This window comes from Rana temporaria, chromosome 1 (assembly GCF_905171775.1).
Source record: "Rana temporaria chromosome 1, aRanTem1.1, whole genome shotgun sequence".
NCBI lineage: Eukaryota > Metazoa > Chordata > Amphibia > Anura > Ranidae > Rana > Rana temporaria.
In genome coordinates, this window is record NC_053489.1 from 339,841,876 (window position 1) to 340,414,536 (window position 572,661).

General features: G+C 42.3%; 4 protein-coding genes and 1 pseudogene across 6 annotated transcripts; 1 reads left to right on the top strand and 4 right to left on the bottom strand.

The window, feature by feature from the left end:
• Window positions 1-7,669: 7,669 nt before the first annotated feature.
• LOC120946822 (glyoxylate reductase/hydroxypyruvate reductase-like) lies at window positions 7,670-60,700 on the bottom strand. The gene is made up of 9 exons (XM_040361570.1): window positions 60,494-60,700; window positions 54,731-54,861; window positions 51,492-51,564; window positions 50,367-50,483; window positions 45,840-45,928; window positions 45,573-45,677; window positions 10,778-10,913; window positions 9,654-9,784; window positions 7,670-8,164 (listed from the first exon to the last, which is right to left on the bottom strand). Exons 1-9 carry the CDS (start codon window positions 60,658-60,660, stop codon window positions 8,040-8,042), a joined length of 1,074 nt encoding a protein of 357 aa, XP_040217504.1. The 5' UTR covers window positions 60,661-60,700; the 3' UTR covers window positions 7,670-8,039.
• Window positions 60,701-98,386: 37,686 nt separating this feature from the next.
• LOC120946836 (THAP domain-containing protein 2-like) lies at window positions 98,387-110,810 on the bottom strand. The gene is made up of 4 exons (XM_040361619.1): window positions 110,643-110,810; window positions 104,840-104,930; window positions 101,457-101,652; window positions 98,387-98,853 (listed from the first exon to the last, which is right to left on the bottom strand). The coding sequence occupies exons 2-4, from the start codon at window positions 104,905-104,907 to the stop codon at window positions 98,563-98,565; spliced, it is 555 nt and encodes a 184-aa protein (XP_040217553.1). The 5' UTR covers window positions 104,908-104,930; window positions 110,643-110,810; the 3' UTR covers window positions 98,387-98,562.
• A 58-nt stretch (window positions 110,811-110,868) lies between these two features.
• LOC120946830 (myoneurin-like) lies at window positions 110,869-159,474 on the top strand. 3 transcript variants are annotated; one of them, XM_040361593.1, is made up of 7 exons: window positions 110,880-110,976; window positions 114,461-114,588; window positions 119,350-120,489; window positions 134,638-134,807; window positions 145,735-145,861; window positions 154,040-154,148; window positions 158,647-159,474. In XM_040361593.1, exons 3-7 carry the CDS (start codon window positions 119,417-119,419, stop codon window positions 158,986-158,988), a joined length of 1,821 nt encoding a protein of 606 aa, XP_040217527.1. In that variant the 5' UTR covers window positions 110,880-110,976; window positions 114,461-114,588; window positions 119,350-119,416; the 3' UTR covers window positions 158,989-159,474. The 3 variants fall into 3 exon arrangements, with proteins under 3 accessions (XP_040217517.1, XP_040217538.1, XP_040217527.1); XM_040361583.1 differs by lacking the exon at window positions 114,461-114,588 and having other exon boundaries at window positions 110,869-110,976; XM_040361604.1 differs by lacking the exon at window positions 114,461-114,588 and having other exon boundaries at window positions 110,869-110,976; window positions 154,077-154,148; window positions 158,647-158,784.
• Window positions 159,475-178,009: 18,535 nt separating this feature from the next.
• LOC120925162 lies at window positions 178,010-178,144 on the bottom strand (annotated as a pseudogene).
• Window positions 178,145-208,042: 29,898 nt separating this feature from the next.
• Window positions 208,043-484,601, bottom strand: ZCCHC7 (zinc finger CCHC-type containing 7). Its single transcript, XM_040361632.1, has 9 exons — window positions 484,469-484,601; window positions 479,271-479,929; window positions 337,663-337,706; window positions 327,191-327,310; window positions 320,892-321,062; window positions 299,342-299,377; window positions 221,871-221,966; window positions 219,452-219,569; window positions 208,043-208,713 (listed from the first exon to the last, which is right to left on the bottom strand). Exons 2-9 carry the CDS (start codon window positions 479,914-479,916, stop codon window positions 208,289-208,291), a joined length of 1,656 nt encoding a protein of 551 aa, XP_040217566.1. The 5' UTR covers window positions 479,917-479,929; window positions 484,469-484,601; the 3' UTR covers window positions 208,043-208,288.
• Between the last annotated feature and the right edge of the window lie 88,060 nt (window positions 484,602-572,661).

Here is a 572,661-nt window from a genome sequence, read left to right on the forward strand (position 1 = left end):
TTGCAGATCATGATCTAAGGGGGGAACTCTGATGTGGAGGGGGGCTCTGGTGACCAGAGACCACCTTATATCAGAGTCCACTGCTTTTTCTTTCCCACTTACATCAGGGTCCGCAGACTGAGTTCTCCCTTGCATTGTAAGGGGGAATCCTGCAGACTCTGATGTAAAGGGCACTCTGGTGACCAGAGACCACCTTCCGTAGAGTAAATACACTAAGGTAAGGGGGGTCACTAATATAGGAGGAGGAACCTTTATATCAGTGCCCCCTTACATTTTTGCATTCACTCCCCCCTTACATCAGCAACCCCCCACACTCGTGGAGGACCAGATCTTCTCTGTGATTTCCGCAAACTGGGCATGGGAAGTTCTAACCTGTCACTCTCCACAATTTTTTACTGGGATTGCTGGGCAGCCGGTGGGGCCCCCCAGGCAAGCGGGGCCCCCGGGCAACTGCCCAGCGTGCCCAATGGAAAAGATGGCCCTGCAAGCAGCATCTTTGGGGCCTGTGTGGAGCGCTGTAAAAAGCTCTCCAAAAACGCCCCTGCCCATTAAAATGAATGGGCAGGGCTTCCAAAGCACTTCAAAAGCGCAGCAACACAGGTGTTTTTTTGTTTTTTTTACGGTCACGTTAAAAAAAAGCGACCCGCTAACACCCGAGAAGCTAAATGCAAAAACAACCGGTGCTTTAGCAGCTGTTTAAGCAGCGCTTCATTATGAAAGGGGTCTTAGACCCCTTTCACAATGGGGCCGCCGAGCGTTAGCACAAAAGCGCAGCTTGTTTTAGCAGCGCTTTTCGGCTTTTAAGGCTGCCCATTAATTTTAATGGGCAAGGCGTTTTGGGAGCGGTGTATACACTGCTCCCAAAGCGCCCCAAAGATGTTGCTTGCAGGACTTTTCCTAACATCCCGCAAGCGCACCGCCCCAGTGTGAAAAGTCACACTGAAATGAATAGAGGGTGGTTTTCAGGCGTTATTTATAGGCTATTTCTAGCACCTGAAAACCGCCTCAGTGTGAAAGGGGTCTTAACCACCTAAGCCCCGGACCAAAATGCAGGTAAAGGACCAGGCCCCTTTTTGCGATTCGGGACTGCGTCGCTTTAACTGACAATTGCGCGGTCGTGCGACGTGGCTCCCAAACAAAATTGGCGTCCTTTTTTCCCCACAAATAGAGCTTTCTTTTGGTTGTATTTGATCACCTTTGCGTTTTTTATTTTTTGTGCTATAAACAAAAATAGAGCGAAATTTTTTAAAAAAATGCAATATTTTTTACTTTTTGCTATAATAAATATCCCCCAAAAATATATAAAAAAAAAATTTCCTCAGTTTAGGCCGATACGTATTCTTCTACATATTTTTGGTAAAAAAAATCGCAATAAGCGTTTATCGGTTGGTTTGCGCAAAATTTATAGCGTTTACAAAATAGGGGATAGTTTTATTGCATTTTTATCATTTTTTTTTTTTCACTACTAATGGCGGCGATCAGCGATTTTTTTTGTGACTGCGACATTATGGCGGACACTTTGCACAATTTTGACACATTTTTGGGACCATTGTCATTTTCACAGCAAAAAATGCATTTAAATTGCATTCTTTATTGTGGAAATGACAGTTGCAGTTTGGGAGTTAACCACAGGGGGCGCTGAAGGAGTTATGTTTCACCTAGTGTGTGTTTACAACTGTAGGGGGGTGTGGCTGTGGGTCTGACGTCATCGACTGTGTCTCCCTATAAAGGGGATGACACGATCGATGCAGCCTAGGGTTGCCACCTTTTCTTCAAGCCAAACCCGAACACTTTAGCAGCACAGGGCATGTTTTTTTTCGTAATATACACAATAGGATAATAAAAGACCTGGGGCACCATTGGGTGCCTCAAGGAGAGTGGTAATGCAGCACGCTGTGGCAAACAGTGGTCGTGGCCAAACTTCTCTTGCTGACATCATGGCTCCCCCTCAGTGATGCCAAACCAGCGGCCCACATCTCCCGAATGGCAACAGATTTTTGTGTGACTACCTCAGTTACTTGGGGAGCCACAGCCCAGTCTAAATAATGTGTCCGGGTTTCAGGCAGACTAAAACCCGGACACAAGATCCCAAACCCGAACTGGCCGGGTGAATCCTGGGACAGGTGGCAACCCTAATGCAGCCGCCACAGTGAAGCATGGTGAAGCCGTGTTTACACGCGGCTCTCCCCGTTCTTCAGTTCCGGGGACCGATCGCGGGACCCCAGCGGCGATCGGGTCCACGGGTCTTGCGGTTCCGGTCCTGGAGCTTTGGATCGGGTCGCGGGTGCGCGCCCGCGACCCACGGCTGGGTAGATGTAAAGGACGTGCCGGTACGTCCATCTGCCCAGCCGTGCCATTCTGCCGACGTATATCGTCGTGCGGCGGTCGTTAAGTGGTTAAGAAAGTACATTTTCTTGTGTGGAAGGAAAAACGCCTAGTACAAATACTCCTTGTTTAGCGACTTACCTGTTTAGCGAACGTTTGGACTTACAACCTCTCCCCGCCCAAACGATGCACTGTCAGGGTTGCCAAACTCCCGCAGCATTTTTTACTGACAAAACATGGAAAATTTACTGACGGATCACTTTTTTTTACTGGCAACCTGAGAAATTACAGAACTCCTATTGAAAATGAACACAGTGAATATTTGAACAGTATAAACATGATAATACCTATAACAAAGTAATTTGCTTGATTTACACTTAAAAAGTCAACACAGCATGAAATTAGGAGCCCCTGATATTTACTGGCAGTTGTAAAAAAAAATCACAGATTTTTACAAACTGTCAGTAAATTTACTGGCGGTTGGCAACCCTTGTATTGTACAGTACAGTACAGAATGTTTGTGTTCTGTACTTATGCAAAACAAAACAATGCTATTGAGCTGGAGTTTTGTGTTTAGACCTTTTTTTCACAATACAGTAAAGTACAGTAGTTAAAAATGCTTAAAATATTGATTACTTGTGGCTTCTCGTTTAAGACCTGGTCGTTGGAAGGGAACTTGGTGGTTAAGTGAGGAGAGCCTATACACACAATGAGAAAATCATATGAAAAATATCACTTTCACAGCGATCGTACGATAATCTGACCATAAGTACACAGCTTTCGAGAGCCGATAACAACAGTTCATCCGCAATTATCCGAAGGCACAAACCTAAAAAAATTCTCGTACAACACCAAAACAAATGATTTTCATTTAATCAGTACAGTATTCATCTGAAAATACAATACAAATACAACACATTACATTACATCACTTCCGAACTTTTATTGTGTCGTACAAGAATTTTCGTAAATTGAGCAACCTTTTTATTTAAGATGATCATTCGTCCACTATTCTCATTGGGGCAGATCCACAAAAGAATTATGCCGCGTAATTTCAAAGTTCCCGCGTCGTATCTTTGTTTTGTATCCACAAAACAAGATACGACGGCATCTGGGATCGATCCGACAGGCGTACGTCTTAGTACGCCGTCGGATCTTAGGTGCATTTTTTCGACGGCCGCTAGGTGGCGTTTCCGTCTAAATCCGCGTTGAGTATGCAAATTAGGTAGTTACGGCGATCCACAAACGTACGTCCGGCCGGCGCATTTTTTTACGTTGTTTGCGCTCGGCTTTTTCCGGCGTATAGTTACCCCTGCTATATGGTGGCGTACTCAATGTTAAGTATGGCCGTCGTGCCCGCCTCGCATTTTGAATTTTTTACATGGTTTGCGTAAGTCGTTCGCGAATAGGGATTTGCGTAGAATGACGTCACCGTCATAAGCATTGGCTTGTTCCGGTTTAATTTCAAGCATGCACACTGGGATACCCCCACGGACGGCGCATGCGCCGTTAAAAAAAACGTTGTTTACGTCGGGTCACAACGTATTTACATAAAACACGCCCCCATCACATCTATTTGAATTCCGCGCCCTTACGCCGCCAAAGATACACTACGCCGCCGTAACTTATGGTGCAAATTCTTTGAGGATTTGAGAAACAAAAAGTAAGTTACGGCGGCGTAGTGTATCTTAGATACGCTACACCCGGCGGTAATATGCGCCGCTGTACGTGGATCTGCCCCATTGTGTGTACAGTGGGCTGATCCCACACTGCAAAGGTTATGCTCCTTTAGGTCTAGGGGTTCCTTTAGGTCTAGGGTACTGGAAATAGCACCCAATTTTCTGCTCCCCCAGGCCCATGTCCAACACTGGGCATTTGTCTTGATGACATCAAGGGCATCCAACTGCCAGAGCATGGAACAGAAAAAGCTGTGGAGACCGGTCCTACATCTCAGAGGGAGCCTGCAGGAGTGGAGAATAGCGAAAATAAAGGTGCTTTTTGTGACCCTTCCCTAGACATAATCAAGCTTTGAACCCTTTGCAGTGTGTGGACAGACCAAATACATGGGAGCATTTTTAGCTTTCGTTTTGTTCAGCTTTAAGGACAGAACCCTTTTAATGGTTTAAATTTAAGTCATTAAAACTTTAACTTTTTTTTTTTTTTTAAAGGTATAGAGACTGTGCTCGCCATGCTTTCATCATAGTATCTGTGTCTGGGTAGACTGGCAGTAACCTATTTGACCTCAACAAGGCAAAAAAATAACAAAGGTGGAAGGTGGGTGGAGGACAGGTCTGGCAGTCCTGAAGTGATGTGCAACAGCTTGTTACCTGCAATAAAAAACAAAAGCAGCAAATCGCCCTAGGAATCAGTTTAAAAATGTACCACTATATAACCTTTGACATAAAGGGTAACTCCGCTTTCGTAAGAAAAAAATAGTGGGTATTATTTTTGCTATCCCACACTTTTCCTCTAATGTTTCATAAAGTTATAAAGGAATTTTCACTAGAGTACATACAGTATAATGTATTTCTATGCACACATACCTTTTCCCTTTTACATTATTGTTAGTAAATATTGTATATATGGATAATTAGCAACAAAACAGAACAACACATTTAGGATTAATTCATTGTTTTATTGCATGAAATAAAATGTAATATATTAAAAAAGCAGCAAGAATATAAACATGGACAGGAAAGACTTCAGAACACTTTAAAGTTATAGTTGTCAAAATGTAGACCTTTACCTTAGGTAATGATAACATTGTCAGTACTGTTGGTTGCTAAACCTGAACATGTGATGTACACGTGGATCATACTCCTTTACAAAGCAGGTGGGTTTGTAACTGCAGGCATTATTCAGATATCACCGCTCAAACTCAATGACATCATATGACGTTGGGCGGGCGGGAAGCGGTTAAGGAGCCTGTACAAGTCAGACCAAAGTAGTGCAGGAACCTCTTCTAAAGATGGAGCGACTTGTGTAGCATCAGTTAAGACGGCTCTCATAGGGAAACATTGGGGTCTTACAAGTCCAATCCAATCTCACAGCAGAGTGAACCGAGCCTTAAAGGGGTGTTCCAGTCATTTTTTATGTTTATTAAAAGTCAGCAGCTACAAAAAGTGTAGCTACTGGCTTTTAATAAACATACACTTACATGCCCCACATTCCAGCGACGTGCCGGCCGGGGCTCCACTCCTCTCCCCCCCTCTCCGGCCGGCGTCTTCATTCCAAGTGTGGGCACCCGGCCGTGACAGCTTTCGGCTTCACGGCCGGGTGCCCACTGCGCATGCGCGAGCGTCACTGCGCATGCGCGAGCAGCGCCGCACCATCTAATTGGACAGGCGGTCGCCTGGGACCTGTCACGTGTCCCAGGCTATCGCCTACAGGGAGGGGCTGCAGAAAGGCGAAAAGTCTAATCGCCTTAGCAGCCCCTCGGCGGAAGGAGGAAGTGGGACAGGAAGTCCCACTCCTCCTGAAGCCCCCACTCCCCCCCCCCCCAAAAAATTACATGCCAAATGTGGCATGTAAGGGGGCGAGGAGTGGATTAAGCGGAAGTTCCACTTTTGGGTGGAACTCCGCTTTAAGGCTCGTAAGGGTGATGTTTCATAGTTAGAATAGGGCAGCCTCATTCAACCAGGCTGGGGCACCTTGATGTTTCTTCAGGGGTGCCTTGGCAAAATGCCTAAAAATGGCCCAAATATAATATACAAGCAGGCGTGTGGATGAAGCCTGCCTATTAGTTACTCAAAGTCTCAGATTTTCATTGTGCACAATTACAACCTTCTAGCTGCTAGAGTCCTAACGACCAGTGGCATCATCATTTGATAAGGAGCATGTTAGTTGCCTGCACAGCATTCTTGTTTGACCCTCCCCTGCTCCTCTCCATCAGCAGTGGGGTCACATTAGCTGATGGATGGAGAAACACTGGAATACTAGTCAGTACCAGTTTGCAAAAGTGTATTTTCTTTGGAAGAAAAAATTACCTCTAATTCTGGGTGTCCTACGTGTGTGGATGTTGCTGCATTATGTAAAACTATTAGAATAGTTTTTACATTTTAGAATTGAGTGCCTCGAGACTATACATAATTTTTAAAGGGTGCCTCGAAATTGTTTATAATTTTTTAAAGGGTATCTTGGCTGAAAAAAAGGTAGAGAATCACTGGGTTAGGAGATAATTGTAAATAGTTAAGGGTTGGGTTAAAACTGAAGCTCAGGTCTATAATGATCCAGTTTGGCACAATATAAATATGCATATTTAATACCTGTGGAAGGTGACAATCAATGTAGTAGTCACTGGGGTAGATTCAGTAACATTTGCGCTTTTTTTACGTAGGCGCAGGGCACCGTTTTTGCCCGGTGCCCCCGCAAATTTTCTGCGCTACCCTCGATTCACGGAGCAGTAGCTCCGTAAATTGCGTGGGCGCTTCGGCAAAATGCCCGGCGTAAGCGCGCGCAATTTAAATGATCCCGTAGGGGGCGGGAATCATTTAAATTAGGCGCGTTCCCGCGCCGAGCGTAGTGCGCATGCTCCGTCGGGAAACTTTCCCGACGTGCATTGCTGTAAATGACGTCGCAAGGACGTCATTTGCTTCAAAGTGAACGTGAATGGCGTCCAGCGCCATTCACGATTCACTTACGCAAACAACGTAAATTTCAAATTTCGCGACGCGGGAACGACGGGTATACTTTAGCATTGGCTGCCCCTGCTATAGGAGGGGCAGCCTTACGCAAAAAAACGCCGTACGCAAACGACGTAAACTGCGTACGCAGGGCTCGCGTAACGCTGTGAATCGGCGTTAGTATGCAATTTGCATACTATACGCTGACCACAACGGGAACGCCACCTAGCGGCCAACGTAAGAATGCAGCCTAAGATATGAAGGCATAAGAGCCTTATGCCACGCATATCTTAGGCTGCAGTCGGCGTAACGAGCTCTCTGAATCAGGAGAAGTCGTTACGCAACTATGGTTACGCAGGCGCAATTGCTTCTTGAATCTGGGCCACTGCTAATACATTGATTACCACAATCTTTTGGGTCCCATGCAGCTTCCCTTCTGCATAACGACCACAGGGGGTTGTACATTTGGCACCGCTGCTATTTACCAAATCCCCTGTATTTTGTGTATTTTTATTTTATTATTATTATATATATTATTTTTTATTTGTATTTTTTTCAGTGTGCTATCTGACTGTGGCTCTTTTTAGGAGATTTCCTCTCGCTTTCTGTCCTGAAGACAAGAAGTAAGGGAAATCTCCTCTTATACAATTGTTAAGGAAACATATGTTCACAATTGAAGAATTTCCCTCTGGTGACAAAAGTAAGATTTTGGATTCCCCCCCCCCCCCCTCTTCCCACAAATAGAGAGGGTAAACCTCAACAGCTATTACATAACTTGGATTTTATATATTTAATTCCAATATATGTATATACATTTCTAGTGTTCTACCTTAGTAACCAACATTTTGTAAGAACTACATTCGGATAGAAAAACACTTTTTGCATAGTTATGCTGAGTAGTAATATACTGCAACCCGCATAGAGGGAAGGATCTAAGAATGACTTCCTACATTTATTTTCATTTTAGTCTATAGAAAACGTTTGAGCAGTATTCAATTTGTGGCAGTTTTAGGCTATACATCACCAGTCAGCCTCATTTCTGCTGTTAATTATTAACCGGTAAATATAGTGGATGTAACGTTCTGGTTTCTACTAGCTCAATGGCACTTCTTTGGGCATTGGATCACCTTTCAATCCTGCTAAAAGATTATTTGCTGCAAGTGCAGCCATGGCATTCCGGGTTTCCACCGTGGCACTGGCAATGTGGGGGAGAATGACTGCAAGAAAGAAAAAATATATATAATGTACTAAGTAAACCACACTGATTCTGAAATATATTATATAATAAAATAAATTTGTAATATATATTTTATACTTGCGTATATTTTAAATAGCATATTTATTAAATTGTATCAAAAAATATGACTTCCTCTTTAGTGCTTTGATTCCAGTCTCCTCCAAATTGGCTAATAAGTACACATCAGTCCAAGGAAAACTAAAAATTTCCCTGTGGCGTATGCCCTCTTATTGGCTGCCAGACAAGGTTTCTCATGTTAAGGACTGCTGGTAACATATTTTAAAAGAATGGAAAGACTTTTTCTCAAATACAACATAAAGTCAGAAAATTTGAATCGGGGTGACTAAAGCTAGCCATACAACAAGGGTATTTGGCGTTGAGTGTTTCACATTTGTGAACAGTATTTATCAACTTAAGATTGCTACAAGTTTAAATATCTCCACCAAAGGGGTATCAGGAAAGAAGGCAGGTAGGGTGAATTGGAAGGGAGGCCAAAGCACACTATAGAGAACTTCATAGATTTTAAATGACCCATGCAATAAAATGGTTAAATTCTCATAAATAATTAAGATGCACCACTGACCTTAAAGTGATATTAAAGGGGTTGTATCAGTTCAGTTTTTTAAAACAAACATGTTATACTTACCTAAACTGTGCAGTTCGTTTTGCACAGAGTGGCCCAGATCATCCTCTTCTGGGGTCCCACAGTGGCTCTTGCAGCTCCTCCCCGCAAGAGCTAACCCCCTCTGGGAAGCTCTCCCCCGAGGGGGTTACCATGCGGGCGCACTCCCGTGTGATACAATTGGCGGCCATAGCCGCCAAGTGTATGACTCGCCCCCTTCCCCCGGCGTGCCGCATCATTGATTTGATTGACAGAAGCGGGAGCCAATGGCTGCGCTGCTATCAATCCAACCAATGAAGAGCATTGGATGCATTAAGGTGAAAAAACACGAAGGTTTACAACCACTTTAAGCACTCATTTTTTTTCAAGCACTTTCAGCAGCTGATTTAATCACTTATTGAGTATAAAGCTGCTAAAAGTGCATGAAAAAAATTGAAACTGGTGACCACTGCCCCAGTTTCCTGTTTCAGAGTGTCTCTTTTCTCTGAGTCCCATGGAGCCACTCGTGCAAGCAGGGATTAGAGAAACACACAGGATTGTAGCCTTGGATGGCAAGGCACTCTCCTGCTCCTACCCCCAACCCTCTTCTCCAAGCTAACAGACTGACTTGAGACTGCACTGTCCACTGTTAACTCTTTCCGGTGAAGATTGGAAGTTCACAGAAGCAGCACTGAGAGAGCAGGAGCCAGCAACATTGAAAGTTGTACACTGCAAGTGCTGAGGTAAGAATTTTATTATAGTTTACTGGGAATGTTTCTTTTATTGTGCACAATAAGTTCAAATGAAAAACGCTGATACTACTGAGATTTGAAAAAGCTCACAAATCCTTAGGTACAGCAACACTTACCACAATTTTTCAACTTGAAAAGTGGATGATCTGTAGGAAGGGGTTCTGGCACTGTAACATCAAGACCAGCAGCTGCAATCTGTTTAGCTACCAGAGCCTGGTAAAGGTCTTCCTGGTTTACCACAGCTCCCCTGTGTGGTAAAGATACACATTAAAACCCAAAGACACACTTCAGTTGAGACAGTTGATAGAGCGTAGCCATCAATTCAGGACAATCAAGTCTTAAGCATACAATGAGATTATCGGAAGTCTGTTTTTTTTTTTTTTTGCATGCTGGTCTCCATGTCGAAAACAAATAGGTGACTAAAGTATGAACGTTCTCGTATGACAAAATAAAAATTCGGAAGTAATGTAATGTATTTGTAATGTATTTTTGGACAAAAAACTGTACTGGTTAAACGAAAATCGTATGACCTGGTATCGTCAAAAAAGAAAAAAAAATCGTGTTTGTCCCTTTGGAAAAAATCAGATGGTGTTATAATAACAACCAGATTATCGTACGATCGCGTCGAAAGCAGTATTTTTTGTATGATATTCTGATCGTGTGTACGGGGCTTTAGTATTAAAGTGGAACTAAATCAGAAATGGGCAAAGAAAATTATTTTCTAACTAATACAAATCAAAGCTGACCTTTTATGGTATCTTTTCTTCAACTAGATGTTTATTTTTGTATTTATTTTAAAATTTAAAATTGGGTAAAGTTCTCTTTAAGTAAAAGATCTGTTACCTAATAGCCACAAATCCAAATCCAAACTTGCAGTGGAAAATGGCAGCCTGACGATACAAGTTTAATGGTTACTGTAAAAATGTCAATTTTTGCATAACACAATTGTCAAATGAGGCTGCACTGTTTTGATTACAACTCATTAAATGTCATTTTTCTGGGCTAGCATGTTCAGTTTACAGAGCATGACTTCAGTTATGTTTTAGTGTTTGTTCAAAATGCTGGAACTCTTGTCAATCAAAATTCATCGCTGATCTAAAATAGTTAACCACACCTCGCTGCTTGCTATGAGTACCTACATTTTGTACATCATTTATGCATTACTGAATAAGTCAGCGTGTGATAACTTTCCAGTTCCTTACAATGTCTATGTACAAAAATATATATTCAGATTTATTACCTGCTGGTGTTGATGAACACAGCATTGCTTTTCATGTTGGAGAATAACTGTTTGTTGCAAATGCCATGTGTATCAGGTGTTAGTGCACAGCAGACAAGAAGAACATCAGACTGATTGGCCAGTTCCAGTAAAGACACTGCAAAATAGCATTAAAGGCAATTGAAGAGCTAAAAAAAGAGCCATGTAGAGGTTGTTTCTCAAGCCTTGAGGGAAAATCTCAAAGGTTGGAAGTTTTCATAATCAGACATTTTCTAGCTTATTAAAAATGTTTGCAGTCAGGGGGCAAAAAGTATGGACACAAGTTTGAATGTTGAGTACCTGCTGTAGCCTGAGAACATATTTAATTCTAGAACACTCTTAGCCAGATTCAAGTAGGGCGCCGCATCTTTAAGGCGGCGTAGCGTATCGTATTTACGCTACGCCGCCTTAAGTCAGAGAGGCAAGAACTGTATTTACAAAGTACGAGGCAAGGACGTATTGGTTTCGACGTGAACGTAAATTACGTCCAGCCCTATTCACGGACGACTTACGCAAATGACGTAAAAAAATGTAAATTTCGACGCGGGAACGACGGCCATACTTAACATTGACTAGGCCAGCTATTTGATGGAATAACTTTACGCCGGAAAATGCCTTACGTAAACGGCGTATATTTACTGCGACGGGCGCACGTACGTTCGTGAATCGGTGTATCTAGGCATTTAGATATTCTACGCGGAACTCAACGGAAGCGCCACCTAGCGGCCAGCCTAAATATTGCACCCTAAGATACGACGGCGCAGGCTGTCGTATCTTAGCTAGGTTTAAGTGTATCTCTGTTTAAGAATACACTTATACTTACAACCAGGGCTTTTTTTCAGGGGGAACTTGGGGGAACTCAGTTCCACCACCTCTGGCTCAGAACCTTTGGTGCCTGCTCACCACAATTACTTGTAAACACAGAAGTCCGGTTTCTGTGTTTACAAGCAACAGCTCTGCACTCTGTGTGTAACCCCCTGAACTCTGCACTCTGTATGTAATGCAATCCTGGTATTAAATGCCCCTTTAAGACCCTTCTACTGTTTGTGAAATCTGAACGGAGGACTCGTGGTTGAGTTCCTGCACCTATTTTCTGAGAAAAAAAGCTCTGCTTACGACGGCGCAGATTCAGAGTTACGTCAGCGTATCTACTGATACGCCGGCGTAAATCTTTCTGAATCTAGCTATCTAAAACCTCCTTCTCTGCTCAATATGGTTTACAGGGGTAGAATTGCTTCCTGTCACCCACTCAGCACCACCAAATGTGACTCTTCAGAACGGCATTCCTGTGTTATTTGGTGCATGAGAACAAGACCTAGAATAATTTGTTATATACAAGATGAGGAAGTCTTTGTCTCATATAGACTCTGTTGGGCTCGCCCAACCCTGCTCTTTCTGTTGAAGATGCTATCCAGGACCCACAGGTTTCTCCTTCCTCCCTTTAACCACTTAAGTACCGTAAAGCCCTGTACACACGATCGGTTTGTCCCATGAAAACAGACCGATGGAATGTTTTCATCGGACAAACCGATCGTGTGTGGGCCCCATCGGTTTGTGTTCCATCAGTGAAAAAAAATAGAACATGTTTCAAATTTTTCCTATGGATAAAAAAACGATAGAAAAAAACGATCGTCTGTGTGGAAGTCCATCGGTCAAAAATCCATGCATGCTCAGAATCAAGTTGACGCATGCTCGGAAGCATTGAACTTAATTTTTTCAGCACATCGTAGTGTTTCACGTTACCGCGTTTTGGCACTGTCGGATTTTTGACTGATGGTGTGTAGGCAAGACTGATAAAAGTCAGCTTCATCGGATATCTGACGAAAAAAATCCATCGGACAAGATTCCATCAGATATCTGATCGTGTGTACGAGGCTTTAGGATTTGCCCCCATAATGACCAGGCCATTTTTTGCGATACGGCACTGTGTCGCTTTAACCAACAATTGCGCAGTCATGCAACGATGTACTAAAATAAAATGTATGTCCTTTTTTTCCCACAAATAGAGCTTTCTTTTGATGGTATTTAATCATGTCTGCGGTTATTATTGTTTGCGCTATAAACAAAAAAAAAAGAGCGTAAATTTAAAAAAAAAAATATTTTTTTTTTTACTTTTTGCTATGCTACATATCCAATTTTTTTAAAAAAACAATTTATTTTCATCAGTTTAGGCCAATATGTATTCTACATATTTTTGGTAAATAAAAAATCGCAATAAGTGTACATTGATTGGGTTTCGCAAAAGTTATAGCGTCTAAAAAATAGGGGATATATTTATGGCATTTTTATTATTATTAAAAAAAATTCTAGTAAAGGCGGCGACCTGCAATTTTTAGCGGGACTGAGACATTGCGGCGGACAGATCGGACACTTTTGACACTTTTTTGGGACCAATGACATTAATACAGTGATCAGAGCTAAAAAGCCACTGATTACCGTATAAATGTCACTAGCAGGGAAGGGTATACTAGGGGGCGATAAAGGGGTTAAATGTGTTACCTAGGGAGTGTTTATAACTGTTGGGGATATGACTGCCTGGAAGAGGAGACCGATCGCTAGTAATCAGTAGGAAGAACAAATCTGTCTCTCCTCCCCTGACAGAACAGAGATTTGTCTATTTACATTGACAGATCAACTTTCTGTCTCTGTCTTTGTGCCCACCGGCCACACGCATCGGGTCTGACATTGCACCGTGGACGCGCACCCCCCTAGAGTTCTTAAAACGGCCGACGTACAGTTACGACGATTCGTCCAGGGGAGCCAACCAGTCGCAGTATATAGTTTGAGATGGAACAATATATCCAGCAGCTTGGATCCAGCTACAAATCTAAGGCCCCGTACACACGACCGAACATGTCTGCTGAAACTGGTCCGCGGACCAGTTTCAGCAGACATGTTCGGTCGTCTGTACAGCCGAGCGGACAGGATTCCAGCGTACATTTGCCTGCCAGACCGTTTTCGAGCGGGCAAATGTTTCTAAACTTGCTTAGAAACATGCCTGCTGGAATCCTGCCCGTCGGACATGTTCGGTCGTCTGTACAGACTTACCGTACATGTCCGAGCGGCCGCCATCCCTCGCATACGGCCTCGTCACCACGTATCGTGTACGCGCAGATTTCTGTATGATGGTGTGTACAGACATCATACAGAAATCTCCGGGCGGGCATGTACGCTGAAAACGGTCCGGCGGACCGTTTTCATCGTACATGTTTGCCCGTGTGTACGAGGCCTTAGATGTAGTCGTTAAAGACTAAGCTACATTTTCCATTCAAGGACCTTAATGTCAGGGTACTAGCTCCACCTCTGACAGATTCCTGCACATGCCCAGTAGAATGACATTTCGGCGCATGCCTGTGCGTGGTTTGCGCGCACGCATGCGTGGTACGGCAGCGCGCCGTGTGCGTGGAAGCGCGCACGTGCACGTATGCAGCAACCCTGGGGCCAATCAGAGGCCGGACACTCCTATTTAAACCAGCAGCCTTCCCTGAACAGGTTGCTGGTTTGTCATCAGCTTTAGTGAGTTTACCTGTTGCCATATCTCCTTGTTTTGACCCGGACTTCCTGACGACTCTCCTCTCACCCGGAACCTCTGACCTTTTGGCTAACGTACCTTGGATTGCTGCTGTCTCCTGCCCTTTAAACTTGGCTTGTACCTACAGACTTTCTCTGCCTTCTCCAGCCCTTGACCCACGGCCTGTGACCCGGACTTGCCTTTATCTTATGCTTGTTTCTTCTGGGCCTCCTGCCAGTAGCTGCCTGATCTCCAGTTGCTTCCAGTCTTCCACGCCTGCTCAGCCACCTTCAGACGCATCAAGTCTACCAACCTGCTTCCGGCACCGGTGCCTCCTTGTGCCTTCCCTCCTCTGTCTCAACTCCAGAGAGTGAACTGCGCAGGGTCGCAAGGGTGAACCGTCCTCAGCATCTCGGCCTCGGTGAGTACAGGTTCCTGATAGTACAAACCAGCCAGATGACTGAGGCCGACAGGGCGCGTTCACCTTTTGAGACTCTGTGCCAGCAAGTCTCCGCTTTGACAGAAGCAGTTCAAAAACTACAGGAAGGCTACCTTCAGATCGATGGCCGCCTCCAACAACTGGCTGGCTTACCTGGACCTTCCGCTGCTGCTGTAGCCTCACCTCCCGGACCTTCAGCCTCTCAGGCCCCCGCAAGTCCAGCCATGATGGTGTCCAACCCTGAACCTCGAGTACCCATGCCTGAGCGCTTCGCAGGTGATCGCCGGAAGTATCGGGCCTTCAAAAATGCCTGTTCACTGTATTTGGCTCTCCAACCCAGAACTTTTAGTTCCGAAGCCGTAAAGGTCGGTATCAGGTAGTAACGAAAGTACACTTACCAAGGCCAAGATGCTGAGGGTGGCTCCCTTTGCGACCCGGTGCGGTCCGCCCCCTGGAGTGGGGACAGGGGAACAGACGCACCAGGAGGCACCGGTACCGATGGGAAGGTGAAGGTCGGGTGCGTGGAACAGGACCAACCAGGCAGTAGTCCGCTTGGGATAGCTGGGAAATGCGGTAGGAAATTCCAGGAGGTCCGGGAAGCAGGATTGGTAGAAAACAGGGAAATCCAGGAAACAGACTGCGGTCAAGGAAGCACAGATAAACAGGGTAGTCCAAAGTTCAAGCCAAAAGGTCAAGGGCAGGTGAGATCAGATTAGTCCAATAAGCAAGCCGAGGTCAAGGTAGGAGAAAGCAGCAATCCGGTAGAGTAGAGCCAAGGTCAGGTAAACAGGAACAAGATAGGGTAAGGTTTTTCCAGGATCCAGGAAACACTCCAAACAAACGCTGTGACAAACCAGCAACTAGCCACAGGAAAGGGAGAGGTTTAAATAGCCCGCTCCAGGGCTCTGATTGGCCGGACGGACTACAGGTCTGTGCGCGCCCGTGCGCGTGCCTATGCACGGGCCAACACCACGCACGCGCGCCAACACCACGTACGCGCGCGCGGCGCAAACAGCCGCGATTGCACCGTTCGGGGAGACAGGTAAGGATTAGTGCCCTGACAGTCGGGTTCGTTATTTCTCTCCTCTCTGATGAGCCCCAAGCATGGGCGCACACCTTGATGGAACAACGAAGTCCGATACTGGACACCATCGATACCTTCTTCACCCACATGGCCAAATTGTATGACGACCCTCTGCGTTCAGCCACATCAGAAGTCACCCTGCACAACTTAAACCAAGGGAGAAGACCGGTGGAAGATTACACCGCTGAATTCAGAAAATGGTCAGCTGACACAGGCTGGAACGAGGTGGCCCTCAAATATCAGTATCGTCAAGGCCTCTCTGAAGCCCTTAAGGATGAGCTTGCGAGGTCAGAAATCCCTGCCTCGCTGGAAGGGTTGATCCAAGCTGCCACCCAGCTCGACAGGCGCCTGCGAGAACAACGTTCTGAGCGGTTCCAGGCCAACCGTCCCAGCTGGACCCCGCCGAGATATGCTTCAGCACCTCCTCCTCTCTCATCTCCACCGACCACCGCACTACCTGAACCGGAGCCTATGCAGCTCGGCCTAGTTCGGGCCCCTCTTACCCCGGAGGAAAAGCTCCGGAGACGTCAAGCCAATCTTTGCCTGTATTGCGGAGCAGCCGGCCATTTCCTGCGCACCTGTCCAGTGAGACCCTGTAAGTCGAAGCCTCCACCTGCTCTCAACTACCATGTTACCAGTTTGCCACAGACTTACGTTGTCCTCTTTCTTTCCCTACAGCTCCCGGAAGGGGCAACCCGCCTGCCGGCAATTATTGATTCAGGGGCCTGCAGCTGCTTCCTGGACTCTTCCTTGGCCCAAAAGCTGCGCATCCCCTGCCGTACCAAGGATTTCCATCTCCAAGTCCACTTGGCTGACGGCTCTCTTCCCCGTTCAGGACTGATCACCCAAGAAACCCTTCCTATCCGTGCCATCTCTGACTCCGGACACCATGAATTTCTCCGGTTGGACCTTATTCCATCCCCCATGTTCCCCATTATCCTGGGTCTCCCGTGATTGCAAGTCCATCTGCCCTGCATCGACTGGCTCAAAAGAGAAGTCAGTTTCTCCTCCTCCTACTGCTCTCAGCACTGCCTTGCACCAGTTACAGCCACTTGTTCTACGCTAACCACTCCACCAGAAGACCTTCAGCACGTCCCCTCGGTCTACCTGGAATTTAAGGACGTCTTCGACAAACAACAAGCCGATAGTCTCCCTCCACACCGGTCATATGACTGCCCCATCGACCTCCTGCCAGGGTCTGAAATTCCTTTTGGGCGCATATTCCCCTTGTCAGAGACTGAGTTGAAGGCCCTCAAGGTCTATATTGACGAGAACTTAAAAAAAAAGTTCATCCGCCCTTCTTCCTCACCAGCTGGGGCGGGGATCTTCTTTGTCGAGAAGAAGGACGGATCCCTTAGACCCTGCATTGATTATAGGGAGTTAAACAAAATTACCATCAAGAACAGATACCCGCTGCCTCTTATTCCCGAACTGTTACAACGATTCCGATCGGCTCAGGTCTTCTCTAAACTAGACCTCCGGGGCGCCTACAACCTCGTCCGAATAAGAGCAGGCGACGAGTGGAAGACAGCTTTTAGGTCCAGATTCGGGCACTTCGAGTATTTGGTCATGCCCTTTGGGCTTTGTAACGCTCCCGCCACATTCCAGCACCTAGTCAATGACATTTTCCGGCAACATCTGGATGACTTCCTGGTAGTATACTTGGATGACATCCTCATCTTTTCAGCCACAATGGAGCTACATCGGCACCACGTTAGGAAGGTTCTCACTATCTTAAGACAGCACAAGCTTTATCTCAAGGCAGAGAAGTGTGAATTTGAAAAGACATCGGTACAGTTTCTAGGATTCATCATAAACAAGGCTTGAGCTATGTCAGCAAAAAATATATAAATATTTTAAAAGTCCAAAAAAAAGAGATTTTTAATACAGCTTACCTGTAAAATCTTTTTCTTGGAGTACATCACGGGACACAGAGCGGCATTCATTACTATATGGGTTATATGGAGTACCTTCAGGTGTAGACACTGGCAATCTTCAAACAGGAAATGCCCCTCCCTATATAACCCCCTCCCATAGGAGGAGTACCTCAGTTTTGTAGCAAGCAGTATGCCTCCCAAAATGGTCCTCAAAAGAGGGGTGGGAGCTCTGTGTCCCGTGATGTACTCCAAGAAAAAGATTTTACAGGTAAGCTGTATTAAAAATCTCTTTTTCTTTATCGTTACATCACGGGACACAGAGCGGCATTCATTACTATATGGGATGTCCCAAAGCAATGCTTACAATGAGGGGAGGGAGAACATCTCCAAGACAAAAGGATTTAATTTAGAGATATACTCAAATCATAATAAATCCAACTTATTTGAGAAAAATAATCTTAAATTTTAAATTTAACTCAAAAAAAGAGGAGCCCCCGGAATCCGAGGGTCTCAAACTGCAGCCTGCAGCACTGCCTGCCCGAAGGCAGTATCAGTATTCCTTCTTACGTCCAACTTGTAGAATTTTGTAAACGTGTGGACAGAAGACCAGGTTGCCGCCTTGCAAACTTGAGCCATAGAGATCTGGTGGTGTGCTGCCCAGGAGGCGCCCATGGCTCTAGTAGAATGAGCCTTTAATGATACTGGAGGAGGCAACCCTTTCAAGCCGTAGGCCTGAGTGATTAATTGCTTAATCCACCTAGAAATGGTGGACTTTGCAGCTGCCTGCCCCTTCTTGGGCCCATCCGGTAGAATGAACAGCACATCTGTCTTCCGGATCTTCTTTGTAGCTTTAAGATAGGCCTTCATGGCCCTGACAATATCCAAGGTATGCAGCAACCCTTCCTTTCTGGAAGTAGGTTTAGGGAAGAAGGATGGTAATACCAAATCCTGGTTCAAATGAAAACTGGATATGACCTTCGGAAGGAAGGAAGGATGAGGGCGGAGAACGACCCTGTCCTTATGAAAAACAAGATATGGTTCCTTACAGGATAAGGCTGCCAGCTCCGAAACTCTTCTTGCGGAAACTATGGCAACCAAAAATACTAACTTCCTTGTCAGTAGAACCAAAGGAATATCAGCCAACGGCTCAAACGGTTGTTTCTGTAAACTTGACAGAACAAGATTTAAATCCCACGGACAAAGCGGGGATTTAACTGGAGGTCTAATACGTAAGACCCCTTGAAGGAAGGTTTTAACCAGCGAGTGGGTGGCCAGCGGCCGCTGAAACCACACTGACAGAGCAGAAATCTGTCCTTTGATTGTGCTTAATGCCAATCCTTTATCCACTCCTAGCTGGAGAAAACTTAATACTCTATCGATGGTAAATTTGCGAGAAAGCCATCGCTTGGACTCACACCAGCCTACATAGGCCTTCCAGACCCTGTAATAAATCACCCTAGAGACCGGTTTCCTGGCTCTGATTAGGGTAGAGATTACTTTCTGAGACAGACCTCTACCCCTGAGAATCAGGGATTCAGCTTCCAGGCCGTCAAATTTAGATGCCGTAAGGCAGGGTGGAGGATCGGACCTTGCGATAGCAGGTCTGGCCGTAGAGGAAGAGTCCAAGGGTCTCCCACTACCATCCTTAAGATTAGTGAGTACCATGCCCTTCTGGGCCATGCTGGAGCTACCAGGATGACTGGTATGTGCTCCACCCGGATCCTGCGCAGCAGGCGGGGTAGTAACTGGAGCGGGGGAAACGCATAAAGAAGTTTGAACTGATGCCAAGGGCAAACCAACGCATCGGTTCCGCAGGCCATCGGATCCCTTGAGCGGGACATGAACCTGTCTAGTTTCTTGTTGAGTCTCGATGCCATGATATCCACGTCCGGCACTCCCCATCTTTGGCAGAGTGCTTGAAAGACTTGTGGATGCAGAGACCATTCCCCCGGCCATAGAGTCTGGCGGCTTAAGAAGTCCGCCTGAAAGTTGTCCACTCCGGGAATGAATATTGCCGATATGCAGGGCACATGAGCCTCTGCCCATAGGAGAATCAAGCTCACTTCTCTCTGAGTGGCCTGACTCCTGGTCCCCCCTTGGTGATTTATGTATGCCACTGCCGTGGCATTGTCTGATTGAATTCTCACCGGGAGCCCCTGCAATTTCGACGTCCAAGCCCTGAGGGCTAGTCGAACAGCTCTGAGCTCCAAGATGTTGATGGGTAAAAGCTTCTCTGGCTTTGTCCAAATACCTTGGCGAGTGGAACCATCCACAATCGCTCCCCAGCCCGTCAGGCTGGCGTCTGTGGTCACTATCTTCCAAGCCACTGGGCTGAAAGACCTCCCCTTCAGTAGATTCTGAGGGTCTAACCACCAACACAGACTTTGTCGGACTCTTGATGAGAGAGGCAACGGGATATCCAAGGCCTGTGGCCTTCTGCTCCATGCTGACAGGATGGCTGCCTGCAGGATGCGAGTGTGGCTCTGGGCGTATGGCACCGCCTCGAAAGTAGCCACCATCTTGCCTAGTAATCTCATACATAGGCGAATAGTCGGTTCTTTCTTGCTTAGAACCAGTAGGATTAATTCCTTGATGGCTTTGACCTTCCTCAGAGGTAGGAACACCCCTTGTTGTTCTGTGTCTAATCTCATGCCGAGATATTCCAACTGCCTTGTGGGCTGGAATGCTGACTTCTCTCGATTTAGGACCCAGCCGAACCTCTCGAGGTATTGGACCGTGAGGGCCACTGCTCGTTCCAAGCCGGGAGACGAGTGGTCTATGACTAGGAGGTCGTCCAGGTATGCTAGGATCGTGACCCCTTGGATCCTTAGCTTGGCTAGGATTGGAGCTAGAACCTTCGTGAACACCCGGGGGGCCGTAGCCAACCCAAAGGGAAGTGTCACGAATTGGAAATGACGCGAAGCCACCATAAAGCGTAGATATCTTTGATGTGGCTGATAAATTGGAACATGAAGGTAGGCATCCTTTATGTCTATGGACGCCATGAAGTCGTCCTTTTGGAGTGTGGCAGCTGCTGACCGCACGGATTCCATCCGAAATGAGCGGATTTTTAAGTATGCATTTACCATCTTTAGGTCCAAAATTGGCCTGACATCTCCATTGGGCTTTGGGATGATGAATAGGTTGGAGTAGAAACCCAGCCCCTGTTCCAGGACTGGTACCTCCACTATCACTTCCTGGGAAAGTAGATGATCTAGAGCCGACTTTAATGCGGCTCCTTTCTCCAGATCGTTTGGAATCCTCGACTCCTGGAAATGAGGAGGAGGAAACCTTAGGAATTCTAGCTTGTAGCCTGTGGCCACGGAAGACCGTACCCACTCGTCGGGAATGCTGGCTTCCCAAATCTCCGAAAAGAGTCGCAGCCTTCCCCCCACCTTCGTGGGTGGGGGCGCCCCTTCATGAGGTAGACTTGGGGGCTGGTTTTGCCGGCTTGCGAAACCACTGCCTCTTGCCCCTAACAGCCTGTCCTCTTGATCTGCTGTTGAAGCCGAAGTTTGTTCTTGCAGGAGGCCGTCGATACTGCTTGGCATTAGAGGGCCCCTGCCCAGGGGAGGACTGTCGTTTAAACGCAGGCCCCTGAACCCTCTTCTTAGTTGGCAAGAGAGTACTCTTGCCGTTTGAAATGGTCTGAATGTATTTATCTAAGTCCTCTCCGAAGAGCCGTCCTCCATGGAAGGGAAACCCTGCCAGGAGCTTCTTGCATGGGGGCTCAGCCTCCCAGCTTTTTAACCATAAGAGTCTTCTCATATGGATAAGGGATAATGATAAACGTGACGCTTGTTGGATAGAATCCTTGATTGCGTCTACCGTAAAACATATGGCTTTAGGGACATCCGAAAATTCTTCTGCCTGCTCGGCAGGAATAAGTTCAAGCATTTGTTTAAATTGATCCGATAAAGCTTGAGCGACTCCAATCGCAGCCACGGCTGGCTGTACTACTGCCCCTGCAGAAGTGAAGGAGTTCTTAAGTAGGGCTTCCAAGCGTCTATCAACTGGATCTTTGAAAACCTGTACGTTTTCTACAGGACATGTTAACGATTTGTTAACACATGAGATGGCTGCGTCTACTGCAGGAGAAGCCCATTTCTTGGAAAACTTTTCTTCCATAGGATATAAGACAGAAAATTTCTTAGGTGGAAAGAAAACCTTGTCTGGTTTGTTCCACTCTTGGAACAAGACTCCCTCTAAGAGAGGATGGATCGGAAACACAGCCCTGCTTTGAGGCGCCCTCAGTGAGCCCAAAGCTGAAACCGTCGATACCTGGAGATCTGGTACAGGCAGGTTGAATGCCTTATGGACCAAGTCCGTCAAGCCCTGAATCCACCAGCTCTCCCTCAGGGAGACTGCCCCAGACTCCTCTGTATCCGGATCTTCGATCCCTGAACCTACTTGGTCTCTGTCCAAGAGGTCGTCCAATTCCCCAGAGGAAAGGACCTCCTCTTCCGAGGGTCCGCGCACGGGTGACGGAGATCTATTCCGCTTACTACCCCGCATGGCTGCGGCTATCATTTCTCCCATGCTTCTCCGCATCTCATTTAAAGAGGCGAGTAACACCTCTTCCGTGACCACCTTAGGGTTGGGTTGACTCGCGTCAGCTCTAGCCCCAGACCCCGATGGCCCAACGGCTCCCTGTGGGGAAAGCAGCGGCATAGCTCTATCCGAGACCTCAGACTCTGCGGGGGAATCCCCACCTTTTGTACCCTCTGATCTTGATGCCATAGTACAATACCGAGGTACACCTGCTACTTATTGGTACCTGGGACTTATAATAGTTAAATGCCCAAACACCTGTTTGGGGAATAAAAAATGTTTCCTCTACCCTAGATGACACCTTTTTTTTTTTTTTTTTTTTTTTCAAAGAAAAACTTTTCTTCTTTTTTTTTTTTTTTTTTTTTTTTCAATCTAGGCAAGAAAAAACATTCTATCCCCCTGAGTAGTATTGCCAAAGAAAAGACTATGAGATGGAAAAGAAAACCAGCCTATTCCTAGGCTAAACCACAATCTTCTGAAGACTGTAGTATTCTTTCTGGCCACTGTGTGTCCTCAGCGCCCGTGCTTCCCTCCAGTCCTTCCTCCCTTAAGCCAGAGAAATGAATGAGCTGTGGCATCTAAGGAAGGGCCGCCCCTTCCTTTAAACCACTGACCCGCCCTTCCCCCCCAGCTAAAACGGCGCCAAATGCGTCTATAACACGTGCACGCGCACCGCGCGCGCGCCCGCGACGGGGGGTTGGGAGGAAGGGCCTCTCTGTTCCTGCAGCCGCAGGCCTGTGAACACACGAGGAGGTCAGCGTTTTGCCTGCCTTGCAGGCATGAGGGAGAGGACTGGATAGAGCATCGCCTGGAGGCTTGCAGGTAAGCATAGCTCTCTGACACACACATACACTTGTACATAAAAGGCCCCACTCACAGCTTTTACAACACTACCAGGGAGGTCACTTTTTATGGGGAACTATAACATATAGAGCCATCCTATCTTCATGATATGTGACTGGTTTGCCAGATGCAATGCATAACCTTTAGGCATGTCCCCTGTGACCTCCCAGAAAAAACTTGCTAAGAGCCAAGCCCCGCAGGTTTTTCCCCTTACTTACCTGCTCCATGCCGCAGGACTTTGCCAAGCAAGAGGTCCAATCTTCCCCCATCTCCGTGGGGATGTCTAGACCTTCAGGCCCTGGGAACCTTCTTCTTCCATGAAGGATCCACTGTCCTGGGCCCATACAGCACCCTGGCAAACAGAAAACATTAGGCGCCCCAAAGGTTTCTAAGTTCTGGGCCCAGGGTCCAGCTCTCTTAAAAAGAAAGCATTATGGGCTATACCCCAAGGGTTTGGGGTCCGGTTACTGACCACTTTAGCGCGCAGGCTTTTTTGGACAGAACCGGTAGCTCACCTAATCCCAAGGATGCGGAGGCAAGCTAAACCATGACTAACACCTAAGACACTGGCGTAAAAACTGAGGTACTCCTCCTATGGGAGGGGGTTATATAGGGAGGGGCATTTCCTGTTTGAAGATTGCCAGTGTCTACACCTGAAGGTACTCCATATAACCCATATAGTAATGAATGCCGCTCTGTGTCCCGTGATGTAACGATAAAGAAATAGAAGTGCTAGTGTAGGTCCGCAATGTGAAGTGGAAGGGGGATGGGTATCCAGTGATCCTTTTAAGATGAATAAGGATGTCCCCTTACCTTACTGCTGTAAGGTAACAGCATATAGATCCAACCACATTAAATGGTTATCCAGATGGGCTCTGATCCAGAAACGACAGGTCCTCCTTGGAAGTCTCGTCCCAGATTGATCAGTATCTCGCCCCAAAGAAATAAAGCATCGATAGTGTGATACCGTTTGGAAATTTTAATTCTCATAAATAATAGACAAGGGTACTCACATAGTTTAAAATACAATTAAGCATGTAAAAAGAGGGGCAGTCTGTCGCCAACGTCACCTCCGATACCTCTCAGTGGACTCATGCGCATTCGTCACTATCATGTGACTTCCTCAATCTGGGACGAGACTTCCAAGGAGGACCTGTCGTTTCTGGATCAGAGCCCATCTGGATAACCATTTAATGTGGTTGGATCTATATGCTGTTACCTTACAGCAGTAAGGTAAGGGGACATCCTTATTCATCTTAAAAGGATCACTGGATACCCATCCCCATTCCACTTCACATTGCGGACCTACACTAGCACTTCTATTTTTTGGACTTTTAAAATATTTATATATTTTTTGCTGACATAGCTCAAGCCTTGTTTATGGACTGTTTATCACCAGTTTAATACCTTTACCCATCACAGTTATTTGGGCATTGTGTTACACATAATTTTTTGCACCATCTATCACTTTATTTATAGTACAATTTATCACAATAAGAGAAATTTGTGGAGTTATATGATTTGCACTAGTATTGTTCACTGATCATTTTTGCTTTTTTGTTTATGCCATTTTGGTTATACTGCTCCCAATTTCAGTTATACCATCTTCCTTTTTCTTCCCTCACTTGCCCATACACCTGTCCATCCACCACCTATTAGCGCAGCACTACCTTCCCCATTATCAATTACGGATTCAACACTGCCTTTTGTCTTAGAAGTTGATGCCTGGGAATCTGCTACAGGCACTGTTCTATCTCAAAGACAGGGGCTAAAGTCACTCCTTCACCCGGTAGCCTATGCTTCCCGGAAGCTGAGCCCCCCTGAAAAAAATTATGACGTCGGGGATAGAGAATTACTGGCCATAAAGTTCGCATTAGAGGAGTGGAGATACCTGCTGGAGGGGGCAGCTCATCCCATCATCATTTTCACTGACCACAGGAATCTGGAGTACTTACGGTCCGCAAAACGTCTAAGACCCAGGCAGGCCCGCTGGGCTCTCTTCTTCACTCTCTTCAATTTCCATATTACTTACTGTCCCGGCTCTAAAAATGGAAAGGCTGACGCCCTCTCCAGGATGTTTCCTGAAACACCCAACACATCCGAACCCAGCACTATCCTATCGTCTCAAAATTTCTTGTTACTCCCTCAAGCAGACTTACTGACCTCTCTGAAAGCAGCTTGTCGACGGTGCCCTGACCATGAGATCTCCTCTTTGGAGAGAAGGGATGACCTACTGTGGTCGTGAGGAAAATTTTTTGTGCCAATGGAAGCTAGGCAGTTGATTCTGAGCACTTTTCATGATCGCAAATTGGCAGGCCATTTTGGTACACGTAAAACCTCCGAGCTAATCTCCCGCTCTTTCTGGTGGCCAAAATGGAGGTCCGACTGTAAAGATTACGTCACTTCCTGCATTCGCTGCCAACGGAATAAGGGACCAAACACGAAGACCTGGGGCCTGCTTAAACCCCTACCCATTCCGGAGCGCCCTTGGGCTGAAATCTCTATGGACTTCATTGTCGATCTGCCTCCATGAGCAGGGTTTACCACGATCCTAGTCGTGGTTGACCGCCTGTCCAAAATGGCGCATTTTCTGCCTATGATAGGTACGCCCTCCACGGCAGATACAGCCAGAATTTTTTTTAAAGAGGTCGTCAGGCTTCATGGGGTGCCCAAAAGCATCGTATCCGACAGAGGTACTCAATTTACATCCAAATTTTGGAAGGAGCTCTGCAAAGCACTGGAAGAAAAAAACTTGCTTTCCTCTGCCTATCATCCCCAAAGTAATGGCCAGACAGAACGGACCAACCAAACGCTGGAACAATACTTACGTTGCTTTTGCTCAGTCTCCCAAGACGATTGGTCCTCCTTGCTATCTTCAGCCGAGTTCGCCTATAATAACTCCGTACATTCCACCACTAACCAAACTCCATTCTGGACTAACTTTGGTTTCCATCCTTCCTTTCTCCCAGACTCTATCCCTGAAGCACCTGTGCCAGCTGTCCAGGAACATGTAACCTTCATTCAGCGGAATTTCCAAAAATTACAGGAGGTTATGCAGCAAGCCCAGGAGGATTATAAGAGGTTCTATGACCGAGGGAGGAAGGATTGCCCAGCTTTCGAAGTTGGTGAGAAGGTTTGGCTGTCTGCCACCAACCTCAAATTACCTGTCCCCTCACGAAAGTTGGGTCCAAGGTTCATCGGCCCATTTGAGATCAGACGGAAGATCAATCCTGTGGCTTTTGAACTGGCATTACCCGAGTCTTACAGGGTCCACCCCCTGTTCCATGCCTCCTTGCTCAAACCCGTTGTGCCGGATCCCTTCAACGGAAGAGAAGAACTGCCACCTCCACCAGTGGAGATTGAGGGTGAAAAAAGAGATTTTTAATACAGCTTACCTGTAAAATCTTTTTCTTGGAGTACATCACGGGACACAGAGCGGCATTCATTACTATATGGGTTATATGGAGTACCTTCAGGTGTAGACACTGGCAATCTCAAACAGGAAATGCCCCTCCCTATATAACCCCCTCCCATAGGAGGAGTACCTCAGTTTTGTAGCAAGCAGTATGCCTCCCAAAATGGTCCTCAAAAAAGAGGGGTGGGAGCTCTGTGTCCCGTGATGTACTCCAAGAAAAAGATTTTACAGGTAAGCTGTATTAAAAATCTCTTTTTCTTTATCGTACATCACGGGACACAGAGCGGCATTCATTACTATATGGGATGTCCCAAAGCAATGCTTACAATGAGGGGAGGGAGAACATCTCCAAGACAAAAGGATTTAATTTAGAGATATACTCAAATCATAATAAATCCAACTTAGTTGAGAAAAATAAAATTTTTAAATTTAACTCGAACAAGAGGAGCCCCCGGAATCCGAGGGTCTCAAACTGCAGCCTGCAGCACTGCCTGCCCGAAGGCAGTATCAGTATTCCTTCTTACGTCCAACTTGTAGAATTTTGTAAACGTGTGGACAGAAGACCAGGTTGCCGCCTTGCAAACTTGAGCCATAGAGATCTGGTGGTGTGCTGCCCAGGAGGCGCCCATGGCTCTAGTAGAATGAGCCTTTAATGATACTGGAGGAGGCAACCCTTTCAAGCCGTAGGCCTGAGTGATTAATTGCTTAATCCACCTAGAAATGGTGGACTTTGCAGCTGCCTGCCCCTTCTTGGGCCCATCCGGTAGAATGAACAGCACATCTGTCTTCCGGATCTTCTTTGTAGCTTTAAGATAGGCCTTCATGGCCCTGACAATATCCAAGGTATGCAGCAACCCTTCCTTTCTGGAAGTAGGTTTAGGGAAGAAGGATGGTAATACCAAATCCTGGTTCAAATGAAAACTGGATATGACCTTCGGAAGGAAGGAAGGATGAGGGCGGAGAACGACCCTGTCCTTATGAAAAACAAGATATGGTTCCTTACAGGATAAGGCTGCCAGCTCCGAAACTCTTCTTGCGGAAACTATGGCAACCAAAAATACCAACTTCCTTGTCAGTAAAACCAAAGGAATTTCAGCCAACGGCTCAAACGGTTGTTTCTGTAAACTTGACAGAACAAGATTTAAATCCCACGGACAAAGCGGGGATTTAACTGGAGGTCTAATACGTAAGACCCCTTGAAGGAAGGTCTTAACCAGCGAGTGGGTGGCCAGCGGCCGCTGAAACCACACTGACAGAGCAGAAATCTGTCCTTTGATTGTGCTTAATGCCAATCCTTTATCCACTCCTAGCTGGAGAAAACTTAATACTCTATCGATGGTAAATTTGCGAGAAAGCCATCGCTTGGACTCACACCAGCCTACATAGGCCTTCCAGACCCTGTAATAAATCACCCTAGAGACCGGTTTCCTGGCTCTGATTAGGGTAGAGATTACTTTCTGAGACAGACCTCTACCCCTGAGAATCAGGGATTCAGCTTCCAGGCCGTCAAATTTAGATGCCGTAAGGCAGGGTGGAGGATCGGACCTTGCGATAGCAGGTCTGGCCGTAGAGGAAGAGTCCAAGGGTCTCCCACTACCATCCTTAAGATTAGTGAGTACCATGCCCTTCTGGGCCATGCTGGAGCTACCAGGATGACTGGTATGTGCTCCACCCGGATCCTGCGCAGCAGGCGGGTAGTAACTGGAGCGGGGGAAACGCATAAAGAAGTTTGAACTGATGCCAAGGGCAAACCAACGCATCGGTTCCGCAGGCCATCGGATCCCTTGAGCGGGACATGAACCTGTCTAGTTTCTTGTTGAGTCTCGATGCCATGATATCCACGTCCGGCACTCCCCATCTTTGGCAGAGTGCTTGAAAGACTAGTGGATGCAGAGACCATTCCCCCGGCCATAGAGTCTGGCGGCTTAAGAAGTCCGCCTGAAAGTTGTCCACTCCTGGAATGAATATTGCCGATATGCAGGGCACATGAGCCTCTGCCCATAGAAGAATCAAGCTCACCTCTCTCTGAGCGGCTTGACTCCTGGTTCCCCCTTGGTGATTTATGTGTGCCACGGCCGTGGCATTGTCTGATTGAATTCTCACCGGGAACCCCTGCAATTTTGACGTCCAAGCCCTGAGGGCTAGTCGAGCAGCTCTGAGCTCCAAGATGTTGATGGGCAACTGCTTCTCTGGCTTTGCCCAAGTACCTTGGCGAGTGCAACCATCCAAAATTGCTCCCCAGCCCGTCAGGCTGGCGTCTGTGGTCACTATCTTCCAAGCCACTGGGCTGAAAGACCTCCCCTTCAGTAGATTCTGAGGGTCTAACCACCAACACAGACTTTGTCGGACTCTTGATGAGAGCGGCTGTGGCCTTCTGCTCCATGCTGACAGGATGGCTGCCTGTAGGATGCGAGTGTGGCTCTGGGCGTATGGTACCGCCTCGAATGTGGCCACCATCTTGCCTAGTAACCTCATACATAGGCGAATAGTCGGTTCTTTCTTGCTTAGAACCAGTAGGATTAATTCCTTGATGGCTTTTACCTTCCTCAGAGGTAGGAACACTCCTTGTTGTTCTGTGTCTAATCTCATGCCGAGATATTCCAACTGCTTTGTGGGCTGGAAAGCTGACTTTTCTCGATTTAGGACCCAGCCGAACCTCTCGAGGTATTGGACCGTGAGGGCCACTGCTCGCTCCAAGCCGGGAGACGAGTGATCTATGACTAGGAGGTCGTCCAGGTATGCTAGGATCGTGACCCCTTGGATCCTTAGTTTGGCTAGGATTGGAGCTAGGACCTTCGTGAACACCCGGGGGGCCGTAGCCAACCCGAAGGGAAGCGCCACGAATTGGAAGTGACGCGAAGCCACCATGAAGCGTAGATATCTTCCATAGAGATCTGGTCTTTAGGTCCAAAATTGGCCTGACATCTCCATTGGATTTTGGGATGATGAATAGGTTGGAGTAGAAACCCAGCCCCTGTTCCAGGACTGGTACCTCTACTATTACTTCCTGGGAAAGTAGATGATCTAATGCCGATCTTAATGCGGCTCCCTTTTCCGGATCGTTTGGAATCCTCGACTTCTGGAAATGAGGAGGAGGAAACCTTAGGAAATTTAATTTGTAGCCTGTGGCCACGGAAGACCGTACCCACTCGTCGGGAATGCTGGCTTCCCAAATCTCTGAAAAGGGTCGCAGCCTTCCCCCCACCTTCGTGGGTGGGGGCGCCCCTTCATAAGGTTGGCTTGGGGGCTGGTTTTGCTGGTTTGCGAAACCACTGCCTTTTGCCTCTAACAGCCTGTCCTTGTGATCTGCTGTTGAAGCCGAAGTTTGCTTTTGCAGGAGGCCGTCGATACTGCTTGGCATTAGAGGGCCCCTGCCCAGGGGAATACTGTCGTTTAAACGCAGGTCCCTGAACCTTCTTCTTAGTTGGCAAGAGAGTACTCTTGCCGTTTGAAATGGTCTGAATGTATTTATCTAGGTCTTCTCCGAAGAGTCGTCCTCCATGGAAGGGGAACCCTACCAGGAGCTTCTTGCATGGGGGCTCAGCCTCCCAGCTTTTTAACCATAAGAGTCTTCTCATATGGATAAGGAATAACGATAAACGTGACGCTTGCTGGATTGAATCCTTGATTGCGTCTACCGTAAAACATATGGCCTTAGGGACATCCGAAAAATTTTCTGCCTGCTGGGCCGGAATAAGTTTAAGCATCTGCTTAAATTGATCCGATAATGCTTGAGCGACCCCAATCGCAGCCACAGCTGGCTGTACTACTGCCCCTGCAGTAGTGAAGGAGTTCTTAAGTAGTGCTTCCAAGCGCTTATCAACTGGATCCTTGAACACCTGTATGTTTTCTACAGGGCATGTTAACGATCTGTTAACACATGAGATGGCTGCGTCCACTGCAGGAGTAGCCCATCTTTTGGAAAAATTTTCTTCCATAGGATATAGGACAGAGAACCTTTTAGGTGGTAAGAAGATCTTATCTGGCTTGTTCCAATCTTGGAACAAAATTCCCTCTAATAGAGGATGGATCGGAAACACAGCATTGCTTTGAGGCGCCCTCAGTGAGCCCAAAGCTGAAACCGTCGATACCTGGAGATCTGGTACTGGCAAGTTGAATGTCCTATGGACCAAGTCCGACAATCCTTGAATCCACCAGCTCTCCCTCAGGGAGACTGCCCCAGACTCCTCTGTATCCAGGTCTTCGATCCCTGAACCTACTTGGTCCGTGTCCAAGAGGTCGTCCAATTCCCCTGAGGAAAGGACCTCCTCTTCTGAGGGTCCGCGCTCGGGCGACGGAGATCTATTCCGCTTACTGCCCCGCATAGCTGCGGATATCATTTTTTCCCATGCTTTTCTGCATCTCTTTTAAAGAGGTGAGTAATACCTCCTCCGTGACCATCTTAGGGTTGGACTGACCCGCGTCAGCTCCAGCCCCAGATCCCGATGGCCCCAAGGCTCCCTGTAGGGAAAACAGCAGCATACCATGGTACAATACCGAGGTACACCTGCTACCTATTGGTATTTGGAACTATAAAAGTTAATTGTCCAAACACCTGTTTGGGGGATAAAAAAATGCTTCCTCTCCCCTAGATGACTTTTTTTTTTTTTTTTTTTTTTTTTTTTTTTTTTTTTTTAAATCCAGGAAAGAAAAAACATTCTGTCCCCCTGAGTAGTATTGCAAAGAAAAACTATGAGATGGAAAAGAAACAGCCTATTTCTAGGCTTGACAAAACAGTCCTCTGAAGACTGCAATATCCTTTCTGGCCACTGTGTGTCCTCGGCGCCCCGTGCTGCCGCTCTGGTCTTTCTCCTCAGTTCCAAAGTATTGAATGGAACAAACAAACAAGGAAGGGCCGCCCCTTCCTTTAAGCCACTGACCCGCCCTTCCCCCCCAGCAATCTCAAACAGGAAATGCCCCTCCCGACAGGGGGAGGGGGGGGGGATTTTGGGAGGAAGGGACCTCTCTGTTCCAGCAAACTGCAGCCTGCAGCCTGGAACCATGAGGAGGTCAGCGTTTTGCCTGCTTGCAGGCTCTGAGGAGGAAGACTGAATGGAGCATCGCCTGGAGGCCTGCAGGTAAGCAAAGCTCTCTGACACACACATATATTTTTATATAACACAGGCCCCACTCAATGCTTTTCCAACACTACAAGGAGGTCACATCTTATGGGGAATAATACATAGAGAGCCATCCTATCTTTATGATATGTGACTAGTTTGCCAGATGCAGTGCATAACTTTAGGCATGTCCCCTGTGACCCCCCAGAAAAAACCTGCTAAGAACCAAGTTCCGCAAGTTTTCCCCTCACTTACCTGCTCCATGCCGCAGGACTTTGCCAAGCAAGAGGCCCAATCTTCCCCCATCTCCGTGGGGATGTCTAGACCTTCAGGCCCTGGGTTCCTATGAAGGATCCACTGTCCTGGGCCCATATAGCACCCTGGCAACAGAAAACTTTAGGTACCCAAAGGTTTCTAAGTTCTGGGCCCAGGGTCCAGCTCTCTAAAAAGAAAAGCATTATGGGCTATACCCCAAGGGTTTGGGGTCCGGTTACTGACCACTTTAGCGCTGAGGCTTTTTTGGACAGAACCGGTAGCTCACCTAATCCCAAGGATGCGGAGGCAAGCTAAACCATGACTAACACCTAAGACACTGGCGTAAAAACTGAGGTACTCCTCCTATGGGAGGGGGTTATATAGGGAGGGGCATTTCCTGTTTGAGATTGCCAGTGTCTACACCTGAAGGTACTCCATATAACCCATATAGTAATGAATGCCGCTCTGTGTCCCGTGATGTACGATAAAGAAAAGAATTTGAGGTGGAGGCTATCTTGAGCTGCAGGAAAAGAGGAAGGCAGTTGCAATACCTTATAAAGTGGAAGGGATATCCCCCTGAAGATAACTCTTGGGAGCCTTCCCGGAATCTCCATGCCCCTCGCCTGATTCGGGCCTTTCACCTGGAACACCCGGAGTTAATGACCAGTTTGGGCGTCCGGAGTCCGCCCCTTGGGGGGGGCACTGTCAGGGTACTAGCTCCACCTCTGACAGATTCCCGCACATGCCCAGTAGAATGACATTTCGGCGCATGCCTGTGCGTGGTTTGCGCGCACGCATGTGCGGTACGGCAGCTCGCCGTGTGCGTGGAAGCGCGCACGTGCACGTATGCAGCAACCCTGGAGGCCGGACACTCCTATTTAAACCAGCAGCCTTCCCTGAACAGGTTGCTGGTTTGTCATCAGCTTTAGTGAGTTTACCTGTTGCCATATCTCCTTGTTTTGACCCGGACTTCCTGACGACTCTCCTCTCACCCGGAACCTCTGACCTTTTGGCTAACGTACCTTGGATTGCTGCTGTCTCCTGCCCTTTGACCTTGGCTTGTACCTACGGACTTTCTCTGCCTTCTCCAGCCTTTGACCCACGGCCTGTGACCCGGACTTGCCTTTATCTTATGCTTGTTTCTTCTGGGCCTCCTGCCAGTAGCTGCCTGATCTCCAGTTGCTTCCAGTCTTCCACACCTGCTCAGCCACCTTCAGACGCACCAAGTCTACCAACCTGCTTCCGGCACCGGTGCCTCCTTGTGCCTTCCCTCCTCTGTCTCAACTCCAGAGAGTGGACTGCGCAGGGTCGCAAGGGTGAACCGTCCTCAGCATCTCGGCCTCGGTGAGTACAGGTTCCTGATACTTAAACCTTTGCCGCTTTATCTGCAACAATAGCAACTTGCGAAAGAGGCCTAGAAGACCAAGAAGCTCACTTTCATATCTTCTTTCAACTCCAAGATTATCTCAAAAACAAAAATAGAAGAAGCTGCCTGAGGTAACAAGTACTGCAGATCTGCTCCCAACTGTAAAGGCCATTTTTGATAAACTCCTAGGCACCTCAGATGCTGTAGATCTTAAAAAACTGATAGGGTTCACATGACCCTGTGTCCTAAACGTTCTGACTCTGTTATCTCCTGGGTCCACTTCTTCAGAACAAGAGAGTAAATTATGCACAGCCAGTGTTCATACTCATTAACTTTGATTGTAACCTCAATTACTCTGCTTCCTGACCTCTCCAAGCATACTTTGGACTAATGGAGAGCCCTGAAGCCCCTTGTTATTTGATGTGTCCTGTGTATGACTGTAACAGACTGCACACGGTTCTATTATTGTCGACCGTAGCCGGTCTGGCTACAAACGAACTACAGGTACCATCTAGGCCTTAACTGGAAATCAACCCACTCCTGCATCTACGCTGCCAAGCTTACTAGAGTTGCTGCGGACAGCCCAAGATATCCCCCACCAGGAGACCCTCCATTAATGAATGAATCTCATTGCTGCTGCAATACTCTGCTTACTGGAGAACACCGATCCTCTACAAAACGGATAAGTACCATTGCTATGTTACATTTGTTACTCTAGAATTGCCCGGATCAAATATATCTTTCCTATGGACTGTATTTGAATGTACCTTTACTTTATACTACGGCACTGCTTGGAATTACTTAGTGTCTCTTCAGCTGACCGCTGTGAAATATCTTAAAGGAACATACATTTTCAAATCAATTACGCTAAGTCGCCTCTCTCCAGTAAATTGTTAATTGCATACAGTAATTTCATATGCTACGTGCTTGACATATGTTGTTAAAAGTATATAGGCTCACGCCCTAAGTTACTGAACATGTTCACCTTAAATTTTCTATGCTAAGCATTGAAGGTATTTCATACCTGCAACCTTAGTGGCCTAATGCATTAATTTATGTTAAAGTGATATGATGTAGAGAACCCCCAAACTCCTGTTCTTTGATTGGAGTGACGCCTGGGGTCCGGTACTGATAATCACTTGCATATAGTAGTGCATTGGAATCTTTATGTGCATTATAATCTTTTAACGCTAAGGATTGGGCGCATGTTGTAATACGTCCTTAGTAGCTCAACGCATTCCTTTTTGTGAGAGAGATGATGTAGAGAACCCCCAAACTCCTGTGCTTTGATTGGAGTGACGCCTGGGGTCCAATACTGAAATCTCACATAACATAGAGAGGTGCATTGAAATCTTTTGCTAACCGCAGTTGTGGTTAACTCCTGTTCACCATAGATTGTGACAATGACCCATACAAAATCAGACTACTACAGCCAAACACTACCTTTAAGTCTTACATGAGCTCCTAGAATGCACTATTTTAGTTGGATGTAACTTTATTTCACTCTTAAACGTTACCTGGATACCTCCTCCAACGCAACTTCTGTTCTATATACTCAAATAAACCTTTTAATTGTTTTACTTTTCTCCCACCAACTAATAGATATGTAGTGGGTCCTACATCCACAGGACACAAACTACACCTTCTACTCCACTACTGATACTATAGTTGTATATTTCACTAGCCACTATGTTCTTGAGGGGAGTCCTACTGTTGACATTGGCTCTCTTATATGATCAGTCCACTTCCCATTCATGCTCTCTCTAGATGTTCTCATGGCCATGCAGTCTGAATGAATGTGGTATCTCAGTGTCACCTTTCTCACTGAACTTACCAGCAACCAAGCGGTAATTGACACTATAAATAACTTTATATCATTGGTCTATGAAGAAGTCCATTACAGACGTAATGTGTAAGGCAGGGTTTCCTTCTATAACATCATCAGGCCGATACACTATTAGGTGGATTCAGAAAGACTTAGGCTGGCGTATCAGTAGATATGCCAGCCTAAGTCTGAATGTGCGCAGGCGCTAATTTAAGCGTATTCTGGAAACCAGATACGCTTAAATTAGGCTCAGATACGAGCGGCGTAAGTGTCTTACACCGTCGTATCCTAAAGTGTAATTTTTAGGCTGACCGCTAGGTGGCGCTTCCATTGCGGTCGGCTTGGAATATGTAAATCACTAGATACGCCTATTCACGAACGTACGCCCGGACGACGCAGTACAGATACGCCGTTTACATAACGCATTATCAGGCCTAAAGTTATTCCATCAAATAGCTGGAATAGTAATGTTAAGTATGGCCGTCGTTCCCGCGTCTAAATTCGAAAATTTTACGTCGTTTGTGTAAGTTGTCCGTGAATAGGGATTTACGTCATTTACGTCCATGTCTAAACCAATAGGACCGTGTGGCGTACTTTGCCGCAATGCACACTGGGATATGTAGGAGGACGGCGCATGCGCTGTTCGTAAAATACCTCAATCACGTAAGGTCACCCCCCATTACCATAAAACACGCCCCCTCAGCTAAATTTGAATTAGGCACCATTACGCCCGCCCGATTTACGCTACGCCGCCGTAACTTAGCAGGCAAGTACTTTGTGAATCATGTACTTGCCTCGCTAACTTACGGCGGCGTAGTGTAAACACGATACACTACGCCGCCGCAAAGATAAGCCTGCCTACCTGAATCTAGCTATATAACTGTCTGAAGGGGAGAAGAGTGCCAAGAGGCATACAAGCACCTGACAGGACACGAGAGACGGGGGATTTTTGTAAAGGGAAGGATTTTTTTGCTATTACCTTACAGATGAGAGCTGTCATGAGCTGGCTGCTACTAGTTTTAAGCTGATTAAGATGTCATCTGACCTTAGAGGTCCAACACTGTGAAGTATACAGATTTGTCAGATAGTTTAACTTTCTATTATTACAAGTACTACAGGGAACCTGAAAAAGTGGTTTCATTATGTAGCACCCTCTAGGTAGGTAGGTGCTAGAGGTAGGATTCTTTGTTAGGATAGGTAAATTTAGGTAGACCTGGCTGGTTGCTAGGCCGTTTTTTTTTTTTCATTCTGGGCTGTGAGTGGCTCAGAGTAGCAGCTGGTGACTCACAGGCAGCATCACTGAGACCTCCTCTCTCTTCTTTTCTAGAGTTTGCTGGAAAGTTCTAGAAAGAGAGAAAGAATGGAGGGGTGGAGCTGCCTGGGGTGTTTTAGGGGGCCCTGACCAATACCCCAAACTGGATTGGCAGGGGCCAGGCCTCCTTAAATACCTAGGGTCAGCCCAGCTGGGGAGGAGTTATTGGGTGGAAGAGCTGGAGTGAGAGAGTGTGGAGGCTGTCCAGGGCCTTTGAGGGAGCTCCCCAGTCTGGGGGGGTGAACTTGGGCCTGGGCTTGGGTGCAGTCGGGACCACCTTCAGGAACGCATGAAGAGGTCCTGGACTGGAGGCACAAGACAGAGCAAAGAGAGGACAGAGGGAGAGAGCACAGCTAAGAGACTCCCGGGAGGACAACTGGTCACAGCTACACATCCTTTGCAGTCACTTTCACCTCAGTGACTGAACAAAAGTAAATAAATATACCCCTGTGAAAAAGTGTGTCTTACATATACTAAATACTAAAAATTGCATATATATATATATATATAAATATATACATATAAAAATACACATAAAAGTAAACTAAATAATTGAATAAATGTGATTAATTATTCAAAACGTTCATCCAGTGGTCAAAAATATAGTCTATAAGTGATTCAATTTCAAGTGATTAAACTTTCAGGTGTCCACTTAGTCTTCTTGAACAATCTTCCTTAAGACCTTTCACCAACCATAAGTGCTCAGGCTTACCTGTAGGTGCTTGAAATATCTCCTAAACCTACAAGGTTTAGGAGACATTTGCAATGTCCCTGAACGATGCAATCTACTGCGCATGCGCTGTCTTGAAATGGCACGCTGTGGGCAAGCTGGAGTCAAGCCGTGACTGGGGAGTGACGTCACGTGACTCCGGCCAGTCACAGAGCCAGAGTTCGTGGCCCAGGAAGGAAGAGGGGTAAAGAATGGATGCTCACTGCCAGTGAGGAAGATGGGGACATCGTGGGCTTCTCCTGCAGGTAAGTGTCACATAATGGGCTACTATGCGATGCATAGTAGCCCATTATGCTTTACCTTTGCAGGGAAACAAAGAGGAAGTAAAACCCATCAGGGTTTACTTCCTCTTGAAGGATTCAAGTTCCAATGTTGAACTCCTTTGTTGCTAACATTCCCCTGTCCCCTTCCCATTCCCACCAGTCTACTCTATAGGAAATCCTCCATTGTCATACCCACTTCTTTATGTCTTCTTGATTGGTGACAAAAATGTGTGGCAGAGCTCAGTTGTGCAGCTATCCACAAGGCATAAATACCTTTCCTACTGAAATCACGTGTCGCACTGGTCATGATAGGAAGTTAAACTACCTGACAATTCTGTATACTTCTCAGTGAGATCTCTGTGCTTGAGTTCCCTGGTATGCACACCTGCTGTTGCCATTAAGAGGGTTTCCACTGTATTTGTTAGTGTTTTTATTTATTTTATAATAAGCAGAGTGTAATAAGAGGTTCCAAAAATTCCACCAGACCATGTAACTCATCTAACCTCGGCACTCCCTGTAATTAGTCCTCATTTACAGGAGTCGATCCCAAATTGTCCTCTTTCTGTAGCCCGACGCTGATTAATTTTGTGATTTCAGCCATACACACACACCGAGTTGCTTCTTAATACTTTGTCTTATTGTTGTTACTTGAGTTTTTTCAAAGTGGGCTGCGTCCCTACTGTTTTGTCAGAATTCTGTGTAACTTCCATCCCCTTTTGTACACTGTGGACGGCCTCCCTCCTTTGCTTATGTATCATGTACCCCTTGTTCTTTATTCTATATTCTTTAATAAAATATTTGGAAGAGGTGCCAAAAAATGCAAAGGGGGGGGCGTGGCCTGGACATGGCTGAGTGAGGACGCAGGAACTTGGAGCTCCCGGCCCTGTCCCCTCTTTAACCGGCCAAACTCAGCGAATTTAGGCATGCAATCTGCCAAAAAGTCCAAAAGACGATCTGCAGCCCGCACCACCCGCTCCACCACGAAATCGGGAGATTTACACCGTTTTTTTGGCTCCTCTACGGCGATTCCTCCGGGCGCGAGGGTGGCGGCGCCAAGAGCAAGCCCACGTGGCGGACCAGCGGAGGAGCTAGAACAAGACCTCTGGACCTTTCGACCGGAGGAAGCAGCAGTACACCCCGCTACTCCGGGCACACCCGAGGACCGATACCCAACTATGGCGGCCCTCTCCCCTCCGGCCGGAGGCTCCTCAGCGGAACAGGAGATAAGGGCGCTGCTGCAGGCCCTCCCCACAAGGCAAGACATAGAGTCTCTCATCCTCAAGCTGGAGGAGACTCATAGGAGAGACGTCCAGGAGGTACGAGCGGAGATATCCACGCTGTCAGACAGAGTGACCACCGGGGAGGGATCGCTGTCGACCCTGGAGCGGAGAGTGGCGGATCTGGAGCGGGACCGTGACCACCATAGAGAAGCGGCTACTACGCTCCAACTGCACCTGGAAGAGGTCGAAGACAGGAGCCGCCGCAACAATCTTCGGTTGCGGGGGATCCCTGAGACGGTAGAACCCGAGGCCCTGGATGATGTTCTGCTGGGCCTGTTCCGCGACTTGCTAGACAACCCGGCGGAGATCGTGGAGGTGGACCGTGCACACCGCGCCCTGGGCCCAAGGTCGGCCGATCCAGACAGACCGCGGGATGTAGTGTGTCGGCTGCTGCGTTATACACAGAAGGAGCGCATCATCCGCGGCGCGTGGGACAGAGGGGAGATCCTCCTGGAGGGGGCAGTGGTGAAGGTGCTCCCGGACCTTTCAAGAGCGACACTGCGCAGAAGGGCGATGCTGAAGCCCGTCCTGGACCTAGCTAGACAGCGGGAGTTTACCTACCGTTGGGGCTACCCGCTGGCGGTGACCTTCAGGAAGGATGGAGCAGCTTTCACGGTCCAGTCACCAGCGGACCTACCGGCCCTCTTCCGTTTTCTGGATGCGGACCAGATACCGATCCCCGACTGGCTGCAGATACTACCCCGCGCGGCAGGAAGATCAGGTCCCTCACACTACAGACCGGGAATGGAGAACCGACAGAGGGGACGTGGACGGAGGAGACAGCGAGCCCCCTCAGGAGAGGAACGCCGTGAGTAGGCCTTGGGCCACGATTCCCTGACCCCCCCCAGACTCCCACCTAATCCGTTCTCCCGGTCCCTCCGGTACCCTTCAGTAGATGTCCCGGTAACTCTCCCACGATGGTGTGATGCGAGCTCCAGAACACTGGACACCGCTCTTTGCGGCTCCCCCGGGACTAGGCAACCACTAGCCACTCAGATCCCTGTTGAGGCCCCCCCGGCCCGTACCCTGCCCCGAGCACTCTAAACTATGTCACCTACACTACTGGGGACCCATGGTTTATATCCGGGCCTTGGGGGTATACTGCAATAATGGGGCTCCCGCGCTGTTAGAGCGCGCCCCGATCTACCCTATAGATGCATAAGTGCCCCCCACGAGAGAGAGAACCCCCCTGCACCAATGAAGACTTTGCCATGCCAAGGATATTCACACGGGACAAACGGGGCTCGTCTACCCTCCTTTGACTGTGTTCTTAAATCACCTGATCTGTTTTTCACTTTTTATTTTCCTTGCTCTGCCCGGGCATGATCTTTTTGTTCCCCCTTTTTTTTTTATTATGCCTACCCAACCGTTGGCAAGGCGGACCACTGGGGGAAACTTTGAAATCGGGGGAGGGAGACTGCCCCACTGGCCAATGCTCATGTTGAGAACGAGAGACCATTGCTGGGATATGAGCACGTGTGTTGTGATGAGATGCAGGAGGGGAGGTGATGCGGCTTCCCCGGGGGGAGGCGGGTAGGGGGGAGAGGAGACTGGCCCTTTACCATCCTGAGGAGAGATATGAAGTTGGGAGACGCCATGAGTTATTGGGGCGTTATGAGGGAGAGGACGGGAGGAGGGATCTGACATTACGCGGGAGGGGTGCCAGGGGAGATGGGTCATATATATCCCTTACTGAGCCCACTGATCGGTCCCCCTACCGGTTGTGCCCCCTCGATGTTGAGTGGGGTCCCCCGGAAGGGTGCCTTACGGGATACGGGCTCCTTATGTTATATGTCACTGTTTGCCACTTAAATGCTGTTATATGTATATATGGTTTAAGATTGATTGCATTGCCATACTTATGTTATCTTATTTACGTTGGCCGGGGGGGGGGGTTGGATAGAGTCGGGAGCTCGCAGTGCTGGCTCTGTCCAACCACCGACCCACATAGGCCTGCGCTCGAACTCCGGACTAGCTCTGGTGAGCGCTCTAGCTAGTTAAGCTAATTTAGATTTCTCTACCAGCCGCACTCTCTGGTGTCGGCCTTTCTTACTACACTCTATATCTTCTCTATTCTCTTCTTTTTCTGTACCCTATAACTTTTCCATCCCTGGACTCATCCGGGACACCTCCCACTACCTTCCCTTGACCCTCCCTGACTGACCTAACCCCCCCCCCCACTTAACACCCTCCCCCCCCCCGCCCGCCCACGAGCATGGAGGCACTGACAATTGTTTCGTTGAACACTAAGGGCCTAAACACCCCCGAGAAACGCAGGATGCTGCTACAGGAGATGCGCAGCCTGAGAGCAGACGTGGTAATGCTACAGGAGACGCACTTCAGGGAAGACAGGCTTCCAATCTTAAAAAATAGATATTATCCGACGGTTTACCACTCCTCCTTCTCCGAGGCAAAATCCCGAGGTGTCTCTATTCTGATTGCGGCCGGTGTACCTTGGACACTAGACGACATACAGAGAGACACCGGGGGACGCTTCCTGTTTCTAAAAGGACGGATAGGGTCGACAGGCGTTACCCTGGCGAGCTTCTACGTTCCTAATGACAACCAAGACACCTTCCTGACGAAACACCTAGACCGACTGACGAGATTTGCCACCGGGCAGGTGATAGTAGGGGGCGATTTTAATGTTCCACTATCTCCCTTGGAGGACACATCCTCGGGGACATCCTCCACCTCGGGGAAAATGCGCGGACGCATACAAGCAGCACTTCATGCATGCCAACTGGTGGACACATGGCGTCTATTGCACCCGGGGGAGAAAGATTTTACCTTTTTCTCTAGACCCCACCAGGTATACTCCCGGATAGACTATTTTTTGGTCCATCATAGGAACCTGATGGCGGTCAAAGAGGCTAAGATAGGCTCGATAACATGGTCAGACCACGCCCCGGTAATATTAGTATATGCCCTGACAGATAGAGAGACGGAGAGAAGACACCCATGGCGGCTAAACGAATCCCTTTTGCAGGACCCCGAAACACTAGCAGACGTGGTTAAAGAATTGGGACACTATTTTTCCGCCAACACAGTCCCAGACAGTAGTCCGGAGGTGGTCTGGGAGGCCCACAAGGCGGTCGTCCGCGGTATTTTTATTAAGCACGGGGCCAGACGGAAAAGACTTAGGACAGAACAACTAACAACATTAATGGCTAAACTAACATCCTTAGAGACGCAACACAAAAAATCACCGACGAAACAACTGGGCTTGGACCTGGACACAGTACGACGACAGGTGACGGACGTCCTTACGTACAAGGCCAAGGCGACCATCCAGATCTGTAGACGCAAGGTTTATGAGTCAGGGGACAAATGTGGGAAGATGTTAGCCCGCTCACTGAGGACACAAACTAGTGCAGCATATATACCCCACATTGCTACAGCCGGCGGGCAGAGGGTGTCGATGCCACAAGAGATCGCCAGAGAATTCAGGGACTTCTATGACACGTTATATAATATACCCTCAGCGACTCGGAACCCCGACGGAGACCCTTCCCGAGACTATTTGACCACTTCAACCATGCCAACACTCCCAGTCGAAGCCAGAGAGGTATTAGAGGAACCCATTACCCTGCAGGAGCTTCAAGCCGCCCTTGGTAACACCAAACCAGGCAAGGCTCCGGGCCCTGACGGCCTGACAGTGGCGTACTACAAAGCATTGCTCCCTACCCTGGGCACGCATCTGGTTGAGTTATTTAACGGTCTAGGCCTAGGGGGGAGGCTACATGTATCCACCCTACAGGCGCAGATAGCTATCATCCCTAAAGAAGGGAAAGACCCCAGTCAGTGCGGTAGCTACCGCCCTATCTCGCTCCTTAATGTGGACCTTAAACTCCTTACCAAAATCGTGGCGACTAGAATCCAACAACACCTGACGAGCCTTATCCACCTGGACCAAGTGGGATTTGTTCCTACTAGGGAAGCTAGGGACAACACTGTCAAAGTCCTCAATCTATTGCACGCGGTGAACACCTCAAAGACGCCATGCGTCTTGGTGAGTACGGACGCCGAAAAGGCGTTCGATCGTGTTAACTGGCGATTCATGTTTGACACTCTAAGACACATCGGCCTGGGACATAGGATGATGAACTGGATTTCGGCGATGTACACAGAACCGACGGCGCGGGTCAGGGCCAACGGGGTGGTGTCAGAGTCCTTCCAGATTAGGAACGGAACGAGACAGGGATGTCCCCTGTCGCCACTATTATTTGCGTTGACCCTCGAGCCATTCCTGAGACATGTGAGACTGAACACGGACATATCAGGGGTCAAGGTGGGAGAGGGAGAATATAAAGTGTCTGCCTATGCAGACGACCTAATGTTCACACTGACTGACCCTGAGGTATCCCTACCGAGCCTGATGAAAGAGTTCGAGACTTATGGGAGACTGTCCAATATGAAAATCAATATAGGAAAGTCGGTAGCAATGGGAGTGGGAATCTCGAGCCCCCGCCTAGATCGACTGCGCCACGGCTTCAGTCTACAGTGGACGGATACAGCCATAAGCTACCTGGGAACCCGTATCCCTCCGTCACTGCCTCAACTTTTTAAGCTCAACTTCCCGCCACTATTGAAAACCACTCAGAAGCTGCTAGACCAATGGACAACCGGGCTGCACTCCTGGTTCGGGAGGTGCGGTATACTTAAGATGTCCATTCTACCTAAATTCACCTACCTCCTTCAAGCCCTGCCTATACGCATACCGACGGAATACTTCAAACAGGTGCAATCCATGTTTAAAAACTTCCTGTGGGCTGGGAAACATCCCAGGATTCACAAAACAGTGTTGTCCCTACCCAAGGCATATGGTGGATTGGCTATGCCCAATATCCGCACGTACTACCACGCGGCACACTTAAACAGACTAGTGGACTGGTGTAGACACGGGAACACTAAACTATGGCCCCACATAGAGCAAGCTCAAAGCGACATCCCCTTGCGGAGAGCCCCGTGGTGTGTTACGGGGCTGCCCAAACCTCTACGATCTCACCCGCTAATAGGTGCCACGACCAGTATCTGCGAGAAGCTGCTTACTCAACTGGGGTCACCGCCGGCGAATTCGTCCCTAAGACCAGTGCTAGGTAACCCGAATTTTGAACCAGGGCTACGAGACGGTAGGTTCCGAGCGCTAAGAGAGTCGGGTGCGTGTCAGGTCTCCCACTTCAGCATAGCAGGACGCTGGAGGACACCAGCAGAACTAACGGATCAGGGAGGGGGATTCCAACTAGACTTTATGAGGGCAAACCAGCTGAGCCACTTCCTACATACCATGAGACCCCCACAGACAGGGACCCTACCTCTCACACCAATAGAGGAGATATGCTCGGAGACGGGCACATTACCCCACGCGCTATCCATCTTACACAACATACTAGTAACACCGCAAGAGGGATATCAACTCCCCTGTATCACGAAATGGGAACAGGAACTCCAATGCACGTTTTCGACCAAGGTGAGACAGCAGATTCTGACTTTCACACACAAATCCTCTATCTGTACCAAAATACAGGAAACAAACTACAAAATCCTGACTAGGTGGTACCGCACCCCGGCTTTGCTTCACAAACTCTTCAGGTCTACCTCAGAGACATGCTGGCGCTGCCAGGGGGACGTAGGTACACTGACCCACATTTTCTGGTCATGCCCACTGCTGAAGCCCTTCTGGGCGGAGGTCAGGAGAATATCACAGAAATTTACTGAACGCCAGATCCCTGATGACCCAGCATACCTCTTGCTACACGCTAACACATATCCTACACGCGTATACAAGAAATCGGTTATCCGACACCTTCTAGACGCAGCCAAGGCATGCATTCCAGCCTGTTGGAAATCTCCACACCCACCGACGGTGACGATGTGGCTCCGGAGGGTAGATGATATCAATAGAATGGAGGATCTTATCCTCACAGATCAGGATAGACAGGAGTCATATAAAAAGACTTGGCAGCTATGGAATGTGTTCACCTACTCAGATGAAGGACAAGCACTTAGGGGACAGACCTAGATTCCTTGACACGGCTCCCCCCCTCTTCAGGGGGGAGTTGGCTTGGATACTCGGCGGAACGTTGACAGGCCGGATGGCTGACATGCTCCATGCCCGTGGGCAAATCCCTTCACTTCCCCCCCCCTCTCTCTTTTCTCTTTCTCTTCCCTTCCTTCCATGATGCTGTCGGGAACCCGGCTCCCGAGGCGACAACTTTTCTCTAATCTTTGGATGGGTGGCGGGAGGGGTTACTCCCTGCCGCTCCATTCTCTCCCTGTTTTCTGCTCTCCCGATAATGGAAAAGAGAGGGCGTGTCCGCGGATCCTTGACTTCACACCGCACTCCGTTGCTGGAAGCTCCCTAGGAGCAGGGTTATCACGAGGAAAGATGGTGAGCCCGATGCCACGAGTACGGAACAGACGGACCACGGACTAGGTCATACTCACTACCCTGCCACACTGTACTGGTATACTCTTAAACGTCTGAAAATGTTACTGTTTATATGCTGTTAATGTGATCTACGTGGACATGCTCTTTGGTGTGAGTAAATAAAGAATTTTGAAAAAAAAAAAATGCAAAGGGAGGTGAGAACACACAAAACCTAAAAGTGGACAAGAGTTAGAAATTTCTGCAGGAAGATCTAACTGTTTAAGCACCCGAGACATGTACAAGAAGCCAGAAGCTGACTTGACCCACCAGGTTCTACCTAAAACCAGCCAAGTTCTACCTAAAACTTGCCTTTTAGGAATATGAAAGAGCCTGGAGAAATACTTTCGAACCATAAAATATTTAATACAGAACCATTACAAAAATACAAATTTCAAAGATGCAAAACAATCAAAACACCCACATATACAGTACATTAATAAGACTTTTTAGAAATCTACTTAAAAGAATTATCATACCAGGTAGTGCAGAAGTTTATATTCATTTCAAACAGAAAATATAATAGAATCATGTTTTACCATATTCAGCAGAAATCTTTGCTGCTAATTCATGCCTTGGTGCTATATCATTGTACAGAATCTTCTTGATACCAAATGGTTTCAGACGGTTCATAATAGCTTCACCTTTAATGAAAAAGACATTGGTTTTGGAATCATATTCCTTTCAAAGATACAATAATATTTTGTAGTTTTTACCTAATTTGAAACAAGTAAAATAGGCTACATGCCATATTGTATACTGATTCAATTAATCACCATTTTTCCTTTTTTGCTTTGGTTACTCACCTATCCTTCCCAAACCAAGGACTCCAACAGTACTACCAGTCAATCCACTTCCACACATCCACAAAGGCTTCCATGTTCCCCATCCTCCACTAACAAAGGCAAAAAAGATCCACAGAACAGGATTAAAAAAAAGAAAAGTAAACAATAGAAGTACAAAGTAAAACTGATCACTATGGCAACCAATCAGATTATCTAGATCAACCCAAAAATATTAAATCTGATCAGTTGCTATAGGCAACTGGCTGGTATATGCTCCTGTTTCCTCTATATAAGGTTTGTAAATCAGCCCTGCGGTGTACTCAACAACTTACATTAATACAAAAAAAAGACTGCCAACATAAAGTAATTTATCTTTCCACAATTCTATGTAAAGCAACTTCATGGTCTTTTTTTATGATAAGTACATCTTTATATTTCAATAGTTTTTATTAAAGTTTTACAGTACAAACAACAAAGATTTCGGCTTTGCATTAAGCAGATTTCAGCATATGTGGAAAGTCATACCTCAAACTAGTTATGAAAATGCTGGACAATAGTCCGCCAAAAATAAATGAGAGGTACAACTAAACAAAAAAATAACAGAGGTCGAAACCCAATAATTAAGATCATTATAAAAAAAGGGGGGGGGGGGTAAAAACAAAGCAAAGAAAAAGTGCAGAGAATAGAGTAAAGGAGGGAAGGTTGGGAGAGGGGAACTACAGCTTAGTGCCTTGAGACCCATGACTTAAGAGTAGGTTTAGTTTGTGAGTGTTCTGGGGTCGTTTGACAGGTAATTGATCCATGGATCCCATACTTTGTTGAATAACTTCATCTTGTCTTGCACTATTGCTATTAACCTTTCATTTAGCATAAGCCACGACATTTTACGTTTAAGCTGATCAAATGGCAATACAGCAGACCTCCAGTTCCTGGCAATTGTTATTTTAGTTGAAATAAATATAAAAGTGAGGAGTCGTTGTTGGACTCTGGAAGCTTCCGCTATCCTACGACCGAGGAGTGCATGTTTTGCCAATTTCGCCAGGCTAATCTGGGTAAGGGTATATATAAAATTGTAGACCCTGATCCAAAATCTCCTGACCTTGGAGCAAGTCCACCATATGTGATAGGTGGATCCCACTTGACCACATCCTCTGAAACACCCAGAGGTGGTTCCGGGTACAAAGGTGGCCAATCTGGCCGGTACCATATACCACAGATAAGTACATCTTTAAAAATACACTCTTATCTTTTCCAGATGCTCCTTATGAACTTGGTTCTGTGTTGGTGTCTCAGCAGGTTGAATAAAAGTCATCATATCTAGCTATTGAAAATGGTTTTGCAGATTTGTCAGTGCTGGCAGATGCAAACGTTATAGTGTTACCTTACAGGTGGGTCTCATCTTAAGAGCATGAAATCAGAGCCATCTGCATGGATACAAATGTTGCAAGGTGAATTTAGTTCATTATTTTATAATGTTTGTGTTTGGCTTTCTCATTGAAACCTTTGAAAAAGCTAAAGCCTCTATTGGTATGAGTTTCATAAAAAGTAGGTATAGTGTACCATCATCCAACGGAAAGAAAAAAAGGACTGGGGGATCGGTGAGCACTCGATCACACCATAAAGGAGGTTGATGAAGGATTATCTCAGTACAACTTAAACAGCATAAACTCGAATTTTGATAAAAAGTGTTGTTTGTGTAAAAAATGATTGGATGTCTTTGATAAAGCAGGAGCATAGCTCTGGGTCCGGGGGAAACAAATTTCGATGAAATGATCAAGACCACTTTACTGTGTCTCAATTGATGTATAGAGCTGGTCAAGACAGGGGAAAAGAATCCCCATTGCCATAAGACTTGTGACTTGTCCATTGCCATTTGCTTCATTGAAATTTGTTTTCCCCCAGAGCCAGAGCTATGCTCCTGCTTTATTAAAGACATCCATTCATTTTTTGCACGTCTCCCTTAGCCGCCACAGAGGGTTTCTCGGTGGTGCTTTGATTCCAACCAGGTTTGGGTCTCGGATTTTCTCCTGAGGAAGCAGTAAAATGCCATAAAACTTGAGAACTGAGAACAATGATATCCGTAGGAATCCATCATATCCTTGATCCTTCTTAACAGGGGACATGAATGCTGGTGATATAAATGGATTGTTACTGTATACTTTTATGATGTCTATCACTAAGTACTTGGATATCCTATTTTTTTAAACTTTTTTTTATTAATAAAAACTGTACTAGTTATCAAATTTCAAATTTATGCTGTTTAAGTTGTACCGAGCTAGTCCTTCATCAAACTTGTTTATGATGTGATCGAGGGGGGACCAATCCCCCAGTCCTTTTTCCCTCATTGAAACCTTGAAAAAATGTCCTATATTTTATTCTAAAGGGAAGGTTTAACAATGTAACAAACCAGCAGTCCCTGTTTAATTTGGACGATATGCTTGACATACTACAAGCACACAGCTTGCCAACCCATCTGAGGTCACACTTGTACTGTTCTTGCCTTCATGAATTCATTCATGGCTGTCATCCTCATGGTCATCACTAGCTGGTCTGCTTTACAGAGAATCAAATTAATCTCCAAGTCAGTGACATTACTTCCAAACTCATCTCCTGAAAACTATCTTAGCAATAACATTCCTTGTCCTCTCCATTTCATTCTGCATTGTGTCCCCTTATACAGATCCATAGGAGAAGCAAGTTGGACACTGAGCTTTTTCTTCTTCCTTGCTGCAATAAAGTCACAGCTTTCTTTAAACTAAGATATAATCAAAATGATATTGCTCTTTCTATAATTGTGAGGATCTGGTTCCTTCTTTGAAGGGCTTTGGTAGATGATATGTTTTTCTGTTGTGGTGCATAACGTAGTTGTTGACTTATTTTTGGTTACTTGTAACAATGCAGAACCATTTACAAGTTGGAGTTTTAGTAGATGGGGACATTGCAGGTGTGAAAAAATTGACCATTCTAACTTTACACCAGGAGATCATTTTAGCGACACAGAATCTGAGGACAGGCTCTCTTTTTTTCCTTCTCTTTTGCCATGCCATTTTCTCTTTCTTTTCAATGACACCTTCCTAACCCTAGATGTTTTTTTAAGAATTTCTGCACTACTAAATTTATGACACAAGACAGGCAGGGAGCTTGTGTAAATAGCGAATGAGGTGTTATGTCATGGAAGCTTTTTAGCTTATACATATTAAACAGAAAGATTAGCAGTAGTTGGTTGTGTTGTGATGTGGAGCTCTGCTGCAAGAAGACCAGTGAAAAAAAGAATGGCAGGTCTTGCCTCTAAACTCCACGACACATTTATTGTAGTGTTACCTGTTCCTGTCATCATGGCGTATTATTGCTGACAGTTAACAAGCTAACCCAATGGTCTCAGAGATACTGTAAGTGCAGCTCAATATGTTGGTAGTGGTTTGAGAACGTAATTTTTTACAAAACTAGTTAGGGCAGAGCAACGTTGACATTGTCACGCGCTGGAAGTGTCCCCAGAGGTGGAATTTGGTTGCCTTGTGTATACAGTGCTGTTTTATTTTCTGCTCATGTGAGTGCAATTTTAGTTTGTTTTTTTTTTAATAAAATTCCTGACAGATTTACACTATGTGGAGCATGGGTCTCCTTTTTTCTTCTCTGAGCGTGGTCACGTGGGGGACTTGGAGCAACATGTGGTGCCACATGTGAGGAATGTGGAAGTACTTTTTGGGCCACGTTTGTATACAGCAGAGTGCCTAAAGTAAACCTGTGTCCAGCCTGCAACCCATGGCTGGTTCTTGAAGAGTGTCATTGGGGTGGATCTGCATAACATATGCTTTACATGATCTTTCTATAATCTGAAGGTCATGTAGTTCTGGTAAGCCTCATATGAAATATCTGTGGAGGAGTTACTGGCATGGGATATACTATATTGTCTTCAAGTGGACTTTTTTTTTGGGACTTTTTTTTATACATTGGAATCTTTGTGATTTGTAACATGAACTTTCTTTATTTACACTGCTATCTAGCACGGTGGTGTTTGTAATGTTTATTAAAGCACAGCACATTTTTGTTTACATTTATTGTAGAGTTACCTGTTCCTGTCATCATGGTGCATTATTCCTAACAGTCAACTAGGTAACCCAATGGTCTCAGAGATAGGTACAGCTCCATATGTTGGTAGTGGTTTGCACCTAACTCCATGGAGATCTATAGGAAACAGGGGCGGACTGACAACTCATGGGGCCCCTGGGCAATAGAAGATTATGGGGCCCCTCTGGCTTACAGATGACCACCACGCCAGGAGGTAGTGCAGAGGCGGGCAGCTAAAATCTTGGGATATTCACATTAAAAGCATGTCATTTTCGGACATATCAGGGACAGATCTAAAAAAAAACACAGATTTTTACATACTGTCCCTGGTTTTACTGAGCCTGGCAACCCGGATGGGGCCCCCTAGTGGCATGGGGCCCTCGGGCAGTGCCCGAGTGACTCAATGGTCAGTCCGCCCCTGATAGGAAACCATGTTAAATGGACTGTAGTGTGCTTTTACTTTCACTGTTTTTACATTACCTTCTTGCTTCATCCACAGCCTCAATAAGTCGTCGAGATGTTGCCAGCAACAATGCCACTGTGAGCTCAGCCACAGCCTCTGTTAATACATCAGGCGTAAATCCAACTCTGATGCCGCTAATGAACAAAATATTTAAGGTTACTAATATTTCAATAAAATAATTTAAAAATAAAACAATTTTATAGTGGACCTATTGCTAAATGTGCATTGTTTGATTGACTTGCCAAGTTTGCTTCATTTAACGTTAATAATAAATATTAACAGAAGGGCTTTAATACTAACTTTTCCTGTTAAAAAACACTGCTTCTGGCTCCCTCTGGTGCTAGTGAGGTGGCCAATTTCCAAAGCATTGGTCACATAGTATCTGATAGTATCTGATGTAGTAGGTCACATAGTATCTGATGTAGTAGGTCACTTGCTTGGCCGAGACACTAATTGGCCAGCTATTCCTGAAACGTCAGATCCCCAGAACCCTTTGGCATAAATCACTTGACTGATTCATTGGCATAAGTCACATGACCATCAGCAGAGAGTCAGGTGTAGTGTTTATCACAGGAAAATAGGCAGTTGAGCTCCTCATTTAACGGTAATTAATTTAACATACCAAGTGAAATTGAATAGATGAATGTCATAATATAGTATAGTCTGCTTTAATGTGTCAGCCATTGGACCTAATTTTTAACAGTGTCTTAGGGACGAATTGTCTCTATCTGTGTTTCAAAGCACTAACTAATTATTGGTTATTATGGATAGCACAGGTTTTCTTAGACAATTTTTTCCTTCCTTCATTTTTATTGAGGTTCAATGTCCTGTTCTGAGACTCCAGACTTTTTAAACCCAGGGCCCTGATCTGAATTTAAAAACTGTAGACTGTTTTATATACTTTATATTAGGGGCCTAAAGAATATAATTTTAAACAAAACAATTTGTATAGTTCACTTAATCCTCTTAAAAAAATAACCACAAATATCACCAAATGATCACACTGAAAAAAAAAAAAGAAATGATTGCTTTGAACAGAAGCAAAATAAATTATATACTGTAGAACATTAATTCAGGATAAGTAGTAAATTAATTTCAAAGGTAGAAACTTGTTAAACCGTTACATTGTGTTTATATCTTACCGTTTTTTTATTTCATCCAGTGACAAATGGTCATACCCAACAGACATTGTGCTGACTACCTTAAGGCTGGGACCTGTGTAGACATTGCAAAAAATATAATTTGTGATATACTGTAGGGAGTTCATGAAATTTGGCATTTCCCTCTGCCTGTTTTTTTCTTTTTTTTGTAATATATTGGTCAATGGGACAGTTTTCCATAGGAACCAATCACATTTGTCCCTTTGTTGGTTAGAAGATGGTTAGTTGCAATTATGTCCAACAGTTAATTGATAGCGACCACCTTTATTAGCGATTGATCAAACAAGTTTGGAGTATTGTGCTATCATCTGCAACTAATTACTACTACAGGATATAGTCCACTGTACCATATGTATAGCGATCAATCACAGGCAGTTTTAGTAGCATGATTAAAAATTGCTGGGTGCACTCTCCTTACTGCTGGATCATTACTGAATGTTATGAGGACAAAACACCTCTGGGTAATATATACTAAGTTTATGAACAGCAATAGGGTATAAACTAAGTGATTGATATGTTTTAAGAGCCAGTGCAATTTCATTCAACTGTTTTCTGTACTAATGTTGCATAAGGTAGGTCATATACAAAATTGTTTCATACTCAGTTTATCCTACCATAGCAATGGAACTAGTAGATCTTGATTACATTTCTGCTCAAATTATCAGTAACTCTAGGGTCTTGCATCATTTTACAACATGGCAGCAGCAATACCTACCCGATACCTACCCGACAGGTCAGGACTGAGATGAAGGTATAAGGCAACATCTCCCCAGAGAGGCAACTTACATTTCGGCACTGGGTTTATTATACCCCACAAAATCTCTCCACTATCTATGCAACCTCTGGTGCAATGTGTTACAGATGCCAATCTGAGATATGCATATGGTATTGACCTACCCTTGGATGCAGGTTTTTTGCCAAGAGGTGGTAGCTGATATTAACACTGTGGGAGGGCTCTCACTGGATGTATGCTTTTGAAAATCCCTGACATTGCGAGGTCTTGTTCACATGAGTGTATGTATGCCTACAACCATGCAAAGGGCTGTCTTTGCCCAAACAGGATGCATGGGTGTTCTTTGCATCCATGTGCAGGCAGTCCCATTCATGTCTACTGGGGCGCAGCAGCTGGGCCCAATTTGACAGCCATGCAGGTATGGGTGCCTGTCCCTGAACACAGACATTTTGCTTTCAGGAACATGCACCGGCACCAGCATGGCTGTCAGATTGGGACCAGCAGCTATAAGGCCTCGTACACACGATAGAATAGCCAGAGGACAACGGTCTGAAGGACCGTTTTCATCGGTCAAAAACGATCGTGTGTGGGCCCCATAGGTTAGTTAACCTTTGGTTAAAAAAATAGGAACTTGCTTCAAAATTTAACCGGTGGACGCCTAACCGATAGGTCAAAACCAATCGTTAGTATGCAAAAGCATTGGTTAAAAACCTGCGCATGCTCAGAATCAAGTCGACGCATGCTTGGAAGCATTGCACTTAGTTTTTTTCAGCACGTTGTTGTGTTTTACGTCACCGCGTTCTGACACGATCGGTTATTTAACCTATGGTGTGTAGGCGTGACAGACCATCAGTCAGCTTCATCGGTTAACCTAAGGCCCCGTACACACGATAGAATCCATCCGCAGATAAATCCCAGCAAATGGGTTTCTGCGGATAGATCCTATGGTGTGTACACGCCAGCGGATCTGTTTCCGCGGAGAAATCTCCTCTGGGATGGATTCCAGCAGATCGAATATTTGTTGTGCTGCACAACATATCCATCTGCTGGAATCCATTCCAACGGATGGATCCGCTCGTCTGTACAGACTTACCGGATCCATTCGTCCAAAGGGATTCCCCGCACGCGTCGTAATGATTTGACGCATGCGTGGAATTCCTTATATGACAGCGTCGCGCCCGTCGCCGCGTCATAATCGCGGCGACGGCGCGACACGTCATCGGCAGAGGATTTCCGCGCGGATTTCAATGGGATGGTGTGTACACTCCATCCCATCGAAATCAGCGGATATCTTTGAGAGGATTTATCCGTGGAAACGGTCCGCTGGACCGTATCTGCGGATAAATCCTCTCGTGTGTATGGGGCCTAAGACAACGGTCCTTCAGACAGTTGTCCTCTGGCTATCCTATCGTGTGTACGAGGCCGTACTGTGCAGCCACTGTGACATGAGTGGCACTGCCTGCACGCAGATGCATGGACATCCTGTGTGAGTAAAGACAGCCCGTCCACGGGTGTACTTATAAATGCACCAATGTTAACAAGGCCTAAATACTACTTATCAGTAGCTAGTCATTTTCTATGCTGCATTCTACAGTAGGCAGATGATTCCTCGTAGATGGAAAATCTCTGCCCCACCTGCCATCCACATGTGGAAGCCTGCAATTAACTAAAAAGAAAACTACCCTTTTACAAATGTACCTACCTTGGTCAAAATTGTCCCCAAAAATCTATAAAATCTGGGTAAACAGGGTTAATGCACATAAGCTAATGGTGTAGGGTTGCTTATCCTAATATTCTTTTGATCTGTCTGGCCCCCAGTGTCATTAACGCTATCTTTACATACCTTTTAAGACATGCCCTTCTTGCGATAGGTAGCGACAGCAGCTTTGGCAGACTAGAACAAATAGCAACAGCAGCTCTGTATACAGGTGCTCTGTGAAGCCTGCAGTGGTATCTCCTACTATTTCCCTCCTCGCACTGGAACCTCTCCCCAACATTACTCCTCTGTCCCTGTCTTCCTACACTAGCCACTGGAAAATGCACGCCAAACTCATCAGGGCACTTACATTCAGTAAGTATTGCCCAACCAAGATGGCTGAAGAAGGTCAATGAGGGTTGCAGCATCCACTCAGACATCTGCTCCCCAGATGACACCTATAGAGGCTGAAAGGGAACATCATCCCCCCAAAGACTCCACTCAATCCCTGAGGTGGTAAAGCACCACCTGCTGGGTGGAGTAGAAACTGCACCCATCAACAACAGAATTGCCAGTTGTTTCTGCTATGCAATGACATCGAGGCATTGCACAAGATGACTGATTGCTCCGTCATGCTACTGAAAACCTCCTATATAGCAACTCAAACACAAAAATAGACGTCATGATAGTTTAGTAGCAAGATTAAGATACTAAAATGTGCCCTTGTAGCCCAAGAGTAAATAGTATTAACATGTAGGAGTGAAAGAGGTAAAACACTCTTAAAAATCCTACCTGCAGCATCCAGCAATTCCTTGTCAATCTTCTCTGTTAAAAGGCAATATAGGCCCTGAATTCCAGCAACCTTCTTAAGAAGTTCAGAACGTGGAACTGGATCATCAGAATCCCACTGTTCAATTTCACAACTGAAATTTGAAATCATAAGATTAGTCAGTTAGCGTTCTTAGCATAAGCACACAAGTATTTTTTATACCCATAGCAGTTCATGCACTTGCTGTTGAGACCAGTGCACAGGGCAGAGTTGCTCAACCTTTTGAAGAGCAAGGGCCACTTAAGTGATTTGGTAACCAGTCGCAGGCTACAATGAAATGGTGCAGAATTTTTATTTTGAATAGCATAATTAAAGTTTTCCACTGCGGCCACTGAATGCCGGCAGGCGGGATTGGAGGAGAAGCTGGCTTTCAGCTGTTGTGGGGAAAAAATGGAGAGGGTCAGTTCCTGTATATGGCGCCCCCCATCGCCCTTCCTGTCCAAATATAAAACAAAATCTGACACAGAGGCTGCACGGAACCCCTAGAGCATGGGTCAGAATCGCCAGTGTGACCCCTGACGCTACACCAGTAGTTGGTCTCAACTGTGGGGTTTTACTGCCCCCCAAACAGCAAATAAAAACAAGCCCTTACTGTCCTGAGCCCCCTAAGGCTCCTTTCACACTGATGCGCTGGGGGTTTAAAAAAAATGCATCAAAACTGAATGCAGGGGTTTGGGTGTACTTTCACACAGTGCACCACACCCCCAATATATAATATAGTACTTGTGTTAAAAAAGTTAAATAAGTGTACACATCAGGTCTGCGATAGGTACGCATCGGGACCCCATTCTCTCACCTGGAGTGAGGTACGCTAGACTTGTGGAGAGGGCATAAGCTCAGTGGTGTCCCTCTTAAACACAGCAAGCATCAAGAAAAATGTGTAGTAACATGGGACAGCACATTTTACAGAGGGACTCTATAAATAACTACTGCACACAGTGTATGGCTCATCTCTAAGCTGGGGAACCGCAATAATGTTCGATTTCTACAGAAACGCGACTCACCTGATCTCAGGCATTGATGAGCGCGTATATGAGGAAACGTACCCACACGTGGAGGGCGAGTAGGCCCAGCCCACATGCAGATACACATCATTTTAAGAAACTAAGCACTTTTACCGAATGCTTTATTACAATTTGTTAAAGGATGAGTCATTCCACTGCCTTAAATTTGGGGCACATTTCATAAAATCTCTTTGAAGTCGATAGAAACCAACATTATGGAGGTTATTTACTAAAGACAAATCCACTTTGCACTACAAGTGCAAACTGCACTTGAAATTGCACTGAAAGTGCAGTCACTGTAGATCTGAGGGGGACATGCAAGGAAAATAATAAACTGCATTTTAGCTTGCACATGATTGGATGATAAAATCAGCAGAGCTTCTCATTTCAGATCTTCCCCTCAGATTTACAGCGACTGCTCTTCCAAGTGCATTTTCAGTGCAATTTCAAGTGCACTTTGCACTTTTGTAAATAACCCCCTTTATGTCTTTGTTACTCTGTGATTTTAACTAAAATTGCATAACATTTTGCGCTCTCCACCAAATTGCCATGGTCATCATAAAAATTCCAGCACTAACAAATTACTCATTGGGGTTATTCATGAAAGGCAAATCCACTTTTCACTACAAGTGTAAACTACAAGTGCAAAGTGCACTTGAAATTGCACTGAAAGTACACTTGGAATTTGAGTCGCTGTAAATCTGAGGGGTAGATCTAAAAAGATGGGAAGCTCTGCTGATTTTATTATCCAATCATGTGCAGCTTAAAATGCTGTTTTTTTTTTTTCCCTTGCATGTCCCCCTCGGATCTACAGCAACTGCACTTCCATAGCACTTTCAGTGCAATTTCAAGTGCACTTTGCACTTGTAGGGGCAGATCCACAAAGATCTGGCCCGGCGCATCGTATCTGAGATACGCTACGCCGCCATACCTTACCTGGCATTGGTTCGAATCCATAAAGATTTTGCGCCGTAAGTTACGGCAGCGTAGTGTATCTCAAGCGGCGTAACGGTGCGGAATTCAAATTGGGCGGGTAGGGGGCGTGTTTCATTTAAATGAAGCACGTCCCCACGCCGAACGAACTGCGCATGCGCCGTCCCTAAATTTCCCGCCGTGCATTGCGCGAAATGTCGTCACAAGGACGTCATTGTTTTGACTTGGACGTAAATTACGTCCATCCTGCGATTCACGGACGACTTACGCAACTGAAAAAAAAATTCAAATTAAACGTGGGAACGACGGCCATACTTAACAGAGCAGGTCTAACTATACGCCACGAAAAAGCAGCTTTAACTATACGCTGGAAAAAGCCGACTAGAGACGACGTAAAAGAATGCGACGGCCGCTCGTACGTTCGTGGATCGTCGGAAATAGCTAATCTGCATACTCAATGCGGAAAACGACAGGAACGCCACCCAGCGGACGCTGAAGAATTGCATCTTAGATCCGAAGGTGTACGAAGACGTACTCCTGTCGGATCTAACCCAGATGCCGTCATATCTTGTTTTGAGGATTCAAAACAACGATACGACGCGGGAAATTTGAAAGTACGCCGGCATATCAGTAGATACGCCGGCGTACTCTCTTTGTGGATCTGTCCCCTAGTTTTCACTTGTAGTGCAAAGTGGATTTGCCTTTAGTAAATAACCCCCATTGTGTTTTCAGTACAGAAAAAGTGTCCTTGTAAAAACATGAGATTATACAAAATTTAAATAAATACCAAGACCAACTATTTTAAATAGCTATTTCGTAGGTAGCCAAAGCTACTCAGGCAAAAAATAAAAAATAAACAGTCAATAATTAACCATACAGTTCTCCAAAATAATGCAGTTGAGATAAACCTTTGCTGTGGTCATGAAACTGCAGTTGACAGTGACACACAAATTGCCAGAAACAGCTATGTAAGGAAAACAGAACCCAGCAGAGCAGCATCTGAAAATGAGTCTCTCTGTTTCAACATTGCTTTGTGTTGACCACAATACAGATTTAACATATCCAGTTGTAAAAAAAAATATTACAGTCAGCATGCTACAGCATGCTCCTCAGGGACTAGAGATGCAGTGGGATTGTGAGTGAAGGGGGGAAAGCTGAACTGCTCTAGCTGTTCAATGCAGCCAGGGAGCTAGTTCGATTTTACTTCTTATACTTATCTCCCATAAATAACTAAAACAAACCCTCATAAGAGAAACCAGGGCCATTGCTGACTTCTCTTTCTAAAAACAATAGCCCCCAATGACTGTTGTTCGAATGGCTGGAGGCAGTACCCCCTTAACAGCATCATAGGCCCCTGGGCAAAGTAATGCTCTGGGGCCCCTAACAGGGAGATAGTGACTTGTATTGTGCGTAGCGTAGCATATCGCGACACACAGTGTGTGTTGCTAAATTATGCCACTTAATGGGCGTGGCATTTTCGTCTGCTTAGAAATTTTAGTCAGATTTTTTTTACAGATTTGTAATTTTTTTTTTTTACACTTTTTTATTTTAGTTTGTAATTTAATTTCATTTCATTTTTTCCCCACAATGCTGTTGGGGGGGGGGGGGGCGTTGGTGAGATATCAGGGGTCTAAACAAACCCGAACTCTCACTTTTGAGACACAGAAAGGGACTTAGTAAACATCCCCCAGCCCCTTTCTTGGTAGCCTCATCTCGACTGCAGAGGCTCCTGTCCATTCACAAACTGAAGCATAGTAAACGGAGTTACTATGCTGCAGTTATAAATGAATACAGTGAGTGATCAGTGTGAAAATTACATATTTACCTTGTATGTGGGAAGGTTCTTTGAAGTCAAAGCAGCAGAATTATTTTGCTGTATATCAATAAAAATAGAAACAAATAGAGACAGAGAGTGGTAAGGGATATAGTTCTGTATCTTCAGCTGTACCTTCAACCTGTTCTGGATATGAGAGCTATGGGTCTCAAGCCCTGTACACACGACCAGGATTTGCGGCGGTATAAAGTGCGCTGGGAATCCCGCCGGGAAAACCGAGAACCTGCTCGGTAACTTTCCCTGTGTACACACGAGAGGTTTTCCCGTTGGGAAAACTGCGGGCAGAGCTTTGGCTGGGAATCCCGGTCGTGTGTATGCTCCTCGCAGTGTTTCCCCATAGGAAAACTGCTGGGTTTAAAACCGCCGGGAAATCCCAATGGGAAAATAGAGAGCAGGTTCTCTATTTTCCCGCCGGGATTCCCAGCAGTTTTCCTGTCGGGAAAACTGCGAGGAAGGATACACATGTCTGGTTTTCCCGGCCAAATGCTCTCTTGGCAGTTTTCCTGGCAGGAAAACCGCTCGTGTGTACGGGGCTTTATAGACTACAGCACTGGTGCCATTAGAATTGGTTTACTAATTGCAGTTAGACGGTGCACTTTGCAAATGCAGTTGCGCCCTGCAAGGACATTTGCTCTAGAGCAGGGGTGGCCAACCAGTGGCCCGCGGAGCCCTCTGATGTGGCCCGCGACCTCCTGCTCTGGAATGGTGGGTTGACAAGCCCAGATCGCAGGTTGCCAACCCGCCATACTGCAGCATCAGTGTTGTGAATGGTGATGGTAGAGGAAGAAAGCGGCTGCGGAGCAGAGCCCCATAAGCCGATGCTTTCTCTACAGCTAGTCTATGGCAAAGTTAGGCTAACCCACAGGATAGACACAGGTGCATTATGCTGCACCCACGTTGTGGGTAAACCGCAGCACATCAGGGTGAAAGCAGTCTTAGGCCCTTTTCACACGATCAGCCCAACCAAATAGGACCCTCAATTAATTGTAGAGGTTAACCTCTACAGAGCGACAGATGTCCGTTTACGCTCGCCTACCTCCAATCCAAAAAACAAAAGGGAATTCGTCCCATTCCATCTGGGCGGATCGGAGGACCTATAGAGTAGCCGTTACCTGTCATCCGCCTGCTCCGCTCAATGTGGCCCGCTACTGGTTACCAAGTTGCTTAAGTGGCCCTCGCTCTTCAAAAGGTTGGGCACCCCTGCTCTAGAGCTTATGGGGGAGAAACTCTGCTGACTTTCATCATCCATTCACGTGCAAGCAAAAATCCTGTTTTTTTATTTTCCTTGCATGTGATATTCTTTGAAAAGTGAAGCTTCACCTCATTTACTAAGCTCTGCATCAAATGCCCTTGCAGAGTACAACTGCACTTGCAAAGTGCACAGTGAATTTGCCTTTAGTAAATCAACCCCAATGTCTCCCCTTCACCCCTGGTCATTCACATAACATTGTGTATTCTGTGAATAGCCAAGGAGGAAAGGGGGAAAAAAAGACACAAGTGCAGCAGTCTATGAAACTTGCAGCTCTCATGTACTTAGCAGGCTGAAAGTACAGCTTTACTATCCTGCAAGAAAAGTATGGTTTTTAAAGTATAATCAATGATTCAGACTATGGGGGTTATTTACGAAAGGCAAATCCACTTTGCACTTGAAATTGCATTTGGAAGTGCAGTCGCTGTAAATCTGAGGGGAAGATCTGAAATGAGGGGAAGCTCTGATTGGAAATTTTATTATCCAATCATGTGCAAGCTAAAATGCTGTTTTTTTTTTTCCTTTCGTGTTCCCCTCAGATTTACAGCGACTGAAAGTCCAAGTGCACTTCCAATGCAATTTCAAGTGCAATTTGCACTTGTACTTTGCACTTGTAGTGCAAAGTGGATTTTCCTTTCGTAAATTACCCCCACGTGTTGCGCTTGGGCAGAGGTAACATTTGTTCACACATCAAAACCTCACTCACCTTCCCGATTGTCGGAGAATTTTGATTCCATCTGGGGGGATTCTTCTAGTTACATAAATCTTTGGTAATTGTTTCCCTGCAGCCTTCATAGCTTGAGTTCTGCAGCAGATGTGAGGACCTCCAACTAGTGTTCTGAACAGAACTTTCAATTGGCAAGAAGTCCGCATGCTAAGGTGACATATACCACAATTTCTGAAGGACTTTGGATATAACTTGTGCCAGATGAGCAAGTCTGGAATTTTGTGCAAACAGTAACAGTGGGAGGACATTAAAACTTATAGCCAATGGATAAGCTACATGTCCTACTTACACCCATGTCCTCTTTTTAGCACTGGTAGATTATTAATAACTTGTCGTACACAAGTCAATAGTGTTAGTTTACTAGTCTGCTCTGCTCATTTGGTCCAAAAACACACAATTTTATGAAGAGGTTTTGCAAATGGTGAAAAAAAGTGTTCTAATATTCAAAGCTGATAGAATGTATTCACTGTGATTCCATGTCCCATGACAATAAATTATAACAAATATCCAAGGGGGTAAACATTTGTAATGGACAGGTACAGTATACATACAGTTAGGCTCATGTATTTTCATACCCCCTTACAGAATTTGTAAAATGTGGAGCATTTATTAAAAAAATATGAGCGATCAAACCAAACACATTTTTTTTTTTTTTTTTTTGTGATTTAAATTAAACTATTAGCATCAAATAATAGTACAATAAATAAACAAGTCATAGCAATAAAGGAAAGTTATACAATGATCACGTTCAAAAGTTTTCATACCTTTAGTTCTTAACAGTGGCGGTGCGTCCATAGAGGGCGCAGGAGCACTGCCCCCTCTCGCTCCTCCACTGAATACAATACACAGATTCATGCATTGGGCCAGATTCAGGTACAATTCCGGCGGCGTAACGTATTGCATTTACGTTACACCGCCGCAAGTTTTATGGGCAAGTGCTTGATTCACAAAGCACTTGCCTGTAAACTTGCGGCGGCGTAGCGCAAATCCCTCCGGCAAGGCCGCCTAATTCAAATGGGGCGTGAATATTTAAATTAGGCGCGTTCCTGCGCCGAACGTACTGCGCATGCTCCGTTTTGAAATTTCCTGCCGTGCTTTGCGCGAAATGACGTCGCACCGACGTGATTTTTTGAACGTCGACGTGAGTTACGTCCTTTCCTATTCACGGACGACTTAGGCAAAAAAAAAAAAAAATTTAAATTCGACGTGGGAACGACGGCCATACTTTAACATGGCAAGTCTAAACATAGACCAAGAAATAGCAGCTTTAACTATACGCTGGGAAAAGCAGACTAGCGACGACGTAAGAGAATGCGACGGCCGCGCATACCTTCGTGAATCGCCGTAAACAGCTAATTAGCATACCCGACGCGGAAAACGACGCAAACTCCACCCAGCGGGCGCCAAAGTATTACACCTACGATCCAGAGACGTACGAAGCCGTACGCCTGTCGGATCGAAGCCAAAAGCTGTCGTATCTTGGTTTAAGGATTCAAACTAAAAATACGACGCGGCAAATTTGAAAATACGCCAGAGTCTCAGTAGATATTCCGGCGTATTTCTTCTGTGAATCTGGCCCATTGCATGAATCTATGTATTGTCGCTGCCGTCCACTATTCAGATGGCCGGCGCCCTGGTGAGTGCCAGCCATCTGAATAACGGCAGCTTGTTGGCTTTGAAAGTGCCTATCAGATACAGTGTGCTATGTCTGACGTATGTTTTAACTGTTTGACGGCCCTGCGAGGCCGGATCTTAACGCAGGACACCCTGTTGGGCATGTCTGACATTTGTCTTATGTGCTTTCCCCCCCTCCCTTTTTATTTCTTCAATAAACACTGATTATACAAAGAAAGTGCCTATCAGAGAATGAGGGCTGTAATCCACTTCCAAATAGTTAACCAGGGGACGCAAGGGGTGTGCGTCCCCTGGTTAACACTGATAGGGGTCTCAGCCAATCAGGTTCACCGGTTCTGGTTACCGGTAACCTGATTGGCTGAAGCATCATCGAGGCCAAGAGAACACATCGAGGGACGGTGGAAGGAGGGTGGCTGACCCCAGAAAGGTAAGTGCCGGGCGGGCAATCTGGCAGCATTTTACAGGGCACAGTGGTGAAAAATGATGGACACAGTGGTGACAATTGATGGCACAGTGGTGACAATTGATGGCACAGTGGCTGTGTTTGATGGCATGGCACAGTGGTGACAATTGATGGGCCCAGTGGTGATAAATTATGGCACAGTGGCTGCGTTTGATGGCATGGCACAGTGGCTGCATTTGATGGCATGGCACAGTGGCAACAATTGATGGCACAGTGGCGAAAATTGATGGCACAGTGGCGACAATTAATGGCATGGCACAATGGCTGAATTTGATGGCACAGTGGCTGCATTTGATGGGCACAGTGGCTACCTTTGATGGTCACAGTGGCTGCGTTTGATGGGCACAGTGGCTGCAATTGATGGGCACAGTAGCTGCGTTCGATGGGCACAGTGATGCCGCAATAGTTATTTTTTCATTTGTTTGCGCCCCCCAAAAAATTTTGAGCACCAGCCGCCACTGGTTCTTAATATTGTGCATTGCCTCCCTTAGCCTTAATGGCAGCATGCAGTCTTCTGTTATACAGTTTTTATTAATGATGCCGTTTGTTTTCTCATATAGGAAAGCTGCCCATTCTTCATGGTGAGAAGCCTCCAGATCCTGTAAATGATTTGGTTGCTTAGCATTAAAGGGGTTGTAAAGGTAAAACATTTTTTCCCTAAATAGATTCCTTTACCTTAGTGCAGTCCTCCTTCACTTACCTCATCCTTCCATTTTGCTTTTAAATGTCCTTATTTCTTATGAGAAATCCTCACTTCCTGTTCTTCTGTCTGTAACTACACACAGTAATGCAAGGCTTTCTTCCTGGTGTGGAGAAAGTCTCTTGAGGGGGGAGGAGGCGAGCAGGAGTGTCAGCTGTGGTGGAACTACACTTCCCATGAGACATTGTAAAACTCTGACATTCACAGACATGACTAGGCATGATGGGAATTGTAGTTCCCGAACAACTGGAGGGCCGTAATTTGAAGACCCCTAACATAGAGTGTATAGCAGAGTCATGATTTGAGTAACCAGCCCTGACCAGTTGCTTACAGCAATTTTCAGCACAGGACGTGCAAGTCTTATGCCGCGTACACACAACCATTTTGAATTTTCTAGAAAAAACAATGTTTTTTTTCAACCTGATTATTGTTAAGCCTGCCTTGCCTACACACGATCAAGAAAAAAAAAAAAAAATGCTCTAGCAAAGTGCGATGACGTACAACACGTACAACGGGACTATAAAGGGGAAGTTCCGTTCGGATGGCACCACCCTTGGGGCTGCTTTTGCTGATTTCGTGTTAGTAAAAGTTTGGTGAGAGACGATTTCCACTTTTCAGTCTTCGTGCTTTTCAGTCTGTTACAGCGTGACGAATTATACGTCGTGAAAAATGCTCTGGAGCCCACACACGATAGTTTTTAAAGACATTAAAAAATACGTAATTTTTTAAAAAACGGTCGTGTGTACGCGGCATTAGTCCTTCGCCCTGTGTAGTATAGAGATTGAAACTTGTGCTTTCACTGCTGGAGGATTCTACCATCAGAAATGAATGTAGCAGGTTAGTTTATGTGCCTCTTTTAAGATCGTGTTACCCTTCTGACTCTTGCATTGCTGCATAAATGTTGTTCATTCAATAATGGCCATGCTCTGACAGAAATATTTATTTATATAGTGCTGTCAATTTACGCAGCACATATATATATATATATATATATATATATATATATATATATATGTGTATATAGTACATTCACATCAGTCCTGCCTTCAAGGAGCTTACAATCTAAGGTCAGTAACTCACATTCATTCATATACTAGGGCCTGTTTTTACACAGGAGCCGATTAACCTACCAGCATGTTTTTAGGATGTGGGAGGAAACCCACGTGGACACAGGTAGAACATGCAAACTCCAGGCAGGTAGTGTGATGCTGGGATTTGAACTGGCAACCCTGGTGCTGCTAGGCAAAAGTGCTAACCACTTAGCCACTGTGCTACACTTTTGTAATCACTGTCCTAGTCCTTTCCACAAACCATTCACTACCCTACCTTCTGTTTCAGCTTTTCCTACACTGTATACAGTTTCTCTGATTATGCAAGCCCCCTTTTCCACTAAGTTCTCTGGTAGCCTCCTTTCCCCCACTGCCCACACTAGATCCTGCTCATCTCTGCCTCTATTTACACCCCTACATGACATCATCTGCTTTATTTAGCAGTACACACAGGGGGACATTTACTAAAACGGGTGCACACAAAATCCGGTGCAGCAGTGCAATTGAACAAGCTGAAGTTACAAAAGTCACTATTAAATGCCACCCAACAGTTCATAAATATAAAATCCTGCATATGCCAAGTTTTATACCTTTTCTCTATTGGGAAGGAAACTTGACAGTTAATACATGTTGTCCCTTTTTACTTATTCCTATCTGCCAACCCACAATTATCTTCCCATATGCTTCCCAGCCAAGCTCAGTGCAAACTCCTGTTCTTAAAATAGTCAATGATGGGCACGGTGAGGGCGTCATGCGGACGTGACGCACGTGAGGGTGGGAGGTGCAAGAGCGCTCCATGGCTTGTGGTAGCGAGTGGCGGCGGGGATCCGAATAGACCAGCATCGGAGCAGAGGATGCCAGAGTGAGAGGCTGACTCCCCTGAAGACCGAGTCGGACCCCCAGCCTGGCTCTCCAAGGCTCTCTAAGGCGCAAAGGGACGAAAAGCCGCGGGATCGTGAGACCGCCCAGCCCGGAGCTAGACGCTGACCGGGTCCTGCTAAAGCACGTGGATGTTGGAGCAGCGTGTGTGTGAGAGTGACGTCCAGGGAATGGAAACCGCGCGGCAGCAGCTGGCAGCAGGCAGAGGAGAATGTACTAAGGCTGGGTGAGACGCTCAGTGAGCCGAGCAGGGTCGGGCGCCGTCCCGCTGCACCCCCCCGGGGATCCCCCCATTCCCCCCCTTCTGGTCTTGTATTCCCAGGACGGGACTTGGTTGTTTAGCCCAAAAAAAAAAAAAAATCAGGGTAAGAAGTTTCCCTGACAAAGCGGGAGCATCTTGAAGTCATAGGAAAAAAAAGAAAAAAAAAAAAAAAAGAGGAGCAGAATAAACCCATATGTACAGGGGTACAGGGGTGTCTTTGGTTCTTACCTCTACAGGTCATGTTTTTTCACAATACGGTTGACTACAAAAGAGGGGCATAAATGAGCAGATTATGCTAAAGAAGATTTGGATCTCTGCGTATACTGATTCCTTGCTTCTTTAAGATTAGTAATGAAGTGGGACTGTAATCACTAGTGTATATAGGGGCGGGTCGAACTGATTGCAGGAGGTAAACTTGCACCTATGGTAGGGGCCCCCCTTGCCATAAGGAAAGTACGGTTATTGTATCGCCCCCCAGAAGTGCGTTCACCTTCAGCACATAAGGGACTTCTGTGTAAAAAACAAAGAATTACATCCAGTTGCTAGACTACTAAGGGGGATAATACCTGTCAGAGCTGTATTGGAAGTGAAAATTATCATAAAAAGGAACTGAGCGTATAATTACCATGGTGCAAGAAGAAATAAATGTGTAATTTTTTTTTTTTTTTTGAGGGATATACTTCTGGACTAATGTAGCACTCCGCTTAATGTGATTTTTTTCTATTCTGCTGACCGCCTATGATATATCTAGAGTCCGGCCCTCTGTTTCTACTGAATAGAACTATAGGAAGTAGCTCGGAGCGGAGCGCACCTGTCTGGGGAGATAAACAGGGAGACAACTTGGGAGCGGATTTAAATTTTGATTTCCCTCTGGATGCCTTCTCTATAGTTGAATTATCGTTATTCCAACAGGCCAGGGCAATGTAGCATCAGCACCCGGAGGAAAAACCCCTATTGGTGAATAACGGTCATAAATATATTATATTATTACAGGTACACTAAAGGTACAAAATTCACAAGCGACTGAGAGAAGTCAGTAAAATCATAGTGTTGATGAATGGGGGACTGTGAAAAGAAATATTAAGAACCTTCCTGACATAAGCGTCTACCCTGCTCTAGGAACATATATGAAGAACGGGGCTGAAGCAACACAGGAGATAACTTTGGTTAAATACTGAAGGTAGTTTTACTATAAAAAGGCAATCCGGTAACTCTAGGAAAACGTAGCCCAAAAGCAGTAAATGGTCCTTCAATCCTAAGGTAAATAGACAAGATCGCCTAGAAAAACGGATCTGACTGGTCGCGAGGGGTGTTCTCTCTCCCGTCACTCTGCCCTTTGCCCCCTCCCAGTAGCTTCACTTCCAAACTGGGGAAGAGAATTAGACCCGCCAACAAAATGAATAGATCAACGAGAGGGGGTACTACAAAACCAACTAAGAATAAATCGGGGAATAGCTCCATACAGCAATACATGACGCCAGAAGGGACCCTCAAAAGCCCAGGTCTCGCAAAAAAAACTGAAAAAAAGATCGTTATAAAAAAGGGGGTAGGAACAGGTAGTGCTGAGAGCTCTAGAGGTGAAATGACACTTGAAAGTGAAGAAGAGCAATATAATGTACAGGAGTTAGCCCAAGATACGCTCCCCCCGACAAAGGCAGAGATGAATGCAATGCTATTGAGGATGGAAAATTCCATGGAAAACATCATCAAGACAGAAATCAATAAGGTAAGAGTAGACTTGGGAGGGCTCCGCGACAGAGTGGTAGAGACGGAAAGGAGAATAGAGGAGCAGGAACAGGAAATAAGCTTCTTGAAAAAACAAGTAAAGACCCTGACTGAAAATCAGAGATTGGCGGTATATAGGATTGAGGACCATCTGAACGACTCCATAAGAAATTTCCTTAAAGTGCAAAAAAAAAAAAAAAAAAGTTATATGACAGATATTAAGTTCCTCTCTTACAATGTAAAAGGATTAAACTCTCATATTAAGAGACATAAAATTCTCTGTGAATTAACACAATATAAAACAGATATTGCTTATCTACAAGAGACCCATATTACATTGGAGTCCAATATAAAGTTGTACTCACCAGAATACCCTGTATGGTATTATGGAGACACAATTTCATCGCGATCCCGCGGGGTTGCGATAGGATTCGCTAGTAGAGTCCGATTCACATTGGTGGACAGACAGACAGATCCCGAGGGGAGATTCCTGTTCTTAAAAATAAAACTAGGTGGGGAGGTATATACCTTGGCAAATGTCTACGCTCCTAACGTGAATGCGGTTAAATACATTAGTAAAATTCTGAGAAAATTAAAAGAATTTGAAGAGGGTCACGTAGTATTGATGGGAGATTTCAATTTCTGCATGTGCCCAAGCCTTGATAGTACGTCCGGTGTACAGGGGACTAATCGTGAGCATCTAAAGATATTGACAAGACAAATGACACAAAATCAAATGGTGGACGTATGTGTAACGCCGTCAGCGTTACTCCTTTCACATGGAGCGCAGGCTTGTCACTTATGACAGCCGCGCTCCATTCAGACACACGTCCGCGTCACTTCCGGTGCGCGGACGTCTGCGCTCCACGTTGGAACGCGGAAGTGCGTTCCAGCGTGTGGCGCTCAGCTCAGCCACAGCCCGGGCTATTTAAACTCCCGGGAATGGAGGCAGGGTGTTCGGATATTCCTGTTGGACCCTGCCGCCACCTGGGAACCCGGAGCAAGCTACAGAGTCCCTGTAGCACCTCTCTCCACAGCACATCTGCTCAGAGACCCAAGACATCAGTACTTATTGGTGAAGACTCACCACCACTGCATACTACAGGCAAGATACCACCACCACCTGTGCGGAGTTCCTGGTACAGATTACCTCCTAAACCGCAAGTATATCTAAACCACACTACTGCTGTATAAAGATACCATCAACACCTGTGCGGACTTTCCTGGTACAGACTACCTCCTAAACCGCAAGTATATCTAATACCAGCTTGTTATACTGACAGTGATTGCTAGTATATGTCAGGACTGTATCTTTGACTCTATACTTGTTACTATATACTAGCACCAGATACAGCGGAGTTACTTCATATTATTCATACCAGTGTGGTGATATCCTACAGTATCAGTAATTCTACTACCTTTATTTGTTGAATTTACCTTGACGAGACTTATCCTTATAGTATCTGGATTGTGTCCATTAAGTAAGCTTAAGAGGAATTAAGCTATTACGTTTATGTTTTACTTCCATTAGAGGATATGATGACATAACCCCAAACTCTTATTGTTCAGTGAGAGTGAACTGGTGGTTGATTTCTGATAAACCTCTACAGCTGCGGTCTAAACTCTAAATAGAGTCTTCTCATTGTCAGGGTCATAACATAATATCCGAACCCCTAAAAATAAAGGATATATATATATATACATATATCTTTAAAATGGATCCAGCTGACCTTGCAAATCATTTAGTTGCACTCTCTCAAAGGGTTGATAATCTTACCACCAACATGAATGAGTTACGTATGCAGAATGATGCTTTAAGAGATCAAAATTTTGCACAAGCCAGGGAAAGACCTGAACCAAAGGCCTGTTCTCCGGAACCATTTTTTGGAGATAGAAAAAATTACAGACAGTTTATTAGTTCATGCCGATTGATGTTTGAACTACGGCCACGTACTTATCATTCTGATAGGATAAAGATCCTCACATTAATTACTTATCTTAAAGGTGAGCCCAGGGTATGGGCTGACACCTACGTAGAAGAACACGGAGATCTCCTAGGAGATTTTGACACATTTCTTGATGAAATGTCTTTGTTATATGAAGATCCCAACAAACAGTTAACAGCTGAGAATTCAATCAGGAGTCTTAAACAGGGAAGGCGCCCTGTTGAAGATTTTATTTCAGAATTCAAATGTTGGTGCAGAGAAACTCAATGGTCTGATATTTCTCTCAGAAACCAGTTCCGTTTGGGTTTATCTGAGGCCATGAAGGATGAGCTTGCCCGCGTTGACCTACCCAATACTTTCGAAGATCTTATGCACCTCTCAGTGACTATCGATCGTCGCCTTCGCGAAAGAAAGACCGAACGTGCCATTACTTATTCTGTCACTCCCTTCAGGAGGTCTAGATCACCTCCCAAAGATTCTCCAATGGATCTTAGTGTTATTAAAGGACCTTTAACTTCTGCAGAGAAACAGCGCCGCAGAATTAACAATCTTTGCCTATATTGTTCTGCTCCTGACCATATCGTTTCCACCTGTCCTCTTCTCAAGAAGAATTCAGAAGGTAATTTCTCCCACATTAGTAAATTAAATTCACCCGGAACCATATCTAATCATTATATTTTTGTTCCTCTCACCCTACAGTGGGATCAAGGAAAGATTTCCATTGAAGCAATGGTCGACAGCGGGGCATGTGGCAATTTCATTGACTCAAATGTTGTAAAAGCAAATAAAATTCCCAGTGTGTTAAAGCAGATTCCAGTGTCACTCACATTTATTGATGGTTCTAACTCTTCTTTCGGTCCAGTTACATCTCAGACAGTTCCCTTAACAGTTTCTTGTGCCACTGGCCACACAGAGACTCTCAATTTTGATATTATTTCATCTCCAGTTTTCCCTATAGTTTTAGGTCTACCATGGTTGCATCTTCATCAGCCTACTATTCTTTGGTCCACAAGATCCCTTTCCTTACAGTCTACTTACTGTACAGAATTCTGTCATCCTCCATGTATCATCTCCTTTTCAGAAGTTCATCCTACTAATCTACCAAATTACTTACAAGATTTCGCTGATGTGTTCAGTAAGACTAACGCAGATAAACTCCCTCCACATAGGATTTACGATTGTCCTATTGACTTAATTCCTGACAGTCCTATCCCTACCGCTCGGATTTACCCCCTTTCACAACCAGAGCTTATACACTTAAAAGATTACTTGGATGAGAACCTTAAAAAAGGATTTATAAGGCCCTCCACTTCTTCAGCTAGTGCAGCTCTATTTTTTGTAAAAAATAAGGATGGATCACTTCGACCGATAATAGATTATCGATCCCTCAATAATATCACTATAAAGAATAGATATCCATTACCACTCATTCCAGAACTTATTGAACGTTTACAAACAGCTAAGATCTACACAAAGCTAGACCTTAGAGGTGCCTATAATCTGATAAGGATCCGCTCTGGAGATGAGTGGAAGACTGCTTTTAAAACTCGATACGGGCTTTTCGAGTATTGTGTAATGCCTTTCGGCTTATGTAATGCCCCAGCAACCTTTCAGTGGTTTATTAACGATATTTTTCATGATTTGCTTGACATTTGTGTTGTTATTTACTTGGATGACATATTAATTTACTCTGATACTCTGGAGGAACATCACAAGCATGTGCGTTGGATTCTGGATAGGCTTAGAATTCACTCTCTATATGCGAAACTTGAGAAGTGCGTCTTCAGTCAGTCGACTATCTCCTTTCTTGGTTATCAAATCACTCCTGACGGAGTTCAGATGGACCATACTAAAGTGGATTGCATTTTGTCCTGGCCTTCTCCCCAGTCTAGAAAGGCCCTTCAGAGATTCCTTGGATTTTCTAATTATTATAGAAAATTCATTAAAAATTTCTCATTAATTGTGAGACCACTTACTAGTTTAACCAGTTCTAAGATACCTTTCATTTGGTCCAAGGAAGCACAGAAATCCTTTGAAACACTTAAGCTCAGTTACTCTTCAGCTCCCATTCTCCAACTTCCCAATCCAATGTTTCATTTCACTTTGGAAGTTGATGCCTCACATTTTGCCTTGGGTGCTGTACTTTCCCAACGACCCACATTATCACACCCACTACATCCTGTTGCCTTTTATTCCAGAACTTTATCACCAGCTGAAAAGAACTATCCGATTGGTGAGAAGGAACTGTTAGCAATAAAGGACGCTCTCGCAAACTGGAGACACCTTCTGGAGGGTTCTACACACCCCATCACTATTCTCACTGACCATCGTAATTTACAGCATCTCAAAACTTGTAAAACTCTTTCTGCCCGTCAAGTCAGATGGAGTTTATTTTTTGATCGATTTGATTTTGTCATTTCATACCTCCCGGGTACTCAAAATATTAAAGCAGATTCTTTATCTCGTATGAACGAAGATCAATCCATGGACATTCCACCACTTTCCATTATTCCCTCCCACCGATTCATTGGAACAACTTTGACATTTAATAAGTTGCTCATTCAAACTCTTTCTAAAGACAAATCTCAACTCCCTAAAGGTCTACAACAACAGTCTAATGGACTATTAACTTTCAACGACAAGATCTATGTTCCACCAAGTTTACAACTCATACTATTAAAACAACTCCACGATGCCCCACTTGCAGGTCATCCTGGTATTAGTAAAACCCTTCTTTTACTGAAGAGAAATTATTGGTGGCCTCATCTGACAAAAACTGTTCACGACTATGTGAGTTCTTGCCACACTTGTGCCATCAACAAGCATTCAAGGAAACCACCCTATGGTTTATTAACCTCCATCCCAATACCTAATAGACCTTGGGATGTTATATCCATGGATTTCATAGTAGATCTTCCTAGATCAAATGGAGCTTACACCATCATGGTCACTGTTGATATATTAACCAAGATGGCCCATTTTGTACCTTTGAAAAAGTTACCTACTTCTCAAGAAACAGCAAGGGCTTTTGTATCTAATATTCTTAAATTGCATGGTCTTCCATCCCAAATCATTTCGGATCGTGGGTCACAGTTTATTTCCAAGTTTTGGAGAGCCCTTTGCCAAACATTACAAATAGATCATCGCAGGTCTACTGCTTATCATCCCCAAACAAACGGGCAAACGGAACGTGTCAATCAAACACTTGAACAGTATTTGCGCTGTTATTGCACTCATCTTCAAGATGACTGGGTTGACTTACTTCCACATGCAGAGTTTGCATATAACAATGCTTCCAATTCATCTTCTCAGTTTTCACCCTTTTACGCAAATTATGGGTTTCATCCTAATAGTTTACCTTCTACTTTCTTTCCAAATAATGTTCCGGCTGTTGAGAATTTCTTCTCAACCATAAAAAACACTTTAAATACTCTCCGTTCTAACCTAAAGGCTGCTCAAATTAGACAAAAAAAATATTATGACTCTCATAGAACAATATCACCTCCATACAAGATTGGAGATTTGGTATGGTTATCCACTCGGAATCTGCGACTTAATATTCCCTCAAAGAAACTTGGTCGTCAATACACAGGACCTTTCCCAATTTCTCATGTAATAAACAAAAATGCTGTTAGATTACTTCTACCTCCAGATTGGAAGATTCATCCATCCTTCCATGTTTCACTAATTAAGCCTTATAAATCTAATCCCTTTCCAGATAGAGATCCACAACCTCCTCCTCCAATTCAAGTTTTTGGTGAAACTGAATATCAGGTAGAGAAGATTCTTGATTCTAGGAAAAGAGGATCCTCTATTCAATATTTGATTCGTTGGAAAGGCTATTCTCCCACAGATGATTCCTGGGAATGTTCTTCAAATATTCATGCTCCTCGGCTCATTAAGCAGTTTCATCATAAATATCCTAATAAACCATCTCTCACTGGGCGCCCCGGAGGTGCCCCCTTGAGGAGGGGAGTATGTAACGCCGTCAGCGTTACTCCTTTCACATGGAGCGCAGGCTTGTCACTTATGACAGCCGCGCTCCATTCAGACACACGTCCGCGTCACTTCCGGTGCGCGGACGTCTGCGCTCCACGTTGGAACGCGGAAGTGCGTTCCAGCGTGTGGCGCTCAGCTCAGCCACAGCCCGGGCTATTTAAACTCCCGGGAATGGAGGCAGGGTGTTCGGATATTCCTGTTGGACCCTGCCGCCACCTGGGAACCCGGAGCAAGCTACAGAGTCCCTGTAGCACCTCTCTCCACAGCACATCTGCTCAGAGACCCAAGACATCAGTACTTATTGGTGAAGACTCACCACCACTGCATACTACAGGCAAGATACCACCACCACCTGTGCGGAGTTCCTGGTACAGATTACCTCCTAAACCGCAAGTATATCTAAACCACACTACTGCTGTATAAAGATACCATCAACACCTGTGCGGACTTTCCTGGTACAGACTACCTCCTAAACCGCAAGTATATCTAATACCAGCTTGTTATACTGACAGTGATTGCTAGTATATGTCAGGACTGTATCTTTGACTCTATACTTGTTACTATATACTAGCACCAGATACAGCGGAGTTACTTCATATTATTCATACCAGTGTGGTGATATCCTACAGTATCAGTAATTCTACTACCTTTATTTGTTGAATTTACCTTGACGAGACTTATCCTTATAGTATCTGGATTGTGTCCATTAAGTAAGCTTAAGAGGAATTAAGCTATTACGTTTATGTTTTACTTCCATTAGAGGATATGATGACATAACCCCAAACTCTTATTGTTCAGTGAGAGTGAACTGGTGGTTGATTTCTGATAAACCTCTACAGCTGCGGTCTAAACTCTAAATAGAGTCTTCTCATTGTCAGGGTCATAACAGTATGGCGAATCTTTAATCCCAAGGCCAGGGATTACACGTATTTCTCACCTGTACATGGGACGTACTCGAGGATCGATTACATCCTCGTTGACCATAGACTCCTGGAGAGTGTGATTGAAGTAAGGTGCAAGATCATGACGATATCTGACCACGCTCCTATAACCATGAAAATAATTACCTCTATACAAAAAGCTTCTCCACCAGAATGGAGATTGGATGAGAGTCTGTTGGGAGACGAGGATGTGGTCGAGAGGATACAGAAAGAGCTGGAACTCTACTTCCAGGAGAATGATAAGGAGGGTATCTCAAGAGCTTCCCTGTGGGACGCTCATAAAGCCTATATTAGAGGGATTTTTATTGCAGAAGGGGTAAGGAAAAATAAAATAAGAACGAATAAATTAAAAACGTTAAGGGAGGAGATTTTCAGGCTGGAACAGGAACATAAATCTCAGGGGCAAAAGAGGGAAACGCTCCATAAGCTAATTATAATAAGAGACGAATATAGAGCCTTGGCGGAACAAGAAACTAGGAAATATATAGACAGGACAGAGAGAGAAACATATGTCTGGGGAAACAAACCTAGTAAAAACTTGGCTAGAATGGTAAGAAAAAAGAAAACCAGGAATTTTATTGAAAAAATCAGGAATGGGAATGGGGATTTAGTCTACGCTACAAATAAAATCGCGGAAGCCTTCCGAAGCTACTATGGAGAATTATATGGTGTCCAACAAAAGATCAGGGACCCAAGTGAAAAAAGGGATAAGACCAGGGAAGTATTACAGCAAGCTAATCTCCCAAAGCTAGAAGAGCAGGAGATAGTAGGAATGGAGGAATCTATAACGGAGCAGGAAATAAGCGAGGTACTAAAAACCATTCCTAAGGGGAAAAGTCCTGGGCCTGATGGCTTTTCGTCTGCGTATTTACAGAGATTTAGCACTATATTAGTGACTAGACTCTGTCAATACTTTAATGGACTGGGATCAGACTACGAGATGAGTAGAGAGGCATTAACAGCAACGATTACAGTGATAAAAAAGGAGGGGAAGGATAATACGACCTGTTCAGGCTTTCGACCTATCTCGCTCCTGAATGCGGATACTAAGTTGTATGCGAAAATTTTGGCTGTACGAATGAAGGGAGTGATGACAGACATGGTCCATCCAGACCAGGTTGGATTTATCCCGGGAAGGGAGGGTAAAGATAACGGGGTCAGGGCACTTCTTCTTCTCCAACAGGGAAAGTGGGACCCCCGGTCTGCTCCTGTCTGTAGACGCTGAGAAAGCGTTCGACAGGGTAGACTGGGGGTTCCTGATACAAACACTAGAAGCTATAGGACTAGGCCCAAGGATGATAGGGTGGATCAAAACTCTTTACCAGCACCCATGTGCTAGGATAAAAATAAACGGATCCCTATCAGCACCTTTTGAGATGAGAAATGGGACCAGGCAGGGATGCCCCCTGTCCCCCCTTCTTTTTGTGTTAACATTAGAACCCTTATTGGCAATGGTCAGACAAAACCCAAAAATATATGGAGTAGAAGTAGAAGAGGAGCATAAACTGGCGGCTTTTGCCGACGATGTTTTATTTTTTATATGTAGCCCAAGAGTCACCCTCCCAAATTTAATAGCTACCTTAAGACAATATGGTGAGGTCTCTAACTTCAAAATGAACACAGCAAAAACGGAGATTCTGAAAGTCAATATCCACAAAGAGGAAGAACAATACCTGCGGAAAAAATATAGCTTCTCATGGCAGAAAGAGATAAATTATCTGGGCATCAAATTGGCAAACACCCTTAAAAAAATTTATAGAATAAATTATATCCCTCTGCTCGACGAAATAAAAAAGGAAATTAAAAATATCTATAATAGACCAATTTCGTGGTTCGGAAGGATTAATGTTGCGAAAATGATCCTAATTCCTAAAATCATATATAAATTTCAAATGCTCCCAATCTATCTACCTCCACCATATGTTAAAATACTTAATTCCCTTATTATGAATTATATTTGGAACAACAAAAAACACAGGATCTCGGCTCAAACCTTAAAACGGGCCAAAGATAAGGGGGGCCTAGCGGTTCCAGACATTAGATTGTATTATAACGCTTCGGTTCTCTCAAGGGTTATAGAATGGGCTAAAGAGTCACAGGATAAAAGATGGATAAGTATTGAATGTTCACTAGCTAGGGCACAGTTAGGGATATTGATTTGGAACCCACCACAATTCAGATATAATGCAATCACACATAACGCTTTGAGGATCTGGGATAGAGTACACAAACAATTAAAAACAAAATTCAACTCGCCTTTTATAGATCTAAAAGAAAACAAATATTTTGCACCAGGGACAAGGGAAGTAGGTAGTAATTGGATAGGAAATAGAGTTCAGTTAAAAGATATAACACTACAAGGTAAAATAATGACATTTCACGAAATTAAACACAAGATAGATTTTACGATGCTTGACGAGTGGAGGTACTTGCAGTTGTCATCATTCGTCAAGCATCTTCCACATCCTATACGGTCACGGGAGGAGTACACCATATTGGAACAAATGTGTAGCACCAAAAGCTCAAAAGGGAATATTTCTAAAATATATAAATATCTGCAAAAAATGGATGAGTCGGTTACGTTAAAATATATTCAAAAGTGGGAAAGAGACCTTAATGTCCCAAGGGGAAAGACAACCATAGGAAGAATCTTGAATTTGACTCACACCTCGGCGGTTGATGTAAGAACCGCGGAAATGAACTTTAAATGCCTGACGGGATGGTACGCCACCCCAGACAAAATGGGCAAATTCAGAGAAGGAGAGTCAGAGGAATGCTGGAGAGGATGTGGGTGCAGGGGAACAATGGCCCATTTGTGGTGGAACTGCCCAAAGATAAAAAAAAATTGGAAAAAAATCCTGTCCCTGATAAAAACCATAACAAAAAAAGAAGTAGAAGATAACCCATGGGTAGTCCTTTTTCATGGGGGGGAGGTGTCAGCTAAAGAGTATAAAGCCTCACTGATTCCCCATTTGCTGAACGCAGTGAAACGCTTGATTCCGCTAAAATGGAGCGAGCCGGATACTCCACAAATGTGGGAGTGGATTGACTGAATAAAGGGAATAGTTTCTTTAGGTGGAGTCGTGAGATGGTCGGAGGGGGTGGGGGGGAGGTTGGGGAGAGGGGTAGTTTATATTTTTTTCCCACTGATGAAAAATATATTTGGTAACTCTGTCTCTGTGATAAACGCCTTAGTCCCAAGTAGAGGGGCAATGAAACGGTTGGCATAATTAAAAAAAAAAAAAAAGGAAATAAGATATAAAAAGTAGAACAACATGCATAAAAACATGTATATAAACCACAAATGATGCAAAACCGGAAGTAGAGACAGAATTATGAATAAAATCATGAGCAAGTCTCTTGCTGTGGTTAGTCTGAAGTGGAAAAAAAAAAAAAATAGTCAATGATCAGATCAAGCTCAGCCACCTACAGTATATCTATTCTCCATGATCAAATCCCACTCTGTTTTATTCCCCCCCCCCAATGATTATGTCCCTTGTGCCTCTTCTGTTTAATTTCTCCAGTACTTAATCAGCTCATGCTCTGCTACTTCTATCGTTCCTCTTCAAATCAGCTCTTACTTAGTTTTCCTTACATGTTCCAAGGTCAGCTGCCACCTCTCTACACACCCTGCCAAGATCAGTTTCCACTTGCCTTCTTTATGCTGGTCCTATGGTCCACGACCAGTTGCTGTTCCAACTCCTGTATACTCTTCCCCAAGGGCCATGCTCAGGTACCTTTAATCCTCCTCTTTCTTGAATCCTGGTCCCTTATTGGCTCCTGCTCTACCTTTTCTCTCAGTAGTCTACATATTTCTCCCTATCTGCCTTATACTGCTCATGATTATTTTGAAATCAATCTGCCCTTCTGATCCATTTTATTGTCATGGCACGCTTGACCATAGAACATGTGTCCAAAAAATATTGTCTTACTAATTGGTCAATAATGCAAAGAACTGTGTTATTAAAGTGTTAAAGGAAAATCGCTTTTTTTTTTCATTTTGGATAGCGTAAAGGGAGGATTAAAACCCCTGTTAATTTTGTTGCCATCTGTGTCCCATAGGTAAGATTTCCTTTCACTTCCTGTCCCAAAGCCAAAATAGGAAGTGAGAAGAAATCCCTCCCAAGTGAGGAAATCCCAGTGTGTCCCCAGGGTCACTAGGACTAGTGACCCTATTGGAAGAGTTCCCCTCTATTTCTGTTCTAGGGTCAACCCAAAATTTGAGGTTTTCTTTTACTTTCGGATAATGATAAAAAGGACAAATATAGAGAGGGTGAATCTCTTTAGCAGGGGCACAGGCAGCAGTAAAAAACATAACAGACTTCATAATCCCTCTCTAGTCTATTCAAAACGGAAAAAAAATAAAGTTTTGCCTTTAGTTATGCTTTAATTGTTAAGGCCCGCTACACTATGTGACGGATCGGGCCCACCTGTCAGTTTTTCAGGTGGGCTTGATCAGACTCTCCAGTCTCCTCTATGGAGCAGCGGGAGTCAACAGACATGTGTATTTACACCTGATATGATCATATCCGCTAAAAACAGATCCGTTGCCCATCTGTCTGGCAGATCGGATGGCAGTCGGGTTTAAACAGACAGGTGGTCCGTTTACATCTGACTGCTCATTGAGGAGAGCGGACTGTGTCTGTGTCCACTCTGCATAAGCAAAGTGGATACGGACCTGTCACTCTCCTGCTCAGCAGACAGATTTCCCTCTGAAGGAAGCCCGCCCTGTGTTTAAGGGGCCTTAGAGGCCAGAAACCATTCAGCCTGAATAAATCAGAGTTCATGAACAGGCACACGTTCTCTAGTTTTTCACCCATTTGCTAAATATACAGTAGATGAATATTCCTAAATTTACCTGGCTGATGCATAGGCACACATTTCTAGTTGTCATTTATATGCCATCTATAAATGTAATAATTCGAGATTTTCCTAGCTTGTGACGGAAAATATTAATTATATGAAGACAGGAGGCGAGTATCTTATGCATTATCTTTCTTTAATAATGCCCATAGCAGAAATACAGTAAACATTTATTGTAACTTAAAAAATTCAAAGAACTACCCTTCCCAGCAGTCCCTGGGCCAGTGTAGCCCCTCCCAGACCGTAGCCTATATAAGGGACTGTCTGAGGTAACCTATTCCTCTTTCTTCATGCGAATTAGTGTAAACAGGAACCGAAAGTCCAATTAGACATCTCCGCGGCTGCCGGGAACCTTCCGACCGGAACACAACATCCGAATCTGGAGGAAACGAAAGGACAAGGCCAACACGGACCAACTTCATCCGGACCAGCTTCATCCCAACGGGGACTATAGGAAACCCAAACCATTCGGAGCCGACCGGTCAGTTGTCCTCCGGAACATGGACCAACGGATTCAGTCAACGGCATCCCGACTCCGGATCTGGAACACAGTAGGAACCTCCATCTGCGGTGAACTAAACCCATGGATCGAAACGGACAGCAATCCCAACGGGGATAGTGAAAACGAACTCCCGGGGCGTACCAGCCTCCGACTTGCAGGGTGCGTGGTTCATCAGTCTAGAACGAGAGAGAGACAACCTCGTGACAGGGTTGGGTTGGGAGGGAAGATACTCGCCTCCTGTCTTCATATAATTAATATTTTCCGTCACAAGCTAGGAAAATCTCGAATTATACATCAGACAGGAGGCTCATATCTTATGCAAGTTCAAAGCGATAACAATGCATATGACCAATAACAATCAAAATAATCCACAACACTGACATAGATATGTGTACCTCCTGTTCAAAGCGGGATTGGCGGAAAAGCGGTCGCTGACAACAGTCCGCCGCTATAGTAAGTCACAGAGGAAACCGGGAAGAGAGGATTAACGTAGGAAACGAGGAGTTGAAAGACTTGCGAAGATCGCAGCGAGGCTGTCAAGGACATATAAGTCTGTAGACAGCGGACCACATACAGTTGTGGATGTGCGGGGAAGAACGGGTAGAAAACCGATCGAAGTACCGTCTGGTCCAACGCACGACGGAAAAAGACTTGAGTCTCTGAGGCGAGGAATGATGCCTGGATATGTCCAAAGCCTTGACGTCTGACCCACGATGATGGAAATCAGACACAAGAAGACAGTAAGCTCGAAAAAACAGTAACCTCAAAACAGAGTGTCAACGTCCCCCAGCCCGAGAACATGATCATGACCTTGGAAAAAATCCCAAGTGTGCTGGTACATTGGGCGATTTAAACTTAACGCCTTCAAAATTGACACACCAACGGATCCAAAGAGTCCGCCCGATAATTGGCTATTACAGACCCTGGCGCTTGAACGGGGTCGACCCGTCGTTGATCACACCAAGTAACCCAGAGTCCCCAGGTAGATCGAGATGCCGATCTAGTCCCGGGGCCCAGTCCAAGGCAGGGAATCCCTAGCTGTTCCCGAAAGGTCGTAGTCTGCGACCGGAACCCCGATACTAACCATGTGAGGAGAGGTAGGATGTGCTTCGTGAGTAGAGGGTGCAGATCCCCGTTCGGACCAGCGAGGAGGTGGGGGGAATGAGGAAACAACCTGGGGAGTTCCACCGTCATCCTCAGAAGGAGGGGAAACCATGGCTGCGTCGGCCACCACGGAGTGAACCGCAAGACTGATGCCCTCCGGCTCGCTAAGTGAAGGAGGACCCTGAGGGTCACCGGGAACAGGGGAACGCGTAATGTGTCCCCTGTGACCACGTTTGGTGGAGGGCGTCCACATGGTGCGCCTCCGGATCCGGCCTCCGGTTGTAAGAGCGCGGAAACTGGTGGTTGATACGGGGAACGAACAGGTCCATAGAGAAGGATCCGCGAAGTGAGCGAGGATCAGGGACCCTGACCGGTGCGGTCGCCAATCGTTGGAATCGGTCAGGTAACGAGAATCCAATCTGCCACCCTATAGGGATAGTCTGTGGCATATCCCGCAATAGGGACGATGTTGCATTCCAGGCAGAAGTGCCCGAAGTCTTACTAGATCCGCTAGGATTCTGGATCAGGGGCCCACCAAGCGATCGACGTACTGGACTGCGGGTACGTTGTCCGAACGCAATAGCACACAGCAGATGGACGTGCGTGGCAACAGACTTCCGATGGCAAAAAAAAAAAAAAAAAGGCCGTCAGGGGTGTACGTGTTGATGTGCAGCCGAGGGTTCTCTGCGGACCACGTCCTACCGGAGGACGAGGGACTGCACCGAGCACCCCAGCCGAGGCGGCTGGTATCCGACCCTATGACGAAATCCGGTGAGGAGTTGAAAATGTCTCGCCGTTCCGTTTGACGGCATGACGTAACCACTGAATATATGGTACTACAGCGCTACTACTACTAATTAATCAAGAAAAATATATAGAAATAAAAAACTAAATAATACCGCTGCAGACACAAAAAGTGTACAAAACCAATAATAGTGATAAAATAGGTGTGTTGCGCTGATAATAACTTATTTCTACGTACAAAAATTACATAAGAAAGAGACCCCCTAGTAAACTCAATACAAAAGGGATCACAAGTGCAAAATAGACAATATAACAAATCATCCAGTGAAGTGCCAGTGAAGTGCTGGGAAAAAAATCCCTATTGAAACCAGCATGCAATCTTCATGGGCAACTGCAGCAAGTCAGTACAACCCCTGTCACATGGGAAAAAAAAAAAGGCACACCACAGTCCGATAATCACGAGATGGTTCAAAGTATACAGACTTCACTTCTATATAGCTTTTCACTTCAGGGCAGTGCCGCTCATGTAAAAAAAGAAAACACAGATATGGTGCAAATAACGTATGAATAAGGAAGAAAACCAATGCAATGCAGCGATTGCACTCACGGAAGCCTCGATCTCATTAGGCTCTGCTGTAAAGTAATACGAACGCCGCTCAGTGCTTAGACGATCTCCTCAGATGGATGGTCGCGTCACTCGGCTCCTCCCCCACGCGTATCGTCACTAGACACGCGACTTATTCATGGGCAACCCATGAATAAGTCGCGTGTCTAGTGACGATACGCGTGGGGGAGGAGCCGAGTGACGCGACCATCCATCTGAGGAGATCGTCTAAGCACTGAGCGGCGTTCATATTACTTTACAGCAGAGCCTAATGAGATCGAGGCTTCCGTGAGTGCAATCGCTGCATTGCATTGGTTTTCTTCCTTATTCATACGTTATTTGCACCATATCTGTGTTTTCTTTTTTTACATGAGCGGCACTGCCCTGAAGTGAAAAGCTATATAGAAGTGAAGTCTGTATACTTTGAACCATCTCGTGATTATCGGACTGTGGTGTGCCTTTTTTTTTTTCCCATGTGACAGGGGTTGTACTGACTTGCTGCAGTTGCCCATGAAGATTGCATGCTGGTTTCAATAGGGATTTTTTTCCCAGCACTTCACTGGCACTTCACTGGATGATTTGTTATATTGTCTATTTTGCACTTGTGATCCCTTTTGTATTGAGTTTACTAGGGGGTCTCTTTCTTATGTAATTTTTGTACGTAGAAATAAGTTATTATCAGCGCAACACACCTATTTTATGACGTAACCACTACCGTAGGTCCACCATGGCTTCACTTAGTTTGTATAGCGAAGCCCCTAGCGAAGATGTAGAGTCTCAAGTCTCTGGAGGGTTCGACAGTGAAGAGGGGCTGGAGAGTGGCCTGGATTGACACCGGGAACAGGCCGACTAAGCGAGTCAGTCGGCGTAAGGACACCCGCTGCTGCCCAGCATGATACTGATGTCTTTGCGGATGGCGGCTAATTGGGTATGGGTAGCCGAAGGGTCACTCGGTTGGTGTCCACCAAGAACCCCAAAAACTCTATCTCCTGAAATGGGGAGATAATAGGTGTTTGTGATCTATGAGGAGTCCCAGATCGCGAAGCGATCCGACCATCCAGGAGGCGTGTTCGCTCGCTAGGCGAGGGGAACCAGCCATTAGAAGTAGGTCGTTCAAGTAGATGTTCAACCTCACCCTTGTTCCACAGGGCAGTAAGTTGGTGAGATTTCTCAAGCTCCCACCGGACGAAAAACCGCCTTTCTTCTTCCTGATCGGGAAGATGTTGTTGAGGAAGTTCAAAGAGAGCGGGTCCATCTCTACTATCGGCTGTTTGGTCCAAGGTCTAGCAACCTGTTGTCCATTAGGACGGTGTTTAGGTTTGAAAAACCGAATGGGATGGTGAACCAGGTATACGCCTGGTAATATAACTCCATTTGTCCTACCGTCTTAAAGATATCATCAATTAGCGTGATCCCATTGTGCTAGGTCAACCGGCTTACAGAGGCGGTAGCCTGCTCACTAAGGCGTAGGGTTAGGTGATAGGTCCAGAGATCTAAGACCCAGTACTGTGAGGTCCCAAAGGCCCTCTCTATTCCCTTCCTGGAATACTGAATGATTATGGGATCCACCTCTGGAGTGAGCACCACCGTATTTGGTAATGGAAGGGTGAGTATTCCACCCTCAACTTGTCCGGTTAGCGTACCGATCGATCTCCGGGTCCAGCATTCGATCTATTGGATCACCTCAGGTAGAGGTGCCCAGTCACCGGAGTGTGGGTGGCCAATCACCTCCTGATCGAAAATAGTACTCCACAAGAGTCCAATAAGGTTTTACCCTGGGACCTAGGGTTGGCGTTGTCATGGAGCGCCATGTGCCCACTGCTCACATTATCATCATCATTATCATTTTCATCCTCAGACTCAAAGGTGTTAGCCGCCTCGTACTCCGCGGACGACTCGGGAAGAGTCCACGAGGAGTCTGACTCAGTCCGTCTAGCAGATCGCTGCCTCTGCATGTGCATCTCCCCGAGGCTCGGGGGTCGATTGGAGTCTGGGAAGGCAGTGGGTCGGCAGGCCCGGGAGGGTACTGCCTGGGGCATGTTATTTACTTCCCCTGCCGGGGAGTCCGTGGGTCGGCAGTCCTGGGAAGGTACTGCCTGGGGCATGTTATGTACTTCCCCTGCTGGGGAGTCAGAGGGTCGGCAGTCCTGGGAGGGTACTGCCTGGGGTATGTTATTTACTTCCCCTGTCGGGGAGTCAATGGGTCGGCAGTCCTGGGAGGGTACTGCCTGGGGCATGTTAATTACTTCCCCTGCCGGGGAGACGGAGGCCACATTAATGTGACGGCGCATACGGGACGCCATGCCCTACTCAGGGGCGTTATATCCTTGCCGGGAGATCCGGACATAGGGGTGCATGTGGGTTGGAACAACCGATGCCCTGGTAGTCTGGACGGACCTACCGACCAGCTCAGGAACCAGTGCAGCACTGAGGTAGGTAGGGCCTTCCAGGGCTGCGTCCACCACTTCAGTGGCACCAGTAGGGAGTAAAGGATCTGTCGCCAGCCACAGGAGAAGAGTCAGCTGTCTGCGGACAGCACGGCCGTGCAGCACAGGAAGATACGGAAGTTATGTACTATAACTTGTATAGTAATTTCTATAATTCATATAATTATTATTATAATTTGTTTATTTATTTATATATATATATGTATTTATTTATTCAATTATATATAAAGTATAGTTTAATAGTTTATATTTTTAAATTTGTTTATTATATATATTTATATATTTATTTATTTATTCAATCATATAGATTGTATAAATTATTTATTTATAGACATTTATGTTCATTAATTTATTTATATTTATTTAATAAGTCAATAATTTATTCATTCGTATAATTATTTAAATTTATTATTTATTTACATGTATTAATATATTCATTATATGTAGAATAGACTACAGGGGAATAAATTCCAAGAACAAGAACTGATGTTAATGTAACTGAAGGTGAAGGAGTGACAGAAGCAGGGGAGGGGAGGAATTCCCCACCAGCTAGGTGTGAGTGACAGAAGTTAGATGAGGGGAGATATTCCCCACCACAAGGGGAGCTAGACGTGAGGCTCGGGGCCGTAGTCTCGCGAGACTACGGCCTAACGTGATTCGCTTAGATCAGTGAGATCTACACAGAGTTCCAACCATACAGCCGCCCGCACCCTGGCGTGGCGGCGATGGGGAGAGACGGTCTAGCACACGGAGGATTGGGTCCCCAGGACAGGTCCGCAGCAATGGCGCCGTCGATTCGCGACAATAGCGCGATTGGTGCAGGGAGATCCTCACCGCCACGCCCCCCTCAGAGATGAGACGCTCTGAGGAGAAGGAGAAGAAGGGAGGTAGGAAAAAAGGCGCCGAGATGTTAAAATGGCGCCATCCTACCTCCAGTCAGAAAACGAGCAGTGTGCAGAGCGCACCGGGGGGAAACAAAAGAAGCAAAGCAGCGGTATATTGTAAAATAAACAAATAAAGAAGCCCAATGACTGTAAGATGTACACATCAGAGGAAACCGCGTTCTCTACAAAACGGGTGGCACAGATAGCAAAGTGGGAAAAGCATACAGCAAAAACTAAACGGTTATCATTTTTAGAAATATCAGTTGTGCGTCATAAGACAGAAGGTTGATAGAACAACACACAGATGAAGGTCTGAGGGGATCAGAGGGTATATACAGATACAGGTGGAAGTTGAAGGGAATAGCGGAGGAGGGAAAAACCTCCATAGCTGTAATAAAAGCCGGGGTGGGAGGGGGGGGGATCCCCAGCACCCTGTGGAAAGACGATGTGACATTAGGATCTACACAAATTAAAAAGGCTGCTGATAACCAAATGACAAGCAAGCCTACATAAAAATTATAAACATAGAGTAATGTACTTATCTGAGTTCTGGCTATGAGCAGAAAGAAAGAGGAATAGGTTACCTCAGACAGTCCCTTATATAGGCTACGGTCTGGGAGGGGCTACACTGGCCCAGGGACTGCTGGGAAGGGTAGTTCTTTGAATTTTTTAAGTTACAATAAATGTTTACTGTATTTCTGCTATGGGCATTATTAAAGAAAGATAATGCATAAGATATGAGCCTCCTGTCTGATGTATAATTGTTGTTATAATTAACACTGCAAATCACCATATTATCTAAAGAACTGGTTTATACAGGCAGTACACTATGCTTATGTCAAATAAATTAAGTTAGTTCTTGAAGTTTGGCATGCATATTTATTCATAACATTAACAGCTTCCTTGGCATAAGCCAGTTGGCCCTTTATATTAACAACAGAAATATATTATGCCGCTACAATAATACAGCAGCTGTCAAGTCTTTTTCAGTGTGGGAATCACAGAACAGATAGAAAATAGCTGTAGATTGCAAGCATACATAAACCACTGCATTGTGCAAAGTTGCATTGCACAGAATCCCATTTCAGCTGGTAAAATGAATTTTTAGTTCAAGCAAATTTGTAATATTTACTTTAAAAGATGCATTTTTGTATCTGAAATTGCATAAAGACAGGTGTATAGCAAAATATAAGAACCGCATTGGTACTTTAGTTACATAACGGATGTTTGGTGCTGCACCACTCGTTGCCTCTCTGTGTTAATTACATGTCTGCCATGTGTCTAGGCAGATTAGATTCTACACAATGAGGGCTTTGTGATTAGTACAGTGGCAAGAGTCCATGTAAAAACAGAATAAACACAATCATGTAAGTGCTGTTATGGGCATTTGTTAATAGCCAAAACAAGGACACATTTGTAATATGCAACTGTTCAACAAGTCCCTTGGTGGACTGAATTGAATTGGGTAGCCCTGGAGCTATGATTATTAAAACAGCCTCTTCAAAACACTGGTCTATATTGACTAAAATCTGCCATGAACCAGAAAGCACTGTTTTTTTCTTTGTCTCTCCTGGTTCCTCCCTACCCCCCTGATCAACTTACTAATGGAAAATCCTTTTCCATCACTTGTAGTGGGCTGGCTTTTTGGAGGAGTTATCTAAATATAAAAATGCCTTAATTGGCGGATACCAGTCAGGAGGAGTTGGCATTATAAGGGAGGCTGTATTTGCATGCAGCCTGCCCTAGGCAATGCCATCATTTGATGCTGAACCTCTATGAATAAAGGATAAGTTCACCTTCGGGAAAACATGCTACATGTTCAACCTGTTTTTAGAGTGGAACATGTAACATGTTTCCGATCCTGCAGCCTGTGACTGCAGGCCAGGGATCTTCTCCCAATAGCTGCTGTCACTATTTGAAAAGAGCATCGCCGTGCGGGGCTCCACCCACTTGGCCACTTCATTGATTCACAGATTCCTGTAAATCAATGAGCTACAAGTACCGACGGCCTTTACGGCTGTCGGATTATAGTTCTTAATGAATTACCACTGTGCTGTTGAGTGCTCGAGTAGTTGTTCATTGAGTCTTCCCGTTTTTGTGAAACTGCCTGCCTATTTGAGGTACAATCAGACAGCATACACTGGCAGTCTGTAGGAGTCCTGCATGGCAATGCATTCCAGGCTCCTACATAAAACCCCAAAAATAGTAAATGCATATTTTTTGCCCTGCTGAATTTTGTATTATTTTTTTAAACGTGAACTTATCCATTAAAATATAAGGAATGAAAGTGGAGGGCCAGGTACAGCAAGGCTGGGGGAGGGGAGAGCTAGATGATGCTGGACATCCTTCAGTCAGAAAATTATGTGAAATGTGGCTTGCTGCAGCTTCAAATGGGTTGATTTACTAAAACTGGAGAATGCAAAACCTGGTGCAGCTCTGCACAGAAACCAATCAGCTTCCAGTTTTTTTTTTGTCAAAGCTTAATTGAACAAGCCAAAGTTAGAAGCCGATTGGCTCCCATGCACAGCATCACCAGATTTTGCACTCTCCAGTTTTAGTAAATCAACCCCATTGCGGCAAGCTCACAGTGGCTGTTTTTCACTCTGTGTTTAGGATGGTAAAAATCCATAAATAAAAACTCACTCTTCTATTTAATACCCAACATTGTTGGGAAGGCTGAGCCCTGAAATTGTAGCCCCTCCATTCCTCACTTTTTGGAGCAGAGAGCTGTAACTCAATTTTTTTAATTTGGCATAGCAATTATAAAGGAATTCCCTTCCTGCCCACATCATTCCTATTGGAATTTGTTCTTATAATGCAGTCTTACATGATATATGAATACATGTAAACATGTGTCACTTCCCGTCCTGCTGTCTCCACCCACTACTCACTGTAGAAAGAACCAGCATGGAGGGTTAGCAGTCACATGACCCCAGAGAAAAACAAAGAATAAAAGATATTTGAAGAGTGATTTTTATTGATTACACGTCAGAGATTGACAATACAATGGTAAAGGTACCTTTTGGGCCCTAGGCTACATCGTTTTATTCCTTTAGTTCAATGATAGGTCTGCTTTAATATGATTTTGTGGGTGTAATGTAAAAGAGAAATAACTGAACATGATCCAGTATTTGTTGATTTACCATCTGGTCACTGCAACATACATGGGCTATGATGCATTTTCCTTTTGACCCAATCTTAACTTTTCTTATGGTAAAATACGCATTAAAACCCCTGAAGAGTGAACATGTAAAATGCAAGTGTAAAATGTACAAATAAATATGTTACTAGGCAAAATCACAGTTAAAACTATTCTTACTTGCACTATAGCATTGTCCAATAAACATTTTCAAAATATTACAGAGAAATGAAAATTAAACTCTATAATACAATGTCATATTTCAAATGTCGTGAGTTTACAGGTATTTCTATACAACATGGCACAAATAGTATACAGAGTCTATGCAGATATACAGTAAAAAAAAAAAATTAAAGTAGCTGTTGTTGGGCAAGCAAAAGCATAACTTTCTGTGTCACTAACAGGGAAGTTTCCTCACTGATATGTTGGTTAGCTCCCCTGCATTCCTATGAAAAGACCTACCTTGGCATTACTCTGAGCAGTCATCTTCTCCTTGCTGGCAATACTAACAAATACAACAGAGCCAACATACTATTTAGGAAGAAAGGATGACATGGATGAGCCGAGTGAGGGATCTGACAATGTCACAGTGATGGTTGGGAGGAACCTTAAACTACGGGATTTATATTTTTAAATTAACTTTAAAGCGGAACTAAATTAGGCAGTACTCATCCTTGTAAGGTTCCTCTCCGCCACTGACATATTTTCCCAGTCTTCTTTTGGGTTCACTGTCTTTGGTGATCTTTATTGGCTTGCTCAAGATGACTAAACTCCCATGCATGCTCACTGGAGTTAATTCATCCTGGTATCAAGGCATGGCAAGATTGTACACCATGCACAAGATTGTTTTAAAAAAGTTTGCTAGCAGACAGGTAAAAAGCATTTATTGCAGAAAACCGACAAAAGGCTCTCAATTCGCAGAGCCAACAAAAGCTACATTTTCAAGTGGCAGTTATTTACAGTTTAGTCCAGTGAGATTTGGAACTTAGAGTCAGGACCCGTACACACGTCCGAGGAACTCGACGGGCAAAACACATCGTTTTGCTCGTCGAGTTCCTTGTGAAGCCGCCGAGGATCTCGGCGAGCCGAAATTTCCCATTGAACAATGAGGAAATAAAGAACATGTTCTCTATTTCCTCGCCGAGATCCTCGTCGGCTTCCTCGGCCGAAAGTGTAGACACGGCCGGGTTTCTCGGCAGAATACAGCTCCGACCGAGTTTCTGGCTGAATTCTGCCGAGAAACTCGGTCGTGTGTACGGGGCATCAGGGCACTTTCACACGTACAGACAGTATGTCCGTATTTCATCCATCTGTTTTTGGATAAAATACGGACATACATGTATCCCTATGGGATAGCAGGTGTCAGCAGATGAACATCCGCTGACACCCGATCGTATCGGTCCCCGATATGGTCCGATTATGCAGACGGAGGAAAATCCTATTCCATAGAGGAGAGCGGAGATCTGACAGGGCGGTCCCTGCACAGTGTGCAGGGGCCGCCCTGTCATCTTCCGGCATAGCAGGTATCAACGGAGCGATTCCCACTGAGCAAGCGGATAAGAAAGGTACGGATCCTCACGGGATCCGTATGTGGGAAAGGGGCCTTAAATGGCTAAAATAAAAATACATGTCCTTGTGAAGTTTTGCAAAATTTGCCTATAGTATGTTTCTTATGCAACTAAAAGCCATTCTGCTAGCATTTTTTTTTTTACCAAGTTAGATTAAACCCAAATACAGATAAAATATTTTTAGGCAGCCACAGTTTTTTCAGGAAAAAGGTTAAAAAAAAATATATGAATAAAAGTAAGAACCCCTGGCTCTAGATACTTATGATAACGGTTTCCAGGAGCCTTTCAGGACAGCGCTTAAGAGAGCGTAGCTCCATCCATAATTTACAGGAAACACTACAGCTCATTTCTTTAAAAGGAGGTTTCTTTCCGATAGGTCTTAAAGTTTGTAGAAGAGTATCTCTGGCTATGCTAACAAAATAATGAATGGCATAGAAAACAGCATATTAATAGGGTGGGCAGTAGTTACTGTCTGTATAGACTCATGGAAACAAAGTTACCAGTAAGTCCAATTTTAATTTTTAAAAATTGCCTTTCAGCACAGCACCTGATAGGATAACAGATAACTTATCAATTGGGGGGGAGGAGTGACTGCATGAAGGACCTTTCTGCCAAAAGACTGCTGCCTGACCGATTAATTGTCCAGTCTGTAAAGGTTGTAAGGTGTGTCCCTGTATAGCCGCTTTACATATTTGCTCTGCACTCTGTTCAGGTGGTTGCTAAAGTGCGTCTAGTGCATGGATGTACAACCTGTGGCCATCCAGCTGTTGCAGAACCATCATTCCTCTACCTTTGGGAGCCATGCTTGTAACTGTCAGCCTTGAAATGCCTCATGGGACTTGTAGTTCCGCAACAGCAGGAGAGCCACAGTGGATTAGGAAGAGAACCTCAGAGGAGAATCCAAATTTATGACCACATATGCTTCGGTTATAGCTATATTTAGCAATCTGGCTTTAAATTTCTTTGATGCTGTATGACCTTTTTGATACCTGCAGACAGGACAAATAACAAGTCTGACCTTCTAAACTTCTCAGTTACATCAAGGTAATGCAGCATACATATTTTTACATAATTTGTGAATCGCATTAGGACCAAATGTACCAAGGGCCTCAGTGCTATGGTAAAGGACACCTTTGGCAAAAAAAGTCTGGAAAGATAGACAAAAAAGATTCCCTGATAGATGAAACTTGCAGCTCAGAAGACTCTGGTTAAAGGCTGCAAAACTTCTAAGAGGTCCCTTTCTTGCCTTTATCTGGCCATTGGGACACTATTCCTCCCACTGATGCAAGACACTTTTCTGCCAACTGTTATCAACTATAGGGCACTATTCCTCTTAAAGATACTAACAATGGAGAACTAATGCCAAATGTGGCAATATTAACTCCCACTGATGCCAGGAAAACTTCCAATCCCGCTAACCAGTGTCCGACTCTCCTAGAGTCTGAAGGACCTTTAACTGGCCCTTTGTTTAGAACGCTTGGAGACCCCTGCTCTATAGAATGCAAAAATACACTCAAAGCCTCCACTGGCACCTAAAGAATGTTGATGGCTAATCCCTTATTAGCACCATCCTGTACAAATTCCAAAACAGAAACGGTGTCCTCTGATCTGCGTTTTTTGTGCTTTTGTACACCAAGAGGTCAAAACTGTTCACATGTTGGCGTATTTACCTCCAGTTACTTTCTTGTGACTTGATAACAAAACATAAAGTCCTTTTCCATTTTAGCAACTGCTCCCCAGAAACAGGGCTGTAGACACAGTCTTGCAATATATTGCCTTAGGGGGAAATATGCTAACCTAGATTACAGCCATTTACTCCCATCCCACATCTCAAGTAAAAGTTAATGGTATCTTTTCAGACTCATTTTGGATCTCTAATGGCACACACTAGATGGACTTGTGTCTTTTTTCAACCTAACTATGAAACTATTATGCAACGCACCAAGGATGTCCATTGACACATTCATTTTTATCCTGTACTTAGAGTTCTATGTTCCATATGAATAATCCTAATATAAGAAGCCTTTATGTTTGTGACACAGAGAAATACAAATAAAGAAAAGTGGCCCAATAATGTTTATGGCCTCAGAACTTAGGGAAGAGGGGGGGTAGAAAAAAAAATGCTTTCCAAGACCGCTTTCTTTTTCTTTGCAATCTAAAATTTATTAAGTCAGGCATGAGAGAAGATCACCTGAAAAAGTGATTTTAGTCAAAGTTTTACATTTGAAGCTGAGTTCCTGGACCAAAAATTAGACAGAGCAGAAGATCTACCTAAAACAAGAATAGATTCTGCTAATGTGTCAGCAGTGTAACCTAATGCCCTTGTGAGAGATCTAAAATGTCCTCCACTGAAGTACCTGCTTTAATATGGGACTTCATCTGGCCAAGCCGAGACTTGCAAGTTCCTGGCAACACAAATGGTGGCCATGGCCAGTTTAAGATCATATAAGGTTGTCTCCCAGTACCCTTTAAGGCAGTGGTTCTCAACCTTTTCAATACCGTGACCCCTTGGTAACGTTTCCCAAGTTGTGGGGACCCCCAACAGAATTTTTTTTTGTAACGTGGGTTGTCAGCACCTTTAACCCATGGACATTTAGCGCTCCCAGAGTCCCTTCCACTCATACAGTATAAAAAACCCTTATGGTACATTTTAGGATGTACCACTCTTTATTCTCCTTTCTTTGCCTATTATTTCTCTCTATCGTAATTTCCTGTTTTTTTCCCCTCCATCCCTCTCTCTAGCCGTGTTTCTTGTTCTTTCTGTTATTCTTTCTCTCCCTTTTTCTTTGTCCCCCCCCCTCTTTTTCTCTACCTTCCATGTATTCTCTATTTTTATTCCTTCTCGTACTCCTTGGTGGGGTGGTGGGGGGAATGGGATGAGTGGCAGAGCTGGCGGGGGGTGGGATCAGTGGCAGAGCTGGCGGGGAGTTGGGATGAGTGGCAATGCTGGAGGAGAGTTCTGATCAGCCAACTTAGGTGCTCTTGATCAAGGTCATCTGCTGATCCGAGAACTGTAGTGGGGACTTTTAATGGCAACTATAATCACAGGTAGTGTTACTCACTGTGTCTCCAACTTTGTAGTGTATCGCACCAGTGACACCTATGCCAAAATCAGGAGATAGGGTCTCCACCAGCCCCTCCCACTTCACATTCCTCACCAGTCAGCTGACCTCTATTCTCTGCCCCCCAGCCATGCCGTGAACTGAATGGGTGGCTGCAAAAGGGCTGGGAGAGTGGTGCGAGCTTCAGGAACAGCCCAGGATTTGGTGACCCCTGGCAAATCGTCATTCGACCCCCAGGTTGAGAACCACTGCTTTAAGGCCTCTTAACCTCTTCTTCCTATTATTGCTCCTCTGCTGACTGAGGCTGGCCATTGGATGGTAGACTATCATCCTCCTCTTCTAAACATCAAACCTCCACAGCAATAAACAAAGTAGTGGAAGTTTGGGTCAAAGAGAAATCCCCTGATGAACAGAATACTGGTGGGGAGGTACACCAAACATAATTTTTACAAAAAGCTTCTTTTAACTGAGGCAATATGATCACTACATGTGTCTGAGGAATCTTCCTTAACCAAACTGAAGATACAGGACTGCCACAGGAGAAAGTTTGGATTTTTCTGAGGTTTTAGTCCACGGACACAAACCAATCTGCTGAAATTCCAAACAATGCCAAAAAGGACACGCCTGAGTGTACCAGAAAACACACACCAATAAAACAAGGTCCACAAGAAAAACAGTAGGGCTGTGCCCACTGCACTGTGCATGGGTTAAATGTTCCTTTATGCCAAGGGGGACCAGGTAAAGCAGTTTTTCTTACCTGATCCTCTGCCCCTGCAGGTTCCTCCACGCTGCTGGACCAATTTCTGCAGCCTCTTCCTCCCTGCACTCTAATGGTCTAAGGTCCTCTGACATCAAAGTCCACTGGACCATTAGCCTTGCAATAGATGTGAGGACACTAAGGCACTGTCCACTGTCGGAGCATGGGGGAGCAGAGGATCAGGTATGCAAAGGTGCTGTCCCCGAGACTAAGCCCCACTGCAAGGGAGGCATTTTACTTTTGCTAGCGTTGGGATATAAAATACAGATATAAATAGTCTTGGCATAGGTCTAAATAACATAACTTGGCAACAGGTCCAAACAACTCAAAATAGCGCGTACAAAAAAGTCTATTTTCTCTTACGTTCATTAAAAGATCAGTCGGAACCAGTGGGATGTCAACAAGCAGTACCCAACAAAAGGGACAGGCAATACACCAACAAGAAACTAAAAACATGGTAAGCCCTCACCCACAAAGAGAAACTACACTGCTGTCCATAAAACTTTGGGACAGAGTTAGCATTGGCTAATGCACCCATATCCACCATATAAAACAAAATGAAGGTAAAAACAGAGGACCAGGTCACCGCCTTACACAAAACCAAGGCCTAATTATGGAAGGCTGAAGAAGTGCTGAATGACCTAGTAGAATGAATGGTTACAGGAAAGGTGGTTCTTTGTGCCCAATAGCATAAACCTAAGATGATATTATGTCAAATCCATCAATAGATGGTAACAGAAGTAGAAAATCCCATTACAAGGCCCATCAACTACAACAAACAAGGAATCGGTTCAACAGAAGGATGTAGTAGCCTGAAGGTAAACCCTTACACCCCGGACAACAACTAAGGTGTGCAAAAAGAAAAGAAAAAAACAACTCAGGTAGAAAGATATGATAAGGTTTTAAAACTACCTTGTCCCTGTGCAAAACCAAGAAGGGGGATCCACAGGACAAATCAGCTAACTCAGATACGCATGTGACTGAAGTTATGGCCACCAAAAAAAAAAAAACCACAATTTGAGACAACATCTCAATTTCAATATTCTTGAAAAGGGGTCTTTGTAAGACCCAAAGAACCAAGTTAGGTCATACAAAAGAAACAGAGGTCTATTTAGGAGGGACAACATGGGTAACTCCCTGTATAAAAGTATGACCATTAATATTATTGAGAGCTAAACTTTGACCCACACCTTGATGCTGAAATGAAAGAACACTACTCGTCAATAAAACCAAAATAGGAAAGCCCAAGTACAATGGTAGATAGTACAAAGACGAGATTAAAGAGTCTGCAGCATGGGCCCTGCCTCTCAGTACCTGGGCATCTACAGCCATGCCATATAGGTCAGCGACTCAGAAGTAGAATGGAAGACTGGGCTTCGAGACAGGAGCTGTAGATTATCTAAACAGTTCAAAGGTTTGTCTACTAGCAGGTGGACCAAATCTGCATAACCAGCCCTTCAAGGCCAATCTACAGCCCCAAGAATGACCAGAATTCCTGCCAACTTAATCCTGCAAAGGCACCTGGGTGGAAGACATACAAGGAGGATGCGATCATATTGAATCTGTCCCATGGCACAATGAAGGTGTACATCACTACAGTCTGGGGATGCCCTGGTCTTAAGATGAACTTGTTCAATTTGATGTTAGTCGGGAGGCTAGTAGATGTGACAAATAGTACACACAAAAGAGTCCTGTGAGGATGGGTCAAAAAGCACAGGACACCCATACCTCTTTTTTAGTGTCAGCTGTGTCACCTGAAAGAAGACCTTCAAGCTCCCACACAAATAACTATTGCCACTAACAGACCCTATGACCAGGGAGGGGTAGTCGTCCAGACAGCCACATACTGTAAGTGGTACTAGGAGGAAAGGCTGCTGTCCGAAAGAAAAGGCTGGTCAATACAAAAAAAAAAAAAGAAGGAGCACCAGACTCAATGGCTCCACCACCGATGCTGAGTAAACACATCACTCATTTAAAAGTAGTGGGCTGCCAGAAAGTTCACGCACATTTAGGGTAGACTAAGAAGGTAAACTGTGCAGTCAAGATAGTTAAAATTTGTTAAAACGAAATAAAATAAAAGCAAAGAAGAAATGTGGGGCCAAGAACTAATGCCCTGTACACACGATCACTTTATGTGATGGAAAAAAAACAACATTTTCTATGAAGTAAAAAAACTACGTTTTTGAAACTTCAATTTTCAAAAACGACGTTGCCTACACACCATAGTTTTTTCACAATGCTCTAGCAAAGCGAGGTTACGTTCACCACTTTTTTCCATTGAAGCTTGCTTCATAACTAGCTTCTGGGCATGCGTGGGTTTAAAAACGTTGTTTTAAACGTCGTTTTTTTGCTACACACGGTCAATTTCTGTGAAACAAAAAACGACGTTTTGAAAAACGACACATAAAATTGAAGCATGCTTCAATTTTTTTTTGTCGTTTTTCACAAGACATAAAATGACATTTTCCCCCACACACGGTCATTTAAATTGACGTTTTTAAAAATGTCTTCACATAAAGGGAAGGTGTGTACGCGGCATAAGGTGTGCCACTGTCCGAGGGACAACATCGCTTGCTCAGCGAGTCTTGATCCATGTTGACTGGACTGGTGAGACTGAGGCCCCGTACACACGACAGAGTTTCTCGGCAGAATTCACCGAGAAACTCGGTCAAAACCCGGATTCTGCCGAGAAACTCTGTCGTCTGTACAGTTTTGGATCGATGGAGCCGCCGAGGAGCTCGACGAGAAAATAGAGAACATGTTCTCTATTTTCTCGTTGTTCTATGGGAGAAGGCGTCCCGCCGAGCTCCTCGGTGGCTTCATCCCAAAACTCGACGAGGAACTCGACGTGCCAAGCACGTCGAGTTCCTCTGTCGTGTGTACGGGGCCTGAGAGGAACATATTCCAGCTTATCTAGCAACCAGCTGCTTGACAGGAGAAATAGTCTCCTAAACACACCAAAAGCTCAAGAAAGTTATTCCTTACTCCTCAACACTAGTTGAAAAACTGATCATCTCTTACAGTTGGGGGGATTAGGCTACTTAAAAGAGGTGTCCTCCTAGCTGCCTGTTCGGTTGTTTTGCACCTAGCGAACTTCTTCTGGAAAAGGGCATCTTCAATCAGCACTGTGGGGAGATTTACTAAAACTGGTACATTCATAATCTAGTGCATCTATGGTATCAAATCAGTTTCTATCTAGCTTGTTCAATTAAGCTTTAGCAATAAAATCTGGAAACTGATTGGTTCCTATGCAGAGCTGCACCAGATTTTGGACTTTCATTTTAGTAAATAACCCGTGTGTCTCTCAATGAGTGCAAGAGAAAATAAAGGGGTAAGAAGAGCAACACTACTCCACCTGAGAAAATTTAGCTCGCCACAGTTCTTGTGCAGGGCTCCTTGTCATGCTGGAGGAAACACTAAAACTGATGATTTATGGGGAAGAACCTCTTTATAAAGAATTGAGCTGCACTATTTCCTGTAAATTGTGGAAGGATTTTCCTGTAAATAAATACTGTCCTGACAGGCGGTTTGTAAAAATTTAAATAAAAGGCATGTGGAATATAAAAAAAAAAAAGAAATCATACACTAAATACTATCATTACAGGTATTAACCACATACATTTCCAAGAATACAATACATTATTTTACTATAGAGGGCGTTGGGAATGCATCGGGGAGAAACTATGGGAGTTAGTAAAAGTAAGGGCGTTGCCATTGTCAAGGAAATCAGAAAGTCAGAAATCACCTGAATTGTGGCAGATGCTGTCCTGGCAACTTACTGACCTCCTAGACTTTCTCCCTTAGTGCAGTGTGTGACTTTAGGTAGTTGAAAGGTAGCAACAATGAGATTTTAGGTGAATTTTGTCCCCTTGCCACTCCATCTACAAAGTCAAGCTTAGACAACAAACAAAGCTACGTAAAAGGTAGAAATATAAACCAACATTATAAAAGTAAAGAAGGAATACTTGGAATCTTGTATAAGCCAATTTGAGAAAGGTTCTCTAAACACGATAACTCAACTTTTCCTCTCAATTTTAACTCTTCCAACGTCTCTCTCCTGAACTTTATAAAACAAATTAGTTGTAAAAATATGGTCTTGCAGAGATTTCCATGATTACTTGTATGCTATGGGATATGCAAAGCCATCCATACACAAGCTGAAGCCTGACATTTGACAGGTCAGGCCATTGCTATAGAGCAGTGGTCATCAACCCTGCCCTACAGGGCCCACTAACAGGCCAGGTTTTATGTATTACCATGGGGGAGATGCAGTCTAGAATACTGCAATCACTGAGCAGCAAATGATATCACCTGTGATGTATTTCAGTTATCTTGCAAACCTGGCCTGTTAGTGGGCCCTGTAGGGCAGGGTGGATGACCACTGCTATAGGACTTGACTTGAACTGTTTGCAGTTTGGGCTGTCAGCAAATGAAGGAGTGTTGGGTGTCTCAGTGTGCCCATGTATGAGCAGGTTTTTTTGTTTGTTAAGCATATGGAAACAACACTGGAATGGAGGTCTTTCAGTTAGTTATCATGTGGATGCTTGGGTGGGGTCACGCTAAGCCCATCTATGTCAATGCAACAACACTCACTTACTGTAGTTATACACTAATTGTTTTACTTATATTCCATTTTAGAACTTCATAAATCTCACACTTACACAAATAAGGCTTCTAAGTATAAAACTCTGTATGTACATTGTCTGACTATAGAATACATATGGATAAAGCCGTATCAAAGCACTTTTATAAAGTCACTTAAAGTCCATTATCCCTTACACAGGATCATCAGAAAGATCAAGAGACTGAACCTTGAATTTTAGCCTCCTGAACTTTTGTTGGGTGATCTTCAGTCTCCTTTTTACATTGTGAAGGGTGCTTAAGGCTTCATCAAGCCGTTTTTTCAGAGCCTTTGGGCTGTCCATAATGCAATAGTCGTGTTCCAAGGTAACCCGTTTTTCAACTATGTTTTGAGTAGGCATCTGTTCTGGGAGTAATGGAGGTGGGAAACAAAACTGCTCATCCTCATACTCAAGCTTTGGAGTTGAGATCTGTAATTTTCTGTCCTATAAGGAATAAGCACATAAAACATTAAAATGTATGTAAACACTGAGGCCTCGTACACACGACAGAATCTCGTCGTAAAAGAAACGTTGTTTTCCTCAACGAGTTTCTTGACAGACTTGTCGAGAATCTTGTCAAGCTTTCTTTGCATACACACTGTCAAGACAAAATCTCGTCGTTCTCAAACGCAGTGACGTACAACACGTACGACGGCACTATAAAGGGGAAGTTCCATTCCATTGGCGCCACCCTTGGGGCTGCTTTTGCTAATCTCGTGTTACCGCGTGTTAATAAAAGTTTGGTGAAAGACGATTTGCGCTTTTCAGTCTGTTACAGCATGGCGAATGTGCTATCTCCATTACGAACGCTACTTTTACCGAAGGTGCGCTCCCGTCTCATACTTTATTCTGAGCATGGGCGGCTTTCTAAGCATACACAAGAACGTGTTTCACGTTGTAAACCAGCCCAACGAGAAACACGACAAGGAAATTGAGACTCCCGACGAGAAAAAAGAGAACATCCCTCGACGAGATCCATCCTCGATGAAAAACATTCACACAACCGCTTTTCTCGGCAAAAATGCTCTGCCAGCATTTTTCTTGATGGATTTTGCCGAGGAAAACGGTCGTGTTCCATTTGAAACCTTTTGGTCTGTTAAATAATTGAACGCGGTTTTGTTATATCTGTTTAGGAAGTGAAGACGTTACCCATTGGTCTCCCAGTGGGCTAGTTACTTCCTGTGCTCTTTCAAATGGAAGGTTCTGTAGTCCTAACAAAATTCCTGTCCTTGAGTGACAATACTGCTCCTCTAAAAGGCACGGTACTGAGTGAGCATTGTCATCGTAGGACAGGAAGACAGTTATGCCACGTACACACGATCGGTTCATTAGATGAAAACGGACCAATGTTTTTTTCATCAGATATCCGATGAAGCTGACTTTCATCAGTCTTGCCTACACACCATCAGTTAAAAATCCGTTCATGTCAGAACGCGGTGACGTAAAACAATACGACGTGCTGAGAAAAATGAAGTTCAATGCTTCCGAGCATGCGTCGACTTGATTCTGAGCATGCGTGGATTTTTAACCAATGGACTTGCCCACAGACGATCATTTTTTTCTATCTTTTTTTAACCATTAGATCATTTTAAAACAGGTTCTACGTTTTTTCACCGATGGCAAAAAAAAAAAACGATGGGGCCCACACACGATCGGTTCGTCCGGAGAAAACGGTCCATCGGACCGTTTTCATCAGACGAACCGATTGTGTGTACGCTGCATTACTGTCAGGATCAAAACCGATAAAAAAAAAAAGGGAAAGATCTTTGAAAAAAGAAAATTAATACAAGCACCACATCTAAGAACTGGTGAGTTGTATTATATCACAGTTTGTCCTTTGTTTAGCTACACTTTAAATTAGCGTTACCAGTTATGAGAGCATTCTGAAGCTTTGAACATTATTTTCATCCAACATATTCATAACATTTCCTTATATAAGCAGGGCTGTGGAGTCGGAGTCGGGGGAAATTTTGGGTACCTGGAGTCGGAGTCGGCAAACAATGCACCGACTCCGACTCCTACTAAATTTAGATTGGAATAATAAAAAAAAAAAAGCAAGTTTAAATGTCCCAATTCACAAAAAGTTATAATTAATGACTTCTCTACTGTAAGAATAAAGACCAATGCATGCAGTGCCTCACGTAACCGCTAAACGAACACGTTTAGTGACCGTGAAGAAGCATGCTTTTCATGTGCTTCACTATATGGCACGCAACGCACAATTAGGAGCTGCAATACTTATACTTTCCATAGTGTTGTGTTCTGCTTTTACAGGGAACGCATGTTAGAGAACCAGTAAGTGTCCAAATAAAAAAATTCCAACAGGAGTTTTATAAAGCACTAAAAGAAGTTGAAAAGTATGATCGCTCATCAAAACTTACTGTTGAAGAAGCCATCCTTGTTTATCCAGAGATCGTTAGTGATGTGGCCAGAATAGTTACTGCAATGCCACCCACCCAAGTCAGTGTCGAAAGATTATTTTCAGCCCTAAAAATAATAAAGTCTGACTTTAGAGCCTCTATGAAAGAGGATCTGGCAGAGGCAATTCTCTTCCTTAGAACTCTACATTGAATTGATTTGCATTTGCTAAGCCTAGAACTACATTTCAAGATTAATATAAACCATTTCTAGGTTTTGCAGATTTTGTTTTTGGTTCATTATAGATAAGCTTTGTTTTTGTTCTAAAACAACCAAATAATGTGGTTTGTATTTTTGAACTGGTAAAGATCCTGTTCCTGATGTTTATGCCTGCTGCTACTATCCAGTCACTTGATTGTTTTCATTGTGTTTGTCTTTTGCTTAAACTTTGCAATACAGTAGACTGTTGGCTTCCCAGCCAGTAGTCCTGTGGTAGGTTGCGTTTCTTTCCCTCAAGGAATGTATAAAATACATTCGCATATTAATACAGAGGAGTCGGAGTCGGGGAGTCGGAAGTACATAAAACTGAGGAGTCGGAGTCGGAACATTTATCTACCGACTCCACAGCCCTGTATATAAGTGTAATACATTTTACATATTTATTAAGAGCATGCAAGTACAGCAATTACCTTTCTCGATTTCCCAGGAAAAGAAAAGACTGTTGGCACAGCATCTACCCTCAGTCGAATTGTCTGGCCAGTTCTATCAAAACAGTACTCTTCAAAGTGATCTGAGCACAGCACTGCCTTGGAGGAAGGTTTAAATGTATTGCGCCTCATATTCACAACCCATTTTTTCAGAATCTCTGGTCGTCCATGTGGAAATCTGCAAAGATAGCCATCTTTTAAAATCAGTGTCTTCATTTTCATGTCACTGATAGCAGAACTATCAAATGAGATTTTCTCTCCGAGACTCATAATGATACATATAACATGTTAGAGGCAGATTTAAATGTTGAACGTTTGTAAGTGTCAGCCTAGACAGACCATGACCTAGAGTTGCTGTATTAGATTTAAATTGATTGTAAACCTCAGACATGAAATATGAACATATAATATTCCTATATTCCTATTCCTATATATAAGAGCACTGAGGGTAATTTCTGTCTGCTGCTTTGTTCCTCTGCTATCAGCATGAGTCACGTCTGACAAGTTTTCCTGACACCAAAAAAGATGACAGTGGAAGGACCCCCAGCTGATGGACAGCCTCAGTTCTATTCCTGTGTGAAGGGGGTATCTCTTCCCTCCAACATTTATAGAGGAAATGCTGCGCTATCTGGATGTTAGCATGAGTGCCTTGATGCAATGACACTAAATAAAAAATGTGTTGACGTGAAAACAAAGTTTTTTTTTCCATAGAGCGTGTGATCACAGCATCACAAACCTTATAATCCACATATGTGTTGAAATGTATAAATTGCCTCCATGCTGGTAAACAAATATATATATAAAGTATTTTTATGCAAACTCCAAAGAGTTCATATAAAATCAAAAACTTCATGTATCAAATATAGTGATCCAAATACATGCACATTTTTTTTGTTTATATACATACACACAGCTTCACTTTTTCCACATTTTGTTAGGTTACCGCCTTATTCCAAAATGGATTAAATTCATAAAAATTTTCCTCAAAATTCTACAATACCCCATAATGACAACGTGAAAGAAGTTTGTTTGAAATCTTTGCAAATTTATAAAAAATAAATAAAAACAAATCCCATGCACATAAGTATTCGCAGCCTTTGCTCAATACTTTGTTGAAGCACATTTGGCACCAATTAAAGCCTCAAGTCTTTGGCCGAGTACTCACGAGCAGACATGTGCGATGAAACCGGTCCGCGGACCGTTTTCATCGGACATGTCTGCCCGGGGACTTCTGTTCGATGGCCGTACACACCATCGAACAGAGGTCCGCGCGTAAACAATACGCGGGGCGTGTCCGCGGTGTCGCCGCGACAATGATGCGGCGACGTGGGCAGCCTGCCTTTAAAATGCTTCCACGCATGCGTCGAAGTAATTCGACGCATGCGAGGGATGGCGGGCGGCAGGACATGTACAGTAGGTCTGTACAGACCGTACATGTCCGGGCGGACAGGTTTCCAGCGGACTGTTTTAAAGCAAGTCCAGAAACCTGTCCGATCCGCCCGAAAATGGTCCGCTCGGGCCTACACACGGCCAAACATGTCTGCTGAAACTGGTCCGCTGTTTGGTCGTGAGTACGGGCCCTTTGAGTATGATGCTACAAGCTTGGCACACCTATTTTTGGGAAATTGCTTCCATTCTTCTTTGCAAGACCTCTCAAGCTCCATCAGGTTGGATGGGGAGTGTCGGTGCACAGCCATTTTCAGATCTCTCTAGAGATATTCAAATCGGGTACAAGTCTGGGCTCGGGCTGGGCCACTCAAGGACATTCACAGAGTTGCCCTGTAGCCACTTTTTTGTTATCTTGGCTGTGTGCTTAGGGTTGTTGTCCCGATGGAAGATAAACCTTCGCCCCAGAGCATTCTACAGCAGGTTTTCATCAAGGATGTCTCTGTACATTGCTGCATTCATCTTTCCCTCGATCCTGACTGGTCTCCTAGTTCCTGCTGCTGAAAAACACCCCCACAGCATGATGCTGCCACCACCATTCTTCACTGTAGGGATGGTATTGGCCAGGTGATGAGCGATGCCTGGTTTCCTCCAGACAGGATGCTTGTTATTCAGGCCAGAGTTCAATCTTCGTTTCATCACACCAGAAAATTCATTTCTTATGGTCTGAGAGTCCTTCAGGTGACTCCAGGCAGGCTGTCATGTGCCTTTTACTAAGAAGTGGCTTCTGTCTGGCTGCTCTACCATACAGGCCTGATTGGTGGAGTGCTGCAGAGAAGGTTGTTCTTCCGGAAGGTTCTCCTCTCTCCACAGAGAAACACTGGCGCTCTGTCAGAGTGACCATCAGGTGTTTTTGGTCACCACCCTGACTGAGGCCCTTTTCTCCAGATCGCTCAGTTTGACTGGGTGGCCCGCTCTAGGAAGAGTCCTGGTGGTTCCAAACTTCTTCCAATTTACAGTTGATGACGGCCACTGTGCTAATTGGGACCTTCAACACTGCAGAAAATTTTCTGTACCCTTCCCCAGATCTGTGCTTCGATACAATCCTGTCTCGGAGGTCTACAGACTATTCCTTGGACGTCATGGCTTGGTTTGTGCTCTGACATGCACTGTTACCTGTGGGACCTTATATAGACAGGTGTGTGTGCGCCTTTCCAAAGCATGTCCAATCAACTGAATTTACCACAAGTGGACTCCAATCAAGTTGTAGAAACATCTCAAGGCTGATCAGTGGAAACAGGATGCACCTGAGCTCAATTTTGAGTGTCATGGCAAAGGCTGTGAATACTTATGTACGTGTGATTTTTTTCATTTTTAATACATTTTCAAAGATTTCAAACAAACTTCTTACACGTTGTCATTATAGGGTACTGTTTGTAGGATTTTGAAGAAAATAATGAATTTAAGCCCATTGTAGAATAAGGCTGTAACACAGGTGTAGGCAAACTTAAAGGTGGAGATCTACCAGGATAAGAGATGGAGTGCAGTTGGTATCACTCTACACGGGACAGGAGTCAGCACTACAGAGGAGATATTAGCTTCTGTGGCTCTTGTTCCCTACTAGAGCTCTAACTTTACAAGTAGTGCCTTTGCATTGCACTCTGTTTGATTCTCTGGCATGGTGGATCAGCAAGCCCAGACTGCGATCTACCAGTCACCTGTCCGCGATCTACTGGTGGACCGCAATCTACAGGTTGCTGACCCCCCACTGTAGCATAACAAAATCTGGAAAAACTGAAGCGCTGTGAATACTTTCTGTACACGCTGTATGTCTTTGTGGCCATAAGAGTAAAAACATCAGACCATGAATTTAGCTACAGTTACTTTTAGGCCCTATGAAGTGTCTAGCACTCTTTTTAACGCAATCTAGGCAAATCCCATAAACAAATACATGCAGTTTGAATTTTCCTCATTCTTACCGGTGAAAAGACTTTCCACATCCACGTGTTTGTCGGCTTGTGCAGTTAATGGCAGCACATGCGGGCATTGTTAGATGCCATACAAAAAAACCTGAAACAGTATTTAGAAATAAAAATATATTATCAGATGTATGCAATACAGATCTGCATCCAGAAAATGACTACACGGAAAAAAATTGATGCCATGCTCTAGTGACGAAAACAACTTAGTGCACAGGATAAAATGGAAGCCATTAGGAAAATAAAGAGACTAATATTAAGATTAAAAATGGTATCAACTAATTTAAAACAACTGTCTTTATTTCACACAACAGTGGAACCCTGACTCAAAAATGTAAAAAGGACAACCATCTTTCTCAAACTCTCAGTCAAAAGAAATCTACAATCACATTTTCTTTTATTGTACCCAGATCTAGGTATACTTAATAATACCTTGTGAAGGAAATACTATGAATCCTTTTGAATATTATACTAAAAAATTTGAAAAATGTACATTTAAATAGTTTAACTACTTCCCTACCAGGCCTATTCTGGCACTTCTCTCCTTCATGTAAAAAATCATAATTTTTTTGCTCGAAAATTACTCAGAACCCCCAAACACACACATATACATATATATATATATATATATATATATATATATATATATATATTTATTTTTAGCAGACACCCTAGGGAATAAAGTGACGGTTATTGCAATTTTTTATCTTACACGGTATTTACGCAATAATTTTTCGAATTTTTTTTGGGAAAAAAATAAACGGTTTCATGAATTAAAAAAAATAACAAAATCGTAAAGTTAGCCCAATTTTTGTTGTATAATGTGAAAGATGAGGTTACACCAAGTAACTAGATACCCAACTTGTCATGCTTTAAAATTGCACACACTCATGGAATGGCGCCAAACTTTGGTACTTAAAAATCTCCATAGGCGACGCCTTAATTTTTTTTACAGGTTACCAGTTTAGAGTTACAGAGGAGGTCTAGTGCTAGAATTACTGTTCTCGCTCTAACGCACGCAGCGATACCATGTGTGGTTTAAAACGGCGTTAACATATGTGGGCGGAACTTACGTGCGCTTTCGCTTCTGAGTGCGGGCTACTGGGGACAGGGGCGTTTAAAAAAAAAAAAAAAAAAAGTTACTTAATTTTTTTTATTTCTTACACTTTATTTTTGCATTCTTGCATTAAAGTTCATTAAATGGTACTCTGCTCAAAAAAAAAAAAAAAAAAAGAAGAAAAACAAATTTTTATTTTCCAGGGTCCGTGCAATTTATTTTTTAAATGGTATATATATATATATATATATATACACACAATGTTTACAGGTTCTAAGTAACTTTCTTGCAAAAAAGAAATAGATTACATGTAAACAAAAAGTGTTGGAATAGGCCTGGTCTTTAAGTGGTTAAAGGAAAAGCTTAGGGTGTATTCTGCGTGCCATGTTTTAATTTATATTTAAGTATTACCGTAAAGTAATCCTTATGTGACTTTCACATTTACATATTTGTTCTTCAACATTATTATTGTATTTAAGCATGAGTTTTGTACACTTGCCACAACATACATTAACTTTACAACAACTCTGCCTACCTTCATTCCAGAAAACATAAAATTCTGCCCCCCCCCCCCCACTGCAGGGGGTTGACTGCCTGTTTATGTCTGGGGGACGTTTACTTACCTGATGCTTCACTCCTGCAGGCTCCTCTGTGTGGCTTACTGGATCCTGCACCCTTATCCCCCCTGTTCTGCTTTTTTGGGTTGGATAGGTAAGGGTTAGGCCCCTTGTGATTGAAAAAGGGTTAAAAAAAAATGTTTTTTTAAATATAGAAAAATAAATAATAAAACAATTTAAGAGACCCCCCACCCCTTCCCCACACACTTTACCAGGCAGTATACTCATTAGAGGTGCGCCGGAGTAAATAACAGTAATGAATGTTAGTAGAAGGGTGCAGAAGGTATGACTGTTGCCAGTATGTGCTTGAAAAAGTACTAGTGGGTATACCTGTGGGCAGTCTGTGCAGAAGCGCACTGCCAGGGTTGTGAAGTAGGTCAGTATGCACAGGAGAAGAGTGCAGAGGGTATGATGGCAAACAATGTGTGCAGGAGATAATTGCAGAGGGTATGAGAGAGGGCAGTATGTACCGGAGATGAGTGCTTGAGAATATGAGAGGGATAAGTATGTACAGGGGAAAAGTGCAAATGGTAGGCAATATGTGCAGGAGAGAAGTGCAGAGCATGGGTATGATGGCAGACAATTGAGGGGATCCGTAGTGGAGAAGGATCTGGGGGTTTTAGTTGATCATAAGCTCAATGATAACATGCAATGCCAAGCTGCGGATTCCAAAGCGAGCAAAGTCCTTTCTTGTATTAAGAGAGGTATGGACTCCAGAGACAGAGATATCACTTTGCCCCTGTACAAATCATTAGTAAGACCTCATCTGGAATATGCAGTTCAGTTTTGGGCACCAGTTCTCAAAAAGGATATCGGAGAACTGGAGAAAGTGCAGAGAAGAGCAACCAAACTGATAAGAGGAATGGAGGAGCTCAGCTATGAGGAAAGATTAGAGGAACTGAATGTATTCTCTCTGGAGAAGAGGAGAATAAGGGGGGATATAATCAACATGTACAAATATATAAGGAACTTGGTGTTGAGTTATTCACTTTACAGTCAACACTGAGGACAAGGGGGCACTCTTTACGTCTAGAGGAAAAGAGATTTCACCTCCAAATACGGAAAGGTTTCTTCACAGTAAGAGCTGTGAAAATGTGGAACAGACTCCCTCCAGAGGTGGTTCTGGCCAGCTCAGTAGATTGCTTTAAGAAAGGCCTGGATTCTTTCCTAAATGTACATAAAATAACTGAGTACTTAGATTTGTAGGTAAAGTTGATCCGGGGAATATCCGGTTGCATTTGGGGGGATCAGGAAGGAATTTTTTCCCCTGCTGTAGCAAATTGGAGAATGCTCTGCTGGGGTTTTTTCACCTTCCTCTGGATCAACTGTGGGTATAGAATTGTGTATATGGGATTGTATAATTTTTTTTTTTTTTTTTTAATGGTTGAACTGAAAGGACTATGTAATAAACTATGTAACAATATGTGCAAGGGAGAAGTGCAGAGGGTATGAGAGAGAGCAGTATGTGCAGGAGATGAGTTAGCCGACAAAACCCTTAAGTGTTATCCGACACACCCCTAAGTGTTGTGCGTCATCCGACACACCCCTAAGTGTTGTGCGTCATCCGACACACCCCTAAGTGTTGTGCGTCATCCGACACACCCCTAAGTGTTGTGCGTCATCCGACACACCCCTAAGTGTTGTGCGTCATTCTTCGCAAAAACCCTTAAGTGTCAGTGTGTTATACGACACACCCATAAGTGTTGTGCGTCATCCTATACACCCCTAAGTATCAGGGTGTTATCCGACACACCCCTAAGTGTTGTGCGTCATCCGACACACCCCTAAGTGTCAGGGTGGGTCATCCGACACACCCCTAAGGCCTCGTACACACGACGGGACATGTCCGATGAAAACGGTCCGCGGACCGTTTTCATCGGACATGTCCGCTGGCGGATTTTGGTCTGATGGCTGTACACACCATCAGACCAAATTTCCCGCGGACAGCGAACGCGATGACGTGGCCACGCCGTCGCCGCGCCGACCCTGGAAGGTCAATGCTTCCACGCATGCGTCGAATCACTTTGACGCATGAGAGGGCTTTCGGCCGAGCGGACATGTCCGGTGAGTCGTACAGACAACCGAACATGTCCGACGGACAGGCTTCCAGCGGACATGTTTCTTAGCATGCTAAGAAACATTTGTCTGCTGGAAACTGTCCGATCCGCCGGACAATTGTCCGGTCGGCCGTACAGACGACCGAACATGTCCGCGGAAACTGGTCCGCGGACCAGTTTCAGCAGACATGTTCGGTCGTGTGTACGAGGCCTAAGTGTTGTGCGTCATCCGACACACCCCTACGTGTCAGGGTGGGTCATCCGACACACCCCTAAGTGTTGTGCGTCATCCGACACACCCCTAAGTGTTGTGCGTCATCCGACACACCCCTAAGTGTTGTGTGCGTCATCGGACACACCCCTAAGTGTTGTGCATCATCCGACACACCCCTAAAGCCCTGTACACCATCCGACACACCTCTAAGTGTTGTGCGTCATCCGACACACCCCTAAAGCCCTGTAGACGCGATTGGTTTGTCTGATGAAAACAAACCATCGGTGAAAAAAATAGTTTTACATGTTTCCTATGGATTAAAAACTGATAGAAAAAAAACGATAGTCTGTGTGGAACTCCATGGGAGAAAAATCCACGCATGCTCAGAATCAAGTCGACGCATGCTCGGAAGCATTGAACTTCATTTTTCTCAGTATGTCGTAGTGTTTTAAGTCACCGCGTTGGACACGGTCGGATTTTTGACCGATGGTGCGTAGGCAAGACTGATGAAAGTCAGCTTCATCGGATATCCGACGAAAAAATTCATCGGATTAGATTCCATCAGATATCCGATCGTGTGTACAGGGCATAAGTGTTGTGCGTCATCCGACACACCCCTAAGTGTTGTGTGTCATCCGACACACCCCTAAGCCCCCGTTCACACCTAGGCGTATATACGCCTGTAGTGCGACGCCGCTGCAGCCCCGAGACGCCAGAGGGATGATTTAACATGCACCTCTAAGGAGATGGTTCACATCTCCACGCCGAACGCCTGAAAAAAAGTCCCGGACCTTTTTTTCAGGCGGCTTTCGGCATAGGAGATGTAAACCATGTCCATAGAGGGGGTGAAGGCTGTATTCACAATCGCTGCGTTTTGTCGCCGCAAATCGCGGGACAAAACGCTGCGATTTTGCACGCCGAGGTGTGAATGCAGCCTTAGTGTCATCTAAAGTTGCCACCTGTCCAGGTTTAAATCATGTGTCCAGATCCAGCGGACTGAAACCCGGACACATTATTCAGACTGGGCTGTGGCTCCCCAAAAAACCAAGATAGCCGCACACAAATCTGTTGCCATCCGGGAGTTGTAGGCTGCTGTCCGTAGGAAGATTCGGCATCACTGGGGGGCAGGACGATGATGTCAACAAGAGAAATTTGGCCCCACACACTGTTTGATGCGGCACGCTATGCGCACTGCATTACTACTCTGCTTGGGGGCACCCAAAGGTGCTCCAGGCCGCTAAAGTGTTCGGGTTTGGCTTGAAGAAAAGGTGGCAACCCTAGCATCATCCGACACACCTGGAAGATTCGGGGTGTCACCCGACACACCTGGAAGATTCGGGTGTCACCCGACACACCTGGAGGGGCAGATAGCCGTGGCCCTTGTAGCTCTTCCAAGACTATGAAGATTTTACTTCTTGCTTATCAAAAAGATCTACTGAACAGATCCTTAAACAAGGTGCTACTGATTGATTTTTTATTGATTTTTTTATTGCAGAAAATTAGTAAGTTTAAAAATGGAGGCAGATCTAAAGTTTGGTTAGCACAAATAACACAATGTTCCCTTCCCACACTGATTAAACACCAAGCTTTTCCAAATGAAGGTTTTATACAGCAGATTACATAGGCTGCCATCCTTCCTTCGCAGTAACCTTAGCTTGGACATGTAGTAGCATTGCTCTGATTTGTACAGGATGACGGATCACCTAACACACAGCACAGCACACATTAACCCAACTGTCCCCGCACATATATCACTATGGTTACGGTGCTATGTGGACCCTGGACCCACACATTAATGGAGCAAATTATTTTTGACGATATTTACATTTTTTCCATACGGCGTGCAATATATCCCTACCTTTATTCCGAGATTGTGTGACAACGGCACTGTACAGTCCCTAAAACTGGGGGGACCCCTCAGCAGGGTCAGGGTGTACCAAAATGGCGCCCGAGCCCGATTACAACTGTGCAAATGAAACAACGGCAACAGCCTCATCACGTCGCATTGCCGCCACAGCCAATCAGATTTTAGTAAACCTCCTACGTCTACTGAGCGACCTTTTTTTTTTTTTTCACTCATCTTTATTTGTGTTACAACAGAGAAGCAAAGTCTGTTTTTTTTTATTTATTTTTTTGGAATGACATCATTGTTTCTGGGGCGAAAGCGAGGCTGCAATGAACGGCGAGCGGAGGTAAGTTGTGGTGTGTGTGGTTTTAGGAAGGAGGAGGTGGAGGTGTGCGTTTAGAGGTATTGGAAACCCGAACTGAATGACATGTAGTTTGCCCATGCCTTGTCTATCAGAAATTGCTTCTTTTTTTTTTTCTCCCTTTACAATTCTCTTCATCATTTTTCTGTATTTGCCTCTCAGTGTTGCTGATCTCCTGCAGCCCAATTCTAGACATTTCTTGTGTACATTTCTCTGTCCAGGCTGGATGCACATCATTGCTCTAAACCGGATTGTTTTCTCATAGTGACAGCAATGGACCGTGCCTGTCTGTGTGTGTCAGCATGGCTGCTTGGAGTGTATGATGAGGAGAAACCAGGAGACAGTTGTCACCTTGTAACAGGAGCCTGTGTGAATTGTAGCCTCAGTTTCCTGTTCTTTGCTGACAGGAGTGGCACCTGGTGTGGTCTTCTGCTGCTGTTGCCCATCTGCTTCAAGGGTCAATGTGTTGTGTGTTCAGAGATGATATTCTGCATACATTGGTTGTATAACGAGTGGTTATTTGAGTTACTGTTGCCTTTTTATTAGGGTTGTCCCGATACCACTTTTTTAGGACTGAGTACAAGTACCGATACTTTTTTTCAAGTACTCGCCGATACCGAATACCGTTTTTTTTTTTTTTAAATGTGTCCCCAAATGCAGCCATGTCTCCCCCCCCATATGCAGACATGTCTTCCCCCCCCCCCCATATGCAGACATGTCTTCCCCCCCCCCCCATATGCAGACATGTCTTCCCCCCCCCCCATATGCAGACATGTCTCCCCCCCCCCCCATATGCAGCCATGTCCCCCCCCCCCCCATATGCAGCCATGTCCCCCCCCCCCCCCCATATGCAGCCATGTTCACCCGAGCAAGGGGGAGTGTCTATACGCGGCGTGGCGCAAATCATTACAGCTATTCAAATGAAAGCTGTAATGTTCCCCGCCCGTATTACCCAGTCGGCGGCAGCGGGGATGCGGCGTAACGGGGGGGGGGTGCAAGTATTCTATTTCGGTATCGGGGGTATTTGCGGGAGTACAAGTACTCCCGCAAATACTCGGAATCGGTCCCGATACCGATACTAGTATCGGTATCGGGACAACCCTACTTTTTATCATCTTGAACCAGTCTGCCCTTTCTCCTCTGACATCCACACAACTGTCGTTCACTGGATATTTTCTCTTTTTTGAACCATTCTCTGTAAACCCGAGAGATGGTTGTGCGTGAAAATCCCAGTAGATCAGCAGTTTTTGAAATACTCAGACCAGCCCGTCTGGCACCAACAACCATGCCACACTCAAAGTCACTTAAAGCAGGGCTCGACAAATTCCAGGCGCCCAGTCGCAATTACGACAAGAAATTGTGACCGGGCAAAAGCTGCGGCCTCAATTACTGGCGGGTGGTGAGGGCGCACGGAGACACAGTATCCTGTGTCTCCGTGCGCCCTCGCCTCCCCCGCCGCGCCTACGCCCACCGGTAATTGAGGCCGCGGCTTTGCGCCCTTCACAGAATGAAGCAAAGGCCGCAAAGCCGCGGCTTCAATTACCGGCCAGCGCGGCGGGGGAGGTGAGGGCTTATGGAGACACAGGATCCTGTGTCTCTGTGCGCCCTCACCTCCCTGTCACACGATCACGGCGGGCCCGCGACTTTGCGGCCTTCAAAGAAGGAAGCGAATGCCGCAAATCCGCAGCAGGGGAGGTGGGGACGCACGGAGACACAGGATTGTGGCACCAAATTCCTGCCACAATCACGGGGGTTCCAGTGACAATGACCCTCCAGAGGCCTCATCCACTGCACTTCATCATATTGTACAAAATGCTTTTGTTATGGCCTCCATCAGAGGGAGATAAAAGCCTCAGCATGAGGACCGGCCAGGAAAAGCAAGAGCCATCCAGAGAAGATTTGCTTAATATCTCTGCAAAACCAGACTGAGGGACCACAAGGACCAGCGTAAGCCCAACGTCACCTGGGTTACCATAGGTTACCGCAGGAATCAAAGGGGATGGGAAAGTCTTGTGGTCTCCTGAGGAAACAGAAACTCTCGGAAGGGTTCAGGAGGGTTGTTGGGATTTGTAGTCCCTCAGCAGCTGTTGAGCTAGCCTTTATGTAAGCCCCCCAAGCCCAATGATGGCCTCATACTAACACAGGGCTCGACAAAATCTGGGCGCCCGGTCGCAATTGGGACAAGAAATTGTGACCTGGCGCCTGGGGAAGCTTAGGCGCACTTTTTTGGGGAAAAAAATACACTTTTTTAATTAAAAAATAAGACAACAGTAAAGTTAGCCCAATTTTGTTATAATGTGAAAGATAATGTTACGCCGAGTAAATTGATACCCAACATGTCACGTTTCAGAATGCAACAAACTTTTACCCTTTAAAATCTCCATAGGCGACATTTAAAAAAATCTACAGGTTGCATGTTTTGAGTTACAGAGGATGTCTAGGGCTAGAAATAGAACATTGGTCTCGCTCTGACGATCGCGGTGATACCTCACATGTGTGATTTGAATACCGTTTACATATGCGGGCGCTGCTCACGTATGTGTTCGCTTCTGCGCGCAAGCTCATCGGGACGGGGTGCGTTTTCTGGCTCTTAACTTTTTTAGCTGTCTCCTAGATGCCAAGCAAATTTGTCATACCCTGACTTAAAGCAAAGCTCCAGCCCCCCCCAATAAATTAAAAGACCAGCCGTTCCAAATACTGTAGCTGCTGACTTTTAATATTAGGACACTTACCTGTCAAGGGATCCCACGATGACGGCACCCCAGCTAATTTTTTAATCTACTCTTGGGTGCTTCCACCACCATTCCTCGTAAGGGAAACCGGCAGTAAAGCCTTGCGGCTCCACTGCCAGTTCCTTACTGCACATGTGCAAAAAACGCGCTGGACTTTCTGAATGGCCCAGCAGCAGTGGAAGGAGGAAAGGGGGGGGCGAACTTCTGGAGGAACTCACCACGGCAAGGTCTTCCCCGGAAGTGGGGACGAGTACCTGTCAAAAACAGATAACCTCCAAAAAAGTGCCAAAAGTGAGGGGTGAAGCAAGCAAGTGGAGCTTCCTCTTTTGGGTGGAGCGCTGCTTTAAATTCCCTTTCTTCCCCATTCTGATGCTTGGTTTGATCTTTACCATGTCTAGATGCCTAAGGCCCCTTTCACACTGGGGAAGTTTGCAAGCGCTATTGCGCTAAAAATAGAGCCTGCAAACCGACCTGAAACAGCGGCTTCTGTTTCTCCAGTGTGAAAGCCAGAGATAAGTCCAGGAGATGGCGCCTTCAATGGACTTGAACCCATAGTAAACCAGCACAACTTTAAAATGCATCAATATTAAATATCCCTGCAATAGAAAAGTTTTTCTGCTTGCCTCTCTGATGGCTTGTATCTCATACCTTCGTTCTGCTCTAGTGCAGCTGCCTCTTTAAGCCCTTTTGACATTCAACACTTTTGGTTTTATCTCCTGACCCCTTTGTCACTACAGGACTTAGCATTGACGTAGTGGACAGAGGATGGACCACAGATATAAAACTATCCTAAAATTGTCAAACGCCAGAGAGAGGCCGCAGGACTGAAGTGAACGGAAGATAGGAGAGCGGGAGCACCAAAGAGGTGAATATTAACCAATTCCCATCTGGGCCATTTTAAAATGATGCCAGAGTGGGAGCCTTATTGTTCTGGATAGATGTCATATGACATCCTTCCTAGAATGCTCCTCCCACGGGCCACACTCTGGCGTAACCTGTTACACTCTGTATCCACCGGACACAGCGGATGACTGATTAGTGTACCGGCCGGCTGCCCATACCATGTGATCACTGTGACCAATCACTGTTGATCGCATGACAATTTTAATCAACGCCATTCATTGTGTACAATTGTGTTGCTAGCTGCGATTGATCACATGGTACAGATAGGGCTAATCACAGCCTATCTGAACCATGTGATTAGCTGTGGCCAGTCAGTAAAAATTCACTGCCATAAACAAACATAGTGTGTAAAAAATAAATAAAAGTACAGTGTTGCTATGGTCACAGTATGCAAACAAAATAATAAAACAATAATAAAACAAAAAAAAGAAAAGCAACTTTTTTTTTATTATTTTTTTTACATACTGTCACCAGTCAGTGTCCCTGATCACTGCCACAACAGTTATATGATGATGCTGTACCGCACTGTTGACAGTATGTAAAAAAGCAAAAAATTGTGGCAAAAAAATTATGACTGCAAAAACCACGCCATGCCTCTTACTTTGGACTGTCTACTTTCAAGAAATGTATATATATGTACAGGGCTGTGGAGTCGGAGTCGAGGAGTCGGGGGAAATTTTGGGTACCTGGAGTCGGAGTCGGCAAACAATGCACCGACTCCGACTCCTACTAAATTTAGATTGGAATAAAAAAAAAAAAAGCAAGTTTAAATGTCCCAATTCACAAAAAGTTATAATTAATGACTTCTCTACTGTAAGGCCCCATACACACGGGAGAATTTATCCGCGAATACGGTCCAGCGGACCGTTTCCACGGATAAATCCTCTCAAAGATATCCGCTGATTTCGATGGGATGGAGTGTACACACCATCCCATTGAAATCCGCGCGGAAATCCTCTGGCGATGACGTGTCGCGCCGTCGCCGCGATTATGACGCGGCGACGGGCGCGACGCTGTCATATAAGGAATTCCACGCATGCGTCAAATCATTACGACGCGTGCGGGGAATCCCTTTGGACGGATGGATCCGGTAAGTCTGTACAGACGAGCGGATCCATCCGTTGGAATGGATTCCAGCAGATGGATTCGTTGTGCAGCACAACAAATATTCGATCTGCTGGAATCCATCCCAGAGGAGATTTCTCCGCGGAAAGAGATCCGCTGGCGTGTACACACCATAGAATCTATCCGCAGAAACCCATTTGCTGGGATTTATCTGCGGATGGATTCTATCGTGTGTATGGGGCCTTCGAATAAAGACCAATGCATGCAGTGCCTCACGTAACCGCAAAACGAACACGTTAAGTGACCGTGAAGAAGCATGCTTTTCACGTGCTTCACTATATGGCACGCAACGCACAATTAGGAGCGGCAATACTTATACTTTCCATAGTGTTGTGTTCTGCTTTTACAGGGAACGCAGCGCCCATGTGTAACCTAGCCTCTCACTGATAAGGGATTAAATAAATATGTTTTTTGCAGGACTAGAGAGTGAGACACTTGTATAAGTGAAGGGAATGGAGGGCCAATAGTTCAAGACTGAAGCTGTAAACCATTGGAAAAACTGCTGTCATTTAGCTAAAGCTATAAAAACTTGTAAACTCTGATTGTTAGCTTAAACTTTAAACATGACTATGGGATTCTCCTAGGAAAATCAGGTTTTAGAATAAAAAAACGTTGTTTTCATTGTGTTTGTCTTTTGCTTAAACTGTGCAATACAGTAGACTGTTGGCTTCCCAGCCAGTAGTCCTGTGGTAGGTTGCGTTTCTTTCCCTCAAGGAATCTATAAAATACATTCGCATATTAATACAGAGGAGTCGGAGTCGGGGAGTCGGAGTCGGAAGTACATAAAACTGAGGAGTCGGAGTCGGAACATTTATCTACCGACTCCACAGCCCTGTTATGTATATATATATATATATATATATATATATATATATATTGTATATATATTATTTATACTGTTCTGGCATTAATTCAAGAAATTAGTTAGGCCATCAGTACATCAGGATTTTTTTATATATATATATATATATATATATATATATATATATATATATATATATATATATATATATATATATATACACACACAGTGCCTTGCAAAAGTATTCACCCCCTTGGCTTTTTTCGTGTTTTGTTGCCTCACAACCTGGAATTAACATGGATTGTTTGAGGATTTGCATCATTTAATTTACAGAACATGCCCACAAATGTGAAGATTTTTTTTTCTTTTTTAATAGGACAAAATAACAGAAAAAGTCAATGTGCATAACTATTCACCCCCCTAAAGTCAATACATTGTAGAGCCACCTTTTGCGGCTATCACAGCTCCAAGTCGCTTTGGATAAGTCTCCTATGAGCTTGCCACATCTTACCACTGGGATTTTCCTCCTTGCAAAATTGCTCTTTCAAGTTGGATTGTTTATGCAACAGATTTTCTATTGGATTGAGGTCTGTAGGCCATTCCAACACATTTACATGTTTCCCCTTAAACCACTCAAGTGTTGCTTTAGCAGTGTGTTTGGGGGTCATTGTCCTGCTGGAAGCTGAACCTCTGTCCTAGCCTCAAATCACACAGATTGATACAGGTTTTGCTCAAGAATATCCCTGTATTTAGCACCATCCATCTTTCCCTCAACTGACCAGTTTCCCAGTCCTGACTGCTGAAAAACATCTCCACAGCATGATGCTGCCACCACCATGTTTCACTGGGAATGGTGTTCTTTGGGTGATGTAATGTTTTGGGTTTGCGCCAGACAAAGTGTTTTCTTTGATGGCCAAAGTTCAATTTTAGTCTCATCAGACCAGAGCACCTTCCTCCATACATTTTGGGAGTCTCCCACATGGCTTTTCGCAAACTCAAACGTTGCATTTTGTTTTTTGCTGAAAGTAGTGGCTTTCTTCTGCCCACTTATTGTCTTCCTATGTACAGATACTCCAGTCACTGCTGTGGAACTCTGCAGCTCCTCCAGGGTTACCTTAGGTCTCTTTGCGTGAGTTTTGGTGTGTGGCCGTCTCTTGGCAGGTTTGCTGTTGTGCCATGTTCTTTCCATTTGTTTATGATAGATTTGATGGTGCTCCTAGGGATCATCAAATATTTGGATATTTTTTTATAACGTGACCCTGACTTGTACTTCTTAACTTAACAATATTGTCCCTTACTTGTTTGAAGAGTTCCTTGGTCTTCATGGCAGTGTTTCTTTAGTGGTGCCTCTTGCTTAGGTGTTGCAGCTTCTGGGGCCTTTCATATGGGTACAGTGCTGCATGTCCACGCAATTGTAATTTAAAGTGTGACAGCGCTGAAAGCCGAAAATTGGCCTGGGCAGGAAGGAGATAAAAGTATCGGGTATTGAGGTGGTTAATGATGATCTTTTGAAGAAATAATTTGAGAATCTCAGAGGGACCCCCGAGTCACCAGAATTTAGTATTCCCATTGGAAGATATCCCCTCTATTAATATTCTGTGGACAACCCAATATTTTGGATTTTCTTTTTACTTATACTTTCAATGGTAATAGTAAACTGGACAAATAGAGAGGGTGAATATCCCTAATAGGGACACAGAGAACAATGAAAACTGACAGGGGTTCTAATTCCTCACCACTCTATCCAAAACATACAAAAAAAAAAAATTGCCTTTAGTTATACTTTAGGCTTGCAAGATTGGGGTTGTGGTGGCTTAGAAGACCTCTGTTGCTCAGCTTGTAAAGTACACAAAGGGTGGAGATTTTACACTAAATTACTTTTTTTTTTATAATTGTGCTGCCTACAGAATCATGGGAGGTTATTATGATTATTATAATACAGGATGTGTATAGCGCCAACAGTTTGTGCAGCGCTTTACAGTTACAATACAATAAAATACAGGAAGGTAAAGAGGGCCCTTCTCATAAGACCTTACAATCTATTAGGGTGGGGCAAGTGGTACAAAGGGTTATAACTGGGGGATGAGTGGATGGAAGTGATAATAGTTCAGTTAGTTGGAGGCAGGATAGGTTTCCCTGAAGAGATGAGTTTTAGGCTACTTTCATACTGGGGCCGCTCGAGTGGTGGTGCTAAATCGCTGCACGTTTTAGCGGCGCTTTAGCGCTGTTTAAGCAGCGCTTCTCGGCCGCTGGTGGGGGAGCTTTAAACCCCCGATAGCGGCTTTTCAGGCACGTCAGAAGGGCAGGGCGTTTTGGGAGCGCTATATACAGCTTTCCCAAACCATCCCAAAGATGCTGCTTGCGGGACTTTTTCTAGGGTCCCGCAAACGCATTGCCCCAGTGTGAAACCAGTCGGACTTTCACATTCGGGCATAATGGGAAACCGTCTTCAGGTGCTTTACAGGCGCTATTTCTAGCGCTAAAATGCCTGAAACTGCTTCAGTGTGAAAGGGGTATTAAGGGATCGCCTAAAGGCAGCCAGAGTAGGAGATAGCTGGGCAGACTGAGGTAGAGTGTTCCAGAGGATGGGAGAGGCTCTGGAGAAGTCCTGGAGACCAACATTGAAGGAGGAGACAAGGGAGCATGAGAGGAGCAGAGAGGACAGTTTGGGTGATACAAAACTTTTGATGTAGCTTGGTGCAGTGTTTTGAATGACTTTGTATGTTGTTAGTATTTTGAATTTGATTCGCTGGACAATCGGATTAATATTTCTTGTTATGTTTTTCTCTATCCTAGGATTATTGTTTTCAGTTTGATGAATGCCTCAGTAAGCTGTTTGCATTACTGCTAAATAGAAAGCAAGATGGATTCAATGTCTCCAGAAGCCCATGGTTGGTCTGTCCTCCAAAAACTGAATGAACAGAAATCAATGGGTCTTTTCTGTGATGTCTCCTTGATGGTGGAGGGTAAAATATTCTTAGCTCACAAAAATGTCCTATCGGCTTGCAGTGAATACTTCTACGCAGCTTTAAAAAGAAATGAGCAGCAACAGTTTTTGGTACTTGACAATGTTAGCCTGGAGGGATTTAGTCACCTTCTTGATTTTATATACACTTATAAGATTCCAACTTGTCACGTACAAGACTTTATGCAGGCTGGCCATCAACTACAAGTTAGTCTTCCACTGACTAGTCAGGTGGTCTCAATTTCCAGCAGCCCACCAAACAATAATACTAAGGAGGAAATCTGTATTCCTGATGATGATTATGAGGTACACGATCAGGAGTCAGCGCTGGCAGAGGTGGACAGCCCATCTTTAAGAAGCCATCACAATGATAATCCCTCAAACATCAACAACAGAGTCTTTAGTGAGGACAGAAGAAGGTTTGAGCCAATGGGCCAGCTTAAAGACAAAGCCAGGATGCACAAAAGACCTTCCTTTTATAAGGAAACATTTGCAATGCAAAACCCTGGGTTTTTCCAAAACAAACAATCTGCTAAAAGTGGAAGGCTGGGTAGAGCAAGTCCTGTGGATGAACCTCCTGATAACTCATTTCTCATTCCTAGTTTTACCAGGCAAATACCTATTACAATTCACAACGATGGTTCTTCAGAAGAAGCAGATGATGACACTGCAGAAATCTGCATTAATCTGTGCGATGAGCCAGACACTCCAGATAGTTTAGAGCCCATTGCGCTCAATGACTTGAGATTACATGAAGAGTCCATTAAGCCTAAGATTTACACCACCATTGTTGGCTTACAGGGGGGTGGTGTGGTGGAGAGAGTGGATGGCGACGAAAATGCTGCTGATGTTGTACACAGGTGTGATAGGTGTGAGCTGCTGTTGCCATATCCAGAATTTCTTAATCACCAAGATGATCCAGGAATACACCTTCTCCACTGCAGCTTGTGTGATAAACAATTCAACTACAGGTAAGAGCCGCATGTGGAGGATGTCTTTCCTTGGCTTTTTCTCCGCACTTTGCCTACATAAAATATGGCGCTGTTTTGCTTTCTACAGATCGACTTCATGACCATTTCTGATTCCTCAATTGACACATCTAGCCCCTACTGATTGTAGGGGTCAAAAATTACCTCTGCTTCTTTCACAGTAGAGAGATGCAAGATATCTCTAGTTCAGCTGAACTGAACTAGCCCTCTATGTTCTCACCTAAACGGAGGGAAACGTTATTTTATGATGGGGCAGTTTGCTCCACTTTCAGGTTAGAGGACAACACTTCTTCCTTCTCTAGCATGGTGTTTGATCTTGGCCCCCATAAACCAAAACCCTATGCAAAAGTGTTTCCTGATTATGTTTGAGTGGTCTACCCCCACTGTGGATTCATCAGTGTCCCGCCTTAAAAGTGAAGTCCCCCTGGTTTACTCTCTCCCTCCAGCCTGTGGGGGGGGGGGGCTGGGGCGCGAGTTCATATATTATACAGTATCTACAAAAGTGAGTACACCCCTCACATTTTTGTAAATATATTACCGTATTTATCGCGGTATAACGCGCTCCCGCATATACCGCGCACCCCTAAAGTGGCCCCCAATCCTGTGCAAAAAAGTTTTTTTGTTTTTTTTGTACTTACAGTTTTGGTGTCTTGCGCGGCGTCCATCGGCGGGTCCGGCGTCCTTCTGCGGCTTCGGGTGTCCTCTTCGGCGGGTCCGTCTTCGGCGGGTCGGGTGTCCTCTTCGGCGGGTCGGGTGTCCTCCCCGCTCGTTTCCCGCCACGAGTTTGAATACTGCGCCGGCATATACCGAGCGCAGTACACTCGTGTATCTTCGGGCAGGCTCGGCAACTGTCGCGCTGACGTCCTGTACGCTCAGGACGTCAGTGCGAGAGGCGCCGAGACTGCCCGAAGATACACGTGTACTGCGCTCGGTATATGCCGGCGCAGTATTCAAACTCGTGGCAGGAAAGCGGGTATCGGCGTATATCGCACACCCACAATTTTGCCCTGATTTTCAGGGCAAAATAGTGCGCGGTATACGCCGATAAATACGGTATATCTTTTCATGTGACAACGCTGAAGAAATTACACTTTGCTACAATGTAAAGTAGTGAGTATATAGCCTGTATAACTGTGTAAATTTGCTGTCCTCTTACAGCTGCAAGTCTTTTGGGGATGTCTCTACCAGTTTTGCACATTTAGAGAGTGACATTTTTGCCCATTCAGATTGGATAGAGAGTGTCCATGAACAGCAATTTTCAAGTCTTGCCACAGATTCTCAATTGGATTTAGATAGGAAATTTGACTGGGCCATTCTAACACACGGATATGCTTTGATCTAAACCATTCTAAACCATTCTATTGTAGCTCTGGCTGTGTGTTTATGGTCGTTGTCCTGCTGGAAGCTCCACCCCAGTCTCAAGTCTTTTTTTTTTCATTCAAATTTAAGTTTATTTTCAATAAAAGTACATACATTTGTACTATAACAGCAGTATACAATTCAGTAATACACAGAAAATAATAAATCCAATGCATTGCTTTACATAGAAGATGGTCTTGTCATAGAAACTGACTATCATATACAGCCATATCATATGCTATCACCATACGGTGAGAGTATAACAGATTGTAATAGTTAAAAAGAAAAGCTAGGTATAACCAATAATTTATAATTAAATAAATAAAAGGATATTTCCATATACTATATAATTCCTTAGGCTTATTGTTGTCACACAATAAAAAACCCCATGTGTGTACTGGGTCTAATTTCATGGAACGAATAAAGGACAGGATTTCTGGATAACAATGACCTCTCTGACACCCCCACTGGGAACTGTCTGTGTCCAAGAGGTTAAGCAAACCTTTCAATCCCCCTTCCCTCCCTTCAATAATTATCACCAATACCCACCAGTATCTGTAAATATATATTTTCAAAACCCTTAACATACCTAACATCCCCAAAAATTTGGTGGAATCTTTTGATAACCTAAACATAGGCTAATACAAATGTTTATATATATCTTTTTTTTTTTTTTTTTTCTAAACATAACACTCTGAGAATGAGAAATAACAAGGATGTTATCCTCGTGTAAAAAACAAAATTATCAAATCAAAGAACAATCAATGAAAAGAAGAGAAAAAAAGAAGAAAAGAAGAAAAAAAAAAAAGAAGATCAGGGGAAAGTAAAAGGAAAAAGAGATGGCAGCCTGCCTGCCAACGAACAACATCGTCCTAAGGATATAAATATCACCACAGCCTTTATGGGATAAAAGATATTCCCATAAATTTCAAGTCTTATGCAGACTCTTAACAGGTTTTATTCTAAGATTGCCCTGTATTTGGCTCCATCCATTTCCCATCAACTCTGACCAGCTGCCCTGTCCCTGCTAAAGAAAAGCATCCCCAAAACATGATGATGCCACCACCATGTTTCACGGTGGGGATGGTGTCTTCAGGGTGATGTGCAGTGCCACACATAGCGTTTTTGCTTTTAGGCCAGAAAAGTTAAATTTTGGTCTCATCTGACCAAAGCACCTTCTTCCACATATTTGCTTTGTCCCCCACATGGCTTCTTGCAAATTGCAAACGGAATCGCTACTCTTCCATAAAGGCCATGCAAGACTAATAGTTGATCTGTGGACAGATTCTCCCACCTGAGCTGTGGATCTCTGCAGCTCCTCTAGAGTTACCATGGGCCACTTGGCCGCTTCTCTGATTAATGGTCTCCTTGCCTGGCCTGTCAGTTTAGGTGGATGGCCATGTCTTTGTAGGTTTGCAGTTGTGCCATATTCTTTCCATTTTCGGATGATAGATTGAACAGTGCTCTGTGAGATTTAAGCTTGGGATATTTTGCTTAGAACCTATCCCTGCTTTAAACGTCTCCACAACTTTATCCCCGACCTGGGATTGGGGTGAACTATCAATTTTTCTTTTGGTGCAATAGTAAAAAACCTTCCCCATCTATGGTGAGGACTAGTAATGGGTATGTGCCCGTTCATAGTTGCCACAATCACAAATGGCTTACAGCCATCCCCAAAGGTCAATATATGTGGATCAGGAGGAATCGCAGCAGTATAGAGGATTACAATACCCAATCAGCATTTTTTACCAACAGGTTTATAGAGAATGCCTAGGGCACTAAATAAATGTCAGAAACAAGTCCTCACCATAAATAGGAAAACTCTCCTGAGTAAAAATAAGTGTCCTTCAGAGCAGATTAGTCTTCATTACAGGTTTCCATTGACAATATAGAGAGGTTGAAAAAATATTTAAAAAGCATTGGCCCATTCTTATGAAAGAAAGAGATTCAAGGAAAGTTCTACCAACCAGACCACATTTTATATACGAGAGGGCCCCAGGACTTAGAAACAAAATTGCACCCAACATTCGGGACCCCCCAAAAATAATCGCCACTTTTCTAGATAGGGAAGATTTTTGCTACTGCACTAGGTGCAAGGCGTGTAAAACCTCCAAAAGAAAAATTGATGGTTTCCATTCGGTTGTCGCAAAACAAAATTTTTTAATAAACCACTAATCTCTTGTGACTCTAGTTTAAGTTATAGGACACCTATAGGGTATGACATACATTTATACGCCCCGTTGGAATAGGGGAGGAAATCACAATAGCGCAAAAAAAGAATTTGGTGATTTATATTGGATGGATGTATTTATTTGGTTTATAACGAACCTACGCTAATTGGCCACATTAATACCTTTTATCTATATATTTTTTAAGGTAATGGATATGGTGTTATGTGCAATATGGATCAACAGAGAGAATATCGGCAATCGGTTTTTATTGAAGCCGTGGTTGTAGTCACCCATTAACATCAATACGGGACAATGTGTTTCCCTATTGTGAGATGAGGGAGGTGGGGATTAACATGCTCCGCCAATCGCGTCTCACCTTGGGAGTATATTATATAATCTGCATAGTGATCGGGACGCTTCCTGATGAAGTTGTGAGAGGAAACGTACATCGTGGCGCATCCCGGTCACATCACTTCCGGTCTCGCATCACCACGGCAGCAGCAGACCATTCTGTCAGGGGTATAAGTATAGCAGCATGAAACACCATTCACACTGAAGGCGTATTGCAGGCACTACAGCATTAAAAATAGCACCTGCAATCTGCCATAAAAGTGCTGCTCTTTTGACACCAGTGTGAAAGGCCGAGGGCTTTCACACTGGAGCATTGCGCTAGCAGGATGGTAAAAAAAAGTCCTGCTAGTCGCATCTTTGGAGTGGTGAAGGAGCGGTGTGTATACCGCTCCTCCACCGCTGCTGCCCATTGAAATCAATGGGACAGCGTGGCTATACCACCCACAATATGCTGCTTCAGCAGCGCATTGCAGGCGGTTTCAACCCTTTCTCGGCCACTAGCGGGGGTTAAATGCGCCCTGCTAGTGGCCGAAATGCGCTGCAAATCCGCCCATAGCGTCGGGGGTACAAATAGCGGCATTTTACCGCCGACGCTATGGGCAGCTCAGTGTGAAAGGGGTCTTAGTGCTGGGAAAAGGCACCTAAAAATGTAAGAAGCCCTTGTGGTATTTGTTTTATCTATTTTTAAATAAACTGTGTTACGCTATGGTCCCGTTTTTATCTATTTTTTAATGTGGTGGATAAATGAAAAGGTTTCCAGATACATCTCCATTGGTTTACCAGCAGGATTATTGACCCACTTAAACAGCCTGATCTGACCTTCTTTTTAGGTAAAGAGGTCACGTGTGTCCGTGAGTAGGCACTTTACTCACACTCATCGGGTGATCTGTATAGAGTTGGTCACTGGTAATGGCGTATGGATTTGAGTCTTACCATTAAAAGACACATAGACTTTGCTTTGATGAAATATTTGATTCACTGTTAATGCTATCATCATCATTGGAGGACTATTATTGTTGATGAATTGTTTATCATAATTAACCAGCAATATGCACTATTACATATATTTAATAAGATTGTTATTGTTAATAATAACCCTGAATTACAAATAGAGGTCGACCGATATGGGTTTTTCTCTGGCCGATGCCGATATTTAGAAATCGCGGCGGCCGATAGCCGATTTATGATGCCGATTTTTTTTTGGGCCGATATGTTAAGCCGATTTTTCAGGCGCTTTTGGGCTAAACAGTAAAGTTAGCCCATATTTTTATTTTTTCGTCCAAAAGTTTTCATTACCTGTTTTTGTGTATTACATTTTATATATATATATATATATATATATATATATATATATATATATATATATATATATATATATATATATATATATATATATATATATAAATAATATTTTACACAAAAACAGGTAATGAAAACTTTTGGATGAAAAAAAAAATATGGGCTAACTTTACTGTTTATTTTTTTTTTTGTTAAAGTATATTTTTTTCCCAAAAAAATGTGTTTGAAAGACCGCTGCGCAAATACCGTGTAACATTAAATATTGCAGCAATCGCTATTTTATTTCCTAGGGTCTCTGCTAAAAAAAAATATATAATGTTTGGGGGTTCCAAGTAATTTTCTAGCAGAAAATACAGGATTTTTACTTGTAAGCATCAAGTGTCAAAAAAGATTTAGCCTTTAAATGGTTAAACTGAGAACTCTCCTACACGGAGTTTAGTTAATTGATAAGTAGCAACATTGTATATCTTTTCTAAAACTTGGCAGGCTGCCCAGGAGAGAGAGAAGGTCTTCTACGGGAAGCTTCAGGCAACTTGCATTGACTTCTATTACAGAAGCTTTGTGCAAGTCGCGGTGCTGAAGTTTAAATCGGCATTTTTAAAGCACAAATCGGCCGATGACGATTAATTTAAAAACGCCAAATATCGGTCGACCTCTAATTACAAACACCATCAGCACCCCCCTATCACAATACACCTCAATAACTTAAAGTCAGCGCACTCCACTTTGAGGAGAGCAGCTTATTTAATTTTTTAAAATATTTTTTTATTTCTGTAGCGCAAGTTGTTTTTTTTTCACTTTTTTTTATCCCTGCCCTGTCTGGTGTGTTACTTGACTTTCATGATGCTGTTTTTTCACTAAGATTCTCTAACAAACCTCCTGAGGGCTTCACAGAACAGCTGTATGTATACTGAGATTAAATTACACACAGATAGACTCTATTTACTAATTTGGTGACTTCTAAAGGCAATTGGTTTCACTAGATTTTAGTTAGGGGCGTCAGAGTAAAGGGGGGCTGAATACAAATGTACACCACACTTTTCAGATATTTTATTGTAAAAAAATTGAAAACCGTTTATAATTTTCTTTCCACTATTATGTGCCACTTTGTATGAGTCTATAATGTAAAATCCCAATAAAATACGTTTACGTTTTTGGTTGTAACATGACAAAATGTGAATGTTTAAAGGGGTATGAATACTTTTTCAAGGCACTGTGTGTGTGTGTGTCTGTATGTATATGTGTGTATATATACAGTGCCTTGCGAAAGTATTCGGCCCCCTTGAACTTTGCGACCTTTTGCCACATTTCAGGCTTCAAACATAAAGATATAAAACTGTAATTTTTTTTGAAGAATCCACCACCAATGGGAACACAATCATGAAGTGGAACGAAATTTATTGGATATTTTAAACTTTTTTAACAAATAAAAACCTGAAAAATTGGGCGTGCAAAATTATTCAGCCCCTTCACTTTCAGTGCAGCAAACGCTCTCCAGAAGTTCAGTGAGGATCTCTGAATGATCCAATGTTGACCTAAATGACTAATGATGATAAATAGAATCCACCTGTGTGTAATCAAGTCTCTGTATAAATGCACCTGCACTGTGATAGTCTCAGAGGTCCGTTTCAAGCGCAGAGAGTATCATGAAGAACAAGGAACACACCAGGCAGGTCCGAGATACTGTTGTGGAGAAGTTTAAAGTCGGATTTGGATACAAAAAGATTTCCCAAGCTTTAAACATCCCAAGGAGCACTGTGCAAGCGATAATATTGAAATGGAAGGAGTATCGGACCACTGCAAATCTACAAAGACCTGGCCGTCCCTCTAAACTTTCAGCTCATACAAGGAGAAGACTGATCAGAGATGCAGCCAAGAGGCCCATGATCACTCTGGATGAACTGCAGAGATCTACAGCTGAGGTGGGAGACTCTGTCCATAGGACAACAATCAGTCGTATACTGCACAAATCTGGCCTTTATGGAAGAGTGGCAAGAAGAAAGCCATTTCTTAAAGATATCCATAAAAAGTGTTGTTTAAAGTTTGCCATAAGCCACCTGGGAGACACACCAAACATGTGGAAGAAGGTGATCTGGTCAGATGAAACCAAAATCGAACTTTTTGGCAACAATGCAAAACGTTATGTTTGGCGTAAAAGCAACACAGCTCATCACCCTGAACACACCATCCCCACTGTGAAACATGGTGGTGGCAGCATCATGGTTTGGGCCTGCTTTTGTTCAGCAGGGACAGGGAAGATGGTTAAAATTGATGGGAAGATGGATGGAGCCAAATACAGGACCATTCTGGAAGAAAACCTGATGGAGTCTGCAAAAGACCTGAGACTGGGACGGAGATTTGTCTTCCAACAAGACAATGATCCAAAACATAAAGCAAAATCTACAATGGAATGGTTTCAATAAATAAACATTTCCAGCCAAGTCAAAGTCCAGACCTGAATCCAATCGAGAATCTGTGGAAAGAACTGAAAACTGCTGTTCACAAACGCTCTCCATCCAACCTCACTGAGCTCGAGCGGTTTTGCAAGGAGGAATGGGCAAAAATTTCAGTCTCTCGATGTGTAAAACTGAAAACTGATAGAGACATACCCCAAGCGACTTACAGCTGTAATAACAGCAAAAGGTGGAGCTACAAAGTATTAACTTAAGGGGGCTGAATAATTTTGCACGCCCAATTTTTCAGTTTTTTATTTGTTTGAAATATCCAATAAATTTCGTTCCACTTCATGATTGTGTCCCACTTGTTGTTGATTCTTCAAAAAATATTACAATTTTATATCTTTATGTTTGAAACCTGAAATGTGGCAAAAGGTCACAAAGTTCAAGCGGGCCGAATACTTTCGCAAGGCACTGTGTGTGTGTGTGTGTATATGTGTGTATGTGTGTATATGTATATATATATATATATATATATATATATATATATATATATATATATATATATATATATATATATATATATATATATATATATATATATATATTTTGATTGGTATCTGCTTCCACAATTCCCATCTACCACATGTCCCAGGAGGCACAGGACCAAAATATGCTTTCACAAATAGAAGTGTTAATTGTTTATTTGTTATCAATTAGCAAAATGGATGAATAGAGTAGAACAGAATCAGTTCTATGTACATGCCATTGCCATTGTAGGCTGTTCCAAACATCCTGGAGAACTAACCTCAGATCTTCTGTGGATGTGGGCTGCCTCAAATCCTTCTGTCTCTTCATGTAATCCCAGACAGACTCGACTTTGAGATCAGGGCTCTGCAGGAGCCAAAACATCACTTCCAGGACTCTTTTTATTTATTTTTTATTTACAACGAAGATGGTTCTTAATGACATTGGCTGTATGTTTGGGGTTTTTGTCCCGTTGCAGAATAAACTTGGGGCCAATCACGCGCCTCCCTGATGGTACGGCACGATGGATAAGTATCACACAAGCACTGTGTGTACCTGGAAGAATTGATGCTGGTTTAAAGCCAAGGGGTAGTCGCACCAAATATTGGTTTGATTTAAAATTTTCTTATGTTCGCCCACTTTGCATTTGTAAATTGATAAATATAAACAATTAAAATCTATTTTTTGGACAACATTCTTACTTTACAGCATTTCTTCAACCCTGCCTAAAACATTTGCACAATATTCTGTATACAGCAATACCTCGGATTGTGCGTAACGTGGTCTACTTATTACTTAAAAATCCTGACTTGGTTTGTGAGCATTGTCTCGCAAAACTAGCAGGATTCAAGACTTTGGAGTGTGCAGTACCACATTTTGCCAGAGGTGCGTGGGCTCTGGCGATACTCGATTGGAGCCGCTTGGAAACACTCCGTTCCCGAGTGTCTTCGAGTGCATTCGAGGGGCTCTGAGTGGTCTCCGAGTGTTTCTGAATGTCTCCGGCGCCCCCCACCTCTGGTTAAATGCGGTACTGCATACACTAGCAGTGCCACTGGAACGGATTATCTGAGTTTCCATTATTTCCTATGAGGAAACTCGCTTTGATATACAAGTGCTTTGGATTACAAGAATTCTTCTGGAATGAATTATGCTTGTAATCCAAGGTACCACTGTATAAGTATGTATGTCTGTATATGTGCATTTACAGTTGTGCTCAAAAGTTTGCATACCCTGACTGAAATTATGAAATTTTATTATTGATATTGAAAATATGTCTGATCATGCCAAAAAAAACACCCATTTTTGAGAGGTGCTTCTTAAACTAAAGAACATCTATCAAAACCTTGTTTTTGAATATAAAATCTTCTTTTTTCTTCTTTTTCTTGTTACCATGACATCACGTCTTCTTTTGCGGCGTGCACCCCCGTCGTCATCTGTGACTTGTGTGTGTCCCAGAAGACAAGCTGGTCCATTCACAAAGCACCACGCAACTCGCACATGCACAGTAGGAAACTGGCATTAAAACCGCAAGGCTCCACTACTGGTTTGCTTTAGTTGGAATGGTGGCGCCGGCACCCGATCCGATGGACGTATTTGCATTGAAGACCGACATCACAGGCTCCCTGGACAGGTAAGTGTCCTTATTAAAAGTCAGCAGCTACAATGTTTGTATTTGCTGACTTTTAAAAAAAAAATTTTGGGCTGGAACACCGCTTTAAGGATAGTGATCATATGAAGCCATTTATTATCACATACTTTTGGGTTCCTTTTTTAAAACATGATAACAGAAATCGACCAAATGACCCTGATCAAAAGTTTACATACCCTGGAATGTTTGTATACAGACACACAAGGTGACACACAGAGGTTAAAATGGCAATTAAAGGTTAATTTATGACATCTGTGTCTTTTTAAATTGCAAATAGTGTCTGTGTACAAATAGTCAATGAGTTTGTTAGCTCTCACTTGAATGCACTGAGCCATGGGAAGCAGAAAAGAACTGTCAAAAGACCTGCGTAACAAGGTAATGGAACTTTATTAAGTTTGAAAAAAAAATACAAAGATATCAAAAGCCTTGAATTTGCCAGTCATTACTGTTTAATTACTTATTAAGAAGTGGAAAATTTGGGGATCTCTTGATACCAAGTGAAGGTGAGTTAGACCAAGCAGCCACAACTGCCAAAATAATTATTCATGATGCAAAGAAAAATAGGTAACAGGAAAAATACACAGTAATGTTGTTATAAATAAATATAAGATGCACCTGGATTAGTGAATCTAGTTGCTAAAGAGTAAAAGGTTCAATGCTTCAAAAGATCTGTGACATACAATAGGGTGATTTCCATCACAAATAAATAGTGGAAACAAAATTTTGGATAGATTAATATATGTGCATATATAAATGAAAAAAAATCACCAATAATTAATTGATATATGTGCATATATAAATGAAAAAAAAGTCCAACAATAAATCGTGATACAATCGCATGTATATAGATAGCTTGTATGGAGAAAAGTTCATAGGGAAACGGTTTATATGGAGAAATCCTTCTATGGGTTGTCATGCAGTATAATTTCCAAGTGATGTGAACAGCCTTCACCATCTAAACAACTTCACCCGAAGTGCTCTGGATAATTATTGCGCTTACCACATAAAGTTGACCACTTTACTGAAAAAGTAGGTCGTATACGCTGAGCAGGATAAGTGCCTGCACACTTAGCGGCAATTACTGGAACAAGACTCCACTTGTAATTCGCGGTGTGTTCAAACCAAAAGAAAACAAATGGGATCCATAGCATATTACCATTTTAATAAAAAGACATTTAAAAACATTAAAATGTCTTTTTTATTAAAATGGTAATGGTAATCCTGTTTCCCACCCCTCTGTGTTTGTTGGCACTGGTGTGGGACGTTCTTATTTTTTTAATAACAGAAGTAATGTTTATTCAGATATTCAATTGGTTACAGGTTAAGCATAGCAAGATTTACAATGAAAGACAACATGCAATGTAATGTTAGAAAAAGTCAAACAACAAAACCAAGGAAACAAAATGCATCAAGCAAGCATAGAACCGTAGGGTATATTCCAGATCAACTTGGGAATAGGGTAACATCTGAAGCAAAACCTGGGTATACCTTATACCTGGGTACACCTTATCTTGCACATTAGACATGACATGGTCAGCACAGTGTTTTGTGCAATCAATGAGGAGGTGGAGTAGAAACATGCCCCTGTCCGGTGTTACCAGACAGGAGAGCCGGGAAGGTCATCAGGAGGGATAAGTAAGGGTGAGGCAGAATGGGGTCCACCACCTGAAGCTACAGCGTGAGATGTCTGGCCGTCGCCCCTGCTGACCAAATTTTCAGAAATTTCATGGGGCAGTTACGTCCCATGTATGTCAGCTTATAAAGAGGGAGGGCTGCATTCACTTAGTCCTTTCATGAAGCGACCCAAGGTGGCTCTGTTGCTTTCCATTGGAGTAGTATTGTTTTCCTGGCATAGAATGCAGCATAAAAGATAAACCGCTTCCTCTGGGTAGTTGTGGCCATGTTATCAGTAATACCTAACAATAAAACCAGGGGGTCAAGCCCAACAGGTACCCCACTACTAATTGAACCCATGTCAGCAGCCACTGCCAGCCAAAACTCCTGTATTCGTGGGCAAAGCCAAACCATGTGTATGTAGTTGCCAACCTCCCGTTTGCATCTAGGGCATTGGTGGAATGTTCTTATGGTTGAGTATATGAAGAAGCTATATACTGACCCTTTCACACTGGGGCGGTATGGGTGTTAGCGGGGCTTTACCACTGTTATAGCATTTATTTTCGGCCGCTAGCAGGGTGCTTTTAACCCTTGCTAGCAGCCGAGGAAGGGGTTAATAATGCACCCTATTGTGAAAGGGGTCTTGATAAACAAAAGAGAAAGGGATTTTACAGTAAGTAACACAAATCCTGTTTTCTATGACTCCATTGACGTACACCACACCCACCCATCTTGTTTTTTGTGGGTACTGCTTGTCACTAACTGGTTTGCCTATAGCAGAGAGGAGGTTTATACCAGCCAGGACTTGCCCATAGGCGGTGGCGAATTTCTTTTCTGCCCAATGTCCTACAACTGTAGGTGGTGTGCTATAAATACCTCAATATTAATTTCATACTACTCGATTATTGATTGGATGTATGATAAATATACATTTTTAACAGTATATTTGGGTCTATACTATTGTAGTATCATAAAAAGCAATGGCTGTCCGTATACAACCTATTGCTATCCAATCTGGCCAGATGGAGGGGAACAGATCCCCATTACGTTTTTCTTTTTGCTGGATCACATTGTAGGTAGCCGGGTGTAAACACACAAGTCCATTTACATCTGGCTACCCATAGAGGAGAATGGAGGGTCCAGTTGGGTCCAGCTGAAAAACTGACGGGCAGATCTGACCGGACCGCTTGTGTAACAGGGGCCTTCACCTCTGTTTGATTTGAAGTTGCCATGGTGCTCCACATGTTATGACACTAGTCATTTAACCACTTAAGCCCCGGACCAATATGCAGCTAAAGGACCAAAGGTGTTTTTACAATTTGGCACTGCGCTGCTTTAATTGTGCAGTCATGCAATGTTGTACCGAAACGAAATTTGCGTCCTTTTCTTCCCACAAATAGACCTTTCTTTTGATGGTATTTGATTGCCTCTGCAATTTTAATTTTTTTGCGATATAAATGGAAAAAGACCGTACATTTTGAAAAAAATTTATTTTTCTTATAACAAAAAGTAAAAAATATCGAATAAACTAAATTTTAGTCAAACATTTAGGCCAAAATGTATTCAGCCACATGTCTTTAGTAAAAAAAATCGCAATAAGCGTATATTTATTGTTTTTTTCGCAAAAGTTATAGCGTCTACAAACTAGGGTACATTTTCTGGAATTTACACAGCTTTTAACTAGGGCGGTGATCAAGGGGTTAAACCTTTATTAGGGGGGGGGAAGGGCTACCCTGGACCTAAAGGGGCCTAAAGCTAACTACCCTAACACTTTTTTCTGTCACGAATGACACTAAATGCAGTGATCAGAAAATAAATGATCACTGCAATCAGTGACACTGTGACAGGGGGCTGGGGGGGTGACTGGGGGGGGTTGTGTGCCTATGTGTGACAGTGTACTGTTAAGTGCAACTCAGTTCTGATGTCTCCTCTCCCCTCAGCGTCGGTCAAAAAGACCGCCACGAGGAGAGATGACATCACTTCCCCCCTGCCTGTGTTTACACTTACACAGGCAGGGCGGGCAGAGGCTGCATATGATTCGCTGGGAGCGATCGCGAGGGGGTGGCTAGAAACGAATATCCGCCCCCTCATCCCGGATCGCTCCCAGACGATTACCGACCGCCGCATGTACCGGGGGGGGGGGGGGGGGGTCCCGATCGGACCCCCGACCCACGTCTAGGCAGGGACGTACCGGCACGTCCATCTGCCTGTATGTGCCATTCTGCCGACGTATATTTACATGCGGCGGTCGTTAAGTGGTTAATGGTTTACAGTTAGACTGAGAGCACAAACAAAAGTGACAGTTGTCATTACTGAATGCCTTGAATGTAAATGTTTGGGAAGATGTTAAGTTGATAGTTTTAGTTCCTCTTTAATATTGTTTTGATTTGAACTACTTCTGCATTGCTTCATCATATACTCTTGTTTAAATTGCTCAGGTTTGTGACAAATTTACTTTAAAGTGGTTGTGAACCTCTGAAGTGAAAAGTGAACAAAGCGTATCTTTCTATAGTGGGTTTACAACCACTTTAAAGCCAATCTGTCCTGGGGAAGTATGGAAACTGTCATTGTTGACAGCTTTCTGTACTACAGAAAAACAAGCTCCATGGCTGTCATGCTGAACCATGTATTTTTTTGTGTCGCATACTCGGAACAGGTGTCCTTTGGTGACATCTGATGTAATATAAAAAGTGGTATTGTGTATAGTGTTTTTTTTTTGTTTTTTTTTTAAATGTTTTCTTTGCATTTTTCTAATACATTTCAGTTGTCAATTGGCTTTACACCAGTCAACCCAGCATGAAAAGAAGTTTTACCAGTGCAGTCAGTGTGGGAAAGAACTGAGTACAGTGAAAAAGCTACACGATCACATCGCATACCATTCTGAAGCCAGGCCTCACAAATGCCATCTGTGTGACAAAGCCTATAAAGTGAAAAGTATGTATATAAAACAATGCTTCTTAAACTTTTATGTTGTATTTGTTTTTCTGTAGAGTAGAAAAGTACACATTTTACAAATATTGCCACTAATTACAGTTAGGCTTTTTCTTTTCTTGGTTGTGAAATTGTATAATTGTGGTTACCATTACTGAATGGACGATGCTGCTGGCTAGGCTTTGCTCAAATACTGAGGGGCATATACGTGGAGTTTGTGTGTTTACTGGGCTGTTCTCTTACTAAATATAAAAACATTCTGGGGCTTTTCAGCACAAAACGTGTCAGAGCTGACCCCTGCTGCTATTGAACGATTAAAGAATGTTGATGCAGCCCACTGATTTGCAGGATTGGAACTAGCCAGACCAACGGCCAGGAATTTTGCATTGGAGCGCCTGTGAAGAGCAAATTGCCATTAACCTTTAAGCCTAGTACACATGGGCCAAATGTCAGACGACATTGGCCGCTTTTTTATTGAACCGTGTTCATGGCAGCCAGTCCAACACAAGCTGGCCGCTTGGCTGGCTTCTGTCAGACGAGCATGCTGGAAAACTCAGCAGCCAACCGGTTCTCAATCAGCCATCGGCTCAGAGTGTTCGGATGAGGGGGTTTAGGCATGCGCGTCTCCAGGCGCCCCCTGTCAGGACACAGTAGGAGAGATCACCGCAATAATGTTGTATTGTTAGTACAGGAGGTACGATTTGTAAACTGATGTGGTGCGCTGGGCAGCCCTTTTAAAGAAGTAGGATACCTTAATGCAACACCCAATAATGGGTGTAGTTTAATTACACAACTGTTCATCCTGGTGTGAATGGGCCCTGAGCAGTATACATGTCTGCATATACAGTATACTGATAGATGCCTAACTCGCATACATAATGCAAGTAAATAAAGAGAGAATGAGTACTAGGACCACATTTTTCACATATATAAATAATATTACACAAAAAACTTTAAAGGAAAAGTTCACCTTTGCGAACATGTTAAATATTTTACCTGCTGTTAGGGTGAAACATGTAACATGCTCTTGCTGCTTCTCCCTGATTACCCCCCTATCTTCTCCCCGAACCTGCTGTCACAATAATATAATGGCATGGCTGCGTGGGGCGTCGCCATTCTTTCACAGAGCTTTGTGAATGAATGCATACACATTCCGTCAACGGCTGACAGCTTGTACCGTGTTTCCCCGAAAATAAGTCATACCCATAAAATAAGCCGTAGCAGGATTTCTGAGCATTTGCTCAATATAGGCCATACCCCGAAAATAAGACATAGTGATTCTGTGCGTGCTGCAAGCTGATGCATAGAGGGAGAAATAGAAAGTGAAAGTAAAAGTCTCCTCAGTGAAGTGAGGAGCAGGACGCTCTGCTTTAGGTATTGTGTATCCTCAGGGGAAGAAGTAAAGCTGTGGCTCCCGTTTTACTCAGCAGTGTGGGTCTCTCTCCACCAGCACCAGTCTGTGGGTCTCTCTCACCCCCCACAACCACCAGTAAAGCTGCTGCTTAATAAAAATAAGACATCCCCTGAAAATAAGACATAGTGGGCCAGATTCAGATAGATTAGCGGATCTTTAGATCCGCTAATCTATCTGTTTTTCGATCCGCCGGTCCAATTTTGCGAGGCTAGTGCATGATTCACCAAGCACTTACCTCGAAAATTGCCCCGTCGGATCGTAACTCCCCCCGGCGGAATTCAAATTCCCGCGCCGATTTAACTGCGCATGCGTCGCTGGCGAAATTTGCCAGTGCGCATGCTCCAAATGACGTCGCTAGGACGTCAATGTTTTCGGCGGCTACGTCAATTGCGGCCATCCGTATTCCCGATCGACTTGCGCAAACGACGTAAAAATTTGAATCTCGGCGCGGGAACGACGGCCATACTTAACATTAGCTACCCCTCATATAGCAGGGGTAACTATCCGCCGGAAAAAGCCGAACGCAAACGACGTAAAAAAAAAGCGACGGGCGGGCGTTCGGTCTTGAATCGGCGGTTCTCCTCATTTGCATATCCGACGCGTAGAAAACTGCCAGTCGGATCTAAGGGAGATCTATGCGGAACTGATTCTTATGAATCAGTCGCATAGATCCGACCGGCTGGACTCAGAGATACGACGGCGGATCAGGAGATCCGCCGTCGTATCCGCTTGATGAATCTGCCCCAGTGTGTCTTTTTGAGCAAAAATAAATATAAGACCGTGTCTTATTTTCGGGGAAACACGGTAGTTCTAAATGAACTGTGAGGGTGCTGGTGCGCACTCTTGTAGTCCATTGAGATTTCTGTCATTCAGTAACTACCTGCCCCCCAATCTTCTCCCCGCACCCGCTGTCACAAAAATATAAAATTGCGGCCGCGTGGGTCATTCATTCACAGATCTTTGTGAATGAATGCTTACACATTCCATCAGCGGCTGACAGCTTGTAGTTCTCAATGAACTTTGAGGGTGCTGGTGAGCCATTGAGCTTCCTGTCTTTCAGTAACTACCTGTCTGTATGAGGCAAGAGCAGACAGCTGCACTGACATTCTGCAAAGCCAAACATTGCACTCGCGATCTGCTGATGGGTGCAATGTTTTACAGGCTCCTAAGAAATGCACATTTTTTTTTTAACTTATACTTTAAAATAGAAAATGTTTCTCCACTATAAAGTAGCACTGTCCCTTATACAAAACTGTTAAAAAAAAATCACCTAATGTAGACGTGCTTTAGGGAAAATTAACACATATGTACAGTTGTGTTCAAAATTATTCAACCCCCCAATGCTGTAAAGGGTTTTAGGGAATTTAGTGTACATTTGTAATTGTATTCAGAATGAAATCCTACAAGGACTTCTTAAAGAAGCATATGCAACTAAAATGACATCAATCGGTTTTGTAATACAGTAGTAAATATTTATTTTGTGAATTCTTCATTTACACAATTATTCAACCCCTTAAAGACTACCACTCTGAGGAACAGAGGTTCATTGAAGTTCAATTTCAATCAGGTATTGAAAACACCTGTGGATGTCAGGGAGCAGCAATAAAGCCTAATAAGCATTAATTAGGCAGCTTTAAAATGACTGTGATACTCAGCTCCTTCTAGACATTTACTGGTGTGGTTACAAACATGGTGAGGTCAAGGGAATGGTCCAGGAAGACAAGAGAAGAGGTGATTACTCTTCACAGGAAGGGCAATGGCTATAAGAAGATTGCAAAGATGTTAAACATACCAAAAGACACCATAGGAAGCATCATTCACAAATTCAAGGCAAAGGGCACTGTTGAAACGCTACCTGGTCGTGGCAGAAAGAAGATGCTGACTTCGACTGCTGTGCGCTACCTGAAGCGTAGAGTGGAGAAAAGTCCCCGTGTGACTGCTGAGGAACTGAGAAAATATTTGTCAGATGTGGGTACTGAAGTTTCTGCTCAGACAATACGGCGCACACTGCGTAATGAAGGCCTCCATGCCAGAACTCCCAGGCGCACCCCCTTGCTGTCTCCAAAGAATAAGAAGAGTCGACTGCAGTATGCCAAAAGTCATGTGGACAAACCACAGAAGTTTTGGGATTGTGTTCTGTGGACTGATGAAACTGTTTGGGCCCATGGATCAACGCTATGTTTGGAGGAGGAAGAACAAGGCCTATGATGAAAAGAACACCTTGCCTACTGTGAAGCATGGCGGGGGTTCAATCATGCTTTGTGGCTGTTTTGCTTCTGCAGGTACAGGGAAGCTTCAGCGTGTGCAAGGTACCATGAATTCTCTTCAGTACCAGGAGATAGTGGATAACAATGTGATGCAGTCCGTCACAAACCTGAGGCTTGGGAGACGTTGATACCTTTCAACAGGACAATGATCCCAAGCATACCTCCAAGTCCACTAGAGCATGGTTGCAGATTAAAGGCTGGAACATTTTGGAGTGGCCATCGCAGTCACCAGACTTAAATCCGATTGAGAACCTCTGGTGGGACTTAAAGAAAGCAGTTGCAGTGCGCAAGCCTAAGAATGTGACTGAACTGGAGGCTTTTGCCCATGACGAACGGGCGAAGATACCCGTAGATCGCTGCAAGACACTTGTCTCAAGCTATGCTTCAAGTTTAAAAGCTGTTCTAACTGTAAAAGGATGTTGTACTAAGTACTAAGATTGAATGTCACTTGGGGGTTGAATAAAACTGGTAATGATGTAAGCACAGAAAAGACATTTGTGGTTATTTTATTATAAATGTTATGTTATATTTATCTGACCTACACGTGCCTCTTTGATTTAATTGTAAGCAGGATGACTGAATGATCAAAATCAATGTCAAACTGGCCAAAACAATCAATTTCAGTGGGGGGTTGAATAATTTTGAACACAACTGTATGTGTATTGTTTTAGGAAATGGTTTTGTGTAGAGCAATGCAGGTACCCTGCACAGAGTCAAACCCTACTTGAATACCTTTGGGATAAATTGTAACACTGGTTTTAATCCAAGTTATCTTATGCAGTATCAGTATCTGACCCCACAAATTCTCTTTTGGTTGAAGGGGTGTAATAGAAATAGTGTGTTTTATGTTAGAGGGAAGAATTTGCTATTGTTCTTAGTCTGTCAGAAAGCCTGTAGAACGGTTCCATGCCCTAGCCACAGCTATCAGTTCTGTAAGTGCTCTTTCAATTAAGAAATCTGAACAATGGGGGTAATCCACAAAGATCCGGCGTAACGTAAATTTTACCATTTAAGTTACACTGCCTTAAAATTTCTACCTAAGTGCCCGATCCACAAAGCACTTACCTAGAAATTTTTGGCTGTGTAACTTAAATTCCGCCGGCGCAAGGCATTCCTCTTTTCATGGGGGCGATTCCCATTTAAATTAGGCGCGCTCCCGCGCCGGCCGTACTGCGCATGCTCGTGACATCATTTTCCCGACGTGCATAGCGCGAAATTACGTTACGCCGACCTTTGTGGATTGCGACGGGTCAATAAAGTTGCGTCGGGAAAAAAAAAAAAGATACGGCTAAAAAAAAAAATTCAAAAAAAAAAAAAAAATTTGAAACAAAAAAAAATCGCGTCGCTGGACAGAAGGGTCTGTTTTTACAAGGTGTAAACAGTTTACACTTTGTAAAAGCAGCCCTAATTTTGCGTTTGCAAACTAAAACTTACAGAGAAAAAACGAAGCGTAAAAGCTTTGTGGATCTCCGTAAGTGCTAATTTGCATACCCGAGGCGGCATTTCGACACAAAATGCCCCCAGCGGCGGATGCGGTACTGCATCCTAAGATCCGGCAGTGTAAGTCCCTTACACATGTCGGATCTTCTGCCTAACTATGGAAAACTGATTCTGTGGATTAGTTCCATAGTTAGAAACAGGGATACGACGGCGTAACAGCAGTTACACCGGCGTATCCCTTTTGAGGATCTGGCCCAATGTGCTTGCAGTAAGATGGTGTACACCTCTCCAAAGTAATCTCATAATCCATATCATGTTGGAAGTGGTACTTATTAGACATTGGGGTAGATTCACAAAGGAATCTCCAGATACGCCGTAGTATCTCTAAATCAGGCCGGTCGTATCTATGCGCCTGATTCATAGAATCAGTTATGCACAGATTTCTATTAGATCCGACCGGCGTAAGTCTCTTACGCCGTTGGATCTTAACTGCATATTTACAATGGCCGATAGGGACGTGTACGCTGATTTACGCCTAGAATATGTAAATCAGCTAGGTACGCGAATTCACGAACGTACGCCCGGCCGACGCAGTACAGTTACGCCGTTTACGTTAGGCTTTTCCCAGCGTAAAGTTACCCCTGCTATATGAGGCGTACCAATGTTAAGTATGGCCGTCGTTCCCGCGTCAAAATTTTAAAAATTTACGTCGTTTGCGCAAGTCGTCCGTGAATGGGGCTGGACGTAATTTACGTTCACGTCGAAACCAATGACGTCCTTGCGGCGTACTTTGGAGCAATGCACACTGGGAAATTCCACGGCGTTCGTGAAAAATGTTAATCACGCCGGGTCAGGGTTAATTTACATAACACACGTCCACCTCTTCACAATTTGAATTAGGCGGGCTTACGCCGGCCTATTTACGCTACGCCGCCACAACTTTCTTTTAAGAATACGGCACTTGCCTGTAAAAGTTGCGGAGGCGTAACGTAAATAGAAACTCCATTCTACGTGAATCTACCCCATTGTCTTTTAATTAAATATTTAAAGATCAACTTGTGTGATTTTTTCCCCCTGAAAATATTGATTCAACATTTGCGGCAACATTTTTAGTAATTTTAATACTGCCTTTATTTTGACCACTTAGCTACATTTTTCATCCCACCTAGCTAAAAAGAAACTAGGGAGGACACTGCATATTTTTTTAATATACACTTACAATTATGTACATGATCTACAGATTTTCTTGTCACTACTGAGTGAACCTAATTTGACCTAAAATGAAAAAAAAAACGAACTCAACACTGCCCTACAACTGGGCTCTCCAAACTTTCTGAACTAAGGGTCAGTTTATTGTCTTTCAGACATTGAGGGGGCCGAACTGTGGCCTTTGGGAGTAGAAAATACCCCGACATTAATGGGAGTAAACAATGCCTCATTATTGGTATTGCTGGGAGGAATATTGCCCCATTTTTGGTATTGGGGAAGAAATAGTGCCCTGTCGGTGGTGTCATTGGGAGGGATAGTGCTCCATTATTTTTGTCAGGGGGAGGAATAGTTCCACACTATCTGTGTCAGGGGGACAAATAATGCCCCATCTTCAGTGCCAAGGGGCAGGAATAGTGTCCCAAGGGCCTGATAAAGACTAGAAAAGGGCCACATTCGGCCCCCAGGCCACAATTTGGAGACCACTGCCATACAAGAACCAGTGTTCTTGTTCAGATTGGTCCTCTTGAATTCTAGGTTTATGCTTAACATGAAGCCTCAAGTCAAGATTAGGCCCCACCTCTTCCTGATGCTAAGCCCTGTCTGATGTCGAGCTGCCAAAGTTTAAACTCACAGAAGTTTTGTCCCTTCTGTCTGCAACATGTATCTCATGTATACAGAGGAGGCATCAAAGGCCTAATAGACCTTCCATAAAGAGAACCTGTTTCCACAATAAATGAAAATCGTAATAAAAACTAGAAAACGAGTACCCTGTCTGTATATTGTATACGCCAATATAGCTTTTGGCATTGTGTGTAATAACCTAAACATTGCCTGTTCTGGAATGGACATACTTTTGCTCGTTAATATATGCGGTCATGTTTTAAGTTCATTAATTGGGTCTTTTGAGGTAGTTATGTACCAGATTTGCCCACTCTTCTAGGTAGATTTGCTCCAGGTGATTTCACTAAGTGACACGTGTGCAGAAATGTTTTAACATTTTTGAATTATATCCTCAGTTAAATTGGAAATCTGCAATAAGGTACAAATATACACATTAGAACAGGATACAAACAAAATCCAGTGCATATTAGGTGTGTGTGTGTTTGTATATATAGTGTTATTATACGGTGTGTGTGTATATATAGCTGGAATGTGGAATAATTATGTCAGAGGAACTTTTCATTTTTATTTCCCAGATATGACTTGACAGAAAATGAATAAACATTTGTGGTAATGTGTTACGACTTCCTCTAGAACTCCCTATGATATTTTGAATTAATGCGTCCGCATTTGTTCTCTTCTCCCAGGATGCAGAATTGTAATAGATTCACACACAAAAAAAGTCTTTCACTTTGCTCAGGAAATGCAGCCTAGCTTTACATGGCAAAGGGCAATTAGATACAGTCAAATATTGTCCAGGTTAAAGACTATTTATTTTCCCACATCTGTCATAGTATAATCTATTTTTTCCTTGCCTATTTAAACAATAATTCATTGTTATATGCAGTCTGCTTTTTGATATTTAGGAATTAAATTTGCTTTGGTAATGAACTGAGAAGTTAATAATCGTTTTGCTTTGCAAAAAAAGGCAATTACAGCCTGTCAAGATGTTTAGTGTCGGAGTTCATCTGAGTACTGCAGATGTCTTAGAAGAACATTTGGTAGGTGAAAGGGTGAATTCTAATTAGAAATAAAAAAAAGGTTTTTGTCACAGACATTATTTAGTCACAAAGACAAAGGAAGCACCTACCCCTCCCCTATCCATTTGTCAATTCCGTGGGATATTCTCTTGTCATGAATGCTAGTTTTTTTTTTTTAACCTGGAATCTTGTTTGGCATAGTATAGAATCTTCTTCCTCTGTGAAATTCAGTGTGAATTGTAAAAAGGAGGAAGAATTTACATGAGTTCCCCTCTCTCTACCCTTACTTTGGCCTCCCATGGGACCTATGTGACAACCTCTTCCCATATTAGAAATCAAGGCTATTGTTTACATTCTCTGAAATAAGAAAAAAAATCCCAACCTACCACCGGATAAAATGCCAAGTGCTTGTTTATCTTCTCACTTGAATACATTGAAAATGCTAAAATAACACTTGGAAAGCTGCCTACTCATTGACCCACAAATATTGGGCAGCTGCCACCAAAAACTCTTGTATGTGTTTTTTTTTTTTAACTGTTTTTAGTTTGGCTCCCAAAATGGTTGAGACTAATTTGAACATGACTTCTAATGAATTTTTCAAGAGAATGTGCATGATACTAAATGTAAAGCCCAATCAAGCCTCTTTTTTTTTTTTTTTTGTGTAAGGCTAAATAAAAGGTTGGGTGCCAGTAGTTATATTTTAGGGGCACTGCCTATCTGGCACTTAGGGTAAGTACTGCGTTTATGAAAAAATCCAAAGGGCTCATTTACACTTGCTTTGACTTTGACACACATTAACCACTTAAGCCCCGGACCAATATGCTGCCTAAAGACCCAAGGGGTTTTTACAGTTCGGGACTGCGTCGCTTTAACAGACAATTGCGCGGTCGTGCGACGTGGCTCCCAAACAAAATTGGCGTCCTTTTTTTCCCACAAATAGAGCTTTCTTTTGGTGGTATTTGATCACCTCTGCGGTTTTTAGTTTTTGCGCTATAAACAAAAATAGAGAGACAATTTTGAAAAAAATTAATATTTTTTACATTTTGCTATAATAAATATCCCCCAAAAATATATAAAAAAAAAAATTTTTTCCTCAGTTTAGGCCGATACGTTTTCTTCTACATATTTTTCGTAAAAAAAAATTGCAATAAGCGTTTATTGATTGGTTTGCGCAAAAGTTATAGCGTTTACAAAATAGGGGGTATTTTTATGTCATTTTTATTATATTTTTTTTACTAGTAATGGCGGCGATCAGCGATTTTTTTTTTCGGTATTGCGACATTATGGCGGACACTTCGGACACTTTTGACACATTTTTGGGACCATTGGCATTTTTATAGCGATCAGTGCTATAAAAATGCATTGGATTACTATAAAAATGCCACTGGCAGTGAAGGGGTTAACACTAGGGGGCGGGGAAGGGATTAAGTATGCCTGGGTGTGTTCTTACTGTGGGGGGGGGGGGGTGGCCTCACTAGGGGAAACACTGATCCTCGGTTCATACATTGTATGAACCGAAGATCAGCATTTCCCCTGCTGACAGGACCGGGAGCTGTGTGTTTACACACACAGCTCCCGGTCCCCGCTCTGTAACGAGCGATCGCGTGTGCCCGGCGGCGATCGCGCCCGCCGGGCACACGCACGGGAGTCGGGGGCGAGCGGGGGGCATGCGCGCGCCCCTAGTGGCGGCTGGGAGAGAGGACGTTATACTACGTGCTCTCGCCCAGCCGAGCCAACTTGCCGATGTAGAACGGCGGTGGGCGGTCGGCTAGTGGTTAAATGAAGCTTGGCAAATGCCCTGTGTGTATTGATTTTTTTTTATTTGTTTTAAAGGGGCCCAGTAAAGCCCTAGCTCATTAGTACCCCTGTTCAGCAGATTCCCAGCTCATTAGTACCTCTATTCAGCAGATCCTGCAGGTCACTAGTATCCCCATTTCTCAGCTCATTACTATCCCTGTTCAGCATATACGCAGCTTATTGGTAACCCCAGCTCTGCTGATTTCCCCACTCAGTAGTAACTTCCAGGCCTAATGACCTCCCGCTCATTGAAAACGCCTACTGCGTCAACGTGTTTTTTAATGCTTCTATGATAATGTTTTAATGAGGCTTGGTAAATGCCCTGTGTGTGTTTTTCTATTTGTTTTAAAGGGGCCCAGTAGAACCCTAGCTCATTAATACCCTTGTTCAGCAGATCCTCTAGCTCATTAGTATACACCCTCAGCAGATCCCCAGCTTATTAGCACCTCCAGCTCTGCTGATTCCCTGCACAGTAGTAACCCCCAGCTCTGCTGATCTGCTTCTCAGTAGTAACCCCTAGCTCTGCTGATCCCTCACTGATTAGTAACCCCCAGCTCTGCTGATCCTTCATAAGTGGACAATGTAAAAGTGTACCCAATGCTGCAATTCGAAGCAAGTGTAAACAAGCCCTAAAAAAATCAAAACATTTTTGACTGATGTGTTTTTTTTTTAAAGAATAAAGTGCCTTCATGGAGCTGTTCTACTGTGAACGTCTTCTATGCTGTCAACAGAGCTGTAGAAGCTGATGTCCGTAGAGGGTATGGACCCGGTGGGGATACGTAGCCAAGAAAAAAATGTTTCTCCTGGCTGTGGATAGGTGCAATAAAAGGAATCGGTGAGCCAGGTTACAGTTACTTTGCTAGGACTACCGTAATTAAAGGGCAAACAATAATTACCGGTAACCACTATGTTGCTTATAATGAATGTTTTATTAGTATAGCTGCTTTTTTAGCCATTGGTTAGTAAAAGTGACTTCAGACAACATTTGTAGACCGCTGATGAAACTGGAATAATGTACAAAGGACATCATTTTATGTTATCCTCCACTGTTCTCCAGTGCAATCATGTGATAACACTACACAGTCAATGGATATAAGACTGCATGAATATGAGCAAAAGACATTTATATACAATTTGTATTATTGAGCATTTCTTTGTTGCAGGTGATCTTACCCAGCATGTCAGAGTAAAACACATAGAAGCCGCTACAGGAAAACCGCCTTTACTCCAGTTGTGCGAGTTTTGTGGCCAAGCAGTAAAGCACTATAAAAGTCATAAAATATTTTGCAGGTACAAATAAAGCATTGTTCGAATGTCTTTGACCCATGCAGCTTGGTGTAGGTACACTTTTATTTTTTAATTTTCTGCTGTGACCCCAGTCTTATCCTCACTTGTCCCTCATCCAGCAAAATATTGTCAGTGAGGTTGCAGAGTGACTTGTCAAAATCTTCCCAGGTAGGTCCGCACATGTACTCCTCTTCATTACAATGTAGAGTTAGTCTGGAGAACAAACTCTCTATTGGGTTGAATGAGAGTGCAAAGCAAGGAAAGTTTAGACAAGCCAGTGTCATTGGTGATATGGCGCAAAATTTGGGACAGGTAAAGATAAAAAGGCAGCAAATTGAGTTTTTTGCAAGCAATGTGATTTATTATTATTATTATTCATAAGTGGACAATGTAAATGTTAATGCATGTACACCAATATCATTTTTTATGTATTCAATAGACAAAAAAATTAAGTTTTTAAAGTTAAGTTAAATAGGAATACATTTTTATTTAAACACATTTTTCCAACTTTTAAGGTTTCTTTAAAATGGTATTAAACTCCAAACTAAAAATGTAACAGATTACTTACTACCAAGATGTGACGGCTGCATTTGTTTTCTTTTTTTTTTCTTCTGTTTACACCTATAAATCTGGGCAGTAACACACCACCTGTATTAGAGTATCTACATTCTGGATGAAAAAACACCTTTGGACAGCAACATTATTAGTCAGGGAAAGGGGAGCGATAGATGCATTAGCAGATTAACATACACTAAACAAAGCCAAGCTCCAGCTAACACATTTTAAGCTGTAAGGCCCCTTTCACACAGGGTACATCCGCTAGACAGTCCTTTGAACTTTGTTGATGTTTTCTAGGATGTATCTTCTACATATAAAATCCTGAAGTAGTTAAGGATATTAGTACAATGGTTTATCTTATCTACAGAACAAGTATGCATTTGTTTGCTAAAATCTTTGCTATATATATATATATATATATATATATATATATATATATATTTGGAAAAACTATTTGTAGGGGTTTTAGGATAATGTGGTAGTAAAGATGGTCTCGGGCTCGTCCGAATCGAACCTGCCAGGAAGCCGGCAATGCACACCGCCATTCATGGGCAGCATGTGTATGTGCAGCTGCCGGTCAGGAAATGCCTCACTGCTTATGATTGGTGGTGTGCAGTGACGGCTTCCTGGCAGGTTCGATCCAAACACTCCCACACCCATCAGGCTGATCTTTCATTTATTATTAAAACTAAGGCTAGCAGTACATTTTGTTTAAAGTATCAAGTAGTTTAGGTGTACCCAAGTGCAGGTATACATGCACACTGTGTGCACAATTATAAGTCACGTTGTATTTTTGAGGATTACAGTGATTGAACAACTAAAATTCTCTCGGTCAATCCAAAATGTTACTAAACCTCAAACTTGAATATTTAATAAAAGTGAGGTTTTAGCTTAATTAGGAAAATATCTATCTGTGCACAATTATTGGGCAACTGTTAGGCTTGGTTCACACAGGGGCGACCTGTTATGCCCTGTACACCCGATCGGTTCGTCTGATGAAAACGGACAGATTTCATCGGACGAACCGATCGTGTGTGGGCCCCATCAGTTTTTTTCCCATCGGTGAAAAAAAATAGAACCTGTTTTAAAATTTTCGATAGAAAAGAAACGATCGTCTGTGGGGAAATCCATCGGTCAAAAATCCACGCATGCTCACAATCAAGTCGACGCATGCTGGGAAGCATTGAACTTAATTTTTCTCTGCACGTCGTTGTTTTACGTCACCACGTTGGACTTTTAACCAATGGTGTGTAGGCAAGACTGATGAAAGTCAGCTAATCAGATATCTGATGAAAAAATACATCGGTTCGTTTTCATCAGACGAACCAATCGTGTGTACAGGGCATTAGGTGACTTAGCTTTCTGACAAGTCACACTCCATTCAGTGCAATGGAACCGTTCTAATCGAAGCGACTCAAGTCGCTCCAACTTAGAAAAAGGTTCCTGTGCTACTTTGGGGCGACTTCAAGGCAGCTTGCATTGACCTCTATTACAGAAGTAATTTGCAAGCCGCGTTGAATTCACGATGTGCGGGGCAGCCTCAGAGTCGGACAACTTTGAAGGCGCCCCAGTGTGAACTGAGACACAGTGTGCAGAATTATTATGCAACTAAATTAAAAACAAAAAAAAATCCCATTTCACTGTTTATTTTCATCTGTTAAAGTGAGAATAATAAACAAACCACTCAAAATGTACAAATCAACATTTCGGATATAAAAATAAAATAAAAAAAATAACCAATATAGCCACAGTTTTCAATAACAGTCATAAGCCTTCCATTCATGGAGTGTCAGTTTCTTGATCTGTTGATAATCAACTTTTTGTGCAGCAGCAACCACAGCCTCCCAGACACTGTTCAGAGAGGTGTACTGTTTTTCTTCACGTAAAACTCCTGTTTAAGAAGGGCCCACTAGTTCTCAATAGGGTTTAGGTCAGGTGAGGGAGGGGGCCATGTCATTAATCTTTTATCTTTAAGGCCTTTACTGGCTAGCCACGCAGTGGAGTACTATTTACTGTACCACTGCTTGAAGAAAGTGTTTTCTAAAAACTGGCAGTAGGTTTGGGAGTTGATTTTGAGTCCATCTTCAACCTGAAAAGGTCCAACTAGCTCATCTTTAATAATATCCCATACCACTACCCCACCTCTGTCAAAGTGGAGCTCTGTGCCTATTACTGATCTAGCCACAGGCCCATCTGTTTGGTTCATCAGTCCCTAAAACCTGTCTTCAGATATTTCTTGGCCCAGTCTTGACGTTTCAACTTATGTGTCTTGTTCAGTGGTGGTCGGGTTTCAGCCTACCTTACCTCAGCCATGCCTCTAAGCACTGAACACCTTGTACTTCTGGGCACTCTAGATAGGTTGCAGTTCTGGAATATGACAGCACTGGAGGATAATGGGTTACTGGTAGCTGCACGTTTTATTCTTCTCAAATCTTTGGCAGTTAACTTGTGTTTTTTTTTTTTTCCTCAACATCTTTCTTGCGACCCTGTTGACTATTTGCAACAACGTTTGATGGTTCTGTGATCATGCTCCCCAATATCTTAGCAATTTCAAGAGTGCTGCATCCCTCTGAAAGACCTTTTTTTTTAAATTTTGGACTTTTAAGAGCAAGTTTAATCTCTTTTTTGGCCCATTTTGCCCATGGAAAAGAAGCTGCCTTTTATGCTCACCTTGATATAGGGCAGTGATAGCAAACCATGGCACCCCAGATGTTTTGCAACTACATTTCCCATGATGCAGTAACAGAGAGATAGTGGAGTTGGGACTTTAACCACTTCAGCCCCGGACCATATTGCTGGTCAATGACCGGGCCACTTTTTGCGATTCGGCACTGCGTCGCTTTAACTGACAATTGCGCGGTCGTGCGACGTGGCTCCCAAACAAAATTGGCGTCCTTTTTTCCAACAAATAGAGCTTTCTTTTGGTGGTATTTGATCACCTCTGCGGTTTTTATTTTTTGCGCTATAAACAAAAATAGAGCGACAATTTTGAAAAAAAATCAATGTTACTTTTTGCTATAATAATTATCCCCCAAAAATATATATAAAAAAAAAAATTTTTCCTCAGTTTAGGCCGATACGTATTCTACCTATTTTCGGTTAAAAAAAAATCGCAATAGCAGTTTATCGATTGGTTTGTGCAAAATTTATAGCGTTTACAAAATAGGGGATAGTTTTATTGCAATTTTATAAAAAAATATTTTTTTTACTACTAATGGCGGCGATCAGCGATTTTTTTTTCGTGACTGCGACATTATGGGGGACAATTTTGACACATTTTTGGGACCATTGTCATTTTCACAGCAAAAAAAGCATTAAAAATGCATTGTTTACTGTGAAAATGACAATTGCAGTTTGGGAGTTAACCACAGGGGGGCGCTGAAGGGGTTAAGTGTGACCTCATTGTGTTTCTAACTGTAGGGGGGTGTGTCTGTAGGTGTGACGCCATTGATTGTGTTTCCCTATAAAAGGGAACACACGATCAATGACGGCGCCACAGTGAAGAACGGGGAAGCCGTGTTTACACACAGCTCTCCCTGTTCTTCAGCTCCGGGGACCGATCGCGGAACTACATCGGCGATCGGGTCCACGGGTCCCGCGGTCACGGAGCTTCGGACCGGGCCCGCGACCCACGGCTGGGCACTTAAAGAGTACATACCTGTACGTGCTTGTGCCCAGCCGTGCCATTCTACCGACGTATATGTGCAGGAGGCGGTCCTTAAGTGGTTAAATGAGGTATAAAGGTGTAATAAATTGAGGAAATGGAATAACTTGAATGTCAAAGTTCCCTATAAATTGGCATGGTACAGTGTAAATAAACCAGTAACCACGTTACATTTATGATACAGAAATGTAATCACAAAAGAGCAATTCATAATCATCATTAATTTAATAACACATGATTAGTTAGGGAAAGATAATTCATGACATACAGACATAGTAATAAATACATCAAAGAATAATAAAAAATGAATAAATAAACTACATGATCAACATGTGCAAGAATAAATTGATAGTGGTATGAGCTTGTGTAGAGCATCCGAGGACGCGTTTTGTGGTCGCCTGCCACTCATCAGGGGTTTGGATGCATAAAAAATTATCTAAAATTAGGTAAATGTAAATGGAAAGAGAAGGAAATCTATAGAAAGAAAAAAGGGGAGACCGAAAAGAAAAGGAGAACCCACGACCCCTTGGTCATCCTGGTTAATGGATCTCCTGCCTCAACCCCGGGTAGGACTCTACACGCGGGGCCACATCCCATACATTTCACCTCAAGGCACTGGCACACAGGCTTTGCGGCAAGGTATATTGATTTTCTTATCTTCATATCTCCATTCTCCTTTTCTTTTCAGTCTCCCCTTTTTTCTTTCTATATATTTCCTTCTCATTCCATTGGGTTTTTCTATGGGGTGTAGTGGATCCCCAGAAACTACCACTACAAATCTTTACATTTACCTCATTTTAGATAATTTTTTATGCATCCAAACTCCTGATGAGTGGCGACCACTAAACGCGTAGAGTGCACATCCTTGGATGCTCTACACAAGCTCATACCACTATCAATTTATTCTTGCACATGTTGATCATGTAGTTTATTTATTCATTTTTTTTTATTATTCTTTGATGTATTTATTACTATGTCTGTATGTCATGAATTATGTTTCCCTAACTAATCATGTGTTATTAAATGAATGATGATTATGAATTGCTCTTTTGTGATTACATTTCTGTATCATAAATGTAATGTGGTTACTGGTTTGTTTACACTGTACCATGCCAATTTATATGGGACTTTGACAATCAAGTTATTCCATTTCCTTAATTTATTACACCTTTATACCTCTTTTAAAGTCCCAACTCCACTATCTCCCTGTTACTGCATATTATATTTAGGGATGGAGGTATTCTGGTATGCTTCTAGGTTGGGATGGGTCTCACTCCCTTTTCCTAAATTTCCCATGATGTTCATGCACTCTGCAGTGTAGTTGAGCATCATAGGAAATGTAGTTCCAAAACATCTGGGGTGCCAAGGTTCGCCATACCTGATATAGGGTGTTGATCTCCTTATGCCACGCCCTCCCTCATTACCCAAATGCACATCACCTGATATGCTTTAATCCAATAAGCATTCAAGTTTATACAGCTTGGAGTTAAACAATCTGCATACAAATGATGATTTGGTCAAAATACTCTCTTGCCTAATAATTGGGCACACAGTGTATTACAGCCCAGTCTCTCCTTTGCTTGCTGTGTCTCGATAAAGAGTTGTTTTAGACCTTCTTTTAGAGTAATGATCTGTTTGTGGGTTGCTTTAAAATTTCAAGGCCAAGACATATCTTCTTAGATATCAAACGACAGAATAGAAGATATAGTAGTATAAAGGCTTTAGAACAGGGGTGTCAAAATAAATTTAATCGTGGGCCGCATCAGCATTATGATTGTCCTCAAAAGGGCCGGTTGTATCTGTAAGATTAGATGTCCAGCGCATCCCCTCCCCTTACATTGGATGTCAAGCGCCACCCCACCTTTAGAAGTTGAGTCCCCTACTCTCCCTTACAGTGGGGATCAAAAGTTTGGGCACCCCAGGTAAAAATTTGTATTAATGTGCATAACGAAGCCAAGGAAAGATGGAAAAATCTTCAAAAGGCATCAAATTACAGATTAGACATTCTTATAATATGTCAAAAAAAGTTAGATTTTATTTCCATCATTTACACTTTCAAAATTACAGAAAACAAAAAAAATGGCATCTGCAAAAGTTTGGGCACCCTGCAGAATTTATAGCATGCACTGCCTCCTTTGCAAAGCTGAGACCTGCCAGTGTCATGGATTGTTCTCATTCATCATCTGGGAAGACCAGGTGATGTCAATCTCAAAGGTTTTTCATGCCCAGACTCATTGCCCCAACAATTAGCACCATGGGTTCTTCTAAGCAGTTGTCTAGAAAACTGAAACTGAAAATAGTTGACGCTCACAAAGCTGGAGAAGGCTATAAGAAGAGTTTTCAGATGTCAATATCCTCTGTTCGGAATGTAATTAAGAAATGGCAGTCATCAGGAACAGTGGAAGTTAAAGCAAGATCTGGAAGACCAAGAAAATATCAGACAGAACAGCTCGCAGGATTGTGAGAAAAGCAATTCAAAACCCACGTTTTGACTGCACGATCCCTCCAGAAAGATCTGACAGACACTGGAGTTGTGGTACACTATTCCACTATAAAGAGATACTTGTACAAATATGGTCTTCATGAATAAGTCATCAGAAGAAAACCTCTTCTACGTCCTCATCACAAAAATCTGTGTTTTAACTTTGCAAATGAACATATAAGACAAGCCTGATGCATTTTGGAAACAAGTTCTGTGGACCGGATGAGGTTAAAATAGAACTTTTTGGCCGGAATGAGCAAAGGTACGTTTGGAGAAGAAAGGGCACAGAATTTAATGAAAAGAACCTCTGTTAAGAAAGAACCAACTGTTAAGCATGGGGGTGGATCAATCATGCTTTGCGGTTGTATTGCAGCCAGTGGCACAGGGAACATTTCACGAGTAGAAGGAAAAATGGATTCAATAAAATTTCAGCAAATTTTGGATGGTAACTTGATGGTAACTCTGTAAAAAAAAGCTGAAATTAAAGAGAGGATGGCTTCTACAAATGTATAATGATCCTAAACACACCTCAAAATCCACGGAGGATTACATCAAGAGGCGTAAACTGAAGCTTTTGCCATGGCCTTCACAATCTCCTGACCTCAACATAATTGAAAATCTATGGATAGACCTTAAAAGAGCCGTGCGTGACAGACAGCCCAGAAATCTAAAAATAACTGGAAGACTTTTGTAAGGAAGAATGGGCAAAGATAGCTTTGCAAAGGGGGCAGTGCATGCTATAAATTCTGCAGGGTGCCCAAACTTTTGCAGATGTCATTTTTTTGTTTTCTGTAATTTTGAAAGTGTAAACGATGGAAATAAAATCTAACTTTTTTTGACATATTATAAGAATGTCTAATCTGTAATTTGATGCCTTTTGGAGATTTTTCCATCTTTCCTTGGCTTCGTTATGCACATTAATACAAATTTTTACCTGGGGTGCCCAAACTTTCGATCCCCACTGTACATCCCAGTGCACCCTCCTTTCCTTATGCTGCTGCTGGGAAGAAGCTGGATGCATTGCTTGAAAGCAGAAAGTAAGGGTCTGGAGGAGGACCAGAGCTCTCCTGCAGCTGCAGGAGAGGTACGAGGGCCACATGAAAATGGCTTGGAGTGCCGGATTCTGCCCGAGGGCCTTGTGTTTGAAACCTGTGCTTTAGAATCTCTAATATACAGTAACGCCAATACACCCCACATATGGACTGTTGGCACTTGCCTTGACTACCTGCCCTTTTTCCAAAGTTGGCCAACAATGGGGATAGCAAAATCTGCTTCAGATTGGACAACATGTACTTCATGTGTGTGGGTAGATTAAGAGGTGTGTTGAGACAACAAATGAAATGTAGAGAGGTGTATTGACCCACAAATCTTTGCTATAATGTATTATTGTGTTACCAAATTAGCAAAGTTAATTTTTCAATCTGAACATGTTTTATGTGACCATTTATGTTTTCCTATATCTTACTGTGTTGGCCAGTGGAGTGAAGAAGTTTAAGTGTGACTTCTGTGTTCAGTCTTTCCACCGGATTTCAGAACTCAAGAGGCATACGTGGACTCATACTGGGGAACTTCCATATCGTTGCAAAGTAAGTACTACTACCAACTGTGCCAGCTTGTTAAATTATGTCAAGTTTTAGGCTAAAATGCTGGCCAGCAAGATGCCGTTCTTACAGAAAGTCAACCAATTAAATCATTGTTGGCTTTGTGACAGTGAAAGAGGCATGAGGCCTTAGAGCGGAACTAAACCCACCGATGTAACGGTTTAAAAAAACAGTTATATTACCGGCATGCCAGGAATTCTAACTTAGATTTGCTTGTGTTCTTAACCAAGCAGTAAAGCCATTAAATGGCTGGTGCCATAACTGATCACATGTGCACCACCATGAAAGTTACACATCAAACAGAGGTCAAGATGGCAGCTTCCTGGGCTGAAAAGAATAGCAGGGTTTAGTTCCACTTTAAACCTGGTATCATATCCAAGCGGGGGCCTCTCCAGTTCTTCTGCTCTCTGTGAATATGGAGAAGGCCTTTGGCTCAAGCTTTTACATAAAGACCTGCCGCCACACGTGCTTTCCTGGATCAGAGCAATCTATTGTACACTTATTATATAGGTAATAAAGAATATGGCACAATATCCAAACCCCTTTTTGAATTACAAATGGCAGCAGACAGGGCTTTCTCCATGTCACCATTCATTTTTTTCTTTGTAAAACACCTCCTTAGGAAGATCAGACTCAGAAGGTCTGATTAGGTCAAAGAGTAGCTAACACAAATGATTTACTATGTTATGTGTCCTAACCCACTTCCCTCCAATATTATCCCTATACTACTCAAATAGTTACAAAATTATTCTAACTTCAAAACTATGTACAGACACCTGGGGTCTTAAGCTAGCCATAGATGGTTAGAATCTTGGCAGGTTTAGCAGGGAACGGCCGAGATTTAAACTATCTATGGGCAGGCTAAATGTACCAAAGTCGATCCATCAATCAACTTGGATACCATCATTGTGTCTGATTTTTGGCATGCCATTTATTGCCAGCGAGTATAGGTGCTAGCAAAAATGACTGTGTTGATGGGGGAATCTAGCAATTTTATTTTCTGCAACCCGTGCTTCCAGGAAATAAAATGGCTGTATCATTAACAGGCCCCAAGGGAAAGCAAATGTTTTGAATGTGCTTACCAGCAATAAAATCTCCCTGATCCCAGGTTGCTGCTGACCTTTTCTAAACATTGCAAATAAACCTTACGCTTTGCTGGATCTATGATTTGAGATCTGACCAAATGGAAAGAAATCTCTTTCACTTAGTTTGGAAGATGCAATGTTTTAATGCCATTTGGAGGATACTGTACCTCCTTCTTTAATAAAAAATAAAATTCCAATTTTTGCCATTTCAAAGTTTTGAGTCCATTATAAAGTAGCTAAATGATTGACAACACTGTTAAAATTTTACTATCTGTACTTCCCAGCATTATTTGTTCAGCTAGAATAAGGGTTTTCTCTGAAATTACCTCACAGCTGCTACATTGGCAATCCCAATTCACTGATGGTCTCAATCTATCTCCAGTAAAGCAGCGTGTAGAGACTGATGGATGGATGGCAGTGACGGACAAGGAAACTTTATTAACATTTTGGCATATTGGATTATCTCTTCTAACTTCAGCTGTCATTTATAACACTTGGTCCCTTTTAGTCAATTTCCTTCCCCTGCCATAGAGGTTCTGTTCTTGCCATTGCCACCATGGAAATATAATATTTGGGGGCATGTACCTTTTATCTATGGCAGATCATTCCAGCCCCCTCACCACACCTTTCCTTCCTTTTATTTTGTCTCTTCTACTCATCATTATTCTCTGTCTTTCCGATACACTGAGGTTCCAAATTGCTTTATCCACAACACAGGCTCACTACCTCTCAGAGCCACACAGGATAATTTTAACTACAACAGCTCTCATATGTGCTGCCTTTCCCTACAAGACCAAATGTGTACACTTTCTAACTCTTTTGGAGGCATACTTTGAATTATTATGCATATTTTGGCACATACAAGTCCATTTTAGTAAGAGCCTTTGGTTCCTAAGGATTAATTAATAATAGCCATTTTATTTGTTAACTCAAGTCTGACCAACTCTTACCAAATGTCTTACTGTTCTTTATAAAACATGTTTCATGATTATATGAAAGTTCTATCTAGGAGCAGACAACACTGGATCTTAAATATGAACACAAAATCGCACTGAAAACCATAAAAGCAGCTGGCACAAAATCTCATTTAAATTGTGTATAAATAAATTGTAAACCCAAAGTGCCATGCTAAAAGTAAGACCTAAATGAGGTATTATAATTAATCATATATATCAAATAAAGCCAGCAATAGTACACACTAAAATAAAAACTAAATATATAGTCCCACAAAGAAATATCAGTGATGTGAATTGTCCCAAAAGGAAAAGTAAATCGAAGAAGGGAATCTTGATCCACACAGTCAGTTGATATTTTGGATACTACAACACCCTTGAGTGCACCACCACCTTAGTTTACAAAAAAAAAAACATACCAGAGTTAGTAAACTCTAACTAATAAAGAGTCAAAAAGGCATATGAATCTCAATGGTTACTGGTATGGATGATAAACATCCTCCGGGTCACCACTGTATCCGTTTAGGCGCCACATTGGCAATCGAAGATACCCCATATCAACATGGAAAGAAAGCAGAGAATACCACATTGCATAAAACGATATAAAATATTTATTAAAAATGTGTACAGACTACTTACGTATTAAAAGGTAATAAGCGCTTAAACAGCCAGTCCCAGGAAAAAAATGACCGTATATACTCGAGTATAAGCTGACCCGAATATAAGCAGAGGCACCTAATTTTGCCACACAAAACTGGAAAAACGTATTGACTCGTGGATAAGCCTAGGATAGGAAATGCAGCAGCCTCACTGTGATCATTTGAAGCCTCACTGTGCCCATTTGAAGTCCCACTGTGCCCACCTGTATCATCAGTGCCCATCTACAGCCTCACTGTGTCCATCTGCAGCCTCATGTATCTTTGATTACAAACAGTGGGTGTCTCCCGCTGTGTCATACAACTGCAGTCCTAACTGTTCGGTGGCAGTCCACTGTAACAAAGCCCCTGCCTCCTCCTCGTCTGTGATACACGGAACACTGATTTAGTTTTCCAGCATTGTATCAGTGTTCGGTGTTCCGTCTATCACAGACGATGAGGAGGTGGGGCTTTGTTACAGTGGATGGCCGCCGAACAGTTAGGACTGCATGACACAGTGGGAGACCCTCACTCAAGTATAAGCCAAATGTGCTGAAAAAGTCTGCTTATACACGAGTATATACGGTAACTACTTCCTGATTTCAGAGAGTGTGATGGCGTCATGAGCGATGGCTCCGGTCGATTGACTTTGTGCATCAAGATTCCCTTCACGGATTCATTTTGGGACACCTCACATCACTGATATTTCTCTATGGGACTATATGTTTATTTTTTAGTTTAATGTGTACTATCACTGGATTTATTTTATGTATATTGTTATTTATAATACCTAATTTATGTCTTATTTTTAGCATGGCACTTTGGATTCTTGCAGTAGGCAGAAACTGCTCTTGCTAAGAGCCTCTAAATCAAGTTTTTCTTTTGTCACCCAACATTTATGCCTTCAAGGCTGAGTCACAACATTGCTCTTTCCCACCTCACTAAATAGGAGGGCTTAGTCCTGAAATTAGGCTCCTCCACCCACAATGTTTTGTTGCTCCACCTTAAAGCAACCCTAAAAAGAAGAGGGTAGATACCTCTGCCTGTGCCACCAGACACTTCTCAGGTAAAAAAAATCCTCAGTAATCTGCTGAGAAACTGGCACTTCTGGGAGTGTCTGTCTCTGTAAGGGACACAGTAGTGACTTGAAGGCTGGCAGAAGGAACAACCTGAGCATAGTGAGGACATACGAGATCAACACCCTGGAGGTGTCAGTTTCTCACAATGTTAAAAAGGAAGATTTCTAATTAACAGTGCGATGTTCTTGCAATCATTTTTTAAGCTGGCCATGGTTGGTCTTTTAATATCATGCAATGACATCTCTGGCTTGATCCCTTGTTGATAATTTATTGTTGATATTTGCTTTGGATAGAGTAGAGAAGGGTTAAAATCCCTACCTTTTTTCTTTGCTGTCCGTGTACCATTGTGCAAATTTCACTTTATATTCTGTCCCAAAGACACAACAGGAAGGGAGGAAATCTCCCAGAGTGAAGGGAATTCCCCTCAGACTTGCCCCATTAGAAGATTTTCTCTTTTTCAAGGAATTTCCTATCACTTTCTCTTTTGGTGACATTAGTCATCAGTGCAAATAGAAGGAAAAAAATGCCCCCACTAAAACCAGATACACTAGAATGTCTGTAAATTCCACACAGGTAAGGAGTATACCAGTTTTGGCTCCCTTCTGCAATACTAATTGATTTTTACAAGCAAATGTTATTTTTTTCTTTTGTAAAATAAAGATGGTATGTATTTCTGGATTATTATTTCATTTTTTTTTGCCAAATTTCTGAAAGTTATTAATTTGTTGCAGATCTGTGGGAAAGGCTGCAGGCATCCGAGTAACATGAAGAAACACATTCGTACAGTTCACAAAGCAGACATGCGAGTGCAGATCAATAGAGAACATGCGTCTCCCAGATTCTGCAAGAACAGGAGGCCAGCTTCTAAATTTTCAAGTCAAGTGCAAATGCTACCTCCTGACCACTCCATTCCAGTATCCGGAATAACTGGAGATCAAGTGATCCAAACAGACTCTGTGTCACCGTTATCTCTTTCCTACATCTCCATCTTTACTGGTGATGAACAATCGGCCAATGATTTCCCCCCATACGACTCACAGAGTGCATCATCCGATACTGTCAGATCATTGTAACAAAGACTTTCATTTTAAATGAAATGTGATTTATCATTATGGTACATGGTTATAAGACTAATGTCAATGAAAGTGGTTCTAAAGTCAAAACATTTTTTTTTACCTTAAAGTGATTTTAAACATATATTTTTGAAAATAATATACATGTCATACTTACCTGCTCTGTGCAATAGTTTTGCACAGAGCAGCCCTGATCCTCGTTTTTGAGTCCCCCGCTGGCGCTCCGAGCTTCTCCCCCTGTTGAGTGTCCCCATGCAGGCCTAATCCCAAGCTGCACTGTGTGTGTCCACTGACACACACAGCGTGTCTTGGTCCCGACCCCTGCTCCCTTATCACTGGCTGTGATTGACAGCCGCAAGATCGAGTGGCTCCCGCTGCTATCTCCATGTCCAAGTATAAGGGGAGCCTGGGGTGGAGCTGCACACAGGTTTTTTTACCTTAATACAGGGAATGCATTAAAACGGGGGTTCACCTGAATTTTTTTTTAACATTAGATTGAGGCTAATTAGGGGAAGGACAATCGGGTGTTTTTTTTAAAAATCAATGTAGTACTTACCGTTTTAGAGATAGATGTTCTCCGCCGCTTCCGGGTATGGTCTTCGGGACTGGGCGTTCCTATTTGATTGACAGCCTTCCGACCGACACATACAGCGCGTCACGAGTTGCCGAAAGAAGCCAAACGTCGGTGCGGCTCTATACGGCGCCTGCGCACCGACATTCGGCTACTTTCGGCAACTTGTGATGCGCTGTATGCGACGGTCGGAAGGCTGTCAATCAAATAGGAACGCCCAGTCCCGCAGACCATACCCGGAAGCGGCGGGAGAACATCTATCTCTAAAACAGTAAGTACTGCATTGATTTAAAAAAAAACACTCGATTGTGCTTCCCGTAATTGGCCTCAATCTACTGTTAAAAATGTGTTTTTCGGGCAAACCCCCACTTTAAGGTAAAAAAAAAAAAAACAACTTTACAACGACTTTAATGCATTCTGTGCATTAACCACTTGACCTTCGGAAGGTTTACCCCCTTAATGACTAGGTCATTTTTTGCGATACGGCGCTGTGTTTTACTTTAACGGACAACTGCACGATCGTGTGACACAGTACACAAAATAAAATTATGTATTTTTCCCCTACAAATAGAACTTTCTTTTGTGGGTATTTGATCACCTCGTGTTTTTTATTTTTGGCGCTATAAACAAAAAAAGAAAAAATTTAGATTTTTTTTTTATTGCTATAACACATATCCAAAAAAATAAAAAATAAATCTAATTTCATCTTAATTTTAGGCCAGTTTGTATTCTGCTACATATTTTTGGTAAAAAACAAATCCCAATAAGCATATTTTGATTGGGTTGCACAAAAGTTATAGCGTCTACAAACTATGGGATATATACTGGAATTACATTTTTATTTTTTAACTAGTAATGGCAGCAATCAGTGACTTATAGCAGGACTGTAATATTGTGGTGGACAATTGGACACTGACACTTTTTTGGGAACCAGTGACCCCAATACAGTGATCAGTGCTAAAAATATGCACTGTCCCTGTACTAATGACACTGGCTGGAAAGGGATTACGCATCTAGCGTGATCAAAGGGTTAAATGTGTGCCTAAGCAGTGTTTTGATGTACTGTGTCTGCTTTTACTAAGAAAAGTAATGGATTTTACTCCCTGCTTTGTGGGGAAGGAAAATACATTGCTCCACTGCTGATATACCCAAGATAAGTGATATTTGTTCCCTATATCAATTAGGAATAGACTGCAAAAAAGGGTCTTGTACTATTCTACCCTTAGCTTACAGGACAAGTCTGTTTTGAATTTAATATTTCAACTTTGAATTTGCATTTTCTACCCCAACCAAATTTGTTAAAAACAAAGTAGGTCTATAAAGATATTATATATTTAAAATAGTTATGATCTATGGCCACATGTAAGCACAAGGTAACCAAAGACACAAGTATGCTTACTAGCACAGTAGAAAGCACCTTTCCCACACTCTCTCTTTTAACAGGTTTCATTGCAGTTCTTTATACCAGCTTGTGTCAATGACACAGGAGACACACAATTCCTCTTCATCAGTACCTAGCTATGTCTCAGCAGTTCCAGAGATGTGCATCATTTTGACTTGGAGCAGTTGTTGCTGGAGTCCAAGAAGAACTGTAAGAGAACTGTCCTATTACCCACCTGAGCCGATAACCGAGGAACAAAGCACCAGAGAGAAACCACGCTTAGAGCTTTGGAGAGAGAAAAGTAAACACTACATATATAAGTGTGTGCTTTGTTCAGATTTCAGTGACTGAGGTTTACAACCACTTTAAGGTGAACCAATTTGTTTTACTTTAGGAGAGCTTTAATCCCTTTTTGACACTACATTGCTATATACACGAGAAAAAAAAAAAGGTTTGCGTAACTTGACAGAATAACATTTATTGTTTATTAAGGCAGACTTGTTTAACTAGATGCCTTCTCTGCAATAAGGCAAAAAACACCCGTGTTCAGCTCTTCCCCTTAAATACTAACCTGAGACCGATCTTGATCCAGCACTGTGCCTGATATTAGTGTCTCTCTCGTCTCTGGACATGGAGGCAGCAGCAGGAGCCGCTGACTCCTGCTGCTGTTAATCAAATCCTGAGGTAGGAGACAGGGTAGAGCAGCACTGTGTTTGTGTCAATGAACACACTAAGCCTGTGCAAGTGCTTCCATAGTAAGTGGCTTGCTATGGGGCACTCAGAAAAGGAAGAGGCGCCAGTGGGGGACCCTTGAAGAGCAGGATCTGGGCTGCTCTGCAAAACCATTGCACAGAACAGGTAAGTATACTATGTTATTGTTATTTATTTATTTGTATTACCTTTACAGTCACTTTAAGATACGATCAAGCTGGGGCAGGTGAGGGCACAAGTTAGCATGATAGCAAATTTTTCACAAGTTGGTGATTGCTAAATATCCAAATGACATTATGTTCACTTATGTGAGCTTTTCCGCTTGCACAGTATATGCAAATGTCCTGCAGATCTTCAATGGTCATTGTTGGGACCTGGGGCAATATCAGCAAAGGGAGCATTAAAAAAATCTCATCAAGCAAACTTTGACATGCAGAATGAATGTATAGTTGACTTACGCTTCCCAAGTCCTAATACAGCAAAGCAACCCCAGACTATAACATTTCCTTTGGTTTGTGGCAAACATGCCTACTAATACTGTGGCCAAACAACTCTGATCAGTCTTCAGCACATGTTCCAGAAGGCCTGGTATTTGTCTATATGTTCAATGGCAATGTGATTTTGCGCCAATGTTGTTTTTGGACAGCAAAAGCTTTTTCTTAACACACCTGTCATACAGTTTTAATTGGTGCAATATTTTTGTGGTTGTAGATGCTTGCGCTTTGAGCTCAACTGTTACAAGAGTTACCCGAACACCTCACAATTACATTTTTATTTTTTATTTTTTTTGGAGACTTTGGACCATCGGCTTTTTGGTAGCTTTTCGCTGGGCCAGGCAGTACTGGGAAATTTTTTCAATATGATAAATCTGCATTTTTGTCAATTTAGATAATGAAAATTAATACATAATTCAGTTTTATGTGTCATCTGTTCAAGCGTATCACCTTTTATCTATAGTCACTGTGTGAATCAAGCTCCAATGTTTGTTCAGATATGTTGAAAAAGTCAACAATTTTCATGTTTTTTTTCACATGACTGTACAAGATTGTTGCCCAGTTCTACTGATAAAGGTCCTAACTTGTCCAGACATTCTTAGGCTGACAGTCTTGGAATAACAATTGATTGGCTATGATGGTTTTTCCCAGTCAATAACTTGTTCCCGCAAGAGATATGGACAATTTCAAAATATCTGCACAAGGAAAAAACATGCACGCTCACAGCCTGTATGTTTATGAAATAGATATATGGGTACTAAAATAGAATGGGCGGAATACTTCTGCAATATTGACGAAATCAAAGGACATACCGTATATACTCGAGTATAAGCCAAGTTTTTCAGCACATTTTTTTGTGTGCTGAAAATGCCCCCCTCGGCTTATACGCGAGTCACCTTTTTGCGCCTGATCTTCCGGACACATGTAGCCCCACTCTTCCTCTACAAACGAGCAAAGCTTGCTGTCTGGGGGACCTGCGGCTGGGGAGCACAGATTTTTCAAGACTCCCATGTTAAACGTCGGTTGAGGCATGGGCACAGTGAGGCATGCAGATGAACACCCTAGGCTTATACTCGAGTCAGTACATTTCCCATTTTTTTGTGGTAAAATTAGGTGCCTCAGCTTATACTCAAGTATATATGGTAGTTATGCAATGGTTAGCTGTCCATTTTCTGTGGTATGAAGTTCTTTCAACATCCTATGTTGAGTTGTGGGGAACACAAAATTTGAACTTTATATACAAATTGATAAACATATTAAAAATGCTGCAGTGCAAAGTTCTTCTGAATTGTCATTATCCCTCAGGTCAAATGAGGTCTTCCAACATTTTACAAGGCCAAAGGTAATTGGTGCTAGTAACTGTGGCCCTGCTGGTAAAGAGTAAACTCTTCTTATTTTGAATTTACATTTATTTTCCAGTGGGTGTAGTGGGTATGTTTGTTGTGCTAGTGTCCCGTTTTACAGCAAATGCTTTTATCTGGCAAATAAGTGTACCCACCCTTTTTTATATGTTAATACATTCAGATTATGAAAACATATACCTTGCTGTGGGCATAGGCTGTTAATATACAGTTGTTGACATATGAGATCCTTGTGTTTTGTTTGTCTGGTACATTATTGGTATTTTCATAAGTGAAGGATTTTAATCCTGTGTCAGGGATAATTATAAAAATTGGAGACAGTAGATTGACTTTCAATAGCCCCCAAGTACCCTTAACTGTAATTTTGTATGGTGCAGTTAAAGCTGAACTCTAGGGAAATAGAAAAATCCTCCCTTGCAGTGGGATTGTCCTCCCACTGCAGGGATTAAATGCTAAATTCACCTTTATGAAAAAAATAATAAATGCACATATTTTTCCTGGAAAATCACAGGTGTAATGTCAGAAATCTCTGAGTCAGTTGCTGTGGGGGGGGGGGGAGAAGATTCCATGTCCGCTGTCACAGGCGGGCATGGAATCCTCTTCCCCGCTCTGGCCACAGGGTGTATCATGCTTCTAATTACCTGCCTCCCATCTATGGGCGTAACATGTTCCTACAGGTGAACCCATCCTCTAAATGCTCATTTAAGTCTAGGGGACCTCAAACAGCAGTTTTACTTCTCTGATATTTCCTCCAGGTGGTAAAACTCTTCTTCCCTATGGTTTGGTGGTTGCAGGTCCTCTGATATAATCAAATACAGTAAAGAGCCCATAGCCATGCACTGGTTGTAAGGACAGCATAGAAGGGAGCACAGGATCGGTGTGTAAAATTTCCCTCTAGACCTAAACTAGCATTTAACCCTTGCAGTGAAGGGGCAGCCCTACTGCAAAAGAGAATCTTCCCTTTTTATAGCTTTTAGTTTTAACTACACCATAAAACATAAGCATTAAGGGTACAAAGGGGCAATTCAAAAGTCACACTAATCTCACACTTTTCATAATTATCCCCTTTATCCAGATATGGGCTTTAAGAAAAAATGTATTTGTGATTGGTTTTGTTAATACCATCTAGCCCCTTTGAAAAGGCTTTCCTAAATGTGTCCAATAATGGATTTTGCTAAAAAAATAAAAAAAAAGTTATAAAATAAAAATAAAAGACTACACAGTACTTTGCATTAACAGTTACTGCTTTGTCTAAAAATAAACTTTTGTCTAATATACAGGATGACAACTGTATGACACCAAACTATACTGTTGTTTTATCTAATTAAGTGGCATAATGCCAAGCTGCTGTGTTCCAATTCATTTAATCTCATTTCATATAGACATAGAATTTTTTTGACAAGCCAGTCTTTTAATTAGCTGCTTGTTTCACTTTGCTTGTACATGGTCAAATTCATGGGTAATTTAACAGTGTCCAAATGTAATGCCGTAGAATTTTCAGGAGGTGATCATTTGAAACACCTTATTTAGGGCCGATGCACAGGGACATATGTATTTGCTTATTTTCTTATGTCAGAAGAGGGAAGAGTCTTGTCAGAATGACTACATATAGTTTGTTATTCTGAATAAAAAACAAAAAAACAATCAAATCTAAAAAGAGATACAAATGACATTAGAGTACATTGTCCTAATGTGGCCATATTAGCTCATTGATATCATGAGCATCCTCACCTCTTGCTTACTTGCAGCTGTGGAGCGGGGACTCTCCCACCTGTAGCTCATGGGCTGGCGGAGATGCAATCCTGGACAGCTTTCTGTGCGTTTGGACCCAGTTCAGATCTGAATGCATTTCATCCCTACTAAACTTTTGTTCTTGAGTTTAGATATACTTTAACTTGCAGTACAGACATTCCTGCACCACACATACTGTGGAATCATAGTAGATACTGGTTGGTGAATCCAGTCCAACTGTTTGTTTCCCTAAGTTTGCTTTCTCAGGCCGGGAGGCTGTTAAGTATTCAAAATGTTTACACAAAAATGGCGTTAAGATTTACTTTAATTACCCAACCATGTGAAAAGGAATCGGAATTTTAAAAATTATCTGTAAAATCTGTTTATTGGAATACAGTACAGGACACAGGATTTTTAGCCTTTGACCACAGGTTATATGCAGCTACCTTCAGGTGATTGGACACTGACAAAAAAAAAAAGGTGTAGGCATATCCCCTCCCACTCCCAGCTAGCCTACGTTTTGTAGCAAGCAATATGGAGATTATGAAGAGCAGAGGGGAGGGACCTGTATCATGTACTGTACGCCAAGAAATAGATACTAGGCCCGATTCATACTGCCGCGACTTTGAAGCCAACATCCCAGCGTGTTTTTTTTGCAAGTCTTGCTGAAGTCGCACCAAAAGTAGTGCAGGAACCTTTTTGTAAGTTGGAGCGAGTCAAGTTGCTCAAATAAGAATGGTTCCATTGCAATTAATGGGGCATTAAATGTCATGCGACTTGTGCTCTCAAAATCTGAGCGCATGTCGGACAAGTGTGAACTGGGCCTAACTGGTAAGTAAAAATGTATAAAGGGGGAAAAACACACGCTATTAACAAGTAAATAAATGAATCAAATAAGTTATCAGAAACTGAAAGCAGCAACTCTCATGTGTGATATCACAGAAATACATAAACTAAAAAATAGAGTCGTGCATAACCTTTTAAAAAAAAAAATCATGAACATCAAAACATATGCATTGGTTAGTGCAATAATATAAAGTCCTTCTTTGATGGAGAAAAGTTAGGTCAGCATAAACATCCAGTACTGCACAATCCAGTGTGATAGGAGGGAGAAAAATGCAGGGTCAAGATAGTGAGAAAACAGAAAGTGTCACACTCCCAAATTTCTTTAAAGCGGGAGTTCACCCATTTATTTATTTTTTGACCTTTTCCCCTTAGATTCCTGCTCGTTTTGTCTAGGGCAGTGTTTCTCAACTCCAGTCCTCGAGGCGCCCCAACAGGTCATGTTTTCAGGCTTTCCATCATTTTGCACAGGTGATTTGATCAGTTTCACTGCCTTGGTAATTACCACAGCCTTTTCATCTGGGGGAAATCCTGAAAACATGACCTGTTGGGGCGCCTTGAGGACTGGAGTTGAGAAACACTGGTCTAGGGGAATCGGCTAGTTGTTTTAAAATATGAGCAGTACTTACCCGTTTTCGAGATGCATCTTCTCCGTCGCTTCCGGGTATGGGTCTTCGGGAGCGGGCGTTCCTTCTTGATTGACAGTCTTCCGAGAGGCTTCCGACGGTCGCATCCATCGCGTCACTAGTAGCCGAAAGAAGCCAAACGTCGGTGCGGCTCTATACTGCGCACCGACGTTCGACTTCTTTCGGAAAATCGTGACGCGATGGATGCGACCGTCGGAAGCCTCTCGGAAGACTGTCAATCAAAATAGGAACGCCCAGTCCCGCAGCCCATACCCGGAAGCGACGGAGAAGATGCATCTCGTAAACGGTAAGTACGGATCATATTTTAAAACAACTAGCCGATTCCCCTAGACAAAACGAGCAGGAATCTAAGGGGAAAAAGTCATATATACGGGTGAACCTCCGCTTTAAATCAAGTTCATAGATGCATTCCAAGCATTCCTGGTCTCCTGTGCTGCTGACACCATATGTGACAACCACCAAAGTAAAATGCCTGCCTACCAGATGATGGATTGAACAGAGCACTGTTCAATCCATCATCCAAAAATGGAAAGCATATGGCAGAACTGCAAACCTACCAAGACATGGCTGTACACCTAAACTGACAGGCCAGGCAAGGAGAGCATTAATCAGAGATGCAGCCAAGAGGCCCGTGGTAACTCTGGAGGAGTTGCAGAGATCTTCAACTCAGGTGGGAGAATCTGTCCACAGGACAACTATTAGTTGTGCACTCCACAAATCTGTCCTTTATGGAAGAGTGGCAAAAAGAAAGCCATTGTTGAAAGAAAGCCATAAGAGGTCCCATTTGTAAGAAGCCATGTGGGGGACACGGCAAACATGTGGAAGAAGGTGCTCTGGTCAGATGAGACCAACATTTTACTTTTTGGCTTGAAGGAAATTGCTGTGTGGTGGAAAACTAATAACACATGCACATCACCCTGAACACACCATCCCCCACCTTGAAACATGGCGGTGGCAGCAGCATATTGTGGGGATGCTTTTCCCAAGAAGGGACAGGGAAGCTGGTCAGAGTTGATGGGAAGATGGATGGAGCCAAAATACAGGGCAATCTTAGAAGAAAACCTGTTAGGCCGCGTACACACGGCCGAGAAACTCAACGGGCAAAACACATCGTTTTGCTCGTCGAGTTCCTTGTTCGGCTGTCAGAAAACTCGTCGAGCCAAATGTTCCCATTGCCCAACGAGGAAATAGAGAACATGCTCTCTTTTTGGCTCGACGAGTTTCCCGACGGGTTTCTCGGCGAAAAGTGTACACACGACCGGTTTTCTCGGCAGAATACGTCTCCCATCGAGTTTCTTGCTGAATTCTGCCGAGAAAACCGGTGTGTACGGGGCCTTAGAGTCTGCAAAAGACTTGAGACTGGGGGTGGAGGTTCACCTTCCAGCAGGACAACGACCCTAAACACACAGCCAGAGATACAATGGAATGGTTTAGATCAAAGAATATTTATGTGTTAGAATATGAATCTGTGGCAAGACTTGAAAAATGCTGTTCACAGACGCTCTCCAATCAAATTGACAGAGCTTGAGCTTTTTTGCAAAGAATAGGCAAGAATGTCACTCTCTAGATGTGCAAAGCTGGTAGAGACATCCCCAAAAAGACTTGCAGCTGTAATTGTAGTGAAAGGTGGGTCTACAAAGGGCTGAATACAAATGCACGCCACACTTTTCAGATATTTATTTGTAAAAACATTTTGAAAAACATTTATCATTTTCCTTGCACTTCCCAATTATGTGCCACTTTGTGTTGGTCTTTTACATAAAATCCCAATAAAATACATTTTAGTTTATGGCTTTCCTACAGGATATGCACCTCATGCTTGTTACCTAGTTACTAGTTCACAATCTCCAAAATACCCCACTTGGTAATATGGTCTATCTGATACTAACAATTCAAAAAGAGTATTCCTGTATTCATGTAACATGGATGCGAATATTCACGTGAGATACTTGTTCCTAAAAAGCTCCATTGGTAACACATCCTGTACTCTTGGTAACATCTACAGCCCTAATTATAATCAAACTCTTATTTTTCAAACCTTATCTAAATTATCTGAATTTGCCTCAAGTTTATTCATAGTAGTGGGAGACCTTAAAGGGCAACTCCACTTTCATGGGAAAAAAAGTAGCAAATAAAAAAATAATACAGCATATACAACTGCGACACAAATCATAATGTAAATTGAATGTTATTAAAAAATGACCTTTCCTTTTCAATCTGAAACTATTGTTAATTTTCTGTAAAATGCAAAATGGCTACCTAAAGGTGTTCTGTACACAGAATGTGTACAGAACACACCCCCCCCCCCAGAAACATTTACTGCCTGTGTGATTGGCTTACACATTTTTCCAGGAGTCTGCACTTCCAAGCCAGATTTTTGGCATCCCCTGCAGCAAAAATTTCCTTTTTGGTAAGATACTACAATAGGAAATCACACCTTAAGAGATGCCGACCCTGCAGTTTTCTTCATTAGAACCCCTGCAGGTACAGCAGCTGGTTGATAGTTATAAAACCACTCCCATTAGACTCACTGAGCACATTGGTACGGAGAAACAGATTTCTTCAGAACAAAAGGTAGGATTCTACAACAAAGTTTGTTAAAATCCTTTTAATGTACATACAGTAGATCACCCAGAGGGGAATGTTTTTTTTTTTCAAAAGTGGAGTTACTCTTTGATATAGCTCAGGAGGACCCTATTATCAATACCTCTCAAGGCTCCTCCTCAATCCCCTACAAAAGTCTTAAACATCTCAGAAAATGTTTATACAACACATTTAATTCATTCCTGGAGATAATTGCATCCTTAAAGCAGAGATTACGTAGCTACCCAAAGTCTTCACTCCAGTGTTGATGCTATCTTCCCATATGATCACCATTTGGAATATCTTAAAAGCTGATATTGGTGTATCTACATTTACTGATCATGCTCCTGCTATAGCATAGATCTGTGTCACCACCTTGCCCCCTCACATTACCAACTTGAAACGCAATGATTTTCTTCTTTCTGACCCTATCTATATGATAACTTTGAAAGAATCGTACTTTTGCCTTAAAGGGGTTCTAAACCTTTGTGTTTTTTCACCTTAATGCATCCTATGCGTTAAGGTGAAAAAACATCTTGCATCTCCGCCCCCCCCCCCCCGAGCCCCTGTTTTACTTACTTGAGCGCGATCCTGCGTCACTTTCCAAACGGCTTGTCGGCTCTTCATTGGTTAGATTGATAGCAGCGCAGCCATTGGCTCCCGCTGCTGTCAATCAAATCAATGATTCAGCGTGCCTAGGGGGCGAGGTTGAGTCATACACTCGGCGGCTATGGCCGCCGAGTGTATGAAATGGAGGCGCGCCCACAAGGTAACCCCCTCGGGAAACAGCTTCCCAGAGGGGGTTAGTAATTGCAGGGAGGAGCCATGAGACCTGCCATGGGACCCCAGAAGGGGCCACTCTGTGCAAAACTAACTGCACAGTGGAGGCAAGTATAGCATGTTTGTTTTTTGTTTTTTTAAAACTGAACCTATATATATCTCTCTGGGCCTCTTACGAGAAGTTCATAAATTCACAATTAGGGGTTAAGTGAGAGCGGCTGTGGATGCCACCAACAGTTACCATTCTTGGAGTCCTGTGCTTCACCTTGACTTACCCATTACAGTGTGTCCAGCTGGCCATAATTACATCCTGTCTCTCTTCACTATGAACTTCACACAGTTTACCCACTTTGTAAGTGATGCTATGTTATGTTAATAAACTTGTTACCATTTTCCTAATCCCTGTGCTTTACAACTTTGTTTCTCTTTCATCTTACTGATGTGATCGCTTATGATCTGTACTGAAGAGCTGCAGGATTTTGTTTTACTTTGAAGTTTACATTGCTATTAACAGACTCATGGACTTGCCATATTTTTTAATGGAGAGTATATTGGCCTTGGGCTTATTAACCACTTAAGCCCCAGACCATATTGCTGGTCAAAGACCAGGCCACTTTTTGCGATTCGGCACAACGTGGCTCTCAAACAAATTTGAAGTCCTTTTTTCCCCACAAATAGACCTTTCTTTGGTTGTATTTGATCACCTCTAGCTAGAGCGACAATTTTGAAAAAAATTCAATATTTTTTACTTTTTGCTATAATAAATATCACCCACAAATATATAAAAAAACACTTATTTTTGCAATAAGCGTATATTGATTGGTTTGCGCAAAAGTTATAGCATCTACAAAATAGGGGAAAGAATTATGGCTTTTTTATTATTATTATTTTTTTACAGTAATGGCGGCGATCTGTGATTTTTATCGTGACTGCGAATTTATGGTGGACACATTTTTGGGACCATTGTAATTTTTACAGCGATCAGTGCTATAAAAATGCACCGATTACTGTGACAATGACACTAGCAGTGAAGGGGTTAATCACTGGATGGTGCTGAAGGGGTTAAGTCAGTGTTTCTCAATTCCAGTCCTCAGGCCCCCCCAACAGGTCAGGTTTTCAGGATTTCCCTCAGATGAAAAGGCTGTGGTGATTACTTTGGCTGGGTTCACACTACTACACTACTTTCATCCTACTTTGCTCTGCTACATCGGTCCTACACTGATCCTACATTGGTCCTACATCCATCCTACTTTCATGAACAGGATACTACTTTGGTCCGACTTCAATGATATTCAATGGGGCTGAAGTAGGATCAATGTAGGACCAAAAGTAGTACAGGGAGCATTTTCAAAGTCGGACCGACTTGTGTAGGACGCTACAAGACGCTCTCATAGGGAAACATTGAACACAGAGCAAAGTAGGATGAAAGTAGTGTAGTAGTGTGAACCCAGCCTAAGGCAGTGAAACTGATCAAATCACCTGTGCAAAATAATGGAAATCCTGAAAACCTGACCTGTTGGAGGGGCCTGAGGACTGGAATTGAGAAACACTGGGTTAAGTGTACCTAGGGGTGTGTTCTAACTGTGGGGGGGGGATGGGCTGTGTGTGACACTACAGTGATCACAGCTTCCGATTACAGAAAGCTGTGTACACATTGATATTTGGAGTCGAAAAAAGGTAAGAATCTCCCATGCTATGCTGTCCAGAATTAGGGTCAATGGGGTCTTTCTCTCCCCAGCTTATTCTAAGCTGTGGCCTAAACTAGAATTCACACTTAGTAGTGCTAACCAGAGTCATCTGACATAGATCCCCATGCTCTTACTCTCATGCCGCATACACATGGTCGTTTTTTGTGATGACATTTTCCAAGACAAAAAACGACCGTGTGTAAGCGGCATCAGTGATATTCTTGATGTACTTATCCAAAGAGGGACAAAACAGGCATTCTACCTCAAAAGACATTTCTTGCATGGGAGTTATGCTAACCAGCATTTAAGCCAAAGAATCCTCTGCATATTCACAAGCGAGGAGGCTCATTCTGGAGACCTGGTGAAATGTAGCACTGTAAGGCCGCCACAGGTAAAAGCTTAGTTGATGGTGAACAGAGGGATCTGTTAAGATGGAGATGGGGTTGTGGGCCATGCACCTAGTCTAGACAGCAAGTGTCTGGCAGACTACCATAGAAGCAACACTAGGTTGCATAGAAAGGTCCACAAAGGAAAAAAGGCCTTACAGAGGGGCTCCACTTTCATCCACTGGGTCCTTAAATACGGGATTATGCTCCTTAGGAACCTTTAGCATCTTAAGAAAAGAAATGGCAGCGTCCACCACAGGGACCATACATTTTTGTATGCAGCTCTCCTCAATATAAAATTTCTGAGCAAAAGTCTTTGGAGGAGTTGAAGAGATTACAAGGGTACTCCAGGATACCTGATGGATCAGCCAAGAATTAATATTGCAATACCACACCCAAATGACCCCCGGTACTGGCAAATGAACAGAAGATACACAGAATAATTTCAAAGAAAATGCCCCCTTTATTGGGCATGCATACAGCTTATATCTAGTTCAGCTTTATCAATCACAATAGGGGAGGGGGGGAGTGGTTAGTAAAGGGATACAGTAATATGACTATAATTAAACAAGTCAGCGATATATGGTTTATACAAGTCAGTGACCCTCTAAGATACGTGATCATGAGTTAACACCAGTCAACTGGCCATCTGGTTATGAATCATAAGTCATGCATCCAGTCCCAGACACACCAACCCACAATGATTGCGATATATATATATTAGTACAGTGCTTTTGCCAGCATCTGTCCAAACATCATTTGATAGTTGCAGATCTAAGCTATTTTGTATACTGAAGTGGCCAAGCATGTTTTGGGCATATTACACAAGGAGTAAATAGCTTTTAAACATGAGGCCAGTCACTGTGTAGGCCAAGCTTTAAGAGAGAGGGGGCTGGGAAGGACTTAGCAGGTTTCGGCATCTGTAGGGACTTAATTCCTCAGAAGAGAGGGGGGATTTTCCTCTTCAGACAGGGTGTCTGCAGCAAAGGCAAAGTCAGATACTGACTCGGCCCCGGAAGGATTTACCCCCTTACCAGAGCACTTTTTGTGATTCGGCACTGTGTTGCTTTAACTGACAATTGCGCGGTTGTGCGACGCTGTACCCAAACAACATTTTCTCACAAATACAGCTTTCTTTTGGTGGTATTTAATCACCTCTGCAGTTTTTATTTTTTGCGCTATAAACAAAAAAAGAGCAACGATTTTTGCTATAATAAATATCCCACATTTTAACTTTTCCTCAGTTTAGGCCCATATGTATTCTTCTACATATTTTTGGTAAAAAAATTGCAATAAGCGTATATTTATGGTTTGCGCAAAAGTTATAGCGTCTACAAAATAGGGGATAGTTTTATGGCATTTGTATTATTATAATTTTTTTTTTACTAGTAATGGCGGCAATTATGGCGGACAGATCGGACACTTTTGACACATTTTTGGGACCATTGACAATTTTACAGCGATCAGTGCCCGCCACTAGCATTGGCTCCGGCGGTGAGCCCCGGGCCCCTAGTGGCCACAATGGGAAGTGACGTAAGGTAATGTCAATTTGCTCAGCCTAGCCAACTTGCCGCAGTAAAACTGCGGCAGCTGGTCGGCAAGTGGTTAAAAGGACACATTTTGCCCATGAAATCAGACATTGTAGCGCAAGAGGAAGGCAGGGAGTCAGACTGGGTGAAACTGTCCAAACAGAGGGTACTAGGACCTCCCCTTGGAGTAATATGCCAAGTTTGCACCAGTGAGGCCAACTAATCCTGACCACTTGTGATTGGTGCAAAATATGGCCCCAAAGGGATACACGTAATCTCTGATGCTGCGGAGAAGGAAGGTTAAAGCCTTCTGTGCGAGGCACTATAGTATGCTGAACCCAAGCAGGCATCCAAAGATTACTGTGCTGTAATTTGGGAACTGCTAGTACCAACCATGAGAAGTGCACCCTAAAGAAGAAATCAGTGTGCACGTGTACAGTGAAGAATCCAAAAAAAGAAGCTGCACAGGTGCAGTATTGCCTGATACAACAGACTTTTGCCAGAACCACTGGCAAACCATGACCCTGAACCTATATAACATCCTGTGGTTAACTCAAAACAATGCACCACATGCAAAGGTGAGCATCCATGATTCGGTGCCCAAACCAACATTACAAGCCAACCCTTTGTCTCCATTTTCAGCTGAGCAATTAATCAATCTGGAAGCTGCAGAGAGGAGATACAGTGGCTATTGTGCAACCAGGAGTATTAATAGAAAAATTTCAAGAAAAGGGGTTAGCTTCTCTCGGTAAAGACATTGGGGAGATTTCCCCTCACTTCCTGTCCCAGAGACATAAGAGGAAATAAAAGAACATTTCTACTGTGTGAGAATTCACATTTTAAGCCTGGTTCACACCTATATGTTGTTTGGTGCTTTTTGCAGAAAAGGTTAATTTAACATGGTTTCCAATGAAACACGTTCACATCTATGCTTTTTTCAGCTGCTGCATTTTTGGAAAGGGTCAGGGACTTATTTAAAATGCAAAATTGTGCAAAACTGTGCTTTTTTGGTTCAGTGGAGAAGTTTTAGAAAAGCATGTAGTGTGTTTTTGCAGCGTTTTGCATTTTTTAATTCACCCAACAAATTGTCCAAAAAAAGCATAAAAAATGCAAAAACACATAAAATAAGTGCAAAAAATGCATCAGAAACAGAAAAGAGGGGAGAACTGAACAATCAGTAGTGTTTGATTGCTCAGTTCCTGGGATAGAGCCAGTGAGGGACAGCTGCAGCTGCGATCAGTGCTGCAGCCATCTAGGCGAGTATTTTTTTGGCATTTCTATACTTCTCTTTTAAAGGTAGAGTTACATTTTTTAATTACGGTACATAAGTCAAAAAGGATTACGTTTAAAGCTATTATGGTTTAGAATACCACAGAGCTCCTGAACCTGCTTTTACTTTTTGAAGCACCCTTGGGATCTGCTACTACTAGGCATGACTATGACCCCAAGACTGTAGAGTAGCCCTTTATTTATTCACACTATGTATTCATCTTATGATTCCTCCGACAGCGTACATCACTGTGACCTTGAGACACTGCACCTCTCTGGAGACCTTAGCAGTTCTCTGTCTCAGGCTTTTTTGGAACGAAGATTGACAGTTCTATAAAGAGGAAAAAAATCTTAACAAAACAAGGTGGAATCATATTTTTTGAATGTTTTATTAGGGCTAGATTGAGACTGTCACATTTCATATTGTACTGGAATGGAAGGGATCAAAGAGGTTCACTTCTCTAGTTCTTAAAGTGAAACTATAGTGTCTTTAGTTAGTACTATACCATTGATCAGGAAGAGTTCATAGTAAACTCAGAACTTTTCTACGATTGTCAATATATTTAAATGGGGTCCCTTGCAATTTGGTAACCTACACTTTTTTACATATGGTGTTCAGAATGTACCCAGAAATCTTATATATCCAACTATATATCAAATTCCAGACATTCTCTGAGCTAAGATTTTCATTTTTGGTGAGATCTTTTAAGCATGGCAAAACTCATACCACATGTTGACATTTACTGTATCGGGCAACGCACCTACAATGCAGTACACCACAATGCCATGCTTTTCAGTCTGCTGCCCTATAAAAAGGTACATGCCTGATATAGCATGTTAAGGTGAATGTGCAGCTTTAAAGCACAATAAAGCATTGTAATAACACAATGCATTATGTAAAGGGGGTCGTAAGGTTCATATAAAGGAATGCAGATACTTCTACAGGGATGCAGAGGATTCAGCTTTTGTCATAATACCATTTAAAAAAAAAAATAAGATTCACATGGTCAAGCAAACATAATTCTCTTTGGAAATCCAAGCAATGTGTATGGTTTCTCTTTCTCAAAATTGAAGTGACAGTTTCAAGCTAAATTACACAAAATAAATAAAATTACCCCTTCCCAACATACACACAAATACTCACCTATGGCCCAATGATCTGACGCCTGAGAGGTTCCTCAGCAGCACTGACATTTTCTCCCTGGGTTCTAACACTGGCAGTCTGCCGCAATGTAACCTGACCTATGTATGCGCAACTCAGTCTACATTCCACAGAGGACTAGGAATAGTAAAGGTAAGTGTACTTTGCTGCAGACAGGGCATTGCGTGTCTCTTCTGCAATAAAAAGCCTGTTTGCAAATTTTAAATTTTTACATTTAGTTCCACTTGAACTTGTGGTGCTGTGACACAGGTGTCCCAGTATTCTAATCTTCAGTGCTAGAATATGAGTGGGTAGCTCTAGCAGCATTTCCCATCCTGATGTGGTGATGTAGAGAAATGGAGCAGCAAAAAGATGAGTCAGAGGCCAGAATGCAGAGCAGATTCAGTGGACTGAAACTGCCAAGTGATAAAGTTACATTTTTGTAAAGGCAGAAGGTTTATCATCTTACAAGCACCAAAAATTTGCCCAGTGCTACTTTAAATGACACCCAAAGTAGTAAAAGTAGGTAGCAATTTTATTTAAAAATATAATAGTAAAATGGCATATGAAACAGGTAAAACAGATACCATGTTGGCAAGCTGACTTTTTATGATTACATCATAAATTCCATGTTGAAATACAGTTTCCTAAATGCCCATATGTAGTAAGTGTAAAGGTGCATCATCGAACTCAATGTATTTCATGAAAAACATTTCACTTCCCCAGGAGCTAATGCCCACATAGTAATCTATAAAGTAAAACCGTGTTGAAATACATAACCAGTAGGTGATATCTGCTATAGATTTTGTAAAGCTAAGAGTCTCCATTAGGAGACCCATACTTGCATATCAGCTTAATAGAATGTGCAGGATCACATTCCGATAGTGACCACCAGGGATGTCTAGCCCAGGAGATGTGGGAAAAGGATCAGTAGGGATCCATGAGGACAAACAGAGATGGATATAATGCAGGCACAAGGGACTAGTATCGTTCCAGTAGGTGACTCAAAGTACTCACTGAGAAAAAGATGTGTATAAGGATATATATTACGTTTATTTTATTTTTTTGAAAAGCCCATGGCGTTTAAAACACACCCACAAACTCCACCCAGCGCCAAAAAAAGTGCACACACATAAAGAGTAACACAAAATGTGCAAACGGGTGTTACACTTGTCCTCCACAAGGAAGGACCTTACCCTGATCCCCGGGGCGTTATTCTCCAGATGGGGGACTGAGGTACTCGCATGGTCCATCTGGCCAAAACCAGACGGAGCCCATTCTCTGGAGGGTCTGCCGACCCACCCAAGTACTTGGTGGGGCTCCCCCAAACGTGTAGACAACCAACAAGAAAAGACATAAAAGTGACGTACACAGGGATAAATAGAAATAAAGTGGGGGAGAAGGAAGATGGGAGGGGTGAAAGTGACCATCATGCAATACGATGGCCAGCCCTCCAGCCAGGAATCAAAAATTCCATAAGGCCTCGGCCCTAGAGGCAGGTGGGAAAAAAGTGTATGTAGTGAAATGATCAAGGTGCCGATACTCGTTATAGTGCAAGTACGGCACCCCTGGACTGCCACTCACCACGGGCCTCTCTCTCAACCCTGGCCAACAGCCCAGACCAATACAGCACTCTTCCCCACCAGGAAGGAACAGGAGCTCTGAAAGCTCAGGGAGAGAGCCCTGACTCACCTAGCTCTCCCCATCACTCAAACCTAATTATATTCAGGAGGTACTAACCGAAAACCTAGCACCCCTTAACAGTAGGATTGGGGTCAGAGTTCTCTCCCGAAAAACTGGGAGGTTAGAGACTGCGTAAAATCTAGGCCAGAAGGCCAGGGACCTGACCCTCCGGCTTCGACCCAATGGTTCTCCATTGCCATCAGGAGGCTTTCGCCATTACACCAGTAGGTTTTGCATATGCCACCACCATCCCTTTCCACCTCGCCATGTACTGGGGACGGTTAGCATAGCACCACCTCCTAGCAACTGATAAGAACAGATACTACACTTGATCTTAGCCAAAAGGCCGAGAAGCGATCAGTGATCAATCAGTGATGTGCAGTGTCCCTAAGACCCAGCCATTACGGACACTTCCGGTTGTGCGCCCCAGAACTAGAACTAGCCAGCCGCGCTGTAGCCATCATTCAGCTATAGCATGGTCCGCAAGTTGTTAAGATAAAAAGCCTTGTGTGTGCAGCACCTGAGCTCCATCTCCACCCAGCTATGTTGCACAAGAGACTTGGCTGTCTGGGACTCTCCCTCAAACATACAACCCAAGAGAGAAATAGTCTCTGTATTGTTTGCAATGACAGTGTGACTCCAACCATACATAAAAATACAAACATGGAGACTCTCTCTCCCTTAGGTGTATGTTTGTGTGCCCGGCTTCTCCATGGGTCTCCATTCACCACAGCTCCCGGGATAGATTTTTCCACCAGTCATGGGTTACAGTACTTTAGGAGTTTAATCTTTACTGATATGCAAGTACCCTAGGGTGGATAGTCTCCCTTTTTTTCGCTGCCCTTACTTGTTCTGTTAATGGAGTTCAAATAGTAGACTAAATTAGACTAAATACCTTTTGCAGATATACAATGCGTCCCCTTCTGAAGAAGTAGAGCGAATCCACGAAACGCGTTGAGATGATTGGATGCAGTCATGTTTTTAACATATAGTCTAGTTCTCATCTGCACTCATTTGTACTTACCCACTGACCACACAATACTCAGTAACTTTGGCTCACATTCCAGGTCACTACAATGTGCTTCCTAGCGATCTATGTATAAACATGTGTTGCTTTTATGTCATTATGTACAGTTAGGTCCATATGTATTTGGACACAGGCACAATTTTATTTTTTTTATACCAAAAAATAATCAAGCTATAGTTATATATGAATATGGGCTGAAAGTGCACACTCTCAGGTTTAATTTGAGGGTATGTGCATCCAAATCGGAGGATGGGTTTAGGAATTACAGCTCTTAAGAATAGCCATCCCCCTTTAAGGGACCAAAAGTAATTGGACAACTGAATCAAAAGTCGTTTCATGGCCAGGTGTGGGCTACTCCTTATTTCTTTATCAATTAAGCAGGTAAAAGGTCTGGAGTTGATTCTAAGTGTGGTATTTGCATTTGGAATCTATTGCTGTGAACCTACATCATGCGTTTAAAAAGAGCTGTACATGCGAAATAGGCCATTGTAAGGCTTCAACGATTAAATATATCCATCAGAGAGACAGTAGCAACATTAGGAGTGGCAAAATCAACAGTTTGGTACACTCTGAGGAAAGAAAAATGCACTGGTGAGCTCAGCAACATAAAAAGGCCTGAACATCCATGGAAGACATCCATGGAAGACAACAGTGGTGGATGATCGCAGAATCCTCTCTATGGTAAAGAAAAACCCATTCACAACATCCAGACCAGTGAAGGACACTCTTGAGGAGATGGGCGTATCATTGTCAAAGTCTACAATCAAGAGAAGACTTCACGAGAGGTAATACAGAGGGTTCACTACAAGGTGTAAACAATTCATAAGCCTGAAGAATAGAAAAGATAGATTTGACTTTGCAAAAAACATCTAAGAAAGCCAGACCAGTTCTGGAAAAGCATTCTTGAAACCAAGATTAATCTGTACCAGAATGATGGGAAGAAAAAAGTGTGGAGAAGGCTTTTGAACAGCTCATGATCCAAAGCAAACAACATCATCTGTAAAACATGGTGAAGGCAGTATGATGGCATGGGCATGCATGGCTTTCAGTGATACTAGGTCATTGGTGTTTATTGATGATGTGACAGAAGACAGAAGCACCCGGATGAATTCTGCAGTGTTTAGACATATACTATCATCCCAGATTCAGCCAAATGGAGAATAGTTGATTGGACGCGCTTCACAGTACAGATGGACAATGATCCAAAACACACTACAAAAGCAACCCAGGATCTGTTAAAGGAAAAGAAGTGGAATATTCTGCAATGGCCGAGTTAATAACTTGATCTCAACCCAATTGAGCATGCATTTCACTTGCTGAAGGCAAAACTAAAGACAGAAAGACCCACAAAGAACCACCGAAGATAGTTGCAGTAAGACCCCTTTCACACTGAAGCATTTTTACAGTGTTTTAGCCTTAAAAATAGTGCTATTAAAACGCTCATAAAACGCTCTCCATGCATCTCAATGGACCCTTTAACACTGAGTCCTGCAAGCAGCATCTTTGGAGCAGCTTTTGGGTGCTGAAAAAAATGCTCCAAAAACGCCCCTCTCCATTGAAAGCGCTGTAAAAACGCCTTACCCTTTCACACTGAGGCACTGAAAAAACGCCCTAAAACGTTAGGGTCTTAGCGGTGCTTTACCAGCACATTGTGATTGAAGACGAGGCTTTGCTCGAATAACGCTCGAATAGCGCTTGAAAAAGGCTCGAATAACGTTTGAATAACGTTTGAAAAACGCCCCAGTGTGAAAGGGGCCTTAGAGCTTAGCAAAGCACCAGAAAGGAGTTAGAGACTTCAGGCAGTCATTGCCAGTGAAGGATTCTAAACAAAATATAAATGCACATTTTATTCATGAATCTATTCATTTGTCCAATTACATTTGAGCCCCTGAAAATGGAGGGATTGTGTATACAAATAGTTGTAGTTCCTAAAATTTGTACTTGATATTTGTGTTCAACCCCTTGACTTAAAGCTGAAAGTCTGCACTTCAAATTCATTTGGATTGTTTAATTTTATTCTGGTGGCATACAGAGCCAAAAGGTATGAAAATTGTGCCTGTGTCCAAATATATAGAGACCTAACTGTATGTTATGGAATTATCAAACTCTAGTTATGTACTTATCGCTACATGCCATGTCATGTGTTGATGACAAATAGGCTTGAATATTTTGTGTCATATACCTCATTCAAAATCCCACTATCTCTCTTTTCTCCTTTTGCTTTAATTACAGCCTTTAGTTTGTTGGGATATGTCTCTACTAACTTTACACATCTAGACTTTGCAATATTTGAACTCTTCTTTGCTGAACTGCTCGTGTTCGGTTAAATTTTATGGTGACTGCGGATTGCAGTCTTCAAGTCATTCCACAGATTTTCAATGGGGTTTAAGTTTGGGCTCTGAATATGCCATGCAAGGACATTCACCTTTTTTGCCTTCAACCATTTTGTAGTAATTTTTGCTGGTGTGCTTTGGGTCATTGTCATGCATGATGGAATGTAAACTTTTTTCCCATTGACAGCTTTCTGGCAGAGGGCATCAGATTTCCCTTAAAGCGGAAGTAAACCTATCAATGTAACACTTAAAAAAACTGTTAAAATTCCCGGCATGCCGGGAATGCTAACTGCACATTGGTTGTGCTCTCAACCAAACTGTCAAACCATCCAATGGTTGGTTTCATAACTGATCACATGTGCAGCTTCATGGCAGTTGAAGATTGAACAAAGGCCAAGATGGCTGCTTCCTTGGCTGAAAAATATAGGAGGGTTTACTTCCACTTTAAGAATTTGCCCCATCCCTTTTTCCTTCTATCCTGACAAGTGCTCCAGTCCCTGCTGCAGAGAGACACCCCCATAACAGGATATTACACCCCCAATGTTATACTGTAGGAATTGTGATATGTGGATGGTGAGCTGTATTGGATCTCCGCCACACATTGTTTGGCGTCAAGGTCAAATAATAAAATTTTAGTCCCATTTGACCAGAACACCTTTTTCCATGTGGCCTTTTGCTTGCAACACTCCCATACAAGCCACATGTGTGATATTGTCACATGCACACAATGACCACTCTGCCAAAAATTTCTGCAACTGCTTCAGAGTTGCTGTAGGCCTCCTGGTAGCTTCTCTGACTGTTTCCTCCTTGCTCATCCAGTTTGGATCCAGGGAGGGTATGTGTTGTACCAAATACCTTCCACTTCTTAATACTATATTTCACTGTGCTTCTAAGCATTGATAAAGCCTTTGATTTTTTTTTGTATCCATCTTCTGACATGTGTCTGTCCACAACTGGATGAAAACAAAAATTGTCACGGTCTTAATTTTAGGCTGCAAAGCAACAAAATGTGACTATTTTTAAGGGGACGATTCTTTTCTATACCCACTGTATAACAAAACACATTCAACAGTATATTTAACAGACCAAATTGGGGCAACTAAGAGAGGTTAATTGGGTTTACACCTCTCACTGGAGATAATGCAGTCTCTTTTCATAAGAGTGCCATGATCCCAGCAATGGTTAATTCTGAGAGTTGCTAAAGTATGTAAATTAATTCTTCTGAAACCCTAATATGCTTTGTTTTATCTGGTGTGATGTTTGCAATTCATCCAAGCTAACACAAAACTTAATAGCTCATTATCAGGAAATTACCGGTTGCTTTGTCAACCATACATTGTGTTCGGATCACTAGAAGACTTGTGATATTTGATTTGCAATAAAAAGCAAAATCCAAATTTACACAAAATAATTAATGACATGTAAAAATTTACTCTATTTGTTTCAAAGCAAAACCACTAAAAGATAACCTTTAGATTTTTGCATTAAATAAGATCAGCAAATGAAAATAAACATGAATTGTAATATGCACTGTAAAAAAATAACATTTGTAAAGTGAAAGGAATGGAGGGGCATGTCAAATTAAAAAGTACCTTGCATTAAAAACGGTCTGACTTTTGATGCAGACCTGTGACCCATAGTAACTACATTTCATATTTAATTATCCTGAATCTGCCTGGGAAACAAACTTTGGGTGTTAGGCTGTTTTGGATTGTTGTTTTTTTTATGCTACTACAGTGCTATTTAAGGAAGTACTGGCATTTACACAAATAAGCTGTAAGGGGGAATATCTTTACCGAATTATGCCACACATACACATGCAAACTTAATGAAAGAACACAAGAAGGGTGCGCCAGCCTTGTGCATTACCTAAGGCACCATTTATTCGAATGTATAAAAACAATGCAATATACTCACACAGTTGGGTGGGTATCAGGCATAAATGCAGAAAGTGAAAAACTCCAACAAGCAGTGGTGGTGCGTGCATAAGGGGCGCATGGGTGCCGCCCCCTCTCTCCTGGCACCGCTATATCCCCATAGATTCATGCATTGCAGGGGGTGTTTTTTGAAAGCACCTGATTAGAGCACAGTGGGCACAGTGGCTGCGTTTGATGGGCACAGTGGCTGCGTCTGATGGGCACAGTGGCTGCGTTTGATGTTTTTTTTTTATTTAGTTTGCGCCCCCCAAAAATTTTGATCACCAGCCGCCACTGCCAACAAGCACAACTCTAGGTGTGCATCAGCGACATCACAAAGCAGGACCAGAAACGAACATGTTTCGTGGGGTATACCCAGTCTTATTGGAGTTAGTTTTGCTTTATGTATTTAAGCCTGATACCCAACTGGGTTTGTGAGTATATTGCATTGTTTTTATATATTTAAAAAAATGTATCTTAGGTAATGCATTAGGCTGGTGCGCCCTTCTTTCATTGAGTTTCCAGAATCCCCCATATCTGAAGAGGACAAGGCCTGAGATGCACCTGGATTACCATATATTGCTGAAGTTAGCAAGGAAGCTTATCACCTTTTTGTTTTTCTACACACTCACGCTATTGTTATTTAGCTTTATATCAGGGACTTTGATCAGTTTCAACTGTTCTCTTACTTTTTTTTTTTATTAGTGTTTTATTTGGAATGATCATATATTATTTTGTTTTTTATTGTACAAACATTTTATTTTATTTATGGTCCACTGGTTTGCACAGTGCACTTTATAGAGTTCAATAAGTTTTTAATTTCAAATTTTTAGACAAACATAACAACAACAACAACCGGGTCATAAACCCAACATCGGTTTACCCGATTAATACAGTTAAATGAAAATGTTGTTATAAATGATATAGATAGCATTTAAATTACTGTAGCCAGTGCTTGGAGAAAAAGATACATGGAAATAAATGTTAGGTAGACAGATTAATAAAATATACTTATATGAATAATACCTGATAAGTTCTAACCTAACATAGAATTAAAGCCACCCCAGTCCCCACTGCCCCTCTGGGAACCTACTGCAGCCGAGATTGGGGCGGAGATATCTATAATATTTATATAGTCATGGCTCGAAGAGAGAACCAAGAGATAGAAACATTGTTGTCTGGGCGCTTGGTAAAAGTACCAAGCCCACAGACAACAGGTAAGGACTAAATATAATCCATTTAATTTAGTTAACCCCAAGTAAAGGCCACATAACAAAAATAGAACAGAACTAAAAATATATGATGGGGTCAAGAAGAGAAAGCTAAAAAGAAAAGCAGAAAAAGGAAAGAGGAAGTAAATGAAGGAAAGGAGAAGGGGAAGGTGTAGGGGAGAGGGGGGGGGGGGAGTCGGCGTCTTCCAGTACAGGGCGGCCTTTCATCCTGATAAGATGGTGTAGGCCGGCATTTTTAGTAATTCACAAAGGGTTAAGATGGGTTAAGATGAGCTCAACCTAGATTTTAATCTATCCGAGGTGCTATACTGTTTCCATACACTCCAAATAGAAAGAAATCTAGCCTGGGTGTCAAGAGATTTGGCATGCATTTCCTCCATAAGCATGATATTGTTCATCTCGCTTACCCATTCGACCAGAGTCGGAGGGGCAGGAGATTTCCAATGTCTGGAAATCAACTGTCTACCAGCACTGACACAGAATTTTAGAAGGGTATGATTTTCAAACTTAAAAGAACCAGGGAGAATGGAAAGGAGGGCTATAAAGGGAGAAGGGGTTAGTATTTTATCATAGAGGTCTCCATAGATCTGAAAAATCATTTCCCAAAAAGGGCGGATTATGTCACAGTCCCACCATGTATGGCAATACGTACCAATATCGTGATTGCATCTCCAGCAGGAGTCAGAAGCGGAAGGGAACATGATCTTGAGGGTGACTGGGACACGATACCATCTTGCCAATACTTTGTAATTTTTTTCTTGAGCATAGCTCGAAATAGAAGACTTATGTGTATAAAAGAAAGATTTATGCCAATCTGCCTCACTGATATCTTTACCTAAGTCCTCCGACCAGGCTGCAGCAAACCTGGGTAAGGAGTCATGTGTATGACCCAGGATCAGTTTATATATCTGAGATAAGGTGTGTGGCGGAGTGTGTGAGACAGAGCATAGTTGCTCGAAGTTAGTCAACGGTCTATGGACCTGGCCACTTTCATGAAGCGATTTACAGTATGCTGAAAGGTGTAGTCGGGTAAGCCAGGTCACTCGGGAAGAGATCATAGGTTTAGATGTAATAAATATCCCGGACAAAGCATTCAAGTAGCAGTTGGCAGTAGGCCATGAGTCTCTGTTGTAATTGTCTATTGTCGAAATACATCTACTCTCCGGAAGGGCTGGATTGTCGAACAATGAGGTCAGGGGCCCTGGATCAGTTGAGAGGGCATATGCCTCCCTCTTCCTATACCAGATATCCAAGGCATCTAAAGTCAAAGGAGACAACCCTCTAAAAGACCTATATGTCTTGGCGTACCCCCATGGTAGAGCCCTGAGGTCTACAGGGGATAGATCTTGCTCTACCATAGTGGAGACTTTACATAGGGGACGAGGAAACCACTCTAGAACACGTGAAAGTACCGCAGAGGTGTGGTATAATTCGAAATCAGGGAGGGCTGTTCCTCCATTAGTAACAGGGGAGCATAAGAGTTTATGTTTTAGCCTTGGAGGATTTCCTCTCCAGACAAACCGGATGGCCATTGATCGAAGTGAACGAAAAAAAGCAGAGGGCAGCGCTATCGGAAGTGCCTGGAATAGGTATAGTGTCTTAGGCAGAACGTCCATTTTCAAAACATTCATTCGCCCAAACCAAGATATGGGAAGGTCTAAACGATCCTCCATAAGGCGTCTTAATTTTGTTAAAAGAGGGCAATAATTTAGGGTATAAACCTCCGATAGCTGTGTAGGAATGGCTGTTCCTAAGTAAGAAATAGAGCTCTGCCTCCATTGAAATGAAAAATTAGATTTAAGGATGTTGAGGATTGATTGAGGTAGAGATATGTTTAAAGCTTCCGTTTTAGATAGGTTTAATTTATAGTTGCTAAACCTACCAAACCTGGCCAGTTCTTGCAAAATAGACGGGATACTTGTATGGGGATGGGTTACATAAAGGAGCAGGTCGTCTGCATATAGAGATAATTTACAGTTGGAAGATGGTGTTTGTATTCCTCTTATACTCGGATTTGTTCTAAGTGCCTGGGCCAGGTGTTCTATAACCAACACAAAGAGGAGGGGGGATAAGGGGCAGCCTTGTCTAGTACCATTCCCGATCGACACCGTGCCTGACTGAACACCGTTCACCAGCACAGTGGCGTGAGGGGAAGTGTACAAGGACATAATGCGAGATAGCATCTTCGGTCCCAACCCTATCTGAGTGAGTGTAGCTTGCAAAAAAGGCCAGCTGACCCGGTCAAATGCCTTCTCTGCATCACAGGAGAGAAGGCACGCCGGTATCCGGTGGTTTTGAACATAACTAATCAGATGGAGAGTCTTGGTGGTGTTGTCCCTGGCTTCACGGCCAGGGACAAACCCCACCTGATCTCCGTGCACAATATTTGAAAGAAATGTCGCGAGGCGGTCTGCGAGAATTTTTGCAAATAACTTTAGGTCGACATTCAGGAGGGATATCGGCCTATAGTTAGAGCACTGGGAATGGTCTTTGCCTGGCTTAGGAATAACCACTATCTGTGCCAGTAAAAGAGAGGGAGACAAAGAACATTGTTCACTAATGTTATTGAAAGCCTTCGCTAAAATAGGGGCCAGTTGTGTTCCAAATGTTTTATAAAAACGGGAAGTGAACCCGTCCGGGCCAGGGCTTTTACCGTTTTTTAATTCTTTGATGGTAGATAAAAAATCAATGTCAGTAAGAGGTTGTTCTAATTCATCGGAGTCCGTTGTTACGATGGATGGGAGTGAGGTTTCAGTAATATAGGCAGACATATCTGGTGGTAGACCGCTATGGTCCGGTGGAGATAGAGGGGTCTGGGGAGGAAGGTTATAAAGATCTGAGTAATATTGGCGGAATTCCTCTGCAATTGCAGAGCTAGCCGTCAGTTTACCCTTACTCGTAGAGGAAATGAACGAGATATGTTTCCTAGTCTGGGGCGAGTTTAATACATTTGCCAGTCGTTTACCACATTTATTAGCCTGGGAATAATATGAAAATCGTCCTTTGTCTCTAGCCACCAGAGATCGATCTGCAATAATCTGCAGTAAATCCCGACGGGCGTTAGCCAGATCCACAGTTTTGGATGCATCAGGGGAACGCTTATTAGAGTCCTCCAAAGAAGCAATGATCGTCAAGAGGCGATTGGTATCTGCCTGCCGTTTTTTTTTTAATCTGGAACCATGTTTAATAAACGTGCCTCGTAGAACACATTTAAGTGCTTCCCATTTTATGAGTGGATTAGTGTCATCGTTTGTATGATCGATAATAAAGTTTGTGATAGTCTGAGTAATATCGGCAATGCAGACTGAGTCTGTCAATAAATTGTCATTAAGCCTCCAGGAGGTTTTGAGTTTATGAGGAGGTACTTTTCCCAAGGTCATATGAATAGGTGCGTGGTCTGACCATAATGTGAGGCCAATCGAAGTAGTAGGGGAAAAGTCCAACAGCGACTGGGAAATAAGTATATAATCCAGTCTGCTGTAGGATAAGTGTGCAGGGGAGAAATATGTGTAGTCCCTGGCAGAGGGATGGAGTACTCTCCACACGTCTACCAGGGAGAGGTCAGAAAATAAAGTGCACAGCCTGGTGGTGGTAGCCAGAGAAAGCGAGGACTTACCATTTGATGTATCTAGGCGGGGTATTAGAGCAACGTTGAAGTCACCACCAAGAATCATGTTGGTTAAGCTGAACTTCCTCAGGCGGGAGAGCATGGTGGTAAAAAATGGCAACTGGTCCTGGTTAGGAGAATATACATTAATCACCGTGTATATGACTTTTTTATAGGACAATTTAAAAAAAAAATCTTCCGGCAGTATCTATATAGGAGTCTAAGATGTCTGGCATGAAGGAAACATGAAAAAAAATAGAGACCCCTTTGGACTTCGATGTAGGATTAGTACTATGGAACCCAGTAGGATATTGTTTATAAAAAAATTTAGGGATTGAGCCTAGTCTAAAGTGTGTCTCTTGTAAGAGGAGAATTTGTGTGTGGAATTTATGAAAATGATACATAATCTGTCTCCTCTTCTCCGGGGCATTCAGGCCTCTACAGTTCAGAGAGGATACGGTTAGGTAAGCGGAAGCGGCCATACGAAAAAGAGAGAAAAAAGCTCAACAAGAAACCAATAATTACTTACCGAAAGGGGGTTCGCCGACTCCAAGGTAAAGAAGGAAGGAATATAGTGAGAGAGAAGAAAGAAGAGAAGAAAAAAAAAATAGGGCCTAAGTGGCCAATCTAATCTTGTTGCTAGCAACATTTCAGCCAATCCCACAGAGGGAGCTGAGAATCCTAAATGGGGTACCGTAATCCTCACACAGAGAGGGAAACAACCCACACACACCGCATCCCAAAAAGAAGAAAAAACAAAAATACAAAATCTGATGCAAAACAAAATATAATACCAACAGCAACTAATGTTGCAGCAAATGCTACAAAGGTGAAATTATAACCCAGGTAATGATGGTTATCACGTCACCACAGAGGTGGGATGATAACCCGGACAATGATGGTCACCACGTCACCCCAGAGGAGGCTTAGGTGACTCGGCTCGGTGTGATCGTGGTTTCTTAGATTTAGTCTTCCAAATAGAGGGAAGCTGAAGTCTCGGGGGTACTGCCCGCAAAGGCCAATCGTGTATGGCGATCTGAGGTAGTTCAAATGTTCCTACGAACTTGGGGAGATCTTCCAAAGTACGAAAATATGCAGATTTGCCCTCATGGAATGCGGTTAACTGGAAGGGGAACCCCCAACGATATTTAATATGTTTAACACAGAGGGCTTCGGTGAGGGGCTTCAAGGCCCGGCGTAAGTCTAGGGTTAATTTTGAGACGTCTGGTAAGAGATGTATTTGAGCTTCATCAAATTGGATGGATTCCTGCTTGCGGGCTGCTTGCATAATAGCATCTTTAACTGCATAGAAATGAACCCTGCAGATCACGTCTCTCGGGTGCTCTAGGTTTGGGTTTTTGGGACCCAATGCTCTATGTACTCGGTCGAGCTCCATTGGAGCTTCTTTATCTTTCTGAAGCAGATTGTTAAAGATGGCGGTGATCACTGAAGCCAGATCTTTAATTTCGATCGACTCAGGGAGGCCACGTACGCGGATGTTATTGCATCTCGCTCTATTCTCCTGGTCGTCTTGAGCTAACATAAGCTGCTGAATCTGAGCAGAGTGATCGTTCAGTGTAGCTTCATGAGTTTGTAAGGTAGTCACGGTGTCCTCTACACTTTGCTCCAGGTCTTCTAGCCTATTGGTAACATCCCTGCGAAGTTCAGATATCTCCTGTTTATAAGAACGCTCCATGCGCTGAACAAATGCCTCAAAGTCATGCATGGTGGGCAATCTATCCCAATCTGTTTGTGGGTGACGGGGGTCTGGGGAGTGACCAGTAGAGCGGGCTGAGCCATCATCTGAGTCAGGGGGAGAGAGCACTCTCTGCCTCGTTTTCATACCTGTAGTTTGGCGCTGTGAGCGTTGTTGTGTGGACGAGCCATGTGCTCCATGCGATCCACGCGACCCATGCGATACATGTGGTGCCTCATGAGGAACCGTAGAACGACCTGAGGCCATCTCTGCTAAAGGCGCGCTCCGCTGGTCTGGTCTCAGGCGGGAGAAAAAAAAGCGATCTATATCGCCTTCCCTGTTTAATTCCGTGGGATGACGAGCCTCTCCTCCTCTCTTCCGTCCCATTACCTGGATCCCAGGGCCGAGAATGTAGCGTGTACAGGGCAGTACAAAGCAGTACAGAGCAGTATATAAATCGGTATAGTGGCCAGGTGTCCAGCAACTCACCTGACCTCACCTGACCAGCGGCTCTTAATATCTCTCAATGTCAATGACTCTCAGTGTCTCAGTGTCTCAATGTCTATCTAGCCTTAATCCCCCCCCGCCAAGTGCGGAGCAATATATAGTATACCGGCTATACAGGGTAGGGCAGGGCGGTGTGGATCAGTATGTATCAAAATATGCAAAATATGGATCAAGTGAGACAGTGAGACAGATGAGCAGCGCCTCTCGGCAAATCTTACTGGTAAGCGATGTACAGCTTAGTGAATGGCAGCTCACATCCTAGATAGTCCTCCAGCTGATGTCGACTAAATGTGTCAGATATATCAGCTGGATATGGAGAAATATATAGAGCATATATGCAGAGCAGAGCAGAAAAGCGACAAAGCGGCAAGGCAGAGCGGCGTGGAGCAAGTATGGTAAGCTGTAGGCTGTAGGCTATAGGCTGTATATGGAGCGAAGCAAAGCAGTGTAGGTGGCTGAGCTGGACGGACAGCTGGGCGGACAGCTGAGCGGCTTCAAGCTGATTCTAAAGCAGTGTGAAGCAGTATGATGCGATATGAGTGAAGCAGCGTGGAGCAAGTGAGCAAGTGAGCAGGTAAGTGTGGGTAAGAGCAAACGAAACAGCGTCTCTCAGCGTCTCTCTGAGTCAGTCAATCAATCACTCGGTAACTCGGTCACTCGGCAGCTCAGCTGATCAGCCACCTTGAGAAACGGATCTCACCTCTCCTCTCCTCCGTTGCGGTGTTCAGAGCATTCAGAGTATGCAGCGTGCGGCATGAAAGTGAGAGCGGTATACAGCAGGTAAGCTGTCCAGCGTCCAGTATCTGATCCAGACTTAACGGCTTGAGCAGGCTTGAGCAGGTTCCTTCAGCCGGCGGTGAAAGGCATCGGCATCAGCTGGTGATGAGCTGTATGGTGAGCGGTGTGCGTGGGAGCTCCTGGACACACGTCCTAGCTCTCCATGTGTCGGAACACGCCCCAGTGCACTTTATAGTATTTATTTGCACTTTAAGAAATTTTTAGTGCTGCACTCATTCCTTAATTAAATTATCAGTGGATTGTAATATATTGGAGTGCTGGTAGGCTTGATAGGGTAAGGAATTGCAATAGTTTTTAGCGTGAAGGTATGTATAAATTAAGTATAACCGATTGCTTAACTACTTCATTACTGGGCACTTAAACCACCTTCCTGCCCAGACCAATTTTCAGCTTTCAGCGCTGACTCATTTTGAAGGACAATTGCGCGGTCATACAGCACTGTACCCAAATTATATTTTTACCATCTTTTTCCCACAGATAGAGCTTTCTTTTGGTGGTATTTGATCATCTCTGCGATTTTTATTTTTTGCGCTATGAACAAAAAAACTTGAAAAAAAAACCCCACAATATTTTTTACTTTTTGTTATAATAATATCCCATGTAAAAAAAAAAAAAATTCTTTTACATATTTTTGTTAAAAAAATAAAAAATCGCAATAAGCGTATATTGATTGGTTTGCGCGAAAGTTATTGCGCTACAAAATAGGGAATAGATTTATGATTTTTTTTTTTTTTTTTACTAGTAATGGCGGCGATCTGCGATTTTTTTTTGTCAGGCCTGCGATATTGCGGCGGACATATCGGACACTTTTGACACTATTTTGGGACCATTCACATTTATACAGCTATAAAAATGCACCGATTACTGTATAAATGTGACTGGCAGAGAAGGGGTTAACACTAGGGGGTGAGGAAGGGGTTAAATGTATTCCCTGGGTGTGATTCTTACTGTGGGGGAGGGGGACTGACTGGGGGAGGTGACCGATGCTGTGTCTCTATCTACAAGGGACACAGCATCGGTCTCCTCTCTCCCTGACAGGACGTGGAGCTCTGTGTTTACACACAGAGCTCCACGTCCCTGCAGTCACTGCCAATTGCGGGTACCTGGCGGACATCGCTGCCGCCAGGCACGCCCATCGGCATCTCAGCAGTGCGCCGGGCACAGTTTTTCCCAGCGGCGCGCACGGTGAATTCAAATAAAAGGACGTCCACCCGGCAGTTGAGAGTCGCGCTGTGGACGTCTTATGTCTACAGTGCGGGTCTCAAGTGGTTAAAATGCAATATGTTAAAAAAAAATAATATATACACACACACACACACACATTATATATATATATATATATATATATATATATTACACATACATACATACACTGTACCTCCATTAAGAAGGCAAGTGATAAAGTTATTGCTGAATAGGCAGGCCCATAGCAGAAATGAAAACATTGCACTGATCCACAAAAGGTATACAGGTGCAAGAACTAAACTGGTTAAGCTACCCACTATACACCAGGCCACTTACCAGAAAATGTAGATAATTTGCCATTGATCCTTCAGTATGCCGAGAACAAACATCTCCCCTGACTGTTTTTGGCGTGTTCCAGTGCGTTTTATGCGTTTCCGGATGCATACCAGAAGCTTTTTTTTCCAGATTTTTTTTCACTATACTGAGGTCTGGTCTCAGTAAAACGTATAAAAATGCACCGGAATGAATCAAAAATGCATTCCGGTGCGTTTTTGAGAAGTTTTACTACATTTCATTAGAGTACAGTGAAGGAAAAATGCAACTTGTACTTTTTTTTTTATTCTGGAACTGGAAAGCCCTGGAACTGACTGCACTGGTGTGAACTATGCCATTAGAAACCATATGACCTACTTTACATGAGTTTTTGATGCAGAAAAAACAAACACACTGGACTGCATTCGGTGTGAACTGGCCCCAAGTGTTACTGATCTAGTAAAAGGGAAATCTGAAAAACCTGGATTATCTCTAGGGGCAAGTTCTCACTGCATGCAATGGGTTTCCAATGGCATAGTTCACACCAGTGCAGTCAGTTCCAGGGCTTTCCAGTTCCAGAAAAAAGTAAAATGGAGAACATGCTGCATTTTTCCTACATTAGATGCACTGGAACGCAGTAAAACGGATCAAAAATGCACCGGAATGCACTGGACACATCAAAAACCCACATGACCCAAGTACAGTAAAAAAAAGCATCTGGAATGCATGCAGAAACGCATCAAAAACACATTAACGCGCATGCAGAAACGCATCCGGATTGGATCTGGAGTACATTTTTATGGTGTGAACCAGCCCTATATGCATTCAATCATCATAACCATCGTTCCCACCTGATGTAGAAGTTTAACCACTTGCCGACCTGCTCATGTACATATACGTCAGCAGAATGGCACGGAGAGGCACATGTACGTACCTGTACGTCCTCTGCTTGACGGCGGTGGGGGGTCCGATCGGGACCCCCCCCCCCGGTACATGGTGCGGGTCGGTAAGCTGTAGAAGCGATCCGTGATGAGGGGGCGGCTGTCCGTTTTCAGCTCCCCCTCTGCGATCGCTCTCAGCCTATCCCAGCGCTTCCCCCTCCTCTTCCTGTGTTTAGTGTAAACACAGGAAGCAGGAACAGTGTGATCTCTCCTCGTGGTGGTCATATCGACCACCGCTGAGGAGAGAAGACATCACACAAGTAAGTGGCACCAAGCAGCACACTGACACCAGCACATTAGGCACATTTAACCCCTCCAGTCACCGCCGATCGCCCCCCCCCCAGTCTCCTGTAACAGTGTCACTGAATGCAGGGATCATTTATTTTTTTGATTTCTGCATTTAGTGTCAGTGTTACAGAAAAAAGTGTTAGGGCAGTTCGTTTTAGCCCCCATTAGGTCAAGGGTAGCCCCCTACCCAACCCTAATAAAGGTTTAACCCCTTGATCACCGCCATAGTTAACCCTATCACCCCCTATTGCCAGTGTCACTAAGCGATCGATTTTCTGTTCGCTGTATTAGTGTCACTGTTGCCGCTAGGCAGTTAGTTTTTTTTGAGGTTCGCCGCCAGGTTCTATAGCGTTAGGTACCCCCATAAATAAAGTTTTTAACCCCTGATTGCCCCCTAGTTAACCCTTTCACCAGTGATCACCGTATAAGTGTTACGGTTGACGCTGGTTAGTTAGTTTGCTGTTTATAGCATCAGGGCACCCGCCGTATATAACCCAATAAAGGTTTAACCCCCTGATCGCCCGGCGGGTGATATAAATTAAATTTTAGCGTCAGTCATGGTCTGCGTCGCCCCAGGCAGTGTTAGGTTAGTGCCAGTACCGCTTACACCCACTCGCAAAGCATACACCCCCCTTAGTGGTATAGTATCTGAACGGATCGATACCTGATCTGATCAGATCTATACTAGCGCACCCAGCAGTTTAGGGTACCCAAAAACGCATTGTTAGCGGAATCAGCCCAGATACCCGCTAGCACCTGCGTTTTCCCCCTCTGCCCAGCCCAACCCACCCAAGTGCAGTATCGATCGATCACTGTCACTTCAAAAACACAACACACAACTGCAGCGTTCGCAGAGACAGGTTGATCCCTGCGATCGCTAACAGTTTTTTTGGAAGCGTTTTCTACATTTTCCTTTCTATAGTCAGGTGCTTTTTTTACCTGTGAATCATCACCAGTGTACCACTAAATTTAAAACCCAAAATGGCAAAGCGAATGTACACTGGTGAAGAGGCCGTCAGGATTCTGTGCATGTCAGATAGTGAAGAAGAGGAGGTCACGCATCTGACAGAATCTGGCTCAGAATACGATCCTGTTTACGACAGTGGCTCCATGTCAGATAGCTCGGACGACGGAGTAGTGGTCCCTGCTAAGGCCAGGCGTACCCGACCCCATTCTGATGTTGTTGAGCAGCAAGAACCGCAGGTCCCTCGTATGGAGCAGAGAGCCAGTACTAGCGCCGCTATTCCTTCTGGTGGATTGGCAAGCACCAGTACACCCTGGTCGTTCATCCAGCACTGCAGTAAGACGTGGCGACGTGGCGAGTCCCATAAGTACAGTTCAAGCTGGCGAGGTGGCAAGCACAAGTAGTGTCCCGCTGCCACCAAGAAGAAGACAAAGACAGGCCCGTCGTGCCCATAGTGCCCTTCCTGCAGAATTTGCCTATCCTGATTGGGTCCCCACCACTTCTTTTTTTTTCACAAGAAAGGTCCCCACCACTTCTGCAGAACCCGTACTTCCCCCATTCACTGGCCAACCCGGTATTCAGGTGGATACAGCGAACTTAACGTCACTTGATTTTTATTCGCTGTATTTCACGGAAGATCTCTATAGATCTATTGTGGACCATACTAATTTATATGCTGGTACCTACATCGCCGCTAACCCCCAGTCTCTCCTTGCCAAAGAATGGAAACCTCTTGGTTTCCGAATTTAAGATCTTTCTGGGCCTTACCCTCAACATGGGCATACACACATTTCCGGAGTTGCGGATGTATTGGTCCACACATCCCATCGACCATATCCCCGTGTTCTCTGCTCACATGGCCAGGAAACGATACGAGGCGATCCTGCGGTTTCTGCATTTCAGTGACAATGCACTTTGTCGTCCACGTGGAGACCCTGAATTTGACCGGCTCTACAAAATTCGGCCCCTCGTAAACCATTTCAACGAACATTTTGCAGCCTTGTTTAATCCCCAGCAGGTTGTTTGCGTTGATGAGTCCCTGGTTAAATTTGCTGGCCGCTTGTCTTTCAAACAGTACATTCCCAGCAAGCGTTCCAGATACGGGGTCAAGCTCTATAAGCTCTGTGACAGGGCCACAGGCTACACATGGAGCTTTAGGGTTTACGAGGGCAAAGATAGTCAGGTAGAGCCGGAAGGATGCCCAGATTACATGGGGAGCGCTGGCAAGATCGTGTGGGACTTGGTGTCACCCTTATTCGGAAAGGGGTACCACTTGTATGTGGACAATTTTTACAGCAGCGTGCCACTTTTTAGCCACTTGTTTGATCGTCAGATTGGAGCATGTGGCACCGTGCGACCTAATCGCCGGGGCTTTCCCCAGAGACTTGTAGATGCCCGTCTTAGCCTGGGGGCGAGAGCCTGCTGCAAGTGTAAAAATTTGCTCGCTGTGAAGTGGCGGGACAATAGGAATGTTTTCGTTCTTACCACCCTTCACGCAGACACGACAGTACAAATTCGTACGGCGACTGGTGTTGTGGAGAAACCCCTCTGTGTCCACGAATATAACCAAAACATGGGAGGGGTGGACCTCAACGACCAGCTGATGGCGCCGTATCATATTGCCCGCAAGACGAGACGCTGGTACAAAAAAGTGTCTCTACATTTATTTCAATTGGCTCTACTGAATGCTCATGTCTTATACAGAGCTTCAGGACAGAATGGATCCTTCCTTCAATTCCAGAGGGAGATCATCACAGAACTCCTGTATCCAGGCGGTACTGTACCTCACCATCCCCTACCAAATGCAGTAAGCCGACTGCATGAGAGGCATTTTTCTTATGTCCTCGAGAGTACCCCTACCAAACGAGCCCCCCAAAGAAGATGTCGTGTCTGTACCAAGCGCGGATTTAGGCGTGACACCCGTTATTTTTGTCCCCGCTGTCTTGACAATCCTGGTCTTTGTATTGGGGAATGTTTTAAACGCTTCCACACACAAGTTAATTTTTAGTGTAGGGTGAAACATTTCACAGGATAGGCTCACTTACACAGGGTCTCCCAAGATGCCATCGCATTTTGAGAGACCCAAACCTGGAACCGAAAAGTTGAACAGTTACAAAAAAAAAGTGTTAAAAAAAACAAAAAAAAAAAGGAAAAAATAAAAAAAACAAAAATAGTTGTCGTTTTATTGTTCTCTCCCTCTCTATTCTCTCTCTATTGTTCTTCTCTTTTTTACTGTATTCTATTCTGCAAAGTTTTATTGTTATGTTTTTTCATGCTTGCTTTTCAGGTATGTAATTTACTTTACTGTTTTCAGGTACGCCATTCAGCTGTTGCGTGGACTTATTTATCTTGACAGCAACAGCGTTTGCTCCCACGATATATAAAGCCGCGACTCCAGTGCTGTAGGAGGTGATTTCACCACCACAGTTAAAAAAAAGAGCATATATGCCGAAGCATGGGGGCAGCGGAGCGATTTTGCTCCTAATGCCGCGTACATACGGTTGACATTCTTACGGAGGCTTTCCCGTGGAAAAGTCTGACCATGTGTACACGGCATAGAAAAGTCCGACCGTGTGTACGCGGCATAGAAAAGTCCGACCGTGTGTACGCGGCATAACTTTTTTGCGGGAGGATGCCCCCATGCTTCGGCATATATATATTTTAGGCACAGGTTGCGTTAAAAAATGTTTTATTTTTTACTATGTTTTTTTTATAGGTATTTGCTTTGCAGGTATGGTATGATCTTACTGTTATACTGGAATGTTACTTTGTTTTAATGTTAACCATCATTTGCTTAGCAGGTACGCCATTCAGTTGCAGTGCGGATTTATTTAGCGTGACAGCAACAGCGTTTGCTCCCACGATATATATAAAGCCGCGACTCCAATGCTGTAGGAGGTGATTTCACCACCACAGTTCAAAAAAGAGCATATATGCCGAAGCATGGGGGCATTAGGGGCGGAGAAGCGATTTTGATCCTAATGCCGCGTACATACGGTTGACATTCCTACGGAGGCTTTCCCGTGGAAAAGTCTGACCATGTGTACACGGCATAGAAAAGTCCGACCGTGTGTACGCGGCATAGAAAAGTCCGACCGTACGCGGCATAACTTTTTTGCGGGAGGATGCCCCCATGCTTCGGCATATATAAATGGTGCATGTATGCCCATCATTAGAAGTGGGTGGATGAAGGGAGGTATTCTAATGGTGGGCATACCCACCGATCAATCTTTTTTTCGTTCAGCCAACAGGTTGCATGAAAAAAAAAAAGATTACAATACATGTCCAACAAGAACCATCAACGTACTGGTATGTTGCTGGACTTTGAATGGTTATACCAGAATGATGCCTGCGGGTTTAGGCATCATCTTGGTATCATTCTTTTCAGCCAGCGGTCGGCTTTCATGTAAAAGCAGTCCTAGCGGCTAATTAGCCTCTAGACTGCTTTTACATTCAGTGGGAGGGAATGTTCCCCCCCCGGATGTAAACGGCGCCATTGAGAATATGGGAAAGCATTTTATCACACCGATCTTGGTGTGGTCAGATGCTTTGAGGGCAGAGGAAAGATCTAGGGTCTAATAGACCCCATTTAAAAAAAAAAAAAAAAAAAAAAAAAAAAAGAGTACCTGTCACTAACACTTGCTATCATAACGGATATTTACATTCCCTGATATAACAATAGAAATGGTAAAAAAAAAAAAAAAAATGGAAGGAACAGTTAACAAATAAAATAAAAAAAGCGAAATAAATATATAAAAAAAAAAAAAAAAAAAAAAAAGCATCCCTGTCCCCCATGCTCTTGCGCAAAGGCGAACGCAAGCGTCGGTCTGGAGTCATATGTAAACAGCAATTGCACAATGCATGTGAGGTATCACCGCGAAGGGCAGATCGAGGGCAGTAATTTTAGCAGTAGACCTACTCTGTAAATCTAATGTGGTAACCTGTAAAGGCTTTTAAAAATGTATGTAGTTTGTCGCCACTGCGCGTTTGTGCGCAATTTTAAAGTATGTCGTGTTTGGTATCCATGTACTCGTCCTAAGATCATAATTTTTATTTCATCAATAAGTTGGGCAATATAGTGTGTTTTAGTGCTTTAAAATAAAAAAAAGTGTATTTTTTCCCCAAAAAATGCGTTTGAAAAAACGCTGCGCAAATACTGTGTGGAAAAAAAAATTGCAACACCCACCATTTTAATCTGTAGGGCCTTTGCTTTAAAAAAATATATAATGTTTGGGGGTTCAACTTAACTTTCTTGCAAAAAAATAATATGTTTTTATGTAAACAAACAGTGTCAGAAAGGGCTTTTTCTTCAAGTGGTTAGAAGAGTGGGTGATGTGTGACATAAGCTTCTAATTGTTGTGCATAAAATGCCAGGACAATTCAAAACCCCCCCAAATGACCCCATTTTGGAAAGTAGACACCCCAAGCTATTTGCTGAGAGGCATCTCAAGTCCATGGAATATTTTAGATTTTGACCCAAGTTGCGGGAAATATAAATATATATATATATATATATATATATATATATATATTTTTTTTTTGCGCAAAGTTGTCACTAAATTATATATTGCTCAAACATGCCATGAGCATATGTGGAATTACACCCCAAAACACATTCTGCTGCTTCTCCTGAGTACGGGGATACCACATGTGTGAGACTTTTTGGGAGCCTAGCCGCGTACAGGACCCCAAAAACCAATCACCGCCTTCAGGCTTTCTAAGGGTGTAAATTTTTGATTTCACTCCTCACTACCTATCACAGTTTCGAAGGCCATAAAATGCCAAAATAGCACAAAAAAAAACCAAATGACCCCATTTTGGAAAGAAGACACCACAAGGAAACTGCTGAGAGGCATGTTGAGTCCATTGATTTTTTTTTTTTTGTCCAAAGTGATTGAATAATGACAAAAAAAAAAAAAGAAAGAAAAATTTGTCACTAAATGATATATTGCTCACACATGCCATGGTTATATGTGGAGTTGCACCCTAAAATACATTCTGCTGCTTCTCCTGAGTACGGGGATACCACATGTTTGGGACTTTTTGGGAGCCTAGCCGCGTACGGGACCCCGAAAACCAAGCACCGCCTTCAGCATTTCTAAGGGCGCAAATTTTTGATTTCACTCCTCACTACCTATCACAGTTTCGAAGGCCATAAAATGCCAAAATAGCACAAAACCCCCCCAAATGACCCCATTTTGGAAAGTAGACACCCCAAGCTATTTGCTGAGAGGCATGTTGAGTCCATGGAATATTTAATTTTTTTGCCCCAAGTGATTGAATCATGACCAAAAAAAATAAAAATAAAAAAATGTACAAAACATTGTCACTAAATGATATATTTCTCACACATGCCACGGTTATATGTGGAATTGCACCCCAAAATACATTCTGCTGCTTCTCCTGAGTACGGGGATACCACATGTGTGGGACTTTTTGGGAGCCTAGTCGCGTATGAGACCCCGAAAACCAAGCACCGCCTTCAAGATTTCTAAGGACATACATTTTTGATTTCACTCACACAAATCTTGAAGGCAGTGCTTGGTTTTCGGGGCCCCGTACGCGGCTAGGCTCCCAAAAAGTCCCACACATGTGGTATCCCCGTACTCAGGAGAAGCAGCAGAATGTATTTTGGGGTGCAATTCCACATATAACCGTGGCATGTGTGAGAAATATATCATTTAGTGACCACGTTTTGTAATTTCTTTTTTTTGGTCATTATTCAGTGACTTGGGGCAAAAAAATTAAATATTCCATGGACTCAACATGCCTCTCAGCAAATAGCTTGGGGTGTCTTCTTTCCAAAATGGGGTCATTTGGGGGGGTTGTGTGACATCTTGGCATTTTATGGCCTTCAAAACTGTGATAGGTAGTGATAGGTAGTGAGGAGTGAAATCAAAAATTTATGCCCTTAGAAATCTTGAAGGCGGTGCTTTGTTTTCGGGGCCCCGTATGCGGCAGGGCTCACAAAAAGTCCCACACATGTCGTATCCCTGTACTCAGGAGAAGCAGCAGAATGTATTTTGGGGTGCAATTCCACATATAACCATGGCATGTGTGAGCAATATATCATTTAGTGACAACTTTGTGCAAAAAAAAAATCAGTTTGTCATATTCCCGCAACTTGTGTCAAAATATAAAATATTCCATGGACTCGACATGCCTTTTAGCAAATAGCTTGGGGTGTCTGCTTTCCAAAATGGGGTCATTTGGGGGGGTTTTGTGCTATTTTGGCATTTTATGGCCTTCGAAACCTTGACAGGTAGTGAGGAGTTAAATCAAAAATTTGTGCCCTTAGAAATGCTGAAGGCGGTGCTTGGTTTTGGGGCCCCGTATGCGGCTAGGCTCCCAAAAAGTCCCACACATGTGGTATTCCCGTACTCAGGAGAAGCAGCAGAATGTATTTTGGGGTGCAATTCCACATATAACCATGGCATGTGTGAGCAATATATCATTTAGTGACAACTTTTTGTTAACATTTTTTTTTTTTTTCGTCATTATTCAATCACTTGGGACAAAAAAAAAAAATATTCAATGGACTCAACATGCCTCTCAGCAGTTTCCTTGGGGTGTCTACTTTCCAAAATGGGGTCATTTGGGGGGGTTTAGTACTGCCCTGCCATTTTAGCACCTCAAGAAATGAGATAGGCAGTCATAAAATAAAAGCTGTGTAAATTCCAGAAAATGTACCCTAGTTTGTAGACGCTATAACTTTTGCGAAAACCAATAAATATACGCTTATTGCGATTTTTTTTACTAAAGACATGTGGCTGAATACATTTTGGCCTAAATGTTTGACTAAAATTTAGTTTATTCGATATTTTTTACTTTTTGTTATAAGAAAAATCATTTTTTTTCAAAATTTACGGTCTTTTTGCGTTTATATCGCAAAAAATAAAAATCGCAGAGGCAATCAAATACCATCAAAAGAAAGCTCTATTTGTGGGAAGAAAAGGACGCAAGTTTCGTTTCGGTACAACATTGCATGACCGCGCAATTACCAGTTAAAGCAGCGCATTGCCAAATTGTAAAAACACCTTGGGTCTTTAGACAGCGTATTGGTCCGGGGCTTAAGTGGTTAACATGTTTGATTTTTGTCTGAAGGTTCTGACAGTTTGTGTGTTTACAGTAGAGTGGAATGAAATACTAAAGCTGACCCATAAATGATTCAGTTTTTTTGGTTCAACCAGCAGTTAACCCGATTCTTCGATCCACACATTCAGTGGATGGGGGAATCCTCCCTGCTGGAAGACTCAGTAGATCGACTTTCTTTCAACTACAGTGGCCATACATGGATCGAAAAACAATTGAATTACAATCCATGTATGGCAAGCTTAAGGGAGTGTTTTGCAAAAAAGAACAATACTGTGAGAAAGAAAAATTAGACACGAACATAAGGAGTGTATATTTGGACTTGTGGTTGTCAATTGTTAACAGCTTGCCGACCAGTCGCCATTATACTGCGGCAGGTTGGCTCTCCTGTGCAAACCGCCGTAGGTGTACATCGGTCTTTGCATAAAAGATAGCAGGCGCGCTGCGATGTCCATCGGCGATCCGCGATCGCTGTGTACAGAGGCAGAACAGGGAACTGTTCAGCGACATTCCGGTATGTTGTGACAAGCTTCTGGGTTTACAGATGTACTCGCGTGTGCCCCTTGTCTCTCGTGCTGTGATTGAGCACAAGTTCGTCAGCAGGCTTACAGCCAATGATTCTGGCAGTGATCCTACCGATTGGGGGGGGGTCAATCACAGTATAGATCTGTGTGTTCGTAAACACACAACCCAGATCTGGCTGATTCTTCTCCCTGGTTTTACTTACCGTTCAGAGCTGAAATCTGGGAGGAAAGCCAGCCATTTTGCGAGTAAAATCACCACACAATTGTTAGGCACAGAGTTAACCCTTGGATTTCCCTTCTGATCATCCTTGTCATCCAGCCAGTGACAGTGTATGGTATTATCACTGTATTAGTGTCACCTTTTCACGTAGTTCACTCCAACACTGGAGAACCATCTCAAGTCCTTTTTTAAACAAGTTCATCCTAACGCTGGAGAACGGTCTCAAGTCCCTTTTCACCTAGTTCACTCCAACACTGGAGAACCATCTCAAGTCCTTTTTACCAAGTTCACCCAACACTGGTGAACCATCTTAAGTGCTTTTCACCTCGTGCACTCCAACAGAACCATCTCAAGTCTTTTTACCAAGTTTACCCTAACACTGGAGAACCATCTCAAATCCTTTTCACCTTGTTCAAGACGATTCCCCGTTCTGCCAGATGACATGTCATATCTTCTGTTCCCAGTGATTGGGAACGGCAGTCGCTGTCATGTCCCAGTGAGCCCACCCCCCTACAGTTAGAACACATCCAGAAAACACACCTAACCCCTCGCCCCCTAGTGTTAACCCCTTCACTGCCAGTGTCATTTTTACATTGATCAGTAAATTTTTATAGCACTGATCAATGTAATAATGTCACTGGTCCCCATAAAGTGTCATTTGGGGTCAGATTTGTTCACTGCAATGTCGCAGTTCCGCTAAAAATAGCAGCTCACCACCATTACCAGTAAAAACAAAAACACATTTAAATAAAAGTCCCTAAATCCATCCCAGTTTGTAGACGCGATAACTTTTGCGCAAACCAATATACGCCTATTGCGATTTTTACCAAAAATATGTAAAATAATCTATATCATAAAATAAACAGTGCAGCGCAATAATATAAATGTCCATAAATCAATCACAGGGTCTCCATAAGTGCATGTGTGAAAGCACAAATCAGATGGGTGGAGTGATGACCACGAAAAGTAGACAGGTGATGATGATTCCTCCACCACAGATAAGTTGACGCTCACCTTATGGAATCGACCTGAAACAGGTCACTTAGCTGGGAACCCACACTCGGGGTAATAATCACAAATCCAGCACCTTAAATCGACTCCACATAATGTAAAAAACAAAAGGAAGCGATCTAGTGCTCTCTGCTTAAAATTTATTGCATAAAAGTAGCAAGAAACCTACTTACAATATGTAGCACTCTGCGCGAGTGCCAGCTTAAGGACGTGTAGTGGTTTCTAACCATAAAGATGGCAGCGGGTGATGTCAGACATAGCTCCTCCTTCCATTTACTAAAGAATCTATATTGACCTAAACTTGATGAATACATATTTTTGTTTGGGATATGTATAATGCCGCGTTCACACGTCTGTTTTTAATGACGATAAAAATGCCGGTGGACATCATATGATGTCCTGGGCTTTGTGCAGTGATATCTGAATGATACCTGCAGCCAGAGGCATCATTCAGATATCATTTCGTGCCGGTGATTCTGTGCACGATAAGAACAATCGTAGGGTCAGTTCCGCCGCTTGATCCGGTGCTTCTCCGGGCTCTCCCGTGCCATTCGGGGGCCCGGAGGAAGAATCGTCTGGTACAGGCTAGGAAGCATAGAGATCACTGGTGACCAGATGGTCACCAGTCATCTCTATGACCAGAGGCCCGGGCGTGATGTGATGACGTCATACCCGGAAGTAAACAAAGCCGCGATTGTGGCTAGTAAGCATGAGATTGGTGAAATTTTTTTCACGTTCTCATGCTTTGAAAGCCTGAAGGGAAGATGTGGGGTCTTATTGATAACGAGGACTTGTCACACACCTTTCCTATTACAAGGGATGTTTACATTCCTTGTAATAGGAATAAAAGTGATAAAAAAAAAAAAAATGTAAATACCCCTATCCCCAGTAGCTCGCGCGCAGAAGCGAACACACACGCAAGTCCCGCCCACATATGTAAACGCTTCTCAAACCACATATGTGAGGTTTTGCTGCATGCGTTAGAGTGCCAGCAACAATTCTAGCACTAGACCTCCTCTGTAAATCTAAACTGGTAACCTGTAAAAATTTTCAAAGCGTCACCTATGGAGATTTTTAAGTACCGAAGTTTGGCGCCATTCCATGAGTGTGCGCAATTTTAAAGCGTGACCTGTTAGGTATCCATTTACTTGGCGTAACAATCTTTCATATTTTACACAAAAAAAAGAAAGAAAAAAAAAATCGGGCTACTTTTATTAGGCTAACTTAAAATTGGGCTAACTTAATTCATGAAACCATTTTTTTCCCCAAAAAAAAGGCATTTGAAAAATGATTGCGCAAATACTGTGCGAGGGAAAAAACGTTGCAATGACCATCATTTTATTCCCTAGGGTGTCTGCTAAAAAAACATGTATAATGTTTGGGGGTTCCGAGTAACTTTCTAGCAAAAGAATGATGATTTGTACATGTAGGAGAGAAGTGCCAGAATAGGCCCGGTATTGAGGTGGGTATAAAAGCCCGGTATTGAAGGGGTTAAAAACTACCGTGTGTAGGCTCCAGAGCATTTTTCTTAACCTGAAAAATGAGCATTAAAAATTAAGAACATGCTCTAATTTTTCTCGTCGTTTTTCACTTCGTGAAAAACAGTCGTGTGTAGGCTTTAACGACAGGGAAAAAGACGCACATGCTCAGAAGCAGGTTTTGAGAAGGGAAATTTGCATAATCAGCCCAAAGGGTGTCACCAATCAAATGGAACTTCCCCTTTATAGTGCCGTCGTAGGTGTTGTACGTCACCGCGCTTTGCTCGAGCATTTTTTTTTCACGAATGCGTGCATGCAAGGCAGGCTTGACAAGAATCATGTCGAGAAAAACTTTGTTTTTTCATGACATTAAAAACGGTCGTGTGTACGCGGCATTGTAGCAGAAAGTTAAAAAATATATATTTTTTCAAAATTGTCGGCCTTTTTGGTTATAGCGCAAAAAAACAAAAACAAAAAAAAACAACAACGCAGGTGATCGAATACCACCTAAAGAAAGCTCTATTTGTGGGAAAAAAAATGACAATTTTGTTAGGGTACAGCGTCGCACGACCACACAATTGTAAGGTTAAAGTGATGCAGTGCCGTATCGCAAAAAATAGCCTCGTCATTAAGGGTACAAATCCTTCCGGGCTGAAGTGGTTAACTCATATTGCATTTACTATTTAAATCTAGCACAAATTGCCAAACATATACCTGCACCACTTTTTTTTACTCTATTATGTTGGATCATATGGTTTATGTATACATTTGCATTTTATTTTGCCGCATCATACTGCACAAAGGAAGAGAATTTGATTGAGGCAATATTGGTTTAACTTGAACTTTGTACATCTTTTGTACTACCAGGCGTTTGTGGAGAAATATTGATTTCATTTTTCAGCATATAACAGCGAGGGAAAACAGTATTTTATCCCCTGCTGATTTTGTACATTTGCTCACTGACAAAGAAATGATCGCTCTCTAATTTTAATGGTAGGTTTATTTTAACAGTGAGACAGAACAACAAAAATATCCAGATTTTTTTTTTTTTTTAAAGTTCTAAAGAGATTTGCTATTTAATGAGTGAAATAAGTATTGACCCCCCTTTGCAAAACATGACTTAGTACTTGGTGGCGACACCCTTGTTGGCAATCACAGAGGGCAGATATTTCTTGTAGTGCCACCAGGTTTGCACTCATCTCAGGAGGGATTTTGTCCCACTCCTCTTTGCAGATCCTCTCATTAAGGTTTCAAGGCTGACATTTGGTAACTCAAACTATCAGCTCCCTAATCAAATTTTCTATAGAATTAAGGTCTGGAGACTGGCTAGGCCACTCCAGGACCTTAATGCGTGTCTTCTTGAGTCACTCCTTTGTTGCCTTGGCCATGTGTTTTGGGTCATTGTCATGTTGGAATACCCATCCAGGACCCAAATTTCAATACCCTGGTTCCCACCCAAGATTTGACAGTACACGGCCCCATTCATTGTCCCTTTAATGTGGTGAGGTTGTCCTGTCTACTTAGCAAAAAAAACACCCCCAAAGCATTATGTTTGATGTGGGGGATGGTGTTCTTAGGATTATAGGCAGCATTCTTCCTCCTCCAAACATGGTAAGTTGAGTTGATGCTAAAGAACTCAACTTGATCTCAACACTGGCCACAACACTTTCACTCAGATGTTCATTAGCAAACTTCAGACGGGTCTGTTCATGTGCTTTCTTGAGCAGGGGGACCTTGCGGGCACTGCAGGATTTCCAGTCCTTTACGGCGTAGTGTATTACCAATTGTTTTATTGGTGACTATGGTCCCAGGACCTTTGAGATGTTTCTCCCATGTGGTTCTGGGCTAATTCCTTACTGTTCTCATGATCATTGAAACTCAACAAGTAAAGATTTTGCATGGAAGCCCAGATCAAGGGAAATTGACAGTTATTTTGTGTTTCTTCCATTTGCCAATAATAACACCGACTGTTGTCACCCTCCTACAAAGCAGCTTGGCGATGGTCTTGTAGCCCATTCCAGCCTTGTGTAGCTCTACAATATTGTCCCTGACATCATTGGACAGCTCTTGGCCATGGTGGAGAGATTTTAATCCGATTGATTGCTTCTGTGTGTCTTCAATACAGGTAACACGTTGAGATTAGGAGCACTCCTTTTGGCCCCTTTCACACTGGGGCAGGATCGACAGTGAAGTGCCGTTATTTTTAGCAGCGCTTTACTGTCAATTTTGCAGCACTATTCGGCCGATAGCGGGGTGCTTTTACCCCCCCCCGCTAGCAGCCGAGAAAGGGTTAAAACCACTGCAAAGCGCCTCTGCAGAGGCGCTTTGCCGGCGGTATAGCCGCAGTGCCCCATTGATTTCAATGGGCAGGAGCGGTGGAGGAGCAGTGTACACACCGCTCCAAAGATGCTGCTAGCAGGGCTTTTTTTTGCTGTCCTGCTAGTGCACTGCTCACTGGAGAGACAGCAGCGGCTGTTTCAGGTCGCTTTGCAGGTGCTATTTTTAGTGTTATAGCACCTGCAAAGCGACCCAGTGTGAAAAGGGTCTTTGAGAGAGTGCTCCTAATCTCAGCTAGTTACCTTTATAGAAGACACCTGGGAGCCAGAAATCTTGCCGCTTGATTGGGGATCAAATACTTATTTCACTCATTAAAATGCAAATCAATATATAAACTTTTTTAAATGTGTTTTTCTGGATATTTTTTTTATTATTCGGTCTCTTACTGTTAAAATAAGGCTACCATTAAAATTATAGGACTGATCATTTGTCAGTCGCCAAACGTACAAAATCAGCAGGGAATTAAATACTTTTTTCCCTCACTGTAGTAAAGTATTGGATTTTAGTGCTGCTCCTAATATTGTTTATTTTATTGCTTATGCTAAATAAAAAAAAAAACAGTGCCTAGGAACCTTCTTTTTTTAAGAAGGAATGCATATTTTTTGTTATATATTAAAAATACTATGATATAGACTATGTATGCATTAGAAAGAAAATCCACCTATTCTAGTATACTTCCATTAAAAAAAGAGCATAGTGGCAGCTCAGAGTCCTTAACTGGCTTAAATGAGACAGAAAATGGCATGATTAAAAGTTCAACACACCAGTACAACCAATCAGAATTCATCTTTCACAATCAAACTCCAATAAGGTGTTTTTTTATTTTATTTTGAGGTCTTGCAAAAATACAGGTATCACAACTGAATGGTTTTTGACATGGCAATTACTTGTTTCTGTGTGTTAAAAAGAACTGTTCATCTAAATAAAGACTATAATTACAAGTGGGACTGAAAGGTATAATTTCTTTAAAATTTGCTTTTTTTGGCATACAAATTCTGTATTATAAATTAGTAATTATTTGCAGTACTCTGCATCTAGTCATATTTTCTGGATTTATTTTTCCTTTGTTTAATTGTAAGTAAATCAGCATTGTCGCTTTTTCCTTTTTTGCTTTTGGATCCTTTCTTGCGTTTCATTGACTGCCCATCAAAATCTTTTTTGTCCTTCCCATATTTGAACAACAAATGTTCACATTTATTCTTGTTGTGTTTTCTTGCAGCCTTACTGGGGTTCTCCTCAGGCTTCCCTCTAGGAAAGTCGTCTGCTTCCAGCTTGACAAGTTTGTTTTTTTTCTTTCTACTTTTATTCATAGCTTGCAAATGCCAGTTCACTTTGTTCTTTTCACGTTTGGATTCCTTTCTCTGCTTTTTTTTATTTTTATTCAAATGCCGTGTGCTCTCTCTCTCATCTTTCTTGGGTTCAATAATCTGTAATGGCAGGAGTCCAGATTCCTCAAGCTCTAGGTAAAGGATAAAAAAAAAAATGCATTTAGTGCAATGAGGGAATATACTTACAATAAATATTTAACTTGTGTTTGTTCACAACTAATCAAGATTGAACTTTTTTGGGGAGTTTTGACATACCACTAAATTTCATATCTTAGAGCACAGGAATTGATTTTTAGACCATGGCTTATATGCAGCTATCCCAAGCAGTACAGGGGTGGGCGCAGGAGCCTGAGAAAGGTGTTTCAACCGCAGAAGGAAGAGACAGAAGCAGTGTTTGGGCCTGTAATCAGAGATTTGACTCAGGAGTCTTTGAGGGAAAAATAGGTCTCCAATGCACCCGAGACGTAAAAGCTCAGGGCTTAACCAGTTGGTAACCGCCCTATAGCCAAAATACGGCTACAGAGCGGTTCCTGTACTCTAGGAGGGCGTCAATGTACGTCCTCCCAGAGACTGCGTTGTGCGCGCCCGAGCGGGGCGCGCACACGCGATCGCCGGTGCTCGCCGGGTCTACGGGACCCGCAGCAACAGCACTCGCGGTAAGGAGCCAATGGAAGCGGCTCCTTACCACGTGATCGCGCCGTCCAATGACGGCGCGATCACTTGTAAACAAACCGGCGTCATGTAATGACGCCGGTTCCTCCCTCTCCTCTCTGTACCGTTCGGTACAGTGTGAGAGGAGAGGGAGGGGGGGGGGATCGGGCGGCAGCAGCAGCCGCCGCACTGTGGGCTGGATCTGTGACAATTGCAGTCACAGATCCAGCCATCCCTGCGCAATACTCTGCAGTAAAAAAAAAATAATGATGAGTGCAATACTCTGCAATACCCCACCCCATACTCTGCAATACCCCACCCCATACTCTGCAATACCCACCCTGGGGGGGTGGGTATTGCAGAGTATGGGGTGGGGTATTGCAGAGTATGGGGTGGGGTATTGCAGAGTATGGGGTGGGGTATTGCAGAGTATTGCACTCATCATTTTTTTTATTTTACTCTGCAATACCCACCCCCCCATACTCTGCAATACCCACCCACCCATACTCTGCAATACCCACCCCCCCATACTCTGCAATACCCCCCCCCATACTCTGCAATACCCCCCCCCCATACTCTGCAATACCCCCCCCCCCCATACTCTGCAATACCCCCCCCATACTCTGCAATACCCCCCCCATACTCTGCAATACCCCCCCCCATACTCTGCAATACCCCCCCCCATACTCTGCAATACCCCCCCCCCATACTCTGCAATACCCCCCCCCCATACTCTGCAATACCCCCCCCCCATACTCTGCAATACCCCCCCCCCATACTCTGCAATACCCCCCCCCATACTCTGCAATACCCCCCCAATACTCCGCAATACCCTCAATACTCCAATACCTTGCAATACGTCGCCTATGGGGATTTTTAAGTAGCAACGTTTGGCGCAATTTCACGAGCGTGTGCAATTTTGAAGGGTGACATGTTGGGTATCTTTTTACTCGGCGTAACTTCATCTTTCATATTATGCAAAAACATTGGGCTAACTTTACTGTTTTTTTTTTTTTTTTAAGCACAAAACTGTTTTTTTTTTAAAAACACGCGTTCAAAAAATTGCTGCGAAAATACCGTGCAAGATAAAAAGTTGCAACAACCGCCATTGTATTCTCTAGGGTCTTTGAAAAAAAAGCATATATAATGTTTTGGGTTTCTATGTAATTTTTTTAGCAAATAAATGATGATTTTTACATGTAGGAGAGGAATGTCAGAATTGGCCTGGGTGCTCCAGAACGCCTGATGGTGCTCCCTGCATGTTGGGCCTCTCTATGTGGCCACGCTGTGTAAAAGTCGCACACATGTGGTATCGCTATACTCGGGAGGAATAGCAGAATGTGTTTTGGGGTGTAATTTGTAGTATGCATATGCTGTGTGTGAGAAATAACCTGCTAATATGACAAACTAGATTTTTTTTTTTTTTTTTTTACAGAATTTTCAGTCTTTTTTCTTTTATAGCGCAAAAAATAAAAACCGCAGAGGTGATCAAATACCACCAAAAGAAAGCTCTATTTGTGGGAAAAAAAGGACAAAAATTTCAGATGGGTACAATGTTGTATGACTGAGTAATTGTCATTCAAATTGTGAGAGCACCGAAAGCTGAAAATTGGTCTGGTGATTAAGGGGGTTTTCGTGCCCAGTGGTCAAGTGGTTAATAGGCTCGGGGGTCTAGTGAGGTTCAGCAATATAAAAACTACACTGAATTGTGGAGAAATGGGGAGTAAAACCCATTACATGGCTACTACTATTAGAAAATTGATCATAAGAAAGATATAGTGGTAGGTCTATAGTAGACCAGATAGGAGCCACACTGTTGCAGTAGACTTAGTGACAAGTGAACAGAAGACCAGCCAGGAGGTTGGTAACTGCAGCAATTAGAATAGATGCTTTTAGGAGCTTGATGTAACATGCATGGTTAAGTAAATAGGGGTCCAGGATTTAAAAAGTCCTTGTAATTTTCCATACGAGAGAAGAAGATGTGATTTTGCAAAAAGATGTAGCGTATAGCAGAGAAAGACTCCAGAGTGAGGACAGGAAAAGAGTCTGTGTCCCCTTTAGAAGAAAAAGAAATGAAAGAAAAACGGCCAGGTTCTCATTGTCTAATGTGGAGCAATTGGTAAAAGATGCCCCCTTTTGTTGAGTGGGATGACAGCAGTAAATTATGACTCCCTGAGGAGATGAACAGGTCATATCTGCATAGTGAAGGAGGCCCAAAGAATATGTAGGCAAGTTTGAGGATAGTGGAGAAGGAACATCCTTCCGTCAGAAGGCGCCTCAATGTATTCCTTAAGGGAACTTCCAGAGAAAAGTTAACTTTTGAAGGGCAAGCACAATTGGCACCATTCACAAGGACGTTCTGCCCACCAGGCTTTTAGTCATAAGATTGTATGCATATGCACAGAAAGTAGGAAGTTCGCTAGCGGTTTCTCTTGTCCAGTTTGTCATAGTCTTGGCAATCAGCGAGGAGGCAATAGCTGGTTGCAGTGCTGGATCTGATAAGGCAAAAGAGGACTTCAAAAAAAGTCTCTAGAGTGAGGCCCATCAAGTGAATCCTTAAAGGAGGGAATACCATCAATGGAAACAGGTAGAGAGGTAAGGTCCACAGTGGGAGCAGTCTCTCTTTTTAAAAGATAACTAAACCTTTTATTTTTTTTCTAAATAACTAACATACTTACCCTCCTCTGTGCAGTTGGTTTTGCACAGAGTGACCCCGATCCTCCTCTTCTAGGGTCCCTCAGCTGCACTTCTGGCTCCTCCTGTTCTTGAGAGCACCGAAGTACCGTTCTCCCTCGGGGCACTCGTGCGGGCATGCTCGTGTCCTGCTGTTGCGTCTATTGACACAGACAACAGGATTTGGGCCCGTGTCATTGAATTTGATTGACAGCAGCACGAGCCAATGGCTGCGCTGCTATCAATCTATCCAATCAGGACCCAAGACACAGGCTGGAGCTAGAAAGACCGGGCTCGAGTAAAAGGGGGGTAGCTGCACTATAGAATGTTTTTCACCTTAAACATAGAATGCATCAAGGTGAAAAACCACAAGGGTTTAAAACCCCTTTAAACTCCCCTTCCATGGGATATACTGCATCAAAATGATCAGACAAGGAGGAATGACTTCTTTGAGTTGCGCCAATAATTATAGAAGGCACACTCGGCTTAATCAAGAGTATGTAAAGGCCTTCTTGGAACTGCCGTCTTTTTCATGCTCAGAATAATATGTTGGGGATAAACAACACTAGGTGTATCCATCCAGCAACTAAAATGCATTGTTTTAACTAAGGTGTCCACAGTTAGAGTCCCCCTTACATTCTGCAAGATAATCAGGGGTGGAAAGGCAGAAGAGTGTTGACGAGTGTTATGACCTGCCGATCCCAGAAGTGGCGATATAAATTTGGATAGATCAGATATATTCTGCTTTAGTCAAACAGGCACACGTTATGCTTCAGTCAAGGAGCCCAATTTATACGCCTGAAGTGGTGTTCAGAACTGCTATCAACCTAAGAGGTACTTAGAGAAGTCTCTCAGTTTAGCATGTCCAGTATTAAAGAATTGCAATAACCCAGGAGCGAACTTGGTCACTGCGGCTGTGAACCAGGCAACAGGTGAGATGGTAAACAATCAGCTTGTGTTGTCAGCAGGAAGTGTGCAGTCTGGAGTTATTTGAGCATATAGTGTATTATCTACTGTATATCCAAATAATATTCCAACAAGTCATGTACTGTATAACCAAGAGCCAAGATTTAAAAAAAGGTACAGGGAAACCCTGTCTTATCTTGGAAAAGGGGGGGGGGGGGTTAAATTTGGGACTTTAAATGAGGTGGTCAGTGAACCACCTCCATTCCTGGTTGTATAATAAAGAGAGAGAGAGCGGGACTTTAAATGAAGCATGTGCAGGGATTACAATGGATAGGAGGGAAAATAATAAATCTGGAATAAGTTATTAATTTCAAAACTTTCAAATAATGCACCGTGCATGACTATATTGCATTATTAAAGAAATTTGGTAAACATGTCTTATCTTGTCAGTGTTGCTGGTCCCATCAAGGGTCCAGGCTCTGTCAAAGCAGACATACCCTCAAAAGGGTCTTCAGGGTTTGGGTATCATAGGAATGGACCACAGTCCTGTACCTTTTTTATAGATAAAGCAACCCTGAGGCTAACTGCACCATGTACCAAAGTAAGCACCAAAAGAATGATCCAGTGCCTGAAGCAAACATAGGCTGGCCCCACTTTTGCGGGGTGTGGGTATGTTTCCTAAGATGCACATTGCATGTAACCGATCTGGAAACTGCCAATGAGTCATGAGTTAATAAACATTTGGATCTTGAAAGAGGTGCTGGCTAAAGAAAAGGAGGAAAACGGATAAAGAATTTGAAAAAAAAAAAGAAAAAATCTCCAGCACCTAAAGATGGTAGCAAAAAAGCAGGAGTTTAATAGAGTGGGTGGGTTGTATGGTTACAATAGGTGGGGTTGTATGGGTAAAATGGGGGGGGGGGGTAGTTCCAAGCAAAGCTTTTTCCAGTGTATAATCATCTGAAGGTAGCAACACATAACCCATGGTCTACGAATCAACTTCTATGTGCTGTATTAAGTATTTATGTAAAGAGGTTTTGTTTTGAATTAGGAGTGAAGCACATTAACTAATACACTGCACACAGACAAAAAATAAATGAAAACTTCACCAAGTGCCACTACACAGACCACATAATTATAATGCACCCCCCCCCCCCCGATATTGTTTGCATTAGCTAATCATAGAGAAATATTAATTATGATGTCTGAGGGCTTAACTGCGTGCTGCAGACAGATCTCTATAGGAAAAGGCTACTTGTTGGGTTCAGTTTTCTCAGTAATATACCATATTCTGAGAAATGTAAATGAGCAAACTCTGGGGCAGTCATCCTGATCCTGGATTTGCAGTTTAGTGGAGACCTAGAGAAACAGGCTAACAGTCAAGTCTGAACTCCTCACCTGTGTACTTGATCCTGATTAGTGACTTATTAAAGTGAACCTGTGCTTTGTTTATGCAGGGCAAACAAACAGGTCAACTTTATTGGCAGCACTACCAGCTGCCTGCATCATCTCCCTTTGCTACCCAGTTACTTCATTTGGTCATCAGCAGCAAAGTCAGGAAGTCCTGCCCTGTCTTAGCTCTGAGTTGTGATCTCTCCCTGCCTCCATGAAACGGTACAGGGTGCCTAAGTGGCCAATTTGCATCATGTGAGAGGAAGAGAAGTGAGTCACTTGTTTCCCATACCTGGGAGTAATAGGTATTGTTTTCACAACCCAGCTGGTTAGGAAAGAGAATATATGCAACTGATGGACCTGGCATTACCCTGAACCTGCTTCACATTAAAACTGAATTCCGGGGGGGGGGAGAAACCCCTCTTGCAGTGGGGCACCCCCTGCCCTGAAAGGGTTAAATGCTTGTTTATGCCTATGGAACTAGGGAATGGGACTTTTACTTACCATGTCCCCCTGATCCACCCACACTGTAGTACCAGGTCCTGCAGCTGCTTCCTCACACTGTTGCAGTCTCCAAGTACAATGCAGGGCCAATAACCCTATATTGTACATGACAGCCAAGGAACTGTCCTCAGAACTGCTGCTGGAGCGAGGGAAGTACACATGCTTTTCCTTCCCCTGACATAAATGGGCATTAACTTTTGCAAGGAGATAGGCTTTAAAGAGTTGGGGATCGGGGTAACAGGCCAGAAATTAGGACATTTTAAAAAGACAAGAATGATAGCTCCCCTATTTCAACCTTCATCTTTTTACAAACTACCCTGTTTATTATTGTATTTTTATTGTTGCATTTTGTCTTCAGGTAAATTGCATCAACTTTACCAGAGGCAAAGGATTTGGGAGCACTGGATTTATCCATACTTATTTGGAAAGTGATAGGAATTGTCAGGCTTTTCCAAGTTGAATTTTAGTGCATTCTGTGACTGGGACTTGACAAATCCTGGTACCAGGTCAACAATGCAAACATTTTGATCTGGGTTAGGTCAGCCCATTGTATCAGATTTTTTGCATTAAAGCGGAACTTACAAAATGGCCCTCACAGTTGGGCTCCTGCTGAACCACAAGGATTAAATGCTTGTTTTTGTCTAGGGTGTACTAATTTACCTTATGCCCTCACTCCCCCAGCAGGTGGCATTTTCTTTTTCCCTTGGATGCTCTGGGTTGTGGGTGGACCCTTGGCATCTTCAGCTACAATGCAGGACTGCTGGTCCTGAAATGTATGCGATTACATCATAGAATGACCTATGGATGGGGCACTGAAAAGAACCAGCTTCGGGGACCCTTTATATGGAGAGGAGGAACCATGCTGGACTGAGAATTACGGGGCAAGTAAAACAATTTTTTTAAGCTACCCTAGACAAACAAGTATTTAATTCTTGCTATGCAAGGGGATCCCCATTGCAAGAGTTGTTTTTTTTATTTCCCTGGAGTTCAGCTTAAGAGTCGGTTCACACTGGGGCGGCACGACTTTGGGGGCGACTCGGCAAGGCGTCCTGAAGACGACTTCAGAGGCGACTTGCAAAATGACTTCTGTATAGAAGTCAATGCAAGTCGCCCCAAAGTCGTACAAGAACCTTTTTCTAAGTAGGAGCGACTTGCGTCGCTCTATTGAATAGAATGGGACGCGACTCGCCTGACGAGTCGCCCCAGTGTGAACCGGCTCTTAATAGAAAACATCATGATGGTAAAGACTTGCAACACAACCCATGTTTGTAAATAAAAAATGCTTTTCCATTTCATTTGCAGACTTTTAAATAACTTCATGCTCCAACAATGGTTTAAATAATCCCCCCAGAATTCTAATTCTTGCCTGTGCGATTGACTCCCAAAAGTCTGCACAGACATTTCTGCATCCCCTGGAAAGGCCTCATGCACACTGGACATTTTTACAGCAGCTGTTTTTGGCTTCAGACGATTTTTCTACAATAAAACTCCCCCATCATGTTATCCTATGTGTTCATGCACACATAGGCTGTTATCAGTTTTTGGCTGGGGCGTTTTTTGGCTTGAATAAAAACCCAAAACTAGTGGTTTCTGAGAGGAGTTTTTAAGCTGTAAAAACACTCTTATGTCTAAAAACACTGAACGTCGATAAACGCTGCTCACTAGCGTTCTTTGTCATTTTTGATCCACTGAAAATAAATAAAAAACGCCATTGCAAAAACGTTAAAAAACCCACTGCAAAGCTACTGGCATTTTCATGATATTATTTTAAAGTCCAGTGTGCATGAGGCCTAAAAGGTGTTAAGTGAGACACTCTCAAAGGGTCAGGCCAGATGAGTGATTTTGTAGGAGAGGTTCCTTGACACTACAAATGGATATTCCAAGTAATTAAAGAATGTTACCCCAAAATTTCAAATTCCTGATATGTGTCTGTTGTACCATGTATTTGAGTAAAAAAAAAATCCTGTTCTTTTTGTATTTCATTCTTTGCGTGAAATACCCAGTAATCCTGTCAGTCCCTCTGCATTCCAAATTCAAACCGACCACACTAAGCATAAAAGCTCACCCATCTCAGCGTGGTCAGTTTTATGGCTGTGCTAGGAATACAGCCTGCCTGTCCTCCAATGGTCACCCTTGGCTACCTAAACAATCAGATTGAGACGGCCCCCTGCACAGTCGACTATTCATTGGGAAGATCAGTATGCTGCTGCCCCTTCACCCCCACCTCTCTAAGCCCCTTAAGGCCCCGTACACACGGTCGGACAAAACCGATGAGAGTGGACCGAGGTTCAGTTTCATCAGTCCAAACCGACTGTGTATAGCCCATTGGTCTGTTTTCCTTCGGTCCAAAATTTTAAAACATGCTTCAAAACCGAACCGATGGACCGCTGCCCGATCGGTTCAAACCGATGGTTAGTACAGAAAAGCATCGGTTCAAAACCCGCACATGCTCAGAATCAAGTCGACGCATGCTTGGAAGCATTGAACTTAATTTTTTTCAGCACGTCGTGTGTTTTACATCACCGCGTTCTGACCCAATCGGTTTTTGAACTGATGGTGTGTACACACATCAGACCATTTCAGCGTTGAACCGATGAAAACGGTCCGTCGGACCATTCTCATCGGTTTTGTCCGACCGTGTGTACGGGGCCTAAGAATTCGGAAACAGAGGTTAGCGCTTAAACCAGCGACCCAGCGTTTCATTTTGTTTTTCTTTAACACCCCCCCCCCCCCATGTTGCTTCCACCTAATCCTATATCAAGTGGTATTATCATTTAATGTAGTTTTTTTAAATGTTATTTTAAAACACTTAGCAGTTCCCACCCCCCGGGCGCATTCCCATCCTGGTTGTGGGAAGCCGAAGCCCACTGGTATATCCTTCTGGGATATGGTGCTGTTGGATACCTAGCATGGACCCCCCCCCCCCCGATTGTAAAACTGAGGTACGTCCTGTATGGGAGGGGTTATAAAGAGGGGGACTTCCTGTCTTTTGGGTGTGCCAGTGTCCATTTACCTATAGGTGGTGTATAACCCAGATAGCAATTACTATAGCTGCTCTGTGTCCCGTGATGTACGATAAAGAAAAAGATATTTGAACTGCAGAAAAAAAAAAAATAATACAGGAAGTGATCAAGAACACTTCAATAAAATAAAAAAAATATTCAGAATTTTTTTATGTATATGCACAAATTATTTGTTTTTCATTTCTAATTAAAGCTGAATGGGTTATTTTACAAAGTAGTGGTTCACAAATACTTTAACTGTGATTTGTAGCTAGTAGTGTAATTGCTATAGTTGCTGGCAATATGTTGCTAAAACAAGATTTTTCACAGCTACAGGTCAAACTCATGCTACGTCATTTATTAAATACATTTAGGAAACTTCTGCGCTACTATAAGTGACTAGAGCGAAGTAAAAAAGTGCTTAAAATAGGTGGTAGCTGCTTACAGTTAGTATTCCCACATAAACGTGAAAACAAATATATGAACGTGAAGGTAGCGCTTCATGTTCTTATATTGTTTGTTCACATCATTATGTTAGTGTTTGCTGTTACAAATAGCTCTGCTTCAGCCATACAAGTTAAAACAGAGTGTTTGTTACTGCACAAACTCAATCGCTGAGCTAAAAATCGCTGTGAAATTTGTGAGTAGTCTATGATTTCCCAAGCAAGAAATCACATAAAATACTCTGCAAATATGGCAGCCCATACATTAGTCAGTTTTTTCTTTTCATTGAACCAGCGGGTTGAACAAAAAAAAAAAAAAAAACTGACCCGATTCCCCCATGCACAAATTCAAGGTGGATAGGGGAATCCTCCCTGCTGAGCTAATGTATTCTGACAGCGGGAAGACTTCCTCACCGTCAGAATACACAGCTCAGCATTGCAGGCTATAGTCCGCAGTGCTGATTGAGCAGGGAAAATCTGACAGGGAGCTTGCACAGAAGCCGATCGGCAGATTGTCTTTTGTATAATCATAGTGCCAATACATGGACTGAAATTTGGCCTCTTCCTGCTGAACCGGTTATATTTAAATCCATGTATGACCAGCTTAAGTCACCTCTGCGACATGGCCCTAGGGCTTGTCCACTAATAAAGCCATGCATTTCACCAAGTGGCTATAAATAATGAAGATATACAATTATATGCAGAACTCTGCTCTAGAGAGGAACTTCCGCTTTAAGGAGTCCCAACTCCCATTTTGGGGGGGGGTACCTAGTTTTGACAGGTACCCAGCTCTCACTTCCACCCATACTGCCTAGGCGGTGACTCCTCTCCCTCCCTGCAATCTTCTGGGACACATCACAGGTCCCAGAAGATTGCTCTGCCATTTAGGACAGCACAGCGTGATTTGCGCATGCACAATTGGCTGTAAAGCAGCAAGCTGTGACAGCCGGGTGCCCACACTAGTGATGACGGCGCAGAGGAGAGGCAGGGGAGAGATCCGAGACTTCGGGTGGCCGCATCGTTGGATCCTGGAATATGCTAGTGTGTTTATTAAAAGTCAGCAGCTACACTTTTTGTAGCTGCTGACTTTAAATAAACTGAAAAACAAGTGGAACTCCGCTTTAATCAAGTGTAATTACACTGCACCAAAGTAAAAAAAGAACATTACCAGGGAGCCAACCAAAGCAGCTGCAAAACTTTATAAGAGGAATTTAGTTTACAGAATTTTCATTTCATTTTAACAACGGAAAAAAACTATATGTATTCCTTTTAAATCTGAAATATGCAGACATGCAGAGTACCTTCACATTTGCGTTTTGCTCGCTGGTTTCTTTTTCGGATGTCATAGTCCTCATCATAGGTAAATATAAGCTCGCAGCTTGGGTGAACTGAGCTGTACATACGCCTTTCTCTGCATTCCTGTAAGGTTTATAGATATAACTTGCTATTTAATATAGAAAATGAATACAGTTACATAAAAATGTAACTTCAACTTTTGTGAACAGAATATTACCCTAAATACATAAGGTGCGATTTTCAGCGATTCTGTAACAAATCATTACAAGTATTTGTAACTTTTTGTAGTTTTGGCTACAGTAAGGGTTAAATCCCCAGTTAGGTTTTTATGTCTGTCTGTGTCCCCACTGGGAAAAGTCACCCCTATTTGTCCTGGTGACCACTGTCGCTCAGAGAAAGTTATAGGAAATCCTACAAGTTATAGTTGCCTGAGCCGATGATCATTTTTTTTCCTACTCCATCCAAAACATAAAAAGAAAAAAAAGTTTGAGCTATATGTAAACTTTACCTACTTGTCACACTCCCACAATACTTTTACTGCGATAGTGTGGTAGCTGCACATGCACACTGGAGTGCCCCCTGGGGCATCCATCCAGCACGCTAACATGCACTGGTGACAGTATGTAAAAAATTTAATAAGGATCTTCATTTTCCAAAATCTGATAAAACATTACAACTTAAAAAAACTCACCATGCCTCTTACTAAATATAATAAACAAAGGAGTCGCGCTATTTAAATGTGATAACAGAAACACCAATAATGTGAAGTACAAAATTAAATAAGTGACTGTTAGAATAACATAAATATCTCCACGGTAGTAAAACACAAATGGAATATGAGCAAGCCAAGAGGTTTGAAGGAGTCCAAAGGAATGGTGATGAGATAGTCCCAGATGTCAGTGATTAATAACCACGCTGTGATCCGGACAAACAGGAGACCTCCACCACAGATATTACTGACTCTTACCGCAACACAATGAAATAACAGCAGAAAGGGTAACAGATCCACAGCAGCAGCCACAATGATCAATCCTCCAATAACGGTGTCTTTAGCTTAGGACTTCCCATTCAATGGCAGCCAGCAATCGGCTCCAAACTCACTCCGGTGTCTGTACAAGGTGTCGGCAGAAAGGAATGTCCACTCCGGGTGTCACTTCCAAGTTGACCGGTTAACAGAAAAACTTCATACTAGTCAGGGTGACTAGTATGAAGTTTTTCTGTTAACCGGTCAACTTGGAAGTGACACCCGGAGTGGACATTCCTTTCTGCCGACACCTTGTACAGACACCGGAGTGAGTTTGGAGCTGATTGCTGGCTGCCATTGAATGGGAAGTCCTAAGCTAAAGACACCGTTATTGGAGGATTGATCATTGTGGCTGCTGCTGTGGATCTGTTACCCTTTCTGCTGTTATTTCATTGTGTTGCGGTAAGAGTCAGTAATATCTGTGGTGGAGGTCTCCTGTTTGTCCGGATCACAGCGTGGTTATTAATCACTGACATCTGGGACTATCTCATCACCATTCCTTTGGACTCCTTCAAACCTCTTGGCTTGCTCATATTCCATTTGTGTTTTACTACCGTGGAGATATTTATGTTATTCTAACAGTCACTTATTTAATTTTGTACTTCACATTATTGGTGTTTCTGTTATCACATTTAAATAGCGCGACTCCTTTGTTTATTATGTTGGCTTTGTGCTGTATGGCACACTTGAGACGCAGCTGATGTATGCACTATAGGTTGGGTGTGCGCAATATTTTTCTTTTTTGTTCCTCTTACTAAATACCCTGGACTGTCTACCGGTGCTTGGGTAAATGGGTCATTTTGGTGGTTATTTGTACTGTCCTGCATTTTAGGGCCTCAAGAAAGTATATCATAAATTGATAAATTTTCAAATATACAGTGGGTATAGAAAGAATAACATCCTTTAAAAATCGAAATGTTATTGCTTTGCAGCCTGTAATGAACACAGACACAGGTTTTTGTTTTATCCAGCTGTATTTACCCAGTGCAACGTATAACATTCAAGTGAAAGATATAACAGCAACATGTCAGAAAAACAAACAAAAAAAACAGAATCACTGAGTTGGAAAAAGGATCACCCTCTTGTCAGTATCTTGTTGAACCACCTTTTGCTTTAATTACAGTCTGTTGGGATATGTCTTTACTAACTTTTTAATATTTGCCCACTTGCAGAACTGCTCAGAATCTCTCCAATGAGGACATAGACGGCGATAAAAACTTGATAGGAAGTTTACTCTTCCCCACTCGCAAACGAAAAAAAAAAAAAATATTCTGCCTTTTACATACACTTGAATTAATTTGCCATCACTTTAGGCTTTTTTAGTTCTAGCACTTTTTAGTTGAGTATGTCTACATTACATTTTGTAAAATTGTAAGAATTAAAAATACTAAGACACTCACATAGCCGCAATGACCTCTCCTGCCACAGTTATAGCAGTAAACAATACTCCTTTGGCTGGAGGCAGACTTGGATATCTTAATTGGGCCCGATTTCACCTAAAATAAAAAAAAATACATACATGAAAAAATTAGTTATTAAAAAACAGACATTGACAAATTATTTACATTAAAATATGTAACGTACAGCTTTCTTAATTTAAAGTGGTTCTAAAGGCTCAAGAAATCTTACCTAAATGCATTCTACGCATTAAGTAAAAAAACCTACTGGGTGCAGCTCCACCCCCCTTATACTCATCTGAGCCCTATGTCGATGTGCATAAAAGCAGCGTCTCTCCCAGGTCTTTTTCTCTTCAATGGCTCCCACTGCTGTCAATCACAGCCAGTGATCCAATGGGGAGAGAGCTGGGGGCAGGGCAGAGCTGGGCTCTGTGTGTGAATGGACATGCACAGTGCGGCTCGGAAGCGAGTCTGCTCGAGTGCCCCCATAGCAAGAGGCTTGCAATCGAGAGGGGGTAGGAGCCAGGTCCATCAACAGGGTACCCAAAAAGAAGGGGTTAAGGCAAGTATAACATGTTTTTTATTTAAAAAAAAAATTACAACCTTTAGAATCACTTTAACAGCAATGGTAATATACTGAGAGGGTGTTGCCAAATGTAATTTTGGACTGCAACTCCTGAAAATATTTGCAGTTTACCTACATTGTACACACAATTAAGCAGTGGGAATTGGCATGCTATATAGTGGCACAGTGCTACTTTTGAGCCCCAGAGGGGAGAACATATAATTGAAGATGCAATATTACATTATATTTGTGTTAATATGTAAAACGAGAGAAAAAAAAAAACACCTTTGTATTATATGGACTGTGAATAAACGAAAAAAATAAATATTTGACAATACAGCAAATTCTGAGCATTAGCTATGATCTTAAAGCAAAACTTGACCCAAAAGGGGACGTTCCGCTTTTCTATCTCTAACCCACCCTTTTCATCACTTTTGGCTACATTTCCTTTTTTGGGAAGCAAGTAGCTGATTTTGACAGGTACCTGCTCCCACTTCCTAGACGCATAGACGATCCCCCACCTTTTTGCTTGCAGCCTTCTGGCCCAGCATAGGGACCCGAAGACTGGTGCAGAACCGACCCCCCCCCCCCCCGGGGGAGGACGGCGTTGGATCCTTGAACAGTAAGTAACCTTTTATTAAAAGTCAGCAGCTACAGTATTTGTAGCGGCTGACTTTTAATTATTTTAATACAGCCTAAAGATCCTCTTTAACCAATGGTTATCACCAGTGTCACTCATTGTTTGCGGTCCCACTGCCTTCTGTGTCTCCCAGAGCTTTCTTATTTGTCTAGTTAGGTGCAGCCAAATTAAAGAATGGAGGAACTAGTTATGACAGACAGTGTTGTAAATGTATGGGCGTGTTTAACAGAAAGGATATTATCAAACATTGTATGTATCATTTTTAAAAACACAGATCCGGTTCACACAGGGGCAACACGACTTCTAGCACGACTTTGGGAGGCAACTTGGACACGATTGGAGTATGAATCATCAGGCAACTTACAAGGCAACTTCAAGTTGCCTCCAGGACAGTACAAGGTAACTTCAAGTCGCCTCCAGGACAAGAGGCTTTCCAGTGGCCAATCAAACAACAATCAGCTCTGTGGGAGGGAGGGGTTTGCCTGAGAAATGTATGTTATCATCCTGTATTGTTGCTTCAGTTAGGACAGTGATCAAATTTCTGAGGCAACTTCCATTGAAATCAATGGGTACAAGTTGCCTAGAAGTCGGATTGAAGTAGTGCAGGAACCTTTTCTGAAGTCGGAGCGACTTCAGTAGTGTGTATTAAGACGGCTCCATTCACTTCCATTGATTTTCTCAACCACGGGACTCAGGACCACTTGGGGCAACTTCAAGTCAAATCCCAGGTCGCCCCTGTGTGAACCGGCTCTAAAGCCATCCTAAATACATATAAAATTAAACACTACTTACAAAAAAGAAAAAAGGATAATAGAGCTGTGTAAGTTATTTGCAAAAGAAGACAATGAATATGGATTTGCTGAAATAACCGAAAGGACAAATCACAAAATGAATACCAAAATCTATAAAAACCAATACTCATAGAACAATGCTTTCTACAGGTAGCAAGAGTCCACACAGCAGTTAAAGTTTTAAATGGGCTACAAAAAGCTTTATTGCATTTCCTACGTTTATAGAAAAAAAGGAGATATAAAGAAAAAAACCGGTGTATCCACAGGGTGACAAAATGCTAATAAAGCTGCGCCTTGCTGTGCAACATCAAACAGTGATCAAATTTAGGAAAGAATAAAAGTCGGCGCTAAAACTATGTGAAAATGTTCAAACAAACATGTGCATAATCCAGAGACAATTTAAAAGGAATAGCAATCCCTAAATAACTGGTATAGGTGTGGACAGATTCTGTGATCTAAATCGTTATCACTGTTCAAAGAATAAATTGAAATAAAAAGTCCATAAAGATTGACGTGCCTGAGAAAAACTCCCCCCGGGTGATAAGGCGCGTCACGACTTTCTGAAAGTAGTCGAACTGCGAGTCGGCTCTATACGGGTCCTGCGCAGTCAGCTCTATACGGCGCCTGCGCAGTCAGCTCTACACGGCTCCTAGTCGGTGCGCAGGCGCTGTATAGAGCCGTTTCACGGTTTGGCTACTTTCGGAAAGTCGCGACGATGTCATATGGACCAAATCCCAGATGACATTGCGGCACTGCACAGAAACGCCCACTCCCGCAGGAGCGAGTACCCGGGAGGAAAATACCGTATGTACACCCCCCAAAAAAACAAAAAAAAAAACGGCATACTGTCGGTTGTCAGTTTGCGCTGCACGCGCTGGGATTTGTGACAAGCCTGTCTATATCGTCTGAATTGTAAGTGTTACCATTCCCTCAATAAACCAACCTTACATACAGTACTTCACCATGGAGTTTTTTCTCGCTTCTTCTTCTTTTTGAATATATGAGCGTATCCCTATTCCATCTGGAGCTTTGGAGCAGTAGATGATCTGTATAACCTGTTGTCATTTAGTCCACTTGAGAGGACTCTAAAAGATCTCTGGGCCTTATCTGACCGCAATCACGGTCAGTTAATCTGGTAAGCAGATTGGAATACCATCACACGGGTGTTATACTTGGTGGAAGATTAAGAAATAAGAATTTTGCCTTTTTACCATTGGACTCTTTTTTCACTGATGTATATTTGCTATTTTTGTCACTTATACTTAATTCCTGATTGGTGAAGGATCAGCACATTCACTTTTGGATATTTTTACGAACTATTTATATCAACATCTAATTTATTTATTCAGTCACTGATTATTTTTCATAACTGTATTGTTCACTCACAATTTGTTTCATTCACATCAGCGCTGTACCTTCTTTTTGGTTGAAATTTTTTTGCTTTGGGTATTTAGAGCAATAGGTACCAGCTGCTTTTGTCACTTATTATTTTCACAATTTTTTATCACGTATTAGCGCAGTGTTTTCCTTTGGTTTTTTCCTTAGGATTTTTTTTACAATACTTATACTTTCCATAGTGTTGTGTTCTGCTTTTACAGGGAACGCAGCGTCCATGGGTAACCTAGCCTCTCACTGATAAGGGATTAAATAAATATGTTTTTTGCAGGACTAGAGAGTGAGACACTTGTATAAGTGAAGGGAATGGAGGGCCAATAGTTCAAGACTGAAGCTGTAAACCATTGGAAAAACTGCTGTCATTTAGCTAAGGCTATAAAAACTTGTAAACTCCGATTGTTAGCTTAAACTTTAAACATGACTATGGGATTCTCCTAGGAAAATCATGTTTTAGAATAAAAAACGTTGTTTTCATTGTGTTTGTCTTTTGCTTAAACTGTGCAATACAGTAGACTGTTGGCTTCCCAGCCAGTAGTCCTGTGGTAGGTTGCGTTTCTTTCCCTCAAGGAATGTATAAAATACATTCGCATATTAATACAGAGGAGTCGGAGTCGGGGAGTCGGAGTCGGGAGTACATAAAACTGAGGAGTCGGAACATTTATCTACCGACTCCACAGCCCTGTGTGTGCCCCAGATGGCTTCTAGCAAACAGGCCTTCTTACAGTTTTCTTTCAACAATGGCTTTCTTCTTGCCGCTCTTCTATTAAATCCAGATTTGTGGAGTGCACAACTAATGGTTGTCATGTGGAGAGATTCTTCTACCTTAGCTGTGGAACTCTGCAGCCAACAACTTCAGATCTCTACTCCTTAAACTACCATCTCTTAATAAATCAAATCAGCCTATATTTAAATAAGTGGACGTCCAAGCCCTGGGTTGGATGTATGACACCCTCTGGATAAATATTTGTCACAAATACTTTAATCTTGTCCAAACGATCCAATTTGCTTTACTTTCGGCTTATTTTCTTCGTTCCTGTCCTCGATATCTACATTTCTACGGATTTTCTCCAAACCAAAGAATAGGTCTTACCCATCTTATGAAACCAAAACACACTGGAGGAATAGGCCTTCCCAATTTTAAAAATACCAAGCATGTCTCGACACGTTTTTCACAAACCCCACAACACACTAAAACTCATCCAATTCATCAATCCAGCAATACATTCATCCGTCCTCCTCTACTTTTTTCCTCAGCCCCCTTCCTGCTTACACCAACTACGCACAATCCAGAATTCCCACCTTACATTCAAAAGAAATACTTCTACTTCTGGAAACATACGAAACTGCCTCAGGTGTGCTACTTTGTCTATAAGAGCTATCTATTAAGCACAGACAGTGGATATAAAAAAGTCTAGGTTTCTGCGATGTAAAAAAATAAGACAAGATTAATCATTTCAGAACTTTTTCCACCTTTAATGTGACCTATAAACTGTATAACTCAATTGGAAAACAAACTGACATTTTTTAGGGGAATGGGGAAGTAAAAAATAAAGTGGTTGCATAAGTGTGCACACCCTCTTATAACCGGGGATGTAGCTATATTTAGAATTAAAGCGGAGTTCCAACCACAATTAGCATTTTTTAAATGTATGTCCTTTCATCCTGCGTTTTTATAATATAAATCTGGTCACTTACTATTTTACAATCCGCCGCCGATCCGCATAGATAGTTTATAAAACTATATCTACACCGTTGTCATTTTGCTTGTGGGCAATGTGAAGCCTACAGGCACTTACTTCCTGGAAGTCTTGGATGGGGAGTGATAATTGGACAGCGCACTGCATCCTGGGAAATGATGACACACATTTCCCAGGAGCATTAGAGGAAGATGATGTCAGAATCCTAGGTGGATTCAAAGGCAGATTTCGTGGGACCGCATAGCAACAGGCATTTCCAGATGAGTAAAAAAAAAATCTTTTTTTTTCTTTAGTCGTAAGCTAGAGTTTAAAGCAAAATTGTTTTTTTGATGGAACCTCCCACTTTAAGCAATCACATTCAAACTCATGTCAAATAGGAGTCAGTACACAACTTGACATAATTTAAACGGCCTCTGATTAACCCCAACTAAAGTTCAGCTGTTCTAGTAGGTCTCTCCTGACATTTTCTTAGTCGCTTCCTACAGCAAATGGCATGGTCCACAGAAAGCTTCCAAATCATCAGAGGGATCTCAATGTTAAAAGGTATCAGTCAGGAGAAAGGTACAAAAGAATTTCCAAGGCATTAGATATACCATTGAACACAGTGAAGACAGTCATCAAGTGGAGAAAATATGGCACAGCAGTGACATTACCAAGAACTGGATGTCCCTCCAAAATTGATGAAAAGACTAGAAGAAAACTGGCCAAGAGGCTTACAGCAACATTAAAAGGAGTAGAGTGGCAAAACAAACCCCTGGGTTGGATGTATGGCACACCCCTGGAAAAATATTTGTCACAAATACATTGATCTCGTCCAACGATCCCACTTGCTTTACTTTAAACTTTTCTTTACATATATGACAGCCAAAGTAAGTTTAGGCTGGGCACAAAACAAATTATTAGTCAGGTTTACATTGGGCTAACCAATTACCGTATTTTTCGCTCCATAAAGGCTCAGCCCCCCCCCCCCAAATGGGGGGGAAATGTCTGTGTCTTATGGAGCGAATACTGACCAGCACCCCCCCCCTGCCATGTTACAATACTGGGCCGGTACTGCTGGCTCCCGCAAGGGCTGGAGGGATCCCCCGCTGGGCCTCTCACTGACAGAAGAATAAAGGCAGAGCAGCGCGAGCAGCCAAATGGAGTACGGCCACTCGGGCTGCCCTGTCTACTGAGTGATAGGCGGATGCATAAGGAATGTCAGTCTGTACGAGGTGGAGGTTGCCCAGGTAAGGCTGCATTTCATGGCACAGGTCAGGCCGCATGTTATTGGCACAGGTAAGGCCGCATTTAATTGGCACAGGTAAGGCCGCATTTAATTGGCACAGGTAAGGCCGCATTTAATTGGCACAGGTAAGGCCGCATTTAATTGGCACAGGTAAGGCCGCATTTAATTGGCACAGGTAAGGCCGCATTTAATTGGCACAGGTAAGGCCGCATTTAATTGGCACAGGTAATTAATTGGCAGGTAAGGCTGCATTTAATTGGCACAGGTAAGGCCGCATTTAAATTGGCACAGGTAAGGCCTCATTTAAATTGGCACTGGTCAGGCCGCATTTCATAGACACTGGTAAATATTTTAGTACACCATTTGGTTCAGAATACTTTTTCTCTTGTTTTTTAACAAGAGGCAATGAAAACCCATGTGCAACTAAACTTTTTTTAAAAAAAAAAAAGCTATTAAAGCGACACTAAACAGTATCCTTATTTTTCAAACGTAATTCATCCACATCCACTATTTAATAGCCCTGTAATGTAATTTTCATAAAATTGTTTCTAACTGAATTATTCTGCCTCCTTGTAATGTCTTCCTTGAGCTCCTAAACATCTACTTTTACCCTTTACTTCGAAACAAGCAGTGCACATTATTTGCTGTCGCGTGCACTGTTCTATATACACTACACATCCCACAATCCAATGTTTCACAACTCCAGTCCTCAAGTACCCCCAACAGTTCATGTTTTCAGGATTTCCCTCAGATGAAACAGCTGTGGTAATTACTAAAACAGTGAAACTGATCAAATCACCTGTGCAAAACAATGGAAAGCCTGAAAACATGACATGTTGGGGGTACTTGAGGACTGGAGATGAGAAACATTGCCACAGTCCGTAGTCCCTAGTCTATCTTGGGAGTGAGAAAGGCTATGCACTTACAGTGGGACCATGAAAAATTAACACAGCCACACTATAACAGAAAGTTAGATGACAGCAGCAAAAAAAGGAGTTTGGAGAAAGTTGAGAACAATAGAAGGTACTTTGAGTTAAGATCACATACTTGAAAAGAATAATTTTTTTAAACCAGAGTTTGTTTACTTTCATTAACGTGTTACTAAACCCACAACTGTAAAATCAGTCTGTATATGCAGTAAAGCGTGCTTGTTAAGCCGCGTACACACGGTCGTTTTATGTGATGGAAAAAAATGACGTTTTTAAAAACGTCACTTTAATTGACTGTGTGTGGGGGAAAACGTCGTTTTATGTCTTCTAAAAAACGACCAAAAAAAATTGAAGCATGCTTCAATTTTATGTGTCGTTTTTCAAAACGTCAACTTTTACTTCACAGAAATTGACCGTGTGTAGCAAAAACGTTGTTTAAAACGACGTTTTTTCATCCGCGCATGCCCAGAAGCGGCTTCAATGGAAAAACGTGGTGGAACGTAACCTCGCTTTGCTAGAACATTGTAAGAAAAACGATGGTGTGTAGGCAACTTCGTCTTTGAAAATTGAAGTTTCAAAAACGTCGTTTTTTACTTCACAGAAAATGTCGTTTTTTTTCATCACATAAAGTGATGGTGTGTACGGGGCATTATACTCATCGTGGAAGAGGTAATTCTGTGCATTGTGTAAAAAGGCGGTTTGATCCTCTCCTTTTACTGTCCCCAATCCATCTCCCGATAGAACAGAGCCTCGGGGGCACTCTGCACATGCTCAGTTTGGTTTGTAAAAATGAACATGAAAGCCTGTCTATACATGCTTGCAAAGTGTTAGTGTTGCAAATATTGTATGCTCTTTAAAATACATACAACTTCTTGTTAAAAATCATCCTTATAATGAATTGAAAAGCATTCGGTCCAAAGGATGATACTGAATAAAAGTTATCCTGCTCTTTGTCATATTTAATGTATATTTTCTGGGAGATATCCCCAAGATTACTTGTCTATAAATATATAGAAAGTAACAGTCTAGTAGATAGCATTACCTATAAAGGGCCCATCCCATCTGCTTTTGTTGCTGGAAACTGTTCATGCATCAGTAAACTCGGTAAATATCTAAAGATAAAGCTTGAGCCTACCACACCAAGGATTTAAGTCCTAATGTCTCCTCAAAATGCTGCTGATGCAAAGATTACAAATCATTTTTTCTTAAATGTGATTTTTACATAACCCTTTTTTCTGCTTGAGTAGTTAGTCCAGAAGGAATGAATGCTATTAAAACACTTAATCATTATCTGGGAAACTGGCCTTCACTACCGGGAATCTCCATGACAAAGACGAGAAGATCAGACAGGCAGACTGCCTCAGCATAGTGTGTCTGTTGGCAATATTATATGCAAATGGATGCTCTGGGCAGCTTCCCCTGTGACCTTGAACTGGCCCTTATCATAAGAGACTCACATTTGCAGTTGGTTACCAAGTCCAGGCTTTTTACTGTGCATGATCAAGTTTATTAATTAAACACAGATCATTTTAACATGAATAATTACAAATACGTATATCCTTCAAAAGGTGACACAAGATGACATCTACAAGCTGTAATGTATTTTTATCCTTCTTTTGTAAAACATACATTAACAGCTCTGTTACATAGTGAGGTGGTGGTTAAATAGGCTGTGATTTGGTAAAAAGCATATGCAAATGAATGCTGAAAAGCTGAACACGCACAGTCAGTACTTGCTCAATATTTTCACACAAAGAACAAAGATTTAGACTTTAAAGTGAAAATGTGCTTCAATTTAAAGCTGAACTTTAAAAAGGGACACTAAAGGCAAGATTTTTTTTGTTTAAAAATAATAAACATGTTATACTTACCTCCGCTGTGCAGTTCGTTTTGCACAGAGTGCCCCGCATCCGTGTCTTCTGGGGTCCCACGGCGGCTGTCTATGCTCCTCCTCACAAAAGCTTTCCACGTTCATGCGAGCTCCCTCGCATTGTGATACAGCGGCGCCCATAGCCGCCGACTGCATCACTCGGCCCCGCCTCCACAGTGCGGCGCGTCAATCCGCTGTGATTGACCGTAGCGCCAGCCAATGGCTGCACTGCTATCAATCCTCCCAGCCTAGCCAATCAACGGCCAGCCTGGGAACCGAATAGGAAGACGAGAAAGCGCATGGGACTTTAGGTAAGAGGTAAGTAAAACGGGGGCTCGGGGGGGGGGGGGCGGTGCTATCAGATGTTTTTTTTACCTTAATGCATAGGATGCATTAAGGTAAGAAAACTTTTACCTTTACAACCCCTTTAAGGCAGGCAGATATGAAATATACAAATTGAAGTGGTTCTAAAGTAGAACGCCAATTCCAAAAAAGTTGGGACAATGTGTAATATCGACATAAACAGAATGCAATGATTTGAAAATCTCATGAACAAATATTTTATTCACAATAGAAAACATATCAATTATTTCAACTAAGAAAATTTTAAATTTTAGCAAAAAAAAAAAGGTACATTTTGAAATTGATGGCAGCAACACGTATCAAAAAAGTTAAGACAAGGCAACAAAAAGCTGACAAAGTAAGTGGTGCTAACAAGGAAGAGCTAAAAAATGGAAAACCTCAAAAGGGGCGGGATTTTTAAGGCAACAAAAAGTTAAACTCAAAAAGTCAAACCACATACTGCATCTATGAAAACAGTATGGCTTTGTAGCAAATGAGTCCAGGTGCTTAACTGGCCTGCCTGCAGTTCAGACCTTTCACCAACTGAAATAATTTGGCGCATCTCAAAAAACAATAAAATATGACCAAGGAAAACCCAGGACTGTTGAGCAGTTAGAATCCTATAACAGTCAAGAATGCGACAATATTTCTCCCTAAAAATCCCAGCAACTGGTCTCCTCAGTTCCCAGACGTTTACAGAGTATTGTTAAAAGAGGGGATGCTACACAGTTGTAAACATGACCTTGTCCCAACTTACAAGACGTGTTGCTGCCATCAATTTCAAAATTGTACATTTTCTCAGCTTAAAGCGGTGTTCCGCCCAAAAAATAAATTAAAAGCCAGCAGTTACACATACTGCAGCTGATGGCTTTTTAAAATAGGGCACTTACCTGTCCTGGAGTCCAGCGATTTCAGCACCCGCAGCTCATGTTTCCATCAGCTGTCGGGTGCTACCGCCGCCATTGCGGGTAAGGGAACCTGGCATTGTAACCTTTCAGCTTCACACCGGGAACCCTACAGCGTGAGTCCCGCTCCTCTCTCCTAATGGCCTGGTGGCTGGGGGAGGAGGAGGGAGCCCCAGTTGTGACATCATTATCCACGACTGAGGCTCCCAGAAGTGGGAAAGGATGCCTGTCAAAGACAGGTATCCTGTCCCCCCTCTCCCCGAAAGGTGCCAATTGTGGCACTGGAAGGGGGAGGGGGAAATCAGGTGAGCAGAAGTTCCACTTTAGGTATATTTTCTATTGTTTATAGGATTTGCAAATCATTGCATTGTTTTAAGTAGATTTTACAGTGTTCCCACTTTTTAGAAATTGGGGTTGTATAAAGTTTTTTTTTTTTTTAAACACACCTTTAATGCATTCCCTGCATTAAAGTGGTTGTAAACCCTTACATATACCCAGTAAAGCGACTGGCCTCAGGTGATACACGGAGATTAAACAAATTCTCCTACATATATTGTACCCGATTATATATGGCCCTCTCTTCCCTACATCTGTTCAAAGTGCAGAATTTATACACCTTGTCTGTGCTTCTAGAAAGTAGGAGGTCGGGAGCTCAAGTTACACTCTGCAGAACTCAGTGAGAGCTGAAAATTAATGATAGGAAGGGACCCCCCCCTTCAAACAGCAAACAGGAACAGAGCAGAGGCTGCCAATTACAGGCTGTGTGCTTGAGATCCCTTCACTGTTGCCCTTTTTCTCCTGGTGTCAGGAAGACTTGTCAGAAGTGACTCATGCTGATAGCAGAAGAATGAAGCTGTATGGGGAAATAACACTTAGAGCTCTGGTTCGAGACAAGTACATACTATAGAAGGACATGCTTTGATTACATTTCATGTGTTTCATATGATGCTGAGCATGTGCGCTCAACTTCTTTGGCCGACCAAGGCAAGGCCTGTTCTGAGTGGAACCTGTCCTGTTAAACTGCTGTGTGGTCTTGGCCACTGTGCTGCAAATCAGTTTCAGGGTCTTGGCAATCTTCTTATAGCCTAGGCCAGTGATGGCGAACCTTGGCACCCCAGATGTTTTGGAACTACATTTCCCATGATGCTTATGCACGCTGCAGTGTAGCTGAGCATCATGGGAAATGTAGTTCCAAAACATCTGGGGTGCCAAGGTTCGCTATCACTGGCCTAGGCCATCTTTATGTAGATCAACAATAAAAAAAATTCCGATCCTCAGAGTTCTTTGCCATGAGGTGCCATATTGAACTTCCAGTGACCAGTATGAGAGAGAGAGCGTGTTAACACCAAATTTAACACACCTGCTCCCCATTCATACCTGAGACCTTGTAACACTAACAAGTCACATTACACCAGGGAGGGAAAATGGCTAATTGGGCCAAATTTGGACATTTTCACTTGGGGGTGTACTCACTTGTTGCCAGCGGTTTAGAAATTAATGGCTGTATTGAGTTGAGGGGACAGCAAATTTACACGGTTATACAAGCTGTACACACACAACTTTACATTGTAGCAAAGTGTAATTTCTTCAGTCTTGTCACATGAAAAGATATAATAAAATATTTACAAAAATGTGAAGGGTGTACTCACTTTTGTGAGAAACTTTAAGTGCATTCTTTCCTATAAATTCCTTCTTCTACAAATTGTCATTTAGATCATTTTTGTAAAGGACAACTGAATTTTACAGGTTGAGACTAACTGCCCCTCTTTCATTTCATATACATATACCCAAGCTGGCATACCAGTGGAGAAGGTATTTAAATAAATGTAGATTTTTGGCCTTTGATGAAAGGTACACCATTCCTACTGTGAAACACAGAGGTGGGTCACTGATGTTTTGGGGATGCGTGAGCTACAAAAAGGCACAGGAAATTTGGTCAAAATTGATGGGAAGATGAATGCAGTACGTTATCAAAAAATACTGGAGGCACATAATCAGCCAGGAAGCTGCACATGGGACGTACTTGGACACTCCAACATGACAATAATCCACAACACAAGGCCAAGTCAACCTGTCATTGGCTACAGCAGAATAAAGTGAAGGTTCTGGAATGGCCATCTAAGTCTCCTGACCTCAATATCATTGAGCCGCTCTGGGGAGATCTCAAAACATGCCATTCATGCAGGACAGCCCAAGAATTTACAGGAACTGGAAGCTTTTTGCCAAGAGAAATGGACAGCTTTACCATCTGAGAAGATAAAGACCCTCATCCACAAATACCACACAAGACTTCAAGCTGTCATGGGTATGTAAACTTTTGATCAGGAGATGCTGAATAAAGGAATAATGTACTTTGTAGGCACGTATAAAAAAAATATATATATATATATATATATATATATATATATATATATATATATATATATATATATATATATATATATCTTGTCTAATATTCCTGTGTGGCAATATTGAAGAAACGCCCACACTGAGATGTAGCATTCCTCTTGGTAGTTCCCACAGTCCTCAGATTAAAAAGAATTGCTTTCTCTACATGTTTTTTGACCTGAAATGTTGCTTCTTCAGGAGCTTCAATAATTCTACTTGGAGAAACATACTCAAAATTAAAATACAGTACAAATTATTGACATGGTGGTATAGGTGTGTACGTACATGAACTCACCAATTATCATTATTATTTGCAGAATTACCATCTCCTCATACAGACGTCATCTCGTATAGCCATCAACTCCAGTCACATACACAGTCCCGCCTCTGCCATCGGCATTGGACCAGCTCCTGTGATTGACAGAACACTGGTCCAATGCCGGTGGTGGAGGCAGGACTGTGTGGGTGACGTCAGAGCCGAGTAAACAGGAGATGCCGGCACAGTGAATTCCGGTGGCACTCGTTCCCCTCCGAATCCGAGGTGCACTATTGGTGTACAACACGCACCTGTGATTTCCCCCCTATTTTCAGGGGGAAAAAATGCGTGTTATACCAGGGCTGTGGAGTCGGTAGATAAATGTTCCGACTCCTCAGTTTTATGTACTTCCGACTCCGACTCCCCGACTCCTCTGTATTAATATGCGAATGTATTTTATACATTCCTTGAGGGAAAGAAACGCAACCTACCACAGGACTACTGGCTGGGAAGTCAACAGTCTACCGTATTGCATAGTTTAAGCAAAAGACAAACACAATGAAAACAATCAAGTGGCTGGATAGTAGCAGCAGGCATAAACATCAGGAACAGGATCTTTACCAGTTCAAAAATACAAACCACATTATTTGGTTGTTTTAGAACAAAAACAAAGCTTATCTATAATGAACCAAAAACAAAATCTGCAAAACCTAGAAATGGTTTATATTAATCTTGAAATGTAGTTTTAGGCTTAGCAAATGCAAATCCATTCAATGTAGAGTTCTAAGGAAGAGAATTGCCTCTGCCAGATCCTCTTTCATAGAGGCTCTTAAGTCAGACTTTATTATTTTTAGGGCTGAAAATAATCTTTCGACACTGACTTGGGTGGGTGGCATTGCAGTAACTATTCTGGCCACATCACTAACGATCTCTGGATAAACAAGGATGGCTTCTTCAACAGTAAGTTTTGATGAGCGATCATACTTTCCAACTTTTTAGTGCTTTATAAAACTCCTGTTGGAATTTTTTTATTTGGACACTTACTGGTTCTCTGAGGCCCCGTACACACCATAGAATCCATCCGCAGATAAATCCCAGCAAATGGGTTTCAGCGGATAGATCCTATGGTGTGTACACGCCAGCGGATCTGTTTCCGCGGATATTTATCCCCTGGGATGGATTCCAGCAGATCGAATATTCGCTGACATGCAGAACATATCCATCTGCTGGAATCCATCCCAACGGATGGATCCGCTGGTCTGTATAGACTCACCGGATCCATCCGTCCGAAGGGATCCCCCGCATGCGTCGTAATGATTTGACGCATGCGTGTAATTCCTTATATGACAGCGTCGCGCACGTTTCCGCGTCATAATCGCGGCGACGGCGCGACACGTCATCGCCAGAGGATTTCGGCGCGGATTTCAATGCGATGGTGTGTACACGCCATCGCATAGAAATCCGCGGAAATCCTCGAGAGGATTTATCCGCGGAAACGGTCCGCTGGACCGTATTCGCGGATAAATTCTCCCGTGTGTATGGGGCCTGACATGCGTTCCCTGTAAAAGCAGAACACAACACTATGGAAAGTATAAGTATTGCAGCTCCTAATTGTGCGTTGCGTGCCATATAGTGAAGCACATGAAAAGCATGCTTCTTCACGGTCACTTAACGTGTTCGTTTTGCGGTTACGTGAGGCACTGCATGCATTGGTCTTTATTCTTACAGTAGAGAAGTCATTAATTATAACTTTTTGTGAATTGGGACATTTAAACTTGCTTTTTTTTTTTTTTTAATTCCAATCTAAATTTAGTAGGAGTCGGAGTCGGAGTCGGTGCATTGTTTGCCGACTTCGACTCCAGGTACCCAAAATTTCCCCCGACTCCGACTCCACAGCCCTGTGTTATACGCCGATAAATACGGTATTTTCTCCTCTACAGCTAAGCAATACTTTTGTCAACCCTCACCCCCAGCTTGTAATGGAGCAGTGTAGGTGAAACAGCAGACTGATGAGTATCAGCACTTGCAGCAGAGCCTGATTGGCTCACAGTACCGTTTCCTGTATTTCAGGGCTGCTGTACATGAATTGCAAGAGACCAACATAAAAACCAATGTAGGTATTGGTAGAATCTCAGACTGAGATGTCTGACTTGTATTGAAAGTTATTAATGAACAGTACAAATTGTCATTTACTTTAGTCATATGTATCCAACATAGTTACATTGATTTAAATAGGTTTTGCACAAGTATAATATACTTGATAACCTGTATCAGTCTACCCCTAATGGGTTCAAACTGTAGGCATGGCAAGACCACCAAATTAACTAGATAGGTGGGTTAAAAAAATGAACAAAAACTTGCAAATCAGATTGAAAAGGTAGGTACAAGATGCTAGACTACATCAAAGATATGCACATATATGGCTTAACAGTAATTCAAACTTAAGGATGTTACAATCTTTTTAGTAGTTGGATGCTCTAGAATGGGATAGTCAGGTATTCCATTTTTATTTTTTTAATGTGATGGTGGAGAAGTTTTTATAAGCAAGCATAAGTTCATACTGAGCTTGAATATTTAGTCTGGCTATAGCCGTCGATACATTGGGTACGTCCCTGGATTTCCAGAGGCTGGTTATAGTGACGCTATGAGTGTGTATGGATTACTATTGATCTAAATGTTGTATGGGTATATGTCCAAATTTAGGCAGAGTAAGGTCGATGCGCGTGCCATGTCATGTCATGTACACCAGGTACCCGCGATCGGCGGTGACAGCAGGGACGTGGAGCTCTGTGTGTAAACTCTGTCAGGGAGATAGGAGACCGATGCTGTGTCCCTTGTACATAGGAACATAGCATCAGTCACCTCCCCCAGTCAGTCCCCCTCCACACACAGTTAGAATCACTCCCAGTTTACACATTTAACCCCTTCCTCGCCTCCTAGAGTTAACCCCTTCACTGCCAGTCACATTTATACAGTAATCAATGCATTTTTATAGCACTGTTCACTGTGTAAATGTGAATGGTCCCAAAATAGTGTCAAAAGTGTCGCAGGCCTGACAAAAAAAATTTTTGTTGGCGATATTTTGTAGGCGCTATAACTTTTGCGCAAACTTATCAATATACGCTCATTGCGATTTTTTTTTACAAAAAATATGTAGAAGAATACATATGGGCCTAAACTGAGGGAAAAAAAGTGTTTTTTTTTTTTTAAATTGGGATATTATAACAAAAAGTAAAAAAAATTTTGTTTTTTTTTCAAAATTTTCTGGGCCATATTCTCGTAGATCGGCGCATATTTACTCAGGTGTAGCGCATCATAGTTGCGCTACGCCGGCTTAACTTGGAGAGAGCTCTCCCATATTCCCGTACCACATGCGTCCTACGTTGCGCTCGCGGAGCTGAAATGTGTCGGCGTAAGTAGGCGCAAGTGACGGTAGGAGGGATGTGGGCGTGAAGAATGCTAATGAACCGTGACCCCATGCAAATGATGTCCAGACCGAACGGAGCATGCGCCGGACGTGCCCCGCCCTCTGCGCATGCGCAAAACAACAGTAGGCGTAAATCCCTGCTGAGTTGGGCCGGCCCAGTGTATAAAAGCGTCACCACATGCGCCCAACGAGTGCAAAGTGACTCCATTTATTCTGTTGGTGGTGTCCGTGAGATTTTGCTCTTTAGCTTTGCAATGCCTGGACCCAGGAAGGAAAGGAGAAAAAAAATTTCAGCCAAGATGAGAGGGCCATCGTAGTCTCTGCCATGGAGAGATACGATTCAAGACTCCATGGTGCTGACAGTGGCAGCACAAGTAAAACCAAAAAGGAGGAGATCCTTAGGAAAGTGACTGCCCAGGTCAATGCCTTAGGCCATGAGGCAAGGACCCCCCAGGAAATTCAGAAAAAAATGAATGACCTGCGTGGTGTGGTCAGGAACAAGATGGCCATCATTGCAAAGCATGCCAGGGGCACAGGAGGGGGGCCACCCTGTTCTACCCGGCTCACTGAAGAGGAGGAAGTGATTGCCCGCTGCCTTCGGAGGGAGCAGGTGGAGGGCCTGGAGGGCCATGACTCAAGTGAGCCACCCATGAGGACAGGTAAGTGTGTTTTATCTTCTGGTGTGTTGCATGTGTGGTGGGGGTGGTGGGTTATGTGACAAATGTGTGGGTCCACCAACATGTGAATGTTTTGTGTCATCCACAGGTGAGCAGGATGAAGCGGGGCCATCCAATGCTGCCAGTGGCCGTCACAGACCATCATCCACTGAGCAGTCTGCTTCTGTGACTGACCTCCTGGGAAGCCAACAGGCCTTGGTGGAGGGGAGTGGTCAGTCCTCCGCGCAGGAGGTTGTTGAGGAGGAGGTCCATGAAGAGGAGGTCCAGGAAGAGGTGGTCCAGGAAGAGGTGGTCCACAGCGAGCAGGAGGTCTTCCTTTTTTTGGAGGAGTCGCATGTGGTGGCAGGACCATCACAAAGCCCCCGCATCTCCAGCCCCTCAGGGTCCTCCAACACCCTCTCCAGTCCCTCCCGTCCCATCCCCCTCATCTCCAGCCCCTCCAGGTCCTCACTCTATGCAAGGGGCCCAGCCACTCCTGTCCCCAGGAGGGCTACCCACAGGACAAGGGGTGCGGCAGAAATGCTTCATGAGAATCTGGCCAGGCAGCAGGACCAGCAAACCCGTCATATGGGGGAAATCTTGGTGGAGTTGAGGCGCCTGTCCGACAGCTTGGCCTCCTCGGGAGCAGTACCAGATGCTCTCCAAGATGTGGCTGGAAACTGCGCAGCCACAATCACCAGCCTGGGTGAGCTGCAGACTACAACTGCCGAACTTGTGGGGGAGGTCAGGTGCCTGCGAAGGGCTGTTCAGGCCCAGACAGCTACCCAGGAGTCATTGCTCACCCGCATAGCACTAGCTTTGGAGGGCAGACAGGCACCTGGGAATGTTCCTCCACCTGGAGATGTTCCTCCACCTGATGCCCCAGCTCCCCCCAGGCAAGTGAGGGCCAGGAACCTGGGCACAAGGCGTAGCCCGCGCCGGGGCAAGTGATTATTTCTTGTTCATTTGCTCTGGTTAAGAGCTTATTTTATTATTTGCTCTGGTTAAGAGCTTATTTTATTATTTGCTCTGGTTAAGAGCTTTTTTTTAATTTTGGGTGCTGCACACAGGCAGTGTTGCAGAGTACAGTGTGAATGGTGTGTGAATGTGGGGTGGTGACATTCCTGCCAGTAAGGGGTGTCACCCTCGGGCGCTGGTGATAAGTTCTCCCCAGGTCCGTATGAATGACGTATGAATGGACAGCAACATCATTGGGGCCTTGACGCGGCGTTGCTGCTCCTTAGTACCGTGCGGTGTACTTCGGTCTAATCCAATGTTCTGTGCATGTGGGGTGTGTGTTAGGGACCACAGTGGTGTGCATGCGTGCATTTTCTGTGTGCCATGTTTAATGTTTGTGTTTAACGTTCAAAGATTCGCTCCACGAGACATCTCCTGACTGCTGTACCATCAGCAGACGGGGTAGCCTCGGTTAGGGGGGGACATGGTGGTTGGGGGGTCAGGTCATCACGTAGGTCAATCTGCAGGCCCTTTCTCACTGCGAAGTTGTGCAGCACGCAACATGCAGCGATGATTTGGCACACGAAGTTGGGGGAATACAGCAGGGTACCCCCAGTCTTATCCAGGCATCGAAATCGTGACTTAAGGAGGCCAAATGTTCGCTCAACCACTGCACGGGTGCGTGTGCTTCGTTATATCTTCTCTCTCCTGGTGTTTGCGGATTGCGGAATGGAGTCATGAGATGAGGTCCCAGGGCATATGCAGAGTCACCTGGAAGGGAAAAGACAGGAGGATGTTAGTAATGCATGTGCCCCTCGTGATGTCTGCATCATGGGGGGGGACAGTCATACCTGACACCCATGTCACTCACCAACCAGCCAACTGTCCCCATACACATTCTGCTCAAATTGTCTTGGGATGTCACTTTGCCTGAATATAAAGCTGTCATGGCTGGATCCGGGGTGTTTTGCACGGACGTGCCATATGAGGCCATGTGCATCCACGATCACTTGGACATTGATGGAATGCCAATGTTTTCTGTTGCGGTATATGTGCTCGGTCTCGTGGGGGGGCTGTATTGCCACATGGGTACAATCAATTGCACCCACAGTGCGTGGGAAACCATCAATTAGGCAGAAATCTGTCATTGCCTTCAGCCGCATGTCCTCCTGGGTGGGTCTGATTATGTGGTGCGACATGCGTCGGAGTATTGCGGGGACAACTTGGTGCACGCATCTACTCATGCTGGTTTGTGATATCCCAACCACGTCTCCACTGGTTCTTTGAAAAGAGCCTGTGGCAAGAAAATGCAATGTTGCCAGGACCTTCACCAGTGGCTGCACTGCATGGGATCGTTGTGTTGTGCTGCTGATGTCATTCTTCAGGGCTCTGGTAATTTCAAGGATGGCATCAGGGCTGAATCTATAACGGTGATACACATCCACATCAGCCATGCCAAAGAGGCTAATGCGCTGTGGGTAGATCCTCTCACGTGCCCTCCTCCGTGCCCTCCTCCTTCTAAGTGCCTCTTCCTCATCACACACTAGCAGTGCTAAGACCACGCCTGCCCCTGGCATGTTGGCATACGAATGTGTTGTCCGCAAAATTTGGTTGCTCTGCTCGTCCGGGATGGTGCTGCTGTATTTGCTTTTTTCAAGCTAACTTACTCAGGTCTGGAGCAAAGTTAACCGAGCTTTATAAGGGGTAACTTTCAGCCGGACAATCGTCTTACGCGCACAGCGCGTAGCCTAAGCCGATCGCGCGTAGGTTCGGGAATCAGCGCATCTACATCATTTGCATATTTGAATACTAATTCTATGGCAGCCTAGGATGCCATCAGCTGAAATATACGCCTACGCTGCGTAAACTTAAACTAGTTAAGACGGACAGGAGTAGCCTGATTTCTGGCGGATCTGGTTCTGTGACTATGGCGCATAGATAGGACGGCGCATCTTTACACGCACGCCGCGCATCTCCATATACGCCGGTGTAACTTGTTTGAGAATATGGCCCTCTGTCTTTTTTTGTATATAGCGCAAACAATTAAAACCAAAGAGGTGATCAAATACCACCAAAATAAATCTCTATTTGTGGGAAAAAAATAATAAAAATCTAATTTGGGTACAGCATTGTATGACCGCGCAATTGTCATTCAAAATGCGTCAGCGATGAAAGCTGAAAATTGGTCTGGGCAGGAAGGGGGTTTAAGTGGTTAAGTTTGGTTAGGTTTCCCGTAAGGTCCGCTATGAACAAAGTTATTGAATTCCAGAAGCTTTGCAAGTTTTTACAGCGCCATAATATGTGCAGGAGGTTACCTGTGTTCGTTACATCTCCAACATAGGTCATATTTGTACAAGCTTCTGCGTTATAATGATGCAGTAAAAATCATAACAAATTACACTGCACTGAGTCTTGTCTGAAAAATCTTTATGACGTGCATGAATCATGACAGTTTTTTTTTTTTTTTAAAGATGAACAATGACAATCATATTGGAATATTGCGATTCTGAAGGATCACCATAAATCATGTTTGTTTATAATAAGGCCATAATCTTTTCTAACTCCACCTTTCAGTGATAGTTGCTAAAAGACATACACTGCCAAATTATCTTGACAGCATTTATGGGGTGGTCTAAATCTTTTCCAACCGACCAGCAAATGTATTTTTAATAAAAATGTAATTCTTTTATCTCTATGGTCACCTTTGCATCGCTCATGTACATTGGGGTAAAAAAATAACTACAGTCAATAATGAATGCCCAATTGGCCACCCCTCCTTTAACCTCCCTGGCGGTAGGATTCTTTCTGGTTTTAGGTGCTGAAAGCGGTACAATTATTTTGCATGAAAATTTGGCGTTTTACATTGTAGGCCTGTAATTCTTAGGAATAACTCACTTAAATCTGTCCGAACAAGAGTCTAGTAGACATCTCGGGTATAATAAAGTTTGAAAAACAAAATCATAAATTATAATAAATAACTATAAATAATTATAACAAATAATATTAATGTAATTATAATAAAAAAAAAAAATCAATAATGTAATCAAATCAAAAACACTGAAATTTGCTCAGTTGCAGAATTGTCGCTGTCATTACTATTATTTTTTTATGACGAATTTCCCCACAAATCGTTATAGCTCAATTCTGCAAGTGATTATAATTTATTATCGCTGTTTTCTAGCTGGTCCAAAATCACTTTTGACATAAAGGGACACTTTTGGTTGCTATGGACAATCTACAGTTTGCAGGCAGAAAGAACAGTTTTTATTATACAAAAGTACACTGGGCAGACCACTAGGGACAAAGGGGTGTGTATTTTTTTACATACAGTACTGTAAGCTGTAAGATTACAGTATACTGTATGTAATGTGTTTATTTACTTTTTTGAATTTGGCGCCGTTCTCCCCCCCCATGCTTCGTAACGTCGCAGGGAATGGAGATCGCCGGCACACAGGCACTGTGTGAATCGAGCGAGGACGCCGCTCGCTCACACAGCGGGGATGCATCGCAGGATCCAGGGACAAGGTAAGAAACTTGTGCCTGTGGCTGCTACGAGGTGATCCTGAGTCTGGCTCGGGAATACCGCCAGGGGGGTTAAAGCTACCAATAACAGAAACGGTGGTGTAATTGTAAAAAATATCCCAGAGTGAGGCTTTGAATCAAACTGCTTAAAAAAAAAATTCCCAATGAGACCATTGTTTATTGTAAAAATATATTTCTACATGTCCTGTTTCATGCAGATACATGTGCAGAATAATATACTCATCAGAATGCACATATCTAAATAACATTTTCTGCCTGAAATATGTATCATTAAAAACCATACGTGTTCCATGCAGTTATATTTATTACTTCCCAAGAGCCACGTGCTTTGTCAGTCATTTAAACAGTCAACCTATAAAAGAGCATCTTTTCATCTGAAACGAAAGGAATTACATCCCTCATTTCCATGGATTGGCACTCTATGATAAATATGCTATGGTCATTGGTCTCACTAACAGGTTCAAATAATAAATTCTCACAGATGTAAATGCAAGATGGTGCCTTTAAGGCTTTAATGTTCCTTGTTTTGTCTTTATGGCTAATCCAACTGTCAAGAAAAAAAAAAAAAGAAAAAACGAAACTTGGTCTCTAGCAAATCAAAATTTAGCTGCCTGTTCCTTGAGAGCAAATACCGAAATGTTAACCGGGAGTTTCTCCTGAAAGGACAGAAAGCCTACAGCATGCATGGAACAATGAATAATATATGCAAGATCGTCCGATAGTAGCAATTCACTCCATGAATAAATGTAAATCAATGGCTCCAAAATCTTCATGGCTTAAAATGCATCCCAATTTTCCCCAAAAAGATGGTGACTTTTATCCATTGGTCCATGGCTAATTTTACATGCAATGCAAAAATGTTATTCAAATGCGACCAGAGCATTAAACTTCAGCAGTTTGCCTGCATAGCTCTCAGGGCAGTTATCTTTCCTCCATTTTAATTTTAAAGTGACTTAAGAACAGCTTTTCTTGAAATCCCCAGAGGCTATCTACAGTACAGAGCATCACAGATGCTTACAATTTATGACATGATACAAAATCTTCTCTTGCAGTAATGTGCAACTAAGTGAATTCACTTTCGAAGATATACTACAGGTATCTATTTTATTTGCCATCTTAAACATATCTGAATATTATAGTCTTATTTTTTTTTCTCTTAAATGTATTGCTTTTTCTAGACTTCTCGCTGCAGATGGACTGCATAAATAAGCAATATGCTATGAGGCTTCAGACTAGCCGATAAACCCCTTTCAATTTTCATGCCAGCTTCTTCTTTTGTAATTCAAATCTGACTGAAAACTGGCAGCTCTGAAAACTGAAACAAGCACTGCCACAAATACCTTGTAATGCTATCGACCTTGTCTGCCCATGCAGTAAGAAAGGGGGATGCATATGTGTCTGTAGTCATCCAGATAACATAACTCATTTTTTTCCTCTTTGGATAAAAGAAGCCATAGCAGGCTTCTGGACTAGGAGCAGTCATTACTGAGCAAGGCTGAGATACAGGGTCCATTGCGGTGCAAATAATTTTTTTTTTTTTTTTTTTCATTTGACCTTTTTAGATTAAAAAAAAAGTGATATTTAGTCCCTTGACATGTTGGCACTCCACCCTTTACTCAATGGAATCATCATAGTGGAGTCTATTTTCAAAAGAGATTCCACCAATTTATAAACAGGTGGAGATTATTTTTTACCAGATTATAAAAAAAAAAAAAAAAAATCTTAAAATATTTTGTATTTATTTAATAAAACCTGAATTCAGCACTGTTCCTGTACTATTCTAGAACATGGCAATGTGATTTAATATTCACATTTTGTACTCCAAAATAAGCCCCCACTTGCCCTACACCCAGAATAATACCAGGTCTGCTAACAAGGTATATTGGCTAGTATCCCAATAGATGGATTCCAACTATTGCCCAATAGCCCAAAAGCACATACACCCCGCTACCCTTCCAGACTGGTCCTGAAGGGGCACCACACTCTTGAGTACCACTTTGTGTTTTACAGTGCCTTGAAAGAGTATTCATACCCCTTGAAATTTTCCACATTTTGTCATGTTGCAACCAAAAACGTAAATGTATTTTTATCAGGATTTTATGTAATAAACCAACACAAAGTGGCACATGATTGTGAAGTGGAAGGAACATTATAAATGGTTTTCCAAATTCTTTACAAATAAATATCTGAAAAATGTGGCGTACATTGTAGAACAACCTTTCACTGCAATTACAACTGCAAGTCTTTTGGGTATGTCTCTACCAGCTTTGCACATCTAGAGTGAAATTTCTGCCCATTCTTTGCAAAAAAAAGGTTACGCTCTGTCAGACTGGATGGAGAGCGTTCGTGAACAGCAATTTTCAAGTCTTGCCACAGATTCTTAATTGGATTTAGGACTGGACTTTGGGCCATTCCAACACATGAATATGCTTTAATTTAAACCATTCCAAGTTTTTTGCAGACCAACTGGTTTTCTTCTAAGATTGCCCTGTATTTGGCTCCATCCATCCTCCCATCAACTCTGACCAGCTTCCCTGACCCTGCTATAGAAAAGCATCCCCACAACATGATGCTGCCACCACCATGTTTCACAGTGGGGATTGTGTGTTCAGGGTGGTGTGCAGTGTTTTCTGTTACACAGCGTTTTGCTTTTAAGCCAAAAAATATATTTTGGACTCACCTGACCACCTTCTTCCACATGTTTACTGTATCCCCCATATGGCTTCTCGCAAACTAAAAAGGCGACTTTTCAACAATGGCTTTCTTCTTGCCACTCTTCCATAAAAGGCCAGATTGTGGAGTGCATGACTAATAGCTGTCCTGTGGACAGATTCTCCCACCTGAGCTATGGATCTCTGCAACTCCTTCAGGGTTACCATAGTCCTCTTAGCTGCATCTCTGATTAATGCTCTTCTTGCCTGGTCTGTCAGTTTAGGTGTACAGCCATGTCTTGGGAGGTTTGCAGTTGTGTCATATGCTTTCTATTTTTGGATGATAAATTGAACAGTGCTCTGTGAGATGTTCAAAGCTTGGAATATTTTTTTTTTATAACCGAACACTGCTTTAAACGTCTCCACAATGTTATCACTGACTTGTCTGGTGTGTTCCTTGGCCTTCATGATGCTGTTTGTTCACTAAGGTTATCTAACACACCTCTGAGGGCTTCACAGAACAGCTGTATTTTTACTGAGATTACATACAGGTGGACTCCATTTACTAATTGGGTGACTTCTGAAGGCAATTGGTTCCCCTAGATTTTAATTAGAGGGTATCAGAGTAAAGGGAGCAGAATACTAATTCACACCACACAGTCATAGTGTGATTCAGTCGATCATACTGTACGATTGGTTCTGAAAAATAGTGTAAATCAACATGAATAAGTTTCTTTAAGAAATATTTAGGAAAGCCCAATATAAATTAATGTTCTTTTGCAAAATTAAAATGGTTATGATTGAAAGTATAGTAAGAAGAGAAATACAGTAATCTGGTAAGATTGTTGCTTTTACAAAATTTAATTCAGTAATGGGATAAAGAGGGTTCAAATAAGAATGTAGATTGGATGAATTATATTTACTATAACCAACAGAGGTTCGTTAACTAAACAGGGATGCACTCCAAGGTTTAGCTGAACAACTAGAGGCCACTTCACAAATGGACTTTGTAAAATCGTATGGCCCTAGACATGATTTTAGCTGACAAGGGGGGGGGGGGGTGTATGTAGAATGTTACCTGGGGACAGTATTTTGGGTGATAACACATTTGTACTCAGGTATAGCAATTTTGTTTCCGCTTATATTGGTTACGATAATGGTTTGTTGTATTGACCGTATCCTCCATTACAGTCCTTACCTTTTAAAAAAAACATATACAACATTCTCAAGTAAGGGAGAGAATAGTGTTTGACTGCCTCCTGATGTTTCGTTGGTAAAGGACTACGGATAAGCCCTGTCTGGACGCTATGCGAAACACAAAAAGTTGATGATAGGGAGGCCAAGCACAGGGACAGTACTGATAAAATAGTCATTTAAAGGGGGGACTGTGATGGAGTTAACTAAAATGATTCTCTCTCTCTCTCTCTCTCTAGAGAGAGAGATATAGATATATATAGTACAGACCAAAAGTTTAGACACACCTTCTCATTCAAAGAGTTTTCTATATTTTCATGACTCTGAAAATTGTAGATTCACACTGAAGGCATCAAAACTATGAACACATGTGGAATTATACATAACAACTGAAAATATATTTCATATTCTAGGTTCTTCAAAGTAGCCACCTTTTTCAGCAGACACATCTCTAGAACTGTTAAGAGGAGGCCGTGTGAATCAGGCCTTCATGGTAGAATATCTGCGAGGAAACCACTGCTAAAGAAAGGCAACAAGCAGAAGAGACTTGTTTGGGCTAAAGAACACAAGGAATGGACATTAGACCAGTGGAAATCTGTGCTTTGGTCAAACTTGAGATCTTTGGTTCCAACCCCCGTGTCTTTGTGCGACACAGAAAAGGTAAACGGATGGACTCTACATGCCTGGTTCCCACCGCAAAGCATGGAGGAGGAGGTGTGATGGTTTAGGGGTGCTTTGCTTGTGACACTGTTGGGGATTTATTTAAAATTGAAGGCATACTGAACCAGCATGGCTACCACAGCATCTTGCAGCGGCATGCTATTCCATCCGGTTTGCGTTTAGTTGGACCATCATTTATTTTTCAACAGGACAATGACCACAAACACACCTCCAGGTGGCTACTTTGAAGAACCTAGAACACTTTTTTGTTATGTATAATTCCACATGTGTTAATTCATAGTTTTGAAGCCTTCAGTGTGAATCTACAATTTTCATAGTCATGAAAATAAAGAAAACTCTTTGAATGAGACGGTGTGTCCAAACTTTTGGTCTGTACTGTAATTATATATATATATATATATATATATACATACATATACATACACACACAGTGTGTGAGTATATATATATATTATACACACACATATATATAAGTGTTATTTTCCTTGAGTAAAGTTATGACAGAGTTACAGTGCATCTCAGCTCGAAGTGAAAACAAGAGACAGATGGTTTAACTATTAAGTGAAGACAGCTGTTACTGCTCACTCTTTCAATGGCCTCCTCCTCCAAGGAGCAAATATGGCGTCTGACCGAAAAGACCTCGTGGCAACAGGGACGTGTAATAAGAGACTATATATGGACTGAACCAATCAGATGTGCTCAAATGAATGTCATTTTGTCTATAAAGCTGTGCTGGCAAAGTTCCTTCTCTCTCTTAATGTTTGACGGTGAAGGATGTAGACTAAACTTCTCTCTTGTCTGCATGTTTCACTATTATGAATTTGACTCCGAGGCAGAATGGTTTATGCTTTGTAGTTGTGCCAGGGGTTATTATTCCTTATCAATACTATAGATCTGGAAAATCAAATAAAGCTGGCCATACACTATACAATTTTTTTGTTCAATTTTCTTTAGGTTTACCCTCAACTATGTAGTGCAAGGGCCTGCCTCATTGCATAAAAAGTTAAAGTGTTTGGGTTTGACCTCATATTATATGGTTTTGGTAAATCTAAAAGGAAAATTGTGCAAGAAAATCGTATAATGTATGGCCATCATTAGAGTGGGTTAAAGCAGAACAGTCTCCAATGTGGCAGAAAAGACTATTTCCTTTAAACCAAACTGGACCACCACTGCGTGCCAAAGTTGGAATTTCAAATGGAAAACACTGGTAATGTTTCAATAGAAAAGGGTTTGAAAATGTCCTGCACACGATTTCTGCACATATCAGAGACTGCTGTAACCCACCGAGATCCACTGGAGATCAACAAAAAGCGTTCCAACTTTGGGTTATACCAGATACGATTGTTAGGAGAGACAACTGTGGTGCGTTAAAGTATAAACAATGTCAGAATTTACTATAAGGCGACAGACGAGGGAGATTTCCTATGAACTAGTAAAGTCGGCACAAGATACTTTGCATCTTTAACCTTTTTCCTTTCTTATCTTTTTCTGTCTTTTTGGACACACAAGGTCTCTGTTGGACCCATTGTAATATTCACCTACAATCTTAGAATGACAAACTCATCCTCATTCGTTTACAAAAGCTTATTAGACTCCATGTAAATTTAAGGGTATTTTTCTTTAATAGAGTTTGAAAACCTAATCTAAATGTATAATAATCAAATGGAAACATATTTGATTTCCATTTTATGGTTTATTATTTTACTTGAAAATATTAAAAACATTTGACTCAATTAAATCTTATTTAATTTTTTTTTGTATTTACAATATATTTATAAAAATTGTGCAGTCATAGGGAAGAGACAGCTGGCAACTCCATAATCCTCAGGTATTTATTGAGCCATAACAGTGAGTACAGGGAGATGGTGGCAGACGCATTTCGGCGATAAGCCACCTAAATATATGGTGGGTGCGCAAATTACGTAAAATTTCATTCGGGAAAATTTCTTACTATTTATTCCTGATAAAAACCAAGGAAATAAAAATATAATCTGATCAGTTCATACTCTGTCACTGGCTTTCTTTCCTTGGACCACTTTTGGTAGGTCCTGGCTACTGCAGCTCAGGAACACCTGATAAGAGATGAAGTTTTGGATTTTCTCTGATCCAGTCGTCTAGCTATTACAATTTGCCCCATGTCAAAGTAGCTCAGATCCTTACTCTTGCCCATTTTTTTTTTTGCTTTCAACACAACTTCAGGGAATGTATGCCACCCTCTTTCAGATGTCACTGTTAACAAGGCAATCAGTGTTATTCAGTGTTCGTCAGTGGTCACAATGTTATGGCTGTAAATATCCAAATTTGCTACCAAATCAAAAACATTGTATAGGGTAGACTACAAAATCTAAAATATATAATGAGGCGACCCAAGATGTTGGTAATATGAAAAACAAAAAAACAAAAAAGGCTCCGAGGAGAAATTTTGAGGCATTTTATTTTTAATTTACAAAACTTTCTAATAAAATTCCCGTCTAGACCCCATACAAGCCATAAAACTACAAAATACAGTAAGGAGACATTTATACATCTTTGAACTACATTTTTGGTTGAAGACCATTCCCTATTTAGTATGCATGATTATTAATAATTTGTGCATCAAGTCTGATTCTTTACACCCCTGGCGAGGTTGATGCAAGAGTTGGGCTGGGTGGATATCTGGCAACATCGCAATCTGGGTGTCAGGCAGTTTACTTGTTTCTCAAATTCGTATGGCTGTTTATCTAGAATTGACCTGGGGGTGGGTAACCTGAGCATGCTCCCGTTTGTAGTCGATCTGGTCCATAGACCCCCGTAGTGTATCTGACCACTCTCCATTAGTGGTACACCCCCCAAGAGCTCCACCAGCTATGCTACCTAGAGCTCAGTGGAAATGTAATGCCTTCTGGCTGAAACTTTCACTCCCATGAGGGGATAGCGGGGAGCATGCACGAGTTTCTTCACATTCCAGGATCCCAATGACTCGAATCTGCAGCAGTTGGATGTCTTCAAGGCATATGTGAGGGGCCTATTGATAACTGAAATGAACAAAGTTAAGCAAGCTTCCTCTGCTCTTTAGGCAAAATCTCGGGTCCAGGAAATGGAGTAACTATACATAACAAACCCCTCGGATTTGGCCAGGGAGGCCTGGCAGGCTGCCCAATCTGCCTATCAGCATTTGCTCTGCTCCTCAGCCAAAAAGAAGATTCTTTTACAGACAGGTGTTCTTTGAGGGTGAGAAAACCAGCCGCATTTTGCCATGGATTGCGAATTCCCACCAAAGGTCCCCTGCTATAGGAGCCATCCAGTCCCGGACAGGACCTCTGGTGCGCCTGCCAGAAACGATCATGCAGGAACTGGTAAGTTTCTATAAAACTCTACAGTCCTGGCGCTGCCTACACCCAAGAATGCAGAATGTTGCTTTCCCCGAAATGTCAGAGAACCAGCGAAAGGAGTTAGAGGCCCCACTCACTATAGAAGAGCTACAGGTTGCGGTTGGCTCCTTCCCCAACTGTAAAGCTTTGGGGAGAGTATGGGATCCCCATAGAAGTATATAAACATTGCTCTGACTAATTATTACCACGCCTGCTTAAAGTTTATAACAAGTCCCGGGAAAGAGGGGTCCTCTGAAAAGTAATCATTCTACTGCTCAAACCCGGTAAGGATACAGTAGACCCAGGGGCATATCACCCGATATTGCTGCTGCAGAGCGACGTCAAGATTCTGGCGAAGGTGTTGGCGAACCGGCTAAATGGCGTAATAGCATCTATTGTGCATGATGACCAGGCTGGCTTCATGCCCAATAAATCCACTGCCATTAACCCAGTGTTTCTCAATTCCAGTCCTCAGGCCCCCCCAAACAGGTCAGGTTTTCAGGATTTCCATTATTTTGCACAGGTGATTTGATCAGTTTCACTGCCTTAGTAATCACCACAGCCTTTTCATCTGAGGGAAATCCTGAAAACCTGACCTGTTGGGGGGGCCTGAGGACTGGAATTGAGAAACACTGCATTAACCTGAGACGATTGTTCCTAAATATTCAGTGCCAAGTGGATAACATAAGCAGTAGGACACTACTATCGTTATACGCCAGAAAAGGCGTTTGATGGTATAGATTGGAACTGTGGGCAGTATTAAAGAGGTTCGGGTTTGGCTCCATTTATATCTCATGGGTAAGGGTTCTCTATAGTCAACCACAGGCTGCTATCCGGGCATTTGGTACCTGCTCTCATGGCTTTGCATGAAGGAGGGGAACTAGGCAGGGATGCCCGCTATCCCTCCTACCTTTTGCTCTGGCTAATGAACCATTGGCAATTGAGATTAGGGCAAATCAGCGTATTATAGGTTTCTGCTATGGCAACATGCAGGAAAAGGTAATGTTTTACGTGGATGATACCTTGCTTATGCTGGGGAACACTGTCCTCTCCTTGCGGAGGGCCATGCCGACCATAACCAAATTCGGTGGATTGTCTGGTCTGCATATAAACTGTTTAAAATCTGCTCTACTCCTACGGGACAGGGATGACACGCATGTCCTATACCCATTACCACCTCATTTAAATACTTGGGTCACATCTAGGCCGAGGGACTACATTCACCTAAATCTCTTCCCTCCTCCAACGGTTTAGAGAAAAAGTTAAAACATGGAACTCCCTCCTCCTGTCGGTTGCAGGCAGGGTTAATCTGAGGTTTTACTTCCTCTTTTGCTCACTGCAAAACCTGCAAATTAAAAGCATAATGGGCTAGTATGCATCGCATACTAGCCCATTATGTGACACTTACCTGCAAACAAATCCAGCGCTCCTCCCCTGTGCAGGCTGCATCCATCTTCTCGCCCCTTTTTCTTCTAGGGCCGTGGACTTGGGCTCTGTGATTGGCCGGAGCTGCGCGACATCAATCCTGTGCATGCGCACGGGAGCCACCGGTAATGGTACAGTCTAACTGAAACAACAGCACGACGTGCCATTGCTTCAGTGCCGATGACTTCAAAAAGATTGCCAGAGTTGGTCAGCCAAATCGCAAGCAACATGGGATGGAAAAGCTTTCTCTCTAGTGAATGGCAAAAGCTCACCCTATTGCATGACCTACTGCTGCCTTTTGCAAAACATACTAAAACCCTCCAGAGTGACATCATGTCCAGGTCATTGCCCTCTTTGATCTACTCAGCCATGTTGCGGACTTTAACCACTTCAATACAGGGTATTTTTACCCCCTTCCTGCACAGGCCAAATTTTCAGCTTTCAGTGCTGCAAAATTTTGAATGACAATTGCGCGGTCATGCAACACTGTACCCAAATTACATTTTCATATTTTTTTTCCCCCCAAAAGATTTTTTTTTGTACCTTTTGCTATAATATCCCATTTTCTTTTTTAAAATTTAAGTTTAGGTCGATATGTATTCTACATATTTTTGGTAAAACAAAAATCGCAATAAGTGTATATTGATTGGTTTACGCAAAAGTTATAGCTCCTACAAAATAGGTTATTAATATATGTCATTTTTATTATTATTTTTTATACTAGTAGTGGCGGTGATCTGAGATTTTTATCGTGACTGATATTGCGGCGGACAGATCAGACACTTTTGACACTATTTTGGGACCAGTGACATTTATACAGTGATCAGTGCTATAAGTATGCACCGATTGCTGTATAAATGTCACTGGCAGAGAAGGGGTTAACACTAGGGGCGATCAAGGGGTTAACTGTGTAACCTAGGGAGTGATTGCAACTGTGGGGGGAATGGGACTGACTAGGGGAGGAGACTGATCGGTGTTCCTATATACTAGAAACACACGATCGGTCTCCTCTCCCCTGACAGGACATGGATCTGTGTGCACGTTCCTGCTCTGTCAGGAGAGATCGTGGGTGTCCGACGGACAATGCGGCTGCCAGGCATGCACATCGGCTCCTTGGTGACGCAGCGGGCGCCCCCCATATCGCCAGGAAGCCGAGGGTGTCATGACGCCCACTCAGGATGGGAGATCCCACCTGCAAACGTCATATGACTATGGGTGGTATTGAAGTGGTTAAACAGAACACTAGCAATCAAGACCTTGCCAGAATTGAACAGAAAATAAAAAGGGAATGTGAACCAGCGTTTGTGTCATTCTTCGATCCAACTGATGAAATGTTCTTGCCACTTGCAGCAGATTCTTGTTTTGTCAACCCTACTGTCTGTGAAACCCTTGTTGATGTGGCAGATGATAATATTCAGGAACTGCTTAAAAAGTCAGAGGAGTATGCTGTAAGAAAAGCCACTTTACCTCACACAAGATGAGGAATTGTCTTTAGATAATGTGGAACAGGAGAATATAGAAAAATCATAGGCCTCTTTCACACTGGGGCATTTTTCGAGCATTTTTCAGGCGCTTTGGTGTTTAAAAAAGCATGTAAAGTGCCTGAAAAAAGCCTCATCTGCAATCCCAATGTGAAAGCCCGAGTGCTTCCAGAGACCTTTCACACTGCCAGCGCCCCAAAAAACGCTGGTAAAGCACCGCTGACCCTAACGTTTTAGGGCGTTTTTGCAGTGCGTCAGTGTGAAAGGGCAAGGCGTTTTTACAGCGCTTTCAATTCATTCCAATGGAGAGGGGCGTTTTTGGATTTTTTTTTCAGCGCCCAAAAGCTGCTCCAAAGATGCTGCATGCAGGACTTTTCTCAACGCCCCGCCAGTGCAACGCCTCAGTATGAAATGGCAAGGCGTTTTTACAGCGCTTTCAATTCATTTTAATGGAGAGGGGCGTTTTTGGAGCTTTCTTTCAGCGCCCAAAAGCTGCTCCAAAGATGATGATTGCAGGACTTTTCTCAACGCCCCGCCAGTGCAACGCCTCAGTATGAAATGGCAAGGCGTTTTTACAGCGCTTTCAATTCATTTTAATGGAGAGGGGCGTTTTTGGAGCTTTCTTTCAGCGCCCAAAAGCTGCTCCAAAGATGATGATTGCAGGACTCTGTGTGAAAGGGTCCATTGAGATGCATGGAGAGCGTTTTAATAGCGATATTAACGCTAAAACGCTGTAAAAACGCTTCAGTGTGAAAGGAGTCTTAATGCCGCAGGAGACCCAGGCAGTGGATCGCCCCAAACAGCACAGAGCAGCAGTTCAGAAAAAAAAAAAGGTAGAGCTTTTGCACCAAGTTGCCACCATCCCTGAGGACACCGGAACAGAAGATTTTTGGCTGTCAAAGAGTGACGCTTTTTTATCACCAGCCAAAACCTTTTGCATTAAACCTGTCGGCGATGCCAGCTTCTGAAGTTGTTGCAAAGGGTATTCACTGTCACAGGTAATCTCTCTAGGGGAAGGCAAAATAAAGCAATGGTCATGTTGGCACAAAATGGTTTCCTTAAAGAGGAACTGCAGTCTGCTCACATAATTTGAAATAAATTGCCATTCTGAAGCTTCCCCTTAACCACTTTGCAATTTTTTTTAGATATACACTGCAATTCTGTACTTGTTAAATATGCTGCAGAAATCTCCCTCTACCAAGTCTGGCTGCAGCCATTTTAACTGTGGACAGCCAAAGCTGCTGCCTGTTCACTTCCTGGATTTACACAGACACACACCTCCAGCTCTCATTGGCCCTCTTATGACTCATTCCCCCTCCCTTCCTGGCAAACTCTCACGTGAGTGAGAGAGAGCTGTGCATGATGTCATAAGCCTAGGCTAATGACCAGACAAGAAAGGGCAAGTGGGCTCTATAAGGTATTTACTAGCAGAAAAAAAATGTTTTACTATCCAAAGTTAAAACAACAAGGGCAGAAGATTTAATAGATGGAAAGATGAAAAATGACTGATGGTCCACTTTAAAATGAATCAAAACAAATAGAAGTGTTTTATTTTCCAGGAATTTATAACATAAGAAGCATACCCAATACTTGTGGGTTGTGCTTATTGTGATAGGAAGAATCAATAATTCAAGTTATAAGGCTACTTTCACACTGAAGTGGGGGCGTTAGCGGTAAAGCACTTTGGCAGTGTACACCGCTCCTGCACCACCCAAAAGATGCTGCTTGCAGGTTAGGAAAATTCCTACAAAACGCACCGCCCCAGTGTGAAAGCACAATTTTTTCAGACGCTTTACAGGCACTTTTAGCCCAAAAGAGCCTGAAAAACACCCCAGCGTGAAAGGGGTCAATTAAATTCATAGGAAAAATGTGCAGGCTACAATGCCATTAATATGTGGAATTAGAACCACCATCACTTTTTATCAACTCTCTCTCTCTCTCTTAGCTTTGACAAACATGACAATAGAGGTAAATATCACACTAATAAAAAATACAAATAAATCAATAACTGTGAAATAGGACAGCCTTACCTTGTAGTCCTAGGGTAGTCTTCTCAGTGTGATATTTACCTCTATTGTCAATGTTGAGAGGGAAAGAGAGGTTGATAAAAAGTGGCAATTGTTAGAACGCACAAAATAATGGCATTGTAGACTGTGTACTTTCAGTAAATGGATTCATTATTGCAGAAAAAAGGATTAAGCCCCATACACACTATCAGTTTTCCTGCAGGTTTTTCTCTTTAGGTTTACAAAAACCATGTAGTGCAAGGGCCTGGTAAACCTGAAGAAAAAAAACTGCAGGAAAACGGATAGTGTGTATGGGGCTTTACCCTCGAGTATTGGTTTATTATGCTGTGCCAGTGGCGGTTTGTTGTAGCTGCTGAAATGTTTTGTTGAGTTCTGTTCAGTTACTCAAACTAAATAGAGGGCGCTAGGCCCATATACAATAAGTATAGTGCCGTGTTCCAGTGTCTAGTTACCAATAAAATTGCAACATAAAAACACAAGAAATTTATATAAATGAGTCCCAACAATTGCAGCCAAAAGCTGCACTTGAAACCACGCGAGTGAATTCAAATATGATCAAAAAATATATAAATCAAATAAAACAGTGAACAAAGTCCAATTGTAATGATGATTCTGTGAAAGAAGAAATGCCACCACCGCTTCAATATAATTATCAATTCCACCCAAGGTGCTTTGGATAAGGTTTGCTCTTACCAGAGCTCGTTGACCCCTTTAACGAAAAAGATGGTCAACTGAGCTTATGCAGGATTGTGCCTGCAACACATGGAGATATGGACAGACCACTTTGCAAATCCAGGAACCTCACACGGGATTGTATGTAAAAGAAGAGAGGCCAGATAGCCAAATAGCGTGATACCGTTTTAATTAAAATTTTAAAATATACATAAAAATCAGCCAAATGGCTCCTTACATTGGGGGGTGCCCACCCGGCACTGAGGCTGCGGACCTGTCACCGCTCAAAGCGGCTTTTAAGTGGGATTCGCTGGAGAATGGAAGCCGCCGCTCACATGTATATCCAAACGATCTCTCCAACAGTCCAAAGCACGGGGGGTACGTCACGTGACCAGGCTGCCTCCGACGTACGTTTCGTTATGTTAACGTCATCAGGGGGGCGTGCCTGGTCACAAAGCATGATGGTATATGTAGTCAAGAAAACACAATGATTGGTGGGCTGAAACTAATTGCGGATACAACCTCGGTGCCGTGTGTCATCAATAAAATATAACACCTTAAGTAAATTACATTACATTAATCGGGTTTAAACAAGAAATTTAGAGAGATATACAGAAATATAGAATGGCCAAATAACATGAGTTCAAAAGAATTCCACTGTTGAAATACATATTAAATAAAATACAGATCTCGCATCCCTCCGGACGTGCAGATTCAACAATAAGTGCCAAAAAACAATATGACTTAACTCCATAAAAATTCGATCGTGATCACTAAAAATGATTATTAATAAAAAATCAACTTAAATAAACCAAAAATAAATATATATAATTATAAAGAATGTATAAAAAATATACATATATAAAAAATGTTCTTTGTATATATAAAAACCGAATTCAAACAGGGTAGGAAGAAATTATCTCACAATAATTGGTGATATATCACAAATGTCACTGGATCCCTCCAGACATGTATTATGAATGAATGGAGATTGGAGAGTATTCAAATTGATTAGATCTTACCTCCAATTAGATATGGAGTATTTAAATATAATAATGGTCTCTACAAGAGGGGGATCACATTATTAGCTGGCCCCAACTAAATTCCAGCGTACAAAAATAAATTATATAAATAAAACCTAACAATCCTTAGTAGTCACTGACGACTATAGATAATTAGATAAGAATAAACATAATTAAAAAAAAAATTATTACATAAATAAGAAAAAGGAAATGAATAAGAAGGGGTGAGAGCCTGTTAACTGAAAAGAGGAGAGAACACTCAATCATCCGTCAAAAAACAATTGAGGTCCAACTCCACGTTCAATCCTAAAGGTTGCATGGTACGTAGTCTGTGTACCCATTTCATTTCGTTTTGGGAAACACTACGTAACATATGTGTACCTTGCCAATTTCTTTCTATTTTGTCTATGCCATAGAACTTACATAAACTGGGGTCACTTCCATGGTAATTGGCAAAGTGTCTTGAGACACTATGGTTAGGGAAACTTTTTCTAATATTTGTTAAATGTTCATTAATGCGGATCTTAAGTTGGCGAGTGGTCCGGCCAACGTACTGTAAATGACATGGGCATTCGAGCACATAAGTAACATGGTCAGATCCACATGTGATTAGGGGTTTGATCTTAAAAGATTCGCCTGTTACATTAGAACTGAACTCAATTTTTTTCTTTTTATCACCAGGATTACGTGTAGTTCTGCACGCTTTGCACCTAGTGCAATGGTGAAAACCAGATCCATCCAAAAAGGTCACCAATTTCTTTGGTGGATCAGGAACATTGGGAGCAATTTTGTTCCTGAGGCCTGGAGCTCTCTTATAGATGAACTTTGGCACCTTTGGGATGGATGTGATCAGGTCTTTGTCCTTCCTCAAAATATGCCAATGTCGTTTAAACACAGATTCTACCTGTCGATATTGCCTATGAAATCCACTAATAAAAGGTACTTCATTTTTATACTCTTTTCTCGGTTTGGGGACCAATAGAGATTGTCTATCGAGAACTGCCACTTGGTTATACGCTTGGTTTAGTGTAGTTTCAGAGTAGCCTTTTTCTAAAAATCTGGTGGTTAGTATGTTAGCCTGAGTCTCAAAATCATCGTTATTATCACAGTTACGTTTTAACCTCATATATTGCCCTTTCGGGACTGCTCCTATCCAGGAGGGATGGTGACAACTATGAGTGGGTACAAACCCATTCCGGTCCGTAGATTTAAAGTAGGTAAGTGTTTCAAATTTCAAGTCATTCTTTTTAATAGTAAGGTCCAAATAGTTTACCAGAATTTTGCTGGTTTCAGCTACAAAAGTAAGTCCATAATTGTTTGAATTCATTTGGGCGATGAATATCTCGAGAGATTCCTCAGAACCTTCCCAAAAAAGAATAATATCGTCAATGTAGCGTTTGTAAAAATGTAGAGATTCTGGTCTATTTGAAAAAATTGTCTCATGTTCCCACTTATTCAAAACAATATTTGCGACACTTGGAGCATATCTCGCTCCCATTGCTACACCGCCCACCTGATTAAAAAATTGATTGTTGGCCCAAAAGTAATTATTTTTCATTGCTAATTCAAGTCCCCTTATCAGGTAATTTATTTGTACCTTCTTTAGCTTAGAAAATTTACCTAACGCCCATCGAAGGGCCGTTAAGGCATCAGAATGTCTGATATTTGTATAGAGGGATTGGATATCCACAGTAGCCATAATGGTTACTCGAGTGGCTGGTAAAGTTTGAAGTGCCACAATCAAATCCCTACTATCTTTTAAATAAGATGGACTTACTGAAACCAGTGGTTTAAAAAAACCATCAAGGTACTCTCCTAGACGGGAAAAAAGGGAACCTATTCCACTAATTATCGGTCGACCAGGAGGGTTAACCTTGTCTTTATGGATCTTAGGTAGAGTATATAAAACTGGAATTTTGGGTGCATGTAAGACAATATAATCTGCCTCTTTGGGGTTAAGGATACCTCTTTCGAGTCCCTCATTAACCCAAACAATCAGCAGATTTTTCAGCTTAAGCGTGGGGTCACCCCCAAGAGGTTGGTAGGTATTACTATCATCAAGTTGATTTTTCATTTCACGATAATAATACTCTTTGGTGAGAATTACAAGGCCTCCGCCCTTATCGGCTGGTCTAACCACTATATTTCTATTGGTTTCTAAATTTTTTATTGCTTCCCGAAAATGTTTGGTGGATTTGGATGGAAGGACTGTCATTGCACGAATGTCATCCTGAACTAAGGTCCGAAAAACCTCAATATAGTGATTGGAACCATGCCGGGGGTTGAATACCGATTGGTTCCTCAATCCACTATGAACAAATTTATCAGGTTTTGGTGGTCCAGGTGTCTGCGTATTTCCTGCAAAATGTTTTTTTATGTTAAGTTTCCTAATATGTTTTTCTATATCAATAAAGACTTCAAATTTATTGATATCTTTATTGGGTGCAAACTTAAGGCCTTGTTGTAGAACCTCCAGTTCAGATTTAGAGAATTCTACTCCTGCCAAGTTAAAAATGCCCTCAGTTAATCCAACCTTTTTCTTTTTCTCTCTCCCTCTTCCTCGTCGTCCTCTCTTTCTAAATACTCCAAATGGTGGATAGGTGATTTTGGGGGGATACGGTATGTATCTTTCCACCCCCTCCCACCCCCCCCCCCCTGTTGTTGGTTATAGTGAGGTGCCGGCCTACCTCGAAAATTCCCTCTGTGGCCACCCCGAGGTGGTCTGGGAGGGTAGGGTGGGCGATAGGGTTCATAATAATGATAATCCTGACTCCTATCATCCAAAGCCCCAAACCTATTGTAGGTTTCAATTGGCTGGGGATACCCATAAGTATTGGGTGGAGGATAGGTAGATGGTTTATAATAAGGAGTAGTATGTTTAGAATTTTTAATAGCAGATTTTTTAGGGGTACTCGATATTTGTACTGTTTTTTTCTTCTCAGCACTTTTGTTAGGCTGAGGAATATGGTCTCCATCTCTACTCAATTCCAAAGGTGCACCCTGTCTGAGAGTCTCTTGCCATTTGTAAACTTTGTTTTCTTCTAAATCCTGTGCATCTCTCTGATATTTCTTTAATTTTTTATTTTTAATTTCACTATCGTATTTAAGTAGGTGTATCTGCAAAATTTTAGATTTATCCTTATATTCACTACTGGAACTAAATGGCTCCATCCGTTTTTTAAGGTCTGCAATTTTGGATTCCAGAAGTGTATTTTTTGTTTTCAGTCTCTGGACCATCAATTGCATAAGTTTCTGCTCACAGGCATTAAAAAATTGGTACCATTCTTCAATAGATTGTAAATTATCATTCCCATCATTGGGACTAATATCCCACCTGAGGTGCCTGGGGGTGAGGTTTTTGCTTATATAAAGTTCAAATGAGGCAATATCCCACCACACTCTGATCTGTTTCTCCATATCAAATTGTAACTCTTTAAACCCTTTATCTAGATCAATGTTGGAACTTGGGGTTTCTTGAAAAATTTCATCTAAATTAATATGGCGTTCTCGCATATAGTTGAAAACATCCATGGCTGCGTGAAAATATGGTTCAAAAAGCAAAAATTATTAAACCTAAAAATGTGTAAAGTGAAATTCCGCGCCTGACTAATATATATAAAGAAAAATTAAAATTATATATACATATTTGTAAATATATACAAATATTGAAAGTGTATATAAATAAATAATAAGCTGCTCCTCAATAACACAAGTAATATGTGGACATGATAAAATATAAATAGAGGGCGCTAGGCCCATATACAATAAGTATAGTGCCGTGTTCCAGTGTCTAGTTACCAATAAAATTGCAACATAAAAACACAAGAAATTTATATAAATGAGTCCCAACAATTGCAGCCAAAAGCTGCACTTGAAACCACGCGAGTGAATTCAAATATGATCAAAAAATATATAAATCAAATAAAACAGTGAACAAAGTCCAATTGTAATGATGATTCTGTGAAAGAAGAAATGCCACCACCGCTTCAATATAATTATCAATTCCACCCAAGGTGCTTTGGATAAGGTTTGCTCTTACCAGAGCTCGTTGACCCCTTTAACGAAAAAGATGGTCAACTGAGCTTATGCAGGATTGTGCCTGCAACACATGGAGATATGGACAGACCACTTTGCAAATCCAGGAACCTCACACGGGATTGTATGTAAAAGAAGAGAGGCCAGATAGCCAAATAGCGTGATAACACGCCCCCCTGATGACGTTAACATAACGAAACGTACGTCGGAGGCAGCCTGGTCACGTGACGTACCCCCCGTGCTTTGGACTGTTGGAGAGATCGTTTGGATATACATGTGAGCGGCGGCTTCCATTCTCCAGCGAATCCCACTTAAAAGCCGCTTTGAGCGGTGACAGGTCCGCAGCCTCAGTGCCGGGTGGGCACCCCCCAATGTAAGGAGCCATTTGGCTGATTTTTATGTATATTTTAAAATTTTAATTAAAACGGTATCACGCTATTTGGCTATCTGGCCTCTCTTCTTTTACATACAATCCCGTGTGAGGTTCCTGGATTTGCAAAGTGGTCTGTCCATATCTCCATGTGTTGCAGGCACAATCCTGCATAAGCTCAGTTGACCATCTTTTTCGTTAAAGGGGTCAACGAGCTCTGGTAAGAGCAAACCTTATCCAAAGCACCTTGGGTGGAATTGATAATTATATTGAAGCGGTGGTGGCATTTCTTCTTTCACAGAATCATCATTACAATTGGACTTTGTTCACTGTTTTATTTGATTTATATATTTTTTGATCATATTTGAATTCACTCGCGTGGTTTCAAGTGCAGCTTTTGGCTGCAATTGTTGGGACTCATTTATATAAATTTCTTGTGTTTTTATGTTGCAATTTTATTGGTAACTAGACACTGGAACACGGCACTATACTTATTGTATATGGGCCTAGCGCCCTCTATTTATATTTTATCATGTCCACATATTACTTGTGTTATTGAGGAGCAGCTTATTATTTATTTATATACACTTTCAATATTTGTATATATTTACAAATATGTATATATAATTTTAATTTTTCTTTATATATATTAGTCAGGCGCGGAATTTCACTTTACACATTTTTAGGTTTAATAATTTTTGCTTTTTGAACCATATTTTCACGCAGCCATGGATGTTTTCAACTATATGCGAGAACGCCATATTAATTTAGATGAAATTTTTCAAGAAACCCCAAGTTCCAACATTGATCTAGATAAAGGGTTTAAAGAGTTACAATTTGATATGGAGAAACAGATCAGAGTGTGGTGGGATATTGCCTCATTTGAACTTTATATAAGCAAAAACCTCACCCCCAGGCACCTCAGGTGGGATATTAGTCCCAATGATGGGAATGATAATTTACAATCTATTGAAGAATGGTACCAATTTTTTAATGCCTGTGAGCAGAAACTTATGCAATTGATGGTCCAGAGACTGAAAACAAAAAATACACTTCTGGAATCCAAAATTGCAGACCTTAAAAAACGGATGGAGCCATTTAGTTCCAGTAGTGAATATAAGGATAAATCTAAAATTTTGCAGATACACCTACTTAAATACGATAGTGAAATTAAAAATAAAAAATTAAAGAAATATCAGAGAGATGCACAGGATTTAGAAGAAAACAAAGTTTACAAATGGCAAGAGACTCTCAGACAGGGTGCACCTTTGGAATTGAGTAGAGATGGAGACCATATTCCTCAGCCTAACAAAAGTGCTGAGAAGAAAAAAACAGTACAAATATCGAGTACCCCTAAAAAATCTGCTATTAAAAATTCTAAACATACTACTCCTTATTATAAACCATCTACCTATCCTCCACCCAATACTTATGGGTATCCCCAGCCAATTGAAACCTACAATAGGTTTGGGGCTTTGGATGATAGGAGTCAGGATTATCATTATTATGAACCCTATCGCCCACCCTACCCTCCCAGACCACCTCGGGGTGGCCACAGAGGGAATTTTCGAGGTAGGCCGGCACCTCACTATAACCAACAACAGGGGGGGGGGGATGGGAGGGGGTGGAAAGATACATACCGTATCCCCCCAAAATCACCTATCCACCATTTGGAGTATTTAGAAAGAGAGGACGACGAGGAAGAGGGAGAGAGAAAAAGAAAAAGGTTGGATTAACTGAGGGCATTTTTAACTTGGCAGGAGTAGAATTCTCTAAATCTGAACTGGAGGTTCTACAACAAGGCCTTAAGTTTGCACCCAATAAAGATATCAATAAATTTGAAGTCTTTATTGATATAGAAAAACATATTAGGAAACTTAACATAAAAAAACATTTTGCAGGAAATACGCAGACACCTGGACCACCAAAACCTGATAAATTTGTTCATAGTGGATTGAGGAACCAATCGGTATTCAACCCCCGGCATGGTTCCAATCACTATATTGAGGTTTTTCGGACCTTAGTTCAGGATGACATTCGTGCAATGACAGTCCTTCCATCCAAATCCACCAAACATTTTCGGGAAGCAATAAAAAATTTAGAAACCAATAGAAATATAGTGGTTAGACCAGCCGATAAGGGCGGAGGCCTTGTAATTCTCACCAAAGAGTATTATTATCGTGAAATGAAAAATCAACTTGATGATAGTAATACCTACCAACCTCTTGGGGGTGACCCCACGCTTAAGCTGAAAAATCTGCTGATTGTTTGGGTTAATGAGGGACTCGAAAGAGGTATCCTTAACCCCAAAGAGGCAGATTATATTGTCTTACATGCACCCAAAATTCCAGTTTTATATACTCTACCTAAGATCCATAAAGACAAGGTTAACCCTCCTGGTCGACCGATAATTAGTGGAATAGGTTCCCTTTTTTCCCGTCTAGGAGAGTACCTTGATGGTTTTTTTAAACCACTGGTTTCAGTAAGTCCATCTTATTTAAAAGATAGTAGGGATTTGATTGTGGCACTTCAAACTTTACCAGCCACTCGAGTAACCATTATGGCTACTGTGGATATCCAATCCCTCTATACAAATATCAGACATTCTGATGCCTTAACGGCCCTTCGATGGGCGTTAGGTAAATTTTCTAAGCTAAAGAAGGTACAAATAAATTACCTGATAAGGGGACTTGAATTAGCAATGAAAAATAATTACTTTTGGGCCAACAATCAATTTTTTAATCAGGTGGGCGGTGTAGCAATGGGAGCGAGATATGCTCCAAGTGTCGCAAATATTGTTTTGAATAAGTGGGAACATGAGACAATTTTTTCAAATAGACCAGAATCTCTACATTTTTACAAACGCTACATTGACGATATTATTCTTTTTTGGGAAGGTTCTGAGGAATCTCTCGAGATATTCATCGCCCAAATGAATTCAAACAATTATGGACTTACTTTTGTAGCTGAAACCAGCAAAATTCTGGTAAACTATTTGGACCTTACTATTAAAAAGAATGACTTGAAATTTGAAACACTTACCTACTTTAAATCTACGGACCGGAATGGGTTTGTACCCACTCATAGTTGTCACCATCCCTCCTGGATAGGAGCAGTCCCGAAAGGGCAATATATGAGGTTAAAACGTAACTGTGATAATAACGATGATTTTGAGACTCAGGCTAACATACTAACCACCAGATTTTTAGAAAAAGGCTACTCTGAAACTACACTAAACCAAGCGTATAACCAAGTGGCAGTTCTCGATAGACAATCTCTATTGGTCCCCAAACCGAGAAAAGAGTATAAAAATGAAGTACCTTTTATTAGTGGATTTCATAGGCAATATCGACAGGTAGAATCTGTGTTTAAACGACATTGGCATATTTTGAGGAAGGACAAAGACCTGATCACATCCATCCCAAAGGTGCCAAAGTTCATCTATAAGAGAGCTCCAGGCCTCAGGAACAAAATTGCTCCCAATGTTCCTGATCCACCAAAGAAATTGGTGACCTTTTTGGATGGATCTGGTTTTCACCATTGCACTAGGTGCAAAGCGTGCAGAACTACACGTAATCCTGGTGATAAAAAGAAAAAAATTGAGTTCAGTTCTAATGTAACAGGCGAATCTTTTAAGATCAAACCCCTAATCACATGTGGATCTGACCATGTTACTTATGTGCTCGAATGCCCATGTCATTTACAGTACGTTGGCCGGACCACTCGCCAACTTAAGATCCGCATTAATGAACATTTAACAAATATTAGAAAAAGTTTCCCTAACCATAGTGTCTCAAGACACTTTGCCAATTACCATGGAAGTGACCCCAGTTTATGTAAGTTCTATGGCATAGACAAAATAGAAAGAAATTGGCGAGGTACACATATGTTACGTAGTGTTTCCCAAAACGAAATGAAATGGGTACACAGACTACGTACCATGCAACCTTTAGGATTGAACGTGGAGTTGGACCTCAATTGTTTTTTGACGGATGATTGAGTGTTCTCTCCTCTTTTCAGTTAACAGGCTCTCACCCCTTCTTATTCATTTCCTTTTTCTTATTTATGTAATAATTTTTTTTTTAATTATGTTTATTCTTATCTAATTATCTATAGTCGTCAGTGACTACTAAGGATTGTTAGGTTTTATTTATATAATTTATTTTTGTACGCTGGAATTTAGTTGGGGCCAGCTAATAATGTGATCCCCCTCTTGTAGAGACCATTATTATATTTAAATACTCCATATCTAATTGGAGGTAAGATCTAATCAATTTGAATACTCTCCAATCTCCATTCATTCATAATACATGTCTGGAGGGATCCAGTGACATTTGTGATATATCACCAATTATTGTGAGATAATTTCTTCCTACCCTGTTTGAATTCGGTTTTTATATATACAAAGAACATTTTTTATATATGTATATTTTTTATACATTCTTTATAATTATATATATTTATTTTTGGTTTATTTAAGTTGATTTTTTATTAATAATCATTTTTAGTGATCACGATCGAATTTTTATGGAGTTAAGTCATATTGTTTTTTGGCACTTATTGTTGAATCTGCACGTCCGGAGGGATGCGAGATCTGTATTTTATTTAATATGTATTTCAACAGTGGAATTCTTTTGAACTCATGTTATTTGGCCATTCTATATTTCTGTATATCTCTCTAAATTTCTTGTTTAAACCCGATTAATGTAATGTAATTTACTTAAGGTGTTATATTTTATTGATGACACACGGCACCGAGGTTGTATCCGCAATTAGTTTCAGCCCACCAATCATTGTGTTTTCTTGACTACATATACCATCATGCTTTGTGACCAGGCACGCCCCCCTGATGACGTTAACATAACGAAACGTACGTCGGAGGCAGCCTGGTCACGTGACGTACCCCCCGTGCTTTGGACTGTTGGAGAGATCGTTTGGATATACATGTGAGCGGCGGCTTCCATTCTCCAGCGAATCCCACTTAAAAGCCGCTTTGAGCGGTGACAGGTCCGCAGCCTCAGTGCCGGGTGGGCACCCCCCAATGTAAGGAGCCATTTGGCTGATTTTTATGTATATTTTAAAATTTTAATTAAAACGGTATCACGCTATTTGGCTATCTGGCCTCTCTTCTTTTACATACAATCCCGTGTGAGGTTCCTGGATTTGCAAAGTGGTCTGTCCATATCTCCATGTGTTGCAGGCACAATCCTGCATAAGCTCAGTTGACCATCTTTTTCGTTAAAGGGGTCAACGAGCTCTGGTAAGAGCAAACCTTATCCAAAGCACCTTGGGTGGAATTGATAATTATATTGAAGCGGTGGTGGCATTTCTTCTTTCACAGAATCATCATTACAATTGGACTTTGTTCACTGTTTTATTTGATTTATATATTTTTTGATCATATTTGAATTCACTCGCGTGGTTTCAAGTGCAGCTTTTGGCTGCAATTGTTGGGACTCATTTATATAAATTTCTTGTGTTTTTATGTTGCAATTTTATTGGTAACTAGACACTGGAACACGGCACTATACTTATTGTATATGGGCCTAGCGCCCTCTATTTATATTTTATCATGTCCACATATTACTTGTGTTATTGAGGAGCAGCTTATTATTTATTTATATACACTTTCAATATTTGTATATATTTACAAATATGTATATATAATTTTAATTTTTCTTTATATATATTAGTCAGGCGCGGAATTTCACTTTACACAGTTACTCAAACTGTTCGTTCATGTAAATGTGCATGGTGGCATCACAAGTTTTTTTTATTTTACCGTTACACTTCTGTCAAAAAAAACAATATTCTTAAAATGAGACTTGGCTTTACTTAACCACTTGCCTACCAGGCAAATTCTGACATTTCTCTACTACATGTAAAAATCATAATTTTTTTGCTCGAAAATTACATAGAACCCCCAAACATTATATATGTTTTTTTTTTAGCAAAAACCATAGGAGAATGCAATGGCGGTCATCGCAACTTTTTATCTTGCACTGTATTTGCGCAGCAATTTTTCAAACGTTTTGTTTTTTGGTTTCATGCTTTTAAAAAAATTGTAAAGTAAGGCCAATTTTTTTGCATAATGTGAAATATGAAGTTACGCCAAGTAAATAGATACCCAACATGTCACACTTCAAACCTGCACACGCTTGTGGAATGGCGCCAAACTTTGGTACTTAAAAATCCCCATAGGCGACGCTTATTTTTTTTTACTGGTTACATGTTTTGAGTTGCAGAGGTTTAGGGCTCACCGTTTTCATATGTGGGCGGGACTTAGGTATGCGTTCGCTTCTGTATGCGAGCACACGGGGACAGGGGCACATTAAAGATTTTTTTTAATTACTGTTAATTTTACTTATATTTATTTTGACACTTTAAAAAAAAAAAAATATATGTTTTGATCACTTTTACAAACATCCCTTGTAATAGGAATATAGCACATGTAATGGGAATATCAATAGGACCCCATATCTCACCTCTAGGCTGGGAAGCCTAAAATTTGAATGCAGAGGCCTCGACGATCATAGAGACTCTGGCGACCATCTGGTCCACCGAAAATCTCTATGATCAACATCCGGGGCCGGTGAATCTGTTCTCTGGTTCACCGATCGCAGCAGTGAGTCGGTAGAAGCACTGGAGGGCAGCTGGAGGGGGCATGTCCCTTCTCACTGCCCGTAAGAACGATCAAGTGGCGGAACAGCCGATATGATCGTTATTATGGTGTAGGGAATCATCGACTGAAAATGCCGATATCTGAATGATGCCTGTAGCTGGCATCATTCAGATATACCACCACAAAGACCAGGACGTCTGTAGACGTCCAGCCGTCGGAAAGTGGTTAAAGACGGAAGTGCAGGTTTCAACCTTAATACCATAAATAACAAATTAATTTTTTTTGTACTCGAGTATGGAATGTTTGGAAATTGTAGAGAAATGCTTAAATAATGCATTACAATTTAACGAAACCCATTCAATTTTAAACGATAGAGGATTTTAGTTGACTAAATATGACTAAAACATGTAACTGTTTTATCAGAAAGTAATTAAGGAAAATTTGCATTTACTGTATCAACATGGAGCTGCACATGGGACGCTTTTTCCAATTTTTTTTTTAATTTCCAACATAACAGTGATTTGAAATATAAGGCCAAGCTGACTCTTCAGTGGCTGCAGCAGAAAAAAAAGTGAAGGTTCTGGAGTAGCTATTTTGCGCTGACCCCTTTTGAGGCGACCACAAACATGCAGCTCATGCTAGACTACGAAAGAATTTACAGGATCTGGAGGCTTTTGTTAAGAACGACGAGCACCCATAACACTGAGAAAACAAAAGGGCCTCATTTGCAACTTTTAAAAAAGACTGCAAACGGTCATCCTTAATGGGGAAATACATGATATTAGGAACTAAGGGGATGCACACCATTTCATTATTTTCCTTTTTTGCTACAGCTTATTTAATGATTGTGCTATTCTGTGATGCCCACTTGTATAATTTGAATCACATAAAAAAATTCAAAGAAATATACTTGGTCTGATCACTCATGCTTGCTTAAAATGGTCCACATCTGCCAGGGATATGTAAACGTATGAGCACTGATGTATTTCCTTGAACCATTTTTAAAATATTAGCTATCTAATGTATACAATTTTGCTCTTTATTCTACAAAGGTAAAATATTTAGATACAATTTATATAGCAATGTAGCCCACATTATATATACTTCTTTAAAGTATATATACAAAATATGAAAAAAGGTACGAGATTCAAATGCATAACAAAATTACCAATCTTTATGGGATTATAATGTACGGTACCTCTTTCAGTTTGCATCCAGATAAATTCTTTAGTCTAGTGTTTATTTAATCTATTTGCCACATTTATGATCCAGATTAAAGCTCTGTGGGATGTCAGGATGGAATCACTTTTCTGAGGGAATAAAAGAATGGATCTGCTTATCAGCCACCATCAGAAAGTTCATTAATCAGCTTGGCTTTGTGCCCTCCAAATTGAAAGGTTAAGTAATCCTCTGAGGAATATTTCTGGGAAGCATTGCCAATTGTCCAGAGAGGATCTGACAATCAGTTCACATGGGATTGCCAACTTGTACTTTGACACCATCTTGAACCTAAACAATTGTCTGTGGACAAAACAAAGTTTTTACAAACTGGAAAGGAGAATTTTTAATTTTTTAAAGGTTGTAAACCTGCCATATTAAAATGTGTTTTAAAAGAATAAAAACAAAACAATTTTGACAATTTTTCGCAAACACAGAGGGTGGGACCTGTGTCCTTTAATAAACTCCAAAAAAAGGATTTTACAGAGAGTACAAAAATCACGTTTTCTTAATTGTTCGTCAAGAGACACAGGAACTGTAGACCTCTAGAACATTGAGATGTCCCAAAGCAGCCCCATTAAGGGGAAGGCAACACAACACTAACAACCCAAGAAAAAACAAAACAGCAGCAAAGGGGTTACACCTGCAGCTTAACCACTTGCTGGATGTTCAGTTATGGACTACAACCTACAACTACAAGTGAGCTACAACTTGTACAAATGCAGGTGACTTGCAAGAACTAAAATATGTCCTTGATGGTACTCAAAGTCAGATGTTGATCCATACTGGATTGTAGAAAGGCCAATATCTGTTCCACAATGTATTTCCTGGGATGCAATTTCCTCACGTTGCACCATGCAACGTGAGGAAACCTCTGTATTTGATCTTGTGAAGTCCTCTTGATTGTAGACTTTGACAATGATATGCCCATCTCATGTAGAGTATCCTTGTCTGGATGTTGTGCATGGGGTTTTCGTTACCATAAAGAGGATCCTGAAATCATCCATCACTGTTGCCTTCCGTGGACGTCCAGGCATTTTTATGTTGCCAAGCTCACCAGTACATTCTTCTTTCCTCACAAACTGTTTATTTGGCCACTCCTAATGTCGCTGCTATCCATCTGATGGATTTTTCTTATTTTTTTAAGCCTCACAATGGCCTGTTTCACTTGCATGGACAGCTCCTTTGAACGATGATATAGATTCACAGCAATAGATTCCAAATGCAAATACCACACTTAGAATCAACTCCAGACCTTTCACCTGCTTAATTGATGAAGAAATAACAAAGGAGTGGCCCACACCTGGCCATGAAACAGCTTTTGATTACAAATTCCAATTACTGGTGTGTCCCTTGAAAAAGGGTGAATGGTTATTTTTAAGAGCTGCAATTCCTAAACCCTTCCTCCGATTTGGATGTACAGTACATACCCTCAAATTAAACCTGAGGGTGTGCACTTTCAGTCCATATCCATTATATAACTATAGCTTGAATAGGTTTTGTTAAATACCTGAAAAAATGTAAATTGTGCATGTGTCAAAATATATATGAACCCAACTGTACATTATGTTGAAAGTTAGTAGGAAGCAGTCTGAGTGCGCACACAGCACAGCTGTGACTGATGCAGCAATTAGTTCTCTGTTGCGTTAACCAGTTTAGGGAATATTCTTCTTCACCACGCAGATGCAAGTTGGTGGATCTCTGGAGACGCAGATGCAAGGTGGTGGATCTCTGGAGACGCAGATGCAAGGCGGTGGATCTCTGGAGACGCAGACTCCCCAGTGCCCAAATGTCACATTAATGGCTAGCCTCACGATCTAAAAGTTTAGCAGGGTGAGGTTACATCCTCTAAATTTTGGGCCATAGAACAATTTAAAATGTGACCTGGATAAAAGTGAGATCGATTTTCCATCTCAATTCTCAAGCACCATCTGGCCTTAATGAGGGGCTTTACATTTCTACCTTTTGTACATGACTAAAAATCTTTGGATTTATTGTCTAATAATAATATTTGTATGGATCATATTGGTATTTTGGAAAGGGAAAGACTCTACATACATTTTATATCCCTTTTTTGCTCATAAGGAATTGTATATATGTACAGAACAATGATATATGGCACAGGATGGTGATATGATTCCCTCGGCAATGAGCCTGTGCAGCAGCCATTTTAGATGATCAGGTTATAAATGTATAGGGAGCACAAACAAAAATACACCACTTTCTTTTCACCATGCGACAGTCGGCTACTCTTGGTTGCTCATTTTCTTCACCTTTTAATTTATTTATTTTACCTCTGACAAAGCTATATTGGAAGAGTAAAACATGTTAGGTTTGGGTGATTTCATTTTAGGAGCCCCTTCTGACTTTATTTTCATTTAGGTTCAAATATGATAACAATTTTGTTCTGAAACATTCTTTCCCCCCTCCCCTCCATTTTTCTTTTTTGTGGGGTGAGAAATGTCTTGTGTCAATGTAGTCTTGGTTAAGAGAGGCTTTTTTATGTATATTTTGATATATGGGGCTCATCCATCAGTGGTTATTTGTGTCCACGTGGATGAGTGTATCCATATCGCATATCTGAGAGACAAATAATTTCATCGGGCAGAAGATAGATAGCCCATATATTCAGTAAGACAGTATTTACTAGCATACCCTTTCTTTTTCTGTTCATCTCATTTTTATATGTGGCCAATAGATGGAAGGAGAGACAGATATACCCCCATCTCTGAATACCATGTGGTGTTGGTGAGTAGACCTTTAATTTACATATCCTCTAACATAGCCTGGAGCCTTTATATTATATATAGGAGGAAATTATAACCCTCATATTTTCGATACCTATATATTCAAGAGACGTTTTCACCATTTAAACTTGGTAGAGGTTAATATTACCACATAGAGATAGAACGTTAATTTTTATATATAAAATGGCACTAACCTCATTCTATAGGTATACCTGTTATGTTCATTTACATACTTTTTATGATTTACAATAAAGGTCACATTTCAGTTAAGTGACCTTTTGGTGCGTAGGGAAGCGCACCCTCGTCTAGTTCTAGTCTACATCATCTAAGGCAGAGCCAAGAATAAACCGATTTGGATACCTGCAAAAAATCAGCAGCATAATAAAGAATCTTGTTTGAAGAAGAAAAATATATGTCTTGATAAAAGAACATACGGGCCAGATCCACAAAAACCTGGCGTAACTTAAAAAATCCCATTTAAGTTACACTGCCTTAAAATTTCTACCTAAGTGCCCGATCCACAAAGCACTTATCTAGAAATTTCAGGCCGTGTAACTAAAATTCCGCCGGCGCAAGGCGTTCCTATTCAAATGGGGCGAGTCCCATTTAAATGAGGCGCGCTCCCGCGCCGGCCGTACTGCGCATGCGCGAAGTTACGTTACGCCGAGTTTTGAGGATCGCGCCGGCTTAAAAAAGTTGCGTCGGGAAAAAAAAAAAAAAATGACAGCGTCGCTCGGCATGCATTCCTGAGGGAGAACTCCATGCCAATTTTCAAAGAAAAAACCGGCATGGGTTCACCCCCCAGGAGCATACCAGGCCCTTAGGTCTGGTATGGGTTGTAAGGAGACCCCCCTACGCCGAAAAATCGACGTAGAGGGTCCGCCTACAATCCATACCAGACCCGTATCCAAAGCACGCTACCCGGCCGGTCAGGAAAGGAGTGGGGACGAGCGAGCGTCCCCCCCCTCCTGAGCCGTGCCAGGCCGCATGCCCTCAACATGGGGGGGTTGGGTGCTCTGGGGCAGGGGGGCGCACTGCGGGCCCCCCCACCTCAGAGCACCCTGTCCCCATGTTGATGAGGACAGGACCTCTTCCCGACAACCTTTGCCGTTGGTTGTCGGGGTCTGCGGGCGGGGGCTTATCGGAATCTGGGAGTCCCCTCAAATAAGGGGGCCCCCAGATACCGGCCCCCCACCCTAAGTGAATGGATATGGGGTACATCGTACCCCTATCCATTCACCTGTAGGCAAAAAGTTAAAGTTAGTAAACACACAACACAAGGGTTTTTAAAATAATTTATTATTCTGCTCCGGATGCCCCCCCTGTCTTCTTTATTAGCTCTATTACCAGGGGGGGCTTCTTCTTCCACTCTCTGGGGGTCTTCTTCCACTCTCCGGGGGGGGTTTCTTCTTCCGCTCTCCGGGGGGGCTTCTCCGGACTCTGGGGGTCTTCTTCTCCCCTCTTCCGCTGTTGACTCGGCGAACCCCGGTTCTTCTCCAGCTGTCCGGTGCCTTCTTCTTCAGCGCTGGCTGCCTGCTATCTTCGTGTGTTAGCTCAATTTCTAACAGGCAGCCGGCGCGGTCTTCTGTGACGTCAGGGTCTTCTCTTCTGTTCTTCTCCCCTCTTCCGATGTTGCCTCGTCGCCTCTTGTCGCTGTAATGATGGAAGCGCGCCTTGCATCACATTTATATAGGCATCACCGTCCCATCATGCTCCGGTAGGTACCCACGTGGTGGGTGCACGTGGGTAGGCACCCACCACGTGGGTACCTGCCGGAGCATGATGGGATGGTGATGCCTATATAAATGGGATGCAAGGCGCGCTTCCATCATTACAGCGACAAGAGGCGACGAGGCAACATCGGAAGAGGGGAGAAGAACAGAAGAGAAGACCCTGACGTCACAGAAGACCGCGCCGGCTGCCTGTTAGAAATTGAGCTAACACACAAAGATAGCAGGCAGCCAGCGCTGAAGAAGAAGGCACCGGACATCTGCAGAAGAACCGGGGTTCGCCGAGTCAACAGCGGAAGAGGGGAGAAGATAGAAGACCCCCGGAGTCCGGAGAAGCCCCCCCCGGAGAGCGGAAGAAGAAACCCCCCCCGGAGAGTGGAAGAAGACCCCCGGAGAGTGGAAGAAGAAGCCCCCCCTGGTAATAGAGCTAATAAAGAAGACAGGGGGGGCCTCCGGAGCAGAATAATAAATTATTTTAAAAACCCTTGTGTTGTGTGTTTACTAACTTTAACTTTTTGCCTACAGGTGAATGGATAGGGGTACGATGTACCCCATATCCATTCACTTAGGGTGGGGGGCCGGTATCTGGGGGCCCCCTTATTTGAGGGGACTCCCAGATTCCGATAAGCCCCCGCCCGCAGACCCCGACAACCAACGGCAAGGGTTGTCGGGAAGAGGTCCTGTCCTCATCAACATGGGGACAGGGTGCTCTGAGGTGGGGGGGCCCGCAGTGCGCCCCCCTGCCCCAGAGCACCCAACCCCCCCATGTTGAGGGCATGCGGCCTGGCACGGCTCAGGAGGGGGGGGGGGGGGACGCTCGCTCGTCCCCACTCCTTTCCTGACCGGCCGGGTAGCGTGCTTTGGATACGGGTCTGGTATGGATTGTAGGGGGACCCCCTACGTCGATTTTTCGGCGTAGGGGGGTCTCCTTACAACCCATACCAGACCTAAGGGCCTGGTATGCTCCTGGGGGGGAACCCATGCCGGTTTTGTTTTTACAAATTGCCGTGGAGTTCTCCCTCGGGAATGCATACCAAATGCCGTCGCTGGAATGGGCTTTTACATGGTGTGACTAGTTTACACTTTGTAACATCAGCCCTAGTTTTACACTTGCAAACTAAAACTTATGGCGAAAAAACGAAGCTGGAAAGCTTTGTGGATCGCCTTAAGTGCTAATTTGCATACTAGAAACGGCATTTCGACTCGAAATGCCCCCAGCGGCGGATGCGGTACTGCATCCTAAGATTCGGCAGTGTAATTCAATTACACATGCCGGATCTTCTGCCTAACTTTGGAAAACTGCTTCTGTGGATCAGTTCCAAGGTTAGGACAAGGGATACGATGGAGTAACAGCAGTTACTCCGCCGTATCTCTTTTGAGGATCTGGCCCATACGTGTAGAAAAATAGGTTTGCTTTTCTATGAGGAAAAAATACGTAAATTTTGGGACAGTAGCAAAAAACTAAAGCATAATGCTAGAGGCAAGGGTTATACTTGGCTTTATTTGGCAGTTTCCAAATTCTCCTAAAAGCTGCAGCATAACCCAAGAAACACTTGCGGATTTGCAATAAATCCAGTAAGCGTCTACATTTTTGAGTCAACAAAACGTGCCTCTTCTGCTCTGAACTTTCAACCTGCCTGTTGGACTATAGAACTTTTGCCATCTTCCACCTTTGTCCCTTTCCACATGCATACATGGATTTATTTCCCAGCTAAACAAGACTGTTGTCCTAAGAGCCTGCCTACAAACAAATGTAGGGATAAGGCACTTGGAGATGTAGTTCTGGGTGAGCGCCTACTTTATTAAGAACTGGCCTCCCAGCAACTACCCCTGCAAGAATTTTAAATGCCTGGTGATGAGGTCAGCAGATTAACAACAGCCATTTTTCACTACAAAAATATGGTAAAAAAAAAAAAAAAAAAGATACATATAGGACATGATATAGATTGGGGAAAGGTTGTTTGGTGGGAAATTGGGTAATGTCTGGACACACAATTTATTGTGGAGCCAGTCAGTTTTAGCTGTAAAGTAAGGGCCATACTCATGAACATTTAATATTAGTTCTCGATTTGCACAGACCTGGTTTTAGCAACTTATGTGCCCAATTAATTTGGGCACACTCCAACACAATCTCCCAAACATAATACTTCACCACCTTGGGCTTCAAGTAACTGACAACATTATTAATCTAATTGCTTTTAGATTTGCCATTGAAAAAATGTGGTAACTGCCACCTTCAGCTAACTGAAAATGATCATGCAAATGGCTCTAAAAAGTGATCCAATAGATGAGCCTTTTTTTATCTATAACTAAACAGGAAAGCTATTTAGTCCAAATTGCTTCAATTTACATGGGTTTCTAAAACGTCTTAACAGTTTATTCAAGATTTACATACCTGTGTTTTTTTTTTTTTACATTGTTTAACCACTTGACAACGGGGCCTATTTTGGCACTTCTCTCCTTCATGTAAAAATCTCAATTTTTTTGCTAGAAAATTAATCAGAACCCCCAAACATTATATATTTTTTTAGCAGACACCCTAGGGAATAAAATGGCGGTAATTGCAACTTTTGTTCCTCGCACAGTATTTGCGCAATAATTTTTCAAACGCCTTTTTTTAGGGAAAAAAACAGTTTCAAGAATTAAAATATAACAAAACAGTAAATTTAGCCCAAATTGTTTGTATAATAAGAAAGATGATGTTACGCCGAGTAAATAGATACCGAACATGTCACGCTTTAAAATTGCGCAAACTCATGGAATGGCGCCAAACTTCGGTACTTAAAAATCTCCATAGGCGACGATTATTATTTTTTTACAGGTTACTATTTGAGTTACAGAGAAGGTCTAGTGCTAGAATTGTTGCACACGCTCTAACGCACTCAACGATACCTCACATGTGGGGTTTGAACGGTGTTTACATGTGGGCGGGACTTGCATGCGTGTTCGCTTCTGCACGTGAGCTACCGGGGACAGGGGCGTTTAAAAAAAAAAATATATATATATATATATATATATATATATATATATATATATATATATATATATATACACACATATATACATATATATTATTTTACTTCAATTTTTTTGTTTTTACACTTTTTTTTTTTTTATCACTTTTATTCCTATTACAAGGAATGTAAACATCCCTTGTAATAGGAATCACTGTGACAGGTTCTCTTTATGGAGAGATGTGAAGTCAATAAGAACTGCCGCTTTGATCGTTTTTATTGTGCATAGAATCGCCAGGCTGAAGACGGTGATATCTGAATGATGCCTGTAGCAGCAGGCATCATTCAGATATCACCGCACAAAGCCGAGAACGTCTTTTGACGTTCAGCGGTTGTAAAGTGGTTAAAAGTTAAGATTATTTTCTTTTTGATCAAATCGCTTCTCCTACCCAAAAGTACCAAAACGCAGAATATCTACATTTGAGCAGAACCAGTTCACGATTAGCTCTGTACAGGACAGTAATTCCTCCCTTAACACAAGGTTGAAGGTATGCCAAATAAGGCACACATCTGTTATAATAGTGATAAAGAAAGCACAGTATAATTAGTATACATATTATTTAGTGTTGACCTAAGTCACCAGAGAACAGAATAAGCCAGGATTTTCCATGCTAAAACAAATCTTCCAGCACTCATTTTACTTTTAACCGATCATTTTTAAGTATACTACAATACAATCTAGCTCTCATTAACAGGTAGAAACTTATTTCAATATGCTAATTAAATGGATGTAAAGAACTGAAGAAGTGCTCAGGAATAACTGCACACATAAAAATCACTTTGATTGTCAATACACTTATCCTGGTGGGAGTCAGAGGTTGTAAGTAACCAAAAAGAGTGTTGGGGTAGATGGGTGGTAAGGGTAGTGGCAGATGAGTTGGTGGTAAGGGCAGGGGTGGGGCTGGGTAGGTAGGTAGGTTGTGAGGGCAGGAGTGGGCGAATTGTGGTAAGGGGTGCAAGATGTGTCATATAGTGTGCTTGCACATGTGCAATGTATTGTATTTCCCGCCTTCTCAAGGACTGAAAATGTTGCTTGCCTGCAGTAGTGTACCACTACTCATGCAGGATCTGGTGCCCGTACACTAAAGCATTGAGGAGAATGGCAGGCACAACAGGCTGTGAATGAGCGAGCACAGTATAAGACCTAACTGCGTATGCATACATTTTGGATACCACACTATATTGATTCCCCATGACAGAAACCTTTTCATCCAATAAAACCAACAGCCATATTCACAAAACTAAAATTCACATATATATATATATATATATATATATATATATATATATATATATATATATATATATATATATATATATATATATATATATAAAAACTGAACGGTATCGTGGTTGAGTTCCTGCACCTATTTTCTGAGAAAAAAAGCTATTCGATAGATAGATAGATAGATAGATAGATAGAGATATATATATACACAGGGAGTGCAGAATTATTAGGCAAGTTGTATTTTTGAGGATTAATTTTATTATTGAACAACCATGTTCTCAATGAACCCCAAAAACTCATTAATATCAAAGCTGAATATTTTTGGAAGTAGTTTTTAGTTTGTTTTTAGTTTTAGCTATTTTAGGGGGATATCTGTGTGTGCAGGTGACTATTACTGTGCATAATTATTAGGCAACTTAACAAAAAAAATATATATACCCATTTCAATTATTTATTTTTACCAGTGAAAGCAATATAACATCTCAACATTCACAAATATACATTTCTGACATTCAAAAACAAAACAAAAACAAATCAGTGACCAATATAGCCACCTTTCTTTGCAAGGACACTCAAAAGCCTGCCATCCATGGATTCTGTCAGTGTTTTGATCTGTTCACCATCAACATTGCGTGCAGCAGCAACCACAGCCTCCCAGACACTGTTCAGAGAGGTGTACTGTTTTCCCTCCTTGTAAATCTCACATTTGATGATGGACCACAGGTTCTCAATGGGGTTCAGATCAGGTGAACAAGGAGGCCATGTCATTAGATTTTCTTCTTTTATACCCTTTCTTGCCTGCCACGCTGTGGAGTACTTGGACGCGTGTGATGGAGCATTGTCCTGCATGAAAATCATGTTTTTCTTGAAGGATGCAGACTTCTTCCTGTACCACTGCTTGAAGAAGGTGTCTTCCAGAAACTGGCAGTAGGACTGGGAGTTGAGTTTGACTCCATCCTCAACCCGAATAGGCCCCACAAGCTCATCTTTGATGATACCAGCCCAAACCAGTACTCCACCTCCACCTTGCTGGCGTCTGAGTCGGACTGGAGCTCTCTGCCCTTTACCAATCCAGCCACGGGCCCATCCATCTGGCCCATCAAGACGCACTCTCATTTCATCAGTCCATAAAACCTTAGAAAAATCAGTCTTGAGATATTTCTTGGCCCAGTCTTGACGTTTCAGCTTGTGTGTCTTGTTCAGTGGTGGTCGTCTTTCAGCCTTTCTTACCTTGGCCATGTCTCTGAGTATTGCACACCTTGTGCTTTTGGGCACAGTGATGTTGCAGCTCTGAAATATGGCCAAACTGGTGGCAAGTGGCATCTTGGCAGCTGCACGCTTGACTTTTCTCAGTTCATGGGCAGTTATTTTGCGCCTTGGTTTTTCCACACGCTTCTTGCGACCCTGTTGACTATTTTGAATGAAACGCTTGATTGTTCGATGATCACGCTTCAGAAGCTTTGCAATTTTAAGAGTGCTGCATCCCTCTGCAAGATATCTCACTATTTTTGACTTTTCTGAGCCTGTCAAGTCCTTCTTTTGACCCATTTTGCCAAAGGAAAGGAAGTTGCCTAATAATTCTGCACTCCCTGTGTGTGTGTGTGTATATATATATATATATATATATATATATATATATATATATATATATATATATATATATATATATATATATATATATATATATATATATATATATATATATATATATATATATATATATATATATATATATATATATATATTTTTTTTTCTCAGAAAATAGGTGCAGGAACTCAACCACGATCCCGTTCAGTTTTCACAAACAGTAGAAGGGTCTTAAAGTGGCATTAAACACCAGGATTGCATAACAGAGTGCAAAGTTCAGGGGGTTAAACACATTGGGCCAGATTCACGTAGAGCCGCGTATCTTTTGGCCGGCGTAGCGCATTCCAATTGCAATACGCCAACGTAACAAAGTGAGGCAAGGCCAGTATTCACAAAGCACTTGCTCCCTAAGTTACGTCGGCAAAGCGCAAATGGGCCGGCGTAACCCTGTCTAATTCAAAGTAGGCATGTAGTGGGCGGGCTACATTTAAATTAACCGTGACCCCATGTAAATGAAGGCCGTTCGTATGGCGCATGCGCACGCATGCTTCAGAATCACGTGGCAAATACTCATAGCTTTCGACGTGAACGTCACCTACGCCCAGCTCCATTCACGTACGACTTGCGTAAACAACGTAAAATCCGACGGCAGTTCCGACGTCCATACTTTGCATGGGCTGCGCCACCTACAGAAGTGTTTTATCTTTACGTCGGCGTATGTCTTACGTAAACGGCGTAGCTTACTGCGACGGGCGTACGTACGTTCGTGAATTGGCGTATCTAGCTTATTTACATATTTGACACGTGAATCAACTTAGCGGGCAGCGTAAATCTGCAGCCAAGATACGACGGCGTAGGAGACGTACGTCGGTCGTATCTTGGCCAAATTTAAGAGTATCTGGTTTCCAGAATACGCTTAAAGATATGCCGTCTTAAGTCCGAATGAGCGCCGTCGTATATACTGATACGCCGTCGTAAGTCTCTCTCTGAATCTGGCCCAGAGTGTAGAGCTGTCACTTGTAAACACAAAAACTGGACTTCTGTGTTTACAAGTGAGTGTGGTGAGCAGGCACCAAAGGGTCTGAGCCAGAGGTGGTGGAGTTCCCCCAAGTTCCCCCGGAAAAAAAGCTATAATATATATATATATATATATATATATATATATATATATATATATATATATATATTCCATATTATTGCTACATGTAAATGCTTACCACTACTTATATCTGCCCAGTGAATCTATTTAACCACTTCAATACTGGGCACTTTCATCCCTTTCCTGCCCAGGCCAATTTTCAGCGCGGTCACACTTTGAATGACAATTGCGCGGTCATGCAACACTATACCCCTATGAATTTTTTTTTTTTTTTTTTTTTTAGAGCGATATAGAGCTGTCTTTTGGTGGTATTTATTCACCACTGGGTTTACATTTTTTGCTCAACTAAAAAAATTGAAAACAATTGGGTGCTGTAGGACGCGGTTGGAAGTTGGGGCCATTATGAAGGGGGCTGGAGGCTCTACAGCAGGCTGAGGGCTCTCTTGGGACCAAGTGGGCATTTGGGAAGCACTGTGGGAGGTTAAGGGATCTGCAGATGGCTGGAGGCCCAGAAGTAGGCAGGCTACAACCTGGCAGTGGGCCATGGCCCAGTGGATGAGAGCCACTGATTTGGATCAACAGAAGATTAAAGTAGATTAACGTATCTATCAGCATATACATGCATACTGTGACAGGAAGTCAGGTAAATCTGTGGGTGTTGTCACAGACGGGACATACATTTCTGCCTTGTTTAGACAATACACCAATTGTTATTAGGCGTCGGCTGCAAATGTAGCCAGGAAAGGTTTGAGGGCGTTGGAAGACTTCAGCTGTTCAGAATGAGGCAATTAAGGCCTCTAAGTAATCCAGGGGATTACCACTGATTTGCTGCATCCTGAGTCATTGTGAGGAAGGAGAGCAGCGTAGCTGAAAGTCTTCTGAGGAGGTGAGGAGGAAATTGATTTTTCTGCGTGATAAAAATCAAAAGAATATTGTTTTTCTGCTGTATGACCAGCAGTGTCTGCCCAGCACTAGATGTGCCAGACTCCCTATATAGGTTCCTGTGTGGTGAAGATAGATGCCCCAAGTGGCCAAGGTTTATTTTATGTTTGATTTTGTTTATGCTGTTTGGATGCTTGCACTGGTTTCCAGCAAGATGGAAGAATAAATCAAAATCTTTGTTTTCAACCGTCTTCGACTGCCTGTCTGTATAAATTCAGTGTGTAGTGAACCCATCCAAGGGGTCACACACCCCGCTACCGAGCTAACCCCTTACACATGGTGGAGTGCCGCGGGCAATTAAAGTAAACCCAAAATGGAGGAGATACTGAAACAGCTGGCTATAGCAAATGCAACTCAACAGCAGACGAATGCAGGTTTGCAGCAGAGCCTTGCAGCTCAACAACAGGCTCACGCAGCTCAACAACAGGTTTACCAAGAGAGCATGGCAGCTCAACAACAGGTTCACAAAGAGAGCCTTGCAGGCTTGGAACAGAGACACCAGCAGCAAATGGAGGCCATCGTGAAACAGCTTCAGAGACAGCAGACCGAGGCTGGGAGTCAGGCCAGTAACATACCGACTTTTCGGGTACGACACTTATTGCCAAAGATGACTGCAGATGAGGACCCTGAGATGTTTCTGACCACGTTTGAGAGAGCAGCGGAAAGAGAGAGTTGGCCTAAAGAACAGTGGGCTGGACTAGTGGCCCCCCTATTATCTGGAGAAGCCCAAAAGGCATATTTTGATTTGGAGCTGGCAGACGCGAAAAACTATGATCGATTAAAAGAGGAAATATTGGCACGTTTCGGTGTAACCCTGGATGTCCGTGCTCAGCGGGTCCACAATTGGAGTTATCAGCAGAGGAAGCCACCTCTGTCGCAAATGTATGACCTCATCCATTTGGCTAGGAAATGGCTGCAGCCAGAAACTCTGTCCGGACCAAATATTTTGGAGCGAGTAGTCATGGACAAATTTCTTAGGTCTCTTCCTAAACACCCTGCAGAAATGGGTGAACCATGGTGGTCCGGAAACTGCAGACAAACTTGTAGACCTGGTCGAAAGGTACCCAACAGAGAATTTGTCCTCTTCCACCAGAGGCGCACAGACTTTTCACCCCAAGACCAGACCCTCCCCACCTATAGGTAAGACTGCATCATGGGATGGGGGTGGAGAGAGGTACCAAGGAGCAACTAGAGGAATGATCGGGACTACTGCTAATGTTTGGCGAGAGCAGCCTGGAAGACCCATCCCACAGGAGAGGACCAGAAGGTTGATTTGTTACCGTTGTCGGGAAGAGGGACATGTAGCAGCGGTTTGCCCAGCGGGTGATTAACCCATGCAGTGTGACTTTGACAGAGACACAGTCCCTTTTTGCAACCACATGCACTGCAGTAAAGGAAAATGAGAAACCTTTATATAGAATGGAAATGTTGTGGTATTGTTGGATTCAGGTAGCCTGGTCACCTTAGTGAAAAGTGATCTAATGGTGGGAAAAACCTTACATCCGAGGAAAATGGCTGTAGTTTGTGTACATGGGGACACTCGAGAATATCCGGTGACTACGGTTTCCTTTGAAACCTCCCTCGGTAACTTGTGTCACCAGGTGGGTTTAGTTCCCAAACTGCCACATGACGCCATTGTGGGAAGGGATTTCCCAAAATTCTGGGAACTCTGGGACTGCCCAGATTCCCCAGTAGGTGGTTCTTTAGAGTCTGAACCATCTACTCCAGAAACCAACTGAGGATTCTCCTGAGTTTCCATTCTCAGTATTAGCAGGGGAAACACCAGTCCCTAGGGAGGAGCCTGCTACCTCAGAAGAGGAACAGCGGCCGATAGGGTTTGATGACTTTGAGGTGCACAGAGAGAATTTTGTCACTGAGCAATTGAGGGACCCCACATTGCTAAGAGCCCGGGAGAATGTAGTGAAGATAGATGGAGAGTTAGTTAACCCTGACGAGAGGGTTGCCCTCCCTTATTTCATTATTGAAAGGGACCTGTTATATCGAGTGTCACAGAGGATAGAGGACACCATTGAGCAACTGGTAGTGCCTAAACCGTACCGCAAGATGGTTTTGGAACTGGCCCATGGGCACATTCTTGGGGGACATTTGGGAGCGGAAAAAACCCGGGAGAGGATCACCCAGAGGTTTTATTGGCCTGGGTTTACTAAAGTGGAATTGTACTGCTCTTCCTGTCCAGTCTGTCAGATTACTGCACCCATGCCGCATTTCCGCAGTCCGTTGGTACCCCTGCCCATTATCGAGGTCCCTTTTGAGAGGATCGCCATGGACTTGGTTGGCCCCTTACTGAAGTCCACTAGAGGGCACCAGCACATCTTGGTAATAATTGACTATGCCACTCGGTACCCAGAAGCGATTCCTCTACGAAACACCTCTGCTAAAACCATTGCCAAAGTTGTTTCAGGTTTTCAGCCGTGTGGGTCTTCCTAAGGAAGTCCTACCTGACCAGGGCACCCCGTTTATGTCTAGGGTGACCAAAGACCTTTGTAAACTCCTGAAAGTGACCCAATTACGTACATCAGTATATCACCCTCACACAGACGGGTTAGTGGAAAGGTTTAATAAACCCTTAAAACAAATGTTGAGGAAGGTGGTGGATAAAGACGTCAAGAATTGGGATCATCTGCTCCCTTATCTGATGTTTGCAATAAGAGAGGTTCCACAATCGTCAACAGGGTTCTCTCCGTTTGAGCTACTGTATAGGAGGCACCCTCGGGGCCTACTGGGCATTGCCAGGGAAACATGGGAGAGATAGTTCCTCTCATCGAAGTGCGATTGAACATGTGGCCCAAATGCAAGACAGAATTGCCCAAGTGATGCCGATTGTGAAGGAACATTTAGCCCAAGCCCAATTGGCTCAAAAAAGGATTTACAATCGTGGGGCCCAGGTCCTTTCCTTTGCACCTGGTGATAGGGTGTTGGTGTTGGTCCCCACGGTCGAAAGTAAATTCCTAGCCAAATGGCAGGGTCCATATGAAGTGTTGGAAAAAATGGGAGTGGTGAATTATAAAATTAGCCAACCGGGAAGACGAAAACCTGAGCAGCTCTATCACGTGAACTTGCTGAAACCATGGAAGGATAGAGAGTCCTTGGTCGCTAAGACTACCCGATTTTCTGCTCCATTTAACCTGGCTGTCCCTGAAGTTGGGATAGCGGAGACTCTATCCAAAACTCAGAAACAGAAGGTTAAAGAATTTGTGCTCCGTAATAAGGAGAAGTTTTCAGATCTGCCAGGTTGGTTCTCCGGAGTTGAACATGACATTATTACCACACCAGGGGATAAGGTCAAGTTGAAGCCTTATAGAATTCCAGAAGCCCGGCGAGAGGCAATTCTACAGGAAGTAAAACAAATGCTTGAGCTGGGGGTGATAGAGTTAAATAGTGATTGGTCAATTCCCATGGTCTTAGTGCCCAAACCAGATGGAAGTTGGCGGTTTTGTAATAACTTTCACCGCATGAATAAAATCACTAAGTTTGACACCTATCCTATGCCCCGCATAGATGAACTGATTGATCGCCTAGGCACTGCCCGGCACATGACGTTAGACCTGACCAAGGGTTATTGGCAAATTCCTCTCTCGGAGTTGGCCAGCGAAAAAACAGCATTTATAACTCCAGACAGATCTTTCCAATATCGGAGGATGCCTTTTGGGTTACAGAATGCTCCCGCCACATTTCAACGCACCATGGATAAGACCCTTCGGCCTCATCGAGTCTATGCTGCTGCATACCTCGATGACATTGTCACCCACAGTGAGGATTGGGAATCACACTTGCCAAAAGTTCAGGCTGTGTTGGATTTCATCTGGAAAGCCGGGTTTACAGCCAATCCAAAAAAATGTACCCTTGGGTTAGAAGAGACAAAGTATCTGGGGTATACCATTGGAAGAGGTCTAATCAAGCCCCAAATAAATAAAGTTGAGGCTATTCAGGATTGGCCACGTCCCACAAGAAACAGGTTCGTGCATTTTTTGGGATCGTGGGCTACTATCACCGCTTTATCCCCCATTTTGCCTAACAGGCTGTTCCCCTGACCAATTTGACCAAAGGGAAGGAGTCTAATGACCAAATGGACTTCCGAAGCAGAAACAGCTTTCAGGCTTTAAAACAGGCCTTACGTAGTCAGCCAGTTTTAAATTCGCCTGATTTTTCACGGGACTCAGTGGTTCAGACAGATGGGTCAAATGTGGGCTTAGGAGCTGTACTGTCTCAGATTATCAAGGGGGAGGAACACCCTGTTATGTACCTCAGCCGAAAGTTGAAGGCCCATGAAGAGAATTATGCCACCATTGAGAAAGAATGTTTGGCGGTGAAATGGGCTTTGGATTCTCTCCGGTACTACCTCGTGGGTAGACAGTTTGAACTGGTGACGGATCATGCCCCATTGAAGTGGATGGCACAGAACAAAGAGACCAATAGGAGAATAAATAGGTGGTTCCTGGCCCTCCATGAATTTAGTTTTGTGGTAACGCATCGCCCCGGTGCTAAAATGGGGAATGCAGATGGGTTGTCCCAAGTGCATGCCTGCCTGGCAACCTGTGTGCCAACCCTAGGGTTGAAACAAGAGGGGTATGTGACAGGAAGTCAGGTAAATCTGTGGGTGTTGTCACAGACGGGACATACATTTCTGCCTTGTTTAGACACCAATTGTTATTAGGCGTCGGCTGCAAATGTAGCCAGGAAAGGTTTGAGGGCGTTGGAAGACTTCAGCTGTTCAGAATGAGGCAATTAAGGCATCTATAAGTAATCCAGAGGATTACCACTGATTTGCTGCATCCCGAGTCTTTGTGAGGAAGGAGAGCAGCGTAGCTGAAAGTCTTCTGAGGAGGTGAGGAGGAAATTGATTTTTCTGCGTGATAAAAATCAAAAGACTATTGTTTTTCTGCTGTATGACCAGCAGTGATACCAAAAATAAAGAAGAAATTCCGCGCTGGAAAATACACAAAAAACTTTAAAAAATGCAAGCCAGCACTGGAGGATAAATTCAAATAGAAATCCCAATAGTGATCAATAACAATAAAGTGCAGCGCAAAACATATAAAATTAAGTAATAACACAATTGATGATCAGATAATGTATATAAATTATATATAAAAATATATATATATATAACTCTAATATTAACACAAAAAGAAATCCATAAAAGTGCATCAGTGAAAAAAAGTCCAAAAGTGCTCCAAATAATGAAGTGACTGATTGTGATTAAATCTCAAAAAGCTGTGATCGACAGGAAGGTTCCTTCACCAATAGCTAAAGATGGCCCCTCACCTCAGCCATTCGACCATGGCTAGGTCACAAAACTTTTGAAAAACCTCCAAGGTAAGTGTAAGGACACGTCCAAGCTTTAAAGGTTACCAGCAGGCAGCAGACAGCTCAATACTCCCAACGACCACGGAGAAATATATGAAACAAAAAGGGAACAGACTAGTGCTCTCTGTCTCAAACTGGATTTAATAAGTAAAAAAGACCAAAGTAAACTCACATTTTACAACACTCAGAGCCGAGTGTGAAGCGTATCAGCATAAACGGAGCTCCAAGGCTTCCGAGTCTTTACACAGCTCACACATCAGCGTTGGGTCGGCGAGCGCGGGTGACGTCACGAAGCTCCTCCCCCTCGTACGCGTTACGTTCCTATGGGCGGAACTTCCTCAGCGTGGGGTCAGAGAGGCTAACGTGAACGTCCCGCAACGTCATAAATAGTGTGTGGTTGCCATCGCAACACACCACACTAATTCCCTGCTCACCTGCGCCATCTAGTGCCCAATAAACAAAGGCAACTAATAAGCTGTAGCCTATTTAATGCACAGGATAAACGGTCCACCTAATTAAAGAAGGACCAGCAGGTACTTAAAAGATAAATAAATCATTGTAAAACGTGACGTCAGCCACGATCGCCTCGCCATTACAAACAGAAAATACCACTAAAATTAGCGGATAAATCCAGTGTAATTAACAGCATATTAAGAAACATTTATAAAAACATTAAAAATATAAGAATATATTAACAATATATTCTAGGCAAGATAACACTGCCTTAACATTTCAATACCTTTAAATACAGAAAATCTGCAATGGGTATATAAAATTAATTACAATATTATGATCCAAAAAGATTCACGACTGGCGTGGTGTATATGCTTGAATGCCAGTGTGGATTGCAATATGTCGGGCGTACCTCACGTGAATTGCATGTGAGGGTTGGAGAACATATTAGCAACATCCGACGTGGCATTAGGACTCAGTGTTTCTAAGCATTTTAGGGAATGCCATGGTAGAGATCCTAAAGGCCTGAAATTTTGGGGCATAGAAAAGGTCACCAAACATTGGAGAGGAGGGCATTACATACGACAGTTGAGCCGTCGTGAATCTTTTTGGATCTATGAAACCAAGGTTTCGGCTTCATTAGGCCTCAATGTTGAGTTCGATCTCAATTGTTTTATCTCTAATCGATAATTTGTATTTTTCAATTTTTCAGTATTTGGGGAATTTTAGTATTTTTATTAATTTTTATTAATTTTAATAATTTTAATATTAATTATGTATAAACATATATCTTTACCTTTTACATTTCATATGACTAGGTTTCTGTACATAATATTGTAATTAATTTTATATACCCATTGCAGATTTTCTGTATTTAAAGGTATTGAAATGTTAAGGCAGTGTTATCTTGCCTAGAATATATTGTTAATATATTCTTATATTTTTAATGTTTTTATAAATGTTTCTTAATATGCTGTTAATTACACTGGATTTATCCGCTAATTTTAGTGGTATTTTCTGTTTGTAATGGCGAGGCGATCGTGGCTGACGTCACGTTTTACAATGATTTATTTATCTTTTAAGTACCTGCTGGTCCTTCTTTAATTAGGTGGACCGTTTATCCTGTGCATTAAATAGGCTACAGCTTATTAGTTGCCTTTGTTTATTGGGCACTAGATGGCGCAGGTGAGCAGGGAATTAGTGTGGTGTGTTGCGATGGCAACCACACACTATTTATGACGTTGCGGGACGTTCACGTTAGCCTCTCTGACCCCACGCTGAGGAAGTTCCGCCCATAGGAACGTAACGCGTACGAGGGGGAGGAGCTTCGTGACGTCACCCGCGCTCGCCGACCCAACGCTGATGTGTGAGCTGTGTAAAGACTCGGAAGCCTTGGAGCTCCGTTTATGCTGATACGCTTCACACTCGGCTCTGAGTGTTGTAAAATGTGAGTTTACTTTGGTCTTTTTTACTTATTAAATCCAGTTTGAGACAGAGAGCACTAGTCTGTTCCCTTTTTGTTTCATATATTTCTCCGTGGTCGTTGGGAGTATTGAGCTGTCTGCTGCCTGCTGGTAACCTTTAAAGCTTGGACGTGTCCTTACACTTACCTTGGAGGTTTTTCAAAAGTTTTGTGACCTAGCCATGGTCGAATGGCTGAGGTGAGGGGCCATCTTTAGCTATTGGTGAAGGAACCTTCCTGTCGATCACAGCTTTTTGAGATTTAATCACAATCAGTCACTTCATTATTTGGAGCACTTTTGGACTTTTTTTCACTGATGCACTTTTATGGATTTATTTTTGTGTTAATATTAGAGTTATATATATATATATTTTTATATATAATTTATATACATTATCTGATCATCAATTGTGTTATTACTTAATTTTATATGTTTTGCGCTGCACTTTATTGTTATTAATGTATGACCAGCAGTGTCTGCCCAGCACTAGGCTGTGCCAGACTCCCTAGATAGGTTCCTGTGTGGTGAAGATAGATGCCCCAAGTGGCCAGGGTTTATTTTAGGTTTGATTTTGTTTATGCTGTTTGGATGCTTGCACTGGTTTCCAGCAAGATGGAAGAATAAACCAAAATCTTTGTTTTCAACCGTCTTCGACTGCCTGTCTGTATAAATTCAGTGTGTAGTGAACCCATCCAAGGGGTCACACACCCCGCTACCAAGCTAACCCCTTACAATACTCAATAGATATGAACACTAAATATCACATTAACAAGAACTTTACTTTACATTATTTGTTGTATAAACAAAAAAAAAAAGTAAGTATAATCGATACATTTCAGGTTACTACAGAACCCTGTAGTATGTTAAATGAGGCTTAAACTATAGCCAACATTTTTCGCCAACCAAAAGCCACAGTTACACTAAAGGCTCGTACACACCATATGAAAATTGGAAGTAAAATTTCTTCCGACGAACGATCTGTCGATTGTTAGTATGGTGGTTCTGAAAGCAGATTCTGATTTTTCGTATGACAAAGGCTGGATTTGCAGACTAACATTTTAAATCAAATGTGAACACATTTTTATTTAATCAGTACGGTTTTCATCTGGAAAAAATTGTAAGAGCAAGATTATGCATGCTCAGAAACGAAAGAATACATACAAAACAATTTAACACATTACGTCACTTCTAAAGTTGAATTCTATCGTACGAGAATTTTCGTATGCGAGTAACCGCTTCACTTTCTACATTTGACTAGCATGCAACAAAAAAGGTACGAATGTTCGTCCAAAAATCTGATCGTGTGTACAAGGCTTTAAATTGGTCAAAATTACCACCTTTTAAATGAAGCAACAGCTTTTTTTGCTTTAAAATATCCTTTTCTCTTTTTCTTAGGGCAAACAGGATTCCTGACTTGGCAAAGTGTAGTTTTTATCTTATTGCATATAGCAATGAAGTTGTGGCATGTCTTATGTGCCTATACACTACAGGTTAGAGAAATCGATTAAACAAAATGGATACCGATATGCATGGGAGTCTGCTTTTCTAACTACCAGCATACAATGTATAGCAAGCATGTGGTCTCCGCAGAGGTTTAATTAGTTCCAGTAAAAACATGGTAACTGTCTTCAAGCATGGGATTTCTCTTTCTTTCAGAGGTCAATGTAGCCAATACTGTAAACTGTCCTAAGAGGAGTCTGAAATAATATTTTGAAGATGTATCGGAATAGTACGATTTTATATATCAAAACCTATTTTGGCTATATTTATTGTTAAAATATGTTCTATACAGGTTACATTCACGTAATTTTGGAATTTCAAAACTCAACAAATAGACCTATTGGGAAGTGATAAACGACTAAATTTAAACCGCTTAGGGAAATAATGTGCATTCTTTTAAACTTCCATATTTATATGAGAAAATCAATGATGTACTTACTGGTGGAGTTCTATGGCTATGTACTTAAGGGTATATCTGGAAAGGATAGGACCTCAAAAAACTGATAGAACATGAAGCCACAAAATGTTTTAACAAATCAAAAACTGGAATTTTAGGCAAAATGTCACTGGAGAGATTAAATGAAAGCTGTGAATGTCATTGGACTGATCTCAGGTCACCTGCCCGCTAAATAGATTATTAGATTTATGAATAATTCAGAGGATATAATAAAACTTTCACAATAAACACATGCACTCACCAGAATGCTCATTGCAGATATGGATTTTTTTTTAGCAGAGATTGATCAGAATGATCGCAAATGCTTTGAATGGCACCGGCAAAGGCAGATTATGGGTTAATTATTGCTAAAACTAACCAATACCATTTTGCTGAACTGGAATATGTACTCCAGTTCCATACCAAAACAATATTTTACTGAGTACTAAATAAACATGAAATAAAACAAAGCACAATAAAGTTGTGTCCAGTATCACACATATAAAACATAATAAAAAATAAAAATAAAAATCAGCAAATAAAAATAGAGGACATAATGCAAAAGTGAGATGAAGCCAATTATATCCTGCTCTTCATTTTTTAGGTTCACTACTATTTCATTTGCTTTTATGGGCAAAACAATAATTACCGGTACTTTTATTTTATTCTCACTACACTGCATGGTACCATAAAGAAAGCGAAGAATTTTATGTATAAACTAATGCAGGCACTTGTATTAAAAATGTATTTGTAATGGTTTAGCTGTTTTTTTTTTTTTTTTTTTTTTGCCAAGCACATTAATATTTCTTACACCTGCTTATTTTTATTGCTGTCTTCTTATAAATTACACATTCTTCCTATGTATAGCACATCTGTGCGAATTCATCACCTTTACTGTCATTTAATAGTAAAATGAGACAGGGTACCTAATTTCTTCAACAGAATTAATTCAAGTAATAAACCTAATGAGGAATCTTTTTAAAAACATGTCTTTCTTTTTTTTCAGTTTTAGTTTTAAAACCACCTAATCCTGCTGAAATAGTTTTAATTTTATTAAATATAAGATTCTGTTATTGAATCCCAAGTAGGTTTAAATTACCCATTTCTCTCCATCACCACCTTTTCCAAAGCCATGTTATTTTATCTGTACTGTATATATATATATATATATATATATATATATATATATATATATATATATATATATATATATATATATATACACATACACACATACATACATATACATACACACACACACACATATACATATACACACACACACACTTTAGAAAGCAACTCTGTTAAACCTTTTTTACATATATTTTATATAGCAGCATATGATGTTAATTTGTTTACCACCACTCCTTAGTGAAACCAAGTGGAATTTCTGACGCATCAGAGATTTCCAGTCCACCAAAATGTCTTCTCTATAGTCTGTAAAAAAATCATCTCTTCAAAAGCTCCTATTTTATAAGTCACTTTGCTACAAAAAAAAACACTGAATGACGTAAAGAAGGATGTTTGAAATTGTTTTTTATAGTGTTTGAAAGCACTGATATTATGTGTCAGCTAAAATTAGCTCACACTATCTATTTTTTGTAAACAATGAAGAGGTATTTAAAGCGGGGGTTTACCAAAAAAAAAAAATGTCTAACATTACATTGAGCCGAGTTGTGAGAATGACATTATGCTTTTTTTTTTTGATTTCCTTGCCGTACATACTGTTTTATCTATATTTTCACCGCGGCTTCCGGGTATGTAATCTGCGGGACTGGGCGTTCCTATTCACATGTTAATTGATTGACATGCTTCCCACCGGCGCATACAGCTCGTCACTAGTTGCCGAAAGAAGGCGGACTGCGAGTCGGCTCTATACGGCGCCTGCGCACCGACGTTCGGCTTCTTTCGTTAACTCGTGACGCGATTTATGCGCCGGTCGGAAGCATGTCAATCAATTAACATGTGAATAGGAACGCCCAGTCCTGCAGATTACATACCCGGAAGCCGCCGTGAAAATATAGATAAAACGGTATGTACGGCAAGGAAATTAAAACAGCATAATGTCATTCTCACAACTCGGCTCAATGTAATGTTAGAATTTTTTTTGGGGTGAATCCCCGCTTTAAGACAAAAGTAAAGAAGAAAAAAAAAATCTGAAATCACTTTCCGGATGTTTATGGTGTCCAACAAATATGGGATGTTTTAATCAGCTCTTACAGAAACATATACACACACACACTATATATATATATATATATATATATATATATATATATATATATATATATATATATATATATATATGCATATATTACATGATAAACTGACTAAATATCAAGACTTTAACAACATTGAACACAATAAAAAAAAAAAGAAGCCTGTGTTATGAACTTTTTTATTACGACTCACTAGTTACTGTGGTGAAATATCTAGGGTGATTAATTAGAACTGACTACATCATTATATACAACGCCATGGCACATTATTTCCAGCTCTGGTAAAATAATAAACATACTCCGCTCTGACTGAGTGGTTATACTGGTCTCCCTGCATTGTTTCCTCTATGATTTGCTGGCATTGCTACAAACATATTTAAATAACTTGGGTCAGTTAAATCATTTTTTTGCATTTTATGTAGTTAAAAAATAAAAAGTAAATGAACTAAAGTGAAATTTCCTTAGAACTTCGGTACAAGTAATATAAATACAGGAATTATTAGCAACTGTGTTGCACCTCTGGTTACTTCAGTTGGGGTCACCTGAATATTTTAGAGATATATATTTGCTAGATGTTTCACCAACCCATAATATTTTTTTATACCAGAGAAAAGGGGGAGGAAGTATTGGTGTCCCAAGTGGTATTTTTCTATCTTGCTCATGTTCTCAGTGTCACTAAAACATCCCTATACTAAAGACAATCTTACATTTTCCAATGGATTCCTAATCTATGTGTGCCCTAGGAGATTTTACTTATGATGCACTGGGCAGATATAAGCACACAAAAAAATACAAATTAAAAGGGCAATGGATGCACAATGGTTAAAGGGGTTGTAAACCTTCCAGTTTTTTCACCTTAATGCATCCTATGCATCAAGGTGAAAAAAATCCCATAATTGCTGGCCCCCCTGCCTCCCCGCTTACTTACCTGAGCCCTCGAAAATCCAGCGTCCTCGAAAATCCAGCGTCGAGAACACGATTGATCTAGGCCCGGTCTTCTCGGCTCTTCATTATATAGACTGATAGCAGCGCAGTCATTGGCTCCCGCTGCTATCAAATCCAATAATGCGAATCCGGCATTCGTGTCTATGGACGCAAATGCTGGACTCGGGAGTGCACCCGCCAGGTAACCCCCTTGGGAAAGCGCTTCCCAGAGGGGATTATCTGATGCGGGGAGGAGTTAAGACAGCCGCCGAGTGACCCGAGAAGACGAGGTTCGGGGCCACTCTGTGCAAAACGAGCTGCACAGAAGAGGTCAGTAAGACATGTTTGTTATTTAAAAAAAAAATAAAAAAATTTGAACCTTTACAATCACTTTAAAAGTATTACTAGAATTAAAACTTTTTTTTTTTTTAAATAGAGAGATTAGGAGACCAGTCAGGTTTTTATTGCGGTCTGTGTCCCCATCCAAGAGATTCAGCCTCTCCATTAGTCCTGTTAACCTGAAAATCTAATAAAAAAAAAACACAAAATATTGGGATGTTACCAGGGTAGAATAGAGAAAGATTTCAAATTGGAACACTAGTTCTGGTGACAACCCCTTCAGAAGCATTACCTTTCACTTCGTTTGGTTATGAGACAGGAAGTGAAGGGAAATCTCTCCAATGGGAGGGACACAGTTGAAAAAAATCTGACAAGGGTTATAACCCTCCCCAATATATTATCCAAAATTAAGAGAATTCTACTTAAAGCAAAATTCTACAAAATGTAACAAAATGTTAACCTAGTAATTAGATTGCCAAATACTGCAGTTCAGGCCTTATGGATCAACAGTGTGTAGTTTTCATAGCCTAATTTATCCATTGTCAAACAAAATAGTGTCCTGGCCTGCCACAAGCAACAGTGCCTGCCACAAGCAACCGTGTGTTCTCTGCTAGAGAGCCAGGGCTAAGGCTTCCCTAAAGCAGAACACATTGAAGCAACAGTTTCCCTGAACAGTTACATTTAGGGAGTGCCGTGAATGATAACGGTCACAGGTGCTTGTGCTTTCCACCGAACTGTGAAGCCATTAAATGTCTGGTGTCATAACTGATCACAGGTGCAGCACCATGGCAACTGAAGATCAAACAGAGGCTAAGATGGCAGCTTCCTTAGCTGTAAAGGATAGGAGGGTTTAGTTCCGCTTTAAGCAGAAAACAATACGTGCTAAGAAAACATTCTGCAGTGATGCTAATTCTGAGCAAATACCTTGTAAGAAAAAACTGCAGAGGAAATGAAAGAACAGGGTAATGCTGCCACACCTGTCACTTTTGATTAAATAATGTTTAAATTGTGTGAAATAAGAGGTCACCACATCTATGCAAGGGATGGAATCTGTTACAATGTCAACATGCAACAGGAATCAAAGTGATTTAACGGACAAAGATGACCGCGATTTCTTTTCACAACTTTGGACGTATTTTTTGTCTGACAATGTCTCAATAAATATTGTCAGATTACAAGGTAAATAAAACCCCCTCTGAAGAATAAGATTTAGTTCAGATAGCTACAAGGGATTTTCATCATCAACTAAGCAATAAAATTGTTCTCCTCTTAACATCTTTTAGTAGTTTACTGTACTGTCAGTTTTATGTAAGGTGTATATAACCCTGCAGTTGTGTTGAAAACCTGGGAAATTAACTTCTAAACCCTTCAATATGCGTGTTAATTTAGGTATACACTGTAATTGGTTAATAATTTTACATTAACCCACTTTGTTTATGGAACCATTTTACATTAGGTGTTACGTTTAAGATGCAATTTAGAGGAAACTGCTTGTAAAGCTATCAGAATAAATATTTTATGGTTATCTGGCATAATTTGTTTTCTGTTTTTAAAGGTTCAGTGAAAGTAATTCAGCTGTAGACTTAAGACATTTTTACCAAGATATGTATAAAGCATCCTTCCATAAAAACTAAAGATTTTCTCTACAGAGAATTTTTTTTATTTTTTAAATTACAGACACCAGAAAGTATTTTTAGACAAAAAACAATGCCATTATCTATGCAGTGCAAAACATGTAATTTACACAGATTTATTTTTTAACTTTTGGAGGCATCTGCCTATTGCGAGAATCTTGTCAATACATTTTTTATTTTTGGCCAACTTAACAATTCATTGAAATTCCACATTTCTTGGCATCACTTTTTTCTATCTATCTATGGGTACCTTGTTGATTCTGCTTCTGCAAAATCCTCTTATAGGAAGACATAAAATTCAGAAAGGTAGAACACACACACACACACACACACACACACACACATATATATATATATATATATATACACACACACACATACACCTGTAAATACCTATATATACCTGTAAATATGTACATAAAATACTTCATCTTTAAATAATGGTATATTTTAAAAGGCAAACTTGTATCATATCTGCCATTTCCTTTCTAATGTGCTCTAAATATGGTTTCTAAAGAACAGCTTTAACTCTTGTAATGCTACAAAGGGCAGGAGGAAACCGATAACATACGGCACAGCTGTAAATACAGGTGCACAATTCTCCTGTGAACAGCTAATAAACAGACTAAAAAAAAATCATGTACTTTTAAGTTGTACGGTGCTTATTATGTACATTTGATATCGAACCAACTTATACCATTGTGAGATTTGTACACAAAGCCATGTGCATTAGGAAAGGTTGGCTTCCAGATGCAATACAAATAAGGCTATGATGCAAACAAGTTTTAAAAAAAAAGGTCTTAAGAATGAAGACAAACTACCACCAGTTTAACAATGTGCCCACTGAGTTACAGGAAAGAGACATTTTTCAGACATATAAATGGACTAAAGCAGAACAGAAATCAATGTCTTATAAAGAAGAAAGTCCCAGTTGATGTTTAATAGACACATGTTTTGCATTGCCTTAATGTTTTGAGTAGCTTCATTAAAAAGTGAAATAACAAAAATACAAAATATACAGTTCTGCATAGTAAATAGGCACATACTGGGTGGGTCTTCTATTATTAACTACTATGTTAGTTTGTCATTCAGAACAAGTACATCCATGCTGCAAGCAAATGACCTGTATCATATTTCATTGATCACCATCACATTAAAAAGAGTTCAGCTACTTCACTTGTGTTCTGAATCAATATATGTCAACCAAGTATCTTCATCAGCACAACCTCATAAATAGATGACCAGTTCTTCAATATAATTATTAGATGGCATGTAGAATAACTGGAGTGAGCATTGTGTAATACATCTGTTAACCAGCAGATGGCACACTTTCTCTTAGCAATCAAAAGCATGTTTCACTGAAGATGTTTAAAAAAAAAAAAAAAAAGTTTGGTAGGATTGTGCAATAGTTTGCTTTCCAGATCATGGCACAGCTAGTCTGCAGTTACTTGCAGTTCATTATTGTGAATAAAACAATATCTTATTTGGAAAGAGGTTAAATTCAAATGAAAACATGTAACACAGTAATAGTAACAAAAATCACGCTAGCAAAAAACAAAAAACATATGCAAGTAGGTTAAACAAGCACAGCACACAAATCTATTTCAGGAAATCCAACGTAGTAGCTACCATTTTCTAAAAATCACCACCGTTTTTAACTGCTGTCAGGGTTTCAGGTTTTACCTTTTATTCTTCTTGTGTTATGAAACCATATCAGTTGCATGCAATTTGCACTAGGGTGCTGGTCATTAACATATATTTGCCAATGGCAGAGTAAAATAACATTCATTATCATTAGCAAAGGAATCATGACAAAAATATTTTTGCAATGCATTTAAAATGTCCAGAAAAATACTTTCCATCAGGAAAGTAATGCTAAAAGTATTTGTTGATAAATATAGGGGTTAAAATACACCAGTATCAGCACCTTTTCATAACATCAGTGATTCAAAAATATACATAGAAAAAAAAATAATGTTAACAAGATGATTCAAGACCACATTGGTGCATTTGAATAAAATAAGTTATTAATGAAAAATATCCTTACAACTCTTACAGTTGACATGAATGTTTGCAACAAACACTTTCATGTTCTGGTTTTTATATACAGTTAAATAAACCAAGAAACACATTGTAAACAAGCTGTACAAAGACATAAGTAAAGGTGGAAATTTATAGAAGCAGTAAATGGGCACAATAACAAATGTGGCTTTTATAGTCTGTGCTTTACCCAGTGATATAATTGGAGTCTCAAACTTCTTTTATTTTTTTTAAACCTAGTCAATATTTCTCGCTTTATAGTTTTCAGCTTAAGAACTGCATATAAACCATGATACTGGCTTACTGCTGCATCCTACAGTCCAGAAAAAAAAATCTCTTCAGTCTCTGATTATCTTTCAGCTCAGGGCACCTGACTACATTTCTGTGCTTACAACTTCATGGAAGAGTAAATAGTTTAGTCGTAAGAGAAAATAATCAAGGTGGATCTACTTACAGTTAGGTGGTACTGCCTCCATATTTCTGGGCAAGCCTGGAATAAGAAATATTGATCAGTCAAAAGCATGAAACAAGGTGCTTTACAGGCTGTTGGTTTTGGCATAATCCAGCATCCGCTGGTGCCGGTCACAGGAAAAGAAGGAGCTTAAGTAAAAGGGTCTGGATTTCAGCTTCAAAAAACCTGGATGCACTGTTTAATTGAATTTTACACTGCTTTAACACACCCTGCCAATTTAAGCCAGAAAAGCCTCCACCTCCAACTTTTGGGGGATCTTTCTGTACTGCACTATTTATCAGCAGTAAACTGACCTCAAAGCTGGGGAAAAAACATTAATGTTGGCTTACTTTGAAAATAAAGTGTTCTAGGAAAGTCACATACTAAGAAAATAAACAATTAAAATGTGAACATTTTCAAAGTATCAAATGTTTGAAATGAGGAAAAAATAAAATAAAAAATGAATTAAAGTGGGTTGCATTGAACTTGCATTAATGTTAAAAACGCATTTTGCTGAAAGAGGTTTCAAATATGTGGCAAACATATATTTGATAATGCACTGCACCTGCAACACACCATATGCAGAAATGTGAATGCATTCTAAAAAATGTCCATATACAGTACAAGGCCTAAAAATAATAACCACTTTTAGAAACCATAAAAAAAATGGAGCAAATACAATCAGTTTTAATGTCAAATTTACATTTTTGAAATAATTTGTATAAAGGTCCCTGAAACTTTCTTCTGCTAGCTGAGTCTGCAGAGGTTTCCCACACAAACTAGGTTTACTGTTATTCTGTCAGGATTTTTTCACATTGTGCAAAAGCAACATCATTTCGCACTGGCTTTCCCTAACGCTTGCTTAACTTACAGTTACAGCAAGACAATTTTTTTGCGGTATACTTTAATAAACATGTCTGATTGCATCATGGGCTAAATAAAACCAATAATACCACTAATGTATAAAGTATCATTTTGTAATTGCATGTCATTTTTTTTACAAAGTAATAACATTTTAATTCACCCTTTACCTACACCGTGAAAGTCCTTAATTGACAGTTCTTGATAACAATTACAAAATAAAGCTACATGTCGCATCACCCTGCCCGACCCATTTTATGGTTCCTCAACATCAGAGGACTAGTCTGGAAAATGCCTCCTGACCCCATCATTTCACTATTGTGAAGTTAAATTGTTTAATGTACTGAGAAATGATTACCTTTTAAATATGTTCTAGGTTTGCATGTCTTTTTTCTCTATGCCATTGCATTGTAAGTTTGAAAATAAATTTATTTCACACCATGTTTAGCAATTAGTCAATATATTGTGTTGGCTGTTAAAGCCCACTTCTTTTTTACTTTGTTTTGTACTCTGACAATCAAAAACCTTGTAACCGTAAAAGTAAAAAAATAATTGAATTGAAAAGCAACTTGTTTTTAAAACCTTGCCCCCTCTGAATGCCCCACCCCCCCTAAAAAAAAAAGCTCAGAGTGTTTTGATCCTAGGTCTGACATTTTAGAAAGGATGCAATTTACCTACATGTAGACATATGGGGGCAGATCCTCAAAGAAATTACGCCGCGTATCTCTTGATACGCCACGTAATTTCAAATTTGGCGCGTCGTATCTTTGTTTTGGTATCCACAAAACAAGATACGACGGCATCCGTGTTAGATCCGACAGGCGTACGTCTTCGTACGCCGTCGGATCTTAGATACAATTTTTCGGCTTCCGCTAGGTGGCGTTCCCGTCGTAATCCGCGTCGAGTATGCAAATTAGCTATTTCCGACGATCCACGAACGTACGACCGGCCGTCGCATTTTTTTACGTCGTTTCCGTTCGGCTTTTTCCGGCGTATAATTAAAGCTGCTATATGGTGGCGTACTCAATGTTAAGTATGGCCGTCGTTCCCGTGTCTAATTTTGAAAATTTTACGTCGTTTGCGCAAGTCGTCCGTGAATGGGGCTGGACGCCATTTACGTTCACGATGAAAACAATGACGTCCTTGCTACGTCATTTGGAGCAATGCACCCTGGGAGTTTTTACTTACGGCGCATGCGCAGTTCGTTCGGCGCGGGGACGCGCTTCACTTAAATGAAACACGCCCCCTACCCGCCCAATTTGAATTCCGCCGCGAGAGATACACTACGCCGCCGTAACTTACAGCGCGAATTCGTTGAGGATTCAAACCAACTCAAAGTAAGTTACAGCGGCGTAGCGTATTTGACATCTGCGCCGGGCGCAGCGTATGTATGTGGATCTGCCCCTCTGTATTGCTTACACTTGGTTTTCATATTTACTGGCAGCTGTAAAAAGTGAATTTTTCCTGGCTGTCAAAATCCAAATGAAAACATTTGCTCACAGTGACACTTGAGCCAAAACTATGAGACATGTACCGAGTGTAATATGCAAGGACATACTTATTATATGAAGTTGACTTTGTCAAGCACCAGTAAACCTGTAACTGTCACTTTTAATAATACATACACTAAGTTTATGTAAACAAAATATAACTAATACAAAAGGCTTGGCTAGAACAGTAGCTTAGGGACCTCTGAGAGGTCAAGAGCCCAAATATTAAACATCCAAAAGTAATTATTGGATTGTCAAATTAAGATGTCAAATTCCAGAAACGTAATCTACTGAACTGTTTAGTATTAGATGTTCTGAAAACCTCCCGCTTTTGATAATAGGTTAACAAAAAATAGATAAGTCTCTCAAATTGTTTTAAATATGATAGACCGCATAAAAATACATTTTAAGGTAGTATATTTTACAGAGTTTCTTTCTTTCAAGTCTGAAAGCCAACAGATTTCCTTAAAAAAAACAAAAAAAAAAAAACACAACTCAATATAAATTTGAAGTCTAACAAGATTGCACCAATGGTTGTTCTGTTCTATTATGATTATATGCACTTCGCTTTAAAAATGTATACATTTTTAAAAGACAACAGCAGATAAAAGCGAAAAAAAAAAAAAATCTATAAAGATGAACAGAAAGATACATAGACAAAAAACGATATTCATAGCAAAAGTATTATCAATATTTATTATCAGTACATAAAAGGAAGAATTTAATATAGATCGGATTATCTCCAGTTTTGAGAGGTGACACCATACTTACACCAGTACATGAAAGCAATAAGTAACACAGAAGATAAAACAAGTAAATGCATAGTCTTAACAACTGATTTTATCTTTTTTACTTCCAGAGCAGAAGGATTTAAAAGGATAAGTTCACCTTTTCACAAAAAATGCTAAATGCTAATTTTTTTTTGCAGGTAAAAAAAATTTGCATTTATAATTATTTGTTGCAGGAGCCTGTGAAGCATTGCACCCACGATCAGCAAATTTCTGGTGCCATGCAGGTCTCCTGCAGATCTGTCAGTGTATCGGCTTGCCCATACACGCTGACAGAAAGCACTCACAGCCGAGCAGTTCGTTGAAAACTACAAGTCGACAGCCGCAAAAGCTACCGGAGCCCGCAGTTTTTCATTTCCAATAGCGCGGTAAATGCCCAAATGCGTTTTTATTTTGACAGGTAGCGCGGTGGGAATGAGTCGGACAAAGGATAGAGACAGACATGTGTTTTATACATTTTTCAAGGATTGTTATTTGGACATAAAGAGCTGTAACATCTGAGGAGCTCAGGGAACTTCTAACATGAAGGCTGAATTATAATACTTGTGCAAGTTGTGCTTTAAATATAGATGGTTCTCAATTACCCACTGTGATACATAATATGAAAAAGCACAATTAATAATATGTATCATGGAAAATGCCATGCTACCATCTGACCTTTATATATTTATCACTCCAGCTCCTGTTATTTAATTTAAATGGTAACACTGGCTGGTCAAAGCTAGTGTGAATGCCATACAGTAGTTAAGGTACATTTCATATTAAATCATATCTGTCTGGACACTCCCATGTACAGCAATTTTGTAAGCTCGGTGCTCATTGTAACAAAAATATATACCAGGGACACAAACACAAACGACTTCAATATTGTCATAAACATAGATTGGCAAAGATGGCATTCACTCTTAACTGGCACCCCAGTGCAGACATAAAAAAGTGGACCTGTGTTATAGTCAACCACAAAGCACAGGTTTCTAATAGTGCTTGGATAGAATTTTGTAAACCAAAAAAATGTCTCGACCCGTACTGCCAAGTAGTGACGTCTTCTTACTCTAAAGTAACATTTGTCATTAGTAGTAAATAGCTGAATATACTGTACTACAGTACATTTGGCTGCTCTGACTGGCCAATCTGATCTTTGATGGATTGTTTGGAAACAGAAACAAAAAGTAAGCTAATGCACACCCAAATCACATCATTAGTGTATAAAGGGTAAATTACATAAATAAGGGTGCTGAAACCATAAATAAAGTTTCATTAAGAAAGAATAAGGAGTAATACACTCTAAATAAATAAATTCGGCATATTATTATGAAAAACTCGGGAGTTCTGGCTAGTGAGCCAAAGTTGGAGGAGGTATTTACAGAACCCCCCATATTTGCTCATAAAAGGTCACAAGCAGTCAGAAATGCTGATTTTCAGAGTCAAGCCAGACCCAATGTAACTACTTGGCTCACAAGGAAATCACCACGTGACATATATCCCTGTGGCCACCATGCACAGCGTAATTTTGTAATGTGAGGTAATTCCTTTGAATAACCACGTATAGTTAGATTTCCTATCAAGTCTTTTTTCAACTGTTCTAGTTAGAACATCATTTGCCTCATTAACCACTTAAGGACCGCCTCCTGCACATATACGTCGGCAGAATGGCACGGCTGGGCACAAGCATGTACCTGTACGTACTCTTTAAGTGCCCAGCCGAGGGTCGCGGGCGCGCGCCCGAGACCCGGTCTGACGCACCGTGATCGCGGCGCCGATCGCCGCCACAGTCACGTGATCGGTCCCCGGAGCTGAAGAACGAGGAGAGCTGTGTGTAAACACAGCTTCCCTGTTCTTCACTGTGGCGCTGTCATTGATCGTCTGTTCCCTGATATAGGGAAAGGCGATCAATGACGTCACATGTAAAGCCCCCCTACAGTTAGAAACACATATGAGGTCACACGTAACCCCTTCAGCGCCCCCTAGTGGTTAACTCCCAAACTGCAATTGTCATTTTTACAGTAAACAATGCATTCTTATAGCATTTTTTGCTGTGAAAATGACAATGGTCCCAAAAATGTGTCAAAATTGTCCGATGTGTCTGCCATAATGTCGCCGTCACGAAAAAAAAATCGCTGATCGCCGCCATTAGTAGTAAAAGAAAAAAAAATTATAAAGATGCAATAAAACTATCCCCCATTTTGTAAATGCTAAAAAAAATTGTGCAAACCAATCGATAAACGCTTATTGTGATTTTTTTTTTTTACCAACAACAGGTAGAAAAATACATATCAGCCTAAACTGAGGACATTTTATTTTTTTATCTATTTTTGGGGATATTTATTATAGAAAAAAAGTAAATATTGAATTTTTTTCAAAATTGTCACTCTAAAAAAAAAAACGCAGAGGTGATCAAATACCACCAAAAGAAAGCCCCATTTGTGGGGAAAAAAAGGACGCCAATTTTGTTTGGGAGCCACGTCGCACGACCGCGCAATTGTCAGTTAAAGCAACGCAGTGCCGAATCACAAAAAGAGGCCTGGTCCTTTACCTGCATTTTGGTCCGGGTCTTAAGTGGTTAAGCAGTTATAGCAACTGCAAGAGTAACCTCCCTAAGATATCCCATGGCTTCAACAGCCATGATCACCAAGTTTTTTACAAAATGTTTCAGGAGGTACTTTGAAAATCAGAGAGCCCAGTCCAACCGTCATGGCTGCCTATATCACATATGATATATAGTTTGACCAGATTTCAACTAAGATTAGGAATATGGTATGGCAAATCTTTTGTTTAGCTTTAAGTATTTTCAGGGTAATGGTAAATGTTGGGGTTATAAAGAAAAGGTTAATTTTAAGATTTGGGCACATTTTTAAGAACCCACTCACCTTTCTTGTGCAAGGATTTGAGGTAACATGCATAAGTGTGTTAGCCTGTTGCAGTGTTATTTATTTTGAATGGCTCCCCAAAACACATGCATCTCAGCACACTTCAACGCATAAGGCACTGTTGAGCTGAAAAAAATGGTGCGTGCAAGTTTTTAGGCATTGAAATCTTGTTTATTTGAATCTGATGCCCTAATGCGGGGGTCGGCATCTACCAGTAAACCACGTCCAGGTGGCTGGTAGATTGTGCCTTTGGCTTGCTGACTCACGAAGGGAGAAGGCAGTTGCAGACTGAGCATATTTTTTTTTAAATAAATGAACCTTACTTTTAGCAACAAAAGGCAAACTAAAACTATAATAATTACCTTTGAAATGAAAATGAATGGGTGGCAGTACACATTTTTTACACAGTAACAAATGTAACAGGTAGACTCCCAGTAAATGTTAGGTTAAATGTTTTAAAGCAATACTAGAATTCAATTTTAATTCAGAATGACATGCTGGCGGAAGTGGTCAGGAAAAAAAAAAATCTTCAAATAGGCTCTTTATTGTATACCCTACAATGAAGCCTTTAATATTTGCACATATTACACAGACATTACGTGTTGTATTCAAGCTGGACATTAGGTGAAAATGGGAGGAATTAAATTACCAAAGTATGGTTTTCCTACTGCCCTACCACCCACCGAAATGTTTTAATATCAAATCAACTCGTAACACAGCAGAAGAGGTCCTTTGGTATTCATAAAATTATCTCACAAAAGAAACTGCCACTTCAGAAGAAATGAGGGGCCTTGAGATGCACTTTGTGCACCCATATTGAATTTTATCAGGTGCTAATTATTGTTTTACGAGTTAAAAACAGCTTAGCGCATCTGTTGTTTAATTCCCACTTCCCCATTCTCAAATGTGAACATCAAAGAAAATAAAACACTCAATCTTAAACAGCCCCTGACAGCAGACCGAGACTCAAGTGCTCAATAGGCAGGGCCCTTGCCACCAGTTCTTGTGTTTCCACAACAGTGATCAAACACAAAAACACCACTAAGCGGCCTTGCCTCCTTTTCAGCTCCTCTTGGCCAGTTGTCTGCCTTGTACCAAAGAGAACTCTTGTACACATCCCTTCTGGGAACATAGCACTGGAGAAAGGATTAGCTGCACTAACATGCTAGTATTTGCAATAAGCAAAGGGAGGGAATGGCATTAAAAAAAGAAAAAAAAAAAAAAAAAACTACTACAGTATTTGATATAGGAATAACCAAAATGTATGAGCTGACAAGAGTCTCGCAGCAAGCCTGTGTGCTCCCTAGGAGAAAATGTTGCTGTGATGAGTGACAGGGCTTTCAGGAAATATGTTCACAATCACAGACAGGGAAGGCCATGACCTAGATCGTTTAAGAGCTTGTCTTGTCAAATTATCAAAAGCTCCTTCCTTTCCTGAATAAAAAGGGTGACATAAGTGAGTGTCAGGAAGCTGTGGGCTGACAAGCCAAGCATACAATAACAGGACGTCACATACTTGGCAAAACACCGCCACTGCTGGCGGCAAATCTTAATGAGAGCATGGCTGGCCCAGGAGACTTGAGTCCCTGCTGGCACAGCAACTCATCTCACAGAGAAAATCCTTCAGCTCCCAGTCAGTTATGCTCTGACACGATGCCTACAATTACTAAACACAACTTTAACAGAATCCTCTGGTGCTTTGTCAAAGCTGCTTGCTGTTACAGCCTTCCCATTACAAGGCCCTGCTAGAAAGCAAATGATTAATAACACTAGCAATATTCGAAAGATTGTTCGCAGGAAAAACGGAACCAAAATTCTGTCCAGATCCAAGTTTCAGTAATGAGGGTCACAGGTGAAGAATATTTGCTGAGAGAGCAAGTAAGACGTTTCCTTCAAGCATACCACTTTATTTTCGTAAGTCAATGTATAGATTTTACAGAAAGATTCAAAATTGTAAATAGCCTCAAAAAATGGCTAGTCCCCCTTAAAATACAGATTTATTGGCAAACAGTTAAACAGCTATCCAACATTACTCTGTCATTTCTTCGTTGGCCAAGTCACTTTGATGGAAAAAAAATATATATTATATTTTTTAAATTTCCAGCAACCTTTATCAAAATATCCCAACCAGTTGATAACACCATAAGCCTACCAAGTAGTGTTATTAAAATAACTAAATAAGTGAAAAGTGGGAAATTCTGCGGTTGCTGTGATCACTTGACCATTCTGAACATTATAATAAGATTTACTCCACTCCTAGTATTACTTTAAATGTTTACAAGGGTTTGATTTACTAAAACTTGACAGTGCATGGTAGCCAATCAGCTTCTAACTTCATCTTGCTCAATTAAGCTTTAATAAAAAATAAAAAATTGACGCCGATTGGTTTCTATGCATCAGATTGATACATTCCTGTGAATTCTAGATGACCTTTTGGAGTTCTCTGAAGGTCAATTGATTTTGGGTGGAGACTTTAACGTCCCCCTCATTCCTTCAGTGGACACCTCATCGGGCACATGCTCTTTCCCCTCGGGCTCCCGCAAGCGGTTCTCCCAATCTATTTATAGAGCCCAGTTGGTAGATGTTTGCGACTACAAAATTCGGGAGACAGACTATACATTTTATTGTCCACCGCGCAAAGTTTGCAACATAACATGGTCCAATAATGCGCCTATTACTCTTCTACATCCACCCACAACTGTACCTTACTCCAAAACTCTTTTTTGGAAGTTAAATTAAAGTCTTTTATAAAAGTCAGAAGTTCTGATGGACATAACCAGAGAATTACATTTTTATTTTCAGACGAATGACCGTTCAGACTGTGACCCAGGAATCCTATGGGAGGCTCATAAAACAGTGCTTAGAGGTGTACTAATTAAACACGGCTCACAATTTAAAAAAAAGAAACAGAATTGCTCTACAATTACACAATTTTCTCCACTCCATTCCAAACACTCAACAATTTAACCATAGTGTGACATCCTTTAAAGAATATTGCTCAGATGACGGGACCTTGACTCAAGTACTGCCTAAGACTTCTACTTTGTTAAAAAATCCCTCTTAACAACCGCACCTGCCATTTATGCAAAAATAGGAAACAGAGTTAAAACGTTTATTCACACCAACCCAACACATTCTTAGATTCTCATTGAAGTCGTCTATCTGTACAAAAATTCAGGAGGCCAATTATAAAATTCTGACAAGGTGGTATTATACCCCCATGTATTAAACAAATGTTTTCCCAATACCACAGACTGCTGGTAATGCCAGGCAGACAGAGGAAACACTTGTCCCAAACCGAAATCCTTCTGGACAGTAGTCCAGAACATGACTCAAAAATTCACAGGAGCACAAGATTGACGTTCCTGCATTTTTTCTGATACAAGGCAATATTAAAAAAAATCGATTGTGCGACATCTATTAAATGCCGCCAACTCCTGTATTCCTCTACTTTGAAAAAAACAAATGCCACCAACTATTGCGAACTGGTTACACAAAGTAGAAGATATAAATAAAATGGAAGATCTGATACTCATGAGTGAGTGAGTGAGAAACTTATATAGCGCAAACAAATGCGAACTTAATCGCCTCAAGGCGCTGGCATCCAGAGTTGTACAGGTCTTCAGAAGAGGTGGGTCTTCAGTTTTTTCCTAAAAACCCGATGGTTTTCTTCCAAGCAGATAGTCGTGGGTAGAGCATCCCAGAGCCGTGGTCCTTGGACCGAGAATCTACGTTCTCCCTTAGATTTGTAGCGAGATTTGAGGATTTGGAGAAGGTTTTGGTTGGTTGATCGGAGCACGCGCTGGGTGACGTAGGGTTTTATTTTCTCGCTTAAGTATTGAGGAGCTTTACCCTGTATACATTTGTGGGTGAGGCAGAGAGTCTTGAATGTCACCCGGTCCTGTATGGGCAGCCAGTGGAGGGACCTCAAGGCCGGGGAGATTGGTTCTCACAGCTTTTTACCAGTTACAAGTCTGGCTGCCGTGTTCTGGACGACTTGTAGACGTGTAATCTGGTATTTCGGTAGTCCTAAGTAGAGGGAATTTGCGTAGTCAAGTCGTGAGTTGATGATTGTTCCAACCACTACTGCTGTGTCCTCTTCCGGGATGAAGGGGATGAGTCTACGTAGCATGCGGAGCAGATGAGAACCGCTGACGACTGATCCTATTTGTGCATCCATCGTCATGTCTGTGTCAAAGATGACTCCGAGACTTTTGACTTTTGCTTGGCGCGATGGTTTGTCCGAGGATGGTGGGTGGTGTCCATGTGGTCCTGGAAATGGATTTCCTATTTGCGTGAAGGGTGAGTAGCTCTGTTTTGGATCCGTTGAGTTTGAGGGAGCTTTCAGTCATCCAATTGTCGATCATGACACAGCATAAGCAGGAAAAGTACTCCTAGACTTGGAGGTTCCGGAATCTGTTCATATTTTTGAAGAAGGTAAAGCCCTATATGGCTCACAAATGTCAATCACAAAACGCTTGGGTTAAACGCTTTTACTAATGGAGTTCTTCTTTGGAACCTCTCCCCCCCCACCCCCCGTTTTCCTTTTTTTTCTCTACTCTTTCCAGAGTCATCTATTTTTCCTTCACCTTTGTCCCATGATGTCATCAGTGTCTCCCGTTCTACGTCTAATAAAATAAATGAAGACACCTATAAAGGGATATACCTTTAAATCACTCCTATAAAACGCTGATAACACACATAAGTTATATATTTGAAAATAAACTAAATACGGCAAAACCAACTGAGGGGAAAAAAGGAATTTTGACTGGCCTGTAAATTCCATATCTTGGCGTACAGTACAGGACACAGGCTGGATAATCAAAGACCCTGGGATATAGGCCGCTACCTTCAAAGTGACTGGACACTGGCAAAACTTTTGGACATGTCCCCTGTTTGGAGTACCTCTATAACCCTACCCACAAAAGGCCCTTTTTTTTATCAAGCAATGCAAAGTAACATGGAACAGAGGGGAGGATGGCGTGTGTCCTGTACTGTACTCCGAGATATGCAGTTTACAGGCAAGTCAAAATGTATTGTATCTTAATCATACAGTACAGGACACAAGCTGGATATTGAGAGAGGATGGAAGTAGGAATGGCGCTAGCTTTTAAAGTGCAGTGCTGATGTGGTAAATAGTGTTACAGGCGCCTGTACTTAATAGTGAAAAACGCAGTAACATATAATCAAATACAGGTAAAATGGTGCATTTTAATAAAACCTAATTTTGAAATCCTAGTACAGAAAGTAAAGAAAAATGCTTGTGATATCCAAAATGTGTGTGTGTGTAAATAGCAATGTGATTAAGTGAAAAGAGATGAATTAAATTGCTTGAGCAGCTGCGATAAAAACGCAGTTCCAAGTGATCAAAAAAAAAAAAAAGTATATATATATATATATATATATATATATATATATATATATATATATATATATATATATATATATATATATAATAAGTGCACCTTAATAAAATCCTTGTGCTACAAAGGCTAGTGAAATCCACACCAAAGGTGTGAGAAATGACAAAGAAAAAATAAAGTGCCAATAATTATAAATAAATTAAATAAATAAAAATGAGAAAAAAAGTGCTTAATGCTGTTGTGAACGTCTAGTTCTATGCTTCACACAGTGATCGACTCCAATCTGTGCGCTCCTATATGGACTGCACTCACCAGATTTGTGCCCTCTCTTGGGGTTTGCAGCATTCACAGTGTATGCCACTGTGAAGCACTCTGGCAAAGGCTCGTCCTGCTGTGGTCCTGGTGGTGCTCTCAGTGTTTATCCCATATACAGGAAAAAAAGGAAGGGGTCCCAAGATAGTGTAGTACCGTTTAAAAATTCTGCTTTTATTGGTAAAAGACAAATGGGTACTCACAATTTTGTTGAAATGACAGAGCATTACTTTAGCATGCAGAAAACGGAAGTGTTGTAGCGTTCTGGCGGATCGCTCGAGCAGGACGTGCCTTTGCCAGAGTGCTGCACAATGGCATACACTGTGAATGCTGCAAACCCCAAGAGGGGGCACAAATCTGGTGAGTGCAGTCCATATAGGAGCACAGATTGGAGTGGATCACTGTGTGAAGCATAGAACTAGACGTTCACAACAGCATGAAGCATTTTTTCTAATTTTTATTTATTTAATTTATTTATAATTATTGGCACTTATCGCAGCTGCTCAAGCAATTTAATTAATCTATTTTTACTTAATCGCATTGCTATTTACACACACATTTTGGATATCACCAGCATTTTCCTTTACTTTCCGTACTTGGATTTCAAGATTAGGTTTTATTAAAATGCACCAATTTACCTGTATTTGATTATATGTCACTGCGTTTTTCACTATTAAGTACAGGCGCCTGTAACACTATTTACCACATCAGCACTGCACTTTAAAATCTAGCGCTATTCCTACTTCCATCCTCTCTCAAATCATCATCTCACCTAGGTGAAATAAATCAGGTAGGGGCAGCTGCTTAAATTAAGGGCGTAAAAACTCTATACTCACTCACAGTCAATATTTGGTCCTATTGCGCGGATTCTTTTTTCACTTTCACAAGCTGGATATTCCTAAACTCTGGGACATCCCCAAGCAATGAATCAAAGGGTTGAGCTACAACAAGGCAAACATAACTGTGCCAACAAGCCCAAAAAAAACAGATCAGGGTCAGGGACACAAATCAGAGTGCCACTGAAAGAACCTTGTCGCCAAAACTTCAATCCGCGAGGCCTAGGCATCCATCTGATAGAACTTCAATGTACGAACTGAAGATTAGGTGGCATCCTTACAAAGCTGAGCAACAGATGCTGGTGGAAGGGAGGCAGGCAAGTGGAGCTCCACTTTAAGGTGAAAGGCTGAAACCACCTCTTGGAGGGTCTTGTACAAAAGACCACGTTATCCTTGTAAAGAATTAGAAAGGGTTCCTTACAAGAGACCTGTTCACTTTAAGACATGAACCGGCCACAAACAGGAGTAATTGTTGCTAAGCTTGGAGGACAAGATGCCCACACTTGGAGCCCCCCATTTCTGACATAGGAGATGGAAGATGTGGGAATAAAGGGGTGATTCCCCTTGGCTCAGATAGCAACAACCTAGATAATCAGCGTTCCAATTATCCACTTTTAGGATGTTTGCTGGACAGTTTTCACCCAGGAAAAGATCAGACTTGTTCCTTCAAAGCTGCCCGACTCCTGGCTGCCCCCTAATGATTTATATAGGCCACTGTAGTGTTTGCAGACCCAATTTTCTTGCTCTGAGCTCGAAGAGGTTGGTGGCAAACTTTTCTTCCTTGGGTATCCAGGTTCCCCAACTGTGAGAGATTGAAACACTCTTCTCTAGCCTGTGAGGCTGGCATCTATTGCCATTACTTTCCAAGGAGGTGAGAGAAACAATTTTCCCATTTCCAAGGCTGGATTGGCAAACAACCAAGAGTGGGAGTTCCTTCCATCACTGGCGATAAGAAAGTCAACAGATGGACGGGTTTGTTCTGAGCCAACAGAATGTTGTGTTGTAGAAGCCTTGAAAGGGAACAGCCTCTAATGGGACAGTGGCCAGACCAGTGCAGCCCCCCATCCCCATCAGGAGTACCCTTCCGGATTTCTCGGGGGAACCTATTGCCGGCCTCCAAGTTCGTAAGGATGCTCCTGGTTTGGTTTGCACCAATACTAACCATCTAGGTACCATTACACCAGAGGATATACCACCACCTCAACCATAGTCAGGGCAGTAACACAGCGTCTCCTCTTGGCAACTGATAAGAACAGATATTGATCTTGGCCAAACAAAATCTTGAGCATAGTGTAGCCCAACACGTTTCGCAGAGCACGATCCCCGCTTCTTCAGGTAAACTTAGGATTTAAAATTTAGGATGGTAGCAGTCGGGCACTATCCAGCTGTCTTTGCCGGCGGATGTTCAGTGGCGCTCGGTGACTGCGGGCTGTGACATGATGAGTTCATAATGAACCTAATATGTGAATGCCTGATGATTGGTCCTGACTGGACCCAAGGGGGACACATGGAGACATTGGAGTGCCTGACTGCCTAACTGGGGTGTGGGGGGGCTGAATTGGAGGCATAGGTCAAATCTGGTGGTGTGTGTGATGTGTGTATGCCATTAGTGCATGAATGTGTGTTTCTTTGCTTGCTATATGTGTGTGCTTGGATGTCAGTAGCATGGTATGTCATTGACACAATGGCATGTACATGCGTTTGTGTTGCGGGTGCAGTGGCTGTGCTGTTTCTGGTTTTGTTTTTTGTGTAGTGTATTTTGGAGTCTCGCTATTGTGTTGGTTTAGGGTGTTGTGGTTGGGATGTCAGGTTGATGTTTGGTTGTGAATTGTTTTAAGTGTGGTGTCTGTGTGGCCGTGGTGTGTGGTCATGTATGTGGTTATGTGGGTCAGGGCTGGGGTGATTAAAGGCCTTGATTGTGTGTGGGGGTGTCACTTGATTGGATAGGTTCGAACTGTTGGGCTAGTAACTGAGTAATCTTGTGTCCCTATATCCTACGCTTTTCATGTGTAAGATAGTTTTAGGTACATCCCTTATCTAGGATGAGGCAGAATACTGGCCAATCACTTATATAAAAGAAGGTTTATGTAGGTTGTTTGTACATTCTGTGTGAATGTTGTTATACATATGCTAGAATTTCTGAGACAGGTTTCCCTGTTTTTCAATATTCTAAACATGCCAACGCTATCCACATGGTGTTGGCAGCTCATGCTGTGGGAATGTTATTCAGCGTCAGGAACTGAGAGACTAGTCAGGATCGAAGAAAAGATGAATGCAACAAATTACAGAGACATCCTTGATGAAAACCTGCTTCAGAGCGCTCTGGACCTCAGACGGGGGCAAAGGTTCATCTTCCAACAGGCCAACGACCCTAAGCCTAGATAACAAAGGAGTGGCTACGAGACAACTCTGTAAATGACCTTGAGTGGCCCAGCCAGAGCCCAGACTTGAACCCAAATTGAACATCTCTGCAGAGATCTGCAAATGGCTGTGCACCGACACTCCAAATCCAACCTGATGGAGCTTGAGAGGTCCTGCAAAGAGGAATGGGAGAAACTACCCAAAAATAGGGGCGCCAAGTATCATACTCAAAAAGACTTCAGGCTGTAATTGGTACCAAAAGGTGCTTCAACAAAAGTATTCAAAGCCTTTGCTTAATACTATGTACATGTGATTTTTTTTGTTATTTATTTTTAATAAAATTTGCAAAGATATCAAAAATATTTTTACGTTGTCATTATGGGGTATTGTTTGTAGAATTTTGAGGAAAAGAATGAATTTAATCCATTTTTGAATGAGGCTGTACCATAACAAAATGTGCAAAAATGTAAGTGCTGTGAAAACTTTCCAGACACACTGTACAATATTAGATATATAGAAATACTGCAACTTTTTATCTCGCACGGTATTTGAGCAATCATTTTTCAAACGCCTTTTTTTTTATTAAAAAATAACAAAACAGTAAAGTTAACCCAATTTTTTTGTATAATGTGAAAGATGATGTTACGCCGAGTAAATAGATACCTAACTTGTCACGCTTTAAAAATTGCGCACACATGGAATGGCGTCAAACTTCGGTACTTCTCAATAGGCGACGCTTTAAATTTGTTTACAGGTTACCAGTTTAGAGTTACAGAGAAGGTCTAGTGCTAGAATTATTGCTCTCACCTTAACGCTTGTGGCGATACTTCACATGTGTGGTTTGAACGGCGTTTACATATGTGAGCGCGAGCTACTGGGGACAGGGGCGTTTTAAAAAAAACAAAAACATTTTATATTTTATTTTACTTAATTCTTTTTATTTTTGCACTTATTTTTTACATTTTTTTTGGATCACTTATTCCTATTACAAGAAATGTAAACATCCCTTGTAATAGGAATAGTGTGCGACAGGTCCCCTTTATGGAGAGATGCGGGGTCAATAAGACCCCACATCTCTCCTCCAGGCTGGAAAGCATGAGATCAGGAAAAAAATTCAACGATCGCATGCTTTCAGCCGCTATTGCGGCTTAGTTTACTTCATAACGTCGTGCCCGGGCCTCCGACGGTCAGAGATTACCGGTGACCATCTTGTCACCGGAAATCTCTATGCTCATCATTCGGCAGCGGCCGATTCGTTTTCCGGGCCTTCGATGGCATGGGAGAGCACGGAGAAGCAACGGATGGCGGCGGGAGGGGTCCTGTAAGAACGATCAAGCGGTGGAACCACCGCTATGATCGTTCTTATATAGCGCAGAATCGCCACCTGTAAAAAAGAATAGCCGTATGTTGCCTGTAGCTGCAGGCATCATTCAGATATCCCCCACTGAAGTCCAGGACGTCATATGACATCTTACGGTACGGAAGTGGTTAAGGAACACTGGTCAGGTCAGACTATTTTTAAGGCTGTGGCAGTTCAATTTTATTTAAACAAAACAAACTTAAAAAAAAAAAAAACTTCAAAAGAAAATCTTCCGTCGCATGGGGTTCCACCAACATTGTATAACAGAATCTTCAGCCTCCTGGGTCACTCACTCTTAGTCAAAGTCCCTTCAGGAGCTTACTTGCTCAGCTTCGTGCTGCTTGGTCACTCAGACTGCCTCCTGCAGCCTTTGCTCCATGAGAGAGACAGGCGGTCTCTAGGAGCCTGTCTTTGCAAAAACCATGTGGGAATGTGCCAATACACACCGTGAACTGGGGTCACCTCTCCAAATATCCTCCTCCCCTGTTTCACACCAGAGGGAGAAATACAAAACCCTTCTAGGGGCACTCCACCCACCTCTTTTTCCGGGTGTGCTTCCACATGCACTTCTCCCTAATCTTTGGGGCCCTCCGTTTCTTTTCACCTCCCCCAGATCTACTGTCCCAGGACTGTAGGGGGCCTACTTTTACACCCACTGTCGGAAACTGACTTTTCTGAGTACCTTGCTCAACTTCAACCATGACTATCGGTTTTCCAGGTTCACCAATACATGTGTGGTTACCCTTGGCAACCAACTTCTCAAAAAAGCACAATTCAAAATCACAAAGAACTCTTGTCCCATCACCTGCTAGGACAGTGTCTGAGGAGGGACCCCACACAGGCCAGAAGTTACTCCCTATGGGACCTTCCCACAGTTTCACATTGCCCCATATTGTCCAACACTATCAGCGACTGTTCTTGCACAACACTTTTTCCACACCAGTTTTTACCATTTCTGTTACCGCTGGAATTTCTCCGATATCTCTGCCTTGTCTAACAGGGCTCCAGAGTGCCTCTCATACACAACCTCTGTATAAAGCAATCCAGCACACTGAGACAACTTTCGACATTAATCTAAAACATTGCATTAAACGGATTCCACCATTTGCGATGTGTACACAATACAGCCTACAATAACCAGCTCCAATCAGCCATACCCTGGGGTACCAGTTCTCCAAAAGCAGGAGAGGATGGCAGGATATACAGTGGCTGTACACTCCAGGATTTTAACATTTCCTTAAGCAGGTCTGTCACAAAATACACATTTTTCCCTTTATGCATTGTGAACAAAACATCTGATGTGCTTTTACACTCGCTTGAACCTTCAGTCATGACAGGATTAGTCTCTGTAACAACCCGTGCATCTTGGCCTATAGGCTGTTCTGCAGACACCTCTCCTGGCACAGCAGCCATAGCGTCCACTACACCTTTAGCTGCAAAAGCTTCTTCCAGCATGGCTATTAGTCTCTTGGCCCAATCATCGCAGTAGATATTGCTCTGTTGGACTACATTATCCCAATTTCGACCTAGACACTGATTTAGAGACATATCAATCAAAAGGCCCCATTCTCGTTGACACAGTCTGTTCCTGTCACTTTACTCACGCCAAATGACAATTCTGGAGAATGACAGATTGACCATATTTGGTCATGGAAGTCACAGAATCTCAGCAACATCATTGACAAGATATGATCATGTCCATATATGGATCAGTGGTGCCACTCAGAAGACCCTGGGGATGACCCAGAAAGAGGTGGGGTGCCCTGTCCTTGTTCTTCTAGAATTTGGGTTATGCCATAATGTGCTAGTATGCACAGCATATTAGTACATTATCGCAGGCTTACCTGTCATATCGTGTCCCCCAGAGCAGCACTAGGAGCGATGCGGCGGCACCAGACTCTACCATCTTCGCCCGGTCTTCCTTCTGGGTCCCGTGCCTTCAGCTATTTGATAGGCCAGGCTGTGCTGATGCCACTGCTGCACATGCGCACGGGAGTCACATCACCGCAGCATGGATTGGCATGCATGGCTCATGAATATGACAGCTGACAGGCAGAAGGATGCATTTATGGCAGAAAAAAACAATAGGGTCAATCAAATGCAGTAAGAAGGAAGTGGGTAGCAAGTCTAAGCCCTGATGTGTGTGTCTATGAAGCATGGCTCTATAGACACACAGCTCGGGAGGGAGCAGACACCGTGTGCCTCCATAGCAAACGTCTTGCTATGGGGACAAACGAAGAGGAGTAGGAGTAAAGATCGCCAGCAGGTAACCAGAGGAGAGGAGGATCTCTGTATTACTATAGAGTATAACATGTTTATTTTAATAATAAAAAAAAAAAAACATTGGTAACACTTTAAACAAAATGGCACTTTGATGCAAAAAAAAAAATACTATACAAATATTTTAAACACTAAACAAATATATAAAAGCCACAGCAGATCATATGCTGTTAGCAAATCAGCCAGAACATCAGTTTAGGTCAAGAATCCCATCTGACCTTCATATCAAAGAACTTACTTAACACAAGGCTGGCAGAACATTTAGCATTGACAGATAAGTCAACATTAATTATAATGCTATTGATTTCATTTCTGAACTTTAAAACTGATCTGAATTCTACTCCATAAAGTGCTATGCTGCAAATCCTTTTAAATCAATTTTTGCCTGGTTATCTTCATTATAGCAACTTTAAGAATTTATGCAATGCTAATTTGCTTGCCATGATTCCTTCAAAAAGTCCAACAGCATATTTCTCATACATTTTTCTTGGACATAATAGCTACCACAATAGAGTATGTGGACAGTGGAGTACCAAGCCTTGATGTATGCGATTAAAAAAATGGCAAGCAGAGAATAATAAATCAAACACCTATGTACACTAACCCTAATGCTACCATGTAACTGCATGCAACATTTACATAACATAGAAAAACAGCCGGTGTGTTGTTGAAGAACATTAGGTAAATAAATACTACTATCTCTATTGGCTTTGCTAGGATTGTGAAATACCCAGGGCACCATTGGGTACAAAAAGAAAATGGATGTTAGAGACCTTGCGCTCCACCACCTTCCGTTTGAGGATGCCCCACAGATGCTCAATAGGGTTTGTTCAGGGACATATTTCCAAAATTGAAAGGAAGTAGTTGCAAACAGGAAACAAGAGATATTCAGGAGCCAATGAAAATATAGAAGACAGTAGGAGTTCAGTGAAAGTGACAATCTGGAGGCAGGCAGCGTGGCAAGTGACAATCTGGAGGCAGGCAGCGTGACAAGTGAAAATCTGGAGGCAGGCAGCGTGACAAGTGAAAATCTGGAGGCAGGCAGCGTGGCAAGTGAAAATCTGGAGGCAGGCAGCGTGGCAAGTGAAAATCTGGAGGCAGGCAGCGTGGCAAGTGAAAATCTGGAGGCAGGCAGCGTGGCAAGTGAAAATCTGGAGGCAGGCAGCGTGGCAAGTGAAAATCTGGAGGCAGGCAGCGTGGCAAGTGACAATCCGCATCTGATGGAAGGTGACATGGCAAGTGACAATCTGCGTCTGGTGACAACTAACAAGCTGCATCTGAAGGCGGACAACATTCCACATCTGGTGGCAGGCTATGTGGCAAATGACATTCCGCGTCTGGTGGCAGGCTATGTGGCAAGTGAAATTCCGCATTTGGTGAACTTTATTTTATATTATAATAGAAACTAGAAAATATACAATTTCTGGGGAAATTGTGCGACGTGGTCTTGCCTCCACCAATACTCCTGACTGGAGACAGTGCCCCTGGAGATGTAAATGTGATCCAACAGTGTGTCGATCCAGTTCGGTCTATTGCCCCATCAAAAACTACCCCATCAAAACTGGTTGCTATGGACTGGTTGCTTTGGATGGTTGCTACGGACTTGGTTGCTACGGACTTGGTTGCTATGGACGGGTTGATATGGACTGAATGCTATGGACTGGTTGCTATGGAGGGTTGCTATGGAGGGTTGCTATGGACAGTTGCTATGGAATGGTTTCTTTGGATGGTTGCTATGGACTGATTGCTATGGATGGGTTGCTATGGACTGGTTGCTATGGATGGTTGCTATGGACTGGTTGCTATGGCTGGTTGCTATATGCAGAGTATGCAAAAGTTACACAGCCAAAAAAAAACAGAGCCATATCACCTCACAGCTGTGTGGGAAGAGCTATAGAAAGTCCTCACAGCTGTGTGTATAAAGGTATTTACCTCAGCGTCTCCTAGGAAACCAATGTAAATATATGCAAGCAGCCTCTAAGCAGAGACTCATATTCTTGCTTTTTTTTTTTTTAATACTTGTCCTTCAAATGATTGTATTTTAAAAAATATAAATCGTACAGTGAATATCTTTATATTGTGTGAATCACAAGACCCAGATCTACATTTTGATGTATAGTATGTCTCTGAAATATAAAAAAGGCAGTCGCAGTTTATATATTGTCCTAAAGATTTTTGGTTTCCTGACTGGAATCAATGGAAGTCAATGGAGGTCAATTGATGGCGTAGGTTGTAAACAAATTGTCGTATTGTGAAAACGGTTTGGTTGATCGCTTAGCCGTGAACACGTGTAGTGGCAGCAGGGATAGCTGAACTTTTTGATACAAGATTTTTGTAGGTCGGCTTGAAAATGAGGGAGTGGTCGCAGTTTACAAATCATGTCCTGATTTTTCAGTTTTTGACATTCCACACTGTAAGCTTCACCATTCATTCCTATGGGAAAATTTGGCCGCAAAAACGACGATATTTCGTGAACGATTCGGGGAAACGTTCCACAAAGTAATAGCAACGTGAGCGGCAACAATCCGCACGTTTCGGTATATTACTCGTCTATGTAGTGTAAAAACTGTGGGAGGAGTTAGGGTGGTAAATTTGGCTATAATAATATATATGTGAGAGAACAATAAGTGATCTTGCTATGCAAGACCACTTAATAATGCACTTTATTCATCCCGACACCATATCAACCATGGTGCCATGATGATTGAAGTGCCAACACCAGCCATTGCCGCGACAAATTGCCCACGAAAAATCACTCAGTTTAATACTGTGATTTGACACAGTTATCATACAGGGCTGCTGTGATTGGCCCTGGTATCATGTGATTGCTGTGACCAATCACAGAGCTCACACTGTAGCAAACTATGACAGCTTTGTTTAATACTGTAACCGTGATCGCTGATATTGGTCACAGTAATCACATGGTACCACAGCAGCTCAGTAGAACGATCAGTGACCCCTGTGCACAGCAGTCACAAATCCCAAAGCTGTGCAACACATGTAATATTAAAAGTAAAAAGATATGTTACACTTACATCAGCATAGTGGCCAACCATTTCACAACGATGGCACTTCTTCTGCCAGTGTGGTCGCTCTGTACAGTTTTGGTAAATATGACCAGGCTGGAAGCAGTATGAACAGTAAGGAGATGAACAGGAATATTGGAGATGTCCTCTCTGTGCACAGAGGCAACAAGCTGGTAGTTTCTAATTATAAAAAAAAAAAAACATAAAAATCATGTCTGAGAAGAGAAAACAAGTAATTTTCATAAACATTGAGCTATCCAATTTACTCATTGTAAAGGGACAATACAGACGGTAATATATCATTCAGCAACACTGCAATCAGATCTGAAATATCATGAATATATTAATATTGCAAACTTTGCATTTGTCCAACGAACAAAGCTAGCTTTTTCAGAAGACGCAAAAGGTTCACAGGCACAAAAGCCAAGTGTGTTTTTTTTGCAAAATTATGCTTTAGTGCATCCTGGAGGCACCAAAAAACTGCAGTATTCAATTTCTGCCTCTCTCACACAACAGAATGTGAGGCACCACATGTGCTGCTGCAGCTCTGTACTGCATTTATGGTGTGCAGAGATGTTGAGTTTTAGAATCCACTTTTGAACCAGACAGAATATCCATATACAGTATATCCATAGGTGTTTGGTATTTAGGGCCTTACAGTGTGCTCTATAGCAACATCCCAAGTATTAAAACACATTGATTGGTATGTGAGGGTGCATAGTCTTGCTTAGACAGTTTACAATAAATTACAAAAAAGTTGTGACGTATTCTTCAGCAGAATCTGAGGATCGCAAAACCAGAAGTCAGGTAAAATGGTCAGCAATGTGAAGATTATAAATTCTGCAAGAGACCAATCCTGCAAGAGAATACACTTCAGGGTAATCACATATTAGCTGCAACTATGTATTATTAGCTTAGCCTTGCTAGAAAAGTCAAAATTGGTTTAAATAAACTATGGCAACATACTATATTAAGTATTGGGATGCCTGCCTTTACACGCACATTAAATTTAATGGCATCCCAGTCTTGGTCCATATGGTTCAATTTTGAGTTGGCCCACACTGAAGATATAACAGCCTCAACTCTTCTGGGAAGGCTGTCCACAAGGTTTGGAACGTGTCTATGGGAATGTTAAACCATTCTTCCAGAAGTGCATTTGTGAAGTAAGGCACCGATGTTGGACGAGAAGACCTGGCTTGCAGTCTCCACTCAAATTCATCCCAAAGGTGTTCTTTCGGGTTGAGGTCAGGACTCCTAAACCTTATTGACAGGGGGTTATAGCTGCAAAGGGTGGGCCAACTCAATATTGAACCCTACGGATTAAGACTGGGATGTCATTAAAGGGGTTATAAAGGTTCATCTGATGATTACGTGGCGCCCCCACCCACCCGGTTTACTTACCGGAGCCCCCGAAAGTCCCGCGTCGAGAACATGCTTGATCTCGTCCCGGTCTTCTTGCCTCTTCGTTAAATAGATTGATGGCAGCGCAGCCATTGGCTCGCGCTGCTGTCAATCAACTTCAATGATGGGAGGGTTGGGGCGAGTCCTGTAGTCGTGGACACCGACTACAGGAATCGGGAGCGCCTCTGCAAGGTAACCCCCTTGGGAAAGCACTTCCCAGAGGGGGTTATCAGAAGCGTGGAGGAGCGGAGACAGCTGCCGAGGGACGCCAGAAGAGGAGGATCTGGGCCACTCTGTGCAAAACGAGCTGCACAGTGGAGGTAAGTATGACATGTTTGTTATTTAAAAAAAAATATATTTAGTATCACTTTAAAGTTCATGTGCGTGTAAAGGCAGGCGTCCCAATAATTTTTGTTATATAGTGTATCTTCTGAAGGCAACATTCTCCTTGCAAGCTATTTGGAGGGTGACACGAAGGGCACTTATCCAAAGTATTTGGAAAGATCTTATAAAAAATTAGCCAGTCCAGCCCAAATGTATTTCTTTGTTTTTGACAGAGCGGGAAAGAGTTGGAACCCCCATGAGGTTTTTCTATCTGGGGGCTCGGTTTGAGATTTCTCCTTAATTCCTGTCCTGCGGACATTTTAAAAAGAAGGAACTCTGAAGCAGCACCAAAACAGAAATACAAATGCTGTTAGGAGGGGTAGGGGGAAGGCCAAAACCCCAGTCAGATTTTTCTTTCTTTCTGTAACCCGTAGCAAATTTTCCCCTACTTCCTGTGAAGTGAAGTGGTTGTCAGCATAACAGGAAATGGGAAAAAAATCTCTCCCTGATAACAATAAATAGGTTGTTTACCGCTGAAAAAAAAATCCCATACTAGTTCATTGTGAAATACTTACAAAGCTGTTGCAACGGTCACCGCACACTGCTGTCAAGGCCGACATCTTTTCCGGAGCTTCTTCTGGGTTCACACATGCACACAGGAGCTGCAGTTCACAGCACGGGCTCGGAAGGAAAGGCACACGTGGGCTGCTCCTTCAGAGAGCATGCGCCAGTGATGTCACTGGCTGCATGCTCTGGAAATATCTCCAAAACTGTACAGGTTTAGGGGATTTTTTTCCATACCTATAGGTAAGCCTCATTATAGGCTTACCTACATGTAAAGGTTTGGAGAGGAAGTCTACTTCCTCTCCAAACAGTAGTTACAATCTTTCCATACTCTATCCAAAACGAAAAAAAAAAAAAGTTCATTATCGGACACAGCCTTAATCTTGACTTAGTGGGTAAAAGCCTTCCTTTAGGAGTTGACTAGGCAGAAACTTATATAAAAAGGTAAACTTGTCATACACACCCTAAAGCCCCGCCAGGGGGCGGGCCCTCTGGATATAACCCCTCTCTCTGCATCTCGCCGATCAGTTCGTCAAAATATAGTACAAACATAAAAAGGAGGGGAGGGTGCTGTGTCCGTACATGAATGCAGATCTTTCGTTCATGGACGGACACAGCCTTAATCTTGACTTAGTGGGACGTCCCAAAGCAGTATCAAAAAATGAGGGGTGGGAACAGCAAAAATTTTTTACTTCACCCCAAAACAGAGCTCCTCAACTGAGGAGTTGTAACTCTAAACAGCCGCCTGCAAAACTTGGCGGCCGAAGAAGCATCCGAATATGCACTCACATCAACTTGTAAAGTTTAGTGAAAGTGTGACCGGGCGACCAGGTCGCCGCCTTATACACCTGGGAAACAGACACTTTATGTCAGAAACCCCAAGAGGCACCATTGCCCTGGTCGAATGCATTGTGATAGGGAGGCGCCTGACACTTTATGGCGTAAGCCTGATCAGGATCTGTCGGGTCCACCTCGAAATGGTTGGGCGTACCGCTGAATCTACTACAGTGTATAGGTTACAGGATATTGACTCTGCCTTCTTGTCCGACGAGGCCTTGAAGGCAGGAGCCCCCTCCACCGGAAGGGTGGTAAGCTTGTTTAGTCTGGACACAGAAGGGTCCACTATGGGAGGGCGAGGTCCATTTCTTTAAGAAACTCTCCTCCAGTGGGTAACGTACCGCTAGGTTTTTAGGTACAAAAAAGTTTTTTTGTGGTCTGTCCCATTCCTTGTATAAAAGTTTGTCTAAATAAGACACACAAGGGAACCCCTTAGCAGTGCGGGTCGCCTTACGGAACCCAAAGGGGACCAGCGCTTCTGTTGCTTCTACAGACCCCTCTATTTTTAGGGTATCTTGCACTGCGGTGATAAGGTCACTCACCAGAGCCTTCTCACGAGCTGACCCGGGTCCAGAGTCATCCTCACTGTCTGGCCGCTCTAGGTCTGCACCGTCAGATACCTCAGAGTCAGGGTCCTGTGTGGTAGCTAGACCTGGCTCCGTATCTGAGCTGTCCCCAGAAGATGGCGGGGGCGCTTTCTAGCCCCGTTCTTCCACGCGCTGATTCCACTTTGGAAATGAAGGCATCTAGAATTGCCGACATAGCGTCCACGATAGATCGGGTGCAGGGGCATCAATTGCCAGCTCAGGTGTTTCAGGGAAAAAGCGTCTCTTTCTGACGCCATGCTGCCCACACGATTGACACAGGGATTCCAAGCAAGGTGGACAACTCTCCCTCCTAACTGCAGCAGAGATGAGGGGTACCCCCCCCAGAGGACTCACCACCCTGGAACCAGCAGTGCAGTGCCGTCTAGCTGAGCTGCTTCTTGTCCGCTGAATATAACTGTCAGTCTGCTGAATGACTGCTATCTACAAGGCTGCTGTCCTTTGGCTGCTGATTTATAAGATGGCCACCACAACCCAAAAGTATGGCCACCGAGCTCTGAGTAGAGGCCAACAGTGTGGCTACAAAAAAATGGCCGCCAGGTATACAAACAATCCAGCATGGTCACAGAAAAAATGGTCGCCAGACACACAGCAGCAGAATCTCTTATGCAGCTCTCTACATTGAAAGAGGGAAGCAGCAGCTGACAACATGGACACAAGTAAGCAATATCTATGCACTTATACTTTATATTGGTTCTCTGGTGGAGCTCCCCAGGGCAACCCCCACCTCAGCAGTCAAGGGAGGAGGGAAGGGGAAGGGAAATATAGAGCCCTTTACTCACCTCTCCAGGGATGCCCAGCTCGGTTTTCTTGCCGAAACAAGGTAGTAGTACTTACCCTCCTGTGGTTTTATGCTGGAGCATCCTGGACAGTGCATCTTCCGCATGGTAACGGAGATGACTGTCGGCCAGGCTACTGCGACTTGGCCCTGTAGACCGGTCTTTATGCAAGCCCTGGAGCGCATAAGCTCACCGACCACCCTTAGAGCGACGGGCATGTCGTGGACGACCCAGCTACGGTCCGCACACGCTCGATGGCCAAAACTGGGAAGAATACAAGGATCTAGGATCCAGCCTGTTGCCCAGTCGGCAGTTGATCGAAGATCGCAGGGAAAAAAATCAAAAATAAAAATCCAGAATCTTGAACAGCCTTCAAGCCATGGGCCTGAAGGGAGCCATGTCTTCTCCTGAAACTAGGCAGACAAAAACTGATCTGCGAGATGCAGAGAGAGGGGTTATACCCAGAGGGTGTGTATGATAAATTAACCTTTTATATGAGTTTCTTCCTAGTCAACTCCTAAAGGAAGGCCAATACCCACCAAGTCAAGATTAAGGCTGTGTCCGTCCATGAACGAAAAAGTGAAACCACGCCTAAAATTTCACAAAAATGCAAGCAGTCAGCTCTTTATTGCAGAAGAGAAAGGGTATGTCTCTGCTGCAATAAGGCACACCTGCCTTCTAATGAATACTAACTAAGCTGCACAAGCACAACTTTGACTATGCTGGAATGTTTGACTGTCAAAATCATCAGGATTGGGAGCCAGTCCTGCCAGCTTACATTACTAGAGACCAGGGAGCAGTCTATGACAGATTGGTCACTGTACTGGGCCTGTGCAGTGAGAGTCGAGTTTTAATTTCATTGTGTTATCCAAACAATGGCGCTATGCAGAGTAATATAAATCTAGCACAAGAGCAATCTCCATATGTGTTTACCCCTTCATTATCAGGGACATGTTGACGTTTTCAGTGATGCGATAGTTTGATTGACAATTACTCAGCCAACACTTCCTCTACTTCGTCTGTTGTAAGTAGAGCTCTGGCGTGTTTGCAAACCCCACGTGCAGAGCCCGCTAGGAAGTCGACACTGTGCTGCGCCAATTACAGGCAGAGAGACATTTCCCTGATCTCTGCAGTCACGCATTGGGACAGTGTCTCACTGCCTGTGATTAGCGCAGCACCAACCTCCCGGCGGGCTCTGCACGTGGGGTTTGTGAACACGCCGGAGCTAATACTAAGCTGTTTGGATCCACTCAGATCAAAATGTCTTTGAACAAAGCTATTTAATGATGGCTCGGTCAACAGCTATTAACCAATGCAATGCCCCCCCTGATGGTGCTTTATCCACTGTGACTCATAAATGAGACTGGGAAAATTACAACCCATTACTTCACCTTTAGTATATGTATGGTGGTAGATGGTAGCAGTTAAAATGCATTGTTTTTTAGTAGGCAAGTTTATATTTATACTTATGTCCTTATCGGGGACATTCACCCCTATTTGTCCAACAAGAGAACCAAAATTTTAGACTTGACATCAGAACAAGTGAAGGGAAATAATCCAATGGGGTAAATGTTCGAAAGACAACCAAGATGGGAATTCTTCTTACCTTTGGAGGGGATTTCATCAAATTTGCTTATGCATCTCAGAGGTAAACACTAAAGGGTAATCTCACCTGGAGGATGCAGCAAACTAAAAACTGTGCTAAAAAAATAAAAGCAGTGAACACTGCACCAGCAAAGCCTATTTTTACTGATCCGAGTTTTTCTCTTATACGCAATGGGCTAATCATAACATTTACCTTAGGAGCAGGACAGTTCTTAGAAAGATGGCCACGAAAGTTACAGTTCCTGCATACAACATTTTTGTCATCTGTGTAGTAACGATTGGCTCGTCTTCTAGAAAGGTAACCAACTTGAGCCTAAAGAGGTGAAGAAAAAATAAGCATGTCATGCAATACCTTGCCACATAATCCACACAGAAATAACTCCTGTAAATCCATATTTTTCTGGATTCTCATGGATGACACAGTCAGTGGAATTCATAGTGTGTATGTCAGAGACACTCTTTAGAATTTGGTCACTCCTCCCCATAACAAATGCCCAAGAACAGGCACATTAGTATGTCAAATGGAGGGGGCCTGAGCACTGAGTCTGGAGTAAGCATACAACAGACAATCCATTCCCCATGCATGCTTAGCACCTTGCTTAGCTAGGACACTGTTCGCCATGTAGCCGACAGCTCACCCCACTACCCCATTGATCTGCCGAGGAGGGCATTACCATTCAATGGCTGAAAGTAAACAAAGGAATGGGGAGGCTGGCTCAATAGGGCCATTACGACAGCTTCTAAAAGTGGCAGTAGGGACTTTTACCTAGAAAACAATCCACCCCTCCAACAATAACACATTGGAAACAACTGGTAAATGGCACCTTACCATTATACAAAAGATATACATTACAACAGAAGATGTCCTAAAAAAAAATTATAAAGTATGGTCAAAATGGTTGAGTGATGACTCCACAGCCTTGATCGCTAGTTATCTTACTATTATAGCATGACACTTCTGAATATTATCCTATTGATCGTAGCCTGAGCCACACAGGTTTTTTTTTTTTTTTTGTCAACACCGTCCTTTTTGTGTCAACACCGTCCTTTCTTTTGTGTGGCGGTGAGGGCTTCCCTATGTATTTTAACCACTTAAGCCCCGGACCTTTAGGCAGCTAAATGCCCAGGCCAGGTTTTGCGATTCGGCACTGCGTCGCTTTAACAGACAATTGCGTGGTCGTGCGACGTGGCTCCCAAACAAAATTGGCGTCCTTTTTTCCCCACAAATAGAGCTTTCTTTTGGTGGTATTTGATCACCTCTGCGGTTTTTATTTTTTGCGCTATAAACAAAAATAGAGCGACAATTTTGAAAAAAATGCAATATTTTTTACTTTTTGTTATAATAAATATCGACCAAAAACCTATCTAAAAAATTTTTTTTCCCCTCAGTTTAGGCCGATACGTATTCTTCGACCTATTTTTAGTAAAAAAAAAATCGCAATAAGCGTTTATCGATTGGTTTGCGCAGAATTTATAGCGTTTACAAAATAGGGGATAGTTTTATTGCATTTTTATTAATTTTTTTTTTTTACTACTAATGGCGGCGATCAGCGATTTTTTTCGTGACTGCGACATTATGGCGGACACTTCGGAAATTTTGACACATTTTTGGGACCATTGTCATTTTCACAGCAAAAAATGCATTTAAATGGCATTGTTTATTGTGAAAATGACAGTTGCAGTTTGGGAGTTAACCACAGGGGGCGCTGTAGGAGTTCGGGTTCACTAAGTGTGTGTTTACAACTGTAGGGGGGGTGTGGCTGTAGGACTGACGTCATCGATCGAGTCTCCCTTATATAAGGGATCACTCGATCGATACGCCGCCACAGTGAAGCACGGGGAAGCTCTCCCCGTTCTTCAGCTCCGGGGAGCGATCGCGACGGAGCGGCTATAAACAAATAGCCGCGCCGCCGTCCCGGATCGCTCCCCGAGGGAACCCGACCGCCGCATGTAGCCGATCGGACCCCCCCCGCTAGAAGGCAAGGACGTACATGTACGCCCATTTGCCTGTACGTGCCATTCTGTGGACATATATACATGCGGCGGTCGGGAAGTGGTTAAAGGGGTTGCAAAGGTACAATTTTTTTTCCCTAAATAGCTTCCTTTACCTTAGTGCAGTCCTCCTTCACTTACCTCATCCTTTGATTTTGCTTTTAAATGTCCTTATTAATTCTGAGAAATCCTCACTTCCTGTTCTCAATGCACTATGTACCCCCGGCCTCAATGAGGCACAATCTTACAAACCCTTTTTATAATCATTTCCTTTTTACCCCACCCCCCTCTCCCTTTTCCCCTCCCTTTCCATTAATAACCACTGATCATTTATACAATTTATGAGCTTTACTGGAAACATGCTTAAATATACATTTTTATTACATATCTCTATTGCAAGTCTTGAATCTATTGTCTGTTACACTTCCTACTATGCTATTAACTTCAGGCAATATTACTATACATTGTATTTAATGTATGATTTAAGGTATGGTTATAACATTATCAATTTTGATTTTTCATAATAAAATCCCCCACCCTCCATCTTTTTTCAATTGGGGATCTTCATGCAATTATCATTGTTGCGTTGTTCTATGCTATGTTACACAATGATCTATAGTATTTATCTTGAGAAGTCTGTATAAATTGTAACTTTCGCCATGATCTTTATTTATTCTACTTATACTCATTATACTCATCCTTGTCCCGACAAAAATTTTATTTATTTGTTTTCCCAAAGGAATCAATAAATTTAATTGTAATATACATTATGGTTCTATTTAAATTATGATGCAATTAATGTAATTTACATGATTGGGCTTGTGTAGTGCCAATCCCTCTCAGGCGCCTTTTTGTGTCTCTTGTTTTGTTCCCTTCCCTTTCTTCTTTGTCCTTCTAAGCGTGTCTTCCCTGTGTACCTTGTTCTATCTCACAAGATATTTCTCTCCCCATGTATAATGTTGGCCGCGCACTATATATCTCCGTTTTCCATCGTGGAGATATTCAATTGCACCACTAGATGGAGTCCTCTGTCGTGAGCGCGCCGCCTGTGTTTATGCGACGCCTACGTTTGTTAGGGTTTGCCCGGCCTTTGCGGATGACGTCATACAGCCGCGCCGTGCTGTACGTCTTCTCCGCATGGAGCGGGGCTCGATTTAAGCCTCCAGTTTTGAGACACCTATTGCTGCAGTCTCCCGGGAGGCTTGTGGATTGAGGGTGCCGTCGCCATTATTATACAGGCAAGACTGATCCAGCTTCATCGCTGTGTCTCCTGCCTCCTTCCCCTTCATGAACAAACTACACTGACAGCAATTGTCTGTCTTTCTTTTATTCACCAGGTTTCTTATTGCCTAATAGCCATTGAAGGCTGATACTCAGGCACTGTGATAATCTTTATAGGTCGTATACCTTTCACCAGGGATGCCCCCCCCCCTTTTGGGCTTTTTCCCTTCTTGGCAACTACACTCCACTGAAGGTAATTTGTAGACATTTTGACCATTTCCTCCTTTTTTTATTTTAATATACACTCTGTTTACTATATATACACTGACAATTATAGATAATCATTTATTTATTATTCTTTAGACTTCTTGCCATTTTGAGTTTGTTTTACATTTGCCCAACGTCCAGCAGCCCGGACCTAGCTATTCAATCCTTTGCTAGGAAATTACCTTTCCTATGCTTTGTACTTACTACTACTGGATTACTAATATGCCTTAATACTATCTGTGAGTATATTAATTTTCCATATGAATTTTGCTGTCATTATAAATTTGACTCTATGACTCCTACCTTCTCGTCTATTCTACATTATTACTATATATCCCTGCTTCCATTATACTAATGAGTGAATGCTCGTGAGATGACTTTACACTGGACCCTTTATCTATTTTTCTGGCCCGCTCTCTAGGACCACCTTTAACCTTTTTCTATTTTCTTTCACATTCATCCCCCTCCCTCCCCCCCCCCTCTTCTTTCCTTCTTGAGGGTAATTTACGCTATCTGCATGCCCATTTGTGTGCCTTTTTTATATAATTATGTTTATTGTTTAATTAATTTACTTTTTGGACCTGTTTGTTTTCTTGTGTTTTTTCTTTTATTATTGTCCTGCAGCTAACCATACTGAGACTCCGTGAGGAAGCGCTGTAACAAGCGCGAAACCGGTCGAGTCAGCTAACTTTGCAAGCCATATCATCTCAGACATACACCTGTCTGCACCTCCATCATTACACAGGACTATTAATCTTAATACGGGTTGTCTTTTATGTTATGAAAGCTTCCAACCTCATCACTGAAACTCTGTTGTTTTCATCCATGACCTATTTTCTACATTCCTGGTATATTTTTGGAGGTTCTTGCATTGTTAAAGTTGGTTTACCAGATAGTTTTGCTGCTGATGGCAATCTCTTTTTAATATGTACTGTATATTTTTTATGTCTTAATAAATTCCACTTTTTTAGAGAAAATTCTGTGTGTGACTATATCCTGACCAGTCAATAGTGCCTGAAAAGTCCAACAACTCGCCCCTAGTTATTCCTTTGTTCATACGTATTAGGACGTGGCACATTCTTACAATTAAATATCCACATGTACACTACATGTGGGGATATTTTCACTTCCCCTTTCAGGTTTTATTTCCTATACTGTGTTTTCGTTTGCAGTTTCAGAGGCGCATGCAATTTTAATACTTGACATGTTGAGTATCTATTTAATTGCTGCAATTTGATCTTTTATATTTTACCCCCAAAAATTTGCAATGTATTGTGTTTGTGTGCCCTAAAATTTATTTTGGTGTATTTTTTGTTTTCCAATCATTTTTATTCAGATAATTTTAACAAATACAGTATCAGCATTTGCCAATGAAATTGGAAGTAATTGTACATTAACAAATCGTTTCAGTTACATTACTGATAAACCTATATGCACGCAAGACTTAATATAGCATCAGCCACTTCTTAGGGTCAAACCTAAACCAAACTTGCGACCCACTAACTGAACTTCCACGTGGTCTCAGGGACCATAATTGGTCCAAAGATCCACTTCAAAGCAAATTCAGGTGAAGAGAAAAAGAAATAGAAACAGAGATATCAGAGAGAAGAATAGAGGGTAATGAAGGGGGGTGCACTCCGGCCCTGGAGAAAGATTTTCCCGAGCCAATCCCATTTCATTATGTAGTTGTGGGATAGTTGATCCAGGGGTCCCATATTTTGTCGAACCATGCAATCTTATTTAAAATTGCCGAGAGGCGTTCATTCACCATTATCCACGAAAGTTTAGCTTTCAGCAGGTGAAAGGGGATCGTAGGGGACTTCCAAGATTTGGCTATAGATATCCTTGCTGCTACAAATATAAAGGCTATGAGTCTCTTAATTTGTTTTGATGTCCCCTCCACTGTGCGTCCCAACAGTGCCTGTAGAGGTGATTTAATGAAGTTCACTTGGGTCAATGAGTATAAAAAGTTATATGTACGTATCCAGAACCTTCGCACTTTTGGGCACAAGTGTGGAACATAGTACAGTCCGTGTTACATCCTCTAAAAGCACTGGGGGGAGGCTGCTACCTGCGCTGGGACCATGTACCACGGCATCAAGACCTTCTAGTTTGCCTATACGGTCTTGAAGTATTAATATATGATTTGGATATGCATTGTACCATTTTGTGCCACTCTTCTGTTGCCCTCTTTTCTGCTTACAGTAGCTGCTGCATTCTCACCCTAGGCTTATACTTGAGTCAATAAGTTTTCCCAGCTTTTTGTGGTAAAATTAGGTGCCTCGGCTTATATTCGGGTCGGCTTATACTCGAGTATATACGGTGTGTGTATATATAGTGAGTTTGTTAAAAAAAAAAAATCCAGTTTCATACAAGCCAATTTGTCGGCTAGTCTTGTATACTATGCAGATATAACATCCGGTATCCATGTCCAGACTGGGGGATGTGGTATACTGACAGAAGCACCAAAGCTGGCTGCTGGGTCGGTTCCATCACACCTGTCACCACGTAGCAATGGTGGAATGAGATGCAGCGAGACCCTTGTGTAATCCTTCACACAGAACAAATGTTATAAAAAAAAAAATGAGTAGTGGAAAAAAAATTGCACTGCCAGCACAACATCCAGGCATTGTAGGGCAATTACTTTAGGGGCCTGACAATATACTGATTAAGGTGGAGAAAAAGTCCTGGGACCGCAAAACAACTTTGTCCCTGTGTAACACAAAGAAAGGTTCCATGTATTTTGGATGTTTGATTTTTTTTTTTTTAGTTCTTGCATGTGTGGGTAGAGCTTGCAGTTGTGTTTCTCTCGCAGTTGAGTTTATTTTTTCATTTATTGAGCATTATACCCGAGTTTATTTTTTCATTTATTGAGCATTATACCCGAGTTTATTTTTTAATTTATTGAGCATTATACCCGATAAGTTGGACAAACGCCCTTTATATAGCCACTTTGTTAAACAAGTGGAACCCATTGATGGTTAGATAGTTTGTCTTGCTTAGATGATAAATGTAACTGGATTGGTTAACCAGGGTTGTAATGCCGGAGGTATTTTTTCTGGTTTTAATATACCGATGTGCCTTTATGTCAATATGGGATGGGGAATGCGTTCCTTGTTGTGCCTCCTTCCTGTTTAGGGTAGAACACCGTTGTTGATGTCACTTCTGGGTATGTGTTCCTAGAAACAGCAGTGGCGATGTGGGAAAAAGCAGTCCACCAGAATGTGCGTTGCATGGAAGAAGGTGGAGCCATGATGTCAGGAGGCTGGTTAGAAGCAGATGCATAAAAAGGACCTTCTGATCTCTGAAAGTTGCTGGGGTGCCATATTGGAAAGGTTTACTGTGCCATGTGGACAGGTATGTGGCTATGTCTGCAGATATCTATGTTTAGGGGAGCAATTGTGTCTAATAGAGAAGTCATCATTAGTATTTCTGGCATACTGTGTTACTGCAGGACTCCTTTGTGCTACTGGTGCCATTAACCCTGGGCAGGTCTGAATAATACCAGTAACAGATTGTGGCAAGTCTTGAATGGTAGATTAATGGAAATCTGCGATTTTGGGAATGGCTGTTTGAATATAATATAGAGGTTTATGCTTGTTGGGTATCTTTTTTAATCAACACAAGAACCTTGGAGACATGTGTAGATGTTTGACCTCTGGAGAAGGTGTTTCTCTCCATTAGGGGAAATCTTATGAATTTTTTGAGGTTTATAGAGTTTGGAAGAGATCGATATATTTATATGCATATTTTGTTTGCTTTTTTTATTTAGTTTTCTTTATCGTTCCATAGGGAGGTGCCTACCATGCCCTTTTGTATCTGAGCTAGGTTCATTTTTAGGTGTTGCTACCACTGGGTAAGATTTTGGTCTGCTTATTTATTTTCCGTTCATCCCATCCCCCCACAGCTGTGACCACCTCTTCCACCTTTTTGCAAGGGTCAGTGTGCGTTCAGTGATTTTATTGGTTTTCTGTGTCTTTCTCTTACTCTGTCTACATCATTCAACCGCACACGTGTGAAATTTCACAATTTGATAAATTTTGTGTCTGGAATTTATTGTATTTTATGTATGTCAATTGTTTTTTTTATAAACAAATATATTGACAATACGCATGGATCCCGAGGAAGTGACTTGTGGCGAAACATGTTGATGCATTTTACCCCATTGCGTGCTAAAAAGTGTACTGGGGGCGCTATAGAGTAATATGTAATTACACATATATTATCCTATAATATGCAACAAGTAAAATAAAAATGTGTCCTGTTGTACGTGATCAATCAATAAATCAATAGTAAATAATAAAGTCCCATTGGTGCAAACAAAGATACAACATCAATGCTTGAATATCCTATAGATATATTTCTTGCTGTGATACAAAAACCATCTCCGGTCGTGCAAACTTAATTGATCTTCCACCACCTGGATAATTAGTACGACACCCAATGTGAACAAGTAGTAAATTGTGCTTACCAGACCTGGTTGACCTCTTTATTGAAAAAGACGGTCAGATGCGCTTGAGCAGGATAATGCCTGCAGACATAAATGGACTGGAGCATGTTCGATACCTCACCATCGGAATGTTGAGATTTTAGAACATGGAATACAAACAGAGCTTCCATAGAGCAACACTATTTTATTAAAATGGAATAAAAACACCAGCCAATTGGCTACTCACATCAAAAGCCCCTTGAAAACTTAACTATACGAAAGGTACGTCGGCGGCAGAACCTGGTCACGTGTACTATGTCCTACGTCACTTCCCGATCGTCTGGATAGTGTCAGCAGCTGGTGGAACGCACGCCGCCACAGAGGTGGGAGAGCCAGTATCAAAGCTTGCAGCCAAAGTGCCGGGAGAAGGGCACTGTTTATGTGAGTAGCCAATTGACTGGTGTTTCTATTCCATTTTAATAAAATAGTGTTGCACTATGGAAGCTCTCTGTTGGTATTCCATGTTCTAAAATCTCAACATTCCGAGGGAGAGGTATCGTACATGCTCCAGTCCATTTATAGGTCTGCAGGCATTATCCTGCTTAAGCGCATCGGACAGTCTTTTTCATTAAAGAGGTCAACCAGGTCTGGTAAGCACAATTTACTACTTGTGCACATTGGGTGTCGTACTAATTATCCAGGTGGTGGAAGATCAATTAAGTTTGCACGACCGGAGACGGTTTTTGTATCACAGCAAGAAATATCTCTAGAGGATATTCGAGCATTGATGTTGTATCTTTGTTTGCACCAATGGGACTTTATTATTTACTATTGATTTATTGATTGATCACGTACAACAGGACACATTTTTATTAATTTACTTGTTGTTGCATATTATAGGATAAGTTGTGTAATTGCATATTACTCTATAGCGCCCCCAGTACACTTTTTAGCACGTATCAGATAGAAGTCACATACACTTTAACACTTTCTAGGAGAGCAGCTTAGCACACATTGTGTGTTTGGGACCTTTACATGGGCACCCAAATTATTGTTTAATAATGTATATAAATATTTTGTTTGGCGCGGAATTGTTTTTTACATTTTACCCCATTATATATGTTTAAAGAAATGGGCACATGGCACCGGATATGTAGAATTTTATTGTCTTAAACTTTAAAACCTATGTTTTACTTTTAGAATTACTGCATTCTCTCCCATTTTAGCTCTCTTTCCCCCTTACCTTCTTAGTAGAGGCAAAGGGGAAGATTTTCTAGTAATGTTTAATGTAATAACCTACTTGATCTCTACATTACAATAGGTTTTATTTATTGAAACTGGAAAATGCAAAAACTGGTGCAGCTGTGCATGGTAAGCAATCATGTTCTACTTCAGCTTGTTCAATTAAAGAGCAACTCCACTTTTGTTGAGAAATAAACATTCCCTCTGAGTGATCTATGTGCATTACAAGGAATTTGACAAACTTTTTTGCAGATTCACACCTTTTGTTATTTTGACGAAATCTATGCATTTGTCTGTGCCCATGTTCAGAAGCAAGTCTAATGGGAGTGGTTCATTAATCATCAAGCAGCTGCTGCACCTGAAAGCTTTAATGAAAAAAATTGCAGGGTCTGCATTCCTTTAGACACGATTTCCTATTAGAAGCATCTCACCAAATATGACATTTTTGTTGCAGGGGATGCCTGAAATCTGACTTGGTGCAGATTTCTGGGAGCCAATCACACAAGCAGGAAATGACATATCTGGGGGGACATTCTGTACACAACACCTCCAGGTGGCCATATTGCATTTCACAGAGAATTAAAGAGCTGCAGATTGAAAAGGAAAGTTTTTTTTTAATAACATTAAACTACAATATGACTTGTGTTGCAGTTGTATACACTATATTTAAATTTTTTTCACGAAAGTGGAGTTACCCTTTAAGCTTTGACAAAAAAAAGCCTGGAAGCCAATTTGTTTCTATGCAGAGCTACACCAGATTTTGCACTCTCAAGTTTTAGTAAAATTAATCCCATAGTATGTATACATAAATATGTATTTTAAAGAGGACTTACTAGCCCTCTTCTCTTTTTAACCCATTTAGGCTACTTTCACACTGGGGCGGGAAAGCGTTAACGGTAAAGCGCCTCTAGTCTTAGCGGCAAAGGGTGATGCGTTAGCGGTAAAGCGCAGTGTTGTGGTGCTGCCAAACCGCTTTTCAGGCGCTTCGTCAGCGCTGCCCATTCGCATTTTTGGAGCTATGTACACAGCGCACCCAAACCGCCCTAAAGATGCTACTTGCAGGACTTTTTCCCTGTCCCGCAAGCGCACTGCCCCAGTGTGAAAGCACTCAGGCTTTTACACTGGGGAGGCATGAGAGGCGCTTTTCAGGTGCTTTACAAGCACCAATTTTAGTGCTAAAAGCCTGAAAAGCGCCTCAGTCTGAAAGAGGTCTTAATGAAATAAAGTATAGCATGTTGATCTCTGAGGTTCACATTTCTGTTTCTTTTAACTTTTTAGTATACTTGAAGTTTTCTTGTATTTTTCTTGGTGGGTCCTTTTTATGATGTTTATGCATTAATGGGATGGTACCCTTGAGGAAATGTTTTCTTAGTAGGTTAGGATGTTATTGCATTAATATGATCATTACAATATAATAAAATAAATGAAAACACTAGAAATGAGGACCTCGGGTACAGAGGATAAAAAAAATGTACTTTACATTTTTTACAGGATAAAAAAAAAAAAAAGTTCACCTCCAAGTCCTTCTTACTAATTGACCAATCCATTTCATTGTCGCCTAAAAGAGAAAAAAAAAAAAACACATTCATAAAGCTTTCACAGACAAGATGGGCAAGTGCTAACATTATGAAATTAAGTCATGTAAAGTTTAACAATCATTAAGTGATATTTATAGTCAACAAAAAAATCTCAGGAATGAGATGAAATATTTATGTACATGCCTTTATGCCGAACTACTAATACTGTAAATTGTTTTTAGACAACACAATTAAGGCCTTTGAACTTTAAGCCACATGCACAGAGGATAGCATAGCCAATACCTTTTTAAAAAACATTAGCTGTCTCACTAGTATACTGAAAAAAATGGGTAAAATAAGGTTTAACCACTGGGCACTTAAACCCCCTTCCTAACCAGACCAATTTTCAGCTTTCGGTGCTCTCACATTTTGAATGACAATTACTCATACAACATTGTACCCATATGAAATTTTTGTCTTTTTTACGCCACACAAATAGAGCTTTCTTTTGGTGGTATTTAATTACAATTGTTTTTTGTGCTATAAAAGAAAAAAAAAAGACTGAAAATTCTGCAAAAAAAATAAAAAAAAATAATAAAAGAAAAATAATTTTTCTTTGTTTCCGTTATAAAATTTTGCAAATTAGGATTTTTCTTTATAAATTTTGGCCGAAATTTATACTGTTACATATCTTTGGTAACAATAAGTACAAATTGGTGTATATTATTTGTTTTTTGTGAAAGTTATAGAGTCCACATGCTATGGTGCCAATATCTGAAAATTGATCACACCTGAAGTACTAACGGGCTATCTCATTTCTTGAGACCCCAACATGCCATAAAAAGTACAAATACCCCCCAAATGACCCCTTTTTTGAAAGAAGACATTCCAAGGTATTTATAAAGAGGCATGGTGAGTTTTTTGAAGTTGTAATTTTTTCTGACAATTCTTTGCAAAATCAAGATTTTTTTTTCTTTTTTTCACAAAATTTTCATATTAGCAGGTTATTTCTCACACAGCATATGCATACCACAAATTACACTCCAAAACACATTCTGCTATTACGCCTGAGTATGGCAATACCACATGTGTGAGACTTTTACACAGCGTGGCCACATACAGAGGCCCAACATGGAGGCAGCACCTTCAAGCGTTCTGGAGCACCCAGGCCAATTCTAACATTTCTCTCCTACATGTAAAAATCATGATTTATTTGCTAGAAAATTACATAGAACTCCAAAACATTATATATGTGTTTTTTAACAAAGACCCTAGAGCAGGGGTCCTCAAACTACGGCCCGCATTCAGCAAAACAGTACCCCCCTCAATCCCCCCCCCCTTAGTCAACTGCCCAATTTCCACAGAAATCAGCCGCAATCAACAATGTTTACTCTAAAACCCATCTCCATCGAGCCCACAAAAAATATCATCAGCGCCCTGCGAAATAGCACAGCGCCCAATGATATTATCCCCACCAAACTGCTGAAGGAATGTGCCGATATTCTGGCACCACCTATCAAGCAGCTGATAAACCAGTCAGTCATTCAAGGAAGGCACAGTGCCCACCCTGTTGAAACAAGGCATAATCAAACCCATCTTAAAGAAACCCACCTTTGACCCCAAGGACCCTGAACACCGTCTTATAACAGGCCTGAACGTCTTCTCCAAGGTAATGGAGAAAGTAGTGGTGCAACAGCATTTAGACACCCATAATTTGCTCGATCCTTTTCAAATCGGGTTTCCGTCCAGGGCACGGGACGGAAATCGCATTGCTCAAATTATGGGATGATGCTCTTGAGGCCGCAGACGAAGGAGAATCTTGTCTTCTAGTACTGTTGGATCTTAGCGCAGCTTTTGACACGGTAGACCACAAACTATTACTGACTTGGCTAGCTGAAGTAGCCAGAGTCGCGGAATGTGAATTATCCTGGTTCTCCTCCTTTTTGGAAAACCGATCACAAGTAGTGAAACTGGGACGGTTCACCTCTGAAAAACGCACGGTGTCATGCGGAGTCCCTCAAGGATCCCCTCTGTCGCCGGTGCTGTTTAATATCTATCTCCGCCCTCTTTTTGAAATCATCAGCAGCCAAAAGCTGCTCTACCACTCTTATGCAGATGACACACATTTGTACTTTCGCATTTGCAACAAAAAGGATCATCATCTCGGTCTAGAGAAATGCCTCTCTTTGATAGAGAACTGGATGACAAAGAGTTATCTTAAACTCAACGGTTTGAAAACAGAACTTCTCCTGTTTCACACCAATCGAAAGAATCAACTTGCAATAACCTGGACACCTCTGCCCATTCTGGGCAAAATCATCACCCCTAGCACCAAAGTCAAAAGTCTCGGAGTCATCTTCGACACCTACACGACAATGGATGCACAGATAGGGTCAGTAGTCAGCGGATCGCACCATCTGCTGCGCCTACTACGCAGACTTATTCCATTTATTCCTAAAGAAGACATAGCAGTCGTGGTGGGAACAATTGTTAACTCCAGACTTGACTATGCAAATGCCCTTTACCTCGGACTCCCAAAGTACCAAATCACTCGCCTGCAAGTCGTTCAGAATACGGCCACGCGACTTGTGACTGGGAAAAAACCATGGGAATCAATCTCACCCTCACTGAGAAGCCTTAACTGGCTGCCAGTGAAAGACAGAATCACTTCAAAGCACTCTGTCTGACGCATAAATGTATTTTGGGAAATGCCCCCAAATATCTATGCAAAAACTAAAGGCTTACAACTAGGGTTGTCCCGATACCGATACTAGTATCGGTATCGGGACCGATACAGAGCATTTGCGCGAGTACTTGTACTCGCGCAAATGCTCCCAATGCTTCCCCGATACTTTTTTTTTTATGTAGAGTGGCTGGAGAGGAGTCAGTGTCTGGGGAAGGCAGGAGAGGGCAGGGGGAGTGCAGGCGGAGTTTTGCTGTAGAGGGGGCGGGCAGCACACGCTGGGGGGGGGTGTCGGGCCGGTGCGACTGAAGAGGACAGCGTGGAGACAGCGGGCGGCATGGCGGTGACACGGAGGCAGTGACACACAGGCTAAAGCCTGGCTTTCCGGAGGGGGGGGGTCCGTCGTCACAGCCGCGCTGGACTGACGGGGGGGTCCGTTGTCACACCCGGGACCCAGCCGCTGCTCTGACAAATCTCGGCTGTGACAGTCTCACAGCCGAGCATACCGCAGCTGCCTTCCCCTCCTCTGTGTATACTACAAGTGCTGTGCACGGCGCACAGCACTTGTAGTATACACAGATGAGGGGGAGGTGACTGTGAGACAGATTTGTCAGAGCAGCGGCTGGGTCCCGGGTGTGACGACGGACCCCCCCGAGTCAGTCCAGCGCGGCTGTGATCTCCTACCCTAAAGAAGCTGTACCTCTCCCCTGTCATCTAATACGTTTAGGTTGTCCCTCTGGGATCTTCACTAGCTACCAAGGCAGCCGCAGTTGGTCGGAGGTGTGGCTGACTCCTCCCACAGACTCCTTTACTCAGGTTGATCTGGCAGCTGAAGAAGGGAAAAGGGGATGAGTGCACACAGCAGCCCAGAAGTCTTCATCACCATCCCTAGCTATATCACCCTAACCTTCCACTATACTGCTTTAACCAACCACTATATTGCCCCATTCTGCCACTATACTGCTTTAAACTGCCACTATATTTCCCCAGACTGCCACTATCCAAACCTGCCACTATATTGCCCCAGCCTGCCACTATACTGCCCTAGCCTGCCCTAACCTGCCACTATACTGCCCTAGCCTGCCACTATACTGCCCTAACCTGCCACTATACTGCCCTAACCTGCCACTATACTGCCCTAACCTGCCACTATACTGCCCTAGCCTGCCACTATACTGCCCTAGCCTGCCACTATACTGCCCTAGCCTGCCACTATACTGCCCTAGCCTGCCACTATACTGCCCTAGCCTGCCACTATACTGCCCTAGCCTGCCACTATACTGCCCTAGCCTGCCACTATACTGCCCTAACCTGCCACTATACTGCCCTAACCTGCCACTATACTGCCTTAGCCAGCCACCAAACTGCTGTAGCCAACCACTATACTGCACTAGCCTGCCAATATGTGACTGTCACAAAGCCGAGCAGACCGCAGCTGCCTCCCCCTCCTCTGTGTATACTACAAGTGCTGTGCACGGCGAACAGCACTTGTAGTTTACACAGAGGAGGGGGAGGCGGCTGCGGTCTGCTCGGCTGTGTGACTGTGAGACAGTCACAGCCGAGATTTGTCAGAGCCACGGCTGGGTCCCAGGTGTGACGGGCCCCCCCCCCCCCCCCCGCAAAGCCAGGCTTCAGCCTGTGTGTCACTGCTTCCCTGTCACCGCCATGCCACCTGCTGGTCATCTGAGCAGCCGAGGTGCACAACATTATGGGTCTGAAGTGGGGGGGGGGATCTGTATTGTAGGAGGGGGGGTGTCTTTATTGTAGGGGGGGGTCTGTATTGTAAGGGAGGGTCTATATTGTAAGGAGGAGGTCTGTTTTGTAGGGGGAGGGGGGGTCTGCACTGTAGGGGGAGGGGTCTGTGTAACATGTCAACAGCTGAACGTCCCTACACTCATGTTGGTACACCCTACACTCCGCTGCAGTAAGCAGCAGCAGACATCTTGTCTATATAGGCTGGGTGTAACAAGATGTATGCTGCTGCTTGCTGCAGCGGAGTGCAGGATGTACCAAGATAGGCGTTGCAGCATTTTTTTTTATAAATTCAGTGTAATTTTTCGCAGTATTTCAGTGCCAGCTACCTGTCAGTGCAATCAGTGCCCACAAGTGCCACCTATCAGTGCAATTAGTGTCATCTATCAGTGCCACCTATCAGTGCAATTAGTGCCATCTCTCAGTGCCCACAAGTGCCACCTATCAGTGCCAGCCACCTATTAGTGCCTATCAGTGCCAGCCACCTGTCAGTGCCACGTATCAGTCCCCATCTGTCAAACTGCCACATGACATTGAAAAAAAAAGTATCGGTATTCGGTATCGGCGAGTACTTGGAAAAAAGTATCGGTACTTGTACTCGGTCTTAAAAAAGTGGTATCGGGACAACCCTACTTACAACCCCAATCGCGTTCTGCGATCCTCCAACCAAAATCGACTCCAAATCCCCAAAACCAGATACAAGTGCAAAGGAGAAAGAAGATTTGCTGTCCAAGGCCCTCGACTTTGGAACACTTTACCAACCTCCATTCGGTTGGAGGAGAACCACTTGGCCTTTAGGAGAAAGATCAAAACCCATCTCTTTTGAGGTCAAAGGAGAAATGGTCAAACAAGCACCCAGAGGCGATTCAGTTCGCATGTGCAGCGCTATATACGTTTTTCACTCACTCACATGCGGCCCGCGGAGGACTTTTAACCGGCCCACCCGACCCTGACAGGCAACGCTGGTTACATGGCAGGTTGTAACACAGCGATCCCGCTGTGTCACGGAGATCAGAGTGTTAACAGTTTGGGCGCGCTGTGATAAATGCCCCGCCCTCCTCCTCCTAGACTAGCTCATGTGATAGAGCCAGTGTTCTGTCTATCACATGAGCTGGTCTAGGAAGAGGAGGACAGGACATTTATCACAGCGCGCCAGAACTGTTAGCAACACTGTGAGCTTTGTGACACAGCGGGACCGTGACAGCAGTTTGGCACAGTAAGGATAAAGGTTGTGAGGGGCCAACAATGGTGAGGAAGGGGGCCTGCGATGGTGAGGGGGGCTAATGATGAAATGATGGTGGGGGGGGGCTGATGATGAAATGATGATGAAATGATGGTGGGGGGGGGGCTGATGAAATGATGAGGATGGTGGGGGGGGGGCTTGTAATGAGGGGCTGATATAATGATGAAGTGGGGGGGCTTGCAATGGTGAGGGGCTGATGATGTAATGATGATTGGGGGGGCTTGCAATGATCCTGATCGGCTTGCAATTAATGATTGTGAGGGGGGGTTTGCAATGAGGGGCTTACAATGATGGCGAGGGGGGCTTGTAATGAGGGGATGATGAGGATTATGATGAAGTTGTAATGATGATGGTGGGGTGGGGGGGGCTTGCAATGATCATGATCGGCTTGCAATTAATGATTGTGAGGCCGGGGGGGCTTGCAATGAGGGGCTTAGAATGATGAAAGGGGAGGGTTGCAATGATCGTGAGGGGCTTACAATGGTGAGGGAGGGGGGCTTGAAATGATGGCTTGAATTTGAAATGGTGGTGAGGGGGGGGGCTTGCAATGATGGTCTGAAATGACAGTGAGGGTGGGCTTGCAATGATGGCTTGAAATGACGGCTTGAAATGACGGCTTGAAATGACGGTGAGAGTGGGCTCAAAATAACATATGTGCCGTGTGCATAGGAAAATGTTCATAGTTTTTTTTATAGTCCGGTCCTCTAACGGTCTGAGGGACAGTGAACCGGCCCCCTGTTTAAAAACTTTGAGGACCCCTGCCCTAGAGAATACAAATGGCGGTTGTTGCAACTTTATCTCGCATGATATTTGCGCAGCAATTTTTCGAACACGTTTTTTGGGGGGAAAAAACTGTTTTGGGCTTTAAAAACGGTAAAGTTAGCCCAATGTTTTTGCATAATGTGAAAGATGAAGTTACGCCGAATAAATAGATACCCAACATGTCACCCTTCAAAATTGCACATGCTCATGGAATGGCGCCAAACTTCGCTACTTAAAAATCCCCATAGGCGGTGCTTTAAATATTTTCACTGGTTACATGTTTTTAGTTACAGAGGAGGTCTAGGGCCAAAATTATTGCTCTCACTCTAACATTCGCAGCGATACCCCATGTGTGGTTTGAACATTATTTTCATATGTGGGTGGGACTTACGTATGCGTTCGCTTCTGCATGCGAGCACACAGGGACAGGGGCGCTTTTAAAAAAAAAAAAAAAAAAAATTGTTCATTTTACTTTTTTAGTTTGACACTTTTTTCCCCAAAAATACTTTTATTCCTATTACAAGGATTGTAAACATGCCTTGTAATAGGAATATAGCAGGACAGGTCCTCTTTACAGTGAGATATGGGGTCAATAAAATATATAAAAAAAAAAAAAAAACGATCCTGGCTTTGGTCGTAGCACTGAGTCGAGAGAAGCACTGGAGGGCGGCGGGAGGGGGGGCCGTCCACTCCCGCCTCCCGTAAGAACGATCAAGCGGCGGAACAACCGCTATGATCGTTCTTATGGTGTAAGCAGGGGTGCCCAACCAGTGGCCCGTGGAGCCCTCTGATGTGGCCCGCGACCTCCTGCTCTGGGATGGAATAGAATACTGTTATTAAAGGTCAGTTTATTACTAAAATCACAGTGTATATATGGACATATCTGTTCTGCAATGGTTACTGGGCTGCTTTTAAACTAATCCGGAGATGCAGAGCAGCGCACCTGCGGGTTACCTGCACAGAGCCATACACTTCTGTTATTACCTGCGAGTTTGGTGAGCTTTCTGAAAGTGCACCAAACCTGCAGAATATAATAGAAGTCTATTGCAAAGTGCAGAAAAGCCAAAAGGTACACTGTGCTGCACCCACTGTGTGGTTAAACCACAGCGCATCAGTGTGAAATCAGCCCAACCCAATTGGACCCTCTATTCACCTCTAAGGAGTGGCAGCTGTAAACCGACTTGTGTCCTACCTGTGTCCGTGTCTGCTCTGCATATGCTGAGTGGACATGGACCTGCCATCCGCCCGCTCCGCTGATTGTGGCCGGCGACCAGTTACTAAGTCGCTTATTTGGCCCTCACACTTCAAAAAGGTTGGGCACCCCTGGTGTAGGGAATCGCCGGCTGAAAAAGCCGATATCTGAATGATGCCTGTAGCTGCACCCATCATTCAGATATCCCCACACAAATTCAAGGATGTCATATGACAGCTGGCAGGCGGGAAGTGGTTAAAACACTTTAACACAAAGTTAAGCATGACCGAGTATGGGCAGGTTATTGCAGAGTGTGGGCAGGGTATTGCAGAGTGTGGGAAGGGATGGCTGAGCAGGGATGGATGAATCGGACTACAATTGTTACAGAGCAGCCTGTGGGCACTACAGATCCAGCCCACAGCCCTCTCCTCTCACAATGTACCGATCCGTACACAGAGGGGAGCGAGGAAACCAGCGTCATCTCATTTGACGGAGCGATCACGTGGTAAACGGCCGCGATTAGTGGCCATCTACCCTGATCCAGAAGACCCGGCGGTCACGGATATTTCCCTGGGACGTCCTCCCAGAGTAACTCGACCGCTCTGTAGCCGTATTTCGGCTATGGCCCGGTCGGAAAGTGGTTAAATCAATGAACTGGAACAAGTGTGTAAACTCATTGTAAAGTCAGATGTCCTTTTTTGCGTGCGTGTTTAAAGGTAAAGAACACAAAGTTTTGAAGGAAAAGGGTAAACATGTCAACCAGAAGATTAACACTTGCAGAGTAAGTAGCAGTGTCGATAGACTCCTTGTCCCTCTATGGAAAAGTTTCCCCTAGAACCTTTCAAATGGGATTTAACTGGTATAACAGTAGAGTAAACATCAAGCTTTTATAAAGAATTTTCTTTCAGTAAGCTCCCAGAATTTCTCTCGAAGTCTTTAAAGTTTAATTTGCAGTTTGGCGAGGTTAAACATAGATCTTAGTGGCAGCATCGCACTTAAAGAGACCCTGTAACCAGACCATTTTTTATTTATGTTTTATAAAATTATTTTCAAGTACACAACTGAGCATACAATCTTACATTTGTAATGTCCTGCCATTGGGTAGTTACAATAAGGAGGAGCCCTCTAAACAGAAAACAGATCTTTTCAAACCAACATAACAGGTAGTTCGTCATAACAGATTTAAGCATAAATCAAAATACATTTCAATGATGTGTGGCTCCGATTGTAAGGAGTTCCACAAAGTCCCATGATGTTTTTAAATGCATAAGGATAAACTGGAGTCTAGGAAAAAAAAGGGAGAGAGGGAAGAGTAAAAGGGTGAAGGGGAGCTCAGCAGTACCTCTTCACTTCACTGTAATATCAAGGGGTCTAGGTAGAATAAACACTCGCTGGCCACTTTAATAGGTACACCTGTTCAATTGTTTGGTAACACAAATTGCTAATCAGCCAATCACATGGCAGCAACTCAATGCATGTAGGCATCTAGACGTGGTGAAGACGACTTGAAGTTCAAACTGAATGGGGAAGAAAGGGGATTTAAGGGACTTTGAGCATGGCATGCATGTTGGTGCCAGACGAGCTGGTCTGAGTATTTCAAAAACTGCTGATCTACTGGGATTTTCAGGCACAACCATCTCTAGGGTTTACAAAGAATGGTTCAAAAAAGAGAAAATATCCAGTGAGCGGCAGTTGTGTGTGGCAAAAATGCCTTGATGATGTCAGAGAAGAATTGGCAGACTGGTTCAAGATGATAGAAAGGCAACAGTAACTCAAATAACCACTTGTTACAACCAAGGTATGCAGAATACCATCTCTAAACACACAAAACATCCAATCTTGTAGCAAAAGGGCTACAGCATCAGAAGACCACACTGGATGCCACTTCTGTCCACTGAGAACAGGAAACTGAGGCTACAATTCACACAGGCTCCCTGAAATTGGACAACAGAAGATTGGAAAAAATGTTGCCTAGTGTGAAGAGTCTCGATTGCAGCTGCGACATTCAGATGGTAGGGTCAGAATTTGGCATAAACAGCATGAAAGCATGTATCTAGAGCTGCACGATTCTGGCCAAAATTAGAATCACGATTCTTTTGCTTAGAATGAAGATCACGATTCTTACAGCGTAAAATCTTTTACATTTATAAAAAAAAAAAAAAAAAAAAAAAGGCCAACTTTACCGGCTATTTTTTTTTTAATTCATTAAAGTAAATTTTTCCCAAAAAAATTGCATTAAAAAGACTGCTGCGCAAATAGTGCAACATAAAATATTGCAACAACCGCCATTTTATTATCTAGGGTCTCTACTAAAAAAAAAAATATAATAATGTTTGGGGGTTCAAAGTAATTTTCGAGCAAAAAAATTATAATTTTAACTTGAAAAGAGCAGTCAGAAAAAGGTTTGGTGTTTAAGTGGTTAAACGTTCCCCAATTTACATACAGAAGTTTATTCCTTTGATGTGATGCAATGTTTAGAATTAACTTTCCACTGATAAAGAATGTTTTCAAAACTTGGCAGGCTGCCCAGACTTGGCAGATTGCCCAGACTTTGACTTTTGGCTGAGAGTAGAGCAGAAATTCTTTGCATACCAAAGTGCAGAGAGAAAATTATTTTCATGTCAAAGATTGTGAAACCCTGTGTCAAGAATCGCAACAGGAAAAAGATCGCGATAACGATTGACGATTAATCGTGCAGCTCTACATGGATCCATCCTGCCTTGTATCAATGGTTCAGGCCGGGGGTGGTGGTGTAATGGTGTGGGGGATATTTTCTTAACACACTTTGTCCCCTTAGTACCAATTGAGCATCGTTTAAATGCCACGGCCTGAGTATTGTTGCTGACCATTGGCCATCCCTTTATGACTACAATGTATCCATCTTCTGATGGCTACTTCCAGCAGGAATAATGCACCATGTCACAATGCTCAAATTATCTCAAACTGGTTTCTTGAACATGACAATGAGGTCACTGCACTCCAATCCTTCACAGTCACCAGATCTCAATGCAAAAGAGCACCTTTGGGATGTGGTGGAACGAAAGATTTGCAAATCTGAAGCAATTGCACGATGCCATCATGTCAATATGGACAAAAAAAATCTGAGGATTGTTGAATCTATGCCACAATTCTGAAGACAAGGGGGGGGGGGGGGCAAGCTAATAATAGCAAGGTGTACCCAATAAAGTGTCCGGTGAGTGTACATATCCTTGGAGAGAATACAGTGGAAGTTCTGGTGGGGAAAATCTAATTAACCTCACTCCAGGTTCCTATCGATTGAGTTTCTAAGACCTTACCTAGCCAAAGCAAAACTGGTGGGGGAGCTGTATATGTTCAGTACAATGGGATGAACGAATGGGACGCATTCACTAAATGAATAAGTATAAACTGTTTGTAAGCATGATGTGATAAATAGTTGCAGCGCAGAAGGAAGGCAACTGTGTCAATTCCTGTCAGGTTGATGGCAATGAATTTTACCTTGGGCCAAAAAAAGTCTTTAAAAAGGAGCACGTCCAGAAAATATGATAGAAAGCATCCCAAGTGTTACTGTACTTTCAGTATAACAGGGAGGATAATAGGAAGAGTTTGTGTAGGTAAGCATAGATCCTATACCCTCAATAGAGTGGATTAAAACTGAATTCCTGAATTTTACAATCTATAGACGCCTTGGTGTGCAAGTTTTTTTTTTTATCTTTTTGTGCCTGAAAGAATGAGAATCCTAGTTCATCTACAACTTCTGTATATGGGGGGGGGGTCTGGCATGTGTATGCGTGAACAAGTGTAAGATAGTGATCATGGGTCCCTCTAAAGGCTTTGGAAACGTGTCATGGAGAGGATCAAGAAAAAGTTGGTGGTATGAAAATGGTGAAGTTATAGGACCTTTTAGAAGTTCAAGTTAGGAGGAAACCATGCACTGGATTTCCGAAATTTGTTACAAAATTAAATCTTCCAATAAGCTTAAATTGGAGTTTCCATCCCAAAATTCTTTTTTCATTATTGTGCTCATTAGACCTAAAAAAGAAAAAAAAAATGTTTTTTACTCATCTGTAAATGCCTGTTGCTATGCGGTCCCACGAAATCTGCCTTTGGAATAACCTAGGATTCTGACATCTCCCTCTAATGCTCCTGGGAAATGGGTGTCATAATTTCCCAGGATGCAGTGCGCTACCCAATTATCACTCCCTATCCAAGGCTTCCAGGAAGTGCTTGTGGGCTTCACAATGCCCACAAGCAAAATGACAACGGTGTGGACATAGTTTTATAAACTATCTTTTTTGAATAACTATGCGGAGCGGCGGCGGATTGTAAAATAGTAAGTGACCGGATTTATATTATAAAAATGCATGATGAGAGGACATACATTTAAAAAATGCTAATTGTGGTTGGAACCCCGCTTTAAATGTGAATTTAACATTTTAGGCATTTTATTTATCTGTAAACATTCAACAACTCTGAGTGCAGCTTGGCACCGCCATTTTGGATGTGATGTCCTAGCAAACTTACAGCTGTCACACAACTGACACTCTGTATTATTCCCCCTTCTCTCCTTCCCCAGCAGTTAGTACATAAAAGTTGATGTAGAGAGGGTCAGAAGAGCTTAATTAGCCAACACAAACAGACATTCTCCAAAGAGGGGAGGGATAAGACATACAAAGAGGAAGCTCTGCTAAGGAACGGACTCTTCAATGATGTAGTCAATTTTGCAAGCAAATTCAAGGGCAAAACTCAAACTTGTTCATGGAAAAGGAATTTTTTTAAATACTTTATGTGCTGGTTACAGAATCGCGCTAATCACTTATATTAGCCTTTAATAAACCATCCTCATTACCGGGCTATTTTTCAGTGCGGTGATAGTTTGCCTCTTGAGGTATCATAAGTACAATTTGGGCCTAGGACCCAAATGTCTCCATAGGCACATTTTGATGGGGTTCTTTCAGGCACATTTAGCACTGTTACCATTTTCATATAGGATGTTCCCATAACATAAGCTTTTTAATAAGAAATCCCACCATCCATTAACTCTTCAGATCCTCACATAAACCCTGTAGGACAGCATCTAGACTAAACGCCCACCTATATTTATATACAAAGTGCTAAACCAGGGAAAAAATACTGCATCTAACAGGTGACAGTTAAAATGATGTAATGGGGCATGAGGATTCTATATATACTGTTACAGGAGGACAACGGCCCAACTGAACGAACTTTTACAACCCATGAAAAGCTACTAAAGTTCAGGCGTCTAGGAGACCTCGTGAGACACAGCCTAATGAGCAACATTTATAAATAATGGGTAATGAATAGGTATAGCAACAAGGCTTATGAATGCGATTAAGACATCCCTTGGAGACCCTTCATCACACAACCATCATGCTCAAGGAACGAGTAAATGTTAACGATTGAAATGGTGTTTCCAATAAAAAAGTTTTGGCAAACCGTTACCAGTATGAATCGAGCATAAACTGTACAATGCCTCAAAAAAGTATTCATACAAAAATCCACATTTTGGCATGTTACAATCAAAAATGTAAATGTAATTAGGATTTTATGTGATAGACCAACAAAGTGGCACATAATTGTGAAGTGAAAGAAAATTATAAAGGGTTTTCAAATTTTTTTTTTTTTACAAAGATTTTTTTTTTTTAAAAGCATGGCGTGGAAGTGTATTTAGCCCCCCCAGAGTCAATACTTTGAAAAACCCATCTTTCACTGCAATTACAGCTGCAAGTCTTTGAGTATGTCTCAAACAGCTTTGCACATCTAGAGCGTAACGTTTTGCCCATTCTTCCTTGCAAAAGAGTTCAAGCTCTGTCAGATTGGATGGAGAGCATCTGAACAGCAATTTTCAAGTCTTGCCACAGATTCGCAATTGGATTTAGGTCTGGACTTTGAATGGGTCATTCTAACACATGAATATGATCTAATCTAAACCATTTCATTGTAACTGCCCAGTCTCAAGTCTTTTGCAGACTCAAAAAGGTTTTCTTCTAAGATCGCCATGTATTTGGCTCCATCCATCTCCCCAGCAACTCTGACCAGCTTCCCCGTCCCCGCTGAAGAAAAGCATCCCCACAACATGATGCTGCCAACACCATGTTTCACGGTGGGGATGGTGTGTTCGGGATGATGTGCAGTGTTTGATTTCTGCCACACATAGTGTTTTTCTTTTAGGTCAAAAGTAAAATCTGACCAAAGCACTTTCTTCTACATGGCTTCTCGCAAAATGCAAGAGGGACTTCTTATGGCTTTCTTCTTGTCACTCTTCCATAAAGGCCTGATTTGTGGAGTGTATGACAATTAAATGTTCTGTGGACAGATTCTTCCACCTGAGCTGTGGATCTCTGATGCTCCCCCAGAGTTACCATGGGCCTCTTGGCTGCTTCTCTAAATAATGCTCTCCTTGCCCGCCTGTCAGTTTAGGTGGATGGTCGTTTCTTCGTAGTTTGCAGTTGTGCCATACTCTTACCATTTTCAGATGATGGATTGAACAGTGCTCCATGAGATGCTCATGGAGCATCTTTTTGTATAACCTATTTTTTTTATAACCCAACGCAGTTTTAAACTTCTCCACAATGTCATCCCTGACCTATCTGGTGTGTTCCTTGACCTTCCAGATGTTGTTTGTTCACCAAGGTTCTCTAACAAACCTCTGAGGGCTTCACAGAACAGCTGTATTCATACAGAGATTAAATTACACACAGTTGGACTCTATTTACTAATTAGGTGAGTCCAGAAGGCAATTGGTTAAACTAGCTTTTAGTTAAAGGTATCAAAGTAAGGGGGGCTGAATACAAATGCATGCCGCACTTTTAGGATATTTGTAAAACATTTTGAAAATAATTTATCATCATTTTCCTTCCACTTCACAATTATGTCCACTTTGTGTTGGTCTATAACATAAAATCCCAATAAAATACATTTACGTTTTTGGTTGCAACAAAAAAATTGGGAAAATGTCAATGGGTGCGAATACTTTTTGAAGGCACTTTACAGTGCAATGAAGATCAATAGCTCCATTATCCCGCATAATTGCAGCAATTCTCTTCTTCCAAAAAAAAATCCCATGAAAAATTATATATGTTAGTGCAAATAAAAAAGTATCACGGACAATACTCAATTTTCTCTTTCACAATTGCACTAATACGGCTACAATCACCTCAATTAAAAAAATCAAACACATTAACTGAAAAAATACTGTATGCATTAAAAAAAATAGAGAAAATTAAGCAACATGTTTTTTGGAGAAAAAAAAAAAAAACTTTACATCATTAGGTAAATGTCAAAGAAGCGCACAGCATTTGACCCTATATGTATATGTGAACCCTAACTAATTAAAATATACATTTTGCATTTGAAAAGTATCTTTCCCATATAACACAAGATCACATTAAGAGTTGTAATGCAGAAATAATTTTGTCAAGCTGAGAGCTTCAAGAAATTGTTAATCCTGCTAATTTTACCTTGACACCTGCTTCTGTACTGCAGGGGGGAATCACCATACTTCCAGTGAAGTCCTGGGGAATGCAGGTGCTCGTTCTCACAAGATTTGGGGTACTCTGCATTCCCTTGGAACACAAAGGAAGACTGGTGAGATCACCTTCTAGGTGCTGCAGTTGGAAGCCAGGGTTAAGGTAGGGATACACTTTCCCCACTGCCATTTTAAAGTCATTGGTTCTATAGAAATGCATAGAAACTAATTGTGGAGTGGACAGGCGCATAAGAAAATGCAAGAAGGGGCATATTTCTAAAGCAGTGAATATGACATTCATCAAATATTCATTGCAGGTGAATGGTAAATGGGTTTTAAATTACAGGGAATGACTAAACACCTATGAATGTACGATAAAAGGCCATTCGTTGGTTAATAATTTTTCCCAATGTTTTGGTAGCTTCCATGTGGAACATAGTATAAATGCACCATTGTAACAAACTTATTGAAAGACCTACCTTTTAATATCTGCTTACATGTTTTATATATTTTTATTTATTCTAAAAAAATTTATTAAATTCTATAAAAAAAAAAAAAAATGCAACCTCTCTGGAAAATCTATACCATCAAGCAAAAAATAAAACCACCTCTGGTTTCAGGGGGTATATTTTTATACATAATTATTCTTATATATAAATTGTGCCTATATATTTTACTATAACATTTTCCGGCCTAAAAAAAGTTATTTTGTATCAGTTTTCAAATTAGATTAATTAGTATTCAGTTAATTTGCCAGCATCCTCTGGGTAACAGGCTAGTGAAGCAGTTACAGGATTTCATTCATTTCAAGCCTCTCCCTACTGCTAATAAGGCAAGTGGTTTGAATGTAGGCATATATAAATTCTAATAGGAAACCGCACCAGTTTAAAAGAAACAAAATAAAGAAAAAATACTATATAGTGCAAACATATCTAAAACTGGATTTTATTTTTACCTGCTGAAAATGGGCAGAATATGAGAAAAGAATAAACATTACCCAACATGTTTGCATTTGCCATGATTTACACCACTGCTTCTCTACAGACTATTAAAAGGTTTACCGTAAGCAAACATTTAAAGCAGTGACCAAAACGAAATCATGAGCAAATTTACAAAAAAAATGGAAACCCAAATTACATCTACAGATAGAGGTTAAATGGGAAGCACCTTAAAGATAAAATAATTAAACCAAACTTTGCATACTTCAAATGCAAAAACAAATATAAACCAAATGAATCTTTCTGATCATCAAAAACTAATTGTAGCTGTATTTTAACTACTTTTGCTGTGGGTTACTGCATGCTTTTTAATTGTGCCCTTATTAGTTTAACTTCAATATAATTGTTGATTCTGATTTGTCCCAAATGCAAACTCCTTTAGGCCTGGCTCACACCAATGCAGGTTGCAGTTTGTATATTCCATGTGCATTTTGCGTTTTTCAATACACATTTTTGATCCATTGACGTCTATGGAGCCAGGAACCAGAAAAAAAGTCCATGGTCTTTCCAAGAAATGCACAGATGTGAACATGACCCATAGGAAACCCATGTTAAATGGATCGTAGTGCGTTTCTGCAAAACTGAAAACACACTAAAAAATGCATAGGTGTGAACCAGGTCTTAGAGCACTAGCATAACCCATGGTTTTAACCAATAATGGGATTAAAGGTCACTCCAACAAGACTCTTAAATAAATTCAGTATTATTTAGAACCTAAAAACTTAAGTACATGTGATCACTTTGTTTCTTTGGGGGAAATTGCTTTTGATACCTGACAGTGGCTGGAAAAGTGTTGATCTTAATATAGGACCTGAGGCCATCATGAGCTTACATGCTTTACTGTACCATAGCAAAGTGACTAGTTACTTAGGCATCACACCATTTTATTAAGTGAATGTTAATGTATTCAGGCAAATCTTATAATAAATTGCAATAACCTTTTTGGACTTCATATGTTTGATTTCTTTGTTTGTGACTTACAATGCGGTGTTCAATTCAATTCTATTGAAAGTCAAATGACGAATGGTTGTGTATATTTGTAAGTAAATTTCAATCCTTTATAAGATTAAACCATATCAATACATAGAGCTTAAAAAAAAAAAAACATTTGGATTAGCTTGTAATCACCCAATGCTTTTAATTATTACGGTACAATACCAAAAGATGCAATAATATAAATATTAGAAAGCACCAGGATTATACCCCACAACCCAATACCGAGAGCTTTAAAAAAAAAAAAAATACAATTATATGGAAACACATCAGTGTTTCAGAACCATAAAATATAACATATAGGTATGACTTTTTTCTTAAATAGCTGAAAAATTATACATTCTGATTTCACATTCCAGCTCTGTTCTGTTCATCTGCCCAGTGTTTTCTTTCATTTTTTTCCTTAATGAAAACTGTACCACTTATAATTCACATTTAGGTCAGGACACAATCTAAAACCTTCTCCCTGTGTTAGTGCAGGTTTCTTAAATCCAAGGACATACAAGGTAGGCTAACTGGCTCCTGCCTAAATTGGTCTTGGAAAATATGTATGCTTATAAAAAAAAAATCCTTTGGGAGTAGAGACTGCTGTAAAAGGTTCTACGCCCTCTCAAGTTCATGGAAATATGCTAACTCTAACAATGTAAAGAGAATAGTAAAATGATTTGCAAAAAAAAAACGGTTTATTTGTATTTCAGTGCATTAGACATTACTGTCTCACATAAGTGCTCAGACATAAAAATAAAAAAAAAGCCATTCCAGGGATTGATAAAAAAAACAAAAAAGAAGTTGCATTTTTTTCCACAGCCAAGAAACTGACAACAAAAAAACATACATACACATAAAAAATTATTCATTTTGGGCAAGAGCCATTTTGTTTTATTAATATAGACAATAAAAGGGAGATCCATTGCCTGTTATTACAGCTATACCCTCTCTTAAGCCCAACACTTGCCAAATTCTTGTTTGCCATGCTGGTGCTATTATTCACCAGAGATACAGTCAAAGTACTGTGTAAATTAGGGGCAATGACCTCTTGTAATCACTGCTGAAAGTACATGACAAAACAATGAAGAGCAAAAACATTACACTGCTCCAGTCAATTAAAACACCTTTGTTTTGAGACGGAATTGGTTAATGAATGTGCTTGTGATTGCTGCTTTGAGTTTTACACAAAAGGACTGCTACCACAAGCGCTGCACACAAACAATGTATTTAAAACAAATTTACACATACATATGCATGTGTCCATATGTATGATTATAGATAAAAAACACAAAATGCTTTTACAAAACCAAAATGGAATTAAGTTAATTTTTCACAGGTGATCTATTGCACATTACATTTTAAATTGTTCGGCCCATTATTTTGTAGCCGTAAACTCAAACACACACCAAAAGGCCCATTTATATGTAAAATTGCAGTAAAATAAAATGAAAAAAAAATAATAATAATAATAATAATGTACTAGTCTGACTGTTGAGGTGAAGCTCTACCATATTGTGCCTGGAGTTCTGCTTTAACAAGAAAAATAGACAGGGTTTATATTCAGTAGTGGAATTGATAACTTACAGCACAATTAAGAGCATATCATCGGCATATGACCTACCAAACTAATATGCAATGAACCAAAGAAACATGGTTTTGAATTTTTTTTTTATATATTTCTAACACTAATTTTGAGCACCTAAAAAAAAGTATGTAAACAATTTTAGGAAGGTTTATCTTTATATAAGGTCTAGCTCAACTTAAACCATTACATGTTTTACCTATAGGATACTAATAGATGGGCCTCACAAAATATGATTGCATAAATACCAATGATCAGAAATGTTTTGAAAACAAAAGATTGTATCACCCGTCTTTCTCAGACTAATTTGCCACATGGCTAACTGACCCTGTAGAACAATGACTAGAAGAAACAACAACCACTGATTTCCTCTGCAGGTGAGCTTCCAGTAAAGTCTAAGGCTGACCGAGTACAGAGAGCGAAAAAGAAAAAAAATAGATAAATTCTCCATGCTAACTATGCAAACCTGTCCAGGGAATCAAATCTTTCTTTTTTTGTGTACCCGTTCTGTTTATTTTTGTTCTTATGCACAGTAGTCAGACACAAATATGAAAAGCAGAGTTGCTTTTCCAAAGAAAAAGGTTCAAGGGTTTTCAAAGATTAGCACTATGTTCACTGAACAAAGAGCTCCTTTTTTATTCCTTTGTGAGCCACAATGAAGTAGACCACAGGAAGAGTTAAATTCATGGCATGCTTGGCCTGCCACACAGTTGGGAGAGTTCTTTAAATAGGGACTGTCACAAGTCATCAATGGGATTTACTCCTTAAACTGCTGATTTGTTCAGGTACAGAACAGAGGAAACTTCAGTTAACTTTTTTTTTTTTAATCACGACACATGGAAAAAAAAAAAAAAAAAGTCTGTCTGGAAAAAATGCATAGCATGACTAGCAAAAGTAGGGGAACTCAGTTTGAAGCATGGAGTATTATTCTCTTCATTCAACAACAATAGAGGTCTGACACATATTTGTTGAACAAATTACAGACATCTTGACAGATTTTAATCTCATTCCACAGTACAAGCAAATTTATTTAACTCGGAAGCAAAATTAAAATAATCTGTATATGAAGTTATGTGTAAAGAAAGACCAACACAAGAGGATACCATCAACGCATTAAAACAAAAATTATAAATGTGCATACCACTTTCCAAATCCTAAATGGAAATTGCCATATGTATAAGTTATAATATTTTATTATAAATAATCAAAATCAGTCAAAAGTAAAATAAAAAAAACAAAAATAAAAAAACGATAAATAGGTTTCATCAACTTAATCACGCCTTCAGCCATTCCTCATGTCCCAGATTTCACAAGAGTATCTGGACAGAAAATCACCCATAAAATAACGAAAGGTAAAGCAACACCGGACAATCAACTTGCAGGACAGCAGTAAGGAAAGCCGTTCTTTAACCTGGTGCTTTCAATGGAGAAAGCTGCTGATCACACGGTTCTGATATTTGTCTGTTGCCCTTGGCAACCCCTGTCAAGTGTAACGATGCTGGCCTACAATGGCTTTAACCGGGACGCATTCTCTTCCTTTACATGAATGCAACAGGGCCATCTGTGTCGGAAAGCATAAAAGGCCAGTCTGCCTGTGGGCCCGTCAGTCTGAACACCACCCCTCTGACCCTGATTAAATAAAACTTTCAGTCTCTTTTTGTCCTCCCCGTTGACTTCTCCTATTAAAAAGGAGGGTGAGAACAAAGAAAGCGGAAGAGTGGGCTATCTGCCCCCATGAAAGGTGATGTCTGATACCGTTCAACACAAAGATTAGCAAGGCAATACATAACAAAAGCCAGTTTGGGGGAGGTGGGAAAGAGGAAAATTGTTCTAGGAAGACCTTTGACTAACTTGGTGGATACAAAACTCATTAAATAGCCATACAAGACTTATGATTTAAAATTAACAAGATAAATAAATAAATGATCTTGAATAGATAGCTCATGGCATCCTTATAAAGGCCTGAATCAAACAGAAAAAAGACAAAATGTGGAAAAAATAAAAACGAATCGGACTGTAAGCAAGCCCTGCCCATGTTGACAAAAAATATCAATTTTTGTGAATGGGACTGTCCACATCAAAAACATTTTCATACCTAGGATACAATTTGATCATCTTGTTCAATAAGATCAACCTGCAGACTCATTTAATTTAGGAACCTTAATGCTACACCCCCCATAAACATATCAAATCCAGTGCATTGGCTGTCACAAGCAGAACAGCTAAATTATAGCCCAGATTTATATAGGTAACCTCTATAAACCAATTAAAAAAATGTGTGCAACAGTTACCAGAGGTGTGCAATATATTTTGTGCAACAAAAATACTGAATGAGTGCATGAAAATTTTGAGCACCTTTTTGTGTAATTAATAGTTGAAAGATTTGAAATTAGGAGTTAAATGTTAAATTGCATTTTATTTACAAACTCTTAAAAAGAAAAAAAATTCATATGACTCTGTACAAAGTTATAGATTTAACAAAGGTGGGTAGTACTGTAATACAATGCAAACATGCTAAAAAGACTAGTATAGTTTTGAAAATGTATTAAAAACAAGAAAAAAAAAAAGAGGAAGCTCTGCCATTAAAATGCATCGTTAAGAGAAAATGTTCCAGAACCATATGGCACGCTGAAAATTGTATAAGCATTAATAAAGTTATTATCAAAGTATTTATGTAACAGTTAAGTGCTAACTCAAGTAATGCGGTTATTTATACAGAAGTCCTAAAGTACTGCTAGACGAGATTCCACCTTTTAATTACTGATGCCAATTTTATGTCACTGGTACAAACAAATTTAAGCATTACCCAGTATGCTTAAAGTGGACCTTTCCTCCTAAAACAAAAATAAAAAAAAATCTAGCTCTGCAAAATATCTAGCTCTTAGGCCTCAATGCACATTGGTTTATGGTAAAACGCTGTTACTCCTGACAGGAGAAAATGAGCATTAAAAACTCACCTAAGCTGCATTTTTTTCAAACCAGTTTAGCAGCGTTTGGTGTATGGGTGTTTATTTTATTGGCCAGAATTTTTACGTATTCTGGCTATTGAAAAGAAAAAACACTGAAGTGCTCAATGGAACTAGCGTTTAGACGCATTTAGCAGCGTTAAGCATTTTTTTCTGCCAAAACGCTTCTCCTAGAGGCATTGGCAGAGAATTTGTTTCCTGCCTATAAACTCTCCTGCCATTAAACGCTGCTAAAAGCCTATGTGTGCATGGACAACTAACATGCAGGGAAAAAAAAAAAAAAAAAACACACCAGATGCCCCTAGAAGCAGCTGTAAAAATGTCCAGTGTGTATGGGAAACACAAGGCAGTTATATGTTAAAATTACATTACCTTGCAAAAAAACAAAAAAAAATTAAAAATAAACACACATCTCTTTATTTCCAGCTGACCTGGTAACATAGTTAGGGCCTCATAGTTGCACCCTAGGAGGGACTTTCAGGGAATTCTCACGTCCAACTGCAAAATTGTTTTGGGATTTATGAAAAAACGAAATAAAACAAACTGCCATGGCCTCAGCAATCTAAGTGTTGGTGTGCCACTAACATTGCCAACACCATGGCAAGGTGTACACAAACAGTGTCAGATCTCATACAGCAAATGCAGAGAACATTTGCGCTATCGGTGGGCTGGCAGAAAACAAGGAAGTGGAAGCCGGTCGCCAGTGAATTTTTTTTTTTAATGATGATGTAGTTGTCAGGGTGAGAGGTGGACAAGCCAGGGGGATCAGAGACAAAAAAAAGACTAAAGCAGCATGTAAACGTAAGAGTTTATTTTTTTTTTCATACGTACATTTTAGTAGAGGGATAGTGGTGCTTAAAATAGGACCTTACAGTCATTTAAATTCCTCTTGCACATCATAAAGCTTAATAAAAACCAAACAAAGTTAAATATGTTATTGAAATACACCATATTATTCATCTTCTAATGTATTGCCACACTTGATAACATTTTTTAACAGTAAACAACTGTCAGCCATTCATATTGCCGATACTATATCATTTGCAGTCTGCACAAGGGTATGAATCTTATTAGAAACAGATGCATAGACATTTTAGTGCAATAGAAGTTTACTATTCACCTTTATACATTACTTCCTTCCATGATTTGCAATTTCTAATAATTATAGATGTTATTTTCAACTTGAAGGGCTTCAAGCCACACAACACTTTTTACTGCAAGTGTAAAGGAAATAACCACCCTTTTAGTGAAATGATGAAGTCACCTTATTTGCATAGGAAGTCAAGCATGCATATATCAAGGTATGCCTCTATGTGCTTTACATCTGCTAAAGTGTGTTGCAATGCTACACAGCTTGGTATACCAAGTTCAATTCCCACAAGAGAAACAGCCGCACATTTTTGTATCCTCCCTGTGTATGAGTGGGCTTCATCCAGATTCTCAATTTTTACCCCAAAATACAAAAGCATATTGGTAAGTTAACTTGCAATTGAGTAAAATGTTCCTAGTATGTATAGAAGTGTATACTTAGTTTGAAAGTGCCAAACATCAGCAACTGATACTGAATTGCTCCATGTACTCTGCAAATGTACTATTCAAATACAGTATACCATATTTTCCGGTGTATAAGACGACCCCCTAATTCTACTGCATTTCCTACGTTTTTGCCTATACTCACTGTATAGGACGACCCCCCTTCTGAGGCTTCATATTCCTTCTTCTCAACGGAAGTTATAGCCATACGGCGCTGAGCCAATGACGGCGAGCAATGTAAATATATAAATGAATACAAAGCCTGCTCGGATTGGCAGAGGCTGTGACATCAGCCCGGGCTGCTCTGACTCAGATTTATCCTGCTCGGATTGACAGAGGTTGTTACTCTAATCTGAGCAGGTTTAGCAGGCTCTGTATCCATCAACAGAGTGCATCGCCCGCCGGGATTGGCTGAGCGGTGCATACTATATTACCAAGCACCCGGCAGACTGACATCCATCAGGCGGCCGCTTCACCCGGCGTAAAAGACGACCCCCGTTTTTTGGCTGTGAAATTTAGGTGTAAAAGTTCATCTTATACGTCGGAAAATATGGTCATACGGTATGTGTAAAATCAGAAATTTTATATTTAATACCAGTTCAGAAACACATCTCTACATACCAACTGGTGATAATGAACTCAAGAGTAAAAAGAGCTCTATTGCACCTCACACTAACCTCTGTGGTCTTGACCTAAAGATCTTCAGGTGTATTGCTCTGAAGTCAACCAGAATTTGTTGCTGAGCTCATGGAGGTCTATGGGAATTTAGCCAAAACCTGAATGGCTGTAAATTAGTATATGGAGATCAAAAACGTACCGACTCTAGCACTTCAAAGGGAAATTGTGATGCAATTCCAGATATTTAAGTCCCAGAGTAATGCACTCCACTCATCTGCATTCTCATCAAGCACCATCTCTGCTGGGAGGCAACATAACTTCACTTCTACTTATCAGAAGCATAAGCCAGGCAGAGGTAGTATTTTTTTTACAAATTTTATTTTTCAATAGTTTTTTTTATGCCATTTGTATTTGGACGGTAGGTTTCAACAGACTGTAAAACCGGGTGGAACAGACTTAGAGGACCTTGAGATAGCAGATCTGCCCTGTTGGGAAGAGGCCAGTGGTATTCTGCTAGCAGTCTGGGTATGTCTGTGTAGCAGGCTCCAGAGCTAGATCTATGCCAGGAGAATTACCAATTTCTGCCCTTGTTCTATCCTATGGAGCAGGCAAGACAGAATTTTCGATGGAGGGAAGGCATTTGTTAGCCTCAACTGAGACCAGTGGATAAATAGAGCATCCAGGGCCAGAGCTAGAGGATTCCTGATTCTGGCTACAAAGAGAAGTAGTTTGCTGTATTTGTAGGCTAGGATGTTCACATTCGGAGTTTCCCATTTTTCGAATAACAAATTGTACTATCTGGATGAAGAGACAATTCCCCTTGGTCCAAGTGGTAACGAATTAGATAATATTCCTTTCTGTTGTCCACAGATTGGATGTGGAGTGCAGAAATCTCTGGGCAGGGAGTTTTTGCACATGAGAATTTGGTTGGTTTCCTTCAAGGCAGTCGGGCCCTTTGTGCCCCTTTGATGGTTGCTATATGCCACTGTGGTGACCCGACTGCTCTGAGCTCCGAGATGTCGATGGGGAGCTTGGTTTCATCTATTGGCCATTTTTCCTGAATTGTCAAGAATTGGAGAACTCTTTGCCAGCTTGACAGACTTGCAACTGTTGTAAGAACTTTCCAATTGCAGGGAAGGAAAGATTTTTCTACGGTCAGTGAAAAAGTGGTGATCCATCAGGACAAGGAAGTGCTTATTTGGCTTGGCATTTGATAAATGCATGGGGAAGTCCAGGGAAAGCGCCTGTGTTTTTTTTCATGCCGACAGAATATTTGGTTAAGATTGTTCCTCACCGAAATTGGGTAAAAGGAACTGCTTCAAATGGAAAACTCTCATGGCAAAGCTCATGGAGGGATTTCTCTAAACCTTAGTTCTCGAAGATGAGCGCCTAGAGAAAGAACTTTTGCTAGGGATGTATCCAAAATCAGATTTGTTGAAACTGATCATCCAGTCAAAAGCCTGGAGCAGCTGAATTGTCTTTTGGACATTTACGGAGAGTTGAAAGGGAGATGATTCCTTCAGGATAAGGTCATCTAGATAGATTGCCACTTGAATGCCACGAGTCCCGAGGACAGCAAGCCTATGCCTTTTTAACATATATAGGTAGATTCACACACAATGGCCTAACTTTAGGGCGGCCTAGCCTAGCCTTTTTAGGCTACACCGCCATAAATTAGTTAGGCTAGTAGTGATTCACAATCTACTTACCTGCTAATCTACGGCGGTGTAGGCTAAAACGAGCGGGCATAAGGGCGCCTAATTCAAATGACTTGGAGGGGGGCGTGTTGTATGGAAATGAGGCTTGACCTCACATTTGACGTTTTTTGACACTGCGCATGCACCGGGCGACTACATTTCCCAGTGCGCAATGCGGCTAAGTAGGCCGTACGGGCCTATTGATTTCGACGCGGACGTAAACGACGCAACTCCCGATTCGCAGACGACTTACGCAAACGACGCAAAAATTTTGAACCTCGCGGCGGGAACGGCAGCCATACTTTAACATTGTTATTCCACCTCATAGATGGAATAATTTTAGGCCGCCTAAGGCCTTACGGAAACGACGTAATGCGACGGTGTAGGCCTGGCGTACGTTCATGAATCGGCGTATCCCCTCATTAACATAATCTACGCCGGCCATCAGAAACATTGCAAGCTAAGATAGAACGGCGCAAGCCAGCCTATCTTAGCCTTGTTTAAGTGTATCTCTGTTTGAGAATACACGTAAACAAACGCCGGCGTAGATTCAGAGTTAGGTCGGCTTATCTACTGATAAGCCGGCCTAACTCTTTGTGAATCTACCTAATAGAAGGTATGATGTAACACCTTAGTCATCCCCCTGAGACTAAGCTCTGAATGATAGACTTCGCACCAAGCTTGAAAAGTTTACACTATGTAAGTGAGCAAGCTTCCAGCTATACCCCTCTGCCAATCCTTCCATTGGCTACCACTCAGCTACATCAACTAAACTAGTCTCAAAATATCAACCTAATCGTTCTCTTTGCTCCTCCCAAGACTTCCTGCTCTCAAACTCCCTGGTCACCTCACCCCATGCTCGCCTTCAGGACTTCTCCAGAGCCTCTCCCATCCTCTGGAATGCTCTACCACAATCTGTCCGACTTTCTCCACATTCAGACGATCCCTGAAAACTCATCTCTTCAGAGAAGCCTATCTGGCCCCCACCTAACAACTGCACATTTATTTTCTCCATCAGCACATCCCCCACAGTTATTACCTCTTGACCTTCCCACTTAGATGTAATCTCCAAGGCGCAGGGCCCTCCGATTCCTACTGTATTAAAGTGTATTGTATTTGTACGGTCTACACTCAAGTTGTAAAGCGCCGAGTAAACTGTTGATGCTATATAAATCCTGTATAATAATAAAAATTTTATTACACATAACTTTCTGAACTTATTTTTTATGGTTTTTATTCCGTATGTTGATTGCATGAGTTGTTACTGACATATGGTGAACATTTCATGTCAATAGCTCTTTTAGAAATATATTTACCTAGAATAATTGTGACATGTTGAATACTTATTTTACCTGCTGTATCATCACTTGTTGGTTAATGTCTTGGGATGTACTGAAGATTGCATGAAGTTTATTTTTATACCTACCTGCTCAGTGCAACAACATTGCACAGTGGTCCCTTACCACTTCTTTGGTGGTCCCCAGCCGTTGTTGTCTGCACCTCCCCTTTTCCGATTTCCCCCATAGCAAGCTGCGTGCTATGGGGGCACCCATGCAAGTGTGCTCCTGAGTTAGGCTGTGTGTGTCCATAAACACAGTACTTGCTTGGCCATGCCCCCCTATTCCTGCCCACTGGATTTGACTGTAAGCAGCAGGATTTTTTTTTTACCAATATAAAAAAATATAAGTCTTTACAACCACTTTAAAGATTATCCCTGTAAGGCTGTAAATAAGTGGAGGAGATGTAGGAACCCTTACCTGAGAGCGGTGAGAAGGCACCCAAACTTTGGTTACACATTGTTCACTTAACTACCCCAATACCGAGCACTTTCACCCCCTTCCTGCCCAGACCAGTTTTCAGCGCTGTCACACTTGAAATTACAATTGTGCGGTCAACAGATTTGCATCGTGGATATTACGTATGAGTTTTTTTGTAGATGAGGTTACAAAATCTGCCTTTTCAAAGCACTATTTTGGGCCAGAAAGCGAATTCTGTAGCACTAGAAATTTTCTGATCCTCCATTGCAAAAATAATGTTACATCATATAAATGATACTTTGAGCCTTGAACACCTTATTTTATAACAAAGACGCTGCAGCATTAAATAAAAAAAAAAAAAAAGATGGGTGGGTGGTTAGATATCCTAGTTATATGCTCACTAAATTTGATATTCTATAGACCAATATAGGTTAAAATAGTTTTTTTCTCTTAGGAGGTACTTAACCTCCCTGGGTGTTGCTAGATTATAGGGGTGCATACGTTACCCCCTTCAGGTTAGCTATTCTCAGGCAAAGACGATGTAAAGCAAAAGTTGGGTAAAATTGGGTCTTGATCTCCATTTATTGTGCAGTTAGAATTTACAATGTGGCTATGCTTATATGCTGCATTGATATGCACCGACCATAAAACCATTTCTTATGCTTATCTGCACGGAGACCTTTGGTGGGTGGGCGTGTTGAAATGCAGGACATGTTGGGGAAATGCAAGGATGCAGTTTTGTAAATGTGGATTATTATGCATTTATTGTAAACTATGATTTTTCATTAAAGAGGTTTCTGAAGAAAAAAAAAAGGAACCCTGGAGCAAAATGTATCACTCTGTCTGTTCAGAAAGCTTTGTCTTAGTTGCAGGTCATGAGTTTTCCAACAGGGCCCAAAACACACAGCACCCGAGAATCATTAAGAAAAAAAAATAAAAAGACTGAACAAATCTGAAGCAGCATTCTATGAACCCCGATCGAAATCCTTTTAAACATATGTGGAAAGAGCTGAAACATGTAATCTGGAGAAGAGACCCTTCAAACCTGAGACAGCCGGATCAGTCTGCTCAATAAGAGTGAGCCAAACTACCTATTGACAGGTGAAGAGATCTAATGGCGAGCTACAGATATTGTTTTTTATGCAGTGATTGCCTCTAAAGTTTTGCAACAAAATATTAAATTAACCACTACTTAAGGACCCAGCCTTTTTCTAAAATTTGTTGTTTCCAAGTAAAAATCTGTATTTTTTTTTGCAAGAAAATTACTTAGAACCACCAACATGGTGGTGATCTGACATGGCTCAGGGCCCCACCCCACAGACAGGAGGTCTGTGCTGGGAGTCAAGTGACTCCCAAATCTCTTTGAGAGAAGTCAGAGTGGATGCATCTTTGCAGGAGGCAGATGTCATTAAGGACTGGAGAAAGCTAGGTTTGAGCTCGACTCCAGGGACAGAAATTGCGCAGCAAAACGTTGACAGAAGAAGCTAGGTGTGTGCTTACAGTTGGGAAACGGGTAGTTCTGAGGAGCAGAACTTGGGCCTAAGCTACAGGCCTGAAACAGCCGAATGGCAAGTGTGTGAAAGCCAGGAGGCTAAACTGTTGAGTTTTGCAAGATACAGGAATGGTGGAACCCCCTGCGAGGGCTACTATTGTATTTGTGAACTTTGATGCTTTTAAATAAAAGTGGGCTACCAGGCCCTTAAAAACAGGTTGGCATACTCACTGGAAAACGCATCTATCGCTGGAGTCCAATAACCCCAATCTTACAATATATATATATATTCGGGTTGTCCCGATACTAGTATCGGTATCGGGACCGATACCAAGCATTTCCCTGAGTACTTGTACTCAGGGAAAATGCTCCGATACTTTACCGATACCGGACTCTCCTTCCATTCTCCTGTGTCCCCCCTCCGTGCCGCTGCCGTTCTGCTCTCCCCCTCTGTGCTGCTGCCGTCCTCTATTCTCCCCCTCCGTGCCACTGCCGTCCTCTATTCTCCCCCTCCGTGCCACTGCCGTCCTCTATTCTCCCCCTCCGTGCCACTGCCGTCCTCTATTCTCCCCCTCCGTGCCACTGCCGTCCTCTATTCTCCCCCTCCGTGCCACTGCCGTCCTCTATTCTCCCCCTCCGTGCCACTGCCGTCCTCTATTCTCCCCCTCCGTGCCACTGCCGTCCTCTATTCTCCCCCTCCGTGCCACTGCCGTCCTCTATTCTCCCCCTCCGTGCCACTGCCGTCCTCTATTCTCCCCCTCCGTGCCACTGCCGTCCTCTATTCTCCCCCTCCGTGCCACTGCCGTCCTCTATTCTCCCCCTCCGTGCCACTGCCGTCCTCTATTCTCCCCCTCCGTGCCACTGCCGTCCTCTATTCTCCCCCTCCGTGCCACTGCCGTCCTCTATTCTCCCCCTCCGTGCCACTGCCGTCCTCTATTCTCCCCCTCCGTGCCACTGCCGTCCTCTATTCTCCCCCTCCGTGCCACTGCCGTCCTCTATTCTCCCCCTCCGTGCCACTGCCGTCCTCTATTCTCCCCCTCCGTGCCACTGCCATCCTCTGTTTCCCCCCCCCCTCCGTGCCGATGCCGTCCTCTGTTTTGCTCTCCCCCTCCGTGCCGCTGTTTCCCCCCCCCGGTGATCTGTGTCCCCCCTCCGTGATCTGTGTCCCCCCTCCATCAGGATGAAGAGCGGCGGTAAGAGCCGCTAAACCCGGCTCCTACATTTTCTGAATGAACAGAGTCAGTGATCACTGACTCTGTCCATTCATATGACTGAGCATTGTAAACTGTGTTTACGATGCTTCAGTTTATGAATGGATAGGAGCCTCTGTCTCCTGTCCATGCATTTCCAGTGCAGCTGAGAAAGGGACTGGGGAATATGTGTCCCTAGTCCCTTTCTCTGTCTTAAAGGGGAGATGTCAGAGGTCTGTTAAGACTCCTGATATCTCACCAAAGCCCCCCAACAGGGCTAATAAAAAAAACGAATTATTTTTTTGCAATAAATAATTTTAAAAATAAAATGTAAATAATAATAATAATAATAATAATTAGAAAAAAAACACACACTGACAATTCACTACCCCTCCCCTAAAAAAAAATCACTGTAAAAAAAAAAAAAGTATCGGTATTGGGTATCGGCGAGTACGTGAAAAAAAGTATCGGTACTTGTACTCGGTCTCAAAAAAGTGGTATCGGGACAACCCTAATTATATATATATTATATATATATATATATATATATATATATATATATATATATATATATATATATATATATATATATATATATATATATATATATATATATATATATATTAGCCGAGAACCTAGAGAATAAAATGGCAGTATAAGTAATTTTGTGCAGCGGTTTTTCAAACTTTTTTGGGGGGAAAAAAAATACACTTTAATGACCTAAAAACAAAACATAATATATACCCCAATTTAATTGTACAAAATGAAAGATGATATTACGCTGAGTAAATACATACCCAACATATCAGGCTTTAAAATTGTGCGCGCTCATCGAATGACGTCAACCTACGGTACTTAAAAATCTCCATAAGCGACAATTACAATTCTACAGGTTACTAGTTTAGAGTTACAGAGGTCTAGTGCTAGAATTATTGCTTTCGCTCAGATGTCCCTTCAGGAAAAAACTTTTTTGGTCACTTTTATTGCTATTGCAAGAAATGTAAACATCCTTTGCCATAATGATACAACATCACAGGCCCTCTTTATAGAGATCTGGGTTCTAAAAGACCCCAAATCTCTCATCTAACCTTAAAAGCAAAAAAAAAAAAGGGGGGCAGGGGTCACTTCTTCTGCCACTTCTAAAAGTGCTTCCTCGGCGAATCCACCATAGGGACCACTTTTATCTAAAAGCCGCCCACCTAAAAGAAAAATAGGATCATGGTACCTAGCTGCAGCCATAACCCCAGTATTTAATGTCAAAGTAATGACGTAGATTCCCAGTTAGGCGGTCGGCAAGTGGTAAAAGTGGTTGTTAAGCCACTCTAACATGTAAATACCATCCACACTGCCTCCTATTTCAGTCTCCCCCTCTGTGTGCGATTTATAAATACAAATGCTGAAAACACCCAATTTCAGAGCCGAGATTACGATCACATGACTGGCCATCTCTCTCATTTCCTCCTCTGACAGTTGCAGCGGGAGGGGCCAAGATTCCCCTGCTTATGTCAGTCTGGAGGGGAGGGGAGGAGGAACGAGCTGGCCAGTCATGTGATCGAAACAAGGCATTTACTTTTATAAACCACACGCAGAGGGGGACACTGCAATAGGAGGCAGTGCTAATGGTTTTTACAGGTTAGTGTTATGCAAGCAGCTGGGGGGGGGGGGGGGGGGGGATTGGCGGCACGGTCACAAACAGAAAAGCAGGGAGGGGAAGGAGGACAAGCAGAGAGGAGACAGAGAGCAGGCTGCGGGTTGACGGAGGCAAACTGACTACGGTGTCAGGGGTCAGCAGCCATAACACACCATGGTCAGTTTACAGAGGTGAGGGGAGAAAAAGGCAGCATCAGCCAGTGTTTTTTTAAGCGTTACAGGTGGCCAAATGACACAGCACAAGCACTTTGTCATATAACATTCGTTAAAGGAGCCGGATCCATTTTTTTGCGTCAACAAGAGCTTTAAAAAAGGTAATTTTTGCCCATACCGTTTTCATTTGTTTTAATTATAAAAAAAACATTGTTAGCTTAAAAATTAAATAAAACAAAAACAAATAAATGATTGGTTAATTTCAAGTTATTTCAGAGAAAATTGTGTTTTTTTTTCTTCTTTGGAATGATACCAACAAATTTGTCCACATCTGTATGTGTTCTTAGCCACCAATGATTTACCCAAATCCAATTCTCTTCAAAATACTATCAACCCACCTAACAGCAGCTGAGCCCATTAATGTCTGAAGGATGGTATAACTCATTTAGGCTTTGATTGGCTTACCCAATAAAACCTGCCAAAACATTGTGAAAAACTGCAGCCACTGCCCCAAACACTTCAGAACACAAAAAAAAAAAAAAACACAATATTCTCAACGCAACCATTAATTTTTTTTACAAAAAATGTGTGCTGTCCCTTTAACCTCCCTGGCGGTATTATTTCAGATTTTAGGTGCTGAAAGCGGTACCATTATTTTGCATGGAAATTTGGTGTTTTACATTATAGGCCTGCAATTCTTAGGAATAACTCACTTTAAATCTGTCCAAACCAGAGTCTAGTAGACATCTCTGATATGAAAAAGTTTAAAACACAAAATCATAAAATTATAATTTAACCACTTAAAGGATCACTAAAGGAATTTATTTTTTTAGCTAAATAGCTTCCTTTACCTTACTGCAGTCCTGGTTTCATGTCCTCATTGTTCATTTTTGCTTTGAAGTAGCTGTAATTCTGCTGTGATCTCCACACTTCCTACTTGTCTGGCTCCTTATGAAAAATTAATGGGAGCTTCTCACTGTGGTCCAAGCTGTGTGTCTAAAACTCCTCAGAACCAGATTCATTTTAAAAACAAAACACTGCCCTGGATTTGTTTGTTTTTGTTCTGTGGGTCTCTTTACTTCACATAAACATGAAACCAGTTTAAAACCGAAAGTGAAACCAGAGGCACATTATATGATAGAATTTAATCTATTTGTAATCATTTTTAAAAGGAATCAGTTAACTTTTATGTCTCTATACCCTGTAAAAACAGTCATTTCAGCAAAAAAAAATTCCTTTAGTGACCCTTTAAGCCCCGGACCATTTTGTTGCTAAATGCCCAGGCCAGGTTTTGCGATTCGGCACTGCATCGCTTTAACAGACAACTGCGCGGTCGCGCGACGTGGCTCCCAAAGAAAATTGGCGTCCTTTTTTCCCCACAAATAGAGCTTTCTTTTGGTGGTATTTGATCACCTCTGCGGTTTTTATTTTGTGCGCTATAAACAAAAATAGAGCGACAATTTTGAAAAAAATGCAATCTTTTTTTACTTTTTGCTATAATAAATATCCCCCAAAAACATATATAAAAAATGTTTTTTTTCCTCAGTTCAGGCCGATACGTATTCTACCTATTTTTGGTAAAAAAAAAAAAAAATTAAAAAAAAAAAAAAAAAAAAAAAATCGCAATAAGCGTTTATCGATTGGTTTGCGAAAAAATGTATAGCGTTTACAAAATAGGGGATAGTTTTATTGCATTTTTATTAATTTTTTTTTTTTACTACTAATGGCGGCGATCATCGATTTTTTTCGTGACTGCGACATTATGGCGGACACTTCGGACAATTTTGACACATTTTTGGGACCATTGTCATTTTCACAGCAAAAAATGCATTTAAATTGCATTGTTTATTGTGAAAATGACAGTTGCAGTTTGAGAGTTAACCACAGGGAGCGCTGTAGGAGTTAGGGTTCACCTAGTGTGTGTTTACAACTGTAGGGGGGTGTGGCTGTAGGACTGACGTCATCGATCGAGTCTCCCTATAAAAAGGGATCACTCGATCGATGCAGCCACCACAGTGAAGCACGGGGACGCCATGTTTACATACGGCTCTCCCCGTTCTTCAACTCCGGGAAACGATCGCGACTATAAACGAATAGCCGTGCCGTCGTCCCGGATCGCTCCCCGCGGGTATCCGACCGCCGCCGATCGGACCCCCAACCCGCAGAAAGTGCAACGATGCAAGGGAAAGTAACATTTTACAATCAGACTGATGACTGCAAACCCCAGAAATGTGACCACTTTCAAACTCCAATGAGATATTATTTCATCAATGGCAATGTTTGACTACTTCATCCCCAGAAGATTTGGCTGCTCAATTGCCAGGCCATTTTTTGCAATACGACACTGCACCATTTTAACCACTTAAGGACCGCCTCCTGCACATATACGTCGGCAGAATGAATGAATGAATGAATGAATGAAAAACGTATAAAGCGCGGCGCATGCGAACTGAATCGCTTCTGGGCGCTAGTTGTTCGTGTCTCATGACATCAAAAGAGCAGAGTTTTGATCTGTCTTCTGAAAGTCAGGTGGTTTTCCTCCAACCGAATGCTGGTTGGTAAAGCGTTCCATAGTCTAGGACCCTGAAAAGCAAACCTTCTTTCTCCTTTGAACTTGTATTTGGTTTTTGGTACCCTGACCAGATTTTGGTCGGTGGATCGCAGAACGCGATTCGAATTGTGAGGTTCTATCTTGTCGCAAAGATATTGCGGAGCCTTCCCATGGATGCACTTATGTGTCAGGCAGAGTGCTTTAAATGCAATTCTGTCTTTTACTGGCAGCCAGTGAAGGGTTCTCAACGAAGGTGAGATTGATTCCCATTTTTTTTTCCCAGTCACCAGTCTGGCGGCCGTATTCTGAACGACTTGCAGACGGGAGATTTGGTACTTTGGGAGTCCGAGGTACAGGGCGTTAGCATAGTCCAGTCTGGAATTCACGATTGTTCCCACCACGACTGCTACATCTTCTTTGGGGATAAATGGAATAAGTCTGCGTAGTAGGCGCAACAGATGGTGGGCTCCGCTGACTACTGACCCTATTTGTGCGTCCATTGTCATGAAGGTGGGCGGGGGTGTCCAGGTTGTTGCCAGTTGACTCTTTCGGCTGGCGTGAAACATAAGGAGTTCTGTTTTTGAACTGTTGAGTTTAAGATAACTCTTTGTCATCCAGTTTTCTATCAAAGAGAGACATTTCTCTAAACTGGGATGATGATCCTTTGTTGCAGATGCGAAAATACAGTTGCGTATCGTCTGCATAAGAGTGATAGAGTAGTTATTGGCTACTGATAATATCAAAGAGAGGGCGAAGATAGATGTTGAAAAGCACCGGTGACAGGGGGGATCCTTGGGGGACTCCACATGACACCGTGCGCTTTTCCGATGTGAAAGAACCCAATTTAACTGTTTGTGATCGGGTTTTCAAGAAAGGAAGAAAACCATGGTAAATCACCTTCTGCGACTTCTGCTACCTTGGCTAGTCGCATCAGTAACAGTTTGTGGTCTACCGTGTCAAAGGCTGCGCTTAGGTCCAGCAGAACCAGGAGACAAGATTCTCCTTCGTCTGCGGCCTCGAGGGCATCGTCCCATATTTTGAGTAAGGCCGTTTCTGTCCCGTGTCCGGGACGGAAGCCTGATTGTAATGGATCCAGTAGATTGTGGGTATCTAGATGCTGTTGCAGCTGTTGTACCACTACTTTCTCCATTATCTTGGAGAGAACATTTAGGCCTGTTATGGGACGGCGGTGAGTTGGGTCCTTGGGATCCAGGTTAGGTTTTTTCAAGATGGGCTGGATTGTGCCCTCTTTCAACAGGGATGGCACTGTGCCTTCCTTAAATGACTGGTTCATAAGCTGTGTGATGGGTGGTGCCAGGATGTCGGCACATTCCTTCAGCAGTTTGGTGGGGATGATATCATTGGGCGATGTGCTGTTCCGCAAAGCACCAATGATATTTTTTGTGGTATCGATGGAGATCGGTTCCAGAGTGAACTTTGTTGATTGTAGAGCGTTTCTGTGGGTGTTTTGTGGTTGATTGACGGTGGGGTTGAGGGGGGGATTGTTTTGCAAGATGCTTTCCCGGATTCTTTCAATTTTGTTGATGAAGAAATCCGATAGTTCATTACAGAACTCTTGGGTGTCTGAGTTGGGGACTTCAAGACATCCTGGATTCATGGTCTGGGTGACCATCTTGAAGAGTTCGCGGGGGCGGTTTAGGGCGCTGTTAATCGCCATAGAAACATGATGTTTCTTGGCTTTGAAGATTTCTTTATGATATCGTGTTGTTATTGCCTTGTAGATGATGAGGTTATCCTCTGCAGGGCTTCTTTTCCAGGCGGCTTCCGCCCTTCTGCGCTCTTGCTTCAGAAGCGACAGCTGGTTGTTGAACCAGCCAGACTTTCTTTTTCGGATGCAGGCTTTGCGTTTCGGTGCTACTAAATCGGCTGACTGTAGCAGGGCTGCGTTTATGGCATCCAGTGTATCTGCGGCTGTTTGATGTGGATGGATTGTTTTGATTCTGTTTCCCAAGGTAGATTTAAAGAGTTCCGAATGGAGCTTCTTCTGAGATCTAGCCCAGTGTATTGTCACTGGCTTGGGTGCTTTTATCACTGGGGGAATTTTGGAGATTATGAAATTGATTGCATGGTGGTCTGTCCATGGCAATGGTTCATTTTCTAAAATGCTTATTTTCAGATTTTGTCTGAAAATTAGGTCGAGTGTGTGACCTGAAGCATGTGTTGGCCCGCATATAAGTTTCTGTAGCCCTAATCCCTCCAGGTGATCGATGCAGGCGTCCGCAATGGGATCCTGTGCGGAGTTGGCCCACAGATTAAAGTCCCCGAGCAGCAAAAGATGTTTGCTGTTAAGGGTATAAGTGGATATGAACTCCGTTAAAGATGGCAAAAACTGCGATTTTGGCCCAGGTGGCCTATAGCAGAGGAGAATGTGAACAGTCTCCTGGGGGGAAGTTTGAAGTTGAAGAGTAAGGGTTTCCATGAATGGAAGAGGATTTTGAAAGGCTGGCTTAGTGATTGTAATGTGATTCTTGTGGATCACCGCCAGGCCTCCTCCTCTTTGCCCTATTCTGTTTTCCGTTATAATGCGATAGTTTTCTGGCACCAATTCTCCGAGAATGGTGTTGCAGTCGTCTGAGAGCCAGCTTTCTGTAATAAAGAGGCAGTCTAGATCGTTTTGTAGTAAGAAATCGTGGATTTCTAATCGGTGTTTTACTGCCGATCTTGTGTTGATCAAAGCACATGATATGTGCTTGAGCTGGGTTAAATAGTTTACATTTTTGATGGTCGATCGTCGATCGAATCTCAAAAGTTGCTCTATTTTTAAGGCCTTTTTGGTGACGGCTGGTAATGCTGTTGCGAATTGTCTCAGACCCCGAATAGAGTCCGCAGAGTATCGCAGATTAGCCATTGTCGCCAGTCACATTGTCGTCAGTCTTTCCTAATTGCGGCGGCCGCGAATGAGGCCTGGTCTGGCGCGGATGCGGGAAGAGCCGGGAGACGCCGGACGTGATGGGTGGAAGACTGTCCAAGTGAGCCGTCACTCGTTGAGTCTTCTCTCCCCAATTGGTCCAGAGGAAGGCGAAAAACCCCAGGCGTGCTGTGCCAATCTGCAGCGATCAGGGGAAAAAATTCCTTCCTGAGCCCTTAACGGCGATCGGTGCAACCCTGGATCAATTGGCTAGGGGGGTGTGGGGGGGGTCTTAGTCCTGTTTTTTTGTGCTGTGTCTGCAGCAGCCGAGAGCTGGGAGGACCCTGCCTGGCTGCACTATCCCTGGGGAGAGCCGACTCGTTTGAGAGCGTCCTGCTCTCACTATCCCTGGGGTGAGCAGACTAAGATGAGAGCGTCTGCTGCACCGCTGAATCTATATAGCAAGAGTTCCAACTTTATTAGCTGCAAGCTTGTTCTGGATCAGTGATTGAAAAAAATAAAATAATGAAGACTCCTGTCTTACCTCCTGTTTCAAACTCCTGGTTTTTAACTCCGGCACTTTTGATCAAAGAATGCACGGCTGGGCACAAGCACGTACAGGTACGTCCTCTAAGTGTCAAAAGTATATACAAAGGTGCATATATCACCGCGCTAAACATATAAATGGCAGCCAACACCACAGAATCAGATCAATTCTGCAAATAGAGAACAAAAAGTGTAGCGCTAAAAATGTGTGAATATAACAATGTAAATGGTTATATAGAAATAACACCAAGTGATCAAGATTCATAAATGGTGATAAAATACATGAATAAATTCATGAGTAAGGGATAAGTCTCAATAAAGATTTCAAATCCAGAAAATCCAAACAACCGTGACTGGTGTGGGAAATAGTTTGAAGATTGATAGCAGATCCACCACCAACGTGAAGATGGGAGGCTTACCGGAAAGCGTAGACCCAAATAAGCATATACTTAATGAGTCATATAAGCTTATAAGGCGACGGTATCCAGACTCCAAACCGTTCAGGTAGTAGACAAAAGATGGAATTCTAAAGATCCACTCCTTAAACTGCAGATGGTAGACTATAGATGATGATGCCAGGAAAAGCCAGCGAAGACCGTGGGCACATACAGGAAATCCGGAGGCTCAGAGTGTAACAGGTGGAAAAGTAAAAACGAATGCGTACATAGTGTAATACCGTTTTAAAATTCTTTACTTGACATCAAGAGATAAAACATTACACTCACATTTCAGTAGTCATGGAAAGCATGTAGCGATATAGCAGTAAAGTAAGCATGGATCCCGAAGTGTTTCGATCAATCGATCGTCATCTGGGGCGCTGACTTACTGCTGAAATGGATCCAAATATATACATGTACCCCCCTACCTCAATCAGGGCTCCAGCTTCAAATTGCCCGGTAATCAGAGGTGACTTCCGGGTTCGGCAGTATTGCGATACTGGCGTGCGCTCCAAGCCTCTCAGTGAGAGAGGGGCTGGAGCGCAACGCCGGACGTATTGACGTCACGTGATTGGTCCCGAGCATGCGCGCCGAGGCCATCACCAAGCCTCATCCTCACTGCGGGACCACATCACGTGATCCCCAGCGGGGATAATACACAGCACGCTAATGCAAAGGAAAATAGAAGCAGCCTTTATCTGGATGAGGCCATAAATGGAAGGTGGCCTTGACCCATTAAAAATGGAGTCAAAGATACAATAATATATAACAATTTAAACAGTTAACCCCAACTGCTTGATAAAAAACAATGATTAAATGTCCTAAAATAAACCAGTAAGTGTTGTATCAGACAAGAATATAAAGAGTGAAAACTTGTCAATGTATACAATTGTACTGGTTTCAGCCACAATCATATGAGCAATAAGTGGCATACATCTGAATTAAATAAGCACCATAAAAGTGTTAAAATCAGTATAAAACATAAAAAAATTATAAAAATATATTTACATAATAAATTATGAAACCCAAATGGAGCCATGATTGAGTAGAGAAATACATCACCGCAGATATTAAGATTGGTTAATGAATGCGCTTATGTCCCATTCGACACTGAGGCCGTACGGGACATAAGTGCGTAATTCATATATCCAATATGCCTCAAGTCGGGATACTCCTCTCTTTTTGGCTCCTCCCCTCCATGGTGGCACATACTTATCAATTTAAAAAATTGGGTACCTTTGGGGTTACGGTCGTGACATTCCCTATAGTGTTGTGGGACAGTATGCTTGGTGCATCCACCCAAGATTTTGGTGACATGTTCACCTACCCGTACGGAAAAAGCACGTATGGTCCGACCAACGTACTGGTTTCCGCACGGGCAGGTGATGAGATAAACAATGTGCGTGGTCGCACACGTGCCAAAATATTTGATGGAGTAGCTACGGCCTGTATTAGTGGACCTAAATTCCAAAGACTAAGGCCCCGTACAGACGGTCAAACATGTCCGCTGAAACTGATCCGCGGACCAGTTTCCGCGGACGTGTCCAACCGTGTGTACGGCCTAGCGGACAGGTTTCCAGCGGACAAATGTTTCTTACCAAGCTAAGAAACTTGTCCGCTGGAAACATGTCTGTCGAACATGTCCGATGGTTAGTACACCTAATCGGACATGTCCGCTGGTTATGACGTGTAACCAGCGTCCCGAAATCCCGCACATGCGTCAAATTGATTTGACGCATGCGTGGAAGCATTGCACTTCCGTGTTTGAGAACGTCGGTGTCTATGTCACCGTGTTCTCTGTCCGCGGGGATTTTGGTCTGATGGTGTGTACACACATCAGATCAAAATCTCCCAGGAGACATGTCCGATGAAAAAACGGTCCGCGGACCGTTTTCATCGGACATGTCTCCTCGTGTGTACGGGGCCTTAGACCTCCCATTGGTGTTAAATGAGCAGACACTACATTTCTTACACGGAAAATATCCCTTCATATCTTGAAAAAATGTAGGACGACATGGGGGGTCCACAACATTGGGGGCATTGCTGTTTCTCAGTGTGGGTGCTCCTGAAAATGACTTTGGCCCGCTCTGGCAGATTAGGCCCTAGCACCTTATCATTTCTAAGTACATTCCAATGCTTATCAATGATGGTCTTAATATCTCTGTGCTGATTGATACGTCCTCTTTAAGTGCCCAGCCGTGGGTCGCGGGCGCGCGCTGCGGTCCGAAGCACCGCTGGACCCGATCGCCGATGGAGTCCCGCGATCGGTCCCCGAAGCTGAAGAACGGGGAGAGCTGTGTGTAATCACAGCTTCCCCGTTCTTCACTGTGGTGCTGTCATTGATCGTGTGTTCCCATTTATAGGGAAACACAATCAATGACGTCACACCTACAGCCACACACCCCTACAGTTAGAAACACAAATGAGGTCACACTTAACCTCTTCAGCGCCCCCTTGTGGTCAACTCCCAAACTGCAATTGTCATTTTCACAGTAAACAATGCATTTTCAATGAATTTTCAATGAATTTTTTGCTGTGAAAATGACAATGGTCCCAAAAAGGTGTCAAAGTTGTCCAAAGTGTCCGCCATAACGTCGCAGTCACGAAAAAAAAAAAAAAAAAAAAAAAAAAAATCGCTGATCGCCGCCATTAGTAGTAAAAAAAAAAAATTGAAATGCAATAAAACTATCCCCTATTTTGTAAACGCTAATAAATTTTGCGCAAACAATCGATAAACGCTTATTGCGATTTTTTTACCAAAAAATAGGTAGAAGAATACGTATCGGCCTAAACTGAGGGGAAAAAAATGTTTATATATATTTTTGGGGGATATTTATTATAGCAAAAAGTAAAAAATATTGCATTTTTTTTCAAAATGGTCGCTCTATTTTTGTTTATAGTGCAAAAAAAGGACGCCAATTTTATTTGAGAGCCACGTCGCACGACCGAGCAATTGTCAGTTAAAGTGACGCAGTGCCGAATCGCAAAAACTAGCCAGGTCCTTTAGCTGCCTAAAGGTCTGGGTCTTAAGTGGTTAACGGACAATTGCACGATCGTGGGATGCTGTACCAGAACACAAATTTACTTGTTTTATTTTTCCCACAAATAGAGCTTTTTTTGGTGGTATTTGCTCATCTTTACGTTTTTTTATTTTTTGCGCTTTAAACAAAAGAAAGTAAAAAGAAAAAAAACAACAATATTTTGTACATTTTGCTATAATAAAATATCCCATTTTTTTTAAAGTGGAGGTTCACCCTAAAACTATTATCTAACATTACATCCAGCATACCAACGATGTAACTAATGTACAGTATGCAGGCATTTTTTTTTTTCGCCGTACATACAACGGTATTGTTATTTTCCCCCCGGCTTCCAGGTTTTGATTCCCGCGAGACTGGGCGAGTCGGCGCTATACGGCGCCTGCCGTGTAGAGCTGACTGCGCAGGCGCCATATAGAGCCGACTCGCATGTCGGCTATTTACGGAAAACTGGTGACGCGGCTTATGCGCCATGGGAGGTTTTTCACCAGACGTCAATCATCTAACCTCTCAATGGGAACGCCCAGTCCCGCGGGAATCAGAACCCGGAAGCCGGGGGGAAAACAACGAAAAGTTTGTGAATACATTGTTGGGTAATCACTCCTGTAAACTGTTTTTCCAACAGACCCTTTTACTTAAACACCAAGTAACAAGACTGCTACTTCATTACAGGAAGGAGAATTTATGTGTTTCTAGCAATCCCTATTGCAAAAAAAAAAAACTGTGGGTGCTTACATTACATTACATTTACTGTGGGTGCTTACATTACACGGAAGTGTTCTGAAATTGTAAACCCATGCACTTGTAAAAATAAACTTGGTGTGAGATTAAGACCAAGATATTCCTTTCTGAAATTTATGTAGGATTTAATGAAGTTAAAAAATAAGCAGGAGGTTGTCATAAAAGTGAAAAGAAGAATGCCAATGTCAAGTTTCATGCCTGACTCAGCAGAGAATGGTGCTTTGTTCAGAATGGCAAATTTTCATTTACATAACTTTTATTCATATTCTTAGATATTTTATCTTAAATATCAAAAGAAGACATTCTTGATTCTTTCTAGGGCAATTACTTTGTCAGCAGCATGAGCAGAGCTAAGCGCTTTGAATTTTTTGGAAGCCAGGACATATGAAGGGCAGTCACCTTGTATGTAATTCAAGCATTGTACAAAGTATACTCTTCAATCTCCTAAACAGAACTGAATCATAATACTTCTCTTTAACTGCTTGCCGACCAGCCGCCGCAGTTATACGGCGGCAGGTCGGCTCTGCTGGGCGAGATCAGGTAGCTATACGTCATCTCGCCGAGCAGCCAATAGGGGAGCGCGCGCGTGCCGCCAGAGGCACGCGCGCGCCGACTCCAAAAGCATGTGTACGGCGTGCGCAATCGCCGCCGGGCACCCGCGATCGCTCGTTAGAGCGAGGACCGGGAGCTGTGTGTGTAAACACACAGCTCCCGGTCCTGTCAGGGGAGAAATGCCTGACCGTCTGTTCATACAATGTATGAACAGCGATCAGACATTTCCCTCAGTCAGTCCACCCCCTCCTTTAGTTAGAACACACCCAGGGAACATACTTAACCCCTTCCCCCACCCCCTAGTGTTAACCCCTTCCCTGCCAGTGGCATTTTTATAGTAATCAATGCAATTTTATAGCACTAATCACTATAAAAATTACAATGGTCCCAAAAATGTGTCAAAAGTGTCCAAAGTGTCCGCCATAATGTCGCAGTACAAAAAAAATATTAAATAAATCGCTGGTCGCCACCATTACTAGTAAAAAAAATATTAAATAAAAATGTTTTTTTTTCGCTCTACATACCGTTTTATCGTTCTTTTTCTTTCCGGACTATGCCCTATTTTGTAGCCCTAGTTTTCCGCAGAGGTGATCAAATGCCACCAAAAGAAAGCTCTATTTGTGGGAAAAAAAGGACGCCAATTTTGTTTGGGAGCCACGTCGCACGACCGCGAAATTGTTAAAGCGACGCAGTGCCGAATCGCAAAAAGGGGTCTGGTCATTGAGCAGCAATATGGTCCAGGCTGAAGTGGTTAAAAGAGGAGGTAGGTCATTTAAGACTATTCTTGCCAATAAATCTGATTTTTTTTTTTTTTAAATCCATTCTTGGATGCACCACTTAAGCGGAGGTTCACCCTAAAACAATTATATACCATTCCAACCAGCATACTGCCGACATGTACAGTATGCTGGGTTTTTTTCGCTCTACATACCGTTTTATCGTTCTTTCCTTCCGGACTCCCGCGGGGAATAGGCGTTCCTATGAAGAGGCGTAGATGATTGACGTGCGGCTAAGGCGCGTCACGCATTCCGAAAATAGCCGGACTGGGACTCGGCTATATACGCCTGCGCACAGACTAGGAGCTGACTGCTTATTTGATAATTCATTATCAAAACTATGAATTAACACATGTGGAATTATACATAACAAAAAAGTGTGAAACAACTGAAAATATATTTCATATTCTAGGTTCTTCAAAGTAGCCACCTTTTGCAGCAGACACATCTCTAGAACTGGTAAGAGGAGACTGTGTGAATCAGGCCTTCATGGTAGAATATCTGCTAGGAAACCACTGCTAAAGAAAGGCAAGAAGACGAAGAGACTTGTTTGGGCTAAAGAACACAAGGAATGGACATTAGACCAGTGGAAATCTGTGCTTTGGTCTGATGAGTACAAACTTGAGATCTTTGGTTCCAACCCCCGTGTCTTTGTGCGACGCAGAAAAGATGAACGGATGGACTCTACATGCCTGGTTCCCACCGTGAAGCATGGAGGAGGTGTGATGGTGTAGGGGTGCTTTGCTGGTGACACTGTTGGGGATTTATTCAAATTTAAAAGGCATACTGAACCAGCATGGCTACCACAGCATCTTGCAGCGGCATGCTATTCCATACGGTTTGCGTTTAGTTGGACCATCATTTATTTTTCAACAGGACAATGACCCCAAACACACCTCCAGGCTGTGTAAGGGCTATTTGACTAAGAAGGAGAGTGATGGGGTGCTGCGCCAGGTGACTACTTCTTGAAGCTCATCAAGAGAATGCCAAGAGTGTGCCAAGCAGTAATCAAAGCAAAAGGTGGCTACTTTGAAGAACCTAGAATATGAAATATATTTTCAGTTATTTCACACTTTTTTGTTATGTATAATTCCACATGTGTTAATTCATAGTTTTGATGCCTTGATCTACAATTTTCTCATGAAAATAAAATAAATAAAGAAAACTCTTTGAATGAGAAGGTGTGTCCAAACTTTTGGTCTGTAATATATATATATATATATATATATATATATATATATATATATATATATATATATATATATATATATATATATATATATATATATATATATTTGGGTGTTCCAAGTAATTTTCTAGCAGAAAATCTACAAGCCGGAGTTTTTTTTATAAGAGCCGGTTCACACGGGGGCGACTCGGCAAGGCGTCCTGAAGACGACTTCAGAGGCGACTTGCAAAATGACTTCAGTATAGAAGTCAATGCAGGTCGCCCCCAAAGTTGTACAAGAACCTTTTTCTAAGTCGGAGCGACTTCCGTCGCTCCTATTCGAACAGTTCTATTGAATAGAATGGGACGCGACTTGTCAGGCGGCTGAGTCGCCTGACGAGTCGCTCCAGTGTGAACCGGCTCTAAAAGAACGAAAAGATACTTTGTTTCCACTTATTCACAAGTTGTGTTAAAGCTTGGCAGATTGCCTGGAATTTTTTCAGCTGTGAGAACTCTCTGCACTTGTTAGAAAGATTGTGACATGCTGTTTTGAAGACCAGGAAGGGAAAAAGATCGCAATTTTGATTCTTCGCGATTAATCGTGCAGCTCTAGTGTATATAAAAAAATGATGTAGTTTAAAACGCTAAAGTGATTATTGGAAGACCTTGCCATTGATATTGTTACTCTTAACTACTCCACAGACCTATAAAAAAAAAAAGATTTTTTTTTTTTTTAAATAAAAAAAAAAACAAACAAACAAAAAAAAAACACTAGAGCAGGCATTAAACTATGCTTGCAAAATAGAGTAATTTTTTTTTAGGTGTCTGAAGATATTTGTCTTCCTGAACGCTCCCCTTCACAAAAGGGGAAGGGGCTTATTACTACAATACAAATCACTCTTAAGGACCTGGCCTTACATGAAAGACTAGATCATCTGGGGCAGTGTCCTGAAAGGCCCTCTGTTTACCCAACACGTACATATACTATTCAGTGAATGAAGGCCAATTACCATATGAGCTATGACTAAGCACTGAACCCTAGTGCGAAACGCGTCAGCTATACACCCCACTGCTTGCTGTGTTTTGTAGTGCTTTTTTCCTTTTACCATTAAAGGCTACCTTTTCAAGTTTTTTTTTGGTGTGCGGCTGTCCATATGTCCTCTTCAAGTTTCAATTACCATATGGCATGAAGTCTATAAGGAACTGAGGAAGAACGGGTTACCACTGACTTGGTCGTCCTTGTGCCATTAAAGTGAGTGCCACACACACACACACACGAGAACACCCACCATCTCATACAGCCATAGCTAAAGCATAGCAACATTTACACAAAATCAAATATGCACACAAAACATCTAGGGGATGTCTGTAAAGACCTCATATTTCAATGAGCAATACCTCTGTATAGAACCCCACCTCAAAACGTGGACAGGTTAGGAAACATTGCCATATGTTGAGGTACAGATGTGAGGTTTTAGAACTACTTTACTGCACCAGAAAACAGATGATCTAATACAGAATGTTGGAGAAAAAAAAATTTTTTTGTTTTGTTTAACAAATTAATGCTTAAAAACACAAACCAGACTGATCACTAGAAGGACTGACATCACAATTGAAGCTCAAATATTTTTATTATAGAGTGAAAAAAAAAAAAAAAAAAAAAAAAAAAAAAAAAAAAACTTAGGAACTTATTAGAAATGACTCGGTTGCTCTTTGTGATGGCTCCAGCTCAGGGTTTGACAAATTTGCTTGGAATCTAGGAGCCAGCTAAAAAAGTTAGGAGCCAGAAAACGCGCCCAGTCCCGACGAGCTCGCGCGCAGAAGCGAACACATACGTGAGTAGCGCCCGCATATGTAAACGGCATTCAAAACACACGCGAGGTATCGCCGCGATAGTTGGAGCGAGAGCAATAATTCTAGCCCTAGACCTCCTCTGTAACTCAAAATATGCAACCTGTAGAATTTTTTAAACGTCGCCTATGGAGATTTTAAAGGGTAAAAGTTTGTTGCCATTCCACGAGCGGACGCAATTTTGAAGCGTGACATGTTGGGTATCAATTTACTCGCCGTAACATTATCTTTCACAATATTTAAAAAAATTGGGATAACTTTACTGTTGTCTTATTTTTTTAATTAAAAACAGTGACAGAAAGTATTGCAACGATCGCCATTTTATTCTCTAGTGTGTTAGAATAAAAAATATATCGAATGTTTGGGGGTTCTAATTAGAGGGAAGGAGATGGCAGTGAAAATAGTGAAAAATTACATATTAGAATTGTTGTTTAACTTGTAATGCCAACGGCCACCACCAGATGGCGCCAGCTGACAGAAGGAAGAGCTTGGGACTTCACAAGGCCGCATAGCGGCGGCCTCAATTACCGTCCGACACAGGTCTGCCGTGATCGCACGGAGAGAGCACGGAGACACGGGATCCTGTGCCTCCGTGCACCCCCCACTTCACGATCGCGGCGGACCCGCGGTGCCCGGTAATTGAGGCCGCGGCCTCAATTACTGGCGGGCGCCAGGTCACAATTTCTTGTCGCAATTGCAACCTGGCGCCCGGATATTGTCGACCCCTGCTCTAGCTTATAGAATCTGAAATCTGAATCTTTAGTAAAGATCAAACAAGGCTTATTAGAGAAGGGACACAAGGTAAAGGAGTGTATTCCTTAGAGCTGCAGGATTCTGGCTAAAATGAGAATCACAATTTTTTTGCTTAGAAGATCATTTGCTCGCGATTTGCGCAACATCATCTTTCACATTATACAAAAAAAATTGGGCTAACTTTACTGTTTTTTTTTTATTATTCATTTAAGTGTATTTTTTCCCCAAAAAACTTGTTTGAAAGACCACTGCGCAAATACAGCGAGACATAAAATATTGCAACAATCGCCATTTTATTCTAAAAAATTTTTTATATATATATATATATATACATACACACACACACACACACACACACACACACATATATACATATACACATACACACTCTGATTTTAACTTGCAAGCAACAGATGTCAGAAAAAAGTTTAGTCTTTGAGCCCTGGTTCACCTGGGTACGATTTGAGATGCGATTTGACATGTCAAATCGCATCTCAAATCGGCGGCAATTGTTGGCAATGGCACTGTCCTAATCAGTGCGACGCCGCACCTGCGATTTCAAAAAGTAGTTCCTGTACTACTTTTTGCGATTTCGGGCCGCGATTTACATTAAATTGCGGCCGAAATCGCGGCAAAATCGCAGCCGCGAAATTGCGGTAAAATCGCGCATTTTACCGCGATTTTGAATTCGCAGCAGTGTGAACCTAGGCTAAGTGGTTAAACTCATTTACAGGCTGAAGTTCATCCCTTTGATCTAAGAACAAAATGTTTACAATGTTTCTTTATAATTTTTTTGTCAGCTGTCAGAAGTGAGCAGAGAACTTTCTGCACTTGTTACATCAATCAGAATCAGGAAATGTTGTTTTAAGATCGGAAGGGGAGTAGAATTGAGATTTTGATTCTTTAACGATTAATCGTGTAGCTCTAGTATTCGTGTATTAGAAAAATTACATACCCACCACCTCCACTGAAAATTAGGATTTCATAAAAAAACAAACACAATGACGGTGCAAACGAGGGAGATTTTAACCACAATACCACAAAAGGTTGATAAATAAATGGTTATAAAAAGGGAAGGGGAAGAAGGGAAACAAAGACCAGTAACTGGATAATAATAAAAAGGATGGTAATGAAAGTCCCAATATTTAACCACTTCCATACCAGGCACTTACGCACCTTCCCGCCCAAGCCAATTTTCAGCTTTCAGCACTGTCGCACTTTGAATGGCAATTGCGCGGTCATGCTACACTGTACCCAAACAAAATTGGCGTCCTTTTTTCCCCCAAAAATAGAGCTTTCTTTTGGTGGTATTTGATCACCTCTGCGATTTTTTTTTTGCGCAACAACTAAAAAAAATTTGAAAAAAAAATTACGTTTTATTTTTTTCTGTTAATTTTTTTATAAATACGTTTTTCTCTTTCAATTACGGGCACTGATATGATGGCACTGATGGACATCGATGAGGTAGTACTGACGGGCACAGATGAGGTGGCACTGATTGGCGGCGCTGGTATGCGGCACTGATGGGCACTCATAGCACTGATGGGCACACAGGGGCGGCACAGATGGGCACACAGGGGCGGCACAGATGGGCACACAGGGGCGGCACAGATGGGCACACAGGGGCGGCACAGATGGGCACACAGGGGCGGCACAGATGGGCACACAGGGGCGGCACAGATGGGCACACAGGGGCGGCACAGATGGGCACACAGGGGCGGCACTTATGGGTGGCACTGATGGATACTTATGGGTGGCACAGATGGGCACTGATAGATGGGCACTGGGCATGGATGGGCACTGTGGGGCAGCACTGATTTTCCCAGGGTGCCAGTCAGTGGATTTTTTTTAATGCCGTTTTTTTTTTGGCCCACCCTGGACCACCAGGGTGGGCTTCCCTGGTGGTCCAGTGTGGCGATCCGAGGGGGGGCTGCGCTGATAAACAATCAGCGCGAACCCCCCCTGTCAGGAGAGCCGCCGATCGGCTCTCCTATACGCGCGTCTGTCAGACGGGAGTGAGGAAGAGCCATCAACGGCTCTTCCTGTTTACATCGTGATCAGCCGTGATTGGACACGGCTGATCATGTGGTAAAGAGTCTCCGCCGGAGGCTCTTTACCGAGATTGGTGATGCAGGGTGTCAGACTGACACCCCGCATCACCGATCGCCGCGCTGCGCGGCATGAAATCCTGCAGGACGTCCATGGACGTCCTGTCAGGATTTCACAACCACTTCCCGGATGTAAATCGGCCATAGGCCGGGCGGGAAGTGGTTAAAGTTCGTATATAAACAGTTCAGGATGACATATACACCGTGGCAGCACTTTGGAGAGTGAAGCAAGACTCTGCAATAGCAAAAACAAAAAGAAAAAATGCGCCTACTAAGTGCAGTATGTGTGATAATATGGAATTTATTATTTCATTAAAACAGCCAAATGGCTACTCACTAAAAAGTAGTACAAAATGCGCTCATAAAAAGGGGAAGTGTAGTCACTGTGGATAGTCAGCCGATGATGGTGACTTCTCTGGTAAAGATATTGTTGGTTGCTGTCCAGGAAAGAAGCGAGGCAGAGCACTGCGGGAACAGCGAATCCCAGAAGTACCTGTTCGGCGGCGTGCTTTCGGCCTGGAGCACACACGACTCTCGGCTACAGGAAGTGACGTCAGACAGGGGCTCGTAGTGATGACTTGCATATACACATACATAACATGGTAGTAATGCACTTCCCCTTTTTATGAGCGCATTTTGTACTACTTTTTAGTGAGTAGCCATTTGGCTGTTTTAATGAATTAATAAATTCCATATTATCAGACATACTGCACTTAGTAGGCTGATTTTTTCTTTTTATAAATTTTTCATAACTCTTATTTACTTTAACACAGGAAATGACACACACACACACACATACATGTTTGGGCTTGACAACCTCAACTATTAATTTAAAGCTACTCCAACACATATGCAACTTCTACCAACTATTCACCAAAGGCAATTATTATATTGTTTTAATTAGGAACTTACCGTATTCAGCTGGCAAATGATCTACCCAAACCAGTTTTATACATTAGTGCACAGCATTCTATGAAAAACGTCAGCACCCACAATACACTCATACTGGACCAATTTATAAAGGTCTAAATAAAAAAAAATGTACCCATCTATAGTGCAGCATTGCAAATTAAATGTCACAATGACCCGGAGCAATGTAAGTTTTGCTACAAGTTGATCTTCTTGTACTAAATACACTAGAGTTCAAAGTCCTCAGATGGCGTTATATTCTAGCCTTGAAATAATATATAGTTAAGAGAAGAACAAATGTATATGGAACCTTTTGTGAATTGTATTGCAACTGTACTGTCTTCCCTCTGTTTAGTACAGTGCTGTGCAAACTACTGGCACTAATTATATCTATATATCTATCTTGTATGATAATAATAAAACCTGCTTTATGATTATTAGGTTGTCACAATACAGTTGTAGAAAAGACAGTAATAAGCAACCATAGTACCGTAATTCTTTCTGCTCATAGTGCTGACAGAGAATTCTCCACAAAAAAAGTATGTGCATTACAGCCTCTTTCATCCTACTCATGAAGAGTTCGACAGACATAGCATTACATATCATTAGGAGAGCAGTCTTCCATAAACTAAAAAGCCCTTTCTGAACAACTCTGAAAGAATGCCCATTTAATCAGGTCAGTAGAAAACAAACCTATATAATGCAGACCCATTTGTGTTGTTTAGTTCTAAATGAATGGTTTGTGTTTTACAAGACTAGTAGAAGGTGTCAGATTTTCTTGGAATACTAATTTTCTACCCTAGCTCCATCCCTTTCTCTTGGTAGTCTTTCTTGTTGCCAAAACAGCTTTCAATTTGTTCACTCTGGTAAAATGTTACAACGAAAGAACATGGGTCAGCAAGGTCGACAAGGTATATGAACAAAACAGCAAAAGCACAATGAAGAGTGAGGAACAAGAGGAAGCGGTCTTCAACAAAAGAACCAACAACGTCTGAACCATTTGATAGAAGAAAATGGGATTTATATTAATGTATAAATGCTCAAAAAACAACAACTTGATAATAATATGAGAAGGTGGAAATGAAGAAACAACATAATTAGTTATACCCAACAGAACTAATAAATGTAAAACATGTTCATGGTTTTGACAGAGTAACTATTGGTTTTTAAGAAAAGATTGGTAGCAAACAAAGCATAAAACCCACTGCCTATGCTTTGAAAATTCAGAATATGTAGAAGTCATGTTGATAACAATGAACTTAGAGTGAGGGCTCTTGTGTTAGATACTGAATAGCATTAAATGATATACCAGTTTTCGTGTCTACAAATAGTAAGTATTCTGTTACATTATGTCAGGGTACCATGTTCACTGTTCAAAATAAAAAATTAATATACACAAAACATACACAAAATGCAATCGTGTAGCATGTTCAGAAACTCAGCTTTATGGAATTTTTATTACAATAAAATATGTTGGTGATAGAAACTATGGAGAACATTCACAATATGTATATTCTACATAGATTTCAAGTTGTGTATTTTATAATACACAGCTGCATACTTTTTTTATTTTTTATTAATTAGAATAAATCATTTTTAGTAGAATTGTAGCTTATAAGCCATGTATTAATATTTGTATTTATAGTTTTAATTTAACAATTTTACTAAAAATGTACCCCTATGGCTTTAATGATATCCACAGAGATTAGATAATCTAAGTTCAACACAGGCAAATATGGGTGGATTGTGTAATCTTTTTAATAGGAAAGAGTAGCAGCTAAAATATCATGCATGTGACCAATTGTTTGAATGGACATTGCCAGCTTTAGAATGGCTAAACAAAATGTTTAATCAAATTTATCATGTAAGAGCAACAATACAATGACATAAAAACCTTTAAGTCTATGGAGTAAAAAAACAATTACACTGGTGAGGCATGGGACAATGGTGTTTGATGTCAGTAATGCTCAGTTGGGTTGAAATTTTGTATGTTATTTGTATATTACTGTATTTCAAATTAGAAGATAGAGATGAACAGATTTAGCCTGATAATGCCCTCTAGCAACTTGCAAGCAATGATGAGATTACCCAATAAACAGCGAATGATAGTTATAGCAAAATATAAGGGCCACTTATTTAGTGCGCTTAACTTTCACCATACCAAGACGCTGAAAAAATACATACATTTTTTTTAATGTATTAAAAATACCTACCTTTCTCTTGTGGCGCCTAGGTGAGGCTGAAATACTTTTTCATTTGAGATCAATAGAACGTTGAGGAGCCCAAATCTAGCATGTACAAGCTCTTACATTGTGCTTAAGATTTGGCAAGATATGGGCTACTCAGCGTTGCCCAGGATCTCATCGTAAGTAGCATGACATCACCCACAGCAGTATGGAAGCCAGGGGAAACATATGTACTGTATATTCATACATTTTTTTCCCTATTTATTTTTTATTTTTGCTGCACTTTGGCATCAGGAGGCACAATTAATAAGCTGAACTGTGTTACAGTTCTTCTATCAATAGTATAAAGTGTCCTTCGCGCTACTATGAACTAATAATGATATGAAACCAAACAAAAATGTGAAAATGCAGCAAAACCCAATAGTGTTTACAATACACAAGTGGAATATTATTGGAAGAGGGGTTTTGCGCAAAAACTACACGCTAACAAAAATAAGTGACGGTAATGAGTGTTGCTCAATCATAAAAACAAACGAGTAATACGTGTGCAAACATAGTATACATAAATATAAAAAATAAATAAATATAAAAAGAGCTCTAAAAAAATAGAGTGAGGTGAAAAATGGTGATAAGTGTCCCATAGGTAAAATGCAGTGACGAGCATTTTGGCAGCTCGTCACTGCATTTTACCTATGGGACACTTATCACCATTTTTCACCTCACTATTTTTTAGAGCTCTTTTTATATTTATTTATTTTTTATATTTATGTATACTATTTTTGCACACTTTATTTCTTCCATCAAGCCTAAATGCATCCAAAAATAAATAAATCAGCACAAGGATCTAACTTACAGTCAGTGGGATGGGTCTCTGGGGTCAATGCCTCATCCATGAAATTGTCCTCTGCCCATGCTCCCCACCTCCACTGCCATAATATTCTGGTGTGGAAGATGTTAATAGAACTGTGGGAGCTGTATGCCTTCCCATTAATAGGTGCTGCACTACAGTTTGTATGAATGGAAACAATCTATGAATGGAGGAAGGGAAGATGATGGATATGTCCACTCCTCATGTTTCATTCATAGAAGCTTTATGGGAGTGTAGTAGTGGGAAGAAAGGGTAAGCATCGTCAGGCACTCTTGATGAAAGACTGTGAAAGCCTCTTTTAGTAACCACCCGCTGCACCTGATTATAAACAGTGGTGTGTGTGTGTGTGGTGTGTGTGTGTGTGTGGTGTGTGTGTGTGTGTGTGTGTGTGTGTGTGTGTGTGTAGGGGGGGGGGGGGTTGGGCTTCAGCTCAAAGGACACATCCTACTGACTGTAAATTACTATATGTCCGTTGTGCCGATTGTTGTGCTTTTTATTTTGGCTGCTCTTATGCCGCATACAGACGGTCATTTTTTGCGATGGAAAAAAAATGAAGTTTGAAGTGATGGAAAAAAAACGACATTTTTGAAACTTCATTTTCAAAAACGATGTAGCATACACACCATCGTTTTGAAAAATGATGAACAAAGTGACGGCACTCTAAAGGGGAAGTTCTATTCGCCTTGAGGCTGCTTTTAGCTGGTTACTTGTTAGTAAAAGACGTTTCGTGCTTTTTTGTCTGTTACAGCGTGATGAATGTGCTTACTCCATTATGAGTGGTAGTTTTACCTCCCGTCTCAAAACTTGCTTCTGGGCATGTGCGGGTTTAAAATGTCATTTTTGCCCACACACGATCATTTTTTATGACACAAAAAATGACATTTTAAAAAATGACATAAAAAATTCGAGCATGTTCGAATTTTTTTTTTGTCATTTTTCAGAAGACATAAAATGACATTTTGCCCACACACGATCATTTTAAATGACATTTTTAAAAATGTCATTTTATTTCATCACAAAAAATGACCGTCTGTACGCGGCATAAGGCTTTAAATTGTTACTAAATCCAGAACCTGCATTAACTATATCTGGTTTTCCAGATATATGGAAATGCAATTATTTTAGTAAATATAAACGGCTAAATACCTTTTCCCATCTGCAGTATATAGCAATCTTGTGACTTGTATCAATCTCTGCTCAAAGATTGTAGGAGGAGTTTTTATTCTCCCCTGATCCTCTGGACAGTGCCGACTGGCCCTGTGCTGATCACACCAAACTGAGCATGTGCATCCTGACACCTAATGCTCAGTTCTATCACGAGATGGATTGGAAATTGGTAAATAAAAAAAAAAAACGAGGATCAGAGAGACAGGATCACACTACCGTTATACAAAATGGAGGATTAACCCATTAGGTTTCACAGTATAACACGCATGCTTTACTGCATATATAGACTGATTTTAGGATTGTGGGTTTAGTACACTGTAAGCTCCCCCCTCACCTCCCAAATGCTTGTAACCCCTCACTCCTGTTAGAACTCCCTTTTGTGACCTACGGATAGCCATGAAGCAGCCGCTGGCAAGTGGTTTCTGCTGTAAACGTGTAGAACAATCCAATTCATTCCACAGTTTTTTTTGCCCCAAAAGGGACAGAACCCATAGTGTAATATTTGCATAGAATCATGAGGTATTATACTCAAAGAATAAAAAAGGGATACAGTTCCATTAAAGGGTTACTAGTCCCAGGACCCTGCATTCACTATATCTGTTATTTCACAGTACATGGAAATGCAAACATTTTAGTAAATATTAACTGATAAATACCTTTTCTCATCAGCAGTATATATAGCAGGCTTATGACTTCTATCAGTGCCTAAATAAAGCTTGTAGGAGGAGTTTTCATACTGTGCTGGCTGTCCTATAAGGATGCAAGACCCTAATTCTCTGTCTGGACAGTGCCGATTGGCCCTGTGTTGATCACATGCACTCTCCCAAGGGGGAAAAAAAAAAAACTCTAGCAATACACACCCAACTGAGCATGTGCAACCTGACTCCAGCAACTATCTTATCTGGACATGTTTTGGAGACAATGCAAGAAGACCATCTGTGCATACAGGATCAAACGGCTTTTTTACACAATGCAGAGAATTAACCCCGTTCCAGTGAGTATAACAAGCATGCTTTACTGCATATACAGACTGATTTTACGGTTGTGGGTTTACTAACACTTTAAAGCAACACTAAAAGTAGCATTTCCTGGTTCCACAGGTATGTGATGTCACTTCCGGTCAATGTGGTTCATCGTGTGACTTCCTCAAGATATCAGGACTACGGAGTGTTGTATGACCAGCAGTTAGAGGAGTTTTCATGGTACAGCTCAGCACTGGGATTGATATATCCAGCTTTAACGTGGTAGAGAGCACTTCTACCCACACTAAACTACAGTAAAGGACACAATCGCTCAGTAATGCCTATGGGGTAGTGCATAGCTTTTTCTAGAGAAATTATTGTCAAATCTGTCTTATAAAATTATTTTAAAGCCACTTTAAAGGTAGGTTATTTTTTACTATTTTTTTTTTTTTTAAACTAAAATGTAAAAAGCGTGGCAACTAGAATTAATTAGCTCCAGATTAGATTAGGCAACATTCCACAGGTATGCAAATAAATGTCAGTTATATACTTTTAATAAAGTCAAGAAGGCGCAGTTCGACTAACCGACTGGTTTTTGGCCTTCTGTAGAATATATTTTTTAGCCTGGCAAAAAAAGTTTGGTCTAGAAAAATTTAACTGGATTAAAACAGCTGCTATAGTTTTTCCCTTTTCATTTTTGTATTTCATCAGTGAAAGAAAGATTTTCCTTTTAGTATTTTATTTGATGCCTATAAAAACACAAAACTCTCATTTTAATTTGTAGAAATAAGCCAGAGAGCAGCCTGTCCTCAAACAATTTTAATAACCTATTAAATTGCAACTTTGATTCATTTTATAACCAGGATCCTTTGGGATCCATTCCATCAAGATAAAGACAGATTTTTTAAATACTTTAAAGAGATAAATAGCATCATTAATCTGCAACATTTCTTTTCTATTATCTCAGAAAATGAGGAGTTATTTTATTTCGATCTTTAGGTAATTAGCCTCCGCTTGCTGGGCAGAAAATGTCTGTGTTCTAAAAATTAAATATGTGTCATTAAGTGGAATTTACTATAATGTCATTTATCCTTATATAGTTCATCAGTGACTGCAATGAGACTGGGGATGCATCAGCCTTTGTAAAGGAAGCATTAAAACAAATTTAAAAACAGAATAATCCCAAGCCCACTTCAACATAGGCAAGGCCATTTGGGTAATTAAAGCGGTCCTCCACCCTAAAGTGGAGTCCCGCTGATCGGAACCCTCCCCCCCTCCGGTGTCACATTTGACACCTTTCAGGGGGGAGGGGGGTGCAGACACCTGTCTAAAGACAGGTATTTGCACCCACTTCCGGCCACACGCTACGGGCGAAAGACGGGCATTCCGTCACATCCCGTCTGTCGCCCGTTGTGTGCTGGGAACACTCGGCTCCCAGCACACAGCGTGTGAGCCAATCGGCGGGCGCAGCGCGACTCGCGCATGCGCCGTAGGGAACCGGGCAGTGAAGCCGCAGCGCTTCACTTCCTGGTTCCCTCACCGTGGATGGAGGGGGGAGCAGCAGGGTGACGAGCGATCGGCTCATCCTCTGCTGCGATCACCGCTGGACTCCAGGACAGGTAAGTGTCCTTATATTAAAAGTCAGCAGCTGCAGTATTTGTAGCTGCTAGCTTTTAATATATTGTTTTAGTGGCACATCCGCTTTAAATAGTGGTAGTTAAAGTTTTAATTTAGATTCCCTCCAAGTTCATCACCAGGCAAATGTGGTACTCCTATTCATAATGATTCGTGATGGGGAAAAAAAATAAAAAGAAAAAAACACGTTTTCAGAAGAAAAGCAAATTAATTCATAGCAGAGATTGTACAGTTTTCCAATTTATCAGTGGGCACGTATGTACCTTCTAGTTTGATTTCTATGACAATATCAATAAAAAGAACCTTCAGTAATTAAATTCTGTAATTTCTCTGGAAAACAGGAAAATGAAAAAAGGACATTTATCTACCTACCCAATTTACACTGGAGTATCGAAACAAAACAACTCTAGAAACAAAACTAAAACGCATTGATGCAGTCAATACACAATCAACCACAGCAGGGGCTGGCTGTGGGCTGGACTGACAAGCAGGAGATGATCAACAGGTGAGCCACTTCCCGCCCAGCCTATGGACGATTTACGTCCGGGAAGTGGTTTTAAAATCCTGACTGGACGTCCATGGACGTCCTGCAGGATTTCAAGCCGCGCGCGCCCGTGGGGGCGCGCAGCGAGGCGACCGGTGATGCAGGGTGTCAGTCTGACAGTCTGTCAGTCCGGCGGAGACTCTTTACCACGTGATCAGCCGTGTCCAACCACGGCTGATCACGATGTAAACAGGAAGAGCCGTTGATGGCTCTTCCTCACTCGCGTCTGACACACACGAGTAGAGGAGAGCCGATCGGCGGCTCTCCTGACAGGGGGGGTTCGCGCTGATTGTTTATCAGCGCAGCCCCCCCTCGGATCGCCACACGGGACCACCAGGGAAGCCCACCCTGGACCACCAGGGAAGGGCAAATAAAAAAAAAAGTCTTGAAAAAAGATGCCAATCAGTGCCCACAAATGGGCACTGACTGGCAACATGGGTAGATCAGTGCTGCCCCAGTGTCCATCAGTGCCACCCCACAGTGTCCATCAGTGCCACCCCACAGTGCCCATCCATGCCCAGTGCCCACCTATCAGTGCCACCCATAAGTGCCGCCCATGAGTGACCATCAGTGCCGCCCATGAGTGACCATCAGTGCCACCTATGTGTGCCGCCTATGTGTGCCCATCAGTGCCGCCAATCAGTGCCACCTCATCTGTGCCCGTCAGTACTACCTCATCGGTGCCTACCAGTGCCGCCATCTCAGTGCCCATAATTGAAAGAGAAAACTTACTTATTTACAAAAAAAATTAACAGAAAAAAATAAAAACATTTTTTTTTCAAAATTCAGTCTTTTTAGTTGTTGTGCAAAAAAAAAAAAAAAAAAAAAATCACAGAGGTGATCAAATACCACCAAAAGAAAGCTCTATTTGTGGGGAAAAAAGGACGCCAATTTTGTTTGTGAGCCACATCGCACGACCGCGCAATTGCCATTCAAAGTGCGACAGTGCTGAAAGCTGAAAATTGGCTTGGGCAGGAAGGTGCGTAAGTGCCCGGTATGGAAGTGGTTAACCAACAGCTGAGAGCCCAGCCCTGACACAAATACTTATTTAACTTGTTGAACTGAAACTTAATTTATAACATTTGTACCATGTGGTTTTTCTGGATTTCTGGTTGATATTCTCTCCATTATTTAAAATACACCTATAATAACAATTCTAGACCCTTCATTTCTTTGCAAGTGGGCAAACTTACAAAATCTGCAGGGGATCAAATAATTATTTTCGGCATTGTATGTGAAAAAACTAATGCAGGCTCACAAGAGTCCTTCTGTGTCGAAATGTGAAACAAAAGGTAATCTTCAAATATACTCATTCAGATAAATTCCAAGTTTCCAAAACACAAAAGGCATGACCATGAGTACTCGTGGTTAATATAAATGCCATGGTACCAATGTAGTTATGGAATTCCACCACTTCTCTGCATAAGTCACCTTCAAACCTCACGTTTGCAGAAATAAGGGCCAAGCACAAATCTGTACATCCGGTAGCAAAAAAAAAAAAGATTAAAACTACAAACATGTAGCATAAATAATAGCGCTTTGGATTTTTAATATTCAGGACCCAATTGGTGTGTATGTGTGTCATGGAAACAAAATGTTACATCAAAACTGACATTGGGGGCTTGGAGACAGCACCGACTCACTCGTGCTATATACTCCATAAACATTGGAGAGAGGAGGAACCATTCTACCTAATGCGAAGTTGTCTCTGAAACATTCATACTGGTAGTATGCAACATATACTTATTTTTGTGGCCAAAAAGTAGTATTAATCAACTGCGGCTGCCATTTAAAGTGGAGCCTCCAAATATTCAATACAGTAAAACCTTGGATTGCGAGCATAATTCATTCCGGAAGCACTCGTATATATCAAAGCAAATTTCCCCATAAGAAATAATGGAAACTCAAATGATTCGCTCCACAAACATTTATTCATAAGTCCTTCAGTCTATAGTCCATATAAAAAGACTATAGCAATGTGATGTCCATCCTCAAATGGCGGCCACTATAAGGGGATTAGAAGCAAAATCCATCAGGAGCTACAGAGTATAAAAGAGAAGAAGAGAGGCGCCTCCAAGTGTAGCAATATGGTTAAAGGGTTTGTAAAGGAATTTTTTTTTTCTTAATAGCTTCCCTTACCGTAATGCTGTGCTGTTTTCATGTCCTCATTGTTCGTTTTAGCTCTCAAGTTGCTGTAATTCCTCTCTGATCTCCACACTTCCTGGTTGTCCGTTTCCTGATAACCACAGTGCTGGGAGCTTTCTCTCTGTGGTCACTAATCAAGGAGGTGTGATTACTGTGTGTCTAAAACCCCTCAGCACCAATCAGTTTTGTTTTCCAAACCATCACTGCCCTGTATTGGCTCTGTGGCTCTGTACAGCAGAGAGGCAGGAAACAACATGCAAAAACGAAACTAGAAACTACAGGTACATTATATGATTGGACTTTTATCTATTTTTAAACGTTTTTAAAAGGAATCGGTTAACTATTATGTCTCTATGCCCTGTAAACAGTCATTTCAGCATACATTTTTTTTTTATTTACAACGCCTTTAAATTTATTGAAGGTACAACATTTAGAAGGCACATCCAAGTATGCAGACATAGACCGCGCCCCGGCTCTCACCGATAGTCTGCAATAGTTACCGGGAAGACTACCCTGCAGTAGAGGGATCTGAAAGTGAGGCTTGAACCGCTCATGGAAAGAACATCAATGGTGGTGCGGAGGAGGATGGTCTTTGTGGACAGCTTTGCCCCGGATGCCTCCATACTTAGATGTGCCTGTTTTAATCATCAACCATGTGAGTTTCTAAATGTTGTACCTTCATTAAATGTAACCATATTGCTACACTTAGGAGGTGCCTCTCTTCTCTTTTATACTCGGTTGTGACATGACGCTACTCTTATATCAAGACATCTCTTGTATTGTTTGTCTTGCAAAACGCGCTCAAACCAAGGTTTTACTGTACCTAAATTTTCACCTCTTGGGGTAAGAGTATCATTAAAACAAACCAAGAGGAATAATGTAGTCAATATAAACATGAATATAAAAGAAGAAATATCAAACATGCTGTTACCAAATAATACAATGGAACTAGCTATAAAAATGATGATGTCATTTATAAAATCATAAAATTCATATTGATGGAGAGCACCACTCATGTCAATACCTATGCACAACTGTCTGCATTAGCAGATGACCTCCCACAGCCCGAGAAGAGATAAAAAGGAAGACCCAGCATGTCTCCTGAGCAATCTGAAAGAGGGAAGTCGGCGAGTCGGGGGTAGTAGGAGAGCAGGAAGTTTTCCCACTTTATAGTCAGGCAAGTGTTTTTGTACCTGGTCTCCTGGGCATTTTCAAAAATGGAGCAACAAGTAGACTGCAACAAAAGGCAATTATCAGAGGTTGAGTGGGCAAAGTAATATTTTTTTCTAAATACAGTAAGTCAAAAGACCAATTACATTGTGAAGGGAAAAAAAAAAAAAAAAAAAAAAATCACACTAAAATCATTTGTGGATTTTTTTTTTTTTTTTTTACAACAAATATGATAACCAAAATAATACAAATTTAAAATTACAGGTGCTCCAAGCACAGGTAAATATGAGATGCAATGAGCTCAAGCTCATTTATTTCTATGCTTTAAAATTCTTTTGTTACTTAATCTGGTCTCAGCTGATACCCAATTAAAAGGGAATTGTGCAACTAATTAGCAGAGTATTGTACATCACTGGCAAGCACAACAGAATTTAAGAGTGGCTGAGCAGGAGGAACATGGTCTGAGGACTCAAATCCCATTTTGGTGTTTGGCAATCATGAGTTCAATACTCTGTTAATTGGATGAACCATAACCTTTTAATTGGGTCTCAGCTCAGCTGAGAGACTGTAGTAAGGGGGGGGGGGGGGACACGACACACACAACATGTCGCAGAAAATGAACAAGTTGTTACCAACTGTAGAAATCTCTCAAAACACACTCCTTCATTTACGTCTGTAATGTAAACCATATACATAATCCAATAATTTACCGTAAATTTGCTAATGAGTCAGAAAAGTGTAAAGAACTACAAGTTTTTCTTTTTTAAATTATTGTCGCAGATAAAAGCTATAGTTTGACCCTTTAAAATACGTTTTTTTAGTATGCTCATTGAGCCCTGGTTCACACTGGGTACGATTTGGAACGATTTGAGATGCGATTTGACATGTCTGCGATTTCAAAAAGTAGTTACTGTACTACTTTTTGCGATTTCGGGCCGCGATTTACATTAAATTGCGGCCGAAATCGCGGCAAAATCGCAGCCGTAAAATCGCGCATTTTACCGCGATTTTGAATTCGCAGCAGTGTGAACCTAGGCTTATGGTTATTTTTTAAGGATTTAGTATAAGGAGTTTTAGTTATCTACTTGAGCACCAGACTATATTACCCCTGCATTACCAGGCCATTTTTCAGAGCTGTGATAGTTTGACAATTACTTTACCACACAACACTGTACCCAAATTAATTTAATCGTTTTGACTTTGTTTTTTTTGTTTTGTTTTTTTCCTTTCTGTAAAAAAACAACGTTTAAAAATAACAACAGTGCGAAAACACCTGAAATAGCATTGTTTTGGAAAGCAGAACTGCAATTACACAAAACAATTAAAAATAATGCCAACTACTGTTGTTGTTTTTTTTTTTTTATATATTCATTAAGGTGTATTTTAAAAAAAAAAATGCGTTTGAAAGACCACTGTGCATCCAGTGTGACAAAATATTGCAATAGTTCTACAACAGCTGGAGGGCCGTAGTTTGAGGATCCCTGCTCTAAGCAATTGTCACGCAAAAAAAAATACTGATTTTAACTTGCACGCAACAAATGTCAGAAAAGGTTTAGTCTAAGTGGTTAAACTGACCTACATTTACAGACCGAAGTTCATCCCTTGAACCATGAGATACTGTATTTATTGGCGTATAACACTCACTTTTTTACCTTGAAAATAGAGGGTAAACTGTGCCTGCGTCTTATACGCGGGGGGGCTGTGGATAGTTTTTTTCCTGAAACTTTCCTCTTAAAGTTAGGGTGCGTGTTATACGCCTATGCGTGTTATATGCCGATAAATACGGTACCTTGTTTATACTGTAGTTAGCTGGCAATGTTGTGAAACTTGGAAGGCTGCCTGTTTTTTTAGTTTTTTTTTTTAAACTCTCTGCACTGAAGTGAAGAAATGCTGTGTTAAGATCGGGAGTTGAATCGAGATCGCGATTTTTTTTAACGATTAATCGTGCAGCTCTAATGCACGCAAAGAAAATTCCACCCTTCCTTTTAATTAATTAACTTCTTCATCCTTCCCCATCGCTTCATCTCTGTTCAATATCATGCATGTTTTTATATGGTTTTGTAATTTTTTACTTTTACACATGTCTGTACACTCTCAGACTTCAATAAAGCTTATACTGTTAAGCATGACGCTTGAGAACAGTGCTCTAGATACATAAAATGTACAGGTCATACACAGAGGAAGGAGATTGTAAAGAGCTCAATGTACTGGTCACATACAGCGACAGGAGGAAGTTGAAGTGGTTAATGTTCAGGATAAGCGCGGTGAAGTGGTTAAAGTCTTTGTAAACCCCATTCATGAAATTTGACCTAGGCACATATCTGCAGTGTTTACTTAATCGCTCTCCAAAGCTTTAAGTACTGTTTCTCTCTGGTGCTTTATTCCTCTATTATCAGCAAAGTCACTTTTGAAAAGTTTGCCAACACATGAGATAACAGAAGCTGAAAATGTGTGTCTGGGAGGGAGCTTTGCAGTATATAAGCAGAGAGCTTGTCTATTCAGACTGCAGCTCTGCATGTTCCTTTGTTCCTCTCCCAAGAGGAGATGGGAGGGGGTGTGCCTTTCCGCCAATCAGCTCACACACATTGTAAGGCCAGACTCCCCACCCACAGCTGAAAGGTAGAAAGATTTCTAACATGATCTGCACTTTTAAAAGAGTATAGAGAGGGGAAGGTAGCAGATATACATGTGAAATATATGTAGGAGGATTTGTTTCATATCTGTGCATCATCTGAGGCTGTTCACTTCACTGGTTATGTGTGAGGGTTTACAACCACTTTAATATGTGGACAGCGTGGAGATTGAAGGTATAGTAGAGGAGGGGAGTATGAAAGGGTTAAACATGATACCCGTGTCAGTGAAACAGAATGGCAGCTGCTGATCCATCCATTCTGTCGCCATTCACAAGTACTCAACCCCTCTCCTTTCCCTGTTGAAAGTGGAAATGGAGGAATTAGTACTGTAAATAATATCAAGCGATAACCAAATCACAGCAATCACATTGTTCCCAGCCCCTTGGATCAGCTCAGTACAGCATCTTTGTGTACAGAGCAGTCTAAAAACAGCTCACTATGAAGTAGAGCTGCACAATTCTGGACAAAATGAGAATCGCGTTTTTTTTGCTTAGAACAAAGATCACAACTCTCGCAGCGTAAAATCTTTCACATTATACAAAAAACGTGGACTAACTTTACTGGTAAGTTTTTTTTTTTTTTTAATTCATTTTTTCCCCCAAAAATTACATTTAAAAGACCGCTGCACAAATACAGTGTGACAAAATATTGCAACAACCACCATTTTATTCTCTAGGGTCTCTACTAAAATATATATAATATTTGGGGGTTCCAAGTCATTTTCTATAAATATTTTTTTTCAACTTGAAAACAACTGTCAGAAATAGGTTTAGTGTTTAAGTGGTTAAACTTTCCTAATTTACATACAGAAGTCTATTCCTTTGATGTAAAAGACAAATTGATACAAATGATGCACTGTGTTGCGAAACGCGTCGGGAGACTACACTGCTGCCGTTTTTACCATTTGATAAGCGCTGTTTTATTCTTCTAAATGTAAGTGTTCTTACCTACATTAAATTCATTTTACATACAGTATTATGCTATGTGCCCTTCTCCTTTCTTTTAATTTTCCATCCTATTGGCTCCACTTCCCGGCCCTTATTGGGTTACTACCCGGAAGCACCTTAAATATTCGAACAATCCCCTTGTTGTCATTGGATCGGCGTGGGAGTCGTTTCTCTGGGAACTTCAGCTGAAGATCGTTTTCACAGTGGTTTACATCATGCCCAGTCGACCCTCTGAACATATGTTCGTCAGGGTTCACTGCTTCTGGTAAGCCTCTTCTTCATTGGTCGGTGGTGGTTTTCTCTATTGCACTGGTTTCATTCCAGATCATTGGCAGTACTACCACTTCAATTCACATTGAACTTTTTGATCATCATCTTCACTCATTGGATTGGATTAAATACTTATAGAGCGCCGAATGCGAGTTGTGAAACTCGCGTCTAAGCGCTTAGCGCTCATCAGTGACTGATTTATATCATTCAGTGTTTCACACCATTTTTATAATTGGTATTGTTTTTTCACGGATGTACACTATATATTAGGTGTTTTTTCATTTGTTAAATGCGCTACACTTTTTATGTTTGATACAATGTTTAGACTTAACAATCTTAACTTGGCAGACGGACTTTGACTTTTGATGGCAGAGAGAATTCTCTGCATACCAAAGATCGGAAAACAAACACTTTAAGATGGCAACAGGGGGAAAAAAAATTGCGATACCGATTCTTGACGATTAATCGTGCAGTTCTACTACAAAGTGATTGCAGTCGGATCGTCTGCCTGACAGTTATTTATACAGTTCAAATTATGAATGGCACTGGGTAAATATATGGCTGCCAATCCATTGTTTAACCACTTGACAACCGGGTCTATTTTGGCACTTCAAAAATTTTTTGCTAGAAAATTAATCAGAACCCCCAAACATTATATATATATTTTTTTAGCAGACACCCTAGGGAATAAAATGGCGGTCATTGCAACTTTTTTTCCTCGCACGGTATTTGCGCAATAACTTTTCAAACGCCTTTTTTAGAGGAAAAAAAAGTTTTATGAATTAAAAAAATAACAAAAACAGTAAAGTTAGCCCAATTTTTTGGGATAATGTGAAAGATGATGTTGTGCCGAGTAGATAGATAGATACCCAACATGTCACGCTTTAAAACTGCGCACACATGGAATGGCGCCAAACTTCGGTACTTAAAAATCTCTATAGGCGACGCTTTAAAATGTTTTACAGGTTACTATTTTCGAGTTACAGAGGAGGTCTAGTGCTAGAACTGTTGCACACGCTCTAACGCACGCGATAATACCTCACATGTGGGGTTTGAACGGCGTTTACATATGTGGGCGAGACTTGCATGCTTGTTCGCTTCTGCGCGCGACCTACCGGGGACAGGGTAAACATTTTTATTTTACTTCATTTATTTATTTTTACACTTTTTTTACATTTTTTTTTTTATCACTTTTATTCTTATTACAAGGAATGTAAACATCCCTTGTAATAGGAATCACTGTGACAGATCCTCTTTATGGAGAGACGTGGGGTCAATAAGACCCCACATCTCTCCTCCAGGCTTACAAGCATGAAAATCGGTGAAAAAAAATTCAGCGATCACATGCCGACAGCCGCAATTGCGGCTTTACTTCCGGGTACCGAGCGTGACGTCTGGTCACCAGTCATCTCTATGCTTCCCAAGCAGCGCCGGACGATTTGCTCTCCGGGCCCCCGATGGCACGGGAGAGCCCGGGGAAGCACCGGATGGCGGCAGGAGGGGGGGGCGTCCCCTCCCGCCACCTACAAGAACGATTTGATCATTCTTATGGTGCACTGAATCGGCAGCTGAAGACGGTGATATCTGAATGATGCCTGTAGCTGCAGGCATCATTTAGATATCACCGCACAAAGTCGAGGACGTTAAATAACGAGTGGTTAAAGATGTACCTCAGCTGTATAGGCCACCATCAGCTACCACAGCCCTTAGATTATCTGTTCAGATGGATTTGGTATGAGATGGAAGATGTGGGGGATGCCAGAGAAAGTATTGGTTTGGTATGCTGCTTCAGCTACATACGGTTTCTTTCATTTATTAAATTCCAGGCAAAGCCGAAAATTGAATGCAAGGCTCCATCCAAAAGGGGAAGCTGTCTGCTTCCTCCGCCACTCTGCTGCCACATTTGGCACCTTTTCACAAAGCACAGCACACTATGCGCATGCGCAGTACAAAACCAGCTGTGAAGCCCCAAATTTGCTTCACTGCCAATTTCACCTTAGTCATGATGGTGGAGGCAGCACCCCATAGCAGAATGAAAAAAATCAGCTTGCGTGGGGATGGATTCCTGGACAGGCAAGTACCCCAATATTAAAAAGTCAGCAGTATTTGTAGCGAGTCTGGAGCTTCTCTTTAAGCTTGAAATCTAGAGAGAGCATGAAAAAAGTCCGCTTTTAAAGTGCAATTGAACCTTTAGTTTAAAATTGCCTGAATACATTCCAGGTGTATTAATACAAAAAGGTGTTTAATATATTGTTTTCTGTTAATGTATCCACAGTAGAAAAGTTTGCCCCCCGATAGCTGCAGGAGGACAGTTGATCACTGGTTGGAAGCAGTGGTCTCACTGCAGAGATATCATAGGTCTTCTAATGCATCAGCAAAGGTCATACCTCCTATTGATTGGACAGCTCTAGCGGTGACTGAGCGGGGGGGGGGGGGTCAGACTTCTGCAAAAAAAGACCACAGTTTTCTTGCAACTGAAGAAAAACAGTGGTGACATAGCAGCCAGCAGATGGAATAATGGTGCACAGCAGGCACACATTCAACATATTATATTAACAAATTATTCCTGCGCTGCCACTAATTAAAGTGTCAAAGCCCAAAAGCAAATGCAATCAATCAATCACACACCAATAAGCTTCTCTGTTGACACCATATATGAGCAGCTACATGAACAATAAAAAGACATATTAGTGCCACGTGCTAAAAATAAGCCAATCATTAACAACAGCGCTAACAAGCAGAATTAAGGCTCCATTCACACCTAGGCATTTTAACGCCTGAAGCCCGACGCTATTGCAGCCTGAAATACGCTGGAGGGGTGATTTAACATTGTTCTCTATGGAGATGGTTCACATCTCCACGCCGAACGCCGAAACGCCGTACGCCTGAAGCTCAAAACAAGTCCCTGACCCTTTTTTTCAGGCGGCTTCGGCGTTCGGCATAGCCGACAATGTGTAAATCACCCCTCCAACGAAAACTGCGGTAAAAAACGCAGCGTTTTGTTGCGGCAAATCGCGGTAAAAAACGCCGCAATTTGTCACGGCAAATCGCGGTACAAAACACTGCGCTAAGGTGTGAATGCAGCCTAAGTAAATAAAAATAAAAAGTTTGGGACAAACAGCCAAATGTGAAAGTCTTTATAGTCCATCCAATGTGATATAGTAATTAGGCCAACCTCTGTGAAACTCTTTCACAAAGACTCCAGTGCTCCACAGAAAACGTATTAAATCATGCTCCACCTCCATGACGCTTGCCCTACACCTCATCGCTTGGACCCATATAACAATACAGGTCTACTGTGTATCAGCCTTTTTACACTGGAAGATGAGCTTGGAGTCACTTCCACAGACCAGATCAGCAAGGTGCAGGTTCTCTTTAAGAAGCTGGACCCCCCCCTATATAGCTGGAATATGCATTTAAGCAATTTTTCACAGGCAATTGCTGGTGTTAGTGCTTTAATCATCCCGGCACCATGGTTGGTATGGTGTCAGGATGATTGAAACGCATTATTTCTAAAATATTGTAATATATAATGAAATAGTTTAACTCACCAATAATGCAGAATCAGTGGGAGCCTTGAGCCTGTCACTTGCCACCAGATGGGGATGTTACTTGCCACACTGCCACCAGATGGGGATGTCACTTGTCACACTGCCTGCTAGCAGAATGGGGATTGCCACGCTTACCTGGCTGCCACCCAAAAAATAGCAGTTCACCACCCCCCCCCCATTGCAGAGCACGGGTAAACAAGCTGCAGGTGAAACACAGGCACATGCGAGTGAAAGTGAGGGCGGGCAGTGAGAGATGACGTAATTCTCTCTTCTGGGCCGCGGCTGCACCTGTGTGTAGAGCAGCCTTCGTTGCCCTGTAAGTAAGGGCGGAACAGTGGTGCCAACAATGAGAGATTATGTAATCTCTCTGCTCAGTCGCTGCACCGCTGACAGTACTTGTCTCCTCTGAGGCCCGGTAGCAGAGGCAACACTGCCCGGTGTTGGGCAGCGCCCCACAGGTTGGAGACCTCTGTTCTATAGGATGATTTTTTTTATTACGATAATTTTTTTTTAGTGATTGCCTCTAAGGCTTGATTCATACTTATGCATGGTTTCCAATGGGACACATTCTGATGAGATCATTTCTCACCATCCCCGAAACCCCCCCCCCCCCCCTTACCGCTGTTCTCCCTCACTACCCACTACTTCAGGCTTGCCTTTGAACTAATGCGCACAACTGTGCAGTCACCACTGCAGTGACATTCATGTGGTGGCAGGTGACAATCTACGTCTGGTGGCAGGCAACGTGGCAAATGACAAGCTGCATCTGGTGGCAGGCAATGTGGCAAGGGACAAGTTGCATATAAAAGGCAGGCGACGTGGCAAGGGACAACTCTGGCACATTCTGCATCATGGTGAGTTGAACTATTTCATTGTATAATACAAATGTAATAATATAAATAATGCGCTTTAATTAGGGTTGTCCCGATACCACTTTTTTAGGACTGAGTACGAGTACCGATACTTTTTTTCAAGTACTCGCCGATACCGAATACTGATACTTTTTTTTAAATGTGTCCCCAAATGCAGCCATGTCCCCCCCATATATGCAGCCATGCCCTCCCCCCATATATGCAGCCATGTCCCCCCCCCATATATGCAGCCATGTCCCCCCCCCATATCCAGCCATGTCCCCCCATATGCAGCCATGTCTCTCCCCATATGCAGCCATGTCCTCCCCATATCCAGCCATGTCCTCCCCATATCCAGCCATGTCCTCCCCATATCCAGCCATGTCCCCCCCCAAAAAAGCAGCCATGTCCCCCTTACCGTACATGCTGCCGCATCCCCGCTTGGTTAATACGCGCGGGGAACATTACAGCTTTCAATAGCTGTAGTCTCTCGCGCCGCACTGCGTATAGACACTCCCCCTTGCTCGGGATTGGACAGTTCACCCGAGCAAGGGGGAGTGTCTATACGCGGCGCGGCGGGAAAGACTACAGCTATTCAAATGAATGCTGTAATGTTCCCCGCCCGTATTAACCAAGCGGGGATGCGGCGGGATTCGTTCGGCGGCGGGGGGAAGTATTCTATTTTGGTATCGGGGGTATTTGCGGGAGTACGAGTACTCCCACAAATACTCGGAATCGGTCCCGATACCGATACTAGTATCGGTACAACCGTAGCTTTAATCATCCTGACATCATATCAATCATAGTGTCGGGATGATTGAAGCACGAATACGAGCCATTGATCTGATAAAATGCCTGCGAAAGGCCGCATACATGAATGTCTGAATGTCACAGCTAAAATCTTCTATTGTCCAATTTTGGTGAGCCTGTGCAAATTGTAGCCTCATTTTACTATTCTTAGCTGACGGGAGTGGCAACTGGTGTGGTGGTCTGCTGCTGTAACCCATCTGCTTTAATGTGTTGTGCATTCAGCATACCTTGGTTGTAACGAGTGGCTATTTGAGTTACTGTTGCCTTTCTATCATCTTGAACCAGTCTAGGACATCTATAAAAAAAAAAAAAAAAAAAAAAAAAAAAAAAAAAAGAAGAAGAAGAAGAAGAAGAAGAAGAAGAAGGATCCCCCCCTCTTTTATACTGTACTTACCTAGGTGTGAGAAATGAGCCATCGAACATCCCCAAAACGAAATGCACTCCTGTGACCCATAGGAGAAGCCCAGCCAAACAAGCTCAGGCTGGACTTCTCCTTTAAAGTGTCTTAACAAATCCTATGATTAGACTACCTGTAATAAATACCAGTCACCGCTCTCACCCTTGTGCACAGTGGCTGATCTTTTATGTACTCCTCCTGTAGTTTTCTGTGGGCAGACTGTAGTGGGCGGGGCCTGTTGGGTTTCCACTTTCAGCTCTGCTCTCTGCACAGTCTATGCAATAATGTACCTGCTGCTTTTATAAAGTAAAATCTAGGTTTCCAAATGTATTTATTGCACACAAAGTGGAGTTAAATATATTGCTCTTTAGTTGCAAAATGTATAAGTGGAAATTCTTTGTGACTCAATTTCAGCTTTAATGATGCCCATTACCACTTAAAGGATCACTAAAGTAATTTTTTTTTTTTTAGCTAAATCGCTTCCTTTACCTTACTGCAGTACTGGTTTCATGTCCTCATTGTTCGTTTTTGCTTTGAAGTAGCTGTAATTCTGCTCTGATCTCCACACTTCCTGCTTGTCTGGCTCCTTATGAAAAATCTCATGGCAGCTTTTCACTGTGGTCCAAGCTGTGTGTCTAAAACTCCTCAGAACCTCAGATTCATTTTAAAAACAAAACACCGCCCTGGATTTGTTTGTTTTTGTTCTGTGGGTCTCTTTACTTCACAAACATGAAACCAGTTTAAAAATGAAAGTGAAACTACAGGCACATCATATGATTGAATTTAATCCATTTTTAAAAGGAATCAGTTAACTTATGTCTCTATACCCTGTAACCAGTCATTTCAGCAAAACATTTTTTTTTCCTTTAGTGCTCCTTTAAGGACCCCCTATCGACTATATACGTTGGCAGAATGGCACAGCTGGGCACAGGCACGTTGCCTTTAAGAGCTTAGCCGTGGGTCGGGGCAAACGCACGTGACCGGGACCGAAGTTCCGTGACTGTGGACCCGATCGCCGCCGGTGTCCCGCGATCGGTCACAGGAGCTGAGCGGGGAGGGGTGTGTAAACACACCTACCTCGTTCTTCACTGTGGCAGGGACACTGATCGTCTGTTCCCCGATATAGGGAATGATGATCAGTGACTTCACACCTAGAGCCACACCCCCCTACAGTAAGAATCACTGCCTTAGGGCACACACAACCCCTTAGCGCCACCTAGTGGTTAACCACTTCACTGCCATTGTCATTTTCAAAGTAATCAGTGCATTTTTTTTACTAGTAAAAAATAAAAATATGAATAAAAATGCCATAAAACTATCCCCTATTTTGTAAACGCTATAACTTTTGTGCAAACCAACCAATAAACGCTTATTGCGATTTTTTTTATCAAAAATATGTAGAGAATACGTATCGGCCTAAACTGAGGGAAAAAATACCTATATATATTTTTTAGGGATATTTATTATAGCAAAAAGTAAAAAATATTGAATTTTTTTCAAAATTGTCGCTCAATTGTCAGTTAAAGTGAGGCAGTGCCGAACCGCAAAAACTGGCCAAGTCCTTTACCTGCATAATGGTTCGGGTCTTAAGTGGTTAAAGGTATCTGTTGACGGCCCCATTTCATAATTTCAAGCACTATTTGGCCTCTCTCTAAACACATTGTAACTGTATAACTTGTTTCTGCAAACATATAAATTACTTGTCCTAATGTTAGAAAATATAGACTACTCTTCTGGTGTTTTTCTACTTCCAAAAACTATATTAAACAAAAAATAAAAAAAAATAAAGTTAAATTACAATACTTATGCCTCCCTACCATTTTTTTTTTTTTTTTTTTAATATGCCACATCTTTAATGCATAAGTTAGCAAGACCAGTTAAAAAATTGCCATTACATTATTTGTTAAATTCTCCTTAATAAGAAATGTATCTTGGGCATATTATGCTAGCTTAAAGATACGAATGATACCTGACCATAGCATATTAAATTCGGATTCCTTTTAGGCCTTTTTATTTAATCACTTTTGTCAAATTAACCTGAACCTAGGCTGAATGTCTAGTAATTCTTTAACACAGTTCACAAAATTTCGAGAAACTATCAAAATTACCTATATCCAAGGGCTCGACAAAAAACGGACACGTGGTTGAATATGTAGTATCAGATTACAGTAACAATTTGAAATAGTTTTTATCATATTAGATGACCAAGATCAGGCTGAAGTGTTTGGAACATAAAAAAAATAAAATATGGATTACAAACACAAGAACAACATGCTACAATTAAAATATATCCAAAAAAGACGAGTTTGTATACACACAGGTGTTTTAGATGGCTTTTTTGTGCACTAACAATTTTTTTGGGTCATGTATTCACACTGAATTTTATGGAGGAATAAAACAAAGTACAGTAGCGATTTTTAGCACCGCTATACCGTCGTTTTTACCGCGATATTCGGCTGATATCGGTGAGGTTTTAACCCCCACTAGCAGCCGAGAAAGTGTTAATACCGCCCGCAATGCCCCTCTGCAGTGGGATGGAGTGGTGTAGGAGCGGTAATCACCTTGCTCCTTCACCGCTCCAAAGATGCTGCTTGCAGATTTTTTTCCTCCCGCCAGCGCATCGCCTGAGTGTGAAAGCCCTCAGGCTTTCACTTTGAGAATGCTGGGGCAGGATTATTTCAGGCGTTATTTATGCGCTATTTTTAGCGCTAAACCGCCTGAAATACGCCTCAGTGTGAAAGGGGCCTATGTCACTAAACATCTCAGGCCTGGGTCACACCTCTGTTTTTTGCAGAAACACACTACAGATAATTTACATGGTTTCCTATGGGACACGTTCACATCCATGATTTTTTCAGCTGCTGAGTATTTGTAAAGGGCAAGGACTTTTTTTAATGCAAAACGGTGCCATTTTGTTTTTTTGGTTCAATATACTTCAATGGAGGAGCTGCAGAAAAGTATGTAATGCAACAAATTGGCCAAAAAAAATATGTAAAAATACAAATCGCAGCAATTTTCGAAACAATAAATTGGCCAACTAATCGATTATGAAACGAATCATGAGTTGCAGTCCTACTACACTTCATATTTAGCGGATTAAAAAAAATATAAAATGAACATAACTTTTTTCTAATCCTTACATTTATAGAGTAAGCCACAGATGGGTATCTATCTTGTTGCTCAGGGATATTTTAAATAAATGTTTTTAAAAATAAAAAAGTACATCTTAACTTTATAAGATGGAACGGTATTCAATGTGGTTCCTCAAAAGCCCTGCCTTTCTGTAAAGGCATTTAATTAGTCTTTTATAAATTTGATGAAAAAGTGATTAGATCAAGGAAGGTAAATCTAGCAAACAAAAAAAAAAAAAAAAAAAAAACAATATGCATATGGCCAGCATGACACCTTACACCACTTGCACCAATTTACCTTCAGGTGTTACATCCTGTGGAGTTGTCATTTTTCTTAGTCCTCCCATCCTAATGCCTGGTACACATAAGATTATTGGACGAATGATACCGTTACAAAAATCGGTACTTTTTTTTTTTTTAAGTGACGAGCGGGCTGAGAGGGGGCGGAGAGCGGGGTTTAAAAGAGGCGGAGAGTGTGCTAAGAGCGTGCTAAGAGGGACGGAGAGTGGGCGGAGAGCGTGCTAAGAGGGACGGAGAGTGGGCGGAGAGCGGGCTAAGAGGGGCGGAGAGCAGAGCAGTCCTCAGCAAGTAATTTAGCTTTTTTTTTTACTTTGTGGGACTTGTGGGCACTGATAGGATGTCATTGATTGCACTGAGTGCAATCAGTGCCATCTATCGGTGCCCACAAGTGCCACCTATTAGTGCCCATCAGCACCAGTGCCACCTATCAGTCCCCATCTGTCAAACTGTCACATGACATTAAAAAAAAAAGTATCGGTATCGGCGAGTACTTGGAAAAAAGTATTGGTACTTGTACTCCGTCTTAAAAAAGTGGTATCGGGACAACCCTATTTATTAGTATTCACTAATTTTAGGAGCAGCACTAGTTGGTTCACAGTGTCTATATTTGTAACTGGCACCACTCCCATTTTAATATTTTTCATGCTTACTGTTGCAAAGTTAGAGAATGGTCCACCTTAACTTAAAGACAGTTCCAAAACAAGAGAATATGAATCAGTTGACAAAGGATAAAGTAACAGCTTCTTAGAGCATTTGAATGGTCTTAATAAACAGGCTGACTTTTAAAACAAACATGTTTGTTGGATTGATTATTCGCATCTAATCTATATATCATTGTTTAGCATAATACCAAAGCCCAGCTCATCTGAAATATATGATTTTTAGGATGTTACCTACTAGTGGCAAGCAATATGGGTTAAAGAAAACCTCAACAGGTGGTGCCGATTTTACCAAAAGGAAAAAAAATCCCGCAGGCACACAAAAGGACCAAACCTAATTCAATCAAGCTGACCATCTGAATGATGCTACATGTATGGATGAATACTCCAATGTGTGCTTGTATACTTAGAGTATTTGAAGAATACTGGCACATTGTATGCAGTGGCTACAAGTTACACAGCAGCTTGCTAGCAAAAGACAAAGTTAAATAGGGCTCCCCATGACTAAATGGATTTAGCTTTCAGACAGACTCAATTACACCCAGCCCTTTGCCTCCTTTGAAAGGTTAAATAAGCATCCAAATCTCATTTTGAGCAAACGTACTTTTAATCGAGGTATAATCCTCCGTGTTGAAGTTTAGTTTCTTGAATAAGCTTCAACTTAAGATATAATACAGAACACGAAAATTATGTTTTAAAAGCAGTGTTCAAGGTGACATGTATTGTCGCAGTGGGGCAGTTCACATGCCAGGTTTACATGCAGATGTCTCTCTCTTTTCCTCGTCTGGAAGTCCAAAGCCTCTTCTCTGGATAAGTTTACTGAAGAGAAAATCACTACTTTTGGCAGGAAGCAACACGTATACGAGTGTTTACTTTAAGACCGAGATTGCGCTGAACTTAGATACAATTTTAAATTGGCTTAAGTAGAATCACAAAGAAAAAAACAAAAACCTCTCAAAGTGAATTTTTTCATGACATTCAAGCTTACATATTACCTTGTATGAATCAGTATATAAAATTTAGATAGAGTCCTCAGGTGACCTCAAAGAGAACGCTTAAAGGGTCACTAAAGGAAATGACTGTTTATTGGGTATAGAGACATAAAAGTTAACTGATTGCTTTTAAAATTGATTAAAAATTGAATTTAATCTATCATATAATGTGCCTCTAGTTTCACTTTCGGTTTTAAAGGACATACATGAAGTTCCGGGTGAGAGGTGAGTCGGGAAGACTCACAGAACAAAAACAAACAAATCCAGGGCAGTGTTTTGTTTTTAAAATGAATCTGAGGTAAAGGAAGCTATTTAGCTAAAAAAAAAAATTCCTTTAGTGACCCTTTAAGCAAGCAAACGTTGTGTTACCAAAATACATAGTAGCTTCAGATTTCCTACTTTGGTTTGCATTCCATATTACAAATTCTTGGGACTGGGGAGAAGGGTCATTTAAGGACCGTACATGAGGATCCTTTGTTAGAAAAGTTGTGTACAGATACCTGCTTTTAGGGGACCATTACTTTAACCACTTGCCTACTGTGCACATACACCCCCTTCCTGCCCAGACGAGATTTTAGCTTCCGGCACTGCGTCGCTTTAAAGGAGTTCTCTAAGCTAAAACTTTTAACCCCCGCTGTGCCCGGGCTGTAAAACTATACAAAATAAACTTTCACTTACCTGCCTACGATCCCCCGTTGTTCCGTTATCGCCGCCCGTGCTCCGGTTCCTGTCAGCTTCCTCTTCCTGCGGGTCGGTGATTCACCGTGCGCTCAGCCTATCAGCGGCCGCGGCGGGACATTGCTGCGGCCGCTGATAGGCTGAGCGCACGGTGAGTCACCGACCCGCAGGAAGAGGAAGCTGACAGGAACCGGAGCACGGGCGGCGATAACGGAACAACGGGGGATCGTAGGCAGGTAAGTGAAAGTTTATTTTGTATAGTTTTACAGCCCGGGCACAGCGGGGGTTAAAAGTTTTAGCTTAGAGAACTCCTTTAACTGACAATTGCGTGGTCGTGCGACGTGGCTCCCAAACAAAATTTACGTTCTTTATTCCCCCACAAATAGAGCTTTCTTTTGGTGGTATATGATCGCCTGTGCGGTTTTTAAACCAAACAAAGAAAACAAACAAAGAGCGTAAATTTAAAAAAAAAAAAACACAATATTTACTTTTTGCTATAATAAATATCCAATTTTTTTTAAAAATATATATTTTTTCTCAGTTTAGGCCGATACATATTCCTCTACATATTTTTGGTTAAAAAAAAAAAAAAAAAAAAAAAAAATCGCAATAACCTGGTTTGCGCAAAAGTTATATTGCCTACAAAATAGGAGACAATGATTTATTTTTTATTTTTACTAGGAATGGCGGCGATCTGCGTTTTTTTCCAGGACTGCGACATTATAGTGGACACATCGGACACTTTGGACACATTTTTGGGACCATTCACATTTATACAGTGAACAGTGCTATAAATATGCATTGATTACTGTATAAATGTGACTGGCAGGGAAGGGGTTAACCACTAGGGGGCGGGGAAGGGGTTAAATGTGTATCCTGGGTGTGTTCTAACTGTAGGGGGAGGGGGGTGACCGATCTGTGTCCCTATGTACAAGGGGATATGCAAGTACGCGTCCTTGATATCCAAGGATGCCAGGAAGTCCCCTTGATGGAGTGCCGCTATTACAGAACGAACCGACTCCATCCTGAACTTTTTCACTTTGACAAAACAGTTGAGGGCCTTGAGATCCAGGATTGGACGGACCCCTTCCTTCATGGGGACGACAAACAGATTGGCATAAAACCCCTGAAACCGTTCCAGTAAAAGGTACCGGCACGATAACTCCCCTGACCAGCAGATCCTGAACAGCCCCGAACAGGGCCTCCCGAAGACCCGGAGGAAGCTGGAGGTTGGAAGGAAAAAAAGAGATTTTTAATACAGCTTACCTGTAAAATCTTTTTCTTGGAGTACATCACGGGACACAGAGCGGCATTCATTACTATATGGGTTATATGGAGTACCTTCAGGTGATGGACACTGGCAATCTCAAACAGGAAATGCCCCTCCCTATATAACCCCCTCCCATAGGAGGAGTACCTCAGTTTTGTAGCAAGCAGTATGCCTCCCAAAATGGTCCTCAAAAGAGGGGTGGGAGCTCTGTGTCCCGTGATGTACTCCAAGAAAAAGATTTTACAGGTAAGCTGTATTAAAAATCTCTTTTTCTTTATCGTTACATCACGGGACACAGAGCGGCATTCATTACTATATGGGATGTCCCAAAGCAATGCTTACAATGAGGGGAGGGAGAACATCTCCAAGACAAAAGGATTTAATTTAGAGGTATACTCAAATCATAATAAATCCAACTTAGTTGAGAAAAATAATTTTACATTTTAAATTTAACTCAAAAAAAGGGGAGCCCCCGGAATCCGAGGGTCTCAAACTGCAGCCTGCAGTACTGCCTGCCCAAAGGCTGTATCAGTATTCCTTCTTACGTCCAACTGGTAGAATTTTGTAAACGTGTGGACAGAAGACCAGGTTGCCGCCTTGCAAACTTGAGCCATAGAGATCTGGTGGTGTGCTGCCCAGGAGGCGCCCATGGCCCTAGTAGAATGAGCCTTTAATGATACTGGAGGAGGCAACCCTTTCAAGCCGTAGGCCTGAGTGATTAATTGCTTAATCCACCTAGAGATGGTGGACTTTGCAGCTGCCTGCCCCTTCTTGGGCCCATCCGGTAAAATGAACAGCACATCTGTCTTCCGGATCTTCTTCGTAGCTTTAAGATAGGCCTTCATGGCCCTGACAATATCCAAGGTATGCAGCAACCCTTCCTTTCTGGAAGTAGGTTTAGGAAAGAAGGATGGTAATACCAAATCCTGGTTCAAATGAAAACTGGATATAACCTTCGGTAGGAAGGAAAGATGAGGGCGGAGAACGACCCTGTCCTTATGAAAAATAAGATATGGTTCCTTACAGGATAAGGCCGCTAGTTCCGAAACTCTTCTTGCGGAAACTATGGCAACCAAAAATACTAACTTCCTTGTCAGTAAAACCAAAGGAATTTCAGCCAACGGCTCAAATGGTTGTTTCTGTAAACTTGACAGTACAAGATTTAAATCCCACGGACAAAGCGGGGATTTAACTGGAGGTTTAATACGTAAGACCCCTTGAAGGAAGGTCTTAACCAGCGAGTGGGTGGCCAGCGGCCGCTGAAACCACACTGACAGAGCAGAAATCTGTCCTTTGATTGTGCTTAATGCCAATCCTTTATCCACTCCTAGCTGGAGAAAACTTAAAACTCTATCGATGGTGAATTTGCGAGGAAGCCATAGCTTGGACTCACACCAGCCTACATAGGCCTTCCAGACCCTGTGATAAATCACCCTAGAGACCGGTTTCCTGGCTCTGATTAGGGTAGAGATTACTTTCTGAGACAGACCTCTACCCCTGAGAATCAGGGATTCAGCTTCCAGGCCGTCAAATTTAGATGCCGTAAGGCAGGGTGGAGGATCGGACCTTGCGATAGCAGGTCTGGCCTTAGAGGCAGAGTCCAAGGGTCTCCCACTACCATCTTTAGGATTAGTGAGTACCATGCCCTTCTGGGCCATGCTGGAGCTACCAGGATAACTGGTATGTGCTCCACCCGGATCCTGCGCAGCAGGCGGGGTAGTAACTGGAGCGGGGGAAACGCATAAAGAAGTTTGAACTGATGCCAAGGGCAAACCAGCGCATCGGTTCCGCAGGCCATCGGATCCCTTGAGCGGGACATGAACCTGTCTAGCTTCTTGTTGAGTCTCGATGCCATGATATCCACGTCCGGCACTCCCCATTTTTGGCAGAGTGCTTGAAAGACTTGTGGATGCAGAGACCATTCCCCCGGCAATAGAGTCTGGCGGCTTAAGAAGTCCGCCTGAAAGTTGTCCACTCCTGGAATGAATATTGCCGATATGCAGGGCACATGAGCCTCTGCCCATAGGAGAATCAAGCTCACCTCTCTCTGAGCGGCTTGACTCCTGGTTCCCCCTTGGTGATTTATGTATGCCACGGCCGTGGCATTGTCTGATTGAATTCTCACCGGGAACCCCTGCAATTTTGACGTCCAAGCCCTGAGGGCTAGTCGAGCAGCTCTGAGCTCCAAGATGTTGATGGGCAACTGCTTCTCTGGCTTTGCCCAAGTACCTTGGCGAGTGCAACCATCCAAAATTGCTCCCCAGCCCGTCAGGCTGGCGTCTGTGGTCACTATCTTCCAAGCCACTGGGCTGAAAGACTTCCCCTTCAGTAGATTCTGAGGGTCTAACCACCAACACAGACTTTGTCGGACTCTTGATGAGAGCGGCAACGGGATATCCAAGGCCTGTGGCCTTCTGCTCCATGCTGACAGGATGGCTGCCTGCAGGATGCGAGTGTGGCTCTGGGCGTATGGTACCGCCTCGAATGTGGCCACCATCTTGCCTAGTAACCTCATACTTAGGCGAATAGTCGGTTTCTTCTTGCTTAGAACCAGTAGGATTAATTCCTTGATGGCTTTGACCTTCCTCAGAGGTAGGAACACTCTTTGTTGTTCTGTGTCTAATCTCATGCCGAGATATTCCAACTGCCTTGTGGGCAGGAAAGCTGACTTTTCTCGATTTAGGACCCAGCCGAACCTCTCAAGGTATTGGACCGTGAGGGCCACTGCTCGCTCCAAGCCGGGAGACGAGTGATCTATGACTAGGTCGTCCAGGTATGCTAGGATCGTGACCGTGGATCCTTAGCTTGGCTAGGATTGGGGCTAGGACCTTCGTGAACACCCGGGGGGGCGTAGCCAACCCGAAGGGAAGCGCCACGAATTGGAAATGACGCGAAGCCACCATGAAGCGTAGATATCTTTGATGTGGCTGATAAATTGGAACATGAAGGTAGGCATCCTTTATGTCTATGGACGCCATGAAGTCGTCCTTTTGGAGTGTGGCAGCTGCTGACCGCACGGATTCCATCCGAAATGAGCGGACTTTTAGGTATGCATTTACCATCTTTAGGTCCAAAATTGGCCTGACATCTCCATTGGACTTTGGGATGATGAATAGGTTGGAGTAGAAACCCAGCCCCTGTTCCAGGACTGGTACCTCTACTATTACTTCCTGGGAAAGTAGATGATTTAATGCCGATCTTAATGCGGCTCCCTTCTCCGGATCGTTTGGAATCCTCGACTCCTGGAAATGAGGAGGAGGAAACTTTAGGAAATCTAATTTGTAGCCCGTGGCCACGGAAGACCGTACCCACTCGTCGGGAATGCTGGCTTCCCAAATCTCTGAAAAGAGTCGCAGCCTTCCCCCCACCTTCGTGGATGGGGGCGCCCCTTCATAAGGTCGGCTTGGGGGCTGGTTTTGCTGGTTTGCAAAACCACTGCTTTCTGCCTCTAGCAGCCTGTCCTTGTGACTTGCTGTTGAAGCCGAAGTTTGCTTTCGCAGGAGGCCGTCGATACTGTTTGGCATTAGAGGGCCCCTGCCCAGGGGAATACTGTCGTTTAAACGCAGGCCCCTGAAACTTCTTTTTAGTTGGCAAGAGAGTACTCTTGCCATTTGAAATGGTCTGAATGTATTTATCTAGGTCTTCTCCGAAGAGTCGTCCTCCATGGAAGGGGAACCCTACCAGGAGCTTCTTGCATGGGGGCTCAGCCTCCCAGCTTTTTAACCATAAGAGTCTTCTCATATGGATAAGGGATAATGATAAACGTGACGCTTGCTGGATAGAATCCTTAATTGCGTCTACCGTAAAACATATGGCCTTAGGGACATCCGAAAATTCTTCTGCCTGCTGGGCAGGAATAAGTTTAAGCATCTGCTTAAATTGATCCGATAATGCTTGAGCAACCCCAATCGCAGCCACAGCTGGCTGTACTACTGCCCCTGCAGTAGTGAAGGAGTTCTTAAGTAGTGCTTCCAAGCGTTTATCAACTGGATCCTTGAACACCTGTATGTTTTCTACAGGGCATGTTAACGATTTGTTAACACATGAGATGGCTGCGTCCACTGCAGGAGTAGCCCATTTTTTGGAAAATTTATCTTCCATAGGATATAGGGCAGAGAATCTTTTAGGTGGTAAGAAGATTTTATCTGGCTTGTTCCAATCTTGGAACAAAACTCCCTCTAGTAGAGGATGGATCGGAAACACAGCATTGCTTTGAGGCGCCCTCAGTGAGCCCAAAGCTGAAACCGTCGATACCTGGAGATCTGGTACTGGCAAGTGAAATGCATTATGGACTAAGTCCGTTAAGGCTTGAATCCACCAGCTCTCCCCTCCAGACTCCTCTATATCCGGATCTTCGATCCCTGAACCTACCTGGTCCTTGTCCAAGAGGTCGTCCAATTCCCCTGAGGAAAGGACCTCCTCTTCCGAGGGTCCACGCTCGGGCGACGGAGATCTAATCCGTTTACTGCCCCGCATAGCTGTGGCTATCATTTTTCCCATTCTTTTCTCCATCTCTTTTAAAGAGGTGAGTAATACCTCGTCCGTGACCATCCTAGGGTTGGACTGACCCACGATCCCGATGGCCCCAAGGCTCCCTGTGGGGAAAGCAGCGGCATAACTTTGTCCGAGACCTCAGACTCTCTGGGGGAATCCCCACCTCTTGTACCCTCTGACCCGGATGCCATGGTACAATACCGAGGTACACCTGCTAGCTTATTGGTACTTGGAACTATAAATAGTTAATTGCCCAAACACCTGTTTGGGGGATAAAAAATGCTTCCTCTCCCCTAGATGACTTTTTTTTTTTTTTTTTTTTTTCGTTTTTGCTTCAAATCCAGGAAAGAAAAAACATTCTGTCCCCCCGAGTAGTATTGCAAGAAAAACTATGAGATGGAAAAGAAACAGCCTATTCCTAGGCTTGAAAACAGTCTTCTGAAGACTGCAATATCCTTTCTGGCCACTGTGTGTCCTCGGCGCCCCGTGCTGCCGCTCTGGTCTTTCCTCCCCAGTTCCAATGTATTGAATGAGCTGTTTGGAACGAACAAGGAAGGGCCGCCCCTTCCTTAAGCCACTGACCCGCCCTTCCCCCCCAGCTAAACGGCGCCAATTGCGCCTATAATACGTGAACGCGCGCTGCGCGCCGGCCGACAGGGGGGGGGGTTGGGAGGAAGGGACCTCTCTGCTCCAGCAAACTGCAGCCTGCAACCACGAGGAGGTCAGCGTTCTGCCTGCTTTGCAGGCTCTGAGGAGGAAGACTGAATGGAGCATCGCCTGGAGGCTTGCAGGTAAGCACAGCTCTCTGACACACACATATACTTAATATCACACAGGCCCCACTCAATGCTTTTCCAACACTACAAGGGAGGTCACTTCTTATGGGGAATAATACACATAGAGCCATCCTATCATTAAGATATGTGACTAGTTTGCCAGATGCAGCGCATAACTTTAGGCATGTCCCCTGTGACCCCCCAGAAAAAACCTGCTAAGAACCAAGTTCCGCAAGTTTTCCCCTCACTTACCTGCTCCATGCCGCAGGACTTTGCCAAGCAAGAGGCCCAATCTTCCCCCATCTCCGTGGGGATGTCTAGACCTTCAGGCCCTGGGTTCCTATGAAGGATCCACTGTCCTGGGCCCATATAGCACTCTGGCAACAGAAACATTAGGCACCCAAAGGTTTCTAAGTTCTGGGCCCAGGGTCCAGCTCTCTAAAAAGAAAAGCATTATGGGCTATACCCCAAGGGTTTGGGGTCCGGTTACTGACCACTTTAGCGCTGAGGCCTTTGGACAGAACCGGTTAGCTCACCTAATCCCAAGGATGCGGAGGCAAGCTAAACCATGACCAACACCTAAGACACTGGCGTAAAAACTGAGGTACTCCTCCTATGGGAGGGGGTTATATAGGGAGGGGCATTTCCTGTTTGAGATTGCCAGTGTCCATCACCTGAAGGTACTCCATATAACCCATATAGTAATGAATGCCGCTCTGTGTCCCGTGATGTAACGATAAAGAAAATCTGTTTGGCGGACAAGAGAAACTCTATCTTGTACCCAGAGGAAACTACTTCGCAAACCCACCGGTCGGAAAGCGACATCCACCGTGCTGCGAATTTGCAAAGCCGGCCCCCCACCCGAGAGACGAGCGGGGGCAGACCTTCATGCGGAAGCAGGTTTTTCCGCAGGCTTGTTGGGCTTGCGGAACAAGGAGCGATTCTGCCCTTCAGCGGGCAGCTTAGCGCTCTGGGAACGTTTACCTGCCGAACCGGGCGGACAAAAAAAATGCTTGGGGGCAGTAAAGGAGGGCCCCTGCCTACAGCGAGGCTCCTTACCTTTACCAGATTGTGGGAGCAGAGTCCACCAAGGCCTTCTTAGAAGACTGGTCCGCAGACCAACACTTCAGCCAGACAAGGCGGCGCAACACCACCGCAGAGGCCCTGGAGAGCAAGGGAAGCGTATCCAGGGCTGACTCAGACAAATTTTAAGCCCTGCACCAACTGATCGGCCAGCGCCACACAGTCCGGAGGGGCATTATGCTCCTTCAACTCCTGAAGCAACAACTTTGCCCGTTCAGTAAGTGTCTGACACTAGAGCCCCGGCCAAGACGGGTCTCACCGCTGACCCCACTACTGTGAACATGGAGAGGGCCACAGCCTCAGCTCTCCTATCTGCGGGGTCCTTGAAAGCGGGAGCCCCTTCCACAGGCAACGTGGTAGCCTTGTTCAGTCTGGACACCACTGACGGAGGAGAGGTCAATTTTTTCAGGAAATCCTCCTCAAAACGGATAACGGACCGCAAAGCATTTTGGAACAGCAAAAACCTTTTACGGCCGATCCCATTCCTTGTACAATTTTTTTTCCAGATAAGGAACACAAGGAAACACTTTCACAGTGCGGGCCGGCTTGCGGAACCCAAAAGGGACCGACATCTCTGATGCCTCCGCCGAATCCTCAATTTTCTGAGTATCCCGCAGAGCAGCGATAAGAGCTCCCACTAGCGCCCTATTATGCGCTGACCCTGAAGTAGAGTCATCCTTACTGTCCATGTGGACTAGGCCTGCATCCTCTGACACCTCGGAACCAGGGCCGGGAGCAGTAGCTGGGCCCGATTCCGTGTCAGAGGCATCCCCAGAAGAAGGCGGGGAGGGGTGCTTTTTAACCCCCTCTGGCCACGCGCCGCTTTAATCCTGGCAAAAAACACTTCAAGGACTGCCGTCATAGCATCCACAGAGGCCGCAGGAACAGGGGCACTAAGGGTCAACTCTGGAGAAGCATCCGAATCGGACACCGTGCCACCCATGGACTGCAAGGCAAGACACACAGGCCACCCTCCCGGCCGCAGCAGAGAACAGGGGACCCCCCAGAGGACTCACCACCTGACCAGGCCTGTATGCTGCTGTCTGTCTTAGAGCGCTGCTCCGTGCTGTGCCGTCCCTCAGGAAGTGTGTTGGAGCCGTTCGCGCCGTTATTTTAGCCACTAGAGGCAAAAAACCCTTCCAAAATAGCCGCCGACATGCAAAAAGAGCATGCGGGCTACAAGAAAATGGCCGCGGAACTCTAATAAAGGTGCCCGGCATCGCCAAAATGGCGGCCACGATTCACAGTAAAAACACCACATACAGTGAACACAGTGCAAACACCCGGGACCCCTGGGCAGGTCACACATGGCAAAAAACAGCACCCCCAAGCAGACACAGCCCCCAGCCACTGGATGGAGCCCTTCAGGCAGACACCCCACCTCACGGCTGACCCCGCCACCCAGAACTTGGGGAAAGGAGGGAGAGAGGAAAGCAGGGCGGACCCCCCCAGGAATGCACCAGCCACAACACCCTGCAAAAGCAAGGGGACTGCTACTTACCCGTCCTGCGACCACCGGCTGGAAGCATTCCCGGACAGAACCAATGTCCGCTTACGACATGGCTGTCGGCCCGGCACACTGCAACACAGACATAGAGCCTGGTCATATGCGTGCCCTGGAGCAACGGGGCATGTCGTGGATGGCCAAAGCGCATAGCTAAAGGCCGGCACACGCTCGATGGCCGAACTTGGGGGGGGGGGGGGGGGGACTACAAGGATCGAGGATCCAGCCTGTCACCCAGTCGGCAGTTGATTGAAGATCTCAGGATCCAAAAATGCAGGAAAACAAAAAGAAAAGCAAGAAAATTGCAAAAGAAAAAATCCCCAGAGCACATGGGCCCAGAGGAGCCATGTCATCTCCTTGCTAGGCAGAAAAAAAAAACTTGGGCTGCAGAGCATAGTGTGGGGGATGTACCCGGGGGAACCGCCCCCTGGGAGGTACTGTACTGTGTGGAGTGTTTAACACTTAACATGCTGTTTTTTCTGCCTAGTCAATCTCCTAAAAGGGAGGATAATACCCTAAGGTCAATTGCTGCAGTGTCTGTCCATGAACGGAAGAGAAATATATATTTTTTTTTGCACACCCCTTTGGAAAAAAAAAAATACTCAAATTAAGCCGTCCCCACCGGGAGAAGACAGTGATTATTGTTAGCGCCAATCAACTTTCAGCCTGCCCATATACAGTTCGAGTCTCGAACGGTTCCTGCTAAGCCAGTCGAGATTCGAACCGTGGATGGCCTCCCTTAAACCATTTCTAGATGTTTTTTGACATGCGCTTTGAGTCATTGTCCTACTGCGAGACCTATGACCTCTGACAGACACTCAACTTTGACACTGGGTCCTAACATTGCACAACAGAATTCTGTGGTAGTTTTCAGGATTTCATAATGCCATGTACACATTCAAGACATCCAGTGCCTGAAGCAGCAAAGGAACCCAAAAACATCAGTGAACCTCCACCATGTTTGAATGCAAGGGCTGTATTCTTTTCTTAAAAAAAAAAAAAAAAACACACACAACAACAACAACAACAACACACACACACACACACACACACACACACACACACACACACCCACCCCCCAACACCATAATGGGCTTTACCAAAAAGCTGTAATTTTGTTTTGTCTGTCCACAGCACAGTCTCCCAAAAAGATTTTGGCTTCCTCAGGTAAGTTTTGGCAAACTCTGATCAATTTTTCGCTTTCATCCACGCCCAGGGGAGATTAGCTACAGTGCCATGGGCTTTAAACTTCTTAATGTTGCGCACAGTGGACACAAGAATATTAAGATCTCTAGAGATGGACTTGTAAACTTGATTGTCCATGCTTTTCCAAAATTTGGCTCTTAAATCCTCAGACAGTTTTTTTCTCTTCGCCATGCTCCATGTGGCACACAGAGACACACAATAAAAAGATTGAGTCAATTCTTTGCTCTTTTAACTGGTTGCCAGTGTGATTTATATATGGTCAGCACCTGTTAATTGATACAGGTAAGCTTAATTGCAAATTACAGGAGCATCATAAAGTTGGAATGCCATTATTGATTACAATTTTGAGAAGGTGCCAAACTTGTCCAGTCAATTTTAGGGGTTTTACGTGAAATGTAAAAGATTTGCCTTTTTTGTTCCCCCACTTTTTTGTGCAATACAAATATGAGAATGCCTAAACATTGATAAATCGCAACAGTTTTCTGGGCAAAGTGGTGCATTATCTGACAGAAATGCAGGGGTGCCAATATTATTGGCCATGACCACACACACACACACACACACACACACACTCTTGTACTGAGGTGGTTATACCAGGACATGTTTTTTTCAGCCGGCCATCCTCTTTTTAGTAAAAGTGATCCGGGTGGTTATAAGGCCACTTGATCACCTTTACATATGTTGGAAGGTGGTGTGTCGTTCCCCCACCTGATCACATAGACTGAGAAGCATGAAAGGAATGGAAATTCCTTCCACCCCCTCTAACAGAAACTGGAAGTGACAAGGATTCGATCTCGGTTTGATATCCTTTTCACCATTTCCTCTTGTTGTGATAGGTAAGCTGCGAGAAAAAGTCATATTATCGCACAGCACAATTTCTGCAAATAGCTGGCTTGGATTGATGTACCAATACTACTAGCAAAAGCATGAATGCAAATTTAACCAGGTTATAATTTTTTTTTTTTTTTTTAAAGCATAGCCCTATAAAACCAACATTTCCAGAATGTTAGCGAAGATGTTCCAGAGGATTGTGTTCGTCATATCTATGCATTAAATAGTTCAAATAGACTATACAACATATCCTCATGTTCATCTTCAGTGGAAGCATTGATTTCTTTGATCCTCTCTAATTCTATTAAATACTAAAATCTAAAGCAAACAGCACTCACTGCCAGCTGCTCTGGGTATGTTAAGATCCTAGAGATTAAACTGTATAATTCCATAAACCCTGACACATGTAATCTCCAAATTATATTCACATGGATAAGAAAAACATCAATGTAATGAACTTAACATTTTTATACCACTCACTGCATCGAACCTAAGACTGCGGTTTCCTCAGCTAAAAAGTTTATAAAAACCAATTTTGTGGCAGTAATCCTTCCAGACTCTATGTTGTACTACAGGGAATGTCCAAGTGCTAAAAAGCTAAATATCTATTGAACATATCAAAAATCAGATTAGCTGTATTACATACAAAGAAGCTCTGTTAAGGTTACAGTGGTGAAAAATTAGCCAATACATACGAATGTTAAAATAAAATCTACTTATCAAAAATTAACAATGCACTTTAACTACTTCTTAACCCCCGGACCATATTGCTGCCCAAAGACCAGAGTACTTTTTGCGATTCGGGACTGCGTCGCTTTAACAGACAATTGCGCGGTCGTGCGACGTGGCTCCCAAACAAAATTGGCGTCCTTTTTTTCCCACAAATAGAGCTTTCTTTTGGTGGTATTTGATCACCTCTGCGGTTTTTAGTTTTTGCGCTATAAACAAAAATAGAGAGACAATTTTGAAAAAAAATGAATATTTTTTACATTTTGCTATAAATATCCCCCAAAAATATATAAAAAACCATTTTTTTTTCCTCAGTTTAGGCCGATACGTTTTTTTTCTACATATTTTTCGTAAAAAAAAAAAACGCAATAAGCGTTTGATTGGTTTGCGCAAAAGTTATAGCGTTTACAAAATAGGGGGTATTTTTATGTCATTTTTATTATATTTTTTTTACTAGTAATGGCGGCGATCAGCGATTTTTTTTTCGGTATTGCGACATTATGGCGGACACTTCGGACACTTTTGACACATTTTTGGGACCATTGGCATTTTTATAGCGATCAGTGCTATAAAAATGCATTGGATTACTATAAAAATGCCACTGGCAGTGAAGGGGTTAACACTAGGGGGCGGGGAAGGGGTTAAGTATGTCCCTGGGTGTGTTCTTACTGTGGGGGGGGGTGGCCTCACTAGGGGAAACACTGATCCTCGGTTCATACATTGTATGAACCGAAGATCAGCATTTCCCCTGCTGACAGGACCGGGAGCTGTGTGTTTACACACACAGCTCCCGATCCCCGCTCTGTAACGAGCGATCGCGTGTGCCCGGCGGCGATCGCGCCCGCCGGGCACACGCATGGGAGTCGGGGGCGCGCGCCTCCGGCGGCACGCGCACGCCCCTAGTGGCGGCTGGGAGAGAGGACGTTATACTACGTGCTCTCGCCCAGCCGAGCCAACTTGCCGACGTAGAACGGCGGTGGGCGGTCAGCTAGTGGTTAAAATTATTAAATTATTCTCGTATATCTTCAAAAGCTAGGCTAAATTATGGCCAAAAACAAATATTATTTGAACTTGTAAATCTTACGATCAAACTAAATTTTGGCATTTACTCAATTTTGGCATTTGAGTAAAGCTGGAAATACTGACTATTTTTTCCAGTGGTAAAAGTGCAATGGCATAGGTTGCAACAAGTTTGAGACCTTGACTTTGGGGTGGACCTTTTGCTGCATGTACAAACAAACCCCACATACACCCTGTTCCAAATTATTATACCAAATTATATTTTTCTCATTTACCTAAATAATTGATGTAAACAACAGACAGCATAATTCTCATGTTATCAACTATTAAGAGTACAATTCAAATTTGAATCGAACAAACCCCCTAAAGATTTTTTTTTTTTTTTGGGGGGGGGAACGTAACACCTTACAATGCACTGTTCCAAATTATTACGCACATTAAGTTTCAAAATACTTTATAGGTTGTAAAGAACTGAAAATTGTCATTTGTTGCGTTTGCAGCATATTTACTGAAACCAAAATCTATTTCAAACTTTGAAAAACATTTTAACTTTTTAAACATTTTAAACAGGTAACGTTACATTTTAACATAGGACCCCTTATTTAATAGCAGCTTCACAAGTCTTGCATCCATTGAACTTGTGAATTTTTGGACAGTTTCTCCTTGAATTTGTTTGCAAGACTTCAGAATAGCCTCGAAGAGCTGCTGTTTGGATGTAAACTGCCTCCCACCCTCATAGATCTTTTGCTTGAGGATGCTCCAAAGGTTTTCAATAGGATTGAGGTCAGGGGAGAATGGAGGCCACACCATGACTCTCTCTCCTTTTATCCCCATAGCAGACATTAATGCAGAGGTATTCTTTGCAGCATGAGATGTTGCATTGTCATGCATGAAGATGATTTTATTACGGAAAGTATAGTTCTTACTTCTGTACCAGGGAAGGCAGTGGTCAGTCAGGAACTCCACATACTTTGCAGAGGTCATCTTTACACCTTCGGGGACCCTAAAGGGGCCGACCAGCTCTCTTCCCATGATTTCGGCCCAAAACATGACTCCACCACCGCCTTGCTGACGTCGCAGGCTTGTTGGAACAGGGTGGCCATCCACCAACCATCCACTATTCCATTCATCTGGACCATCCATGGTTACACGGCAATCATCAGTGAACAGGACTGCTTGAAAATTATGCATTTTTCTGCCCAATGCAGCCGTTTCTGCTTGTGAGCATTGGTTAGTGGTAGCCGAATGGAAGGTTTATGCACAGTTGCAAGACTCTGGAGGACTCCACACCTTGATATCCATGGGAGGCACCAGCAGCTCCAAATATCTGTCTGCTGCCATGTAATGGTGTTTTAGCAGCTGCTCTCTTGATCTGATGCATGGATCTGCCAGAAATCTTCCTCAATGTGCCTTTATCTGCACGAAACCTGTGTGCGCTTAATCAGCCACAAATCTCTTAATGGTGATGATCACGCTTAAGTTTTCGTGAAATATCTAATGTTTTCATACATTGTCTAAGTCATTGAACTATTTCACTCTATTCGGCAGCAGAGAGATCCCTTTTCTTCCTCATAATTGTTTGAAAACGATGCTCTGCTTAATAATGTGGAACACCTTCCTTTAGTAGTTTTTCCTTTAATTGGGCTCACCTGGCAATCTAATTATCACAGGTGTCCGAGATTGTTTTCAGTGATCAAAAGAGCCCTGAGGCTAGGTTCACACTATACTACAAGACAGCAGTACTACTTTCATCCTACTTTGCTCTGCGACATCTGTCCTACATTGGTCCTACATTGATCCTACATTGGTCCTACATCCATCCTACTTTCATGAACAGGATACTACTTTGATCTGACTTTGTGATCGTCTGACTTGTTCTTTGACCAATCAAAACAATCCCAGAGTGAGATAAATTCCTTTTACTGCTGCTGTAATCACATGTCAGATGTCAAAAGTCGGATGGTTAGGACAAGGCTCCTACTTTGGCCCGACTTCAATGATATTCAATGGGCTGAAGTAGGATCAATGTAGGACCAAAGTAGTACAGGGAGCATTTTCAAAGTTGGACCGACTTGTGTAGGACCAGTTAAGACAGCTCTCATAGGGAAACATTGATTTTCACACGTCATGCGACATGAGCTCCCAATGTAGGAGCGTTTGTCGGACAAGTGTGAACCCAGCCTGAGACACAATGCCATCCATGAGTTAAACTGAAAAACAAAATGTAATCTTTGTAACACTGAAATATAATTTGCATAATAATTTGGAACAGGGTGTATACTGTTGTGTATATATTACAATGTATTACTAATGCAATAGTGTTGCATCAAGTACAGTGCAGACCATTATGAGACCACTTGAAAGATTTTGTACAATTCTGACTCATGTACAAAGTGAGATCAAGGAAATTACCCTGCAACTCACTATATTCATATAATAACCTAAAGTTTTTATTATTGTTGTTCAGAAAATCCATATATTTGGTTAGTGATTTACGGTCTCGATCACAGATTAAGTGGAGATCATCAATAGAACGCTTCTAAAACCACAAATGGGGCCAATCCCTTCCATATATTACAGTCTTCTACCACCTGGCCATAAATAAATTGGCCAGGCTGGGAGCAAACTTGGCTCCCATTGCTACATCCAGGGTGGGTGCATACATAAACCACTTCTTACAGCCGTTGGTTTGGACTATGTGAGATAAGGCCTGACTGGTGACAAACAGATGTGTCATCTTTATACACCAACATAGCTCACCATGATGGAATGGAGGCAGTTATATATTACCTAGAAAGGCCAGAGAATGTTCCAGTCAAGCAGAAAAAAAAAAATGGTATTTATTACAGGTATTAACCGCCTAACGATCGCTGCATGTACATGTACGTCCACAGAATGGCACGTACAGGCAGATGGGCGTACATGTACGTCCCTGCCTTTCCGTGGGTCGGGGGTCCGATCAGGACCCCCCCCGGTACATGTGGCTGAAATGCGAAATCACGGCTGGTCGGCTAGTGGTTAAATGAAGTACGCTGTTGCAAATAAATGGATTTATAAATGAATGTTTATATATAGTCTGTATATATCAGAGTACAACATAATGTAACATAATAGTATTACATATCCAATAATTTTAGATTAATATCACACACACACACAGTTCATGGCGCCTCACAATCCGGATTACACAATGAGCATTTTATGGATACATATCCACATTGGATGCGGTTTGTGCTGGTTCTCTGTCTCGGAACACACCACCACAGTTCCCAGAAATTATGTCCCTAGGGGGCTCACAATGCTCAGCACCAATACACAGATATTTTGAAAGAAATATAGGGGGGGTTGCTTTATTTTTGCTTTTACCTTTGATCATGCCAGATTATTTAGGAAATCATGCATTTCATTGCAGATACATCCCACATGCTTTCTCCTGAAGAGTGGCTTAAAGCCACAAAACGCATTGGACTATCAGGTACGGTGTTCAATATTAATCATGCGTTTATAAGATTTACATGCAACTCTTTTATATGCATTATGTGTTTACAGGATTTGTACATTTCTTGCAGTCATGCAATTTTATTTCTACCAATAATGACATGGATTAGAGAGATCATGGGTTACATTTTTGCAATGTGTGTATGTATATGTACTCTGATATATACCAATACAAATACAAATACTATTTATAAATATATGAACCAATAAACATTATAATTAATTTGCAACCGCGTACTTCATTTAAAGCCCCACTTCCTTTTCTCTTTTTTGTTCTTTATGTACTTTGATTTGTGCACTGGTGTGCAGTCACTTTGGAACAGGAATAGGCCAAAACTGTCTTGGTATACCGATGCCTTAAGCGTTCCCTTCACTGAAACCAAGGGGCCAAGCCCAACCCCTGAAAAACAACCCCACACCATAATCCCCCTCCACCAAATGATTTAGACCAGCGCACAAAGCAAGGTCCATAAATGTAAGTCAGTCATTTTGTTTCGCAGACCAGAAGGGCCTGGTATGCATTATGGCGGAACCCCTTAAATGTGTTTTTTCATTTTCTTCTAACCATTTTTGGTATCTTTGCTTACATAGCTGGGTGACATCACTAATTTTTTCGTGACCCATCGACATCCTTAACAACCAACCATTGACAGTGGGAAACTGTCATGGAAATGGTGGTAGGAATACCACTATTATAAATGACGAATGCCCAAACAGCTAAGGTTCAGTCCAAACTATTAGCTCATCATTACTTGTTGCAATATTTCTAAGGAACGAAACAATGCATTTCAAGAAAAAGAAAAAAACTCTGATTGTATATATTTTAATTCAGCAACATTGATGCAGACATAAAACTTCAACTAAAAAAAACTATAAAAGCTATATCATTAACTCAACTGCAATATACACAAATCGTTCCCGAGTCATGTGTTAAACAGTACAATTAAACTTGTCTAAAAAGAATCTCCAAAAACAGAAGATTGAAATTTATGTTGCAACTACCAAAGATTTTATATCTGATTCTGCTCACAAAATAATTATTCAGACCATGTCGTGTTAAACTGTAGAAATGATCTGCACCAATTCCATGTAGGGAAACCACCAGTTTCTCAATTGCAGGTTAAAGTGACACTACATGATATATCATTATTTCAAAAAGAATCCATACACATTCACTACTTAAAGGGTTTGTAAAGATTTGTGTTTTTTCACCTTAATGCATCCTATGTATTAAAGGTGAAAAAACACCTTGCATTCCTGGGGCCCCCAGCCCCCTTACTTACCTGAGCCATGAAACTCTGTGGGCACGATCCCGCAATGGTTTCCCCCAGCTTGAGGTGGCTCTTCACTGGCGATTGAAAGCAGTGCAGCCATTGGCTGCCGCTGCTGTCAATCAAATGAATGATGCATCGTTCCAGGGGGGGCAGGGCCGAGTAATACACATGGGAGGGTGCCCGCAAGCTAACCCCCCTGGAAGAGTGCTTCCCAGAAGGGGGTTAGCTCTTGCGGGGAGGAGCAGAGACAGCCCCAAGGGACCCCAGAAGATGAGGATCGGGGTCACTCTGTGCAAAACGAAACTGCACAGTGGGAGGCAAGTATGGTATATGGGCCATGGGACAGGTGAGTGTGTGTTTATTAAAAGTCAGCAGCTACACTTTTTGTAGCTGCTGACTTTTAACAAACACAGAAGCCGGTGAAACTCCACTTTAAGGTCATAACAGAGGACAAGGGGGCACTTTTTACATCTGGAGGAAAATAAATGTAATTTTCAAATATGGAAAGGTTTCTTCACAGTAAGAGCTGTGAAAATGTGGAATAGACTTTCTCAAGAGCCGACTAGCTCAGTTGATTTTTTTTTTTAAAGGCCTGCATTCCTTCCTAGGGCGTCCAATTATCTCGGGCATTGGGGCCTATTCTGAACCCACTAGCAAATTCATTGACTTCTTTTTGAGGTTGCATGTGATAAGTTTACCTTCTTACATTAAAGATACCCTGGACGTTCTACGTATTCTAGAGGAAGGGCCTTGTTGCAATTAATGTGAAGGCATTGTATTCAAGTATCTCAAAAGTCCATGGGCTAGAGTTAATAAGTTAATTTTTAGAAACAACGGACAAGTATCAGCGACCACTAAATCAGTTTATATAGAGACTACTTGAACACATTCTGAAGAGTAATGTGTTCACAAATGGAGACTCCCGCTACCTCCAGGTCCAGGGTGTGGCTATGGGGACCTCTTGTGACCCCCTCATATGTCTGCCTGTACCTGGGAGCAGCAACTTTTTGCCAGGGAGGACTTATCGATGTAGCTGTGCCACGTTTTGACGTTGATGACATTATGGTATGGACAGGCTCCTCCTCGGATTTGAGGATTTTCCTGGAAAGGTTGGAAGACAATGCCTTCAATCTTCACTTTACTGATATCCAATTGCATTACCTTTTTAGATCTCAATATTTCCATTCAAGCTGATGGTCAGATGGCCACCTCACTGTTTAGGAAAGAAACGGCGTGTGATACTATATTAAGAGCCGATAGTTCAAATCCTACTACTCGAGTTATAATTACATATGGACAATACTTGCCTATTAAATGGAATTGTACTAACCCCCAAGATTTTGAGAGGGAGAAATGGGTTACTTGTTTGTGGATAGAGTAAAAAATAAATTTAAAAAAAGTCTTAAAAAGAGCTTATTAACCACTTAAGGACCGCCTAACGCCGATATACAGGGAGTGCAGAATTATTAGGCAAATGAGTATTTTGACCACATCATCCTCTTTATGCATGTTGTCTTACTCCAAGCTGTATAGGCTCGAAAGCCTACTACCAATTAAGCATATTAGGTGATGTGCATCTCTGTAATGAGAAGGTGTGTGGTCTAATGACATCAACACCCTATATCAGGTGTGCATAATTATTAGTCAACTTCCTTTCCTTTGGCAAACTGGGTCAAAAGAAGGACTTGAAAGGCTCAGAAAAGTCAAAAATAGTGAGATATCTTGCAGAGGGATGCAGCACTCTTAAAATTGCAAAGCTTCTGAAGCGTGATCATCGAACAATCAAGCGTTTCATTCAAAATAGTCAACAGGGTCGCAAGAAGCGTGTGGAAAAACCAAGGCGCAAAATAACAGCCCATGAACTGAGAAAAGTCAAGCGTGCAGCTGCCAAGATGCCACTTGCCACCAGTTTGGCCATATTTCAGAGCTGCAACATCACTGGAGTGCCCAAAAGCACAAGGTGTGCAATACTCAGAGACATGGCCAAGGTAAGAAAGGCTGAAAGACGACCACCACTGAACAAGACACACAAGCTGAAACGTCAAGACTGGGCCAAGAAATATCTCAAGACTGATTTTTCTAAGGTTTTATGGACTGATGAAATGAGAGTGAGTCTTGATGGGCCAGATGGATGGGCCCGTGGCTGGATTGGAAAAGGGCAGAGAGCTCCAGTCCGACTCAGACGCCAGCAAGGTGGAGGTGGAGTACTGGTTTGGGCTGGTATCATCAAAGATGAGCTCGTGGGGCCTTTTCGGGTTGAGGATGGAGTCAAGCTCAACTCCCAGTCCTACTGCCAGTTTCTGGAAGACACCTTCTTCAAGCAGTGGTACAGGAAGAAGTCTGCATCCTTCAATAAAATCATGATTTTCATGCAAGACAAATGCTCCATCACACGCGTCCAAGTACTCCACAGCGTGGCTGGCAAGAAAGGGTATAAAAGAAGAAAAACTAATGACATGGCCTCCTTGTTCACCTGATCTGAACCCCATTGAGAACCTGTGGTCCATCAAATGTGAGATGTACAAGGAGGGAAAACAGTACACCTCTCTGAACAGTGTCTGGGAGGCTGTGGTTGCCGCTGCACGCAATGTTGATGGTGAACAGATCAAAACACTGACATAATCCATGGATGGCAGGCTTTTGAGTGTCCTTGCAAAGAAAGGTGGCTATATTGGTCACCGATTTGTTTTTGTTTTGTTTTTGAATGTCAGAAATGTATATTTGTGAATATTGAGATGTTATATTGGTTTCACTGGTAAAAAATAAATAATTGAAATGGGTATATATTTTTTTTTTGTTAAGTTGCCTAATAATTATGCACAGTAATAGTCACCTGCACAGACAGATATCCCCCTAAAATAGCTAAAACTAAAAACAAACTAAAAACTACTTCCAAAAATATTCAGCTTTGATATTAATGAGTTTTTTGGGTTCATTGAGAACATGGTTGTTGTTCAATAATAAAATTAATCCTCAAAAATACAACTTGCCTAATAATTCTGCACTCTCTGTACGTCGGCAGAATGGCACGGCTGGGCACAATCACGTAAGGGTACGTCCCTTTTAAGTGCCCAGCCGTGGGTCAAGGGCACGCACCCGCGACCCGGTCCGAACTCTGTGACCCCGATCACCGCCGGTGTCCTGCGATCGGTCACAGGAGCTGAAGAACGGGGAGAGATGTGTGTCAACACACCTTCCCCGTTCTTCACAGTGGCAGTGTCACTGATCGTCTGTTCCCTGATATAGGGAAAGATGATCAATGACGTCACAAGTCCAGCCCCGCCCCCCCTACAGTTAGAAACACATATGAGGTCACACTTAACCCCTACAGCGCCCCCTAGTGGTTAACTCCTAAACTGCAATTGTCATTTTCACAGTAATCAATGCATTTTTATAGCACTTATTGCTGTGAAAAGGACAATGGTCCCAAAATTGTGTCAAAATTGTCCGCCATAGTGTCGCAGTAAAAAAAAAAAAAAAAATAATCGCTGATCACCGCCATTTGTAGTAAAAAAAAAAAAAATTTGTAAAAATGCCATAAAACTATCCCCTATTTTGTAAACACTATAGATTTTGCACAAACCAATCGTTAAACACTTTTTGCGATTTTTCTTACCAAAAATAGGTAGAAAAATACGTATCAGCCTAAACTGAGGAAAAAGTGTTTTTATATCTTTTTTGGGGATATTATAGCAAAAAGTAAAAAATAGAATTTTTTTCAAAAATGCCGCTCTATAAAAAATAAAAACTGCAGAGGTGATCAAATACCACCAAAAGAAAGCTCTATTTGTGAGGGGGAAAAAAGACGCCAATTTTGTTTGGGAGCCATGTCGCACGACCGCGCAATTATCAGTTAAAGCGCCGCAGTGCCGAATCGCAAAAAGGGGCAAGGTCCTTTAGCTGCATATTGGTCCGGGTCTTAAGTGGTTAAAAAGCCTGTAGTCACCCACGTTCAGAACTCCTTTTCAAACGAATACAGAATTCACAAATAGGCGATACAATAAAATGTATCACCACTTATATTTACCATTAGGGCTGCAACTAACGATTATTTTCATAAAATCGATTAGTTGGCCGATTATTGTTTGATTAAAATTGGTTAAATAGCCAAAAAAAAAAAAAAAAAAGTGTGGCCATATATGTCTGCCTTCAAAAAAATTATTTATTTATTTTTCTTTTTTTAAGAAAGGTCGTTCGATTTTCTTATCGTCAGTGGGGTCAAATTGACCTTCGTTTTCAACCACAGTGACGGGGAAGTTTAGAAATAAAAAACTTCTTGGTCAAAAGGAATTTTCAGACAGGGTATGTGGTTTTCGTTCAGAAATTACATTAATTTTAAAACTAAATGTTAAAAGCAAGTGAAAATTTCAAACATTCTTTCATTCAGCGAATGTACAAAGATTTTTCGTATTAATATATAATAACAGTAGTGATTATTTGCTCTTTTTGTACTATAAAAGGGCCAACGTTTTTTTTTTATTTATTTTTTTAACCCATTATGTTACTGGCCGATAAAATCGATTCTAAAATTAATCGATTTACTACTTTCATAATTGATTAGTTATCGATTAATCGATTACATCATAATGGTAAGTAGGGCCGAAACAATTTAATCAGGGAAACAAAAAACAATTCTGGCATCTCCTTAGTACAGATGACATCATAGGAAAATATGTTAGACCTAATCCATAAATTGTCTTTAGACGTAGCAGATCTTTAAGAGATAAATTGGTCCATAGCAATCTTCTAAACCCTTCCTTGATGGAGGATGGCCCCTTGAGCACCTACAAATGTGGGGGCTGCTCAGAGTGTCCCTATATTATTAGGGAAGGTGCAAAACTGTGTGCTCCCAAATGGGGAAAAATTGCACCACAACAGGGGTAGTCTATCTTATGACCTGTACCTGTGGTGTGTTCTACATGGGAAAGACCAAACGTCCTTTTCAAAAAACGTATTCATGATCACGTATACTATGTGCCCAAGATGAATACCCCTATTGGACGCCATATAGAGATGAAACACAACTATAATACCTTGGCAATGAGGCATTAGACCATGTACGGGAGAACCCAATAGGAGGGAATTTTGACAAACTAGTCTTACAGCTTGAAACCAGATGGATCCATCGCCTAGAGGCTTCAACTTCCCCAGGATTAAAATGATGCAATACGTTTTGCATCTTTTGTCGAATATGGATTTTTTTTTTTACAATTCCTTTATTTTACTATAAACCGCCATCTGTGGGTTTACCGACGACTGGATTTGGGTTTTCCCTTTTTTATGTTATTGGTGTTATGACATTTTGTAGCAATATGCTGTATTTCTTATTGGGTTATGGTTTATTCTGTCATTTCTCATTTTTCCTCAGGGTTGGTTCTGCTTGTTGGTGGGCCTTGTGAGTGGGCACCCACCTCCTTCAATATGGTAATTGAGAGGGTGGCCCACGCCCCTGCATGCGTCACCACGTTCAGAGAGTCTGGAGTGTCATCGCTCCAATTGGAGGTGGGTGGCTGCTCCCACCTCCATCATATCAGCATCCTTGATGGATGTGCGGGAAGGAATACCTGCCCACCACGACGCACTGCGTGAAGTCAATTGGCGTGCATGCACCTTCCAATTTGGATCCTACGTGGCCATTTTGGAATAGAGTCGGACAGCCGGATATTGTATTCCGACCGCCGGGAACCCCAGCTGGGGTGGATTGATGCCATTAGGGAGACGTGTAAATATATATATATATATATATATATATATATATATATATATATATATATATATATATATATACACACACACACACACACACACATACATACACACACACACAGCGGAGTCTCTGGGTCCCTATCTTCCTCACTTAGAGTCTAGGAATGGGCTGCTTGATCATCCGACAGGATACAGCGAGTACAGGTACAACTATTGAAGTCAGAGACATTTCCTTTAATTAATTTTTGCAGACTGTCAGTCTTCCTTTACCACTTTAATACAGGGCTTTTATACGCCCTTCCTTACCAGACCAATTTTTAGCATTCAGCGCTCTCACACTTTGAATGACAATTACTCAGTCATGCTACACTGTTCCCAAACCAAATTTTTATAATTTTTTTCGCACAAACAGCACTTTCTTTTGGTGGTATTTAATCACTTTGGTAAAAATAACAAAAAAAATAAAAGTGTATATTATTTGGTCTCTGTGAACGTTAGAGTCTACAAGCTATGGAGCAAATCATTGAAAATTATCACATCTGATCACACCTGATGTACTGAAGGCCTAATCTAATTTCTTGAGACCCTAACAAGCCAGGAAAGTACAAATACCCCCCAACTTACCCCTTTTTGAAAAGCAAACATTCCAATGTATTTAGTAAGAGGCATGGTGAGTTTTTTTAAGTTGTAATTTTTTCCCACAATTCTTGGGAAATAAAACATTTTATTTTTATTTTCACAAAATTGACATAAGTTATTTCTCTCACACAGCACATGCATACTTGCAATGACACCCCAAAATACATTATGCTGCTCCTCCGGAGTATAGCGATACCACATGTGTGAGACTTTTACACAACCTGACCACATATAGAGGTCTAACATCCAAGTAGCACCGTCAGGCGCTCTAGGAGCATAAATTGCACATTTCATTTGATGACAACCTATCACACTTTTGGAGGCCCTGGGAGCACCAGATCAATGGAAACGCCCACAAAATGACCTCATTTTGGAAAGCCAACACCCCAATGTAAAATCTATGAGGCATAATGAGTCTTTTGAACAGTTCATTTTTTTCCAGAAGTTTTTGGAATATGTGGGGAAAAAAATGAAAACGCATTTTTTTTTTACACAAAGTTGTCCATTTATAAGATATTTCCAACACATAGCATGTACATAGCAAAACTGACACCCCAAAATACATTCTGCTGCTCCTCCCGAGTATGGCGATACCACATGTGTAAGACTTTTACACAGCCTGGCCACATACAGAGGCCCAACATTGAAGTAGCACCGTCAGGCGTTCCACAAGCATAAAATTACACATCTCATTTCTCAACCAGGTACTGGTTTCTGGTGGCGGGTACTCTGGTGAGGTGGCGGGTACTCATGGTGGCGGGTACAAGATGACAGGTACTCTGGTGGCGGGTACTAGATGACAGGTACTATTTCGGGGGGGGGGGGGCAATCTGGGCACAGTAGTACATGTGTAGTGTTGTGTAACTTTTCACTGTTAGCTGATCTCCTCCTCACACTGGATTGATGTGTGAAGGAGAACCCAGCAACAGTAAATTACACACCATGGTGGGTTTTGTTTACATTTAGTGACCGGCTGTGATTGGACACAGCCGGTCACGTGGTAAAGAGCCAATTACATTGGCTCTTTACCCTGATCGGGGCTGGGCTGTATCCACGGGAAAAGCCACAGCCCCGATCACCGCGATGAGCGCCACCGGGGGGTCGTGGGCGCCGTGCACGCCGCTGCGCAGCTCTGCATCATCAAATCCGGTAGGTTATACCGGAATCTCCGCCGCTAGATTCTGCCCATCGAGGATCGGCTGTGTCACAAGGGACACACCGGATCCCCGATCGCCGCGGGCGCCATGCACGCTGCTGCAGCAGCTCTGTATATGGGAGCCGGTTAACGCGCTGCCGCCGCTCCACCGCCACTTTATTATCCCCATCGGGGGACGGCTGTGTCTTTAGGGACACAACGGATCCCCGATCGCTGCTCTGCGGGCCCCCGGGGGCCCGCAGTAGCAGTGGAAAGCCGAGGACGTCATATGTCGCCCACCCAGGATGGGAGATCCCATCTGTGGACGTCATATGACTATGGCTGGGTAATGAAGTGGTTAAACTGAAGCAGTGTCTTACCACTTTTCGGACTACGCCTAGTCTATCTGGTTTTGCACTGGCATTGCTTACTATGTGGTCGGTTTTTGAAACTAAATATGAGGAATGTACCACTTCTCAAAATGGATTGATTTGTAAACTATAATCATCCTTAATCTTTATAGACTGCTTTTGAGGAATCTGAATTAAATCTGTGTGAAGGGGGATCGTTTTCAATTTGCCTACCGAAATATCCACATTACACCAGGAGTGATGATCTAAATATTAATGGCCCACTGCATATTACATCATAGAAGGTAATTATAACGCTGTGTCATCTGCATTAAAGGTTCATTAAAACCATTGTATTATAATTCTTTGACAGAAATCAATATTTATCTCCCACATATAGAGAGGTAGTACCTTTAAGTGAATCTGGCAGACCATATCTTAACCCTTTGGGATGAAGACGTAGTACAACAGCCCAAATCTCCTTTACTTTAGGAAAAAGTAAATGGTGTTTCTAAAAATAAGTTTATGACATTGCTTTAAAAGGAATCCCTTGCAATATTATGAAAGCCATTTCAGAAGAAATCTAATAAAAAAAAGCACTATGTTGGAGGATGGAGGAGGGGGAAGAGAGGAGAGGTACATTTTGTGGGCGCACCTATGGGTGGTGTGTAATAATATATATATATATATATATATATATATATATATATATATATATATATATATATATATATATATATATATATATATTATATTATATTTTATTATATTTATTTTACACATATATTTTACACACACACACACACACACACACATATACCCTGAACCCATGCACCTCCATCCTTGAGAGAATACCATTATATAATAATTTTAAACTAAATTCTGCTATATTATTGTGTTATAATGTGAGCACTATAAGTTTGTCATTCTACCCAAGTGGCATTTATAGATAGCTCCTAATGAAGAGGCCCTTGTCTATGAAATGTGCTGAGCTGTAAAGACTACTATATGCAATGATTGCAAATATCGATTGATTGGTTTTATACAATTGTATTTTATTGCAGTTTGTTAGAATATAGACTGAATATTGTTTAATTTTATAATATTTTTTATAAATGTTACTTTTCATCAAAATGCTGTGCCTTAAAAGTCCCATGCTTACACAATGAATATAGTTTTGATACATGGATGTACGAGACACGGATGGAGCCATGGATGTACGAGACACGGATGGAGCCATGGATGTACGAGACACGGATGGAGCCATGGATGTACGAGACACGGATGGAGCCATGGATGTACGAGACACGGATGGAGCCATGGATGTATACGAGACATGGATGCAGCCATGGATGGAGCCATGGGTGGGCACAGATCAGTGCTGATTGGCGTGAGGAGCCGAATCAGACAAGCTCTGGTTTGTTTACAAGTGATCACGCCGTCATTGGATGGCATGATCACGTGGTGAAGGGGCGCTGTCATTGGCCCTTTACCCCGATCCGTGACATAATGGCTCTGGAAAACCCGGCGGTCAAGGACATTCCTGGGTGCGCACCCCAGGGGGCTAACGGGAGCACGATTCTGGGAGGACATCAAAGTACACCCATAAGACGTCATTCGGCTATGGCCCGGGTTGGCAAGTGGTTAAACAGAACTGCCAGCTACAACAGATACACTTTCCCAAAACACAGTCTGTACTAATGCCTAGATGGTAGATATGAACATCCAGTAAAGAACGTGACTTTGCCTTCAAAAGTCAGATGTGTAAAGCCAGAGAGCACACAAAATGTTCCAATTTATAGTAATGGCTGGTATACACTGCTAGTTGTTTTTTTTTTTATTCAACCCAGCGGGCTTGACAGATCGGCGTACCAACACAAGCAATGCTAGTGCGGCAATCTTCCCCAATTGTGCCTTTGTATTCTGACTGGAGGACTCTTCTCCCCTGCCAAAACACACTTATCAGTGCTCGCAGCCATTGGACTACAAGCGCGATTGGATGCTGGTGTTCCAGCATGTCCCTTCAACAAAAGCCAGTCATTAGACCAGCTTCTGTCGGAAAGACAGCTGTACTTACTGACCGCAAGTGCCTGCTAAACTGGCTGATATTCGGCCCACTTTTACCCAGCTTAAGTCTAGCTAGATGCAATTACATCATTCCCCTTTTCCTGACTGTCTTTCTAAAATAATGGGATTGAAGTAAGCTTACATGGTCATGTGGGTAACGAGTTAAATTTTTACCATCTTCGGGAGCCCTAATCACCACTGCTATGCAACATCTCCAGGTGTGTTATTTCCTGCCTGTGTGGGGATGATGGCATTATAATTATTGAAAAAAAAATCTAAGTACCTTTTTCCTAATGGATATACAGCTGTCAGATGACCCAGTTCTTTCCCAGCCTGTCAGCAGAGAAACCCAAGCAGAAGGCACTTCTAGTTCTATGCATTTTGTCACACGTTAAAAAAAAAAAAAAAAAACTGCTTTTGGGATAAAGGGTAAGAATAATTATCATTAAACCGTTTTAAATAATCATACCGTATTTAAAAATCAAATCAGCCTGTAACTTAGAATATATACAGCATTTGAAATCAAATCAGCCCATGTCTTAAAATAACAGGGAGAAGGGAGATGTCGCTTTTAATCAAAATGCAATATCCCTCACCCATTGGCCCGGATTCACATACATCGGCGCATATTTATGCCGCCGTAGCGTATCTTTTTTACGCTACGCCGACGCAGCGCAGAGAGGCAAGCACTGGATTCACAAAGCCAGTGCTGCCAAATCTGCGCTGGGTTTCTTAGGCGTGAGTGGAAGTGAGTGAGCCATGCTAATGAGGCGTGACCCCATGCAAATGATGGGCCGAGCGCCAGATAGATACGAATAACGAACGGCGCATGTGCCGTCCCGTGGACGCAACCCAGTGCGCATTCTCAGAATAACGTCAGAACGAATGCCTAAGATACGACGGGTCACTGCCTACGGCGTGAACGTAACCTACGCCCAGCCATATTCACGTACAACGTAAACGTCGTAAAATACAACGGCTTGTGTTCCCTGGTCCATACCTTTGCATGGGTTGCGCCTCATATATGGGGAATAACTTTACGCCGGACGTACGACTTATGCAAATCGCGTATATTATGCGCCGGGCGCACGTACGTTCGTGAATCGACGCATCTCCCTCATTGCCATATTTGAATAGGAAATCAATGGGAAGCCAGATGCGTCGGTCGGATGAAGCCTATTTTTAGGCGCATCTCAGTTTGTGGGCACGGCGCATAGATACGACGGCGCATATTTACACTTACGCCGACGTATCTCGAGATACGCTGCGTAAGTGCTTTGTGAATCCGGGCCATTATGTTTAGCTGGTTAGTGGACATGGAGGAGGGAGGGAGTGGGCTGTCATTTACCACTGTGTATACACCCACATGTTTGAGTCTGAGTCTATAGTCACATGGGCTTCTCAGATGTGTAGGGAGGAATGCTCAAAGAAACTCACTGAAAACTGAGCATTGTCCAGTAGCTGCCAACACTGCTCTGCAAAATCCCCAAATGCATTGGGGACATGATCAAAAGGTGGAGATAGAGAAAAGGATCAACCAGGTTTTTTTTTGCAGAATACAGCAACGACTCTCAGTGGCTTTGTGGGTATGTACAGTATGCAATACAGTATTTTTTTTTATGATGTGGGTTTATTGACCCCTTGCCTTAATTGTAGGTTTTTCCTTTCTTGTCTCCAGGCAGTTTTTCAGCAAAAACAAGGCCTTGAAAAAATCACTTTTGATCTTTACGATGGCTCAGCTGTCTTATAGGATTTCCCTGAAGCCACCTTGACGTGTATGCTTCTGTTTAAAAATCACAGTTTGACATAAGGACGCATTTGTGCACCCACAGCTCAGGCTGCAGCAAGTCCTTTCTAAACTGCACCCCTGCACCAAATATTGTTTGATTGGCAGTTGGCTCTGCTCTATTTTCCAAGAGTATGAGGCACACAAAACAGATGCTTCAGAACCAATATGAACAGGGTGTGCTTCCTCTCTAGTGTGGGGAAGCGGCACGTACACAGCTAAAGTAAGTGCATGAGGCCAAATGTAATTACCATGCAAGTTCAATTAAGCAAGCTGGAGTAGAAAATAAAATATATAAATAGGGGTTTAATACTACCTAAAGCGGAGCTCCGCTTGCTTGTTTCCTCCACTGCCACAGTTGGCACCCTTCGGGGGGAGAAGGTACCTGGTTGTGACAGTTTGGCTCCCGCCACTAGGCCATTCACATACGCAGCGCAATTTGCGTGTGCGCAGTAGGGAGTTGGCTGTGAAGCCACAAAGCTTCACTGCCAATTTCCCTTACAACAACAAATAGTGGCGGCAGCACCCAAGAGGCGAATGAAAAATTGGCTGGGGTAAAGACACTGCTGGATTCCAGGACAAATAAGTTTTTTTTAAATATTAAAAGTCAGCAGCTACAGTATTTGTATCTACTGACTTAATATTTTTCTTCTAAAGAAGCCTGGAGATCCTAAGGAATTTTATTTTTTGTTCTTTAAAATAACAAAAAGATGTTATACTTGCCTCCACTGTGCAATTCGTTTTGCACAGAGTGGCCTGAATCCACGTCTTCTGGGGTCCCTCGGCGGCTGTCTCTGGTCCTCCCCGCAATTACCCACCACAGTCATGTGGTCAGTAATTGCGGGCGCGCTCCCGTGATACAGCGAGCAGCCATAGCCGCTCACTGTATCACTCGGCCCCGCCCCTCGGTGTGCCGCATCACTGGATGCGATTGACAGCAGCGCCAGCAAATGGCTGCACTGCTCTCAATCCATCCGCTCTAGCCAAGCAGCAGCCAGGCTGAGCGGCGAAGAGGATCTCAGGACCGCATGCGGGATTTTCGAGGGGTCAGGTAAGTATAAGGAGGGCTCGAGGGGGGGGGGGGAGCGGCAGCATCAGATGTTTTTTCACCTTAATGCATAGATTGCATTAAGGTGAAAAAACATTTTCCTTTACAACTCCTTTAAGTCTTGTCTTTAAAAATGTCTGTCTTTGATACTTTGACAAAAGTAGGCACATCTGGAGTTTAAACTTCTCTGACCTTATCTGATGCATCAGTCAGTGACGCTAAAAAAAGCAAAGACAGGATCAATATGATAGGCAACTGGCATTTATGGGAGTTCAGCAATAGCACCCCATGTACATCTCACATGACAGATTTCCATTGAAGCATATGTAAACCCAACATGTCATATTCCTGATATGCGCTTGCTGCACCATGTACTTGCATGAAAAAAGTATCCTGTCTTTGGATCGCTTCCTTTGTGTGAAATTCCTGGTGTTCCTGTCAGTCCCTCTGCTTTTCTATTAAACACTAACCACACTAGGCATGAAAGCACAGGGCAGGGTGCATTATACTTTGGGAATAGGGAGAACTGGGGATTGGGAAGTAAATAAGAGTGAGGAAGTGCACAGGGCAGAGAACTGGTCTGGGGAGGGTGTTATTTTACACAGTGCTAAGAACTACTACCTTTGCTGGGAGGGGAAACATTCACAACGTCACATCCGGACACAAATCCGGGAGTTTCTCTTCTGTGGTTTGCAAGGGCATTGTTCCAGAACGCCCAGGCAGAAGGCAGACACAGGGAGCCTGCATCGCTCAGCCAATACAGCTTGTCGATAGAGTCAGGGAGCTGGAGCTTTAACAGACAGGAGCTCAGAGAAAAATTTAAATAAAAAATATAAAATCGGACAGACTTCAGGTGGGTACATGAGATTTTAGATGACTAGAATACAACTACAGTGGAACCTCGGATTACGAGCATAATCCGTTGGAGAATGCTCGTAATCCAAAATACTCGCAAATCAAAGCGAGTTTCCCCCATAGAAGTCAATGGAAACAAAAATAATTTGTTCCGCATTGACTTCAATGGCATGCAATACCACATGTGGCCAGAGGTGGGGGGGGTGCCGGAGAGCCTCAGAAACACCCGGAAAGGCCCAAGAACAGTTAGGCTGAACTCTGAAAACCTTGGGAAAGGCTCAGGAATTAAATATTTCCAAGGTTTTTTTGAGCATTTCCAAACGGCTCTGATCTGCTCCGCTCCGGCGCCCCCCCCACCTCTGGCCAAACGCGGTACTGCACACCCCTTTGGCTTGAATCCTGCTCGTTTTGTGAGACAACACATTTGCAAACCGAGTCAGGATTTTTACAAATACAGTGCTCGTATTGCGAAACGCTCGTTAACCGCATTACTTGTAATCCGAGGTTCCACTGTACAATAATACAATTCAGATGACTAAAAATATGACTAAAAACTTAAATGGCATTTTATTCAAAAGACTAGGACATAATCGAAATTTGACGTCTAAATTAAATGTGCACACTCTGCAAAGTGTAAAATAATTTTCCGAGCCTATGTGGTTTAATAATCAACGCATTACATGTATGCATTGGAATAGGAGCCTATACATAAATCTTTTTGGCTAAAAAAAACAAAAATTAGGAACTCACTGATAGCGGTGCCCGTAAAGTGTAAAAAATAACTATTCTCACTTCAGACTCATACTGTAAATACATATATAAAAATACAAAAACATTTAAGAACTAGACTAATTTCCTTTGAATCTTCCTTTCAAATCAACGGCAAAGAAGTGACCTAGGATGAACCAATTACAGATCATCCATTTTCCCCAGCATACTCTGGATAAATACATGTATATGTCTTTCTCTCCTATTTTAGCTTAGCTACTGTAGGTCCAGGACATGAATATTAATAAACTGCTGTGGTATAGCGATTTAACATCTTTCAATATATGCATGATGCTAAGAGTTTACAATCCACATTTATTCATCATAAATATATGTTTATCATAGAAATCCGTTTGAGGATGGTATACTGAATTTCTTTTTAATTAAACACAACTTGTTATACTCCAAAATTACTCATCTTTTTAAAACCGCCTCAGTCACAAACAGAATTGACTAGCAAATACAAAAATATCTAGCACTGCCTTCAAAATCTACAAATTCATATAGTTACTTTGGGCATTTGCCCGTCCTTCCATGTGATCCCATGATTCACAGACAATGCTGACATTGCTGGGTATGTTCAGATGAGGTAAAAAACGGATAAGCATGTTATATATTACAGAACATAAAACAAAAAGTACAAGTACAGAAAACTCTTTTTAGCCTTTCAGGGCGATTAAATGTAGACATTTTCAAGGCGACTCACAACTGATTTGGTATATTTTTGTTCATAAAAATGCAACACAAATCAGCAAAAAAAAAAAAATGGGAAAGGTAACAAATCTTTCTTGAGGCTGCAAGCTAGAGATAAATTAACATAATTGTACTGCAATATGTAAAAGCACACTTTATTCCGATATGAGGCTTGTGCTGCATATGTCCATTGGGTGGCAATGTAGATTTCCAAAACATATTTTACTACAGACCAGAAGCAAAAAGAGCTCTAGAGAATTTCAAAATAAAGTTACAAATAATGAGCCATGAAGGTCTAAAAAAAAAAAAAAAAAAAAAAAAAAGAAGAAGAAGAAAAAAAAAGTGAATGCCAATATTTTTTGGAGAACGTGATTGATGCAAAAGGTGGGTCAAAATGCATAAACATCAGTTATTGGTGACAGAGCGCTACATAACATAAGCTCTTGATAATAGAACATTCCTATGAGGTCATTCACATCAGCGGCCCAAATTTTATAGCCACTGGTGTTGCTGTCTGGGAAACCATTTACCTTTTTTTTTCTTTTGTAACTTTATTGAAATATAACAAACTGACATTAAACTTGATTTAGGACCTGTTCAAACTACACTACAGATCAAACCACTGCTGCCCACACATTTTGGGCTGTAGAGCTATGTACAGTAGGTGTTTGTGATATTGTGTTTTTAGCACGACAGCATCGCGCTGATTCTCGGCGACATGGTGCCGAGATCTCGCACTCACTGGAATAGTGACAGCACATCCCAGCAAGCGCGTCATAGAAGCGACGGGAGATCCGACTTGGATTCCCGCCAATTCTACACGTGTGCGGCGTTTGTTATGAATCCTGAGGGGAAGTCCCCGCCGGATTTTAACTAAAAATCCGGCATGGGTTCCCCCCTCAGGAGCATACCGGGCCCTTAGGTCTGTTATGGGTTGTAAGGAGAGCCCCCCTACGCCGAAAAAAACGGCGTAGGGGGTCCCCCTACAATCCATACCAGACCCGTATCCAAAGCACGCTACCCGGCCAGCCAGGAAGGGAGTGGGGACGAGCGAGCGCCCCCCCCCCCCTCCTGAGCCGTACCAGGCTGCATGCCCTCAACATGGGGGGGGTTGGGTGCTCTGGGGCAGGGGGGCGCACTGCGGCCCCCCCACCTCAGAGCACCCTGTCCCCATGTTGATGAGGACAGGGCCCCTTCCCGACAACCCTGGCCGTTGGTTGTCGGGGTATGCGGGCGGGAGGCTTATCGGAATCTGGGAGCCCCCTTTAATAAGGGGGCCCCCAGATACCGGCCCCCCACCCTAAGTGAATGAGTATGGGGTACATCGTACCCCTACCCATTCACCTGCAAGAAAAGTAGTAAAAACACAAATAAACCACACAGGGTATTAAAATATTTTATTAGTCTGCTCCGGAGGCCTCCCCTGTCTTCTTTATTAGCTCTTTTACCAGGGGAAGCTTCTTCTTTGACGTCTTCGGGTGGGTGGGGGCCGCCGTCTGGTTCTCTTCCACCGTCGGGGGGGGGGGGTCGCTTTTAAAAAAGCCCCCACCCCCCGGCGGGTTTCCTCCGGCGTCTTCGGCGGGGGGGCTTCTTCTTCCGCTATCCCGACGGGTCTTCTCCGCTATCCGGGGGGTGTCCTTCTATGTTTGCCGCTCTCCGCTGTTGACTCGGCGCACCCCGGTTCTTCGTCTCGCTGTCCGGTGCCTTCTTCCGTGCTGTACGTCTTCTTCTCCTTCCGTGCTGCGAGTTCTTCTTCCGTGCTGTGACGTCATGTTCTTCACTTCTCTCCTTCTCCCGATGTTGACACGCCGGTTCTTCTCGCTGAAATGACGGATGCGCGCCTTGCATCGGACCTATATAGGCCTCACAGTCCCATCATGCTCTGTACCTACCCATGTGATACCTACCACGTGGGTAGGTATCACATGGGTAGGTACAGAGCATGATGGGATTGTGAGGTCTATATAGGTCCGATGCAAGGCGCGCATCCGTCATTTCAGCGAGAAGAACCGGCGTGTCAACATCGGGAGAAGGAGAGAAGTGAAGAACATGACGTCACAGCACGGAAGAAGAACTCACAGCACGGAAGGAGAAGAAGACGTACAGCACGGAAGAAGGCACCGGACAGCGAGACGAAGAACCGGGTGCGCCGAGTCAACAGCGGAGAGCGGCGAACATAGAAGGAGACCCCCCGGATAGCGGAGAAGACCCGTCGGGATAGCGGAAGAAGAAGCCCCCCCGCCGAAGACGCCGGAGGAAACCCGCCGGGGGGTGGGGGCTTTTTTAAAAGCGACCCCCCCCGGCGGTGGAAGAGAACCAGACGGCGGCCCCCACCCACCCGAAGACGTCAAAGAAGAAGCTTCCCCTGGTAAAAGAGCTAATAAAGAAGACAGGGGAGGCCTCCGGAGCAGACTAATAAAATATTTTAATACCCTGTGTGGTTTATTTGTGTTTTTACTACTTTTCTTGCAGGTGAATGGGTAGGGGTACGATGTACCCCATACTCATTCACTTAGGGTGGGGGGCCGGTATCTGGGGGCCCCCTTATTAAAGGGGGCTCCCAGATTCCGATAAGCCTCCCGCCCGCATACCCCGACAACCAACGGCCAGGGTTGTCGGGAAGGGGCCCTGTCCTCATCAACATGGGGACAGGGTGCTCTGAGGTGGGGGGGCCGCAGTGCGCCCCCCCTGCCCCAGAGCACCCAACCCCCCCATGTTGAGGGCATGCAGCCTGGTACGGCTCAGGAGGGGGGGGGGCGCTCGCTCGTCCCCACTCCCTTCCTGGCTGGCCGGGTAGCGTGCTTTGGATACGGGTCTGGTATGGATTGTAGGGGGACCCCCTACGCCGTTTTTTTCGGCGTAGGGGGGCTCTCCTTACAACCCATAACAGACCTAAGGGCCCGGTATGCTCCTGAGGGGGGAACCCATGCCGGACTTTTAGTTATAAACCAGCGGGGACTTCCCCCTCAGGATTCATAACAAACGCCGCACACGTGTAGAATTGGCGGGAATCCAAGTCGGATCTCCCGTCGCTTCTATGACGGCTCTGTCTCCATCGCGGCAAGCCAGCTCGGCGCTGGCTCCCGCGATGGGGCTCGTAGGTGCTCAATCTCGCCGAGACAGAGAGCGAGATTGACACAAAATCGGGTTCACCTACTGTAGCAAGGGATGTGTGCTTTATTGCATCGCACAGTTTTTTTTTTATCAAACTTTATTAGAAGCGTACAAAGTGACACTTTATTCATGTCATTGCAAAAGCAGTGTGGCTGCGTTTGCTATGCAGTGAAATGCGGGACAACACAGAGCTGTGCAAAATTATGCAAACATGTTGCATATTACCACACTGCCCTGAAATGCATTTGACAAATATTTCCTGTCTGTCATTTCAGTTACCTGTGTTTTCCATGAGAAAAATCACGAGTAACTGCAAAAATTGGTTTCCGACATGTGATATGTCCCAGAAAGCTGCAGGTGAACAGGGGTTGTGCTCATAAGTTTACATACCCTGGCATAATTTATGATTTCTTGGCCATTTTTCAGAGAATATGAATTAAAAAAAAACCACACAAAAACTTTTTTTCACCCATGGTTAGCATTTGGCTGAAGCCATTTATTATTACCCAAATGGCCCTGATCAAAAGTTTACATACCACAGTTCTTAATACAGTGTGTTGCCCCTTTAACATCAATGACAGCTTGGAGTCTTTTGTGGTATTTGTGGATGAGGCTCTTTATCTTCTCAGATAGTAATTGGCAAAAGCCTCCAGTTCCTGTAAATTCTTGGGCTGTCTTGCATGAACTGCACGTTTGAGGTCTCCCCAGAGTGACTCAATGATATTGAGGTCAGGAGACTGAGAGGGCCACTCCAGAACCTTCACTTTATTCTGCTATAGCCAATGACAAGTAAACTTGGCCTTGGTGTTTTGGATCATTGTCATGTTGAAATGTCCAAGTGCGCAGGTTCCTGGCCGATGAATGCAAATGTTCCTCTGGTATTTTTTGATAACATGCTGCATTCATCTTGCCATCAATTTTGACCAAATTTCCTGTGCCTTTGTAGCTCACACATGCCCAAAACATTAGCGATCCACCTACGCGTTCTACAGTAGGAATGGTGTATATTTCATCATAGGCCTTGTTAACTCCTCTCCAAATATAGCATTTATGGTTGTGGCCAAAACACAAAATTTTGGTCTAATCACTCCAAATGACTGTGCCAGAAGGTTTGAGGCTCGTCTCTGTACATTGTAAGCGGGATAATTTGTGACATTTGCGTAGTATTCTGGCAACACGACCATGCAGCCCATCTTTCTTCAAGTACCTTCTTATTGTGCATCTTGAAACAGCCACACCACATGTTTTCAGAGAGTCCTGTATTTCACCTGAATTTTTTTGTGGGTTTTTCTTTGCATCCTGTATAATTTTCCTGGCAGTTGTGGCTGAAATTCTAGTTGGTCTACCTGACAATTGTTTGGTTTCAACAGAACCCCTCATTTTCAAATTCTTAAATTAGGAGTTTGAACACTGCTGATTGGCATTCTCAATTCCTTGGATATCTTTTTATATCCAGTTCCCGTTTTATACAATTCAAATACCTTTTCCCGCAGATCCTTTGACAGTTCTTTTGCTTTCCCCATGACTCAGAATCCAGAAATGTTAGTGTAGCACTGGATGAAAGATGCAATGGTCTGTCAGGATTGCAGAAACTCATTTACCTTTTATACACACACCAATTACAAGTAAACAGATCACAGGTGAGGATGGTTACCTTCAACAGTCATTCAGCCCTGGTTCACACTGGGTACGATTTGGAACGATTTGACATGTCAAATCGCATCTCAAATCGGCCGCAATTGTTGGCAATGGCACTGTCCTAATCAGTGCGACGCCGCATCTGCGATTTCAAAAAGTAGTTCCTGTACTACTTTTTGCGATTTCGGGCCGCGATTTACATTAAATTGCGGCCGAAATCGCAGCAAAATCGCGCATTTTACCGCGATTTTGAATTCGCAGCAGTGTGAACCTAGGCTATAACCCCTTTGTGTCAACATGTTATCAGGCCAAAATCACCAGGGTATGTAAACTTTTGATCAGGATCATTTGGGTAGTTTCGGTTCCGATTATGGATTTAAAAAGAACACACACAGTTGCTTGATAGTAAATGGCTTCAGCCAAACACTAACCATGGGTGAAAGGTTTGCGTGTCATCATTAATTATCTAAAAAAAAAAAAAAAAATAAAAAAAAAAATGGCCAAGAAATCAAATTCTACCTAAAAGCAACATTTTTACATTTGATCCATATCATGACATGACAATAACTAAACTACTATTTACTTTGTATGGAAGCTTAGGAAATAAAAAGGACTCCGCTTGCTACCAGGTTCATGGAAGTAACAGAAAAGCAAGTATTTGCAATCACAGAAAATGCTGCCAACACCTTGTCTGTACATGTCCTATGAACCATTCACAAAAGATGAAAGCAAATGGTCCAACCAGTCTATATGTATTAATGATTAAATAAAATCAAACACCAAAATGAGCAGAGGAAAAAGCTCTCTCTAAAACTAAAAAAAAAAAAAAAAAAAAAAAGGATTTCTGTATTTGACATCCTTTCAGACACTACATATGTTGATTACATTGTTCTTGAACCTGGGAAGATACACAGAGCAAAGCACTTGCAGACCACATGCTATGTTGAACTGCAAGAGCACCGTGATGGGGTGCTGAAAACAGCCATTGTGCACAGAGGTCTTTTACATGTAAGATACAATGAAAAACAGCAAGTGACAAAAGAAAATTCCTCTAGCATGCAAATCAGTTCTATTTCCAGCCGTTGTTTCCCTATAACAGACACAGCTGTAGCCACCCAATTTTAATACCCTAGGTGGTTATTATATCAGAAGGCAAAGCAGACTAATGCTTTAAGTTGGCCGGCTGCTTCAAGAATTAAGGAATTGTATTCAAATGGATCCTATACTAGTAGCAAAATGAGAAGCAAGCTTAATTCTACTCCAAAGGCTGCCTAATGTACATTTGTCATTGGTAATCTCTGGGTTCTTTGTACTGAATGGGAAAACCGTCACAAGAGCAATTGTTCCACACATGATATCTCAGTATGCACAGTATTGCCGTTGCCCCTCCATTTATCCAGGCTGACGCATTTAGCTATGTGCAATGATTTTCTTTTCAATAGTCTTGCCGATTTAAAAAGCTTACATGCCCTTAAGACAGCAAGGCAGAAGAAAATCACAAAAGCTATACCAGAGGGCAAGATTGAGATTTCTTCCCCTTCTTTTTATGATTAAAGGATAAAATTAAAATATTAAATTCTTCTCATTGCAATATGAAAAAAATCATATTGCTGCAAATCTTAAAATGCTATTATTCTAATTGCAACTAAACTACATGTATAAAGCAATACTTTGTATTTGGAAATTATGGTATTAAAAATACAATTAGAAAAGAGAACCCACAGTACCCAGCCCTGAGTCTCATTGAAAATCTACTTTTGTGGTACAATGTACATCATGATTAGTGAAACAAAGACAGGCAATAATTTGTCTTAGATAAATTACCATGATATGCATTTACCATTTCTGTGACAGTGGCTCATGTCCCTATTCACCACAGCACTTTCCATTCAGCTTTCTTTTTCTATTTTCATAGATTAAAAAATAAAAAAAGTTTTTCTAGAATAAGTCTGGATTAAACCAATTTAATCGCCAGGGTACAGTTTGCATTTTATTTCAACCTGACAAAATTCAAATATGCAAGTGTCAATATTGCTTGCAACAGATATAGTTTGACTTGGTTACATTGTAAGATTGTATACAATATGGCTAAATCAACATATTTTAAAAACTTAAAGAGGAACTGCAGTCAGCTCACATAAATTTGTAATAAACACATCTTTGCCATTCTGAAGCTTCCCTGCAACCACTTTGCATATTATTTTATACATACTGGGATTCTGTACTTGCCAAATATGCTGTAGAAATCTCCCTCCACCGAGTCTGGCTTCAACCATTTTAACTGTGGGCAGCTGAAGCTGTTGCCTGTTCACTTTCTGGATTTACACAGAAACACACCTCCAGCTTTCATTGGTCATCTTATGACTCACCCCCTCCCTTCCTGGAAAACTCTCACAAGAGTGAGAGAGAAAGCTGTGCATGATGTCATAAGCCTAGGCTTTTTACCAGATAAGAAACAGGAAGTGGGCTGTATAAGGTATTTACTGGCAGAAAAAAAAATGTTTTACTATCCAAAGTTAAAGCAACAAGGGCAGAAGATTTAGTAGATGGAAAGTTGAAAAAATTACTGAAGGTCCGCTTTAAATTGTTACTAAACCCAGGAAGCTGCAATTCACTATATCTGGTCACATGGAAATGCAATTATTTTAGTAAATATAAACTGCTAAATACCTTTTCGCAACAGCAGTATAGCAGTCATGGGACTATCAGTATCTGGTTAAAGCTTAGGAGGAATTTTCATTCTACTCCGACTGTCCTTTGAGGCTGTATGACTCCGGACCCTCTGTTTGGACAGTGCTGATGGGGGGGGGGGGGGTGCATGTGATTAGCACAAGGCCAAAGAAAAAAAAATCTAGTAATACGCACAAACCTGAGAATGTGCAGTGACTCCAAAGGCTTTGTATTATCCCCAGATGGATTGGGGACATTTGAAGAAAGGGAGGATCAGAGAAGACAGTATCATACAGCCTTTACTCAATACACAGAATTAACCCCTTAGATTTCACAGCAAGTATAACAAGCATGCTTTACTGCATATACAGACTGATTTTTACTGTTGTGGTTTTAGTAACACTTTAAAGATAGCGAGTCATAATATAAGCAGTCATTTACCAAAGAAATATGCAATTAGATGAGGTCACTTTATCTAACCCCATTTTTATTAAAACTGGAGAAAATATTGCATTGCAATCGTATCTATTGTCCACATGGTTGTTGCCGCCAAGTGTAAAGCTTTACAAAAGGAAATGCAGAAAGATTATTTTTGGATAGAATAGAGAAAGGTAATAAACTTTGTCAGGTTTCTATTGTTGCCTGTGTCCCAATGTAGACATTTACCTTCACATTCGGTCTACTGAGACAACAGAAAGCTGAGAAATCACCTCCACTTTTCCCCGGTTTCCATTTGAAAATGACCCCTCACCACCAGTACATGTAGCTCTGGCTGCAACGGTCAGTTTGGCCATACCTTTTCTTTGGTGTATAAAAAGGCAAGATGGCAGCACCCAACAAGAGAATATTGCTGGTAAAAAGAGGAAGAGCAGTGCAGCGGCAGACTGACAGGGCTGGTTCGAGCACAGGTAAGCATTTTAGGGGGGAGCAGACAAAACAGGATTTTTATCTTAATGCAGAGAATTAATTCGGTTAAAAAACACTTTTAGCTTTACAACCACTTTAAGTGATTCTGTGGTCAAAATATATAAAAAACACAAAAATAGAAAAAGAGGCTTTACTAATTATGGTGGGATTTTCCTCATATTCAACTCCTCTGGAACAATGCTCTTAGTAGTCTGCCAAAATTACTTCTTGTGACTAGGTCTGCAACTAACGATTATTTTCATAATCGATTAGTTGGCCGATTATTGTTTCGATTAATCGGATAAAAGCCTTAAAAAAAATAAAATAAAAATATAGCATTTAAAAATTAAATTTGGGCCAATTTTTAGTTGGGCAGATTACAAAACACATTACATGCTTTTCTGCATTGAAGTATATTGAACCAAAAACAACAAAATAGCACCGTTTTGCGTTAAAAAGTCCTTGCCCTTTCCAAATACGCAGCAGCTGAAAAAAAATCATGGATGTGAACGTGTCCCATAGGAAAACATGTAAATGAACTGTAGTGTGTTTCTGCAAAAAGCACCAAAAAAAAAAAAAACAGAGGTGTGAACCAGGCCTGAGATGTTTCGTAACATAACGGGGTTAAAAAAACAAAAATAAAAAAGTACAAAAAGAGCAAATAATCGCTACTGTAAGGGGTTCATTTTTTTACTGTGGGACAGTGAAAGTAATATTTACAGTAGCGATTTGCTTTTTTGTACTATAAAGGGCCAATAATAGTTTTTCTAACACCATTATGTTACTGGCCGATTAATCGATTATGAAATTAATCGATTTACAATTGTCATAATCGATTAGTTGTTTCGGCCCTACTTGTGACATTCCACAAACCCCACAAAATTGCCTTATTCATTTTACCGGGATCTATTTCTCAAATCAAGTAGGGTCTTCTGTTATAAGATTCTGCGGTGATACCGCATCACTGGAAATCTCCAATAAGACCCACAGTTGCTAAATGGGCTAGGGATATGTGAATGGAAAACGTGACCGCCCAATTGTCTGATGGATACAAAAACTCCCTTTGACACCTGAAGGCCCTGGCTTCTGTATATGGACTCAGAAAACTTTAAATCCTATTTGTAGCTTAGACCCAAGAATCCTAGGTAATAACATCGCCTATTTCAGGTGGCATAATTCAATCACATGCCAAGTCATTTGCAAAGTCTTTTCTTTCTCTTCATTATTCTCTTTCCTTTTTTCTTCTCAGTTTTCTCCATTTTCCTTCCGACTGCTGTCGAGTGAGCGCAAATCTAGATTTTGGGAGTTGGTCACAGAAGAATACAGGGGCAAATCGTCCAGTGGTGACACTTGTTTCAGTGTCAACTGTCTAAGAGGGGAATTTCCATTACTTTGCCGAGATTTCCTTATGCTTCATCTTATGTACATAGGATAGAAAGTTAAGGTAATTATTCTCCAAGGAACAATGACGGCAAAAAACTGTACATTTTTGACCATCACGTACAAAAACAAGATTTTTGGCTTACAGTAAAATCTTTTTTTTTTACCAATTCATTGGTAATATTCAAATCAAACTCTCCCATTCTTCCATGTCGCCATGCTTTATTTTGTTGAGAAATCACCCCCCTAGCATTTCTGGTCGTGGTCATGTTAACCACTTCCAGACCGCCGCACCCCGATATACGTCAGCTGTTTGACAAGGAATATCTTTGTTATGGCAGCAGCTAGCTGCCATTAACCCGTTTCTGATAATAGTGGTCTCTATTAGAGCAATTCCCAAAATTCAGAGAGTTCTATACTCAAATAGCTGACTGAAAGATCTTATGTCCAAAGCTTGAATCAGCCGAGCCCAGAACATCCACCTGGTAAAACTAAGAATATATGTACAGACAACCAAATGGTAGCCTTAAAAAAATCAGAGAAATGTCTCAGTCCAACGTCCCAACACTTTCAGTGGGCATACTCCAAACAAGTGGGGTCCTGGTATGATTGCGCTTGCTCGGCACCACCGCCATTCAGATTATGCCTTGTAATTGTTTTTCATTGCATACAAGGCCTTCTCTGACTAGACAAGGTGGAGTTTGTGACATCATTTGTCCCTCCTCTCCACCTCGTCCAACCAGAAAAAGCCTTCCATTCAATGAAAAAGTAATTTTAGATTGCAGAGCGGAAGTCGCTGGTGCAGCACCAGGAAGATTACATCTACCACAGTACGCTCAAATTACTACAGTGATTTTCAGCATCCCCAGTGGCTCTCTATATATCAGATATACATACTTACATTGAACCACACAGGACCAATGTAAGTGCAAGAATAACTCTGGCTATTTCTTAAGTTTAAAGTGGAAATCCCCGATCAGGGAAGCAGGGGAGGCGAGTAAACAATTCACACATGGGGCTGTTAGCACCTTGAGTTTAGATTAACTTGGAGGTCTAACATTTTGCATGGTGCCAGGAGTTGAGATCCATGGTAGGCCCGTCTCTAGTCCCAGTAGCCAAGACTGTTTTTTTATACACACACACACACACACACACACGGAAAAAAAAAAAAACACATGCTAAAAACACGGAGAAGATACAATTTACTGGTTGGATTACTTTCTAATGGTTTCTATGGCCCATGACAAACAGAGTTGTTACAGTATTACTTTAGTGTAGTAAGATAATGCAACAGGCAGCAGATACAACCAAAAAAAGATAAATGTTTTTTTAGTTTTTGATTAAAACCCCTGCCAGGTTATATTTTGCAGTTTGGGACAGGAAGGGGAAGAGCAATCTCCACAGTGGCACGGTTAGGCCCTGGATCTAAACCTGTGACCTCTACAGTGTCTGGATATAGCTCTCCTCGCTGTATCTCCAGAGATATCAGATAGCTTTCCGTTTCATTCCTTAGACAGCCTTGCCTTGTGTCTTGTTCCTCTTGAACTCTTTGCTCCTCCCACGAACTTCCTCATTTAAGCCGTGTCTCTGCATTTTCTGTTTGCCAGATTATTGAGCACTCTTCAGGTGGTTACTTGCTCCCTTGGATACCTGCAGCTGCCCTCCTCTTCTCCAACACTCTTACCGACCCATGGCTTGTTAATTTACTACGTTTTGGTCCTATTCCAGCTACTGAGTGTTACTGACCTTTGGCTTGCCAACTCGCTTCTGCTTGATCCCTACCTGCTATATCTGCTATTGGATCTCCGGCTTGCCCACCTTTTTGTGGTGGGGGGGGGGATCTTGAGGACCGCAACCTGGTACCAAAACACAGCACAATCCATCTCCACTATCAGAAGCTCTGGTGAATACCAGCTAGTCCTTAGACTCTGCACTTCAGATGAGCACACATTATCTACTAGAGGGATCTGCTTGTACATTTCCAGCTGACTACTTGTGAACCTGTTTACTGCTATAGTCATCGGTCTCTAAGCCTGACCCCAGATCTTGACACGTACACAGAGATGCAACAGGAAGTTAGAGGAGATAGCTGGATAGCTGTCCCTGAAACAGGTATGTCTCCACTGGAAGTTTTCCCCTTACCTCTTGTTTTGATGGAAATGTTAGAGTTGCCCTCCCTCTCTTGGTGAAAATGTAGAAATAGAGGGGTAAGTCTCCCCAATAGGGACACTGACAAAAATAAAAACTTGACAGGAGTTTAACCATTGCCAATTTTATAAAAAAAAAAATGTTTTGCCTGGAGAATCACTTTAAAGGAAAACATTTTTTTTCATAATAAGCATCCTTTACCTGCAGACATTCCTCTTTTCACTTCCTCATTGTTCGTTTTTGCTCAGAAGTTGCTCCATTTCTTCTCTGTTCTGTTCATTTTCTGCGTGTCTGATTTTACTGACCACAGTGATGGGAGGCTTTACTGCGGTGGTCAGCAACGTGCTCACCCCCTCCTGGGAACTACATCTGTGTGGCAGGACGCTCTCTATGTGTTAGAGACTTCAAGGAGGTGTGAATTACTGGGCGTGCCGCAATTCATACTGGGAAATGTAGTTCTTACATGAACGAACGATGCAAACCAGGAAGTGAAAGAGAACAGAAACTAGAATGCCGGAGGTGATGTAGATGAAGGAATTTAATAGGTTTTTACTCGTTTTTTAACAGAATGATTACACTATTCTGTCTACCTTGCAGACAATTTTAGGCAAAACATTTTTTTCCTTTAGTGACCCTTTAATGTTACACACAACTGATATTAGGGAACACGGCATAATTCAAAGAGCTGCTCTTGATCTTTAATCCAGTAAGTTTTTTGCAATTCTTATAGTGAACGCATCTACCTGAAAACGAGGAAAGCCTTTTGCTTCACCTTAATCAAGTACAATCATTTATTCCACACATGCCTTTGTAAATGCTTCACTGATGCCTTGAACAAATGCAGTTGTAAGTATTGCCCAGTAGGACGTCATCAAGTTTCTATAAAAGAAAGTAATTATATGAATGTTGATGTCTTTGAGCCGATGCATCAATCTTCATGCTGTCTGTCACTTGGTTGGCAAGTATATTTCAACATGACCACAATGTCTTTACTCCTTACATAAGACAAGCTTGACAAATCTGTGTGTATTCAAATTGTAATATGCTCTCCATTGCATTCTTAAAAAACAAAATACTATGTAACCCTATTTTTAAAAAGATCTATACATTTATAAACGGAAGTGAAACATTAAAAAAAAGTTCCTTAATTCTAAATATTTGTTTCTCATTTTTTTTCCCCTGATACAGCTTAAAAAATTTTCCTCACTTGACAAATGCTACGTTTGTTCCCCAGAACTTCCTGCAGATTTGTGCAAGGAGTTGCAGCTGCCTCAAGTCATGGACAAGGAAAAAACAATATCCCAGGGGTTCATTTTTTCTTTATCCTTTACCACTTTGCATAAGGGCCAATTTTTTTGAAATTTTCACACAAGCTAAAATTAACATTTTCTTGCAAAAAAAAGATTTTTACTTAGAACCTCCATACAATTATATATTCTGAAAGCAAGTCCATGTAGAGTTTTAGGTCTCATGATGTTTGTGCCGCTGTATTTCAAATATCTATTTTTAAGTGGACTTCCACCCAAAAATTTAACTTCTGCTTTTCCGATTCTTCCCCCCTCTCGGGAGCAGATACCCGTCTAACAAAAAGGTATTTGCTCCCTCTTTTGCAGCAAATCTACGTCATGTCCGACCCCTCCTCCGCCCCTGTGTCTTTCGTGAGACGCACAGGTCCCAGAAGACAGCAGTGACCAGCGAGGACGCGCAGCACGACTCAGGCATGCGCAGTAGGGAACCAGGCTGTGAAGCTGCAAAGCTTCACTTTCGCGATTCCCTTACTGAAGATGCCGGCGCCTGCACCTGGGAGGCGAGGACATCGCGGGCACCCTGGACAGGTAAATGTCCTAATATAAAGTCAGCAGCTGCAGTATTTGTAGCTGCTGACGTTTAAACTCCACTTTAAAATGAGCAAAAAAAAAAAATATATATATATATTTTAGTGCAAACACAATAGAATACCCATTTTCTTTTGGTAAAATAAAAAAGATGAGGATGCTTCAAGTCAATACGGAAAGGCTTCTTCACAGTAGGAGCTGTGAAAATGTGGAAGAGACTCCTTCAAAAAGACTCCTTGTTTAAAGAGCTGGATGCATTCCTAAATGCACAAAATATAACTTGATACCAATTTTTAAAAGTAATAACGCCCGGGGGAGCTGATCTAGGGAATATTCGATTGCCTCCTGGGGGACCAAGAAGGATTTTTTTTCCCCCACTGGAGAAAAGTGGACCATGCTTTGAGTGGTTTTTTTTTTGTTTGTTTTTTTGATGGACTAATGTCTATTTTAAAGACGGTCATTAAACATCACACGTCCGGTCTCAAATTGCACATGGCCCCGAAATGAAAAAAATTAAAACAAAAAAATAAACAGTACCTAAAAATTTTCATAGACACTACAGGTTATCAATCTAGAGTTAACCATGGGATTATGTCAGTGGTACATCACATGTGTGGCTCCGATTACATACATATGTATATGAGGTGACAGGGGTGCTGTTATTTATTGCATAGCATACTAGCTCATTATGGACGACTTACCTGAGATCGAAGCCCCCGAAGAGCTTCTTGTTCCCCTCCTCCGCCATGTCCCCTCCGAGCACCTCCAGGGTATGGCCACTCCAGCGCTGTGACTGGCCGGAGCAGCGATGACGTCACTCCCGCGAATGCGCACGGGACATCCCGGCATGATCCCATTCATAAAACCGGGACACTCAGTGCGCCTGCGCCGTTGTCTACGGCACGCATACGCCGTAGACATCGGTGCAGTGTTTTCTGCAAATATCTCCTTAACCGTGTGGGTTAAGGAGATATTTCTTGCACCTACAGGTAAGCCTTAATCTAGGTTTACCTGTAGGTGCAAGTTGTCAGAGTGGGTTTACAACCACTTTAGGGCTCCAGTAAACCGGACATGACTGCATTATGTTGCAAAACTTTCTGCCTTTACAACCCCCTTCCCAACCAGTGTCATTAGTAAAGGTGACGGTGTATACTTTTAGCACCGATCACTGTATTAGTGTCACTGGTGATTTCAGTGGTAGTTAGTCAGTTCCCACTCAGTGTCAGATTTCCCACCGCACTATTGCAGTTCCATTATAAGACATGGATTTCTTTACACCCGACTCTATGCCCTTTGAAAAAGTCACTTGAGCAGTAACGCAACGCGTCAGGGTGACGCAACTTCGGTCGTGGCCAAGACAGGAAGTTTCCTATGTTTATCACGCTGTCTGTTTTAAACTGAAAATGTAAGTTACTACGCTTGATTTAAAAAAATTGGAAATACTACAATATGGAGCCCTCCCCTTTCTTTACATGAGAATGAGCCTTATTATCCGGTGATTGGTATTCCATTGGGAATGTCCTGGGAATTGATAGACTAGTGGTGAAAACAGAGTAGCTCATTACTTTGATTTTTTCGAAGCAAGAGGCTGGGGCTAACGGTGTTACACACATTGGATGGTGGAAACTCTGAATGTTGGCACTTTACCTTTGATGAACTTTGTCGCACGTTGTGGATTATTATATTTGGACAATTTTTTGCACTTTTTATGGGACTATTCCTCTTTTATGAATTAGTTATTTCTTTGCACATTTTTTTTCTATATTGGAAAAGACTTGATTGCTAGTTGCACATTTGAATATTTGCACGTTACTTGAAATTATTATTGCCACTTTTGATTGATTTAATCAGTGAATTTACCTACACTTATTAGATATTATTAATTTTATATTTATAAGGATTACTTGCTTATGCGGTAAGCGCCTTTTATTGCCAAGAAACCGTAAGGATTTTGAAAAGACCTGTAAAGAGAAAAAAAAAGAAAAAAAAGAAGAGTGGACCAAAATCCCTCCTGAGATGTGTGCGCAAGTGTGCAAACCTAGTCAACTACAAGAAACGTCTTACCTCAGTGCTTGCCAACAAGGGTTTCTCCACCAAGTACTAAGTCATGTTTTGCTTGGAGATCAAATACTTATGTTACTCACTGAACTGCAACTCAATTTATAACATATGTATCATGTGTTTTTTTCTGATTTTTGGTCGATATTCTGACTTTATGATTTAAAATACACCTATGGGCAAACTTACAAAAACCTGCAGGGGATCAAATAATTATTTTCCCCACTGTATATATGTATTAATCACTGTGTGTTATGAGAAATGCATAAACTGATCCTACCTTAATATGACAAACAAACCTGTACGGTGCATAATAAGCGGGTTGTACAAAAGGAGAGAAAATAATAAGGCTGTTTTTACACTGAGGTGGGAAGGCGTCAGCGGTAAAGCGCCGCTATTTCTAGCGGTGCTTTACTGACGTTTTTGCAGCACTATTCGGCCGCTAGTGGGACACTTTAAAGCCACACTAGCGGCCGAAAAAGGAAATGGATTGAAAAATGACAGTAATGTTTTAAATAATGTTTCATCAAATAAAACATGTTACTTAGGATGCAGAAGAACATGTATTGGCAGCTAAAACAATATCTATAGCTGCAAACTGAAAAGGGAAGGTAATGCTAACAACATTAAAGCCAGCGATCAAATCCATATGGATGCAGGAAATGTCTAACTCTTTAGGAATAACTGTCGGGGGTTATAACCTTTGCTTGTTCTATCCAAAATAAAATAAAGTTTTGCCTACAGTTCTACTTTAAGGCCCCATCATACCTCTGTGGTTTTCCAACAATTGGTTTGTATACCCTTTAACGCCTCTACTGAAAATACCAGCAGGGAAAAAACTGAGCAAAGTATCCAACCTCTCTTCCCCTACTCTTTCCAACATGAAAACTATTTTCACTGGAAAGGACACTATTGTACAGGCCTTTTTCTGTGCAAAGAATAATGGCCTTGCGGTAAGAAGCTTCAGGTTGCAGACTTTTAATCCTGAGTGAAGTTCCAATGCCAACACGAATAAAGAAATGTATTTTATTCTGTGCTCCGGTATGATAGCCAAGGCAGCTACAATGGCCTAAAAGTCATCAGGGGCTGATATCTGTACTGGCAAAAGCTTCATACAAACAATATGCCTTAAAAATACATTTTATTTGGCATCATTTACATAGTTACATTCCAGCTTGGAACAATAAAAGTATGTATGTATGTGCCATACCAATGGAATCCCTGTGTAAGCTGAAAATCACTGTAGTAGGCACTGCTATTACAGTGATCTCTATTAGCTTCTGGGTCCTGTGTCAAGTTGTTGCACTGTAAACACAGGTGAGTCATCTGACTGGACAAGGTGGAGATTGTAAAAGAATATACCGCTCTGAAAACTGCTGATCCCTCTGCTATGCTTCCGTCCCACTGAACCAAAAAGGGTGCTTGCTGTGCTCAGGTGCATTAGATAGAGAAAATTCCTGGACTGCCGCACTCCTTGAAACAATGTCTTTATTCAGCAAAATGCTACGACTAAGCATCGAAAGATGTGAAACATGTCAGCCACCCTTTTCCTTTTGTCCACCTCTCCTTTTTGACTGCACTGTTTTTTGTTGTTTTGTGTTTTGTAAAAAAAAAAAAAATTGCTGAATAAAGACATCGTTTCAAGGAGTCCGGCAGTCCAGGAATTTTCTCTATCTAAGGTGGAGATTGTGAGATCACTGCCCTGCCTCTTCCCCTCATCCAATCAGGGAATGCAAAGTGTTCCCTGAATGGCGCCAAACAAGGCGCTCACAGTGCAGCAATGCAGCCACTCAGCACAGGACCTGGAAACTAGTGGAGATCACTATAGTAGCAGCACCTACTACAGTGATTTCCAGCTTCCACAAGGATCCCATGGGTATGGCACACACATAGATACATTGGTCCAGGATGGACCAATGCAGCCATCTAAAAACTGTCATACTTAAAGGGTCAAAAGGAAAAATAAAATGTTTAATTTTAAACAAAACCATTTTTACTTCCACTGTGCAGCTTATTTTGCAGAGTGGCCCCGATCCACGTCTTCTGGGGTCCCTCGGTGGCTGTCTCTGGTCCTCCCCACAAGAACTCATCACATTCATGCGAGAGAGCTTGCATGGTGATGAGTCCTTGCGGGCGCGCTCCCGTGATACAGCGAGCGGCCATAGCCGCCAATAGTCCGTGGACTACTTGCCATTTTCCATACTTATACCAAATTATAATAAATCAGTTGCGTGTTTAGCATCCAAAATGCCAGCACACGCGTCGTCTTGTCTGTATTACTTTATTTCTAACGAAGTGCAGAGTATTATCGTAAAGCATGCCTAGTATATGAACACGAGTTTATTATCCAAACAAAAAATTTACTTAGGGAGGTATACATGCTCTTCCAGTATAGTCTGTAATTCAAAAGTGACTACAGTGTAGAACTGAGTAACTTACATAATTACACACACAACTGTAACAAAAATAATGAATCACATCATATGAAAAGATTTAAAATACCACTCCTAATTAAAGATTTTGCAAAGGCTATTCTAATTTCTGTGTTTGGGATATTTAAGATAACAGTCTAAACAGTGCTCAGTATGTCAGTCAATATAAGATGTCCACATTTGCCTAAATAAAGCCTTAAGGTTGAATATTATTTCTTTCCAGCAAAGGAAATGTTCCTCTTAGCTATTTAATTCAGAAATGAAAAAAAGAAAACCTTTTTCAACCATAAGCCATTTTAAGAACCTCCTTTGTATCAAAAGCTGATTGACATACTGAATACATCAAGCTTGATAGTCTGTTTTATCAAGGGAAAGAACAGGTTTAACAACGTTATCCCTGGTGCAAAAGTGGAATTACAATTTAAATGAAATTTCTGATTTAATGCTACCCTGGCAGTTTATGTTGAATTCCCTAAAAGGGTTAAACCTAAACTGAAAAACATACAAAACACAGGCATTTAGTAAAACTTGTAATATCAATATACGCCTTCTCCTCTTACCCCCTCCCAGACCTAACTTCCCAAATGGATTCTAGCTTCAATGAATTCAAAGAGCTGTGCACAATAATTCTCAAAGAGACAGTCATTCCTCTGGAAACTAAAATCTGCATGCAAAAATCCTGGGGCAAAAAAGTTATCAGAAAGTGCTATAAAAGAAAAACAAAAAGCTCTTAGGAGGCTTGAACAAGATGATATTTGGCTCCACATTTCAGAATATGCTATATAAAAAAAAAAAAAGATGGGGGGGGGGGGGGGGGGGGGGAAGGAAGAAGAATGACCCATGAGAACACTAGCACCTTAACTCCTTGATAAAACAAATCATGCATCCAAGTGCCATTGCAGGTGATCACTGTACATAAATACCAAATAAAAACTTAATGAATGCAACTTGTAGAAATATAGAAAACAAGTCTTTTCACTTAAAAAACTAATTGGATTTTAAGCTTATCAAACACTTTTATAAAGCGTCAGGAGAGAAATGCTGTGTTTAAATATAAAACAAAAAAAACACTATGTACTCAAGAGGTATTTTCATACTTTTACATTGCATCTACATTTTCAATAATTATAATATTTCTAACCCTGTAATAAATACCTACAGAATCCATTAGAGTATGAGGCTGTGTTAGACAACACCTGTTATACATGTCAGCCAAATACATCTAAAATATTATTCACCACTAAGAGTACCAAGCTCCACACCTGTAATATGAAGAAGGAAGGAAAACTATGTAAAAAGTCAACCGTCCGATATACAACAGCATGAAATTACAATTTGTTCACCATCTTTTTAGCTAGTAAACAAAATTTTAAATTGTCATCACCTACCCCTTCCTACCAACAGCCATAAAATAACTATTCAAGACTACTTCTGATTGTTAAGCACCAAAAAAAAAAAAAAAAAAAAAAAAAAAAAAAAAAAAAGTGCTTAGACATTACCATTAATGCAGGCCAATTCTGTATTTTGTACTGCACAAGGTTTTCATACCCAGTAGAGTGAAAACAAAGAAATAAAATGATATGAAAGGCCACCTAAAATATTTAAGCAGCAATAATATAAAAAATAAAAAGTAAGAGATATATATCTATACGTGAGTGAGTGCGTGAGATATATAGATATAGATATATGTGTATATGGTTATTTAAAAAAGGGACCAATGCATTGAAACTGGAGAAAAGTAAAATAAAGCACTAAAGTAAAGTTCAAAAGAACAAAAAATAGTAATTCCATTCCAAACATATAGTAACATACGACAACAAGAATCAAATTTAAAGAATTGGAAATGTTCATAAAACATGAAAGCCAATAACTATAAAATACAAAAGTTTCAAGTAGAGTGCTTCCTTTGCACATTTACTGTATTGAATGTTTACCGCTGCCTGGGCAGAGCCTGGCCATTGCATATTACTGGGGTTAAACCCCAGATGAGTTTCTCATCAATTTAGTCATTATATATAGCGTAACCAACTGCTTACGTTTTTAATAAACACATTATATATTAACCAATGCAATTCTGTTATGGAAAACAGGAGGGTAGGCCAACAGGAATGTGCAACATATACAAATGAATCTGCAAGCTTCGAGATATTGTCTAGTAGTAGAAAAAAAAAAAAAAGGGATCAAAATATAAAGTGTAAAAACATAAGTAAGACATTAGGATTTTTTTTTTTTAAAGTAGCATCATTAACCACTTTAATACTGCACACACCACTACCTGACCAGAATAGCCGCTCAGCCAAGTAATGGAGCAAACAAATATGGGTTTATAATAGTTTAAAGCCTTTTAAATTGTGCAGAGAAAAATTTATGAAAGTGTGATTTCCAGCAGTTCAAAGGGTATTTTCAAGATGATTAATATGGCTAGACATTCATTATTCATTGCCATACCTGGATTAATAGAAATAGAACTAGCTGTGAATTTTATGGATACCAATGGATGCTTTCCAAATAGGAGTGCTTTGCTGTGAGTTTATATTAACCTAGAATTGCTTTTAACCCTTAAACTTAGAAATCATTTATAAACCATGTCTATATTTCCATCACCTTTAATTCAAAATCAGAACATCACTGGCACATCAATCAAATGATGCAGTAAGCTTGAAAAATCCAGATTTTATAGCACAAGATTGTCAGAGCTGACTAGAACAAAATGCTAACCCCACTCTTTAAATTTGGCTGCCATGTTTAAAACATGACACAATTATTTAGCATCAACGTGAAAATTCTGTATCAAAAGAAAATTACAAAAAAAAAAAAAAAAGTAAAAAAAAAAAAAAAAAAACAGCATTACTTCCTTCAGTATTTTATTGGAATATTGAGGCTAAAGTTATCGGAAATTTTGTCGTCCACCAAAACTAAAAATGCACAACTTTTATAACTTAAAAACATAAAAAAAGGAGATTTTTTATAATATATATATATATATATATATATATATATATATATATATATATAAATATCTATAAATATCTATATCTCCCCCCTCCTCACAGCTTTGTAGGCTATTAAATTAGATTTTCGAATTTAAACTCTCCAACAATTAACACCTGTTAATACAGGACTAGAAACATAAGTTCCCAATTATTAAGTTTAGAAGGTGCAATAATAGACTTAAAAACAATAAAGACACTCAAACCCTTACCTTTTGGGAAGGCATCTCTAATGACATAGAATTGTCTGGGTTCAGTAAAAAAATGATAGCCAATATATACAGAGCACTAAAAATATCCATAGTTTTTGGTCAATGCTTTCAAAGCAAGTTTTTGTCTGGGAATCTTAGGGAGGTGCACTGGAATTAGCATTCTCACACGTAACTAGGATTTTAACTAAAGGCCCAAAGAAAGACATCTGCTAATCACATTGATTTACAAAAAAAAAAAAAAAAAAAAAAAGTCAGAGTGAAGCAAATGCCAAAGGGGGAAGTGCCAACATAAGTTCTTACATATCTCAGGATAACCTAAGTTAGTTAATTAAGTTTGTTAAACCAAACAAATGACAAGTACTGACAAGCAAACTTTTCACTTTCAGATGGCGTATGACTGTGGGTCTGTACACACAAGAACCTTAGCAACTTTGTTATGAAACAGCTTTTCTGTGATAAAGCAGTGTCTACAATGGTTTCTGCCAAGAGGTGCAGGTTCTGTACACATAGAGCCAAGTAAAGACCCCATTCTTTAGAAAAGCCACACGTAACAAAACCAGCTCGCCGTTTTCTGAACACCATTTTTTTCTGTTCTACCATGCAAACAGAATCTGCAGCTCTGCATACATATGTACACTGGCAGAGTCACACAATTTGTGCTTCTGCTTTTTAGCAATAAGATCCTACAGACAAAAGATCTTCAGAACTAAAAGCGGACTTTCAGGCTGCTGGCAAAAAGTCAATATAAAAAATCCAGTTATGGGTTCAATAAAATACACATATTTTTGGTGAAATTAAGGGGTTGTAAAGGTAAATGTTTTTTCACCTTAATGCATTAAGGTGAAAAAATATCTGACCGTATCGCCCCCCCCCCCCGAACCCCCGTTTTACTAACCTCCCCCCTCGAAAGTCCCATGCGCATCCCCGTGATCCTCTTCAGTTCCCAGCCTGGCCGTTGATTGGCTAGGCTGGACGGATTGATAGTAGCACAGTCATTGGCTGGCGCTGCTGTCAATCACAGCGCGGGGCCGAGTGATACAGTGGGCGGCTATGCCCGCCGCTGTATCACGGGAGCACGCCCGCAAAAGCTTTCCACCATGCGAGCTCGCTTTCATGAAGGTGAAAAAGCTCTTGCGAGGAGGAGCCGAGACAGCCGCTGAGGGACCCCAGAAGACAGGGTTCGGGGACACTGTGGAAAACGAGCTGCACAGTGGAAATATAACATGTTTGTCATTTAAAAAAAATATATAAATTTAACTTTAGTGTTCCTTTAACAAAGAGGTGGGAAGGCATAAAGCCTGCAATTTTATAACATAGGAAATAAAAGTAGATGCTGCTTCTAATTACCAAAAGGAACACAAGCCCCTTTATTAATTTTGGAGCCCTTTGCTCCCTGTTCTATTCAGTGTCTGTGACAGACACAGTATAGAAAGCAGTTCAGCTGATGCTGCCCATTTCCCTACTCCCACCTTCTCATCCGAGAATGAAAGGGAATAGAGACTGTATTGAGCTGTCTGCAGATCGGATGAGCTCCGGCGTGTTCGCACAGTCCACGTGCAGAGCCCGCCAGGAAGTCATCACAGCGCTGTGCTAATCACAGGCAGGGAGACATTTCCCGATCTCTGCATCAGGACAATGTCTCCCTTCCTGTGATTAGCACAGCGCAATGCCGACTTCCTGGCAGGCTCTGCACGTGGACTGTGTGAAAACGCCGGAGCTTATCCTTAGCCTGCAGACAGTTCACACCCTGTGCACGGTGCACCAGATCCAACCTGGTGGGAATCTGCAGGAGTTTTCTATATTAAAAACCTAAAACTAGGGTTGTTCCGATACCACTTTTTTAGGACCGAGTACAAGTACCGATACTTTTTTTCATGTACTTGTCGATACCGAATATCGATACTTTTTTTTTATGGTGTGACAGTTTTCAAATTTAAGAATGCCCCTTACATTGGTGGTCAGTGGGAGGTTGTATATAGTGTATAATTAGAAGCAATCAGGTTTTATATAGTGTACGATTAGAAGAAATCATAATTGTATAGTGTAAAGTTATAATAAAGTACAATGAGATGTTCACAGCCAGCATTGGCTTTGCCATTCCCTCTATGGTAAAACTATTCCCCAGGCAGGCCTGGCACTACACAGTGATTGATAGGCCTGTAGGAGAAGCAGGGGGGGGGGGGGGATGCTCGTATGTGAAGAGCAGTCGTTCCTCCTGGGGTCATGTACTCTCTCCCCCATACACACATATGGAGAATGAGGTGAAGGAGGGGTGTAGAGGGCGAGTGCCCACCCCGGTGCCCCGCACACACACACTTACCCAGCGACACGCTTTCACCTCACCCACATAAACAATTCTTGTCCCCTTTGCCGCCATTCAGAGTTAAGCACGGCTCAGCAGTGGGCGGTTCACGCTCACCTTTCATCCCTGGGAGCCGTACGGCATGGGTTTGCGGGACTTGGTGTTCCCAGGATCGTCTTCCCCTGTGGAGGAGTGAGTGGGGTCCGGGTGTGTGCCCGTCATGGAGTTGGGATGCCAGGCGGTGTGGAGACGCTGTGCCAGGAACTGGAGGACTTGACCCAAGGGGTGATGTGTGTCCGGGATCCCCCCTCCTCTCCCGGGCTCCATGGATGAGGAGGAGGCTGTGTATGAGCGCTCAGAGCCGCCTGTGCTGGAGCTGTCAGTGCTCTCCGCCGCGCTCTCCGGTCAATAGAGAAGTATCGGACAGGGCATCGGCAGCATTTGCACGAGTACAAGTACTCGCGCAAATGCTCGGTATCGGTCCCGATACCGATACTAGTATCGGTACAACTCTACCCAAGACGTCTTGTTTATTAGGTGCAGACACTGCACCAGTATCTATTTCACTCTAAAATGGAAACTGGCAGTGGTGGCGCAAATAGACCTGAAACAGGCCTCTCTACTTAGTTAACACAGCGTACACCAATCACAGCCGTTTCCTGCACCATAATAATGGTTTAAAGCAGGGGGTCGACAATATCCGGGCGCCAGGTCGCAATTGTGACAAGAAATTGTGACCTGGCGCCCGCCGGTAATGGAGGCCCCGGCTTTGCGGCCTACTAGGCCACGAAACCCGGGGCCTCAATTACCGGTCGTCGCGGGCCTGCCCCGAACGCGCTGCGGGGGGCTGTGTCTCCGTGCGCCCCCACCACTCGATCGCGGCAGGCCCGCGACGGCCGGCAATTGAGGCCCCGGCTTTGCGGCCTTGTGAAGTCCCAAGCTCTCCCTTCTGTGAGCTGGCGCCATCTGGTGGTGACCGTTGGCATTACATGTTAAACAGCAATTCTGAGTGAAAAATTAAAATTTTCACTGCCATCTCCTTTCCTCACATTTGAACCCCCAAACATTATATATATGTTTGATTCTAACACCCTAGAGAATAAAATGGCGATCGTTGCAATACTTTGTCACGCCGTATTTGCGCAGCAGTCTTACAAGCGCACGAGCTTGCTGAGGCCTTAGGATTTATCTTCCAAACATGGAAAAAGGTCAACTCATTGTTGTGGGAATAATTTCCAAAATGAAACACAACACCCACTGCTCACCATTTTAGAACACAGTTCCTCACAATCTAAAAAGGGATTTTTATGAATTGTGCTTATTCATGACACAAGAATAATTTTTACAGGACACCAAAACAAAATAATTTTACAACTATCACTGTGTGCCCCTGAGCATGTATCCCTTTGATATTTTATCATCATTTGCTGCTGCTTCTCCTCCCCCAGCTCTTATGCAGCTTAGAACATACAAAAATGTTTTGCTTATCATTTCAGTTTTAAACTGAATGGCTTGTTTTACAAGGCGATCGTTTACAATCGCTTTAAGAAAGCTCTTAAAAATGTGCATATTGAGGAAGAGCAACTCGGTGTGTTATATTTCTGTCGGACAATAAAAAAAAAAAAAAGTAGTAAAGAGTCACAAGAATTTAACATTTTATGAATTTCTGTTATACCATTCTGATGCAATACTGTATATGGAAATCAAGTGAATACGTCCCATTAGGGAAATCAGGTGATGTAATTAGCAGCATAAGCGGGATAGGGTCCTTGGTTTTTGAGAATCTTTCCCACTTCCCTGCTTGCAATCAAGGCATCTTATAGAAGCGCAATCTGTTTAATGAGTATATAGAGTTTGGAATGAGGTGTATAAAAGATCACTTATATCAGGGTTTGACAAATGTGCTTGGAATCTAGGAACCAGCTAAAAAAGTTAGGAGCCAAAAAAAAAATTGCACCCCGTCCCGCCAAGCTCGCGTGCAGAAGCGAACGCATACGTGAGTAGCGCCCGCATATGTAAACGGTATTCAAACCACACATGTGAGGTATCGCCGCGATTGGTAGAGCGAGAGCAATAATTCTAGTCCTAGACCTCCTCTGTAATGCAAAACATGCAACCTGTGGATTTTTTTAAACATCGCCTATGGAGATTTTAAAGGGGTAAAAGTTTGTCACCATTCCACGAGCGGACGCAATTTTGAAGCGTGACATGTTGGGTATCAATTTACTCGGCGTAACATTATCTTTTACAATATAAAAAAAAATTGGGCTAAATATACTTGCAAGACACTGCAAGACACTGCGCTTGCAAGACACTGCGCAAATACAATGTGACAGAAAGCATTGCAACGACCGCCATTTTATTCTCTAGGGTGTTAGAATAAAAATATATATATATATATATAATGTTTGGGGGTTCTAATTCGAGGGAAGGAGATGAAAAACACATTAGAACTGCTGTTTTGCTACTTGTAATGCAACTACTTGTAATGCCAACGGCCACCACAAGATGGCGCCAGATCACAGAAGGAAGCTTAGGCCTGCAGAAGGCCGCAAAGCCGCGGCCTCAATTAACGGCGATCACAGCGGGCCCACGCCGGGCGGTAATTGAGGCCACGGCTTTGTGGCCTTCTGCAGGCCTAAGCTTTCCAGGGCGCCAGGTCACAATTTCTTGTCGCAATTGCGACCGGGCGCCCAAATTTTGTCGAGCCCTGACTTATATAGATAGCAAATCTCACTGCTCCACCAACTGGGACACAGACTGCAAAAGTATAGAAAAGGGCATTATAGGCCCAGTCTCTAGCATGGCATGTTAGGCAAGCTAAAAACTGTATAGGCCAAAGTTTGGTAAAGTAAGGCCTAAGGAACCCTTAATGCCTCGAACACACGGCAGGACTTTCCGAGAAAAAAAAAGTCAGGCTTTAGTTCCCCTCGGAAAGTCCGGCTGTGTGTAGCCTCCATCGGACTTTTTTTTTTTTTGGCGGAAGTCCGACGGACCTTAGATAGAGAACCTGTTCTATGTTTCCGACGGACTTTTGCATGGTCAAAAGTCAGACCATGTGTACAAGGCATTAGGGTTATTCTAGGTCTCCATATAAAATTAGGAAAGGTCTGTGTATATCTTTGTGCCCAAGGGCTCTTTCACACGGAGCGGACCGTTTCTGGGTCCGCTCCGTGTGTCCGCCAAAGCTCAGCGGGGATCCCCGCTGAGCTGTCTGCGGATAGGGCTGTCCCCGCACACAGTGCAGGGACCGCCCTGTCTCTGCTCCGCTGTCCCCTATGGGGGACCAGATGCAGACGGACCGTCTGTCCGTCTGCATCCGGTCCGTCCCGCCGAACGGAAGAAAAATAGGGTTTCTTCCGTTCGGGAAAGTGGATCCCGACTGACGCGGACACTAGCGGATGCTCCATCCACTAACGGACGCGATCCCATAGGGATTCATTACAAGTCCGTTAACGCAGGGGTTGACAAATTTGCTTGGAATCTTGGAGCCAGCTAAAAAAGTTAGGAGCCAGAAAACCCCCCCCCCCCCGTCCCGACGAGCTTGCGCGCAGAAGCGAACACATACGTGAGCAGCGCCCGCATATGTAAAACGGTGTTCAAACACAATTTTGAAGCGTGACATGTTGGGTATGAATTTACTCGGTGTAACATTATCTTTCATAATATTTAAAAAAAATGGGGATAACTTTGTTGTCTTATTTTTTAATTAAAAAAAAAGTGTAATTTTTTCCCAAAAAAAAGTGCGCTTGTAAGACCGCTGCGCAAATACGCTGTGACAGAAAGTATTGCAACGATCGCCATTTTATTCTCTAGGGTGTTGGGATAAAAAATATATATAGTGTTTGGGGGTTCTAATTAGAGGGAAGAAGATGGCAGTGAAAATAGTGAAAAATGACACTAGAATTGCTGTTTAACTTGTAATGCTTAACTTGTAATACCAACGGCCACCACCAGATGGCGCCAGCTCACATCTGGTGGCCACCATCTTCCAAGCCAAGTCGCCAGGACACCATTTCTAGTCGCCATGGCGACCTGGCGCCCGGGATTTGTCGATCCCTGGGACTTGTAATGAGCGGACGAACGGTCCGCTAGTGTGAAAGGACCCTAAGGAGGAGTGGGATTATCTGTAAGGGTATAGTAGCTTAGCAAAATGTATCATCTTAATCAAACACCTACCTAGCATTGAAATAGGGAGGTCTTCTTAGTCTCTGTGCCTTTGGTCCAGATGTAAAATTACATTTCCACTTTCTTTTTCAGGTGACCCCCCTCTTTTACTGCTGCTTTTCCTTCAGATCAACGGTATTTTATGGTGGAAAGCCAACAATCTGGTCCAATTAGCTGCATTGCTTAATGGATCGACCTTTATTTCTTTTGATTCCGTTCGCCAATCTAGGGGCATCCGCTCACAAGGAATATTGGCGTTACCTCCAAATTGGGCATTTTTACACTTCCTGCCATGCTCTTATCCAACCTCATCTAATGAGCGTATTTTCTGTACCTCTCGCAGGGGAAAGGGTTTAATCGCCGATGATATTTATAGCTCTCTAGTCCGCACTTTTGTACCTAAATCTCTTCCTTACCAACGCAAGTGGAAAGAGGATTGTGACTTGCAATCTACCCCACAGATAAAATATAAACAATAGTGCAGTGCTCATAGTGTAAAAAATATTAACGTGCAAAGAACAAGTGTGAAATCAAGCGCTGTAACAATAAAGCCGTAGAACTAATATAATGCATACAAATGGCAAAATATAAAGTCTATCAACAAAAAATGGAATGGTAAAATCAGTGCGGTGATCAATACCACAAAAAAATAAATAAAATTATAAATGCATGATCAAGAACGTCAAAATAAAAGTTCAATAGAAAAGAGTCCACCAATAAATTGAAATCCTTGAAGTGAAGATACCCAGGTGAAAGCACAAAAGGAAAAATACTTGTCACTGGTTTGTGCGATCCACCACCATAGAGTAAAAATGGGCATGCTTACCAGAGTGTGGGGACTCATATACTGGTTTGTAATGAGTCAAACAGGTATGTGTGAGGTAATACCTCATTCTTATCCAGCTGTATGAGATGGATGGTCTATGGATACCCTGTCAAAAATTGTACGGAGAAGTTCCATTTTGAACTAACAGGCTCCCAATATACAGCAAACGTCAGCAAAGGAAGGCCACTCCCAAGCATATATGTAGGGAATAAACAGCCGAACATAGTGCAAAACTATATAAAATTTGTTTCATTGTAAAAACAGGTGTACACTTACACAAATCCACTTGAAAAGCGCTAAAAAGTTCAGAGATAAATCAGAAAAGGATTGCAATGACTCCACGACCATTACCCAGCACGTTTCGTCCTATCATGATCTGGAGTGTGAGGGTCGTGTACAGTGACTGCAGTATTGTATAAGCAATTCAATAAGAAATGGCCCCAAATTAGCAAATGAACACCTGGACTCCTAAACTTCCTGATGTTCTAAGATGGCCTTGGCGTGCATTCCACACCTCACCATCGTTCTTCATTGTGATATAGGGAAAGGAAAAGCAATGCCTTAAATGTGGCATTCCAAGCCTCATTATCAGAATGTAAAACAGACAGGAAGGAGCTTGTGATCAAAACCGGAAACAAAACATTCTAACACAATGTGCACTTTCTAAACACTATATAAAGCTGAAGACAGCAGATATACATGTAAAACTTATGTTCGGGGATTTGTTTCATCCCTGTGTATCATCTGAAGCGGTTTACTTCACTGGGTATATGTCAGGATTTACATCCACTTTAATGCTACATTTCCTAATTACTCTCGTCACTATTTCTGGGGCTTCCCCATTTGAGGAACCTTCTATAAATCACATGTTTTGGTCCTGTGAAGTATTACAACCTGTATGGCATAAGGTTTCCAAGTTAGCTACTAGGCTCGGGCCAACAACTGCAATTAATATCTTCAATGCATTTGTCATTTTCCCCTACTCCTGGGACCACTAATCAGGAGTTTGCGTTGTCCCATTTACCCCCATTATTGATAGAGTAGATTTGGTCATGCTAATGGAATCCCATACGATGTACTGTATTACACATTGACAGTGTCAAAAGCCTTCACTGTGTCCAGGGATAACAGCACCTGACAGGTAGAAGCTCTCCAGCACCATCATCAATTTCAAAACATTTTTCATAGCAGCTACAAATGACAAAAGTGGCCTGATTCAGGGAGATCAACTTTGGTAATATTGTAGCAAGCCTATTGGCCATCAGCAAAGACAGTATTTAGAATTTTTTATTAAAACAGATACAGGCTTTTCCCCAATGTTTAGTGGAGATCTAGATTATGCTTCAGAAGTCCAGAGATTTTCATTAGCAAGCCTAAAAACTGCTCCATGTGAATTAGTTCCCACAGGTCTAATCTACCACTTCAGGATTCTGCATCCTAATAGACTGGACACAGTACCCCATATGGGGATATGTTCACACATTCAAATGCCAAAACAGGCAAGACACAGCCATTTACCTCTTGATGTTGCCCAATCTAGCTTAAAGTGGTTGTAAAACCTCTTAGTGAAAAAGCATGTCCTTGTATATTGTGTACATGTCTCAATTCAAAGAACAAATTTCTCTCTGCTGTCTGTATGACTTACTGCTGACAGGTGGACAGTGGAGGGAGCTCCTGCACACAGCCTGCGATTGATGGTCTTAGCTGTGCATTGTTTTCTGTGTGGAGGGGTGTGTGTGTGTCTCTTCCCTCCACTGCAGTGTGTGTGAGGTCAAATCCCTGCCCCCTGCTTTGGAATACTTTCACACTGGGACAGCGAAACCATTAGCCATAAAGCGCTGTTTATCAGTGCTTTTCAGCCGCTAGCAGGGCACTTTTAACCCCCCCACTAGCGGCTGAAGAAGGGGTTAATAGCACCTGTGTTGCGGTGCTTCCGAAATGCTTTTCAGGCAATTCGGAAGTGCTGTCCATTCATTCCAATGGGCAGGGCCAATTTAGAAGCACTGTATACAGTGCTCCCACACCGCCCCAAAGATGCTGCTTGCAGGAATATTTTTCAAGTCCCTGCAAACGCACCGCCTCAGTGTGAAAGCAGTCAGGCTTTCGAACTGGGGAGGCATAAGAGGCAGTTTTCAGGTGCTTTACAGGCGCTATTTCTAGTGCTAAAATGCCTGAAAACTGCCTCAGTGTGAAAGTAGCCTTAGGCTGCTGAGAAAAACCCTTTGATCTGTGCGTTTTACAAGTCTGTAGAAGATAGACGGCTACAAATAAACAGGTACGACTTATGCAGGAGGATTTGTCCCCTGCGCATCACCTGAGGCTAGTCACTTAAGTGGGCATATGTAAAAGTTTACAACTACTGTATTTATTGGCATAGAACACTCACTTTTTTACCCTGAAAATAGAGGGTAAATTGTGCTTGCGTGTTATATGCAGGGGGCGGTGGAAAGTTTTTTTTCCCTGAAACTTCCCTCTTAAAGTTAGGGTGCGTGTTATACGCCGATAAATACGGTACTTTAAGGTAAATTATTAGAGGAGAAACAATATCAAGCAAGTGGACATTGATGGTCAGACTTTAAGGCCAAGGAAGTATGGTTTTGTAAAAATATATAATTTAATAGCATATAAATAAATTAAACAAGATATACATAAAATAAATAGGTTCAAGAAATTATCACAAATTCATCAACAGCAGATGACCACTGTACATTCCTCCGAAGTCGCCAACGCACGTTTCGCCGTGGGGCTTCTTCAGGGCGAAGATGAGGAATATAGAGTTAGCAGAGAGTTAGAAACTTATATGGCTGGTGGTCCCTCGATGGGTGCGTCCACGGGGCATATAAGATATAGATGGAAAAATACCAAGTCGGGAGGTAAGCTTTAGGCATAAGCTTCCATATGTCGAAAATCTTAGGTGAGTCGAAAGAGTCAAGACTATAAGTCCAAGAGGTGGAAGAAATGTACCACAAGGAAAGTTGATACTCGGACTATTTTTATGAAGTCCTAAGCACACTGGGACAGCAGATGGCAGTATAACAGCAATGTGGAGGGGCTTACATAAAGAAACCCTTTCTGTAGCAGCCTTTATGTGGGGCTTTTGTACAGGCCCTATAACTGATTGCAGCAATGCGTCTGTGTCCCAGGGTGTACACACGGTAACACGAAGTTACCGTGTGTACACCCTGGGACACAGACGCATTGCTGCAATCAGTTATAGGGCCTGTACAAAAGCCCCACATAAAGGCTGCTACAGAAAGGGTTTCTTTATGTAAGCCCCTCCACATTGCTGTTATACTGCCATCTGCTGTCCCAGTGTGCTTAGGACTTCATAAAAATAGTCCGAGTATCAACTTTCCTTGTGGTACATTTCTTCCACCTCTTGGACTTATAGTCTTGACTCTTTCGACTCACCTAAGATTTTCGACATATGGAAGCTTATGCCTAAAGCTTACCTCCCGACTTGGTATTTTTCCATCTATATCTTATATGCCCCGTGGACGCACCCATCGAGGGACCACCAGCCATATAAGTTTCTAACTCTCTGCTAACTCTATATTCCTCATCTTCGCCCTGAAGAAGCCCCACGGCGAAACGTGCGTTGGCGACTTCGGAGGAATGTACAGTGGTCATCTGCTGTTGATGAATTTGTGATAATTTCTTGAACCTATTTATTTTATGTATATCTTGTTTAATTTATTTATATGCTATTAAATTATATATTTTTACAAAACCATACTTCCTTGGCCTTAAAGTCTGACCATCAATGTCCACTTGCTTGATATTGTTTCTCCTCTAATATTATTACAGATGTGGCCCATGTGAGTGCTATCCTTGTGTTTCCGCTTTAATTTTCTTTTTTCTCCCCCTACGCCCCCCTTTTTTTCCTTTTTCTTTTCTCTCCTTTCTCTTTATTCTTATTTCTCTTTTTTCTCCTCTTTTCTTCTCTCCTCTCTACTCTTTCCCCAGGTTTCTTAACCCACCCCTCCCCTCTCTGAACCATTATATTAAGGTAAATTATATTTTATTGACTAGACCCACAGGGTTAGGGCTTGTGTAGATTATTAGGATCATGTGACTTACATTTAAAAAAAATCAGTTTGAGATGTTTCCGCAGAAGAGCTTCTGACCTAAACTGCATCAAACTGCATCAATCTGCTTCATGTTATTCTTGTTTTTCCAACGACTTTCATAGGAAGAAAAACAGCTCCAACATTAAGAAAGCGTGCGTTTACAGGACTTTAAAAAAGGTATAAAACAGGTAGTAATTAATGTGAAAAACAAACCTTCACTTAGACGTCTGCAGCCTTCTAGGTTCAACTGAATACTCGCATCTCCATCTTCTTTTGCGCTGCCTAATAGCATCCAATTTTCAACACCACTTTGCTCACTGTCTGATGTTAAAAAGTCTTCATCATTGGCTTCTTCCTCATCTGAGCTTCCTCTTATCACTAGAACTTCCTTGACAAATCCACCTTCATAACTTTTACTGGAATTCAGAGATTTTGACTTTTTCTCTTTCGACACCTTTGTTCCAGTTGTAATAATTTTAGGGGTAGACTGATTTGTGGGTTGATTAATTGTTCCAAAAATTTTCCCTCTGGTTTTGGAAATATTCACACTGTCTTCATCCAAACTGTCAGACAGGATGATAACTGCAGAGGACTCCGAGGCCCTGATCTCATCGCTGTCAGAAATTAATATTACACTGGTATTCTCTTTTTTCAATCCGGCTTTCAAATTTTGTGTTTTCTCTGATTGAGCAACAGTTTTCTCTAAATATTCTGTGCTCAATTCATTAAGATTCTGGCAATAGTGCAACTGGCTATAGAGGTTGAATTCCACCTCACTGTCAGCACTCTCATCACTAGAAGAGTATTCACGATACAGCTCATCCTCGTATGCGGCAACATCCTCTTCATTGTTAAACATGTTGAGGAATTTTCTGCAAAATGTAAGGACACAAATTAGTATATTCTAGCGACGCCTATATGGGTAAACTTTCCTTAACAAAAATAACCATAACAGTTACTCAAGCACATGGAATTATGGGCTGCCACATTCCCCAATGTGAAACAATCATTTTTGACATTAATGTATATGTTATAAGTTTAAAGAACAATTCTTAATGAGCGTTTTAAAATCTGTCTACACGATTTTCTAAATATACTGTATATGTACATGGGAGAAACTGTATTTGCTCATTTTATATGCAGGCTGCATAGAAGTTCATTACTATTCCTCTATGCCAGGGCTTAACCAATTTACTTTGAATCTAGAAACCAGCTAAAAAAAAAAAAAAGTTGTGTTTTTTTATGTTTTTAGATGTTAATCACTTGCTTAGGAGGGACTTTCATTACCTTACTGCCCAGGTTAATTTCCAGCTTTCAATGCTGTCATACTTTGAATGACAATTGCACGCTTATACAACACTGCACACAAATTACATTTTTTATCTATTTTTGAGACACATAGCTTTCTTTTGGTGACATTTAAATCACCAGTGGGTTTTTATTTTTTGCTAAACAAAAAAAAAAAAATTGAAAATTTTGAAAAAATAAATGTTTTCTTAATTTCTGTTCGAAAATTTTGCAAATAAGTAGTTTTTCTTCTTCACCTATTTGCTGCACGGATGAGGAGGCACCGATAGATGGCCTCCCACAACTAGCTGACTGTGCGGTCAGCAACCAGCTGCCCAGAACTGCAACGTCCTAGGTGTCGGGCAATAGGAATTGCTCATGCCTGGGAATGGATTGATAAAAGCCCAGGTGCCAGGCCACAATTTCTAGTCACCATAGTGCCCTGCTGTACACCAACATAAAATCTATAGACCTGGCTTAGTAGAACACTATAGACTCTTGGACTAAGGGGTTGATTTACTAAAACTGGAGTGCAAAATCTGATTTAGCCGTGTATGGTAGCCAGTCGGCTTCTAAATTCAGCTTGTTCAATTAAGCTTTGACAAAAACAAAAAAAAAAGTCAGCTGATTGGTTTCTATGCATAGCTTTTTTTCTGATGGACACCGCGCCAGTCCTAAGGAGCTGCGAGCAGGAGTTTTTAGGCAAGGCCGCGGCTTCGGCCTAGTCCACCGCGATCCTGGGAAAAGGCAGCGGACTAGGCCGAAGCCGCGGCCTCGCCTAAAAAAAAAAATCCTGCTCGCAGCTCACCGCGATCCGTGGAAAAGGCCGCGGCTTCAGCCTAGTCCGGGGAGTTCCGTTCCTATTGAAAAAAAAAATAAAACATTTCCCCAGCCCTAAATCAGCTTCCAGTTTGTTTTTGTTTTTTTTTCAAAGCTTAATTGAACAAGCTGAAGTTAGAAGCCGACTGGCTACCATACACTCTCCAGTTTTAGTAAATCAAATGCTAAGTCTATCTCAACAGTGTTTACCCACTGGAACTACTTCCAATCTATGTCAAATCGCATTTAAAATGGCACCGTCCGAATCGGTGCACTTTGCGGCGCCGACTGATTCTCAAAAGTAGTTTCTGTACTACTTTTAGCGACTTCGGGTGCGATTTCGCTCCAAAAGTCAGATGGACATTCGGGTACAAAGTTGTGCTAGTTCGACTGAACTCGCACGATTTCAATCCTGCTCCAATGTGAACCTAGGCTCAAAGCGAAACAAAACCCTCCTATTGTTTTTAGCCAAGGAAGCTGCCATCTTGAACTCTTGTTTGATCTGCAACTGTCATGGTGCTGCACATGTGGTCAGATGTGACACCAGACAATTGATGGTTTTATAGTTTGGTTAATAGCACAACCAATGTGACAATTACATTCCTGCACATGCAGGAATGCAATTGTTTTTTAAACGGTTAAATAGATGGGTTTATATAAACCCACACATATACCCAGTGAAGTGACTAGCATTGGGTAATACACAGAGATGATAGAGAAACTTTTAGACCCCTTTCACAATGGAGAGCTTTTCAGCGCTAAAAATATAGCCTGTAAAGCGCTTCTCAAGCCACCCCAGTGTGAAAGTCCAAGTGCTGGTGGTGCACTTGCAGGACAGGAAAAAAAGTCCTCCAAGCAGCATCTTTGGGGCAGTGTATACACATCGCTCCTCCACCGCCCCTGCCCATTGAAATGAATGAGCAGCTCTGCCGCAGCACTACAGAATTGGCACTATTAACCCTTTCCTCGGCCGCTAGCAGGGGTTAAAAGCGCCGCTATAACAGCGGTAAAGCACCGCTAAAACTAGTAGGGCTTTACCGCTAATGGACCTGCTGCCCCAGTGTGAAAGGGGTCTAAAAGTGGTAGTAAACGTAACCACTTAAGGACCAGAAGGATTTACCCCCTAATGACCAGGCCATTTTTTGCGATACAGCACTGCATCGTTTTAACTGACAATTGTGCGGTCATGCAAAGTTGCACCCAAAAAAATTAAATACGTCCTTTTTTTCCCCCCCACAAATGGAGCTTTCTTTTGGTGGCAATTTATCACCTCTGCAATTTTTTTTTTTTTGCACTATATCCAAAAAAAAAAATTTACAAAAAAAATTTGTTTTACTTTTTGCTATAAGAAATATTCCCCCCCCCCCCCCAAAAAAATGTAAAAAAAATATTTCTTCATCAGTTTAAGCCAATGCGTATTCGTCTACATATTTTTGGTAATGAAAAAATTTTTTTTTTAATAAGCGTCTATTGATTATTTGCGCAAAAGTTATAGCGTCTACAAAATAAGGGAGTGATTTATGGCATATTTTTTATTTTTTTGGGACCAGTGACATTATTATAGTGATCAGAGTTAAATCAGTGATCCTCTGTATGAAGGACATTGGCAGGAAAGGGGTTAACACTAGGAGGTGATCAAGGGGTTAAGTGTGTCCTAGGGAGGTGTTTCTAACTGTGGGGGAGGGTACTGACTGGGAGTACAGAGAGAGATCACTGTTCCTGATCACAAGGAACAGACGATCTCACTGAACTCTCCTGTTAGAAGGGGGATCTGCTTTGTTCACACTGGCAGATCCCTGTACTGCCTCTCTGGAGGAGCGAACGCAGGTGGTCGGTGGACATCGCAGCTGCTGGATCAACGCATTGCTTCCCCCCCCCCACTGTGCAGCGGGCAGGCGCGCCCACAGTGACTTGTGCACAACACTAAGTATAGTTAGGTCGTTTCGTGAAATAGGGCCGCCCTGCCACAGTATATATGCGGCGGGCGGTCCTCAAATAGTTAAAGTGTAACTTTAGTCAGAAAATAAAGTCCTGCTAGATCACTTCATGTTGGCCTCTTTAAAAATACTGACAGCCTTAAAGTGGAATTAAACCCTCCGATCATTTACACTGGCGTCTCAAACTGGCGGCCCTCCAGCTGTTGCAAAACTACAAGTCCAATGAGGCATTGCAAGAATGACAGTTACCAGCATGACTCCCACAGGCAGAGGCATGATGGGACTTGTAGTTTTACAACAGCTGGAGGGCCACCAGTTACAGCCAAAAAAGTGGCTTCTGTTTGAACTGCAACTGTCATGGCCATATGATCCGTTATGACACCACTCATTGGATGATTTGACAGTTTGGTTGAGGGCACAAGCAAATGTGACAGTTAGCAATCCTGGCATTCCAGAAATGCAACTGTTTTTTAAAACCGTTAAATCAATGGGTTTAGTTCCACTTTATGATTTACTGCTGTTTGGGGGGCTCTGGGTTTCAGGAAAATGGTAGCCTCCAGCAAGAAGCAAGTTGTTAGGGGTATAGTTCCCATTTTTTTTCAAAAATAACCCTCATCAGTCTTCTGCCATAAATGCATCCTCCTGGTTGTCAGCCATCATGTACACTAAGCCACATATGCACAGCTCAACAAATATTTACGGCCCCGATCTGTGCTGCGGCGATGTGACTCCCACGCGCATTTGAATCGCTGAAGGCCCGTCGATCGATCCCACCGCAGAACTGGATGGCACCGCTTGACAGGCAAGTCGAACATAATGTGTATACTAGCACATTATGGCATAACCCACCTGAGGACCCTTAAAAATATATGGTGGAGTTAACTACTGCTTTAAATCTATGGGTTTTTCAGCTTTAAAGGCTGGTTCACACCGACGCGGCGCAGGATTTGCAGCGATCCCTGTGCGTTTCCCACACAGCATCACAATCACACTCCAATAACGCAAACTTCTGCAGTGTCTATGTTACCTACGATTTGCAAAACAAAGTTCGATTGGCTGAATCGGATCGCATTTGTGTGAACACCCATGCAATCTGATTCCAGTACCAAAAAAAAGAAAAAAAAAGTGCAGTGCGATTTGAGCCATGGCTGAAATAGTACTGCAACATCCCTGCTATAGAAGAGCACACAGCAATGTACCTGTAATGTGCCTGTGTAATAAGAGCAGTAGATTGTGTACATCTCTCGTGTGCTGGATGTACAGTGTGCCTCCCCTGTTGGAGTATGACAGCCTGGAGCACCATGACTCCCTCAGCTCACACCTACACACACATCTCCGAATAACACACACAACCCCCACACACTTTACCTGACAACAGCTACCCCTGGAGACTCCAACACATGGGAACTATGTGTAACTTCCTACTGGAAACTGAACTAGTTCCAGCTACACATGAGGACTGTTGTAACACATAGGAACGTCCCCCCGGAAGCAAACAACATTGGTTCCGCTTTACAGGAAGTAAGTGTAAGTACGGTTTCCGCCTGTGCGATTTTTAACCAGAGCGCCCACCGTTTGCCTTCCCTAACCTATTTAATACTCACTCTTGCAAAGAACCGTGTGGTTATTCGGAAAGCTCATCGCCAATATAAATAAAGAGGTATGATCTGGCGGCCATTTTTGTGGAGCCCGCTGCTGGTGCTGTTTACACGCAGCCCCTAGTGACTTAGGAGGCGCTTGACTGACAATGAAGCTGACCAATAGAAGCGGCAGAAGCAGCCAATCCAGAGAGCGAATTGGAGGGTTAGGAATAGGAACAGCTACAGCAAGGGAGAAGGTGGTGTCCAGGCACGTAGGAGAAGAAGTATGTGATGAGGAAAGTGACAAGGCTCATCATTGCACATAATGGCTGTGCAGTGCAATGTTATGTATCCTGTATCCCAGTGGGGAGAAGAGATCTGACCTGAACAGTTACCAACTGCTTATAAGGGGTATTTTCACTTTTGCAGGTAATTTGGCTTAACAATTATTTTATATTTGTTATATGTCCTCCTTCACAAAGCATAATAATAATAACATTTTATTTTTAATTTTTTATAAATTGCAGATGAAGTTTTTTTAGGCTCTGGAAACCTCCGCTAAGAAACATTTCGACTTAGTTCTTTAATTAAAGGAGAAGGCCAGCACTCTTGTGACCCGTTTTCAGCAGAGCGGTCTGAAGTTCCCTCTCCGCTGATGTCACTGGAATCAGTCCAGGCACTTTATCATCCCGACTTAGGAAATCTGGATCCGCCAGGTGCCTGAACTGATGGCTGTCTAAGCATCTCTGCTCCCAACTGAGACGGCCATTCCCCGCCCCTCCACAGCTCATCGCTCCAATGAGGAGCAGAGCAGGAGAAATGCTGACTGACAGTCAGCAGCTCTCTGCTCGGGGAGGTGAGAGAACCGAGCCATTGGCAGTGTTCAATCGCTTGGTTCTCGGTGCAGAGACGCCAGGGGACAGATGCAGCATCCACCTAGGTAAGTATGATTATCCCCCAAAAAAAAAAACACTTTTTTTTTAAACTGTCTGTGCTGGGCAGGCAGTAACAGAGTAAGCGTAGTCAAAACATAGCCAGAGTTCAGTAACCGGATCGGGTAGTCGGCCAAGCCAATGTCCAAGAGCCAGCGATAAAGGTATTAGTACAGCAAGCAGGATCTGTAGCCAGAGGGAACGTTAGTCAAGCAGGTCTTCAACAGGAATGCAGGAGAAAGTCTCTTGTGATGTTAACACAGGCGAAGGCAAAGAGCAAATGAACTGAGCTGACGAGCGGATCATCAACAGGTGGATCACTGTGGAGAGATGGGAGCTGGGAATTAGCTGACAGCTGAGCTGCCAGCACAGAGAAGGAAGGGCTGAGCCCAGCCCTGACACATGGTCATGCATCACTGTACCCAAATAAATTTTTTATCATTGTTGTTCCCCACAAAAATACATTTTTGGTGGTATTTAATCACAGCTGCTATAAAAAAATGAAAAAGGCCAAAAATGTTGTAAAAAAAAAAACAGTTTTTCTTAGTTTCTGTTAGAAAATTTTGTAAATGATATAATTTTTCTCCTTCGCTGATGTGCGCTAAAGAGGCTGCACTGATGGGCACAGACTGGTATCACTGCTGGGCACTGTTGGGGCTGCACTCATAATCAGGGCACTGATTATTTGTACAGTCTCCCCTGTGAGGAGATGCAGCTGATCAGCTTTCCTCTCCTCACACTCAGTGTCAGGCGAATAAAGACAATAAACGGCATTTCCGTGTTTACATGTGATCAGCTATGGGTAAAGAGCCGCATAATTTTTTCCAGAGATCAGGGTCACGCTGTGTCCCATGGAGGGCGCGCGATCGTGGCAATATCATATGACGTCGTGGAAAAATGGATATTACCGCGCTTATCAAAGGAGGGGAAACAGAGAGGGGAAGAAAGGGGGAGGGGAAATGAAAGTGATGAGAAGTGGAGGTACAGCTGCGGCACTGGAAGGTGTATCAAACCATAAGCAATTGAAAATGGGGAGGGTAGTGCTGCGCTAATCAGTGGTGAATGGATAAGTGAATAAACAGGTGGGGGAGGGGAATGAAAGTAGGTGTAATTGAAATGAGGAGCAATATAGCCCAAATGGCATCAGCATAAAAATAAATATAAATGATCAGTGAACAATAACAGTAATGGTGCAAATCATATACCTACACAAGTTCCTCTTAATGTGATGAAATACACTATAAGTAATGGTGCAAAGAAAATTCCAGGTAACTGTGCTAAGTGACACTCCTATACTGGTGATAAACAGTCCATCAACAGAGTTTGAGAAATATTAGCAAAAAATATAAGTAAAATTTCAAAAGTCCAAGAAAGCAAAAGTGCAAGTGTAGGTCCGCAATATGGAGTGAGAGGAAAATGGGTATCCAGTGATCCTTTTAGGGTAAGTAAGGATGTCCCCTTACCTTACTGCTGTAAGGTAACAGCATATAGATCCAACCACATTAGATGGTTCACTCGATGGGCTCTGATCCAACAACGGCAGGTCCTCCTTGGAGTTCTCGTCCCAGATTGGTCAGTTTCTCGCCCCAAAGAAATAAAGCATCGATGGTGTGATACCGTTTTAAAAATTTTAATTCTCAAAGAAAATAGACAGGGGTACTCACATAATCCAAAATACAATTGAGCATGTAAAAAAGAGGGGCAATCTGTCGCCAACGTCACCTCCGATACCTCTCAGTGGACTCAAGAGTCCACTGAGACGTTGGCGACAGATTGCCCCTCTTTTTTACATGCTCAATTGTATTTTGGATTATGTGAGTACCCCTGTCTATTTTCTTTGAGAATTAAAATTTTTAAAACGGTATCACACCATCGATGCTTTGGTCAGTTTCTCGCCCCAAAGAAATAAAGCATCGATGGTGTGATACCGTTTTAAAAATTTTAATTCTCAAAGAAAATAGACAGGGGTACTCACATAATCCAAAATACAATTGAGCATGTAAAAAAGAGGGGCAATCTGTCGCCAACCTCTCAGTGGACTCTTGAGTCCACTGAGAGGTATCGGAGGTGACGTTGGCGACAGATTGCCCCTCTTTTTTACATGCTCAATTGTATTTTGGATTATGTGAGTACCCCTGTCTATTTTCTTTGAGAATTAAAATTTTTAAAACGGTATCACACCATCGATGCTTTATTTCTTTGGGGCGAGAAACTGACCAATCTGGGACGAGAACTCCAAGGAGGACCTGCCGTTGTTGGATCAGAGCCCATCGAGTGAACCATCTAATGTGGTTGGATCTATATGCTGTTACCTTACAGCAGTAAGGTAAGGGGACATCCTTACTTACCCTAAAAGGATCACTGGATACCCATTTTCCTCTCACTCCATATTGCGGACCTACACTTGCACTTTTGCTTTCTTGGACTTTTGAAATTTTACTTATATTTTTTGCTAATATTTCTCAAACTCTGTTGATGGACTGTTTATCACCAGTATAGGAGTGTCACTTAGCACAGTTACCTGGAATTTTCTTTGCACCATTACTTATAGTGTATTTCATCACATTAAGAGGAACTTGTGTAGGTATATGATTTGCACCATTACTGTTATTGTTCACTGATCATTTATATTTATTTTTATGCTGATGCCATTTGGGCTATATTGCTCCTCATTTCAATTACACCTACTTTCATTCCCCTCCCCCACCTGTTTATTCACTTATCCATTCACCACTGATTAGCGCAGCACTACCCTCCCCAATCATATGACGTCGGCCCAGAACAAGAGAGAATCCCACCCGCCGTAATTTGTCAATATGTTGGGCGGGAGGTTGTTAAAGTGGAAGTGAATCCTTCTATCATTTTCAGCCAAGGAAGCTGCCAACTTGGCCTCTGTTTAATCTTCAACTGCCATGGTGCTGCACATGTGATCAGTTATGACATCAGCCATTGGATGGTTTAACAATTTGGTTGAGAGCACAACCAATGTACAATGCACAATCCAGCCCATCTTGAAAAAAACCTAAACTGGATCCCAAGGACCCAACTCACCGCCGTCCCATAACAGGCCTAAATGTTCTCTCCAAGATAATGGAGAAAGTAGTGGTACAACAGCTGCAACAGCATCTAGATACCCACAATCTACTGGATCCATTACAATCAGACTTCCGTCCCGGACACGGGACAGAAACGGCCTTACTCAAAATATGGGATGATGCCCTCGAGGCCGCAGACGAAGGAGAATCTTGTCTCCTGGTTCTGCTGGACCTAAGCGCAGCCTTTGACACGGTAGACCACAAACTGTTACTGATGCGACTAGCCAAGGTAGCAGAAGTCGCAGAAGGTGATTTACCATGGTTTTCTTCCTTTCTTGAAAACCGATCACAAACAGTTAAATTGGGTTCTTTCACGTCGGAAAAGCGCACGGTGTCATGTGGAGTCCCCCAAGGATCCCCCCTGTCACCGGTGCTTTTCAACATCTATCTTCGTCCTCTCTTTGATATTATCAGTAGCCAAGAACTACTCTATCACTCTTATGCAGACGATACCCAACTGTATTTTCGCATCTGCAACAAAAAGGATCATCCCAGTTTAGAGAAATGTCTCTCTTTGATAGAAAACTGGATGACAAAGAGTTATCTTAAACTCCAACAGTTCAAAAACAGAACTCCTTATGTTTCACGCCAGCCGAAAGAGTCAACTGGCAACAACCTGGACACCCCCGGCCATTCTGGGCCAAATCATCACCCCTAGCTCCAAAGTCAAAAGTCTCGGGGTCATCTTCGACACCTTCATGACAATGGACGCACAAATAGGGTCAGTAGTCAGCGGAGCGCACCATCTGTTGCGCCTACTACGCAGACTTATTCCATTTATCCCCAAAGAAGACGTAGCAGTCGTGGTGGGAACAATCGTGAATTCCAGACTGGACTATGCTAAAGCCCTTTACCTCGGACTCCCAAAGTACCAAATCTCCCGTCTGCAAGTCGTTCAGAATACGGCCGCCAGACTGGTGACTGGGAAAAAAAAATGGGAATCAATCTCACCTTCGTTGAGAACCCTTCACTGGCTGCCAGTAAAAGACAGAATTGCATTTAAAGCACTCTGCCTGACACATAAGTGCATACATGGGAAGGCTCCGCAATATCTTTGCGACAAGATAGAACCTCACAATTCGAATCGCGTTCTGCGATCCACCGACCAAAATCTGGTCAGGGTACCAAAAACCAAATATAAGTCCAAAGGAGAAAGAAGGTTTGCTTTTCAGGGTCCTAGACTATGGAACGCTTTACCAACCAGCATTCGGTTGGAGGAAAACCACCTGACTTTCAGAAGACAGATCAAAACTCTGCTCTTTTGATGTCATGAGACACGAACAACTAGCGCCCAGAAGCGATTCAGTTTGCATGCGCCGCGCTTTATAAGTTTTTCATTCATTCATTCAATGTGACAGTTAAATTCTCAGGAAATGCTGGGAATGTAACTGTTTTTTCAAACTTTTCAATATATGGGCTTACTAACTTTTTAAAGTTGTTGTAAACCCACTGTAATGTTTGGGGGACCAGCTTGATCGCAGGACACAGGCTTCTTAAATCAAAACTGAGGTTTATTAAACTTAAATGGCTTAGCGGCAGCAAAAACAAAAGAAATAACCGTCTCACCGACTTGTACAGCTCAGAACTGCTATCGCAGTTAAACAGTCCTTCCAGGTAAGTCCTTCAGTAGCAGGTTTTTAGGCAGGACACTGCCAAGTCCTTTCACAGCTTTTCATAGCTTCCACAGCTTTCCTTGTCCACCATTCACCATGCATTGGACTCTCCTACACTCCTTCCCTCTCACCTGCACTTCCTGTCTGCTTTAAACTACTTCCTTAGACAGGTGCGTTAACCCTTTCCATTCCCTTAAAGGCACCACAGTCCAAACAGAGGGGAAATATAACGTCCTTCCAGGACCCAGCCATGGCGTCCTGTACATATCCCCCCCCTGTGCCCCAACGCCAAGGAGGTGGAGGCAACAGTGGAGCTCAAACAATGGACTCAGGAGAGGGCATCTGCATTTTGATGCAGTCTCCCGGGCCTATGCTCCACTACAAACTTAAATTCTTGGAGCGCCAGGAACCAACGTGTAATCCTGGCATTGGTCCCTTTACCCTGCCTCATCCATGTTAAAGGGGCATGATCAGAAATGAGCCTAAACTTCCTCCCCAAGAGGTAATACCTGAGGGAATCCAGAGCCCACTTAATGGCCAGACACTCTCTTTCAATAATAGCGTAGTTTTTCTCAGCTGGTGTCAACTTTCTACTGAGGAAGACTACTGGGTGTTCCTCACCACGAACAACCTGTGACAACACAGCTCCCAATCCTACATCGGAAGCATCAGTTTGGACAACAAACTCTTCTGAAAAATTGGGCGCTATCAAGACAGGGTGTTGGCACAGTGCTGACTTGAGCACCAAAAAAGCCTTCTCAGCGTCTGCATTCCACTCCACCATGACCGATTTCCGACCCTTAGTCAGATCGGTCAATGGAGCCGCCAATGTGGCAAAGTTGGGTACGAACCTCCTGTAGTATCCCACCATGCCCAGGAATGCACGTACCTGCTTTTTTGTGAGGGGGCGGGGCCAACTCTTTATAGCCTCTACCTTGCTGACCTGAGGTTTCACCACCCCTCTACCCACAATATAGCCCAGGTATTTCACCTCCTCCATTCCCAAAGCACATTTTTCAGGGTTTATTGTAAACCCCTCTTTCCAGAGAGAGTCCAGTACTGCCTGGACTTTGGGCAAGTGTGACTCCCAGTCTCTGCTAAAAATGACTATGTCGTCCAAGTACACTGAGGTATACTCCCGATGAGGTCGTAAAATCCTATCCATTGCTCGCTGGAACGTGGCTGGAGCAGTTTGCAGTCCAAAAGGCATTCTTTTGTACTGAAAACTCCCCTCTGGAGTAGAAAAAGCATTTTTCTCTTTAGCAGCCTTAGTTAATGGGATTTGCCAATACCCCTTGGTAAGGTCTAATGTTGTGATATACCTAGCTGGACCTAGTCTCTCAATAAGTTCATCTACCCGGGGCATGGGGTAGGCATCAAACCGTGAAACCTCATTAAGCTTCCGGAAATCATTGCAGAATCGCAGAGTCCCGTTGGGCTTTGGTACCAACACAATCGGGCTCGACCACTCACTCTGCGATTCCTCAATGATCTCCAGGTCCAGCATCTTCTTTACTTCCTCTGAAACGGCCTTCCTTTGAGCCTCTGGGATGCGGTAGGGCCTGACAAAAACTTTGACTCCAGGTTCCGTGATAATATCATGCTCTATGATACTAGTTAGCCCCGGCAAGTCTGAAAACTTCTCTTTATTTCTCTGCAAGAACTCCTTTGCCTGCTGACTTTGGTATTTAGATAGGGTATTTGCTACTTGGACACTCTCCACCCCAACCTGTGGCTCAAGCCTTGCACTAGCCAGGGAGGTCACCGGTTCACTGTCTGTCCAGGGCTTTAACAAGTTGACATGATATATCTGATACGGTTTCCTCTTGCCTGGCTGGTGGACTCTATAATTGACCTCTCCCACTTTTTCCACAACTTCAAAGGGTCCTTGCCACCTGGCTAAGAACGTACTTTCCACAGTGGGAATTAGCACCGGTACTCGATCCCCCACTTGGAAGTGCCTTATTTTAGCAGCCCTGTTATAGACCCGTCGTTGAGCCTCCTGGGCTTTTTGCAAATGCTCTTTGACTTGCGGCATCACAGTTTGGATCCTTTCCTGCATTTGGGAGACATTTTCCAGGACACTCTTCTGCTGAACAGGTTCACTTTCCCACTCCTCTTTAACCACGTCAAGAAGTCCGCGAGGTCTCCGCCCATATACCAACTCAAAGGGCGAAAACCCCGTGGAGGCCTGGGGCACTTCCCGCATAGCAAACAGGAGAGCTGGTAACAGGCAGTCCCAATCTTTCCCATCCCTTTGTACCACTTTCTTGAGCATAGACTTAAGGGTCTTATTAAAGCGTTCCACCAACCCGTCCGTTTGGGGATGGTAGACCGATGTGCGTAGCTGTTTAATCCGGAACAGCTTACACACATCGGCCATAACCCTTGACATAAACGGGGTACCCTGGTCTGTGAGTATTTCCTTGGGGAAACCAGTCCGTGTAAGCATCTGGAATAATTCCCGGGCAATGGCCTTTGAGGAGGTATTCCGCAGGGGTAGCGCCTCAGGATATCGGGTGGCATAGTCAAGAATCACCAATATGTAGGAGTGACCTCGAGCTGACTTTACCAAGGGACCCACTATATCCATGGCTACCCTCTCGAATGGGACCTCAATTATGGGCAGAGGGACCAAAGGGCTCCGAAAATGAGTCACCGGAGCGGTCAACTGACAGGTCGGACAATAGGTACAGTATCTCTTTACCTCTGCTTTCAGACCTGGCCAGTAAAACCGGTCGGTGATCTGTGCCTCCGTTTTTTCAACTACCAGGTGTCCCCCTAACACATCGTTATGGGCCAGGTCCAGAACCTTTTGTCTATATTGTTGGGGTACCAACAATTGCTCTACCACATTTTCTCTCTCCTTGGTAACCCGATACAGCAATTCATTATATGTTGCAAAGTGTGGCCACCTCTCATTCGCACCTGGCTCTTGGGGAACCCCATTTACTACTACAACTTGTTCCCGTGCATGGGCCAAAGTGGGGTCCTGCATCTGAGCAGTCCCAAATGCCCCCTGGGGAACACCCAAATCCGGCAGTGCAGGGGTAGAGGCCACTTCCTCATCCTCTTCCCCCAGCATTACCTGAAGTGGGAAAGGCTCCTCCCCCTTAGTGTTTTGGTAGGTCTGTGGACCACATATCTTGACATCCTCAATAGTATCAACACTACTTTCATCACCATTAACCCAATCATTAGCATTTTCCCCATCTGGGTCCACATTAACATTTGGCAGTTCAGGGTTATCCCTCTCAGCAGCAGGAACAGGGGGGCTAGTTTCTCCCCAGTCTCTGAACTGTTCTCCTTGTTCCCACAGTTTTGTAAACAATGCACAGTCTCGTCCTATTATAACATCATGCACCAAGTTCTTTATCACCCCCACCTCTTGAGTAACAGTGCCACATGCTGAGGAGATAGACAACGTGATGAGCGGGTACTCTCTAGTGTCCCCGTGAATGCATACCACCCGTAAAGTTTTTCTTACCGGACTGATCTTCCCAATCACTCTAGGATGAACCAGGGTTACCATGCTTCCAGAGTCCAACAAAGCCCGGGCAGGGAGGTGGTTCACTTGGACTTCACACTCAAACTTTTCCTCATCCAGGTCGAGGTGTGTGGTGCACACTTTGTGGGCACAAAAAGACCCCCTCCGAAGAACCCCGCATTCCATGGGCTCCTCTTGCAGTGGGCAGTGTGCCCGGGTATGACCCCAGGAATGACATCGCCAACATTGTACATCCCCTCCTCTCCGAACAGGAACAGAACGCTGCGAAGGTACCGGGAGTGTCTCTTGGCCTTCCGGGGTGTTTGTCCCAGGACTCCATGGAACATCCTTTCGAAGGGCAGCAGTTGGTCGAACAGGCCGTGGCAGACTAGGCCCTATGCGCTTGGTAGGTCCGAGCAGGTCCTCCACCACTGTAGATCGTTCCACCATCTCAACAAGGAGGTTTGCTGTTTTGGGGTCTCCATGGCTGACCCACCGTCGGAGGTCATCTGGCAGGGACCTCAGGTATCGGTCCAGCACGACCCGCTCCACAATTTGGGGGCCAGACAACACCTCAGGCTGCAGCCATTTTTTTACTAGTTGCACCAGGTCATGCATTTGAGACCGGGGTGGCCGATCTGGACGATATTTCCATTGGTGTACACGTTGGGCCCGAACGGCCGTAGTCACCCCCAGACGAGCCAGAATTTCTGCCTTTAGCTTTTGATAGTCTTTAGCATAATCTGGTGGCAGGTCAAAGTAGGCTTTTTGAGGATCTCCAGTGAGAAAAGGAGCAATGAGGCCGGCCCATTGGTCCTGAGACCATCCTTCTCTCTCCGCTGTCCTCTCAAACGTAGCAAGAAATGCCTCTACATCATCGCTCAGGGGCAATTTCTGTAGAAAATGGCTTGCCCTCACAGTCACCTGGTTGCCAGGGGCAACAGCCGCTGGCTCCTGAACCTGAGACAGCTGCTGCACCGCTTCCTTTAAGGCAGTCACCTGAGCCTGCATAACCCCTTGCTGGGCTGCTAACTGGGCCACCAACAGGCGAGTATTTTCTTGCTGCAGAGCCAGTGCCTCTTTGTGGTAAGTTTGCGCTTGTATGTTAGCCAGGGTCAGCTGTTTAATTAGCTCCTCCATTGCTTCAACTTTCAATGTTTGTGCAGCTTTAACCCAGGACATAAATTCAATGTACTGTCCCTTTAAATGTCAGTTCAATATAAAGTCCAATGCAACAAAAAAAAAAACGTTTTTTTTTCCTCTTCTTATGCCTGTTATTCAGTCCTGCCCGCATTCTCCACCAGTGTAATGTTTGGGGGACCAGCTTGATCGCAGGACACAGGCTTCTTAAATCAAAACTGAGGTTTATTAAACTTAAATGGCTTAGCGGCAGCAAAAACAAAAGAAATAACAGTCTCACCGACTTGTACAGCTCAGAACTGCTATCGCAGTTAAACAGTCCTTCCAGGTAAGTCCTTCAGCAGCAGGTTTTTAGGCAGGACACTGCCAAGTCCTTTCACAGCTTTTCATAGCTTCCACAGCTTTCCTTGTCCACCATTCACCATGCATTGGACTCTCCTACACTCCTTCCCTCTCACCTGCACTTCCTGTCTGCTTTAAACTACTTCCTTAGACAGGTGCGTTAACCCTTTCCATTCCCTTAAAGGCACCACAGTCCAAACAGAGGGGAAATATAACGTCCTTCCAGGACCCAGCCATGGCGTCCTGTACACCACACATGTGACCAGTGAAGCGACTATCATTGGGCGATACAGAGATGAAACAAATCCTCCTACAGAAGTTGTACCTGTGTATTTGCAGCCATTTCTTCTGCAGATTCTTCTGAAAACAAAGAGTAAAGGATTTTACTTTAGTTCTAGAAGCAGGGGGTGAGGATCTGAACTCTTCACATAGCCAACAGCTCTGAGCCCTGATTGGAGGGAAAGGACACACCTCCCCTTCACACAGTATGGACAAGCACAGCTGTAGATAACAGTCACAGGCCGAGTGCTGCAGCTCCCTCACCTGTCACCATTTTAATTATTGGTGTCTGGAAAAGCTGCTATAACTGAATCATGATCATAACAGAGTAACCAGGCAGCAGAGAGCAATGACACTCAGTGCTTTGGAGAGAGACAAGTACACTGTATAGAAGGATGTGCTTTTTTATATCTGAGGTTTACAACCACTTTAACAAAGGGTTACAGTGAAAGTTTATTTTAATCTTATCTAAACTTAAACCTGGTCCCATCCCCATTCTAAGTCCTATACTTACTACCCCATAGATGTCTATACATACCTATTCTAGGGGCGCTTTGGTCCAGTCACATGATCAGCTCCCATGAACAGCTTCAGGGGAGAAGAGGGACAGCCGACAATGAATGCTTCATAGTAAGTCTAAGGATGACGTCATAGTCAGTTTTCTCTATAAACCAAGCTAGTTTACTGTTCGTTCTCTTCTTGGGCACTGGTCCCCTCACCACCTCTGTATGTTCTCCTGCCTCTGGAGCCTATGAGAGAGGACCCAGATGCTGGAAGTGTCACGTGTACCAATAGGAGATGTACATAAGGCCGAGTACTCACGAGCATACATGTCCGATGAAACCGGTCCGCGGACCGTTTTCATAGGACATGTCTGCCCGGGGACTTCTGTTCGATGGCTGTACACACCATCGAACAGAGGTCCGCACGTAAACAATATGCGGGGCGTGTCCGCGGTGTCGCCACGTCGATGACGCGGTGTCGCCACGACAATGATGCGGCGACGTGGGCGGCCTGCCTTTAAAATGCTTGCACGCATGCGTCAAAGTCATTCGACGCATGCGAGGGATGGCGGGCGGCAGGACATGTACGGTAGGTCTGTACAGACGACCGTACATGTCCGGGCGGACAGGTTTCCAGCAGACTGTTTTAAAGCAAGTCCAGGAAACAGTTGTCCGCTGGAAACCTGTCCGATCCGCCCGAAAAAGGTCCGCTCGGGCCTACACACGGCCAAACATGTCTGCTGAAACTGGTCCGCGGACCAGTTTCAGCAGACATGTTTGGTCGTGAGTACGGGGCCTCAGAGAGAAGGATCATCACATGACTGTGACTTCACATAAGTAAAATATACTTTTTTTTTTGCATACCAGTGGGCAAAGAAGGGGCTTATCCACACCTTCGATCTTTGCTGTATTGAAGAGAAGTTCCTATAGAATCTTCATAATCTAAGACTTTAGGGAGTGTCAGATGTAATGCTGCACAGTGCTCTGGACAGTGGTCTGAGAGGCCTGTAATGCTGCACAGTGCTGGATAGTGGTCTCTGTATATACTCGAGTATATACTCGAGTATAAGCCGAGGCGCTTAATTTTACCACAAAAAACTGGGCCCATCTTCATGCCTCACTGTGTCCATGTGCAGGCCTCACTGTGCCCATGCCTTACTGTGCCCATGCCTCACAGTGTCCATGCCTTACTGTGCCCATGCCTTACTGTGCCCATGCCTCACTGTGCCCATGCCTCACTGTGTCCATGCTTCACTGTGCCCATGACTCACTATGTCCATGACTAGACTGACGTTTAACATGGGAGTATATGGAAGGGGTGCCCGGCTTTGAAAAAACGGTGCTCTCCGGCCGTAGGTCCCCCGAACAACAAACTTTGCACACTTGTAGAGGAAGAGGCTACATGTGTGCCACGTTTGGGGTCCAGTGGACATATGGCAGGCCAGTACCGGGTCCCCAAAGTCCAGGAGATCAGGCGCAAAAAGGTAACTTGAGTATAAGCAGAGGGGGGCATTTTCAGCACAAAAAATTTTTGTGAAAAACTCGGCTTATGCTCGAGTATATACGGTAATCTGAAATCTTAAATACAGCTGTTTTGTGAAGCTTAGTGAACAAACAGCATAATGAAGGCCAAGGGACACACCAGACAGGTCAAGGATAATGTTGTGAAGAAGTTTAAAGCAGGGTTAGGTTATAAAGAAAATCCCAAGCTTTGAACATCTCAAGGAGCACTGTTCAATTCATCATCCGAAAATGGTTAGAGTATGGCACAACTGCAAACCTACCAAGACATGGCCGTCCACCTCAACTGACAGGCCAGGCAAGGAAAGCATTATTCAGAGAAGCAACCAAGAGGCCCATGGTAACTCTGGGGGAGTTGCAGAGATCCACAGCTCAGGTGGGAGAATCTGCGCACAGGACAACTATTATGCCCCGTACACACGATCAGAATTTCAGTCGGGATAAACTCAGACGGAATTTTTCTGACGGAATTCCATTCAAGCTGTCTTGCATACACACGGTCACACCAAATTCCGACCATCCAAAACGCGGTGACGTAAAACACTACGACGAGCCGAGAAAAGTTCAATGCTTCCGGGCATGCGTCGACTTGATTCTGAGCATGCATGTTTTTTTCTCCGGAGTTCCACACAGACGATCGGAATTTGCGATAAATAAAGCACTTGGGTGTCCTTTTATGAAAGTGCGGTAAAATACCGCTTTTCAGTTCTCAGGGGAGATCGCTCTCCTCTGAGTGCCTGTTTATGAAACTTTGTAGATCGGTTCTGAGATGAGGACCGATCTACAAACGGCTGGAAACTCCTGAGAACTGCTTCTCTCACTGTAATCTCGCGTGATGTAGCGGGATTACAGTATGAGGAAGTGAAAAGGTTCAACGCGAATCAGCACACATTATACACCACATATTAATAAAATAATAAAGTTACATTACACCAAACAATATACATTAACCTAATTATTTAAAAACATTGTTTTTATCAATATTTAAAGCTCATACATGTGCCTATTTAAATGTGAATGGTGTATAGTATATGAATGGAATCCACATATCTAATGCAGCTATACACCATTCATATAAATGAAAAATACATTTATAATCATTAAATATTTTTTTAATAAAGTATACAAATATAAACCCGTATAACTGTAATAGAACAGTCCAATTTTTTTGTTACTAATAAATTAGAAATGATATAAAAATGACTTTAATAATAGAATTTTATATATATATATATATATATATATATATATATATATATATATAAATAATATATAATAAATATATATATATATATATATATATATATATATATATATATATATATGTGTGTGTGTGTATATCTTTATACGTATATATCTATATATATAGATATATATAAAAATATATAGATATATACTGTAAGGGGTTGTCTCGGTAGCGGGGTGTGTGACCCCCTGGATGGGTTCACTACACACTGAATTTATACAGACAGGCATTCGAAGACGGTTGAAAACAAAGATTTTGGTTTATTCTTCCATCTTGCTGGAAACAAGTGCAAGCATCCAAACAGCATAAACAAAATCAAACATAAAATAAACCCTGGCCACTTGGGGCGTCTATCTTCACCACACAGGAACCTATCTATGGAGTCTGGCACAGCCTAGTGCTGGGCAGACACTGCTGGTCATACAGCAGAAAAACAATAGTCTTGATTTTTATCACACAGGAAAATCAATCACCTCCTCAGAAGACTTTCAGCTACTGCTCTCTTTCACTCAGAAAGCCTCAGGATGCAGCAATTCAGTGGTAATCCTCTGGATTACTTATAGAGGCCTTAATTGCCTCATTCTGAACAGCTGAAGTTTTTCAACGCCCTTAGACTTTTTCTGGCTACTTTTGCAGCCGACGCCGACGTGTGTGTTGTCTAAACAAGGCAGAAATGTATGTCCCGTCTGTGACAACACCCACAGATTTACCTGACTTCCTGTCACAATACGTATAAAAATAAACACACACATATATATAGATAGATATATAAACATATACATACACTATAAATCTCTAACCTGCTCATTTTGGGGTGTGTATTGATGGGGAAGATGTGTTCTGACTGTATAGCTGCTTGTGTGTGAAGCATGGAAGTCAAAAGACTTCCTTCTTCCTCCACAATACTCAGCCAGCTTCACGCTTCTCTCTCTGATTCTCCACCTCTGAGATGGTGAATCAGAAAGTGAGAATTCTGTCACAGATCGCCGGTGAGGTGCTGAGATCGCACCTTCATAAACTGGCCGTTTCTGTGTCAGTCAGTTACAGATTCTCACTGTGCTGAGGTAATCAGTGGAGAACATGTTCTCAGCTGATTACCTCAGCTTCATAAATTGTTCATGACCTGAGATCAGTGGTGAGAATCGGGATCGCCGCTGATCTCACTTTCATAAAAGGACACCTTAGTGAATTCATTACTACAAAAACCTCTGTCCCTAGACTCCAAGACAGTTCTTTTTTTAACGAGGTCCCAAGATTGAGAAGGCACACACCAACAAATGAATATCATACATTTGTGCTGGTAGTTATCACCAGATCCTGGAAGAGTACCTCCATTTCTTAAAATTAAATGACTTTGTATATGCTACAGTTCAGGTTGCACAGACTTTATAAAATCAGGTCCCCATTGATTGACCTCAGTCAGCTAACCTAATAATAGAGATGAGATACAGGTAATCCACCCAAAGCACTTGTACAAACAAAACCTAGATTGTTATAAACCTAAGCATAAGTGGAGTGGACACAGACCAGCTACCCACCTGCTCAGTGGATCAGAGCCCACTCCATGTGTAAGGGGCCATACTCATTCACATAAAGAACGGATATCTGTGGTCCCCCTTGTTTAAAAGAAGCTTCCAGATTTAGATAATTCTCCCCTGCAGACTCCTACATCCTCAAAGCCAGGTTTGTGGGACCACACAAAAAAAAATGATGTGGGGTTTTCTTCCAAAATTTAAACCAGATGCTTATTTAGGCATTCATCCTGAAGGGATCACCCCCACCTGAACCATACTAGATAACATGGGGAACAAGGGCCTCATTCCCACATCCCTAGCCTGGTGGATGTAGGGTTAATTATGGGTATCCCCACATATCTGGGAGTGCAGCTGGGAGCAACTCATGTCACTATGGAGTTATCTGTACAAGATTCAGAAGCCCAATGACTGATCGTTTCAGTTTCTAGGCTTAGCACTGAGTCCAAGCTGCCATTGACAGCTGGCAGTTCCAGAGTTAGTTCCTAATGCTGAAGAGGGCCTGCAAAAGCAGCTGAGTGTTAAAAAGGCACTGGGACAAATTGACAGTTTGCCTTTACCATGTTAAATACGTTAAATATTTTTTGTACCATTTAAAATACAAGCATGGTCTAAAATATAGGCATGAGAACCTGATTCAGATTACTACAAATATAAAGAATAACAGAAAGGACAGCAAGAATAAAAAGTCAGGGTAACATTGGAATGGCTCAAGAAGAGCAAAATGTAGACATATTAATAATCGGACAAGTCTAAATAGAACACTTGGAGCTAAACTGCATGAAGGAATGGGCCAAAGTGCCATTAGAGAACAGGATACAGAAATGGAAAATACCATCTCCATTGCATGGGATTAAGGAAGTTTAGTAGTTGTATTTACAGTATACTGTATGTATCAATCTATTTTGTTAACGCTTATAATCGGGCAATAAAAAATGCATAAATATGAGCAAGCTCTGAGGTACTTTCTCTGACTATGATATCTTTATGTGCTGGTTATGTCCTGTGTTTACACATGCATATGAAAGGCCTGACTCCATGGTTGAATAATCCCATACTAATATCAACTAAATGAGAATATCAAATATGCACCACAAAAACAGAATCAACAAGTTCTGTATGTACCACAAACCACCTATTGACATGATTACATACATTTTCATGAAAGTACCTTAAATGTTGATCTTATAAATGTATGTAGGGACAGCTGATGACAGCTGATTGTAGTAAAGAGGCATTTGGAATCTACTTGCAGGATAATGGAGAGATATGCTGAAGGTCAAAGTATCTTATTATTTCATTCTAGAGTACACCATACAAGACATCAAGGAACTTATTTTTTTTCCTGTATTTTTTTTCTATAACAAAACCCATTCTTTAGCATTAATTTGACAGTTTGTTGATTCTACACCACATGAGCTCTGGAACAAGATACCTATCCTGCTGTGATTTAATGCCAAGACCACCAGATATTGAACAAATGTGTCCAAATAAAGGTTTCACTCAATACTCTTCCAATACCTCTACTTTCACTGAACACCTACTTCTTTGTCGTGGAGTTTGTCCTTTTTCTTTTTTCATAAATTTTTCAGTTACCACTGGAATTTACTGTTTACCTATTTAAAATATGTATTTTTGAACATCTCCAAAAAAGCTATTGTACAGCGTATTAAACATTTTTATCTTATAAAATGTTATTCTGCCTTGTGAAAGTGTTATTTTTTTTTAACAGTTCTTCCTCCATAGGCAACCTACTGAACCTCAGAGCTATCATCAGTCTGTGGTTACCATATTTTATAGTGACTGAAATTTCTCTTGATTTATCATGGTCAGGACAAAAAAAAAAACACATTTTAATATCTTTAACATTTTTGGCAAGTTAATGTTAACTTTAACATTTTTGGCAATTATCATCCTTTTCAGCCAGCAGGTGGAGCATTACACTATTTTTTTATGTTTGCCTTTTACATCTTGACTTGCTTCTTTTCTGTTATAAGCCTGTTGGTTACAGCTCAAGCTGAATTTTACACACAAGGGGGTTGATTTACTAAAACTGGAGAGTGCAAAATTTGGTGCAGCTCTGCATAATTTTTTTTTTTTTGGTCAAAGCTTAACTGAACCGGTGAGCAGGCTGGAGGCGGAATTTATTGCAGATCCTTCAGATGCAGCTAGAGAGGCGTGGATAGCTGCACAGGAGGCAGTGGATAGGATTACTAGGGAGTCAGCTGATAGAAAACGTTTTTTCAATAGACAGGCTTTCTTTGAGGAGGGGGAACAAACAGGCCGTTTGCTTGCAAACATAGTGAAGGCGTCCCAAACGTCCCCATCTATTGGCGCACTACAAAAGGAGGGGGGTGGGCTTGTAAATACTCCCGTACAAATTATGGAGGAGCTAGTTAGGTTTTATTCTGATTTATACAGGTCCCGGGTGACTTATTCAGACTTGGAGTTACAGGAGTACCTGAGGGGAATTGAGCTACCTAGTTTGTCGGCTAGCCAGAGGGCACTCCTGGATTCTCCGATCAGGTTGGAGGAACTGCAGGAGGCTCTCAGTCTTTTTCCTAACTCCAAATCTCCGGGGGCTGCCCATGGAAATTTTCAAACAGTATGGGGTCTTGCCACACTTGCTCAGAGTTCTAAATTTTGCCAGAGATCGACAGTGTCTACCAGACTCCATGACCAGAGCTTGCATTGTTCTTCTTCTGAAACCGGGTAAAGACCCGCTTGACCTGGGTTCGTATAGGCCGATATCGCTCTTACAGAGCGATATTAAAATTTTAGCGAAAGTCCTGGCTTTGAGGCTCAACAAGGTCATCTCCTGCATCATTCACTCAGATCAGTCCGGCTTTATGCCCCAAAAATGCACAGCCATCAATCTCCGCAGGCTTTATTTTAACATTCAGACGGAGTCGGAGCACATGGGAAACAGGGCCCTATTGTCATTAGATGCCCACAAGGCTTTTGACAGCATAGAATGGGGTTACCTGTGGGCTGTCATGGCCAAATTTGGCTTTGGTGAACAGTTTATGTCGTGGGTACAATTACTATACTGTTCGCCCAGGGCGGTGATTAGGGAGGCGGGCCATGTCTCTAAACCGTTTACCCTGCATAGGGGTACCCGTCAGGGATGCCTGCTGTCCCCGCTTCTCTTCGCCGTGGCCATTGAACCCATGGCAGCCTTGATCAGAGCGAATCAGAGAGTGAGGGGACTACAATATGGGGAGATCCAAGAGAAGATTATGTTGTACGCCGACGACACCATGCTCCTTTTGGGTGACACTGATGGCTCCCTGGAGGAGGCTATGGAAGTGGTCGGCAGGTTTGGGTCATATTCTGGCCTAGTCATCAACTGGACCAAGTCCTCGCTTTTATTGCTGGACGAGGTCCAGGGGGGCGGGGAGAGGTTGATTCACAGGGTACCGGTATCCGCAGGATTTAAGTATCTCGGTATCCAGGTTACCCCTGAACCACGTGATTTTATTGCGCTTAATTTGACACCGTTGCTGAATAGAATTAGAGATAAAGTTAAGATCTGGTCTCGCCTTAAGATGTCCCTAGTAGGCAGGGTCAATCTTATTAAAATTATCTTTATGCCCCAGCTCTTATATATCCTGCACAATACTCCAGTGGTCATTCCTCTGAAGATGTTCAGGATTATTAATTCCCTTTTCAGGACCTTTATCTGGCAGGCCAGGTCCCCTAGGGTGAAGCTGGAGCAGTTTCAGAAGCCTAAGGTGGCGGGTGGCCTCGCCCTCCCTAATCCTTGGGTATATTATTTGGCGGCTCAGGCGCAACACTTTGCCAGGGCTATGCCAAAGGGTCAGGTTCTTGAGGGTGGCGAGGGGCGGTCGAATCCCATTAGGGCCCTGATGTGTTATGCCACTGGCTTCGATAGCGTACCTACTGGTATGGAGGCCCTGGCATACGCATTATCTAACAAAAAGTTTCCCTTCCCACGTATGCGCTGCTGCAAAAAATTTGGAACAAACTTAGACAGATGCAGGAGGTAGAGGGGTTCACAGGTTTCAGCCCGATCTGGGACAATAGGTACTATGAGGAGTTACTCTCATTGGACTGTGGGGCGCGGTGGAGAAGACATGGTGTTACGCTTCTGAAGCATATTTTTGTTGAGGGTGAGCTAATCCCCTTCCCTGAACTGAGGGAGAGGTATCGCCTTCCACAGTCTATGTTTTTCCAGTACATGCAGTTAAGACATGCTGTGATGGCGCAGGCAGGGGGGGCCCCGTGGGTTCTTTCGAAAGCGCCGATATTCAAATTTATGGCTGAGGTGTCTCAGTTTAAGGGTTTTATCTCTGACACTTATTCAATGATCCTCAATATCTACCTAGATGACTTTCCCCTTGGGGTGTCCGCGAAGTGGGAGAGGGACGTGGGGACCTTCGAGGACGAACAATGGGAGGAGGCACTTCAGGCAGTGCAGTTGTGCTCCCTGAATGTGGCCCAGCGGTTATCCCAATTGTATATTGTGCTCAGAGTGCATTACACACCTGTCAGACTATTTAAAATGGGGGTAAGGTCAGACTCCAACTGTACTAGATGCGCAAGGGACCATGGCGACCTAATTCATTTACTATGGCGGTGCCCCAAGCTTCACTTATTCTGGTCAGGGGTCGTGGCTCTCCTTAACAGTGTTTATCGGACTAACATTCCTGTTGACCAAAAACCGTGTCTTCTTGGAATTATAGATGATACGTTAATGGACGATAATAGCAGGCAAGCCATGTTGAGAGCTCTGTTTCAGGCCCGTAGGCTAATCCTTCGGCATTGGAAGGCAGTTGATCCTCCAACGTTGAAGGAATGGATTGCTCAAATGGGTGACACCATAAGATTGGAGAAGTATGTTTATCAACACAGGGGGTGCTCAAGAAAATTTGAGCAAGTGTGGGCTCCATAGTTAGATTCCCCTGGCTTATCCCCGGTAGATCTGGTCATGGATAGGCTGCTTAGATAGATGGGGGGGTAGTCAGCCATAGGGGGCAGTCAGAAAGTGGGGAGGTTGATTCTTTGGAGCTATGCTGTGTTTGGCATTTGGGGGATGTGGGTACTCCACACTCCACTAGGTTTAATAAATATAGGATGTATGCAATATTGCAAGATTTTTAAATGTCAACGTATTTTTTATTGTATGCTGAAAGCTGAAGTTTCCTAAATAAAATAAAGTTCAAATAAAAAAAAGGCATGGTAAATTATAACCTGCATGTACTGTATAACGCACGTAGTGAATTCATTACTACCAAAACCTCTGTCCCTAGACTCCAAGACAGTTTTTTTTTTAGTGAGGTCCCAAGATTGAGAAGGCACACACCAACAAATGAATATCATACATTTGTGCTGGTAGTTATCACCAGATCTTGGAAGAGTACATCCATTTCTTAAAATTAAATGACTTTGTATATGCTACAGTTCAGGTTGCACAAACTTTATAAAATCAGGTCCCTATTGATTGACCTCAGTCAGCTAACCTAATAATAGAGATGAGATACAGGTAATCCACCCAAAGCACTTGTACAAACAAAACCTTTTGTGACAGAATCTCTTCCACAGTCAGGACTACAGTACTTTCACATGGTGAACTACAATACCAGAAATCCAATCCCTGACAAAAGTACAGATGGCTGTGAAAAATTGGGTTTACATGTGGCTCTTTGCCCTTAACATTATAATGGACAAGACAGCAATAATGTATTGGTCATTTTTTTTTTTTTTTTTTACACAAATGTCAGTCCCACACAAATTATATACAAGTACACAGGAGGCACATCTTTACACAAAACACTGAAAATTGCATTGTGCAGCACCATTTTCTTTTTTTTTTGTACTCAATGTTAAAGCGGGAGTTCACTCGAATTTTTTTTTTTTAACATTCAATTGATGCTCATTTTGTCACGGGGAATCGGGTGTTTTTTTTTTAAATCGAAGCAGTACTTACCGTTTTAGAGATAGATCTTCTCCGCCGCTTCCGGGTATGGTCTTCGGGACTGGGCGTTCCTATTTGATTTACAGGCTTCCGACAGACTTCTGACGGTCGCATACATCGTGTCACGAGTAGCCGAAAGAAGCCGAACGTCGGTGCGGCTCTATACGGCACCTGCGCACCGACGTTCGGCTACTTTCAGAAAATCGTGACGTGATGTATGCGACCGTCGGAAGCCTGTCGGAAGCCTGTCAATCAAATAGGAACGCCCAGTCCCGCAGCCCATACCTGGAAGCGGCGGAGAAGATCTATCTCTAAAACGGTAACTACTGCTTCGATTTAAACAAAACCACCCGATTCCCCTTGACAAAACGAGCCTCAATCTAATGTTAAAAATTAACTTTTTGGGTGAACCTCCACTTTAATGTTACTTTATGGAAAAATAACATGTTTATTTGTTCCCTTATTATCAACTTGCAAAGAAGAAACAACTCAACCTTGATGAAGGCAACTTCATTACGATCTATGAAACGAGGATTAATAGGGGATCTTTACATGATCCTCCTAAATGTGGAGAGGGCAGATGTGCAGGTGAATAGCTTTGCATGCTGGCAAAAAGATCTGGTAGATCTTAGTGAGGAGGAATGGAAGGAGGCTATGGAGGTTCTACCTAAATTTTCTATCTCGTTATCGCAGCAATTAACACAACTCTTTATACTACATAGAACACATTATACTCCACAAAAAGTATATGCTTGGAGAAAATATACATCCCCTCTATGTCCACGATGCTCCATATTTAATGGAACTCTAATGCCGCGTACACACGATCGGTCCATCCGATGAAAGCGGTCTGATGGATTTTTCCATCGGTTAACCGATGAAGCTGACTGATTGTCAGTCGTGCCTACACACCATCAGTTAAAAAAACAATCGTGTCAGAACGCGGTGACATAAATCATAACGACGTACTGAAAAAAACGAAGTTCAATGCTTCCAAGCATGCGTCGACTTGATTCTGAGAATGCGTGGATTTTTAACCGGTTAAATTTAAAACAAGATTGAATTTTTTTAACCGATGGAGCCTTCACACGATCGGTTTGGTCTGATGAAAACGGTCCATCAGACCGTTCTCATCGGTTTGACCAATCGTGTATACACGGCATAATCCATATGCTTTGGCATTGTCCGAAGCACCATAAGTACTGGGAGAAAATATTTCAGACATTAAATACATTATGTCGTACAGAAATACCTTGTGCACCCAAAATAGCAATACTGGGCAAGAAATACCTTGTGCACCCAAAATAGCAATACTGGGCATAGTTCCAGTTGGAGCCCTGCCTATAGAGATGAATAGGATGTGGACTAGAACTCTCTATTTTGCTTGTAAGATTATTCTACAGAAATGGATTGATACAGCACCACCAACCCACAAGCAATGGTGTAATAAGGTTAACTTTATACTAAAAAGAGAAAAACTGGCTTATAAACATAGGGGAGCTCTCCATAAATTTAATAGAATATGGTCCTACTGGCTTGATCCCAGCAATTTGCTTTACAATGGTATGAGCAGGGAGAGGAGGGGGGAGTGGAGGAAGGGAGGTAGGAGATAGATCTGTAATAAATTTAGAAGTAAAGATTGAAATGAACGATATATAGAGGTGTATGTTTAGTGTTGTATAGTCTTGTTAGATGTTTAATGTTGTTGAGTTTCTTTTGTTTTTTTTTTCCTTCTTTTTCTTTTTTTTTCTTCCCTTTTTGGTTACTTCCATTTTGATGGAATAGATAATTATTATAATAATGGATTTAATAAGACATTTGTATTTTTTTATATAGAATGTAAACAGGAAGACCTCCTTGTTCTTACTATGTGTACAAAGAGCAACAACAAAACCATTTAAAAAAAATAAACAACTCAACCTCATTCAAGAAACTTTTAGAAGGCACTATGTACTGTACTGCTATACAATAAATTTAAAGTAATATAAAAAGAATAGGTAAATATCACACCCTAATGAAAATATACCCTACATCATATTTTTGAGAACGGAAGCCAATATCTCTTAAATATCTTTCTAATTTAAAAATGTGTACAGGTACATCTTTACCATATATGGATGCCTGGATAAATAAAAAAAAAAAACATGACATGAGTATCTAATATCGCCCAAAATGTTACCTTCATGGATCATGTTATACATACACTGATCAGCCATAATGTTGTGACCACTCACCTTATATTGGATAGGGCCCCCTTTTGCCACCAAAACAGCCCTGAGCATTTGAGGCGTAGACACCACTAGAGCTCTGAAGGTATGCTCTGGTATCTTGCACCAAGCCGATAGTAGCAGATCTTTATAGTCCTGTAAGTTGCAAGGTGGGGCATCGCTGGATCGAACTTGTTTTTCCAGCACATCCCACAGATGCCCAATTGGATTGAGAACTATAGAACATTTAGAGGCCAAGTCAAAACCTCAAACTCATTGTTGTGTTCTTCAACCATTCTTGAACCATTTTTGCAGCGTGGTAGGTTGCATAATTTTTCTAAAAGAGGTCACTGCCTACAGGTAATACCCTTTCCATGAATGGTTGTACTTGGTCAGCAACAATGTTTAGGTAGGTGGTACGTGTCTAAGTCCTATTCACATGAATGGCAGGACCACATTTTTGAAGCAGAACATTGCCCAAAGTATCATACTGCCTCCACTGGCTTGCCTTCTTCCCATCATGAATCCTGGTGTCACCTCATCCCCAAGTAAGCAGCGCACACCCACCCGGCCATCCACATGATGTAAAAGAAAGCATGATTCATCAGACCAGGCCATCTTCATTCATTGCTCTGTGGTCCAGTTCTGATGCTCATGTGCCCATTCTAGGTGCTTTTGGCTGTGCACACAGGTCAGCATAGCTACTCTGACCGGTCTGCTGCTACACAAGCCCATACACAACAAACTGCGATGCCCATTTTTTTCCACTTTCAACACATCAACTTCATGGACAACCTGTTTACCTACTGCCTAAGATATTCCACATACTTTAAGATGCCATTGTACTAAGCTAATGAATGATATTCACTTAACCTTTCAGTGCTCATAAAATTATGGCTGTGCAGTGTATATATTATACAAATAAACTGCAGCTACATCTTTGAGTGCAATGTATTGCAAAGAATATGCATCTTACTCTGCTTGTGCTGTTTTTTTTTTTTTTAATCAGCAGTCATATGATTTCTGCTTTCTGTTCTCTTTTATTTAAAATATATTCCTATTTACTTTTTTTTACTTTATGTAAACTTTGTTATTGTGTGATAATTGCCCAATTACATAGCCTGTCTTTCTATTGCCATTTAAATCATATGATATATTAATGTTATACTAGACTAGACTATTTTTTTTGGGGGGGGGGGGGGGGGGGGTTAACAAACGCTTTAAATTGTACCAAGAACAAAAATGTTATATATTGGCAGTCCTTATGCCACGTACACACGACCGTTTTTCATGACGAGAAAAATGCAATTTTTTTAATTGGTCGTTAAAAAGGTCGTGTGTAGGCTCCAGAGCATTTTTCTCGATGAGAAAAATGACCATTAATGTTTAGAACATGCTCTATTTTTTCTCGTCTTGAAAAACGGTCGTGTGTACGCTTTAACGACGGGAAAAAAACGTGCATGCTCAGAAGCAAGTTATGAGACGGGAAATTTGCATAATCAGCCCAAAGGGTGGCACCATTCGAATGGAACTTCCCCTTTATAGTGCTGTCGTACGTGTTGTATGTCACTGCGCTTTGCTCTAGCATTTTTTATCACGATCGTGTGTATGCAAGGCAGGCTTGAAAGGAATCACGTTGAGGAAAACATTGTTTTTTTCCATGACATGAAAAATGGTCGTGTGTACGCGGCTTTAGTAGTAAACTTTTTTATCGAAAGTGTTAAAAAAAATCTGTTAGGTTTTTATTGCTGTTGTTGGAGATTTACTCTTACATCTTGTCCCACTGACCACAGGAAATGTGGGAAATGTATCTCATGGGAACAACTTTAAAAATATATATACATAATACATAAACATGTATTAAAAGCAGAGCTCCACCCAAAAGGAGAAGATCCTCTTGTTTGCACTCTTCCCCCTCCACTGCCACATTTGGCACTTTTTTTTTTGGGGGGGGGGTACCTGGTCTTGACCCTCTCCCACTTCAAGCTCAGATCGCCACGGTGATCTGAGTCTGAGAGTTGTCACCCCTCCTCCTTCCCCCTGAAGTCTTCTGGGACACATCACAGGTTTACAGGACCATTCACAAGGTGCAGCGTGACTCAAACATGTGCAGTAGGAAATGGTCTGTGAAGTCACAAGGCTTCACTTCCTGTTTCCCTTACTAGAGATGCCGGCGCCTGCACCTGAAGCCGATTGAAGAATCGGTTTGGGTGAGGACACCGCTGGATCCCTGGACAGGTAAATGTCCTCATATTTAAAGTCTTTTTTTTTTTGAGAGGGAGCCAGAAGCTCCTCTTTAAGTAGACTGGAGAATGGAATATACCTAATCTTTTTTTATTGTTTTAAACCTGTTGGAGATATTTACCAGCAACAGTGGACATTGGAACAGAAAATCTCTGCATTGGAGATAGACAGCGATTTAAGGCTAGCAGAGGTTCTAACCCTTTCTCATTTCCTTACATTCCAGAAAATCTACCTAACTTTTCCTCAATCATTCTGTGTTTTGCACAAAAAGAAAAGTTGAGGTATAATAGATGTATATTTTTCTTAAAGGTAAGGAATAATAGGACTGCTTCTGTTGTGTGCATAATCAGATTACATGAGGACTGTGGTGCACAAAGGTAGAAATAACTAGCCTAAGAAAAAAAGAAAAAAACACCGGCTTATTAGGAACTACAGTGAGCTGGTATACTAATTAAAATAGTAAACAAGAGTCTGGAGAGCTGTACTGTTTCCTCTGTATTCATGCCAATGCAGAAAAAAGGTTTACTGCATAAAATTGGTATGCAGCGGAACTCTATATTCATAGAGCCTAACAGTGTGCAATATGTAACATAATAACAGAAACAATTTTCAGACTTGCATTCTGCAGATGCTCTGTTTATCTCACTGTTGGTGTAGTGTACAGTAAACTATTGACCCTGATTTACTAAATTAGTAGAACATAAATTCCCCTCATTCACTATGCTGAGAAAGAAAATCACTTTGCAAAAAGAAAATTCATTTAGCGCAGTGAATGAGGTTAAGTTATGTTTACTTTAATCATCCAATCTTGTGCAAACCATCAACCCTTTTTTTTCCTGCATATAATTGCTTATTCTTTGGAAAATTAATTTCCACATTGTTTTACCTCATTTACTAAGATGAAAATTCACTTTGAAAATGAGCGTGCTCTACTGCTTTAGTAGATCAAACCCCCCTGTCTTCTGTTTTCAGTAGTGGGAAAGCTTGGGATAAAGCAATTGCAATAAAGGCATACCCCACTTTTAAGTACACAATGGGGTTTATTTAGTAGTACGTGTGTTTGGAAGCTGTGGGCCAGATCCACAAAAACCTGACGTAACTTAAAAAATCCAATTTAAGTTACACTGCCTTAAAGTTTCTACCTAAGTGCCTGATCCACAAAGCACTTATCTAGAAATTTCAGGCTGTGTAACTAAAATTCCGCCGGCGCAAGGCGTTCCTATTCAAATGGGGCGAGTCCCATTTAAATGAGGCGCGCTCCCGCGCCGGCCGTACTGCGCATGCGCGAAGTTACGTTACGCCGAGTTTTGAGGATCGCGACGGCTTAAAGTTGCGTCGGGGAAAAAAAAAAAATGACAGCGGCATGCATTCCTGAGGGAGAACTCCATGCCAATTTTCAAAGAAAAAACCGGCATGGGTTCACCCCCCAGGAGCATACCAGGCCCTTAGGTCTGGCATGGGTTGTAAGGAGACCCCCCCACGCCGAAAAATTGACGTAGGGGGTCCCCCTACAATCCATACCAGACCCGTATCCAAAGCACGCTACCCCGGCCGGCCAGGAATGGGAGTGGGGACGAGCGAGCGCCCCCCCCCTCCTGAGCCGTGCCAGGCCGCGTGCCCTCAACATGGGGGGGTTGGGTGCTCTGGGGCAGGGGGGCGCACTGCGGGCCCCCCCACCCCAGAGCACCCTGTCCCCATGTTGATGAGGACAGGACCTCTTCCCGACAACCCTTGCCATTGGTTGTCGGGGTCTGCGGGCGGAGGCTTATCGGAATCTGGGAGTCCCCTTTAATAAGGGGGCCCCCAGATACCGGCCCCCCACCCTAAGTGAATGGATATGGGGTACATCGTACCCCTATCCATTCACCTGGAGGCAAAAAGTAAAAGTTAATAAACACACAACACAAGGCTTTTTAAAATATTTTATTATTCTGCTCCGGATGCCCCCCCTGTCTTCGTTATTAGCTCAATTACCAGGGGGGGCTTCTTCTTCCACTCTCCGGGGGTCTTCTCCGCTCTCCGGGGGGGGGTTTCTTCTTCCGCTCTCCGAGGGGGGGCTTCTCCGGACTCCGGTGGGCTTCTTCCATCTTCTCCCCTCTTCCGCTCTTGACTCGGTGAACCCCGGTTCTTCTGCAGCTCTCCGGTGCCTTCTTCTTCAGCGCTGGCTGCCTGCTATGTTTGTGTGTTAGCTCGATTTCAAACAGGCAGCCAGCGCGGTCTTCTGTGGCGTCAGGGTCTTCTGGTCTTCTGTTCTTCCGATGTTGCCTCGTCGCCTGTTGTCGCTGTAATGATGGAAGCGCGCTTTGCATCCCATTTATATAGGCATCACCGTCCCATCATGCTCCGGTAGGTACCCACGTGGTGGGTGCACGTGGGTAGGCACCCACCACGTGGGTACCTGCCGGAGCATGATGGGACGGTGATGCCTATATAAATGGGATGCAAGGCGCGCTTCCATCATTACAGCGACAACAGGCGACGAGGCAACATCGGAAGAACAGAAGACCAGAAGACCCTGACGCCACAGAAGACCGCGCTGGCTGCCTGTTTGAAATCGAGCTAACACACAAACATAGCAGGCAGCCAGCGCTGAAGAAGAAGGCACCGGAGAGCTGCAGAAGAACCGGGGTTCGCCGAGTCAAGAGCGGAAGAGGGGAGAAGATGGAAGAAGCCCCCCGGAGTCCGGAGAAGCCCCCCCCGGAGAGCGGAAGAAGAAACCCCCCCCCCGGAGAGCGGAAGAAGAAACCCCCCCCCGGAGAGCGGAGAAGACCCCCGGAGAGTGGAAGAAGAAGCCCCCCCTGGTAATTGAGCTAATAACGAAGACAGGGGGGGCGTCCGGAGCAGAATAATAAAATATTTTAAAAAGCCTTGTGTTGTGTGTTTATTAACTTTTACTTTTTGCCTCCAGGTGAATGGATAGGGGTACGATGTACCCCATATCCATTCACTTAGGGTGGGGGGCCGGTATCTGGGGGCCCCCTTATTAAAGGGGACTCCCAGATTCCGATAAGCCTCCGCCCGCAGACCCCGACAACCAATGGCAAGGGTTGTCGGGAAGAGGTCCTGTCCTCATCAACATGGGGACAGGGTGCTCTGGGGTGGGGGGGCCCGCAGTGCGCCCCCCTGCCCCAGAGCACCCAACCCCCCCATGTTGAGGGCACGCGGCCTGGCACGGCTCAGGAGGGGGGGGGCGCTCGCTCGTCCCCACTCCCATTCCTGGCCGGCCGGGTAGCGTGCTTTGGATACGGGTCTGGTATGGATTGTAGGGGGACCCCTACGTCGATTTTTCGGCATAGGGGGGGTCCCCTTACAACCCATACCAGACCTAAGGGCCTGGTATGCTCCTGGGGGGGAACCCATGCCGGTTTTGTTTTTTACAAATTGCCGTGGAGTTCTCCCTCGGGAAAGCATACCAAATGCCGTCGCTGGAATGGGCTTTTACAAGGTGTGACTAGTTTACACTTTGTAGAACCAGCCCTAATTTTACACTTGCAAAATAACACTTACGGCGCAAAAACGAAGCTAGAAAGCTTTGTGGATCGCCTTAAGTGCTAATTTGCATACTAGCAACGGCATTTCGACTCGAAATGCCCCCAGCGGCGGATGCGGTACTGCATCCTAAGATTCGGCAGTGTAATTCAATTACACATGCCTGATCTTCTGTCTAACTTTGGAAAAAGCCTTTTGAGGATCGTTTCCAAAGTTACACACAGACTGAACAGCAGTTAAGTCGGAGTATCTCTTTTGAGGATCTGGCCCTATATTTCCCCAGCATCTACTCAAACTTGGATTGTCCACTAAGTTGCACTTAGCAGTCGGTGTACAATTAGAAAAATCAGGAAGGGTTAGAAGTTTTCCCTCTGTATGTCCTTTGTATGTGTCTTTTGCTATAAAACTATGCTTGCGAATCAAAATTTAATTTTAGTTAAGTTCGGTTTCAATGCAGATTATGCTAGGCATAGGGTACACTTTACGCCAATATATTTGAATATAATGTCTCTAAAATGGAACTCTTGGCAAAACACATTTTGAGACCTGAATCCGCATTAAAAAAAAGTTATAGAAAAGTTGTAGGTAATGTTAATGAAATTTGGGGGACCCTTAAATATCTAGAACTAGTCTAATTTTCACATTCCTATATTCTGCATGCTCATTGACCTAGTAGTCACCCTGGCGGTATGATTATGTCAGATTTATGCGTCTCAAATCGGTACATTGTTTTGCATGGAAATTTGGCGTTTTACATTGTAGACCTGTAATTCTTAGGAATAGCACACTTAAATCTGTCCAAACAATAGTCTAGTAGACATCCCAGGTATGATAAAGTTTGAAACACAAAATCATAAATTATAGTAAAATAAATAACTATAAATAATTAAAAAAATAATAATATAATAATAATAATAAAATACATTTTCCCTCGATTCACTATCGCTTAATTCTGAAAGTGTTCTAATTTACTATTGCTGTTTTCTAAAACCGCTTTTGACTTATAGGGACACTTTTTGGTTGCTATGGACAATCTCAAGTTTCCAGGCAAAAAGATCAGTATATATAATACAAAAGTGCTTGCAAGGCATTGGACAAAGCACTAGGGACAAAAGAAAGGTGAAATAATTTCATACAGTAAATTAATCTGTAAGATTACAGTGTACTGTATGTGTTATGTTTTGTGTACTTTTTGAATTTGTTGCCAGGCTCCATCCCCGTGTGTCGCGATGCTCACAGGGAACAGAGCCCGACACACAGAACATCGGGCAGAGGACACAGCCCATAGACACAGCGGGGGGAAATTGCAGGATCCTGGTAACAAGGTAAGTACAATGCACCAGGATCCTGAGATGCAATACTGGGTGTGGCTCTGGGTTACCGCTAATGGTACTGAAATTTAATGCCAAGCCACACTCGGGAATACTGCTAGGGAGGTTATTATATTGTCAACTGCAATGCAATATGTTTACTTATTTAGACTTTAAGTAGTATTGTAGATAAGATTCATTAGGACTGATTTACTAAGGGATTTGAAAAGTTTTGCTTAATGTAGTGTATAAAGTTTTGTGTACTTTAACCATCCAATCATATTCAATGCCAAATCCTGTTTGTTTTCAACTTTCCCTTGCACATGATTGGGTATTAGGAGTGAACACACCTTCACTTTTTTCACTAAAGCCTCGTACACACGATCAGTCAATCCGATGAATACGGTCTGAAGGACAGTTGTCCTAGATTAACCGATGAAGCTGACTGATGGTCCGTCGTGCGTACACACCATCAGTTAAAAAGCCGATCGTGTCAGAACGCAGTGACGTAAAAAACACAACGACGTGCTGAAAAAAACGAAGTTCAATGCTTCCAAGCATGCGTCGACTTGATTCTGAGCATGCGTGGATTTTTAACCGATGGTTTTGCATACTAACGATCGGTTTTGACCTATCGGTTAGCAATCCATCGGTTAAATTTTAAAGCAAGTTTGCTTTTTTTTAACTGAAGGTTAAATAACCTATGGCGCCCACACACAATCGGTTTGGACTGATCCATCAGACCGTTTTCATCGGTTTAACCTATCGTGTGTACGAGGCTTAAGCCAAGTGACCATTCACCTTGCTAAGAACTTGTACTCCCTTAGTAAATATATATTTTACTTCTAAGCCTATCCATTCTTTTTTATGTTCTTTTTTGAGTATTTTCATTTCTCTTGCTTATACACTATGTTCACTTGCTTTGTATTTTTCGTACTTAAACACATTTGCACAAAACAATTATGAGTTTTTGTTGTGATGTTTTTTTGCTTTTTATTACACCTAAAAATCATAAGTAGCAATCTCAAAATGGAACAGGTTGTTGGTAAAACATTTACAAAATATTTTGTAAATTATTATTAACTAAGTTGGACCTTGTTGCAGTCAGAAAGTGATGATTTGAAGATTTTTCCAATAGTACATTTCTTATTGTACCCAAAAGTGCTGAATTACTAATATAGTAGTCTGATCTTGGCCTCTGTTCACTTTAAATATCCAATCAAACTCAAGGTGATACAAAAAAAATGGAATTTCCCTTTAACTTGTTTGGGTATTTAAAGTGAGTAAAGGTTAGACTAAAAACCACTTCTTCACTAAATCAGACCTCAAGTACTGATGATTACCCTGTCCTATTTTTCCACATTTTATCCGTAACAAAATGATCTCTGGAGATTTTATGATGTGCTGTCTTAAACACTTTCCTGTTGCTCCTGCTGTGCCAGCCATGCTGTGTCTTTATGCTTGGTTATATGGCTGCACACATGACAGCACATTTTATGCTCCAATATTTCATTCTTCCTATTTTAACAGTTGATGGAACTCAGGTGTTGATTTTATATTGTCAGAGGGACAAGCTGAGTTTATAGTAGTAATAATCTTAATGGTAATTATATCATACTTGGTGCCAGAGTGTAGCAAACACCTTCATGTTTCACATAAAATGTATCCAGAAATAGTTTGCTTTGATGTTTTTCTTTAGTGTGCACAGATGTAATTATTTTTAACCCATGTGTTCCCAGAGGGTTCCACACTTTATGCTGTGCGATACAAACCTGTTGAATAACATCCTATTTAATTCATTCTTATAGCATGCCCAGCTGCTGCTATTTCCTGTTTGGCGGTGAAAGTGAATGTGATGCTCAGACACCTGTTGGGGGTCAGAAGAGAAACACAAACGGCCAAAAGATATTTTTATTACTTTAGAGGTAAAGATTTTTTGTAACACCCATTATTTACTTGTTGTGAACCCACAGTGGAATATGGGCAAACTTTAAATAACAGTTAATGCTCAAAATGTTACAAGGAAATAATAAGAAAATTATGAAAAACCTTTAGCTTGTCTTAAATTCAGCACATTTAAAAATTAAAAACATATTTTTTTTATTAACAAATATAATAAAATATAGTGGTAGATTCATTGGGACGGATTTACTAAGGGATTTTAAAAGTTTTCGCAAATAACAAAATGGTTCTTAAATATATTAGAGAAAAAAAAAACATAAAAAATGTATAAAATGGAAAATTAATAACATTTTGGAAAGAAAAAATATCTTGCAATAAGCATTTTTCTAATCTGTTTTTTCCTTCCCCCTTGAGTTACAACAGATTAGAAAAAAGGCAACAATTATCCCCACATCCTCCCTTCCGTAACTGTCTCATTGTCTCTCAAAAGTGGTCATATTAATGTTAGACCATTGTGTAGAGCAGGGCTCAAAATTTCAAGTCATGAGCCACTAGCCAGGCCTTAAGAGTTACTCGCCACCAGTTGCCCCACCCAACACCTCCCTTGCCCTACCCCTATACACGACCTTGTAAATTATCTCATGAAATTACACTGTTAAATATTTTAAGCAGAATTACGTTCCAAAAATAAATATTAACAACTTTAACAATAGTAACATAAAGCTTATCAGTACCCATCTTTGCCTCACTGTGCCCGTGAATGCAGCCTTACTGTGCCCCATCAATGCAGCCTTACTGTGCCCCATCAATGCAGCCTTACTGTGCCCCATCAATGCAGCCTTACTGTGCCCCATCAATGCAGCCTTACAGTGCCCCATCAATGCAGCCTTACAGTGCCCCCATCAGGAATGGGAGAGAGAAGGAGAGGGGTGTAAGAAGAGGGGAGAGAGGGTGTAGGAAGAGGAGGGTAGTGAGAGAGGGTGTAGGAAATGGGGGGTAGTGGGAGAGGGGGTATAGTGGGGAGGGAGAGGGGGGTAGTAAGAGAAGGGGAGGGGGTGTAGAAAGTGGGGGGGGTTGTGAGAGAGGGGGAAAGGGGTGTAGGAAGAGGGGGGATAGTGAGAGAGGGGGAGGGGTAGTGAGAGAAGGGGGAGGGGGAGGAGGGTGTAGAAAAAGGGGGGTAATGAGAGAGTGGGGCTAGTGAAAGAGGGGGTGTCGGAGGTGGGGGGTAGTGAAAGAGGATTGTAGGGAGATGGGGGCTAGTGAGAGAGGAGGAGGGAGTGTAGGAAGTGGGGGGGGTAGTGAGAGAGGGGGAGAGGAGAGTTTAGGAAGAGGGGGGTGTAAAAAGTTGGGGGTAGTGATAGAGGGGTGTAGGATGTGGGGGGGGGTAGTGAGGGGGAGGGGATGTAGGAGGTTGGGGGGTAGTGAGAGAGGGGGGATGGGAAAGGGGGGGTAGTGAGAGAGAGGGAAGGGGGAAGAGGTGAAGGGAGAGGGAGGTTGAGAGAGAGGGTGGGTTGATCAGTATGTCTGCTATGTATGTCCCACCAGTATACAGAACAAGAATGCTTCATAAAATGTGTTACAGCAAAGGAAAGGATTTCAAGTGAAGTCTCCGCAGATTGCAGCATGGCATTCAATAAAGAAAGCATGACACATGGGGGCAATGCATAGGACTTGGCATTTTACAACTTTTTTTTTAAGTACAGTACATCCCCCATTCACATACACAGGTTTCCTCTGAGTGGTCTCACCCTTCTCCGTGTAGAAGGTGGCTGTCACACTCTGGTTCTTAGTTGCTCGCCGGTCCCTCCTCCCACCATCACAGTCAGCAAGTCCAGGAAGTGTCCTCCTCCTTCCCGGGCTCTCTTGGTCCCTCTCTCTCTCTCCTCTCAGGACCAGGAGCCCGGTCACGCCATCCATCCCACGGCCGAATCCATCTTGCCCCGTCCATCCTGGAGCCTCTCATAGTTCCCTACTTGCCTCAGCCCACGGGTACTCAGCCCGAGAGCCTGAATGGTCAGTCCACCCCTGGGGGCGGGCCTGTCACCGAGCAACCACGGCCAGCCGGCGCTGCTCGCTTGGCATTGCCTCGTCCCCCCAGGAGTTGGAAGAAGATGACAGAAAGCCGGGAGAGGAGTGGAGGCATGGGAGATGTAATTTCAGGCAGCTGATCGCTTTAGCAGGAAACTGTCAGCGCCTCCCCCCCCCCCCGCTCCTCACTCGCCCTGGACTAAATTCCACTCGCATTTTGCGAGCAAATAGTGGAATTTTTGGGGGCTGGTGTAGAGAATGCCAATTCTATCAATGAGCCTGGTTTACTAAAAGAAATGCACATGAACAGGGAAATGTCATTAGGAAGATTAGTACAGGTTTGCATTAACATGCAGATAAACGCGCATCCAGCAATCACAATCCTTTGACTAATCTGCTAAAATGTGCATGCATTTTAATGTGTATATCTCTGTTTGTAGTGTGCATAGAATTACTGTGCAGCCTATTCCCTTTGAGGGTGCACTGATAAATGTATATTCAAAAGATTTATTTTAATTTTTTAAACCTACCCGGAAGCCCACCTTGAACAATAACAGGCAGCTATTTCTAGAGAGCATGCATGTAGACCAAAAGTGGCTGCAAGGATACTGAAGGAAATCAGCAGCACTAAGATGCAACAAAGGATGAAAAGGATACAGTGTTTTCCAAAAGAGAAGAACATTTAAATGTTATAGGCACCATTTTAGAAAACTAAATGTCATCCATTTAGGATTTACATCTTCTTTAGATTAAAATAAACACAAACAATGTGCGAAACAGCATGACTGCACACTAAGATATGAAATGTGCAAGTGTTAAACAAAGCAAAAAATTCCAAAGTATCAAAATGCCATGCTATCAGAGCAAATTAGGCAGCTCTGGTTGTACAGTATGTACAAGTGTTTATCATTAGAACCTCCATTTGTAACCAGTAGTGTATGAAATTGTATGCGTTCACTTGCCATGATCAAAGCCTGAACTCCTGCACATGTTATGTTTACTGGGGTACCCTTTGTGCAGCATAGACCATGGCAGTTTTGCTGTCAGTAGTTTTTTCACAGTTAACGTTAGTGATATCAGTACATACTTCATGCTGTCATTTTCTGCACATGCAAAATAGCTAGTAGATGTCAAATTGCCCCTGAAAATTTAGAGAACATATATATGGTATATCACAATTGTCACACATTTATCACAGGCATATAGTAAATACAGGCATACCCCACTTTTAAGTACACAATGGGGTTTATTTACTAAAGCTGGAAAGCGCAAAATTAGGCTCACTTCTGCATAAAAACCAATGAGCTTCCAGGTTTTATTAACAAAGCTTAATTAAACAAGCTGGGGTTATAAGCTCATTAGTTTCTATGCAGAAGTGAGCCTGATTTTGCACTTTCCAGCTTTAGTAAATAAACCCCATTGTGTACTTAAAAGTGGGGTATGCCTGTACTGTTACATAGTTACATAGTTAGTCAGGTTGAAAAAAGACACAAGTCCATCCAGTTCAACCACAAAAAAATAAACAAACAAAATAAAAAACACAGTACAATCCCATACACCCAACTCCATACCCACAGTTGATCCAGAGGAAGGCAAAAAACCCCAGCAGAGCATGATCCAATTTGCTACAGCAGATACTGTAATGATATGCTTACATTGTTATACACTTCTTGTACACATCAATGTGATGGTGTGCACACATATTGATTACTAAATAAGGCTCAATATCTTTATAGTTTCTGAACTGGAAAATACATCTTATGCCACGTACACACGATCGGTTCATCCGATGAAAACGGACCGATGGATTTTTTCATCAGATATCCGATGAAGCTGACTTTCATCAGTCTTGACTACACACCATCAGTTAAAAATCTGTTCGTGTCAGAACGCGCTGACGTAAAACACTACGACGTTCTGAGAAAAATTAAGTTCAATGCTTCTGAGCATGCGTTGACTTGATTCTGAGCATGCGTGAATTTTTAACCGATGGACTTGCCCACAGACGATCGTTTTTTTCTATGATTTTTTTCAGATGATTTTAAAACAGGTTCTACGTTTTTTCACCGATGGGGAAAAAAAATGATGGGGCCCACACACGATCGGTTCGTCCGATGAAAACGGTCCATCAAAGATCAAGGTGCACTGTAATGGATTATCTCCATCACAAAAAAAAAAAAAAAGCACCTAACCAAATAAGTTGTGTACGCCGCTCAGAAACCCAAAAGCCAAGTCATCCTCTAGAGAGACCAGGTGCCAAAAGCCAGGAAAGTGCTCATGCTAAGGCACAGAAGCTAAAATAGTAGCTTTATTTATGTCGACAAGCAAATAGGGAGTCCCCACCTGGGATGTCCTATTTGATGCATTTCACCTACAATGTGGGGCTTAATCATAAAGGTGAAAAGGGGCAGGGCAGGAGACATATATAGTCTATAATGCCAGTGATGGAACTTAAAGAGGATCTTTAACCAGAGAGGTGGATATGATATTTATAGAAGTATGTTTTGTATGCATTTTTTTTTAATTTTGGTTGAGATAAATTAATTATATTGACCTGTGTATCTCTTTATATTCCATCGATTACCAGTGGCACCATTTTATATATATTACTCCTTCCCTTCACCTACTCATCTCTATGATTAAGCCCAGCATTATGGGTACATTGCATTGAGGAGGAGGTTCAAGATGGGCTCTTGGAATAATAACATTACCAGAGTTTGACTTCGAATGCAGTGTAACCAGCTTCTCTTTTTCCTGGACTTCAGAACAAAAGCAGTTAAAAATTTCCAGAGTCTATAAATCATTGCAAGGTATATATTTGAATTGGATGTAATTTGTTAAACTACCTAATAGCTTTTTGTCTTTTCCAGGAATGCTGGGGTTATGATGTTGCTGCATTTTAGAAGCTTCATATCCAAAACGTGAGACACTTAAGCACTGTAATTACATTTGAAAGGACCCATAAAGGCTTTAAAGGGGTAATTTGTTTTACTTTTACTTTTGGAAAGTGTAGGAAGCCCTGTCAAGTTTTGCTCAAAATACATCAAACCATGCGGCACATACTTAATTTAGACTTGCTTGTAGGGGTAGGTGAATGAAGGGAATGTACAATTCCAGACACAGGAAAAGGCCAGCACATCAAACTGAAGTGACACTTTGCTGAAGTCCCATATCAGTACGGAAACCACCAATATTTTGAGGGTATGCAGACTCTTTTTATCAAGAGAACACAGGTCCTTGGTCTCTCCTGTTACTTTGATAAAGAAGGTCTTTGTACCCCTAAATCATTGGTGGCTTTTCTACTCATGTGGAACTTCAGCAAAATGTCACCTTTTACTTCAAGTTGATGTGCTGGCTTTCTTCTGTGCCAGGTTTTTATTGCTATCTGTACACCCTGTTTGTCTTGACAAATTTTTGTCACTAATACAGAAAATAATGCGCAATATACTTGTCACCAGAAGAGCAAATTAGTTGAAATCTTCAAATGTGGATACTTGTTTCTCTGGCAACTTTCTAAAAGGGGATTTCAATTCTCTTTAACTTTGGAGAGAGATATTCAGGCAGGAAGTAAATTGAAATCTCCCCAACAGAACCGAAAAAGAAAAAACATGTTCTACTGTATCCAAAACGAATTAAACAAAAAAAAAATGGCTTTAGATATACTTTAAACATTGCCTTTTCCAAGCATTAATAGAAATAGAAAATTGGAAGACTAAAGTACTGGAGACTTCTTTGCCATGAAGCTGCAAATGTTTTTTTCAGACATTTTAGACAATGGCATAATCTCAGCATTAAGTTTTCATTTGTGCATGTATAGTAAGGATAATGTACAAGGAAGAACAAGTATTACATTTTATTTTAGTTTTACTTTGTTAAACATCATTCCTCCTGTTTCTGTCAAAACACCAAACATTACATAAGATACTCTAGTATACAGATTTATTTTATTGTAGAATTCCATACAGGTCAGTTGCAGTCATGGAAAATCTAAACAGACACATTTTTATGAAAGAGATCATTAAAAATATTAATACCTACTCAAAGGCATATGTCATAATTATACAAGCATAATATCATAATAGCTTTTCCCCATTATTTTCATCTTTCTTAGCAAGCCTGTCTTACACTTAGTTTTATTTTACATGATGCTAATTTAAAGAGTTGTCATGGTCTACTTTTTCTTAAATAATTTTTTAGATTTCATTTATCATCTGATAAGAATTAAAATCGCTATTTTTGCAAGCACCAAAACACACTAAATAGTCTATTAAAATTGTCTCTTCGCTTTATTAAATTTCTTTCATTAACTATTAGAGCAATAAAATGTATGTGTAATAGCTGAATTACTAAAAAGTTCAGAATTTTTACTCAATAAATTAATAAAATAAAGATTCACTTCAATTATCCAATTATGTGAAAAGCAAATTGTTTTTTACTTATTCTATTTGGACATTGGGCATTCAGAGTGAACAGTGAAGGTTCTTAACTTCTTTAGTAAATTAACCCTACTGTTTAAATGGCCAACCATATATGTATATATCTGTAGCATATGCATACAGTTTGTGAAAAAAAAATGCTAGCACTTAGGAGTCATGTGGGGCTCCCAGTCTTGGTTAGCTTCCTTTTACAAAATAATTTTGCTAAAGTACAAAATGGCCTTAGAAAAAGAGATTTCAGGGGATTTGTAAAGGAGCTCTTGAATATTGTCTCAATACTTAAGACTCATGCCTCCAGCTGTTTCGGGCCTGGCAGAAATAAAAAAATAAATAAAAAAAACCTAGCAACACTGCTTTTTTTTCTAAAAGTAGGCATCCCATAAATATCAGTGTCTTTTATAATCATTGAACAGATTTCAACATAACCTCAGTTGACAAGGTAATGGGATCTCGTCATTTTTTTTGCACAACAATAAACGATAAAGAAAACACAGACCAAGAATAGTTGTTATGGGGGTTCATCACAGGGAAACATCACTGCTCTTGAAACAAATACTTAAAGTAGAACTTTAGGCAAAACTTTTTTTTCCATTTTGGATAGAGCAAGGGAGGGTTATAACCTGTCAGATTTTTTTATCACCATTTGTGTCCCATTGAGGAGATTTCCCTTAATTTCCTACCCCATAGCCAAAAAGGAAGTTAGAGTAAATCCCTGCAAATGAAGGGAATTTCTTGTGGTCTCCCAGGTCACCAGAACTAGTGTACCCATTGGAATACTTCCCCTCTATTACTTTTCTGGTGCCAACCCAGAATTTGGAATTTTCTTTTACTTTTACTTTCAATGATCGGGGTAAACAGGACAACAGGACAAATAGAGAGGGCAAATCTCCCTAACAGGGGCACAGACAGCAGTAAAAACTGACAGGTGTTCTAATCCATCTCCACTCTATCCAAAAAAAGTTTTGCTTTAAGTTATACTTTAACACTGCCTACCAGCACTAACTTATCATCCTAACTGTGAAGCATGGTGAAAGGAGTATAATTCTGTGTTGCTGCTTTGCTGTCTTAGAGCCTAGGTGCCTTTCAATGTCTGAGGAGTCACTGAATGTCAGGTTGTATGAGAAAATTCCAGAGTAGAATGTCAGGGGATCTGTTAGTGTTTTAAAAATGAAAGGAAGTTTATCATGTGAGTGATGACACAGTTTTACCCACTAAATAACTTACACACATATCTGAATTTAATAGTTTTTTTTACCATGTATTTTCTTTTCTAAATACACCAATCTGTTAACAAGAAAACATTGTATTCTTTTTAAGGAAAACTGTGAAATGAATAATAAGCAATTTAATAAAGCTGTTTTTTGTCCTCTGAAAGCAAAAAGAAATGCTCAGTAAGTCATTTGATCTTTGTAGTTTTCAGACCTATTCTTCTATTCAGAGAGAGAGGGCTTGACTTCAAGGGTAAGAGAGGAGGGAGTTAGATCAGAGAACAAATGGTTGAACGCTGACACGGAGTCACAATACAGAGGAAATCGCCAAAAAAAGAGAAAAAATAAATTTGTTATAGTGCGAGAATTTCTATGCATTAACTAGACTTACTCAGGCATGTGTTCAAATATCTAAGTGAAGTGTAGAGACCAGGGGAGACAATGGTACACACTACATTTACATTTATTTGAAGAGAACAGTTTTGTTTACACGAAGGTTCTGTCGACAAAGAAAAAGTCACAAAAATACACACATTTGATCTGGACATGCCACAGGTGGATGGAAAAGTGTAAAATATAAAAGGAACAAAGAGGATTAGAATAATTGCATTTTATGCCTCAGGGAGTCAGGGAGTTGTGGTGGATTTTAAAGAAAATTGTGTTAATGGGCTAATTTTCAGGAAAGGGAAAATATATATTTCCAAAATCTAATGTGAACATTTCCATTGTAAGTCATGTAATTGCATTATTGTTTTTTTTTAAGATTGTATTTGTTCTATACATGGGTATAAAATAGGGTTTTATTTATAGACATACAAATACAAATAAAACATTGTAACCCACACATGCCATGGTTCTCTCAATGAGGGAAGTTAATTGGAATAAAAGTGCACATACAGGAGTCGATTTTTTTGTCCTTGCACAGACCCAGGAAATAGCCATTCTCACCGCAGCCATAGAAGCTGCAAATTATTTTTTTACACAGTTCTCTTCTCAAACAATTTATTGCAAAATGGATGATACAAATCATTTTCCAGCCTGCTGCAAATTATCTGTGTCTCCCCAGTAAAAATTTTTCAGAACATCCAGTTGGTATCAATATACCTATACAAGAATTCTACACAATCATTGCTAGTTGTGTCAATAAAATCGCAGGGCTTGAACAGCAGAAAGCTGGCACACAAAAGTCTTCTTAGAGGTAATAAAGATGTCACTTGGAAACAAAGTGATATATATATATATATATATATATATATATATATATATATATATATATATATATATATATATATACAGATTCAAAGAAATACATCAATTAATATAATATTAACAAAGTTCTGGTCCGTAACCCTGTTTGAATGTCCTCACTGTAATGACACTTTGTTTTTATTTGTGCTTTTCACTTCACTGGTCACACAATAGCTCATACCTATTTCTGCATGAAAAGAGAATATTTTGCATGAGTGTACCAAATAACCTATTTCTTGTAGGGTCCCCTATTGCTAATTTTGCCATCTTGGCCTTTTTCGATTTCCTGAAATGGCAATCACTGGAGCATCCCCCTATTTTGCACAGAGAAAAAAATAAGGTCATAGATTAAGAAACTATTTTGATATCCAGTTCAGCTGTAATAGCAGATAGGAAAACGTGGGTGGGTTAGCTGCCCTGTGGAACAAGTAAGGTTTTAGACCAGCATGAATATTTTAAAATTAATCAGATCTTCCTAGGAAACAGATTAAGCTGAACAAGCTTCTCTAAGAACATCATTTTAAAATGGGTATTTTTTATTTTTGTTTTAAGAATTCAATTTTTCTCAGGGATAAGAAACCTAAGGCGTGCAGTCATTAAAAATAAGACCGAAACAACAACAAATATAAAATACCTTTTCTGATACCAAAAGTATATTACATTGTTTGCTCCCCTAAATAAAGAAAATTACTTTCTTTGGTCAGAACTCTGAATGCATGTATTGGTAAACTGTATGGATTTAAAAAAATATCCTTAAATTGCATCACATTAACGAGAGGAATGCCATTAAAATGATCAATATTTGTACTTCATTGGTTAGAATGCAGAAAAAACTTTTACCACAGAATATATGGGCTGGCATGATCTAGTAATTCATTTTGGACCTAGGAAATATGTAGCAAAGGAGATCAGAGTAAAGGTTGTTCTGCTAGCCAATATAAAAGGATGGCAAAACACATAATTTTATATGGATAACAGAGACACGTATACAATAATGCAATTTATTTATGCATTGCTTAAAATAAACATTTACAGCATGATTTAATATTGTCTTTCATGAGTCAATCTTAGACTGTAGGACAGGGACACTTTACTCTGATATAACAGCAGCAACATCTACAGTATGTGGATACATGCACATACCTGGCTCGGGACCATGCATTCTGCACTGTGCAAATTCACTTTCACTTTCATAGTGTATTCACTTACATAGTATTCTTCCCTATAACGTTACAGTATGCCAATGTGTTTCAAAGCGTACAAAGCTTCACAAAAGGGGGTAAAACAGGATTTTTGAATTCAACAGAATAACTTTGAAATTGGCCTGATACAATTTTATTGCATGATGTTTATCATAATTAAAAATTTCTATTTACAGTACTATGAAAATAAAAATGTGTCATTACAATTATGTTAAAAATAATAAAAAAATGTAATTTGTCATTCTACTTTACAAATAAATATGCATATTAGTAAACAAAAATAATTGTTTTCCTTAGTGATAGTGTAAATAAGGGTTAAAGAGATTAAAGATCACTAGAGTGTAGTGCACTTTTTTGTAGGAGATAACCTAGCATGACCAAATTATAAAGTAAGGGTAGTAGAGTAACTAGAGTCTAACCCGTGATCACCTCAACCTACTTAGACCATGTCATATGACGTCCATCTGAAACACCCTCTTTGAATGCCATTGAGACGCGCTGTGGCGTGATCTGTTGCTGTGGTATGGAGTAATATGTGGGAAGAGGAGGTAGAGGGAAACAGCCCAATAAGTATGGGGGGGGGTCATGAACCCAAATGATTAGGAAATTACTAATCACTGTACTGGCCCACTTCTGGTACCATGTGATCACTGTGACCAATCACAGCAGATCACATAACAATTGTAAACAATAGATGGCTTTCTTTCATGCCATCCATTGTGTACAATTGTGTTGCTAGCTGTGATTGATCACAGTGGTCACATGGTACAGACAAGGCCAATCACAATCCATCTGTACAATGTGATTAGCTGTGGCCAATCACAGATAATCACAACAAAACACACTGAATGAATCAGTTCCATTCAGTAAAAATGGTTACTCATACCATTAATATTCACTGGTATAAACAATCATAATGTGTAAAAAAAAATCTCGATCACTTTCCCAGATTAGTAGAGTGTTACTATGGTAACACTGTATTGCTCTGGTCACAGTGTGTTAAAAAAATAATTAAAAACATTATAAGAAAGAGAAAAAAATGTAATCAAAAAATACATGCTAAATACAAAAATCCCCTAAAACAAACTATATAATCTGAATATTGGTGAACACTAGCGCTCTATAAATAACACAGTGGTGATGATGAAAACTGAGTGCACAACGAAAACTATAATAAATGTTGAAATACACCCAAGTGAAAAAAGAAAAAAAAAGGACACAAAATAAACCTCAGTCCATAAAATAGTCCATAGCTGAATAAGTGTACCACACAAAAAAAGTCCTCCATGGAGATAGTGATCTTTACACCACACTGTATGTGCTCTTGATGACGCGTTTCGTCATCACGACTTTGTCCTGGGAATCCCAGGATGAAGTCGTGATTATGAAACGTGTCGGAACGTGGCTGTACAACAACTAGGAGTAACGTGCATGCGAGGTCCACAGTACGGTGAGATGCTACCTACTCATGTTTGAACCATCGCTGGTCTTTGCAGGATTTGATAAAATGCTTGGTTTTGTTATACTTGATGTACGCACAATGCTTGAAGATTTTAATAAACTGTGTTTATGAGACATACTTCAGTGGTGGAACTCTCCTTGTTTTTTCCTCTCACAAGTTCATATGTTTCCCATCATGGAAGTTGTAACCGCTCTGTTGGATCCCTTACAAACACGAGAGTGTAAGGCATGGTGTTCTGGTGAGTGCAATACTTATAGGGAGAGCTATAAGGACCACATACAGTGTGGTGTGAAGATCACTATCTCCATGGAGGACTTTTTTGTGTATTATGGTACACTTATTCAGCTATGGACTATTTTATGGACTGAGGTTTCTTTTATTTTTTTCCTTTTTTCACTTGTGTGTATTTCAATATTAATTATAGCTTTTGCACTTAATTTTCATCATCACCACTGTGTTATTTATAGAGCGCTACTGTTCACCTATATTCGGATTATATAGTTTGTTTTAGGTGATTTTAGTATTTATGTGTTATATTTTGAAAGTGGCAGCTTTTGTGTATGTGGGCTCACACCACAAATATTATTATTTATATTTATATTTAAAATTTGATCACTGATCACATATTTTTATTTCTGTTGCACAGAGGTGGATGAGAGTTTGGAACATTGGGCCAGATCCACAGCCAGGCGGCGCAACTTAACTTTTCCCATTTAAGTTACACCGCCGCAAATTTCCCAAGTTAGTGCCCGATCCACAAAGCACTTACCTGGAAATTTGCAGCGGTGTAACTTAAATCCGTCCACGGAAGGCGTGCCCAATCTAATGGGGCGAGTCCCATTTAAATTGGGCGCGCTCCCGCGCCAGACGTACTGCGCATGCTCCGTCGGGTAAATTACCCGACGTGCATTGCGCTAACTGACGTCGCACCGACGTCATTTGCTTATACATTAACGTAAATGGCGTCCAGCGCCATTCACGGACGTCTTACGCAAACGACGTTGAGGTTTAAATTTCGACGCGGGAACGACGGCCATACTTACCATGGCTTAGTCAAATAGGACTCAGCCCTAGTTTTACGCGACGTAACTCGACGGAAACTACGTAGATTTAGATCGACGGGCCGTTCGGGACGTTCGGGGATCGCCGTAAGTCTTCATTTGCATATTCTACGCCGGCCACAATGGCCTCGCCACCTAGCGGCCGGCCTAGAATTGCATCCTTAAGATCCGACAGTGTAATTCAATTACACCTGTCGGATCTTAGGGCTAGCTATGCGTAACTGATTCTAAGAATCAGTCGCATAGTTAGAAACAGAGATACGACGGCGTATCAGTAGATACGCCGTCATATTTCGTTCGAGGATCTGGCCCATAGTTTTTGACTACTCATTCACAGTTTTAATGTTAAAAAATACATACTGTCACCAGTCAGTGTCACTGATCACCGCCACATTCATTATATGATAATGCTGTACTGCACTGGTGACAGTGCTGGTGACAAAAAATGACAACTTCAAAAAACTCACCATGCCTCTCATTAAATACCTTGGCTGTCTACTATCCAAAAAGGGGTCATTTAGGGGATATTTGTACTGTCCAGGCATTTTCGGGCCTCCAGAAATGAAATTGAGGGCATCAGTACATCAGGATTGATACATTTTCAGATATACCAACATTTATTGACTCTATAACTCTTCTACAGACTAAATAATTAACACTGATTTTGGTTATTTTTACCAAAGAAATGTAGCAGAATAAATTTTGGCCTTATAGTGGTTGTAAACCCTTACAGACCACTTTTACCTACAGGTAAGCCTAGATTAAGGCTTACCTGTAGGTGCAAGAAATATCTCCTAAACCTACACGGTTTAGGAGATATTTCCAAAAGACATGCACCGATGTCTACAGCGCATGCACAGTAGACAACGGCGCGCAGGCGCACTGAGCATGCCATTACTAACGGCGATCATGCCATTAGTGGCGGCACCCGCGTGCATGCGCGGGAGTGACGTCATCGCGGCTCTGGCCAGTCACAGTGCTGGAGCCACGATACGAGAAAGACACTCGGGGAAAGATGGCGGCGGAGGTGAGGAACGAGCACTGCTGCGGGGGCTTTGTCTCAGGTAAGTAATAAATAATGAGCTTAGACTGCTATGCATACTAGCTCATTATGCCTTTTTCTTGCAGGGTTTTTTTTTCAGATTTTTTTCAAGAGGGTTTACTTTCTCTTTAAAAAGAAAGAGTATTTATTTGCAAAATTTTATAACAGAAACAAGGAAAAAAATGCCTTTTTTGTTTATTTAGCCAAAAATAAAAAAACAAGTGGTAATTAAATGGCACCAAAAGAAAGCTCTATTTGTGTAAAAAAATATAATATATGGGTACAGTGTTGCATGACTGCGCAATTGTCATTCAAAGTGCGACAGTGCTTTGTAAATAGTCTGGGATGAAAACTGGGGCATTGACTTATTATACTAACCTAAAGCTGGACTCCACAAATGTTTGTTTCATTCATTTTCCATAACTACAGTATTGAAGTTACCATCTTAAAGGTGCTGAAAGCGGTACCATTATTTGCAAGGAAATTTGGCATTTTATACTGTAGGCCTGTAATTCTTAGGAATAACTCACTTCAATTTTTTATGACGAATTTCCCCACAAATCGCTATCGCACAATTCTGCAAGTGATTATAATTTATTATCGCTGTTTCTTAGCTGCTCTAAAACCATTTTTGACATAAAGGGACACTTTTGGACAATCTACAGTTTGCAGGCAGAAAGAACAGTTTTTATTATATAAAAGAACATGTAGGGCACTGGGCAGACCACTAGGGACAAGGGGGGTGTGTATTTTTTACATACAGTACTGTAATCTATAAGATTACCATATACTGTATGTATTGTGTTTGTTTACCTTTTTGAATTTGACGCCGCTCTCCGCCCCCGTGCGTCGTAACATCGCAGGGAACGGAGATCGGCAGCACAGGAGGACACTGTGTGAATCGAGCGAGGTCCCGCTCACTCACACAGCGCGGTGGCATTGCTGGATCCAGGGACAAGGTAAGTAACTTTGTCTGTGGCTGCCGTGAGGCGAGCCCGAGTCTGGCTCGGGGTTACCGATTTTGGTATAAAAATCTTACCCCGAGCCAGACTCGGGAATACCGCTAGGAGGGTTAATGTAGAGGGAGATACAACTCAGTTAGATATTATATTATACGGTAAGGGCTGTATTATATATTTGGGAAGGTTAGTAAAACACAGAGATCTTCTAAGAGAAATGTACGTCATATCAGGTTTGGCAACTCATAATTTCATCTTAATAAACGATATGCTTATTTTTGGATTGTAGAACATTGTCCTATAGTAATATAGACTTACTCAGGACAGGTGGAATTCAGGGTGTGTCCACTGAGCATTATAAAACACTTCAGCATACCTTCAATACACCCTTCAGACCTTGATTGGGTGGGGTTACGTCTGCAACACCCTGTCCAGAGAAAAGAAAAAATAGCTGCACAAGCAGGTGGGATTTCTTGTTTTACTATCAGAGCTACTAAAGATTATTGAGAATTATTTACCGAGGGCCAGTGACTCCTGCAACATAAGACTCAGACTGAACTTGGGTGTCTGTTTACGAAACTGAGACAAGCTTTGATCCTGGGGTGTCATAAGGAATAATGGCACCCAAACACATGTCACATGTTTTGCAGCAATTTAGAATCACAAGCAGAATCACTGTGATTTTGCACGCATTTTTACATAATGTGAACAGGGCTTTTTTCTATTTTGATTAATTATTCAATATTCTTATTTTTATACTTTTGTTTAAATGATTTATTTCTAAGTGTTATGTATGGTGTACTATACTATTAATAATGAAAAAGTAGATCTGACTATTGTTTAAATACTGTACTAAAATGTTGAATATTTATATTGTGTTTGTTAATTGTCAATGGAAGGGTTTAACTTTAATATTTTTACTTTTATTAGGAAATCTTTGGTAATGTGAATGGTGTTTTACTTTAGCTTTTTTCATTCATGTTACTGTAATCTTGGGGATCTCTTGCAAGATCACAGCCAGCATTCTCAGTTCTCCTGAGCGTTTGTAGAATGCTTCTCTTCTTCAGAGAAGTGGTCTACACTACTACATAAACCAGCAGTCAGAGGAGAACTGTTTACAATGAGAATGTGGGTAATCTTATCACTAGTGCTTTACTGCTGCTTAATAAATAGATACAATAATCTTTAAGTGATCCAACCTCTGCACTGTACCAAGACCAGGTGAACTCTACCTAAATGAGTCTGAATCTTTAAATGCTCTCGCTAAAAAAAGTAATCATAGTGTAAAATCTGTTACTTTCCTGAATGGGCATTGCAGCAAGTGATACAAACTTTTTTTTAAATGTTAGAATCGCAAGTGGTGATAGTTATATGTGTGTGTGTGTGTTTAAAGTGACACACTTATGTCTGGATATGTTTTCATCCACGACATTAAAAATTACTGCTTTACAATCATAATGCATTGAAGGCCCAGTCTTTCTCTAGAACACACACGTGCATGTGTTCCTGATATTTGCTTACCAGACCACTCTGGCAGATATGACTTTACAGAAAGGTTGATTGGGATTGATTTACTAATTTGGATAGAGAATATTCACTTACAAAATAAATGATCAATAAGCTTAGAGGATAAGATGAAGCTGTGTTCACTTCAATCACCCAATCCTATCTAAGCAAAACATCCCTTTTCTCATGACACATGATTGAAATTGAGCACAGCTTAATTTCAGTCCTTCCCTACTTCTTTATTAAAGCGAAACTGAATTTCCACTGTAACAAGCAGCGAGCAGACAGGCTTTTGTTGCAGAAGAGAAATGTAATGTCTCGTCTGTAATAAGTTGATCAGAGAGTTCTGGCACACAAAGGGTATATGCCCAACTAGTAAAAAAGATCTCTAAACAGTTTTAAAAAAATATAGCGAGTAAACAATTAACGACATATTGATCATATGGGACGACCCTGCTGAGACTGGATATTTTTGCCAATATTGTAATCAAAACTTCATTAAAACTTTCCTTCAACCATGTACGTGATCCTAATATCTTAGCCTGTTAGGATCTCAAATGATGCTACAGTAGCCAACAGATACTGTATATGCAAAAACTTTGTAAAACCTACAGCTGGCAACACTTTTATTCATTTTCAAAGTTTCCATCATCCCAGGTGGATAGGATTTGCATCAATTGTACTAGGGATAAAACCCACTGTACACATGGTGAACATAGACACTTCATCGAAGAAGGTTGTGATAGGCATAGTGTCCCGAGACATTTTTTAGAGCAACATCAGAAATCTACAGCTGGCCTTAGGGTCTGGGTCATTGAGGCCATCCCTAGGACCCTACCTGTGGCTGAACGCTTTAAATGTTTATACCAGTAGGAAACATATTGGATTTATTCCCTCAGCACCCTTATACCAAGGGGTTTGAACAAAGAGATTGAGGTGCACACATTATTATAATCTGTCAGCCAAATATACATAAGGATGTGTACTAATAATGATTAGCATACACCCCCAATCTAACTTGATATATATTTTATCTTCACAGTGGACCCTTATGTTCATCTATGATTTACTAAAGCAATAAAGACTGTTCGCTGTTAAAGTGAATGATTACCAAGATTCGTAAACTAACTGAAGTTGTGTTTACTTCAACCAATCAGGCAGTAGCAATAATTATTAATTTAGAAAATTCCTCTCACACGTTTTGATTTTTAAAATGAATTCTGGTTTCTGCTTACTTACTAACATTCACTTTGTAAAATGAGCATAAACTTTTCAAAGTAAGCATTTTATGAAGTGAAAAACCTTTGGTTAGTTAGGAAATGATGATGAAAGGGTGCCCATATATACTCTAGTTTTTTAAAATATATTCCACTTCCAAAAAAATACATACCCTTTGTATGGCTTAAGTGTTCCTTTCTGGAATTGTATGGTGTGTGATGAATAATATATGAATAATATTAGCAAAAAATATTCCATCACAAACAGAAAGCATTGAGACATGACATTTTTTGATCAGATCATTGCACCTCCTGGATCTTTCATGACTGAGATTTAAAGAATAACTGCACTTTTTAAAACAACAATATTGTAATGAGCCTACGACACTTATTAAATCAAAGCTATTAATGCTTTACCTTTTTTCAACATAAACTAAGATTTTGCTATGGTCTGCCTAACTTGACTCTTGTACTTAAATCAACCAATATGCTGGCTGCTTGGAGCTCATCTTTTTATTTCGCTTAAAAGGGCATCTTTCACAAACAAAAAAGAATTCAGGTAAATGAATGTCTTCCTGCAGAGGTTAAAGCTGATCTAAAGTCCAAGTTTAAATGAAAAAACTGATAGAAGGTAGATTTTTGGCAGAAGAGACATGCAAATTCTACAAAACAAATCCTACAGTTAATCCTAACAGTTTTATATTGCATACACTGCCTGTGGCACATGCACAGTGCTGTTCACACCCCAGGTTCATTCATGGGTATCTGTAAGAATGTGCAGTGACTGCTCAATGGCATAAGAAGGCAAGCAGCGATTGGTGCAGAGGCGGAGCTCAGCGGTGAGGTAATGCCTGCCTAGAGCTCCCTACGCCGCGGACCTGAGGAGCCTGATAACGGCAGAGGTAACCCCCAAACCTGCCCAAAAAGCTACCCAAAGGGACCACACAGCCACCTACCTCACAAGGGTACCCTTTTCGGGGGGTTTTGGAGCACATTTTTGCCAAAAACAGGTGTGAGAGAGACTTGCCTCACAGTGCTACAGTGTTCCTGTCATGGCACTGAAGCCATCCTATGCAGATGTAACAGGCCCCATTAAAGGAACAAAGCCAAAATAAATAATCTCCAGGGAATATTATGGAGAACTGTGATGAAACATTACAGAAGGACTTGCCACCACAAGTAACACTGGAACAAATAGAGCTGCTGTTACAAAAATCATTAAAGGCTACCTCAGACTATATCACTACAAGCCTTACTAAGGAGATAAGGGAACTAGGACAGCAAACATCAGCACTAGAATTAAGGACTGACGATTTGGAAAAATGTACAGCTGATTTCTCCTAAGAAATCGATAACCTTAAAGAGGAGAATTTGACTCTACAAACAAGATTGGAAGATCACGAAAATCGCGCAAGAAGGTCAAATATTCGCATTAGAGGAATCTCCGAAACAGTGATTGATTTACAGGCCACAATGACTGCTCTTTTTCAGGAACTGCAACCGGGAATACCGGTGGAGCGACTTGAAATGGATAGGGTACACAGAGCCCTTGCTACAAAAAAAACAGATGGCCTGCCACGCGATATTATCGCAAAATTTCATTACTACCGGACCAAAGAACTACTAATGAATGCAGCAAGGCATACAAATACGTTGCAATTTCAAGGATACAATTACCAACTTTTCGCCGATCTGTCGCAGCTAACTATCAACAAAAGAAGGGCTCTGAAACCACTCCTCCAAATATTGCAACGCAACACCATCATCTACCAGTGGGGCTTCCCCTTCTCTGTGAGATTCTCATACCTAAACCACAAATATGCTTAGCGCAATGGATTTGCGCCGTAGCGCAATGGATTTGCAAACTACTCTGCAGAATGTAGGGCTCATGAACGCCGTCCATGACGCCTCGGACTCTCGCCGAAAGTACTCACATCCTGACAAGTATAACTCCTCTTCTGCCTCCAGAGAAAAATACATTTTGGCCCAAATTTATGAAGAAAGAGTATTCATTTGAAAATAAATTGAACATAAAGGCCCGGATTCACAAAGCACTTGCGCCGACGTATCTCAAGATACGCCGCGTAAGTGCAAATATGCACCGTCGTATCTGTGCGCCGGACCCACAAACTAAGATACGCCTAAAAATAGGCTTAATCCTGCCGACGTAACTTGCCTACGCCGGCGTAGGGTGGGCGCACATTTACGCTGGCCGCATGGTGGCGCTGCCATTGATTAGCCATTCAAATATGCAAATGAGGAAAATACGGCGATTCACTAACCTGCGCCCGCCCGACGCAGGCTACGAGAGGTGCGCGTAAGTTGTACGTCCGGCGTAAAGTTGAGCCCCATAAAGGAGGTGTAACTCAGCAGCAGACATGTAAAGGTCTGCATCAGGGAACAGAAGCCGGCGTTTTTTACGTAGTTTACGTTGGACTTGTGTCTGGATGGGCGTAGATTATATTCATGGCGTAGGCAGTGATCCGGCGTATCTTAGGTAGTTGTTCCGATGCGGTTATGAGCATGCGCACGGGGATGCATCCACGACACGACGCATGCGCAGTTCGTTTAAACCATCTCAAACCTTCATTTGCATGGGGTCACGCCTCATTTGCATGGCTTTGCATGGGGAAAGCCCACTTCCACCTACGCCGGCCTGCGCCTTCGAAATCTACGCCACGCCGACACAGCTTTGGGAGCACTGGCTTCCTGAATTCCATGCTTGCCTCTATGCTCTGCGTCGGCGTATCATACATTGAGATGCTCTACAGCAGCGTAATGTGCGCCCGTTCTCTGTGATTCCGGGCCATACTAGCCAAAACCTGTTTTTATTTTATTTAAAAAAAAAAATTAAGTTTTGGTATTTTCTCTATTACATAGCAAAAAGTGGTGATTAAATACCCCCAAACGAAAGCTCTATTTGTGTGAAAAAAAAGCATGCAAATTTAATTTGTTTACAGTGTTGCATGACCGAGTAATTGGCAGTTAAAGTAGCACAGTGTGGAATAGCAAAAAATGCTATTGTCATGAAGGGGGTAGAACATAGTTAATTGGACTCTTGAAAGATGTTGGTACTTTTTGGGTTGTCCCCCGACATTTATATGAATACATTTGCATCCAGACTACTTAGCAGTAGTGTGGCGCTTCAATTTCCATTTGTGTTATATATTTTGCATTTATTCTGTATAAGCTTTCATATTATGACAAGAGTTCACCCACCCCAAAAACTGTAATGTTACAAAATAATACAGGGCCTGTTCATGTTGACTGATTCTCTTGTGATTAAGCTTTTGTGCAGCTTTGTTTTGTTAAATTAACAGAGATTTAAATAAAATGCATCAGAATGGGTGTTTTTCTCTATTGATAAGTTGTCAAAAGCAGAAGGAATTTTAAAAGTAAAACCACTTCCTCTCTTCACTTGCCTCAAGTATGACAGTTTCAGAGGCCAAAACCTGATTTACTACTGTAGATTACCTAATATACTCATGACAGCTCGATGATTAATCTCCCTTCATCCCTTCATCTTCTCCTTCATCAAGGTATTACCACATATAAGATATCAGTATTTAGGATGAAGAACTACAGTATGTTAAACATCTTAAAGAGGTAGTAAAATGCAGCTGGTTAAAAAAAAGCAAAAAAAAAACAGCTGTAAGGCCATTGCATAATGTGCTAGTATGCATCGCAGTTAATCAGTGACTAATATCACTTTAACCAAGTGTTTTCCGTGTCTGCTATGGACACACAGAGCCGGCTCAAGAACGAGTCCACATGACTGCCCCTATAGCAAGTGGCTTAATATGGTGGGCACTCGGCAGTGGGAAGGAGCCAGGAGCACCAGCAGGTGACCCAAGAAAGGGAAGATTCGGGGCTGCTCTGTGCAAAACCAGTGCAGAAAAGTATACCATGTTTATTATTTAAAAAATATTTATGGCTTTACAATCATTTTAAGGCTTGTGTCAATGTTGAAGCTTCTAAAATTCAGGCATCCTTTGCCCAAAAGAAAACAGAGGACCAAAAGCTGTGCGCAAGAAAGCACAGATGGAAGCAGAGGTGAAAGCAGAAGCTGCATGCAGAAGAGCAGAGATGGAAGATTTGGAGAAACAATGTGAGCACGCTATAGACATGGTAAAGTTAACCGCTTGCTGATTGCCTCACATAAGAGTGTGACAGCAGACTGGCTGTCCTGTGCTAGATCACCTACCTAGTAGGTGATTCTGCACTTCCGGGTAGGGGGGTGTGCACGGCTGTGCTATGATTAAACACAGCACAAGCTGATAAGTGGACATCCATTTCTGATCGGCAAGGAGAGACACAGAACAGAGCTCTGCCTATGTAAACAAGGCAGAGCTCTGTTCTGTCAGCAGGGATGTGGTGGCTTTTGTTTCCAAAGGGGATTAAAGTAATTGTAAACCTTCATGTTTTTTAAACAAATTAAAATAACAAACATATCATACTTACCTCCACTGTGCAGTTTCTTTTGCACAGTGTGGCCCAGATCACCATCTTCTGGGTTCCCCCCAACGGCACTCACGCATTGGTAAACCCCCCTGGGAGAAGTGCTCTCCCTGGGGGTTACCTTGCGGGCTTGCTCACGAGTCCAGCATTTGCGTCTATAGACACGGTGAAAGGTGACAAGGTGAAAAAACACAAGGGTTTACAACCCCTTTAAATCCACCACATCCCTTAGTAAAAACAGCATGTAGTAAACAAAAAAACACTGGTTAGGCACACATTTAACCCTTTGATCACCCTAGATGTTTAACTCCTTCCTGGCCAGTGTCATTAGTATAGTGACAGTGTATATGTTTAGCACTAACAAAAATAGCAGAAAGAGGGCGCCTGGGTCAATGTGATATGGATGTGGCTCACCAATCAATCAAAAGTTTTTAGCCTGAAGAAAAAGGCAGTGCCTCGAAAATGTGTGCAGCTTGCAAGATACTTAAAAAAAAAAAAAAAGATTCCAGCATTTATCACAAGCTATAACTTTTGCACAAACCAATCAATATATGGTTATTGATTTTTTTTTTCAACAAAAACATGTAGCGGAATACATATTGGCCTACATGTATGAAGAAATTTGATTTATTATTTTTTTTTTATTGTATATGTTTTATAGCAGAAAGTACCAAAGTGATCAAGTACCATAAAAAGAAAGCTCTATTTGTGGGGAAAAAAAGGATATAAATATAATTTATATACAGCGTTGCTTGACCGCGCAATTGTCAGTTAAAGTAACACAGTGCCGTATCACAAAAAATGGCCTGGTCATGAAGAGGGTAAATCTTCCAGACGGCAAATGGTTAAAGTTTTTTTGAATAATCTAGTGAAAGTGAAGGCTGTAACGGCAGCAGACACTCAGTTGTATCGTATGCGTCACATTCCTTATACTCTCTGCCAAAACGTTAGCTTCAAGACAGCTGTACCCCTCAACCAAGGTCAGTAAACTGCGCCTACTACCTCTCACATCAATTTGACTACCCATTCCTTTGTACACCAGGCTTTTGCACTGCATCAAACTGTAGACACCGGTATACAGATAATACATCCTACCATGAGACTAGTCAATTTCTTCCTACCAAGTACACTGCTCCAGTGCTGCAACCCAACATGGCAATCAACTCTGAGCTGTGTCAGGCATTAATGCCTTTGTACCACTATACCTCCCAAAATCATTTAATCTTAGCACACCAGTCAAAGTAACTAACTTTGTGATGCATGCAGCTGTGCATCCAAAGTCTGAAAACAAAGACATGTCACAGTTTGGTAAATACTTGTTTTGCAAAGTGCTTACCAAGGCAGAAATTGGGTTAGGACCATACTGTGCCAGTCTTAGTTTAACAGCCCGATCAAAACTTGCCTCCTCGGGTGTCCTGTCTGTTATGCTGGGCCTTTCAGCTCTATCCATTTCGACAAGTTCTGCGATAATGTCCCTTTTCTTACGGTTGTTGGCCGGTCTGCCCCGGTTCTCCAGTAAGTCCTTGAGGGAAGAGAGCTTTAGTCGTTCATACTGAGTCTCTATTGTCTTGTGTCCTCTTGAAGCTGTCCTTTAAGGCTGTGCAATCATCCCACTGCTTGCAAACAATTGTAACGGAACCCCAAATGGGACAGGGGTTAAATCCGTTTACGATATTCCATTCCGAGCCCAAGACAGCTTATCGAAACTCCACAATCCGGCGACACGACCCATACGGATTTCCACCCCAGAAACGAGACACACAGCTCTGTTCTTTGGTTCAACAGGAATAGACAATCTTTATTGAGAAGGCAGGCTCTTATATACACACCAAAAAGCATGCTGCAGTAATCAGAGGGACAATGACACACTCCACCCACAACATCATACAATGGTTACTAACAAGCCTCCAATACACATCTTTTAGGTAGACATCATGACTCCGGCTTCTCTCACCTGCTATACAATATGCATTCCTTTAGTAGACATAATTTACAGGAGCCAATTAACTACAGCTGACAAGTCAGACGTCTGACCTTTAGACTGTGCTAACTCACAACACACATCTATCATCAATAGAACTTTCACACAATATAGTGTCAATTAGCATGACACAATAAAAGGTTTGTGGAAGCCATAAGGTTAATTTACATTACAGTAGCTGACGATATTAACACCTTAACAGTCTGTGTTCCCACATGGAATGAGTCACTCTTTTAATTGACCTGTTGGGTTCAGAATCCACAAACAGTAATATTTCAAGATATCCTGAAATACATTGTGAATTATCATTACTGCCCCATCTCATGTAGTTCAAGATATAATTTCTCAGTCATCCTATGCTCCTAGTAGACATGATGACTTTAGACACAAGAGTCATCGGTGAAGCTGGGTCCCACGGGCCATTCCGCTACAGTCCCTAAATAAAGTCCATAAATATAAATGATTCCCACAAGTAGTGCTCACAAACAAATCCATGACTTGTGCTGCCTCCACCAGATGTGCTCTCACCTAATAAAATATATGACCACACTTTTAAATATGATCTATGTAGGCTTGTGTGCCTCTCAGATGACAAAAAAATTCCAGATCATAGGGTTTTACAGAAACTTCTTAATCTGCCGCATCATTCCTAGATGCGGCAGATTAAGGTATTTTCATTAACCCGTACATAAAAAAAGGAAGGAAAATATTTGGAAACAACTGCGCTGAGGTAAGAGATTGGGATTAATAAGCATCAATTAGTTTGTGTATAAACAAAGAAATAACGAATGAAAAAGAATAATTGCGCTAAACCCAAATGTGCACTTGTATTAGACTTGTGAGCAAGTGCATGTGTAAACCATTGGATCTATATAATATATGATTCAATGGAGTCAGGGGGCCGTGATTGCCTACCCTGCTAATAATAGTGTATATGAACCCAGTGATCAACAACACAAATAGTAATAAACCATAACTCCAAAGATTGTTGAAATGGAAAATAACAAGATTAGTGATATAAAGTCCATAAAGTCCAAAAAATGATTTTTGGAAATAAATAGTGAGTCCATATGACAAATGAAGACACCCGTGAAGATTCCAGGAATATTGTAATTTATACACCAAACGTGAATCCTCCACCGATCATGCAGCTGCTTACCAGAAATCTGGGTCCTGCCGGACCACTATCAACATATCTCTCAACCAGAAATTTTGTAAGGCAGTAGTAACTCCTCCACTTGCACTAGAACCAATCCGTACTCAACGATGGATATAGAAGACAACAAGACAGAGCTCCACATGGCATAAAATCCGGGTGATTTATTTAAAACAGCAGTAAACATATGTACATACAACTCACATTTAAGTTGAATAAACCAGCATTTGGCCTGTAACGCCGGCCGGACGTGTCCAGGAACAAAAAAAGGAACAAAAAAGGGGCCACTCGTTTGGAGAAATGAAGGGGATGGCGTCCACACGTCACTCACTCCACCCGACACTATGGGCCACTGTGATATTCCCAATATACTTAAACAAATCAAGTTGACCACCAGTGGAAAACATAAACAAATACAATAATGAGTGAATAACACAGTTACGTGACCACGTCCCCATCGAGACGAAACGTTGGGAGGCGACGTTCTGACATCACCGCATCACGTGACCAGACCCGGAAGATACGGGCTGCACGTTCTGGAAGCCGGCCGGCTTGATTTCTGAATGCTCCTTGATTTTATCGATGATATCTCCTATTGTGGCACTGCTTGAGGAAATCCCACTGGCGTGATCCGCTCGAATTTGGTGATACTACCTAAGGAGTCCATGTGTTTATGCTGTTTTTGATCTCATTCGAGATCAATTCTTCTTGTAAGAGTCAGTGTTTATCGTGGTGGAGGTGCTTCTGTCATCACTGTGTCTGGATCGTCTGTGGATCAATTTCTCACTGAGGCTATCACTGATCACTTTCACATGCATATGATTGGACTTTTTCTTCATTGATTCTGGCCCTTCTTAACTGTGTTATTCACTCATTATTGTATTTGTTTATGTTTTCCATTGGTGGTCAACCTGATTTGTTTCAGTATATTGGGTATATCACAGTGGCCCATAGTGTATTGGGCACATCACATTTTTCTGATTCTTTACAGTAAGAGCTATGAAAATGTGGAATAAGCTCTCTCAAAAGCTCGTTCTGGCCAGCTCAGTAGATTGCTTTAAAATAAAAAGGCCTGGATTTCTTTCTAAATCTACATAATATAACTGCTGGATACTAACATGTATAGGTAGAGTTGATCCAGGGATTATCTGATTGCCTCTTGGGGGATCAGGAAGGATTTTTTTCCCTTTCCTGCTGCAGAAAATTGGTTCATGATTTGCTGGGTTTTTGTGCCTCCCTCTGGATCAACTGTTGGTATAGAATTTTTTATATAGGATTGTATAATTTATTTATTTTTTCCCTGTATATTGGTTGAACTCGATGCACTTGTTTATTTTTTCAACCAGACTAACTATGGGCCAGATTCTCGTACCTGCGGCGCAGCGTAACGTAACCCGATTACATTACACCGCCGCAAGTTTTCAGTCTAAGTGCCCGATCCACAAAGCACTTACCTGGAAACTTGCGGCGGTGTATCGTAAACACGTCCGGCGCAAGGCGGCCCAATTCAAATGGGGCGGGTACCATTTAAATTAGGCACGCTCCCGCTCCGGACGTACTGCACATGCTCCGGTCGCAAGTTTCCCGACGTGCTTTGCGCGAAATTACGACGCGCCGACGTGTTGAGAATCGCGACGTGCGTAACGTACTTACGTCGGGAAAACAAAAAAATTCAAAAGCGACGCCGGAAAGACGGGCATACTTTAACATGGTGGAGTAATTTTACACCATGTTAATAGCATCCCTATCTTTGCGACGGGAATCTAAAACTTGGGACGACGTAACTACGGGAAAAACCTTTGTGGATCGCCGTAACTGCTAATTTGCATACCCGACGCTGGTTTACGACGCAAACTCCCCCCAGCGGCGGCCGAAGTATTGCATCCTAGGATCCGACGGTGTAATTCAATTACACCTGTCGGATCTTAGGGCTAGCTATGCGTAACTGATTCTATGAATCAGTCGCATAGTTAGAACGGCCCTAAAACAGAGATACGACGGCGTATCAGGAGATACGCCGTCGTATCAGGAGATACGCCATCGTATCTCTTTTGTGAATCTGGCCCTAAGTAACTATTCAAAAACATGCCCCCATAGTGATACCTCTCACTCTTACCTAGTACTTCCCATTGTACCAAAAGAAATTGTGATTTAAACAAAAACAAAGGCAATGTGTGATGTATTTCTGCTGTCTACTACATAAACTTTCATCTATTTTTAGTGCCAATTATACTGCCTAAATGGCATCCTCGTGGTCTATAATAGTGTATAATGCCCCAACATTCGGATGCCAATTATACACTGATCTGTGTACTGAGGGTGTAATTTATAGTATACAATGTCCCTGCGGCCTACAGTATGTAAGTTGCACAGCAATGAGAATTATTCAAGCATATGCAGGAACATGTTTACAATATTTCAAACAGGATAGACAAATCATCATCTTTCAAAACATTTTATGATGGTACACAACTGAAACCTGTCTGGTATGTTGTTCTAGGGCATTGAGAAGTACAAAGGGCACTGGAGGGCCATGAAAAATTATTATATTTATCATTTTATCTTTACACCTCTATTTATTGTTTGATTTTATTATGTTAGGATAAGTTTTTATGTATATTTTTTAGCTTAAAGCAGTGTTCCACCCCCCCCTCCAAAAAATAAAAGTCAGCGGCTACACATACTGTAGCTGCTGACTTTTAATCTTAGGACACTTAGCTGTCCTGGAACCAAGCAATGGAGGCACCCCAGCTGATGTTTCCATCAGCTGTTGGGTGCTTCTACCGCCATTTCCAGTAAGAGAACAAGAGAAAAAGGAGGGAGGAGGAGGGGGCCAAACTTCTGACGGAAGTGAGGACAGGGTACCTGTCAAAAACAGGTACCCACTCCCCCCTGAAAGGTGCCGAATTTGGCACCAGAGGGAGGAGGAATCAGATAAGTGGAAGTTCCACTTTTGGGTGGAACTCCGCTTTAAGAATGTGGAGAAAAAAGATCAGCAACACACACCTTTACTTACCAATAAAGGGTTAATATGCTTGCTACTTGTGGGCTTTAGGAGTTTAGTTTGTTAATGGGGCCCATGAATGCTTCTGGGGATCATAAATAGTATGTGAAGCCGATCTTTCAGCTCCTTAAGGGGCCAGTATCTGTTTTATCTGCTGTTGTTCTATGTGCATGGTAAAGAAAGTATTATTTTGAAGAACACATTATATTTATATGTGAATTGATTTTGCAGCACAGTACGCTTATGGACTTAAAAGTTGTTTGATGATGAGTGGTTTATTTAACATCATTGGGCCTTACTACAATCCCAAAGCACACTTGGCTTATGATTAATTTACAATCACATTTATTTTATTTTTTTGTAGCAGGGTATCACCATTATTGCTAATGTTTAAAATGTATTGTATGTATTTTTTTGTAGCAGGGTATCACCATTATTGCTAATGTTTAAAATGTATTAAAGTATTTTTTTCATTTATTTTAGTGTTTCTATGACTGGTTAAATACTGGTATTTTATCTTAGAGGTGTCACCATCACTGTTTATATGTAATTATGTATTTATTGTTTAATAAGGTAGCCCTGCTATTTATTTTTATTAATTTTGCTTTGGGGTGTGGAAAAACATGTCAATGCTGGCTGCTAACAATTCCCTTAATTAATTTTTGCTGCATTAATTGTGGTTGCGCAGTAGTCCAAACCCAGCACATGCCATTCCAAGGTCTCAACCCTGTGCAGTTAAATAAGCCGAAATTGTTGAGCTTATAACATGTGAAATAGACTCTTTTTAATTTAACATAAACAACAAGATAGTATTGGGATACATACACAATCGACCAAAACGGTTCTAATTGTATGTCAGTAACAGAGTGGAAGGTATCAGAAGGTTTAAATGTCTGCATGCGGCACTTAAATAAAAATTAAATCAAAAGGTGGAGAGTAGATAAACCAGTCACCAGCTTCAGTATGTGTAGAAAGGGACACCGCATCACATAGAAATCAAATCTGCTTACTATGTAGTGGACAAACCACAATCACAGCTCCATTCCTCAGCTTAAAATGGATTTCAGATCATGATTGCGGCTAATCATCAGGCCTTTTCATACAGCAAAGACTTCTTTAAACTCTTACATAGGATGTATGTCATTCACCCAGATGGTCAGCGGTACCCAATGAAGAGATATTGCAGCCAATAGTGAAGCCCGTAAAGTCATATAAAAAGGTTTATTGTAGGAACTTACAGTTTAGTACAGGAACAAGTGCATCATAGTATTCGAACGGCCGCGGCTCTCAGTGTCTGACATGTTTCATCCAACAGGATTTCGTTGGATGAAACACAAAATCCTGTTGGATGAAACATGTCAGGTGTGCCTTTCTAGACATACTGAAGCTGGTGATGGGTTTATCCACCCTCCCCCCTTGGATTACATTTTTATTTAAGCGCTGCATGTGGACTTTTATATATTTTATGTTTTGCTGATCAACAAATTGTGATGGCTGCTCAAAATATCATTATTTTTTAGCGCGGATATTGATTTGCTTTTGTACTATCAAAAGGTTTGCCAATCCCGATCAATGGCACTATGTGCCCAACGGACAACAACCCAGCTGATCACAGCAGCCATGCAGTACCAGCTGCTGCATTTCTGGATATTTCATGATCATCCCCACCTGATTTCTTGAATGACGACCCCATCACAATTCACACTGGTTTTACATTTGAACTGATTGATCCTGAATCTGACAAGGAAATTAGAGTTCATAATATTACACTCAGCACCTCTGTGAAGTCAAAGACAAGGTTGAGTTCTCTATGTTTTAAATGCATTTCAAAGTGATCTTCCATTGTGCGAGCTATCTCAAGACTTGTCTATGTTGTTTATCATTTTGCAACTAATGCTAAGGACCACCAAGAGTGTTGTGGATGTCAAAGAAACTCCCACCAATGAGGACGATTCATCTTCTAAACCAACAACTTGATTCAAGGGGAGGTAAAAATGACTGGTGCATATTGTTGCCTTCCCCAGGGAGGTAAGAAGGACTGGTGCATGTTGCTGTCTTCCCCTCTGAAAAACATGATTCAAAGGATGGTAAAAAGACTAGTGCATGTTGCTACCTTCCCATCTGAAGATTCAAAAGACTCATAAACTGTATTCTGTGCCATCCTGAAGACACCAGTAATGACTTTACAAGTTTTACAGTATGTTAATGTTTGCATTATTCTCCCATGTTCTCCCTTTCTCTTCTCCTATTCCTGGAACAGAATCACTCATTTAATGTTTGGACTTCCAATTGTTTTATAATGCAAAGCATAGATTTTGACGACGAGTATCATATTACACATGCTTTGCCTTACAAAATATGCACAAAACATTGTCAATATTCACATAGTCAGCAAACTAGATCAGGTATCTTTACGATGTCTACTACCCAACAGAGCTTGTTTTTCCAGCAGTAGCCACTACCGTATCCCTGAACGTCATGCTGACGTCACTACTATTCGTCATATGGCTCCACACTGGCACGTTTTGTCATTCACTACATCATCTGAGTGTGTGGCCATACAACACAACCTACCCTTATATACTGAAGTTAAACCAGGGATATTTAACCCCTCCGGTGCATAGATCTTCCTTCTAAGCTGAAGTACCACTACAGCAGCAGAAGTAATGTGACCAACAGACACACAGCAGTACAGGAGCCACAGGCAACCATATAATGATTGAGCAGCTCCGTGTATGTACCAATGTCCGCAGATTGATCAAGGCTGAAGTACCGCTACATCAGCAGAGATTACGTGATTGGCAGATAAAGTCGTACTCGAGCTGTAGGACTCCATATATTTATCGATGTCTGCCGATCGTTCAACTGTGCAACTTAGCCTTAGTAATCAGTGGATCAGTAATAACAAGTGTGCTTAAAAGAAGAACACATAACATATATTCTCTTTTACTCCTAATGCTAAATTCATTTGATTTAAAAAAATGTAAATCATATATTCAATATTCTTGACCAATTAGGCATCCAGACGAACCAAAATCAATGACATTCTAAAGGATAAACCTTTACATTTTTTTATTGAATTCATAGTAATAATTATTAAAACCTAATATAACATGATACAAATCAAATCTATACATAAAAAGCAAAAATATTTTTAATAGGAAAAGGCTATTAATATGGGACATGGGCCCACATAGGATATACCAAATGTACCTGCAGCTAAAATCTCTCACTAGCTGCTTCCTTTAGGCAATGTAAAGTATTAGACAACATACAGGAAAATAAGGTAATAATAACAATAAATAAAAACATCCCTATATCTCGTATGAATAATTACTGATAAAATAATTGACGTCCAATTCTACATTCAAGCGCCTCTCCAGTTTGGATGGACCCTGTCAACCCCCCAAAACTTCAGACCTGACGAGTCTTGGTTATGGTGTTTCTTAAAGTGCATGGAAACGCTATGATACTTAAACCCAATCTCTGTTATATATATGTTCAGAGATTTGTTTTTTTTCAGGGTTCTTGTTGTATGACCCACATACAACAAGTTGCAAGGGCATTGTAGAACACACACAACATGTGTAGTACTGCAGGTTATAAATTCTGAAATCTTAAAGGTTTTGTTTTAGATTACCGGTAGAGGTAAATTCAGTCAAACCCCGGATTGACTGATTAATCTTGGAACAAGTCTGACATCTCCTACAAGCATGAAATTCTGCAAAGTCCCAAAACATAACGGGTCTAATGGGCGGATCTAAAACTTAACTACCCTATACCCAAAGTTGGATGACTTTCTGTAAATAAAAGTTGAATTAGGTAGGAGAGCTTGATTAAGGACTTTATCCATGCACAAGATATACCAGTGGAGTTTAAAGATTTTCTCAATTTCTCTATATTGTGCATGGAAGTTTGAAATGAATCCCCATTCTTGTCTAGAGTCATCCACATGTATCATGTCTCTTAGGCATGTTTCTCCTGGAGTACATCCAACATCATGAATAATTTTATTTAGATCCTGCTCATTATAGCCTTTCTGTAGAAACGTATTTATAATTACTGTAGATTGCAACTGGAAATCATTATCTGGCCTTTAGGAATTTCGTCCTTTTGACTCAAGGCCCAATTCAATGCCAACATGGCATCGTCATGTTGGATGATGGTATAAAGTGAGGACACATCCGCAGTGAACAAGAAAACCTCTTGTTTCCCTGATAAGTCAATTTGACTAATAAGCTGTAAAAGATTTTTTGTGTCCTTTAGATAAGCTTTTGTCTGTAAGACACTAGCTTGTAAAAAAGTATCTAAATACTGTCCTAGTATCATTGTGACTGATCCAATACTATTTACAATTGGGCGTGCAGGTGGAAACATAGAATTTTTATGCACCTTAGGCAATGTGTAGATTGTTGGAATTCTACAAAAACTAGGTATTAATATTTTTTTTCTTTTTTATGTACAGACCCTTTATCAGATCCTAGATCGACCAATACTTGGAGATCCTTCTGATAGGCAGAGGTGGAGACAGAGCTTAAGACATATGTATTCTCATCTGACAGCATTTTGTCTAGCTGACTGTTGTAAAAGCTCTTATCCATAATGACGACACCCCCTCCTTTATCTGCCAGTCAAACTACAATATTGTTTCTTTCCTCTAATTGCTCTATACCTTCTTGGATATGGCGGGAATTTATATTTTTCTTTGGTACTACTTGTTCCAGGTCTTTCAAAATTTAATTTCTAAATGCTTCCACATGTTGATTTGCGGTATTCAAAGGATTAAACAGCGATTTATGTTTTCTGTTCCTATCACATTCGTATTAACCCTGTTGGTATTTCCAGGTCCAATGTTTAAAAAATATTTCTTTAAATTAATCTTACGGATATATTTGTGTATAGCCATGTATACCTCAAATTTATTTAAAGATTTTTTGGGGGCACATTTAAAACCAGACTGCAGAATATTAATCTCCTTATGTGTGAGTTCCACTTTACTGAGATTATATATTCCTCCTACTCCATCTCCCTCCTTCTTTTCTTGTTTAAATTGGATCCTCCTACCTGCCCTGCACCCTCTCCTTCCCTTCCTGAGGGATCTGGTAGGTGTTGATATGTTCTTTCCTCGTATTGAGGTTTCCACCATCCCTGCTGGTGGGGAGGGGCTGGTGCTACTGGACCCAATGGCAATTTCCTGAACGGTCTGTTCCCTCGATATCCGCGAGATCCCCTCCTCCCTCTCCCAAAAATGGACGGAGGAACTCGAACTTCTCCATTCGTCCTGTCGGATTAAAGGTTCAATTCTATTATGCGTGCGCACACCTGTGGATTGATCAATATAGGCATACGGTTGTTTATACTGAGGACCCTCTCTATTTCCACCCCGTGTGTTTCCTCCCCTACCTCCTTTCCTCCTAAATTGTTGGGATGCAGGAGCTTGGTAACAGGAGTCACATGGTATGGACTGTGTGACCGGGATCAAATTTCTCTGTTCTGGTCTACTTTGAGGTGTTATATGATGGTTAGAGATTGTGTTAGTTAGTTACTATTGGCGGAGTAACTTTATTCTGCCACGAATAAACGGACTCATTTAAAATCATTCATATCCCTGTGGAATTTTTTAACTTTTTTCTTTTCCGTATCCTTATTTATTTTATCAAGTTTCTTATTTATATTATTATTAAAATCAACCGATTTCTGAGTATTTTTAATACTATCCAGCTTACTATATAATTCCTCAATCTTTTTTTCAAGTTTAATAATTTTCTTTTGTTTCCTTTTTTTTTTTTTTTTTACAAACAAGGTTGGTCTTTATTGAGTCAGCAAGATTACATGGCACATTACATACATCAGCAAGAAGCAGGGTACAGCGGCGAAACAGAGCATGAAACAGGTGACAAGCTCCATGAGACAGTTCGCAGGGTGTATGAAACCAGTTAGGCAGCAACATCATAAAGGAAGAACTTCAAGGGAGGGAGGGAGAGAGGGGGGAGGAAGGGGGGACGGGAGGAACGAAGCCCACGATCACCCCCACACAGCGATCTCCGGTTACAGTCTACAAGGGGTTAATCCATGGGCCCCAGACCCGCTCATATTTCAACGGGCACCCTCTATTAATATATGTGATTTTGTAGAGAGGTAAGGCAGCATTGATTAAGTCTATCCATGCTCCCACCGTGGGGGGCGCCCTAGAGTTCCATTTAATTAGAATAACCTTTTTGGCGTAGAAGAGCAGCATTGACAACAGGGTCTTAGTAAATCGGGGCCTTTGGTCATCATCCTGTATCCCCAGGAGGCCCAAGGCCGGCTCCACCGGGACATCCAGCTGCATACGAACCTTAATGAAGTCGAATACGGCGGACCAAAAGTCCGAGAGCTTTGGGCAGGCCCAAAACATATGTATATAATCGGCTTGAGGGGATTGGCAACGCGGGCAGTTTGGAGAACGTTGAGGAAATATTCCATGCAGCCTCTGAGGCGTATAAAATACCCTATGGAGGAACTTTGCCTGTATCAACCTGTCTCTAGATGATATCACTAATCTATAGCTATCTTCGAAGCAGTCATCCCAGGCTTCTCTGTCCAGAGACGGGATGTCCCCCTCCCACTTTCTCCACAGCGATTCCATCTTCGGGGAGTCCTTACTCAACAGAGTTGCGTACAACTCCGAGAGGGGCTTAGCCAAGGTGCTCTGGGCCAAGAGATCTTCCACCACATCCAAACCCAAGACAATAGGAGCTCCAAACTGGGCCCTGAAGGCATGCCTCAGTTGGAAGTAGCGGAAGAGCATCCAGCCCGGCAGGCCATATTTACTCGCCAGCTCTCCAAAGGGGAGCAGAGCACCCCCGGAGACAATGTCCCTCAGCAGCTTAATCCCATATCTGGCCCAGAGCTGAGGGTCGGGGATAGTTCTAAACTGCCCCAGGGAAGGGTTACCCCACAAGGGAGTGTATGGAGACCAACGGGCCGGTGACATGAACCGGCGCCTGGCCGTCCCCCACACCCGCAAAGTAGTCTTGGAGGGGGTTGGTAGCGAAGGGTACGCCGATGCCCCCCTGTACGCCAAATTACTGAGTTCGGTGAGAGATCCCACTATAGCCGCCTCAAGGCAAACAGCCGCATTGGCCCTAGACTGCTGGAACCACCAGCGTACAGTAACCAGCATGGCCGCCCAATAGTACACAAGGAAATTAGGAAGAGCCAATCCCCCAGAGCCAAGAGGCAACTGGAGAGTCGATTTAGCCAGTCGAGGGGTCGAGCCTTTCCACAGAAAAGAGCCAATGCAGCTATCCAATTCCTTAAAAAATGAGGAGGGGATCCAAACTGGGCAATTCCTGAATATATATGTGAATTTGGGCAAGTATATCATTTTCAACACGTTAATACGTCCCAGCAGATTAAGCGGAAGAGTGGACCAACGGGCACAGTGATCCTTGCGGCGCTCGAAAACCGGTTTTAGGTTAAGGCGCTGGAAGGAGTGAAGGTCTCTAGAGACCTTGATCCCTAAGTAGGTGAACTCCTCAACCCACTGCAACTGGGTCCGGGGGGCTGACTCCCGGGCTCCAGCGTCCAGGGAAACAGGGAGGACTTAGCCCAGTTTATACGTATCCCAGAAAACTTACCAAAGAGGTCAAATATTTCAAGGGCTGCCGACAGTGAATCTCCAGCGTCCTGAAGGTACAGCAGAGTGTCGTCCGCGTACAACGAAATTTTCTCCTCCAGAGGACCGACCCGAAGCCCAATGACACGGTTCGAATCCCTGACCAAGACCGCAAGGGGCTCCAAGGCCAGGGCGAATAGACTCGGCGACAGGGGGCAGCCCTGTCTGGTCCCCCTCTGGAGGAGAAAAAAATCGGAGAGGAAATTGTTCACCCTGATCCTGGCCCTAGGGGCTCTATACAGCATACCCAGCCATCCGAGAAATTTAGGTCTCACCCCGAACCGGCGCAACACCTCCCAAAGATATCTCCATTCCACAGAATCGAAAGCCTTCTCGGCGTCGAGCGAGGCAATGACTCTATTACCCCCGTTATCGTGGGAGGTAGCCAGGTTGAGGAAGAGACGTCGAATGTTGATGTCTGTGCCCTTGCCCGGCATAAACCCAGTCTGGTCCACCTGGATTAAGTGTTCAATCACTGTACCAAGCCTGATTGCCAGTATTTTCGTGAGGACCTTGGCATCAGCATTAATTAAAGTTCCTTTTTAAAACCAATTGTTGCAATTTAGAACCCACTCCATTAAAAAAGTCAAGCCATTCTGTCATTGATTCCAGATCGTCAAGACCGTCCTGAGGAGTGACTTCCCATCTCAATATGTCTTCCCAAAATGTACAAAAAAAGTACAAAACCTGTGGAAAACACAAAATTTTGAAAACAAAATTGCAAAATGAGGTAAAGCCAAAGAAATACAATAAAAAGGGAAAAATAAAACTTGCCGCCTTTCCCCCATCCCCCTCCGTGGAATACCATATACACTGGAAACAATGAAAGTATACATTCCATAGTGACTGACAACAGCAATTTATGTATACATTATATTACAGCCACAGTTCCATGCTGATCAGAGAAACTACAAAAATGTGAGGAATTTACTGAGTTTATCCCCTAAGCCCCAAATTGAGTTAGGTGATACCTGCTGCCACCCCCCCCCCCCCCCCCCACAATGCAATCCCCTACCTCCATATGGCAAACACTTTATTCACGCTCCAGCGTGCATTGAGGGTGCAGGGTTATGGGTTATGCATTCCCCGCTTCTCCTCACTGGCTACGGGCAGTTTCCAGGTGAGGCATACTAACTAAAAGTTAGGGAATGGAAGACAAGTATTTAATATATCCGACTCCCCAGCAAGTGGCTGGGAATTCATATTTTACTGCCCCAAAAAATACGTACATAAATTCCATGTGATCTATAAAATATATTTAGTTATACCTCTACTTTTCACTGCACAGGACTAAATATTCAAAGTGAACACAACTTAACTACAATTTATTGAGTGAATATGTCAGATCCTTTAGTAAATCAGCCTTGCTATTTCATATTTGTTCAAATAGAAAGACCCAATGAAAGAACAACTTTAGACAGCCATTCTGAGGATGTTATGGTCTTCAGAACCCAAACTATAGAGAGCGCTAATATGGCCTTTATAACCCATTGACATTACTTCATTCATGCTTTTGAAGTGACTGTGAACCTTGTAAAACAACCCATTCAGTTTAAAATTGTAATAAAAAGCAAAACATTTGTTTATATAAATAACATTATAAATACCTTTTTTTCCTTTTTTTTATTTATAAATTATCACATTCCCTCTGTTCTGCATAAAAGCTGGGGGGAGGAGAAACATCATTACACTGAACTTCCCAGTGAAAGGCTGTGCAGGGGGTGTGTGTCAGGACAAGTCTGATTATTGGAGGAGAGCAAACTGAGTTCCCAGCATAACTAGAGAACTGGCCACGGATTTTTCTCCTGTTTAGTGTGGTCATTTATTAACCACTTGCTTACTGGGCACATATACCTCCTTCCTGCCCAGGCGAAATTTCAGCTTCCGGCACTGCGTCGCTTTAACTGACAATTGGGCGGTCGTGCGACGTGGCTCCCAAACAAAATTTACGTCCTTTTTTCCCCACAAATAGAGCTTTCTTTTGGTGGTATTTGATCACCTCTGCGGCAATTTTGAAAAAAAACAATATTTTTTACTTTTTGCTATAATAAATATCCCAATTTGTTTTAAAAAAACTATTTTATTTCTCAGTTTAGGCCGATATGTATTCTTCTACATATTTTTTGTAAAAAAAAAAATCGCAATAAGGGACTGGTTTGCGCAAAAGTTATAGCGCCTACAAAATAGGGGACAGAATTATGATATTTTCTTTATTATTTTTTTTATTAGTAATGGCGGCGATCTGCGATTTTTATTGGGACTGCGACATTATGGCGGACACATCGGACACTTTTGACACATTTTTGGGACCATTTATAGCGATCAGTGCTATAAATATGCACTGTTACTGTATAAATGTGACTGGCAGGGAAGGGGTTAACACTAGGGGATGAGGAAGGGGTTAAATGGGTGGCCTGCATAGTGTTTCTAACTGTGGGGTAACAACTGTGGCGTAACAAACAATTTAAGGTCAATGGCGCCTTGTATATGACTGACCCATTTTATACTGAATGGTTCATAGAACAAGCAGCATGTAAAAACCTGTAACACCACAACCATTAATATTTGCTTGTAATAACTTACATGGTTGGAACAGAAACCATAGATTATAATTTGTTTTTTAGATGTGGCACTGTTTTTCTCTATTGGACTGCAGCAGTTATGTAACTCCATCAGTCAAAAATAATAATTCCCTCTGGCTTAATTGCATAATTATTATTTTCATCTCTGTGTTTGGTGGGAAAAATGTTATCCCTTGTAGGGATGAAATATTCACCCATGCACAGGAGTCTCCTTAATGAATAGGTTGTTGAATGGATCTCATATAACTTAACATTGCTCAAGGATCGTGTACAAAAACACCCTGGATTCACTATAAGGTCCCCAAGGAGACTGAAAATATGTGCAATTGAATTCAATAGCATATTGCTTTGGGTTATGCATATAAGGTCTTATCTTATTATCATACATGTTTTATGACAATCTGTTTCTGTAAAAACCTATATTTATTTTATGTGATTTTTGATGTTTAATTATATTGTGTTAGGAATGGTAGAAATAATTTCCTTGGGCAATGGAATTACCCTAGCCTTACAGGAGTAATGTTCTTTATCTTTCCCATGTGATTGGATGGGACTATATACAATGCAAAAGTTATACATTTTCTAATCCAAATAGTGTGTATATCATACTTAACCACTTCAGCCCCGGACCATATTGCTGCTCAATGACCGGGTCCCTTATTGCGATTCGGCACTGCGTCGCTTTAACAGACAATTGCGTGGTCGTGCAAGGTGGCTCCCAAACAAAATTGGCTTCTCTTTTTTCCCACAAATAGAGCTTTCTTTTGGTGGTATTTGATCACCTCTGCGGTTTTTATTTTTTGCGCTATAAACAAAAATAGAGCGACAATTTTGAAAAAAAAAAATGAATATTTTTTACTTTTTGCTGTGATAAATATCCCCAAAAATATATAAAAAAACGATTTTTTTCCTCAGTTTAGGCTGATACGTATTCTTCGACATATTTTTTGTAAAAAATCGCAATAAGCGTTTATTGATTGGTTTGCGCAAAAGTTATAGCGTCTACAAAATAGGGCATCGTTTTATGGCATTTTTATTAATATTAGTAATGACGACGATCAGCGATTTTTATCGGTACTGCGACATTATGACAGACACATCGGACACTTTTGACACATTTTTGGGACCATTGGCATTTTTATAGCGATCAGTGCTATAAAAATGCATTGGATTACTATAAAAATGCCACTGGCAGGGAAGGGGTTAACACTAGGGGGCGAGGAAGGGGTTAAGTATGTTCCCTGGGTGTGTTCTAACTGAAGGGGGGGGGTGGACTGACTGAGGGAAATGACAAATCGCTGTTCATACATTGTATGAACAGACGATAGGTAATTTCCCCCCTGACAGGACCGGGAGCTGTGTGTTTACACACACAGCTTCCAGTCCTCGCTCTGTAACGAGCGATCGCGGGTGCCCGGCGGCGATCGCGCCCGCTGGGCAAGCACGCGGGAGTCAGGGGCGAGAGGGGCGCCCCTATTGGCTGCTCGGCGAGATGACGTAGATCTACGTAATCTCGCCCAGCAGAGCCGACCTGCCGCCGTAAAACTGCGGCGGTTGGTCGGCAAGCGGTTAATATACTAATTTATTTCAGTTGTAAGATAACGTTTGGGGACTCCTGGCCGAATGACATATTTGGTTAATTTTGTATTTGAAGTAGTAAGCATAATACTGCAGGAAGCTGTGTGTTAAAAATACATTTACACACACATGAACTTTAATGGCATCTCAGTCTTAGTCCGTAGGGTTCAATATTTGCCCACCCTTCAATATTTACCCACCCTTTGCAGCTATACCAGCTTCAGCTCTTCTGGGAAGGCTGTCCACAAGGTTTAAAAGTGGTTGACCATTCGTCCAGAAGTGCACTTGTGAGGTCAGTAACTAATGTTGGACAAGAAGGCCTGGCTCGCAGTCTCTGCTCAAATTCATCCCAAAAGTGTTCTATCGGGTTGAGGTTAGGACTCTGTGCAGACCAGTCAAGTTCCCCCCCCCCCCAAACTCACTCATCCATGTCTTTATTTACCTTGCTTTGTGCACTGGTCCAAATCATTTTGTGGAGGAGGGATTTTGGTGTGGGGTTGTTTTCAGGGGTTGGGCTTGGCCCCTTGGTTCCAATGAAAGGAACTCTTAAGGCGTCGGCATACTAAGACATTTTAGACAATTTCATGCTCCCAACCTTGTGGAAACAGTTTGGCCTTTTCTGTTCCAAAATGACTGGTCCATAAAGACATGGATGAGCAAGTTTGGGGGTGAAGGAACTTGACTGGCCTGCACAGAGCCCTGAACTCAACCCGATAGAACACCTTTGGGAGACTGCGAGTCAAGTCTTCTTGTCCAACATCAGTGCTTCTGAAAGAATGGTCAAACATTCCCATAGACACACTCCTAAACCTTGTGGACAGCTTTTTCAGAGGAGTTAAAGCTGTTATAGCTGCAAAGGGTGGGCCAATATTGAACCGTATGGGCTAAGACTGGGATTTGTGTAAAGGCAGGTGTCCCCATACTTTTGACTATATAGTGTATTTGCAGCTACTAGTCATTCAATTCTTGTTGTAGGATTTTTTTTGCCCACTCTTCCTTGCAGATCACTTCTAATTCTGAGATATTTATTTTATTATTGATGCACATCATGGGCCAGATTCAGAAAGACTTACGATGGGCGTATCTGTAGATACGCCGTCGTAAGTCCGAATTCTCGCCGTCGCAACTTTAATCCTATGCTCAAACTGAGATACGCTTAAATGTTGCTAAGATACGACCGGTGTAAGTCTCCTACGCCGTCGTATCTTAACTGCATATTTTCGCTGGCCGCTAGGGGCGTGTACGCTGATTTACGCTTAGAATATGTAAATCAGCTAGATGCGCCGATTCACGAACGTACGCCCGGCCGTCGCAGTAAAGATACGCCGTTTACGTAAGGGGTTTTCAGGTGTAAAGTTATTCCACCAAATACATGGCGCAGCCAATGTTAAGTATGGCCGTCGTTCCCGCATCGAAATTTTTAAAATTTACGTCGTTTGCGTAACTCGTCCGTGAATGGGGCTGGGTGTAATTTACGTTCACGTCTAAAGCATGGCGATTTGCCAACGTCATTTGGAGCATGCGCACTGGGATACGGCGCATGCGGCGTTCATTAAAAACGTCAAATACGTGGGGTCACTAGTATTTTACATAGAACACGCCCCCAACCAGCCTATTTTGAATTATGCGGGCTTACGCCGGCCCAGTTACACTGTGCTGCCATAATTTTCAGCGCAAGTTCTATGTGAATACAGGACTTGCTGCTCAAACTTACGGCGGCGTAGTGAGATACGCTACGCCCGCCTAATTCTACCTGAATCTAGCCCCATGTTTTTTTTGTGGCTTGTTTCCCAACTGGGGACATTTTCCTCTCTATTTGTCCCAGGGACCATTGTCATAGAAACAGAAAGTACATTTTAGAGTTGTTATTTTCTTGTGAAATATTTTTTTTTTAGAGTTGTTATAAGGCCTCGTACACACGACAGAGTTTCTCGGCAGAATTCAGCGAGAAACTCGGTCAGAGCCGGATTCTGCCGAGAAACTCTGTCGTGTGTACACTTTCGGCCCGATGGAGCCGCCGAGGAACTCGTCGAGAAAATAGAGAACATGTTCTCTATTTTCTCGTTGTTCTATGGGAGAACTCGGCCCGCCGAGCTCCTCGGCGGCTTCAGGGCTGAACTCGCCGAGGAACTCGACGTGTTTGGCATGTCGAGTTCCTCGGCCGTGTGTACGAGGCCTGAGAACAAGAGGTGAGGATTGAGATTTTTTCTCACTTCCTGTTGCATCTCCAAGACAGGAAGTGAAGGGATTTTTTTCCCAGCAAGACTCAGACAGTAAGAAAAGCTTTTATTACATGATTAAAAAAGAAAAGAAAAGCTTTAGCTTTACATGTACTTTAGTATCCTACCCACAAATTTTCAGTGACTGTAATGGCCATTCTAAATCCTTTGTCTTGCTTGTATTCAAGTAGCACATGGGGGCTTTGAAAGTATGATTAGGATCATCCATTGCCTTGTAGTAGAAGCTGTCCCCTTTTTCAGTTTTGCTTCTTGGCTGACTGTTTCACAATAGCATCTAGAATTTGCTGATATTTAGTGGAATCCATCTACATGTTCATTGTTTCATGCTCCATTGTCTGCCAGACAACCCCAATTTATCATCAAATGCTACTTTTTCCCCCTACACAGTATTTGTTTCCAAAGAGTTTTTTTCCAAGTCTACTCTCTTATAATAAAAATGAGTCTTGCATAAATAAAGGTTTTATTTTCGATATTTCACACACATTAGCTATAAAATTCCAATGCTTATCCCTGCTCAGCCACATTCCTCAGCACTTCCATATGAATCTTATTCTCAAATTAGTATATACACCAATAAAACTGTAGATTGATATAGATATAGTGTATGTGAGGGAATGCATGCAAGTAGTCTCAGGAAAATACTTGCACAACTTGGGTAAAAGAGGTTGCTGCTATGTGTAGGATTTATATACTTAATCCCGTTATCTGGATCAATAGTGGCAGTTTACTTTGATGAATGAACCGCATAGGTGATTGTTAAAGAAGATTAGGGAATCTTGTATGAATAGGACACTTTTGTGTTTTGTTAAAGAAACACTTTACTACCTTCTTTTGCAATGGAATTTGATGCAGTTTAGGTTTCTGCAATATATATTCATTACTACACATATTAATTCTGCCTTCTGTATTTTTAACATATTTAAAACCAATAAGCAGTAATGACTTTACTACTTTGTAATGCATTGTGCATTATGAATAATGTCTTTGGTTTTTATAGTGCTTACATTTATTTACAAAGGGTGTAGGCACAATACGTGCACTTAATATAAAGGAAAGTTGCAGATCAAAAGGAATATGCTTTCATCTAAGAGAACATAACCTAGTCATCTCAGATATTTATTAAATCTGGAGAGTGCAAAATCATGGTAGCCAATCAGCTTCTAACCTTTAAAAAACTATGAAGCTCATTGGTTTCTATGCACAGCTGCTCCAGATTTTGCCCCTCCAGTTTTACTAAATCAACCCCTTTTAGTCATTAATAGATAACCTTGAATAGATGCACTTAAAGGTGGACAAACAGTGATTTGTGTGGCATTTTGGTTTTAGCCATGGGTTTCCTTGCTTGGCAGAAATGTACCTCAGTAATGTAATATTTTCAGTAACCAACAAAATTTCTTGTCTAAGGCCTCGTACACAAGAAACTTGCTGGGATTTTTTTTTTGCCGAGGAAACCGGTCGTGTGTACATTTTTCGACGAGGAAACTATCGAGGATCCCGTCGAGCCAAAAAGAGAGCATGTCTTCTTTTTCCTCGACGGGAATGGAGAAACTTGCCTTGTCGAGTTCCTCGACAGCCTAACAAGGAACTTGACGAGGAAAACGATGTGTTTCGCCCGTCGAGTTCCTCGGTCGTGTGTACGAGGCTTCAGTGCTTCTGCTCAGTGTGTTAAATATAATTCAGGCCAATATTTTTTATAAGCCAGCAGGCCAGACCCTGTAACACTAACACATCACATGACACAGAGGAGGGAAAATGGCTAATTGGGCCCAATTTGGACATTTTCACTTAGGGGTGTACTCACTTTTGTTGCCAGTGGTTTAGACATTAACCTCCTGGGCGGTGTTCCCGAGTCTGACTCGGGGTGAGATTTTTGGGCAAGGATCGGTAACCCCGAGTCAGACTCGGGCTCGTCTCGCTGAATGTACAGGGAGTTTTACTTACCTTGTCCCTGGATCCAGCGATGCCACCGCGCTGTGTGAGCGAGCAGGACCTCGCTCGATTCACACAGTGCCTCCGTGTGACGCCGATCTCCGTTCCCTGCGACGTTACGATGCACGGGGACGAGAACGGCGCCAAATTCAAAAAAGTAAACAAACACTATACATACAGTATACTGTAATCTTATAGATTACAGTACTGTATGTAAAAAAAACACACCCCCCTTGTCCCTAGTGGTCTGTCCAGTGCCATACATGTACTTTTATATAATAAAAACGTTTCTTTCTCCCTGCAAACTGTAGATTGTCCTTAGCAACCAAAAGTGTCCCTTTATGTCAAAAATGGTTTTAGATCAGCTAAAAAACAGCGATAATAAATTATAATCACTTGCAGAATTGTGCGATAGCGATTTGTGGGGAAATTCGTCATAAAAAAAAAAAAATAATGACAGCAACAATTCTGCAACTGAGCAAATTTCAGTGATTTTGATTTGATTACATTATTGAATAATTTTTATTATAATTATATTATTATTTGTTATAATTATTTATAATTATTTATTATATTATCATTTATAATTTTGTTTTTAAAAAAATTTCATACCCGGGATGCCTATTAGATTCTTGTTTGGTCAGATTTAAGTGAGTTATTTCTAAAAATGACAGACCTACAATATAAAACGCCAAATTTCCTTGCAAATAATGGTACCGCTTTCAGCATGTTTTTTCTGAAAGAATCATACCGCCAGGGAGGTTAATGGCTGTGTGTTGAGTTATTTTGAGGGGACAGCTAATTTACACTGTTACACTGTACACTTACTACTTTACATTATAGCAAAGTGTCATATTTTCTGTGTTGTTACATGAAAAAATATAATAAAATATTTACAAAAATGTGAGGGGTGTACTCATTTTTGTGAGATACTTTATATAGTTAGGGACACTTCCAGAGCATATGGATCATTGTCTTCGACTGCACCCCGGTTTCTGGGACAAGATGCATCTGGTCAAATATTTTAGGCTGTTGTGTTTTTGCAATATTTATTGGCAGCAACTTCCTTGCTTTTATTTTTTACTATCTTTTGTGGTTTTGAGGTGGAGACATCCTGTGACATTGATATATCACCCTTTTTTTGTCATAGTTGTCTCCAGTTGTAAGCTAGTTACAAACCATATTTCCCAGATCCCAGATGCTTTATTGCCTGTCGGGCAGGACTGGGAAAGGCCAGAACCACTTGCCACTGCTGTCCGCTTCAAAAGTCTCTTGGGACACTGCTTCTCCACGTCTCTTGCCAGTCGCAGGTGCACAATTCTCACCTTCACAGGACACTCGGGTCTATTTTCAGGGTGGAGGGGCCATGGTGAGCTATGCACGCCCGCTCACATTGACGTTAGGCTACGTCCCAGCAAAAACAAAGCAGCTTTTTTTTTAGCTGCAGTGATGTATGCATACATTAAATATGCTCTACTCCCTTTTTTAATATCTGCCTGGGATTCAACTTTACCCAAAAATGTCCAGTTTAGTTGAAAATAATGAATTTATTTTGCTACGCTCAGTCGTGAAATAAACACAATTTTCTTGCTAGTAAAAATAAACTTGTACTCCTGTGATTGAATAAAAAGAGGAGAGACAGAATAATCAGACAGTTTATAAAGAAGTGGCTAAAAAGAACAAAAAGCACTAAAAGTCTACCTTCTTCTTTTAATATGCCATTATTTTCATTACAAATCTTAGTGGAAAAAGCTTTCTTATTCCATTTTAGGAAAGTAGCAGCAAAGACTTATCATATATACTTGAGTATAAGCCGATCCGAATATAAGCCGAGGCACCTAATTTTACCACAAAAAAATTGCAAAACGTATTGACATGAGTATAAGCCTAGGGTGAGAACAGCAGCTACTGTAAGTGGAAAAGATGGTCAACAATGCCCATCTGCAGCCTGTGCCCATTTGAAGCCTCACTGTGCCCATTTGCAGCCTCACTGTGCCTCAATATGCCCATCTGCAGCCTCACTGTGTCCATTTGCAGCTTCACTGTGCCCATTTGCAGCCTCACTGTGCCCATTTTTAGCCTCACTGTGCCCATCTGCATGCCTCAGCCTTACTGTGCCCATCTGCATGCCTCACTGTGCCCATCTCCCTGCCTCACTGCGCCCATCTCCCTGCCTTATGTACCTGATCTCCACTGCACTGAGACATGCAGTGTAGTCGGTGGCCTTGTCTTCGTCCGTGATGGAACACTGATTCAGTTTCCCAGCAGTGAGGATGAGGAGAAGGCGGGGCTTTGTTACACTGGATGGCCACCGACTAGACTGCATGTCACAGCGCCGGAAGATCATAAGGCTGCAGATGGGCACATTGAGGCAGGGAGACTCGAGTATAAGCCAAGGAGGGCTTTTTCAGCACACAAAAATGTGCTAAAAAACTCTGCTTATACTCGAGTATATACAGTAACCAATAGCCATATGGACTCTAAGAAAGACATGAGCCAATGATATAGCTAAAGATGTCTGGGAAGCATGCAACAAGGTCACTGCTCAGTCATAAGCAATTTCACTGTCAGTCATTGAGGATCTTTTGCCAGCACCTATATGCTTAGTGTACCCTGTAGAATTCTATAGGGAAGTACGTGTTCAAGGGAGAGTGGTGGGAATCAGGCCAGGTCTCCCCCAGAGTAGGAACCTATTGTTGCATTGAGATGATCACCATCCAATTGAGCTAATTATTGCTGGAACAGGCAACAGGTGTCTATGGTAGACAACCTCACGTGTAACATTTCACCAACTTAATAAATCAGTCATCTGGAATACATTTTCGCAATGATTTCTCTTGTTCCCCTAGATATAGCCAGCCCTGTGGGTATCTTCTCATACATACTTGGCTGATGCACATCGGTATGTAATGACAGTAGTAACTGGATTATCCCACCACCTTCCCATATCTGTGGGTAGATTTCAAGAGACAGTGGAGTCGATTTACTAAAATTGGAGAGTGCAAAATCTGAGGCAGCTTTGCATGATAGCCAATCAGCTTCTAACTCCAGCTTGTTCAATTAAGCTTTGACAAAAACAAGGATGCTTAATGGCTTTTATGCAGAGCTGCACCAAATTTTGTACTTTCCTGTTTTAGTAAATTAATCCCAGTGTTATCTGCTCATTCAAAGGTGTTGGGCCTTCCAACACCCAGCAAGATATACTTACCTATCTACTCTGCTGCCTCTTTACAGCAGGAAGGATTGAAATTTAAGCGCCATGCCATTGATAAATGCTCCAGATACAACTTTATTCCATTAAAGGTCAGGGGTGCAGATCAAGAGTAGTTAACGTGTTTCAGAGGTCTTTTGCCACCTTCATCAGGGCTAGAAAGTACATAAGAAGATAATCATGTCAATCTGGCATCAATGCAATGTCTCCTCCAGGGGGGTCATAATTAAAACCAAACAGCCAACAGTAATGAGAGTGTCAAAATAATTACATAAAAAAGAGAACATGAGTGCTGAACAAAAATAAGGAAAAAAAATTATAATAATTTGTTCTTTTTTTTATGTAATTATTTTGACACTCTCATTACTATTCACTGTTTGGTATAAATTTTGACCATGTGAAGGGGACATTGTATTTATGTCAGATTGACATGATAATCTTATGATCTTTCTAGCCCTGATGAAGGGGGCACGTAGAACCCGAAACACAGTGGCTATTTATTGATCTGTACTCCTAACTTTTAATGGAATACAATTGTATCTTGACCTCTTAACAGTGGTATGACTCAAAACTTTAAACCTTCTTACATTACACTATAATCCAAGGAGACAATGGAGAGCCTCTGGGGTGTAGAAGCCACCTACCCAGGAACCAGATCATTTACACCAACCTTAAAGGGGTTGTAAATGTTCGTCTTTTTTTTCTAAATAGGTTCCTTTAAGCTAGTGCATTGTTGGTTCACTTACCTTTTCCTTCGATTTCCCGTCTAAATGTTTTTTTTCTTTGTTTGAATTTATCACTTCCTGTTTCTCCTCAGTAAGCTTTCCACCATCATCTGAGCGTCATTTAGAACAGCTTACTGAACACCTTACTGAGGAGAAACAGGAAGTGAGAAATTCCGAAAACAAAGAAAAAAAACATTTAGAAGGGAAATCAAATGAAAAGGTAAGTGAACCAACAATGCACTAGCTTAAAGGAACCTATTTAGAAAATAAAAAACTAACCTTTCCAACCACTTTAATACCTTTAGATAACAATAACAGTCAAATAAACCTACGGCTCCAGCGCTATCTTTCCACGTTTTTCCTTACAGCAGGAGACCACTCTGAGTAAGCTCTTTTTTTGGATGCTCTCAGAGTTTACTCAGGTGGATGGCAGCACTGCCCTCCCAGTGACAGCTTTTGTTCCTGACTATTGGCCATCCAGGCCCAAGTATTGTCTCATAATGCAACAGAGCAAGAGCTCCAACAGACCTGGGAGGCAGTAAGGGAGTGCAGATTGGTGAGCATATCATGCTGTGGGGGGGGGGGGGGGATTTATCAGGAGACACAATCGCCTCACCCTTAATAGACAAGGTGAGAGTGTAATTTTAAACTTGGGCCCCTCATATTACAAATAAATTTAATAGTGTCATTTAACTTTTGATTAGCTAAGGCGACAGTTTATTGGCTAAAATGTCACCTGCTTTAGTCTTTATATCCCCACTAAAGGCTCAAATAATCTAACTGAACAGAAATGGGAAAGTGAAGGAAAGGTAAATACATACTTAGGCCTCGTACACACGACCGAGAAACTCGACGGGCGAAACACATCGTTTTCCTTGTCGAGTTCTTTGTTAGGCTTGTCGAGGAACTCGACAAGCTTGCTTTGCGTACACACAGTCAAGCCAAAATCTCCTCGTTCTCAAACGCGGTGACGTACGACACATACAACGGCAGGGGAAGTTCGATTCCACTGGCTAAACTCTTGGGGCTGCTTTTGCCAATTTCATGTGTTTGCGTGTTAAATAAAAGTTTGGTAAGAGACGATTTGCACTTTTCAGTCTGTTACAGCTTTAAAAATGTGTTATCTCCATTACAAATGCTACTTTTACTCCCGTCTCATACCTTATTCTGAGCAAGCGCGGGTTTCTTAGCATACAGACGTTTAAGTTTCTCGTCGAAAACCAGCCCGACCAGAAACTCGACCAGCCAAATCAGACTCCCGTCGAGGAAATAGAGAACTTGCTCTCTTTTTGACTCGTCGAGGTTCTCGACAGTTTCCTCGGCGAAAATGTACACACGACCGGTTTCCTCGGCAAAAAAATATCTCCCAGCAAGGTTCTTGCTGGTTTTTGCAGAGAAACTCTGTGTACGAGGCTTTATTCTTCATTAAATGATAAAATAAAGAAAAGCAACAACCATTGTAAGGAGATAGTCTAGCAAGACCCCATGAAAAGTAAGATGGTATGAAGAATTCAGAGGTCACTAGTAAGTTTTGTAGCATTCACAGGACATTATCATGTAACACAGAATTCGAAGCCAGTGGTAAGCAATGCAGAACATAGGGGTCTGAAATTGCACAAAGTTCAAAGGTCAGTAGTATGTAACTCAGAGTGCAAGGCTCAGGCATAAGTAACACAGAGTGAAGGGGTCAGTAGTATGTAACACAGATTGCAGAGGTCAGTAGTATGTAATGCAAAGTGCAAGGCTCAGGTGTAAGTATGCAACAGCACTGGGAGAAACGGGAGTGAATCACAACTGCGGATACAAGGACCTCAATGCGCTTCTGTATGCGACAACTCAGTATTGGCCCCAGGCATCACTCCTAGCAACAGGAGTTTGGGGGGTCTCTACATCATGTTCCTGTCACATAAAGAAGGGCGTTGATTTACTAAGGATGGAAGCATTACAACATGCGACCAGACCTTAGCGATTAAAATATATTTTAGCTTCAAGGACTATATTCCAATACACCTCTACATGCGCGTGATTATCAGTAAGGGACCCCAGGCGTCGCTCCTAGCAACAGGAGTTTGGAGGTTCTCTACATCATATCACCTGCAGCATGCAGGGATGTATTACGTTACTAAGGGTGATGCCAGGAAATAGCATCAACCCTTAGCCAAGAAAAATTTTAAGGAGAACAAGTTCGAACTATTAGGCCGAGGCCTATAAGACATTTGTACTTATGCCAAGCTTGTATTATTTGAGTGTTGTAGTAACAACTGGGTACTTGTATATCGCACGTACTATAATAATGTAGTAGCACCTGCGTATACGTAATAAGGTAGTTTAGGTAATTACAGTTGCATACTTGAAATAATTCCTATTGAGACATTAGTATTGCTTGAGAGAGACAGTATAGCTCATTATTAGTTGCATGAGAGAGGCAGTATAGCTCAGGTATGTATTAAGCATAGATGAGGTATTTATAGCTGCATATATTAGATAGACATAGCATTGGTATATTGTAGGTTACTGAACCTTAGTTAGTATTTAGCAAGCAGGATTTAGCATAGTAACATCTCCCATATAACATGTTGGTAAGCAGACGGCATTTGTAGTAACACTACAGTAACAGTTGAAACACTAGTAGTAGATCTTCTATAGGACTATAAATGTAGCAAAGTTTACTTATATGTTTGTAGCTTCTATAGATAGGAGATAAATTCTCATGATGGAGGACGGTTGCCAAATGTCCTGAAGCTGGTTTGCAGAGAACTGTGTTGCAGAGAAGAGATCAGCAGCGAAGGAGTAGTGGTTTCCGGGAACGGTGTTGCAACATAGGGAGCTGGAGGAGCGGCTGGTGTAACAGGGCCGCAATGCTGACAAGCTATAGCTCTCACTACTTCTGCGCCACGACTGACATACAGCTGGCATACGGCTGGCATACGACTGGCAATAATAGAACAACACCTGTATCTCCTATGCTTGCCTTTATAGGCAGGAGATCAGGCGTAAAACATTGCAGTCAGATTTCAAATGGAGAGCTGTATAAGACGCACTTCCGCGTTCCAGGCTGGAATGCATCGCGGCACCGGGCGATGACGTCATCGCCCGAGCGCCGTATGCGCTCCACCATGGAACACACTACGGCGCTGAAGCGCCCACAGAGAGAGTGCAGTAGTGGCGCAACGGCGCCTGTTACAAAGTAACACAGAGTGCAGGGATCAGGAATAAGTAGTCAAGAGTTCAGAGTGCAGAGGTCAGGAGTAAGTAACCAAGAGTTCAGAAGTCACTAGCATGTAATGCAGAGCACAGGGTCAGGAGTGGAGTAAGTAACAGAGTGCAGGGGTCAGGAGTAAATATTGAATAGTTCAAAGGTTAGTAGTATGTAATACAGTGTGCAGAGTTTAGTAGTATGTAATGCAGAGGGCAGAGGTTGGTAGAATATACTGGAGAATATACTGGAAAGTGCAAAAGTGACAAGGTGGAGTTTCTCATCATCTTCCTGTTATATGCCTGTGATTCATTGTTCATTGAGATTGATGGGTTGCTGACCCTTGCCCTAGAGTAGCAGCCATGCATACAAAATGCCCAAATGTCCCTGTAACCCTACAAAATGTTCATATATCAGCTTCAAACTATGAAAACTCATTCAAACCTAAGGCTTTTCCAGTATAAGGTTGGGGTGCTAGGAAAGCACAAATTATTATTTTGGATACGTCTGTTTACATTCATAAAACTATCAATAAATCCCTTCTATCAATGCTGTTCTAAGACTGTTGTACAGTATGTCTTGGGGCAACAGTATGTGAACAAATAAGCGAAGAGGACATATCTACATAGACTGTTATTTATCTTGTTATTTATCTTAGAGCCCATTTCCATCAGTGTTGCTGAATGCAGCCTTGGGTGCACCCTGGGCAGGGGTGGACTGACAACTCATGGGGCCCCCGGGCAATAGAAGATTATGGGGCCCCCGGGCTTACAGATGGCCACCATGCCAGGAGGCATTGCATAGGCAGGGCAGCTAAAATCTCAAGATTTTCACATCAAAAGCATATCAGTTTTGGACATATCAGGGACAGATGTAAAAAAAACACAGATTTTTACATACTGTGCCTGGTTTTATTGAGCCTGGCAACCCTGATGTAGCATGGGGCCCTCGGGCAGTGCCCGAGAGTCCCAATGGTCAGTCCGCCTCTGACCCTGGGATGCCTTGAGTTTCTTCAGGGGTGCCTTGGCAAAATGTCTAATAATTGCCCAAAAATTGTATGCAAGCCATTGTGTGGATGAAACCTGCCTTTTAGTTACACAGAGTCTCATATTTTCATTGTGCACCATTACGACCTTCTAGCTGCTGATGTGTACTAATAACCAATGGCATCATCGGTTGATAAGGAGGATGTTAGTTGCCTGCATAGTATTCTTGTTTGAACCTCCCCTTCTCCTCTCCATCAGCGTCAGGTTCACATTAGCTGAGTGATGGAGAAAAAGTGAGGGAGAAGAGAAACACTGGAATACTAGTTAGTAGCAGTTTGATTTTTTTTAAGGGTGTCTTGGGATTGTCCATAATTTTTAAAGGGTGCCTTGACTAAAAAAAAAGGTTGAGAAACACTAGCTTAATGCAGCCCAGATGCACGGACGCGACAAATTATCTTGCTTCTAATTTGCCCAGTTCACACTAATGTGCTGCGTTGGTGTAAGCTGGTTGAAAAGGGAACATGTTCCATTTAAACACACAGTAGCATGTTGCAATGTGTTAAGCCTCGTACACACGCTCGGTTTTCTTGGCGGTAAAAAGTCTGCCGAGAAAACCGAGGGGAAAGCCGAGAACCTGGCAGGAAAACTGCCATGGAGCTTTGGCTGGAAATCCCGGCCGTGTGTATGCTCCATCGGCACTGCCTCTCAGTCTTTCCCATAGGTAAGTAGTAGATGTGGCGAAAAAAAAACCGAGGGGAAAATAGAGAGCAGGTTCTCTTTTTTTCCAACGGGATTCCCGGCTGTTTTCCTGACGGGAAAACTGCGAGGAAGCATACACACATCCGGTTTTCCCAGCCAAAAGCTCTCCTGGCAGTTTTCCTGCCGGGAAAACCAGTCGTGTGTACGAGGCTTGACAGTACACACTATGGAACATAAAAAGCATATTTTTAACAATGGGTACCAAAAACCCAATGCACATAAAAAAAAAGCATCACAGTGCACTGCACCGCAAAATGCACTGCCACATTCATTGTCAGATCATGTCAACCCATATGTGCTGTGAAGTGAATAGGCCCTTATTACTGCATAGTTTCGGAACCAGTATACAACCAGTCTTTCACATTAAAGCCCCATCCACACCAATGAGTGAGATTTACAATACTGGAGCGTGCAAAATCTGGTGCAACTCTGCACAGAAACTAAGGATGGGCTCAGGCATGTTCGCAACTCCATGTGCCCATGCCTGCTAGGAAGCTGACACTGTGCAGCGCTAATCACAGGTAGTGTGACATTGCCCGATGTGTGTAGCCGCGGAACGGAAAATGGCTCACTGCCTGTGATTAGCACTGTGCAGTGTCAGTTTCCTGGCGGGCATGTGGAGTTGCGAACACGCCTGAGCCCATCCTTAATAGAAACCAATCACCTTCCAAGTTTTATTGTCAAAGCTCAATTAAACAAGCTGAATTTAGAAGCTGATTGGTTGCCAATGCACGGCTGCACCAGATGCTGAGTGCTCCAGTTTTAGGAAATCTTCTCCAATGTGTTCAAACACTCACCAATGCATGGGCCCAGTTTAGCCATTGATTAAAATGGTGTTGGTTCACATCTGTGCGATGCGTAGAAGGTTTACATCAGTGGTGGTGCATCCATAAGGGGCGCACATGCGCCGCCCTCTCTCTCCTGCCACCTCTCTCTATTACCAATAGATAGATTTTTGCATTGCATGAATCTATCAATGGTCCCGCTGCCACCCCCTATTCAGGCGCCCAGCCCCTTTTCAGGAGCTGGAAACCTGAATTACAACGGCAGGGTATTTCTTTGAAGCACCTGATTAGAGCCGTAGACTCTAATAGGCGTCAAAAGAGGTAAACAGCGAGCGCCATGCTGGGCAATCGCAGTTCACTCAGCTGTGTGTTAGGAAAGCGAATGAATATTCACTTTCCTAACACTGAACCTCCTCTCCGCCAATCAGGTGCTCGGGTCTGTTTCCTGTCACCTGATTGGCTTAAACGACAGGCGCTATGATTGGATGAATATCAGGCATCCGATCATAGCAGAGGATGGAAAGAGAGGACGGGAGAAGACATCGAGAAGCGTAGAGGACACCCCCGCAGTGACCCGCTGCCCCACTGAGACAGGGGCAAGACAGGGTAAGTGCCGGGAGGCGGGGATGCACACTGGTAGCATTTGATGGGCACAGTGGCGGCATTTGATGGGCACAGTGGCGGAAATTGATGGGCACAGTAGTGGCAATTGATGGGCACAGTAGCGGCAATTGATGGGCACACTGTCAGCAATTGATGGGCACACTGACAGCAATTAATGGGCATGGTGGCAGCGTTTGATGGGCACAGTGGTGGCAATTGATGGGCACAGTGGCAGCGTTTGATGGGCACAGTGGCAGGGTTTGATGGGCACAGTGGTGGCAATTGATGGGTACAGTAGCTGCGTTTGATGGCACAATGGCGACAATTTATGGGTACAGTGGCTGTGTTTGATGGCTGTGTTTGATGGGCACAGTGGCTGCGTTTGATGGGCACAGTGGCCGCGTTTTGATGGCACAGTGTTTTGATGGCACAGTGGCAGCAATTGATGGTACAGTGGCTGCGTCTGATGGGCACAGTGGCACAGTGGCACAGTGGCTGCGTTTGATGGGCACAGTGGCTGCGTTTTATGGGTACAATGGCTGCGTTTGATGGCACAGCGGCGGCAATTGATGGGCGCAGTAGCTGCTTTTGATGGGCATAGAGGCTGTGTTTTAAGGGCACAGTGGCTGCATTTCATGTTTTTTTTTTCAGTTTGTTTGTGCCCCCCCCCCCAAAAAAAATTGCCGCCCCTGGTTTACGTACAACATGCACTACAGGGCCTTTTGTTGGCAATGGCAGCATGAAAAAGCAAGTCTGTTGATGCTGATAACGCATGTAAAAATGCATGAAAACTCACAGAGAAAGGCTGGAATTTAAGCCCAAACCCTGAGCAGCTTATAATTTGGCCCTAGTTCAAGACAGATACTAACCCCTGGTATTCATATCTACTTTCACACCATCAAGGTTCAAGGTACATACTTAAAAAACAATAATGATGAAGATGATGAGAATAATAATCATTATTATATTGCAGAGACTA

What these genes read in the sequence shown, in the direction of transcription:
- LOC120946822 (XM_040361570.1), bottom strand. Translation starts at nt 60,660, where the DNA reads ATGCGGACTTCTTGCCAATTGAAAGTTCTGTTCAGAACACTAGTTGGA. An exon ending in GGAATTGCTGGATGCTGCAG is followed by an intron (nt 51,565 to 54,730) that starts GTAGGATTTTTA and finishes ATGTCTACACAG; the next exon opens with GTCCCAGCCTTAAGGTAGTC. An exon ending in TTTCAAGTTGAAAAATTGTG is followed by an intron (nt 8,165 to 9,653) that starts GTAAGTGTTGCT and finishes TCTTTCTTGCAG; the next exon opens with TCATTCTCCCCCACATTGCC.
- LOC120946836 (XM_040361619.1), bottom strand. Translation starts at nt 104,907, where the DNA reads ATGCCCGCATGTGCTGCCATTAACTGCACAAGCCGACAAACACGTGGA. An exon ending in TGTGGAAAGTCTTTTCACCG is followed by an intron (nt 101,653 to 104,839) that starts GTAAGAATGAGG and finishes CTATCTTTGCAG; the next exon opens with ATTTCCACATGGACGACCAG. An exon ending in TTCCTGGGAAATCGAGAAAG is followed by an intron (nt 98,854 to 101,456) that starts GTAATTGCTGTA and finishes TATTCCTTATAG; the next exon opens with GACAGAAAATTACAGATCTC.
- LOC120946830 (XM_040361583.1), top strand. Translation starts at nt 119,417, where the DNA reads ATGGATTCAATGTCTCCAGAAGCCCATGGTTGGTCTGTCCTCCAAAAA. An exon ending in CAAAGCCTATAAAGTGAAAA is followed by an intron (nt 134,808 to 145,734) that starts GTATGTATATAA and finishes TCTTTGTTGCAG; the next exon opens with GTGATCTTACCCAGCATGTC. An exon ending in AGTCATAAAATATTTTGCAG is followed by an intron (nt 145,862 to 154,039) that starts GTACAAATAAAG and finishes TGTGTTGGCCAG; the next exon opens with TGGAGTGAAGAAGTTTAAGT.
- ZCCHC7 (XM_040361632.1), bottom strand. Translation starts at nt 479,916, where the DNA reads ATGTTTAACAATGAAGAGGATGTTGCCGCATACGAGGATGAGCTGTAT. An exon ending in CTGCAGACGTCTAAGTGAAG is followed by an intron (nt 337,707 to 479,270) that starts GTTTGTTTTTCA and finishes TTTCTCTTTTAG; the next exon opens with GCGACAATGAAATGGATTGG. An exon ending in GGAGAGGTCATTGCGGCTAT is followed by an intron (nt 219,570 to 221,870) that starts GTGAGTGTCTTA and finishes TAAACCTTACAG; the next exon opens with GAATGCAGAGAAAGGCGTAT.